We start from the raw sequence: 549,230 nt of genomic DNA, 5'->3' as shown, positions 1-549,230 counted from the left end.
TAAGTCCTGCCTCCAGGATGCGCTTCGGGGGACTTACACCAACTTTGGTTGGGCCAGCTTTGGCTGAGTCGGCTGGAGGGACTTCTGTACTTCTGGCAGAGCCAAGTTGGGGACTCTCAGCCTTGCAGGCTTTTGGTCTCGGCCATTTGAGGTCTTATTGCAATCTGCCAACATCCAACTGTTCCCTCCAAAGGACGAAAGGTTCAAGGGGGTCCAGATGTTGTACCTCAGCATTGGGGCCCTACTGCTTTTTCTCAAGGCACTTGGTTCTGATGGCCTCTGCGGTGGGAACAGACCAGCCCATGAAAGCAGCAGCACATAGATATGTAGAGGAAAATGTTTGGTTTTTAATGTTCTTTTAATTAATTTTATTCTAACCCTTTTAAGGGACGCAGGTGGCGCTGTGGGTTAAACCACAGAGCCTAGGACTTGCTGATCAGAGGGTTGGTGGTTCGAATCCCCGCAACAGGGTGAGCTCCCGTTCCTCGGTCCCTGCTCCTGCCAACCTAGCAGTTCGAAAGCACGTCAAAGTGCAAGTAGATAAATAGGCACCGCTCCTGCAGGAAGGTAAACGGCATTTCTGTGTGCTGCTCTGGTTCGCCAGAAGCGGCTTAGTCATGCTGGCCACATGACCCGGAAGCTGTACGCCAGCTCATTCGGCCAATAAAGTGAGATGAGCACCGCAACCTCAGAGCTGGTCACGAGTGGACCTAATGGTCAGGGGTCCCTTTACCTTTACCTCTAAGGTTCAAGTATTAATTCCATATTTTAAAAAATGTCAGGTTGCCCCTGTGACGGAAAAGTTGGTTTAAAAAAGGGTTAACGCATGGCAGCCTCTGATTGGCTGAAGTCCCAGGAGCGAAAGTATAAAAGGAACAGATTTTGGAGAGACAGTAGGTTGGTCAGGAAGGAGGGTTGGTTGTTGGTTGGATTTGGGAAGTTGGTTGATGTGAGGAGGGAAAGGGAGTGAGGTTGGTTGGTTCGGAGGTGGGTTTTGGAATTGAGGTTAGTTAGATAGGGAGATAGAGGTTTTGGGACAGTCAGGAGAAAGAGTTCAAGATAAACATCCACTCTAAGTGTAATATGGAAGGTACCTCAGGAGCAGGACTGTTTAAAGGGGTGTGTATCTGAAGTAAAACCCTGAAAAGGAGCCAAACTCTAAAGCAGTACCTAAATTTTATCCCTCTATGTTGTTATGCTACCTTGGATTTAAATAAAGCATTCTTGTTTATTTAAAAAGAATACCCGACTGAGACTCCAATTCTTAGTTTTTCCCTCACGAAGGTCCCCCAACATTATATTCTGGGAATGTTTGCATGCCTGTGGGTTAATGGTTGTTCTGAGAGGTGGGTGCAACATAACCAAGTGAGAGCAGGTCCAACGGCGATAGGGGAAAAAATAATTAAGTGCCATTGCGCTCGCTGGTGTCCTGTCCCAGTCCCATTTCATATTCTATAAATTTGATGAACCTATCCCTAGTCTATCAACAAAAACATTTCAAGGCCAAGGCGATGCTAATGATAAGCAGAGCTAAACATGTGAATGGGCGTTAAAGTTGGGTAACTAGCCTTTAAAATTGTTTATGTCTCACATTCAATTCATACTTGAATTATTAACTTTCACACCCAAGCTTGCAATGGCCAAATGATTCAAAGCAGAAGTCCAATTATAAAGTGTCAGTTGGCTTTTCCAGCCTGACACCATATTACCGCATGAAGTTAATACCCAGTATCTCATTCCATCTGAAAGATCATGGCATGCAAGTTTACATGCAAATGTGAATAATTATTGAAAATATAACTTTTCACAAGAAAAATCTTGTTTCATGGTGTCTCCTCCTTTGGCCTATAAATTAGCATGTGTTGCATCTAAATAGAATTACTTTTCGATGAGAGTAAAAAAGAGAAAGTTTTGTGTCAGCAGCCCTTTATGTTGATATAGAAAGCATCTTCCTATAAATTCTAAGAACTTGACTGATTGCCCAGAGTAAAAATCTGTAACATCAAGGACTACAAAATCTCAGCAGCCCACGCAATGTTTTCCCCATGCCAATCAGTATAACACAACACATGACCCTGTTATGATAACAGCTCACTAAAACAGATTTAGTGCAATAAACTACAAAATAGCCTCAAACCCAAGAAATTATATTAAATTCCATGAGACTTACCCTATGGAGGCGGGACAGAAATCCATATCAGAGCAACTGGCACACCCAAACTTCTGCCATGCAGATGCAGCCTGGACAATGGGTGTGGGAGAGCTGTCCCTTTTTCAGCCTTCCATTCTCCTCTCCCCCATTGACTACAATGCTCCAGGAGGTGCGTATGTCAGGGGAATGAGGCTTAGAATCCTGAGCATCCATCTTGCTTCAAGAACACCTCACTGCTGGCAGGACACCTGCAGAAATATCCATGAATGTACCATGGGGCCTTCAATGTCAACTCGCTTTTGGGCTGCCCACTCCTACTGTGGAGTGGCACTTGTGTCGCATCCAATGATTCCTGAGAGGATCTTTGGCTGGTTCAGGACTGCAGCTATGGTTCTTTTGTGACTAACTTATCCCATTCGTTCCAATATAATGCAAGACCAACAAAGCGTGTTCTCCTTCATGGAGAGCACGTGTTGCGGTGGGGGCCGCCAGGACCCTCCAAAGTTGGGGGCGGGCTAACTGATCGTTGGCCACTGATGCGATTGGGGCTTCCCTTGTTGTTGGGAAGAAATTAATGTTGCCATTTATTGATTGACAGCCAGAAATGCTAAAACTCCTTGCACGAGGCTAGGGCTTCCTCTTTTCACCCGTGCAGTGGATTGCCCGTCCCTCCCTCCCTAGAATAGGGTTGTTCGCTTTGACCTTGCTATGCCTGTCATGGGGTCGTCTGCTTTGGAGCGGGGGCCTGGTAGGAATTTTGTCCATCTGGCTGATTGGCTGGAGCCATTCGGTTTTTGCCTACTGCGTAGCAAATCGTCACAACTTGTAAGGTTGCGGTTAGGCATTGGTTTATGGTTTGGTTGGTTGAGGGGCATGGATTGGCTGTGCCTGCTCCTCTAATGCTGCTGCTGCAAGGGATTCCGTTAAAGGAATTGGGGGCTAACTATTGCTTGTCCACTCTGACAAGGGGGCTCGGGCCATAGCAATGAGCTCCTGGTTGCATTTGGGGTGAGGGCAGGTTCCCTGCTCCACGTAACCCCCAAGTGTATTCCCCCATTCTGACTTTCGCATCGTGCGGAATATCAGTCTGTCCCCCATGGTGGGGGCAGATAGTCGCAACCAATGCCTAAGCAACCACTCACAAATTTGTATTTTAATAAAGTTGTGGCCAAAATTATGCCAAAAACCTTAAACAAAAATTCTGTGTGATGTGTGAGTTATTGGGGTGGACCTGGGGACCTCGACACGCAATAATTCTTTGTGTATCTGTGTGTATCTGAAGAAGTGTACATGCACACAAAAGCTTATATCAAGAACAAACTTAGTTGGTCTCTAAGGTGCTACTGGACAATTTTTTAAATTTTTTTAATATATTTTGACTGTGTCAGGCCAACACAGCTACCTACCTGAATAATTCTTTGGTTTGGGACCTGTACCATGGACCCTAAAAGGTTTAAAATAGTTCTACAGCAAGAAACTCCATTTTGTCAAGATGAACTCTGTCACCTTCTTCAATTTATTTTTAAAAAAGAATATAAAAGCTATGCTAGCTAAATAACATATGTTAATTATAATAAAATATAAAAATGAATTGTTTGTGACAACCAAGACTTGTACATAACACTATGGGGGAAAATGAAACTGGGTTTATTTGTTTCACAAGCTGTTCTGGGAATGCAATTGCTGTGATGTTGCATTTGTTTTTCCTGGTAAATATTCAAAAGGAACTGAAAGGGATGAAAAGTCTAATCCCCGCCCCCACTGAAATGTAACCTAACAGTCCGTATATCCCTATATCCACTTACCTCAGAAGATCCTGAGGAAGCTGCCTGCTGCGATAATTTTTTTTATTGTTTGCTGTGTAGTGATATCCTTATTATAGGGACAAAGAATAGAAGGCTGGTATTCAGGTCATGGAATTACAGACAAATGATATTATTTACAATTATTTCTTAATTAACAAAAGACAAAAGTTTTTTTAAAAAAGGTTTGCCAATAGAAACTGAAGGCTTTTGGAGCTATATGTCCAGAGTTACCTCAGAACTCTTTGGACTTCTGAGGCAATTCAGTCAGTCAAACTGCCATTTGCCTCAGCATTCTGTAAGGCGAGACTTTCCAGTGAGCCATTACAATTTTGCTTTTTAGGAAAATCTTATTTAATGTGAACTACAGATTCCCCCCCCCCCCCCGAATGCTGTGGCCATTTTAAAAAACATACTGCTATGAGTTTGAGGGGAATAGGCTGTTTGCCGAGACCCTTCTAAACCCTGGATACAGCAAGTGTTAAGCCAGCTAGCTTCCTGATGAGGTGATTGCCTGGGTGATGGGCCATTAAAGGGAACAAGGGAAGTGGATCTGTGTGAGATGGCAAATGGGTGTCATTCCCCCCCCCCAAAAAAAACTTGCTGGTAGTTGGAAAAACACAAAGGCGAAAGCTGAGTGTTCAGTGAAGCAAAGAAACAAAAAGGCAAAGAGCAATGCTTGATTTCTGTTTGAATCTAACGCTGTGGCTATAGAAGAAACAAGACCCTTTAGGGGTATTAATGCTGTGAGCCTCTTCTTCATAGGCTCAGGTTGTACATATGTGTAAATAAACCAGATATAAAAAAGTCACCACCATCGCTCCAAAAGGAAATATGAACCCTGGGTATGCGCCTGGAACCCCTGGAATCTCACACCACACGGATATTGGGGTGACGTGCAACAGTTTTATAATTTGTTATCTGTTCTGTGGTGTTTTGATATATTACAAATCCACAAATGAAACAGTTTAGAAATGAGAGCTTCTTCTCTTTCCAAACTGCCATCGTTTTAAGACAAAGCAAAAACACGTTGTTCCTCTTCAACAGGGATTCCCATACTTCCTACCCCTAGAGAGCACTTGAGAAGGGGCTAAAAATTACTGAGGTCTACCAGTCACCAAATGGTGGTAGAGAGACGGTGCCAGTAAAAAAAAAATAATAAATCTATCTACCTTAACTATAGGAGCACTGCCTTGCTCCTCTAACATATCACACACTATTTCTATAGTGTATGAACTGCTTCAAAATACAATTGAAAAGCAATTGTGGAGTTGATTTTACTAGCATAGGAAATATGTGGCTCGTATGAGAAACATATGGATACATGCCCTTAATCCAGATGCATTCAGCCAGTATTTTGCAAATTTAGGAAAGCACTGATAGCATAACTGATCACATATGTGTTTTTTAAAAACAAACAATTTTGCTAGACTGTAACATAATGTCTATACTGCTATTTGTAGACCATTTCATACAATGGCTCAGACCCAGACAAAGTTATCCACACTTAGGTCCCATTGAAATTAATGGAATGTGTTAGTTATGACTAAGTTTTTAATGTGGATTTCAATAGGACCTGTGTGACTTAACACTTCTGACTTGTTATGCACAGTCAGCACATCTTCCGCAGAAACTGCTGCTTGCCTTCTATCACTGTGCCATTGAGAGCGTGCTCACTTATGGCTTATGTGTGTGGTACGGAAGCTGTACTACCCAGGACAGGATGGGGTTGTGCAGAGTTGTTAAGGCAGCAGAGAGCATTGTTGGCTGCCCACTCTCCACCTTAGAGCAGATTTATGCCACAAGGTGCCATAGGAAGGCACTGGACATAGTAAAAGATCCATCGCATCCTGGTCACTGTCTCTTCGAGCTCCTGCCGTCGGGACGGAGATACAGGACGATGAAGACAAGAACGAGCCGTCTTAAGAACAGCTTCTTCTCTAGAGCGATCTCGGCCCTGAATGGGAAGCCTGGACTTTGAAAGTCATCTAATCTTCCTTGCTGTACTATATTGTTTTAATTAGTGTTTTTATGGAGCAGTCAAGTAATTTCGTTGTCCCTGAGAGGGGGCAATGACAATAAAGATATTATTATTATTATTATTATTATTATTATTATTATTGTGATTCTGTTTGAGATATCCCACTTTACAAACTCTAGAACGTCAGTACTGTTATACTCCACCCAAACAAGTGGTGCGAGATGAGCTGCAGGCGCAATTTGCCCAGGGTCTGCCCAGGATTTTTACCCAGGCTTTACCCAGGACACATGGCCACCATATATCTCATGCTTTCTGCAGCCTATTCTAATTGACTGCATTGCATTTTGAACCCATCCAGTTGTATGATTCCCAATTTTGTGGTATCACTCATTTCAAAAATCTAAGAAGAAATCACTTGTGCTTTTCCCTATATAGCCACACATACAAACTTGGAGAAGTCTACTTCACACACTGAGAACTTTTGCTCAAATATGCCATAACTTATATTTTATATGCCTAGTTTCCATTCTTGGGGAACTATTCCTCATTTAAAATCTAAAATAGACAATATTATCTACTGTCTTTGAGACATTCATTCTTTTATTGCAGTGTATGAGCTTTAGAAAAATGGAAAGGGCATAGAAGTAATTATTTTTTCCACCAAGATTCCTCAGAAAGGGAAACATTCCCCATCAAAAATATCCCTGAAATATGACCGAACAGCCTCACTCTTTTCCCCTCAGAAAGACAAAGCATTACCATAATTGTACTAGTATGATAATTGCACTGTTGTACTTCCCTGAAGTGAAGCGAGTGGGGAATCTACTGGCAAAAGACAGGGGGATTTCCAATTATGTCGTTTGTGGGGTTATTGGGTTTTTTATATATATCCATGAAATAAATTCTTCAGCTGAATTATCCCACATGTTGTGCTTGGAGGTATTCCCAGTGATTTGCTCAGCAGGAGACAAGTGGGAGATGGGCCCAAGCTCACCCAGATCCAGTTTTGATACCATAGCGATAGTTTATTTTCTAAATAAAACAATGACATCTACTTCTTCCCTTCAAGCTCTGCTTTATGTATAGCTGTTCATATTCTAAATTCTTTCCCTCTGCCTAGCCCTGTAAAGCTATAACTGGGAAGGTGCAGGAGATACCTGGCCACTAACGCTACAATAGTTCTGGCTAGATGACGATGAGTAGACTTCAGCATTGTCAAGGTGAATTGTGTGTCAGTGGCACCAGATGATTAGGGGAACAGTACTATAGAGCCTGAAGTTAGTAATGGGATTTGTCAGAGGCACAACAAACGCTGGCAGCCAAATGAGTTATGGCATTGGACTTTCATTGACACAGAGATGAAGGAGTCAGTTCCTTGGAAGGGCAGGAGTGCGTCTGGTCGTTTAGTTCAACAGCTATGCTGCACTCTGCACAGTTTTCATTTAACATCTGTGTTTCAGTTTCTCCCATACCTAAAAAGCTCTCTAGCAGAGTTTAGTTTCTGTCCAGTTGAAAAAGGCACAAGTGCAATATTACTGGTAATTATAACATTTATTTAGGGTTGCATTCAGGGCAACACTTGGATAGATGTTTAACCAGCTCCTGCCTTCTTTAATTCTAGTCCTTGCTGTGGGATCACATTCATCCAGCGCTTTACAAACTGCACTGGCTCCCAGTGAAGTACAGAGTCAGGTTTAAGGTGCTGGTTCTGACCTTTAAAGCCCTATGCGGCCTACGACCATAGCTGTCAACTTTTTCCTTTTTTTGCGAGGAATCCTATTTGGAATAAGGGAATTTCCCTTAAAAAAAGGGGCCACCTCTCCTGGTATGCCCCACGGAGGACCTTAAGGTCCACAAATAACAACACTTTGGTGGTCCCAAGCCTCAAGGAGGTTAGACTGGTTTCAAGTAGGGCCATGGCCTTTTCAGCACTGGTCCCGACGTGGTGGAACGCTCTGTCACAAGAGACTAGGGCCCTGCGGGACTTGACATCTTTCCGCAGGGCCTGCGAGATAGAGCTGTTCTGCTGGCCTATGGTTTGGACGCGGTCTGACCCTTATGTTTCCCTATTTTAATATGAGGCTGCATTTTAAATTGCATTTTAACTTGTATTTTAAATTGGGGTTTTTTTCTTCCCTCTATTTTTCCCCTATTATGTTTTTATTGTGATTTTATTTTAGTTGTGTTAGCCGCCCTGAGCTCGGCTCTGGCCAGGGTATAAATAAAAATTTATTATTATTATAGTTACAAAGGTGAAAGGCTGCTCCCATCTGCATAGCTCTTTCCTGGATTGTGTTTCTTGGTCACACTAGGGTGGGGTGGGCATCCTTTTTGACCCCAAGAAGCACATGCAGATGAGCAAGCGGTGAAAGGCCACGTGACTGTGGGTGTGGTCAGGCCCAGCATTTCCCTGTTACACCCCCACATTCTTCACAAACAAACACACAGCCTTCCAACAGTACACACGCAACAGCTGCTGCAGGATGGCTGGGGAGAGCAGGTTTTAACCTACACCCCTCAACAATTCAAATGCGGGTCAGATCACTGTCCCTGCACTGCACAGGAACAGTCATAATTCCCCCTGCCACCCTGTTTATGGTTAATAAACTGGGCAGCAGGGGAAAGTGCGTTGGGTTCACCAGGCCTTGCCCAGGTCACACTGAATATAGTCTAGACTTTAGGGCAAAGACTAGGAACTGTTTTGGACATAAAATATTCTATAGCGTGGCCTTTCACAGGCAGAGTTATGCCCCTCCCTTTTCATCCAGGTGTTCCCCCCCCCCATGGCCTCCTGGATCACTCTTTCCTCCCCACTCTCCACCTCTGGGTCTACACTCTTCTCCTCGTGTTTCCTCTCCAGTTGTCCCTCCCGAAAATGTCTTTTTCTTTCCTCCATTTCTCACTTGCCCCCTGTTCTCTTGTTCTAAGCCCTGGTTGCACAAGGTCTTTGGTGCCTAACCACACAGCAAAAGCTTGTTCCTAATGCTATTGTAGCATCAGTAGCTGCCTGCTCTCATTAGCTGCAGATTCTCCCAACCTTGCAAGCAGGGTCCCTTCCGTAGTCGTCCCTCCCCACACTGCCCAAACAGCCTTTGCCATCTTCATGCACAGAGTGGGGGAGGAAGAGCATTTGAGATTGAGCTGTGTGGCTGGAGCCCAGATACCACAAAAGCAGCCACTCTAACCACACCATCTAACCTCCACCACTTTTTACCGCAGTAGAAAAAGGATGCAGCAACTGCAACAGCAGCAGGAGGACAACAACAGTGAAGCACCAGAGAAATGGGAGAAGAAAGGAAGAAGAGGCAGAAATTCTTGAGTGTCAAGAGTAATGGTTAAGTATTATTTTCATCCTCCATGAATTGCTCTAATCATTTTAAGACTGTTGTTTTTCACTTGTTGATCTTCATCTGGAAAATATGTTTAAGAATTCAGAGAGTCTTAATGCTGCACTTCTCTTGGCTTGTATGTAGCACTGGCCTGCCTCCAAAAAGTCAAAGCCTACACATCTAGAAACACTTACTGCAAATTCTAATGTTCTCCTTATTTGCAATGTTAATCCCTAAAAGATAAAAGAGCTTTGAATGATAAATTAACACATTCTGATGGCATGCTTTGATCTGTGAACAATGCCAGAGGGTTCTGATATGCCAATTATAAAAAGAAATCTGATGGCAGTGGTGGGAAAGAATAGGGATTTAGAAAGTCTTTTGTCTCATTTAGTTGCATGCTATCAACAGCTGACAGCAAATAACTACCTTCACAGAGCTTTACGCAGTCACAAGTGAAAAACTAGGCCAGAGTAAGGCCTGTATAAAGCGTAGCTTCCACAAAAGCGGCAGGAAGGGACTGGTATGGAGAACCAGCACATAACAGTTCCAGGAAATCATTTTATTGTTGAACTTAGCATGCAGGTACAATTCTATGGATGTCCCCCACCTAATAATGTTTTCAGAAACCATAATAAAGCAACATTATATTGGGATGGCCCAAGTCTTTTCAATTGCTTATTTTAACTATCGCATAACAAATAAGAAGCATATGCTCTACAACAGGGGTAGGCAACCTAAGGCCCAGTCGCCTTCTCAATCTGGCCCACGGCCTGTCCAGGAATCAGCGTGTTTTTACATGAGTAGAATGTGTCCTTTTATTTAAAATGCATCTCTGGGTTATTTGTGGGGCCTGCCTGGTGTTTTTACATGAGTAGAATGTGTGCTTTTATTTAAAATGCAACTCTGGGTTATTTGTGGGGCATAGGGATTCATTCATATTTTTTTTTCAAAATATAGTCTGGCCCACCACATGGTCTGAGGGACGGTGAACCAGCCCACAGCTGAAAAAGGATGCTGACCCCTGCTCTACAACTAGTAATTTTCAAACTATCTTGATGGTGTAAAGAAGCTTGCATGTTGGGTAGGCAACAGGGTCACCATTGTCACTATGTTCCTGTCCTCATACTTTTCCTAAATCATTTCTATTTCTCCATGTCTTTAGTGAACACCATCTTTCATCTCTTCAGCATCTTCACTTAAATGTCCTCCATATGTTAAAGAAGCCTCTGAGTTATAGAGACAGTGTATGAAGTAATGGTTACTGACATCAAGAAATACAGTTAACAGGTCAAGGAGGATTTTTAAAAGCCAACATTACTTTCAGTAAGCTCAAAATAAAAACAGTTCCCCAAATCCATGTAAATATCACATGAATCTAACTTGGGAGGCCATGCTTTATTCATGCATAAAATAATTTTATTTCAGTATTTGACTACTACCCCCAGTGGAATCAAATTGCTGCCCAGTGCTTCCTACATTTCCTGTGCTCTTGCTGGAAGTCATGGGAAAGGCAGATATAGTAGCTTTCTTCCACAGCTAACTTCTGTTGCCGCAAGCAGTCACAAAAGAACTGAAGGAACATTTGGTGGAGGTGCTTTTGGGGAGGGTGACATAAAGGAACACTACATTCACATGGTTGCCATCTATCTCCGGAGACAATGGAGAAGTACGCCTTTGTGGTCAAACAGTTGACCACAAAGTTACTTGGTGTAACTGTAGAGACTGATATGGGAGACACATGTTTTGTTGCAGCTGGGGCTGATGAAGGCGCCCAGTTATGCTGCTGCAGCTGCACCATGGTGTTTCTTCTCTCTGTGCTCCTCCCAGCAGTGGGGGGTTCCCTTGATGGTTCCCCAGCAGGTGCCTCCTACCACTCCTCTGCAGCCAGACAGTCCACAACAGCAGTCAGCCAGTGTCTACTGGGACCAATGATCTAAGTCAGTATAAGGTAACTTCCTACATTCCTATGCAACACATCCACACTGATGTCTGCCAAGGTTGACTCTAGAGTTCAGTGTTGGACCTCAGAATTGCCAAATGTGAACTGAGAGACCCTAAAAAATGTGATTATTGTATTGCCCTCGGATAATGTGGTCAACGTACTGTCTTTTCAGTTGTTCTCCTAATTAAGGAATTCCCAATTAGCTTCCGCAGAATCCCTGGTTCCCTATGGATGGTTATATCATATTCCTTGCTTAATACTTTTGAATTATTAGGTTGTAATGCTTAGCACATTTCAAATATTTGCAAACATTCAGTTCTGCTTGAATGTGAGCCTCTTTGTAAGTCACGTACATGGTTAAACTAAAAGTTTGACAGTGACGTCTTCACATTTCAGCCATGTTAGTTTCCAGTATATAGCATCTTCTTACTAGGAAAGGATATTACCAGTCGAGCTTGTACATCAAATTTCCTTCCACCATCCAAAATCCATCAACTTCATTTAAAATGTATTGTACACTTCCCATTGTAGACAGCCAACATGTGTTAGCACAAGATGCATCTGGCATTAAAAGGCAGTATTACAAACCTCTGCTTTGGCAGAATTTGTATGACAAAATTCATATTCTGTCTAACTAAATGTGCACTTGACAGCTGATCCATAACCATCCTATATACTAATAGCAAAATTATTCTCCAATAATAAAAATAATAATTTATTATTTATACACCACCCATCTGGCTGGGTTTCCCCATTGTGGACTCTTATGCAGTCAGAACTTTACCATCCCTGCACAAGGGGCAAATATCAGCAGGCCTGAGGGAAAACAAAAAAATTTGAAATAGTACCCAAACAAAAACCTTTTAAAAAAATACTCAGGGGAGGAACCTTAAAATGGCCAAATAACTGACCATGCTCAGTTGGAACAGAATACTGTCTGTCAGGGTAGGCTAATGAAAAACCCAAGAGGGGGAGACTGGAGAAACTTGGAAGAAGGCTGGCTGGCTGGCACCTTGAACAGGAGCGCTCCACGCTTCAACAAGGTCATATTTGTCTCTTCAAATAGCCATAAAGAAATCATAACTAACATAATTCTGATGTAACACAGAGGCATGCATGCAGAAGACAAGTCAGGAATTCAAAGACAATATCATAAGAACTAATTCACAGTTTAAATTCTTCCAAACTCTGATGACTGGATCTTGGGTCGCAATATTGTTGAGGTCAGATTACTGAACAAAGTAGACAAAGCTACCACATGCTAGGACTTCACAAAACTATAAATAAAAATTAGTGTTTGTCAAGGGGGTGGTTATTGTTTCGTTGTTTCTAACTATTTGTGCTTTTATTTCATGTTTTGATCTTGTGAACCTCCCTGAAATTTTTTTCATGAAGGGTGATATATAAATCTAATAAATAAAATAGAATCAATTATCTTTGTTCTGTGTGCTGCTCAGCGTACCTGAGTTATCTTGTCACTTATGGTGTGCCTACTAGGTTTAAAATATCTTAAAGTTGTGTCCTGTTTAAACTTAGAGCCTGTTGCACTGTGGTCTCCATCTGCCTCACAAATCTTTGTATCCGATCATACATTCTTTTTAAAAAAAATATAATTTTTATTAACAGGCCAATCAAATCACATTATTTCCAAATCACATTAGTTCCAAATTATACAGCCAGATTTTTAAATTTTGTTGGGGGTGCCCATACTCCAAGCTCTGAACGGGGGTCCAAACATCACTTATATTGCTGCTTTAATTAGACAGTTCTATCCAGTTCTGTCCAGATAGTCTCTTTATTACTTTCTTCATCTTCTTGTTGTTATCGTATTTTCCTTTCTTTGCGATCTCTGATAATCTTCACAAGCGGGTTGGAAACAAACATCCTCTATGTGGGTTTTACACTCTCCAAAAATCATATCACATAGGGACAGACACCATTCCACACCTCCGTAGAGAATTTATCCTCGGTCTGTCCATTAATTTTCCCAGGCTTGCCAAGTATATCCGAGGGCTCTGCCAGGTTTAGATCACATTCCATTCATCATTCACATTCTGATGGTCCTGGTCCTCCTCCCCCCGTCTTTCTTAGACAAGCCTGTCTTAGCGAGACGCCATTTAAAACTGCGTCATAAAATTTTCCTCCGTTCTCCGATATTTACCAATCCTCTCTTTGATCAATAATTCACTCCACACAGTTCTTAAATTCCTGCTTGTGATTAATAAAATGCAACGATTCATCTTTCTGGGGTGGAGGGTTATTAATACTCACATAAGGCAAAGAAAAGAAAAGTTTTTTCCTCCACCCCCCTTCCATTTCACTCCAAACATACCAGTCTCTTAATGGTGGTTCATCACTTGATTTATTTGTCCCGCCCATCGCTCCGGTCACAGAGATCCATTAATCAGCAGTCTTAACTCCCGAACTTCGCTTGATGTATGTGCTTCAGCTTCTTTCCAATTAGATATTTCCAATTATATTTTCGAGCTGAAGCGAACCAGAGCGCGATTGGAGAAAGCGTCAGGAAGAGCCGACTTCACCGAGGGCTTGTGCCAAGTGACCGGGCACCCCCTTCTTTAGATTCCGGGGGCGCATTATGGACACCGCTGGCAAGGCAGTCCCCCCCATCTCCTTGGGGGGTCGGGAAGGCTGCATACTTCCCATAGCAGCCTCTTAATTACCTCGTGTGGGTCGGAGAGATGTTATTGTCGGCCATCTTCCAATGCGCCACCTGGTGGCCCCCCGTATCCGATCATACATTCTATTAATTTCAGACATTGCAAGTCAAGACAACCAAACATTTATGTCTGTGATGGTCCCATTTGTCAAATTCAGGTGTAGTATGAACTGAACATCTTTTCATCTGGTCGTGAAGCTCCTGCTCAGAATGTTAAAGGACTTTCTGCACCTATGTGATCAGCATTCAGCAGACTAGACAACTGTTATGTGGGAACATGCACCTAAGTTCTTTAATGTTAACCCACTATTCTAAATTAAGCTCTCATTGGTTGCTATGTACTATATGATCAGACCATCCCCCATAGCATCCTTTCATTTTGGGAATATCTTTGTGTCAGTTCTCTCAAAGGCTATTTCAAAAAATGTAATGAAATATGCATATGGGTTAGGGTTATGCAAATGCTCTGGGGTAGGAGTGGTAAAACAAAAATTCAGTTCTTGGAGAATATTATAAAATGCATGTATTTAGCACCACCAGCTTGGTTATACTAACATTAGCTGGGAGAAAACAACTTAACTTTTTCTCCACAGTCTCTGAGAAGGCTCATAAAGGCTGAGCCATACTGAGCTTGGGCATATTTGCTGCCCTTAATTTAGGCAGCCAAAATTATCATCCATTTCTGAAAAGCTAACGTCTACCTAAATTTTCTTTTGTCCTTATTTAAAGTGCATGGTGACATTTTATATAAGAGTTTCAACACACACAGCTCATTCTCTAGTTAATGGAGGAAAGTTGAAAGTGCATGCAAGGATAAACAAATTTGTCAACTTCTTAAAATGTTTATACTTCTTGGAAATGTAGTGTTTCTAAATATAAACCCTGTACTGTTAACATTCTGTTCAACGTTCTGAACAGCAAGTTCTACATACAAGTTCTACAACTGTTGCATAGAAATTAACAGGAACTACAGAGACAGGTTACTTGTGCCCCACAGGCAGAAGCATAGTGGATGAAGCCTCTTGGAAGAAACATGCAATGGCCACCGAAACTGAGTGTATAATGGCCGCAAACATTACTGGATATAGCTACACGAGACAAGTGGCATGGCATAAGGTCAGCAACCTGTTTCTGACAACCCAAGTTTTGCTAGAATGTTTCGTTCAACCTAGGCTGCTAAAGTCATGCTGGGAAGTCATAAAGCAATCAACAGCCCACGCGATTATGTGCCCAAACAGCAGCACCCTCTCAACTCTGAAGAATCACCTCCCCCAAAAAATCTCAAAACTCTAGCATTTTTCTTCTGTTGGCCACCAAATGTAGGGTGCTTGGATTGCTAAACATTCCACTTTCAAACAAACACAACATTTAAATTCAGCTCTAGTTAAAATGTGCAAATTATATGATTGCCTCTAGACTTTCTGTTTTGACTTAATTAACCCTTCTGGCAAGTATCCTGACTAGGGTGTTAAATAAATATTGTCGCTATTGGCCTTAGTCCAAAGAGCTGCATTAGGTATGTTGAGCAGCCTGCAAGCATCCACCTACTTTTGAAAAGAATATTGTTGTTTGAAAAGGAAAAGTTTGAAAAGTCTGAATCCCTTGTGTGCACACAGACAAGGAAGTTCTGGACTGTGGTGAATACGTTTTGGGTTTCTAGATATTTTTCACCCCGAACACCAACAGCTGTTACTTTGCGTTGTACATGACAGCATGATCAGCTGGTGTTGAAAGGTTAAAACTTTGTTGGTTTTCATTTCACTGCAGGAGAAGCAAAACCTTGTCCAGGAAGGACAATTCTTTAGCTACTTTCTTACTATAAGAATTCTGCAAGGTAAAACAAACTTCATTAGGAACATTTTACGAAAATGTTTTGAGTTGATCTTTGTTCATGGCTCGTCTCTGTACTGCTGTTCATTTTCCCTGTCAGTCTGTTGAATACTATATAAACAATGTATTTTAAACCACAGTATCAGTACAAGAAAACACCTTTCCATGTGGCAATAATCACTCATTTTGACTCTCACGGGCCAAATCTTCATCTCTGGTAACTTACTTAAGCCCATTTTGTCATATATGACCAATCCTATTAAACAAAACTTTGATAAATTATCACAAAATCCAGCCAGACACCATTTCTCTCTCTAATACAAATTCTCCTTCTGCCACCTTCTGCTACAGACTAACCTTTTTGGATAGGACGGTGCTGTTTTTTTGTGTTAACCAGGCACCTCTCACTTACCCTAGTTTATTTCAGTATGATTTGTGATGCACCTTGTTCAGTTGTTTAATCACAATAATGTATAACCCGCTCCTCCACTGAGATCCTCCACTGAGATCACAGTGCTTAGGGCAGCCTACAATAATATAAAACAAAACAAAAAACGAACAATACCATATTGTGAACCTGGATAAAGGCAGGGTGTAGTGCAGAGTTTGCTAGCTTTTTTTGGCTAATGGACACATTCTGAATTTTGAGAGAGCAATGTGGGCATCAGTCACAACATGGGTGCCATGAGGAATCATAGAATTGTAGAGTTGAAAGTCATTTATTCTAAACCCTGCAATGCAAGAATCCTGTCCACAGCAGTCCTTGGGTGGGCTTGAACCACCAGCCTTCTGGTTAACAGTCAGACCCACTGAGCCATTGCACCACTAAATGGCATGACACAACATTAAACAGACAACCACCCTCAACAACCTTATGTTTACCAAAGAAAGTGTCCCGAATGCCTTGCCTACCTGGCAGCAAGTCAGTAGGCCAGGTCCAAAGTTCAAAGCCCAAGGGTCGATCCACACAAGCAAAGAATGCAGCCTAGAGTCAAACCTGAAGCACAGTCCCATGGAGGTCCAGGAGCATCCAAGTCGAGATCCATCAACATGGGCAGTTGAGTAGACACAGCACCTCAGCTCTGCTGCCCATTTAGACTTTACATGCTGATTGCAGCATCTGGGCTTGATGAGGCAAGTGACCGTCACCTGTTCCAAGCCTACTCCAGCTGAGGAATCACACTGCCTCCCAGAGCTAATGAGCCCCACATGGCCAGCTAGGGAGTTGGGTTGTGGGCCCTTGCTTGCCTCAACCTCCTGGAGCACCCTGCCTGCTGCTCCCTATGCCTCAGAGCCCACCATGTTCCTAGAGACAGGGGCCTGCTGCTCTGGTTCCAGTGCCCTTACTCCCATCTCCTCATCCTCTGTCATCCTCTGTCACCCCTCGAGTACTTCCCACACCAACTTCTCCTTCCCCATCCCTAGCTTGCCCCAGTGTGTCCCAGTCCCGGCTACACCCCTCACCAGGATCCTCTTCCTCCTCTTTCTCCTTCCCATTGTCCTGCCAGTTCATGACATAACTTCTGCTATATCATGCTGGTCTTAATTATGGAAATCTCTCTCTCTCTCTCTCTCTCTCTCTCTCTCTCTCTCTCTCTCTCTCTGTGTGTGTGTGTGTCTGTCTGTCTCCCTCTCTCGTGTTCACAGAGAGAGCTCCTGTTCCTGTCTAATAACAACAGGGAGCATTTATCAGCACCCAGGAAAATATACAAGGTAGCCATAATATTCCCATTTCACAGAAATCACTTAGAAAGTACTTGCACATTTTGCCCCAAGACCTCCTTTCCAGGATGGCTAGAGGGTTAACTTTAAAAATAAAATAAAAAGCTCAGAGTCTGGGGAATCTGCCCAAGGGCTCCACTGGAAGCCCTCAGGAGCATAATGGTGCCCATGGGTGCCGGGTTGGTGACCCCTGGTGAAGAATAATACCACAGAGTTAAACTTGGGCTTACCTCAGCCATTTCTTTATTGGGCAACTACACAAGTTTAACATCGCATTGGATGAGGACCCAGCTTCTGGCTAATATTCTAGTACTGACCCAAGTTCTGGGGTTCAGCTTTAGGGGAGTGAGCATGATTCATGAGTCCATCACTGAGTGAATAATTTCCATAGTGCCTTCAGGAAACCTGGGAGTGTGATGACCTTGTAGCCAGCTGGGGCTGTGGGCATACGGCAGCACCCAAGATCCCTTATGGGGATCCACCCCCTTGGGAAAGTGATGTGCCCATCCCCTGCTTAACCTGACTATGGATCCTTCCCACCAGAAGGAAGTTGTGACAATAAATGTCAAGCAGGTCTACTTCTCCCCTTTTGATATGAGGAAGAACCCCGCTCCCGCTGCAGAACAAGGCCCAATTGCGCCTGTGGTTAAAATCCCTACATAGCTCTGTCCATCAGTGGCTGACTGCCATCCGTAGCCCTGTACAATAGCAACTCCCAAGTGGTAAAAAAGCAGGGAGCTAGGTAGGGAAGTCGCCAACAAGACTGCAACCATTTTGCTTTTTAGAATTGTGAACCATTTGAGAAGCCCAGACAAAAAAGCTAAGAAGTGGACTATAATAACAATGTTCCAAGATCTGCGTTCGATATTTGAACCTAAGATTTAATATTTAATAAAGTTGGTACACAGAACTGTCTGGTACTGATATACATGCTAATAGGAAAGTCGTACAAAACAGCCATTTTCTTTTCCACTGTCATCTTATACAACGTTGCTTTACGGGGTTCAGTTGAGGCTTCACCTGGAAGCAGTACAATGCCACTTAAAAGGCTGTTCCCATTTGGGTTTTGACTTGGCCAGAATTGGGAAATGCTGGAATTCTCACATGTCCCATTTTTCTAATAATTTCAAACTGAGTAAGTAGGCAAATGAAGTTCTGGAAGGCTGTCCACATTTTTCTATTGTTCAGACCAAACCTCTGGGCCTAAAATTTGGCTCTGGCTCCTCCAACATAAAAATGCCATTATTTCCATTCATAAAATTCCCAGCTTTTACTGGTAATTGGCAGAGATGGTATCTGAGAGAAAAAAGGGGGGGTTAATATCCTCTCCCCCAATTTTTCTGTTATGGAATGCCACCAAGATGTTTTTGACAAACCACTTTGCTGTTTTTTTATGCTCCAGGAGAGAGTTGGGAAAAACATGAAAGCAATATTGTACTACTTACATGTAGTTAATCTGATGCACACATGGTACTGTTTCTGAGCCTTAGTTGAAAAAGGATGCAGACATTTTCAGGACAAATATTTACATCATTCAAAGTTGTTTGTACAAATGAAAACTCACTCAAGCCATCAGAAAGTTGCTTTCATTAATCATAGTCAAGCTGTAATCCTCAAGGGTTTATGGAAAACAAACAATTCAAAAACAATTAAATGTATATGTGACAATTGATGCGAGGGACTTGCTTGGCATGAAACTACTTTGGATGAGTACAGGGAAGAAAGGTGTTACAGGGCAAGACTAGATGAGGCTCAATTCAAGCAACAACCAATTGTGTAAACGGCTGCTGAAAAGTAAATCACAGCTATTGGGCTCCAATCTGTAGCAGGGCCTTTGGCAGGATGTGTGTGTGTGTGTGTGTGTGTGTGTGTGTGTGTGTGTAGAGAGAAAGTTAACCCTTTGTCCACTGCAGCCATCTCAGTCTGGCCGAGGGCCCCTATGCCTGCTATTTGCATTGGGGAAGGAAAACTTACATTCACTCCAGTTGTGTTGACTGAGAAGTGGATGCCGTTTACTGCCTACTGAAAATTGTACTGTAGCTTAATAAATTTAGGTAGAGATATCTGTAACTTTGCCATAATGTTAGCATCCATCTGTACAGAGAAACAATGGAAGGGTGTGCCATCGGTGGGCCACTCCCCACCTTAAAGCCATCTCTGCTTGCTTTCAGGAGGCCTCGTTCAAGGTCATCCTCTGCTGGTACTAGATGCCAGTCAAAAATTAATCCCTCCCTTTTCTCTATGTTGGAAGGGTTGTGGAAAGCTTGGTTAATTTAATTATGTTTGGTGGGAATGCCCCCATGTTAAAAACTTTTGAAATAGAGTATTCTCCATTATATCCACAATCACAAGCCAACCTCTTTCTCCAAATCCTGCCTCTTTGGATAGACTTGGGTTCCACTCTGCACCACATAGAACTACTAGGCTTCTTACTGTTGTCAGCATACTATTTGGGTGAGTGTCTCACCAGACACAGGAGGGCAATTTAAAGCATATCGAAAAGAGACACCTTCCAAGAAACATGAACCCCTTTCTTTAACTATGTTAATGGCCAAAACAAAGACCTTGTTATACCAACCGTTCAGTCTTCTCAACAGAGAGGTTACATTAAGTAATATGCTGGAACATTGAATGTGTAAATTTATGTCTAAAGCCAATGGATAGAACAAACCCTATTTGATGTACTGCTGTACGAGTGTCTAATGGTTCTTGTATTTCTCTAAAAACCAATAAAACAAAACCACTGCAGTTACAGTGCCAAACTTGACAAGAGCCAGGGCACTCTTCAAAGCATCGCCACTTGTTTTCTCAGCTGCCGTGGGGAGGAGGGAGCCACATGCTAGAAGTGGTAGGGCATGTGGGGTGCCACCTCTTGCGCTTCTGCAGCCTGAGGCGGGAGTTTCATCCCACCTCATTGGTGGGCCAGCTCTGCTACTTGTTGAAGTGTTTTCATTTATTGTTCTGCTAAAAAAGATTCATTTGCGGTTACTCAGCTCCATCCGTCATAGCACATGGGGCTTCTGGGTCACAGCCAGCAACTTTTATACAGAGACGCCCCACTGAAATTAGTGGACCTAAGTTAATGGATTAATTTCAGTGGAGAGTAGAAGTTAGCTGAGTCCACCCATTGTTTCCATATGTTACATTAGGGCTAGCCAACATGGCACCCTTCAGATGTTGTCCGACTCCAGCTCCCATCATCCCTGGCCACTGCCCATGCTGGCTGGGGCTGATGGGAGATAGAGTCCAGCAACATTGGGAGAGCACCAAATTGGCTATCCCTGCATTACAAAATACAAATACCTTTATTGGCATTACGAGTTAAAACATTTCAAAACACTAGGATAAATTTAAAAGGGACAAGAGTGAGGCTTAAAAATTGTCCAGTAGCACCTTAAAAGGTAAGGGTAAAGGGACCCCTGACCATTAGGTCCAGTCGTGGACTACTCTGGGGTTGCGGTGCTCATCTCGCTTTATTGGCCAAAGGAGCCTTTGGAGCCAAACTAAGTTTGTTCTGGGTATAAGCTTTTGTGTGCATGCACATTTCTTCAGATACCCTGAAACAGAAGTCACCAGACCTTTATATATAGTGGGGTGGTGTTGACTGTCGTCAACAGTCGTCAACAGGTTTACCAAACCCATCCATCTATTACCCTTCTGAGAAAAACCCCACCCCACCCTCCCACTATATAGAAGGGTCTGGTGACTTCAGTTTCAGTGTATCTAAAGAAGTGTGCATGCACACAAAAGCTTATACCCAGAACAAACTTAGTTGGCCTCTAAGGTGCTACTGGACAATTTAATTTATTTTGACTGCATCAGACCAACATGGCTACCCACCTGAATCAGGAATGAGACCGTCAAGGATCACAAGGTACTCCTTGCATTACATTATGAGAGACTTATAGAAGTGCAAAGTACCTTGAAACTCTTAGCAAGTCAAGTATATGAGAAGTGAACAATGCAGACTCCAGTTTGGCACACCAGTTTCTGTTTTCCTAATGCACATTGAGCAGTGTCACACAGAGCCAAGATGTGCTTATGCTGGCTACACAGCCATTCTACCACAAGCTCATTTTTTGACCACAGAATAAAAATAAACAGTACTAAGTGGACTTTGCATGAACACAAGTGTGATATCATCTGACCCCGAGTGTGCCTCTAGTGCTACAACGTAGAGAGCCTGCTGCTTTTTTGTTTAAGATGAAGTCAGGAGGTCTGTGTTTCAGTCCCTCTGTATGTCAGCCAAGTGCGCAGCTGCCATACACATTCTTACTCAAATTAGCTTGCATGGTTGGCCTTTAACATTACCTCTCAATTCTGCAAAGCTCTATTCTGAAAGTTTGCTCTCCGTGTTATCCTAAAGGCTCAAAGAAAAGCTTTGAGCAGCAGCCGAGACAAAATTGTGTCATAATTTATTAATGCTACAGTGTGTGACACCTGCTGCATATGACGAACCGTGAAAAGAGAGATGTGCCAGTAATTTAAACTGTTTACCAACATATGGATATTGCACTGCTTGTTTCTAGGACTCCAACTCGCTTTCAGAAGAGTGTGCCAACAGAATAGTTTACAAAGACATTCAAGACAGACGCTAACCAGATCCACTATGGATTGATGTTAAGGATAAATGAGTTACGCTCTCCTCTTTAGAATCATATCCAACAAGGTATCCATTTATAACTTGCCTGAGAAGTTATTATATTAACAGTGAAAAGGAAGAGTCAAGCCAGCTTGGAAACACATTCACGTTAGGTAAAGGTAAAGGGACCCCTGACCATTAGGTCCAGTTGTACCGACTCTGGGGTTGCGGCGCTCATCTCACTTTATTGGCTGAAGGAGCCGGCGTTTGTCCGCAGACAGCTTCCGGGTCATGTGGCCAGCATGACTAAGCTGCTTCTGGCGAACCAGAGCAGCACACGGAAACGGCGTTTACCTTCCCGCTGGAGCGGTACCTATTTATCTACTTGCACTTTGATGTGCTTTCGAACTGCTAGGTTGGCAGGAGCAGGGACCGAGCAATGGGAGCTTACCCCGTTGCGGGGATTCGAACCACCGACCTTCTGATCGGCAAGTCCTAGGCTCTGTGGTTTAACCCACAGCGCCACCCGCCACATTCACGTTACTAGCAGTTTAAAAAGCCCAATAGTAATACAAGGCCTTGCCCAATCTGGACATCAATGGATTTCCATTTTTATCTATCATCTATCTATCTATCTGTCTGTCTATCTCCAAAGTCACTGAAGGGACATGGGACATATTTTGTAGGAAAAATAAGAGCAAAAGAAATCATGCATATAGCAATGGATATACAATTCAAGCTCATTCGCACACTCAGAGCAGACGAGGCTACTATACTAAAGCATCTAATGTCTCTTTTTACACAACAGGAAAATGATGTCACCACAATTCTGGAACTAGCTTGTGCCACGACAATTACAGCTATTAAACAGAATTAAATCATGCCTTTCAGATTTTCTACTTTTCCAACTTAGAACTCTGAAATCTTCCTGGCACACAGTGAAACAAACACTGTGCTCACATAGCATGGTTTTCCTGGAACATTCCTTGCTTGTTTTGAAAAACTCTTTTAAGCTCACATGTTAAATGCTTCTTAATGGGAGTATTTGCCATACCAACATACGTATTCAGACCAAAACACCTCCACCCACGATTTATGATGAAGAATTCCCACTTCATTCTCACCTAAAAAGGCCTTGTGAGAGCTACAGTTAAAGAAATACTAGGTTGGACTTCTACGGTAGGGTTACCAGAAGTCCCCATTTCCCGGGGACAGTACCCGGATTTGCGAATAAGTCCCTGAACAAATTCCATCCCTGGAATGTCCCCGGATTTCATTTAATGTCCCCGGGAAATGCAGCAGCAACAGCGGCGGCAGTCTCACAGTCTCAGCAGCCTGGAGCAGTTGGCTCTGGCTGGCTTCAGGAGCTGCTAGGAAGTCCCCATTTGATGGTGGTGCAGGGGCTCTAAGATGCAGCTTCCAGGCTGCCTCCACCTTCCCTGATGCCAGCAACTAAGCTTTGAAGGGAGGCTTCATCCTGCCTCTCAGAAGGGGCATCGCGCTGCCCGAGCCTCGCCACCGCCACTCGGCCCTCCTTTTCCACCTTCCATGCCTGACCCACTGCTTCCCCATCACCACCACCAAAGAACCACAACTCAGGGGCTGCCCAGGCTCATGGAGAAAGGAGATAGAAGCCTCGGATGAAGGAAAAACATGGCGGTTGAGGTCAAGGGAGCAGCCCATTGCTCCCGCCATTGCTGCAGCATCAACGCCCCGAACGTGTATTTTTTGTTTGTTTGTTTGTTTGAAGTGGGTTCATTGAAAAAAAAAATCTGGTAACCTTATTCTAAGAAAGCACAACATTTTCCCCATAGCAAAGCCACGTCTGCACTAGGACAATAATGCATATTTAAGTCAATGTTTCTGCATATGCATTTGTACACCTACTATCATGGTCCGGTCTACGGGCGATCCTGGCTGAGGATGTCGGGACCGGGGGCAAGATGGCGGTGTGGGAGCAGGAACGAGAGTCCAGAAGCCAGGGGTTTGAGGGTTAGGAAGCAGGGAGTCACGAAGCCAAGGGGCTGAGGGTCGAGAAGCAAGGAGTCAAGAAGCCGAGGATCAAGAAGCAAAACGCAGCAAGGCAGGAAATGTGTTGCTGTCGCAAAGGGCCAAAGGAAAATGCTGACCTTATTACCCTTCCCAGCTCTAGCCACCAGGTGCAGTGAGTTACCAAGTGGCCTCACCTGTGCGGCCGCGCCTTGCCTCTCCAGAACAAACTTAGGAAGACCCCAGTCCTGCAAAACCCTACTGGTCACAGGGCCCAGCTCCTGCACACACTCCTGACAGGAAGAGGATGTGATGTGAATACTGCAAGAGAGAGAGAGGCTGGATCTAGACACATCAAAAAAGTAATTCAGTTAAACATGTTGTAAGCTTCTTAAAGGGAAATTCTGTTGGTGAAAGATGGGACTCCCCAGCACCATCTGCTGTCATAGCGTTATTATGCATATAAAGTGCTTTTTTGTTTACTAATGTAGCTGAGTCTGGACACACACACAAGCAGCTTCAAATCCACAATAAACTCTGGTGTGAACAAGCCCCAAGAAATATCACTTCATAGTGGCCATAATTTCATTTAAAATATCCGAGCTATTTACAACAAAATACATAAAATCATAGAATAAAAACCATTAAAATGTTAAAAACAGACAGCAATTACCCATTGAGGAATGATGTGTTATTAACAGCTTGTGTAGGCCTAGCAGAATAAAAAAGGTTTCAGCAGGCATTTAAAAGGTGAAACAGAAAGTGCTTGATTAATCTCTATTGGTAGAGTATATTATTGTTTGACTATTTGAAAAATATGGTACTGTAGGTAGATTGTGGAAGTTGTGTTAGATTTACTATCTGTGCCATATATGTATATTGCTAAAGTCCAGAAGAAAAAGTATTGCTCCCTTAATTTAAGAATGGTTTGTGAAAATTTGGGCTATAGTAATTATAACAAAGCTGACACATTATAGAAGACAAGCTAACAGATTTTTAAGAAAACTGGTCTTTGTTTGTTATATTTTGGAATGATAAATTTCAGAATATCCATCTACAGGTATGTCATACAGTGATTTCATCTGTTGTAAAAATGTAACATTTGTGTGTGTGTCATTTTTATCAGAGCAGCTAAAAGTGGAAGCTGAAATGTTTTGCCACATAAATTAAAAATTCTGTTTTGTTACTGGCTAGCACACATATTGCAAAGGTAAAGGGACCTCTGACCATTAGGTCCACTCGCGGACGACTCTGGGGTTGAGGCACTCATCTTGCTTTACTGGCCGAGGGAGCCGGTGTACAGCTTCCAGGTCATGTGGCCTGCATGACTAAGCCGCTTCTGGTGAACCAGAGCAGTGCATGGAAACGCCGTTTACCTTCCCGCCGGAGCGGTACCTATTTATCTACTTGCACTTCGATGTGCTTTCAAACTGCTAGGTTGGCAGGAGCAGGGACCAAGCAACGGGAGCTCACCCCGTCGCGGGGATTCGAACCGCCGACCTTCTGATCGGCAAGTCCTAGGCTCTGTGGTTTAACCCACAGCTAAAACAACAACAGTAATAAAAAAGGAAGAAAGAAAATAAGATCAAGCAGATGATCATTTCATAAGAGATCTGCAATATATGTTTCCTTTGAAGAAATTCCCAATCAATTCAGTCAAATTTATTTCCCAGAAAGCATGTGCATAATTTTAGCCTTAAAGTCTAGAAACAAACTTGCTGATAAGAGGTCTAAATAATTCAGTCTGTAGAATTGATCAAATATTAGGCTGAAAGATATCCTGGTATGTTATGCATAGCTCTTAACATAGAATAGTCATCTGACAGGAGCAGCTCCTTCCAAGCAAAATGGAATTCAGCAACTGGAAGTTAATCTGAGACCAATTCAGCCTCAAAATAAAACATTGTGTAGCAGTAATGGTAATTAAAGACTAGTATTTGTCTCAGGAGACCTGGTAGACCCATTTTAGGTTAGATATTTCAAGTCACACTTCTGATCTTATGGCACCGCCCATCAGATGCTGAAGGAGGCTGCTGTGTACGAGAATCTCCACCTATTGCAGAGGGGGAAACAGGAGTCTCTGGAACTGATGCGATTAAATATTGCCACTTATCTGGAAAACTGGGGCAATGGATATGGGGCAGGAACCATTGTATCTAACCCTCAATGTAGTCAGGGTGAGGCAAATGGGTGCACCCCTGCCCCAGAGCTGTGCTTTACCACCAGCCATGATTTTTTTTTTAAAAAAATGTGTTTTTCATTTGTGATATGTCATACAATGGCAGCCTCCATCTAAAGAATGACAGCTTGTTTTAAGAACAGAAGCAATTTAGGAATCAAACCCTCTGAAAAATTCAGTGACTAAGGCAGGGAGAGCGCACAACGAAAGCCACACCTGGAAGAGTCTCCAAAAGTCTGCTCACTCAATCTGATTTGAGAGTGGAATTTTCATTATCACAATCATGGGATAATTGACACGACCCTTGAAGAGTAAAATATTAGTACTTTGTAGTATGTGCTAGAGTTAGACTCCACCCCTTGGACTTTCCATTGCTCTGATTTTCAGTTTCAGCTGTGTTCTCCACCCAGCCAGTAATAAAGAAGCATACTTGTTTTTCCTGCAATAAGAAGCAAAAGTTTGCTTATTCTGCAGTTATTGTGATGAGCACAGCAGGCTTTGATGCTTATTAAAATAAAGAGTTCCCAAAAAGTAATCTGAAAAAATATCTACCTCATTACCCTTTCCTCTTCTAAAGCACTCCCTCCATACCCTCCAACATTTCTCTGATGAAAATAGGGACGTCCCATTCTATAATGATAACTTTGCTATTTATACCCCACACATCTTACTGGGTTGCCCCAGCCATTCTGGGCAGCTTCCAACATAAATAAAAACATAATAAATCATTAAATATTTTTTTTAAAAAAAACCCTTCCCTATACAGGATTGCCTTCTTACAGCTCCGGGGTCAGATAATTCCATACCCTCCAACATTTCTCTGATGAAAATAGGGACATCCTAAGGAAAAGCAGGACATTCTGGAATCAAATCAGAAATCGGAATGGCTTCTCTAAATCAGGGGTGTTATGTACTGAAGTTCTCACCCTGGGCCAGCAGGGGGATACTGTAGATAGTTTTCGCTCAGGTCCACATATGCAAATAAGGAATTGAAAGTGACGTTCAGTGATTGGAAAGCTACAGAAAGTTGTTACTGTTGCCTTGTAGTTGAGCTCTATATAAGCAGGTTGGCTGAACCCTATAGTTCTGTTCTGTTCTGGCCTGTGAATAAACAAGAGCTGTCTGAAGAATCGTCTGAGATGTTCACCCACAACTTAACAAGGGGTGTCCCTGGAAAACACGGACACTTGGAGGGTCTGCTATACACACAAACATAGTGGTTATTTTTTCTTCTTTTTCTTGAGTACATGATGGCAAATAATAACAGTCTTAGAGGAACAGAAACATTGTGGTGCACAGTACAGTTGGCTTGGCTGCCCACCTAGGCTATAACTTAGAATTTGGGGAAATCAGAAATTAGGCCTAAGTTCCATGGGCAATTGTCTATATGCAGCCTACAATATACAGCCAGCCCTATGTTAATTCTCTCACTGGGTCTGGAAACTGTAAGTTGCTGTGAAGCTGGGCAACAGAAAAACCTTTGGATCTATTTTGAAGTTAGCAGAAAAGTCCTAGCACATGGTCAAGACATGGAATGTGACTGAATACAAAATGCTGGGGCCACAAACACACATCAGACTACTCACACGAGACTGCAGGTGTGGGAATATACGTTTGACTGCCTCTGTACGTAATCCCTGTTCACGCAAAATTAGTATTTCAGAGAGAGGGATTCTAGCCCTGCTTCATTATATTTCTCAGCACATTGGCTATACCAGAGTAGAGATTAACATGTCAGATACGTATGTTATCTTTCTGACACAGTTATAAAAGGTAAAGGGACCCCTGACCATTAGGTCCAGTCATGACTGACTCTGGGGTTGCGGCGCTCATCTCGCTTTATTAGCCGAGGGAGCCGGCGTGCAGCTTCCGGGTCATGTGCCAGCATGACTAAGCCACTTCTGGCGAACCAGAGCAGCGCACGGAAACGCCGTTTACCTTCCCGCTGGAGTGATACCTATTTATCTACTTCCACTTTGACTTGCTTTTGAACTGCTAGGTTGGCAGGAACAGGGACCGAGCAACGGGAGCTCACCCCGTCATGGGGATTCGAACCGCCGACCTTTTGATCGGCAAGTCCTAGGCTCTGTGGTTTAACCCACAGCACCACCCGCTTCCCAACACACAGTTTTATTTAAATACAAAAAAGAAAAATGAAATTATTCCTGAAACACTTGACGGATGTGGTGCAACAGTCATGAATGCTAAAATAAAAAATAAGTCTATGGTCCTTTTTATTAGCTTCATTGTTTTCGATCCTTGGTTTAAATTTTATTGGCCTCCACGGTGTCTATGAACTTACTGTAACGTCATCTATAAAGAAAGTTGTGTATCAAGAGGGTTGGGGGGAAAGTTGTGACACAGGTGGGAGCTAGTTCTGGTTAAACTGGCAAAGTTTGAGAACGAAGGAGGGGAGAGGTGGGTTTTTTTAGGACTTTATAAACTATGGCATATTTTTAAAACAAATGTGCATTGCAATTCTTGGGAGCCTAACAAATCACACTCTGAAGAACCTTCCAAGCTGCACATGGTCTTTATGTCTCCCTTGTAAGTCCCACTAATGCCACAGTTGGCCCAAAGGATGTTAACAGGCCCCTTGCCTACTAATAATAGGCCTAACTTACAAACAGAGCAAAATAATTGGCCCAGCTCTGGAACAAATTTAACTCATACGACTTAAAAATAGAATTTAGGAGAATGATAAAACGTGGAAAGAGAATGAAAGAAGCCGAAAGACAGCAACACACTGCCCTGCCCTGCCCTGCCCTGCCCTGCCCTGCCTGAGGTGTGCAGCACTTGTAAACTACCAAAAGCGACATTTCAGATGTTTTCCATAACACGGCAGAGGCAACTGTTGGCTGCTTCGCAGTGCTATATATCCATGTACCCAAGAGAGCTGTGCACAGTAGGGGTGCCAGGTTATAAAATGGCACAATTCCACTGGGAGGCAAAGCAGAATGACACTCTCTTAGCACAAGAGCAGCTGCTCGAGGAAAACCATGTCAAACCAAGCAGCTGCTTCGTGTCTGTCATTTAAAATCAGCCTGGAGAACGGTGTACAAATTCTCATAGTTGCTAAATCAAGATAGCTTGGAGTTGTTTTGTAATGGGTTAATTTGAGCCAGGGCTCCTCAGGCCGAGCTCTGTTACCTGTTTTCATTGCTTTGAAAAAAAAAATGTATTAATAATTTTAAAAAGCTGTTAACATATGTAGAGTGCTTTTCCCTCATAATCCATACATCTTGGATTATGGGTAATCTGTGATAATGACTCCCAGTTGGTGTTTTGTTTTTTTTAACAGGCAGGAAGGAATTTCTACATCTTGTTTTAGAAACTATACCCTGCATTTTTAATATACAAGATTTGATATGGAGTGAAATTCTTCCCCAACCAAAATCCAGGCTGGAAGTCTGCCTTCCAGGTGGAACTGAAGTATTTCCAGAGTGGCATTAAAGACCTGCTTCTTTGGGTGCTGTTGTCAGGCTGTATAGTCCAGGGACAGGAAATTGACTGTTTCTGGCAGGCCAGATTTTTACCTCACCCGCCTACCATGCAGGCCAAGTTTCACAGGTGGGGTCACAATGACATCATGTATGCTGTTTTCGCCCACACAGGTTGAAAGCAAACCACACAGGCGAAGGCACTGAAAATCAGCTGATTGTTGGGGTTTGCCAAGTCCGATGTCCAATGCTTTGTAGGCACCACTGATTCAATTCCTTTCTGACTCAGTTGCATCTTTACCTGCCCCACACTGGACATAACATATGACATCAGGTCTAGTACAGGAGTCTTGGCTTGGCCAAATGGCCTTGATGGCCAAATTAGGAGCTGTGGCATAGCTTGCCTCTGTTTTCAGCTTCTCTTCTTTCCAGGTCAGAGACACAGCAAGAGCTATTGGGAAATATAGCTCTGGGGCTCCACAGTCTCCATGCAATACTAATCACATTCTGGAAGCTCATTAACAGAGCTTTATAAAGCTATGTTAAGGAAGTATGGATAGCCCCTATCAATGGCGGACTTTGGGCTCTCATAGTTCAGGAGCGCCTTATGCAACGCTAAAATATTGTGAACACCAAAACTTGCACTCCATTCTACAGCATTGTTGTGGTCACGGCACCCTGAAACTGCCTCTGCCCACATCACATTCTCCGAATGGTCAGATTAACAAAAAGAATGCACATGGTAGCTGTTTGTGTTAGCGAATGTATTTCTCTTTTCCTGGAATTAGCGATTAGCATCTTTGTCAATAGCAAACGTATCACATTCTCCAAAGGCAGATAAATAGAGAGATTAACAAAAAAAGAACATGCATATATTAGCCAAAGGTATTTCTTTCCTGGAATAAACTATCAGATCTTTGTCATCAATTAATATTTTCCCTTTTAGACAAAGCAATCACCTTTCAGACTAAACAGTTCTCATCCAGCCTGTTACAGGCAGTATTCGCAATTAACAAAACAAAAGGGCTTGCTATCTCCATACTTTATTCAAAGCCATTATCTCAGCTTGGAGTGCATGCTGTGCTGACAGGAGTGCTTTAAAACATCCCAACGTTCTTTTTCGCTGGTCTCAAACACAAGTCAGAGTTCTTTCGCTTGGACGGTACTTTTCCATTAGTCAATATTTAGCCAATTTGTTAATATATTTATTTATATTTCATAAAATGTGTGCTTGATTAAAAAGAAAAAGAAACAACCCTCAATGCAGTTTACAAAGAGCATGTTCCCTACTGCCTAACAAATCCAAACCCCTCCTTCCAACACCATCATCACATCAACACATTGGGACCACAAAGCTGCTCCTGTCTAACTGGCCCTGTACATGGAAGAGATAGCATTTCAGAAAAAGCTACCTTGGAGGTCTTGGCTTTCAACATCCTACCTAGCAACCTACATTTGGCTTCCAGGACCTCATAGCTACATTATCTCATATCACTGATGCCAACATGCACCATAAGAAGAAGAGTAGAAGAGTTTGGATTTGATATCCCGCTTTATCACTACCCGAAGGAGTCTCAAAGCGGCTAACATTCTCCTTTCCCTTCCTCCCCCACAAGAAACACTCTGTGAGGTGAGTGGGGCTGAGAGACTTCAGAGAAGTGTGACTAGCCCAAGGTCACCCAGCAGCTGCATGTGGAGGAGCGGGGATGCGAACCCGGTTCACCAGATTACGAGACTACCGCTCTTAACCACTACATCACACTGGCTCTCACCATGACCACTGACTCCTCCCCAGCATTATCTCTCAAGCTATCTAGGCAACTGGCAACATCCACAGTCTTCATGCCAGGTAGGCAATTCACCCTGTAGTCTGTATGCCCATTGCACACCCAACCTTCTATCAAATCACCCAGTACTATGATCCTGCCACCCACTGGAGAAATGTCCTTGGTATGAGAGAATAAATGTTCGTCCCCCCAGAATTGGTATCTTCTGAGGAAGGTTGAGGTTTTACATGGCTTACTGAACACAAACCTTTGCATCACTTTCAAAGGAACAGCTTTAATGTTTCAGGGGACAGCAGACCAAGGAATGGGTAAGGTCTCTATTGCCTGGTTGCCTGTTAATGAAGAAGCAGTGAACTTAACTCTCATAGCATGGACTTCTCAATCTTAACCTTGGCCCCTGATCTCCTTTCTTTCATCCAAATGCAGGCTTACTCTAATGAGAAGCTGAGGAAAGTACAGCTTTGCTCCTCTTCCTATTAATGTTACAGCATCATAGAATTGTAGAGTTGGAAGGTATCCGAAGGATCATCGTCCACCCCCCCCCCCGTAATGCAAGAATCTCATCTGAAGCATCCGTTAAAGATGGTCATCCAGCCTCTGCTTGAAAGCCTCTAAGGAAGGAGAGTCCACCACCTTCTGAGGGAGTCAGTTCCATGGTCAAACATCTCTTACCATCAGAAAGTTCTTCCTTTAGTTGGAATCACCTTTCTTGTAATTTGATTCCATTGGTTTGAGTCCTACCCCTCTTTGTATATTATAGTAAATGGATGCTTCTTGTGTCTAAAGAAGCCTTTGGTGTGGTATGAATAAACGGTTGGAACACATTTTATAAACAAGCGTCAGGTCTGATTCCTGCAATAGTTCCCACCTCTCATAAGTATGGATTAAGGTCACGTGTGGGATGCATGTGTAATAACAGAAGCTGGATCTGGACATATCAAAGAAGCATTTCAGTTAAACACATTGTAAATTTAAACAGGGAAAACAGGTAGAGAAAAATGGGACTCCACTGCGCCTTCTGGTGGCACAATGTTATATGGCATATACAATACATATTAATCACTTTTTCTTTACCAGTCTAGCTGAAACACTAAAGAGAAGGACTTACAGGAGAAATTATCATGCTCTACCAACTAAGCTACACACAAAAATTGGGAAGATGTCTTCATCAGATCAAATTCTTTGTCCATCTAACCACTAGATTCTAGCCATTGGTAGCTCTCCAGGGTCTCAGACAGAGAACTTTTGAGTTGGATATATCAGGACTTGAGTTTGGGACCTTGCACACACAAAGGCCTGAGGTACAGCTCCTTTTCCTAGCATTGCATTCTGACCATTTGCTGTCTTACTAGTGGCTTAAAATTTTAGCTACCCTATTTAATTCAAGAATTACTATGCTATAAACAGCAGATGATTACCATTTAAGTCTGGCACCACTTTGTCAGAAGTTTGAAAAGCCTGGCAAAAAACCTTTGTTTGTAAGCAATGGAATAGTTTAAAAGAGCCTTTTTTATTATGGAGCAGGTTTCTTCATATCCTCCCACACATTTCAAATTTATTGTTGATTGTTCCATGCTTGGATAGGAAAGTGCTGAATATGGCAAACCCACAACTATGTAAAGAGTGGGACACACAAAATAAAGGAGAGATTTATGTCAGGTTCATAAATTCAGACTTTTATATGATGCTTTTATTCAAGCACATGATATCAGATATAAGCCTATAAGCCTTGAATTCAATGTGCCTGAAATCAGTAGGGGTCTACAAGTTTTGGCTGCTCTTGCTAGCCAGCCATTGCTTGTAGTCAATTTCTCTCTGGGAGAGGGATTGGGTCAGACTTTCACTTGTCACAAGACTTTGGAGGTATATAGAAACAGCAATATAATTTCTGCTTGTAAGGGTCAAAGTATACACGACATGGAAGGTCTATGATGAGATTTCCTGATATCTTCCATAGTGACGACAGGAGCCATTGATTTGGATCAGGGCTGCCATGCAGGGAAAAGCAGGTTAACCCCCACACCCTGCTGATCTTCCCATTGTGAACCATTCCCCTGGAACCGAGCTACAGAAAGGGAAACATGCATGTATGCATATACGAATAATTTTTAATAGTGCAAGGAAACCAGTAATTAAACCCAGTATAAAGGAACTGAAACTGACATTGGAGCAACAGAACGAGGATCTTCAAGGGGTGATTAAGAAGCTATGCATTAGTAATCCCCAAGCACGAAGGAAGACCTGCAAACAAGAAATGTTTAATTTGCACTGGTGAGGATTTTGTGGGCCATTACCTTGTTTGCATAAACAAACCAGAAGATCATGGACAACGACACTGCTGGGGAATCCATATTAAGTGTTCCATGGAACTGCCAATTTTGGGCTCCATGGTATTGTGTGAGGTCGTGATCCCACACATTTTGCCCAAAAACGTATGTTTTGAGGCTCCCTGATCCTGTGGAGGTGACAGGACCCATGTGGGAGTGGGGCTATGACCCAGATTCTAAGGTAAAAATGTTGGAGGCTATGAAATATCCATCTTCCAAGTTCATTCGTAACAATGAACGGATGCTAACTACAGATACAATATCAGGCAGGTGTGGCAGTTTCCAAAGGTTGTTGCTTTGTTTCCAAAATGCAAATAAAAGAAACACGCTAAAATAAATCACTGTCTAGGGTATCACAAATTTTCAGTTCATGAAAAATGAAATAAAAATCTGAAGCAAATTTGCAATTCAACATTTTCCAGAGGATCCTAATCCCTGCCTGGAGGTTATGTTGATGGCAAAGACTCATGCTGATGGCTTGGTTGCAATGGGTGCCATGATCTGTTAAGTCGTAGGCCCTGTTACAAGCATGTGCATCAGGATATAAGTGCTTCTGGGAACCATGGAAAGATTAGTTCCCAAAGTGCAGGGTCACCAATGTGGCCATGTGCGCTCATAGAGGCCTTTTCTGGTGCCCACACTGTAATTAGGCTTGAAATAAACATTCTGTTGTAACCTGTAGAACAGTCTGCAGTGTGTGCTAGATTGGGGAAGAGAGAGGCAGTTGTCCATGATAGTTTCTCCACTTTGAAATATGCCCATGGGCCCCCCAAAAGTTGCTGACCCCTGCCGTAGTGCCTATTGTCCCTGGGATATTTTATTCAGATATATGTTGAATGTGTTCCTAAGGAACCAGTTTTACATCAATATACTTGGTTATGGCTCGAAATACAGTGCACAGAGTGAAAAATGTGTGTGACAGTTTTACAGTTTTAGCATTTAAAAACCTCAATTATATGAATTATATAAAATTAAATGAATGACGTTGCTTCATCTGTGTAAGAGACATTGTGGAGAACCTGGGAGCCTTGTGGTTTACCCAGTTTTGGAGCAACTTTAAATCCCATTTTAAAGTCTCATATTGAAATGTTTAGCCATTGTAAAATTCTCTTTATTCTTCGTTCTTCTGTGCCAGTGGATGTGCTCTGTTCATAATCAATTCAGATTAGGAGATGCCCCTTTTCTACCGCATTTTTCCTAGTCTGTGCCCTGATTTATCACTGGCTTGATTATTCCACTGGCTGCCATATAGCTATGCTAGCTATTATTCCCACCAAGGGAACGTGTGTTGATGCACAGCCATAGAAATCTAGTAATAAATTCCATTATCTACTGAATGGATGCTGCCAGACAATATGTATGATTTAGTTTTGACTTATAGTTTTGATATCAGTAGAGACACAACAGTAACTAAGGCTGCAGCTCCTAGAATCACATCTGTGTGTCCAACAGCAGATGACACTTATCTAAGCACCCAGCAGATAAGTTGCCAGGGGCAAGGTTGGCGCAGTGTGGTGCAAACACACCAGCCAAGTGAATCCTGTGCTCTTGCTGGCGTGTTTGCATTGCACTGGCCTTGCTGCTGCCCCCACATCCTGGTAAGCAGCAATGACTCACCTGCCATGAGTGCTAGTAGGCACCTTCACCCCAGTCTGCTACTGTATGTGTTTCAATGCTGGCACAACTTGCTCCCTCTTGTTGGACCTGAATCCACCATAAGTGATGGCTCAGTCAACAGCACTATCACTGGCGTTGTGCCACCAGCTCAGCCCAGATGTGATTCCATTAGGACCGACTTTTCTAGAGTGGAGTAGAACAGAGAGTCATTTATGTAGCATAGGGATGGGAAACTTGCATCTCTACAGGCGCTGTTGGATTCTTAGCTGCCATCAGCCCCAGACAGTGTTGTTTGTAACTACACTGTGATATTTCTCAAGTATGACAACAGGAGACCCAGTAGAAAGGTCACTTACAAGGTGTTTCTCCCACTCCACCCCTGCCGAGTAATTTATGAGGTAGGTCCTCCACAGTCTGGAGGATGCTGTCGACTACTCGAGTCTTTAGAGCACCAGGCTGTTATTTGCCGCATGGCTGTTGCAGGGAGACCCCTAGTGCTAGTCCTTGAGGCGGCTGGAGCAGCAGCCAGCAGTATCCTTCAAAAAAACTGCTCATTTCCTCCACTGACAAGGCAATGCAAAGGCTTCTGATCTGTCTGCTCCTTGTGTAACGAATATTTAGTGTTGCAGTAACAAAGACATGGATGAGTGAAGCCTTGAAAATGTCCTGGCTTTTGTCACAGACCTATTATACTCTACTAAAAACAATTGTGTTTTGTTCTTCCACAAGTGAATGCAGATGAAAGCGACTATAATGAATAGATTAACATCGCAGAGAAGAAAACAACAGAAGTCTCCAGATGCATTTATGAAAAATTAAAAGTATTGACGTAAAAATGCTTCTCTTTGACTAAGGTTAAGATTTAAAGCAATTGGAATTTTCTCTCTTAAATGAATTTAAGAGAGAATTCATGTGCATTCTTATTTTCTTCTCAAATATATTTATTACTCCGGTGCCTGTTTCTGTATCACTTGAGCCACAGCGCCATGGTGTTTTAATGCTCTTTCTGTAGCAGTTATGTGCCTCCATGAGCACTGTTTTCTAGTAAACTGAATGTGCTAGGGCTGGCATAAAAGAAGAACATAGACAAGCAAACCAGGATGTAAAATGACTGTATGTGTCAACACATAAACAAATAAAGTTTCTCACTCTTCCTCTCATCACCTATATTTAGAGGAAAATGCTTTTGCTTAATAATTTCATAACAGCCCTTAATACTATCTCGAAAGACAGCTTTTGGGGGGGGGGAGGAAAAGCAGTAAGCAATGAAAATGAATATAAGGGCTACAGAAACTTATCTTGGCAACAGAATTCTGTTAGGGTCATCTCATAAGTAAACGATTTATAATAGTGCTGTCTTTCAAAGCTTTCCCAGTCAGTGTTGTTTCAGCTGCTGCATTTGGGCTCCCTTTGCTCCCTCAGTACCTTTAATAATTATTGCTTGTTTCATGCACTATCACTTTGTCCTGTCAGGCTAAACCAAATTGATTTCCTCCCCAACCACAAAACGTCTTACTTCAGAGCCTAGATAGCAACAACAACAACAACAACAAAGCAGGTCATGTATTAATATTATATGCCTAGAACCCTTTTTTAATATTTAGAATTTTTGAGTGAATCTTTTCCCACCCAACATCATTTTTGGGAAAATTCAACATCTCCTGGAGAAGAGTCATACACTGTTTTGAAACCCCTCAAATTGAAGTTTTTGGTTAATGTGGGCAGAGGTAAATTGTATAGAAGAGAAGGCCTGCTCAGGGCTGGGTCCATGGGTGAAGTAAGTTTATATATGTGAAGATGATCAGAGATGGTCTCAAGTTCTTCTGAACATCTATTCAATAAAGAAAACCTGTGTGCACATTTGTAAGTCTTCATTATTAAAAAATTAGATAAGTATATTCTCCTGTCTATTGATACTTTTTTCTTTGTTCTCCACAAGTAACTCAAGTGTTAATCCTATGTACAAATAGTGAACTCATTTGCTGAGCACTGAATCTGATCCTTATACAGCCAAAATCTACACAGAAGTGGGGTGTTTAGCAGACTTAGGAGAGCTCCAAGGTTTGCCAAAGGGCTCAGAAAATGAAAGAAAGACTGGGGTAAAACACCTAAGGAGGGGAAATATCCAATACACCCCAGTGATGACTGAGAACATTCAGTAGCCACAGAATGGTGATTGTCTGTTGGGGAAGGGAAAAACAGAAAAGAGGAGGGATGGAATGGAGCATGCTGGGAGAGGATGTGTCAGGAACCCTGAACAGGAGCACTGCACACTGTAATCACAGTACAGTACAGTGGTACCTCTGGATATGAACGGGATCCATTCCAGAGCCCCGTTCGCATCCTGAAGCGAATGCAACCCGCGTCTCCACATGCGCGGGTCATGATTTGCTGCTTCTGCGCATGCGTGTGAAGTCATTTTGACCGTCTGCACATGCACGAGCAGCGAAACACAGAAGTAATGTGTTCCGTTCCTTCTGGGTTGCCGTGGAGCGCAACCCAAAAGCGCTCAACCTGAAGCAACTTTAACCCAAGGTATGACTGTAATGATGATGACAACAACCATCCTTTTTTAAAAAGGAAAATTCTGAGCCTGAAAAAAACATATTCTGGGATTCCACATCTGGAAAACATCCCACAAGCTGAAGACAGAGTAGCGTTAACATGTCAGCTTCTGAATCCACATCAGGCTTACAGAATAAAATATTAGCATATGGAGAAAATACCACTTTCAAACCTCAAATTTTATACACTAATGTTCTTTAGGCTTTAGCTGTTTACAGAGAAGTATTAAAATGACTTTGTACCCAGTTGTTTTGATGTGAGTTTCAGTAAGTTAAATGGTTTGGCAAATTTATAGTGGGAAGTATCATAAACCAAATCCTGGTATATGTATCTTTGACTTTAGTCAACATGCTTACTTCAATGTCTGTTGAATGTTGACATGGCTGGCTACCTGCGGTCAACAAAGATTGGGTTTGGACATCTAATTGCAACTGACAATGTTTAGAGTCATTGTCAGGGCTTGAGTATAAACCTGATACAGGAGTAGAACCCTGAGGTAAATATATTACCCAAGAGGCTCCCTGCTTGTGCTAGGATGGGAAAGTCGTTGTCTGCCAGGTGTTGTTAGACTCCAGCCTAAGCACAGGTTCCCCATGCTTGGTCTTGAGATTAAGCCTATTTCCTATTTCTTGTTTTGTACCCCTCATTCCCATGTTTTTCAAAATGTTGTGTCTATTCTATTACCTTGTAAACAGGAGGACAGTTCCCATTTTCCCAGTTTGGGGAAAACGTTAGGACTGCAGGAAGTTGTCTTACACCAATGCAGACCATTGGTCCATATATTGTCTACACCGACTAGCAGCTTCTCTTCAGGGGTTGAGACAGGGGCCTCTACCAACCCTATCTAGATTGAAGATTGAACCTGGCAACTTCTGCATGAAGAGCAGATGCTCTACCAGTGATCTGTGGCACTTCCCAGGGTTAAACACAGGTAACCTAGAGGACAGAACTTACTTGATGCCAAGAGCCATATAATGGAGAATCAGAGTTGTACTAGGATTTCTGGCTCAACCTCATAGGAGTCACTGCGTTATAAAGGCTATGAATACTCTGGGAATCTTTGCCACATACTGAACAATGTAGTTTAGCTTAAACTTCAGAAATCCATTATGGAGTCCATTTATCCACACTTTATCTGTAAAAATTAGCAAACACTTGCAGAGGCGGCTGTCAGGCAGCCATTACAAAAGGGCTATCAGATGTCACTTATCTAAATCCCTGAGCTTATTTTGAGGAGAAACTACAGTGGTACCTCGGGTTACAGACGCTTCAGGTTACAAACACTTCAGGTTACAGACTCCGCTAACTTAGAAATAGTACCTGGGATTAAGAACTTTGCTTCAGGATGAGAACACAAATCGCGTGGTGGCAGTGCGGCGGGAGCAGGAGACCCCATTAGCTAGTGGTACCTCAGGTTAAGAACAGTTTCAGGTTAAGAACGGACCTCCAGAACGAATTAAGTTCTTGACCTGAGGTACCACTGTAGTACACAACATCTTGTGGGATTCTCTTACAGCAAGTGTCAGCTAGCTAAACCCAAGTTAGGAAGACCAGTATTACTTGAGACTCAGCTATACAGCTGCAAATGAAACGTTTTAAGTGTGTTTTAAGTGCAATATACAATGTGATACTAGATGACGATGGTGAGCCTTATGGAAAAATCAATGTATTTTTAAACACTTTTTAAAAAAAAGCATTTTCAGAATTTTTTTTATATGTGTGTAGATTCCACCCTGGCCTCTGCAAATAGATCAAATAAACGTTTGTCATATGATAGGTCTGCAAAGAATGAAACCACCCTTGTGGCAAATACTTTTAGGTTGCATTCCTACACATACCCACTGGGAATTACAGAGCTGAAGGGAACAGAAGTTTGAGTGTACGTACTGGATCACACTTTGGATGGTCGAGTGCCCACAGGAAGTGTGAAGAACTGTACAGCGCACAGCACTTAGAAGTTCCCTCTACATCCATAGTGTTTGCCCTTTTAAAAATGAAAAGCTCAACTAACTGTGCCACAGCATTAAAAAAGCAACAACCCCAAAACTAATTAGCCGTCAGTGAGCTTGACATTGTCCAGGATACCTATATCAAGAAGATGGTTTAACAATCAGCTTCTTATATTAAAAATGGGTCATAAAAGACTGAGCTGGTTGCAACAGAAAGAGGGAAAAGTTGGCCATCACAGTGGTATTTGGAAAGCTGTCTTACAGTAAATGTCACCAGCAATGGGCCAAGTCTATAAATGAGCATCACAGCTGGTATGGTATTACAGAAAGGCAGCACACTTTGTCTTTTTCTACTTAAGTTGTTCTTCTTGTGATGCTAAACGTTGGACAGTAAAGTTGTAAAGATTTGCAGTATTGGCAAGAGTGCTCAGAATGGGCAAGAGAGTGGAGATTTACTGAACTGTCCTATTTCTCTGTATTGTATTGTATATGCAATATCATGATGCCTTTTTTCTCCTCATTCCCATCTATTATGATGCCTGCAATCCTATGAAAGCCCACCGAGATCCTATTTAAATCAGCAGAATTACTTCGTTCCAAGTCAACATACTTGTAATTGGACTGTAATTTATTTATTTTTTGTTTCGAGGGCCACTAAGAATACATCACTCGCTTATTCCCCATACTTTATTCTCAGCTTTAGACCCCAATTACAATAAATTATACAAATCAAAAGTGGTAATGGTTATTATTTAAGTCTACTATGATCAAACTCTTCCAGGATGGATAGCAAAAGCTCATTAAAGTAGTTATCCCTTATAAGAAGGAATTAATTTGTCAGTTTCTGATTCTGACTTTTGCATGCTTTTACCTACAATTCTATTCCACCCCTACATTAATTTTTGAATTTTAAAAAGCCCTCAATATACCATTTAAATACATTTATTACTATATATTTAAATGCGTCTTTTCTCTCAAAATGCATACTGTATTCATATATGTAGTTCTCTCAAAATAATACATGCAGGTCCCACTATCCGACCACTCATTGTGCACAAATAATTATACCCAAACCTCGCCACATGCATGACTCATTCAGATATCCCAGCAGCCAGAGTTTGATCACTTCCTTACATGTTTGTCCTTAGCTGATTGGTGGCTGCCATCTGGGGTCAGAAACCATGCAGGGAGGGAGGGAGGGAGATCTGACAAAGTTTTTACTTTGTTTCTCTTTTGCGGGTGGGCTGCACCCATTTTTGGAAGAAACTATTGTTGGAGTAAACAAAGTTTACATAGGAGATAATGGAAATTGTCAGCCTGTTATGCAAAGACTTGCCTAAAGAATTATTTCCTGGGAATGTATTGTGTTCGGTAAGTGGGAGTTGCATGTATATAAATGTATATTATGATCCATTTATTAGGTATGCACACAGGCCCCGAGGCTCATTTTGTATCAATGACTTTTTAAAATTCTGATTTGTTTCTGAGTCACTTGGTGCTCTCTGTGCTGAATCTGAAGGGGGATGGCACACAGACTAACTGAATGTGGATGCTCATTATGCACTGTATTACAGTATAGCACAGTGATTATAAAAGTATCTGCTTGAGTATACGTTTTCATCACGTGTAAAACTCATAAGGAATAAACAAATAGTTCTATATTGTGAGCAAGTAAGTCCTAGAACAAAATTGTAAGTTTTAGCTTCAGAAAACCAAACTGTTTCCAGTTACTTCTAGCCAACATCCTATTGCCAATGTAGCTAAAATTTTAGCACTTCTGATTGTTAGTTGATAACAGTGAAGTATGACAAGAGATTGGTGGGATGTTCTACAGATTTCCAAAACTGTTGTACCACAGACACAGCCAGGACATTCCAGAACAATTCTATCTGATACTGTAAATGTCAGGTTTCAGTTTCACTCTAGCTAGAAAGAACTGGTACATATGCAACATGTTCTAGAAGATTGCCAAAAGTGAGCTCTTGGCCAAAGCGTTATCCACTTCAGTGAAGTGTTATTTCTCACAAAACTAGCAATTCGTTTTCTAACTATACATGTTCCCTAATATGGTTAAAGCATTGAAATTATGCAATTCCAACTGTTGGGCTTAAAGGCTTACTAGATTCTAGGACTAAGGACTAAATCATTATTGTACTTCTTCTTTACAATTTCGCCCACAGGTGCCCTGCTCACTGGGAGAACAGGAAATGGATCTGGAACACTTCAAAGCAGTACCATTGCTCCCATGTGTCATCCTGTTTGGGCTGCCATTTTGTTAAAGCTGTGGTCTTGCTCTTGTTGTTGATGGGGGGGGGGAGGCAGGTTCCCCAGGAAGAAATAGTTCCTGTATGAGGTGTTATGGAATGATACATTTGGATAGATTTGGTTGCCTAATAATCTCAAAAAGGGGGTGGGTCTGGGAAGGGGTGCCTCTGTCCTGGAGACCAAGCAGGTGCTAAGTGGTGGCCCTGTTGGGTTCATCCCAATTAGATGTATGCCATAGGGTGACTCCAGAGGCGGAGCTAGCTGCTCCGGCACCCAGAGTGGTGCAAGCTGCCCATGGGGCGAGGCGAGCATCCCAGGGGGGCGGGGCAGTGATCCACCCAGGGGGGATTTTGTCATCCCCCTCATGGATGACACCCAGGGTGAACCGCCCCTACCGCACCCCCTGCTACTGAGTGACTCTTTTTACAGAGTTGACCCAACCTCTTATCAACCTGCAGGTGGGCTGCCTGATACCTGATGCAGACCCAGTGCTTTTGCCAAAGCATACTTACATCTGCAATCAATAAAATTTGTGGCCTACTTCAACCCAATACTGATGTCCTGAGTCTTATTTTCACTTGAGGTGGCCCCGCACATTTTACTTTACTTCTTCCTTGTCCTTATTTGTTCTTCTGGTCTCATCACCCCACTCTATTTCAGCCTTCATTGAAATGCCTTTTAAAAATAAAATAAAAATCCCTGGATTTACACTCTAAAGAAATGTGTTGCAGATGCCCATGGAAGGAGACATTCAAATAAAAAGGGAAGAGTGAATGGTTATGAACAGAGTTCAACATAATGTTTTGTTCTCCTTGTTTGCCTCCATTCTAATTTTGCCTTTACTTGAGTTAGGGTCCTTTTTTATCTTTTTTGCACATATGGACATCACAAGCTAGTCTGCAGCTACACACACACAAGATGGGTGATCATTTGGATCTGAAGCTTGATATGACACTTTTTCATTAAAAAGTATGATAATTTAAATGATGGGATCATTTCTGCTTTGCAGGATATTACCCCCTTTTTTGTTCAACACTATACTTATCAATATGGTTTCAATAAAATGCATTCAAGTAATCATGCTAACAGCCGCGCTAAGAAAAAAGGAAATTCTTATGTAATTTCCTCTGAGGCAGTATCTTACTCACAAAGAAGATAATCATGAGATTAATTCAAGTCAGATTTTTCTTTGAAGTGGCAGGCAGAATTTGATGAACATTGAACTAGTTATGAATATGAAATACTGGACAAGAATGGAATGACAGTGTAAAGCCAATCTGAACCTATCAACATACTTATGGAAGTGTTTTCATTGCTATCTATGATCTGTGTAAATTGCACTTAGAAACTGCAGATAAATATAAAAATAATTTTTTTTTGCTTTTTAGGGGGCGGTTTGCCTTCCTAGAAAGATTATTTATGCAACTAGTAAATCTTACAGTCAGCACAGATATGTTGAGTCTCTGTATACAATACTTCTAAAGTACTGACTTCTAAAGTACCCCACTACTACTTGAATCATATAACAGTCGACAAGTCCCACAAGCTCAAGTCCCCCCCCCCCCCGTTTATCATTTTGGTTGCTCTCCTCTGCACAAATTCCAGATTGTCAAAATCCTTCTCAAACTGTGATGTCCAGAAATGGACACAGGTCTCCAAGTGGGGTCTGACCAAAACAGAATAGATACGGTCCATCATAGAGTCCGTCAGTGGGTTACCAAGAATGCCCCCTTGTGTGTGGCGATATTCTAAGGTGATTTGATGCCAAACCATGATTGGGTAGACTTGCTATTGATGTACCGAATGAAAGAGCAACAGAAAGAGAGATAGAAGATAGACTTCTGCTTAACAGCTAGCTAACATCTGGGCTAGACACAGACTAACAATTTTAAGAGAGTTGAAAATGGAATAAGAGAGGCTTCATTGCCCATAGTCAACATACATTTCTTTGGCCGCACTGTCATTTCTGCTCAAAGAGACTTGCAGGTATGTGAATTCCTGTCATGCCTGCTTAACATAGGAGAAAGTGGCTAATAATAACTATGTCACATCACCTGCAGCGTGCTGTAAACCAACAACCACCTGTCTCAAGCCCTGAAGGCTTTCAGGCAGAATGCAGTATGATGTTAATTCCATGTTTTGTGAGTCCTTTGGGCAAGGTGCCTTCAGATGACCCGCCTCCTGAGTAGCCCCGCCTCCTCTCTTCCATTGGTGCCCACTCAATTGCCCATTCAATTGCCTTGCTCTTCTGGGCCCAATCCCAGAAGGAGAGAGCATGGCAAATGGAAGCTCCTCCTCCTGCTCCTCCTCCTTGCTCTTGTCGCTCCTCATTCACTTAAAGGGGAACAGGCAGCAACAGCAAGAAATGGGAATAGCAGTTCAGAGGGCTCAGGTGATTGTTTTAATTTTTTTTATTATTTAAGGCATTTATCTACCGCTTAATCATTAGCATTTCTAAGTGGTGTACATTAAAAAAATGACCATAAAGAGAATGAAAATAGAATGAAAATTCATCATGAAACCAAGCAGAAACCCAAACACGCCTGCTGGAATAAGAACGGCCTGAACAAATCTCTTGCTGGAAAGGCTATCCTGGCAGATGTTTTCCCTTGTGGGCTATGCGCACTGCAATCAGAATTGCCGATAGTCACAAATAATTGAAAAGGCAAGTGCACCAAAGTATTAGCCAAGTGACGAAGTCCTAAACTTTGGACGGTTCATTGGAAATAAGTATGGCATTGTATTTGTAACTGATGGAAGATACAGCTTGGAACCAACTGTGTTGAGGATAGATTTAAGGCAAGTGATCTAGGCATGTAGGCAGGCAGGGATTCCATCCACTCAGTATTTTCTGCTTTCCCCCTTTTCACCTGTTTGGATACTGCATGGGAGTTGTTTTAATCATCTGTAGCAGCTGCTTTATATATAAGCACTTATGGGCAAGACTGGTGTTTAGCTTTAGGCTACTAGTGTGAAACTTTAAATTCTGTTAAATAAAATACATTGATTGGTTTGAAATGTTTTTGACTGTTTTATTGATAATTTTAATATTTATTGCAAACCGCTTGGATGTTTTTGGACAATCATGTTTTATATATGGAAAGAGGCACAGGGACCAGACCCCGCAGCAGACTCAGATGCCCACTCTGTCTCCATGTCTAATCCTGAAAGATTATTACAGGATACAATAATGTCATCTGCAACATCAAGGGAATCATTCAGCTGCTCATCTTTTGGTGGGATCTATGCCAAAATCTCCCAACAATGCCCTTCTGCATTCTCCCTCAGGCGAACAGGCCAGTCTCTACCCAAAAGAATGAATGGACATGGATCTGACATCAGAAATGAGAATATGCAAAAACTAGTAGGGGAATTTTTAAAACCCCTAGTACATTCTGTAAAGGACCTCAAAACCACCAATTCTTGAACAAAGGAACTTCAAAGGGAGACTGGAAAGTAAAACTGCACAATTACAATTTATCAAGAGGTTCAGTGCTATCATGTGTGGACTGATTCAGTACAAATCAGTGCTATTAACCATCTTTATAATTATGCTTGCCACACCACATGTGTTAACTGGCTTATCAATGTTAGCATGTCTGTTTCATCAACAATTTGTGTGCTTGAAAATTCAGCATTGCCAATGTAATTATCACAGTACTTTCTACATTTCCTTTGCTTCTGACCACAGTATTTACAGCCCCCCTTTTCAACCACATGACTCAGGATAACACTTCATTTGTCTAATGAGGCGGGCTGGAGTCCATAAAACTTGATGTCATAGTAAATATGTTCGTCCTCAAAATGCTGCAAGGCTTGTTGTTGTTTCCTTCCCCTTGTGCGTCTTTACTGGGCTGGAATGCAACACATAGTTCCCTCCACTGTCAGTGAAACAGGAAACTGTTTCTGCTTCAGTGGATCCTTATAGAAGGATCTCAAATTGTGCTGTAGATCCCCCTTCATCAGTAAAGGGCCAGTGGGCAACATCGTTATTTGAATATCTTCTCCACCTGCCCTTCCCTTTGCTGATATTTTCCCCATATCTTTCTCTACTGCTCCCAGTACCCACTGCTGTGCCATTCTCAGCCCTTTTATTTCCTTACATCAGTAGCTTTCAACCAGTGTGCCATGGCACCCTGAGGTGCCTTGAATGATGGTCAGGGGTGCCACAGGCAACACTGGCCTCTGTCCCTCTTTCCTTCCCTCCCTCCTCTGATGCCCTCTCAAGTCTCTGCCTCCCAAAGGCTTGCACAGCTGTTCGCTGTGGCAGCCCTGGCTATAAGCTCCACAGGCAAATGGTGCCTCTTGGAGGCATCTCTCTTTGGGGTGGGGGGCAGCTCAGAGACCAGGGGCTGCAGCAGCGGCTGCCCAGAGGACTCTCAAGGAGAGAGGAGAGGAGGCTGAGGGAACACTCCACAAGGGAGGGTGTTCGAAAAGGAGTGAGGGGCTGCCAGCTCTGCAGGCAAGGAGTGACATAAACCCCACAGGAGTGCCACAGAAAGAATGTAGTTGGTTAAGGGAGCTGTGGACTCAGAAAGGTTGAAAACCTCTGCATAGTTGATGCAAAAGATTCAATTCCATTTGGAAAAGAGAGGCTTATTCTGGAATGCACATTCCTCTATGTACTTCTCCACAAGTAACAAATTCAAAATTCCGTATCATCTTGCTAGGCGCTTGAGAACTGCAAAGTGTGAAGTCATAAAACTCTTTGCCAGGATATATTGGAACAACCAGAGAATGTGTCGTGGTTAAAATGAGACTTGAGTGAGACTTTTTTTCATTCACCCATCGTATCTGAATGGAAAGAAACATTACATATAAGTAAGGTATTTAGAGCAGTTTCTTTTTATTTTCTTGTTCTTTTTTAGCCTGGAGACTTAACTTGTTAACATTCCCATAATAGCATGATTATATTAAAACGGGGGGGGGGGGGGGAGGGGGCAGAGACCCAGAACTCTTATATAGCACAAGCTGAGACAAAGTATAAAATGTCCTGATGTGCCCTTTGCAAATATGTACAGATGTTACCACATTGCGCAAAAATAAAATGAGCTTGATTAAAAGGGTTTGACAGCACTAGCACTTTTCCTCCTTTTCATCCCCAAGTCCTCAACAGTACTCGTTGCCATAGCCTTACGCAAGCTGTGATGATAACAATACTCCGACCCTCAGAGGCTGAGAGGTTCTCAGCAGTGAACTTGTTTTGTCTGTTGAAAATTGACAATGGAATACAAGCTTCTCCAATAATTTCACAGATTTATTAACAGCTCGCTAGCAGGGCTCTTACGGAGACACAGGTAGCATTGTGGGTTAAACCACAGAGCCTAGGACTTGCCGATCAGAAGGTCGGCGGTTCGAATCCCCACAACAGGGTGAGCTCCCGTTGCTCAGTCCCTGATCCTGCCAACCTAGCAGTTCGAAAGCATGTCAAAGTGCAAGTAGATAAATAGGTACCGCTCCAGCGGGAAGGTAAACGGCGTTTCCATGTGCTGCTCTGGTTCGCCAGAAGTGGCTTAGTCATGCTGGCCACATGACCCAGAAGCTGTACGCCGGCTCCCTCAGCCAATAAAGCGAGATGAGTGCCGCAACCCCAGAGTCGGTCACGACTGGACCTAATGGTCAGGGGCCCCTTTACCTTTACCTAGTAGGTCTCTTAACACAGGCCTGCAGCAGGGTTTCCTCTAGGAGAAAAGAGCAGTAGCAGGAAAGAGCAGTAGCAGGAAAGCAGCTGAGTTTTAGTTTGAAAAGGAGTCATATTTTGCTGATAAAGTCTTTGTTTACCTTGTATCAAGATTCATCATAGACTTTCCAGTTTTGAGGGAGGGTCCATTGCTTCTATTTTCATCAAATGGTTGAGACGCCTAATGAAATTGTGGCTTGTGGTGGTTGGTTATGTATTGACTCCATGTCTAAACCAGGGACATCGTGTTTTTGCAGCCTGTTGGTGTTATCTTACGTGTGTGTGTATTTACATGCTGCTTCATCATTGAAAGCTCAAAGCAGTTTACATAAAGTATTCATTAAAATTACTAATAACTTAAGTTAGCCTAAATTTAAACATTGACCAGGTGCTTTTGAGTATGCGCACAATGTTCCATCCTGACCAATCAGCTATGAAGGTCAAGATGGAACATTGCTGTGCACATACTTACATGGTAGTCAGAAGAACATGACTGGTGGGTCCAGGGTTTGGTGAACATGTCTTTGTGTGAAAGGATGGAGCCTTCCGCTTTGAAGGAGGCAGTACTGTGGCCATTTCTGGGGTAGGAGGTACCATTCTGGATCTGACAGTATTTAACAATCCAGTTGCAAAAACCTCCTTTGGGGGCAAAGTACTGGAGATGGTTGTGGCAATTCAGTTCCAGCTGCAGGTCTTGTTTGAGGAAACACATTAACTGGTGACATTTATTTACAAGTTAAAAAGCACTGGTCCCAGTACCAATCTTTGGGAGACTACTTTCCACATCCTCCATTGAGAGATCTGTCCATTTATTTTTACTCTCTGTTTTCTTTTTCTGAATCAGTTACTGATCTATACTAAGGATACATTTAAACTAACACTTTTGCATATCTCTTGATTTGAGTGATCAAGCTGATATAATACTGTGAGCTTCTACTGCCCTCTAGTGAGATGCTGTAAATAAAGGACAGATGTTTGAAGGGATCCAAATGTTAAACATTATTGCTTTTAAAGAATGTATTCAAAAAAGAACATATGCCAAAAAGAATTAATATAAAACCCCAACAACGCTGTGATTTTCAGAAAAGTCTTATGTGTACATAGAACATTAAACATGTGGACACTACAAAATAATATTTATAAGGCACAGCAATAAGAGCATTCAGAAATATATTTAACAGCTGCAGTCAGTTTGGATAGGGACTAAGGGTGCTTCCTGACTGTCACTGTTTTACAGGATGGAATCAAACGCATATCAGGAAATACAATTCTGCCCAATTAAAGTAGATTTAAGCACTCAGCTGCCCTAGCACAACCAGCATGCTTTTTAAAAAGTGGAGATTTACTGATCCGTTCTGAGTACCAAATGCATAATTCTTTTTTGTCTTTGCTTTGTCAGCTTTCTCACCACAAAATGAGACTTGATAAGACTGTACAGTTTCTAGGCAAACTGAAGTAGAAGCAAACTTCATCTTCCACTGGTGAAGGTTCTCACAACACAAGCGTATTTCTCCCTTTATTCCTGATCTAGAGTTATAGACCTTCAGGTGCCTTTCAGATGCCATTTTTATTGTGCATTCATGATTATTTGTGCTCATGATGGTACCAGGACACTTATACACAATCCCTTTCAATGCTGTTCTTGCCTGCAAATGTTTCAGAGCAGACATTGTGCTTTGTTTCCCATCAGTGCGTGTTCCCTAAGTTCCTGATGAAAGCTTGTAACTTTTTGTACCACAAATGTTCCAGTTTATTTGTTTTTGTCCTGCATTTGTTGGGCTGTGGTTTAAACCACAGAGCCTAGGGCTTGCTGATCAGAAGGTCGGCGGTTCAAATCCCCGCGACGGGGTGAGCTCCCGTTGCTCGGTCCCTGCTCCTGCCAACCTAGCAGTTCGAAAGCACGTCAAAGTGCAAGTAGATAAATAGGTACCGCTCAGGCGGGAAGGTAAACGGCATTTCCATGTGCTGCTCTGGTTCGCCAGAAGCAGCTTAGTCATGCTGGCCACATGACCCGGAAGCTGTACGCCGGCTCCCTCAGCCAATAAAGCGAGATGAGCGCCGCAACCCCAGAGTCGGTCACAACTGGACCTAATGGTCAGGGGTTCCTTTACCTTTACCTTAGTGAAAGAATACCCTCCAGACAGCGATATTGCAATAACATTTAAGTCCACCACTAATGCACTATTAGTGCATCAATATCATGCTGCAGAATACATCTCCAACCCCCCCCCCCCACTAGTCTGAAGGGACCTTTTATCAGCTACATTATCCGTGGCTTCCAAGATGTGTAAGCAGTAACAGAATTAATTGTCCTCCTTCTTAAGTAGCTCTCAGTATTGTACAACTATCTTAACTAAGACTAGGCAGTACAATTCCTTTAGTCCTATCAGCACACAAGTTGTAATCTAGTTTGATTGCAAGAGCTCCCTAAATAGGATCAGTGGATCTTTACTGACTTCCAAGCAGAAACAGCATATGGAAAAGCAGCAGGTTTTTCAGCGACAAAAGGGGCTGAACCAGCAGTGGCCGATAAATTCAGCATTTCACCTGCATTCTATTCTCTTTCAACTTTAACAGTGAGGTTTTGTTCGTGCATTTATTCTTATAGAACACACGGAAGGGAAAGAAATGTGACAATGTTTTCATTATAAATAAATCAGTGTTGGTGGAGATGGGAGAACTATACTACAGTTTCTAAGGAACCTTTTTCTGCACTTACCAACTGAATTCAGGCTCCCTGAACTGCTTCCAAAAGCCCGGTGGCATCTCTGGTACTTATAACAGGACAGGAACAAGAAAAGCAAATGCCACTTAAATTGCATCTCATTTTCAAGACAGGGATTCTGCCAATCTCTTGTGCCAATCTGCCACCCGGAGCAGCTTCCTGACAAGTGCTCCTTTTTAAAAAGGACAATGCAGTTGGAAAGTTCCCAGTAATTGTTGTATCACAATGGAAAACTGGAAGATGTTAGTAAATAGCAAGCTGGCATGTTCAGAAATCTGTGGTTTTTAAAAGAAAAAGCAGGTTCCTCTAAGCCACTTGTTTTTCTTCCAGCTGTAATATTTTTTCCTGTTTCCCTTCAGTGGCTGGAGCAAGAAAACATGCCAAAGTCCAGGACCAGCCAAACCGTGAGGCCATGTGAGGTAACTACCTTGGGAGGCAAGATCTGCCACCCACCTCTTTCTTATTCTGGCCTTGCCTTCCAGCTTGGCTTTGGGTGTAGCATCTGCCTCCTTTTTGCCCAGAGACCCCCGTGCAGCAACTCTGCCTTCTTTTTGCTGAATTAGGAGAAGAGGGGCAGCTGGAAGAGGAGGAGAAGCCAAAGTCGCCGCTTTACCAATGTTGATCTTCCCTCCCTGCTTCTTCCCCACATTGATCTAACCACTACACCACACTGGCTCTCTACTTCCAACCAGGATTACTCCAAGTATTAATTGTGGGTCAGACTGCGAATTTAATTTAATCATGATGATATGAAAGACACCAATGGAGGAATGTGATCACTGAAGGTCTTCAAAAGATCTATATGGGGTCTGTGTCCTCCAACAGGCTCAACCTAGACATTCTGTTAACTAAGAATTTGTCACTCAAAATGGCAGCCGTGCTTCTCATTCGCCCTCTTCTCACAGTAATATCTAATTAGAGACGTATTACATGACACCCACCCACATTTCTCTAACCTGGCTCCACAATATTGGCTGATCTTAGTTTTCAATGTAAATTGAAGACATTTTGGCAAGTACTTAAATCTTGAATTCTTGATCCCTCCTGTATTGATATTTGTGTTGATATTCATTGCATTTTCTGTACATTTATATATATATTTATAGATAGATATAGATATAGATATAGATATAGATATAGATATAGATATAGATATAGATATAGATATAGATATAGATTGCAGTGCTCAGCCCCCAGAAAATCTCCTGAAATGTCAAGGCTATAAATTATTAGAATAATTCGCATATATGCCTTGCCAGTGGACTGAGTCTTGGACCTAGTGGGTTGTATATCATGGAACTTTGAAGTGTCAGGCATAGCTCTAATGGCTTTAGCCCAAACGTAGCAGAGTTTTCCTGCACAGCGAAGAAGCTAGTTGAGGTGGAAATGACTAGTCAGCTAGACTCAGAATAACTATTTACAGGATTTATTAAAAGGAAAAATAAAACCAGCAGAGTTTCTGCATACGAAACAAAGCAAAATAAATCCTTTCTTTCTCTCTCTCTCTCTCTTAACCATACACAGCACTTCTACTCCTAACACACCCCTAACACACCAAACTGTGCTAGCAATCCCTAGATAACAGAGTTGAGTGCTGGTCGTTAACCAATCAGAGTAAGTAGTTTCTAGGTCAAGCTGACCTTGGCTTTCTGCCAAGAGTAAATTGACACGGCCTTGAGTTAATTGTGTGAAGCCAGAATCTGTAAGTTTCCCATGAGAACCAATTAACAGAAACTGAACACCCCCTCACAGATTCTGCTGGACAATTAACATCAAATACACCTATGTAGGAGATTATTTTTCCAGCAAACCTAAACCCTTGCACATTCGCTTGTTCTTTACCTTTGCCAATGGTTTAGTTAACACATCTGCTACATTTTCTTCACTTGATACATAAGGACAGGTGATTACATTGTCTTGTACACAGCAACGCACATTTTGGTATTTTACAGAGATATGTTTGGAACGCGATTTGAAACCCTCTGTTTTACTTAAGGTTATACAAGCTTGATTATCAATGTAAACTTGTACTGGTTCTCCACAATTTACATTTAAATCTGTTAACAAATGCTTGAAATAAATCACCTCGTTGCACAATTCACTCAACGCGGCGTACTCTGATTCCGTTGATGACACACTTACAACGTCTTGCTTGCGTGACCGCCAGCTGATTAAAGCTCCACCGACCATTATGACTAGTCCTGTGACAGATTTTCTATCCGGCAAATTTCCCCAGTCACTATCACAGTAGCAACTCAACATTTCATCCTCTGAAGAATTTAATTGTAACATATAGCCAATTGTCTGTTTGAGGTATCTCAGAACTTGTTTTACCCCTTTCCAGGCATTTAGTGTGGGTTTTGAGACCAATCTACTTAATATGCCTACTGCATAGGTAATATCAGGTCTGGACCACTGTGCTAGATACAATAAACTTCCAATTACAGAATGATATACATCAGGATGTTCAAATTCAGGACTCTCATCTGTATGAAGTGTTTTTATGAAACCTGGATCCATAGGCACCACTGCCCCTTTGCAATCCTGCATCCTGTATGTAGTCAGTAGTTGTTTAACTTTGTTCTGCTGACTAATTAGGCAGCTGCCATCTTGGGCCCAGCACACTTCCAACCCTAGATATGTCCTAACCGGGCCTAAGTCCTTCATTTTGAACTTACTGGACAATTGCTTGGCAAACCTTTTAGTTTGTTTATCTGTTTTGCAAGCATACAATACATCATCTACATAAATCAGACAAAACTCTTGATCACTGCCTGTACCACGTACATAAACACAATTGTCAGCTGTACTCTGCTTGAAACCAAATGACACTAAAGCCTCATGGAAACATTTGTTCCAAGATCTTGCAGCCTGTTTGAGACCATATAGAGCTTTGTTTAATTTCAACACTCTATTGGAACCTGTCTCATAACCAGGCGGTTCGGCTAGATACAGGTCTTCTGATATTGATGCATGTAAATATGCAGTCTGGATATCAAAATGGTTTAACAGGAGTTTTCTCTTTGCTCCAAGCGTTAGAATCAGCCTTACACTGTCCCCCTTAGCAGTAGGGGAAAAAGTCTCGTCATAATCTTTTCCAGGCCTCTGAGAGTATCCTTGAGCCACTAAACGAGCTTTGTATTGGTACTCTCCTGTCACCAGAGGTTTAAGTTTGTACACCCACCTGCAGCCTACAATCTTTGCCCCCTCAGGCGCTGCTACTGGTGTAAAACCTTGTGCTCATTCAGAGAGGACATCTCTTCCTCCATTGCCTGCTTCCAGAGCTCTGCCTCCTCTTTTGGTAACTTTAACACCTCCTGAAAACTCTTGGGCTCTGCAATTACACTAAACACATTTGCAGTATCTGGAGAAAAACGCACCGGAGGCACTCCTTTGTTTTGTCTTTTAGATCTTCTGGGAGAAAATTTTTCTTCTGACCCACTTTCCTCCTCAGAACTACGACCTCTCTTTTGTTGCTTAGCAACTGGTCTCTGGCTAATTCCACTTTCTTGAGAGCTCTTATCTGAACTTTCCTCCCCCTCAGACTCTGATTCTCTATGTTTACCTTCAGAGTCATGAAGCTCCTGGGAAGGTTCAAACCAAACCTCAGTATTGGCATGTAGTCTCTCCCAGCCACTATGTTCACAAAAAGTGGCATTCCTGGAGATCACAATGCCATTTGTCCCTTCAGCAAAGCGGAAACCTTTTCCCAGCTCCTGGTAACCCACAAACACTAACTGTTTGGTCTTAGGATCTCCCTTCTTTCTCATTTGTTTTGGAATTAATACCCAGGCTTTTGATCCAAACACATGCAAATGGTCAATTTTGGGTTTTTTCTGAAACAATTTAAAGTATGGAGTTGTACCTATTGTTTGATGAAAGAGCCTATTTTGGAGATAACACGCGGTGAGCATGCTCTCCCCCCAATAAGACATGGGCAAATCAGCATCATCAAGCATGGCAAACATCATGTCTTGTAAAGATCTGTTTTTTCGCTCTGCAACGCCATTCTCCTCTGGGGAAAAAACGTTCGTTTTTCTATGCCCAATGCCACGCTTTTGTAACCAATCTCTAAAAGCATTTGACATAAATTCGCCACCTCTGTCCGTCTGAATCCTTTTGAGTTTAATGGACAGAAATCTTTCCACAGATGCCACCCAGCTTTTAAACTTAGTGAACATGTCACCCTTATTCTTCATGGGATAAACCCAAGAGTAACGCGTAGCGTCATCCACAATTGTTAATGAAAAACGCGATCCACCCCTGCTTACAGCAAATGGACCAATTACGTCCATGTGAACCAGCTGTAGCAGTGACTCACTAACTCTGTCACTTCTGGGGTAAGAGACTCTGTGGGTTTTAACCTTTTTACAAACATTACAATCAAGGTACTTGTTACAACTCTTTAAATTACCCCCATCAGCCAATTCAGACATTTTTAGTACACTTTTCCAGCAAGCATGCCCCATTTTCCTATGCAATAAGTGCACACAGTTGTCATGTATAGCTTTGTTATTCACTGCAGGCTGAGATTTACTGACTACTGCTGCAACTTGAGATCCTGCTTTAAGCCAAAACAAGCCTCCCTCTGACTTAGCAGTGCCTAAAATCTCACCAGCCTTCTTAATAATGCAACTGTCTCCTTCAAAATACACTTTAAACCCAGCTTTTAGCAAACAATCTACAGACATCAGATTGCTCCTTAATGAAGGCACATAAAGTACATTTTGCAGGCATTCATGAAGACAAGGAACGAAAACTGCACCCCCCGAAATCACTTCGGAAGTACTTCCGTCTGCTAGAGCCACCTGGCTGCGCTGTGCTGAGTTCTTGGAAACAAACAATTCATCTGAATTTACGATGTGCCGAGAGGCTCCCGAATCGACCACCCAGACAGCTTGTTTCTCATCAGCAATCTTGACCTCGGCGGTCACCAGCTGAGCCGACTGTTTTCGTTTGAAGAATTTCCTTTTACGCTGCTGCTGCTGATCTCGTCTCTGCTCCTGCACCGGCAACTGAGACTTGACCAACTCAGGACATTGTCGTTTTAGATGCGCTGAAGACCCACATCGGAAACAACGCCTAACAGCAAACGCAGACTCCTCACCCGCACGCTGCTCTTGCTTCACCCCTGGCACGGCATGAGAACTCCTTCCAAACCGCCCGCCTGTAGAAGCCTCTGCAGCCAACGACCTTTCTTGCCTCTTCTGCCACTCTTCAATCAAACGCCCAGTAACGTAACTGATTGATAAATCACGCTCCTGTATGCCTTCTAGAGACAAAACTAAATTATCCCAGCTTTCCGGGAGAGAACTCAAAATAATAGCCACCTTCTCCTGCTGGTCTAATGCACAGTCTCTTTCCTGTAGCGCAGCAAACTTTAACTGTAAACTGTGTAGGTGTTCCTGCATTGTAACCCCAGGCTGTAACATTGCCTTGTACAATGCCTTGCGAATGAACAGCTTGGAAACCGCTGTCTCACGCACATGGAGTTCTTTAAGTGCTTGCCACACACCTCTAGCTGTCTTGATTCCCCTCACATACGGCAACTGGGAATCTTCCAGCCCCAAGACAATTGTGGCCCTTGCTCTTTGGTCTTTATCGAGGTCTTCATCATCAGGCTTCGCAGGAAACTTACTCACCACTTGCCAGAGACGATCCCTCTGCAGCACTGCCTGCATGCGTTCCGACCACAGCAAGTAATTGGAGTCATTCAGACGCTCAAAAGCCATCTGAACTGGTTGTGAGGCCATCTTGAGAGCGATGTCCCTGGAACCCGGAACCAGCTACTCACGACCACCGAGAGAGAAAACAGGAACCACAGCACCCAGCACTCACACGCTGCAGCTGTTGTCCTTGTGTCCACTGCGTCACCAGCTCACAACAGTCAGGAACCAGCCAGTGTCCATCTGCTGCACCAACGGGAACAACAACTTCTGGAACTACTGGAACCAACGCCGTTGATGCTGACACCACCACAACTCAGGCTGGCAGCACAATGCCCATAACCTCATGGAACTTTGAAGTGTCAGGCATAGCTCTAATGGCTTTAGCCCAAACGTAGCAGAGTTTTCCTGCACAGCGAAGAAGCTAGTTGAGGTGGAAATGACTAGTCAGCTAGACTCAGAATAACTATTTACAGGATTTATTAAAAGGAAAAATAAAACCAGCAGAGTTTCTGCATACGAAACAAAGCAAAATAAATCCTTTCTTTCTCTCTCTCTCTCTCTTAACCATACACAGCACTTCTACTCCTAACACACCAAACTGTGCTAGCAATCCCTAGATAACAGAGTTGAGTGCTGGTCGTTAACCAATCAGAGTAAGTAGTTTCTAGGTCAAGCTGACCTTGGCTTTCTGCCAAGAGTAAATTGACACGGCCTTGAGTTAATTGTGTGAAGCCAGAATCTGTAAGTTTCCCATGAGAACCAATTAACAGAAACTGAACAGTATAGATCTAGTTTAGCAGGTCCAATAGGAAGTAGAAAACTCTCAAACCCACTTGATTAGCATGGGATGCTGCTGTAGCTGAAATTTTAAAAAGCCTCTATTACTGATGTAGAAATCAGAGTTGAAGCATAGGACAACTGGGCAACTACTTAGCTTATGGACCATGACTACGGGGCTTCAGTATATACTTTAGTATAACTTTAGTATACAGTGGTACCTCGGGTTAAGAACTCATAACCTGAAACTGTTCGTAACCTGAAGCACCACTTTAGCTAATGGGGCCTCCTGCTGCTGCTGCGCCGCTGGAACACGATTTCTGTTCTCATCCTGAAGCAGAGTTCTTAACCCAAGGTACTATTTCTGGGTTAGCGGAGTCTGTAACCTGAAGCGTATGTAACCTGAAGCGTATGTAACCCGAGGTACCACTGTACTTTAGTATTTACTTTAGTGTAAACAGCAAACATTTGTAGCTTTCTGTTCTTCTGTGAGTCTCAAACCATAAGTGAATTTAGATTGTTCTCTGTCAGACAGTTCACATAATCCCAGTTTACTTTCGACCGTGCTACCATACATAAACCATTGTGGGAGTTGGATGGAATTCCTTCTTGGCAGGGGACCCGAGAGACAAAAAGGGAGCCTGTGGTCACACAAGGTAAGCAGGCCTGTCTGTGAGCTCATGATTTAGCCCTTCCCACACAGTCTGACTTTAGCACGTTGCATCAGCAACAGATGTCCAGAAACCTGCAGTTAACTCCTTCTAGAAAAGGAATCACCCCCTGGTGTTGGCATCCATTTGGTTTGGGAGAAAATGGAAGTGTGTGCCTTTGGGGGTGAAGCCAAACCACTGGAGAGTTATAGTGCCTGCTGTGGCTGTAGAAACCAATATGGAAGAGACATGCTTTGTTGCAGCTGGGGCAGATGAAGGTGCCCAGTTGTGCTGGTGCAGGTATATAAATATCAGCCATTAATCCTTAACAGTTTGCAATCATCCTAAGTGTGGTTTATATAAAACCACAGCCAAATAAAAGTGTCCCACAGTTGAGGGGGGGGGGGAACCATAAGCTCATATCTAAATAAGCCCTCACACTTTTAGGCAATTTTCACACACCCAATGCTTCCTCTCCTCTTTCAATAGTCTATTTATTTATTGTTTAATGTTATCAGTTGTAGTGGGATGAGATATTCAGGATTTGAAACCCTTTGTTCTTGTGTTTGTTGAGTTGATGTACATTTCTGTTATGACTTATCACTGCTGAGATCGCAGCATCTGATTAATGTTTGGATCAATCAATTTGTGGCAAACGCCTATTGAATTTCATGCTTGATTAGTTAGATAGCTGCTGGCATGGCAGTAGCCTATATTTAACCTAGCATTTGCCATCAGCTGAGATAAAGGAGCTCATCTGACTTATGGGAAATCATACAGCATACATTTTCCCAGCCTCAGGAGGGGAGAAGAGGGGACAGAGCCTGTCAGCTTAACAGAGATTTTATTCCACAGTTACCATGACAACTTGGTGTGTTTTTTAATCTCTTCCAATGGAATTTTAAATTCCTTTAAACTAAAGGAAGTGTGGTGTTCCTTCCCCCAATTGCATTTTGCATGCATTTTCTCTCTCTTAAATCTAGCACTGTTGTGTGGTTGTTTGGTTTTAAGCCAAAGATCAGCAATGACTCCACTATCCAGGACACCTGGCTTTGACATCACTCTTAATAAGGTATAGTTGAGGTAAAATGCCTAGGCGTAAAGGTGAACAGCAAAGGTGAAAAGCAAGTATTCTGCTGTGGCTGAGGGAATAGCACAGTGCAGCAGGTGGGAGAACTTAAATCGAAAGATTTTTCACATGGCTTCCCATACAAACGCTTCCGGTTATTGTGAAGACATGATGTTGTTTTCAGAAACACTTTCCTCTCATAATTATTGTTGACTTCATGTGCAAAGGAAGCCTTGGAGGGAAGGAGGTTCCTCCTGAGGTTATCCCAGCCAATCCAGGGGTCATGTGGGCAACATGGAGTTAAACAGCAAATTTTTAAACAGCAAATAAAATTTTGGATACATGCTAACTTCACAAAGTCAGGAGTGAGGACAGGAAGCCTTGCTTTGATGCCTCATGTAAACAATCAAATTATGCTTTGTGATGATCACACAAAACCAAATAAGTGCTTCTTTTTCTTCTTTTGAAATTTTAGCTTATTTTGCAAACTCCTGCTTGAACAATAGCCGAAAGACAATTTTCACAATATGAGCTCCCCACTTTCAACTCAGCCTGAGTCCTAACTATTCAAATTCACTCTGTTTTTCATACAATACCATGTCTGTGTTTAGTATTATTTAGTACAGACTTCTGATAATATAAAGATTTTGGCCATTCTTCAAATCATTTGGGGGCAAAAGCATTAAGGAGACACAAGTACTAAATTTGGAGATGAAGAACAGAGCTTAATAGATTTGTGAGGCAACTTTTTCCTTCAGTGGAAAATGTCTATTTAGTTGGAAAAACGCATTGGAAAATGCCTCTCAGGAGAAAGCGAAATGTAATTAAGGAAAAGTCCTCCTGGCTGAGGTGGTCAGTTTTGGCTGCCCACAAGGAAGTTGAGCCAGATCTCCACGTTAATGACTGCAGAGTTGAGCTGTCATTATGACCACCTGTCCATTCTAAACTGGATTGAGAACCCCAGTTAACTTCTCTGGGGCAATAAATTAACAGATGGTAACAAAAACAGATGGTAAATGCTGATCTAGCTGGATTTGAGCCGGTAATTGGGAAGAGAAAGGAACCATATGCTGATGTTAATCTCCGGAAGCACCAGGACCCTTAGCACACCTCTTTTTCCCATCATGAGTTTATCCTTCTATTCTCTCTTACTAGCAATACTGTTTTTCTAGAAAAAGAGGTGCCGGAACTCATACAAATGCCTCCCTTATTCACTTATAATGGCACTTGAGAGGTGGCAGAACTGAGTTCCAGCAAATTCTGGCTGAGAAAAGCCCTGCTTACTAATCTATGTACTCATGGGCCTTGCCACTGAATTACAGTTTGTGAATACGGGGGGGGGGGACGGACCTAGGCCATCCAGGTAAGCGGCATTGATGCCACTGCAAAGGGGGCTGCTCCATGGCAATGTCTCACCAAAAGAGCATCTCCTGACCCTGCCTTGTACTTGGTAGATACTACAAAGAATAACATCTCAATGTGTCCCCTGTTTGACAAGGGAGCCAATTGCATCATCTTAAGGAATGATGGCATGCAGGTTTTCCCTGAACATGTAGGAAAAGGCTACTAAGTGTGATGGCTCCCAGAACGTTTCCGAGCGCAATTCAAAGTGTTGGTGCTGACCTTTAAAGCCCTAAACGGCCTGGGCCCAGTATACCTGAAGGAGCGTCTCCACCCCCATCGTGCAGCCCAGACACTGAGGTCTAGCTCTGAGGGTCTTCTGGCGGTTCCCTCACTTCGAGAAGTGAAGTTACAGAGAACCAAGCAGAGGGCCTTCTCGGTAGTGGCGCCCACCCTGTGGAATGCCCTCCCATCAGATGTCGAGGAAATAAACAACTATCTGAGTTTTAGAAGACATCTGAAGGCAGCCCTGTTCAGCGAAGTTTTTAATGTTCGAATTTTTTATTGTGTTTTTAATATTCTGTTGGGAGCCGCCCAAAGTGTCTGGGGAAAACCAGCTAGATGGATGGGGTATTATTATTATTATTATTATTAATATAATAATAATAGCTATGTTCTACCTTCACTTCTGGATGCAAAGAAGTGTGACTAGCCCAAGGTCACCCAGCAGCTGCATGTGGAAGAGCGGGGACACAAACCCAGTTCAGCAGATTACAAGTCCACCACTCTTAACCTCTACACCACACTGGCTCTCAGGGGAGAGTGCTATTGTACTCAGGCTCTGTTTGAGGGCTTCCCATAAGCATCTGGTTGGCCACAGTGAGAACAGGCTGCTAGATGGGATGGGCCTTTGGCCTGATTCAGCAGGGCTGTTTCTTATGTTCTCGTGGCAGAAGCAAACTGGGAATCAGCAAGGAGGAACGATCGCAATAGAAACTGTTGATTCTGAAACACGAATGGGAAATTAGGACCGAAGCTTCAACAAGGCTGAAATTAGAGTCACATGCTTTTAAATTCCCGAATTTATGTTATAGGCACATAAACGGGCTGTATCAGCTTTGGAAATCTATATTGCTGCTGATATTGTGGCAACGTTTTAAAGTTAAGTAAGACCATTTGAAATGTATCAGCTTAAGAATTCTAAGCAACCAGTCAACACATGAACTCAAAGTAGGAAGAAAAATTTGAACTATGGAAAAATCTTTTCAAGCCTGCTGAGCCGAAAAGGAGGCACACTGAAATAACAAGCATATGGTATACAGCTTAACGTTATGGAGTAAAGATCCTTACCATCTGTTCCTGTGCTATATTGTGCTAAGCAACCGAAAACCTTATTTGCAAGACTTCTACCATGAGAAATATATTTATTTGGGCATTCATTACTTTTTATCATTGAGCTTGTACTTAGGGTCCTGTTAGCATTCTGGACAATTCCTAAAATTCTTAGTCTTCAAGAATGAGTGCAATAATATGTCAGTATTTAGTCACCCTTACAAGTATTATCTTGGAAGTAGAACCTAACACTTCAAATGACATCTAGTTCTGTCTGTGCCTGAAATATCTCCCTCACTTTAGCTAGTTTTGGACCCTTCATGACTTTGGAAGATTGAAATTATCAAAGGGGAAGCTGATTCAGGCAGCTTTTTATTCCACAAGATGTGTTTAGACTATGCTTCAGAAAAGGTTTGAGTTGCTGATAACTCAGTATTTTAAAGTGGAAGTTTGCAATGAAACTTATCTAAATCTCCCTCTCTCTAAATGCAGACATTTCTGATGTAGAGAGTTTGGACTCTCTACATCAGTTTTATGAAATACAAAATGGGCTTGAAATGATACAAATGTTTTGCACTGGTATTCTTTTTAAAGTTAATAGTGTATTTTTGTTGTCACTTGTGTTATTTTGCATCTAGTGTTTTGTATACAGAAAAAGTAGAAATTGGCAGCTAGTGGGCCCTGAACCAGAACAAGGCTCCAAGAAAGCCATCAGAGATCCCACTTATGACTAGAAAACACACTGTGCTTTACCGTGCACCTGGTAATTCCTCACAACCACGCTACTAGCACTTAATACTGCATATTGCTGTAATTTTAAATATTTAACATTACAATACATTCACATTTATTGCATGTTGTAAAAAATACATGAAGGGAGTGGCAACAGTAACGAGGGAATTTGTGGCCCATTTATGGACTATCTGGCTTAATGCTGTGCAAAATACACTCACAAAACCCTATACATAACACTGTATATTTCCTTTAATAACACAGGCAATTGCAAAACTGTTCCATGTTGGCAGGTAAATTACTCGTGGTTCCAACATTTGTCCATGTTCAACGTGCTGGTCATAAACTCTGTAGAAAGAATGCTGACCTATTTACAGTCCATTGGAAAAAGCAATTGACTCCTGTTGCTGATGTCCCCAAACTGCAAAGTGATGCAGAACTAATTTCACTAGACAGCACCATTGAATCTTTCTCTCTCTCTCTCTCTCTCTCTCTCTCTCTCTCTCTCTCTCTCTCATTCACAGAGGAGGCACAGACACAAAACAAACTTCTCTAGGAAATGTTCATGCAAGTGTCCAAGTGAAATAAATAGGAGCTCAGCATCTACTGCACTTTTGTTCAATTATGGCTTCTCTGAAAGATCTTCCTGGTTGGAATGGAGAGGAAACTCAATCCACTTCACATTTACAGATGAACCTCCTAAAGTCACCAATATGTGGACTGAAACACTGCTATCCATTGAAATTCGCATTTCTCTGAATTTTACGTTGCAATTTTCCAGCCAGGTAATGTGTACAAAAATGCCTGCACTAGGGTAACATGTGCATATTAGTGAAAATAACATCTGGAAATGCATTATATTGGGGAAAATTGCTTTGCAAAAATATGTAAGGCAGGCAAAATTGCATACACAAAGATGCATATTAGAGGAGGTTTGCACTAAAATCCAGTGAGGACTTTAAAACATAATACTTCACAAACTTATGTGGAAATATGGGAGACCTAAACTTAAAATTGGAAAAAAGGAGAAACTGAGAAAAAAACAAAACTGAAAAATTCATGCCCCACTGATGGATTGTGTTAACCGTGTTCTCCATTGGATCTTGGGGTGTAAACTTCTAAAATTCTAGACATAGAACATATTTTTAATGGAAGTAATATTACTGGTCACAGTATGACCTTTGAATGTATGCATATAGGTGTTGGTGCAGTCAGTTTTTCTCAACTTTAGTCCATAGAATAGTCTTTTTATTTTTAGGTGTGATAGCTTTGATGTCTTGAGTGTACTTTGGAGTTATATATAAACATTCCTGTTTAGTCATATAAACCTATTAGCGTTATCTCTCTTTCTGGAAAGAGCAGAATGGAAGAATGGAGGTGCTCACTTCCTCAACAAATGATTATAGATGGATGCAATGTGTAGCAGGAAACCACTACCTGCAGGTCAAACAAGGAAAAGCCCCTTCATTTAGTCCTTCGCGAGGCTTGAGCTGCCTCAGGAAGTGCTCTGTGGTGCCCTCTTTCTCTGCAAGACGCCACTAATCTTTTGCAATATTCTTTCAGCTAATCCTCTTTCATCCAAGCTGAGAGGGCTCTTTTGTAACTGCCTCTGCGAGACTGTGCTGCTGTAAGACTGCAGGACCTTTAACATGGACTGGGCATTTGTCCATATTGAGCACATTCCGCAGTCCCCTTTTCACAGTCATATTCCCCCAGTTTTACACATAGTAGAACTAGCTGCTGCTGCCTTGGTGCTTTTAGCTCAGAATGCCACACTTGGTTTACTATAATCTGTCTTTCAAACAATGCATCAAGCTGAACAGGTCTTTGACTCACATGATTTGGACTATTTTTTTCCTTTTTTAAAAATAATTGCAGCCATGGAGAATGGGGGGCGGGTATCCTGATCAGTGCCCCAACTGGGATGAATGGGTGAGTTAACCCCTTCCTCCCACTGGCGGAGGAAGGGGGATGCAATGGGTTCAGTCCGCCCCAGGTGGGATGCTCGCCCTGCCCCCACGGGCGGCTATCCCCACCCCTGGGTGCACAGCATGTGCACCCCTCCAGGTGCTGGAGCAGCTAGCTCCGCTTCTGTTTCCTCCCATACTGTTTTCCTGCTGAAAATTCCCTCTCCTAAGCCACTGACAGCAGCAAATAGCAGCTTCATCCTGTCCAAGCTCTATACCCATATAAATAACACAGCTCAAATGCCAACTGGTTGGAAATTGAACATCATCATGCCAATTTATAGGTGTGGCAATATGTGCCATATAGGCAGGGGCTCCTGGATTTTGCTGCATGCTAATAACACTTATTAGCTGACCCCAAGTTATACCTGGTCAACACCCCCTCCCCCAATTCTGTCCAAATTAGATGGACTCCACTTGCAGTGCTGGATCCAACACTGTCGTTGGAAGCTCAAGTGGCCTCAGCGGCACAGAGTGTCTTCTACCAGCTTTGACTGGTTGCCCAGCTTCAACCCTAACCGGATGGGGAAAGCATAGCTTCAGTTGGCTAGACTACTCCAATGCACTGCACATGGGGCTGTCTTTCATGATAGTTCAGAAACAAAAATGAGTGCAGAATGTGATGGCTCAATTAACTGGGACAAGAAGACATGAACATGTAGCACTGGTTCTGGCCTGACTGCACTGGCTAACAAATTGTTTCCAGGACAATTTCCAAGTCCTGTTTTTGACTTTTCAAGCCTTATATAGTTCAGGAACCCTAAACCTAAAGGGGCAGCTCCCCATATGAACCCATCTAGACCCTGAGACCCTTCGCTGGGTGCCATCTGTGAGAGAGGTTTGGAGGGCTGTGGTGAAAGAATAAGCCTTTTCTGCGATAGCTCCCCCTCTATAGAATGCTCTCCTGAGAAAGGCTCATCTTTTGTTAGCTTTGTCATCATTTTGATGCCAGGCAAAGGTATCTTTGTTTCCCCCAACATTTGAATAGCACCTGTTGGATGTTAGATATTGGATGTTTTTACTCTGGTTACATTTTTAATACGTGCTTGTATTTTCAACTGTATTTTTTTGTATTTTATTTTTGCAAATCACTTCGGAACTCTCTGTTGTGTGAAGCAATTCAGAAATTCAGTCAGCTAAATTAACTAACCTACAAGCCTTTAGGGCTTCTCAACAATTATACTGTTGCATCATTGCTATATAAATGATAAATAATAATCTTGGGAATTCTTGAAACAACAAAAAAGTTTTATTGCAGTGAAAAATAAACAGATAATATTATGTACAATAAGAAAAACATTTCCTGTATACACAATGAAATATTCATTTTTAGCATGACCAGAACCTCTTCAAGGCTAGCATTCAAGAAATCAGAAGCTGTTGTTGAAGGATGTGCACAGAGCCACATCACACAGAGTTTGCCTACATGCTAGAGAATTTTCTCTCAGACTACATGATATATTACTTGTCAATCTCTAATGATAACTAAAATATTATTTATTTCTATAACGGAAGCTGTGTCTGCACTGCCGATTAGTTTGCTTGCTTTCATTTTCATTGCTTTAGGCACATTTGCCTATGCAGTATCTCTTTTCCTGTGAACCCATTAATTAAATTTCCTTTCTCCACATGTTTTCATTAATTATATTGTGTTGTAACTGAGCTGTGTTTTAAGATTGGAGGATTATCGCAAGGATTTCTTCACAAGCGCACACATAGCAATAGCAAAAGTCATATGATAAGCTGCTAATTAGACAAAAGTGTGCACTCAGCTCCACCCAACTGTGACAACCTTGACGACAGTGTTTTGTTCAGCTGTATCTTCAGATGATGTAATATGGCCCCTTTTTATACTGGGATGATTCTTAAGTAAGATTAACTAGTGCCTCAACTCCAGCTGTGCTCCCTGCAGAAGCCGCAGGGAAAAGGCACTTTGGATTCACCCCAAGAGAACATTTGTGTGCAGCAAAGCAGCAGTGCAGACCAGCCCTAAATGGCAAATTATTGGTAGAGTATGAAGGCAGGAAAGAAGCATGAAGAGGTGGTTCCTCTTGCACCATGTTACACAGCAATGCATTTCAGAGCTAGATCCTAGGATGTACCTCCAGCTGCAAAGAAATGGAAGCTGGAGGATCAATCCTTTCACTTATTGGTCCTCTGCTCCTCAAATGGATTGCAATGGCCTTGGGAATCCCAAACTTTGCATAAATTGCATGGAGGAATGTTAAGGCTGCAGGGTAGCATTGTACATGTGGAGACAATGAATACTGATCACAGTTAAAACAGGCTACTTCTGGGAGAGAGGGCAAGCATATGGGTTGGAGTTATAGTTTTGGATTTGCCTTGATCCTCCATAAGGAACAGAATTACTAGAATCAACAGTATGACTCAAACTAGAGGAGTAACGAGGTGTGCTGGATTTGAGCCAGCATTGTCTTTAGCACAGCCCCCCCCCCAAAAAAATCCTGGGGTCATCACCTCTAAACCATGCAAAACTGCATCAAACCTTCAAGTATCTATGACTAAAAAAAGCTAAGCACCAGAGAGACACACAAATTGTGTATGTGAATTCACATGAGAAATAATTATCCCCTACTGGTATTTATTAAGAGTTACCTAAACAAAGTCATGCAGTTACATTCCAGGAATTACCTACTACCCAAAAGTATTCATTCTTGCCTTGTTGGGGGCAAGACAAAAATTATTCTTCAGTTCAGAATGATCTCAACCAAGAAGAGACAGTATGCAGATACAGCCAAGAAATAGTGGGGAGGGCAAATCCATAGCAATTCCAAAGAATTAAGAACTTGACTGGTATCTCTCTAGTGGGATATTTGAACCCAGTACAAATCATAGCATACAAAAACATTATCATGAATCCATTAATGAGAAAAAAGCAAGATGCACAGAAAATACACTAAATTAAAACAAAACCTTTTTTAATTAAAAAAATCAGCAACAACAACCATACACTTAAGCAAACTTCTGACAAACTTCTGAACCCTTATTAGTTTAAAAATCCTTTATTTAACTGTAGCCCTTCTTGCCTTCAGTAACATGTGCCTGTGATATATGTAAAAAAAAAACGAGTACACAGCCACTCGTATTTCTTTTGGTGGAGAGATAACTTCCTAGATGATTCAGGCCATCTTATCTAATAAGTATAGCATGAAAGCCAACAGTCCGGACAACTTTGAAAATATGAGGAAACTTGCAGTCTGAAATTCTTCATTTAGTATGTTCCTAATAATAGATTTTCTTCTAATTTTATATTGGACAAGAAAGGCTAAATATGCCTTACGCGCAAAACAGCTAGATAACTAACTTCTCTTTTACCTTGTTCCTGTCAATGGACCAAATAGTTCCTTCTTTAAAAAAATTGTTTGTGCAGAAACAGTCGTTACCTATAAACCTGTCACATGCAACACAGCATTTTCCTCCCTACTAACACTTTTTCAACAGCAAAAATTAGCCCTCCAAAGCAGGGAACACCATCAGTTTATTTTATTTTTTATTTATATAGCCCCTCCCCACCAAAAAGAAGATGTGAGAAAAAAGATTTACAAAACAAGAAAAGAATCATGTGTACAGTGGCCAGTAGCCCATTTAATTAAAACCCGCCCCTTTTTGCAAATAAATCAAACTAACTTTCATGATTGTTACAGCTTTGAGTCATCTTCAGTGATGTCCATTGCATTTGAAAATCCAAGGAAAAAGAGCCTTTCTTACATTTTTTTTCATTCATTTCAAGGTCAAAGGAATCCATTCATGAACCATTAATATCCATATGCATCACTGAAAAGACTATAAGAAATTCTGAAGCCGCATCAGTGCCTCGTTCCTGTAGCAACACCATCCATCTGCATCTTATGTGATTCTTGTACTGGATCCACTTTTAAGAGCAAAATTCCTGAAAAGAAAAAAGAGAAGTCTGCCATAATTGTGTAAGTTCTTATCAAAGGCTGTGTACAGATTACAAAAACACCTGGGACACAGGTTGTTCTTATTCATAGCACCAAATTCATGTTTTATGCCCTGCTATTTTAAAAAGTTTTTCAGGAAAGCATCCTGGAATCGTGGGGATGAGCCCCCAGAATAAAACAATGTTAACTACTGCAAAATTTTGATGTGATTGGGATGAGTCTCTGTCGGTTAGGAAACAACTCCAATAAAGACAAAGTAAATTTGTGAAGTAGTTTAAAACACATGTGGGGTTCTTTTTTCTTTTTTCTTTAAAAAAATAATTGTGTTTTAGATGGAAAAAGGATGGTTGCATACACACATACATTCATGTAGGCCTGCACAATTTTTACAAAAGTTCGTTTTCCTTTTGGAACAAAATTGACTAGACCAGCCCCATAATTTCTTCCGAATTAATGAAACTGTACAATGTGGCTACAATGAGAAACTAGGAAGACAAAGAGACTTCATCACTTGCAGAGGGGCTCTTCTTCTTCCATTCCTTTAGTTTAGTTATCATGGTTACTCGGTTGCTGAAGAATGGACACCCTGAATGTGCTCAGGGGCAACCTGTAGTATATCCCCCTAATGTTTCAGAAGCAATAAGGAGCCTCAAAGACTAACACATTTATTATGGCATGATCTTCCATAGACTAGCATTCACTTCATCAAATGCATTGATTATGATGGCTAAAGTATTTAAAATGATAGTCTTCAAAATGCTACAAGAACCCTTTCTGTTTCTGATGAAAAAAACAGTCTAAGACTTCTGGCATTAATAACATGTTCTGGGACAGAGCAACAGTACACAGCACCTGTGAAACATCATCCTAAACTGAGGAAACACATGAGCTGTATCCATTCCAAATAAATAAAATATTTATTTCTTGTAAATAAAAATGTTTTATGTAACAAAATCTTCCTTGTGTATGACATTCATGTCTTAACTGCAAGAACTTTGCAGCTTATGTTAGAGAAAGGCATTTAAAATAAAATATAGTTAATAATGTGATGACAGAGGAATTTAAGATAGAGAAAGGGACACGACAAGGCTGCCCAATTTCCCCATTGCTCTTTATTTCGGTCCTGGAGGTTTTGTTAAATATGATTAGAAGGGACCGTCTGATTAAAGGTATCCAGGTCGGAGCCAAACAATACAAATTGAAAGTTTTTGCAGATGACCTAGTTTTGATGTTACAGGAGCCAGAATCTAGTACGAAAAGAGTATTAGAACTGATTCAAGAATTTGGTCATGTGGCAGGATTTAAATTGAACAAGTCAAAAACTAAAGTACTTGAGAAAAATTTAACACTGATTGAGAAAGAGAGGTTTCAGAAGGAGACTGGTTTAACATTAGCTAAGAAAGTAAAATATTTGGGGGTTAATATGACTTCTAAGAACTTAAACTTATTTAAAGGTAACTATGAGAAATGTTGGACAGAAGTGAAAAAAGACTTAGAAATATGGTCAAATTTGAAGCTTTCCTTGTTGGGTCGAATTGCAGCTATAAAGATGAATGTATTGCCAAAAATGTTATTTTTATTTCAATCATTGCAAATTTTGGACAGGATGGACTGTTTCAAGAAGTGGCAGAGAGATATTTCTAGATTTGTCTGGCAGGGCAAGAAGCTCAGAATAAAATTTAAAATACTAACTGATGCAAAGGAAAGAGGCGGATTTGCCCTGCCAGACCTTAAACTTTACTATGAATCAGCAGCATTCTGCTGGTTGAAAGACTGGCTGCTTCTTGAGAACACGGACATTTTGGACTTAGAAGGTTTTAACAACGTTTTTGGGTGGCATGCATATTTGTGGTACGACAAGGTTAAAGCACATAAAGCATTTAAAAACCATATTGTCAGGAAAGCATTGTTCAATGTCTGGATAAGATACAAAGACTTATTGGAAAATAAAACCCCAAGGTGGTTGTCACCAATGGAAGCGAAGGCTCAGAAAAAGCTCAATATGGAGGCCAAATGGCCGAAATATTGGGAAATTTTGGAACAAGAAGGAGATAAACTGAAATTGCAGGGTTTTGAGAAATTAAAAGATAAAGTGCGAGACTGGCTTCATTATTATCAAATAAGAGAGGCCTATAATTTGGACAAAAAAAAATGGCTTCCAGGTGGAAAAATCAAAATTGGAAACAGAATTGTTAGATCCCAAAACTAAGATACTTTCAAGAATGTATAACTTGCTGTTGAAATGGAATACGCAGGATGAAACGGTTAAATCTGCTATGATTAAATGGGCACAAGATATTGGTCATAACATTATGTTTGCGGACTGGGAACAGTTGTGGACCACAGGTAAGAAATTTACGGCATGTAATGCCTTAAGAGAGAATATTATGAAAATGATATACAGGTGGTACATGACACCAGTCAAGCTTGCAAAAATATATCATTTGCCCGCTGGAAATGTAAAGAAAATGAAGGTACATTCTTTCACCTTTGGTGGACGTGCCCAAAGATTAAGGCTTTCTGGGAGATGATCTATAATGAAATGAAAAAGGTATTTAAATATACCTTCCTGAAGAAACCAGAGGCCTTTCTCCTGGGCATAGTCGGCCAATTGGTGCCAAAGAAGGACAGAACTTTCTTTATGTATGCAACAACCGCAGCAAGAATACTCATTGCAAAGTATTGGAAGACACAAGATTTACCCACTCTGGAAGAGTGGCAGATGAAGGTGATGGACTATATGGAATTAGCGGAAATGACTGGCAGAATCCGAGACCTGGGAGAAGAGTTGGTGGAAGAAGACTGGAAGAAATTTAAAGACTATTTTCAGAAACACTGTAAAATTAATGAATGTTAAAAATGATGTTGGATTGAAAATAAGTGGCATTAGCAACAAAGTTATGAGAATATGCAAAAATGAATTGATAAAGGATGAAAATATAGAGGTACAATATGTTAAGATATAGAGTTAAGATAAACGAAAGAGGGTAAGGATTTGCTGACTTGATTACTTAAATGGGAATACAAAAAGGGGAGGTGTGAGGAGGTCAAGGAAACAAGCTAACGAATTTAAAGTTATAAAAAATGGATTTGTTTTTAATTCTTTTTTATCTATCTGGTTTTTTTTGTATCTTGTATTTTTATTTTTATTTTTTATTTTTTATGAATTTTTGTATGTTTTTGTTTTTTTATCTTTTTCTTTCACTATGTTTCGCTTTGTATTTTCTAAACCTATGTTTTTGTAAAATCTCAATAAATATTTTATAAATAAAATAAAATAAAATAAAATAAGCACTGTGGATTTTCGGTTGCTGCCTTTTGCTAAATACTAGCCTAGAATATATTTGAATGCTACAGTTTACCTTGCCCTGCTAGATATGCCAATAGATGTCATGACGACTGACCATATACTCAGTTAAATTATCTACCCAATTTGGCTTCTTCAAGATGAGAGCAGCAATAGACAATTAATGTTTTGGCAATACATTGCACTTTAATGTCCCTCCTAGTAATAGCAAAGTAGTCTGAGCAACTCAGAAAGTTTGCTGACAAAATCTTACGGTCTAATATAATAGAACAATCAGAATCAATTCTACATAATTTCCATCAAAGATGGCAAATATGGCTGAGCTTCAGGCACCAGCTGGAACAATCTTTGTAATGATATTCTTTGCAACGAACAAGCTTTGTAATGACATAACTTAGCATGACAAGTTTGCAGTCTCATAGAACCCACAGTAGCAGACATTACATTCTACTAATAACTACATATTCTTAGTCATTACCTTGTTGAATGTGTAGAACTCAGGACTAACTTGTAGTAGGATTTGTGCTTCTGACAGCTTTCAAACTCCTATTTTAAAGGGGAAGAGACTATTGAATATTATCTAGTCTTAAACAAAAATACCGAAAATAATCTCTTTCTCATATCCATTTGATTCTGCTTAACCTTAAGCTTTTCAGCAGCGAATAATGGTTCTAGACTGGCTCATTTTTACTACCTCCTAAACATTTAACTGCTTTTGTAATATGTTGAGATATAATTTGAAGTTGCAATGGCACTAAAATTGCAGTTGTCCTTACAATATGGGATTTAGAGTTACAGTATTAATTTTCCACCATGAAATATAAATAACTGGGGAACAGTGAGGAATTCAATTTTAATAATTAGGGAAATAAATGCTATTGACCTAAGGCTAATAATTAACTCTTTTGAACAGTTTTATACTTTCAATATGCCGTATAATCATGAAGGTTTTGTATCTACTTTCTTCCTTGCACCCTACAGTATGATAATTTAGCTGATCACTGAATGAATCAACTTTGCGTAGAACACAATGAATAGGTTCAATGAAAAAAAAATCTACAGAAGTAGTTAAGAAACATTTAACTCACATTTGATGCTGCCTTACAAATTCCGCAAACTGCCGATCTTTGGCATAGAGTTCCAGGATCCTAATTCTGTCTTGAATTTCCTGGAACGTTAGAAAATAATACATTACACAATTCTCCTATATAAAACACAACAGTTCCAAACAAAGGTGTTCTGTACTTAGTACAATACAGAGCAGCATAATGTACAAATTTTATATTTTCAGTACTTTTGACTATGCTTTCATCAAATTAGTCTTCCATATTTAGCACTGAAATTGCACACTGATGTGCAATTAGCTATTAGCAAGTCATTCTGATGTGATAGAGGTCACATCGAAACAAGTAAAGTTACCCACCTCCTTAGTTAGCTCGCTGTGTTCATAAATGTGCCTGATTTCTTCACTGCTGTACTCAGTGGATGTCTCATTGCTTGTTGAACTATAGGAAGTAAGCTGTGGATATCTCCGATAATAGTGGCTGTGTCCAGTAGCGTCACTTTCATACATTGGGTTGTATTTCACTGCATTTTCAATAGATGAAAGGCTGTCTCCTTGCCTGTAAAGAAAGTAAAAAGAATTTATGTCAAACACAGGAATCCCCTCTTTGCAAAATATTTCCCAAAGCTTAACTGACAATCTCTGACATTCCAGGGAATAAGCTAGACGTTAACCAATGTTCATGCTGCAAAGTGGAGCAACACCTCAAACAGGTAACTGACAGTTGTGCTCTTCCAGAAGCTGTGTTCAACTCTTATTGGGGATGCTTGTCTAACATGAATAGAGCTTCCATGTCTGAACCACCTGAGGGGGTTGACTTTAAAGGTAAAGGTAAAGGGACCCCTGACCATTAGGTCCAGTCGTGGCCAACTCTGGGGTTGCGGCGCTCATCTCGCTTTACTGGCTGAGGGAGCCGGTGTACAGCTTCCGGGTCATGTGGCCAGCATGACTAAGCCGCTTCTGGCGAACCGGAGCAGTGCACGGAAATACCATTTACCTTCCTGCCAGAGTGGTACCTATTTATCTACTTGCATTTTGACATGCTTTCGAACTGCTAGGTTGGCATGAGCTGGGACCGAGCAACGGGAGCTCACCCCGTCATGGGGATTCGAACCGCCGACCTTCTGATCGGCAAGTCCTAGGCTCTGTGGTTTAACCCACAGCACCACCCACGTCCCTGGGGTTGACTTTAGATCTTTTCAATAGGCTAGCACTTTGCAGCAGTCACAATGTATGTGCCCATTCCTCTTCAGGCACCTATGCTTCCCTCCCATGACCAGGTTGATATTGCCTATTGCTACTCCCAGCTCCCACTTATCAAGCTAAGGTTACCCACTAGGATTTTTTTGGCATTTAGTCCTAACAAGAAGCAAACTGAAAGTCAATTCAAAAATGAACTGAATTTAAGATTGGAAAAATGAGATACTGAGAGAAACCACAAATCAACAGATTTGTTCATCTCTAGTATTTGTCTGTTATCTGGCTCCCCTTCAATACTAATGGAGTCTCCAAGATTAAATAACCTACAAGTTATAGTTACCCTAATGAGTCTTCAATTTCGCTCTTTGTGTACTGATCACGAAGAGTTCTAGCCAGGAAGAAAATAACAGCAGATGCTACGAGAAGGAAGCCAGCTACCGAAGCAATTGCGATACCCACGACTAATGGCTCCGAGACGTACTCTTCGCAGTGCTCTCCTCTGTACCACCAGTTCTCACCCACACGGCATCTGTGATCCACCCATGTCAAAAGGGAAGTGATAAAGAAAATAGTTATTCTACTGTCAACATGAAATGACTGAAGCTCGTATTGGATGCTAATCTTCACCCATCTAAGATAGCAGCTGAGTGAAAGGCTAAAATATTCTGCAATGGGTCAATTGAATAATGTGAGAAGAAGCTGAGCAGGGGAAATATCTGTATAGCTGCACCGCTTCCTGATCTTGGGAGGGTCACCCTTCAGGGAAGTATTCTGGGTTTCTTTTGTTTTGAAACCAGATTCAATGTTAAAACTGGATTATCACATTAATAGGCCTATGCCTCTGATCTTCTGCATTTGAAATGTTTCACAAATGTTCACTTACCTGCATATTGCCCCTTGCCCTGGGATTATATCACATTTGCCATCATTTTGACAGAAGTCAGGCTGCAGATCACAAATGCTATTACAAGGCAATCCTTCAATGCTTAGATAGCCAGGATAACAGACACATTCCGCCTCTCCACTCCACTGGTTCACAAGGCATTCAGAGAACTCATTGCATGCCTGGAACTTGCAAGGATCAGCTTGATCTCCTGGAGGCACCAGCAAAAAGAGAACTTTTACTGCAGTGGCACCAGCATTTTGGGAAACTATTCCTATTGAATTCTGACAGACACCTACAGTTTGTATATTTCTTCCCCTCCTGAAAACATTTTTGTTTCACCAAGCATTTTTAGAGAATGAATTTGATTCAATGGCAGTCATTTGTTTGGCATTTGATCAATCTCCTGGGCACAGGAATCACGACACTCACTGCCTCCATCTTCCCAGGGTTCAAATACTGTTTATCTGGACTCATCCAGTTCACTGTTGTGCCCAGACAATGATCCAGATCTTGCACAGCCCCTTCTGACATCAATATTATGGAGAAATAGACATATGGAGAAATGGAGCTGTGTGTTTTGTTGGATGAGACCAAAGGCCTTCTGTTATCACAGTGGCCAACCAGATTAGCAGGACAAGATTGCAACAGCACTCTCCCCGCTTGTGATTCCTAGCAGTGGAAGCACAGCTTATTCACCATGGCTAGCAGCCATGGGTAGTCATATCCTCCATGAATTTGTCTAATCCTTTTTCAAAAGCCATTTAAGTTGGTGGCCATTACTGCATCTTGCGAGAGCAAATTCCACGGTTTAACTATGTGCTTTGTGAATAAGTGCTGTATTTTGTCTGTCTCAAATCTTCCAACATAATGTTCAACTGGCCATGAGCAGTAGTAGCTCACTGGGTGAGACAGTCACTATGGCTCATTTTTGCTTACACCAGCGGAGAGGAGGAGGGGGAAGATAGAGGGGAGGCTCCACAGTGCAAACACACCACTGGAAACAGCCAAGTGCTCCTACTACTAAATTTGTCCCATGCTGACCTGCCACCACCTTGCCCTCTATCCCTCCAATAAACAGCAACTCATCTGCCTGGAAACAAACATAGCAGCTCTGCCCCCACCTAGTGAGCCACTTCCAGCCACAAGAAAAACCTATCCCTATCTACTCTCTTCACACCAAGCATAATTGTACACGGGTGGTGTTGTGGTCTAAACCACAGAGGCTTGCAGATCAGAAGGTTGGCGGTTCAAATCCCCGTGATGGGGTGAGCTCCCATTGCTTGGTCCCTGCTCCTGCCAACCTAGCAGTTCAAAAGCACGTCAAAGTGCAAGTAGATAAATAGGTACCACTCCGGTGGGAAGGTAAACAGCATTTCTGTGTGCTGCTCTGGTTTGCCAGAAGTGGCTTAGTCATGCTGGCCACATGACCTGGAAGCTGTCTGCAGACAAAAGCTGGTTCCCTCGGCCAGTAAAGTGAGATGAGCATCACAACCCCAGAGTTGTCTTGTGTGTGTATAACCTTCAAAATGATTCTGGGTGTTTTAGCTTGTGAAATTAACTGACTTGTCACTTCAGTGAGAATAAGGCTTTATCCTGACTCACTGACCAAGCAGCAAATATTCCTTCCTTATCATACCTGATTCCACATCGAGGGAGTACTTGTCGATAGCCAGGTTCATGGTCTGGTAGGCAGTGTTGCAAAAGTCTTCGAGAATCATGTATACAGCATTAGTAACATTGCGAGGCACAGGTCTTGCAAACTTCATTCGGCTGTTCACCACAATGCTACCATTTCTGAAGTTCAGAATTTCCAAATTCTGGAAGCCTGTTAGATTGGACTGCAGATAAGGAACCAGCTACAAAACAGGAGAAATAATATAACAAGATTACATCCATTTTTCTCTGTGTTTGTGTGTCTATCCATCTATGTGTCTGCACTTGTATGCACATAAACCTAGTTGTTTAATTTAGTTGGGTTTAATTCTGAGTAAACAGGCATAAGATATGTGATGTTAATTCTGTCGGGCTCATTTGAACCTGAAGTTTGAATTTTCCCGTGTATGCCTTAATGTTTAGTTAGCATGCAAGCGGGATGAAGCTTGCATACTTTGCCATTAGTATGGGCAGGAATAAGTATTCTTAACAATTTCATTTGATATTTTGTTTTGCCACATAGGTGTAGTCTAAAGGAGGAAATAATAAATCTGAATAGAAGTATCTGAATGTGAACTATCACAGCAGATCAAGGTGCATTTTAGTCAATGTAGTAAACAAAAATCTAATGTGATGTGACTGGCTTGTAATCATTTGTGCAAAAGGTGTTTTGAACCACCTTGTGCATCTGGGTTGATGCTCATGTGCTAAATGCGCCCTGGCAAAAAAAACTCAGTTTGAGACTATATCTTACCAGCTCTAAGAATCTCTGTTCCAGGGCTTTATATTCAGGGGAATTTTTATTAAACAAGTCCTCTGAAAACATCATGTTGGTAACTCGAAGACTAAAGAATACCACTAATGCGCGTGCAGGGACAGTAACATTGCTGAGGTTTTCATGTGTTGCCCCAGCGACACTGGCCATCTCTGTGGAATGGGCACTTGTAGAAAGCTCCACATGACTTTCAGTCATATGTCTTCCTTGGTCCTGTTCTGTAACTTCCAGATCTTTTGCAATCAAATCTTTTTCCAATTCTGCTAGGATAACTGTGGATTGAACTACAGTTGGCTGTGTGGTGGGCTTGTCAGAGAGGGCATGGACAGAATACTCTGTAAGAGTCAGAGTTGAGGAAGAGCTTACTACACTGTCAAAACTGCTAGGAGGAGTATTAGTGATTAGGATTGTACCAAACTCTCCAGTGAAGTCACTGGGGCCAGTTGTCATGTCTTTTAAATAGGGTACCAAGGTTGAAATTTCAAAATCAGCTGATGCTATTGAACTTGTGACTTCAGCTGCAGGCCGATGGGTAGAACTTTCAGCAGAAGGAGTAACAACAGGCTTCAGAGCAATTGATCCAGAGGCCTCTTGAGCCGTTGTGTCAGGGAACTGCTGTTCTACTATAAAATTATCCAACACTGGGCTTTCCCCAGAAGGTTTTGCTGTTAAAATTATTTCTGGTTTATCTAGCGCACTCCATGGAGAGAAGCTATCAGGTGGTGTTATTGTAATGGTTATAGGTGGATAGTCTGTTGGTGACAGTTCTGTTATGATTTGGTCTTGAATTCCAGTTATTTCAGAAATGATTTCACGATCCTCACTGGAATCTTCCAGTTGTGTTATGCTGTAGGTCTCAGTCAATGTTGCCATAACACTTTCTACTGTAGGGCCTTCTATTTCAAGAGATGACAGAGATACGACTTCATCTGGTAGGTCTTTAGATGTGTAGTCCTTTAAGGAAGGCAATATATAATCTGTTTCCTTGTAGTCATATACACCCGATCCCTCTGTCTCCAATGTAGGTCTATACCAAGGCCATATGCTTGTTTGTGGTTCTTGTCCTGAACCAGAAGCATAGTCATCTACATGGTCTTCTATATGTACAGTGGGTTGCAGAGTTTCCTTTTCTACTAAAATTGTTGGTAATGGTTCTTTAGTGCTAGGCTCTATGGCTGATACAGAGGCCACTGGTGATAGAGGAGCAAGAGGAGTCACAGAATCACTTGTGGGTGGGATGTCACTTGGCACAATGTGAGGGGCAGGACTTGAAGGCAAAAGGAGCTCTTCCAACTCTTTAGAATCCTCAAGCCCTACAAATAAACATATGCAAAGTTAAGTAGTTCTTATAAATTTAGCTTATTGGATTTTATTTACTCAAATTCTCTCCCCCACCCCACCCTGGCAGATTGTTATCATATTCTTTCTCCAGTAAATGCCATCATCTCTTCAGGTTACAATGACTCTTGCTTACACAGGGAGGGGGCCCTGGAAAGGAAGTAACTCCCCAAGCTTTCTAAGATCAGACATGTAACTCTGCTGCTACCAAGCAAGACAAAATAACATACCATCTTCTAATGAAGACAAATCAGAAATGCTTTCTAAGTCCACAAGTGAGTCAATCTCTAATGCTGTTGGCGTGACAGGATGCAATTTCTGCTTTTCATCCACAAAGAGCAGATCGTCTGGGGGAATGGTGATATCAGATTTTGAGAGGAAAGTATCTTTTGGTGTTGAACTGAAGTTGCCCAGAAATCCATCTGGTCTTAACCAGATTTCATTGCCATTGAACTGCTCGATATCAAAGATGAAACCTGGCTTGGTAAAATCAAGTGGCAAGATGTTGCTTACAGTTGACTCATCCGCAGAGGGCCATTCAGATACCACAACACGATCCTAAAATTCAGATCCATAATGGTTATAAGCCATTATGACTGCCCATATTACCTTACAAATCACAGTGCATAAACCCCAAGGCATAGTCCCACATTCCACCACATCAATAAGCTACACACCAAGACCATAAGTGACCTATGAAGTTTACCACACAATAATTTCAAAATTACTGATCAGAAGTTGTATCTAGCACTAGTCTTACTCAGAGCAGACTCATTGAAATTAATGGACACAACTAACATATCCATTAACAACAATGGGCATGTAGCCACCATCTATAAATTTGTATTGTCCCATCTGGAGAACCAGGTGTGGCGGGTGGGGATTCTCTGTATCACTTTGCAGGCAACTGATTAGCTGCACACTATGTCTAATTACCATTCTGTTCATTTATATTCATCCATCTTCATGTAGCCATTAGTTGAATGCCATTGAGCATTGCTGACGCAGTACTAGAAGGAGAAAGTGCTAGATTCTCTGGCCATCAAGCTTAGAGATGTGAGCAGAATATACTTCTGATCGGGGCGGAGGAAGGGGGCAGTGGGGACAAGACGCCCCGGGTGTCATCACTGAGGGCGGTGACATTCAGTGTGCCGCCCGTGACTCCCAAGCCTACCCCGAGCCGTCAGGGGAAAGGGGGGAGCTGCACCGCTTTGCTGGTGGCCTTCCCCCCTTCGTTTTGACAGCTCGAGGGAGGCTTGGGAGTTGCAGGCAGGCGGTGTGCCATTGCCCCCTGCTCCCGGACTGCTTCCTGGGGGGGGGGGGAGCCTCCCCTGAGCTGTCAAAAGGGAGAGGGAAGGAATGAAGGCTGCTGGCAAAGCGGCGTAGCTCCATCACACACACACCGCCCAGGAAGCAGCCTGCCATGGGCAGCTCGCTCCACCCCCCCCCCATGGGCGGCTCACTCCATCCCATGGGTGTCTTGCCCCTGGGATGCTCACTGTGGCACCCCCCTGGCCCTGGGTGCACAGCATGTGTGCCACTCCGAGTGCTGGAGCAGCTAGCTCCACCTCTGCTTCTGATCTGCATGTAGTTAAATCAATCTCCTATTTTCAACAACCTGTGCTGTCTTAGTGGCAGAGATGTTACACAGTAATCAGACAAAGCTACAACAGCTCTTTTTTGTAAAGTGCTCTCCAGAAGCAACCACAGTGTGCAGAGAAGTTACAGGAAGCTGCTTAATCCCTACCCACAATTGCTCCAGCTCAAATTGCTCATTTTCCGTGATTAGAAAAAGTGTATAGATGCATGTTTACCTTCAATCATGCACCCGGAGCTCTGTGGGGTGGGAAAGCAGCTGGGGAATTCAGAGAATAAAATAGCCAGTGGGGGAAAGGTTCAGCACCTACACACACTCCTCTACTCAGAACTTCCCAATCATATCACTGCTCTTCATTGAAAAAGCTGTGGGGCTTCACTGTAGAAGACAGAAGATGATCTCTCCTAATGCCTGACTCCCACCCTTCTCCCAATCTTCATTGGCTGTCATATGAGTAACTAACATTTTAAAGGAATGTGAGCAAAACCATGAAAAGATAGTACTATGTAACCTAGAGAAATGTACACAAGTAGCAAAATAAACACAAAGACTGGGAGCAATTACTTTTCAATAGAAACATTTGGAGCATTTGCATATGTCTGCCAGGAATTACACTTCATCACTTACTTAAATTCAGAGAGATGTTCCTGTGGCATCTAATATTATTCAAGAATTCTCAGAATGGTACACTACATTAAGAAATGCAATATGATGCTGGCAAGTTTGGATTTTTATGCACAAGCTATTTGAAGAATCTACAAAATACGATAGAAATACCACTCTGCAAAAACAAATTATTTTCCAAAGCTTTCTGCCAGCAAGACAGCATATTCAGTCTAATATTGTACCTGTTTCGTGGATATATCCAAAATAATTTAAATGACTAAGAAAGGACTAAACCCTGTATGAAGTACTTATTGTTGCATGAAGGATTTGAGAATATTTTGATTCCCCCCCCCCCAAAGAAAATATTTGAGTGTTACCTTATTGTACTTGAATTATTCAGTTAACTTCATAAGTGGTTAAAGGGCAAAGAACTGCTAGAACAAAAATGGCTTAGTGCGAATGGCTGAGCCTCTTGGCTTTCTAAAGAGAGATTGTGCCTCCTTTGACCCTCCCCAGTTATTTTGCTGCTGCACCACACTGAGCTTAGCCATAGTTTGGTCCAGCATATCAACCAAATTCCTGCTCATGCTTTAACTGTTTACAGACGAACCACGAGTTGTAATCAAGGTTCGTCCTGTGGTACTTTATGTCATGTGGTTTTTACAGAAGAGTTAAACCATGAGCTCAGGTTTAAACTAACTGCTAGGCCAAACTACAGATTAGCTCAGCACAGGCTGCAGCAAAGTGACTGGGGATGAGCAAAGGAGATGTGGTCTCCTCTTCGGCAGCCAGCATGCTTGTATGTTTGCACGAAGCCAAGATTTGGCTTAGCATGATGTTTGAACCAGGCCAATACAAGAAAACAAACTTACATCATCAATGGGCCTAGCAGTAATTCGAGTCGGGTCTTCTGTTACAGAAGAGAATACTTCCTTTACTGTGAAGACAAGAAACAAGGAAGACAGTCATGTATCTTATACAGAGTTCTAAATTGCTTGTGATCTTAAGTGCACTGATTTCATTTCCTATCTCAATGAAGAAACACGCATGCTTCTAAGCAACAATACTGCTAGTAGGAGTTCGGAGAATAGCAAATGTGCACAACTCAGCTTGCTCTCCGGGGCAAGTGCACGACTAAACTCTACTCTACTTGAAGAGTACTGAATGTACATTTTGTACTCTCTAAATTGATGATCACACAAAACAGTTACAGAATTTGATTGCCCAGTTTGAGTTTTCTTGAGATTGTGCTCTCCTCTGGCAAAGGATTAGGTTATTTTCAGAACAAAGGTTCTAAATATTTCCTAAGACTTATGTGTAGTACTTTCTAAATAGGGTATATTAAACACACACACACACCCTGCTCAGTCCTATAGGAGCCAGAAATGCTAGAGTAATGCCCAAGTTGTGGCTGGAGCAAACAGAATAGATACAGTGGTACCTCGGGTTACATACGCTTCAGGTTACAGACTCCACTAAGCCAGAAATAGTACCTCGGGTTCAGAACTTTGCTTCAGGATGGCCCTATTAGCTAAAGTGGTGCTTCAGGTTAAGAACAGTTTCAGGTTAAGAACGCACCTCCAGAATGAATTTAACCCGAGGTACCACTGTACATCCAATGGCATGAAGAGACTGAGGAAAGCAGCCACAGGATGCAAATTAGCTTATTTCCCAGGATCCACTGTGGTTTCAAATTATACTAGAACACATTTGGTTCATTTGCATCTTGCACTAGAATGAGCTGCCTAAGAGCCAAACTAGAAGTGATGTTAAATGTGTATTTGCATTTAAAGTGTGTTTCTATGAGTGTGTCAACTGAGGGATCCATCAACTGAGAGGACTGATTAATTATCAGGAAACCTGGAAATGGAAAGAAACATCTAATGTCATATACAGATTGGTTCTAAGGGCAGTGGCTGCAGAGAAAAGCAACACGTGTTAGGCTTCTCTGCAGTGCTGTAGAAGATTCTTTGATGAATCACTTTGCTAGCATCCTGAATTCATTTCCCTTGCTCAGTTTTTTACTCTGTAGCCCACTTCTCAGCCACCCATCCTCATAATCTATGGACTGCATATAATGGGGACATGGGCAAGGACTACTTGGCCATAAATTCAAATACATGAGGCTTGATCTAGAGAGACAAAATAGTGGCTTTGGTTTAAGAGCTTGAAGAGGAAACCCATAACAAGTCACTTCTATTAAATCCCTGGGGGCAGACGTTGCACATTTTTAAAGTGGACAGAAATGACATTTCTTATTTAATACACACCATTAATGAGCTGGAGAGAGTCGGGGTCCAAGTTCAATGAGGCATTCTCAAGTAAAGCATTCTTATGAAGGATTTCAGCAATATAATTTCTGAAGTCACTGACTGTGTAAACAACGGTGGGATTATCTTCCATCTCTAGAAAGGCGTTGTCTTCCACTTTGTTGGACTGGAGGTTAATCAGGTCCCAGGTGGCATTGCTGATGGCTTCTCCATCAAAAACCACAGTGTACAGAACCTCCACGCCACTAAATGTTTAAGAAAGGAGCTGTTAGAGAGAAGGATGAATGGTACTACTGTTCTATTCTTTCAAAGATTCCATACCCAAGTCACAAATTATATTTCATTCTGATCTTTCTCTCCAAATCTGATAATGGCTAAATACTTGGGAACTGAACTTTCACAGGCTAAGTGGATTTATTCACATGAACAAACATAAAGAACCTGGAAATGCATTGATCTCAACAGCTTTCAAACAATATCCTGCTGCTATAGTTTGGCTCCATCTTTTCACTGGAAAGGGATGCTACTGCATATAAGGAAGGAAATTAATTAGCTATCACACAAATAAGCATTTGAAGGTTTTGTGTACCTTTCATCCTGAGAAGATCTAAAAGTGAGGGGAGAAGGGAAGGCAAGAAGTTAAAATGAAGTTTTTTCCCCCATATGTAAGCATTACCATTCAGTGCACCTCTCTAGCCCCTGATAAGCTAAAGAACACATATTTGAAAATATTTGTTCATGGTTCATCATTATTCTACTTCCATACTGCAGCAAACTTGAATTAAAATACACCTCAGTTCATTTTTATCAGTTTATATGAAGTCAGAATTATGCCCTTGCCCACAGTATGTTGTGGTATACAGAACATTTTGAATTTAGACTGCGTACAGTACACTCAGTGCAGCCCTGAAACTCGCAGTGTGGTGTTTGGATATCTCCCAAACTAACAAGCTGATTGTGGAGAAGGCACAACATCATACAAATGTGAATTATTATTACTATATTCCCCCCTTCACCAGAAGATTCCAGGCCACGTCACAGCAGTGTAAAATAAAACATTAAAAACAGTTTAAAACAGTTTACAACCACAACCAGTCCTAAAAACAATGTAACATAGTATCAAAGGCCAGAGCAATTGATCATGAGAATGATTCGTTCTTCTGTAGACAGAATTATGTCATCCACTAACATTGTTATAATTTTTAAGAGGAGAGAGAAATAAAGCAATGGACTTGTATGATTTAAAGCAAATGACTTTCTTCAAAGAATTCTAGGAACTATTGGTTGTTAAGGGTGTAATATAGCTCTGAGAGGGGTAAGCTACTGTTCCCAGAATTCCTTGAGGGAACTCATGTGCTTTAAACACATGATGTGCATGCAGCCTATTGTTGGTCCACTTAAGTGCATTTAGGTCCACGTAATGCTGTGCTCGATAGTGGCCAGTGGAGGATTGTGTAAATAATTAGAATTACTGTTCTGAAATCTGTACTAGTCTGAAGAAAGGGAACATTTCCCTCATATAAAAATTGTGGGTTTTTTGAAATGACATAAATGGGGCATCACTTTTCTACACGTTGGAAAATGTAACATATGAAGACACCCTCAGTCTAACAAAGGAAACCAAACTAACTCACAACACAAAACAAATGAGTAAGTCAGCAGCAGCAGTATAAATGTGAAGTTTTGTACCAGCAACATTAATAGAATAAAAATGTTTTTATATTACGGGATATCATACCTGAACTCAGTTACATGGATATTCTTGTATCCAGGCAGCCCTTCATATGCATTTTGAATCTATTTGAAAGACAAGAGGGAGATTATAGCTCCTTTCCACTGCCCAAACCCTTTGTTGTTCCATCTAAACGTTCACTTATTGCTCATTGTAGTGCAGGTTCTGGAGGCTAAGTCTCTAGGAATAGTTGCATGAAAGATATAGCATTTTCCCTTTTGCAGTGTGTTCTCCTTTATGTGAGGGCTGAAGTATACATCTGCCCCCTTTTTTCTTTTCTTTTTTAAGCAGCAAATGACTATAACCTCTGCAATAAAGGATAATGTATAAACTGTATGAAGGGATATCAAGCCATCAGTTGGTCTTCAGTACGCTAAAATATTGGGATGTATTCAATGTAGTGCAACCAAACAATTCCCCCCTCTCCTCCCCCCATGAGCCCCCCCAATGAGTTCCAGGGACTCCCCAACTCTCCAGAGCAGATTTAGAGGGGGTACAGGATGTGCATGGGGGTGCACAGGGGGAGGAGAGGGGGAAATTCCCTTGCACTAATCCTTGTGCTAGTGCAAAAATGCCGTTTAATACTACCTAATGCTATTTCTTCCCTATGTACATAGTGTTGTAAGTTTGCAGAGGGCGGGTAGGCTGATTCCCTTCTAATTGCTAAATCCAACAAGAATTCAATGTTGGAGTAGCCAGGCAAGTTTCTTGGTAATAGGCTAAGTATGGGTCGTCAAAGTAACAAAGGAAGTGTCTCTGTGCCAGAGGAAAATGGGTGGGGCCTGCTCTGTCAAGTGTCAGTTGGAAAGACAAAAGGCAAAGCTGAGGTGTGTGAGCTAAAAGCAGGAAGCAGGCTGGGCAGCTGAGAGGCAGAGCCAATACCTGATTCCTGCTGAGATCCAAGGTCATGGCTATGGGAGAAGCAAAACCTTCTTGGGGTGTTAATGCTGTGAGCCCCTTCATTGTAGGCTTGGGTTGTATATATGTGCAAATAAACAATATCTCATAAGACACCACAGTCTCCGCTGCCCCTCATTCTGAGGAAACCGAACCCTGGAAATCCTTTGATTTGAGAGGTGTGCAACAATATAATACAGTTTAGAAAAAAGACAGGTTTACTTAAATAGAATGTAGGTTATGCACAGCTATGAATCCTAAAAGCAAAGTCTGCTAAGGTTTAGAAACGAAAAGCAAAAGAATTGTAGAAATGCATCCCACACCTCGAAGAACAAGGAAAAGGCTGCTTCATGTGCATTCACAATAAAGCAGAAAAGCAATTTGACCCTCCATCTCAACAGAATAATTCCTTTCCATTTTTTTAAAATCTGCTTTTGAAACACACTTTGCCCAGAATCAAAACCATCCAAGTGCTGCAAAATAGGAAGGGTGTCTTTGTCCAAGCACAGAAAGAACTAGGCAAAGGATGAAAGGGCCATTCAGATGCCAAGTGGCCTTTGTCCGATCAGACATTTCTTTCGTTTATAGTATGGCACCGTTACTTGGCCACGTATGTAGGAAAATTAAGACGTCTCTCCTAATCTGGCCATGTATAACAGTTGCAGTGGTTCTCTTTGGCTGTGGGATAGAATTTATCTATTCCCCATATGATACAGTATCTGTCAGAAGATGAGTCCCAGTATATTGAATTCAAAAGGGTTTGCCAAGGCATGATCCAGGTGAGTTGGGGGGGTACTGTAATTGTTACTGTTATTTCACAGATCTCACAATAACAGCTGGACCAAGGTGGTTAGAGAGGCAGTGGTGATCAAAAGCACATAATGCTATTGGCAACTTAAGGCAGGCCCAAACTAAAGAGACATTTGGAAGGTGCCCAGTCGTGCATGTGAGCGCCTTAAAATGATCCCGTCACCCAGACCAACTTGCTTTTATAAGGAGGGAAAGATCAAAACCGATCATTCATGTCGCTTATAATATAAACAGATGTTAGGTTATGAGAAAGGGCAACAATTGTGAGACGAGGAAGGTTTGGTTACAGTAATAATATGAGGTCACAAAGAACACAACTGCATCTGTGAGCTCAGATCCTGTGAGAGCAGGGGAAGTCAGGAAGATTTCCAGATTCCAGAGGGTTTGTTTTCCTCCAGTGCCAACCTCTCTCAGCAAGGATGCCAGATGCAGAGAAAAACAAGTCTCAGCTCACAGAACTTCCTTCACCAGAAGGTAGAAGGAAGGGATGAGAGACCTTTCTGTGGTTGGTGTGTGGATGGGTGTGACAGAGAAAGAGTGGGACAAAGCTTAGGGGCAGAGCATCTCTTGTAGGCACAAGGTCTCAGGTTAAATCCCCAGGATCTCCAGGAAGAGACACTTGTAGAAAGTACTGAGCAAGATGCACCAATGGTCTCACTCAGTATAAGGCAGCTTTCTATGTTACTAAAGGTTTCAGTACTGAAGAGCTGGAAGGATTAGTCTGCTCCTGGTGCATGTCACATTCCTAAGTCCTCTTTCCACTCTATTTCCTCATGAATACAAAAATTCGTAAACAAGTACATACATACATATTTACATGTATCAGTGCATGCATTTCTAAATGTATTTCATTGTAATATATACTACATTTTAGTACTTTTCTGAGTTTAAAATTATACCGCAGAATTTTTGAGAAGTGTAGTCTGTAGTGTATTTATATTTCAGTCCATATATTGGGCTATGTACACACTATGCCCGTGGTTCCCAACGTGGGGCACATGCACCATAGGGGGGCAATTTGATTTTTAAGGAGGGCAATTTGAGAATGAGTTATTAACAGTTAATGGCCTTTTAGGCTTCCTCCATGTGAATAGGACTTTAATTTCTGAATAATAAAAATTATATGTCATGGGGGGGCAGGCATTAGGATTTTAGAGATGCTTAGGTGGGGCATGGCGAAAAAAAGGTTGGGAACCACTGCACTAAACCATTAAAGCACATTCAAAGCACATTTCCCTTCTCAAAGAATTCTGGGCATATATAACATATCAAAAAAGTACAAGTAATGCAATTACTTCAGAAATAAACTGCAGCGAGAGTTGCTGGGATTCTTCAGTAAAGGGGTCGCTCAGCTCAGTGGTGTATTTCTCCTCAGGAAGAAGAATGCTGAACTCAACCATCTGTTCATGAGCTGGCATCACCAGTTTCTCATCTCTCTTTATCTCATTATTGACCTGATGAAAAAGAAATTAATTTTACTTAGCGAATTGTGGTTAGAAACCATCCTTTCACCAGTACAGGTTAAACACCAACTTAAATTAGTACAAAGGGGGCTATTCCTCCATTATACATGCAAAGGGTTCCTCACGCGATTACTGGGCAGCAAGGCTGAATTGATGGCTCCACCTTCAAGGCTGGGTGGCTTCCACCAGCTCCAGCCCCAACTTGCCATGTTAGGCTTTTCACCTGCATACAGTTACACCTATGTGCATAGATCTCTATGCAAGTAGGCTTCACAAGGAGCTGAACCCCTGGAAAACCGGGATTCAAGTTCCTGGGGAAGCCTACTTACATAGGCAGTCCTTCAACAGAGGTCCCCACCTATTCCAGTGATGTTAGTGGAGAGAAAGTCATGTGATCTTAAAGGTGGAGCCAGCAGGGCAGTAATTAAGTGAGGACCCTTTCACATAGGAAGGCTCTATTGTGCCACTTGTTTCTGGTGCAATGCTTTTCAAATTTCTACCTCTTAGGCATAGGAATGTGGTTGAAGATAAGACTCAATTTCCACTGCACCTCGACTAGAAACAAACAATAGTTTCTGAAAAACAGTCAAAGGTGCTATGGAAGTGTCATAGTTTCCTATAATGTACTTATTTATTTCATCCAGCTGCCATTGCTAGTCAACCACTTCTTATAAGGTTTTGAAACAATGCACAATCCTGCTAAACCTGCTTACCAGAACAGAAAGTGAGGCAAGGAAGATATTGGGGAGTGGTGATGTCAGGACATATTGGGGAGTAGGAATCAGGAAAGATGGGGCTAAATCAAGGGAGGGAGGTGGGGTTAGGGGAGAAGAAAGAAAAGGTATTTGCATCTCTTATTTGTCTTGTAGGCGTAAGGACCAACCAATTTGGATGACTTTTGTCTCCCTTCTAGACTTTTAAGGCTATGAAATGCTATCAAACACTGAATAGAAATAGAATTCTTTCTAAATAAAGTGCTGGATTTTCAAAAGTGTCAGCCTTCAAGGATTTGGAAATAAAAACATATGTTACACATCATCTTGGTTACACTTCTGTCATCATCATTGTGATCCCACCTCCCCCCCCCAACAGAGACTCAAGGTTACAAGCTAAAATAGAAACAGCTTAGAAACATATAAAAAGCAACCACTCCCACACACACACACACACACACACACACACACACACACAATGATCACATAAGATAAGAAAATCACCACAGCACCAACTCTTGCCTTAAAAGCAGTCAGTTCCCCAAAGCCTGTTGGAACAAGGAAGTCTTCACCTGCCATAACAAGGAGCCAGTCTTACTCCTCTAGGTAGGGAGGAAGTTCCAAATTAAGGGAGCAGCCACCAAGAAGGCCCTCTCCCAGGTCCCTACCAAGTGTGCCTGTGAGGGTGATGGGATACAGAAAAGAACCTCCCCGAAGGTCTCAGAGCCCAGGCAGGTTTGTATGAGGCAATACAGTCTTTCAGATAGCCTAGACCTAAGCCGTATAGGGCTCCGTAGGTCATAACCAGCACATTGAATTGTGCTTGGAAACAGAGTGATAGCCATTGGAGCAGTTGTAACAGGGGAGTCATATGCTCACTATAATTTCTAGAGCAGGCTTCCTCAACCTCGGCCCTCCAGATGTTTTGAGACTACAGTTCCCATCATCCCTTACCAATATTCCTGCTAGCTAGGAATCATGGGAGTTGTAGGCCAAAAATACCTGGGGGCCCGAGGTTGAGGAAGCCAGTTCTAGAGAGTGCCTTAAACATGAGAGACATTTTTACTAAGAAGCATTTTTATTGGTTGGAGTTATTTACTTATTTGTTTTGTTATTTCAGTTTGTGTGCTGTTCTTCCACATAAACCGCTTGACAAATCTAGAAAGGAAAAGTGAATGAAAAGTGAATACAGTTTCTTATCCCCAAAACCAGTCTAACAAGGAGCTCATTACACATACTTCTGTGTCTTCAGTTTTGTCAGTGGTACTCTCTGAAGGACTCTCAACTGAGACCACATCAGGTGGTGGAACATTGGCAGCTGCATCTAAGGTGGAAAACATGCAATATATACCCTTAGTCAATTAATTCATTGCTAGACGGTATAAACAAAGTTGGGAAAAAAATGAAATCTGCCAACCTGGGGGGAAAAAGTCTTGAAATCTTCACAAAATTTAAAAATGGTGGTCACTGTGATTCAGTAAAGCTACATCAGACATTTTGTGTTATTTTTATGGTTTGCTTCATGGCAATGTGGCAGGAATAACACTGACTCGAACCTGAGCCACAACAACACAAATACTGACTTGCCCTACTGCAGCTTAATCACAGCTTTCTGGACACACGCAAATATGCCCCTTCTAATTTCAGATATGGCTAGAGCAGCTCAGTGTCAACCTCCATGTACCCACAAGACACCAAAGAAAGGAAAGTCATGAGACCCTGCAATCCTATGAATAAAGATGTCCATCACTAATTGAAAGCCTCAAGTCTTCTTACTCATTTACTGCAAAATTAACATATGAATAAAGGAGAACAGACCTCTCAATGTGGTAGCATCCCCAGTCGGAGAAGGCGTTGGCAGCCCAAAACTGAGAACCAAAGACAACAAAAGGATTAAGTGTAAAAATGGGATTAAGTTTTCTTTCAAAAACAATCTTGCCCTTAACATGTGTAAGCCTCAGGGACCTTTTAACAAGCTGAGGAGAATTGCTGAATAAAATCCTCATAAAACTTTGCTGGTTCATGTTGTGTGTGTGGGGGGGGTATATGTGCATCACTGGTAGGTTGTATTCAGTGGACCCCATAAAACATGAGAGATGGGTGCAGATAAAATATGAGGAGTGCAGAGTTTGGCGATCTCCCACAATGTTTCTGGTACTTTTCCAGCCCCAAAACTGAGTGTGAAAGAGGCAGTGGCCTCTAACTATCCTAGTGTAATAATATCTCACCAGCCACCATTCCATGGTGAGGTGTACTTTGCAACTTGTTCTTGACATAATGATGATGATGATGATGATGATGGTGCATTAGTGGTGGATTTATTCTGCTTGAATTGATTATGTGATGCTTCCCCAATGCTACCCACATGATTACTGCCCAGAGAGGCTATCGTACAACATAAACAGGTCAAAAATGAACCAGAACATCTATGTTATGAAAAGTTATGGGATTTCAGCAGGGAGTTACAGGATATGAACTGACTGGAAGGAAATGAAGCAATGTGACTGTCCCAAAACTTTTGTAGGTGCAAACTTTATTGAAAGCAAGACCTCACATGACCACTCTGGCAGCATCTGAATAGGGAATAACAACCAGACGTCTGGAGGGGCCCATAGTTCTTTGAATTAATCATAAGGAAGAATTCACTAGCAACAGAAACCCAGTTAAGATTCTCACATTGAGACTATAAATCCCACCTCTTTGTAAGATGGGGTACAGTCCTTTTCACACGCTGAACACCACACGTACAGAATAACACGATGCATTTTGTCCATGCAATAAATATGCTTGATAGAGATGGTTGCCACAATATTTCCCTCTAGCAACAGGAATTGACCATATTGTCTCCTGACATCTTTAAGTCTACGTTACAGTTCTGCATATATATTGTCATGGCCAATCCCACTTAGTGCAAATGATGGTTAGGTTTGCCAACATGTAAGCCAACTCCAGGAATAAATTTATGGAATGTCATGTATAGTCATCATGTAATTTTGGACTTGGAGAAAACTGTTTGAATTTAGGAATCCAGTACTAAAACCACTCCCCATAAATGTTTATCTGGCACCTTCTTCCAGCAATACATTGCACAACTCCAAGAACACAGGAAGCTGTGTCGTATTATTTGTCCATCTAGTCCAATACTCTCTGACTGCCAGTGACTCTCTAACATCTCAGGCAAATGTCATTCCTGCTGCCTGATCATCTTTTAACTGGAGATTTCAGGAACTGAACATGAGATTTTATACAACATATTCTCTACCATTGAGCTGTGATCCTTCCCTCTTTAAGGGAACTTTTCTGTTGTTGAATTCCTAATAGAAATAGGACCTATTTCCATATTATTAGATTAAATCTAAACAGCCATAACTTAAGCACATTTATTTCATGAGTTTTTAAAATAGCATAAGAATATAATAGTTGTTGGGCCATTTCTTAATGGCAGCCCCGTAATTCTTTTTTCTTTGTCAGCAATAAATTAAGCAAATATTCAACCAATTCCTAGAAGGAGAATTAAGAAATATGGCAAACTAATCCAGTCTTGTTTGTCGTTTATCCAGGTTGGATGCTAAAGAACAGCTTTGCGGCAAGATGCACAAATTTAGGACATGTTGATACATGAGACAGTATGATACAGCATATGGAAACACCAAGATAGGTTAAGTGAGATGTGCTTTCTCCAAATAAAGCAACACCTTTCACATTTTACCGTGGGGAGAGATGAGTGGTTTTTTACTTCATAAATTATAAAGGAATGCAAAGGGGAACTACAAGGGATCAGTACTTCCTCTGTCTCTCCTAAAACCAACCAAGGCACTGCTGATTGAGGTGTGATTTTGAATGGTGTTGTTCTTGTCTAAATCAAACACTATCTTCATCTCTGCACCACACTATATGTGGTTCAAGCAGAACCAGAACAGGCTAAAAGACAAGAAGACACAGCTATTACAAAGTTCACAGGCTGTCATGTTGCTGCTGTTTATACATTAGCTTTGATTATTATATCATTACAAAACCTAATCATTTATTCTAGCGACCTATTTTCTATTTAAAGAATAGTTTTGATCAAATTACAGCTTTCTCTCTATTAGCAATTTCATTATTAGTTATATAGATGAATCTTGGAATGAAAATATAAAGTTATAATATGTTAAGATATAGAATTAAGATAAAAATAAAGAGGGTAAGGATTTGCTGAATTAACCATGTGAATGGGAATACAAAAAAGGGAGGTGTGAGGAGGTCAGGGAAATAAGTAAATGAAATCTAAGATATGAAAAGATTGACTTGTTTTTAACTATTTTCTATTTATTTTTTCTGTATTTTGCTTTTTCCCCCCTATGTATTTTTGTATTTTTGGTATTTATCCTTTTTCTTCTTTTTTGCTCTGTAACTTTTTTCTCTTTGTAAAACTTCAATAAATATCTTTTAAAAAATATATATAGATGAATCTTGGATAGGAAAAGATTATGACAGCAATTGTAGACTCATTAATAGTTTGGAAAAGCTTTTTCTAGAAGAAATGGTAAAATACCCTCTAAATACAGGAGCTTTAATTTCCCATATAATCATGCCTACACCTACTAAATAATAAAGTATAATTTCCAGTGTGACAGAGTAGGGCCAGCCATTAGGCAGAAAGAGATAGACCAGTTCAGAGTTTGGAGAACCACCAAAAGGCAGCAAATTGTCACTTGTTATATTTTTACTACCATGGAAGCCATTTGGATTTTCAAATCTAGACAGAAATTTTGAACTAATTTCACCATGCCTTTGACCAAAGAGGATTCTTCATATTTTTGGACATCTTTTTCTTTCTTCCACATGATTATAGTGGTTTAAAAAAAATAATGCACACCACCACTTTCTCAGAGAGAGAAACCACAATTCACCACTAGCTAAATCTCATCTTTAAATGATAATATTAGAAGCTGTGTATGGTTCTTGAAAGAATGATAATAGCTACATTACTAGGAACTTTTTCGATGCAGCGTTCAAGCTGGAAGAGCTTGATAGTAGCCTCAGTTAGGATGTCATTGCATAAATAGTAACCCTTTTTGAGGGAGGAAATAGTCACATTTGCACAAAATGAACCACCACAGTGTGCATTCTCTCCTGCCATTTGTTTCTGAATACTGAGCAAAGAGGGGAGAAGGGAAACAGCAACCCTACCAAGGAAGTAGGTTCACCCAGTCAGCCATCTTTCGTTGGCAGAGGGAGTGAGACTCTCTCACTAGGAGGCCTAAAATTATTCTCCTGGTCCTGAGTGAGGCCTCCTCATGAGTAGTGGCCTGCTTGTGATTGAAGTAATAAAGACAGGAAATTGACAGGACACACACATATAAAATAAAAAGGAAGGAGAAAGCATAGAAGGAACACCCTCCATGTCGCCTCATGGCCAGAGAGGGAACCAGGAATCTCAGAGAAGAAATTGAGTGATGATAACTTCCCTGCTACTGAAGCAAATGGGGCCTGAGCCTTGTTCTACACTTCCTTTCCTCACAATATGTAAAAGACAAATTATATAAAATGAAATCCAGGGGGTAACTTATGCTAAGGGCGTTTTCTGAACTCTTGCTAAAAAGGTGTTTTAATGTTGATGAAATATTTTAAATATTTCTATCCCACCTTTCCAAATAAAATTTCCAACATATAGTTTTAAACAAATAACAATTTATTACAACTGCAGCTGCAGAAGGAACAACACCATCTTTTCCCAATAGCAATGGATCCCACATAAACCATTTAACAACCACCAAATCACTGAAAGCCACTGAAACCATAGGAAAACACTTTTTTTAACCTGCTGCCCCCCACCCCACATCATTAAAGGTGTTACTATGCAAACTGATTGGTACAACTAAGGTACCAGCATTGAGAAGACCTGATTAGCCATCCCATCTCTCCACAGAAAATAATATAGAAAAACAAATGTTTACAGTCAAATAGTCTTGTTTGTTTTAATTCACAATGAAGGAGAAGAGAGCTGCGGGGTTTTAAAAAATCAACAACAAAATAACAACTAGAAGTGTTTATGTAACTTTTAGTATTACACAATGTAATGTTGTTATATTTAAAGTAAAAAAAATGTTAAGGGGGAAATCACATGGAATGTAAGAGGTAACAAATTTATCCCTAAATGCATCCTGAAGCCAATGATGTAACTTCTGGACTGGCAATTAAACTTCTATTTAGAGTTTAGAACTCTTTAGAGTTCAACCATATTACAAAATTAAACAGTGGTGCTTTATTGGTTCACAAGGGAGATAACACACCACAAACTTTTATTTCTCTTGCAGAATGGGAATTCTTGTGAAAGCTCAGATCAAGGTATAGGGGTCCCCAGATATTGAAAATGAAATATCTACTACCTGGTTAAATTAAAATATAGATCAAAATATATTTTCTTTTTCCTTTGTTCTACCCTTGCTGCAGAACACAAAAGTGGTGAGGTGGATTTTACCTTCAGTTATGTTTGTCCAACCCAACGACTTCAGTGAGAAAAATTTGGTCCATGGAGTTCCTATCATAACTTACTTATAGATAAAATTATATATAACAATACTATAATATCTATTGCCTACCTGCATAAATGAAGCTCTGGATCAGCTTGGCTGAGTATTAAGCAAAATATTAAAAATGTATTAAATGTATAAGCAGATTTTTGTAAACAATAGAGACCTAAGTACAGAGAACAGAGAACTTCAGTCACCTAGGCCTATTCAACACTGTTAAGGTTTGGAGCTCAGGCAACCTCACCAATAGACAAATTCCATAGTAAGTGTAGCCATGCTTCTGCTGAAAACCTGAGGGAATCTGCATGTTAATTTTTACAGAGATTTCCAGTTATGAGGTAAAAATACTCTCTGCAAAAAGGAAACAGGCCAACTGTCCTGCAATGTCATTGTACCCCTTTTACTTTACCAAGGGTGAAACAACTCAGGTAAATGCATAGTTTGGACAATTAGCATGCTTAATATTTCTATTTTACATACCACCTTGAGGGGAACTAATTGGGACTGGGACCTTCATGAGGGCAGAGTGGTCTTCTAACATTTCAATCCCATAGCAAAATCCTGACAAATATCCCGCCCCCAATAGCTGCTATTTGTATTGGCAGCTTCCCTCACAACACAAAAAGCAGCTTTTGAAGAGGGATTTTCCTTAAGATCACATCATGAAGGTAAAGGTTTTTGTTTTGTTTCTAAAATCCCCTTCATCATGACTCCATCTTGATTTTTCTCCTGCTGCTATTTAAAGTAGAGAAATTTAGCATGGAAGTTATACTCTGCTCAACAATTATTTTCAGAGTAGATAATTGTTTTATTTTTATGATATGCCAGTCAGGTCAGCAAGGGCTGTTTCCCACACTGGCCCCAATTCATCCAAAATTAGGCTGCAATCCTAAGAACACATGTGCTTGGGAGTAAGTTCCATTGAACTCAGTGGGACTTACTTCTGAGTAAGATGCACACAAGATTGCTCTGTCAGTCTACAATTTTGCTTGCCACTGATTGTCAACCGTTGAGATTCCTGCATTGCAGGGAGTTGAACTAGATGGTCCTCAGGATCCCATCCAACTCTACAGTTCTGCGATTCTAAAAGGGGAATGTACTGTACCACGAAAAAACACAAGTATTTAAGCTAGAAGCATATTTTGGATCTGTACTGAAGTCTCCTGGGGTAAACATTGTAAGTTTAAACACATGCTGGAGGTTGTGATAGAACTTCAAGGTTCTAACTTTAGGTGGATCAGAGCCACAGTGTAATATTTTTGGGAAGCTGCAGAAAGGCTTCACACCTTTGTTTTCTAGAAAGGCATTTCTGGGCTTTTTCTGGGTTTTCATGGAGGAAACACTATCAAAAGCATAGGAAGAGGGCCAGGGCTCAGTGGTACAGCACGTGCTCTGCATGTAGAAGGTTCCAGATTCAGTCCCTGGCATTGCCCGATAGGCTGGGAGAAAGCCCTGCCTGAAATCCTGGACAGTCGTTGCCACTCAGTGTAAAGCAGATTCCTATATTCCTTAGCTCCCAGACTGCTGGAAAATCTAAATTCAGTTGGTTAAGTGCTGCAGGGTTACTAATTGCTCTGGATTACTGGCATTGTCGGGGTTACTGACAATGTGTGATGCACACTGTCAGACAGAAGACATGGGATCATTATTGAATCCCACCCTATCAGCAGAAGGCCTGTGCAAGGACTGCAGGGTGGGGCAGGAGACCCCTCAGAACAGTGAGGAGGTTAGCTGAGGGAATTGTTTCATTAGGCAACCTGCAATGCTTGTGCAGACGAAGCATCCATCATAGCGCAATGTTTAATTTTACCTTTAGCCTTTGTATCGCCTATTATCAAAAAGTGGTAAGATACTCTGAATTTGCCATATAAGGTGCATTTCAGGTTGCCATATTTCAGAAAGTTTTTGAGCTATTTTAAAGGAAAATTGGCAAAAATGACACATGTCTTGCCATACGTCTGTATTTTCCCAGACATTTTTTTGGCGATCAGACACTGCTTCCGACTACAGTATTCCGGGTATGTCCAGGAAATTCCAGCCATATGGCAACCCTTAAAGCACCTGATATCCTTTGTAATTAAATGAATATGAATTACTGGGAAATAACTCATTTTTGCATTGGGCTTATCAACTATTAAACATTACGTTTCAAAAATCTGAGATATAAATAAAAGAGCCCCCAGCCCCTCTTTTAAGATTAGACAATACTTCTCTTAAGTTTACATCCAATTATAATAAGGGATATCCAGTGTTAGTTAGGATTTAGGTCTAACTAACTCTGGATTCCACACACATATTCCATGTTTAATCCAATGAATTTACAAGGTGGATTGCAGTCAAAGAAAACAATTATAAAACAATGAAAGAACATACAAAGTTCCAAGTAAAACAACTACAACCAATAACATGAGCAGCATCAACAAAACACCAAATAAAACAACAGCAGAAGCAGTATATTCATTAAAATCTGATGTGAATAAAGCCGTTTTAGGCTTGCCAAAACCTCAAAACAGTGGGCACTAGTCGGGCCATGCTACAGTTTCTATTGTTCTGGTAACATATATTGTGTGCTGTTTGGTTGTGTGTTGCATGTGGGGCTGCCCTTGAATACAGTTCAGATACTAGAGTTAGCAATTAGCACACAACTGCTAAATTTATAACCAAGGCCAGATGTACGGAGCACATCTAGTCAGTCTTGGAACAGCTGTTCTAGCTCCTAATCCTTTCCCAGGCCTAAATTAAGGTGCTAGTATTTATCTTTAAAAGGACTGTACAATATGAACTGCCCTTCTCCCACATGATTCTGCCAAATAATGGATTTCTTCTGCAGAGGCATTTCTTCAGTTTCCCCCACCTACTGTGGTAAGAAGGTTGGTGCAAGGTGCTCTCCTCATTTACCCAATCTTTTATTGCTGTGGAGTCTTGCATTGTTTCAATATTATTCTTGCCTTCTGTTTTTTTACCTCTACTGCTATTGGTTTTTATGCCGGTTTATATTGTTTTTATGTATTTATTGTAATATTTTGTTTTTGATTTTGTTAGCTGCCCTGAAAAACTGACATAGAAATAGTACAAAAATAATCATGAGTGTAGAAGCCAGCCATTTTATTATCTGCTTAAATTCTATAATATAATCATAAGGCCAAAATTTGAAAAGCTATGTGTTGGAGCATAAAGTCAAAAATACCTCAGCATATACACATTAAACACACATCAACAACAATAATAGATGGAAATTCTCAACTGCTGTTTCAAGATCACCCAAAAAATTGGAGGCTGCAAACAGTAAGTTAAGGAACTATTCGTCATTTGCAAGTAAACCAATAATACTCTAGGTTACTTCAAATGGAAACAGCCATAGCTCAATGGTAGAGCAAATTCTTAGAATGCAGAAAATTGTTGGTTCAACCCCTGATATATACATGTGGAGCTGAGAAAGATCCCTGTCTGAAACCCCAATGAGTTGGTTGGGATGTAGACAATACAGTGGTACCTTGGGTTACATACGCTTCAGGTTACATACGCTTCAGGTTACAGACTCCGCTAACCCAGAAATAGTACCTCAGGTTAAGAACTTTGCTTCAGGATGAGAACAGAAATTGTGCAGTGGTGGCGTGGCGGCAGCCGGAGGCCCCATTAGCTAAAGTGGTGCTTCAGGTTAAGAACAGTTTCAGGTGAAGAACAGACCTCCAGAACAAATTAAGTTCTTAACCTGAGGTACCACTGTACTGAACTAGGTCTGGACCACTGGTCTGAGTCAGTATAAGGCAACTTCCTATGTTTTACAAATCAGGAAAGAATGAATGTTTGTTGATGTTTGTTTGGCTTATGTGGTGTGAGAACCAGGACACTGAATTGTCCAAGGGAAGGCCCAATTTTAACTTTCGCCTCCCAAAGTTTCATAGTATTTGTTCTGAAACGAATGTAGTCTCTTAGCATTTATTAACCATACATGACGTTCTAAAATCCCACACCTGATTTTTCTAATTATAATAGCAGAGGGTGGGGTTGTATTTAATAGAATTCGTCCATTCTGGCCACAATCACAATTTTGCGACATTATGCGACATTTAGAGGGCTAACAACCTATGTTTCCCACGCTTTGCAAATGCTGCATAGGTCTGTGTTTTAAATGCTGCTGGTTGCTGTTTTGGTTAAATAGTGAGTCAAGATCTATATGCCTTTCTGAATTCAGGCATTCAGCTGTTTTTTGTTTGTTTTTTTGTTTTGTAGTTCCTTACATAAGTGGGACTTTGGGGTTAATTGGCATTCCCAAATTATTTCCCAATGACATCTACAATCACCTATAGTGCAAATCCATTTCAGAACAAAGAAGCCATAATCAGCTGTCCATGTTGTTATTTATTTAAGCATCTTCAATGTGCATGGTGTTTCAAACAGTATAAAAGGGCAGATCCCTGCCCCAAGGAGCTTATAACAAGAAATGTAAGAGTAGTCTTGCTGGATTAGACCAAAGTTCCATCTAGTTGGTGATCACAGTGACTAACCAGATGCCTGCAGGAAACCCACAGGAAGACATGAGCTAAATAGCACTCTTCATCTAAAATTCGACACAGAGTAAACAACAGAAGAGGAAAGGGAAGGCTGGACCTTCCTAGGTAGGGCATTCTAGGTGGAATGTGCCACTGCAGAGAAAACCCTGCTCTTCATCACAGACAACAGCAGAGATGCTCTGAGGATCTTAACTGAAGAGGAAGCAGGTGTTCTTTCAAGCAGGGCTGGACCAAGACATTTTGGTGCCTGAGGCAAAGCACAAAATGGTCCTCCCTCCCCACTAGGAAAGAATGGGGGAGTGGAGAGATACATCAGGAACAAGGGGGGCGGGGAAGATCTCCATTGGGATCTGCTGCCCCTGTGGATTTTGCTGCCTGAGGTAACCACCTCACCTTGCCTCACAGGTGGGCCGGCCCTGCCTTCAAGTATCTCAGGGCCAGATTACCGGTAGTTAGAAGCTAGACAACCATCTTATGAGTCAGCACTCTTGATCTTTGGAGTAAAAACAAAAATTAAGTCAATTGCTTCCCACTCCCCACAAGAATCCACAGGTGCTTATTTGATTTCAATAACAATTTCGAGCTTTCATTATGATATAGATTATATAGCAAGGTATGAAGGCAAAGTTTATGATTTGGTGTGCAGTACTGAATATATTGCCATTTTTTCTTTCAAGTTTAAGGCTTTTTTACCCTGAACACCATTTCCCATTTAAATCATACATGTGTATAGAAGGATACAAAGCCTAATAAAAAAATAACAATCAATACTGATTTAAGGACTTGGTCTTCTACAACTTTTAAAGAGCCAAGTCTCTTTCTACATTCATGAAACATCAGTTATATTGGAACATACTTTTATCCTAGTGTTGCATAATAGTCAGTAAAACCAACTGAGCTATTCCTGGAAGTAAGTTATGCAATAAAAACAAAACATCTTCATTTTCTAGCTACTCCAAAACTATCCAGTACACAATAATTAGCTGAGATCACCTATGCACAACTATTTTCCCAAGTCCGGGTGAGATTTTATGAGGTGCTAAGGGAGACATAGCCAAAGCTGTAGTTTTATAACATTGTGCCAGACTTTTTTTTGTAGAACAACTTGTTTTAAGACTATGAAAACAAGGCGAAAACTAAGGCTGCCAACAAAGCATTTTAAGTTGATTTGCCACCTTAATTTATATGTCCTTTAAGTTTGAACCCTTCTCTTTGATCTCTAGAAGTTAAATATTTGAGTGGCAGGTTGGGTACCTCTCAACTCTCATACACAAGGCAAAGTGAAGTGGCTACCTTAAACAGGAGACACTGGTGTGTGGGGTGTGGCAGCAAGGAGTTGGAGGACAGATCTGTGAGTGCCCCACACAACCTGAAACTGCACCTTCTAACCCTTCCCATGGCTCTCAGGTGCAGAGGAGGATGCTGTCTGGCCACCAGTGTTGAACTAAAATTCAACTGCCATTGAAAGGGTGTGTGTGCACCATCTTGTCCTTTGAATCGGGATAAAAATATCTTGGGCTGCCCTGCTCATGCATGTATGTAATGGCTGGGCAACCTTTTTGAAATTGAGGACTGCATTGTGTCGGGGGAAAGTCACTGGGGCCATTTATAAATGGTGAGCAGAGCCAAAGTGCATGTGAATAACTGATTCTCACATTCCCTCTATCACCCCTTCTCTCTTTCCCTCTTTATCTCCCTCTCACACATCACCCGCCCATTCAGAGAGACACAAAAGCACACAAGCAAGACCCATCCATTCAGGCACATAACCCATTCATCCATTCTCTCTCACATACACACACAGCCTCCAGGCCAGGGTGGGGTGGGGGCAGCCAGTTACACTTGCTCCGGGCCTTGGAGGGCTAAGCTGGCTGGGGAGTGGGCACCAGGAGCCTGCCAGACTTACACTCTCATTCGAAGAACACCCTGGGCCTTCCAGCCGACTGGGGACATCTGCTTCGGGCCTCAGACAAGCTCTGTACGGGCCTGTCCTCATGCCTTCACAGAAACACAAAACACCAAGCCAACTTGCCCATGCACAAGACCCTCACTTTCCAAATCTGAAGCCAGCCTGAGAGCTCTGCCACTATATTTCAGGTCACTAGTCCAACCACCATGTTGCCACTGGAGAAAGAGAAGAGCAGGCAGGCAATGCAGACCTCTTCCCTTTGTCCTCTCCATAGTCTGCCCTCTGAGAGTGGTAAAGGAGCAATCAGCCTTGAAGTGTTCATAGTATTTAAGAGTGCAGTTGGCCATCTCTGCCCTGTGGTCGGCATTCTTGAGCATGCCTGTTGGAGTATCTCTTTGGCACCTACTCTCAAAGGGCAGAAAAAGGAGTGTGCACAATAACTGGACACCTTCTCTTTGTAACCCCCATATTTTAGTTAAACCTTCTCATTGGAGAACTTCTAAATGCATTCATGTGGACATCAAATGCCAGTGAACTGCCTCCTTTCCATTCCATCTCCCCAATGGCCTATCCACATAGGATTGTATCCAGTGGTATCACTGTTGACAATAAGAGTCAGCAGAACAGGGGGTGAATAAATTTCCAGCTGTTCTATTTTCCCCAAGCTCCCCCAAATGTCCTCTTCAGGGTCCTCCAACCATCTAGAACAGATTCAGGGGTGTGAGGGAGCTTCAGTGAGGAGGGGTATCTCAAAAAATGGCCTCTTTCCCCATTCTGCTGACAGAACTCCTACTGTCAGCTGAGCAACACTGTTGGATACATCCTAAATTCTTGTGGAAATTGTATCAGTTGTGAAATTATAAATATTCTTAAGGTGCTCCTTGCCCCAAAGGAAACAGTTATAGTCAGTGTGTTTATAAACTGCTTCAAAAGCCACTGCAGGACAGACTACTGCTGAGTTAATACATCAGAGTAAGTTAAGACAGGAAATGAAGCTTTTTGTGAAAATAGATGTGTTACAAGCACACCAAGTGCATCTCTGTTTTCTTCAATGAAATGTTGGAGAGTATGGTAGCCACATTTGGCACCTGCCTAGCATCTGGTGTAAGAAGTGAAAACAACACATCTGCTAACTCTTGCACATGCTTGGAGATGCATGCATCCCCTTCACACTTGGTGCATGTTGGACACATAATACAGCTGCCACACAGCATGTGAATCTGCTGCGATTTCAATTATTGGAATAGTAACTATACTGAAGTTAATTCTACTTCAGACATATTTGTTTTCTTCTCTTAGCTGCTCTTTGAAAAAGAGCAGCTTTTCCTGTCATGTTTAATAGAAAGCAGCATGATTTCTTGACATCTAAATGCAGTTCTGATTCCTTAGTTACAATGCCAGTTTATTGCTCCATGGAATGTCTGGACTTGGAAGCCATCCCTGGCTGCCTCCTGATTTTCGGGGGGTGGGGATGGACCACGTATTGGAATTTCAGCCTTGCAAACAGAATCCAGCCTCTCAGCACTTGAGTACACATGTCCCAGTACTTCAAAAAATAATGACACTATAAAAATTCCTTTAAAAATTAGTTGAAGTTGTTTCTCACACAAGAAAAATAGTTGGTTTCAGACAACTCCGTGTTTGAAGTGCTCTTGTTCTCTCCAGGACAGGCCTCAACTTAGACAGATCTTTGTGGTCAAGATTTAAAAGCACATCCAAAGACACGCCAGGTTTATATAAAACAATGCAGTATTGAAACGCACAGTGCAGAAAATTCTGTTCAAAATTAAAGAGACTAGTGCCATATAGAATAGGAAGAAATCTAAAATAAAGGAGTTTTGGATCTCAAAACTTGATACGTCCAAACTTGAACTTGGAGACAGATGTTGCATGCAACTGTAATTACTCTTCCAGTAAAAAACACACAAACCCAGATTTTGTTCATGGGGAATTCCACAAATGTGGTCAAACCCCAGCCTTGCTATTCAAACTTTTTACATGGACAGCATAGTCAAGAAGGTATCTCAGTAGTTGTGGTGATTTGGAAAAAAAAGAAAGAAAATGGTCTCTGGATATTTAAATACCAAAAACATTATATAATAATAAAGCACACATCACTTATATCTATGGCCCTTTGAATGTTGTTGGACCACAACTGCCACAGTCCCCTAACACTGGCCATCCTGGCTAGGACTGATGGGAGTCCAATAACCTCTGAAGGACCACAGGTTTACTATCCCTGGTTTAGAACCTAAACTAGTCAAACTCTTAGAATGTCATTTTTTTTAAAAAAAGTGCTATTGTAGTTATGCAGTTATTTTATAAGAGCATTTATATTCTGTTTAAGAGTATTTTGTGTTATCTTTCCAGTGAGTGCATTGCTTACATTTGCATTCTCAAATCTACCTGCAGAATTTATTTGCAATGATGGCCAATGGCAGCCACAGTTAGTTCTAGCCCTTATACACAATATATAGACAGGAAGCCAAATAGTTCCTTGGACCCACCTAGCCCAGGAGGGTTTTTAAAATGCTTTTCTTCGAATAGCAGGCCTCCATACCACATCACAAACTGCTTTTGAAAATTGCCTGCACTTTTGTCACGTGGGATGAGCAGCTGCTATTCCAGAAGCACAACTGCAAAACTCCCTTGAGTGTGAGGAAACAGTTGCACACAGTTCTTTGATTAACAAATTGAATCGTTTGTTATCTTATCTTTTGGAACCCTGGTTATCAGAAAAGTGCATTAGGGTTTGAATGTCAACCCTTCATAGGTATGAAATTACTAGGCTACAAGCCAATGTCAACAAGTTCATTTCTAGCTATTCTAATTAACACATACATTTTCATGTGGCAGCATGAAGCCTGGCATAAAGTCTGAGAAGCCAAAGACACATGCCAAAGGTGCATTGGGTCGTGAGTCTGCTTTGAGGTTTACACATGGTACCTTCAGTCTGTTTAAGCCTCTAGTGCCACTTTTTGATATTTATATGAAGCATATTCTTACGATGCTTTCATAAAACTGAACACCAGGCAGAGCAGGAAAGGGAGTAGACTAAAGCTTTAAAATTGTATAAGTGACTTACCCACACGCCCAGTCGCTGCAGGAACTGACAAGAAACCAAAATTTTAAAAGAAGCACAAATGGTTGAAATGCTACTTCATATGTCTAATGATATACACTATTTGTAGAATGCAGGGTAATGTTGATACTCACCCACCCATTGCGTCTTTAGCATAGGACAGCTTCTAGAAAAATAGAAAATTAAATTCCGGGTAAGTTATTGCATTTTGCTAATTTAAAAGTTATATTTTTGCACCCTCTGTGATCCCACTCCCATTCTTGTCTAGCGCAGGTGAGCCTACAGAGAGAAAGCCCCTTGCAAAGATCCTTGGCTGCATCTATTCAAGTGAACAGGAAAACTTCAGATGGATTACTCAAATCACATTGCTAGGTTTTTTGGTTTATATTAAATGGTGCTTTACTACACTGCCTACTGTATATTGTATTCAGAAAATTCAAGACGGGGAGGGGAAAGGTTAAATAGAAATCCACTTTCTTTATGTCGCTTTGGAAAACTTATGTGGTCTTGTTAATGTGATCAAACGCCATTCAAGCTTTCTGAGAACCACCAGCAAAACTGAATGCAAACAACTGGAGGAATATGATTTGTTTAACTGTTGAATAGCTATGCCCAAAGCCATCCAGAATTAGTGTGGCATTCATCACTACAGTTCTCTAGAACCATTATAATACAGGCAAATTCAGAAGAATAGAATGACAGATTTTGGTTGCTGTGTGTGTGTGTGTGTGTGTGTGTGTGTGTGTGTGTGTGTGTGCAAGCAATATCATTTTGTGTTTTTAATGTATTATATATTTGGTGTTAGCTGCCCTGAGCCCAGTCTCGGCTGGGGAGAGCGGGATATAAAATAATAATAATAATAATAATAATAATAATAATAATAATAATAATAATAATAATTAGGGCAGCATAAAAGCAAGCTATCAAGGGAGTGACAAGTATAAAATATAAAATTGTACTTTTATCATAGGCATGTGTACAGGCTAAAAAAAGTACCAAAAATTGGTATTTTGTGCCTCATTTTTTAAGTTTGTATTTTTAAAGTAACATAGTTGGAAATTTGTTTAGTTAAGTTTTAGTTTCTTTGTTTGATGAACAAAAATTAATGTCCTTTTTAATTATGTGTTCAATGTTCACTTTTAAAATAAATGAATAAAATTTGCTAAGTGCACGTCCTCATGAAATTTTGCGCAAATGCCTATGACTTTGCTAATAAAATCCAATAAAAGGTTAAAATCAGGAATATCCCTTGAATGAAGGACACTTCAAAAGTGTTTGTCTGACTTCATAACACCTTAGTCCTATGACTCTGTATGGCCAGAGAATATTATTACAATAAATTGCTGCGTTCTCGACACCTTTCTAAAACCACCAATAAAGCAAAGCATCAGTAGTCCATTTGCTCCCTGAATAGCAACCAGGAATGATCCTTTTTCCCGCTCCATGGCCATACAATTCCTCTAAGTAGTAAACTTGAATAAGGAAAATAACTATTTCCCCAAAACGCATCTCTCTCTAAATTGCTTAGGCAGGTGACCCGGTCAAGACCAGCAGGCTTAAAATAACACTTACCAGAAGTGTTTCGGTTTGATGGCACATGTAAGCGTGCCGTCACCCTGGATATTGTGGGATTAGGCACTCACTCCTGCTGTCTGGGCTTAGGACTCTGGGCAGGTGGCTTTGAAAGAATGCACGAAACACACTGCACGGGATCAGAAATACTGGTGCTCATCCTACCCACAGGAGCCCAAGGTGGCAAACATCAAAATGTTAAAACAATACAATTTAAAATAAGAACAACGGCAGACGACGGCTGTATCTGGAGACAGGCACTCAGGTTCTGTACTCACAGCGGTGACCAGAGGAGGAATAACCATTGAGAAGAGCACAGAGAGAAGAAATACTGTGGTGCCTCCATAGCAGCACAACTGGACACCTTCATCTGCCCCAGCTGCAACAAAACATGTCTCTCCCGCATCACTCTCTACAGCCACAGCAGGTGCTGCAACCTTCCAACCGTTTGCCTTCACCCCCTAAGTCTCACTCCTCCACTGTCTCCCGAGATGGACGGATGCCAAGAGCATACCAGTTTGAAATGAATTGTATTATGTCTGCCTTCCAAAAGCTTCCTTCAAGTCGAGCAATTTTCATTGCTCCCTCAGTGCATGAGTTTCAGGCAAACTCGGGATTTCGTATCTAGGGGCATTTTCCCAGCTCAGTAACAAGATGCTTTGTGCTCCCTTCCTTGGCCCAAGATGCACATAGAGCTTCCTTGCCTGCAAGGAGTTCCCAGTTCAGTGGTGGGAGAAGCTGCGTGCAAAGGCTTATGTGTGTGTGCCTTTAGGCTGAGTGAAGCAGCTGCCTTAGGCAGTGAGAGAGCATGGAATATTAGTGAGGTGTTGGAGAAGAAAGCTTGTAGCCTTGCCCCTATACCCTCTAAGCTAGCCTGTTGCCCTCAAGCGCAGTCAAGGATGGTGTCCTGTTGCCATTGTTAGAGTAAAACTCAATTGCTAGTCTGATTAGTTTCTGGGTGTGTAATGGGGTAGGGGTGACTAATTCTCTCTTGTCTAAGGCAATCCTATGTCTCTGTGTATGAGTAGTTTCCTTTTCCACTGAAAAGAAGCCGGCCGGCTGAGTTCTTAGTGTGCTTCTCAGTGGCTCTGAATTGGCAACGAGAATACTAAAGTAACCTTGCAACTATTTCATTGGACCTGCCAGTGCCTTGTGTCTAATTCCATAAAATATACAGGGTCACAGTCTAAACAGGCCTGTCAAAATCACAATCAATCCCTCTTCACAGGGAACTGCTATCATTCCTGTATTGCAGAGGGCTGGGCTAGACAATCCTATGGGTGCCTTCCAACTCTCCAACACATATAAAAACCATTCTGAAAATGCTTTTTTTTTAAAAAAGATTTTTTAAAAAATACATTGGATTTTTCCATAAGGCTCACCATCACTGTCTAGTGTAACATTGTGTATTGCATTTAAAACACACTTAAAATGTTTTATTTGCAACTGTATAGCTGAGTCCTATGACTCCCCTAAAAGAAAGGGAAGGCTGTCTATGCTTTTTAATATTAAAAAAAAACCAAGTAACATCAAGTGCTTCACTAATAAACAAGTAACAGATAATGCTACATGATTATTACGCATGCAGTAAGTACATACACTAATATGTTTCAACCATAAGCTGTAACAAAATTGGACAGGGTTTACTATTAAAAGTGAAAAAGACATATCTAGAAAACCTGTGTCTGCATAATATAGTACTAAGTGCCTGGCTGAAAACTAGAGTTGCAAGTTGAGGCAAATGAAGCTGCTAGGGTTGATGAATCCCAAGTAAATATAACTGAATAAACATCAAGACTTCTGCACATGTTGTTAGTTAAAAAGAGGAAAAGGATAAAGTTGTGCTTGTTCATATCTAACTTGAGCCTTGGCATACTTGTCTGAAAGTCTTTGCCAAAGACTTCCAAAAAAAGCCACTTGCAATACTAATGTGATAACAAGCTCAAAGTTATAGGGAAATGTCTGGAAAATCTTGGGCCTCTGCTCCAAAGTCTGGAATTAAAGATAATCTTGAAGTGCACACAAATGTGCCTTAAAAACAGGAATAATTGTTTTTCTCTCTCCCACAGAGCAAAGCACCACTTCTCCCCTCCATTTTACAATGTTTTTTTTGACAGAGGTAGTAGCCACTATGCTTCAGGCTACTTCTGTTTTTTAAAGAATTGCTTGTATATTTGCTCATTTGTTCATCTGGTGCCTTCTTTATTTACTTTTAGCACACACGCACACAAAATTGAAAAACTGTTCCCAGGGTGATGGGAAGATGGGTTTGTGACATCATGAGCCTCCAACCAATCAGCACTGTGCTCTGCCAGTTTCTGACCCAATTACACATAGTTTTCCCTGAGTTTGATCCTGGGGCAGAAGATTCTGGGTGCAGGGACTGGAGTACTTTAGAGACATTTCCTGACAATAAACATTAGGGAGAGAGTTTAGAGATGATCCCTTTCGAATGGTGTGAAGGTGGATTTGAAGAAACTCCAGCAGAAAACTGGCTGTTGTTTTCTGCTAATTAATAAAACCACCATGTTAATTCTTGTCTCAAGATATTGAACCCAAACTTATTGTACTGTGCATGAATAAAATAGTGATTGTGCATCACTAGGTAGAGAGTGGACAAGCCAGGAAACCAAACACAATATAGTTCAAGAACAAACATTCTTGAAAGAGGCACAATAAAACCCAAGAAACCATATGGAATGGAGAAGAAAAGCCATTTCGTTTGCTTATTTCAAGTTCTGGTGGAACTGTACGTAACTAAGGATAGAACTATACATTACAAAAAAATGCAAAACCGCCACTGCCAACTCTACGTTGCATTCTCCGCATCTCTATTTGAAATGTCTAATTCAATGTACCGTATACTCTGACATCACTACAATGTTTGTTTCTCTTCCCCCAGTTTTCTCCATAGGCTTCTGTAGGGACACACTCAGCATAATGATACCAGAACATAAGGGAAATTGAACTCAATATTAGGTAGGCAAAGGAGGGAACAAGAAAGAGGGCTGCCATTTCCTACAGCAGTTGTTTGGGTAATACCCCTACCGGAACTACATATTAATAATCAAGGGTTAAATTCCAAACGCTAACATTAATTTAGTTTGATCTTTACTTAAAACTGCCACACCAAAGGGGTTTGAAATTAGAAGGGACCCTGAGGGCCGTCTAGTTCAACCTTCCGCAATGCAGGAATCTCAACTAAATCATCCATGATGGCCAACCAGCCTCTGCTTCAAAACTGCCAATGAAGGAGAGTCAAACACCTTCCAAGCTTGCTGCATCTTCCTTGCGACAGACCTTTAGATATTTGAAGATGACTATCATACCCCCTCCCAGCCTCTGCTTCTCCAGATGAAACATACCCAACTCCCTCAACTGTTCCTTAGAAAGCTTAGTTTCCAGAACCTTGCAGAACCATATTGGTTGTTCTCCTCTGCACACATTCCAGCTTGTTAATATCCTTCTTAAAGATGCTGAACAACAAGGGGCCCAGGACAGAACCCTGCAGCACCTCACTTGTCACTTTTTTCCAGGATGATGAGGAACCATTAGTGAGAACACTTTGGGTTTGGGTCAGTCAACTAGCTACAAATCCACTTAACAGGTAACTCGTCCATTCCACATTTTACCAGTTCATCTGCAAGAATATCATGGGGGACTTTGTCAAAAGCCTTAATGAAATTAAGATATACTACATCCACAGTATTCCCCTGATCCCCTCATCCTCCAAAGCTTGTAACTCTATTAAAAATAATAAAGAAAGAAATGAGATTCATTTTGCATTACTTGTTTTTGAGAAATCCATGCTGGGTCTTAATAACCACAGCATCCTTTTCAAAGAGCTCACATACCATCCATTAAATTATCTGTTCTAGGTCCTTTCCTGGTATGGACATCAAGCTGACCACTCAGGAGTTACCTGGTTCTTCTTTTTTCTCCTTTTTGAAGATGGGCACAACATTTGCCTGCCTCTGGTTTGCAGGGACCTCACCTGTTCTCCAAGAATTCTCAAAGATTATAGAGGCTTTGAGATTACATCCACAAGCTCCTTTAGTATCCTTGGGTGCAGCTCATCAGGCCCTGGAGATTTGAATTCATTTAACATAGCTAAGTGTTCCTTTACTACCCACTTTTCCTATATTGGGCTGCAGTACCAACAGGTTGGGCACTGTTTTCCTATTGGGTGAAGACAGAGGCAAAGTAGGTGTTGAGCAATTCCACCTTCTCTCTGTCACCCAATAGCATTTCTCTGTCTTCTCTGTACAGAGAACCTATCACCTGCTTGTTCTTTCTCTTGCTTTGAAAATAACCAAATAAACCTTTTAAAATTATTTTTAACCTCTCTTGCATGTCTGAGCTCATTCTCAGCTTTGGTTCACCTGACCTTCTCCCTATAACTGTTGGCAACTTGTCATTGTCTTCCTTTGTGATTTCCCCTTTCTTCCATTTCTTTTACATGCCCTTCCTAAATCTCAGCTCATCTGTAAGCTCTTTAGGCAGTCACACTGGCTTCTTTAGATGCCTCCCACTTTTCTTTATTGTTGGAATTTTCTGCCTTCGTAGCTACAATATTACACCTTTAAGAAATTCCCATCTATCTTATACTCCTTCCTCTTTGAGTACAGTGGTACCTCGGTTTAAGAACAGCCCTGTTTACGAATGATTTGATTTACGAACTCTGCAAAATCGGAAATAGTGTCCCAGTTTTCAAACTTTACCTCGGTATAAGAACAGAAGCCGAACGGTGGAAGGACACCGGCGGCAGCAGGCCTCATTAGGGAAAGCGCGCCTTGGTTTGAGAATGGTTTCAGTTTAAGAACGGACTTCCAGAACGGATTAAGTTCGTAAACCGAGGTACCACTTTATTTCTGACCATCACCCAGTAGTTCCTTAAGCTTTTTGAAATCAGCCTTATTAAAGTCCAGAGTGCATGTCTGACTACACTCAACTTTCCCTTGCCTCTGTATCATGAAGCCCAAGAGTACATAATCACTTCCTCCCAAGTTTCCCAGTACTTCCACTTCGTCGATCAGTTCCTCCCTGTTGGTGAGGATAGATAGATAATCCCCTTGTTGGTTCTTCTACCTTCTGGGAAATGAAATTGTCAGCCAGGCAGTAGGGTGTCACCTACCACCACATTTCTCTTCCTCCTAGGGAAGTAGCAGGAATCATTCTGTACATTGTACCTTCCACAGCCACCTGGGTGTATTCTGAGGTCTACAGCAGCTGTCCTTGCTCCATTGGCCCAGAATCAGTGTCTGGGGTGAGGGCATGGAATCGATTCTGCAGCTCCAATAACATGGCTCCCAACAGTCCTGCTTCGGTGTGCCACATTCCTCCGAGGATTTATCTCCTGCAATGGGTTATCTCTCTCCTCTCTAGGGGCACCCCACATGCATCGCAGTTTCAGGACAGTCCACTCTGCTCTATCACTAATTTCCTCGTCTTGCCCAGCAGCTCAAAGTGTGGGTAGATGGACCTCAAGTTGCTGTACTTTCTCTTCCAAGAAGGCTTGCACTTACTGCAGGTGTGGATTTGCGTACTCTCACGCAGAAAGACAAATATGGTACAGATGTTGCAAGTCACTGCAGCTGCTCCCTTGCCATTAATGTCTCTTGGTCCTAGGTACACCATGAGACAGAACTCTGGGCCTCCCCTTCAAAACACCCCTATTTACAAGTCCTGGTCACAAGCTCCCGGAGGCTGCAATCAGCTAAATAGAACTGCTGGCTGCTAACTCCTCCTGCAATATGTTCTTTGACAATAAATCCTCTAAGGATTAGGGAATCCCCTTTCTGATCCCGTATTACTTTAATCTTGTGCATCTGAACATTGAAGATACGTGATTAAATATTTCTATGAGCTACAAATATCAAAGGAGCTGTAATATACATACCGATCATGCTATTAAAAATATTAACTGTTTTCAAAATGCAAAAGAAAAATAATTCTTCAGTAGTTAGTGATGTGTTATCATAATAATGAATATTTCTATTTAGTATAATGCCCGCATACTCATATCTTAGTTTGGTGCTGAGATCTTTGGCTAGGTAGCCCTCCTCCCCTCCCTACCCAGTTTCATTCCTGGGCTCTGTGCTAGCACAAAATGATTGGGTGGTGGGTAGAAGCAAGTTTTGCATTGGCTGATGAGAAAGTGGGCTGGTTAGTATAGCCCTTTGGAAGAACTTCAAATCACTGCCAAATATTACTAATTCTTTGGTTAGGCTTTTGGACACATGCAAAAATTGATAAAAAAAATATCCCCCTTTGCATGCCATGCTATCACTTTGCAAATCCGGATAATGTCATAACATTATTTTTCTTACAAATGTAGCTGACTGGAAGGTAAGTTTTACCTTTTCTTTACTTCCTTGCCACACAAGGCACTTAGAATTATTGTTTTTTGAGCACTAAGAAGAAAGTGGAATAACTTAGTGGAATAACAAAAGCATGGAATCAGAGTTGGAAGCAACCACAAAACCTGTTAAGTTTGAACCTTTGTCTAAATGCCAGGACCAACAATCCCTAAACCAATTTGTCTCTATTCCCCATAGATCAACCCAAGCATGCTATGCCAGAAAACAAGAATAGCTTATTGTCTGAAGGTGCCTGAAAGGCAAATTAGGTACAGATGATTCAAACCAGCTTGGATTATTTATCCCCACCCAGGTTCACACATAGTGCTAAGCCAGTACGTTTCCGAACACAATTCAAAGTGTTGGTGTTGACCTTTAAAGCCCTAAATAGCCTTGGCCCAGTATACCTGAAGGAGCGTCTCCACCCCCATCATTCTGCCTGGACACTGAGGTCCAGCACCAAGGGCCTTCTGGTGGTTCCCTCACTGTGAGAAGCAAATCTACAGGCAACCAGGCAGAGGGCCTTTTTGGTAGCGGCGCCCGCCCTGTGGAACACCCTCCCATCAGATGTCAAAGAGATAAACAACTACCTGACATTTAGAAGACATCTGAAGACAGCCCTGTTCAGGGAAGTTTTTAAAGTTTTTAATCTTTGTTAGAAGCTGCCCAGAGTGGCAAACAAATCAGTGGACTGACTGTGAAGATCACTCAGGTGGTCCCCTGCATGGCTGAAGATGGTTGAAGATGGGAGCACATCCATTGCATTAAATACTCATATTGATTTTAATTGCACTTTATTGCTTTTACTTCTTATGCTGTATGACAATGTGAATTCTATGGAATTCAAATTGTAATGCAATAAAATACAATATACAAGCAACATTGAATTCTACCCAGTATCTCCAAAATCTTCATTAGATGGCTTGGGCTCCTTCACCCCCCATAATTGGGGATCTTCTCCTTTGCTTTGGTTATGTATCTTTTGGCAACAATAATTTTTAATACATAAGTCAATATTGAAACAGCACAAAAATAACAAAAATCAATATAAAAACATTGGGGAATGGAAACAGACCAGTCTGCGGATTGTTAGTCCTGGCATTTGTGAAGCCAGTTTTTTTTTGGGGGGGGATTTGTGTATAGGGAGGTATACTACTACTACTACTAATAATAATAATAATAAGCAATAAGCTAAAGAGGAAAGACATCTTTGTAAAACTTCAGAAAGCTAAGCAAGCGTTACTGAAATTTAATTGTGTGAACTACTTCCATTTCAAGGCGTTAAATAAAAGTCGAACCAGCAAAATAACATTTTGGTCTTTCTTACTAGTCAAAGGCTTCCGGCTGAGAGATTTTTAATCTGTTCCCTTACCTACCTTCATTATGAGGCTTTGATGCTCCTCAGACTGGCTGAAGTTGGTGCCCATCTCAAATATACTCATAGTTTCTTCTTCACAGAGATGCAGCCAATTTTGGTACTCTTCGTGTCCTGGGAGCCTATCCCAGAATGTTTTGAAGACTTCCCATACTGCTTCCTGGCACACTGCAAAAGAAAAAATTAAAAGTATTATTATTGTGCACTACCATCACAGGTTGTCATGCAGACAATGAAACAGACTTGAACTTGGTTGCTCTGGGAGGCAAGAATAGCCCCAATGAGCAGAAACTGCAAGGAAACAGTTCACCCAAACGTTAGGAGAAAGTTCCTAATGGTAAAAACTGTTCAGCAATGAAACAGACAGCCTTGAGAGGTAGTGATCACTCGTTCACTGGTGGTATTTAAGCAGATGCTGGGCAACCATCTCTCAGGGATAACGTAAGTCCCATAATGCATTGAAGATCCTGCACTGAGCAGGGAGGGCTGGACAAGAAGACGTCTAAGATTTCTCCCAACTCCCAATTCTATGATTGATCTGCTTGATCAGACCACTCATCTAGTCTCACATCCTGTTTTCAGCTGAGGGGGATGTCCAGGGGTAAAATCCATTGTCTTTTACTGCAAGAAGTGGGAAAGCAGACACTGCTGTGCAATATATGTTTGTTGTGCAAGCAGAAGTAGCATAACAGTACAAAACAGTGCATGATCGGTTAAAACAGCACAACACTTCAGCTGGCCCAAGCTGCCTGTTGGATCCAGCTATAGCCCTATAGGACGTGGGTGGCGCTGTAGTCTAAACCACTGAGCCTCTTGGGCTTGCCGATCAGGAGGTCGGTGATTTGAATCCGCATGACAGCGTGAGCTCCCATTGCTCTGTCCCAGCTCCTGCCAACCTAGCAGTTCGAAAGCACGCCAATGCAAGTAGATAAATAGGTACCGCTGTGGCGGGAAGGTAAACAGCATTTCTGTGCGCTCTGGTTTCTATCACAGTGTTCCGTTACACCAGAAGTGGTTTAGTCATGCTGGCCACATGACCTGGAAAGCTGTCTGTGGACAAACGCCAGCTCCCTCAGCCTGAAAGCGAGATGAGCGCTGCAACCCCATAGTCGCCTTTGACTGGACTTAACCGTCCAGGGGTCCTTTACCTTTTTTATTTTATTGCCCTGTGCTAGAACAGGGCTCTTCCTAGCAGTGTAGCTGCTGCGCTGGTGGGTTGCCACAGTTGAATCCCACTCCAGGTCTTACACCTCTTCATTCATTGAATTGTTAACTTTTATTATAAAAAAATCATTTCGGAGCAGCACTATACTGCCTCTGAGCATAGAGACCATGCTTCAAATCCAATGGTGGGTTGGATCACTTTTGTGAGGGGGTAAACCTGGTTTTTAGTGATTCCACCTTCCTGATACAGCTTCACTACTACTTCCTGCCATTCTAATCTAGAAGGTCGCTCAGCCCCTGGAAACAGGGGGCTGCAAAGTTGTTTTCTCACGTTAACAACTGCTAGCATCAGGACCTATATTCAGTGTGCGGGATTTGGATTGGGGGGCACAGATCGTCTAATTCAGAGCTTGGGCCAGTCACCGCATTTCTGCCTAACTTACCTAGTAGAACTGTTGCAAGGATAAAATGGGGAGCCCCATGAATGCTTCCTACATGCTTTTCTGGAGAGGGAGGACAGAATTACTCTAGAGATTCCAGGTACAGCCATTGAAATATTCCTCTTGCACTTCTCAGCAGAATGGATCAGAGTTGTCCAGTGGCTACAGGAGCGTAGTGAGAAGGGAATGAAACTGCAGCAGCACTCAGCACCGAAATGCTCTCTTAGCAGGCTCTTGTTAGCTCTGCAGTTTGTAACTGCAAAGCTCTCTCTCCCCCACCTCTACCTACCCCTCCCGCCATTCATCTGAGCACATTATAGTTGGTCGCATTATGCTCTGCAACCTAAGATTAAAAAAAGAAAGAGGAAGGTTCTTTCTTGTTGCTTAGGGGAAAAAGGGGGAGAAATTGGAGGGGTGGGGAGAATGAAGTGGATTTAGCCTACAAAAATCAAGTACAGTGGTACCTCGGGTTACAGACGCTTCAGGTTATAGATGCTTCAGTTACAGACTCTGCTAACTCAGAAATAGTACCTCGGGTTAAGAACTTTGCTTGGATGAGAACAGAAATCACGCGGTGGCAGTGGGAGGCCCTGTTAGCTAAAGTGGTACCTCAGGTTAAGAAGTTTCAGGTTAAGAACGGACCTCCAGAATGAATTAAGTTCTTAACCCAAGGTACCACTGTACCAACATTCCAGCATGCTAGCCACAACCTTGTTCCGAGGTTACACACAGAAGGGAGGACAAGTGGGATGGGGTTTGTTTCAGTGAAAGTCTTAAGAGGCAGAAGCAGGCCCTGGCAGAAAAGGATGACCTTGAACTAGTCTCAGGAAAGTGGTTTTCGTCAATCAGCTTAGAAAGGTGGGGGTTGGGACAACTCTATGCTGGATACTCCCTGGACTTAATTTCAAAGACAGTGCAAGCCTTTATAGTATCAACGACCATAAAACCCAAATTTTATTCAACACAAAAAATTATACCGCCTATATTTTTATGTTCATTTACATCAATTGTGCTTTTCCTTCCTATTTTCCCTAAAGATAAGGAGCTTTTGAAATTAGCTTATACCATTTTATTTTATTTTAAATAAACATAGACATTTGCATTGCATCTTTACTGTCTGCATCAAGTCAGTCATGTATTAGTAATTTATTATTGTTATTTCTGTAATCTTTGGTATGTGCTAAATGTAGCTCACATAACGATGAGTCGATAAATGCCACACTCTTCTTCCTTATTAAGCAGTTATAAACAGACTGCTTTCATTAACTCGACCTCCAGACAGATAACTTGGGCCTGTTGTAGATGGGTTTGGCAACTGCAATAAATTTCCTGTAGGAGATTATAGATTGAAGTAGTGTTTGAAATAGGTGCTGTAAGGTATCTGCCTCTTTATATTGGCATTTGAGGAGGGACTGTGGCTTCCTATTTGAAAGCTATATTTTTGTCGCACAAAATAGACTGATACATCACAGGCAAATTTGAGTTGCAATAGGAGTAGAACTGAAATACAACTTCAAAATCTGGCATTTCAGAAACTGGAGGTTTTTCATTTTAAACACTTATTTTAAAAAACTTGCTTTGGGGATTTAACTTCACGGGACACTGTTCAAAAATTACTCTTGTGGCTGAACTCTGTGGCAATATGAAACCACAGAAACCAAACCTTAATAAAATCAGTATTACCCCCCCCCCCCATATATATATATCCCTCAAACCAACAATATCATTAATGGTAGAGGAGAATGCAAATGCAACAGTTTGCAAGTAACATGTTCAGGAACATTTTGATATTCTCTAAATTTTCTTTCAGCGCTAATGCTGATGCAATGATACCATCAGGGCCAGACTTTGGGGCTGAAGGCCAAGGAAGGGGAGAGCAAGCGGCATAATGAGGCACCTCCTAAAATAATGTCATCCACTACACAAATCCTAAAAAGTACAGGGGCTCTGATCTGCTCACCTTCACAGCAGAAGTAGCGCTACCTTCAGGAAATAGTCTTGCTCAACACCAGCACCTCCTTTCCAAGGTGTCTCATGTTTGGTTCTATACTGAACAGCGGCAATTTTCAATCATCGGGGCGGGGGGGAGTATGTTGTGACAATAATTAAAGAAAGACAGGTAGAGAACAGGGCTTCAGTGTGTGGGAATAGTCCACCAGAAAAGTTTGGGAAACCAAGGCTTTAAACACACCCCTGTTTACTCTGCATCAAGTGCACTCTGACTTCTGTTTTGGGAAGCGATGTACGCATGACATTAGCCACAATCCACATCCATCTAATATCTATCCTCTTGCTTCTTATGAAATACTGCATTTTGATGGGCTTTCCCCCCAAACAGCTTTGATCCAAATTGAGAAAAAGAACAACAAAATGCATTTTACGGCAGTAATGTGCATGCAGCCCAAAGCTCATCTGACAAGAACAGAAATTACTACAGTATATGAGTGCTCACTGAGTGCTCACAGGAAGGACAGATCCTGAAGTTGAAGCTCCAATACTTTGGCCACCTCATGAGAAGAGAAGACTCCCTGGAAAAGACCCTGATGTTGGAAAGATTGAGGGCACTAGGAGAAGGGGATGACAGAGGACGAGATGGTTGGACAGTGTTCTCGAAGCTACCAGCATGAGTTTGACCAAACTGCGGGAGGCAGTGGAAGACAGAAGTGCCTGGCGTGCTCTGGTCCATGGGGTCACGAAGAGTCAGACACGACTAAACAACAACAACATGTCTTATATGGCTGTTTCTTTGTATATATTTTAATTTTTTGTATATGGATGCTTTAAGGTGGTTTATATCTGCAATGCCTAATAAAGATTTGGAGAAAGAACAATATTTAGTAAGAACACTAAATAATATTTAGCTTCATTTGTTTACAATTCTAGCAAGTGATCCAGTTCATCTTGCAGGGAGGGAGCTATATGGACACACAGGGCACTGAGTGCAGGAAAAAGGGAATGATACGGAGGTGAAGAGAAGACTGTGGTAAAGGACTGGTGTCTGCTTCTACTAAGTTTTCAAATGCCAACAGACAATGGTCTGGCTACTCTGACACTTGCAGTAATTGCAAATGTTAATTAATGGCAATTTTATTTAACACAGGCCAATTTTCTTGCTAAGGACCCCTGTTGTTTTCTTTAATAGTTTCATGCTCCTAGTCCTCTTGATTACAATGCCTCATCCCCTTTTAATTGAGGTTTCATTTAAAAAATGAATTAGGCAAGGCTACGGTATCTGAATGCAAGCTGTTCTTCCTTTTAACTGCCTCAATCAGCTCTTGCTAGCTTAGGGATTTAATATCCGTCCTTCCAGTTAGTTAGTGTGACAGCAGCCACCCCACTGAGTCCAGTCTCAAAAGCTCGGCACCATCTGTAGGTTCTTATTGCATTAGCCAAACATGAACTTAGCAAGGTATGTCCTCTCTGGTGGACAGAAAGGATAAAGCTTCAGGAAGTCAGTGCACCTTCTGCCGTGCCAGGGAAACCCACAAAAACCAATCGCTTCTCGGCCTTTTGGCTAAGATCAAGTGTGGAAACCCACAAAAACCAGACTTATATGCTTCCACCACACGGGAAAACGAAACACGTTATCGATAGAAATTCTTATTGTGCACACTGAGCAATATTGAAATATGAAAGAGAATCTTATTACTCCAAGGATGTTTAAAGCATTAGCATGGTTGAAAGAGGTGCAATTAGCCACTTCCCTGCTTACCAGCAGTCTGTGATTTTGCAAACCACTGAACCCCACCTTAAAGAGAGTTGTGTGGTATCATGAAAACCACAACCAGTTCAACACAGAAGCATATTTTGAACCTAAGCTGCTGAGTAAACTTCTGTAGCATTCTACTCGGGTGGTTGGACATACAGTGGACTTAATTCGTTCTTAACCTGAAACTGTTCTTAATCTGAAGCACCACTTTAGCTTATGGGGCCTCCCGCTGCCACCGTGCCGCTGGAGCACGATTTCTGTTCTCATCCTGAAGCAAAGTTCTTAAACGGAGGTAGTATTTCTGGGTTAGCGGAGTCTGTAACCTGAAGCGTATGTAACCTGAGGTACCACTGTATATAGTCAACAAGAGGTAGGTATCAATCAGCACTATCAGCTGTTGAAATAAAACATACTGGTGCCTGAGTAGGGCCTCCAGGCCACAGAATGTATTTGAGCAGCTCTGAGGGAAAAACCGGTGGGTTTCAGTGGGTCAGGGGTTCAAGCCTAGCTCATACTCTTTCTGTGCACCTAAAGCAGGGTTTGGGAGATTGCGACCCTCCAAATGTCGTTAGACTCCAGCTTCCATCACCCCTGTCCGCCGGCCATAGTGGCTGGGGTTGATGTGAGTTGGAGTCCAACAATATTTGGAGAGGCCTTGGATTTCTCATATCTGATGTAAAGCTTGAAAAACAGCAGAGGAAGAAAAGGAGCTGGCTTTGCATCTTCCTCTGTCAGCAGCTGGTCCAAAAGCAACACCCACACCACCCACACATGCACAAACCCTGGCCAGGATTAGTAAACCCTAAAGCTGATTTTGCAGCAACTTGTCTCACATATTGGCTAATAATGGATAGCTAAAGCATCTATTGCAGCTGGATCCCTTTGAACAGCCTAGATTTTCAGTATTTATTTATCTCTTTAACAAAATTTATATACTGCTTGATTGTAATAAGACCTCAAAGCAGTTTATAAAAAAGTTAGCAATGCAAAAGTCAACATGTTGGTACAAGCTATATAAATTGACTTTGTTGGGCTGAAATAAACAGTCTAAAGTCTACTGTACATCTACTACAGTAGATGAGGACTTTCACATGGGAAATGTGAAGTTGTTTTTCATTGGCATGACAAGCTTCTGTTTCAGATACTACATTTTGCCCATTACTCAAACCTCAGTATAGTCAATAGGAAAATATGATTTTTTTCCCCCAGCTATTAAGGGAATCAAAAATTGGAGTACTATTTGAAATACGTTTCTGCAAGAATCACAAGCACCTATTGGACAGTGCCCATGACACTCACCGAGGATGTATAATACAACTCCCTCTCATCGATCCTGAACCCTTCTGTGACCTGTTCCTTTTCATCTTTACATCTATGAGTACCTTATTTGAGAATAGTTTTCTGTTATAAATATTGTTGTTTCTACCAAATGCTTTTATTACATTCTCTTTCTGAAACTGTAAGACTGAAAAATTCTCACAAGATTTTGTTTCTTACAAGAGGCATGATTCTTTTCAGGAAGCGCTCGTTTGGCTTGGGTTTTATTGTTCCAAGAGCTATTTATCTTTCCCAGCAGTAAGAGTGATTTAGCCTATTGCGTCTCATTCTATAGAAAGGGATTTGCTAGGTTAACTGGAGGGACAGCACATGACAGGTATGGGATGCTTACAAGGGGGGTGGCGTAGCTTGCTTGGTCATTTGTGTAAATGAGCAGTGCTCAGATGTAATCCAGCCATAATCCCATTTGTACTTCTTAAGGGTTGAATCATGTACGGCAACTAGTAGTATATTGACTCAGGCAAACTATCCTCTTTTAAAACCCCACAGACAAATGTGCAATTGTTGGTTACTCAAGAGGTTAGTGAAAAAATTAATGTGGGATGCCTCTACAATTGCCAGCTTTAAGGGGGTGGGTTGCTTAAATTAGAAATTTTAAACCAATAAGATTAACTTTTCTGGCAGCACATATGAATCCTCTAGCTCTTGACTGGGTGTGTGGGTGGATGTTAAAGAATGCTGGGAACTGTAACTCTGTGAGGGGTAGACAACAGTGCCTGGAATTCTTTGAGGGAAAGAATGAGAGATACTTTAAAGGTGCGGAGTGTACGCAGAAAAAGAAGGGGATGGAATAATTCACCTAAGATGAAAAGTTAAGGTAAGAGGAGTGCACAAACAGTTTTTCCTCATTCTTAGTTCTAGAATATGAGGGCATCAAGTGAAGCTGAATGCTGTAAGATTTCAGGCAGACAAAATAAAGCACTGCGTCATACAGCGCAAAACTGGAACTATGGAATTTGCTCCCATAAAGTGGTAGTGCCAGCCACCAGCTAGGATGGCTTTAAAAGAGGACTAGGCGAATTAATGGAGGGTACGGTTGTCAATGGCTGCTATCCATATTGGCTACATTCTACCTCCAATATCAGATGCAGTACCAGTTGCCTGGTACTCACAAGTGAGGAGAATGCTGCTCTGCTCGGGTCTTGCTTGCAGGCTTTCCACAGGCATCTTGATTGGTCACTGTGAGAACAAGATGCTGGACTAAATGGGCTTTTGGCCTGATGCAGAAAGGCTCTTAGAGGAGCCTCCCTCTAACCTTCCCCACTCATAGCAAGGCATTCCTCTACGCAAGAAAGGAAAACCTTGTCAGCATCCTTAAGCTTATCTAATAGTAGTGGCAGAGAAAGAGGACTGATAGGAGGTGAAAGGTGTATAGTTCAAATGCTAGACTATACAATCCTCCTTCGATTAAAAACCCAATGTTGAGTGAGGAACTTTGTTCAATATACTTTCCTACAGTCATAATGATCCCTTGTGGTTTTGTTTATGTTACTCTACCTATTTTGAATGCATTCCCCACAAAATATGCATTTTTAACATGAATTTTAAAGCACATTTTTGTATGCTTCTTGTGTCAAGAACTGCACTGCGAAATCTAGAGAAGCATGGGATCTCATGAATACATCCCAATGTATGAGGGCAGGAGGTTTAGATCTTGCCATTTCATACTAGAATTTTGCAAAGCACACATTTCTTAAACATGCTAATCGTAAGTACATGGGAGTGTCCTTAATTTAATGTCCAAAATGTTAGAGGGAAATAACCCTGCAAATAGGGGCTCTTGACAAATAATGTTATTTGGCTTGAAATTCAAGGGCAAAGGGAATCCCCCCCCCCCCCGCTCCTCTCTAAATGGTACTCCTGCTGTGTGTTGTCCAGTGCTCTGCTTCTGTGGGGAGACTGACAAGAGATTTGCAAATTGGTTCCAGCTGTGAGGCTATCAGGGAACAAATATTTAGAGCATAGGCCAATTTCACACAGGCAGGCGCAGAAGACCAATTGTCACTGAGATGTGAGCTAAAATAAACCTTGTTGAGGTCTGCTCTCATATTCCAATGTGTACTCAATTGCATTTTACCCTCTCAACAGCTGGCAGTGCATTATGGGTTGCCTCTGAAACTTCTCAGATCTGTACAAGTGACATATTGGGTGGCATGGAGGGGTTTGATTTTAGCAAAGGGAACTTCAAAAGTGCTGTTGCATGCCTGATGTTTGCCACGTAAATACAGCTTACTTAGTCTTGCAAAGGCCTTTCCCAGTGGACCCTGATATTTTGTACACTTTACAGCAACAGTATGATCACAAACCACCTCCAAACTGGTTAAATCTCTAGCCGTAACAAACATGTTAACCTTAAACACCCACATACTCATAAAGACTTTGAGCCTAGCCTGAACATTTCCAATGCTTGTACAGTTTCTGTCTGTATCTACGGTCTTTTCTATCTCCATCTTCTCCTTGCAGGGATGGGTCTAAACTCACTATCTTTACATATTTTATGACATCATTTCCTTGATAAGCATGCATGGGCCTCTTTCAGTAAGCTTACAATTCTCAGAGACAAATAGGTTTGCACATGTATCTATCTAATTGATCAGAAGTCTCAAGAAACTTCTTGAAACTTTTAATTCAGTTTTTTGATCAGTTATTCACCAGACATCTAGGGTTCGCCTCCCTACTAAATGCACTGATTTGCAAGAAAGTTGGTCTCAGCCTTACAATACTCACTTACCTCTGAGTTTGAAGTATTTCAGATGGTTAGCAATAGCCTGCTCAATAGACTCATCTGGACACACTTTAACTCCAGTAGGAAAGAAAATTGATCTCTTTCTTCGCAACAAGCGTCTGCTGAATTTCTCAGATTCCCTGAAATCAAGAAGATGCTTAGAATCTGGAAACTGGGGAAAGCTTCTAACTGATCGCCAGCCATTTGGTGGAAGATCTGATGTAGGCTCCTTGGCTTCTATGTCCTCTGTAGCTGAATAGGTTTCTTCTGCAAAATTACATCACAAACAAATCTCTTTAAGTAGCTGCACATATATTTCACAATACCACTGAGTTTCAGTTAAATAAATAGATGCAGAGATGGATCTAGACTAAAGTTGTTAATCGTACTCAAGAGCAGACCCATTGAGATTAATGGGTCTACTCTGAGTATGATGAACATTGGACATCATCCTCAATAAGTTGAACTAAAGTCCCATTGAAATTAATGGCACAAATCAATCTTGACTCAGCTTAAGCCCCAATAATTTAAATGGACATAAGTTCAATTAACTTTGTATGGATCCGTTCCATAACATTTAACCAAACTAATTTGTTTTGTGTATGCTTATTTCTGTATTCATTCAGGTAACATAGGTGCTAATAGAGACAGAAGGTTCTGGCTCCTGCCCTTCCTGTTTGGTGCTATATTTTAATAACTATCCAACATGCACCATTATTCTCTTGTTCTTACTATGTCACTCTAAGGTGGTTGCAAATAAAATGTAAATCTTCAGTGTAAGCCTAGCTAAAGAAATCTAACTTGTTCATTATTGTTTTCGCTTAGCACACCAATATAATGGACAACACCAAATAATGGTCTATATTTCAAAGGAGGCTATCTTCACTAAGTTTGTTTTCTACATGTCCCCCAAATATATTTTAAGGTTATATTGGTTGTAATGAGTGAATGCTAAGGAAAACAAGGATTTCTGCTTGCACAAGGACCTGGAAGACATAAATGCAACTGCTTTACCCTATTACAAAGACATTATATCATTGCTTAGGTGTAGATACATCATGTTCTGCCAAGTCCTTTCTCACAGAGACATGGACTAGTGTAGTAGTCTTCAACTTTTGCAGACCCAGGAGGACCCAACTTTAATACAAACATGCATTTGATGGGCCATTTCCTTTTTTCTTTACTGTATATTGGTAAGTTGGTAGCACAGCTGCTGTGACCCATCTTAGATCAGGCTGTGACTCTGAAGTGGGTCCCAACCCAACAGTTGAAGACCAGTGATCAAGTGTCACATCTCACACATTGTAAGACAGAATTACTCCATGTTACAGGGCTTGCAGCAATTTATTTTAAACCTGTTTACAACATCCTGCAACTAGTAGAAGACAAAAACACATTAAACCTGCCACAATTTATGTATCTAATTTCATAAAGGAGTTATTATCGAGTGGACGGCTGATGTGTTCAAGTCATGTTGTATTAAATTTTGTATTTGGGAACCAATCACATTTTTTCGTTCATGTGATGCACCTCAAATGACTTGCTTCTACAAGTGCAGGAATAATCATTTTAACTTGGAAAATTAGATAGGGGGAGATATCTAAACAGTTAAACAGTCCAGTAAATGAAAGACAGCAACTACAGCCAATATAGACTACCACATAAAAGTGTTATGTGATATCAAACTGAACAGATAACTGTAACTACTTAAAAGACCATATAGCAGCCTATTGGGTGAAAATCTATAGGCAGATGGTATGGGAGATGGGAAACATTATTAATTGTAGAGTGAAGCCCTATTGCAACAAAAGTTGCTACATTAACATTAATGCAAAACAGATACTCGGTTTTTCACTTACCTCAGCACGTATATATTTCAGTGGAATATGCTAGATGTGGACATATAATGGCCCACTACTAATTTCCAGCTACAAACCTTGTTGAAATTGGTCTGACTCTGTATACATGTAACCCTATTTTCTATCACTCTAAAATATTTTTTTTTGGTAAACATAAGATTCAAAGACAGTTCAGAGGATGGCAGAAAACAGGAGTATTTTCTTACCTGCAAATGCTTGAAATTCCCCTTCAATCAATATGAATATCCAGACTCCTAAGTAGATCTTCCAATAAAAGTCACACATATTTCTTTCGGATTTTTTTTTTAAAGGCAAAGGGAAAATAACCAAGTTCCTTTTTAGCAGTGCTAGCTGACCTGAACGTGTTAACCATCCAGTAACAGTCTGTTCTTAGAGAAGGTCTGGTGTCACTGGTAATTATCTTGGATTAAAAAAAGGATTGATTTCTGCAACAAAAGTGAGTCCCAAATGTCTACAATTGTTTTGTTAAAAGAAATTATTCCATTTTCATTTTGGGAATCACAAGAGGCGGCGAAGAAGAAGCTCCTTGATGTTAGCCAATAGACCAGAGAGATAATTTTTCAGTTTTAAGCTGGCCAGCTAAGCCAGATTTACCAGAGCTTGTCATGTCGTTAACTGGCAGTCCACACAAGGACAGTACCTTTCACACTTAATTAAGAACAATTTTCATTGACTGTCTTAAAAGAAAAGCAGCAGCAGCTTGCTGTCCAAACAATAACTTATGTTAGCATCATGGTCATTGCTTGGAGATTCTCTTTCGAGGGTGCTTTTGCTATTGTCATAAGAGACCACAACTGATCCATTTTAGCCATGTGACAACCCTCAGGTATGCTGATGCAAGGTCCTGTCTATTGTTCTTCCTGGCAATTTCTCCACCCCTACCCGTTTTGAGGAGACAGGGCAAAAAGAATACACCCTCCCATCAGGTGTCAAACAGATAAACAACTATATGACTTAGAAGACATCTGAAGGCAGCCCTGTACTGGGTAGTTTTTAATGTTTGAGGTTTTGTTGAGTTTTTATGATTTTGTTGGGAGCCGCCCAGAGTGGCTGGGGAAACCCAGTCAGATGGGCAACATATAAATAATAAAATTATTGTTGCTGTACTAGGTAGTAGAAACAGTGATTCTCATCCTTTCTGTTTTGCATAATCGCACTAAACAAAAACATGTATTTTATACATGCACATACTGTGCATACAAGCGGCAACTATTTGGCGGGGGGTTCCATGGGTCAGCAGAGCACATATAAGCATGGCCTGCCCCACTTCTGTTGTGCCCTCTTCCGGGTCCCAAAGGGCCTGCATATCAATTGGATGTGCCTAAAATGGTTGCTGCCTATACTGGAAATGAAAACTAACTAGAACACAGAATACACAGCATACTAAATTGCACAATACCAGGGATAGACAATGTAATGCTTATGGGCCCCATTGAATCCAGCTAGAATAGTAGCCAACATGGTGCATTTTAGATGGAGTTGGAATCCCAGCTCCCATCAGCCTCAGCCAAAATTGTCAGTGGTCACGGATGATAGGAGTCAATAGTCCAACATTAGGAAAGCACTGTGTTGGCTATTCTTGACCTAGAATACTCCCACCAAACTCATACCCTGGAACTACCAGCACAAAAGACATCACAGGTTGGAGAGAAATCCCAGCCTTTATATTGCCCAACCTCTGCATTTTGTTACAGGAAAGGCATTGGCACAGCTCTCTAGCACTGGTTAGCCATGAAGGCAGAGGCTGAGTGGTGTAGTGGTTCAGAGCGGTGGACTCATAATCTGGTGAACAGGGTTCACTTCCCCGCTCCTCCACATGCAGCTGCTGGGCAGTGGCGTAGCGTGGGTTGTCAGCACCCGGGGCAAGGCAAGTAATTTGTGCCCCCTAACCCGTGGATTTGCGCCCCCTAACCCCCAGATGTTGCGCCCGGTGCAGCCGGGCCCCCCCCGCACCCCCCACGCTACGCCACTGCTGCTGGGTGACCTTGGGCCAGTCACACTTCTTTGAAGTCTCTCAGCCCCACTCACCTCACAGAGTGTTTGTTGTGGGGGAGGAAGGGAAAGGAGAATGTTAGCTGCTTTGAGACTCCTTAGGGTAGTGATAAAGCGGGATATCCAATCCAAACTCTTCCTTCTTCTTCTTGTAACAAAAACAACTGTACAACCGAATAGCAAATAAAAGTCTATATTCTGCACAGGAAACACCTATTTAATATACTCTCCACAAGGGCTCCTAAACTAGTGGCTGTACACTTCTTACCATCAGCTTGTAGCCTTTAGGACACTGAATGATTTTGGGGAAGGGACATGATTTGCATGGAAGAGATCCCCAGTTCATATCCCCTGACATTTCCAGGTAAGGCTAGGAAAGATTCCCACCTGAAACTCTGGAGAGCTGCTGCCTGTCCATACAATCCTTATAGACCAGGGGTCTGCAACCCGCGGTTCCGGAGCCGCATGTGGCTCTTTTACACCTTTGCTGCGGCTCCGGGGTGGATAGTAGCGAGGGGAGGAGGTGCATTGCACGCCCCGACACTCCCCACTGTGGCGGGCGCTGTACTGGCTGTGACGTCGCATGGGGGCGGTGCGTGCGTTAGTCACGCACCGTCCTGACGTCACCTTCCCGCCCGTCCGCCCGCTACACTGTAAGGGGCATGTACGCTGGTCACTGCATTGAAAGGGAGCATGTACTCTGGTCACTGTTTTGAAGGGGAGTGAAGAACACACACACACAAAAAGGTAACTTGTTAATTTAACGTTTATTTCTATGGGGAGTAATTCTGAGGGGTCAAACAAAGAAATAATAAAAAAGTGACAAAAAAGTTATTTTTATAATGATGAGTTTTGCGGCTCCCAGTTTTTTTTTCTTTGGAAACGGGTCCAAGTGGCTCTTTTTGTCTTAAAGGTTGCAGACCCCTGTTCTAGACAATTGCATGCAGAACTTTAAAGTTTGCATACTGATGTGGAAAATGGGGCAAACTGAACTTAAAACTGAAAAAAACCCTTAACTGTATGCATGTAAGATATGTGGCCAATATGGTGTAATGTCTTGGTAGACATGCATCAGAACAACCGCACGCCTTCATCTACCCCAGCTGTAACATAGCATGCCTCTCTTGTACTGGTCTCAACAGCCACAGCAGGTGCTGTAACTCTCCAACAGTTTGTCTTCATCCCTGAAGGCACACTCTTCCATTGTCTCACGAGACAAACAACTGGACAGCCAGGGACACCAAAGTTTAGTCATGTGAAGCTGGCCAAATTATTACCTCACAGGATTGTTGTGAAGATAAGAGGTAGGGAACCCGGTATATGATCCTGAGCGAATGGAAGGGTAAAAAAAAAATCCAACAAACAATTATGTTCTAACAAAGTTGCTGCTTCTTTTAATTTGAAAAAAAACATACAAATGAACTCAAGATCCAAAACAGGCAGGTAATTTTATGGAATAAACTTAAAACAGACATTACAATTTATAAGAATTAAACACCCATCCACTCCAATATGCCATTCAATATAAACAACGTGACCATTCTAAATTAATAAATAAGTTTGGAGGCATTTATTGCTGCTGGGTTCTTACTGAGATGCTTTAGATTCTGGGGGAAGACAGCCCTGCAAGCTTTATCACCTTGTACTCTATATATACTAGGGCTGAGATGGTTCTTCTTTCCTTTGGTATTCTCATTGATATGAAGCAAGTCAATAATACATTAGAGAAAGACAGTGTGGAGCTCATATGAGAATGAATGAAGATCTGGCTGAACACGAAACATGTAAGCCCCATGAAAGTTACACCAAGACGATTCACATTCGAATGGCAAAGGACATGGGAGTATTTTCAACAGAAATGTGAGCAGAAAATCCAATTAAACAGCCATAGGCCAAGAAATATATGTGTCAAGTGCCCCTGCTAGGTACCATTGGCTGTAGTGAAAATACTTAGCAAAGTAACTTCTAAGCAACTTTTTCTTTTTTCTGTGACACTTATTTTGGCTCAGTGCCACACTTCTCACATACTTAAAAAAAAGGAAAAAAACATAGTTACTATGTGCATACAGAAAATGTACATTTGAGGGCAACATCAAATGTCTATTTTGCTGTGATTACATGTATTGGAAATTTTGTTTCAAAATATCTGGAATCATAGCGAAATACACAATCTTACCATGTTCACAACTGGCAGTGTATGTAGTCTCTCCCCCGCCCCCCTTATCTCATGCAGTAAAAAGGGTATGCAACGCGAGTTTTCAAAAGTATTTGTACTTGACAGCCATTACAATTTCAGTAGTCAATGCAAAGAAACAAGTATTTCTGTGCTTAAAAGAAATTTTCACTTCAAGTTTCCGGGCTTTGTCTTGTTTGTCCCAAGTCATTAGTGGTGGTTCTAGTTTATAATATAGGAGTTCTGGGTCGCTGTTGTTTTAAACACAATTTTCAAACACAGTAATGATATACAACCCCTTCTCTAACAGGTCTCTTATTCCTTCTGTTATGAATTATGGCAGAAGCATGTCCGTGAGCAAACTCACATCTTTCTGAAAAAAGGAACTATATTTATTCAGTCAGTGCTTGTAGCTTATCAAATACATGATCAATCCAGATTTAAATATTTGACAATGTAACACAAATGACTTTTACTTCAGCTGAACCTCTTGCATGATTAGCTCTTCCTACAAGTATAGGTACTTGGGGGAATCACAAGCATTCAGCTTTTCAAAGTATATTATGTCTCTGAAATAACTGAGTCAGTGCCTGTTTTAAAACCAGCAGTTTTCCCTTCCATAGAATTTGGTTACATTATTCACAACGTAACCCTGCGCATGCTTACCTGGTTCTAAGTCCCATTGTGTTCTGTGGGACTTAACTTGCAGGTAAGGGTGACAACCAATGGTGCCCACCTGATTGTGCAATGGAAATGCAGTGGGGCTTCTGGTTTCTCTTCTCCTTCAGTTCCTGCCACCCACATACCACAAATTCTGCCCCAGAGTCCCAGAGTGGGCGGCTGGAGAAGCAGAAGAGGGAGAAGCCCCTCTGCACAAGCAAATGCTTACTCATGCTACATGGGTTTCACCCCAAGTGAAAACAGGATTTTAGCCCAAATGATTAACAATCACATTCCTCTCCCCACTCCCCACAAACAAATACAATTACTGAAACACTAAAACAACTCTTGCCAGGGTGATGCCCTGTCAGATGTAAGCTACAACTGTATCCAGTACAGCGAAGACCATATGGCCTTAGATTATTATATAGTGAAATACATAGTATTCATAGCATTCGTTTAACTGCTGCACAGCAGAGAACGATTACAGCTCTGAATCTGGTTTAAGTGATCAAGTCAGACACAGGAAAAAAAACCGAACATCTCTTTCTAAATTTCAGGAATGGTTTTACATTCCACTCTTGAATTCCAAAAATGCAACAGAGCAAGGTTTTAGGCATGTCAACTTCTAAGAAAGAGCAAGGTATGTCAGAATCCAAAAAAACAACAACACTGAGACCAGTAGCATTTGTGACCTATTCAAAGCAACCAGAATAAACATCTGTTCAACAACACCATTTTTGACATGGGAGAGATGTCTGCAAGAGCACACACCATGACTTTAAGACATCACAAGGGAAGAATCCCTACCTAAAATGGGTTGTTAATGTCTTCCTTTCGTGTAGTTTCACACAGTTCCAGATGTATCTGGAAACTAGGAATGAACCCTTTAGGGCTAAAATGTTTTCCCATCTCTGCAGCACATTCCAGTTATGCTGCTTCTATATTCCAAATAAAATTGGTCGATGTCACAAATATTTACAAGTTACATAATTGCTATTTTGTAGTTCCATTTTCTCACAATGACCTACAGATCAACTCGGATATAAAATGCACACAATTTTATCTGCAGTTTTTCTTCTCTGCAAGAATGGAGGCACAAATGCTGCTGATCGGATTTCCAGTACGTCTGGGACAAAGTTCTTTTGCAAAATCGGAAGGAAATTCAGGCTAGCTTTTGGTGCCACTCTGCTGCTGCAAGTGAAGCTGCAAGACTAAGTCTCTAATTTCTTCCCGCTTGCTTCTCACCATCTGGCGAGGGAACCACCGCTCCAGGTGCATTGGAAGTTCAAAGTTAACAATAGGATTCTGGTGATTAAAAAAGAGAGAGAAAAGGGTAGTGTTACATTAATTTAAAAAGGCACAAAGACACAAAATATCCTGCTCTCCTGGCAAAAAATCCCACTGTTCACTTCGTATTAAACAAACTATAATTAAGACAAACATACGTTGTCAATGAGTTGGGGGGGGGAAAGGGTGCGTGGAATGAGTTTGTGCACTGTTGCTCTTCCGAGAACTGTTGCACAATGCTGGATAGAACTGCACTTCCAGGAGCTGCCTAGAACAGGCATAGGCAAACTCGGCCCTCCAGATGTTTTGACACTACAACCCCCATCATCCCTGACCACTGGTCCTGTTGGCTAGGGATGATGGGAGTTGTAGTCCCAAAACATCTGGAGGGCCGAGCTTGCCTATGCCTGGCCTAGAACAAGTGCAAGCCCATATTGGTAGTTCATGGGGTGAGGTGTCCACATCCATCCAACTACTGCTAAACATTATGGATACTTAATGTTCTGTTTATGCTCTGCCTCTTAAGATTCCCCAAGCCTTGTCCTCTTATTGTAATATGAAGCTAATAAAAACTTGGGTGCAAAGGCCTGTGCCGATTATTTCCTCGATTTCATTTTGTTGATGTTTTAGTGTTATGACACTAAAATATGTTAATTTCTATTACTGATTATTTTTTTATTCTTAAGCCTCTTTGGATCCTTTTGGAATCTATATCCATATCTATACAGATAAGTATTTAAAGTAAGATGAATAAATGAAAAGGGTTGCTCGCTCAGAGTTTTCTCATAGAATGCCAGAACTGCAGACCAGGAAGGGGATTCAGAATAATCAGAGTCCCCTGCAAAGAGACAAGAAATCACAAAACCCGCCACATATTCATGAAAAAGGAATAAACTTATGTTGTTTGTAAATTTAATCAAAGGTTAAATCTGCCTGCAAGCAGAATAAATAGTTACTACCAAGTAGATAGGTCATTCTGCACCAGATATTGAACATAAAGTAAATCCAGAAGCAGTAACAAAAATAGCTAAGAATGAAAATACTACCCCCCCACCCCAAGCAGGCACTGGAAGCTATCAAATCAGCCTTCCCATTCCTCAAGTTGCCTATGGAAGGAAGGATTTGAAAGTTCTATCCAGAAAATTTAAAATGGCATCCCAAAGGACCACTGAAATGCTTTGCACCTGGAAAAAAGTTTCCACGTATTGGAGTAAATATACTCCACAGTCGCTATTGTTATGCTGCTTGGGAACTCTCGGACAGAAATCCACCATTGTTGATTTGTCAAACACCCGAAATGTGCGTTTTGCTTCACACTCTGCTTCTAGATATCTGAAATAAAAACAGAGAAATATATGGTGGGTGGATGCAGGTTAAGACTGCAATCCTAAACATGTCTACGCTAAAGTAAGCCCTAAAGGTTCCAACGGGGATTACTTCCAAGTAAGTTGTAACCTAAGTTAGCTGCATTTATATCCTCGTCAACGTGGAAAGCTAACCATCGTTAATTTGTCACACTGATTTTAATATTAGGGGAGTATCTTTATTAGGTAAAGGTAAAGAGACCCCTGACCATTAGGTCCAGTCGTGACCGACTCTGGGGTTGCAGCGCTCATCTTGCTTTATTGGCCGAGGGAGCCAGCGTACAGCTTCCGGGTCATGTGGCCAGCATGACTAAGCCGCTTCTGGCGAACCAGAGCAGCACACGGAAACGCCGTTTACCTTCCCACCGGAGCGGTACCTATTTATCTACTTGCACTTTGATATGCTTTCGAACTGCTAGGTTGGCAGGAGCAGGGACCGAGAAACGGGAGCTCACCCCGTCGCAGGGATTTGAACCACCAACCTTCCGATTGGCAAGCCCAAGGCTCAGTGGTTTAGACCACAGCGCCACCCTGGTCCCCAGTATCTTTATTAGGTCTAACTAAATACAGTATCACAAAACAGTATGCAAGCTATTGAGTTCTCCAGAACTCTTCTTTAGGTTAGATGGCAAACAGAGCTACGTAGGAGGCATAGAGGGCGAAAACCTGACTGAAGTTGAAGCCATGGAGTTTCCATCTGGTTACGGTCTTAAGATGGATCCTATTTGTTATCAGACTCCATGAGCTTCCCACCCACCTTTCCATCTGGCTTGATGGAACGTGAAAGCTAGCACACTATTTATTATGTGATATTCTGGGGGCTATCCAGGTCTCTGGGTCTACTCAATGTTGGTTCTGGAGCAGATTGTGTTGGCTGTCCACTGCTGCTTATTGGCAATGTAACTTTCAGTTGAAATGTGCAACTTAAAATGTTCAAAACATGCAGTCTCTCGTCTTGATTTACAAAATTGCATGCAAGCATTTATTGATTCGGTTGCAGGGATCTATAAGACTAAGGCTATAAGAAATAGAAATGAACATACTAAAATATTACAGCAACACTCGATATTACATACCGTTTTAATAGCATATCATTCCTTCAAAATACAAGAGCACCAGGTTGCTCACAGTATATACAATAAAAACAGACTTAGATCAATATCACTTTAAACACAATTATCCGTTAAAAAGCAGAATCAAATGAAACACAGCATTACTCACTCTCTCAAGACCTGAACTGTATTCTGCACAGAACTTGCCTTTAGGGAATCTAAGATGAGGATACATGGCCTATACAAAAGAAAAATTATGTTCATTTTCCATTATGCAAAGGATCAATGCTTGTTTTAAGAATTTCAGGAGAAATTTCAATAAAATAGTTTTGTACCACTAGAAAAAACTAATGACTATTATTAGTATGTGTAGAAAAATGTGAATATGGCCCTATATTGTAGTATTATTACAAATGTAAATGCGTACCTTTTGCAAATTTTCTTCATTTTAGAAGTGCTTGAGGAGCTCTGAAAAACACATTCACAAACTATGATCAGAAGAAGCAAAACCAAATAAGCAAATATGACACTTACCCAATATATTAGCAGTTAAACAAAAGCACTTCTTGTTCAGTTTAATTAATGTATATCCTGCCTTTCCAAACCACAGTTCACTGTAAGCTTCCTGCTTTGACTGGTCACATTGCCAAGAAAGGAGAGGGCTGCAGGTGTGAGCAAAAGGCTCATTTACATCACAGCTTGTTAAGCTGAGATATGATCATCCAAACATGGCCAAAGTCACTTACTTTGAGAGCTTTGTGATCCAATCCTGGGGAGACAGTTGCTTGCTGAACATTATCTAATATGCCAAAGACAACAGAATATAGTTTAAAATAACAATGACATTGGAGGAGGGGGGATTATACTGAAAATGTGTGGCATGAATGAGAACTATTTTTTATGTATTACAAGAATGTTAGATGATAAAAGCAACCATGATAAAAGCAACAACCACACACACACACATACGAGCCACCAATAAAAACAATTTAACACATCTATCAGGATGCAATCCTACACTTGAGATGCACTACCTGAGAAACTATATGGAGAATATGGCAAGAAAAAGACAATTAAAAATAATACAGCATCTAACGCAGTGCGTTACAATTGCTACAATAGGTGGAAAACCATTAAGTGGTCTTCCAAGACCCCCAGCAATTTTCAAGTGGTTCACAAGGGAAATTTGGGAACCACTGCTCTAGAGAGTTTATGGCAGAGAAAAGGGTTAACCTTCCTGATTTGGAGCTCTGTCTGTTAGACAGTATCTACAACAACTCTAAAAATTTGCTTATAGGTACTGAAAATTATGGTATAGCTTTCCTTGCCTGTTTTGATCTGAATTCTACTGTTGAGAATCTTAACAATATCCTCAAAAGCCCTGGTCATAAACTGAAGCAAATCTTCTGAAGCAAGGTAATTCTCAGTGACAGAATAATATGTAAAAGAATATTATTTCATCTTTGCCAGCTGGTTACCAACACTTCCACTGCATTAACTCAAGCGCTCGGTTAAAATGAAATATTTTTTCAGAGCTACTTCTATTATTGCAGCATTGATGAGCAAATGCTAAGACTGTACGCCTTGTGTTGCCATTCAGAGATAATTTTATCAGTGAGTGATTCATAGAACACTGGTGTACTCTTAAGTCAACAAATTGATTCTTGCATGGGTAAGTAGTCTACAAATTGTTCTTGGGAGCCAATTAGCTTACCTGCAAATTCATTCATCCAAGAGGTTTGTATATAATTATATTTCTAAACCATATATCATCATCTAGCATATGTTCTTAAAACATTACCTTTGGGCTGTAGGTTGCTATTTAAGTCTTGCTGCTCTTTATCACTCCTGGTATCATTAAAGACCAAAACTGATTCTGTTCTAATAGTGCCATGTTTAACTTCTGGCTGACATGGAGATTTCTGGGCGCATGACTGCAGTGAACCTTGATCTGGACAATCCTCATATACAACTTCTTCCAGCCAAGGGAAGCAAATAACTGCAATGTACCAATGAGACCTGGAAAGGAAGAGAAGGTCAGTATCTGATACTTTAAAAAAAGAAGGGGGGGGGGATTGGAACTACGATTGCCTTTTCCCACTGTGATATCCATTAAGATCTGATAACAACTATGCTCAATACAATCAAAAGAGTGCTTCCCTCTTTCTGCATCGTGGCTAAATAAAAATTAAATTACAATAGAGGATGCATGCAGACATTAAGCAATTTCAGGCTTTATACTCACTTTCAGAAACACCTACCCAAACTCTAGATATCAACTGCACATACACCAAGTACGTAGACCATTTCTATTTTAAATCTGTAAGCAACATCATAATTCCCCCTAATAGCAAACTTGGGCAACTGAGTGCTTATCAGTTTGGAAAGTAAACAGATATAGGCTTCTATATACACAGGCAACTCTTTGAGTGTGCAGTGTATAAATGCAAGCTAAATGTTCTGCAACTGAAGTTACAAGTTGAGAAAAGACTTAGATTTCAATTAATGCAGCAAACTTACTCTTCATTCACAGGCACAAAAATGTAGTCTTTACTAAAAATGTTTACATGTCGAGTCCATCTTTTTACTCTTCCGTGTCTTCTTTGTGCTATCCTGTGTGGATAACAAACCAGTTAATTCTGTCTGTCAGAACCAGAAGAAGCATTTTCTTCAGTCCCTCCAAATCCAGCAAAAGAGGATATGAATTGTTCGTATTGATCCTTAATATGCAAAATAGGCAAATCCATTATAGAGTGTTAGCTGGCCCACGCCAGGTATTAGGAAACTCCTTTTTCCAGAAGGATGTGACTGCAAGGCAGACCAGAAAACACTGAAAGATAACTTACGAAAGATTTGGGTTTTCTTCAGTGCTTGCCTCTGTCCTTGTCAGGCACTTATAGAAGAAGCTGCTAAATATATGGGACCGCTCAGCAAGTTCTTTGGGGGCTTTTTCCAACAACAGATACCTACCAAAAACACAAAAGATGTGCAAATATTATGCATGTGGAAATTTATCTTGTATTCATTCATGTACAAAGGCAGGGGTGAAAATGAGTCTCCCCACAGGTGTTAGCACCACGTAATCAGAGTGGAACATATTATATACTATACTTACTTTACTCTACTACACTTACTTAAGGTAAAAGTCAATGATCACATCATTGAGGAATTCTCCATACTCTAAGCACTCCAAATCTTCTCTTGTGACACCCAGTCCCCCTTTGGCAGGTGGGGGAGGGTAAACGATCAAGCTAGAAAGCAAAAGAGACATTAAATACGGTACCTTCTGATAATTCAATGAAAAGCAGATCTAGTTCTTATTAAGTTATAACGAATGACAGGAGAGTACAAGAAGCTGTTTTATCATTTATCTATAAAGGTGGACAAGAGATAAATGGCTCTGTTCACAAGTAACACCAAGCTAAGCCATAACATAGCATGTGCTAAACCATAGAACAAATCTTGGCTATACCTCATGCTTTGTCTGGGGATAAAACCATGAACAAAGGTTTGGACCTGCTGAGCCAAACCACAGCTTAGCTCACAGCAGCACCACGGCAACAGGCCACAGGAGCAAAGCAGCCACAATCACCTCTCTGGGAGCCCATGTATTCATGCTAAGCCACTGCTGACTAAGCATTCCATGCTAACCAAAAATCAAACAAACTGCATTAAGACCATCATTTATCTCCTGCTTTGTCAACAATGCTTTCCTGGTTTGGAACTAGAATGACGAATGAAGAAACACATCTTCCTCAACAACTTTATATTTCTGCAATGTATTTCATTTCAGTCTTTCAAGGTAATTCTTAACAACTACTGAAGCCAGTGGGTGTTTCCCTATATAATTTCCTTCTGGACATGTCAGTATCATGTAACCAACCATACATACTTCCGAACGGGTCCAGTCGCTCGCAACTCTTTCCACTCATTCTTCTGCACGGAAGTGATGGAAAAGGAATAATGACCATTATTTGGCTTCTTCAGTAGCATGTAACTGGGCTTGTTGAGGCCTGGTTTTGATTCCTGCCAGAGAGAAAGGCAAAATCATCTTTCTTTGTCTTTGTTAAAGGCTCCAATAAGGATAAGAAAGTTGCAAGTAGGTCAGCCAAAACTTGAAAGTTGGCTTCAAGAAATCACATATGGCGACTTAAAATACACTTTCCCCCCTCACTAAATCTGTTATTTGGCATGTAAGATATAGGAAATCGTCAATTCAGAATAGAAATCTCATTAGAAAACTGTTTCTCCTGCGTATAGGGACAACTTCTACACAGAAAAGACCTTCTCCTTCAGCACCTTGAAATGTTACCCTATTCCGATTGAAGTATATTCAACATAGAATTATTACAAGAGCAATATCAGACAGAATTAGAATATGTTCCATTAAATACATATTCCAGGGACAGGTTCTAAACTAATGGCTGCTTTCTAAGTGCCTACTTGTTACATAAAGCTGATTCCAGTCAAACAAAATTTTTACACAAAGACTGAGAAACCCCATAAGGATACAGTTTCTTGCCTTTACATGGCACCTCCTCTTGGGAATGTTTTATAAAGGTTGCTACCTTGACCAGCCACCCAATGGAGATGGTTATCATCATCAATTTACAGAAAATGGAACAGAGGTGCACAAGGATGAACTGCCAAGTGTTTGGGCCCCAAACAGCTTGCATAGAAGCTGTGGGTACTTCATACCGCGGAAAACCTGGCCTCTAGAGACATGCCTGGGGACAAAGAGTCCGTGTTAGAGATAAAAGCATAGTTGGGAGTTCCTAGTGCCCAGCATCACGTTCAAATGAAACCAATGTCCAGATATCTCATTGACTGGAATATACCACCCCTAAACAAATGATATAATCCATAAAAATACTTTTATTGCATACATTTCTCTCAGTAATATATTGGGACCAGTTAATTATGAGAGTACACCACACAAACTTACACTAACTTCCCCTGTTCCTGGTCAATGTGAAATTTTATCTGGCTGCTGCAGTGACCAGCGGAGAAATCTAACCCCTGCTCCCTCTCTCCTGATACTGGAAGCAGAAGCTGGTCTGCAACAGGGAGGCAGGGCGGATGATATAGGTATTGGTCTCTAGGAGCTGACGTCAAGGGAGCGAGCTATGGATGTTTATCTCACTTTGATTATGATGAACTCCACATAGGGAAACCCCTGAATTGCCAACAAGCAAGAATGAGGGCTCTCTCTTCAAATCAGCTCTCGACCCAGGAACTAATCCTATAATTCTGAAAAATATGAATGCCCCAAGGCCAATGAGACCCTCACATTTTGCACAATATAGAAGTGAATGGTAAAATAGAGCAGGGAAGTGGCCATTGCCCATATAGGGAGTTGCTGGAGATGAGAAGAACACATAAACGCAAAGCTTGGCAACCCAGAAGTGCAGAAGTGGCTTAGAAGATACCCTAGTAGCTGGAAGACAAAACAGCGGCTGGTGGCAAAGGAGGTGCTGGTGGCGTCCTGGACAGGAAAGGGAGGGAGAGAGCATCCAGGAAGGACTAACAAGAGTAAGGGAGTGAATGAAAGAAGCTCTCCAAGCAAGCATCTGAGTTGGTGAGAGGAAAAGAAGCCTGGCACTATAGGAGAGAAGGAAGTGAGTTGGCGTGCGAATGCTTGAGAGAATAGGGCTGGGGAAATGACAGAGCAAATGGAGGGGGAGGACAGGACAAATGAGTGGGGGGGGAGTAGAGGAAAGACGAAGGATGCAATGAAGCACCTGCAGCTCAAAGGAATGGCTAATGAGAAAGTTTGGTAGATTCTGCCTAGAAGGAAATCTGTAGAGAGGTAACACAGTCAGGTCTGTTGTTTTGTCTCAAGGGAACATCAACAAAACAGTGCAATTACGGAAGAACGTACAGGGTATGCTGGATGGCAACACCCCTGACTCTAAATTGATGAATGTGTCTGATCATAGTAAGAGCTCTGAACTGGTGCTCTGAAGATATATGGGTGCCTAGGTATAGAAGGCAAGGCAGGGTTAAATGCTTTATAGCAATAGTAAAGGCTTCACAATATGTAATAATATATGACAATTCTATATGGTCTAGTGGAGATTCCTGCAGGCCCGTGCAGAGGGTGGGGGGTAGCAGTCAGGTACACTTGCCCCGGGCCTCTGAGGGATCAGCCAGCTGGGCGGGGGGGGGGGGGAGAGGCTCCACCAGGGACCGGCTGCTTTTTTGTTTGGGTTTATAACTTTAACAAGACTCCTACCCAAGGCCTCAGATGAGCTCTGTAGGGGCCTGGATTCCTGCACTGCAGTGTGGTTCTAGAATCAGCGGTTCTCAACCTGTGGGTCCCCAGATGTTGTTGGACTACAACTCCCATCATCCCTGAGCTCCGGCCTTGCTAGCTAGGGATGATGGGAGTTGTAGTCCAACAACATCTGGGGACCCACAGGTTGAGAACCGCTGGACTAGATGATCCTGAGGGTCCCTTCCAACTCTACAATTCTGTCATTTGTGGGTGGGGGGCATGCATGAGGCTGCAGTGGGGAGGAGAGGATGATGAAGTCTTCTCAAGCGTCTCTGGATTCCACTCTCAGTCTTTCAAGGTGCCACAAGATTCTGTTGTTTCTACTGCAGAAGACTTAACACAGCTATACCTCAGGAAAGTGTTAAAATTAATGGTAAAGGTTCTGAGCTTTAAATGCACAGTGTTCCCTCCAGGAAACTGTTATTTTCCTTCCCAGCTCTGGTAACTCCAAATAAATCACTTGAGAATAACTGATTTACCCGAGGGCATGGTTCCATCAGAACTGAAGTGCTGTCCTTCTGTAAGTGCTGCTGGGATGCTTCATAGCACTGATCAAGGAAGGCATTTTCCTCACGTGGGATTTCTTTAAGAAACTCAATAGCGTCCTCCCACAGTAGGTAGTCACAGAGGTCTGGAGAGGCATTCTTCTTGCTCACTTCCACAATTATTTTTTTCAGAATGACCTGATCATCTTCTGTGAGCAGCTGAGGCAGCTTAATAAAAATAAACTCAACACTCTTAGCTGTAAGAAATGAAAAAGCAATGTGTTAGCAGCGACTTACAGGAAGCACTATGGAGCTGCAATTATTCACTTATCTATGCAATTCAGTCAGTAGCTTAGGCAGAAGGCAGAGCAGAAATAATACAAAACAAGTCTATGAGACAAAATCTAATTAATTTAAAGGTGGGCCCACTTTCCCTCTTCACAAAAATGAGTCGATCAAAGCAGCTTACAAACAGAAGTGCAAACATGACAACAACAACATATTGCAATGTCTCTGTAAACTGTTATCTTCCACTGAAACAGTAGATTTAAAATATTTTCCTTCTTTGCTTATTCATCTGTTTAATACTGCTCTCAGCGTGGGGAAACAACAACAAAAATTAAGAAAAGAACAGAAAGCAGAAAACTGAAAATATACAAGTAGCAGAAGCAAACAGGACATAAAAGCATTGTAGGTGAAAAAGAAGAGCAACCAAGTGACATTTAAGAAGTTCTGAGAGCATAAAAAGATATCCACCTGATGCACAAGGGTTACTGCTAGGAGGCCATCCACGAATAGGGATTACAGCTGGTTGCCATCAGTTGCCACCTACTGAACTTGGGCTCGGTGGTGGTGGTGATGATGGGCTTGCTCTCCCAACACTTTAGCTTACACAGAAGGGAAGTGGGAGTAGGGGTGTCAAGGTTGTGGATATGCACTTCAGCATGACTCTTTGCTCCCATGGAGGACCTGGTTCACACTGGAAGCTGCCTACAGGTGACTCCCCACTTATTTGGGGGTTACATTCCGGTGCTCCGCAAGTGTTAAGGGAAAAGCACCCCCTAGTAAAAGGTAAAGTAAAGGGACCCCTGACCATTAGGTCCAGTCGTGACTGACTCTGGGGTTGCTGTGCTCATCTCGCTTTACTGGCCGAGGGAGCCGGCGTACAGCTTCCGGGTCATGTGGCCAGCATGACTAAGCTGCTTCTGGCGAACCAGAGCAGCACACAGAAATGCTGTTTACCTTCCCGCTGGAGCGGTACCTATTTATCTACTTGCACTTTGACGTGCTTTCGAACTCGTAGGTTGGCAGGAGCAGGGACTGAACAACGGGAGCTCACCCCATTGCGGGGATTCGAACCGCTGACCTTCTGATCACCAAGTCCTAGGCTCTGTGGTTTAACCCACAGTGCTACCCTAAGCGCCATTTAAATATCCTCTCTGCGGCTCTCCAATCCAGATCAAAAATACTGTACCAAAAATATCCACAACTGGAATAGAAGCTCTGGGACCAGCTGGAGGCTGCAATTAGAAGCAATGGTAGTGGCTGCTGCGTCACCATGCACACCAGCTATTAGACGGGGAGCCTGAGCAGCCGAACAAAGCCCCACTGCGCCTCTAGTCCCTTCTCCGCTCTCACCAACATCCTCTTCGGGCTTGTGAGCCACAAGGACTCTCCAGCTCTCTCCATCCATTTCTGGGTATGAATCAAATTATTTAATTATTTCCCAACTACCTTGCTTGTTTAATATAAGCGTTCCAATTTGTTTTTCAATCTGCTCCACATAATCTGATGACAGCCAAAGAAAAAAGGTATTGCAGTTCCTTGAAGTTGAAGAATCTTTATTCATCCACAGCCCGAACTTTCTTAGGTGCTCAGAATCCACTGACAGTTCAATCTTCTTATGAGCCACTGCAGGGAACACAATTTGAAATACACAAGATGATATACAGGATTGACTTGCACCAGCAACCACAGCTTCACATTACCGTTTTTCAAGGAAATAATCACTAAGCAAGATGCAAAACCATGATTCTCAAGAACATGAAATCATTTCTGAAAAATGTGAACAGTCATTCATTCAAAACTTGTCACGCTTCTGGTATATCAGATATCCTAAGCTTGACTCATTATCTCTAGCAGCCAACACTTCTTTCCAAAACAACCTATTATGTGAAATTGAAGGGAGACTGACTTATACCGGGTCAATTTCTTTGTCCATTTAATTCAGTACTGTCCATTCCGACTGGAAGCAGTTTACAAGGGTCTTTAAGGCAGAGTTCTTACAGTTGTTTGCTATCATCTTTTTAAAACTGGAGATGTTTTAAAACTGAGCCTGGAGTACTCTACTACTCTTTTTGCTGGAGTTGTGAATTGTATTCAAAATTGCCATCCTGCCCCAATACATGTAAATATTAGACACTTCTGAAAAAGCTGAGGGGGTATTAGACTTTATTATTTATTAGCAATGCCCTGGCTCCTGCCCAAGACTAAACCACTGGTGTGTTTACTTGTAAGTAATAAAGTGAACATTTATTACAGCAGTCTAACAGTACAAATTCAGTGGTCAGCAAAGAGCAGAATCTAGTCCAGGTGTTTCTGCAAGGCAAAGGAATAGCAACAATAGAGGCCAACAGGATGGGTCAAAGTTCAGGAGTCCAAGATTTTCACTAAGTTGCAAGACTGGATGGTAGCTGTGAAGTTGTTCCAACAGGTTCCTCTGCTGGCCTGCCTAGCTGTTAAGCAAAGCTTGACTACTTGCAAGAATGCCTGTGTCTGTAGGAATTCCTGAACTGAAGCCAGGAACCTCTTCCAGGGGCACAAGACTCCAATCTTCTCTTGAAGCACCATCTCTCCGCAAAAGAGATCGCTGGGCGAGCCTCCTCCTCGGAACTCTCCCACTCTGTCCCAGCTTATTGTGCCTCTGAACCCTGTTCATCGTCCACAGGCTGGGAAGGGGCAGCCCCTGGGACTCCCACCATGTCAGTTGGGGGTTAATTGGTGGCCGGGGGCGTTAGCAAGAAGGCTGTGCTGTCTCACTCCCCTTTCCTCATATTCCGAGCTCCTGTCCTCACTCCTAGTCTAGGAACCGTGACATGCAACACTGTAAAAACATAGCTTACTTCAATCTTCTAAACATAACTGTTATTTATATAAATGGCTGACCAAACTGCAATAAAATATCATAGAGCCTTACCTTCAAATGGGATCTGAATGTAGCTGACGGTAAACTTAAAAAGAAAAGAGAGAGAGAGAAAAAAAGTATTTTCAACAGTACTGTTTGGAAACACATTCTGCTAATACATTAGAAATTAAATCAGAGGAAAGTGAATAAGTGAGTGTTTTGACCAAACTTTATGTTGCAAATTTGGAATCTAAAATTAACACTTGCCTGGCAATCTTAAGTGCATTTACCTCGCAGTATGTTCTGCTCAAAAGGTGAACATTTCATAAACTTATTTTTAAGAAAGTAGCTTATTTTTAAGGTAAATAGCAGCATCCCCACTTCGTGCCACAAATCCTTTTTTAAACTGAGGGACTTTCAAAATAAGATCACATTAACATACAATGAAGCAAGCTAATGTATAACACTTAGACTGCAGTTCTGCACCTTTTTTTTTAGCATGTCTACATCTCACTACATCTAAGCAGGATATGCCTTTGTTTAGTCGTTTAGTTGTGTCCGACTCTTCGTGACCCCATGGACCAGAGCACGCCAGGCACTCCTGTCTTCCACTGCCTCCCGCAAGGCAGTGATCCCTTCATGGATCATGGATCACTGCCTTGCCGTGGCGAAGGGGCTTGAATAACTCAGAGAAGCTATGAGCTATGCCGTGCAGGGCCACCCAAAATGGACAGGTCATAGTGGAGAGTTCTGACCAAACGTGATCCACCTGGAGCAGGAACCGGCAAGCCACTCCAGTATCCCTGCAAAGAAAACTCCATGGACAAAGGCAACAAGCAGGATATATATACTTGCAATTGCAGACTGGATGCTGGCCAGAGACAAAGCTCATGAGCCAAAGAGCTGCTTAGGCACACATTAGGGGCTACTATTGGAAGCTCAGTGGAATCTTTTCACTTTTTTCCTTTGGATAGCAGACTCCAGTGCTATATTCAAAAAATTATTCTGATGCCTTCTGCCCCCCGTTTCTGGCTCAGAATGAGGGGAGGCTGTTGTTCAAGAAAGGCAAGTTCAAGAACTTTATGCAAAAGCTCCCGACCGCCATGGATCAGTAGCAGTAAACTTACTCTGGCACAACCTGTTGCTTTTCCTTTATATTTTCCAATATAAATTATTTCAAAATTTATATCTAATGCAAGACCCATCTGATCGCCGAAGGTACTATGATCTGCAGAGGAACACGGTTTAAGTGGTTCAGCTGAAACCTATAAAATAAACAACACACACATGTTGAGGCTGTCTCCTCTCCCCACTCCTCCAAATTTCAAACTTCTAAGAATGTTTTTTTTAAAAAATAAAGAGTTTTTAAAGTAGACATTCCATATCCCCAGTTTTACATGTGTCATGCACAGATAATGATAACAATCAAGTTTCTACTGCTTGAAGCAAATGATAAGGTACCATACTGAATGTACCGGGCTGATAATGTACTGAATCCCTGGTAATCATTTTTTGCCACACGGTGGTGCCATTTATGCAGCTATTACCAAAGGAATAGAATTCACTGTGAGGCCGTAATTCTAAGAAGAGCTTCGTGAAGTAAGCTCCACTGAAAATTTGGTTAGAAGTGGTGTGCACTATGCTTTTTGATATCTATGGGGGTGACCAGATCATACAGGAGTGATACATGATATGGCTTCTAGAATGATAAAGGGAGGGAAAAGCTCCTATAGAGCTGATTGTTTACCTGTTCTGTTTCACCTTCAGCTGCAACCTGTGATAGCTGCCCTTCTGACAAAGGTAACACAGCTTCTTGTTCCATTTCCTTCTTCTCAGGTTTGAGGCTTTTCCCAGTCTGCAGGTCTCTCTCTGGATCTTCTGTCTCTGTGTGTCCCTCTTCTTCATCGCTAGAAAGCACAACTAAAACAAAATGAAAGTGGTGTAAGGCTCTAACTCCAAGTGACTGGAAACAAGGGAAGGGAGTTACAGTTACATACTTGGTTCAGCTGAATCAGCCGACTTTTTATTCCTTTCAGATCTATTCAGTGGCTCTTTGGGAGGTAGAGTTGTATTCGCTTTCTTCTTCTGAGGAGAGCTGAGGAGTGGGGAAACCTGCTCATCCTTGCTGGTGAAGGAAGGCTGCTTTCTCTTGGGAGAAGAGCAGGACCATTTTTCCCCTGGACAGTGAGCAGCAGTGTTCTCATTAGTGCTGGCAAATGCTTCACTACAGTCCGTTTCCAATGGTTGGGGAATATTTTCCTGCTGAGGGCTGTGCGTATGACTCTGGCAATTCTCACCTGAGCTCCTGCAGCCAGGAGACTGAATTGGTTCTGTTCTCTGTTCTTTCTGCAAAATTAAAATGCAATGAAAAATTCAGGATGACTCTGGGCAGTAAAAGTGAAGTTTCTTCACACGTGGGAATTTACGAATAAGCTTTCAATTAAACCCACTGCTGCGTGAACTCAAAGGAACAGTGGAAAGAACCCGATTAAGGTTAGGAGTGGAAAAAGTTGCACGGAAGCTCCTGAGCCTCAGATTGCCTCGAATGAGACCACAGAGACAGTCACTGCTACGGGCCTCCCAGCTGTTCTCCTCCTCATAAAATCAAGTATCTCCTTCCTGCAAAACCTGCCACTCTCATGCAGTAAACCCGGACCACTATGGGAGGAATATAAGCTCCACCAGAGGTGGGAAGCTCAGAAACCTCTATATCTCAACATGGCCTTGAGCCTAGAGGCCTCTGGAAAATCTAGATTCTTCTAAACCTTTTCAGCCCATTTTTGAGTGCAAAGCTTTTCACATAAGACTCGAAAACAGATTGCCTTGCTTATGCATCTGAGCCTTTTTATTTTCAGAGCTTGGTACAAACACTATAGGGATTTATATCTTACTATATACTGACGTATGTATGCATTAAATGTAAAATGACTTATAAGCCACTGGCACAATTTCTCAATCTTTACTGCTACCAAAACATGCAAAAGTTACTTACACTTGGTAGTGGTGATTTCGGTGAGGAATATATGTTCCATTGATTTGAGAAAACATCACTCCTTCTTTTTCTGCTCTCATTGATTTGAAAGGTTGCTTCCCTCAATCTCGGATAGAGATTCTTGGAATCTTTTCTTGTTTTCTCTGGCCAATCTCTTTCTTTATTCTTTATGTTACAGTCTTTTTTTTAAAATAAAGGAATTAGCAAATTAATATAGGCATACTCTTAGCCATGCATGCTTGTTTTACTGCTTTAGACATAAGCAGAAAACTTTACATTAAAGGGGATATTAACAGGGCAACCCTATGCATGTTGCTCAGAGATAAGACTTACTGTGTTTGCTAAGCCTTGATAAGATTGGAGTCCAAACATTTTTGCAACCTCACATGTTCCAAGTTGAATTCTGACTCTGGAAACTATTCCTCCCTCTCTTCATATATATGTTCTATATGTTTCACAATCAAGGTAAGAAATATTTAAAACTTGCCTTATTCCTCTAAAAAAGCCACTTTTATCCCTTATTGAAGAATCTAAGAATCTGAAATAACTGGCACCTTCTGGATTCAGTTATTCAACATATTGGAACTACCACTCATTCATATATGCAGGAAAAAGATATCCATGCTATATCATTCATTAACTGAATTTATGAAGGGGTAGTTAACTGTGCTAAACATTAGGGCAACCTTGAATTTCCAAGACCCTAACCCTAAACTCATTACACAGAAATAAGTTTCATCAAGTTTAAAGAAATTAGCATGCTTACAAAATTTGCATTAAGGCACAAAACACATTTCATGGCCTGAAATCTGTCAAACTTATTTCAAGGATTAAATGATCAAAGAGCCTGGATTTCTATTTTGTGGAGATAAGAAAACTTTCATAAACTGTACTGCATAAAGCATGATTAGGCAAACCAAGGCCCGGGGGCCGGATCCTGTCCCATCGCCTTCTAAATCTGGCCCGCAGACGGTCCGGGAACCAGCATGCTTTTACATGAGTAGAATGTGTCCTTTTATTTAAAATGCATCTCTGGGTTATTTGTGGGGCCTGCCTGGTGTATTTACATGAGTAGGATGTGTGCTTTTATTTAAAATGCATCTCTGGGTTATTTGTGGGGCTTGCCTGGTGTATTTACATGAGCAGGATGTGTGCTTTTATTTAAAATGCATCTCTGGGTTATTTGTGGGGCTTGCCTGGTGTATTTACATGAGCAGGATGTGTGCTTTTATTTAAAATGCATCTCTGGGTTATTTGTGGGGCATAGGAATTCATTCATTATTTTTTTTCAAAATATAGTCTGGCCCCCCACAAGGTCTGTGGGACAGTGGACCGGCCCCCTGCTGAAAAAGTTTGCTGACCCCTGGCATAAAGCTTCAGAGACAGAGAACCATGACTTAGTTTGGACGAAGGAGAACCCTATCTCAGCAAATCCCGTTAGTTCAAATGCCATATCCAAATATTAAAATATATTACATAATTTCTAAAATACTAACCTTCTAGAAGCACGTCACATCTTTTTAAAGGCAAAAAAGTGCTATGAGTTTCTGCTTCTTTATATGGTTTCTGGTCATTCGGCCTTCGTTGAGATGTCCCATGCCTGTGGAAAAAAATACACCAAAACATTAATCACCCATATGTTTTCAAGAACAATGAGTACTGTTTAGGTATATTTCACGATGCTACAACTGCTTACCTGGTTTATAACCTTCACAATGGTCACTAAAAATAAAACCAATTCATGCTCCTTCAAACAGATCTCAACAAGACTCATAGTCCATCTCTGGCAAATAATCATAGTCTAAGTGATATCTGTGACAACAATTTGGATTGTATGGTTTCAAGTTAGGCTCAGTCTGTCCCTCCTTCCTTCCACACTATAGGAAGGGAGGAAAAGGAAGGTTGGGGAAAAGAAACATTTTCCATTTCCCCTGATATATCAAAACAAAAAAATGTTTTTCCTTCCAGTAGCACCTTAAAGACCAACTAAGTTAGTTCTTGGTATGAGCTTTCGTGTGCATGCACACTTCTTCAGATACACAGATATTCTTCTTCAGATATTCTTCAGTGTATCTGAAGAAGTGTGCATGCACACGAAAGCTCATACCAAGAACTAACTTAGTTGGTCTTTAAGGTGCTACTGGAAGGAAAAACATTTTTTTGTTTTGACTATGGCAGACCAACCTATCTGCCCCTGATATATGTAATCAAAAATATGTTTACATACACAGGGGCTGCAACCCTAACTCCTAAATGCACTTAATAGGATGTAAGCCCTACTGCACACAATGGAACTTAATTCTGGGTAAAAGATTGTGCTGTTATTAAACAAGTTAACTAGACTTATGTATCAAGTAATGGGTGTTACATGCAGGCATATTAAAAAATACAAATATAATAAATTGCTATTGATTTAGCATATCAATCAGACAAGAAGCCAGCAGACAATCTCACTATATTTCCACCGCCTTAGCAAATTAAAGGAATATAAATAAGATCTATCTATCCATCTCCATCTTCTGTGATTATATTTCCATTAGCAGTAACAACTAGTTGGACATATCCAATCCTGATTTTCCACTAGCACAGCAGACTTCTGTTTGCAGAATGGAACTTTCTCTTCTTCTCCTCCACAGCCCCTCGCAAACCCTCACAATCTGCTTCAGAGGGACCCCTCAGAGCAGATTCTGAGGGTGAGCAGGGAGAGAAGACATTCTGTTGTGTGAGTGTTAGACCTGCATGCACAGCGTTAGACACAGCCCACAGAAAAAGAAATACAGAAATCAACAGACACTGTTCAAGAATAAGAATTTTACTATTAATATACTATATATTCCTCTGATGCATTTTCCTGTGATATAAATATACCTTAAAGTACTTTGAGACTTCCCTTTGACTGAGAAAGTAATGTACAGTCGTATCTCCGCTTACGTATCCCTCTGGATACGTAAACTTCGGGATGCGAACGCATCAAACCCGGAAGCATTTTTCCAGGTTTCACCACACCGCACGCATAGAAGCACACATTTACAGAAACGGTCCTCCAGTTGCGAATTCCTTGGGATGCAGCCGGACCTCCGGAACAAATCCCGTTTGCAACTGGAGGTATCACTGTATTTATTTAGCAATACTCAGGAAAAGACTTCCAGTTAGTATGAAATTATTACTTTTCCTTGTAACCATAAATGTCTGTTTGGCCAGTTAGAAAAAAAAAAACCCTCACCTTTCCTAACCATCCTTTTACAGATGGTATTTTCTGTAACCTCCGTTCTTTAGCATACAGTGTTCTGCTGCTCAAGGCAGCATATGTAGTTCTCCCCCCTTGCCCCTCTTTAATGCCCACAAGAACCCTGTCAGGTAGGTTAGCCTGAGAGGCAGTGACTGGCCCAAGATCACCCAGTGAGCTTTGTGGCCACCTGGGATTTTAAACCCAGGTCTCCCACCACACCACATTGGCTCTCATAGTCTTATGTCCAAACCTTATGCCAAGGAAATGAACTCATTGACAAACAACAGCACTTTGAAATGTGGACAAAAAAATATTTATTGGATCTGACTTGCTGGGATATTTTCAGTGAAATAAAAGAAAGAAATAGGAAATAATCTGTTATGTTGATTCAACTCAAACACACCGAATTTTGAAAGTTAAACCAAGTGCACGTATCAAAGACCCACATTTTCCCTCTATCATCTCCGGTATCAGTCTTCACACATTTCGCAAGAGTGTAAAATGCAAAAACTACTGCTAAAGTAATTTTTAAAGTTGGTTACTTGTACAGTGGTACTTCGGGTTAAGAACTTAATTCCGGAGGTTCGTTCTTAACCTGAAACTGTTCTTAACCTGAGGTAGCACTTTAGCTAATGGGGCCTGCCGATGCCGCTGCACCGCCGCTGCGCGATTTCTGTTCTCATCCTGAAGCAAAGTTCTTAACCTGAAGCACTATTTCTGGGTTAGCGATGTCTGTAACCTGAAGCGTCTGTAACCCGAGGTACCACTGTACTAACTCCCTATAAAGCTTAATCTGTTGGTTTTCAATACCCAGAAGTCCCCCATTTCAAGCAATCACATACAAATATTTCAAGCCCAAGTGCTATATACATGCATACTTCATTTTGCTGTGCTCTGCAGATATTGCTCCTCACAAGGATGCGGGTACAGCTGCAGGCAGCCAAGCCCCCACTGCCCCTCTTCTGGCCACTGAATTGGAGCTGGCTAGGGCTGCAGCTGGGTTTTCCCCCTCCTGCCCCTTCAGCCAGGGGGGGCCTGGCTTAATAGACCACAGTATAGTGTAAACATAACTTCTATATGCACTGGGAAACAGTATAAATGGTGTGACTCCCTTTATTGCGGCATTTGCTTGATTGCAGTGGTCTGGAACTGAACCCGGAATATCTCTGAGGTACGCCTGTATTCCGAAGATGCAATAACAAATACTGTCTGTTCCCTCTATTATTGTTTGTCCCCCCTTCTGTTTTCTAGTAAAAGAAATGCCAAATAACCCATACTGAGTTTGAGTGTTTCTGCTTCAAAGTAAACCATATTTTCCCTCCATCTTAAAATAACTGCTGGCCCGTTTGCATAGCACCGGCTTGTCACATACTATGTCATAAACTTGTGGATTTCCAGTAGCCGTACCCCACCCTTCCATAGTCAAGATGGCATACAAAAACCAAACGTATATTTAGTGTAACATTGTTGAAATAAGCAAAGCAAAGCAGAATCGGAAGCAGCAGTAGTTGCAAATTAATCTAGTACCCCACAAAAAGTCTGCTGAAATAAGTGAGTCTTTGCCACCTGGGATGGAAGCTCCCTAGGAAAGTTGTCCTAAATTCTGAACACCACTGCAGAGCAGACCGTCTGATGTACAAACTCATCACACATCTGACAATAGAGGAACCTGAAGAAAGGCCTCTTAAAGTGGCCCATATAAGCCACCATCTTCTTTTGGAGGAGGGGAGAGAGGACTCTTACGAAAACAGTTTACAACTTTCAAGGGCAAAGCTAGCACCTTGAATAAAGGTTGAAAACAGATAGCCAGCTTAGATAAAACATGATTGTGGTAATGTGCTCCATTTTACCAGTTCCAGTCAGCATCCTAGCAGTCACATTTTGTACCAAATTCACTGCCACTTCAAAGGCATCCCACATAAAGTGAGGAGCCATGTAATGGGATTGCAGTGATCCCATCATGTACCTCCTTCTGCTGCCCAGCTAATAAGCACAAGGAATAGCTAGAGAGCCCCTCTCTGTTAGAAACTCAGATATATAAGCACCTGAAACCTAGGCTACGGTTGCCACAACAGATGGTCTAGTCGTCATTTCTTTTTTACAATGGCGTTTATTAATGTTTCAGTTACAGATAGGTAGCCGTGTTGGTCTGCCATAGTCAGAACAAAAAAATTTTTTTTCTTCCAGTAGCACCTTAAAGACCAACTAAGTTAGTTCTTGGTATGAGCTTTCGTGTGCATGCACACTTCTTCAGATACACTGAAACAGAAGTTGCCAGATCCTTCTATATAGTGAGAAGGTGGGGAGGGGTATTACTCAGAAGGGTGGTGGGAATGGGTGGTTGGCAGATAGCTGTGATGAGCCTGTTGACGACTCTTAACGACTGCAATAGGTCTTACAGGAAAAAGCAAGGGGTGAGAAGGTGAAAAATGGCTTTGTCATGTATAATGAGATAAGAATCCAATGTCTTTGTTCAGACCAGGTCTCTCCATGGTTTTAAGTTTGGTAATGAGTTGCAATTCAGCAGCTTCTCTTTCCAGTCTATTTCTGAAATTCCTTTGTAGTAATACAGCTACTTTGAGATCTTGTATAGAATGTCCTGGGAGATTGAAGTGTTCTCCTACTGGTTTCTCTGTCTTGTGATTCTTGATGTCCGATTTATGTCCGTTTATACTTTGGCGTAAGGTTTGGCCTGTTTGTCCAATATAGAGAGCTGAGGGACACTGTTGGCATTTGATGGCATATACAATGTTAGACAAAGCCATTTTTCACCTTCTCATCCCTTGCTTTTTGCTGTAAGACCTATTGCAGTCGTTAAGAGTCGTCAACAGGCTCATCACAGCTATCTGCCAACCACCCATTCCCACCACCCTTCTGAGTAATACCCCTCCCCACCTTCTCACTATATAGAAGGATCTGGCAACTTCTGTTTCAGTGTATCTGAAGAAGTGTGCATGCACACGAAAGCTCATACCAAGAACTAACTTAGTTGGTCTTTAAGGTGCTACTGGAAGAAAAAAAAAATTTTGTTTATTAATGTTATTATTATTCATTTCATTTTATGCCACTTTACATTTTAAAGAAAAAAATGTCCAAGTGGTTTACAACACATTAAAATAGCAAGTAAAATAACCCAGAATAAAACAGCGACAAGACATCACGGATTGGCTGGCTGGCTGGCAGCAGTGTATTTTGTTGCTGGGGTGCATGCAGCAGCAGAAAACACTGCTGTGTGCCAGCCAGGTGGTGGAGATATCAGTCGCAAAACCTGGCAACAAGACATCTTCACTTGGTCACAGTTGGACTCGCGCCAATCCCAAAAGGTGCCTGGGGGATTTTGAACACTATCTCTATGGCTAAACAGCTGGGCAGCAGAGGTGGGGGGAATCAGTTGGGAAGAGGGGTCTGAGGGCTGCCCAGAAGTTGACCACTGCTGGAAGTGGGCTGCCCAGATGCACAACTTCTGCACTAGCTTAACACAAAGGGTCGAAATGAGTTCCAGGTCTTTAGTATGACAGCTCCAGCATATAGCTACAGTTTTATATTAAGTGCTATGATGGAAAGAGTTGAATTCCAAATACAGTATAGGTTCCATCATGCTTTAAAAAGAACCTCTAAGCTTCAAGTTTTATATTTTAGGTAGTATGTAGGGATATTATGCTGGCTTCTGATTTATTTCCATGCTGGCACACTAAAAATTCTGAAAAAATGCTTTCCTCCGTAATAGTCTTTTTGGAGGAATAAAGGTGAAAGGCATCATTCTACAGGTAGTTACCTCCATGGCAATCATTGCAAATCATGGCTATGAATTAAAACAAAACATAAGCTTGCACAAAAACAAAGGGTCAAAGTTATTCAAAATCCTACTGATTTCAATTAGTGAATTAAGCATGTGCGTAGCTCCCCAGCTGAAATCAATGGCATTTCAAAGTAATTAACTTTGACCGGATTTTGACCAATGGCGATTACGTATATTCCTGTACAGTGGTACCTTGGGTTAAGTACTCAATTCGTTCTGGAGGTCCGTTCTTAACCTGAAACTGTTCTTAACCTGAAGCACCACTTTAGTTAATGGGGCCTCCCACTGCTGCCACGCCGCCGGAGCACGATTTCCGTTCTCATCCTGAAGCAAAGTTCTTAACCTGAAGCACTATTTCTGGGTTAGCGGAGTCTGTAACCTGAAGTGTATGTAACCCGAGGTACCACTGTATGTATTGTTTTCAACCAAATCATAGTTTTAGCGATAAATTAAGGACCAAAAAATAAAAATAAAAATTTTAAAAAACCAATAAATTGCTGAATGACGTACCTTTTAGGTAAAATACGGCTTTCTTGAGAGCTTATTTTTTGACATGACTCTAGGCTGGCAATGGTTGAGGAGGTCTGTTCATCTGATTGCAACTTGTTAGCATCAGATAGACTAGGATCAGTTAAAAGGTGCCTTTGAATGTATTTTCTTCCTGTTTTCGTCCTCAGAACATCTGTCAAGGTAACTTTGGGTTGCCTGCCATACATATAATAATTAGCATTCTGAAACCCATCAAATGAATGTTTGGCTGAATTACTGTATTGAAACTGTTTAAGTAATCCCGAGTTGTATTAAACATAACTATCAAGACGTTTACAATAAAAGTGAAGAAAAACAGATGATGGCAAATAAGTGAAGGGTCCCAAAGGACAGATTCAGATAAGATCTATCAGAAGAAGTGTTACCGATAATTTTAAGCTCCTGTTGGCATCTCGGCATTGTTTTATTACATGTCATGCAAAAAATGTAAATCCGCTCTCAACAGAAGAAAAAATGTTCAACTATAGCAGATCTTACTATTTAAATAGCTATAAGCTGACAAACGACGTATACAAAAATGAATGACAAAACCCTGATTAACTGTAGTCTTTTGCCATCCATTTCAGAAGCCACTGGCTGATATTCTTGGATGTGCTAATCATATCTGCTGACACTGAAGAGAAGGAGCAGCAAAAATAGACCTACGTAGAGATGGCTATCTGTTCAAAACTACAAGACTATTGCAAAATTATTTTTCAACCAACTTTGTATGCATGAGTAATGGTGCAAACTATGAACATGCTACTGCATATGGCAGGCACTGCCTTCCTATGGTGATGATCCAGGCTAGATCTTTTAAAACTTTATTGTATTAAGTTGATGGCTCCAATTTGTCTACTTTTTTATGTCACTGCATCTTATGTTATGGCCTGCATGCAGGCGTCTGATTTAAAATTCAATTCCTTCTGCATTTTAATGCATCTGTAGCAAATGAAGAGAAGGGAAAAGTGTAGCTTTGCTAATCATCAAGTAGACACTACAGTACTAGGTTTCTTGCTTATTTAAAATATTTGGCTCAAGCCAGGTTCTTACATCTTGCAAGTCACTGACACATAAGTCAACCAGAATACTACAATTCGGGGATGAATGCTTTTTTCTTGATGTTCAGTATAGCTGCACTGAACTATAGGTAAAGTTAAACTATTACCTCTCCACGTGCCTTATCTATCAATCTATTATTTTTCATGTCAAAGGGTATTTTCAGTGCAAAACACAGTGTTTGGTTGAGAGGAGTATAAAAAGTCCTATGGGAAAGCCAAGGGGCTCACAAAGGAATGGACAAGTTGCTATTGGTAACATAATTATGTTTTCATTGCAAAGAGAAGGACTGAGAAAATAGTCCAAAGAAGATTCAGCATGTGCAGGGGTGGGGTGGGGAGGGGAATAGAGGGAAAACTGCAACTCACTCTTTTCTGAGGGGGCGGAAGAGGCAAGAATGGAAATTCATGTCTCCTGAAGATGTTAATGATGCTAAACAAAAGTTAAGCATTACGAGAATAACTCACTATTGAATAATCCAAATAGCCTAGCTAGAATTAGTCCCACTGTTAGAAAGCAACTAGCTGAAGTTTTACAAGAGACAAATGTAGACATATTTAATCTCATTCTAAACAATCCCAAAATGGAAGTCACAAGGGTGCTTCATAATGATGCATTGAAAAGTGAGAAATGGCTAACGTAACAGGGAATACAATCGCATGCAATTTATTTTAATAATATGTAGGCAAAGCTGTATTATGTCTGAGACAGCCAGACTTAACAAAACATACCTTCTAGATATAAAAAGGTTTTGCTGAAGAAGACTTAATATTTCCCGTATCTCTACACTGTCAACAGATGGTGAGGTTTGTTGATCTGACTGCAACTGGACACCATGAGTTATATCAGTTATAAGCTGTGTCTTTATGTATTTTCTTCCTATTTCCGTCTTCAGGACATTCGTCAAGATAACTTTGGGTTGCCTGTCATACATATAATAATAATGATGATGATAAATAAGGTAACTAAAGTCTAAATAAGATACACGAGTTCAACTAAGATTCTTCGGAGGATGTAATAATCCCAACATTGTATTTTCATTTTAGATGCCCTCAGCCAAGAATGTATATTGTATTTTATTTTAGAGAGATGGAAGTAAATGTTCTTTCCACACCTAATCTTTTTACATATTCTTCATTGAAAAAGCTTTGTTTACTATATATTGTGTGCTTGGCCACTGAAGCCTTCTTTAAAGTGAACCTACTGAACCATGCCTTAAAAGTTTACCAACGCTTGTTTCAGAGGCACCTGCAGTGCACTAATTTATGTCTTCAGAAGAGACAAATGAAAATTAGATGACTTCACTGAAAGATTATGAATGGCAATGTAAAACTCTGCAAAAGCCAAGGTTGGACATTTTCTGATACAGAATAATCCTAAGGAAGCCAGAGAAATCAGGACTTCAACCTAGAAAGGAAATAGCTGTACTAGAAGAGAACCAGCCAATTCAAAATCCTGGCTAGAAGTGCCTCACAGCTGTGTAATGTCTTCCACTGGGTTCAGAGGTGCCAGGAAATTGGAGCAGTCTCTTCTTGTTCCTTCAGAGGTCACTTCAGAAAATCAGCTGGAGTCCAGGGCTGTTTAGCAGTGTTGAAATGTCTTTTTTTTTTTAAAAAAGAAACTTTAGAACTGTACAAACCAGCAGCTGCTATGCTGGCCAACCATAAACCAAAGAAGAGACATGAACGCTGCACAGAACAATAAAGAGGCTTCCCTGGAGGCTATCATGCCTTTATCGAAAATGCAGCATGTAAACATGGCCTCAGAGAGATTATATATGGCTGCACCGGATTCAAGTCTGCACAGAGAAAACTGTCACAGGATAATGTATTCAAGATACTTCTTAGATATTTTCCACAAATGTGTGCCTATATAAAATACAAGACCAAATAAAGGAAGTTGCATTTACTTTAGTTTACTTAAAGTCACAGCTACTTGCATTTTTAAACAAATTGCATCTCCCATAGAACAGCTGCTAGTTCTGTTGCCTGAGAAACACTAATAGCCACAGTGATGTAGACATGTATTCACTTCACATTTAAGAACCGGCCTGTTTCTTTTACTACTGCTGGCAACAGAGACAATGGTATCTATTTTATAAGATTATTGACCCAAGCCTAAAGTGAAAGTAAAATGAAAGCCGCGCAAGCTGGGCTGCACAAAATAAAATCAGTACATTTATGGAAACATTCTTTGCTTTACATAGTTATAACTATGATCTACATAACTGGCCATTAAAAATAATATCTGCTTTGTCACAGGCTTTGAAGGCTCCACTGTGCTGACTTAAAGTCAAGAAGCAGAACCCCGAGAGCCACCCAGCAGATCTTCAAGGGCCCCCAGTTACATACTGAAGGGGACAGGTTAGGACAGGTTAGGTTACCCAAAAACCTGTGTAGTCACCCCCCCCAACCAGACCTCAAGACTTTTTAAATTACTTTCTCTGAGGATTCAGTAGCTAGAAAAGCATTAGCTAGCATTAGCTTCGCTGTAACAAAAAGGCTGAGAAAACAATGCTTTTTGCTTCCCAGGCCTCCAGTGGCCTTGCCAGCGCGCATCCAGCTTATCTTATCCAACAAATCTTGGACACGCTGACGCACAGGCTTCTCAACCCCCTTTTCCTGGGAAGGGCGCCAGGAGTCCCAAGACAGGAGTTTCTGTTCATGCTCAGGGAAACTCATGAGGCAGGGCTCCTGGGTCGGGGGGGGGGGGCTGGAGGGAATATATGCTGTGTGCAATGGCTGTAAAAGTTGTACTTGCTTGTGAATTATCACACAGGTTCCTTCTGCTACCCGGATGGCAGAATAAAAGCTCTTTCTCTGAATTAACCCCTCGGTGTCTGTATTGGCTCCTTCTTCCCTCCCCGGGAGCAATGCTCTTCCCACCCATGGGCAAGGCCTGAAAGGCTACAATACAAGTCCTCTCCTCAGCTTCCCTTACCCCTCATAATTATAGGCATAGCACCAGCCAGGTAGAATAGTTTCTATAACAACCAAGAAGCATCATTAAATAAGGATGAAGCACCAATGCCAACCTTTTTTAGCCTCTAAGAGTTGTTCCACGGGTAAAATGAGACAAATATATACTGTAACGTGTACTGAGTCCATGAGACACAGCAGGGAGGGAATCTAAAACAGCCCGGTCCTAAAACCCACTGCTCCAGCACATAATTGCTTGCCATGGGGCATATCAACAGTCAAACCAGTGCAAACCCAAAGAACGTTTGTTTGTCACCTTTTAGAGCTGGGGTGGGGAACTTGAGCTCCCCCCATCCCACACCAGAAACCTCTTTGAATTCTGTGGTTTTAAATATCAGGACATAATAACAATCATCTGTTCCTTAGCAGGTCTTAAAATTAGGTTAATACAACCTCAGATGAACAGAAACACATGACATATTACACTGTGTCATGTGAATGACAGAATTCAAATGATGGTGTGCTTTCTTTTTCCCATGACTGTGTGTGTGTGTGTGTGTGTGTGTGTGTGTGTGTACACCCACACACCAAGAACTAAAAAACCTGGGGAATTAATAATAATAATAATAACAATAATAATAATAATAATAATAATAATAATATATTTCCCCAGCCATTCTGGGCGGCTTCCAACAAAATATAAAAAATAGAATAAAACTTCAAACATTAAAAACTTCCCTAAACAGGGCTGCCTTCAGATGTCTTCTAAAAGTCAGATAGTTGTTTATTTTCTTGACATCTAATGGGAGGGCGTTCCACAGGGCGGGCACCACTACCGAGAAGGCCTTCTGCCTGGTTCCCTGTAACTTCGCTTCTTGCAGTGAGGGAACCGCCAGAAGGCCTCGGAGCTGGGCCACCAGTATCACAGTAGTGATGGGTGAGCTGGTATGCTTGGCAAAACTGCTAGTATCTGCTGTGTTGTGATAGAGATGGACCAGGGATTCCTTCCATTGCCTTCCTGTGCAGAGAGGCAGCAGTAGAGATTAGAGTGCTGAAGCCAACATTGTACAGGGACATGATGGCTGGGGATATTGCTGGTCCTTATGATGTCAGCAACCTGAATCCATGATGGCACATCTATCCAACATAGCAACAATACACTTTCACATCTCTGACTGTGGCAGCATCACCACCCTCCACTGCTATGCAGTGTTGAAATGTAAGGGCAAAATTCCCCTCCACCTTCTGTTGCCACGAGGTTGACCACTGGTAGTTTTGCCTAGCATACAGCCTCACGGCTCACCACTTCATTCACACTAATGGAAATCAAGGAGGTACCCACAATGAACTCTCTGACATGTCTAACCATCAGCCTGATTTTACTAAGAGAGACAAGAAATAGTCTTATAACAATATGTAAGAGAAATAACAGAAAATCTGGAATAATCCTTTAGCAAATAGCAGGACCAGGCATCTGCTTCCACCCATTATGGTCTAATAATTGGTATAAGATTTTCACTGCATTCTATATTACAATATGGAATAATCATTTTTACTGTCATATAAATTGTTACGGGTCTGTCTAAGCAATACATGGAACTTATGATTATATTTATGCTTAGACCATGTATATGTGGAAACTCACCTGAAAATCATTTGGATATCCATGTAAATATGCGTGATACTGAGGTTTTAGATGTGCAACAAACTATTAAAAGTTTATAACATTCAAGGTTGTATGAATCGTTACAAACACAACTTACAAATAACTTGACTATGAATGTATGTCAGTATTAGTTATTGTAATAATCTATCTCCCATGAGTTTAATCTCATGTATGTTCATATATAAATTAAAAGTCACCTCTTGCCTTGAGAGCAAACAGAGGAGCACTCTCAGTGGATTATTCAATGACATACAGTGGTACCTCGCAAGACGAAATTAATTCGTTCCGCGAGTCTTTCCGTCTTGCGAGTTTTTCGTCTTGCGAAGCACGGACAAGTCGCAACTGCACCTCTTCAAGCGGTTTTAAGAAAAAGGAAACAAACTCGCAAGACGTTTTCGTCTTGCGAAGCAAGCCCATAGGGAAATTCGTTTTGCGAAGCAACTCAAAAAACGAAAAACTCTTTCGTCTTGTGAGTTTTTCGTCTTCCGAGGCATTCGTCTTGCGAGGTACCACTGTACAGTCATGGTATTCTCCTCTTGGAGATTCATCAAAGTGAGCCAATAATTTCCCACAAGTATTACAAGATTTGTTTCTTTGTACTGGCATTCAAACCCAAACTGGTGGAGATTAAACTTCTATGAATATTTTTGTTGTGGTATAGACAATTTTATATTTTGCTGGTTTCATTGCTTATTTTTAATACTGATCACCTCAAGATTGGTGAGGTCAGAAACCTAAATCCCCTAAAAATTCAACTTTGAAGACTATGGCTTCCTAGTCAGGCTGTCTTCTGATTAAAGATGCTTGAACAAGCATATGACTTGTAGGCTGCAATTCCACTTCCCTGGAAGTTAAGTCCCAATGACCTCCTCTGAGCAGACAGATACAGGATTCAACTACATTCTACTAGATTAAATCTGCATACATATGCATATGAATAAAAACTCTCTTTCTTTTTCTTTGTTTTTAGATCGTACACACAGTACCATAGCAGGAATCACCTTAGAAAATATACTCACTCCTATGTGAAAGAAAACAGAATTCTTCTAGGAAGGCACTTGCCATCTAGCGTTGATAATTTACAAAAAAATTAAAAACCTACTACCCGATTAATCAGGAGCACTATTTTAATTTTCTTCCTTAACTGATCAATCTAACTGTTTAATTAGCTAAACACTGCTGTCCTACATCATAGGCTTGCAGTGCAAGCACTGTGGCCTTCAGTTCTGAAGCATCCTCCACTTACCCAAATGCTGGTCCTTCATCATCGATGTAACGTTTGTCAAAAGGTCTTTTTCTTCCCCACTTTGCATTAAAATTTTTATTTTTAGACCTTGATGTCCACTGAAGTTGAGGGTCAGGCGGCAGGGTGTTTGAACAAGGGGCGGGGGAGGTGTGAAAAGAGGACAGAAAAAAATTAAGGAAAGCCACTGCCAGCAAGTATTGACAATAATGGGCTAGATGGACCAATGGTTGGATGCAATATAAAGCAGATTCCCAAACAATTTCATTTATTTCAATTACAGTCTTGAGTCTGTGGTCCTTCTCACGCCTTAGACTTTACCCAAAGGGCTGCACAAGCATTCAGCAAATGAACCCAGTTTCACAGTGGATGGAACTCCTAACTCTCTTATCTCGCTATTATAACAAGTAATTCAATCTGCTCCATGTCCCACAAATCTATGGAAATTATGGAAATGGAATGCTATACAGGCAGACACCCCCACCTACACACTCTCAATATATGTGCAACCATGTAAACACAAATTGTTCCAAACCAGGAAGTGACACGGAATCATAATAAAGACGTCACTGAAACGTGATGGAATTGGGGCAGGGGTGGAGCGGGGTATTTGCAAGTTTTTTCAATGGGTTCCAATTATGCACGATTTGGCATATTGCATCCCTGAAAACTAGAAATCTGCACGTGTAGCCAAAGGCTGTGATCTCAGACCTTGCATGCGTAGTGCAGGGCGCAGAATGATCTCTTTTAAGGATAGCCTCCCTTCTCCCACCAGGTCTCTGTGCTTAGTGCACCACCATTGAGCAAAAACACTGTGGAAGCTTGGCCAACCTGCCCTTCTCAATAAAGGACTGGAAAACTATGACCCTCCAGATATTGCTGGACTGTTAACTTCCATCGCCTCTGACCACTGGTCATGCTCTGTAGGGTTGATGGGAGCCCTGTAACTCTGGAGGCCTCTCCTTATAGCAGTAGGTTCCCTAGTCAAGCCTTCAGTGTACAGATGCTCCCAGCAGAAGCAAAGTCATGCATGTGAGGAGGAGCAGCCTGCTGTATGAGCCAAGGCATCCTCCAGTCCATGGGCTGGATGCAGCCAGCAGGCCTCTCCCCATGCCACCCCCTCTCTCAGGCTCTTTTGTCCTGCTAGTTCCCTCTGATCAGCTGAGCATGGCAGAGAGGGGAGACAAAAATGCAGGGTGGGGAGGTTTCCCCTGTACAATTTGCCACCACAAGTAGGGAACAGCTCAGCAGCAGGGAAGAGGAAGCATGACTGAGTCCTGCTATCAAGTTGCCCGTGAATAAAGAGTTTGCTTTCTTTCACAAGGGCAGTTTATTGTAGTGGTATACACTGAGAAAGGAAGGCTGCTTTCAGTACATAGCACAGAGACACTCTCTTTCTCCCTGGGCACTTGCTGCCTTATTGTCTGTGTCTGAGTGAGAGAGAAAGCGGTGTGCATGAGATATCTGTCTGTCTCTCTGCTTCAGACCTGCCCATTTAAATGGATGGGCTTGCTGAGATGCCGTGTCCTTGCAACAAGCACTTGGGGAAGAGAGGACATAAGTGCTTCTTATGACAGACCCCTCCTCCGTATCTTGCTTTTATTGCACAGAAAACTGCAGTCAAAATGAACAAATGAAAGGTGTTAAATAGTTTCGTCCTTCATTTTTCATAAAGTGTCAGCTCAATGTGTTATTTATCATTCGCAGGCATAAAGTGCAAAACTAGATATTTAAATACAGTGGTACCTCGGGTTACAGACGCTTCAGGTTACAGACTCCACTAACCCAGAAATAGTACCTCGGGTTAAGAACTTTGCTTCAGGATGAGAACAGAAATCGCGCGGCAGCAGCGGGAGGCCCCATTAGCTAAAGTGGTGCTTCAGGTTAAGAACAGTTTCAGGTTAAGAACGGACCTCCGGAACGAATTAAGTTCTTAACCCGAGGTACCACTGTAGTACACAACATCTTGTGGGATACCACTGTAATTATAGAACATTTAATTTTCAAAACATGAATAATGCTTGCCCTAAAATAGCTCTTCCCAAGCCCTTCACAGCAGTGCAGAAAACAATAAACTTCTGTTTACCTCTTGCAATGTGCGATCCCACGGGTGGGAAAGTCTAGACAGTGGGGACTGAACATGGACATCATCTGACTGTGAGGATTTCTTCTTTGGTATTCGATACTGGAATGAAACATTGCATTTTTTGCAGCAAAAGAATGGAAAAGAAAACAACAAAACAACAAAACAACATTGAACTCCAAACACAACCTTCAAGGAAAAAAGAGTTAAGGTACAGAAACTAGTAAATTATGATATTCGCATCTGGAACTCTGGGCACTGAACTTGTGAGACTTCCAGTGAAGATGGCAACAAGTAAGGCTACTTATCTGTGAACTCTGCAGACTGTTCTGGTTTTAGTTTACTTTTATTTTGAATACTGTTAAAGCACGCTCAGCAGCATTTAACAACAACAACAACAACAATTAAATTTGAATACCACCCTTCATCCAAAGATCACAGGGCGGTTCACGACATAAAAATATAAAATGAGAACACAAAATACATAATACAACAAAAACCAATAACCCTTCCCCCACAAACACATTTAACAGACCATAGAATGTTAATCAGGCCTACTCACAGAGGAACATATTCACCTGGCGCCTAGATGGGTAGAGAAGGCACCAGGCAAGCATTCCACAAACGGGGAGACACTGCAGGAAAGGGCCACTCTTGTATTGCCACCCTCCTCATGGAGGAGACACAAGAAGAAGGGGCTCAGATGACAATCACAAGGTCCAGGTTGGTTCATACAAGAGCCATTTAAGGCTTTTTAAGTCTAAACCAACACTGTGAATTGGGCTGGGAAACTAACTGATAATCAGTGCAGTTGGACCAGGATCAGTGCAATATGTTCACACGATCTTGTCCAGGTGACAAACCTGACCACCAAATTATGCACTAGCTGAAGTTTCCAAACTGTCTTCAGATGCAGCCCCATGTATAATGCAGTAATAGTACAAACATATATCAACGTTACGTATATAAAAGCAATATTCATTAGACATAAGAGTTTTAATTTGCCAAATAGGTCAATCTTATGGTCGCTGTAGTTATGCTCATGTATTTTTCATTTCTAAGAATGTGGCATACATTTGTTTATTTACATGTAAATGTTATTCCGATCCATCCAAATGGTGACATTTTAGAAAAGCTACCAAATATTATGAGCTACACTCCCAAAATAATGGATGCAGATCAAGGACAACTTACTTTAGGCTGACTTGATGATGAATTTTTTCCATGTCCCTCCATAGTTGCTGCTGTACAAGGCAAACAGAAAGTAGCAGTATTGTGAATCATGTTATAATCAGCATTTCCAAAAGTAGCTAATTAAAGTATCATTAGGAGGCAATGCATATTTCCCAGATGTTAAAGGTAGGCACATCCCGGGTGAATAAAAATGTTTCTCTGGTGATTGCTTTCTCCAAAATCTGTATACAGCTCCAAGGCAACTGCTGATCCCAAGGACTTCAAATCATAAGGAGGCAGCATTAACGACATGCCTATTGTTTTCATTTCTGCTACTGCCAAGGACATTAACTGATAAAAAGCTGGTCTGTGCCGTTTCGTTTGGCAAGTTCCAAGTTGATTGGGAAACAGAACATCCAGGGCGATCTGGCTGCGACATCTGTCACCCCATTGATCGCCAGGGTTGATTCGGCTGATCTGGCTGGCTAGGCGGGTGTCCCCTTCCTCCCTCACCGCTCCATGTGTGTCCCTCCCGAAGCTGCGCGCTCGGTGGAAGAGGACGACCATCCCAGATAGAAGGAGTGTACCGTTCTTCGGTCAAGGGTATACGATAGCTGCGCTCCCCTGCTAGAACCTCCAAACAAGCTCAAGGGAAACAGAACATCCACCAATCCAGGAGCCCTTTCTATGCTAAGCGCTACTTTGAAAGAAAAAGGTCTAATTGGTACGGCATCTTCTGCATCACAGATTTAGACTATTAAAACAATTCTGACACAGTCCTTTCCCCCTTTATTCTGCACCCCTTTCTGCACTAGCTATACTGAACATTACAGTGGTGCCTCGCAAGACGAAATTAATTCGTTCTGCGAGTTGTGTCGTCTAGCGATTTTTTCGTCTTGCGGAGCGCGGATTCGCTGGGTATTAACGGCTTTAAGAAAAAGGAAGCAAACTCGCAAGATGTTTTCATCTTGCAAAGCAAGCCCATAGGGAGAATCATCTTGTGAAGCAACGCAAAAAACGAAAAACCCTTTCGTCTTGCGCGTTTTTCATCTTGCGAGGCATTCGTCTTGCGAGGTACCACTGTATGTGTAAATGAGTCTAAATAGACCCATTGGGTTTAAATTTCTGAGTGGCTTTTGGCAGATTTGACTACAACATCAATAGCCCAGATCAAATAGGTACTGTGTTCTGTCTGGATTTTGAGTCGTGCTCCTCTTTATAATTGGTGCACACTCAGAGAGCCTGTGTGGTGTAGTGGTTAAGAGCGGTAAATTCATAATCTGGGGAACCGGGTTCGCGTCTCCGCTCCTCCGCATGCAGCTGCTGGGTGACCTTGGGCTATTCACACTTCTCTGAAGTCTCTCAGCCCCACTCACCTCACAGAGTGTTTGTTGTGGGGGAGGAAGGGAAAGGAGAATGTTAGCCGCTTTGAGACTCCTTCAGGTAGTGATAAAGCGGGATATCAAATCCAAACTCTTCTTCAGTGAATCACTAGTAATGTTAGCATATCTCCTTGTGGGTTGACATGTAGTGATCCATAAGGCTTCGTTTGGCAAGAGATGCTGGGAAAGTGGTAGCGTGAGACATTATCTACAGGAGGGTTGGGGAACCTATTTTTTAGCGTGAGAGCCACATTCCCTCCTGGGAAGCCTTCAGAGAGGCCAGCGGTAGGCTGACCAGACAGAGCAACAAGTGCAAATGTTATGTCTGTAAAGGAAGCGAGTTCCTACACACATGCACATACCTCTCTGCCTGTCCTTCATCCAGTTAAGCAAGAGGCATTATCAGAGTTCAAGGGCACATCCCAACCAAGCAAAAATATGCAATGTGCAAAGCAGAACCAGCTGGAATGCAGCCTTGGAAGTGTTCTGAAGGCCAGTCAGTGATGCCTGGAAGGAGCCACATTTGACACACAAACACACACACACACACCGCCCAAGTTAATGCTAGTTAACTATTAGTGTTGCATTTCTAATTGGGAGAGTAAAAATGATACACCTCCCCCATAACACATACATGTGTGTGAAATAGAGATATTAACCCACCACGACAGCAACAAGAACACAATACAATACAGTGGTACCTCGGGATGCGAACGGGATCCGTTCCAGAGCCTCATTCGCATCCCGAACAGAACATAAGACGCGACAGGGCATCTGCGCATGTCACGTTTCGCCACTTCTGCACATGCGCGTGATGTCATTTTGACCGTCTGCGCATGCGCGAGTGGCAAAACCTGGAAGTAACGCGCTCCGTTACTTCCAGGTTGCTGCGGAGCGCAACCCGAAAGTGCTCAACCTGAAGCGTATTTATCCCGAGTTATGACTGTATCAATGAACAATTGGGGGGGAAACCAAAACCAAAAGCTGAATGTCACTGTAAAAAAAGTTGTTCTCTAAAAATCACCTGACAACAAGAGTCTCACTCTTCTTTCAACAAGACTTTTGTAATCAACAGCTAGCTGCTTGACATGCCAAAATGCCACAGTCAAACCTTTTCTTGGTCTGGAGACAAAATAATAAGAAAAGCTTCATAGCTAAATCATTGTCTTTTTCTGAACTTGAACCTTGCAAAGAAACATCTGTACATCTAGACTGCATCTTTTGTATTGCCTCAATGTTTACAGTATTTTATCTATTCCTGTTATTATCAATGACTGGGTGAACTGGGGATAACACACCATGCATCTGATGAAATGGCCCGAGCCCCCAAGTGCTGATGGCATAAAAATCCGTTGATTTCCAAGGCAATAAAAGGCTCTCGGTTGTTTTCGCTGCTGCAGCAACAAGGACTCCTTTCTGTAAGACAGGTGGGCAAGGGCTTCGTTGTTGTTGTTTAGGACACTTCGCGATACGCATAATACAACAAACCTGGGGATTTACAACCCCCTGTGTACGTTTAACTAGGACGTGGACGCCAACCGAAAGCAGCCCGGCTTCCTTCCGAGCAAGCATGCACATGGACTGAGACTGCAATCCTAAACGCGTTTACATGGGAGTAAGAAAGACCCACTGGCAAAAGGGCTGCGCCTTCAACCCCCATCAAAAAACACAGATGATCCCCCCCCCCCCCGCTCGCCTCTGATGGGACAAACATCACATTATTTATGGTGCCTGGCAGTATTTAAAATGCAATCACGACCGCAGGACCAGCATCCCTCAGAAAGGAAGCGGATCCGGGCGTGTTCCGGGGAAAAGAAAACAAACCCGCGGTAGGTCCGGCCCCTTCACCACCCGCCCCTCTCTCCTCTCACCTGGCCACGGGAACGCCACGGCACCCCTCCGAGCGCGCTCGGCTTTGTTGATCCGGAGTGGCGCCGGGAGCCGCTTGGTCTGCCCTGCGCACTTCCGGCACAGGCGCCGCCCCGCCGCTTTCTCTTCGGTGGGGAAGCCGAGCCAGGCAGCCACGTGCCGGGCGTTGCGCATCAGCCTTCTCGGCTTTCGGGCCTCTCTCCGCCCCACTTTGCCTCTCCGGGTCTGGCTGAGGAGGCCCTCCCCTCGCATACATCCCCGCCCCGCCATCCCTTCATGGTCTTGTTTCGAAACCACAACGGGAAAACAAAGCTTTAAAAAAAAGTTAACGTGGGGTGGTTGCGTTGGTTCATTTAAAGGAAGAAAAATACTAAGCCACTCTTGAATGAGCTTTGCAGTGCGCTTGCCTGCCTTTTCACACAGTGGGTGTTGCACAAGCGAAGGGAGAAAAAGGTTACTGGTTTGCCCCTTGGAAAAAACGGAATATGAAAGATGAAGTGACGCCCTGCAAGAAGATGTAGTGCGCGGTGTTTCTGGGCTGGGTTCCAGCCACTAGTTTCCTTTTGCTTGCCCTTTTGTGCTAATTAAGCATAGCTCTAACTGCTATCATGTTTCCCTTTCATTTTCTCTTCTTAAAGATACACTCTCACCCATTTCAACTACAGTATTGTTCATAGGACTTGGCTTAAACTTTCTTTCTGCTTGGAGGTGTAGACACAGTTGTGCTCAATCCCAGCAATATTAAAATCTTCGCTTCTGTCTCCAGAAACAGCAGCAGATTACTGTTATAAGAATTTTATGGTCTTTTTTATATATTTACACACACACAGTCATACCTCGGGTTACAGATGCTTCAGGTTGCGTTTTTTCGGGTTACGGACCTGCCGAAACCCGGAAGTACCAGAACGGGTTACTTCCAGGTTTTGGCGGTTGTGCATGCGAAGCGCTAAATTGTGCTTTGTGCATGCGCAGAAGCAGCAAATCGCAACCCACACGTGTGCAGACGTGCCGCTGCAGGTTGCGAACATGCATCCAGCACGGCTCACGTTTGCAACCCAAGCGTCCAAGCTTTAATAAAGATCAGGCTTACTAGTTGCTTTTATTCTCAATATTCTCTGGTTGGTCTGCTATTTTCTCCTACCAACAGAGAACCTACAAAAGGACTCTATGGGCTCTTGGGTACCCCATAAGGGAAAAGGAGCAGTTTTTTTCTCATAACACCTGTGCATCTTGTGGGCTTTTTTTGTTGATAATTTATATACTACTTAATTACAGTGTAAAAGTAACTGAATACAAGAGAGATAAAAATCAGTTAAAACTATAAAATTAGAATACAGTTAAACTGTCTGCTGGGATAACAAAATGTCTTCAGTATTCATCAGAAATTCAAAAGAGAGGGTGTAGAATCTTAGAAATGTATTTCTAGTCTGTATGTAACATAACTACAGTCATACCTCGGGTTACAGATGGTTCAGGTTGTGTTTTTTCGGGTTACGGACGCTCCCAAACCCAGAAGTACTGAAACGGGTTACTTCCGGGTTCCGGCGGTCACGCATGCGCAGAAGCACTAAATCGCACTTTGTGCAAAAGTGCCGAATCGCAACCCATGCGTGCGCAGATGCGGCGCTACAGGTTGCAAATGCTGTGGGTTGCCAACGTGCCTCTCGCACGGATCACATGTGCAACCCGAGCGTCCACTGTAATGCCATTTGCTTCTGTAAACAGAAATGCTTGCTGAAAGATATTGCCTGCTTTTTCATATGTGTCAAATGAAGTTAGTGGAAAGTTTTCAGATACCCTTTGAAGCTCCTCTCTGTTTTTGTATCCTGCAATCCATCAAGTGCTTGAAGTAATTCAGTCCCTGCTTTGTTTCGCCACTAATGGCCTTTTCTTTCTGTGCTCGCCAAAGGAATGTAACAGATAAGGGGCCTGAATTATAAGAAGGTGTGAAGGAGTTTCCCTATGTCTGGTTTTCTCAGGTCTTGATAATAGCCAGGAGTCTCCTGAGAAGGAGGGAGGGGGAGGAGGAGGAAAGATGGGAGGAGGAAAGGCAGGGACAGGGTCTACATTTATCTGGGAGTTCCATAAAATTGGAAACCTGAGTTTGCTGCTTCCTCTTCTGCGTGTGTATATGATTTTGGTTATATCTTTCTGCATGTAATTTTCTTAATATAAATAAATAAGTCCTATAATGCTTCTTTGAAAATAACTTCTGTTGAATAGTGGAAATTGTGATGCACTAGTAGATGTCTAGATGTGTATTGTGGGCATATGTAGGTTTACAACCCCCTAGGTATCAAGGTTAGTTTCATACATCACATTCATAAGGAATAGGCATACAATATTCTACATACTGCACATTTCAAGTTGTGTGGATTACATAGGTGAAATGTTGTATGTGTTTTGGCCATATTGGGCACGTATGGCAGTTTTAACTTGGGAGCAATTTAAGAATTAATATGGTGTTTACAGAATTAAAGAAGTGGATGAAATGCAAAGAACAAGGAAACCTCAATACAACAAAGATTAGGAAGCACTTTCCCACATTATCAGTTTTAATTCCTATCTTTAGCATGTGGTGCACAACTGAGTTTGTAAATTGTTTGCCCTTAAATTTGGCACCATAGCTATACTTGATTAGGAAACAATAAGCCCTGAACTACAACATCTTAATAGTTGACTCTGTTCGGACAGATCTCTGAAGCAAAATATCCAGAAGTATCTAGAAGCCTTTGCTGTTATTCTCAAGCAACATGAATGTAAGTATGTTCTGTATTTAGGGGTGTCTGTGCAGGGGGCCTTAAGGGGAGAGGAGACTGAGGGAAAAGTGTGCTTCACAGCCAGAAGTCTTGGCACCAACAGCCTTGGCACTTCACTGGATACAGGCAAAAGTCAAGTAGAACTACACTAGAAATATATCCTGGGTTTAAATTGATCTACTTTTTATCTGTTACTACTGGCTAAAATTACCCAGTTCAGAGAATGCTCTGAAGGTATCTACTAAAGTTTTACACTGAAGTATAGTGGGTTTGGGCCTCACCAGCACTTTAAAACATCTAATAAACCTCTCATCATTCTATGCTACTTTGAAAATGGAACAGGATACAAATGCAACAAATAGAAATATTTGTCACTTTTTAAGTGATTTAAGTTAAAGTTATTTTACTGCCGTCCCCACCTGAATAGTGATATTTTAAGATTTTCTACAATATTTTTACAAGAACTTGAATACAGATATTTAAGAAATGTATGGTTTTTTGTTTATGTCATGATCTGTCTGTTTTATTTGTAGTGGTCACAGATGAATGAAGACTTGAACTTCAGAAAACTAATAAATGGTTCAGAATGTCCAGAAACTCTCAAATATGACTTTAATAAAAATGGAGAGCTTAGGCATATGGATACCAATGAACCTTTTGTTTATGATTATCAAGATTCAGATAATGCTAATCACCGACATTATCAATTTCTTGGATACTTAATTACGCAGTATGTTTTCGAGCTCCTGGAAAAGACATGCAAACTGCAAAAAATTTACATCCCAACAGATGCTCCAGACAATGAACGTTGCAGTTTTTTTTTCATGAGTGAGAATGCATTAACTAATTGCTCAATTCTAGTCGTCCTCCTTCAAGACAAAGGACCTTTTCGTGCAGGTCAGTGGGGACGAAAAGTCATCGTTCATGAAGGCCTCCAACATGGATCTCAAATACCATTCATCATAAAGGCTCTGCAGTGCTCTTGGGGAGTGATTGTTTTAAATCCCAATGATAACTTCATTGAACTGAAGACAGACCAAGAATGCTTAAGCCTGTCTGTGAAAAAAGACTCCACATGTCCACTACAGTTACCCTTGGCAGTCCCAAAGAGAGAGAGCAGTAGCCCTGAAGAGCATACAAGTTACGTTTGGGACCATTTCATTTCAAAGAGCACAGCGGAAAAGGTGGCTTTCATTGCCCATGGCTATGGAGGTTTGGTTTTCATTGACCTCCTCATGCAGAGAACTTCAGAGGTAATGAACAAAGTAGGTGCAGTTGCACTTATTGACTCCACACACCACACACCGCACCAGACACAAGGCATTTCCCAGGTGCAGGCCTGGATATGGAAACATTGCCGAGAGTGGGTATCACACAGTGAACCTTTAGATAAGTCAATAGGCTTTATGGTGAAAGTGGATTGCCCTACAGTCTCCACAGGAACTGAAAATTATAGCCTGGCTCCTTCCTCTAGTCTACAGTCCATTTTCAATTATCTTAAGAGTGCACTGAAAGTCTTCACTAAACAACCGTTCAATCGTTCACCTATTCTTACAAGGAGCAAATCAATGAAAACAAGTTAAGCATCTGTTATTCTTAGCCATTTTTTCTTCTAATAGAAGTTTTGTACTAGCTTCGATGCTTAAGCTTATCGTTGAGGTAAAAGTACTTTATCTAAATATGGAGCCAGTCTAATATTTGTTGTCCCATTTCCATTTCTGAAACTTTATGTGAATGTAAATGTACCAACTGTTCCTTGTTTCTGGCAAAACTTCCTTCCTTCCTTTGAAAAGTCTGGGGTTTAATCTGAATAAATCACTGTATACATTGCAATTTTGAGTGGAAACTTCAGTGCATAGCAAAAAGAATGAGAAAACTTTGCTTGAAAGATGGGTTTACTCATTCATCCTTCCTATGGCATCATCATACTTTGACACAATACAGTTGAGTTTAATTCTTAATATCTTAAAATATTTATTTTTTAAATAAACCAATTTTAACATTTAAACTCCCACCCACCATCCTTTTCCAAAAGAGAATTTCCCATTTTGGGTTGTGAAACTAGAAATACCTTATTATTTCTGTAGATGTAGTGTTCAGCTGATGGCTGGGAAATTAGGACAGATAGTGGGAGTAGTTATAACATTTCAGAATAAAAACCCAGTCATTACTTTTACCTTTTCTTCAGGACGTTTCTACAGGACATGGTAGCTCTAGAATGATTCTTGTTAATTATATCCTTATATAGCCCGAAAGCATTTATTTAGAACAATAACATATTACTCTACTGCAGCTTCTTTGACATATTAGAATTAAATAAGTCGCAGCCTAAGCAATTCCAGTCAATTCCACTGAAAAATGAATTAATGAAAGTCTGTGTCTGAGGCTGACCAATATGATCCTGTGTACAAAAAAGACCAGTCTCAGCTCCTTTCTTCCATTTGCTTTCAAAATGCAATTGGCATACGTTTGGAGAAGATGTGGAATCATCAGCTTTAAGCAGTTCATATTCCACCTGATTACTCCTCTCCCAGTGGGGCATTAAATGCCTTGATACAGAAGGTCATACTTGGGAATATTCTTTGGATCAATTGGGCTTCGTACGATTAGTTTTCCACGCATTGCTCCACGGTAAATCACCTCAATCAAATCTATGAAGTCTTGTTTTGTTTTGAAACTTCCCACAAATTTAGTGTGATCTGGAGATCTAAGTAGGAAAGCAAAAGGGAACAAAGTAAATGAAAGCTGGAACAACAACGTACAAGCTTAAATTCTGAAATAGTCATAGCTCCAAGTCTGAACCCTAAAAAAAACTCATGCCACAAATCATTTAGTCTTTAAAGCAGGGATGAGAAACCTCAAGCTTAGGGGTCAAATGTAGCTTTTTGAGACTCTTCCTCAAGTACTTTGGCCAGGCTGGAACATGTTCTTAACTGTGATGTTGCATTTTGCTTACCTGGATGGAGAGATGCAAACCAATTAACAGCAGGCTGGGGAACCCTATGGGCCCACTCCCATGGGCCAATTTTGACAGGTGGGCTGGATAGTTTTGCATGAAACAGCCTGGCTGACCAAATAAGGAGGCCTGGTGGGGCAGAGGCTCCCTACCCCTGGCTTAGAGGCGTTGATGATTAAAAGGTATATATATCCTGTTAAATGTGGTATACAGTGGTATCTCGGGTTAATAACTTAATTCGTTCCGGAGGTCCGTTCTTAACCTGAAACTGTTCTTAACCTGAACCACCACTTTAGCTGATAGGGCCTCCTGCTGCCGCTTGCTAACATCACAAATGGTCACAAACAAATATCATTCCAAGAATAGCTTGTACTTGGGTTACATGCAAACCAACTTACCCATAATCCACTTTCATATGCTGCCCGTTGAAAAAGAAGACAGTTGATGGAATATAGCTGATGTCAAAATATTGGGTGTACACTGGCACTTTGTTTACATCCACCAAGTAAATTGCAGCCATTTTACTTAAGTCATGAGATGTTTTTGCAAGCTGTAGAGAAAAGGTTCTAAAAAGTTATACTGTCCAATATGAGAGGGCAAGAAATAAAGTCTTGAATTAAATTTAACACATTTTGAGAACAGATTGATAATTGAAGCACCAGTGCATGTGGGTTGTTGTGTTTTTTTGCGGGGGGGTGGGTTGGTGGGAATGACATGAAGGAGTAACTAATGTCCGTTTACTTCTGGGGCCAACACCAGCACAACTATGTGCTGTCAAAATATCAGTAGGGCTGAAGTGTTGGTAATCTGGGTTAGGACCAGGATACCAAAGCACTATCTCTTGCCATACAGTTCTATGTAATGTAAATATTTTAAAGGGGAAAGTAAAATAAACTTGTAAAAATGAAATTTAAGAGTCTTCCAAAGAGTGGCTGATATTTTTACCCCGTGTCTCCTTTTCCCTCCCCTGGCCTCCTGAGTTCCATTTTTATATTTTTATACTTAAGCCTCTGCATGGCACCCGTTCTTTGTAAAGCACAACGTACGCAGATGCTACTTTATTAACAAAACATTTATTATTAAATTGCTTCTTATTAACACAGAAAACTTTCAAGGGAATTCTGGTAGTAAAATGTCCTCTTTTGTTTTGTTCACAGCCGTGGGGGTGTGTGTGTGGGGGGGGGAAGTGTCTGACTTGGTTGCCCCAGACAACAAATTCCTACTGGGAGTGAGGAGAAAAAATGCAATTGCAAGGAGCAAAATTCGCCTGCTCACAATATCGTCCAGCTGCATGCAGACAAGATCTTCATCTCTGCCGAAGCGGAGGACCAGGACTTTCTCGGCCACGCTCTTGATTGCCTCATCCACCTCCTTTTTGCTGCCGAGCTTGGGCAGCAAAAAGCTCATGGCGACTGAGCGAGGCGGGAGGCTGAGACAAGCTGCTGCAGCGCGGCCACCGACCCATGCGGAGCGCATGCGCACAAGCTTCTTTCGCGCAGGAAGAGGGCAGTCGCGAAGCTCTTCTTGCAGCTCCCCGTGATTGGCTCGGAAACTGGCCAACCAGTGGCAACGATTGCTCAGCTCCTTCGGAAATGGATAACTGGCCTAGTGACGTTAGCGGAACTATTCGAGGGTGGGGGGGGGGGAGGGAGCATCTGCATACCCACTTCCGGCGGGAAGGGGATTGGAGCCGGACCGGGCATGTGCGGAGGAGTGGAGCGCGCGGAGCTTCAGTTTGAGGTGATTGTTTAGGATGGCGCCGAAAATATTTTCTGAGCGGGTGTAATGCTGGGATAGCAGAATGTGAACGGCATTACGAGCCTCCAAATATATAGAGTTGCGTTGGTGCACGCTGGATTTCTGGGTGTACCTACTCAGAAGTAAGTCCCCTCGAGTCCAGCTAAGAGTTACTCCTAGGTAAACCTGTATGCCATGCATGGCCAAACTTGGCCTTCCAGTTGTTTTGGGACTACAATTCCCATCATCCCTGACCACTGGTCCTGTTAGCTAGGGATGATGGGAGTTGTAGTCTCAAAAACACGGGGAGGGCCAAGTTTGGCCATGCTTGCTGTATGCTCTAGGTTTGTAGCCTCCATCTAGTTGAAACTAATGGGCTTAAGTGCACTTAGCTGTCTTTTACTGTGGTTTCTGTGAGGAAGACACTTGAACGACTGTGTGTGGAGCTGGAAGATGGGTGTTAGAAGTGCACAAGGCAGTTAATGTTGATTCCATAGAGCAGCCTTTCTCAACCTGTGGGTCCCCAGATGTTGTTGAACTACAACTCCCACCACCCCTAGCTAGCAAGGCCACAGCTCAGGGATGATGGGAGTTGTAGTCCAACAACATCTGGGGACCCACAGGTTGAGAACCGCTGCCATGAAGAAACAGATAGCTCCCTCTTTTTCCTGCTTCTCCTTTTATAAAAAAGGCAACTGATTTCCTTGTCTGGAGTTAAAAGATCATAGGAAGCTGCTTTATACCAAGCTAGATCAGCGGTCCATCTGTTTTAGAATTTTCTGCAGCTCTCTTAGGGTTTCAAACAGGATAGCCTACCTGGAGATTGAATATGTTACGAAAAAGGAGCAATGCTGCTGAGTGCTCCAGATGGCTGGAAAGCCAAACAGGATGTTGATGTTATGGGACTGTACCGTGGGAACAAGGGACAGTCTATTATGTGCACTGAGCACCGGATGTTAGCTCAGAGTGTCACATGACCCTGTACTGGAAGTACATGGGTGGAGTTTTTTTCTCTCTCTGGCTGCTGATGTGAGAGGGTGCACACACGTTTCTCTGCACTACTGGAAAGACAGAAATAAAGGCATGTAAAGACATTTCTGTCTGTCTCTCTCCCCTCCCTGGGAGTGAGGGAGGAGGGATGGTTGTGTTCTTCTCACGTTGAGGAGAATCGGCCGATAGAGACCTCGCCTTGTCTTGCCGGGAGTCGCTGACGGGGAGGTCAACATGGAATCAAAGCCGGGCACCTGGAGAGTGCCAAATTCCTCTGACTGACAAGGCTTGATTCAACAGTCTGCACAGTGCTCCACAACTGAACTATGGCTCTTTGGTTTCTCTTCCCCAGTGGTGTAGATTGCGAAAGGGAGGTGTCCTGATAAAGGACAACACAGGGGTGAGAAGACTGACCTGGGTGAAAAAAACCCTTAAAAGAGTTATCTGAAGTCTTCAAAAAAGTTCTATATGACATGTAGCTTTTGTGCAGCTTAGAGAACAATTCCATATGATGCTGTAGCTGATCATTGGTGGAGGAAAGTTGTCAAACTTCTTATTTCTTAAAGCACTTTAACCATGTGGAAACCAGTTTTAATATTCTCAAACCTATGTTTTCTTCCAGAACCTGTGGGCTTCAAAGCATAGTAGCAAGTAACTGCATACTTGACAAAAGGAAAGGTAACTTAATATTTCTATAAAACCAATCTTCTTATTTCATAGATATTTCTGGCCTGAGGCCCAATTGCTCCTACTCCTCTTTTTAGGACTGCAAATTGTTTTTTATTGAATTTGGCCACCAGCAAGAAAATTAGTTATATATAGAGTTATTTTGAATCAAGGTGGTGATGCAGATGGAGCTCATTTGAAAGCTTTACTGAAATTAGTGGGGCCCGTGTACTGTAATTAAAGATGGGCATATCAAAAGGTTTCTGGTCTGTGAGATTTTCACATGAGTTCATTTACAAGTCTTGTACATGCTGTTTCCACATTAATATTTGGGTTTTTAAAAATGCATTTTGAATGTATTTTCTCATATGAATTTCTAAACATTTTATTTCAAAATATTGAGTTTTTAATAAATGTCTGATGTAAAGTGCATAACCTATTTTCCCCAGTTAAGAAGACTTTTGCATTATGCTTTGAAATTGGATAATGACTTTGTTGCTGATGTAAGCAAAGGACCTATGAGGGTGAAAGGAGAAAAGGCTGATAATTCTATTGGTTCTTCAGTGTTATTTGTTGTTAAAATATCAATGCATGGAGCTATGATAGAGGGCAGGGTCATTGAACTGAGGAACTCTGATGCTCCTCCTTAAATCCATACACTGAGTTTTCCAATAAGTTATTTGTATGACACAAACTTATCCCTCCCTTTGAAGCATCCCACAGCTTTGTCCCACCCCAGCTCTTCCTTTTATGTCCAGCCTTTTATTTCTCACATTCATTTCTCCAGCTGGTATTTTCAGTTGCCTAAAGTCTCTTAATTTTCACAGTACAATCCTATTCATCAGGGCTCGGGAGCTTGTTTTAGTTTTAGGGTTGCATTCCCTTATGAGGAGACTTCCAGGGGCTGTATGCAATTCGAGGGCAGGGTCAGGGGCAAAAGAGGGTGGAGCACAGTGGATTGTAGCCACCCAAAAACCAGCCATTTCTACAATACCCCTTCTCCTCTTCTAGGAAGTAAATGACATTATTACAGTTCAATGACACATTCCAGGTACACTCAAGCAGGGCATGAAGGAGGGCTAGTGAGGGGGTGTGGCATTGCATAGGAAGGGTCCTGTCGGTCAGAAGAAACACTCAGAAGGCTGCCTTTTGGCCATGGTTCCCCCACTCCTTTAAATCTTTACCCTGAAGAAAGTCCCATTGAGTTTACTTCTAGGTAAAGAGGTACAGAACGGCACCTTTAGACAGCTTCATCAATTCTCCCTTGCTCTATTACAAGACTAGAATGCATGTTTTTACTGACATACAAAGTGAACAGTATTTTAAGATAGTTAAGATTAGGAGCAGCTTCAGCTTGCTAATACTGAATTATCTTCTGTTTTCTATGTATAATTGCAGATAACAGCCGAACATCACATTTCCAATTACAAACTTCTAAAATATGCATCTATTTAATATTATTAGAAGATCTGTCTTCCAGTTAGCAGCATCAGATGGGACAAAAAGGAGATTATTTTTAATAATGCCCAGCAGAGTCATAACTTGCAGAACTTTGGTTTTGTCGGCTTGGTTGAACAAGGACTCCTCCCCAAGTGCTACTGAGAAACTAGATTTGGATGGATGGAAACATGTAATGCGGTCTGCACAGCAAGAAGAAGCCACTGAAAGAACATCACAGAGTGAAGAAGATTCTCCTTTAGCGGTTACTAGAGAACTTATTGAGATGTGGAGACTATCGGGCAGACTTGTTCCAGAAAATATTAGCGAAGAAGATTTCAAGACTTTAAATGAATGTCCCACCAAGAGTTCCATAAGGAAGTACTTAAAATTCCTGGCTATAAAAGAAAACAGGAAGAAAGCTGACAGAGAAAAGAAAGAAAAACGAAACGAAGCAAACAAGGAACGAATGCTAAACACTCAGGAAAATGCTGGTGGTGAGCTACCAAATACATTTCTCCCTAAGTTTTGGACTAGGTCACAGGATGCCGTGTACAACTGGAGAGCAGCCCAGTCTATGATCTTTGGTCAGCCTCTGGTGTATGATATGAACTACGAAAATTATATGTCACGCAGAGAAATGGAGAATACAGTGAAACAGCTGATGGAATGTGAAGGGGCCAATCGTAGAGCTTTGGACCCATTTCACTTGCATTATTGTAATCTCAAAGCAAGTGGTCCGTATCACAAAGAATTTGTCAAACGTTACGGAGAAGCATGGGACAAGTTATTTGTGACTGTGACAGAAAAGTCTTATGTTGAAGTCTTTCCAAAAGATCAACTTGTCTACTTAACTGCTGATTCTCCCAATGTGATGAAAACATTTGAGCATGATAAGATCTATATAATTGGATCAATAGTTGATAAATCAATGAAGACTGGACTCTCCCTTGCTAATGCAAAACGGCTGGACTTGGCAACAGCACGCCTTCCTTTGGATAGGTGCTTGCAATGGGGGGAGGGTGCCAAAAATCTCACTCTGGATCAAATGATGCGCATCTTATTAACACTGAAAGATACTGGGAATTGGAAGGAAGCTCTGCAGTTTGTTCCACAAAGAAAACACGAAGGCTTTGTGGATACATCTTCCTGGTCAAAGCAGCAAATTGACACATGGAAGAAAACAAAGTTGCATGAAAAAATGGCTGGTCAAAGAAAGGCACACAAGCAGTTTGCACAAAATTTCTCCAGGCGGCAAACACAGAAAAACTGGTGGGAAGATGTGTCTTAACAGCATGTTAGCCACCCAGTGTTTGATTGTAAGTTTGAATTAAATCAAGATTTAACCTTAAGATTTTAACTGCTTAAACTTTTCTCTAGCTCTTGAGTTGCATGGGTGTCAGCCAAAGTGACACAAGAACATGCTTTTCTACAGAAATGAATGTGACATATTTATTGCCTGTTATTCAGTATTCAGTGATAAGTTCCAGAAGTTATTCAAGAGTCCAATAATATCAAAATTTGGCAGTGCATGTTGTAACCTTCACTACCCTATTCTAGTAAGGGAATTGGCTTTCAAGCTGTGGATGCCAGATGAACTTCCCTCACAATACTTAACTATAAGATGAGGTCATGAAAGTTTATATCATTCACAAGCACCCTTGGCTTCAAAAGATCCACAGACACTTATGTCCAGGGTGTCAGTAGCCCATACTTGGTAAAGCAGAATAGATTTCTTCAGCCCCCACTGGCTAGCTCAGACCTGAAGCAACTGAGAGTTCAGCAGCATGCTAGGGCAGCACAATGAATTTTATCTGCTTTATAAAGTTGTTGGACAAGAAGGAACCTACATTTCCTGGTAAATTGCAAATATGACCATTGTATTCAGGTATTACGTAGATGTATGTAAATACGAGCTTAGCTGTGGTAGTATTGAAAAATAAATGGAAATTTATTTGATTTATGTTAGTTATGTGGCTTTTTTTTTACAAGGAAAAAGCTAGATATTGAATGTTAATAACAAATTGGATCCATCATCATTATTGTGGCTTATGTGGTGCTTTTTGGCCCAAGGGCCACCCAAGCATTGAACAACTGATAATTACAGCAAAAGATACAATAGAAAAAACAATTCTAAGAACATAAGAAGATCCTGCAGGATCAGATTCATGACCCATCAATAGTCAAGTACAGTGGTACCTCAGGTTACATACGCTTCAGGTTACAGACTCCGCTAACCCAGAAATATTGCTTCAGGTTAAGAACTTTGCTTCAGGATGAGAACAGAAATCGTGCTCTGGCAGCGCAAGGCCCCATTAGCTAAAGTGGTACCTCAGGTTAAGAACAGTTTCAGGTTCAGAACGGACCTCCAGAACAAATTAAGTTCTTAACCCTGTGGAGGGCCCCCTTTAAAGCCCCCTTCAGCTGACGGACATAACCATATTTTGGCAGCTCCTTCCCACGTATTACTAGTGCGCGGGCTATATGCTTTGGACTTTTATCCATCCGGAATGCGCTGCCAATTTCACTGGATGGCCTCGAGCTCTTGAGTCAAGGAGGCTCCCCCGCCCTAATTCCGCTCAGTCGGTAGAGCATGAGACTCTTTAACCTCAGGGCTTGAGCCCCGCAGAGGGCAAAAAAAGATTCCTGCATTGCAGGGGGTTGGACTAGATGACCCTCGTGCTCCCTTCCAACGACGATTCTCTGAAAATGACAGCGCTTCTCAGCCCTGAACGATAGAGGGTGGCTGGGTGAGGGGGGGGAGCGAAGCGCGAGGGACGACGTCACGACCAATCAGCAGGCTTTCGAGGAACACCAATCCCATTGCGTCGACTGCTAGAAAAGAAGCGGCCGCTCCAAGCCGGAAGTTGCGACCACTTCCGCCAGGAAGCGGAGCGAGCCGAGAGAGCGCAGGAGCCTCTCTAGCCGCCGCTTCTCTGCTCCCGCTGACGGCGCGAGGCGTGGGCGGGCTGGAGCTGCGCCGCTGCGCATAGTCTGTGGACGCAGCCGCGGGGAGGAGGAGGTGGGGCAAAATGGCGGACGGCAAAGGAGGCGACGTGAAGCTGAAGCGGCCGCTTCTTGACGGAGGTAAACACGCTGCGTTGCTATGCGAGGCTCTGGTCGGGAGTGTGGGGGGGGGGGAGGCGCTTGGGGCTGGGTTTGGGCGGGAGAGGGTCGAGGGCTGGTTTCTGAGGGGGGAGCGGCGTCGGGCTCCAGGTACCACCTTCTTCCCTCAAGAGCCCTTGAGAGATTTGGCTGCTTACCGGAGGCGAGTTCGCTGCCTCTGACAGGAGCCAAGTCGCAGCCTCGTCTTTCGCGCGGCTTCTGATGCCCCGTGGCTTCTGTGGGTGGGTGAAGGTCGTTCTGCAGACTCACCAAAATCCCGTCCCCTCCCCCCCCCCCGCCCGGGCTGCCTGAATGCTGCATTTCCCGGTGCCTCGGCTTTCCAATCTGTATCCTTCACAATTCCGCTTCTTCCCCGTCGGGAGTGGGAACCCCTCGTGGAAGACGTCGTAGTGCCTAATATATATCCCGCCCTGTGGCAGGGCAAGGATTGCAAAGAGCCGCTTGGCCTGCAGCTGTTTCGTAAAGCAGATGGGCGCCCGTGTAAATAATCCCAGTCCCTTCAAAATTTAGCGCAACCTTGGCCCAAGGCTGCAGTCCTCTATAGACGCCACACTGGACTCAGGGGCTTTCGTGTAGCTGGACATGTGCAGGGTTTGACTACAAACACACACTATTCCCTTACAGGGATAATGCTACAGTAGTTGCTTCCTTCTGAAACTTCGCCATGGCAATTTTTAGGAATAAAAGTTACGTTTCCAACTAAATGTGTTCAACCATATGCCCATATTCTCAATTTGGCATTACAGCTTTCATATCTACTTTTCACATATACTTTTCCAGTAATAGAAGTGGACGTGTCCATTATATTTGAAAGGACGAATGCTGCTTGCTAGTTTAATAACTAACAAATGGCTTGGATGCAACCTTTCAGTATTTTTAAGGATGTTTATTGACTTTCATATTTAAAAAAAATGTCAGAGGAGTGTACCATAAAATAAAAATGAATCCAGTAAAATTACGCAATGAACAGAGGCATGTTTGCATACAACTGATATCAATGTTCTGAAAAATGCCTGGGGAGACAGAACAGTGTTAAGCAGGTGTTAAAAACCATCTTCTCTATGTATCGTTATAACTTTTAATGTCTTAAGAACATAAAAGAGCCCTTCTGGATCAGTCCAAAGGCCTATCTAGTCCAGTATCCTAGTCTTTCAATGACTATCCAGATGCTTATGAGAAGACTGTAAGCAGGACCTGGATGCAACAGTGCTCTGACCACCTGCAATTCCCAGCAACTGATATTCAGAGGAATATTGCTTCCAAGTGTTGCGGAAGAACATAGCCATTGTGGCTAGTAGCATTCATAACCTTCCATGAATTTGTCTAATCCTTTTCTAAGAATGTAGGAAGGTGCCCTGTTAATCTGTATAAAGTTAGCCAGTGCACATGAAGAGATACAATATTGGTGCTACCCACCCGCAGTATTATACAATTCCCATTGTAGACTAGGCCAGGTAACATTTTGGGATTAACTAAGTATAATGAATGAATTGAATTGAATTGAATAATAAGAGATGGACAGACTTCCCTTTTTTGGCTGGTTAAAACAACTCTAATTTGAGTAACAATCCCTGTAATTTGAGTACAGTTGCACACTGGTTGTGAATTTGTCAAGGACTGCAGCCATTTCCTCTTCTTTTTCCCTGCCCTCAGCATCAAAACTTAAGTCATGTGTCATTTTAGACTTTTTATAGTGGTCACATATTTTTAATCCTGATTTCCTTCTTTGAACCCACAAAGTGCTATATAAATACAAGTGCTATATTCTTAAAAGATGTCAAGCTTTTTTCACTGAACTTCTTAAAGTCAAAGGATGGAATTCAATTAGTGCCTTTGCACTTGCAGAAGGGCTTTTGTTCCAGCAGATGCCTCTGCAAATTAGAGGGGAGGCATTTCTTGCTGATTTCTTCCTGTACCACCTTCCTTGCTATTCAGCAGGACTCCCAATTCTCTGTGTCCAGTTTTTCTGGGCACTGTTGTAGGGAGAAACAATGGACACTGTTGTTCCTTAGCAGAGGCATCTGTGATCTGCTAGATCAAAAGCTGTTCCATGAGTGCAAATACACCAATTAGATTCCACCTTAAGAACTTTATTGTGATGTAAGCATTTGTGCTTTAAATATCAATGTTACAACTATAATCTAAGATGGATACAGTAATGAGTATAAATGGGGGCTGTTCAAAGCAAGACCTCTAAAATTATTCAATCAAGACATGTGCTTTAATAATTTGCTGTACCTTGATCTGAATTGCCCTTGGCAGTAGTAATAGTGGTGCCCTGTGGCTTTAAAGACTTACTTTGATTTCTTTTTGTGTAACTGAAGAATTTTGTTCTGCATTAGTCACGTGATTGGAGCTCCCTTCACTATATGTCTATGTTCTTACAGTGTGCTCTGTATAAACAGTTGTGGAGGTGCTGACACTGTAAGTGCAAAAGTCTCCTCTGCATAACAGTGCTTTATGAGGTTGCTGCTCCCATCAGTCCACTCAGTAAAAATAGCTCATCTTGGTAAGTTGTTTCGACTTCACCAGGACCTGAAGAAGAGGCAGAAAAACCTGTGAAAACTAAGACTGTTTCTTCCAGTAATGGAGGGGAAAGTTCGAGTCACAGTGTGGAGAAGCCGGCAACTGATGAAGAAACTGACGACCCCGACACAAAGCCTGCTCCTGCCAAAATGTCCAAGTTTGGGTTTGCCATTGGCACACAGGTTGCAAAGAAACCACCTGCAATATCCATCAAGCTTGGAGCAAATGTAAGTTATTGGAATGTTTTATTGTGAATTATAAAATTGCAGTGTCTTTTTTGTGGTAGCATGCTAGTTAAGTAGTAAAAAAACAAATTAAAGCTTTTTATTTCATTATTCATTGATCAATAAACATTTAAAATATTGTAACTGTTACAAACTATGTATCTGAACCCACATGCATGTCCAGCATGCACGTGTATTCATACACACACTGCCAAGCGTTTTAGGATCTTTTGCTACAGTTATGGTGTACATCTGTTATGACTATGTGTCTACACTTAATCTTATGCCCAAAGGAAGTTCTTACACAAAAGGATTAAAGAAAGCTTGGTTTATTATATGAAATGAAGGTGACAGAATAGATATACAGGCAGCAAATCCTACAATACCGACACACTTTAATCTAAAGAGTGAAAGAATCCCTAACTAGTCTCAAAAATCTACAGAAAGTGAGTGTGGCAATTTTGCCACAGAACCCACACTAGTAGCAAGTCAAGAAATGGAAGCAGGGTAGATTATGCCTGTCCAGGTATACACAATTGGAGCATGTGTTGGCTCTTTAAGAACGCTGAGTAAGTTCTTGGTTGGGGCTTCAAAAGCTAACTAACAATTGAAAATCTAGGGGTTTTGTATTAATTTTAGGCAATGAATTCTAATGGAGGAGGAAGGTGGGCTTTGAGATAAGCATTTCCTACAATTCCAATCATTCTAATGTGCTAATGAATTTATCCTAGTTTCCTGTCTATTTCCTATTTTGCTTATTTGCTTAATAATATTTTCATTAGATTTACATATGATGATCTTTACACAAGGAATTAGGAGCGCTGTATGTCTCCTGATGCTTTCCAGGACACATTTGAGATGAGGTTATGCTAACCTTCTTACGCATGCCATGATCAACAGTAATAAATTGTAGAAAAAGTTCAGATTGACATACACAATTTCTTGTGAATTATAAAGTTGTATAAAGGTGTTTTTTGGGGTAGGATGCTAGTTAAGCATAAAAAATAATAAAGCTATTTATTTCAATATTAATTGATCCATAAACATTTATAATAATACACTGCTGCAAGGAAATGAAATTCTGGAAGCTATTGGTGGGTGTGGTGTTTGCTTGAAAAAATTCTTTTGAAGTTGGTGATTTTTATTCTGACTTAGGTGTTATGCAGTACTGAGTACATAGCAAAATACTGGTGGTATTGTTTAGCTACACTGGTAAAAGATAGCTACACTAATATATTCTTATATTAATAAATATAATGCATGAGCCTTGGTTAAAGGTACAAATATCCATTGACAAGCATCTAAAGAACTTAAGGGGCTTATTGCTGTTTTCTAAACTATTCCACCCTTCAGTGGCTAATGGGGATTTCCAGGTAGATTTGGGAAATACCACAAGAACCACAAATACGTATAACAAAACAAAAAACCCTCACAACACAGGACAAAAAACAAGTGCTGTCTTTGTTCTCTTTCAGAAACCTAAAGAGCCTACTCCAACCCTAGCTCCAAAAACGCTTTCTGTAGCAGCAATCTTCAACGAAGATGAAGATGTAAGTAAATATATTTTCTTAGAATAGAGAAGTATGATGTTCTCTGACCAGGACAAGTATGGGTACAGGAAAGAGAAAGTATCATATACTACTAGTCCAATACAACAAACACATGGGATTCTGCTAAAATCTGAAATCTGTAAATGCCCTTTGAAATTTGAATTTCAAATAATTTAAACACTTTGGCATGAGGTCCAATATTGTGTCAGTGATTTCCCCTTCTTCTTGAAGTCCTGCCCCACCTCTTGTTTGCTCTGGAGGGGACACATTTTGCTACACAGCAGGGACCCTGCAGAGAAGAGAAGGGGCAAGCCCATTTGTGAGAGCAGAAGCCAGCTGTGCCAGCAGGCACCATAGTTGGGTATCACTCTTTGTTGCCAAGCTGTCTTTAAAATTTTACAGTTGACATTTTCCCCGTTTCTGCACAAGGCTGATATACGGTACAAATCTAAAGTATTTTTCCAGCCTTCGCTTTTTTCAGACTTGGAGTGGTTTTTTTATTCCTGTGTTTTTAAAACACATTACTACTGCCCCCTGGTGTGTGAAACCAATCGTCCCTCTGACTTGAATTTGAGTCTGTTATCTTTGCTTCTTAATAGAACTGACAGTAGGCAGATGAGAGAAATGTAAATGCTATGTGTTCTTTGGGTGGGGAACTTGGATCTGTTTTGGTTTTTGTCTTTGGCAGTATTGGTGATAGAACCTTGAATTTTAATTTGAGAATAAGAAAAGGTTCATGGAAGGGGGCATGTGTCAGAAAAACGTGCATACTTCTCCCTGGCTCAGATCTGATCCCTCTAGATATAGAGCTGCAACTGCCTGCTTTGTTCTGAATGTAAATATAAAGTTATTAAGTGTAAACATGAATTTAGAAGAGGCTTGTAATGTGTTTGTTATTTCATATGCCACAATTTTACTCCTACTGATTAGAATTTGTAACTATTTTCTTATGTTCATCTTTTCTTTGAAAATAGAGTGAACCTGAAGAGATGCCACCAGAAGCTAAAATGCGCATGAAGAACATTGGAAGGTAGAGTTGCACTTGCTTGTTATTTTAGGAAAATGTGGGGTGACAGAAAGATGTTCTACATAGTAGCTTTTGTAGTTTTGCTTTCTACAACAACATCATTTCAAAACCTTTCACAGTTTTTCTTGTTATGGCCAAAACTATATGAGATATTCTCATCCCATCCTGTCTTGTCTCTTCTGTCTCATACCCACTTTTCACCCCGCTCAGGTTATGTCTTTCAGTACAATATTTTTGAAAGTTATGTAATATCTCTGAATCATAATGACCCAAAACCTGAGAGTTTATGGAAGCTAATCTGGAAAAAGTATCTTAGCACACTGAACAGTCTGTGACTGTTCATTATGCAGATACAACTTTTACTATAAACTGACTCTAAGGTCATGGTCCATCTAGCTCTAGGCAGACAAGCAATATTAATATATTGGGGTTTTAATATTCAACATATTCAAAGCGTGTGTGCGTGTGTGTACATGCACTGCATAGTATTCCCAGGTTCAATATTGTGGGCATTGTCACTAACTGCTGCTTTGTAGCTGCATAGAAGACATTTCTGCACTATATTTTTTCCATTGTGTGAGAGTAGTTCTAGAGAGGCATCTTTCACTGCCTCACAATGAAAGATATGATGGTGTTAAATTTTTCTGAACAGCAAACTTAAGAAGGTACCTACTGCATGTTAGCAGGTTAGCATGTGCACCTGGACTTCTAAACTATTAATATGAAACTGATAAAAAGTTGGCTACATGCTTTTTTTTCTGTTATCACAGGGATACTCCAACTTCAGCAGGACCAAATTCTTTCAACAAAGGAAAGCATGGGTTTTCTGACAACCAGAAGTTATGGGAACGGAACATGAAATCTCACCTTGGAAATGTCCGTGAACATGATGACTAGTTGTGTATTGAGATCTGAGTGTTGGGAGAAATGGGAGGGTATGATATTAAAGGAACAGTTTCCTTTTTTAGAGTGGTGTATGGCTATTTTGGGTGCCACTTTTAAAAGTTTCTAAGTGGTGCACAAAAAAACTGAGTTTAAAAGTAGAGGTAATTTATGTTTTGTATACAGATTTCAAAGCATTTGCTAATTTTGTAGCTTCGTGCAATTAATTTCACAAGGTTATGGAAAATAAAGACATTGGAAGTGGTACCTTTTTAAGAATTTTCTTTTACAACTATTCTTATATGAAGACAGAGGAAAGGTTACTGTCTCTTTAATCCATTTAAATTAAATGCTGCTGCGCTCAAGAATTCCAGCTCCTACTTTGTAATAGATTGCTTGTCTCCTTAAGGCTACTTTTATAGAAGGGGAGTAACTTGCTATACATTGAGTTTGATAGACTCTGGCTTTCTGGTCAGCATAGAACCTGAAAAGACTACTGCAAAAAGTCATTTAGTATTTTAAACATCCATAAACTCAGACTTCTGGCTGTGGTAGTTTAGCTCTATAGTCCTGTTTAGAAACTTTGTGTAATTTCTCTGTGGCCTGTTCCACTCTTAGACATTGGTCTTACATGTGTATAAATATTAGGAAAAAGGTAAATCAGTATTTTGATTGTTTTCTTAATCATGAGTCTTGACCAGTGCTTGTTAATGTTCCTTTGTCAATTTGAGACCGATAAAGAATATCAGCAGAAAAAGGCATCATCAAAATGATGATTATACTTTTATCCTGCTTTAGTTTTGTTTTCAATATTTCCCATAATCCCTTAAGAGGAAAAGAAAGCCACACACCAACCAACCAACCAACCAACCAACCGGTAGAAGCATGTATCCATATTTTGGTTTAAAGCTTTACTTTAAATGCTAGAAGACCTTCATACTGTATTTTTAAGTAAGGGACACTCTTGGATTTTCAGACAGCATTTTAATCCACTTTAGTTTTGTCATTAAAGCAATCTGTAGAACATAACTTTACACTTTTATCCCCAGTTGTTTTACATTTAATATTGCTGGAACACTGTTGAGACTTAATTTCTTTTAGCAATAGAGTTTCCTGTCAGTTCTTATTTCCCTAATCTACCTGGACACATACCTAAAACACTTGAGGACTTTTCAGCAGGATTTAAGTTGTGTAAGTAGTCTGGGGTTAGGTAATATCAGCAGTCACAATTTACCGGCGTAGCTGAAATAGATAAAACACTTCAGAAGCGGTATATGGGTCTAAATTACTAGTTTTAATATGTAGTGTGAATATCATGATCATATTATAGATCACCTACTGTATGTTAGTCACTCTCACTTCAGCACAACGAGATTATCTGGTGAGGGAAATAGGCATCCAAGTTTTCTTTTTACAATTTAGAAGAGCTTTGACCATGTAGACATCTGTGTGTAAGATCTAAGCAGTTTTGTATTTGTATGTGAATTTTTGTTTGCAGTTAAAAATCTGTAACGTATATTTTCTTTAAAGGCTTTGTTATAAACATAAGAGATGTAAACAAGTTATTTCTCTAGAGCTGCAGTTGTTGAATTACTTGTGAAAGTTCAAGACTTTAAAAAAAGATGATTTATCTTGGCTCCTTATTATTGAAGCCAATGGCACAATTAGCCCTTAACTAACCATTAATCAGGGAAAAGGAAAGATGGCACTTTTAACAATTTATGTACCTAAACTCACCACACACACACACACACACACTCACACACACACATACACACAAACACAGCCCTTCAATTTATTAATTCATTTATAGCCTTTGGGTGACCAATGCCATGGTCAGCTTTAGCCCCATTCTAAATAATCTTAATGTGTGCTTGTTTTCAAAGCACATGAAAGCAATGAAAAAGTACACAAATCCTTTACCTCTGGCCTATGATATGCTAACCTCTTGAAGTTTCACAAGAACTCTTTGAAGGAGGAAGGAAAAGTCTGGAGTATTTGTCATGATTTATTTCCAAGTTGGGAAAGAAATGGTGGGAACCAAAAGCTGTAACTTATTCTTCTTTGAGCTTTGCTTGTGCTGATGCTGTATAATCTTTAGCCATGGACTCTAGCTGCTGAGGCTAGTGTTTTTAAGTATAAAAACTTGTCAAGTAAAACTAAATTCCATGTCAATTTCATGTATTATAAACAAAGGAAATGGTATATATGCTTAAATTTACCAAGGCAAGTATGAACGCAACCTTTTTTTACAAAAACCCTTGGCTAACGTCACTGTCTTATTTGTGTGTACACCATTTTTCTCCCTGCTACATCTGACTAGCCAAACTTCTCGAAGTGGAGAAATTATTTAAGATAAAGAATATTTCCAGATTAAAGGAGGTTCTCAAGGCCACCATGAATTTCAACAAATTATGAATCAGACTTGGAAACTATTTTGAAGAGAGCAAGATATAAGATGTGCTCCGGTTAATAATTTACCATCATTTAATGAAGCACCTGTAAGTAGTATGTTTAGCTTAAGCTATCAGCCCTTCATTTTTCTGATTTGGAATACTGACCACTGAAGTGACTGCATTATTTCTACAAAAGGCAGGAGTTGCTTTTTCAGTTTGTTTTCTTATCACAGATTTCTTTTGGTGTAGAAAAGCATTTTTCAAAGTGGGTTCTCACGATTCCTAGGATTTCCCAGTGAGATCAGTAGTGACACATGTACTTGGAAAAACTGCATATTTTCTGTTGCTGATCTTTAGTCTGTGCAGCCATTGGAGAAGTCTGGGGGCACTTTCATTTCTGGTGATGATGCCCAACAGGCATGGCTACTACCCTCCATAAACTCGGTGTAAACCTTTTCCAATCTCCTGCTGCTCCGCGGGTTCCATGATGAGTTTGGACAGGGCTTTGTGAAGATCTGAAAGCCACTACTTTAGAGGATTTGATATGTTTGCATGCTAACCTCTCTGCAAACAAAATATTTTGTCATTGCTTGTTTGTCAAACAGAGGTCAGGAATGGGTGTCTAGAGCATTAACCCTGTTTTTCAGGATGCTTTTTAAAAAAGCAGCTTGCTGTCACCTGCCTTTTTCAGGAATCTCAGTGTGCTATTCCTGCTCCTTTGCTTTGTCTGCTTATCTCCAGATCTGAACTGGGGTACATGCTGCCAGCTCAGCAGCCTTCACCTTGATTTATTACATTTTAGCAGGCTGAATTTGGCGAAATTTCAAGTTATGGTAATAAAGCTGCACTCACAGAAGTTTCTGAATCTCCCCTAATAGTGAAATGGTATCTAGGCAGAATTAGTAATTGGAGAGAAGAATGTGGAATGTTTGTTTAACAGCTAACAAGTTGCTATAAACTTGCTTTTCAATTCCAGCAATTGGAACTAAATTAAAACTGCTGTATTGCCAAAATGTTGGTCTGCTTATACAGTAGTAAAATGTGAAATAAACAGCAGAGAGCCAGAACATTTGTGTGTACATATAGAGAGCTCAGTATAAAATATGAAGCATTACAAATAAGCATATGACCAGGCTGTTACTCTATAAATCTAGCACTATCATACTATAGTTGGTATTATACAATAAGGCTGGTATTGCCCCCAAAATCAAATGTCAAAAGTGTGAGGCAAGAACACAAATCTAACCAGCCTTTTTTTGCTGAACTAAGTAGTAGTCAGTACTTCACCTTGGTGTTTGCTGTTGTTTTATTGCTTGTGATACATTAACAAGAGTATTAAAATTGTACTTTTAAATGGGTAGCAAGAGGTTACCAAGCTGAGAGGGCTCCTGTATTTCTAAGAGCTGCTCAGAAAATGATTTCACCCAAAGCTAAAATTTCATGTACATGCAGTTGCAGTGACAAGAAATGTTATGCAGATGAAAATTTTGGTTTGAATGAACTTTAAAGGGATAGGAGCATCACTAAGAGCTGGACCATTCCTACCAACAAAAAGAAAGCACACTGTTTTCTGCTACCCATCCCATTTCTAGTTGTTTCATGAGATCACTTATAGTATTTGACTTAGCTCGACTGAAACTGACGTACAAAACACAAATTCCTCACTACACGCAAATTGTGAGCATGTTCTACAATAGTCCCATCTCCTGGCACAATATTTTTATGTGGCTCAAGATATGTAAAATTCCTAAGTGCCAGCTGCTGGTTTCCAGGCATCGGAGCAGTTCCAGTTCATGCACCTGTGGCAAGCCAGTTAGAGGTACTTCAATTCTGTTGATTTTAATTAAAAGGTGTCATCACAGGTGTAACGATTGGAGCGTAGCAACATGTTTATTACACTATTTAATCAAATTACAGGTAGTATTTCAAAATCTGGAGCAAGCTTAAGTTCCCTAGAACACACATTATCATACTTTCGCCACCTTTGCTTAATATCTGGCTTGTAAGAGTTCTGGGAAACTCAAAAGCTTGCATACTATTTTGTGCCAGCACTATTGAATCCTAAAAAAGGTTTTTTTAAAAAAAGTTCAATATTGTATACACATCTCAGAAGCTGTCAAAATGAATCAAATCAACTGCAAGAAATAAGAGCAGGTGCTGACTTCTAAGACATACCAGTGCATCTTAACTATTGTGGAGCTCCTGTTTCGGAGGACCCACATTGTGGTTTCAGGAAGAATGAAAATATATCAGGGAATCTGTTGCTGTTTAAGTTTTGTTGTCTTACTGTCATTTGTATATTTATGTGCCACTAAACTCGTTTGAGGCCTTTTGTTAGAATAGCAGTAAACCTGTTTTAATGAATTATAGAAAAACATGAGACGATGCAACAATAAGTAAACCATTTTGAAAAGATAATGTAAAACAGGCACTAGGAAATTAGGGGTGCAGGGAACGATATTAGTCATTACTACTTCTTGCTTGGTTCAAGAGAATAATGTCTTGTAATTGGGCATTCCAGGGTGACGAGTTTTGCTTACAGAGTGGGTTGTACTATATTTTCCAGAGCTGCTTGGAGTATGGGCAACAGATCCTAGCTTCTAATACCCCACCACTACCACTGGGTACCAATATGGGTGTCTGGGATGAGGTTTTTAACCCAGCAGAGGAAGACTACTGGCTGCAAGATTTCCGCTCTAGTCGAAACTCCCTATTAACTTCAGTAGTTGTCAAAGCCTATGATGAACCTGGGTTTGTCCAGTGGAAGATATCTGTCAGGCATGACACCAATTGCTAGTGCTACCTCTTGCCATTGTAAGTGGTATAGTTAAGAAGGGAATACAGCTTCGGGACTATTAGAGCAATAGTGATGTCATCTGCTGCAGCACCAGGGTAATGGATGGTTCCTCTTTGCTCTGAGGAGTTAATATTTTGACAATACCTTAGCCTCCAATACTATACTGCAACCTTCCCCAACCCTTCAGATGTTCTGGACTGCAGCTCTCATCATGGCCAATGCTTAAGAGATTTTGGGAGCTATAGTCCAAAAATCTGAAGGGTACCTACATGCAAGAATGTTGCTTTTCTGTAACCAAGCCAGTTGCATATTCTAGCCTGTTTATCCTTCCATTTCTCTCCCCTTCCGCGTTGTTGGCATCTGTCTCGAGAGACAATGGAATGCACCTCCAGGGGTGAAGTCAAATCGCTGCTTTAGCAGCATTGAAGTGACCGCCTTGGGGCTCAAGTCTGGGCAGTGCGTATGGAGGTTCTGAGCTGCCTAGACATTACAAGACCCCTTGCTGATGTGGTTCAAAGGAAAGCAGAGCTTGGCTGCAGGAGTTGCTGGAAGGAGGCATTCAGGGTGCCACCCAACCATCTTAGGGACTCCACTTTTGAGGGCTTACTCCTTAGCCTTTTCTTCTCCTACAGGGCAGCAGAGGTTTAAAATCAGTTTTCCTTCTCCTAGATGGGCTACCTTCCCAGGTTGACAAGCGCCATCTGCCCCTCACGTCTGTCTACAGCACATGCAGAAACCACCACCTTGACTATTGGACCCACTATTGGTCTTGTCCACTAAATCTGCCAGAGCCTGTATTCACATGCAGGGGAAGCCCCTACCTTACTGAGGGTTTGAGACCCATCACCAACCTTCACCTGGTTTAGCTGGCCAAATTGAAGCCATTTCCCAGGGTATGGTCACTGTTTCAGGCTGACAACTTCTAGTAGCCACTGGTGAGAGCTGAGTGCAGGGTGGGGACCAAAGGTGGACAAATTACTCCAGAAAGAGCATAATGTGCACCTTCCAGAGGTCCCCTTCCAGTTCATTACCTACAATGTAACCACTTTGTGAAAGAATAGCCTCTCCTGTCCTTTGAACAGAGAAATTACATCCCAGTAGCTCTTTTCTCTCTTTCTTGTTTGTAAGTCCCTTGCTGTAGATACCTTCTTTATATAGCACCATGTACCATGGTACCATGTACCATGTAATATAATAGTACAGGGATACTTTTCCAGTTTTAAATAAGCACTGGTTTGTTTTTACTATTAAAATTTGTGTTTAGATTTAAGGTCAAGACTAAAATACCTATACTGTAGATTGATATAATCCTGAGAATTTAAATTTCTGCAATAGTAGGGCTTCTTGCCGTCACTGGAGGAAGCAATGTTTCAAATACATCATGACTGAACAACAAACAACTTCACATCTTTTCTCACACCAACTAGCAACATAACACAACAGTATTCTTTAACTGGCTATCCTTTGTTTAATGAAAACAAAGTGAGACAGATGAAAACTTGGACCCCTGTAAGTTAACTACTGTTGCCAGGTATCAGAATTTCAACTGGAATTTCATGATTCTTTTAAGATAGGTGAAAGCCTGAACTAGTTACGTGTACAGTAAACAATTTAGAATGTTTAGAAGCAGACATCATTACTGACACTATAATATTTTAAACAACTTTTGAGATGAAGCCACGTTGCCACTGACACAGATGTTGCCATACTGGATCCACATGGTTGTGCTTATACCCATTCAATCGCTGGCTTGACTGTATTTTTGAAGTGGTGGTGGTGGGGGGACAAGAACCTGTAGCCAAGTCTGCTCCCATTACACGTCCCTTGCCTTCATGTTTCACATGGTTACATTTTTTTTTTAACAAGCATACTGAGTTCTATAGTCCTTGTGAATAGTTTTCTTGAATATATGACTAATCAAGGTATACATAATTTACAGACACTAAACAATTTTGCTTTCTGCTTCAGTAAATTGTTACTGGTAGCTTTACAAGAGACAATCACCACTTACAATCTGCAGAAAACAAAGACTCAATATCCCCATTATGGGAGGAGATGCTGTACTTCATATAAGGCATTGGTTCTGTTGATCTGTTTTTACAGAGAACAGGTAACAGTTTAGCTCCTAATTGATTCAGAAATTAATTTCTTTACAAATACAAACTTCAAGCCTCTATAATAAATAGTAATTGGCTTGATTAGAGTTTACTGACAGTAGCTCAATATCCCTGCTATGGATATAGATTTCATCCGTTATGGTTTGATAAACAACTCAATTGGAACCCTATGGTGCGCTTTTGCATCTAACTCTTAATGGGTCAAGTTTTTCTTTTTAAAATTATTAATCTTGGCAACTAGGCTTTAATTCCTTACCTCTCAAAAATGCATATACAAAAGTTAGGTTTCATGGAAGTTGAAATGTACAACAAAATAAAATAACCACTCTTGGCTTTCATATACACAGCACATTCCTTAGTTTTTCTTTGTTTACAGTGCTCTTAATGAAGCATAATTGCACCAGCATATATATATATATATATATAAAGTATACAAATATGTTTGCTAGTTATAGGACATGCAATCTTAAAAGTACTTTTACAGGTTATGCAAGAGACAAAACTGAAAAAGTGCAGGAATGTACAATGCAGCAGAGATTTGCCCCAACATACACACTGGAGTACAACTCACCACCTCAGTCCTTCCCATGATCAGAATATTCATCTATATCGATAACAGGTTCATAGGTAAACTTGCAGATCAAACTCCTATCCTGCTTTTCAGTGAACTTCAAACATAGCTGAGTTTTTAAGTGACTGGCACAACTCCGTAGCATACCAAACTGCCCAACAAAGCCAAAACAGCAGTATACAGTGGTACCTCTGGTTACAGACGCTTCAGGTTACAGACTCCGCTAACCCAGAAATAGTACCTCAGGTTAAGAACTTAGCCCCATTAGCTAAAGTGGACCTCCAGAATGAATTAAGTTCTTAACCCATGGTACCACTGTAAAAGCAAACTGCAGAGGGGAAAACAAAAACTACAACATACCTAACACTACCACACCAATGACTTTATTTTTGAGATTTTACTAAGTGATTACAACTGATCAGTAGTCTTGGTACATGTCCATGGCTTATATGGAAAGTCTTTGATTTTGCGTTTTATTACAGAGGTTGGTATTACACATTCAAGAAACTCTGAGCAGTGTTCTGGAGCTATTACTGTAAAAATCCAACCAGTACGATGGTTAATACTTTGATAATTGCATGCCGCTTCACCCAGGTCACCTTCCTTATTCATGAACTTTTGTATTCAGTCTGGATCAGAAACATGTTCTACCTCCACTTCTACAGTTTGAATGGCTTCTGTGACCTCAGTCATTTTCTGTCCTTGTTGTGCCAACACATAATTGACGACCTGCATGATACTTTGGTCAGAAAGTGTGGAAACTGTTGTACAGTCTTCAGCAGTTGCACCTGTTTCCAGTGTTTCTTCAGTCACTACTACTGTTTCAATCTCTTCACTGCAAACCTCTGTTTCTTGTTCTGGCACATCAGATGTTAGAATGCTGATGGCATGTTCTACTTGGGTTCCCTGATTATGAAACTGAAGTGTGTCCTTTTCCAGCATAATTTTACAAGGTACATAATCCCTGTGGAACTTGGTCATGTGCTTCCTTAAGGTACGGGCATCTATGTAGGCTTCATTGCATACTGGACAAACGTAAGGCCTCTCTCCAGTGTGTGACCGTACGTGGCGCTTTAAAGAACGTGCATCAGCCCAAGCCACTCCACAGGTCAGACATTCAAAGGGTTTAACACCTATTTAACAAAATAAGAAAGAAAGGAGGTAACGTTTGAAAGGCTAAGGAAAACCTACTGGTTACCAAAAGGGTAATTAAGAAATACTCCTGTATCAATTAGTTCAGACCCCCAAATTACAATAGAGCACTCACTCTTTTTTCATCTGCCCATGTTACAATATATTGCTACCAGCCACTTGGAGCGTTTTCTGCATTTGAACCTTTGTTGAAAAAGTGTTTTTATTAACATTACAATACTTTCCTTAACGATTTACTGCATGGGTGGACGATTGGATCTGGCCAGTGGATCAAATGGTTACCCTCCCGTATTGTGGGTAAACTTTGGCACATGACACCCAATCACCTTTTGCCCCCAGGTGTCTTCAGGAGCCCCTTTCAAAGTGCTCTTGCACAATACTTTGAAAGGTGCTGCTGAAGAGCCAACATCAGCTGACTGATACCTTACTCAGTGCTTTGCTTAAGGCTTTCCATGCAACACTGATCAGCTGTTTGGTCTGCAAATGCCCTTTCAGCTGAGCCAGGTTTCTTCCTGCCCCACACCTGAAGACATTGGGCATGTCCAAAATGGCATTGCAGGCCCAATGGGGAGCCCTAGTGGGTCTAATCAGGTCCATGGGCTGGATTCATAAAGCATACTTGAAAGTCACTGAAGTCCTCTACAAAGTATGTATGTAGAAAAATTATACAGAGCTAAGAAAATCATGGCAGTCTGGCTACTGCGTGATAGTCTCATTTGTTCATTAATTTTTTGTCATTTCATAAATGCACCATTTATTTATACCCAATCCATTATTTTTAGCCCATCTCAAAGCAGTGCTGACTGGAACCATTTCCCCCTTAAATTTAATGTTTTCTAAGTCCCAATTTTTGTTCATTTATTGAAACATGGCAGTATTCTTAAAATTAAACTTGTCAGATTTACCCTCATGGTTGTTCATGTGTCTTCTGTACTCCCGAAGCTGGGTGAATTTTCTCCCACAGTGCTCACAAATACGTTCCAAATTTTGCTTTGCTCTTCCTTTTTTCCCATGAGTCGCTTTCTTGACATGCCTTCTGTACAAAGCTTTCTCATAGAATTCTTTGCCACACACATTGCACCTAAAAAAATGAGAGAAGACAATTAGAGCAGGATAGAAAAGTCCTAAAAATATTTATAACTCTTACAATAATAAGTATTTGGGCTGGGAAGTCATTTTTACCCCAATCAGATTACTTGGCGGGTACAAAGCTGCCTTTTAACATATTAAGAAACTTTAAGGAGCTGTAGGAAGTCTAGTGGCTAAGTTGAGGCGATAATCAAAATACTTTATATTAATCATTCCTGATGGCTATGACACAGAATTTTAAAATATGCATCCAAAAGTCATTCCATTATGCACAAGCAGAATTACGAAGTACACACTGACTTGGCTACAGGTCTTTATCATCTGAGTATTTATTCAAAGCTTAGACTAGTTTACTTGATTTACCTGTAAGGCTCAGTAACAGAATGGGACTTCACATGAGAATACCAATCTTTTTTCCAACTATAGCACTTTCCACAGGATTGGCACTGGAATGGTTTCACCCCAAGATGCTTGTTCATGTGCTGTCGGAGATCTCGGGGTTCATAGAAACTTTTCTCACATCTGAAACAGTACACAATTGTACACATTTGGTTAAAGGAACCTACTGGGAAAGGTATTTGAGGTACAGCTATAAGCTGCATGCCCAACTAGACTGTTATTTCATGTTAATGTAACTATGGGCTGGATCTGGAGAGTTGCTTTTTTTTTTTAATTAGATTTCTGTCCTGTTTTTCCTCCCAAAGGAGCCCACTGAAATTAATGTTAGTCAAAAAATTTAAAACCTATAAAAATAATCCCCATTAACAGGCGTCTAATACTTCACAAAAGTATGGCCCAACTTGCTATGCTACAAAAGTCTTATGACGGGCTAATCCTCTACCCTTATAGAAAACAGTTTGATTCCCTCCCCCCCTCCCTTTTTATTCACTTTCTTTTTTTTCTTGACAAGCAAGCTTGTTTGATTTATAGTGGTCTTAGGTACAAAGTGTAATATAACATATTTTTTTTTTTTGTAAAAAAGAAAAGAATCTGATTTTGAAGCCCAAATTTTCTATTGAAAAATTGTTCCCATGCCTTTTAAAGACAAATCAACTTTCCTTCCCTAAGAAACCCACAGCCACTCACTCACCCCTATGCTATCACAAGTTACATTGTACTGGGTGAGTCTTTTAAAAGATGCCCCGTGGAACATGTGTACTCTGTATCCACGGGGCCTCTTTTAAAGGACTCGCCCTGTACAAGTCATAAGAAATGAAGTGTGATAAGAGCAAAACTCTGCTTTCACATTAAACCACATGTAATCTATACCAGGGGTGGAGAACAGTTTTGGCCTGGTGGGCCAGGTCTTCATCTCCCAACCACCACTGTAACCCACCCTGGACAGATGGGCAGGACCAACCACGTGTCTGAAATCAAAGTAGCTTTGAGCAATTGACACCTGTAAAAGTTGGTCCAGGGGGGAGAAGCAGTTTGAATGGCTTGCTCAGCCTTGTGTGCCACCCTTCTCAAACACCTGACAACCAGCTAATTGTCAGATGTTTGGAAAGAGCTGCCTGCGCACAGCGAGCAAGCTTTGGAAGCCCGGCACTCAGTGCTTGGGAAGCGCCAAGCACAAGGTTTGCAAAGCACTCGGTGCAGCGCTTCCCAAATGCCTCACAGTGAGCTGGTTGTTGGGCACTTGAGAAGTGATGTGCAGAAAGCACTTGCAAAGTGCAAAGTGCTTTGTATGGCACTTCTGATGCGCCCAACAGCCAGCTGGTTGCTATAGAATCGTTGAGTTGGAAAGGGACCACAGGGATTATATAGTCCAAACCCTCCTGCAATGCAGGACCCACAATCCTGAGATTAAGAGTCTCATGCTCTGCCAACTGAGATATCTCAATGTCAGGTGTCTGGGAAGCAGGGAGCCAAGCCTCACCCTTATCTGCCCCACACATGACATCATATATTGTGAAGCGGGCATGCGTTGCCTAAAACAGCCTGGCAGATTTCTGTAAAAGTAACATGGGAATTCATTTTGATACCCACTGAAATTGGCAAAAATATACTTAAAACATTTAAAGGCTTGCAATTCTATTCATACTTACTGAGTACACTGATATCCCCGAATTTCAGGTTTTGGCTGGTGTTTCTTTATATGCTTGCTAAGTCCCGAAGCTCTATGGAAAGACTTTCCACAGTGTGAACAAAAGTATTTTGATTCTCCTGACAAAAGAATAGCGGCAATGGCTTTAATAGATGCTATCGTATTCAACTTAAGGCAAAAAACCAAAATTATTTTTAACATTAAAAATGCTTTTGAAATGCATTTCCTTGCATGGTTTTGCCTAAAATATGAGAGAAGACAATGCGAGCAAATATAACAGGAAGGAGGTTAGTTGAGGAAAATGGATACTTTGCTCTCAGAGGAAGCAGCAGCTAGAGACCATCAGTGGAAGAAGTGAGCTGTTCATCTGGCCCTCCTCCACAGCTGCTGGAATTCCTCCTCTTGAGGAAGCCAGCATTTTTGCATCTTTGGTCCTCAGAAGGAATTCTTCCCCACGCCACTCTCTGCTGACTGACTGACTGAGAGCCCAAACTAGGCTCCATCTACCAGGGAGTGTAGGCTATAACAAGACCGGAGTTTTGGAGTCCATTGTCAGCAAAATGCTGTTTTTTTATTATGTATTTTTTGTTCTCGTTTTGTATTTTTATGTTGTGTACTGCACTGTGATCTTCAGGTGAAAGGTGGTATACAAGTTTAACAAAGAAGAAAAAGAAGAATATTCACTAGGAAAGCGGATAGAGGCAGCAAATGGGATGAAAGGAAGGTGAGAGTAAGTAGATATGTTGTTGACAATTATGGCACAGGGACAGCTAAGGCATGTTGCACCACACTCCAGTCTTTTTACACATGTAGGAAAAATATTTAGCCATTGAATAATTGACTAATAATTCAACTGACCAATAATTCAAACATTCTTTAGAAGAAGCCAGCTAAGGCAGAAGAAAAGAATGAGTACAACAGGGCCAAGAAGGCATCAGAATTGTAGAGAAATTTGTAGAGATATGGTTCTGTGGAAATGGAAGAAGCTCACAGGAGATGATGAACAGTTAGGCAGTGGCTACAGAAAAGAGACTGCGGGACTACAAAGAAGACAAAGGGAAAAGCCTTACCCTGTACTACAGACAAATGGGAGATAAGTTGTGGTAAGGGATGCGGAGAAAATAATTTCATTCCCCTTTTTTAGCTGATTCAACTGTTAACACCATGAATCAGCAACAATGTTCATAAAATAAGCAATTAATATAAAATAAAGCTGAATTTAATATACCAATTCAAAGCTGCCAGTTGAAAATTGAAACAGGAGAGCTCTAGTCTCTCAGCTCCCTCATCACTTATAGCTGGAATGCTGAACTGAACTGAAACCACTAGCTAAATATTTATGGTTTGAGTGCATTCAGTTTATACACCCATGAAAGCATAGTGCAGGTGTTACCTTTTCCTTAATAAGAAAGGGTCTCTCTCATTTACCTGTGTGAATGCTTATATGCTCCTGAAGACTTCTTTTTGTGACAAAAGACTTATCACACAATTCACATTTAAACTGCTTCTGTGCCTCATGGAGCGCGAGGTGCATCTTTAAACCGTGTTTGTAAGTAAACGACTTTCCACAAATCTGCAAGAGATCAAATTGTCAGCAAATGTTACCATCCCTCCAAACAGACAGCAACTACCTACGATAAAGGAAGCATTAGATGGTAAAGTAAGAGTAGTTTTATGGCAAAACTAGGAGACAAGAAGACAAAGGGATTTAGTATCCAACTAAACAGATCCACTAGTGCAACTACCTTTGGCTGCTGAAGGGACTTCATCTCCCTCTCCTCTCCTCTTCCTGTGCCCCCTTAAATCTGTTCTGGGGGGCTTCCCAATCCTCTGGAGCAGATTTGGGGAGTGCGGAGTGGACATGTGGGAGAAGAGAGGGTGGCAAACCTCCCATGTGAAAGCAGAAATCCTTGTGCTAGCAGATCTACTTAGTTGGATACAGCCCACAATTTGTATGTGCAGAAGTAGTTTAGCATTTCAGTGATGAAGAAAAAACTTATTCCAGTAAAACTCAAAGCTCCAGAGAGACAGAGAGCACTTGAGAAATCTTTTTTTAGGTAATGCATACCCTTTAATGACAGTGCAAACTGAGATAATAATTGATGATCTTAGAAACCTAGCATGACCAATTCAAATTTCAATCTTGAAAATTGCAAAACAGAAAATAAACGTAGCAAGTCTGCCTACTAAACTCCCAACACCTATGGTACACCTGCAAATGTAATTAGATGTTTTTATAATCAATGAAATCAATCGCTACTGTTCTGCTCACATAATAGCTTTTGATCCAGTGGAGGCATCAGCTAAAGTAAGAAAAGGCGATTTTCTCCCATGTCCATTCCCTCTGCAGCCCTCACAACCCTCCAGTGGGTTGTTGGGAGGTCTTGAAGAACAGGTTGCTCAGAATATTTCAGGAGCGCACAGACACCACTGCTGGATCAAAAGCTGTTCTGCCACCCAATACATATGAAAGCCAAAGTGGCTGGGTGATATCAACATTAGTCGCAGAGCAGACACAATGAAATCAATAGGCTTCAGTAACTTACCTCAATTGATTTCAACTTTACTCTGTAGATGTCTACTCTGAGTATGACTTAGCTAAATATTATTTAGGTATCAATGGAGCCAATGTGAGTTCAAACTGAAATCTAGGCCTTTAGGATTAAGTAAATGAAACATGGTGGCCATAGCATCCACCTTTTTGAAGTATTGCAGAATCAAGATTTTAACTATGGTTTATAATTCATGAAAGGTTTCACAGCCTAATACTGAGGTTTTTCAAGGCTACATTAAAACTTAACACAAAGTTCCCATCCACTTATCCTTCATTTCAGCAGTATTCATTGTTATGAATTCTGTTACTTTCAGATAGCAATTGAACTTCATATAAGCTTTAAGCCACATGGCTAAAATATCGCAAGAAATACATCAAAAATGTGAGACCATAAAGCATTACTTTTACCTTACATGCATGTGGCTTTACACCTGTATGTTTCAACATATGGATTCTCAGAGAGTAGAGTTTAGGCAAACTTCTTCCACATATATCACAGATAAACTCCCGTTTAGTTCTGCCCTTCATAGCTGCACCACTCTCCTCTATACTGGCAGTTGCAACAGTCACTTCGTTTTTTCGGGTATGGCGAACAAGGTGGGCTCGCAGCGAGGCACCATACTGAAACTCTTTTTTGCACAGCTGAGAAACATAAAATTGTTTTGATATGTCACTTGAAATCTTAACACTAAGAATCAGAGATCAACATTCATACCAGTTTTGTAGCTGGAAGAGTTCTCTCCATCTACTAGATAAGGGACTTACTTCCAGGTTTGCAAACCTTACAGATAAAAGTAATGTATAAATAGCAATGCATAGATCTGACTAAGAGATCTGTGACAACTCAAATTCTAAAAGTCTGTTCCACTTTATACATATTACAAATTGCAGACAGGAATGGCGACAACATTTGTCTTGTAACACTCCAAGATGCAGAGACTATGAATCTGAGCTATCTGACTGGAGAGCTGAAACATATTTAAGAGCAGTTGGAATTGTTATCTTTTGAGAAACCACACTGGGAGATTATTGCAATGTTAAATGCCAAATGGATTATCAAAGGGAAGTGGTAGGCTGTACACAACTCAATTAATCTAGCATTTAAAGAATAGAGAGATGTTGGACATGAAACAAGAACTGATGCATGGAAATGACTATGTACTCATTCCCTAGCCAGGCCAGTTTCAGCAAATTTAAAGGGAAATTTTTAAAATCTAATAGCAATGGAATTTAAAACCATACACATTAAACCTGATTTATAGAAAAGGACAGGACAATTGCTGGAGCTGTGGGATGACACAGGCAGATACTTTTGCACATATATTGGGAATTTCCTATCTTTCAGAACGTTTGTAATATAATCAGTTACAAAAACACTAGGGTACCCTAACCCTTGGTATCCTAAGATACTACTGGGGTTATCTAAAAAACACAGTTCCAGATGTCAATTTGCTAGAAGCAACCAAACAATTTTAGCAAAAAACAACAGGGGGAAACAATGCTCCTCTAACAATACTGTATATTGGTTTGAGAAATTATGGTTTACTGTGAGACTGTTTAAATTAATATATTCTAGGACAACACAGATTAACAAAACCAACAGATTTATTGAAAGATTGTCTATATTTCTTAAGTTATTGAATGACAAATCTTAGGGAACGTTCAGTCGCATGATGCTTTTAACTTATTGTTAACATTTACATAACACTTGAGCCGTTTTTAAACTCTGTATTAAATAGTAATTTGTACAATTTAAAAAAAAATAAAGTTAAGTAATAAATGCATGAACAAGCATTGCTACAGAAGTGCCAGTTTAGAGTAATTTTAAGGAGAAACTTACTGGACATTTAAAATTCTTTGTCCTTTCATGCTTCAGTGTGTGCATTATAAGAGCATAACGCCTCTGAAAAACCATTCCACATTCACCACATTTGTGCTGAGTTTCTGTCTCACTGTGCTCTGAAGTGTCTCTCTTGGGCTGCTTCATCTTCTTGCCTCTTTGCACTAGCTTCATGGCAACCTAATTGAAAAGGATTGGTTACAATTAACATTACATAGGGGGAGGGAGGGACTGTAAAATCAACAAGCCGAGTGGAATAGCAACGGAAGTTTTCTTTTAAAATATCTCAGCAATTTTAGCAAAGGGACATGAAGAAGATATATGTGATATTCCCCATAAAACCTACATGCTCGTATTAGCTCAATTCAACAACATGTGAGCCCTCTTCAGACATGTGAGCCCTCTCCACAGGAGCAAAAGCGTCCCAGGTTATTCCAGCACGTGTTTTCTGTGTGTACAGCACCAATGTATGTTAACACCAAAGCGTTTCTGTGTACAGCTAGAATTCTACGTGATTGGGGACCCAGGTCACACTGAAGTCTTCACATGTACAGCTGTAAATGTCTGCCATATCCTTTGCTACAGATGTTCATGCTGTACATGTAGACTCCAAGGAGCGGCGCTTTTTGGTGAATGCTCACCTCTATATAGAGCAACGTAGAAGCTGCAATGACCAAAGCGTTCAATAATGCAGCACAAATCTAATTTTGAATTAAGATGTCATGGTGAAGCTGTGATTACAGCTTTCTTACACATTACCAAACCACTCTACAAGTAGTTTACATATAGGCTGTGCTTACTCAAGGCTTCTACACATTAATTCATAGGTTCTCAAATGTTGCAATAAGCCTCCTGAAAGGAAGAAACAACTTAGGGCATATTCATAGTGAAATTATCATCATCATCATTTATTAAATTTGTCAGTCGCTTTATCTCGCCCAGGCCAAAGCAACTTACAACCAAACAAATAGACAATAAATCCCACACAGATATATTTTAATGAAGAGGAAACAGAAATATATTAAAAACATCCCAACCACTTCTAAAAGGCCAAAGATAGCTGAAGGCAAAGTCCTGGTTATAAAGGAAAGGTTTTGTTTGCTTGGTGCCTAAAGATATATAATGATGGCAACAGGCTAGCCTCCCTGGGGGGAGCATTCTATAAACAGGGAGTCACCAGAGAAAAGGCCTGTACTCAGGTTGCCACCCGCTAGGCCTTGATATGGGGGAAAGCGGTCCTTGAATATCTCCTGCATATCTTTGTAGTGAATTCACATGCTCTGGCAAGGCCCTGTTATGTCTGCCCCGATATTAAGGGTACAGCAGGAAGCAGAGAGCTTGCAAACGGACAGTGGAACTGGAATTGTTTTCTTGTACTGTTGAATTTACTTTTGTTGACTGTTTTAATCATTACATCTGATGATGTTACGATTTTGTATACATTACATCTTTAAAAATTATTTTTTATTTTAAACCACCTTGGAAGCTTTGCTGGGATTGAAATGCAAGAAAGGGAAGCAAAGATATATCCTTATTACTACGAACAAACAAACAAGCAAACAAATAGCTCAGTGGACACAAAGAAAGTTTTTTGGACGGTAAGATTTTGAGCATACCTGCTGAATGGCTGATTTGGCTGCCGGCTTTCTATTTTGTAGTTTTTTCTCAATGCCCTTGTGCAACTTGATATAGCCTCCCTCACTCACAGAACGCTGACGTAGCTTGCTTTTGTAGGTGTCATCTTGACCGGAAACTGAGGTCTCTGACTGAGACTGAGGAGTGCTCTGCATTTTACATGGCCTGCCACGTTTTCGCTTAAGTCCTTCCCGATTATCTTCAGAGGCAGCATCTGCATTTGCTTCGCTGATCACGTTTTGTTCACTTCCATCATTCTGATCGGTATCGCTTTCTGCCCGAGTGCTGATAATGACTTGTTCTGCTGCTGGAGGCTCTGACTGCACTACAGAAACAGTCTGACTTGCAGTACATTCTACGATTTGGGTTTTTTCTTCAGTTTCGGTCATTTCTACACAAGTAGATTGCACTAGAGGCTCTGGAGGATTGTCCACGAGAGGCTCTGAAGCAGTTTGCGGTGCAGCCTCAGGCGTAGCCATTTCTTCCACATCAGTACTCGAACATGTTCCATTCACAGTTGCTACAGCATCTTCTGTAGGTAAAGGCTGCTCCACGCTGTCCGCTGGGTTCAATGGGCTTTCGTTCTGCTCTGAAAGATTCTGAGCTACCTCACTTTCGTTCTGCTCTAAAAGAGTTTGCGCTACCTCGACTATCTGAACATCTCCTTTTTGGTACACTGTGATTTGTTTATCTTCCATTTGCTTGTGCACATTTTCACAGATTTCCAGGACTTCTGTCATGATGAGATGTTGGGCCAGCTCAGCTACTGCTGCCATATTGCAGAAATCAAACGTCAGCTCTGAGGTATAAGCAAATTCTAGCAAAGGGAGGAAGCTGGCCTTGCGAAAGCCTGCAACAAATAAGGAAGAAGGCGACAAAAGGGTTTTAAGAGATGATCACTATTTAGAAATAAATTGCTGTTTTTGTTCATGACCAGCTAACTATAATAACAGCCTCAAACCATATGAACAAAGTCCTCAGGGATAATTTTTGATTTGTATGACCACATTCTTGGAGTTCTGAAGAGAAAATGAATACTGCCAGGACAAATTAGGCAACTTTGGGAGGAATACCTTAGAAGTGCAGCTGAAGGATTTTAGAAATAGACACTGTGTGGCCTATCCATATGACAGTCCCAGAAGCCCTCTCAAAGTAAAGGTTGCCTACTCTGGTCTCTATTGAATAGGAACCCCTAATATATTTTCTGGAGAAACTATACAAGCAGAAAGAGAGAGGTTCCATTTGTTTGAAACATGCTTAAGAGGCTTTTCTGCAGCAAAATGTAACACTCTCTAGTTTCTTTAAGTTCACTTTGTTTTAATGTCTTATGTTTCTGGCATGGGCAGTATAGTAGTATTTTATTCCCTGTACTTGGGATCTAATGCAACTTCTCCCATACACTCTGGACAACTTCCTTACTCACATATCAACAGCAGTAGTTCTGTGTCCCTGGCATCTCCGTCCTCTACTACCACACCCTGTTAGCTCCTCCTGTTTGTGCATATGAAATGCCAGCAGAAACAAAGAAACTCTGGGACTTAGTTCTGGAGACAGCATAGCATACTGAATGGTATGCATGTCTTGAAGGGCAGCCCTGGTGGATCAGGCCATGTATATAGCCCTGCATCCTGCTCACAAACAGCTTTCTGGCCTTCCATCAAGGTTGATCATTCATACATATAATTTCTATACCACACTTCATTCAAAGATCACAGGGCGGTTTATAATATGGCAAGCATCAAACAGGCTCATTTCAGCAGTGACCCATCTTGTGGAATTTTCTCTGTAGGGAAGTATGAATGGCCTTGTTGCTATCGGCCTTTCAGCATATCTTTACAAACTTCTGTTTTGTTCAGAGTTTTATTAATTTTTAATGTGTGTCACTGCTCTCTGCTGCTTTTATCTGGTTATTTCAATATTTTTGATCTGTAATTAATATACTTAATAAAGAATTACTGTAAGCCTTGGGGGAGTTTCTTGTCCTGAAAGGGCAGGGTAAAGATCTATTAAATAAATAAACCAGCTGGGGAAATTTGTCTGACTAAATCAGCTACCTATCAATCTAAGCAGAGTATGCAAACAGACAAAATGAAATCATTCAGTCCTCTTTGATGGTGTTGGGGGGTGAGGGGACGGGACAAGACACCCTACAGGTTTTCAACATCTTTTCTATTTGACCAAACAAATTCTGAATAGTACCCCCCCAAACCCCCCCCCCCCATTATTTATGGGTTGTTGTTTTTGCTTAGATCAGTTTACCTGAAAGATCCACCACAGCTTCATGACTGGAAATAGCTCCTTTTTCGATGAAAAGTTCTCTGAAGTACTCACTGTTGGCTGCCAATATAGATTTGTGTGCTTTGTGCACTTCACCTTCAATAAGCAAAGTAACATCACAAAACTGACTGGAAAGCCGCTGCTGATTCAGTTGGTTTAAGACTGACAGAGAATGCTTCGGAGAAGTTTGTTTCACAAGACCTTTACTATCAACCTGGGATTTTTTTAAAAAAGAAAAAGTAACAAGCAGTGTGTTTAAACTTTGTTTACTTGTAAATCCTAGCTTAAATCTTTTATTTACATCATTAAGTAATACAAATGTAAAATAAACCTTGGTACCAGATTGTATAAAAAGTTACTTACAAAAACAAGCTCATGTTTGGCTATTGGCTTCTTTTTCACAGGTTTTGGCAAAGCTGCTGGAAGCGACGCTGAGTTACTTAATTCATCATCTGTTTCATTACTATCTTCGTGAGATATTGTGTCTAAACCTAGTTCTTCCAGCATTTCAGAAGGATCAGACAAAGATCTGGAACGATCCAGTTTTTCCTGGCATTTACTACATTCCTTAATATAATCTTTAACTTGCTTCAGAATACCTAAAGAAAGGCATGCAAAAAAACATTGTAAATATTGCTTCATTGATGCAAAAAAGGATGTATTCACCTTTGCCTTTTCAGGTAATATTCAGCATGTAATTCTAGAAAATAACAACATTTGTCTTTCATTTTGATGATAATTCCACTCAGACTGTATGGAAACAGAATAAACAAGAATCAACAATTCCACCTTCTACCAGACCTCCTTGTGTGACTTAGTGCAAATCAGAGTTGCACGCATTAATTCAAGACATCCACTCCTTCAAGCTGCATCTCCACGTTGCTTACTTGACCCTTCCGCCTGATCCATGTGCCAAATCATGGTAATGATGCACTTGCTGAAAGCTGCACACATTTCCATGCAACATGGGCCTGCCCACCGCTTTTTTTCTTTTGCAATCCCCACACTTTGGAACCAACAGCACAGGAAGTTCCTCAGCAGATATGTCTTTGTTAGACCGATTGCCATGTCACATTCTTTGACCCTCTGAGAAATGCTCCTGGTTCACAAGCAAGCCTGTGCATAATGCTGCTAAAGGGGTTTTTTTTTTGTCCTTTGTAGACAATGTTTAGTGTCTACAATCCCTACCAAGTTGGTCCTCTGCCTACACAGCAGTGAGTTGCTATATTTATATGCTTGAAGTTGCTAGTCTTCTTTCTGTGTGGTCCTCCCATTACAGGCTTTTAAAAACAAACCCCAAATAAGATACTGTGCTAGATATACAGGAAAACCTCATATTTTGAATTAAAATATTCTTAATAATTGTTTTTAAACCATTAATGTCTCTGCAGGTCCACTGTATTAGATCTTCTCTGAAACAGTTATATTATCTAATGAACACATTAGCACATTCTATACAGCTGAACTATCCACTTAACCATGTTAATGTCTGCTCTTATTTTTGTTCTTTATAGTTAGGCAAAAAAAGAAAGAAAAAACCTTGCAAAAACAAAGTGCGCTTCCAAGATTTTAAAAAACAACTTGCAGTCAACTCGTTTACTCAAAAATTAATCCAGTTAGTTGGAATAGATTTTTTTCATCTGGAAATAGGAACTTACTTGAAGATCTGCTGAAATCAGCAGAATTTGTTTCCCAATGAGCACAGTTGAAACTAGACTTCCCATCTAGGCATACTACTGACCACTTGACTATTATAATACTTAATAAGATAGTGCTTGCCACACCAAGCCAAATCATGGCTTAGAACGAACGTGAAGGCTCTTGGAGAGGAGACCCCAACCACCGTCCTGCTCCTAAATCATGGTTTAGGTCTCCCAGTCAAATCATGATATTGCTTGGTTACAGGATAAACTTTGGACAGAGCCAAACCATGAGCCTTGGGTTTGGCCAACATGCTAAGCCAAACTATGGCTTAGTTCAACATGACAAATAGGAAAACAAACAGGGAGGACAAGTGGCTGGGGTGTCTTAGTTGGGAGTCTCCTTGTGAGAACCAGATCAGGGTAAAGCCCTCTGAACACAAGTGATCTATGTAAAATGATAAACGTTAAAACAAAAAGGAGGCATCTACCTAAGTTTCAAAATGTATGGGGGGGCACACACTGAGTTGAAGACACCTGAAAATCGGGTTAGCGACTGATTCACCTTTTTCACTTTAAGATTCGGTGCCACAGCCAAAATCCACAAAGCAGACCACCACCCTTCTTGTCAACATCGCACTCTTTGCCTAAGTCCACTGACTGCAAGGGATTCTGCATTGGGGCCGGGCAGGCTACCTTAACCATAGGCGAGCACATGCTCACTAAGGAACGAGACTCGGGGGCATTCGGTGGGGGATTATTTTTGTGTGTGTGTTTTTAAGTGGAACCCCTCCTCCTCCGAGTTCGTCCTAGGACACAGCTAAGCCCTCGCTCCCCTCCGACCCGTCTTGCAGCAGCTCCGAGGAGGAGGCGGCCAGCTCCGTCCGCCTAGACCAGGGGCGGCGCTCCTCGCTCCAAGCCCGGAGCAGGAGGTGTGGCGGGCCAGTGGCGCGCGTGTCGCTTGGCTCGCTCGGGCCCGGAGACCCGTCGCTTCCTCACTCCGCCCCCCCCCTTCCCCGCCGCTCGCTCACCTACCTCGCCACCAGTAGCGCTTGGAGAGGCGCTGCCAGGTCTGCAGGCGCGTCCGGTGGGCGCCGTCGGGCTCCAGATGCGCCGCCCGGATGAGCCGGGCGCGTCGCTCGGCCTGCAGCACCACCTCGAGCTCGGCGAAGCGCTGCTGGTCCCGCTGCCGGCGCTGGTAGTAGAGGGTCCCGCCGCGCACCACGTAGCAGGCGGCCGCCTTGCGGATCTTGCGCTTGGCGTTGCCCTCGGTGCCCGGCGCGTAAGGCTCGCGCTCGTTGGTCAGGTAGCGCAGGATGGCCAGGTAGCTCTCCTCGCTCGACATGGCCCGGCGCGCGAGGGAGGGACGCCCACCCGCCCGGACCTTGCCCTCCTCCCTTTCTCACTCGCTTTCCCTAGGCTCGCTTCTTTCTCTAGCCCCCACGGCGGCGGAGGGAGGATCGGGACAGCCGAGCCTTCTGAGGGAAGTGGGGTGCGCACTTGGGGTCCCTCGGAGGCGAAGGGGGACGGGGAGGTTGGGGTGGGGGAAGCGTCTCCTGTCACAGGTTGCCACGAAGGAGATGGGACTGGGGTGGCTGGGTGGGAAAAGCAAGAACGGGGAGCAGGGGGGGGAGGGCGAGAGTGATGGGGGGGAAAGCAAGTTGCCTGGTGGGGTAAAAAGCAAGCCGTCGGGTCTAGACTAAGAGTCAGGCCCCAGGGGGTGGAACTGGAGTTTCGCGGTCCGCGGCGACGGGTGGGAGGAAGAAGCTCGGGCAGCAGGATCAACGGAAAGACAAAATGGCTGCTGCACAAGCGGAAGTGAGGTCAGGGATATCTGTCGCCTAGCCCTCAACGGAGATGAGGGAAGGGGTTTGGGGGCGGGGGAAATGCCGCCATGTTTGGAGCGGGCAAGTGATGCCTGCTCCAGCTCGGGTTAGTGGCTCCTTAAGCGCAGGCCATACTAGGGCCGGTGTTTCGGCTGCCGCCGCCATCTTTAAAGCAGGCAAAATATCCCATCTAAACGTTCCAGTGTACTTAACCGCGTTTGTTCTTTTATCTAAAATACTCGTATGGCTGCATAATAAATTGTGAACTCAGTGTAAAGTAATTTATTGAAAGGTCAATAGCTAATTTATTGAATTGCCTCGTTTGAAGATTGCTGAATCTTTGGTTTTAGATTTCTTGGTCTATTGGATGATACAACTCTGAAGTCATTACATACGGACAACTTTGGAGCGTCTACCTCAGTTTCGTCTACTTACAAACGACTCCAGTCCTATGTTAAAAAATTTGAATGCAAGGCATGTGCTTTACCGCTGCTCTTCTGAACTTTCTCTCCACTCCTTAAAAGAAGGCCAAACAATGGAGAATATGTAAAATGAAATTACCTTTCTGAACTGTATATAATTGATACACGGTATAAGATCTAGTAACATGCCACTCAAGTGCCCATCTCAGATTTCTGTGCAATCTGAAGAGTACTATTAAGGTTCTGCTCATATGCAGATAAGCAGAACAGCAAAATCCTATACATTTTTTATTCAGCTCTCAAATCTTGATGGAACTTCCTTGTGTATGCATAGAATTGTCTCTTATAAACCCAACCTAGTATCAGGCAGGATCACCTAATGGAATCAGTCAAGGTAGTGGGTAAGGTGCAGTGTGTCTGGAATATAGGCTTGCAGTAATGGAATCCTAAACACACTTGCCAGGGGATAAGTCCCTTTCAACTCAATGGGTCTGATTTCTGAAGAGTAAAGAAAAAACGTATATGGGAATCTAACACCGGCCTGAAAGACCTACTTTGGTTTCCAGTATGTTTCCGAGCACAATTAAAAGTGTTGGTGCTGACCTTGAAAGCCCTAAACGGCCTCGGCCCTGTATACCTAAAGGAGCATCTCCAACCCATCATTCAGCACCTTCCGGCGGTTCCCTCACTGCAAGAAGTGAACCTTGCACACCCCGTCTTCAAGGCGCCAGGGAGTTCTGAGATGAGGTTTCTCCAGGGGAGCCTGCTCTCCTGCTGTTTCCAGTCCAGGCTGCCTGTCGGCTCCACCATGCGCTCCAGGCTCAAGGGGATCCTCTACCAGTACTCCCACCACTTGAGAGGTTGTCTGTTTTTAGAATACTTGTTTTGTGGTCAAATTTGCACCATTGTTTAGAAAACATATGAAGCAGTATGTACAGCAAATCTGAGTTAAATTTATCCATTCTGCAGTGGATTTTAGATTCACATGAAACACTGAAGGAAGGCAGAGATAACAGGGAGAACGTAAAGTGGAGTGGAATTTAAGGTGAATCAATCAAGGTGTGTTTGAATACAAATGGAATGTTACTTGTTTTCTTTTTAGCTACCATAGGATTTTACTCATCTTTTGAATGGTTTTTAAATACCAGTTATTAAATTGATAATTTAAATGTTTTATTTTTATTTTATTTTTCTTAAATAAATGTTCCCCAACATCTTTTTGCATCGTAACGAAATAAACACTAGCATTTCTTAACTGTCTTACAAAAGGCATTTTTAGTTTTTCCCCACAAAAATCCTTGCCTATCATTCTAGCCATTATGCCCACCTTTCTAGTCATTAATGACGTATAAATAACTTTTAATATTTAAGGTAAGAAAATTACACAAAATCCCCAGAAGTGACCAAGAAACAGACAGTTTACATGTTAAATGTTTATTTCATGTAACCAAAGCAGTCAAAAAAGTTAGCGTTTTCCACCAACACGAGGAGCAGAAACTTTTACCGGCTTCATGATTTTTTGCTTTGGAGCAGCCTTTGTAGGTGCCTATGAAGAGAAAAAAGAATGAATGAGAATATGCTACTTGGTTATTTATCACTGTAAATTAGGTCAATAATTGTGAATCACTAAGGGAAATACCAGGTTTAAAGTGAAAATACAAATTCATGCCTGCTATTTAACAGAGACAATAAAGGAAGACAATCCCACACTATTATCTTATTCCCAACCAATGGAAGTAACATAGGAGAATGTGAGCTATACCCCTTGAATAAACTGGCAGGCCTGAGGATCAACCAGACAACAGTCAACTTTCACTTTAATTCTTTTCAAGCTTACTGTGGCTCTTCCCTGTATGGAAAGGATCACTCAAGTGTTGACTTTGCATAGCTAGAGATAGGAATGAGACCCATGTGCTACCAATACTCATGGCTATATGACACTTACCTGCTTCACAGCAATTAATGAACTATTTTTTGAATATGTTTGTGCCCTGATAGACATGATACAGGACAATTACAAAGATGCTTAATATACAAATTTAGGTTAAAAATAGGACAGCCAAATTGTTTCTTAATAGTCTACTCCTATGCATGTTTACACGGAACAGAGCCCCAACATGTAATGGTTAGAATTCTGGGCTTAGAAGGTCTACTTGTGTCATCTTTTGTGCCTTAACTAACAGGGCTTCTCAAAGGATAACTGAAGGAACCCCAATGTACAAAATCCTGAAAGGCAGGAAATAATAAAAAATGGGATGGTGCAAGAAATTTAGCAAAGTAATTGGAACAGATATTTTCATGGGATTATTATGCAACACAGAAAAATGCTAAATTTAAAGGCCATATCTTGCTTTTGGAGTTTTAAAGAACTATTAGGAGGAAACTCAGAAAGCACACACAACGTCTCATCTTTAGCCATTCTTTGGGTAAACATTACCTTTGTTGTGGAGGGTACAGTTTTCTTAGTAGCCTGCTTAGCCTTCTTTGCTTCCTTGGCAGCTCTGTAAATGATATTTACAGGAACAGACTTAGTGTTAAAAATAAATGCACAATTCAAAGTGTTGGTGCTGACCTTTAAAGCCCTAAACTGCCTTGGTCCTGCATACCTGAAGGAGCATCTCCACCCCCTTCATTCAGCCTGGACATTGAGGTCCAACAACAAGGGCCTTCTGGTGGTTCCCTTGCTGCAAAAAGTGAGGTTACAGGGAACCAGGCAGAGGGCCTTCTCAGTAGTGGCACCTGCCCTGTGGAACGCCTCCCAGCAGATGTTAAGGCAATAAGCAACTATTTTACTTTTAAAAGACAACTGAAGACAGCCCTGTTTAGGGAAGTTTTTAATGTTTGATGCTGTATTTTTTTAATATTCAGTTGGAAGCCACCCAGAGTGGCTGGAGAAACACAGCCAGATGGGCGGGGTTTTATTTATTTATTTATTTACTTATTAATTAATTAATTATTCATTGCTTTCACATTCCAGAATGGATTAAGAAATAGGCTTAGTCTTCAAATACAGCAGAATGAGATGATAGTATTCGCAAGACCAGTGGTTTTCAACCAATATGCTGTGGCACCCTGGGGTGCCTTGAAGGATGGTCAGTCATGCCATAAGCATCACTGGCCTCTGTCCCGCTTTCCTTCCCTTCCTCCTCTGATGTCCTCTTGTCTCTGCCTCCCCAAGGCTTGAACTGCAGCAGCCCTGGCTACAATCTCCCCAGGCGAATGATGCCTCTGGGTCTGGCCAGGGGGTGCTGGTTGCTAGGAGCAAGCAGGCAGGCATGCAAGGGAGCCTAGCCAGCCCATGCTGTTGGGAATGGACAGACAAGTGGGAGGCCAGGCAGGCTCCATGCTAGCCTTTCTTGTGCTTGCTGTGTGCAAGGCCTGCCTGGGAGCTGAGTGCCCAGTGCTGAAGGGGAGCCTTTCCGCCATGCAGGTCTGGCAGTCCCCGCTGCTGCCACCCAAGGTAAGGTGCTAGCCTCACATTCACCTCTGGCCAGTCTCCATTGGGCCACAAAAGCTGTGGGCATCCTCTTCCCAGGCCCTTGTGGGGCAGTGTGAGGAAGCACCTCTCTTTGGGCGGTGTGTGTGTTCAGAGACCGGGGCGGTAGCAGCGGCTGCCCAGAAGACTCTCAAGGAGAGGAGGCTGAGGTAACACTCCACAAGGGAGGGTGTTCGAAAAAGGTTGAGAGGCTGCCAGCTATGCAGGCAAGAGGTGACATAACTGGGCTCCTGAGCCCCACAGGGGTGTTGCAGAAAGAAGGTAGTTGGGCAAGGGAGCCGTGGACTCAAAAGGTTGAAAACCTCTGGGCAAGACTATTCCTGACTATAGGTAGGCAACCCCTTTTTTGAGCACTTCCTTGGAAACTGAGGATAGAAACTTTCCCCGCTGTGTTTAGCTCTCTTTACAGTTCCTTTAGGGGAAAAAAAGTGGAGCATTGAAATCTGAAACTGCCTACCCCTTCTCCTAAATGCAAAGACCAGGTCATAAAACGCATTACTTCTTATTGTACCATTTTACACAAAGCATAATAACTGCTTTGAATTATTTTTCTTACCATCAGTAAGTATATTCATTTTATAAAATAAATACACAAAAATTAAAACAAGGGTAATTACTTCACTGCACTACTTTTACACCTGACACTTGAAAATGGTATACACGGCTTTGGGGATTATCCCAGACCCTAAACTTGGGAGGAGAACTAAAGATAGTCTGTGTTGCATTGTCCATTGTGAGGGCTCCAAATGTTTTGAAACTGGTGTAGAATGGATGAACCCCAGCCCTCCTCTTGAGGTTGGGGCAAGGAATTGGGAATGTCTCCATAGTTCAGCATGGTATTGGAGACAAGTTCTCATCGTTGGGGAGTGGACAAGATCCTGGCAATCACATTTTTTAAATGCAGGCTAACCAATATTTAACCCAATTGTGAAAAATGGAGAGTCTATGAGGTGCCACCTGTTTACATTCAATCAATGATCACAATGAAAGCAGAAAATAAGTTTTCTGGCTGAATTCACTAGTGGTTTAGTTGCCTTTAATTGTGTTAGCAAATTTGTGTTTTAATATTGCATAATTGATTATTGCATTGCTTGTTTATTTTATCTTTTGTTTTCACCCCATCCCCACAAAGTATCTATGTATTAACAGCATAATTTTTAAGTAAAATAAACAAATTTTAGAATAATTGCATTCTTGTAGAAGTAGAAACCAAGAAAATGTTATAATTACTCACCTAATGGCCTGTTCCCTTTGGGCTTTGCGCACTTCAGGCTTTTGATTCCTCTTGGCCATTATTTCAGCCAAAGAGGCACCTGTAATTGCCCTATGGCACTTGACAGCGCGGCGGGTACGTTTCTTTTGTACCTCTTCCTAAGCAATGAAGAAAGAGAACTACAGTAAGAGCCTGCAACTTGTGCACATTCAGCTTTACACACTTGGCAAAAAAGAGGGGCGTCTTATCCAGTAATTTTGGCAATCCCACCCGCCATTACACCCAAAATTGAGGGCTTACTCTACTAAAAAGTCTATTCACAATTCAGGAGAAGAGAATATTGGGAACACACCTTTTTCATAAATCTCTGAAGGGCCTGATAACATAAGTCCATACACTACACTTCTAAACAAAAAAAATTTTTTTCTTTCCAGTAGCATCTTAAAGACCAACTAAGTTAGTTCTTGGTATGAGCTTTCGTGTGCATGCACACTTCGTCAGATACTACACTTCTAAGTAACTGCTACAATTTCTTTGCTATTAGTCATTGACATATTTTGACCTATTCTCTCCCAGTTTAAGCTTCAAATGCATCCAGAGCCACCTCTAAAAAAAGTACAGTTTGTGGAATCAATCATTTGAACTCAGGGTATTGATGTTGCAATTCATTTTTATATGGCATCATTTCTATTCTGTTGCTATATTTGTTATCCAACTTGAAAGGCAAGGTGCAAATCATTTAATATAAATAATAAAAAAAATCACATTGAATTTTTCTAGATTTAAAGTCTATTTCCCGTTCCCAGAGGAGTGCTTAATGGACACTGCTTTATCATCTAATTATTTCAGACAAAATATGGATATATCAAAGGGTGCTTCCAATATAAATCTGTCACAAAGAATGCATAAAAGCTCACATGTTCTCTAAATAACACTGAGTCAATGTTATGTTGGTTATTTTTCTCTGCCTTTAAGACTGAACATACTTCAGAATATATATGTACAGGATTGTGCTACCAAGCAGTTCTCTGCCTTTTCAATGAACTAGCCACAAGAGTTCATTATTGAAAACATTTGGTACAGGAGGCAAAACACTTAAAAAGAACCGTTTCCAACCCTAGTCACCAACTTCAATTAATAGATCAGCCTCTTTCCTCTAAAGCAATGTCCTAATACTATATTGTTTTTATCACTATCTATCTCAAAACAATATTCACTTTTCAGTGATCACAGAAGAGCTCTCTTATGTGAAAAGCCAGACACTACCACAAAACACCATAGACTAACTGAACAGATCATGCTACATGCTAAGCTGCTAGATCACAAGTAAGCAAAATGGATAGTAAGCCAAACGGACAGCTTTGACTTTGCTGCTACGTAAGCGTACAATGGTACCTCGGGTTAAGTACTTAATTCATTCCGTACTTAACCTGAAGACCACTTTAGCTAATGGGGCCCCCCGCTGCTGCTGCGCCGCCAGAGCACGATTTCTGTTCTCATCCTGAAGCGTATGTAACCCGAGATACCACAGTATATATAATCACTTGTCCATTTCTGAGGCACAACATACTTACAGACTGTCCTTTCTTGTGCTTCCGCCTGTACAAAACAGTCCAGTTGATCTGACGGGGGTTTCTCTTGGAAAGGAATGCAGACTCGCATTTTGCATTCAAAAACTGAAAAACCTGAAACATTGAGTTCATTTTAAGTGTTTACTTTACATGCCACACATACAGTACTATTTACCAGATGTAGGTAAATCAAAGCTCTAGAGCAGAGCTTTCTAAACTTTTCATTTCGGTGACACACTTTTTAGACAGTCATCATTTCACGACACAGATCAGGGGTTAAACTAACCCCTTTCCAGCCCCAGTAGGAGTACAGGGAGCATTCATGCGACACACCTACACACTGCAGCTGACAGAGTAAAGCGTCAGGACACAGAGTTTAGAAAGCTCTGCTTGAGAGCTCTTGTAGCACAGTGGATGATCTGTGATCTAGGCAGTCTGTCGACCAACAGACAGCAATTAAGAGGAGCAATTATCTTCTCAGCCCTACTGAGTGAATAGAAATATATTATACGATACTGCCATGTACTATTTATCCTATTCAAATGCTAAACCACCAACATTTTAACTACCATAAGGTGCAAAAACTCACACATATACTGGCCAAATGGACTCAATTCTATTTACAACATCGCCAAACACTCTCACGCAAATAGAATGAATCAGATTATTCGGACTTCAGTTGTTCTTGTTATTTATTATTATTTATTATCCGATCTCACTTCAGGAATAGAAAAAGGAGACTTACAGCATTTAGAAACCATTATAATCCTCCCGTAACACGAAAATATCAGTCTCGTAGGTTAAGACAGTTTTAGCTCAGTTTACAAGTCCTCGAGCCAACAGCAGCTCCTCTCCCTCATGAAATCTCACACTATACCATAAAGAATCTGGGACACCATTAGTTCCCACTTGGCTACTTCCAGGGTTTAGCCAAGCCCGCTGCTACTCCCAATTCCTCTGCCCCTTATTTCCTCTTTACCTTGCCGTCCGTACGCGCATAGCGGCGGCCGTGGCCTGGGTAGATCTTGTACCCGCTGAAGCTGCACAACTCGACCCTGCATTGCGAGAAAGAGAAGGCGAAACGGGGAAAAAGATTAGCGAGGCCAGCATCCCCCGCCACCCAACCCTCTCCAGGTTCTCCAAGCGAAGGATGGCACCGGATTACAGCCGGACACCGGTCCTTACTTCATAATGGCGGCTGCGGGAGCTCCCTCACAGGCAACTCCGGCGGCGAAAAGAAAGAGAGGATCATGGGAAACCGGATTCTATACTCGCGCGGGGCACCCTGGGAGTTGTGCCGGTGCATGATGGGAAGCGCTGCGCTTTCTCCGGAGGCTCGTCTATTTCCTAAAATGCTCGAAAAAATCACTCTTCGCGACGCCGCGGCCTCTTCAGAGCCTTCTATTGCCACCTGCTATTTCTGAAAATTGTTTTTTCCCTCAGTGGTTTTCACCGTCCAATCAGCGTCCAGAGCCCGCCCGGTTGCCTAGCGTTGCGAGCAAGCGGGAAGTATGGCGGCGGCACCAGCGGCGGCGGCGAAAACGGAGGCGGCTAAGCCAGCCATGGGCGTCAGGGAAGGTACGGAGCGGGTCGCGGTGCCTAAAGGCGTCCCCTGTCCCTCCCTCCCCTCTTTGTGTGTGTTTTATCCAAGTTGGGGAGACTCGGCGAGAGCTCTATTCACGGCTTGGACCGTTGCGGGGTTGCCGCGCGGTGCCTTGTGGGGGCCGTAGTTTTTTCCTCGCCGCGTATCTTTGTTAACGTCCCGAGTCTGTTCTGCCTTGGACTCTAAATCCCAGAGGGCCCTGCGGAACACAGGTCTCTCTTTCTCTATTGTGGGGAGTGGGTGCTTTTGAAACCTTGCAGGGCCGTTCAGAGGAGAGGCCAGAAGCTCTGCTGTCTCTTCGTTGGCACGAAAACCTGCAGAAGGGAAAGGACGCGCGTCCAAACCTATCTTATTTCTCCTATGCCCGATCCATAGAGCAGGCGCCTAATGGGCAGGTGCAGCCTGCCATATAAAACACACAGGACAATGGTTGGCATGCAGGGTGCTGCTGTCGTGGAAGAACCCCATGTTATCTGGCTAGCATTTTGAAGGGTGCTCTGGTATTAGATGTCAGCATTTCTCAGAGTCAGGGAACGGTTCCACTGTGAAAGAGTTTGCTGAAACTCAGATTCCCGAGTTACATTATAAGGCTTTCTCAGAAAGAAACAACAACTAGCTATAATGACACATTTTTATCACACAAGAAAGAACACAATACTACACAGTATTTTTTTCACACAAGGAAAGGGATTAACACACTATTATTTTAAGTTTTCACAAATACCCTGTAATTAGAGGAAGGAGGATTGTTTTGCTGGATAAGACCTCACATTGCACACCAGAAATTAACATATGTAGAATGTATCTTATTAGCAAGCTGATTCCTGGCACATTTTGAACATATAAGTCCTCCTAGGGAAGCGGGAGTTCACATTCAAAACAGCCCTTTAGTAGGATGTATTTTCTAGATTCCACCAAAGCAGATTGGCCTTACAGAAATGCAGCCGGATGAATGAGGCAGACAGCCCACACCCATTTAAGTGGTGGCTTTCCATAGCAGCCTTTGTATACTGATAAAACTTGATTTTTGGTGCTTATGCTCTGTTTAAAAAATTAATTGGATAAAGATTCATCTTTCTATTATCACCTTTACATTTAAATATAAATATACAGAATTGAGAGAGAATTCACAGTGGCTTCTAAGATTAGAGTATTTTGACATTATTACTAAATATATTGCTTATGGTGAACGTTCTCTTACACCTTTTTCCAAATATATATAAAAAAATGAATTTCCAAGCTTTAGCTGGTTTGTGCATCACATCAAATCATACTTTAAACTATAGCTTAATGCAAACAAGCAGTGTGCCTGTACAATGTGCTTGTTCATGAGTCAATACTCTCCCACTCTGGTTGCCACTGCCTCCACATCACCTTGGCTTCCCAATAATTGAAGGAAATGAACCTGAAACATTGGTTTGCATGTAACAGGAAGCCAGCCTCTGATGGGCTTCCTCTCTAGTGGCAGCATCAGGAATGGGGAGGAGTAAAGAAAGTGCTCACATGAAACTGCAGTTTAATTTTAAACCCTTGTTTAAAATGAAATTCAAACCTGACTGCTATGTACCTTTCCCCAGTTTTGCATTTTTTAAAACTTCCGTTTTTTTCTTTTCTCTTAGGTTCATTAATTAATTGGTCAGGCCAGGGTTTACAGAAATTGGGTTCAACTTTGGCCTGTGATGCAGATACACATACTTTGATTTTGGATAAAAACCAGCTGATTAAATTGGAGCACTTGGAGAGCTTCAAGAACCTGATGCAGGTTAGTTCCATGTGTCTGTGATACAGTTCTGTGCTGGTTAGGTTATCCTTGCTTTATACTTAAAGGAAAAAGCATAGGAAAATAATTTTGGGTGAAGTTATATATTTAAAATCCATTCTCTTCTGTTTAGCTTCAGAGCACTATGCAACTTCTTCTCCAACCATATACACTTGGTGCTACCTTTACTCTCTTAAGCAACAAAAGAGGTCTGTCCTCTGATGCCTTTAGAGGCTTTGGAGGTGGTTATTTAATGAACTTCCTGAACTTCCATGAACCTGGCTGCCAGCTAACATCTGCTTTAAAGGCCCTGTTCTGAGGACTGTCCTTCTGACACTATGGGTAACTCTCGGAGATGAGTTCCTGTGGAACATCCTCTCCAGACATTTAAACCTGATACTGCCTTTATTCTTCAAGGAAACGGGGGAGGTCCATCCTCTCATGCCTTAAATGACTTTTAATCCCTTCTCATTGCTTTTTATATTGTTTCTGTAAATTCTTCTGTGTTCTTTCATTGTTTTTAATTTGAACTTTCTTGGGCCTACATGCGAAAAGTATAGAAAAGGTTGTAATTAGACTGTGAAGTCAGAACCCATATCATTACTGTGTTACATTCTGCTGACTGAATAACTCAATCCTATAAGCAGAACTAAGCTGCTTTGAGTTTGATGGGCCTTCCTCCCAGGAAAATATTTTAGGAGTCCTACCTCAGTGAGGCCTTTCTTTGCTCTCTTATTTTGCAGTTGTCAGTAGCCAACAATCGGTTGGTGCGGATGATGGGTGTAGCAAAGCTGACTCAGCTTCGAGTATTAAACTTGCCTCACAACAGTATTGGCTGTGTAGAGGGACTGAAGGATCTGGTGCATTTGGAATGGCTGAACCTGGCAGGAAATAACTTGAAGGTAAACTTAATACCATAATTCTGAAGAACCTCTTCCTCTTATGAGTTTCCCACCACACTAAGAGGTCCTCCTGTCAGTTCTGAACTCACATTTCAGTGGAAAAAGGGATATGACCTTTTCTGCTGTCACACTCACACTTCGGATTTTTTTTCATTTTCTCCCGCAATCCCACAATCTTCTTTGGTTCTCCTTCTCATTGACCACCTGCTGCGATGTAAAAAGTTTTCATTTTAAAAAGACCTTTAAAGGCCTAACTATTACCAGGCATATATGCTGCTCTTGGAAAGGGGAGGGCTTTTATGGGGGAGGGGTTATATGAAATTTCATTGTTACCGTCTTAACTGTTTTTAATCTCTTGGCTTGCTATTTTGTTTAGTTACTGTGTTTTATCTTTAATTTTTTGTGATATCTTATGGTTCTTGTTGTGAACCACCTTGAACATTTATAGGGAAAAGCAAGGTGCAAGTGTTTTAAATAGGTGTCATATTTTAAAACCAGAATATCTTGCTTCCCTAAAAAAAAGTAAAGTGTTGCCTTTCAGTGGTTTCAAAAACTAAATGTTGTCTTTCTGCTGTTTCCAGAGCAGTCTGCATCACATCCTCATCCTACCTGTGTGTCCCTTTTACTTTATTTCTCTATACTTCTCCTGCCCCCATAGCCATCACATTTCTCCTCCTTTATTGCCCCAATCCTGCTTTTAAAAAATAGGTGTTAGTTTAAGATAGTGTTAAATTTGGGGAGGAAGTTCTATGACTGATGCAATCTCTTTCTGTGGATGTTTTGTTCAGAAACATGCATAATTTATGATGTTTCGTAATGCTACAAAATATTTTCTCTTCCTGTAGACTATAGACCAGATCAATACCTGCACATCTCTTCAACATCTTGATTTGTCGGACAACAGTATATCCCAGATAGGCGATATCTCCAAGCTATTATTGTTAAAGGTGAATGCTGTTCAGTTGCTGGTTGGATTGAATTATTTTCTTTGCTGAGAGGAGAGGACTGTTTTTCATTAAGGCTGCATCCTATAACCACTTGTCTGGGATTAAGTTCCACTGAATTCAGTGGGATTTACTTCTGGGTAAACATGAACAGGATTGTGCTGTACAGCTCTTTCAGGTGTAATGCTGAAGTTCTGAGCTATCAATCTCTTTAAAACTGAAGGAAGTTAGTCACATTTTAGACCCACTGAAATTAAGGGGAAGTCATGGCTAATTTGTCAGTTAGTTTCACTAGAATTAAAGCGTAAACTAGCTTCCACTTAAACCAAAGGCAAATGCCTTTTTGTTAAAACATTTCCTTTAATATGTTTTTTAAGGATATATTGCTAGCCGTTTTAAATTTTATGTTTGCACTATTTAACAAAGGCATGTTTAGTAATGATGATGATATTACACAGACCTGTTTGAAGGAATTCTTATATGTTATTTAAACAAATGAGTACATGTTGCATCTTTCTCCTATTCTGTCTCTTAAGACTCTGTTACTGCATGGAAATAGCATAACATCATTGCGTACAGCACCTGCTTGCTTGCCTCAAAGTCTGGGTATTCTTTCATTGGCAGAAAATGAAATCAGAGACTTGAATGAGGTAAGAATACCATTTGTCAACAAAACTGAATACTGTACATATTTTGAGAATGCTTTACTTGCAACTTTGTCTTATATTCAGCTAAGTTTCCTTCACTACATTTTTAGTTTCCTACTTGTATCCATAACAATATGGGACTCCATACAAAGTAGCTGCTGGTAGCGCAGTGTCAGCTACTAAAGCAAATAAACAATAATAATTAGTCATTATTAAACATTTACTCCAGAAAGGCAAAAGGCATTATGAGGGACAGATTCTCTTTTGGTAGTAATTCACATTAAGTTTCTTTGTTGTACAGCAGGCATAGGCAAACTAGGCTCTCCAGATGTTTTGAGACTACAGTTCCCATCATCCCTGACCACTGGTCCTGTTAGCTAGGTATGATGGGAGTTGTAGTCCCAAAACATTTGGAGGGCTGAGTTTGCCTATGCCTGTTGTACAGTGTCCCTGCCTGAATCTGTTGATAACAACAACAAAAAATCAGTGTTAAAGTACATAAAATGTATAAAGCACTGTACAAAGACTAAAAAGCTCCTGTCTGCAGGCTTAAAGCCAAAAGGAAAGGAGGAGGTGAAATGGTAGAGGCCCTATTTCCTAACATTAGATAGCTCTCATAATTGGCAGCTTGAATGCAGATGGTTCAGGTAGGAAAGGACCCAAATGGCAGCCAGTCTCCCAGGTGAATAGATCAAGTGGACCTTTCTGTTCCACTTTTCCCTCCATGTGATTGCTGGCATCCCTCTGTCTCGAGAGACAGTGGAGAGCTCCTCCAGGGGTAAAGTCAAACCATGGGAGAATCACAGCGCCTGCTGTGGCTGCAGAGACCAGTAACTCATAACTGCCTCCTACAACTAAAAGATGATTTGAGGGTAAGAAGTGCCAAACAGCAGTTGGACTCTGCTTCCTCTTATTAATTATTGCTCTCCTGCAACAGCAACCAAACGGAATGCTAACTTCCTGAATCTCCTCATTATCTGAAGCCATCAGATGTCCTTATGAAAATATTTAAACCTTTTTCTCTCTCTCCAAATATTTTTCATCCCCTCTCCCCTTAACCAATGTCAATTTCAGGTCTAGACAAGGATTGTCAGTGTCTGAACTCTAAAGTATTCTGAAATTTGGATTCCTATATATTGTGAATGTTTTGTAATTAAGCAAAATCATTTATGCTTTGGGACGTCAATATGATTATGACCATGCATAGTTCAATTCAATAGGTTAAAAAGCTTTGATAGGTATCTATTGAGAAAATCTTAGGTATGTGCTATTCTGTCTGAGGACAGGGAATTGAACTAGATTAGGGCTGTAGGTTGCATATTGGTGAGTAGTAGCATTAATTTATGTACTGTTAAGCTAATCTCTGAAAAAAAAATCCATTACAAACAATGTAAGTTTTGAGACACACACAGAACAAAAAGAAAAGAGCTGCTCTGAATGGAAAGAAGCAAGTCATTTTTTCTTCTTTCCTCCCTCAAATAGCTCATTGTGTATGAAAAATGTGGCTGAATGTGCCATGCTGTTGTTTATCCCATGAAAGCAAATTGCTGAACACAGGAAAATTTCAATTTATCAACAAAGCTATTGTTTGCTTTCAGATTTCGTTCTTGGCTTCCTTTACTGAGCTAGAGCAACTGTCAATAATGAACAATCCCTGTGTGATGGCCACACCTTCCATCCCAGGATTTGATTATAGGCCATATATTGTCAGTTGGTGTCTCAATCTTAAAGTCCTTGATGGCTATGTGATATCTCAGAAAGAAAGGTAAGAAACTGAAGGTCACTGGATTGAATCTGACTAAACGGAAGTAGCATACTATTCTGTATGTTTGTATTTTATTAAATTTAATTGCATTACTGGCTACTTTTGCATACAGTGTATAAACATCTGCTATTGCTGTTACTTTATTCCACCACCATTGCATCTAGAGTTATTCTGAGTCTATTTTGAGTTGGATTACCCATCTGCCTGCTTTGACAACTTTGTTAGACACTTTGAGAATAAAATCACTATCATCCATTATGTCTTGAATGTCAGTGGAATAGCAGATCCTAGTGATGTAGCTTTGGTATCTCCTGTTTTGATAAATTTATACAACCCCAGAATGTAGACAACATCTTTGTAGTATTCTGTGAACCACCTTGAGACCCCTGGCTATAGGGTGGTATATAAATTCAATTAATAATAATAATAAGAAGAAGAAGTAAGAAATTGTCCACCAGTGCACTGGATCTTTGCCCACCTTATTGATTAAAGAAGCCAGATGAGGTCTGGTTGGCAGCGTAAGAGTGGTAAATGACTTGCTGGAGTACGGAGTAATTACCATCCAGACTTAGAATAGCTGTTGTGGGACCTTGGTCAGGGTGGGGGACCCCCTCTGGATCCCACTGGATAATTTCCTCCAACACTCCAATATGCCATTCTTGGGCAAGGTTCTTGGGTGTGTGGTGGCTTCTTAGCTCCAGGGGTCCTTGGAGGAAATGGATTACATAGACCTCAATTTTACATAGGTTCAATCCAATTTTGGACCTGGAGTTGAAACTGAAACAGCTTGGATCACTTTGGCAGACAGCTGCTGTGCAAGGAGACAGAAAAGGGGAGTAGTTTTTCTTTGGTTCTGCTAAACCTCTCTGTGGCGATTGACACCATCATTCTGGGCTGCCAGACACTGTTTTGTGGTGGTTCCAGTCCTTTAACAAGGGTCAATTTCAGAAAGTGATGCTGTGAGACTCAGTTTTGGCACCCTGATCATTTGGGCATGGTGTTTCTTATCAATTTTGGTTAAACTCTTTCTTTATTTTTATTGCAGTGTTTTGTGCAAAAGCATTTTATAAATGTTCACCAAGAATATTTCTTTTCAAGGTGATTGTTCTTCCCTCTAGCTTGAAAGCAGAATGGCTTTACAGTCAAGGAAAGGGAAGATCGTTTCGGCCAGGCCAGCACATTCAATTAGTACAGTATCTTGCCAGTGTTTGTCCTCTTACTAGTATGTTTGGGCTCCAAACTGCAGAGGATGCTAAACTAGAAAAAATACTACATAAGCAAAGGTAAGAACATTATCTTTTGTCAACAGCTGGGAATTTTAACAAAGTAATTGTTATTTTGTGGCAGAAAGAATAAAAGGATAACCAGTTAATCTTGACAGCTTCAGACCCGGCACTATCAACCCTAACTGTTGTTGTTTTGGACTCAAAGGAACTGGTTTGCAGAAAGACTTGTGCACCAGGCTCTTGGCTGATATTTTGCTGTTGGTTTAGAGCCACTCTGGCATTGATGCTTTAACAAAACCAGTCTCAACTCCGTGTCTTTAGGTTGCACCAGAGGCAACTAATGTACCAAAGCCAAGCTGATGAGCCACCTGTATCTTCAAGTTTGCATAAAGGGCAGCCTGCTACCAGTGAGCCAAACAGCCCTGTTCACAGGCCACAAATAATGACTGAAAGTGGTAAGATTCATGGGTTTCTGTAATACTGTTTGTGATGATGAGCCCATTGTCTAATATACTGATATCCAGCAGGAGCTGGTGGAGAGAGAGGATGGCAGAACCTTATGACTTGAAATAATGAAACTAGGGAAGCAGAGATGGAGTTGAAATTGAAAGGGAAAAGGGTTCTAAAGACCGGGATTCTGGGTTAGACAGAGATAGTGTTTATGATATCACACCTTGAACCATGTGATCAGTAGATCATGCTCAGCTCCAGCAGCGTAGTCCTGCAGAGCATTGGAGTCTTCTTGCTCTCCCGTTGTCAGCCTTTCCAGAGTGTAGAGTGTGTATTGTATCAAAATACAAGATAAGTCAAACACACTATCTACATAAACTTAAGAGATCCTAGTGCATCATGAACTATTATCTGATCTTAGAGGTTAAACTGTAGAGATCCAAATAGACAGAGAGATCCATTCACTTACTTCAGCTCAATACTACAGTGGTACCTCAGGTTACAGACGCTTCTGGTTGCACATCGCGCCAAACCCGGAAGTACTGGAACGGGTTACTTCCGGGTTTCAGTGCATGCGCAGAAGCGCTAAATCACACAGAATTGCGACCCGTGTGTGTGCAGACGCGACGCTGTAGGTTGTGAACACTGCGGGTTGCTAACGTGCCTCCCGCAATGATCACATTCGCAACCCGAGGTTCCACTGTATACAGTTCTGTTCTGCAGCTATGCATTAATAAGTAACTCCTACCTCTTTCCTGCTTAATGCAGCCTTGGCTTTACACCCACCAATGCATGGGTATTCTCCATGCATTCTCCACACATTCGTTAGAGAAAGGTAGGGTGGATGAATTTTAATTTCATTGGCAACCATGCATTTTTACAGGTGAAAGCCTAAAGAACGACATTCAAAGACACCTCTTGAGGTGAGAGTTTAGCCTATTCCAGAGGCCGGCAACCTAAGGGGCCCATAAGGGTCGCTTAACCAGCACATGAGCCACCCCCAAACTAAGCTGCCCATTTGGCGAGTCCCTGCATGCTGCGCTAAACCGGTGCGGCACCGGGACTTTCTTCTGCGGCTCTGGAAATTGCATCTGCCGGTGCCGGAAATCACTTCTGGGCATGCCCAGACACCGAAAATCGCTTCTGCGCAGGCGCAGTTTCCAGTGTCATGCTGCACCAGCCCGGCCCACGGAGGTTCTCTGCAGGAGTGATCTGGCCCATGCCCATGCCTTGCCGACCCCATGCCTATTCCTTGGTGACCCTAGCCATTTCACCAAGCCTGTTGATTTATATGGCTGTTGGTCATATTAGTGTGTGGTGGCATGTTGGAAGGCTTCCAAGATGCTCTGTTGCCCATACGCACAAGAGAAGACTCCCATCAGACAGTGTTAAGCTCTTTCCCCACCTCTGCATCCCTGCAGATGCACATGGTACTGACAATCCCACCTTTCATCCAATTAATGGAATGGACAGACATGTTGCGTACTAAGGTGATGGCTAGCAGGAAGCGGGGGGTCACTCAGTAATGCTCTACAGAGGTTCCTCAGGTATACAGGGGAGACCTAAATGGTTATGTTGCTGCCTAGTTAAGTGTTTGTCTTCTTACCCTTTTCCAGAACCTGTTATCAAAAAGAATACATGGGTAGCAACAAAGTCAAATGATGATCATTCCTATGCAGTTAAAAATGTTTTCCCCTCATCACCGCAAACTGAAATAAGTATTTCTAGAGATCTCTACCTGGATGACATGCAAACTGACGAGGACAAGTTGAACAGTAGTCTTCTATCCTCAGAGTCTACTTTTATGCCTGTTGCGTCTGGCCTCTCCCCAGTGTCTCCTACTACTGCAGAATTGAGACTTCACAGAATTAATATTGAGACAGAAGGTATGGAGGATGCTGACTTTGAATTTATGAAAGAGGTTAATAAAAAAGGAACACAGGAAATGACTTCTGTGATTCTTGGGGAATGTGCCATCAAATCAGCAGAGGCTGTGGAAACTCAAAAAGAGGATCAAGAGGAAGGACTATCGTCCACTTCTAGTTTGTCAGCAGCCACCGCTACTCTTTCTGCTAGCATTAGCAGTTGTCAAGTATCCTCTGAAGACCATGTTGAGCACAGTGACCTCAAGCGATCACATACTCTGGAAGAGGGTGTTATCAAAACTGTTTTCTCTGCCAAATATCCAGAAGAATTGCCTGCTAGCGCAACTGCTACTTTAATCCAAAAGTCAGATATGCTTGAAGAAATGAACAGAGCAGCCACCAAGATTCAAGCCTGTTGGAGAGGATTTTACACAAGGAACTACCATCCCAGAGCCAAGGAAGTGCGTTATGAAATTCGACTTGGTAGAATGCAGGAACACATTATACATTTAACTGAAGAAGTAGACAAGTAAGTTAGCAGTCGTTTTCAAATTGGAAGTAATTACAATTTTGAGGCTAAATAGAAATACTGACTTATCTAACTGCTAACGATGTAACAAGCACAGTAGGAGTGTTTAGGAGGTGTAGCGTCCGCCCTCAGTTGATGGGGACTCTAATTCTCTAATGTCTCTAATTCTTTGTTTGGAGCAAGGTGGGAGAAAATTGAATAACCCATCAGCTTCAGGAGGTCTTAGAAGTAATAGAAGGTACAATCTGCTCTGAAGAATTACATTAATATAATTATATACAGAAAGAGTCATTCTCTTCAAAAATTATTAGTAAAAGATAAGGGTTTTACTGTGGTCAGAAGATTCAAAAGTTCACCCATACAGATCCAATGCAGAGTCCACCAAACTGCTGATAAAATGCATAACAAGTACTGCAGCAAATTGTTTAAATTTATTTATAAAATCATATATATTTATATGTTTACCATATGTAGATTAAGAAAGGAAAAAGATGAGGAGAAACTTCAAAGACTTGTGCAAGAGGAAGCTGTAAAATTCCTTTGGGACCAGGTAAAAATATCATTTCTAAATCATTTTCTGACTTTGTGTTAATAAAAACCATGGCTCACTAAGCAAATAAGCTGAAGAGATATATGTACCATGTTGGATAGTTTACATGATTTATAGTGCCTATCTACTCAGAAGCAAGTTTTGTTGAGTTTAGTGGGACTTATTCTCAAGGAAGTGTCAATAGGATTGTAACTTAAGGGTCACCTCACACAGGATGCAGTTCTTAATATTGCTCTTTCATATGAAACTATAAATATGGTGGCACATGACGCGCATATAAGTCTAATTGAAATGATAACATTTCCTTTTGTGTGGTATTTGCAGGTTAGATGCATCCAGGAGTGGCAACTTTCAGTGAACTCACATCTCACTACTTTCCGGCAGCAGAATACTCCTTCATCAAGCATTTTGGGTCCCTTCAAGGTCCATATAGACTCGCCTGGACGAAACCAAGTACCTTCTCCTGTCGGCAGTTCAACCTGGTTCGTTTCAGCTACTGAGGCTTGTCATCAGAAATGTTTGCCAGAATTTCCTGACTCGGGGTTCCATTCCTGTGTGACTGACCAGAACTGCCTTCATGAATCTCAGTGCTGTGGAGAAAACGTGGCAGAAGTAAATGGTGACGGCTCTCTAGAGGATTCTTTCAAAACGGTCAAGCCATGTGAAGATTCTCTTTCCGAGTGCCCTTTAGCAGCTGAGGAGATTGAACTGGACCACGAGGAATGTTGTAAAGAGAGGTTCAACAGTGAGCAAGACAGCAGTAGTCTTATCCAGCAGTATTTAAAATCGGTTGAGCAGCTAGATAATGATGACAAGACAAGTTGCAGCAATGGAACAGGCAGTTGCAGGCCGAATACAGCTGCCTCATCAGAAGACCCAGATGTGTTATGCAATGCTACATCAGGCTCCCAAGAGGTGCTTGCATCGGGACAAGGTGGAACTGGTCAGCCAGAAAGCTGCAATTTGAATGCAGAAAGGGCAGAAGGAAAACAGACAGACTGTGACTCTTCTTTCCAGGCACTTCCTGTTAGCATAACTGTGTAGCAGGTATTCCGTTAGAAAAGCCACATTAATATGTTTTTGTTATTGTTGTTTGTATGAGATTTTTATACATTTTTGGAGACTTGTGCTCCTGTGCTGTTAAAGCATCTTAGGTTGTGAATAGTTTTGCTAATAATCTAACCTCTGACTGACACTGTGTTAATCTGTAACAAGTATGTTTCACTGCAGTGGACATGATGCACTTAACTTTTTATGTGATCTGAACAGGTTTTTATGAAATATAATTTTGAAGACTCTAACTACTTTTCTTATTACCTTACTACGTGAACTAAGCAGTTCTCTTTTCCCAAAATACTAAGCATACATGTGTGTTATTATCTTCATTTTAATAAACCAATGGGAGTAATTGAAATAGTTACATTGAGTACTTATAATTTGATGGCTATACAAGGTTAAGACATTCACAGTCAATAATTTTTAAGTATTTTGACCAACAGTTTGAAAATGTATGCTTAAACTCAGGTACTAAGCCATAGCTTGGATATTTTATTCGCCAGCCTTTTTTCATTTATAAGTCATCTTTTTAAAAAAAAGAAAAGAAAGATGAAATAGTTGAATATCAGTTTAGAAACATGGCTACTTGAGGTCCATTTATCACAGAGTCCTTTATCATAGGGGTCTTTTATCTAAGAGGATTTGCCATGATGGGGAGTTTCTGTATGATACCACAGAGCTTGCTAGGAGCTTTCAAGGGCTGCAGTATTCTTCGAAAGAAAGTTGCAGTGCTAGCACTGCATTCCGAAGGTCAAAATAACAGAATTGTTCCTCTTTCACCAGTGCACATTCTGGGGAATTTTTTAAATAAAGGTGGCTGAGACATTCTTTTTTTACATGTGAAGGTAATATGACCATGGTTATTAACTGTTTATAGGATACTACTTCAGCTATTTTAGCACAAGCATGTCTTGGTGCTGCAACATCTGAAGTTTAGGGTGTAGTTTGCCACTTTATCTTAGGAGATGTCTTGGTTCAAATCATTTTCTGCACCCTAGCTGGGACCTAAGACATTGGTAGTTGGGACGTAAGAAACCAGTGGTTGGAATTGTTCACTGCTGAAGGGGAATTGGCTACATGGATCTAGGAGTTTCCTTCATTAATGGAGACTTGGAAGCTCTCCCTTTTCCGGTTGCAACTGTCGAGAGATTGACACACAAATCTTACTGGTTTCTACAGGTGTAAACTCCTTGACAGGTTTTCAAAATTATTATGAATAGTTACTGCCAGAAGTGGTAAATAGGCACTTTTATTCATAAGACTTGGAAGAATTCAGATGAGATTGTGATTTGTACCATCACTACCCAAGCAATATTGTTTAATTCCTAAACAAAGATTGTGCATAGTGGTGGGGAACCTCTGGTCTGTGAGCCTAAGGAGGCCTGGTATGGCCCCCTAATTTGGCCTATGAGGCTGTTCCCTCCCACAAAACCACACCTACCTAATCCACATCTGATGGTAGGAATGCTTGAGAACATTCCCAATTGTTGCTTGGTAAATGGACAGTCCTAATCAGGTGATGGGTGCCAACAGACAGTTCCACTTCGTCTGTTTGTAGGCGTTTGGATTCAAATCGATAACTTTGATGATGTCATCTGATATCGTCATGATGACTGGTGACTGACTGGTGCACAGCTGTGCTGACCTGTCAGAGTGGCCCATGGGTGAGGTGAGGATCCACTATGCCACTCCTGTTACAGGCTGTCTGAAAAATGATGTGTCAACTTCAAAAATGGAGGAATTATTTTGCCACGTACATATGGATAGACATTTTATAAAAGTAAATGCCTATCGCTTCAAGGTGTACCATCATGTATTTTAGAATGCAAGAATGGAGTGATACGCAATGTAAGATCTAATAGGTTTCATTTGAGCATTTGCTTAAGGGGTCTTGAACTGACATCACAGCCACATAACTGCTTTTCATTTTATAACTCCCCCCCATAGGAATTTATATTGTCTGTTTTGATTATAGGTCATTAGATTAAATTAATTCCTGTAGGCACAGGACCAATGCATCAAGAAGGGCTGCAGGCATGTAGTTAATTGGCTAAATGCCTGTTTTGTGCAAGAGAGAGAGGTCTAAAAACACTAGGCACAATTCAAATAGTTATGTATTTTAGGTCCCATTAGTTTTAATGGGAGAATTTTAAGCATGCACTTGAACTTCGCCCTTTTAAATCAGTTAGCTTAATTTTGAACATTTTTTAACTATCGTTGTGAATTATAATATCTGCATATTATAATGAATAAAGGAACAAAGCACATCTGCCTTCCAGCTGGGTTAATGAAATCTGTCTTCCATTAGAAAGCTGCAAGTGTTGAATGACTCAACACTTTAGAAGCTTGCAGTGTTACAACCTTGGCCCAGTTAAGTAAAAATTCTCACAGAACATTGCAGTATACCTAGAATTTTTAAACTATTTCCTGCTATGTCCAAAAAAATTCCATGAGATGTGCTGGAATGACCCCCATCTCTCTCAAAAGAGAATGTTAAATTAACAAAGCATGTATCTGAAAAGCAAAGGTGAAATCAAATGCCACTTGAGCAGACTTCGCCTGTAAAATACAGCTTTCTCTTCTCCTATGGCCACCTGATCTGTCCCAGAGGACCTCCAAACCTCTGGAGCAGGTTGGGGGGGGCATTTGGGGGGGGGACTGCAGGGGGGAAGAGAGAAAAAAGTAAGCCCCACCTCATAATGGGTTGAAGTCCATTCTGTTTGCACATGGACAGCACTGGTTGCTGCCCAAAGCTATTTTGATCACTTACTAAAGTCTGGCCTGTGTCATGACATTTTGACAAGTGCCTCACTGGCTGCCCAATAGTTACACTGGAGTGCTTTCATGCTACAATGGAATATTGTCTGGATGCAAACTAACGGTCTCATTGACAGTGAAATGGGTTGGCCGTGTCCAGCTTGAAACATGAGAACTCTTTCTCTGCTTGTAATCTGGTGAAATGCCTGACCAGACTTGGTTGCAACAGGCTGTTCAAAAGCATCCTGAGGAAGACAATACATTTTGTAGGTGCAAAATGTAAGGTACATTTTGTAAGAGAGCTGATGCCACAGAAAATCACATTTTCAGAGAATCCTCAGAATTTTGATAGTTTATCTATGACAGTGGAGCTTGAAAATCATATGCACAAACACTTTTCAGTTAATTGTATTAAATACATTTAGATTTAATTTTGCTTGTATGTTGATGTCGACATGTAACAATGAAAAGGCTTTTAGCATGTAAAGACATTCACAGTATATTCCAGTGTGTAAATTTTCTGAGCTTTGTCATACTGAACAATTTATACCAGTATGTTTTGCTTACATAGAGCATAAAAGCTAATTATGAGCATTTGGGGCAGGGAGACTAGTCTGCAGCAGGGTTATGTGTCATTTGGAAGTTTTGTGATCCTGTTTAGTCTACATAATGCCACAATTTTTCTGCATATATATATATATATATATATATATATATATGCGTGCGCAGAAAAATTGTGGCATTATGTAGACTAAACAGGATCACAAAACTTCTTGTTTTGTCATGGGGAAGGAAGAGTAAGTGTTAAAAGTACTCAAATTTACATAACAATCTGGTTCCTTTTCTATCACTGCATCCTTAAAAGATGTGTTACATTTATATGAACAGCTGTCAAATATGTAAAAGCCTGAGTTAAACTTTAATAAAGTCAAATGCCATCTTTGCATTAGCTGGTTCACTTAATGCTGAGGCTGGTTATGTCAGTGTGGTGTTTGTTGCAGGATGTCAGACTGAGAACTGGGAGATGAAACAGGAAGAGCAACTTCTTTCTAGTTCTGCAGCTGCTCTGCTTTCTTGTGAATTACCATAATTGTAAAGGAGGAAAAGGGAATTGTGATGCACAGCAGCAGAAAGGAAGCTAGTAGTACAACTGGTGAAGGAGAGAATCTGAGAATATGGCCTATTGGTAATCATAGGTCAGTCAGTAGTTATAAACAAAGTAGGTTATATCCACCTCTGCTGTTCCACTTGTACAACAGACATCCTCCAAAATCTATTCCATCTACTCCCCCTTTGGAGATATTGGGGGCAAGCGAGGAGAGGAAGGTTGAAGCCATGCTATGGAACTCTGCTTGTACAGTACAGCATTGGATACAAGCCTGCAATCTTGAGAGCACGTGGTCGAACACTGCTCTAAAACGAAAAAAGGTTGTATACAAGCTGCTGTTCCACTCATGCAACAGACAGATGCTAAGACAATGGAACTTTCCCCACCCTTGCAAGCTCTCTGTGCAGCCTCAAAAATCTGCTCCAGACCCACTCCAATTTGTCTTCCAACTCTACAATGTGATTCTAGGAATAACGAATTGCTCTCCTTTTGTACCTGGCTCCTCTAGCCCAACTCTGGGCTGTTGGGTTGAAATGAACGACAGACGAGTAGCAAGTGTCATACGGGAGGCATCTCCCGAGCACGTCTCGGGGAGTCCCTTTTATTGAATATTACAGCATTGCCACATATGTGCTTGTTGCTGATTGGTTAACACAAATACAATGCAAGGGTTGCATATAAGCATTAATCATCAATAGATTAATGGTTGGGAAAGGGAACACAGAATTGGACAGGTGTGAAAACCTCCTTATTAAACTTACTAGTGATTGATATAACAAAAGTAGATGTGGTCAACCATGCATTAAGAACAGGTCAATTTTAACAGCGCTTTTAAATTACAGGAAGCAGCAGTCTGGTACATGTAATTTAATTCTAACGGGGAGTGTGCTTAGCGCACTTCCCTTCGCTGCTCACAAATTGCGAGCGCTTTCCGCTCGTCACGTTGCTTCCTAGTGACCTGACGGCGTCGAAGGGACCCCGCCCCAGATTCTCCCAGGAAACCAACCCACCCCGAGCCCCAGGCCCTTGCCCGGGAGGAGCAAAGCAACGCAGCGAGCGGGGTGCGAAAGAACCGCAGCAGGCCAGGTAGGAGAGGCAGGAGACAGGCGCCGAGGCCAGACCGCAGTGCGGGGAGTGCACCGCCTCGCACAGCGAGGATGCAGCAAAGATAAGAGACGCTGCTGCTCGCCAGATGCCAGTCTCCCTGCGCGCGCACAGGAGCCGAGGCAAGGCGGGCAGGTGTCCAACGCGCCAAGCCAGCGAAAGGTCGGGGCTGGGCGGACGACTTTCCTCCCGGGCGCGAGGAGGGGAGCGCGCCGCTATCTGCAAGCGACCGCCGCGAAGCAGCTGGCGGAGGCTGCGCCGGCGCTTCGTGAGGAATTCCCCTTTCCGCGGTGGTCTCGCCCGCCGAACCCTCCTCCGAGCGGAGGGCAGCCAATGGGCAGCTGCTGAGCACCCGAAAGCGGAGGTGGGCGACGCGGGAGGGGAGGCTTCCCTCGCAGTCGCCTCCCGTTGCTCAGGAGGGTCGGAGGGGCTGGGTCGCCGCGAGGCACGAGGGCCCTGGTGAGTGGGGAGCCGAGTTGCCCCGGCGCGGGAGGCTTTTCCTATTTGGGGGGTGGGGGGTGTCGCGAAGGACTCAGACCTGCTGCGACCCCGAAGCCCCTCTTGCTCGGGGCTCTTTATTTCACCAGGGAAGAGCGCTCTGCGTATGCTCTCCGAGGGGTTCCTTCGCTTGCTAAGGAGGGTCGGTTTCTGCTCGCTGACTGAGCTTGGAGGGGAAGGTAGTCCCTGCATGGGAGAAGCTTGGATCCAGCGTCAGTATAACATATTCGGCCCAGCGGCGCGGGAAGGGAAGGAGGCACTTTATCACTTCGGGCGGGACCGTTAGTCGGGCTGCAGCGTTAGGATTTCTTGAAAGCTTTATAGCCCTATCCCAAGGTGTCAGCTTTATATAGCATATAGATCATCTTTTTTTTTTTACCCTCCTGTCATTCCTGCAAGATAGTGCTTCCCTCCCCCTCCCTTGTTATTGTCTTACTGACATTTCCAGATAGCATCTAAAATAGTAGGAACTTGCAATGCATTAAAATGAAGGAGGAAAGGAATTGATGCAATGACTTGGCTAAAGCTTCATGGCTGAGCTGGGATTTGAACCTGATAACTGAAGGTTCAGCAATATATATGGCTGCAGGTTCTTTCTTTCCCCTGAGTTTAGCTTTTCTGTTTTAGATCTTGTTGACGTGCGAAGGATTTCTTGTACAGCTTCTGGAATTTGATCTATTCCTTCACAAGTTCTTGAATGGTCTAGGGCACCTTCCATGGGAATCTCTTATTGGATCCACTCACACCTTTCTGTTTTGCCCTTTCATGTAGGCCTTTTGGGGGCTCTGAACTTGTGGTCCTGGGGTCTTTAGCTCTTCCTCTGTGCTACCCCCTCCTAGCAGCTGTAACCCATAAGGCTCTGGTGGTGGTGGGGATACAGAGGGTATGTATATCCTTGTTGCAGACCATGTTTTTTGAATGTCCCCAGGTGGATACACAAAGATTGTAAAGAGGATTCTAAAGATTTGGGGGGCAGTCGTACTCTTCATTTTATTTCAGCTTCTTCTGCAGCTAAATCCTGACTAGGGAAGACCCTGAGAGAATCTTGCTGGATCTAGCCCAGCATCTCTTTCCCACAGCTGTCACTCAGATGCCTATGAGAGGCTCACCAAGCAGATTATGAGGGCAATAGCTGTCTTCCCACAGCAATTAGTATTCAAAGCCATGGTGTCTCTGGTGCTGGAGGTAGTAAAAAAACAAAGGTGGTAAAGGACCCCTGGATGGTTAAGTCCAGTCAAAGGCGACTATGGGGTGTGGCTTTCAGGCCGAGGGAGCTGGCGTTTGTCCACAGACAGCTTTTCGGGTCATGTGGCCAGCCTGACTAAACTTCTTCTGGCACAACTGGACACGGTGATGAGTGCCAGAGCGCACAGAAACGATGTTTACCTTCCTGCTGCAGCGGTACCTATTTACTTGCACTGGTGTGCTTTCAAACTGCTAGGTTGGCAGGAGCTGGGACTGAGCAATGGGAGCTCATCCCGTCGCGGGGATTCAAACTACTAACCTCCTGATCAGCAAGCCCAAGAGGCTCAGTAGTTTAGACCACAGCGCCACCCATGTGGAGGTAGTATAGCTATGATGGTGAGGAGTTGCTGATAGCTTTCATGAGTTTGTCCAGCCCCATTTAAAACCACCTAAACTAGGGGCCATCACCAGATCTTGTGGTAGTGAATGCCATGGTATAATTGTGTGTGTGCTTCAGTACTTCATTTTGGCTGTCCTGAATCCCTCACTTTTCAGCTTCATTGGATGATCCCAGATTCTAGTATTATAAGAAAGGGAGAAAACCTCATGTTTATCTACTATCTTGAGTAATTTTCTACACCTTTATTATGTCCAATACCCTACTCTACCGTACCCTTTCCCCACTCGCTCTACTCCCTTATCAGTTTGGCTGCATCTTTTAAAATTCTGCAATATCTCTTTTTTTGAAATACAGCAACCAGAACTGTAAATGGTATTCCAAGTGTGGTCGCACCATAGATTTGGATAAAGGCATTATGATATTTGCAGTTCTGTTTTTGATCCCTTTGCTAATGATCTCTCACAGGGAAATTCCGTTTTTCATAGCTGGCACATACTGTCTTTGCATGTCATGGTAAGCCATAGTTTATGGCTTACGGTGATTGAATAGAACCTATGATGAAGAACCTATAGTATCTGAGTAAGAATAGTAAAGCATGTGGGGTCCAGCTATGGCATCATTTGAACTCGTTTTCACAAACCTGCTGGCCTGGGTAGGTTTGGCCACCCCTTTTTACATTGGATCTTGCAAATTCTGACTAGAATCTGTAGCTTTGGGGTTCACTGAAGAGTTGTTGTTTTTTCCTGCTAGCAGATCCTAATTATTTATTTCTACTCCAAATTAGGAATTGCATTTAGATAGAGCTCTTAGAATGTTAAATCCCAAGAGAAGGTCTGAGGACTCCACTCCAAACTCTTTATATGGGGCTCTTTCTAGCTTCAGCCTCGTTCTTCAGACTGCTAATTTAACTGGTATTTTAGGCATGCATAGTTGTTATTGAACATGCAGAACTATCCCATTTGGATTCCCACAGAGTTAAAGGCATCCAAAACTATAGGCAATTCAGAAAAGAAACCCGCTGAAAAGATTGTTTTTAAATTCTCTCTGCTAGTTCTGTACTGATGGTAGTTTGCTGGTTCGAACTTAGAAAGTTACTAAGGGTTGTATCCATTGGATCCATGGAAATTTATGAACCTAAGTAGTCAGTGGAATTACTCCATGGAGTAGCCATAAGGCAGTATCTGTATGTGGTTCTCAGTATTCACACACAACTAGATCAGAACAGTGGCAGAATATGAAAATCCACATACAGTTACTAGCCTAGACTACGTCCAAGGGGACATAGCAAGTTGGAGGTTTCTGAATCTGCCTCCAAGGAAAAGCCTTGGCTTCTCCCCCCCCCCCTCAAACAAGCACTTTGAGAATTGGAATTTTGCTTTGAGACTTGAGGCCTTTGAGGGTGGAGTGTTTAGTATCACTTGCTAATTTGAAACCCACCCATGGGAAAGTTAGGTTTACTGATTGGCTCCAAATCTGGGGTTCACAAACCGTGGCTGGCAGTTAGATGCTCCCGGCTACTTGTGATTTGTAAAAATGCAATTAAAAACAACAGAACACCTAACACAGTGCATTACAATTGCTACAACAGGCAGAAGAAAAAAAGTAAGTGAGCCGTCCTCATAAATGTTCATGTGGGGCGCAGGCTGTTCGTAGGTGGAAACCACTGCTCTAAATAAACCAGACATGTTTTAAAGGGTGGGGGCAGAGGAGGGAGCATGTTCCAATAAAAGGGTTTTGCCACAGTGAAAACCCTATCTGCCTCTCGATGATAGTAGAAAGTAGGTCATGTTGTCTGAGTGCAGGAGGCCCCTGTGGAAAGATTCCACTAAGTGGTCTTTAATACAGACTGGCCTTGCACTATTTGGCATAAATCTTAAGCAAGGCATTATGTGTTTTGCAGGAGGGAAGAAGAGGAAAGCCAGCTGCAGATGGAACAAATAGCACCTGTAGTGTCATGCTGTTCCTGGCTACCTTTGTTTTTGTTCTTGCACAGCAGTCTGAACACATCTCTATAACCAAGAGTGCCTGGATCTGAAATGACCACCCTTCTTGGACCTTGCAGCTTGTTTATTCATACAAATAAAACAGTAGGATTCCCCCTTTTACTCTTATTAATCTATTCTCAAGCATGTGTTCCCCCTTATAATGTGGAGTCATCTTTCAGAATTTCATATGATCTCTGTAATCCCTTTATATAATCTGTGCAATGATTAACACGTGGTCTCTGCACTGCAGGAGCACGGATTATTTTTAAATATGTATCTGTGTGGCCATGTTCTGCTTCATAGCATTAATTTTGTAAGTGCTTACTGTATTATTAGGATTCGCTAGCTAATTAGAATTCATTCTCTTACATAATGGAGTGAAGTGAAAGCACATTAACAGAAACCCATCCTTACTGGAATAGTTCACAAAATGCAGCTTGTTTCATAATGTGTCCCTGGAATAGTTTTTCTGGAGCATAAACAGGAATAAGTGAATCAATTTACAGACCCTGAAAGAAGGCAAAGGTCAATGGAAGCAGCAGACTTCAGATGATCGTTGTTAAATATTCAGTGCAGTATAATGCAAGCACCGACCGAGTCTTAAAACTGCAAAGTTTATTCAGAGTAAGTCTCTCTGTCTTTTAATTTGTTTATTTCAGTGTATTCTTAAATAGAATTTCACAACCATCTTCCACTGAGTAGATTCTATATTGCCCAGCTAGCAATATATTGCATGTGTTGGGCAGCATTGCCAATTGTGGTGTTCAGAAAGAACCGAGAGAGGAAAAAGAATAATTCAGTTTAGCATTAGGATGTTTCCTAAATTAAATCTAGGATCTTGAAATTCATGTAGCTTTCTTAAAACAGGAGATTTCAAAGTGATGCTGAAAGGCTAAGAATTGCGTGCTGTTGGCCATCCATTAGCTGAACTGTGCTGAAGTTCTAGAATGCTCACAGATATTCTAACTGCTCTGGCAAACACAGCAATTAGTTTATTGCCTGTTTAGCTACAGAAAGGGAAGTGAAATGTTAGCTTGAGTCTTAACACATCTTCACATAGGGCTTAAGGACAAGAGAAGCTATCAGCAGGGAGGTGGAAAAGAAGAAATGGGGATGTCAGGCAGTTGGGAAGTGCAGGGAAGAAGGATGAGAAGAAGGCTGAGGTGTAGAGGGAGCTTGAAATAATAGGCATTGGGCTGAGGGAAAACTATGAAAAGAGTGAAGAAAAGGAGGAAATAAAAATAGGTCTTCTGGTATTATGTCCGTATACTGTAAACCACTTGCTGAATTAGCGGCTTTCTAGAGAAGAAATATCCCACCTCTGTCATGGACAAAGGCACCATAGGGTAGAATGGAGAGGCCCTTAATCTGGTAGTGTTCTCAGAACGGCTGGACTCTGAAAAAATCCATTCAGGTAAATGAATTAATTTCACTGGGATTGGTTACAAATTCTGGTGCAAGACTTATTATCTGTTTGTTTTACTATTGGTGTAGCCAAAAGCAACATTGAAAAGCTATCTTTAATGCTAAACAGCCGTTCTGCCTCAGCTGAGATATAATGAGGATTTGCCATGCCATTATCTGTTTTTCTTTCCGGTTCCCTTTTTAAAAAAATAATTGCTTGATTTATGCTTCTAACACTCCTGAATGTCATGTGGGAAACCCATTTTTTATTACTTTAGATGTATTTTAAGATCTAACTGGAAGCTTTTAAAAATGCATTTGCAGGAAGAGGAAATGCAGCGGAAGCCTCCGGATGAGATTTCCTGTGTAACACTGAGTAACAATGACACTGGCGCCTGTGGGATATGGGCAACATGGCAGCATCTTACGTGGGTGAGAGAGAGATGAAGGGATCATGTGGCCCAATTTCTCCAAAATACAGATTTTGTGCCTCATTCTGGCAGTGTTGGCGATTCTGGCTTTACTACACAACTTTTACGAATTAGAGGTGAGTGACCCACCTCCCTCCGGGGCAGGGCAAGTAAGTTGGGCAGCATTCTTGCTGTTCACCAGAACTTTCCCCATGCCAGATTATATACATGTGACTGCACCATATTTGCTTCTTAGGTACATCGCGAAAAGGGCGTACCAATTAAATAGCATGGAAGGGTGGGGATAGGGTGGGAGGAATGTGTATGACAGGAATGTGGCCCTCAGCAGGGGAAAAAAAATTCCTCAGCCCTGTGTTAAAAGATGGAAGGAGGATTTAGACCTATATCCAAAAAAACCTGGAATGTGTTCATTTTGGAATGTGCTCTTTCATACCTTAATTTTACACCTGTCTGTAGTAGAGCACTATCCTTTAAACTCTCTGGTGGCCTCAGTGGCTTGGAGTTCCAGCTGTTTCGCCAGCCACAGCCATTCCTGGACAGTGATAGATAGCCATGTAATCTGTGTGCTAGTCACCTTCCATGGGAAATTTGCTTGGAGATGGTTCGGAAGCTGCAGCTTATGTGGAATACAGCTGTCAGGGTCTTCACTGATTTAACCAGGTGAAATCCTATTACAGTATATTGATTCTGAAGAGTTTGCACTGGTCGCTTATATGCTACTTTGTCAATTCAATATCTTGCCCTTAGCTTTAAAAGCCCTAAATGAGTTGGGGCCTTCTTGTCTGAAGGAGGGCCCCTCCTGTTTTTGTTTTAAAAAAAGACTTACAAATAGTTAAAACAAGCATCTTGTGCAGAGTTTTATTATCATTAAAAAAACCATCCAGCTGAACTCCCAGTATTGCTTCCATTTGAAAATTCTACTGTATTAGAGCTTCATCTTGGGCAGAACTTTCTACACTATTTTTTATTTATTAAAATATTTATGAACTCCTCTGTGTTGGTCAACCACAGGGTAGTATACAATAATAAAGGAACACCCAAATCCACAAAAACGTAAGGGAAGTATCCCTAAATTTTACTTAGAGTAAACCTACTGAATTTTAACAAACCTAAGCAATTCACGTACATTAATTGCAATGTGTCTTCTTTACGTAGGGCTAACACTGAATACAACCCATAATAACCATGTTCAGCATAAAATCTTCAATAATGCCAACAAACAGGTCAGATACTGAACTACCCTCAACATGCCCAAATGCCTAAGTAAAAAGCCAGGTTTTAAATTGGCACCATACTATAGCCAACATGGTTGCCTGCCAGGCGTCTATGAGGGGCAGGACATTCCAGGGCATCACAACAGAACGCTTTCTCATGCATCATGCATCTCCATGTATTTTTGCAGTTTAATGGGAACTCTCTGCATTCAGAAGGTCCCAAATTCAGTCCACAGCAGCTCCAGGTACTGCTGGGAAATACCTCCTGATCTGAAATACTCCAGCCCTGCTGTCAGTCACTGTACACCATGCTGAGCATGACAGCTCAAGGGTCTGACTCTCTGTATGAGGAAGCTTGTTACATTTTGCTGTTTGGGGGATCTTTCTTACCATGCTTTTCGTTGGCTGCAAACCACTTGTTTAGCCCATGAGTGGTATATAAACGCTGTTTGAAAGAACACTTCACATCTCTTTATTTGTGCTGTGAACAGGCCTGCTTCTAATAGCTTCCTTCTTTTGCAGAATCTGAACGAAGCAGGTTTAAAGTGGTTGGTAGAAGATGATGACCAACAGCCATCGATACAGATGACTAAAATACCCAGAAAGCTGTACTGTGGATATGAGCGCCAAGTCTTGTCCAAGAGAGAACAAGGGGAAGAGGAGTCCTTATTTGCTGCTATACAGTGGCCCAAACCTCCGGAGGACAAAACCCCATTTGTGAGGAGCACTGACCCCTCCCATAGCAACTTTGTGATACTGAACACCCGTACACATTTCAAGGTTGGTGATCAGCTGGAGGTGCTGGTCCACATGAAAGACTATGAAGGCAAACCAAAGCGTTACGGTGGGGACTACCTTCAGACAAGAATCCACTCCGCTCACCTGAAGGCTGGAGCCACAGGAAGAGTTGTAGATTACCAGAATGGATCTTACAGAGTTTTTTTCACTTTACTCTGGCCAGGGGAGGTCACAGTATCTGTGGCGCTGGTCCACCCTAGCGAAGGGATCCAAGTACTTCAGCGTTTACGAGAAGAGAGACCAGACAGGGTCTATTTTAAAAGCCTATTCAAATCAGGGAGAATTTCAGAAACGACTGTGTGCAATGTCTGTTTGCCAGGAGATATGCCGGTGTGTAACTTTACGGATCTTTACACCGGTGAGCCATGGTTTTGCTACAAGCCAAGAAAGCTCTCTTGCGCCACGAGGATCAGCCATTACAAAGGGGGGTATCAAAAGGGCCTTCTGACCTCAGAAGAGAGTCGCCTTTTCCAAAGGTACATGCTCTCTCATACCCCACTGTTGCTTCTGTTTGGGAATGTTTTATGTTGGTTCTCTGATATTTTCATTTCATTTTAAATTACTTGTATTGTTGAGGAAAGGTCCATAGTTTTCAGAGACCCCTTACCTTGGGACTTCTGTCCAATATGTATATTGGGACCAATATGTATGTCAGTATGTACAGTCAAACCTTGGTTGCCAAAATTAATCCATTCTGGAAGATGGTTCGACTTCCGAAACGTTCGACAACCGAGGTGCAGCTTCCGATTGGTTTGGTTGCAAGAGTTTCTTGCACTCAAGTGGGATGCTCAGGTTCCGGGTTTACTTCCAGGTTTTTGGTATTCAGGAGCTGAAACATTCAAAAACGGAGCCATTCAAGAACTGAGGTTTGACTGTATATGTTCTGGCCATAACCCCTAGTAATATACATTTTGCAGAGAAGAGTTACCATTGGTATATTAATGGCACAGTTAAGCCCTCTTTTGACTGTGGATGTGCATCTCTATGGAGGGATTTCCTACATATGTCGACTGCAATAATTTAATGTGCCAGAACTTGTTTTTTAAAAAGCCAAGTTGGGATCAGGTCCACAACAAGCAGGGAGAGGAATTATACCTGTTTCATCCTCTTGCTGCAATCCTCCCTTTTGCATCAGGAGGGAAGATTCCATTTATACCAGTTGGAGCTTCCCTCCAAGTGTAAATAGCAGCTTTTAAAAACCTGGGTGGGGGATTTTTTGTCAAGACCACAGCAAGATGGGAAATGGTTAAACACTCCCTCCTAGCCTTCCATGACCCCAATCCTGAATGCCTCCCTTTTTTTGTTTTGTTTTTAAAAAGCAGTCACATTAAATTCAATAACACATTTCACTAACCTGTAATTCACCACCTGTGTTCCTCAAAGAGTAATAAGCTGAAGTTTGAGGAATAGGGAAAGGAACTAGAGAGGGGGGAGGGATCCCTGTATTCTGCTTTGTAGTCCACATACACCCACCCACTTGCAAATAAGAGACTTCTGGGGACACTGTGTGCCTGAACTAATAATAGCTGGGGAATCTACATTGACATGCAGAGCTAAAATCAAAAGAGGAGTGTTATAACTATGACAGTGATGTACCAGTTTGGCCTTCGGTATTTGACCTTAGGCAAATGTGACTTTTTATCACTGAATTTCGTTTTGTTTTGTTTTTGTTTATTTAGTGATGTGAATATCAAAGTGCCAATATCCTCCAGTGGCCCTGATACTGTGCTCGTAAGGCCCTTAAGGCATGCAGGTAAAGTTAAACATTTGAAAGACTTTGTTTCAAACCACAAAAAGCCTTAATTTATTTTACATCACAAAAGTCTTTTGCACATGTTAGATTTAATCCTGTACTGTAGGTCCGTATTGTTACCCTTACACTGCTGATGAGGAGGCTGAGTGAATCATGACTTTGTGGCTGAAATGAGTTTTGAACCAAGGACTGCCAAGCATACATTATTGACAGCATTGTTAAACGCAAGCACTCAGTGCCTTCCAAATTAAATTAGATAAACACCAACTCAGCCAGTCATATGGATTTGCTCAGACGTCATGTTAAGTTCCCGTGATTTTGTGGTGCACCTACGTAAATTTAAGAATCCGTTATTTTTGTAAAAAGTCACAAAATGCTACCGGTCATGAGGAAAGTATGTAGCTCCTCACAAATGATCTCCATGGGTATGAGCCAGTACAGCGGTACCTCAGTTTAAGAGCAGTCCGGTTTAAGAACGATTCGGTTTACAAACTCTGCAAAACCGGAAATAGTGTCCCGATTTGAGAACTTTACCTCAGTCTAAGAACGGAATCCAAATGGTTGAAGGGCACCGGTGGCGGGAGGCCTCATTAGGGAAAGCGCGCCTTGGTTTAAGAACAGTTTTGGATTAAGAACAGACTTCCAGAATGGATTAAGTGCATGAACCAAGGTACCACTGTAGTTGCCTTTTCACTCCCCACAACCATGATTTGCATTGGGCATGCAGGTGGAAAGGAATACTGAATTATCCTAGCAACAAAATATCGATCACAATCAAACAGAAAAGTGAGTGTTGTGTGCTTTAAGTTTCCATTCGACTGTGGCCATTGATTGCTGGGGAAATGCAATCTACCTACAACAAAAATACTTCCTTGAAGAAAGATATCTAGAGTCTCCATGATAGGCAAGTAATAACAGCCTATTCTCTCTCTTGCACACACACGTGCCTGGAAAAGCCTTGGGTCTCTGAATTTTGGGGGGGAATTCACCTGCAGATAAAAGGATTTGTCTACCAAAATGAATGTCATTGATTGCTTTCCAAAATATAGAAACTTAGTACAGTGTGCTTATTAAATCTCTGTTATTAAATGTTTTCAAACTTCATGAACTTAATTACCAGCATTTTAGCAGGCTTGATGTTATGCTCCTATTTGATTTACTTATAGAATTATAACACACGACTTTTCATTTCTAACTAGCAATTCAAAATTCTCTTTCAGAGATGGACAATCTGGAAAGATCTCAAAGCCCTGATGTATTTCCTTCTGGTTACTATTATGAAGATGAATGGCGAGCAAGAACACAGTGGATTCGGCATTTTAACAAGTCATCAGATATTACTGAATGTTTACAAGGGAAACTTATCCACTTGTTTGGAGACTCTACAATCAGGCAGTGGTTTGAATATCTGACAACATTTGTTCCAGGTCACTATTTTTTCCTTGCCTTTGCAGGTGTTTCAGATATATATACAGAAATATGAGAAAATGTTAATGCTTATACTCTTGATGTAGAGATTGTGGGATTTCGGTCATCACTTTGTAACTGATTTTAATTTCGCTGATTGTGTTTCTGGGATTTGGAAGAGCTAGAACTGCAAAGTTTTGGCGTTTACTTTAAATCTCTCTAATTCTGCGTCACTCTAAGAGTTGGTTAAGAATGGGCTTTTCATGTGCTTCAGGATTACCCTTTCAAGCCTCACCCCTTCCTCACCAAAATGGTTCTTTTAAGGAAATAAAGTGCCCTTCTCTTTCTCACTGCATATGTTAATAGTGATGGGAGAGCTATCGCTAAAGAAAAGAAAAAAATAGGAGAAGCAGTAATAATAATAGGATGGACATGTGCAAATACACACATTTAGACTTGCACTGGTAGTGAGGAATCCAGGATTGAGCCAAATGCCTTATAGAAGAGATGGATTTTTGAGCAGCAATGGAAAAGAATAGAGTTCTGCAACATTACCGGATGATCTAATAGGGAATATGCGTGTCTTTCTGTGTGTGGTTTGCAAAGGAGAAGTTGAGAGGTGATGCAAGGGCATGGAAAGCTTTCTGAAGGAGTCGTTTGTTAAGGATGTAGACAGCGATGGGATAACAGCGTTGGATTTGGAAGAAGGGGAATTGGATGACCTGAGCAGGGCAACTCTACCATTAGGCAAAGTCAGGCACCTCCCGCAGGCAGCAGTTGATAGGGTAGTTGTCGGCTATTCCTCCTGAGCCCGCAGTTGCTCCCCTCTGGGAGGACAGAACTGTGTAAGCCTGTCTTGGGCCCCTAAAGTAAGCTGCTGCTTCAGGTAGAATGGAGGGTACAATACTGTTGCCAGTTTTGAAGTAAGATTCACTTGCAAGTCCAATCAGTTTTTTTTATATATTGACCGGGTGGCGAGTGCTTGCATGTGCCATTTTGTCCTTTTCCTCAGGCAGCAAAACGTTGTGCTCCAGCCCTGGGTTCGATTGACAAGAAAAGAAGTCAAATTATCTTGGTTGCAGAGCTGTAGACAGAGATAGGATAGCTCAGAAGTAGCGCAGGAAAGGCAGGAGGAAAGAGGTGGTAACAAAGGTGGGGAATGAACAGTAAGTGATTTTGTGTTGTAGCGAAAGGAAGGGGTAGATGTTTAGAAACAGTGTATAGCAAGAAAAGGTAATGATTTGGTGGCAGATTAAATAAGGGGAACAAAAGAGAGGCACCAACCCTGAGTATAGGGCCAAATAAGGGATACCTGTTTAGATGGTTCAATTAATGTAACAAACTTTCCCTTCTGCAATGAAGACGTTTCTAATTGAGTATATTTGTCAAACACTGTTTTAAGATATGGGCCCAGTTCATTACTGCAGGCTTCATGAAGCTGGGAGCGAGTCGGGCTGCTCCATGCGACCCTTTTCTCCTTCCTCACACCTTGCTTATTTTCTTGGTTTTATTAGCTGACATTAGGGCAATTCTGGCTCAATACAAGGCATTATCTTATTGCCAAAGTGCACTGGGATGGGTAAGAGGAGAAGCATTTGACCCTGATGCTTCTTCCTGGCTTCATATTGATCCTCCAAGCTGTGCCAGTTGAAATGGTTGGAATTGATACTCATGAAAACTCTTGTGTGTTTGCTTTTCCCCCCTGTCCTTTGTGAATGTTATACAGAGGACCCTAACAATTACAGTGGTACCTTGGGTTAAGTATTTAATTCGTTCTGGAGGTCTGTTCTTAACCTGAAACTGTTCTTAACCTGAAGCACCACTTTAGCTAATGGGGCCTCCTGCTGCCGCTGCACCACCGGAGCACGATTTCTGTTCTCATCCTGAAGCAAAGTTCTTAACCCGAGGTAATATTTCTGGGTTAGTGAAGACTGTAACCTGAAGCGTATGTAACCCGAGGTACCACTGTATTGTTTTCCTTTGCAGAGAGTTGCAACAGGCAGTCACTCAGTAATTCTTTTATGTTTGCTTGCTTGTTTGTTTGTTTCAGATCTCGTGGAATTAAACCTTGGCAGCCCTAAAAATGTTGGGCCCTTCATGGCTGTGGACTCGGTGCATAACATCCTACTAAACTTTCGCTGCCATGGGCCCCCTATTCGCTTCTCCACAGTGTTTAGCAGTGAGCTGCATTACATTGCCAATGAACTGAATCGCATTGTAGGCGGGAGGAACACTGTGATAGCCATAACTATTTGGTCTCACTTCAGCACTTTCCCTGTAGAAGTGTACATCAGGAGACTGAGGAACATTCGCAAGTCCATCGTTCGGCTTCTGGATCGGAGTCCGAAGACACGGATAGTCATCAAAACCGCCAACGTTCAGGAGCTCGGGCCGGAGGTTAGCCTTTTCAACAGCGACTGGTATTCGTATCAGCTTGACACAATCATGAGGAAGATGTTCTCAGGAATTGGAGTGCACTTTGTGGATGCTTGGGAGATGTCGCTGGCACACCATTTGCCACACAAATTGCACCCAGAAGATGTTATTGTCAAAAACCAGTTAGATGCTTTCTTGTCTTTTGTGTGTCCGGTGGAAACGCACTACAGCCTCGTAAAAGGAATCCATAATCAATTGTGGTCTCTGTTTCTGTAGTTCACTTACGGACATGTTCTGCACTAGTTGTTTGTTGCTGATTTGGGGTGCCCCTAACCTGCATCTGATTCTCCAAGCCTGCACTGTAGCATACATAATTCATACTTGGAATGTCTGGGGACTGGTTGTTTTACTTTTTAAAAAAGTAAGACTATATGTGTGGATACCTCTTTACAATGCACACCTGAGAATGAAGGTGTCCACAACTCCTCTTGCCATTCTCACTACAATAAATATTCTGCCACCATCTGGTAAGATAATGAAAGTATTCGCAGCAGCAGCCGCCTCCTTCAGCTTGGAGCTAGGGAGAGAGGCCACAGCACAATGCCAGAGCACATGTTCGAGATACTGAAAATTCCAGGTTCAGTTGTCAACATTTTCATAATAATAATAATAATAATAATTTATTATTTATACCCCGCCCATCTGGCTGGGCTTCCCCAGCCACTCTGGGCAGCTTCCAAAAAAATACTAAAACACTGCAATACATCATACATCAAAAGCTTCCCTAAACAGAGCTGCCTTCAGATGTCTTCTAAAAGTCTGGTAGTTGTTGTTCTCTTTGACATCTGGTGGGAGGGCATTCCACAGGGAGGGCGCCACTACCGAGAAGGCCCTCTGCCTGGTTCCCTGTAACTTGGCTTCTCACAGTGAGGGAACTGCCAGAAGGCCCTCGGTGCTGGACCTCAGCGTCCGGGTAAAACGATGGGGGTGGAGACGCTCCTTCAGATATACTCGTTAAAAGAATGCTGTGAATGTCTAGCTTGTGGGCCCCCCTGTATTACTATTGTTATAAATTTATTCATACCCCTGATGGGACTCAAGGCAACTTACAGGTATATATAGATATGGACCTGCTAAAAACAGGAAAACAACAAACTGGTATGCCACTGTGAGAACAGGGTGATGGACTAAATGGCCATTTGGCTAGCTCCAGCAGAGTTTTTCTCACGTAGCAGAGCTGGAAGAAAACCTTTCCTGAGACCTTAAGAGAGAACTGCTTCAAGTCACACAATACTGCCCTAGATAGATTGTTTGATTTAGGCTATGTACACAGGCAGCCTCTGAAATGTGCAGGAGTTGTTTTTACAGTGTACACACCTATGCACAATAACAGCATCTAAACCAGCAGCTACTACGAGGGATGTCTGTGCACACAGGTGGGCTTATTTTCAAACTAGTACACAATAGTGTTCTCCGTTGCCTTCCATTCAGTTAGTGGTTCCGCTGAGTTTTTGCAAAACAATATATATATATTGCAATCTTTCCAAAGAGAGGGTCTCTTTCCAAAGAGAGAGCCCAGCAGAATGGGCTTTAATTGGACAAATAGTGTGGAGCAGGGACAACATGGGGTGATGTCATTTGTCCAGCACTCCCCAAAGGTGCTTACATCCTGCACTGAATGCACAACATACATAAGAAGAGCCTTCTGGGTAAGGCCAATGGCCCATCTAGTCCAGCATCCTGTTCTCTCAGAGGGTGAACAGTTGCTTGTGGGAAACTAGCAAGCAGGATATGAGCACAAGAGCATTCTCTCCTCCAGTGGGTTCCAGCAGCTGACATTCAGAAGCGGTACTTGCCTCCAACTGCGAAGGCAGAGCATAGCAATTGCGACTAGTAGACATTGATAGCCTTACCCTCATGAATTTGTATAATCCATCTAAGTTGGTGGCCGCCACTGCCCCCTGCAGGATTGAGTTCCATAGTTTAACTCTGCGTGGCATGAAGAAGTATGTGCATGCCCTTAATGCACATTTACATCTATATTTGCTAGCTCTGCTGCTTGAAATTCTTTTAACTGGAGATGCTGGGGATTGAACCTGAAGACAATTATTTCCAAAAAATAATCATAATTGAAATATGAAAAAAGGGAGGAACTAAATCCAAATTAACTGAATACTAATGAAAGTTTTACAAAAGAAAGGAATTACCAAAATATTTGTAAATCTAAAAGAAGAAAAGGAACCATTTCCCCGGTGCACACCCCTACCTCCCCATCCCTTTATCTCCCCCTGTTTTGGTGCCCAAGACATCTGCATGCAGGACACCCACTTTACTAATAGTTGGAGTGTTTTAATAAAATAAACATTTTGTATGGCTCGGTGGCTACCTCCTGAGTTATTTGATACTTTCCAAGGGTTATTCAAGTTACTCAATACTTTCCAAAATCCAAATGTCACCCACACTGGTATAAGTTTTAAGATCTTAAGACTGATTAGCTTTCTCTGTGAACTGCATGTTTTCAAGGGGCTTTTTGGTAGCTGACATCTGAACTGCAGGTAGCAAAAAACGATGCCTGAGATCGCAGCAAACAAGTCTGAAATGTCATTGATTCCTGATTTTTTTCCTTTTTAAATAAAAGTCTGCAAGAGCTGTTTTGAAGACAAACTGTTGCTATTTAACATTTTGGTTCACTTCAGTGATGTGCCTGGGTACAGAAGGCAGACTTGACATGGTCCTCACCTAGAGGGGACTTGTAGATTACAGTAGATGGATCAAGACATGTATTTGGATGAAGCCAAAGATGTATTGGCAATAGGCCGGGGGAAAGATGGAGGGGCAGGAAAGTAAAGCTGGTTTGAGTAAGGGGTGGGATGGTTCAAGGGAACCTGTCTTGCAGGAGATAGAGGTTTGATCAGAAGAAGGCATGGCATCAGGCATAAGAGATGGGAAGGAGGCTAAAAGACATTTGGGAAACAAGCATGTCTACCAGTTGTCCAACCTCCTGCAAGCCCACAAAGAATGTACAGAAATTATCCAGTCCTTTAAAAACTGTTGTGTGTAAAGTAGGCCCAGAACATCTTACCCATTGAACCATAAAGAAACTGAATTTCAAGTTTTGTTTACTCTGAACCTGTTTCTGTTGATATTAAATAAGTACACCAATACCTGCCATTAAACTATTTCTCTATCCACAATCCCTTCTCATGTGTATGTTTGGTGCTGTTACTGTGACAGCTTTTTAAAATCACCAAATCTTATCGCCACCTCTTTCTTTTCATGGCCAGCTGAAAGGATGGCAGTATATCTGACTATAAAGAAGGGAAGGACTTGACTGTTGGATTTGTCACCTTTGATGTTTCTGTTGTTTGTTCATCCTACGTCTGATACTGACAAGTGGCATCTATTTACAATTTCCCAATATTTCATCTCACACTCTGACTAACAGTTTCAATCACCCACATAGGCTGGTGTTTGGACCAAGACTATACTACTACAGTACAAGTAAAATGCAACTGCGTGGTCAGGCATCTAGGAAACTTGGGACATGATTAGCTGTTTACTATGACACTTTCCAGTCGGGGTGTCCAAACTTTTTTCAAAGAGGACCAGATTTGATGAAGTGAACATGTGTGAGGGCCGGCCATTTTGCCTGACGTTCTTTGAACCATTAAAATTAACTATTTTATGCAAAGTTCATTGCAAACGACACACTTTTCATTTCGTCACATGGATGACAAATCTAAACAGGTGTTAAATCACTCTGCCTTTCATATCTGAAGGCCAGATAAAAAAACAAAACCAGGAAGCTGAAATATATGTCAGGAAGATTGTAAAGTGGATTACATATTATTGGTAATAAAGGTTGTCTGTCAGCTTCTAAGTTCATAAAACATGAACAGGAACATAACACCAGATATACATGTTGTGTCCAAACATATTTATACCTGATTTAGACCAACTGACATTAACTGAGATTTGACAATGTATTCCTCTCAATTCAAAACAAAACAAACTTGCCTGCACTAATGTGAAGGGTGAAACCGAGATCTGGACTGCAGCACATAGGCTAGGTCTGGCTCAAAGGTAGTGGTTTTGATTCGCAAAATGTCACACAGGTGAGAGTCACTTAGTTTTGTCCTCGCAGTTCTTGTTAAATTCCTTATAAACAGCCACAGTCTCTTGGCATATCACAAACACAGTGATTCCGTATTTCAGTAAAGAAATATTCCACTTTCCACCTGTCCTGGAAGCAGCAGCCCTCACTGTCAACTTTCCTTCTCGTATTTACAGTCGCCATTTTAAAAATTGGCCAGAAGGGGAAGAGATGATGTGAGCGCAGTGCCAGAGGTTTTGGTCTAAGTGTGTTCGCCCAAGCCCAAATGAATCCTCAATAAAACATTTGCCAACAGATTTGGCCAGCTCGTTCCCACCAGGTAGAAAATATTTTCCCTGCAAATGATAGAAGAAGGTCTCAGGAGTTGATTTGTCAGAGCATAGATCTTTTCCACAGTCGACAGCTTGAGGAGGCTGCATGGATAGGACTGCTATTTTCCCTGATGGCACAACGAAACCAGATGTTATCTGTGTTAGAACAACCAAAGGTACCATGTGCTGGCACCTATTGCACCAAACAGCTACAGCTCCCAAAATACATATGAGGAAATAGCTATTGAACCCACAAGTTTGCAAGAAATGCAAATGTAGGCTTTCAGGAATCTATGGGACTTCATGTTCAGGAAGATGGGGTTATGAAACAAAGACTGCTATCCCAGCGTTATCTATACACCCATCTTTCCATTTTTGTCCCACCTGTCTCCAAGGAGCTCAAGGCAGTCTATGTGGTTCTTCTCCCCTGCCCTCACTTTAACTCTCACAGCAGCCCTGTGAGGTGGGTTAGGCTGGGAAAAAGTGACTTCCCCCTAAACCACAGCAGTGAGTTTTAAGTAAGAGTGGCAATTTGAAGCTGGTTCTCCTGCAGGCCTCTAACCACTACATCACAATGGCTTTTAAACTTCTGAAAGGAAGGAAGATATGAGTAGTGTGTGTGTGTTTGTGTACACACACACACAAACATGGGGTGGGAAAGAACATTTGAATAGTATAAATATGCACACGATTGGGCGTTTCGCAGCAAAAAACCACAATATAAAAACACAACGTATAATGAAAATAGAAATAAAAACAAAAGCAACCCAATCATCCCACCCCCTTCCGCCACACATTTTAAAAGCACCCACTGCAAGAGCAGCATCGGCCAAGCGACCAATCACGCAGCGCCGCTGCTGGAGATGCACCAATTGCAGCCCGCCTTGCCCGCCTCTAACCTTCCTTGGTGGAGCGTTGGCTCCAGGGGAGAACAAGCAGAACAGCAGGCGCTCAGGGGCCGCAACAGATTGATTTCTCCGAATTGCCTGTGGGGCCGTTTTAAACCAGGCTGCGGGTCACAATTGGCCCCCGGGCCGGACTTTGGACATGGCTTACAAGGTTTCTGGCTGGGTGCCGGCAAATGTATTCAGGACCGAAATGCCAATTTTGGTTGTTGTCGACTGACAACAGTAAGGAATTCCATGCTAAAAATAGGTTCTTAAATGTAGATTTATTGAGCTTAGTCAGGACAGCTAGTGGTAATAACTTGGAACACATTTATACATAAAATTTGGCAATTCCAACCAAATCATGCTTTACCCACATCAGCCAGGCACTTGCATTGAGCACACAGGTGCAATGTCAACATTTTAAAAAAAAGGAAGCCTGATTTATTATATGCAAAAAATATGTACAATATACTTATAAAAGAGTCAAGTCCCATGAGTTCCTCTATTCCCGTAGCATAATTTTATAATTTAATATACAAGTATACTGTATTTTTATACAACTTTATGCATTGATGTATGTATCTGTTTATCTGCTGATCGCTTTAGGAAACTTGGAGTGTACAGTATATACATATAATATGTGTATATTAAATGTATAAGATGCAGTAATGATTTTTACTTTTAGCAGAACCAGCAAAAAGTATCTGCATTTTGTCAAGATCAAGATTTTCAGAAAATTCCATTTCTAAGTAGAAACTAGAAAAAACCAGAGTTGGCTCAAAGGAAATATAAATTTGAAAATTTTAAATCACAGCAAGGATACAATGAAAACATATATACTCAGTAATAACTGAACTAGTAAGAATGAAAGGAATGTATAAATGAAATATAAAATGGCAGCATAAAAATAAATTGTAAAAAAGAATTTGAGATAACGTGTACTAGATGGGTGGTTATGGAAATGTGGAAAAAATCCTGTAAATAAAGAAACAATTGAAAATTAATCTGAAGGACAATATAATATAAAGGAGATACAAGACAGCAGAAATTCACACAAGAACAATTAGCTAACAGAAACAGCCTGATAACTTCCAATAGAGCACATTTATTTTCGATCCCTAAATTGCATCATTTCCCTAAAATTCTCACTAGTCTAAACTGTTTGGGGTTTTTTTTAAATGGGAGTTTCCCACCTATTCAGCAATTTAATTTAATGATTAAACAGGTGAGGGAAAGAATTATAGCTATCAATCGAAAGCTGGGATCCAAGGAACAGGTTTCTATGGATTTAGGGTGGAAAGCAAGAGAGATGAATCCAGGAGGAGCCAAATGGAAAATTCAGGTGGTAATAGAGAGGAAATATCTAAAATGGGAGAGTGGAGTCTGAGTCTCACAAGGTGATAAAGGAAAAATTAAAAATCTAGCATGAAGCATTGAAACAGCCCAAATGGGAAAGTATCAAACATGCACACAGTTGACCCCACTTCTCCAAATAATCTGTAAACAGTAATCTGGACAGCATCCATGAAAAATTTACTAGAAGACGCCATAGCATGATACTGTGAAATCTGGAGGTGGAGCTTCACTTTTTGTAAAATACTGTAATAACCAAATAGTGACCCATAATAAGTCTGCAGTACTTAAACAAGTGGGAAGCACTGCCTTATATCCCTTATATGAATTTTATTGCTATATTTCTTTTGGCCACCTCAGTCTACAAAAGTAGATAGATATTAAAAAACAAACTTTGTAGGAGTCCTATGCAGTTTTGATGTGGCCACCCCACTTCAGAAGTCTGAGTAGAGAAAACAATTTGATTTCTTGCCCATTCATTAGTTCTCCAGCCAAAGGCCTAGACACAGAAATCAAGACGTCCAAATGCATGACAATATCTTGAACTGGGATCAATGTTAGCGTCTGAATATTCTTTTGAAATGAGATATAAGAACAATCTAGCAGTAAAAAAAATGTACACAAATGAACATAAGTTATGCAAGCAAAGAATTAAAAGGTTGAAATCGGAAGGCTATTATTTTTTTCTCTTAACATGTAGATTTACTTTATAAGGTTTCCTGCAAAAGTAGAAACCCTTTTTTGAAAGAAAACTGTCAGTATTGCTTTGGGCATAGTTTAAGATCCAGCTGCAATGGTGGATATCAAGCAATTACCTGCAATCTTTACTACCTCTCCAGATTCACCGTACCATAATTTTACAATGCTTAATATTGCAAGAGACACACCTTGTTCTCCTCTCCATTGATTACCATGATGCAGAATACCACAGTCCCTAGCAATTAACTTGTTTTGAAAGTTTGATCATTGGCTGAAAGTGATTCCTGTAACCGGAAAGGTGAGTGATGCAAATTTCAAAAGCGGCAGAGCGATCAAATTATTGCCTTCCAATTTTGTAACCGAGGGTTTGGGCCTGAATACTCTTGGACATTTTAATCTGATACCGTGTAATACGGTATATCTGAAGGAGCATCTCCACCCCCATCATTCTATCCAGACACTGCGGTCCAGCGCCGAGGGCCTTCTGTTGGTTCCCTCACTGCGAGAAGCCAAGTTACAAGGAACCAGGCAGAGGGCCTTCTCGGTAGTGGCGCCCTCCCTGTGGAACGCCCTCCCACTAGATGCCAAAGAAAACAACAACTACCAGACTTTTAGAAGACATCTGAAGGCATCTCTGTTTAGGGAAGCTTTTAATGTTTGATGTATTACGGTATTTTAATATTTTGCCGGAAGCCGCCCAGAGTGGCTGGGGAAGCCCAGCCAGATGGGCGGGGTATAAATAATAAATTATTATATTATTACAATCACTTAAAGCAGAGGTTTTCAACCTTTTTGGGTCCACGTCTCCCTTGACCAACTACAGTCTTTCTGCAGCTCCCTTGTGGGGCTCAGGAGCCCAGTTATGTTGCCCCCTTGCCTGCAGAGCTGGCAGCCTCACGCTTTTTCGAACACCCTCCCTTGGGGAGTGTTCCCTCAGCCTCTTCTCCTCTTCTCTCCATTCTCCTTGGGAGTCCTCTGGAAAGCCAGTACTGCCACCCCTGGTCTCTGAGCTGCCCCCCCTGCCCCAAAGAGAGGTCCCTCCTCACACTGCCCCACAGGGGCCTGGGATTTATCTGTCCATTCCCAACAGCAAGGGCTGGAGGGCTGGCTGGGCTCCCTCACCCATTTGCTTGCTTATTCTGAAGTCACCTCAGCTGCTGTTAACCAGCACCTCCTGACCAGCCCCACAGGCACCATTTGACAGCTGAGCTTGTAGCCATGGCTGCTGCAACAAACAGCTGTGCAAGCCTTTGGGAGGAAGACACGCAAAAAGCCATCTTAGGAGGGAGGGAAGGAAAGGATACAGGCCAGTGTTGCCTGTGGCATCCCTGACCATCATTCAAGGCAACCCAGGGTGCCATGGCACACTGATTGAAAACCACTAACTTAAACCATTACAGTGGTACCTCGGGTTACATACGCTTCAGGTTACATATGCTTCAGGTTACAGACTCCGCTGACCCAGAAATAGTGCTTCAGGTTAAGAACTTTGCTTCAGGATGAGAACAGAAATAGTGCTCCGGCAGTGCGGCGGCAGCGGGAGGCCCCATTAGCTAAAGTGGTGCTTCAGGTTAAGAACAGTTTCAGGTTAAGTAAGGACCTCCGGAACGAATTATGTACTTAACCTGAGGTACCACTGTACATTTATTCAAGTGCTGCTTGTCCTCAAATTTCCCATGTTTATGTTTGGTTTCGCCTGTGCCCTCCTGCTTTTCTCCATCCTCCAGCACAATATATGATGCTCATACCCAGATATACTTGTTTTCTACCTGGCTTGTCATGATGGTTATAACAATGACTGCACTTTCTTCTTTGTTGCTGTGCATCTGTGCACCATACAGCCTGCTGAGACACAATTTTATGTGGCTCTAAGATAGTACAAATGGGACGCGGGTGGCACTGTGGGTTCAACCACAGAGCCTAGGACTTGCCGATCAGAAGGTTGGCAGTTCGAATCCCCGTGACGGGGTGAGCTCCCGTTGCTCGGTCCCTGCTCCTGCCAACCTAGCAGTTCGAAAGCACGTCAAAGTGCAAGTAGATAAATAGGTACCGCTCCGGCGGGAAGGTAAACGGCGTTTCCGTGCACTGCTCTGGTTCACCAGAAGTGGCTTAGTCATGCTGGCCACATGACCCGGAAGCTGTACGCCGGCTCCCTCGGCCAATAAAGCGAGATGAGCGCCGCAACCCCAGTCGGCCACGACTGGACCTAATGGTCAGGGGTCCCTTTACCTTTACCAAAAGAAGATATGCATGAATGAAAAATGATGATTAAAGGAACTGACACATAGCTGTCAACGTTTCCCCTTTTTTAAGGGAAATTCCCTTATTCCGAATAGGATTTCCCTTAAAAAAAGGAAAAAGTTGACAGCTATGAACTGACAGGAAAAGCTTTCATGAAGTTCTATACAGGTGGCACACACACTATATCTTCAAACCACATTCAGATTTATTTATTGGGTTTTTTGGTTTGCATAATATACTGCCCTATACCCCGAGGTCTCAAGGCAGTTCACAAAATAAAATCAAAATATAAAACCGCAAAATACATAATCAAAATAAAAACAATACCTCCCCCAAAAAACACACATTTTAAATGGCCATAGGATGTAAATCAGAAGAACCAAAGGCCTGGTTAAAAAGGAACATTTTTGCCTGGAGCCTAAAGGTGTATAATGAAGACACCAGGCAAGCCTCTCTGGGGAGAGCATTCCCCAGACGTGGAGCCGCTGCAGAAAAGGCCTGTTCTCGTGTTGCCACCCTCAAGAGCTTTCGTGGAGGAGGCACACAGAGGAGGGCCTCAGAAGATGATCTCAGGGTCTGGGTAGGTTCATATGGAAAGAGGCAGTCCTTGAGGTATTGTGGTCCTTCAACGGATTTCCCTTGAAGAATTCTAGACATTATAGTTCCCCCTTCACAGAGTTCCAAGCAAGGAGGAGGAAAAAAAAAAAGTGTCTCAAAAGTACTTGCAATACCTAACATTAGCCTCTAGATGGTATGGTATGGCAATCTTTTTTTATTTCTTGGCGCTTTCTTGACAACATTATTGTACTGTATAGATAAAATCAAACCTATATTCATTTAAGAGTCACCCAGCAATCGGTCGGTGATGAAAGGAAGTGCCCAAAGTTTGAAGGATATAGTATTTCCAATTTACACCTTCCTGTCAATCCTGACATTTGCAAACAAGTTATACAGCCTGATCAATGAGGATAATGCTGTATATGTTTGATGAAATGGACTCTAGTCCATGAAAGTTTATCCTATAACACATTTCTTAGTCTTTAGGGAGCTTCAAGGCTTGTTGTTGTTGCTGCTGCTGCTGCAGAGTAATGCTGCTACCCCTCTAGAATATTTTAAGAATCCTTCCTCGGATCAGACTGAATACAGACAATATTGATTTCAGCAGGAACTAACTTTTCACAAGGTGATTTATTTTCAACCACCTTAGGTTGTAATGATATACATGCATACTTGTAAGTCCCATTGAACTCATTGGGGCTTAATTCTGAGTAAAGATGCGTAGTTAGTCAAGTTCTAACCCATTACATGTTGCTCTGATTCTTTCTGAAGACCACTTTTGTTTTACAAAATGAAGCTACTGAACCTTAAATTTGTATGTGTGTATGGTGGAGGGGGGGAGGTTCTTAACTTTTCCCCATCAGGTGTGTCAACAGAACTTCAAATGCTCAGTACACAATATGTGGATTGGACCCTCCACTCTATTAACAAAAGAGGATCCAATTTGCAATCAATCAATCAATCAATCAATGCATACAGCATGTCTTATGCAGATGTGTATCCTCTTTTGCAGATGATGTGGAGGGTCCAAAAATAAATCAGGGGCCACACACAAGTAATAAAAAGTCTGACAGAGTTTTATTAACAGGTGACACTTTCCTCATAATTTAGAAAATAGAAACCTAAGAAGACTGCTGGTTCAGGCCCAAAGCCCATCTAATCCAGTTTCCTGTTCTTTACAACAACCAACTAGATGCTCATGGGAAGCCCGCAAGCAGAACATGAGTGCAACAGCACCCTCCCCACCTGTGAGAAAAACTTTCATGAGTCATGAGTCTCATGAATCACAAACCAGTTATGTTACTGTAGGTCTTTTATTGATTGATCTTAGGTTGGCAGTACTACATTCAGTGCACTACCAAGAGTAAAATTTCTGCTTATGAGGTGGGGGAGGGGGCTCCCAAGAGATTTAAGATTTACAGCAACCAAATCTGGGATGCCCATGAATGGATAAATCCAAGATTAACCCTGTTAAATAGCAAGCAGTGTATTCCAGCAACATTTGTTGTGTGGTTCTCCTAATAACTGCAGCAATACATGTATTATCATCACAGGTCAAACAACGTTCCCTTTCCTCCTTCTGTTTTGGATTTGAACCACCGACATGAATACACAGTATTATGCATTCATTTTTAGGGCTCGTACATATCTGGTTGAGCTTAAATCGGCTTTAAGTAGTTAGCGCCAAGGAGAAAGTTTTGCATGTCTGAACTCGGCAGAACATCGCCCTCACACCCACTCATCTAATCCCAACTATCTCGGTTCTAAATTTCTTCATCAGCGTGAATCACCCTTGTCTTTTGCATGCCCTTTCTTTCTGCCTGGTTCAGCTTTAGGAAGAGAAATTAGCTGCTGGTCTTCTCTCCCCCCCCCCCCCAGTTTCTGTCATTTTTTCCTGACTGGTGCTTTCCACACACAAGCTCTTGCGCTATTTTCATTATGTTTCTCTTGGCACTGGAAGTGTGAAAGGAGAAAGTATAAGTAATTTTGAAGCAGCCGTTCACAGAAATGAAGTATGAAGGATTTTTAAAAGCGTCAATTAGGAGTCATAAATGGGTAGCTCTTATACACACACACTGACAGGCAGGAGAGAAATCCAGAAAGATTAGCAATGTTCCCACCACTCTTGCCAAATTTTGCAGCTACGTATGAAAGGTGCTTTTGTCTTACAGGTCAGGTACTTTGTCATACTTAACAAATTCTTACCACTTGAAATAAGGAAGATTTTTCCACAGCTGCAAGCACTCAGGCGGAGTTGGATCGAGGAGTTATGGCTCTGCCACTGTGCTGCTTTCATGACTTTGAGTGTGCTCTTTCCCCTCAGTTCTTTCTCAAGATCTTTCCGTAGAAAGCATAATTCCAAATAGTTTTGCCACCTTGTGCTACAATTCTGCCTCCTGCTTAGCATAGAGTAGAGCAGTTAACATGGTGCCCTTCAGATGTGGGTGGACTACAAGTCCCAATCATCCCTGGCGATTGGCCATGCTAGCTGGGACTGATGGGAGTTGGGAGTCCAGCAATATATGGAGGGCACCATATTGGCTACCTGTGGAGCAGAGTGAAGTTTTTTTTAAGACAGCAATCCTATGGTCACTTACCTTGGGTGTGGTAAAGGTAAAGGGACCCCTGACCATTAGGTCCAGTTGTGACCGACTCTGGGGTTGGGATGCTCATCTCGCTTTATTGACCGAGGGAGCCGGCGTACAGCTTCCGGGTCATGTGGCAGCGCATGGAAACGCCATTTACCTTCCCGCCAGAGCGGTACCTATTTATCTACTTGCACTTTGACGTGCTTTCGAACTGCTAGGTTGGCAGGAGCAGGGACCGAGCAACGGGAGCTCACCCCGTCGTGGGGATTCGAACCACCAACCTTCAGATTGGCAAGTCCTAGGCTCTGTGGTTTAACCCACAGCGCCACCCGCGTCCCTTCTTTGGTGTGAGTTGCACTGAAATTGGTGGGCCTTAGTACTCAGCAAAACATAACACATGGAGTCACATCATCGGTCCATTGAGTGAGCACAATACTATTGCCTACTATTACAAGTGACAGCAGCTCTTCAAAACAAAAAAAAATTTTTTTCTTTCCAGTAGCACCTTAAAGACCAACTAAGTTAGTTCTTGGTATGAGCTTTCGTGTGCATGCACACTTCGTCAGATACACTGAAACAGAAGTTGCCAGATCCTTCTATATAGTGAGAAGGTGGGGAGGGGTATTACTCAGAAGGGTGGTGGGAATGGGTGGTTGGCAGATAGCTGAGATGAGCCTGTTGACGGCTCTTAACGACTGCAATAGGTCTTACAGGAAAAAGCAAGGGGTGAGAAGGTGAAAAATGGCTTTGTCATGTATAATGAGATAAGAATCCAATGTCTTTGTTCAGACCAGGTCTCTCCATGGTTTTAAGTTTGGTAATGAGTTGCAATTCAGCAGCTTCTCTTTCCAGTCTATTTCTGAAATTCCTTTGTAGTAATACAGCTACTTTGAGATCTTGTATAGAATGTCCTGGGAGATTGAAGTGTTCTCCTACTGGTTTCTCTGTCTTGTGATTCTTGATGTCCGATTTATGTCCGTTTATTCTTTGGCGTAAGGTTTGGCCTGTTTGTCCAATATAGAGAGCTCTTCAGACAGAGGCCTTCCCATCCCTGATCCTAAAGCTCCTTTGAATCAGAGATACCTCGGACATTCTGCATATAAGGTATCTGCAAGACCCCTAAGCTATGTCCTCTCCCTAGCGTTTTTAACTTCACAGAGCATGAGGCAGGGACCTGAGTTTGAAGGCTGACAGCTAAAACGCTAATGAGAGTACCAAGGCTAAGCTATGCAACCAGACAGCTGAGGCAAGGGCTGTATCATTTGACACTGTGGACTCCACCACAGATAAAGGCAGGCTGTGCTTCCTCAGGTGTTGTTGAGATGTCAGCTCCCATTGCCCATATTGGCTGGGGCTGATTGGAGGAGAAAAGGAGAACGCTACTTGCCCGTGTTCATCTTTGAAATCCAATGGGTACAAAAAGCTAACATGATAGCCAGTTTTCTCAACGCATTTAAAAGGAAGGTTCTGTTGTGCGTTACCTTTGGTGCATCTGGATATGCCAGGGCAAATGCATACAACAAAATGACTGTTTTGATAGGTTTGGGAATTTTAGGGTCCCTCCAGACTGTCATGTTTTTTGCAGGAGGGATTCAAGTGCATACCAACATATTTAGGTTTGCACAATGAAAGTGGATTAAAGTGCCCTGTTGCTTTAGCTCAGTCCCCCCCCCCCCTTTACTAGACTTTTTTATGGTTTGGAAAGGAAAAGCAAAATGCATTCAAAAGTGTGGAATAAATTAAAGATTAATGGGGAGATATATGAACAGCCCACAAGCAAGTCAGCATGCTTGAGCATAATAAATGCTAATTGTTATACAACTTCCCAGAAGACATATCAGAATGAATAGTCAATCACAACCATATTCAATCAAACCTTGTGCAAGCATGTGATGAATGCTCAATAAACAAATCACCTGGAGGAGCCCTTAACTGGTTTGGAACTGCCCAACTGGGCACATTGTGTTCTGCTCTCAGAATTTGATTCACAGTCCCCCAACACATATTCTTCCCAGTCACTGTATTGATTAATACTCAATGGGTAGTCATTTTACATCCTTCCTGGCTCATAAGAATGTAAGGAGATCCTGCTGATCAGGCCAATGGTCCGTCTAGTTCAGCATCCTGTTCTCACAGTGGCCAACCAGAAGCCGATGGAAAGCTCACAAGCAGGACACGAGCACAAGAGGCCCATCCTCTCCTGTGGTTTCTAGCAACTGGTATTCAGAAGCATTGATGCCTCTTACCATGGAGGCAGCCATCGTGGCAAATAGTCATTGATAGTCCTATCCTCCCTGAATTGGTCTAATCCCCCTTTAAAGCCATCCAAATTGGTGGCCATAGCAAACACACTTATTTCAGGACCTGCCTTTAACATGTGTAATGTACTCTTGTAGTCTAATCCTTTCTGTATTTCCTTTACTGAGCTCGAAGCTTACTCCCACAATAACGTGTGCAGGATTGTCTTGAACATTTTAATCCTGTGTAGAGCAAGGCATCCCTAAGGCAGTTGACTTCAGTGGACAGGCACACCTAGCTGCATAGGACTGGACTGCAAATGATGAAATGTATCTGCTCCTTGGAACAAGTAGCTTAAAGCGATTAAGGCCGGCGGTGTTGTGCATCGACACAATCCGATGATGTAATTATATAGCATCTCTCGAGAGACTGGGAAGGCTTCACCCACTCAGCGTTTCCTGGCTACGTGGAAAGTTTCAAAACGATCATCTTTGCGAAGGGGTAGCAGCAATCTTGGGCATCTTTCCGCTTACTCAGACAGGAGAGGGCAGAGGTTCACACACGCTTGCTTCATGCCCACAGTATCTGCTGTAGGCAGTGCTGAGGCAGGAGGCGGAGGGAAGTCCCGGGGAAGAGGCTCCACAATGAATTCATGCATCTGCCTCTGGCATCTGGCGTTGGCGCTCATTCTGCAAAAACAGGCTCAGGAGATGTATGCAAGCCTGTGTAGATGCTAGTAGGCTGTAAAATTCTGTGGCTGCTTGCTCAAGCTGGTATGGTACACCCTGACGTAAGTGTGATTATGCACACGTATACCCCAGTTGCCATGGGTATTTTATCCAGTATGCTTTGAAACCATGTTGCTGGAAATCTTCATACTTTTAACTCTAGCTTTAATGTAAACTGATTGAAGATTTCAGTCACTGGCAAGTGCTTGGTTGTGCGAGTCTAATATGCCAATCCTTTCCTCATCACTGACTACTGCTTAAACCCATCTTGAAACAACATAGGATGGATAAGGTGAGATATAAATATACCGTACTTAATAAATAAAATTAAATGAGTGTACAGTGGTACCTCAGGTTGCATATGCTTCAGGTTACATACGCATCAGGTTACAGACTCCGCTAACCCAGAAATAGTACCTCGGGTTAAGAACTTTGCTTCAGGATGAGAACAGAAATCGTGTGGTGCGGCAGCGCAGCGGCAGCAGGAGGCCCCATTAGCTAAAGTGGTGCTTCAGGTTAACAAGAGTTTCAGGTTAAGAACAAACCTCCAGAACGAATTAAGTACTTAACCCGAGGTACCACTGCATCAATTTCCCCAGCTCTCTAGCACACGCATCAGACATTTTCATCCATTCAAACCTACTGGCTCCAATCCAGCACTCATGAATATCTTCCCAGAGGTACAGAACTGCTGATGGAAATGTAGGCAGACCTGGCCTCCCCAGGGCAGAACATCCTGCTTGGTAACTGCTCTGGAATCTAGAGAGCTAAGTTGGAGATAGATTTGTGATATCCACCAACTCAAAATGAGTCAGATCCCCTAAGCCATGCAGGTGCCTTCAACGGCTGAACTTTTAAGAAAGGGCTCGTGTTTCTTGCGCTGTTTATCTGAGCCCTGTGATGTAAAAGGCCTTTATGGTTGCCTGCACGTCACTGTCCGGTTGAGAGAAGTGAGCAAAGCACCCCAGGACATCATTGCTGCCGTACTGAGATTGGGGATGACCGTCAGTCCTCAGTCAGCGGATGAGTAGGGCTGGGCCTGAGTCTTGCGGTACAGGAACTGGGCCCATTCACACCTGTCCCTCTTCCTGTTTTGGTAGTAACTTCATAGTGCATTGGTCTTTCCCGCTGAGGGAACTGGTTCCATTATTTCTCCTGCCATGTCCTCATCCCCAGTCCTGGCTGGCTATCTGTCAGCTTCTGTACAAGGCTTCTCAGTGTTACGAACCCTTAAGGGAGAGAGGGGGACTACTTAAATCAAAAGCCCAGTGGGTCGTAGAGATGTGCTGAATTTTATACAGAAGTGTAAAGGTACGAATGAGAGAGCACCATATATCGCAAGGTATTCCAAAGCAATACTTGACCACACTACACGTAGGTGGCTGTTTAGATAGATAGATAGATAGATAGAGGCAATTGCCCTGAAGAAAATGATCACAACTTTATTTTATCCCCTGTTGGGCCAGGTTTTGTCACTGCCAAGGTCAGAGTTACTTTATTTTAGTTTCAAAAATCAAACAGAATATTTATAGGATATTTACTCCTTGCTCTGGAAGCATATTCTCAAAACCAGTAAATGCACTCGCTTCCCTTGTTTTGATCACTCTGACCAGCCTATTGACAATGTTGACAACCTTGGCTGGAGAGGAGAGACTAAACATTCCTAAAGACCCAGTGGATCCTTGCTGGCACACACACACACGCCCGGCCTAGGAAAGTTACCATTCCCACAGAAAGCAAAAGTCCATCCAAAACGGAAAGCGAAAGGACTCCGGTTTTCATAAAGAACTTCGTGCAGGTCTCTAAAAACAAACAGATCTTTTGACTGCCCTTAACGAACGGTGTGCAGCGCTATTTGCATTGAAGACAACAACAAAAGCACCCCTGGAGCCTTGACTACTTAGTCCTCTCCGTCGTCAGGGCACCGGTCCGGGTTTCCCGGCAACTCAGCGGGGTGGGGAACGTCCCGGTGACCGGCTCGCCCAGCGAGGGAATTTCCTCCATGCCGAAAAAGTCCGAGCTGCAACTCTCGTCCCTCCACCCCGACTTCCTCTCTCACGTCACGACATTCCCCTTTCACCCCTCCCCCTTTTAACCATTGCAACACCAACCAGGCAACTCAGGACTGAATCACAGGCGATAATGATATCGGGGCGTGCGGGGGGGGTGGGGGTGGGGAGGAAAGAATCCCCGAAGACGTCGAGCTTCGTTGTGAAACTTTCCCTTTTGGCTGGAGAGGCAGCGCGTGGCGGTGACGGGTTTGGGGCGGGGGGAGCTTCTGCCGGCAGAAATTTTAAGCCTCCGAGGGAAATGTTCGCTTTGCCATAGAGACGGAGCACATAAGCAGCTGAGGACCCGTTAAGCAGCCGGGAAAACCATCTAGCTCGTTCCCTGAAACCTAGCTTCACTCCCGAGACATGAAGGTATATAAATATGTATGTTTCCTTATCCTTTAAAAAGGCGAAACCGTGTGCTTTTCACACAAAAGCCATTTCTATTGGGGTGTGGGAGAGAGAGGAAGAGGCTTCCCTACAGGTGCATGGCAGACAGACTTGGCATGGAGGTTTTCACCAGCTGAATTTCTGTCTAAAACACTTTTATTGTCCATTCCGCGTCGCCCAACCACTATCATAGTGTCCTTTCTCTTGGCAGATCAAGATGAGCAGGTGACAGCAAAGGTTGCAAAGTTTTTAGCTGGGGCAATCAGATTAAGATCCACTATTTGTCTATTGATTCAAAACCCTAAAATGTATTTTATATAATTGACTTTTTATTTCTATTCTTTGTATATCGTATTGTTGTTTTATTGCTATGGCCGATGGCTGATGCAAATAAAGATTCATTCGTTCGTTCATTCTGTTAAAAACACAGAGGTTCTGTCAACAAACAAACAGCAAGCCTGGTTTAAGTTTTGGAAACTTATTTCATGTTGTTATTGTTATTCCTGTTGGACCAGATGGCCCTCAGGGTCCCTTCCAACTCTGCAATTCCATTATTCTTTTATTTGCACGTGGGAAATCTGAGGTTTGTGGAGCAGGGAGGGGAAAGGGGGTTTGTTGCCTCTCTGGTTATTGAAAGCCAACTTTTAAGGAAACACACACACACACACACACAGAGAGAGAGAGAGAGAGAGAGAGAGAGAGAGAGAGAGAGAAATGTGGTTGGCTGCACATGCGCACCTGTTGGCTCCAAATAGAATTAGTTGTGCTTAACTGCCAGTAAAAATCATTAGATGGGTTGGTCCTGACTGACAAGTCGTCTTGAACTGACAGGAACTTCAGTGTCATTCAATGGAACTGGATTAGGGTCTCTAAGTATGAATGGGAATGAGGGACAGTTGAGATGGCAAGGTAGTGTGGACAAGCAGCTATTTCTGGCTTAGAGCAAACCCAACGTGGAGTGTGGTACTTTTAAAGCAAACATGTTTATTGTGGCACAAGCTTTTGTATTCTAGAGTCCATATTATCAGATCAGATGCAGGAAGTGTTATCCTAAGCTGGCAGGTGTGTGTGTTTGAAATAAATCTCTATCTGTAAATAAATACACACACACACACACACACAGGCAAGAAGTGAGGTCAGGAGGAAATGAACGCAACAAACAAGGCTCTGATAATCATGTGTAAAGCTTAAATGTATGTAAAATGTAAATGATTACAGTGACCACCCTAAATCTACGTTGATAACACAAACATCCACGTAATAACCCACCAGCTAATTTACAGGGCTCAGAAGACACTTTCTGTATGAACTTGTTTGCTACCTTGGAGCCTCTGTTTCAGAGAATTCTGGGAACTGTTCTGCTGGCTCTTCAGGAAGCTGGTACCCTCCAGATGTTTTGTACTGCAGCTTCCATCAGGCTAGCAAAGGCTGTGCCGCATCATAACTCTACTAGCACCCCAGGATAGCAACAGGGGAGAAAAGTCTATCTACTGCACATGGGCAAGCCCACCACTGGACCAGTTAATGGGTTGAGGGCCCACTTCCATCTCTGGGTTCCTCTGAGCCATCCTTAATGGAGAGAGATACTGGAGCTTGGGGAAGTAGGTGCTATTTTCCTCCTGCATCCTAGTCCAGACAATGCTTAATGCTGAGAGGGTCCTGGAGAAAGATGACTTTGCTTCTGCTGACACCAACATAACCAACTTGCCATTCCTGTTTTGCTTGGAGAGAGACAAACCAGGAAGCTTGAGCTCATACTTGCTTCCCTGTAGTAAGAATCAGTATGGCATGGGGTGGAGTGGCAAAATCAGAGAGTTCTGAGTTTTGTTGCAGCTGCAGAGCTGGCCTCGGCACCATGGGGTGAGTTATAGAGCTGATAGAAATTTGGACAGAATATAGATAGAGCTGATAGAAATTTGGTGGCCTCAGTTGCCATCAGCAAGTTGACATGCTTTGCTGTCTCTCTAAAGAAAGGGTCTGTTTTTCTGTGTGCTTTCTTTTATATATGTCTTATGAATATGAATGAGAGGGTTACTCTATGTCTTTCGCTTTCAATTTCTTTTTTGCTTCTCCTTCTTTTACCAAACCAATAAACATATTCAGAACATGAAAAATCCTCTTTACTGTACAAAGGGAGACAGCAGGCTTTCATTGAAATCAACTTAATATGTCAAAAGTTTTGAGAAATATTAACAAAGTTAAAATTTTCCAGTTTTGAAAACTAATTTGTGTTTAACTTTAGTTATTCCAGAAGAAAATAATTAACTGTTTATGGGCTTTTGTATTACCATTCTGACCAGCACTATATTCAACAAAGGATTATTGAATGTTTGAACACACGCTTTAGAATCAAGAAGAGAAAAATGAAAATCAGTATTGAAAATCATAATGTGCCTGCTTTATTTCATACACATTTTCTTGTCTAATTTTTTGAAATTGGAGATATCATATGTCATGTCACCAGCTAGTCAATGCTTTGTTTGGAAAAATGGCCAGCTAAATGCCTTTGGAAACCTTAGAAACTGAGGACACGTCAACAGTGTTTTTGTGTTGTTTTCCCCTCCATCATCTTGTACTGAGAGAAAGATTGCAGGGGAAAGGGTATATGTTATGTATTGTTTTGTTTTGTTTAATTTTTTACATTTATATCCAGTCTTTCTTCCAAAGAGCTCAAGGTCGTTGACATGGTGTCTCACTCGCCACCACACACCACTATACTGTACCACACTGGTTGTAGTAGGGAAGTAGGGAAAAAGTGTGTGATTATCTTATCCATTGTTTGTGTTTGTGTGGGTCCTTTGGTTGTACCAGCCCTATATTTGTGATTGACAACTGAGTTATTTGTTCCGCATGCTGGTTATGTCCTGCTTTTAGATTGTAGCAGAATTGTGATGTTGGTTGTGTTGCGCTATGTGGGGATGTGCCTGATATCAAGCATATTGTTATGAGATTGTGGGGTTTTTTGGAGGGGGGTCAGACACCCCTAAATCTCTGGATTCAGTAAAACATTAGAATTTAAGCATACCTCTGAATTCTTGGCGTCAAAAATAACACAGACCAGCTTCTTCATGAGCTCATTACTTAGTAATGGCCAAGTTGCTGACCTAACAAATGGCAGGATGATGGGCCATTAAGTTAGATGGCTCTTGGAAGCAGCCTCTGCCTGAGCTCAGAGGGAGATAGTTGGCAGAGACAAGGAGAGTTTAGTTTTAGGATTGAAGTTTGCCTGATGTGGGCTGGAGGAAAATTGTTTTGGTCTGTTAAACACAGCAGGATGGAGAACCGGGAGGGGTGGGGATGGTCACAACACAATGTGGGCTGACAGTTCGACTCCAACATGGCAGGACCCACATGGAGTGTAATGATAGGAACCTCTCTATATCAGGCTCAGGTTATATATGTGTGAGTGTAAATAAACCCTATATCATAAAGATACCACAGTCTCCACTGTGCCTCATTTCCAAGGAAAGCATGAATCCTGGGTAAGTGCCTGGACCCCTGAAATCTTGCACCGTTTGGAGATTTGGGTGGCATGTAACAATGCAATCCATGGACAGAATCATTTTCAAATGGAAACGAAGGGTTCCCATTAGTGGCTTAAAATGCAGCGAAGTGACCCCCCTCCCCCCGCGTTTCAAGTTGCATTTGCATGGAGTCATTTCACATCAGAGAGGGGACAGGGATTTCTCCACCTGATACACAGGACATTTTTTGTTTCCCCACCTCTGCAACCCCACAAACTTCTACTCATTAAACTGTACTCTGTGCCTGTGTGATGGCTGCTGGGTATGTTCACTTTGCTGCTTCCACTGCATCCAAGTTTTCTAATCGGAGTGAACCTGGTTTGAGGGGGAAAATAGCAGTATTTGTCAAGAAACTGCAGGATCAGTATGGATTGTGGCTAACATTGTGTGAATGCGGCTTTAAGCATTAGCTGTAGGAGTGCACTGGGTGTGGAGCCAGAGATCATTTGAAAGCCACTCATTTAAATTTAGGGGCAGGCAACCCAGACAACTGCCTAGGGTGCTGAGCAGACGGGGTGCCTGTCGCGGCCTATCCGCTCAATAGCTGAAACAATAATACAGACAGTTCATAATCACGGTTACAAAGCTGGCAACACAAACCTGCACGGTCATGATTTCATTACAACTCTTTTTTGTTTCAATCCATGAGAAATGTACATCTATGCCCATTAAAAAAACACCTGTGTGAGTCATCTGTGATCAGATCCTTTCCTGCAAATTTATTGTCAATGATAAATGATGTCTACAAATGGTGCATCAAATTTATTAAACAGGCAACAAATGCATTGAAAGAAGGTATTCAGAAAGGCACACCAAATCTGTTTCTTTACCAGGGTACCATTTAGTCTAGGACTGGCCCAGTCTGTGGATGGAATGGCTTGGTGGCAGTAAACTTGCTTAAACCACAAATACTAGCTCTACAGGGTGCAGAGAACTTTTGCACTTAAGCAGAATGAGGTGGTAGTGTTCACTAGATGGGTCCTTTGAGTCTCAGGGTCTGAGCTGCAGATGACCTGGCAATCCTAAGGCATGAATGTTTTTCAGAAGAAATTGTTCAACACTGTTTATCTTGTCTGCAAAGAACTCCTAATTAGCCTCCTTGGAGTGTAATTTAACAGCCACTAGTTTAAACTTCACTGTGTGATCTGCATGGGGATATTATTACAATTGAATTACATGGTGTACTTAGGGAGATTTTTCCTCCCACTGTCACCTTCCTTGCACTGAGAGGAGAAGAAAGAGGAGGAAGTTTTGTTTTTTATCATTACATGTAAATGTGAGGTTTCATTTCATTGCAGGAAATGAATGAGCTGTGAGGTAATGATGCTACAGTGTATTGCACACAGACTAAAATAAACCCATAGTCTTAAAGGAAAATCTGGCATGGATTTTGAGAAGAGCTGGCATTTGACATGGCATGCTTGAGCCGTCTTGTCTATTACCGCCCAGGAGATTAAATCAATGTCTTTTCCTGTTTTGTTTTGGTTTTTGCTTCTAATGAACATATGTTAGTTCATGCACATTAGGCTCTTGAGTAATTCCATGCAAATGAAATAATAAAAAGAAAAGTATTGATTTCTTGTTGAATAAAATGTTATTTTGAAGAGGATAAAATGGCCTGGCATTTTGATAGTTCTAAAAATGTGTGTCATGTGGACATGATAGCTCAAGATGGAGTTAAAATATTTTAACTCAATTTGGTATGCAGGAGAAGGAAAAGCAACTTCATTTTTGGCAGAAAAGACACAGTGGGAAAAGGTGTGGTGGTGTTTATTAGGATAATTTTGGTGGATTTTTATTTTTTTGGGGGGGGTAAATTTCTCAGAAACTAATGCTCTGATTGTCCCCATAGCTCAATGATGTGTCTCAAACACTTGGTAAGTTAGGGTCTTCCTCTGCATGCAAAGACAGGCTCCAGCAGATTGAGCAGACGGGACCAATTGTGGGTCCAATGGTCAAGAAGGCTGTTTCTGCATGTGCTATAGAGGGAAAGTGAGGGCAGATAGGGTTCTCTAACTTGGGAAAGTAGCCCATCTAAGAGAAGGAAAACTCTGATCCTAAACCTCTGCTGCCTTGTGGGCTATCTTCAGGAGAAGAAAAGGCTAAGGAGTAAATCCTACACAAATCTGGACGGTTAGATGGTGACTTGTTTGCCTCCTTCTGGCAATTCCTGCAGCCAAGCTGGTGCCAATTTGCTCTGCTTTCCTTTGGACCACATCAGGGAGTCGTAGAGACTTGTTGTCTGGGCAGCCCAGGACCTCCATAGATGCCACCCAGGCTTGCACCCCCGGGAGGTCACTTTGGTGTTGCTAACGCAGCTGTTTGACCTCACCCCGGGAGGCACACTCCATTGTCTCTTGAGACAGATGGATACCAATAATGCTCTGATTGAGATGAAATGTCATACGCAGTATGATGTGCTGTACAAAGCTCTGTAAAGATGAAATAAATCAGCTGTTCTGCTATGGCATTGTACTGTTTGCATCAAAATGCTGTAATTGACAACGAAACTTCCTGATTTCCCAAAACGAAAAAGAGAAACAAAGATCCAGTCATTGCATTGTTTAGGGAAGTGTTGATGTTGCCGTGGAGAAACTAGCTTTTTAACTGGGAAATTATTTTAATTTCTTAAACGATAAGCCTGGGGTATCATAAAAAGTTTTCCAAGCAAATATACAATAGTTCAGTACATCACAAAATCTCCATTATAAATGCAGTTTTATCAACATAAACAACAGAGACACTTGTGGCACCTAGAAGACTGATGAGTAAAGTTGTATGGCATACGTTTTTGTGGACTACAGTCCATTTCTACAGTTGCACGAACCCCTGATGTTGTGGGTGATATTAGGTCCTGCAACAGTGCTGCCAGAATAGACATGGAGACAGAATTGGCCTGCTCTTCCTGATGAGTAGCCATTTTAGTTTGGAGGGCCAAAGGGGCTATCTGTAAATGTCTGCCAGTGCAATCCTATGTTTATTCAGAAGCAAGTCCCACTGAGTCCTGGGAGACTTAGTCCTTAGTGCATATTGTTATGCTCACTCTCAACAACAAATTTCTGGGGTTCAGTACTCACCCAGGATTGTTTTTTAGGGGGAGGAGATCACTGGAGGCTTACAGTGTTGTATAATATTTGAGTTTATTTTCAAATATACATATTGAGTAGATTAAATATTCCAACAAACAGCCAAATCCACTGCCTCATTTCAGATCTCTGGTGGAAGGTAGCCAGTACCCCAAAATGCTGCTGGCTTAAAGGGCCAGGAAAAAAAATCTGCTTTTTCTCTTAGTCTGTGTCACACTTGGAATCTGCAGAAAATTGGCCAGCTTTCCTCCTTGCCCTGATTAAAGGGAACAAGGATAAGTCATCTTTTTCAATCTTCTCTTAGCCTTCCTGGGCCATTTATCAGTCAACAGTCAGCTCCTATAGAGACATACATCGTCTGTAATTTCCTGAACAAAAAATGTGCCTGACAACTTTCCCAGAACTTTTAAGGGGTAGCCAGCAGTATCTTCTGCTCCATTAACTCTATTCTGTACAAACTTCCAATCTTACAACAATTCAATATATTTGTGTGACACGCCTTGAGGTCAACTCAGAAGGCTGGTAGATGGCACAAAGATGGGCCCGCCATTCTGTCTAGAACAGCACAGTAGGTCATTTTTTTGCCCATATTCCACAATCCCTTTATGCACCAGAGGATGTCTTCTTCCATGCAGGTTAGATACCAGAACTCAAAGTTGAAGCTACATCATCAGGCCTAGACATTAGAGACTCACCATGGTTATTTAATGGTGAGGGAAATTCATCATGTCCTGCCCAAAGGTCTTCTGTGTTGGTGCTACTTCACATCTTGCAGGATAGAAAGTGGCATTGGAAAAAGCCCCAGAGCCAAGCCATGGTTGCAATGAAACACTGCTATCATGACAGAACAGTCCCTTCACAATCACTGCCCCCCCCAGTGATACTTGTGCAAAATCACAGCCAGCTTTATGATGGCCTAATGCCATATGCCTCTGAATACCATAAGAAGAGCCCTGGTGGATTAGGCTAAAAGCCATCTGCTCCACCATTCTGTTCTCACAGTGGCCAGCCAAATGTCTATGGGAAGCCCACAAGCCGTATTTAAGTCCAGCAGCACTCACCCCTCTTGCACCGGTATTTGGAGACATACTCCCTCAGTACTGGAGGTAATTTACAGCCATCATGGCTAGTAGCCATAGACAGACTTATACTCCATGAATGTCTAAACCTTTGAAAAACCATTTAGGTTTGTGGCTTATAATTTCCTGGGTTCCTTTTTTAAAAATTGGTTTTACATTAGCCCCTTTCCAGTTCTTAGGCACGGAGAACAACTGTAGGGATAAGTTCCATATCAGTCATTTCACATTAGAACACTTGGGTAGATGCCATGTAGACCCGGTAATGTTAGTTTATCATTGGAAGCACATTACACATAGGTGAATGCCCTCAAAGCCTCTCCATTCTTTTCCCAGACATGCTATGAATCATGTGGGTGTTGATTTGTTGCTTATCATTTACTGATTTGATTCTCCTCCCTAGAAGGAAGCCTGCTGTTGGCATGAATCTGTTCCGGTTGTTGCAACAGTTTTGGCTGCCCTAGACAGGTGGCTTGAGGCAGATGTGACCATTAACATGTATTACAGTGTTTGCTAGGTCAACTGGTGGCTTCCCTCAAACTGAATTGGAATTCATTTTAAAAGCTGATCTTCTTCTTCTTCTTCTTCTTCTTCTTCTTCTTCTTCTTCTTCTTCTTCTTCTTCTTCTATCAATGGATTTGATGTGGGGTTACTTACTTGCTCCTACAGTAGGGATGAACTGAAGGAGATATGCTAGGTCTCCTTGGAGCCTCTTTCTTGCAATTGTTGCTGTGCTCTTCCCTTAGAAAACATCCTTAAACTGTCCTCTAGAAATGCTACCTACAAAACTGCAGTTTGATGTATGGCGCCATCCTTGTAAAATCAAGCTGTACAGAAAAAGGATCACCATCATATTCATATTTCAAACTTCCACAGAGTAGTAGTATTGATGACGACAAAAATCCCAAAAAGCATCTCGGGACACTTTAAAGTCTAATAGTTTTATCGCCAACACACCCGAGAAGACTTGAGACGATAAAGATGAGTAACAGGTTATATTTATTAAAATATAACAACGAAAGAATCCCCCAATCAGGACAATTAAACCAAATTAACCAAAACTGATGAGGTCTGGGTGGTTAGGTGGATTGATGGGATGATTTCAACTATCCCCTCACCTAAGCCAATTGCCAGCCACACATGAGATTATGCAGCAAGGCTTGAAGAAACTCCTTCCTCTTCAATGTGTGCTGTTTGGGTATATGAACCTGACATGTACACTGTGGTTCCATTGGCCAATATTAACCTCAATGAGAAGAGGGGAGAGTGTGGTGTGGAGTGGGATTAAATAGCCTGTTCTCCCTGATAGGGCAAATTGCCCCCATATTGTTGCCCATGTTACCCCTGGGTCCCATCTATTCTCTTCTTGCATTGCGTTTTGTAGCTCCATGAGAACTTGTGACAGAACAAAAATTAGTATTTGATGTGCAAAAAAGGACTTTTTGTACTTCATACTGGCAATCTCACTAGCCAATGGATGCCAATTCCAATAAAAAAACTATCCTCACTTTTTTGAAAGAGAGATGAAAAGAGCACTAGGCTCTATAACAGTTATAGAAGGTTCTATCCTGTCTCCCATGTTATTTGATATCTACATGAAACCACTGGGAGGTGTCATCTGGTAATTCGAAGTGTGGCATTACCAGTATGTGTATTATGCTCAACTCTCTTGCTCCACACTGTCCGATTCAGGAGAGCCTGTGCAAGTGCTCAGCTGCTGTCTGGAGGCAGTGACTGGCAGGATCAAGGTAATTAAACAGAAGCTGAATCCTAATAAAGGTAGCAGCTTTGTGGGTTAGTGATTCCCAGGTCTTAGAATTAGATATATGACATATTAATAACAGGGAGGCAGTTTCCCTTAGAGAACAGGTGCATAGTCTAGAAGTACTCCTAGATTTCAAATTGGCCACAGGAAGTGCATGTGGCCTCAGTGGCAAGAAGTCTATATCCAGCTTCTGCTGGTTCATCTGCTAAAACCAGTCTTGGTCTGGGATAACTTGGTTGCAGTAGTGTATGCTCTGATAACTTCCTGATTGGATTATTGCAATTCACTCTATGGGGAACTTTCTTTGGATACTGTCTGGAAGCAGCAGCAGTACAGAATGCTGCTGCCCAATTTCTGAATAGGTCATCTAAATGGAACCCCAGAACACCAGTCCTGAAAGCAATGCACTGGCTGCCAGCGAGCTACCAGGCCCAATTCAAGATGCTGGTACTGATCTACAAGGCTGCAAATGGCTCAGGAGGACCCAATTACCTGAAGGAGTGCCTTCCCCAGTACCAATCAACTTGGATTTTAAGAAGTGTAGTTGACACCCGGTCAACACAGCATGGGAGCTGCTATACAAGGCAAGGCCTTCATAATGGTGGCACCCTGACTTTGGAAATCCCTCCCTGTTGAGATCATGGACACGTTCCTCCACATTATTTTCACTCATGCAACACCTAAAGATTCATTTGTTCCAGCAAGCCTTTTGATCATAAAGGGAGAGTCAACATGCATAATTTAAAGTTGGCTCTTATATTTTACCTTATACTGTATGGTGTTTTGTGCTGTGGTTTCATTTGTGTGTGTGAATTTTTCATGTTAGCTGCCTTAAGTTCTCAAAGGAGGAAAGGCAAAGAACGGAAAGAACAAAATCAACAACATCACTTTTATTATTCGTCGGCACTGAGCCCATTCTCTAGTGATAAGGATAGGGCAGCTGCTTTTGTGTAAATTAACCTGGACTTCTACAGTGTTACTTTATTCCTGTTCGTGGAGCAGGGGAGAGCGGATTGACATCAGTGGTAATCACTTTGGTACAGCAAATATTTGTGTAGATAATGCAATGTTTGCTAATTATAAATTGTCTACTTTGTGAATGTTCTTGCAACCAGCTTCCTGTATGGTGTCAATAAAAGAGTCTTATCAGTTAATTTATTTAGCTGTTTTTCTGTTAGTTCAGTGATAGTCATCTTCAAATATCTAAAGGGCTGTCACATGGAAGATGGAGCAAGCTTGTTTTCTCCTGCTTCAAAGGCTAGGACCCGAACCAGTGGCTTCCAACCAAGCCAAAGAAACCAAGGGGCATTCTGACTAAACATCTGGAAGAACTTTCTGACACTAAGAGCTTTTCAACAGTGGAACAGACTTCTTTAGAAGGCGATGGATTCTTCTTCATTGGAATTTTTAAAGTAGAGGTTGGATGACCACCTGTCATGGATGCTTCAGTTGAAATTATTGCATTGCAGAGGGTTGGACTAGATGGCCCTTGGGGTCTCTTCCAAATCAACAGTTCTTTGATTCTATGGCAACCTTCATTGAGGAGAGGAAATGCAGCACATGCTGTTCAAAGGGGCAGATTGAGTAAAGTTAACTTTTATCCTTCTGCTGTGCCTCTTTGACACCAAAGTTGCAATCCTATGCAGCTACTTGTGTTGCAGCTAGATGTGATGTTAGTCCTCTAGATGCAGTTTGTTGTTGTTGTTTAGTCGTTTAGTCGTGTCCGACTCTTTGTGACCCCATGGACCAGAGCACGCCAGGCACTCCTGTCTTCCACTGCCTCCCGCAGTTTGATCAAACTCATGCTGGTAGCTTCGAGAACACTGTCCAACCATCTCGTCCTCTGTCGTCCCCTTCTCCTTGTGCCCTCCATCTTTCTCAACATCAGGGTCTTTTCCAGGGAGTCTTCTCTTCTCATGAGGTGGCCAAGGTATTGGAGCCTCAGCTTCACGATCTGTCCTTCCAGTGAGCACTCAGGGCTGATTTCCTTAAGAATGGAAAGGTTTGATCTTCTTGCAGTCCATGGGACTCTCAAGAGTCTCCTCCAGCACCATAATTCAAAAGCATCAATTCTTCGGCGATCAGCCTTCTTTATGGTCCAGCTCTCACTTCCATACATCACTACTGGGAAAACCATAGCTTTAACTATATGGATCTTTGTTAATGTACATATATTTTTGGGAGTCGTATGAGCAACAATCTGAACTATCTCCATAGTGAGTGGTGAGGAGAGGCAGTTGTTCCTCTATTTTTCTCTCTGCCAGGTTCTTGAGGAAAACCCCCCTCTTCAAGGCTATCTGCATTTCAAATGAAGCCTCCATTGGCACCAATGGGAGCTTCCCTTGAAATGAAAATAATAACTTCAAAGGAGTGATTTTGCTGGGAATCCGACAAAGAGAGAAATAGTTGAACTTTGCCTCTCCACCCACATTCTTGGGGATCCTGCCATATCAGCATCTTCTTCTTCATCACCATCCATTCTATGTACATGACCAAGTCAGCATAATAATCGCTGGAGACATGCTGGGAATGTGGGCTTGGACGATCACATCTTTGAGAGTGTCTTGATGCAGGACATACGGAAGGCATTGAGGTGTTGTTCCTGGCAGGTGTAAGTTGCCTCTGTCTCACTTCCATAAAGCAGCATGCTCAGCACGCAAGCTGAGCATCCTATCTTGTTGAGCAGTGTGAAGAGTCTATTTCTGCTGATGAGTTCAAGGTCTATGAAGGGGCATTTCTGCTCTCGACATTCCTTCTGCAGCAGGCACAGAGAGAAAATCCTGTTGACATCTGAGCTATAAACAGTCCCCATAGAAACACAAATTTGTAGTTTTCTGGACTGAACGTTATCCTTGGCTGTTCAGCTAATGGCTGTTATCCAATGCATCTTTGCCCAAATTAGACTTATGTGCCAGTTACACCCATTCCTGAAAACTGCAGATTTGGCTGTGATTACACGTTTTAGTTACATCCTATCTGGATGTAACCACACACAATTGTTTTATTAAATAAAAACACATCTGATCAGGCTGCTCAGCTGCTTCTGCATGGACACTTTTCTAAGAACCTAAACCCTAGGGGCCACACAGCACTGCTGTTTCACAGTTACTGGTCCCTTCTCCATTTACATATCAAACAATGGTTTAGCATGAACAGCATCACCTGCACAACTGTCTTCTGTGCTCTCCCTCACACCTGGTCGAGCACTAAAGTGTACAGTGGTGATCATGGGAACCTCCTATGCTGTTTTGCTCACGAAATTGAAAAGGTACAATTTTTTATTGGACAAATGTGTATTGCAAGCATGGTCATTTTTGTGATATTCCCATTTCAGTAAGACTTAAAATTTGCAGGCAAATGTCCTTTAAGTTATGGCCTTGGTTAATCATTAATCATTTCCACAAACAACTGTCACCTTTGATTCCTTGCTGCGTTATGTACGGTGATCTATTAATGCCAAGTTTTTCCGCTCTGGGAATTTTCTCCTGGCCTTAGAGAATCTATAAAATGTTGATGGTCAAAAAATGTTTAATTGGCACTTTTAAAAGTTATTTTGTAATACAAGAAATGAATGGTTAACTTGAGAGGCACAGCTATAGTGGTTTTAAGTTTCACTTTCTCTTGTGCAGATGATTTCTTTTCTTTACCAGTTTTTGTGGATATCTGCTTGTATAAGGTGGTTTTGTGCTTTGTATGCATACAGGGCTGGGCACCTGGCTTTCATCCATTGCAACCCCCTGATGGTTGGGAGACCCTCCAAAACAGTATGCACAGAAGGCTGTAGCAGGGGCTAGGATTGGTAAAAATTGGATGCTCCACCTTGCACAAGCGCAAGTACTTTCTGCTTCCAAAGCCACCACTGGATACAACCTTAAATTACTCTTCCATTAAGAAGAGCCCTGCTGGTTCACACCAAATCCTCATCTACTCCAGCATCCTGTTTTCAGAGTGGCTAACCAGATGTTTATGGGTTCCTGATAAAGCAGGGCATGAAAGCAACAATACGCTCCCCATTCATGCTAATGGGCTGCATTTGTGATATGAGCAGCATAGTTACCACACTTTCATAGGACCCACAGGCACATAACTTTGCACAATATGACAGCCTTTGTTTTCTAGGTCTCAGTTGGTCATAGTTATTCCTTTTTAAACAAGAATGATTAGCGACTGCTGTATGTTTTTTGCCGGCCACATTTATAGCTAGTGAAATGTGCAAAAAGCTCTGAGGACTGATGTGAACAAAAATCTGTTTATATTGTTTTCCTTTCTTGAAGAAGTTTTGTGTGACATAAACATCATACCTCTGCCCTATTTGGCAGGTTGGGCCTGAGAGACAGAGACTGGTCTGTTGTCATCTGGGAACTTCCTTGCTAAGTATGGATTTAAACCCAGCAGTTCTCCCTGGGCAAAGCCCCACTGCTCTATCCACTACAGCACTTTGGCTTAATGTGTGGCTTTAATTAATTCCTCTTTGGCAAACCAGCATACAGAGCTGGACTGATTATCAGCTAAGGTCTCACTAGGCATTATGTTAATGCCTTAAGAGGGGTGTGTGGGTAGATGAGTGTGCTCCCCCTTCATCACCATTTAAGCCACCCAATTCATGGCGGGGGACCTACTGAAGTGGGGGGGGGGGCTCCTGTACTCACAGAGGCTCCCTGCACATGAGAACCACATCAGGGTTTTAAAATCAGAATCTGGGGGTGAGTGGAATAGCTATACTACTGTGCTTGTCCCTGTGGCTCCTCTCACATGATGACATGCTATTTGGCTGCCTGAAGAAGGCTTTGATTAAAAAACAACAGCAACAACCGTGGCCAAAGAGACCCCCCCCACCACCTCATAACCAGCACATGCAATGCTGTTTGGATATTTTCAGGACATTCAATGAAATAATATCACTCAGTTCCTTTAGATAACAATGTCTGGTATTTATACAGAACTTTTTCTAGAAGCTACATGTGTTTCATATATATTATCTGAGTATTCCTCACAGCAACCTTGCTATAGTGGCCAGGATCATTAACTCATGTCCATAGTACAGATGGCAGAGGTAAAGGTAAAGGTAAGGTAAAGGACCCCTGGATGGTTAAGTCCAGTCAAAGGTGACTATGGGGTTGCAGCGCTTGTCTCGCTTTCAGGCCAAGGGAGCCGGCGTTTGTCCAGACAGCTTTCCAGGTCATGTGGCCAGCATGACTAAACCGCTTCTGGCACAATAGAACACCATGACAGAAGCCATAGCACATGGAAACGCTGTTTAACTTCCTGCCACAGCGGTACCTATTTATCTACTTGTGCTGGTGTGCTTTCAAACTGCTAGGTTGGCAGGCGCTGGGACAGAGCAGCGGGAGCTCACCCCGGATTCGAACTGCCGACCTTCTGATCGGCAAGCCCAAGAAGCTCAGTGGTTTAGACCACAACGCCACCCGTTTACCTTGATGGCAAAATGAAGTGTTAAGGCTGGGAAACTGGTCTTTGGCTAGGCACCAATGAATGAGTACATGCTGTGATTTCAACTGGGGACTTCCAGCTCATGCTTCAACTACTACAGTTCCATTCCTCTGAATGACTCAGTGGGAATAACTACATGTTACATAGGGATGGGAAAAACAGCAAAATTCCAGTTTATGATTATATCCATAACTAAATTTTTGTAATTAACCACACAAGCATTCACACACAGCAGGAATATATTTGCTTATGTGCCATCCACAATGAAATAAAGCCAGTATTTGAGAATCTAGTACATAACAACTTATTTGGTGCTAGCGGTGGCATTAGGAGAAAGACAGGAAAAAATTCTGGAGAGCTTTAAAATTTAGATGGTAGCTGAGATTTCTGGTAAAATAATCAGATAAAACAATCCTATTAGAGATCTGATGAAACACTGTAGGGCCATATTATTTTGGCAAACCACTTGGAGATGGGTCTCCACCTTTTCAATCTAAGGTTGAGTCACCTACTCTGAATTGCCCAGCCCTGTAATCCCTCCCACTCATCTCACATCATGTGAAGAACCTGATTAAAAAAATTCAGAAGTGCTTTGGAAACCTTGATAATGTCCACTAGGCCCAACTGTTGAAGAGGAAATAGGTTTTGTCCAAGAAGCAGGTGGCAGGGGGAACAACCTAGCTTCTCATCTCCTTAAACTGGAAAAAGAGAATTGGTTGATCCATTCCCAATGGGTGTTAAGGTTACTAGACTAAAACATCAAAATGAAAGGGGGGGAAAAGCAAAAGCTTGCACTGACAGAACAACCAAATTACCAAGACACTGCATTCCATGATCCACATTTATATATACCTCAAAGTTAATGAGATTTAAAAGTTCTTTTAACTCTACCTTGGAAATCACAGAACTTTAATATTCCTATCTCTGGCTTAACTAGGCTGTCTGTGTGTCTGCATGACCGAATCACCAGTACTATTTAATTAAGCTGGTGTTCCTTGTCAAAATGGGATAGCTGGAGCATTTCCTTCAGAAAGCTGTCATTTTAGCTTGAAAAAATTTCCATATAGAGGCCCATAGATCTGGAATATCAATGATAATACAGTACCTAAAGTTTTTGTGTGTGTGTGGGGGGGATTCTCTGTTTAGTGCCATCAGTTTCAAAGCTCAAAAAGTTGTGCAATTAACTGACAAATCATGATGCAGATTAAAACCTTGAGCATGACTGTTTAGTTTCCTCACACTTGGAAAACACTTTCACTTTTAAAAACTCCTCCATTTTGTGTTTCAAGTTTATGAATTCATGGAATGAAAGGAAAACAGAAAAAGAGCAATCTATTTGACACAGTAAGCTATGTGAACAGATACTATGTGCAATTTCAACTGATACTACTACTACTAATACTGATACTACTACTACTGCAGTACTGCTTTTTATCCAGAGTATCTCGTGATCTACTGGTCGATCGCGAGACCCCCATCTCCCCCCCCCAAAAAAACTCAACAACTTTGGCTGATGGTCCCCCCAAAAAAAGCTCAACGACTTTGGCTCATCCTCCCCCCTGCAAAAGCTCAACAACAGAAGTTTTGCCTCAGTAGATTTGAATTGTGAAGTAAATGTTGAGCATACTGGTGGGTTTAAGTTGGGGTGTTTAGGACTGCAGGGTGGAAGAGCCTGTTTCTGTGATACACTGGTCTTCATTTGGTAGCACTTCAGTGGTATTTGAGTACTACTTATAGTTCTGCTGAAGATGTCCATGCCACACAGAATTTCTGTAGGTAACTGTAGCAAGAAATGGAGCATTCCCTCCTACTCAATTTTTTTAGACTTCATTTACATTTTTTTCTGTCCAGATGAAGAGTTTTACATTTTAGAGGGGTTTCTGCATGTGGCTGTAGGATATGTTAATTAGGTGATCACTTTAGGCTCTCCTGGAGGAGGGACTATCTTGCCTCTTCATTCCCTTCAAATAAATTCTCCGCTGTAGGAGTCTGAGAGAGCAGTGCACAAGTAAAAGAAATCTTGGCTTGTGTAGACCTTATGAAGGAATGTTAAATTATTCTTGTTCCTGGAAAGGCTACTAAAGGCCTTTCTATGACAGCAGCACATCAGAATGCACAAAGTAGAATCACTTCTTCAGAAACACATCCATGTTTAAAAATCCCCACAGTGGAGTAAGACGATTCCATCTTGCTCTTTCTCTGGTTTCCAGAAGACCACCTATGCTGCAACAACAGCCTATGATCAGCAATAATGTTGTGAAATCCCACAAGTTCAGGATACAACACAAGCTCTGCTGTTGCTTTCAGAAACTCCAAAGGGGAACAAGCACATAAGAATCTTATTGTGTTTGTATTGGTTGCTGCTTGGGTAGAAATATCAGTATGTATAAGGATTGGTTTCCCAAGGTCTCGCAGCTCCTGTTACTAGAGAAACTTAAGGAACACCACAGTTTTAGCAGAGGACCTAGAGTGAAGGACAAATTCAGAGATTCTTGGGTGCTTTTCATAAAGTACATAAAGTACTCCAGCATCAATCCTGCTTTTGGTGCATGGGGAGACATAGAGCTGTAGATTTGGCAATGTTTTAACGTCTTGCAGCGGAAGTGCGAAATCAGAGAGGAAATTGGGTAATGTGGTAAGAATACTAGTACTCCAGTGTTTCTTAAAACTGTCGGTTTATTATCGTTGTAATGGAAAATAAAACACTTCTTTTAAAAAATGTGGTGAGCCAGCATAATGATGATTAAAAGTGCTAGAAGAGGGATCCCTCCCAGTGTTTAATGCGTCTGCCAGCCACTGATGGAAACAACAAACACACATGGGCCAACTCACAGAAGGATTCATCTAATAATATAGTAAGGCTCAGATACTTCATAAGGAGAGAGAGGACCAGGACAATGCAAGGAATATTTGATGGTCCCAGGCACTCTATATTCCCCATATGGAAAAGGTGTTTCACACAGTATCCACTAGGTTGTCCCCTCCACAAATGTTCATGGAGTGGCAACATTCTTGCTTCAAAATTTAAACTGAATGAACACTGTTTTATTTTAGTTGCTAAAATGAATAATTCACAACTGTGAAGCAGGAAGACCTTGCTAACCTTTAGAATGCTGCCCAGAACTTTAGCAAACCAATGAAAATGTGCCTTCTTCAACAACCTTGAATAATATATATATGCAGTTTGTTTGTTTTTAACAAAATTTAGGAAAATACATGCCTGTATAAAAGGGATAATGTATCAGTTTTCAGCATTTTAAAATTTGGTGTACCTTTGGCAATTTATATTTTATCAGTTAGGAACATTCATAACCCTCATTAGGTAGATCATGTATATCATGTTTCAATAGATTAGCTTAATAAATTGAATATTTATTTATAAGGTATAGCGTTTGGAAGCTTGTAATGGTGGAGGCTTTTTTTGTTGCCTTCGCTAAAGTGGCAATCCTGTACCCTTTTAATTATGGCATGTCAGGGATGGGGAGCCTGTGGCCCTCAAGACGTTCCTGGACTTCAACTCCCATCACCCATGACCTTTGGCCTTGATGGTTGGGACTGATGGGAGTTGTAAGCCAACAATATCTGGAGGCCACCAAGTTGGAGAAGCCTGGTTTATGCCATAATATATTCAGAAGCAGGGTGATAACAGATAACCAAGCTAAGGGTTGACAGTGAGAGCTGCGGTGGAGTTTCATCATCTGAATGGGATTGCTTGGGTTAATAGTGCTAATTTATTATTATTATTATTAACAATAAATGCAGGTAGGAATTGCAGACAAGTGGAAGTAGTCACGCCTTCTATGAAGACAGATTACCGTATTTTTCGCTCTATAACACGCACCCAACCACAACACGCACGTAGTTTTTAGAGGAGGAAAATCCGTAGGCATGCCACCCGTAGGCATTCCCTCCATAACACGCACAGACATTTCCCCTTACTTTTTAGGAGGAAAAAAGTGAGTGTTATGGTGCAAAAAATACGGTAATTCCCAGCTCAGACCATACCAATGCAAATGGGATTGCTAATCTCATTGCCATCCATCTTGTGGAAATAAATTCCATAGTTTGACTACGAGAGGTACATTCTTTGTCCTCAATTTTCCATTGTTCAGCTTCATAGGAACACTCCCAAATGTTAGCACTGACCTAGAGCAGTGGTGGCCAAACAATTCCCATCATCCCTGACCACTGGTCCTGTTAGCTAGGGATGATGGGAGTTGTAGTCCAAAAACAGCTGGAGGGCCAAGTTTGGCCACCACTGATCTAGAGGGAGAAGCAGCCACACTTAATTTTCGTACGTCTCGGTCATATCTCTTGGTCACCCTTTTCAGTTTAGGAAAATGTTAACTGGAGCAACAGGGACACGGGTATCACCACCAACTTCATCGGACAGAGTTGTGTCGGCCTAGCTGCCTGGTCTTTTGAATTAGGGTGCTGGAGGAGACTCTTGAGAGCCCCATGGACTGCAAGAAAATCAAACCTATCCATTATTAAGGAAATCACCCCTGAGTGCTCACTGGAAGGACAGATCGTGAAGCTGAGGCTCCAATACTTTGGCCACCTCATGAGAAGAGAAGACTCCCTGGAAAAGACCCTGATGTTGGGAAAGATGGAGGGCACAAGGAGAAGGGGACGACAGAGGACGAGATGGTTGGACAGTGTTCTCAAAGCTACCAGCATGAGTTTGACCAAACTGCGGGAGGCAGTGGAAGACAGGAGTGCCTGGCGTGCTCTGGTCCATGGGGTCATGAAGAGTCGGAAACGACTAAACAACAACAGCCGCCTGGGCACGCACAGGGCATATGTGAAGAGAGACCACCCTAGCTGCCGAGGTCTTCCCCCGCGGCCCATCTCCTCAGCGGGACACGGCGCCGAAGAACACGAAGCGGCGGCAAGCCGCCTCTCTGAGCGCCGGGTAAATTCTCCAAACCGTTCCCTTTCCATGCTCCCGCTGCAGCCGCCGCCGCCAGGTGCCCAATGGCGCGCCACGGCGGGCGAGGCTCCTTCGGGTTGCTTGGAGGCAACTCCTGAGCCCACCCCTCCTGCCATGCAGTCAGGCGGCGAGTCACGAGAGAGCCGGGAGGGCTGTTGACAGAGGCCGGCGACCTACTTACTGGAAGTGCCGCTTGCAGAGACGCAGCCGCGCCCCGCCCCGCCTCCTCCCCCCGCCTCGTCGCCGGGGCGTGGAGGCGCTATAAGAGCCGTGGCGGCCGCCTCCGCCTGCCGAGCCCTTTCCCGTCCCCGTCAGCGCACCGGCTGAGCCCAAGCAGCCGCCTGCCTCTTCCTCGCCATCCGCGCGACACCAGCCGTCATGATCGTGGACAGCAGCCGCGACGAGCTGCCGGGCGGCGGCGGCGGCGGCGGCGGCGTCGACGGTTCCATCAGCAGCCCTTTTAACCTGGCCTTTTTTTACGGAGCTTCTCCCCACTCCAGCGAGGGGAGCTGCTCGCCCACGCACTCCTCGCCGGGGTCCCCGGGGTCCGACTCGGGCCATAGTAGCGGCGGCGGCGGAGACTTCGGCGCGAGGCGCTATTCCCGGCGCGGCGCGCGCTCAGCCGGGGAAGGTATACAGATTTCCTACATCCGTCGCGCGCGCAGTCCCAAAAACAAACCTTCGGGGCGGAGGGATTTCTGCGCCGCTGCTTCTACGAAGCGGTCTGAGGCGAGGGGGCCGTTCAGAGGGTGGTGTCGCCGGACCGTCGCGTTTAGTATTCCGCCGCTTTTCCTTTCTTTTTTATGTCGTATATATATAGTCTCCTTTGCGCCTTGGCAATCCCGCTCTGGGCGGTGAGAGCGCGCTCACGCTCCGCAGCACTTCGGTTGTTTGGATAGGTTTTGGGCAAGGAGAGGATAAGGGGGCTGCTTGGAAAGGGTGAATCCGGATTAAATGACGAGCGAGAGAAAGTGTGTGTGTTTGTGTTTGTGCGTATTCGTATGCATATGCATGCATATCCCACCAGGTCCCAATAAAACAAAGACTGTTACAGAAACAAATAATACCATTCCACCCTCAAAACCGTATAGAAGTTGATGCCAATTGCGTTGCGTGGCCGCTTTGGAAAACTTGGAACAGTTGAGTTTCCAGCATTCCAGGGGGTTGGAATAGATGAGCCTCGGGTTCCAGGGTCATTCCAACTATACAGTTCTGTGATTCTATGAGCTCGGATCCTGCAATGCATGCCTGTCTGGAAACCCAGGATCATAGTCTCCTTCAGGGGGCTAGTTTCTGAGTTCCTTTCCCTGCCACCGTGTAGCTTTACTCTCAGCGCTGTTGAAAAAGATGACTTCTTTGGTTAGGCACCAATTCGCCCTTCCGAACTGCATGGGTTCCTGTTTGTATGTTGCTGCAACATATGCCAGAGCTGTCAACTTTCAGATTTGAAAATAAGGGATCAGCAGCCTCACCTGTCCCGGGGACAGTCTATGGGATATCAAAAAATCCGGGATAGCAGCGGGAAACAGCACTGGAATAAGGGAATTTCCAACAAAAAAAGGGAAGGTTGACAGCTATGAACATATGCAGCTGCACAGCTCAAAGTGCCTCGTTCTGATTTGCAAGTTAGTGCAGAGTTGCTTGTTATTAGTAGGCAAGGGGAGCGCTTTGCACGCGAGTGTGCACACAGACACTCACACAAAGAAAAAGCACATCAGTGGCTGAAAAGGTGAAATACACACAAGTATTTCAGTATGCCCAAGCATAACGTGGGAAGTGACCATTACTGTAAACCAGCCTAGGCTCCACCAAGTGCATTGAATGTATTCTCGGCTCCATAATGAAAAAGGTCTATGGATTTTTAGTACAGTATGGTAAACATATGTCCAAAGTCACCTTGAGTTTCCTATCTCAAGTTGCAATACACTTTGCACCTGCACATCCCCCAGTGCTGCTCTGTTGGTGAAAGGGTTTTATGAAGGTTGTGGAAGTTGCTTTGGGTGCTTATTGTGAGATCAGTCTCGCTCATACTTGAATGCATGGGCATCAAAATGCAACTCCCCCCCCCCAATTGGTCTAGATTCACCCTTTGCATGGAATATCCCAATAAATGAAAGAAACTTGTTGCCGTCAACCTGTTTGCAATATCTGAACAATGCAGTTGTAAAAGCCGCCTCAAGAAGCACTCTTTCCCTCTTTCCCCAAGCGCACAACACGGCTGTCTTTATATATAATTTCATGGTGTTTTTAGTGCTGAAGTTGCTTCCACAAATTTTCTTTCATTCAGGAATTATCTTAAAAGGTAGCATAACAATATCGGTTGTGTGTATCTTCATAATACTAAAATAGTGTGATGATTTTATTTCTCTGGCCAGTTTGATCTTTTTCCATAAGAAAACTATTGTTGTACTATATTTTTTATTTTACATTGGTTTCTATTTTCTACAAGTAATAATCTGAAGTAGTTTATTAATTGAAATATTTTGTTTTGTTTCTGATTGCTTTCACAATATTTTCTCAAGTAGACACCAGTTCTGTCTTGAAGGATACAATATAAGGCAATTTAATGAAGGGCAATTAATTGTTTTAACTAGGCATACCTGTAAAGAGGAAATCATTTGTCCATAAATTGGGTTGGGTTTTTTTTTCTAGACAGAAATTCCAGTTCTCCAGCAATTGGTTTTTCAGATTATTTAAATGTAGTGTAAACCTCAGTGCTTCTATATATAAACTTGGAAGGGTTTGTACTTTTTAAAATGAAGTCACAACTTCTCTCTTGGATAGTATTACAGTACATAGTTGTTTCCTCTTTTCACTTCTGTTTTTTCACCTTCAGAGTAGACTATGTTAAAAGGAATGATGACATAAGAGAATGAATGTAATATTTGCAGTTCATCTCTTTGGTTGCACATTTTCTTGGACAAGTGGATTCATTATGGAGGTGACAGGCACAAGTAATTCTGAAAATTCATTCACGTAAAGCCATGTTAATGCTAAAATATCCTTTATATGGGACTGGTGTCTCCCTGCTTCTAACCTTCCTTTCAAATTGGGCTGGGGGGAAGAGAGAGAAGTTTCTTTTGTGTTTGTGACAACAAAGTTGACAAAGTATCTTTTGTACATACTTTTAAGGTTTTGTGTAATTAATTTAGGATTAGCTATGTTTGTTTCTTGGCTAAAATTACGTACAAATCCACCCTCTCTTAAAAAACTCAACATTCTGTTTAATTGTTATCAGTGTTTTATTATATTTCTCATTGTTTGTGTCTCAACAGTTGAGCAACGCATGGGGGGAGGAAAGCAACAAAGAGGACCTTTTCAAGGTGTTCGTGTGAAAAACTCGGTGAAAGAGCTGTTGCTGCACCTCAGAAACAGCAAGCAGATGTCCTCAGACCATGGTGCAGATGAATTAAAGGTGCGGAACGTTACTTTTCTTTTAAAATAATTTTATTCAGAATCATAAATGGCACAGTCTCTCATCTTTTAAAATATCAGTAGTGTACAACTGTATACAGGGCATAATTAGCACATGAAATTCATTCCTGTTAGGTAGGGTAATTAATGGCAGCTAGCTTGCTTGCCTACCTTTGAAAAAAAGAAATTTGTTGCACCTCAATTTGTTGGTGAATATAAGATTTGATAGCTAAAATGGAATGTTCATAATTTCAAAGAAGTATGGCAGATGCTAGAATCATAAAACTAGCACTTTCTGCAGATGTATAGTCTGTCGGTGAGCAAACGTTCTGCTTGGTCTGATCTAAAATGGCAATTCTTATTTTTATAATCAGCAATTCTGTGTTTTGTTTTCCCTGAGAACTTTACCCCTCCCCCTTCTGCATGGTTAAACTTATAATTTTATATTATTTGTTTTAGTCCTTTAAAATTGTAAATCAGCCTTGGCAGAAAGTCAGCATATAAATGCTGCTTGTTGTTGTTGTTGTTGTTGTTGTTGTTATGGCTTGTGCTGTTTTAGCTACAGAAGGGCCAGCAGTTGCACAGTAAACTCATCAATGATATATAGGAAAAAAGCTTTAGAAAACAGCAATATAAAAATTTCATTATTTAGGGTCCTCTTGATACAGCAGTTCTGTGTACCAGTTTAAGCATGTATCTGCAGGTGCTACAGATTTTAGAATTAGCAAGTTCTACAAACTTATTCATACATTCCTTGAATTGTCTTGCAAATATATAACTGTATGATTAAGCTATAATCACAAAACAACATCATCTGGAAATACTTAAGATTCTGAAAATGCATATACTTTTGTGATATTACTGGCTCGTTCACAGAGGTAATGCTTTCCAAACTATGTAAGAATCAGAGATCAGTTTGAATAACAATATTTCCAGAAATTACCTGCACACATGGAAATTTTTCAGTCAGCTACTCTTCACATTTATGAGTAATATGTTGAAATGCTTGGAAGATTTAACTGTAAAAGCTATTTTCCCGCCACATTTTGTTTTGTTTAAATTATCCTGTACCATACTGGATTAGTAGATAATATAGCAGGTTGAAACTCCTAGTGAGTTTGCTTGGCTTTGTTTGGATGAAGCAGAATACATTGTAAAAGCTGTAACTAATAATGGAGTTTTAGGACAGTGCAGTCCTATGCATATCTACTCAGCTCATTGAGTTCCATGGGTCTTACTTCCAGGTAAAGTTGTAAAGGGTTGCAGTCTGCATATGATGGGCTTCTTCTCAAAACATTCCTGAAAATATCTAGAGTGTACTGATTTTTCAGAACATTTTAATGTGATTTTAGAACTTAATTAATATAACATTAGAAAAAGTTAGCGTGGTTCCTCTTGTCATTAGAGCTGCCTTAGGACTTGGAGAGAATGTTTTCACTATATTATAAATAATTCGATTTTTTAATTTTAAAAAACAGGTACAAGGAGGATTACCAAATTATGACCCATACACAGGTACCGTGTTTTACTTATATCCTTTAAGTGCTATAGATGTGTTAGTATTTAGAAAAGCATACTTGAAAAGCAGGGTACAAACTGAAACTTAGCATTTTTTCTCTTTTTTTCATTAGAGTTGAAGAACATATTAACTAATGGTCGAAAAAGAAAAGCTCAGGACTCATTTTCAGATGTATCCTGTTATAAAAGAACAGCTCCTTTCCAACCTCACCTCCTGGTATGTATTTCTATAGTCATTACTCACATTGAAACACATTTCTCACCTGCGCAGGATCATTCAAAATCTGCGTGCTCTTATTTTACAGACACCTCCACAGACACCAACATCAATGGATAGCAACATGGAGGACACCCATATGAATGATCCCAAACAAGACAGCAGTTGTGATATGCTGCAGAACATTATGAATATTAAGAATGAATCCTGCCCAGTTTCTTTGAACACAGTGCAAGTGAGCTGGCTTCACACCATGACTAATCCTAACTCTCCAGGGGAACAGTATCAAGAGATGGTTGGAGCACAAGCTTTGTCACCTCCTCAAAGGTACCAAGCATTTCAAGCAAGCAGCCCCTCACAGATGATGGAGCTACCCCAGAATTATCAGTTTTCTTCCACACAGACCCAGAACTTGTCTCAGCATTACAATCCCCTTATGGATTGCAGGCCGCACTCCACTAGCAGCCAGTCCTCTGACTATCAGCATGTTTTTGAAAGCCAAGAACTGCAGTACTGCCCTACTCAAAGCTTTGCTTCTCTCTTAAGTGATTCAGAAGGGTCAGACATCTCTGCCCCCCTCCCTCAACCACTTCCTCAGCAAGCTGATGTCAGCAGCCACCCTCAGAATTTCAGTCAGCTACCCAGTAATTTCTGTGGTGCTCTTGAAGAACATGGCGTACCATTGGCTACTTCAAATATGTCTGTGCAGCATCAGGGTATCGCCAGGAACACAGCGCAGCTGGGCAAATCCTTCTTCCAGTGGCAAGTGGAACAGGAAGAAAGCAAACTGGCCAACATCTCTCAAGATCAAATTCTTGCCAAAGACGCTGATGGTGACACGTGAGTTTTGTTCATGTTGTTAACCAGTACTAAAATGGAGATAATATGCTTGCAATAAGACACCTCTCTCGTTAATTGTCAATTATTGTATTGTGCATTAAAAATAATATGTCACACAGACGTCTATGGCTGCCCTTCAAAATGGGATTAAATTGAGGTGTGCATTCAACAGTGTAATGATTTATGGTATCCCTTGCAGTCTGCAAGTTCCATAAGTTGTTTGGGGTTTAGGATATTTTTAAGGGAAGGGGTTTTCATAACACCTTAAACACATGTGCTTTTTCAATATTAAAAAGGAAACAAACACAGTATTTATTCCCCACAGGTTTCTCCACATTGCAGTTGCCCAGGGGCGCCGAGCAGTTTCCTATGTGTTGGCAAGAAAGATGGTAGCCCTACACATGCTGGATATTAAAGAACACAATGGCCAGGTGAGGCTCTCAGCGTAACTGGCTCCCACTGTACGACTCCAAGACTTAATGCAAAACACCTTTGAACGCCTGTTAATATTAACTTCAAAGGTTAACATGGCGGCTAATTTATAACGGTGGCCTTAGAAGTACATTGGGCAAGCTGCACTCTGAAATGGTTGTAGCTTATTGGGAATATTTCATTATACTTCGGTGATTGCTATTTTCTGGTAGGATTTTGGTGAACATCTTGTTTTTCATTCTTATAGAGTGCCCTGCAGGTGGCTGTGGCTGCAAACCAGCACCTCATTGTACAGGACTTGGTTAGCCTTGGGGCGCAAGTGAATACAACAGATTGCTGGGGTAGGACGCCTTTGCATGTGTGCGCTGAAAAGGGGCATGCACAAGTCCTTCAGGTAAGCGGCCAGAGCTGAATCTTCCAACTATCTCCCTTTCTCCTGACATGTAGCATGTACAGTAAAGATCCAAAATATATATATATGCCTTTCCTTTGGTGCCTCTAGTACTTGTGGGTTATACTAATACTAACGCTTTGGAATCTTGTAAATGACTGCTAAGGAGCTAGTATTCCATTACATGTTATGACCTGTGGAGCATGCCACTCCCCAACTCACACGGCAGCAAAGTTCTCACCACATCCTGTTCTCCCCACAATAGGAGGAGTGTATCTGAACACAGAAAGGTAGTTTTTACCCCTAGAAGTGACTGTGTGTGGTAATACTATGTGTATCCTGTAGCACAGTTCTATCCACACCCCAAAAGTAAGGAAATTGAACAAAGAAAGAGCATTCAAGAAATTTAATTGGAGGAAGCTGTTTCTGCAGAATGCTAAGAAAGGCTTCACTATAACTAATTCCGTTTACAAAAGGATTGAATATTTTTTTAAAAATCTGTGAGCCTTAGTTCTAATATTCTGCATGACTGTGGAACGCCATCTCAGTAGATTTACTGAGTGAATAATATTGGTTAAAATAATCTAAATAATCTAGAATAATATGTGGATGTTTCAGTTACTATTGTGCGTAGTTGTACAGGATTAACGTATGCTCTCATTTCGCACCTACAGGCAATTGAGAAAGGAGCCATTGTAAGCAACCAATACGTAGACTGGGAGGCAACAAATTATGATGGTGAGTAGCCAAGAGTCCCTTTTCTGCGTTGTGTTAGGCAAAGAACCTAACAAAAACATGCTGAATTTGTTGTTGTTGCTTCTTAGGCCCTTGGATTTCATATGGAATATTTTACAGGACTATTTTATTATTGACATCCACTTCAAAATAGAAAAATGCAAAGCAACATTTGGAGCAGGGGAAGGCGATCAGGGCCTCTACTAAATACTTTAAGCTAGTGAAATACTCGTTCATATTTGATCTTACACTTGATGCTCTCCAGTTCATCAATATACAAATCAGAGCCTGCTCCACTGTGTTGGGAATGCAAGCCAGCTGGACATGATGGTAGCAGGATGACTGCCCCATGTAACTTAAGTCAAAAAGTTGGTGTGCCACTGTCAGGAGAGGAATCAAAAATCATAACTACCCATTGAAACCTGTGGATATCTTTTATTCTTTTCTTATTTGGGACAGCGGTATCTGGTAAACCTGAACTATATTTTTGTTAAGGGTATCTACACGCGGAAAGGCTTTTCAAAAATGTGTATACTTAATTCTACATCTTCCAGTTGCCAGGCAACTTTACCTTAGCTCTTTCTCTAAAGCGATGTTGGAAACAGGTTAAAAATCCTTTAAGGGTTTGCATTGCAAACAAACAAACGGCAGTTGAAACCTGGCTTACTGGTATTTGGGTTGACGAAAGTTTCTGAGTCAGTCATCGGAGAAGGGAGTCATTCAAAACAGTGTTGTTGTTGTTTTTAAAAATTGCTCACTTGTTGTGTTTCATTATTAGGTTTGACAGCATTGCACTGTGCAGTGGTGGCCCATAATGCCGTGGTACATGACATAGAGAGCCAGCAGTCACCTCACACTCCTGAGGTCCAGGAATTAAGGTTGAAAGGCAAGAGGTTGGCAGACACCATCAAATTTCTCATTGAGATGCGGGCCTCTGTTGAAGCCAGAGTAAGTACGGCAAGAAAATCATGATAACAAGCCCAGATTTGTGTCAGTGAGTTGAGTCACATACTATTTTTTAGCGTCTCTTTCAGTGTCACATTTAACAGTTGATCTGCACCAGCTTCAGACAGTCTTCCTCAGCCTCCAGATGTTTTGGACTATTATCAGCCCTTGTCAGTAGACATGTGTAGGATAGGGGTATACATTCCACTAAATTTAATGGAACTAACATTGAACTGAGGCTGCAATTCTAAGCATACTTGGAAGTAAACCACATTGAAATCACTGGGGCTTATTTCTGAGTAAACATGCTTGAATTGTTTTGCGTCTCATTAATTTAATTGGGATTTCATCATGGGTGACTCTTGCTGGGTTGTGCAAACACTGATAAATCCAGCAGTAGACTGAAAGCTAGATTCTCTTGGGAGTCGAAGCTTGAATTACTTGGTCTTAATTATTCTAGAGTCATTGTGTCCCAATAGATACCACTGTTAGACTCGGACAAGAGGAAATAAAGGTTCCAAACTTCAAAGCCCACCCCAGCCTTGAATCGTTAGGTGCCCCTGTTATCCCCTAGATTCATCTTCTTTCTGTAAAATGGAAATATTAGTGGCGACCTCTGAAGTTGTAGGGACAAATACAAGAAACTATGTAGAGCAGTTTATGTTTTCATGCAATTTATTACTATTTTTGGCATTTTGTAAGTGGTTCAGTGCTTATTGTGCAAAATTAACCGGGCTTCTCCCCATCCCCTTGGACAGGATCGTAAAAGTGGCCGTTCTGCCCTTCACTTAGCAGCGGAAGAAGCAAATGTGGAACTCCTTCGCTTGTTTTTAGAGCTGCCTACTTGCCTTTCCTTTATCAATGCCAAGGTATGTTACTGTTGAGCCAGCAGTAGAGATTAGCATAAAGCACTATGTCTAATTCAGCATGTAGCTGCTTGAAGGAACAAAGCATCCTGCGTATACATTTTTTAAAAGAGTAATGGTGTTTCTTCTATACCTCATCCAGGCGTATAATGGTAATACCGCACTCCATGTAGCTGCCAGCTTGCAGCATCGGGTGAGTCAGCTGGATGCAGTTCGCTTGTTGATGCGGAAGGGAGCTGATCCCAGTGCCAGGAACTTGGAAAATGAGCAGCCGGTTCACCTAGTACCTGATGGCCCTGTAGGAGTTGAGGTAAGAGATCCAACTAGCTGGAGCTCTTTTGAAGTGTAGTGAATGGTAATCAGGATGGACAGCTCTGTCAGTTTTGGCATCTTTCAGTTTCTTTTTCCCCCCCCAGTCTTAAGTTCAGTCTTCACATTTCCATATTTGTTTGCCTTACAAAAATAAAAATCTGCATCAAAACTCATCACCATTTTAGTGCAAATTTCTCCTAATATGAACATTTGTGCAATGAATTTTTCCTGGTGTGTGTGTGTGTGTATATAAAATGCATGCATTGGTGAATATATATATATATATATATATATATATATATATATATATATATATATATATATATATATTCACCAATGCATGCATTTTATGAATTTCAAAGGATAACTGTGTTTCAATTTGCACACTGCAAATTAGGTGGGTTCACATTAAAATCCAGACTGAGCTGAATTCCTCCCTTATTCCTAGATAGTAAGTTCATACTTTATTTTTAAGAAGAGACTCTTGCTTTGAGAGATGTTGAGCAACTAAAAATAAAAATATGTGTGGTATCAACATAATTATGCACATAGAATCATAGAATTGTGTAGTTGGAAGGGAGTATGAGGGTCATCTAGTCCAACCCCCTGTAGTGCAGGAATCTTTTGTCCAATGTGGGGCTCGAACCCATGATTTAGATTAAGAGTCTCATGCTCTGCTGACTGAGCTATTCCAGTCTGTAAAGCTACAGATGTAAACATCAGTCTTTTGAGCTTGGGTTGATTATTTACCTGAATAATCCTTTACCTGAAAAATCCTTTATGCCCTGTACGTTTCTTAGAAACTGCGTCATGGGCAGGTCAGTAAACAGCTAAACTATTGCAATCCTGTTGACTTGACTGACTGTACAGCTGTGGTGATGAAATCTGGCTTTTATACTATCAGAATTTATCTGGAAACCTAGTTGGATAGATAGCTTTGTTAATTTCAGTTGATGTGTAACTGTCAGCGTGGTACAGCCATACCTCGGGGTGAATATGCTTCAGCTTAAATATTTTCGGGTTGCGCTCCGCAGCGACCAGGAAGTAACAGAGCACGTTACTTCCGTGTTTCGCCGCTCGCGCATGCACAGACGCTCAAAATGACGTCACGCGCATGCACGGAAACGGCGAAACGCGACCCATGCAGATACGCAGTCGTGTCTTACATTCACTTCAGGATGTGAACGGGGCTCTGGAACGGATCCCGTTCGCATCCAGAGGTACCACTGTACTAGGCATGTTTTCCTTGTAAGTTAAATCTCCTTATGTTCAATGAGAGTTAGGTGTTAGTAGATGTATTTGGAACTGTAATGTATTTTTTCATAATGTCAGAATCAGTGAACGTTGATAACCCGTTGCTTCTCTTTCGTTCTCCAGATAAGACGGGTCTTGAAAGGAAAAACGACTCAGCAGAGATCACCAGTCTATTAAGCTCCATGAGTGAACGATGACCTACGCTCGCTGTCAGTTAGGCAGCCGATGTTACTGTAAATAGACCATTTGTCCAGTGGAGGCAAATGTTAGTTGTTTCTATGAAACAAAAATATCTTGTTTACTATTATATAGTGGGTTAATGGCAACACTTCTGAACCAGATGGGAATGTTTCATACCCAGGTAGTTTGGATCAGTCTGAGCTGGTCCATTTAACTGACTTTACAACAGTAGTGTAACAAATATCAGGCAAGAATAATTGTTACTTTTCAAAAAGAAACTTAAAACACTCTAGAGCTGTTGTTCATTACATGAAACATAAGCTTTTTAAGAATACTAACATAACATTTTGCAAGTAAACATTTATATCATACGTGTTTTATTTTATGCAGTACCATGTATAGGATGCTTTGTGATTTTCGAATTGTAATAGTTTGTTGCAGTTTGATACAGGACAAAACAAATTTTTAACTTTTAAATTTGAGAATTCTGTGTAGAATTCAGTAAAGTTTTTATAAGCATTTAATGGCTTTTATAGGTATGTTTTTGTTGAGGGAGTTGATACCTGTGTAGTCACCTTGCAGACTAATTTATGAAGGGAACATTTATCATCTCCAGTTTTCCAGCAACAGTTTATGAAAACTAAAAAAAGAAAAGAAAACATTTTGGACTGTTTTTATTTTTTTATTTTTAAGTTATTCTCTTTACATTTAATTGGAATAACATTTGGTTTTCACACCATTATATATTTTCCACTTCTTATTTCAGAGTTATTTCAGAGTTTCTAACTTAATAAGAAGCATTCATAGAGAGGTTAAAGTTGGTTCTTCATCTATGCATTTCAGATAAGGGATTAAGCATGTTCTTGAGTATATTAGGAACTGGATTTGCAAATGGCACCAAATTAGTTTGAATAAAGAGCTCCAAATAGGCAAGAAAATGACAAATGAGATTCAGTGTAATTGTCAAGTGATTTACACTTGGGCATAAAGATCCCATTTCACATATACCCTGATGGGATCTAAATTTGCTGACCTCAGAGTAAATTGTAAAGGAAGTCTTGGCATTGTGATGGATAGCTCAATAAAAATGTCCCATCAGCCTTTGCAGACACCATGTCCAGTGGTCAGGGATGATGGGAGGTGGAAACTTCATCTTCAGAATGTCAGTTGCCTGGAAAGAAACAGGGGTGTGGGTAACATTGCTTCATGCCCTGCATATGACTTTCCCAGAGGCATATGTCTGACGATGGTTAGAAATAGGTTGCTGGACTACATGAACCCTTGGGAAGATCCATCAGGGTTTGTCTTATGTTCATATCCTGAATTTGTCTCTCTGTTTTTGAATTGAGAAAAGTATTTCTCAGGGCTTTGCAGAAATTTAATTCTATTGTATTGTTTTTACCTCATAGGTATCGTAGACAGTCAAGTATTAATGTTTTAAGAATGGTAGTAACTGTTTTTGTTGTTGTTGACAATTTTCAAATTAGTACTTCAGATAATGTAGATAAAACATATTAAATACATTTATATAGTTATTTGCTTATACAATTATGCAGCATGCTTTTAAGTCTACTCCCTCTGTACATTTACTGTTTCCTGAGTGACTATTCTGCATTGCATATCTTTTCCATAGTTATTCTGATCATATTGTTTGACCAAGTATGTCTTGTAGACAAATAATTGGAGCAATGTTATCTCCAAAGCAGAGCTTATTATTGTAATATCTGATACACATTTTGGAATAAAGTTGTTTAATCAATAGCATTGGCGTCTCATGATTTGGCTGACTGTTTTGCTGATATCCAGGCCTTCTTAAGGGTACAAGTTCAATAACCTGGGCTTTTTGACATAACATTGAACAAATAACTTTTCCTTTTCCAAGTGATAACAAAGGTTGTCTATAATCTGGTAGATGAACAGAGCATTTAGGAATTGGTACAGAGCAGCACCTTGAGAGTCTCAGTGTTCCCCCACCTTCCCCTTCTTAAATTCCAAAATTGTAGTCCTTGAGGATGTATCTTGAAAATATGTAGTCAATACTTCACAAAATCTTAAAAACCCACGGTTGCCAAGCATGATTCCTGCTGGCTAGTCGGCAGAGTTATTGTATATATGCAGACATTTGTCTCTTTGCATGATTAACAGGATGAATTATGCAAAATCAATAAGTACATATACATTTGTTCAGTTTGATGAACGTATTTCAATCATATCAATTTACAACAGCTTTGCACTGTTTCAGTAACCAGAGAAGCTCCTTTTGTGCCATTTAACTGGCAGTGCAACAACTGTTTTATACTATTGCACAGGTCCATTGTTTTGATCTCAGGCTGGAGACTTTGGTCCCTCTTCCACCAAAGAGGCACCTTCCTACCAATCAGCTACTCTTACAATGCAGCATTTTTCTCATCATACACAGGAAGTTATCTTTAAGCATCGTCAGATCCAATCCCTCACCCTGAAAAAATATTTACCACACCAATACCGGAATATGTATCCAGCTGACCTTTCTGGGAAAACCTTCCCATGAAGAAAATGCTACAATGTCCCTTTGTTCCATTGTCTAAGGATAAAATAGGATTTAAAAGTTCCCCTAATGTCTAACATAAAGATACTTTCCTATAATAAAAACCTCTTACCCTATTCTTTGTGGCAACAGAGCACAAAACATTTCATCTAGAAAGCAACTGTTTAAATATTTACACTCTTATTATGCCTCCCTTTAATCTTTATTTCTGTAGGCTTAATTCACTTCTGACCTATGTCCCAGTTAAACTAAAATACTTGAACAAAAGAACCTAAGAAGAGCCTTCTGGATCATGCTAATGGTCCATCTTGTTTAGTGTTCTATTTTCACAATGGCCAACCAGATGTCCGTGGGAAACCTGCAAGCAGTTTCCCTTGCAGAACTACAATTCCCAACATTCTTAACAAACTAGAGTTCCCAGGATTCCATGCCTGGGGGGGCCGGGATAAGTGCTTTAAATGTATGCTGCGGATGCGAAAGCACAATTTGAATAGTTTTTCACAGTGGAGCCTTGTTAGAGCTGGCTATCTACCTGCTATAGTTCCATACCTTGTTCATAATATTATTCTGGTAAATTAATTGTTTCAGATTCTGATGTCTTCAGGTGTGGCAGAGCAGGCTGAGCCCTATAAGGAAACAGCAGCTTTTGATCTTATTTATTAGATTTCTTGCCTGTCCTCTGGGTGGGTAAGAAATGTAATAAATAATAATATGACAATTTCCCAAATTATGAGCATCAGGACATGGCCTGAAGAAAAATTGTGCAGGTTGGATGTCAGTGACCAAATGGCAGGCCACCTGGAAATTCCACAGGCACTGCTGTGTATTTCATTGTGTAGTAATAGATGTGAACAAATATATACAGTGGTACCTCGGCTTAAGTACTTAATTCGTTCCGGAGGTCCGTTCTTAATCTGAAACTGTTCTTAACCTGAAGCACCACTTTAGCTAATGGGGCCTCCTGCTGCCGCCGCAGCATTAGAGCACAATCTCTGTTCTCATCCTGAAGCAAAGTTCTTAACCCGAGGTACTATTTCTGGGTTAGCGGAGTCTGTAACCTGAAGCGTATGTAACCTGAAGCGTATGCAACCCGAGGTACCACTGTATATATGTCTTTTGCAAAATAAAGCATCTCTCCCTTTTTACTTTTTTTTTGCACACACAGTTCCATTTAATGTATAAAATCCGTATCTGCAATCCCGTGCCCTCTTTCCTCACTTGCACGTACATAAATTGAACTAACATTCCAGGGAAGGTTGGCGAATTATAAATGCAAAGAAAAAAACCTTGTATAGAGAAACAGTAGGCTCTCCCCCCCCCCCCACGTCTTTTACACTGAATTAAGTCTTCTCTCAAATTCAAATCTTAACAACCTTGCAGTTGGATCCATTCCGCAGTTTGTGATCTCATCTTTTCTAGCACATGCCTGTATATTAGTCCAAATTAAGCTCTAATTAACAGGAGTACCTCTGCTTCTTAGTGGTGGCATAGGAGGGTTATCAGTAGGTGAATTGCTTTTGCACTCAGCACTTCCCTGCCTCCCACATTCCATGCTGGAGCAAGAGCCAAGTATCGAGATGAACTGCGAGTGAAGCCCGTTCCCCCTGTCCCTGGTGTGTGTGTGTGTGTGGGGGGGGAACTAGCATGGATAATGACCCTCAATCACCCTTGTTTTTCCTTTGCCAACGATCTGCTGTCGTGGGAGCTGCCTCCATTAAAGCAGACCGGAACTGGAAAGCCAAAGGCAGGCCTGTTTTAATCAGTGGTAGAAAATACTGTCAGGACTGAATTCCCCAAACTGAAAATCATAGTGTTTTGGAGGATCAGAAGGAAGGGTGAAGAATGGGCCAGGAGAAGACTCCAGTTGAACTCCGACAGAGGCAGAACTATTATGTGTTCCTAAGCTCATGGCAGGGGAAAAAACATGGGTGGACCCAGTGCTTGTCTTCCCTCATAGAGGGCAAAAGAGCTCCACAGAGACACGGCAATTCTCACAGGTATTCCCACCACCAACACCACAGAATTTCCACATCACCTGCCTTGCCCAACAAAGCTTGTGTGGGACAAGTATGGAGGAAGCACCTTTCTGCACACACACCATATCTGCACCATACATCTAAAGCACACTTATGTGAGTTTGAACAGTCAAGGCTTCCCCCAAAGAATCCTGGGAACAATAGTTAAGGGTGCTTACAATTCTTAGGACACCCCTATCCCCCTCATAATGGGACGCGGGTGGCGCTGTGGGTAAAACCTCAGTGCCTAGGACTTGCCGATCGCATGGTTGGCGGTTCAAATCCCCGCGGCGGGGTGAGCTCCCATCTTTCGGTCCCAGCTCCTGCCCACCTAGCAGTTCGAAAGCACTCTTAAGTGCAAGTAGATAAATAGTGGGAAGGTAAACAGCGTTTCTGTGTGCTGCGCTGGTGCTGGCTCGCCAAAGCAGCTTCGTCACGCTGGCCACATGACCCGGAAGTGTCTTCGGACAGCGCTGGCCCCCGGCCTCTTAAGCGAGATGGGCGCGCAACCCCAGAGTCGGTCACGACTGGCCCGTACGGGCAGGGGTACCTTTACCTTTATCCCCCTCACAGAGCTATGAGTCTCAGAATTCCCTGGAAAGAGTGATTGGTTGTTAAGCTCATTTCAGTGCTTTTTTTCTAAAAAAATGTTTAGGGGCACTCTCATTTTTCTACTCATATTGAAATTCTGCCCTTAATGAGGCCAAACCTAAATTCATATAATGTTTAGGGGGATGAGTACCCCTGTCGTCCAGCCCACCCAAAAAGGACTGGTTAAGCTACTCTGAGAACCGTAGCTGTATGTGGGGAATAGGGGTCTCCTAACAATTCTCAACAAGCTATAGTCCCCAAGATTCTTTGAGGGAAGCAATGAATGTTTAAAGTGGTACAAGAGTGCTTTAACTGTATGGTGTAAATGTGGCCTCTGCCCCCAATGCATCAGCACGTGAAATGGCACACTGAGGCAAAATTTGGGAACATGTTAAGTGTGCACTTTGAGTTAAGATGCTGCTGGCACAAGTTAAAATTCTGGCAACCAGTCCTACATTCTGTCTCATACTCAAAGCATTCTGGGAACTGACTGAAAAGTCAGAAAATTAACAGTTCTTTTCTGGTAATTGGCATATCTAGAGGGACTAGAAATAAGCAGACTTTATGGTTTTGGTTCTAGGGTGCTAATGTAATAGGAAGCTTAGAAAGGAAGTATTAAGGATGAAATTTCCCTCTAACAACGAGTGAGAATATGTTTAATAAAATTGTAAGTTAATTTTATTTGTCTTACAATTATTATTTTAAACACTTCAACATTGATTGGCTAAAATGGAAATGACTGATCATAATTCCTTTTAATAGGCTGATAGCTCTAAAATTCACATGATTGTTTTGATTTTGAATCATGAAATCACTTTTGCACTATAATTTCACAATCTGGGAATATTACTTCAAGTCCTTCCCCTATTTTTACATCTCACATGGAAAAGACTAATGTGAGAGCTGCAGGCTTTAATTGGGAGTTCAATCACCCCTAAAGCTTAAACTAAAGTTTTAGGAGTGATATCCAAATGGTAGTCATATTCGTGGTAAACCCACCTGTCCTCAGGGACTTAAGGAACTTATCTACTGATTTCAAAACATCCACTTGGATACCACCCTAGTTTGAGTCTATTCAATTTGCGAGAGCCAATGTATTTGGTAAAGCATAAAGGAAAATACATTTATGTATATGCCAAGGGTACTTTGAGTGTACCCTTAATAATCTACTCTAATGGGAAATCAATTCTCATTAGAAATCAATTCCTATGTCTAAAGCACCACAGGAAAATAATTAATGTCCATTGCTAGAGATGTGGCTATGCTAAAGATCCATGAACATGTAAAATTGATGGCATCTGTTTTGGTTGATTCAATGTTCTTGTTGATGTCATATTTCATTTAAAGGGCCCCCAGGCTCTTTGCTAGTTATGGCCTAGTTTACTGCCAGCAAATTACCTCTCCCCTTCTTGTCATCCTTAATTATAGCCACTTACAGCTCTTTAATTAACTGGCAGTTTTCCTAGCGCTTGCCACCCCAGTCAATTTCTTCTCCCACTCTTCTCTTTAGATTTGTCAATTCCTCTGTTGGAACAGTCATTATCTGCTATTAACTTCTCTCGTGATTATTCTTTATATGGCCCATCAGAGTATGGTACAGCTGATCTTATCCAAGTCTTTGTAGTTAGCATCTATAACACTCAATAAATCCCTGTGTTACACCCTATCACTTAATAAGGTTACTCTGAAGTCCCATTGATTTTCCATTGATTTCAGTGTCTTAACTTTCAAATAAGCAAGTATGCTAAGGATTGCAGCTAAAGAACATGGCACATGAGCTATGATCAAACGAAGTGATAGCTTAATTAACTTAGAAAGCAAGAGGAACCAACACCCACTGATGCTATTGCTTCAGCGGTACCTAAAAGGCAAAACTTAAATGCAGTTGGATTAGTTTATGGCTCCTCCAGATGACCTATTTATTGAGTGTTCAACCTGATTTGTTTGCACGCAGCTTACATGGAGGTTATATTATATACAATATTTGTTGAGCATTTGTTCTGATTAGTTTGTGGGGAGGTTAACATTCATCCTAATTTGCTTGTGGGGTGTTTCGATGTATTCCTTTTAATCATTTGTTCATTCATTCCGCACTTCGCAATACAGTTCCCCATTACTTTCCTAACTGCAAAAAGTCAAGTTTCTTTTTAAAAGTGTTGAGAGTTGCAACAGGCATGGCTCAGTTCAGGGCCCATGTGGATTGTAGACAAGGGTCTTGGAGTGATGCTCCATTGATCGTCAGTGTCTGGATCCTCAGGAGAAACAATATCTTCTACAACTTGTACTCTTGCAGAATGTCTCCTCCCTTTGATTCTAATCTCCACATCATATTTCAGTGCTTGTCCAGCTGTTTAGAAGATGAAGCCTTTATGTCAGGAATGGGAACCTATGACATTCCAAATGTTGTTGGGTTACATCTCTCATCATCACTGACCATTGGGCCATGTGGGTGGGGCTGATGGGAGTGGACTCCAGCAACATCTGGCATGCCACAAGTTACCCATTTTTGCTGCTTTATGATGTGGAATGCTCATGGTTTTGTTGCATACACCACAATTTAAATCTTCCCTCAAAATAGCACGTCTCCAACTTTTACATAAGCTCTGTTATTTGAAGAAGACCAACATTAACTATGTCACAGTTGGCTAATTTACTGCCTTCCAGCGGTTTTTGGAATCCAGCTCCTACCAGTCCCAGCCAGCATGACAGATGGTCAATAACGATGGGACTTGAAGTCCAGCAGCACGTTGAGGAGCAGAGGTTCACCAGCCCAGATCTACATATTCAACAAGAAATACACAAAGTAGAATTCAAAGTATCCCTGTGATTGAACTTGTCAAAATCAAGAGACTTGGCATGAATTACATAGTTACATATTTAGCTATCACCTAAGCCTATGGACTTTTACAATCTCTTCAAAGCCTTCTCTGAAGACCATTTGGAAATCTTTGGCAAGGTGATACAGTAATGGCACTCATATTATCACTGATTTATTCAGTATGGCTTAAAAGTTGCCTTTTGTAACAGCTACCCATGTAGTAGTACATCTTTAAATGAGTGAAAGAAAACAGACCATTTCCGACATAATCGTTGAAACGTATTTATTTGCAGGAGTAGATAACGGCTACAAATGTTGCCCTGAATGACAAACATCACACAATCTCTTTGAATGTGTGGTGGCCTCATTTCAGTTTTCTAAACAGTTGACATCATCTTTGGCGAAGAGCTCAAAGGCTGACTATGAACAAAACCGTTTCCTCTTAAGATGCTTCCTCAAGGCTAAGGCAATGATCAGAACTCTGGTCGGCTTATTCTCTAAGTAAATACAATTCCATTGCCTGCAGCATTTTATGTTCTTCCAGAATCAAATTTTGAAAGAGATAATGTTGCATGCCACCACAATCTCTGAGTGGTGCAAGCTTCCAAGGGATCCAGGTGCCTACCCAGGGTTCAATTTCCTTGGAAGGAAGGAAAGCAGAGACTGTGGTGTCTTTTATATATGGTTTATTTACACATATATACAACCTGAGCCTATGCTGTAGCGGCTCACACCATTAACACTCCAAGAGGGTCTTGCTTTCCCCATAGCCACAGCCTTACTTTCCAAAAGAAATCAGGCATGGCTCTGTCTCCCAGCTGCTCAGCCTTCTTCCAGCGTCTAGCTTCTAGCTCACACATCTTAACTCTGGCTTTTGTCTTTCTAACTACCAGAGAGTTGAGGAAGGGAGGAAGGCCCACCCATTTGTCTTCTGCACACAGCCACTTCCTTTGTTACCTTAATCATTGGCTCCTATTTCCTATCACAAAACCTGCCTGGCTAGTCCAACACTTGAATCCTTGTTGGATTCGGAAATTAGAAGGGACTCAGGACTACAGCCTACCCCACTGGAAAAATAAAAACCCTCAGTACACTAACTTGTGTGCCTTAGCCCCCAACTACAATACTGATTTATTTCTTTGTTAGAGTTCTTGTAAGGTTTACCAAGATAATGTATCACGGGAAGTGCCTTGAATGTTCTAAAACCCATCATTACCATCAGTACGTTAATGAGCACAATGAGAGTTCTTACTCAACAAATGCATAAATTGTGCCCCCATGCACTATACGCCTGGTATATTTCAATCACGTTCTCCATTTGGTGGCCCATCAGATCAAAACCCAAAGACTCTTCATGTATGCCAAAACTCCTATGAATCACATGCGGAGGTGGAAGAAAGCAGGTTGTGAAGCAGCATAGACTGGCACAGTGAGTCACTAAGGTGGAGTGCTGGCCAGAGAACAGAGGAGATGGGCGAAGTATGCAAAGCTTGGATGTAGCCCAATGCCTTTCTCTGCCTTGGCATGTTGTGCGTGCGATGAGGAAAGGGCTGAGGGAAGTTTTTCTTCGCTTTGGATCTGTTTCTCCACCGCCGTGGGATCGTTTTTTGGTGGAGCTCGCTTTGCCAGCAGTGCCATGAGGAAAGCAACCTAAACGCCAAAAGTTCTCTGCAACGAGGCTCAGCTTGTTCTGCCCTCTGAGGTGCGCTTTGTGTATCCCTCCATTTTGCCTTGCTCTCACGCAAGGTGATCATTACAAATAAAAGCAAACGTTTTAGTACCTGAACTTTATTGCCGTTCTTATCTCATTCATACTTACAAAGTCTGAGCGAGGCTAATCTTCCGGGTTCTCATTTTATACACGGAGAACTGAGGTTGAAAGGTAGCAAAGTCCCCAGGGGCAGGGAAGCTTGCTAAAATGGAGTTACAACCATAACTTCCTACTTCTAGTCTAATTCTCAAGCTGCCAAATTTCTACAGTTCTTAGCATGGTATTATGTCCACACAGACATATGTTAAGTTCTTCTGCTGAGACCCTCCATCATTAAGTGTGAAGTCACACATATCTCTGACAGAGCTACAATTCCTAACACCCTCAACAAACTACAGTTCCCAGGATTCTTTGGGAGAAGTCATGTGCTTTAAATATATGGTGTGGAGATGGTGAAGTGATGCCTGCTAGGGATTGTGCCTTTTCTGTGATTGGACTTCATCTATGGAATTGCCTCCCCTGCCACATTTGTCAGGCTTCCACTCTCTTTATCTTAGATGCCCTGTTCAAAACCTTTTTGTTTTGCCCATTTCCAGTTGATTGGCCAAGTGATTTATACAGTGGCATCAGGTTCATTGCCTGTAGCTGAACTCTTATTTATATTAATTTCCTGAGTCCAAAGTGAAAACACCATGTTTGAAATAACACCCTTGATCAAGCAATTGCCTCCTATTAATCTAACACTTCAAGCAGAAATCCATGGCACCCAATACAGACACAAAGCTCTAGACTTACAATCTCTAGGATGCAATCAATCATTTCTTTCAGGAGCTGTGTGACACTGATAGCTCTGAGAGCTCATATTGCAGTGACGTTGCAATGGAGTTTGGCCTTCTACACTTTGTCCTCTCCTTTCTTCCTCTTGTCTCATACATGCTCGGAATATGCAAGGCTCTGAGTGATTCCACATGATCTGTTTATTGGACATTTGCTCTGATTTATTTGCAAGAAGATTAGACAACAGTTGGCTACTTAATGAGCATTTATTCTGATTTGTTTGCAGAGAAGATAGGTGACATTGCAAGTGGTATCCCGCACTTTCCTTATCTCAGAAAGTCCCATTGTTTGGGGAAGCATATTTGTTATGCAATACCGCTCGATTATAATTGTGCATTCTGAATTTGCTGGTACATGTTTCAATCCCACTCAAAAAATAGTGACAATCTGGAAGCTCTCTAGATATGGGACTGTTTACTTAATTGCTGTAGCAAGAGGATGAGGAAAGGGAAATTTACTCTCTACTGATTCCTCCCCTGGGTGCATTTAATAAAAAATAACCCCTTGGTGATTGTCAGGTAAGGTTATTAGAGGCCCATCCTATCAGTCTATCCTGTAAGAGTTTTATAGAAAATTGTTTTATAGAAAACAGCTTGTGTATGGCTATGCAGATCCCAAAGTAAATCGTAAGTAGAGGCTTCATTTAATATTGAAAATGAAAGAGGGCACCACTAGCATCAGCTGCTGTCACATAAATCCCCTGCTTGGGTGAAAATTTTCAAACTATTTCTGATGCCCCCCATCACCTCCAGGTTTCAGGGCTTAAATGAACACCACCAACCTGTAATTACCAAAAGTTTTCACCTCTCACACAGGTTTATCATCAAGGCCCCAGTTCTTCTGTTCTATTTCAGTTCCCTCTCCACCTCCTGACCACATCCTCTGTTTCTTTAACATGCAGCTAAAGGATTTACAGAACTGTAGTTCATTGTGGTCAATCATGCAAGGTTCTCGCACTCATTATGATGTAATAGCAGCAGAAGAGCTTCCTCCTTTTGATCCTTGATTTGAGTCAAGGTGTGGCATAGTCTCCCCTCTCCCGCCCCAAAGAACACATAGATGATCTGACTACACTGTTCAAGGGCAGATTTCATTAGAAGCATGCCCTCCAACATTTCTCTGATGAAAAATAGGGACATCCCATTCCATCATGATAATTTTACTATTTATACCCCACACATTCTGATCTCAGCCACTCAAGGCAGCTTCCAGCATATAAAAAACATAATAAAACATTAAACATTAAAAAAACCCCTTCACTATACAGGATTGTCTTCAGATGACTTACGGGTCAGATAACTCTGTCCCCTCCAATATTTCTCCCATGAAAACAGGGACATCCTACCATACCCTCCAACATCTCTCCAATGAAAATAGGGACATCCTAAGGAAAAGCAGGACATTCTGGGATGAAATCAGAAACCAGGATGGCTTCTCTAAATCAGGAACATCCCTGGAAAACAGGGACACTTGGAGGGTCTGCAGATGGCAAAGGAGAAATCTAGGCTATGCTGCTACTGGCTTGTGAATATTCCATGTTTGAAAAGCATCTGTCAAGCTCCTCTACTCAGGGGACCTTACACAAAAACATTGCATGTCACGGAGCCATGTAGGTGTGTTTCAGGATATGAAAGCTACAGCCTACTTGTGGCCCATGACACACCGATCACATGTAACAGAATATCAAAACTGATCAATATTATTCTGCATAAACTCTGTGTGGCTGCCCTTGAGGAAACCAGAATGTGACTACTTGGGTGGCATATTTCAGTTCCACACTCTGCCATTTGTATCCCTACCATAATTTATAATTTGCATTCCCCCAGAAGTGACCTCCTCAAGAGTTCTTAAACTCAGTGCTATTTTTCTAGAAAAAGAGGCGCCGGACCTCACCATGAACACCTCCCTTGTTCTCTTTTGATGGCAATGGTGCCCACCTGAGAGGTGCCGGAACTGAGTTCCGTCTGGTTCTGGCTGAAAAAAAGCTTTGCTCCATGGAACATAGGGAGCTGCCTTATACTGAGAGAGGAAGCAGCTCCTGGTTAATGTCAGGAGGAGGAAGAGGAGGCTGAACATGGAGCCAAGAGTGGTACAGTGCAGCTTCAGTGGCCAGCAGCTCCTCCTCTTCCCCCTGCTGTGTAAGGGAAAGATGGGAAAAGCAGCCCCCAACTGGTGGGGGTGACAGGAAGAGGAAGTTGAGCGAGAGAGAGGAGGAGCCACCAGCCATTGAGGCCATGCTGCCGCTGCATTTGGCTCCACCCCTGGCTCCTTCTTATGTGTCTTGTGCTACATCCCGATGTCACACATGCACAATCAGCCCCCTCAGACCTCTGCACAAGTTGCCACCTCTACCCCAATGGATGGACTGAAGAGCTGGGCACATTAGCCATACTCTTCTATCCCTGCTTTGAGCAGGAAGGTTTGAAGTTGGATGGTAAGTGTGTTAGGAGAGGTGGGTTAGAAATCTGTTAAATAAATGCACAAATAATGATGCATGCCTGACTCAGCCCTTTGTTCTCATTAATTCTACAGCTACATGGGTTAGTTAGAGACAGACAGACTTTCACACATACTCAATTGTTCTCTATTGACCTTCTCCCTCTGGGCAAATCTAAAATAGATTGCGTGTGCATCTGGGAAAAGTATGGAGCAATGGCTCTAGATAACTCTTATCTGACATGCTAATAAACGTAAACGTCTGTCATGTGCCATAATTTTTAATACATGCATGTTTATCTTTCAGATATTGTTAGCGCTTGTTACTGCAAATATTGCCTTTCCATGTAATGACTATATTGTGTGTTATGCCAAAGCACATTATGACTATCCTAAATTAATGATTGTCTATAATTTTGTAAATAAACAAAAGCTGGAGAAGTTCTGTTAGGCTTTTATTTTTATTAATTTCGGTGGGTGTACTCTGAATAAAAGCTAGTTGTATACAAACTGTGGATGGATTTTAGGAAAGTGAAATAACATGTTTTAAGATTAATTAAAGTCTCATAAACTAAAAAGTGAAAAGTTGCATACATTCTGTGACATGAGTCTGTCATGGATCCCAGTAAAAGGAAGTTCAATGTGGTCATAAACAGTGTAGATCTGCACTGGAGCACTCTGTTGCTAAAGCTTTGAGCTAAAACAACTTCATCTTGATCTCCTTATGAGCTTTTAGATGGGATCATTCTTGGTCTGGAAGAGTAACAGATGTGCACAGGATCTCTCCAATCAAAAGCAAAGTCTGTGGACAAACAGGCAACAATTTTCCTTTCACACTTCATTCATATTTTTTGGACATGCATGGGCCTCATTTTTAAATCCATCTACTGCAACATTTAAAGAAACAACTCACCCAATAAAACTTCAATATTTATTCAGCCATAATAGTGTTCAGTCAACCAAAAAGGGAGATAGCCAATATGTATATAGCAGATTGGGATTGCATCCATTGGTCTCACCCCTGACTGCCACTCAGTGAAATGGCAGTTTTGGATTATTGAAGCCAGTACATTTCTATTCCTGTGCTGTAGGTGCTTGATTTGTACCTAAACATGGAAGTTAGAATCATATAATTGTAGAGTTGGAAGGGTCCCTGAGGGTCATCAAGTTCAATCAGCCCTTTGCACTGCAGGAAACTCGTGGTTCCCCATCCAATTTGAAACCATACCAGACCCTGCTTAGCTTTGCAAATGTGCTAGCAGTTTTCTTGCTGCACCACATGGGACTGAAAATGGTGCATAGAAGCATCTGCTTCCCAGGATTCGATGTCTGTACATGCATGTTCATCATTTGACAGTTGCAACTTCAAGTGATGACCTGTGAATGTCCAACAGCTTAGTGGTTCCAGTTTCATATTTTTCTGTGAAAGGAATGCTTTAGTTAAATTCCCAAAAGTTGCTTTTCAGGGTGCATTTAGGTTTTATAATCTGCGGGTGGAGTTTGGCACATTACTGAACTGCATGTTTCATGTTTAAATTTATACACACAAACACATACTCCACTTTTTTCTATAAATCTTCTCTTCATGCTTTAGCACACACGAACTCTTTAACCTTACCATCTTGCAATTTGCATGAGCAATTAATTGCCATGCCTAGATTTACTGTAGCCGCCTCTTCAGGTGAGTCACATGAACATTACATGCTTTCCAAACCCTCTCTCTGTTTATTAAGGCCATGAGGTAGTTTCGATTGACAGGCCCATAAAGGAAATATGCAAAAGGAAACAGAGCCAGGGGATGTTTCATAGTCACATAATATAGTGTGATATAGGTAAATCAGAAAATGGGTTTGAATCTACTTACTATGGTTTGCATTAAAAAAATTAAAAAAAGGAAACCTTGGAAAGTTTGCTTGTTACAGTATCTGTTAAGGAAAATGTCAGAAAGGATCTGGTGTGAGGGCATTTGTACCTATGCACTTTTCAATTGTAAGCTGTTTTGAGTTTGCTTTTTGTTAAAACAAAACAAAACAAAACAAAAAAAGACTAATGGCAGTGATAATAATGCCATTCTGTTGCAGAATCAGTGCAGCCAAACACCCAATTGCTGTAGAGCTACAGTTGCACTGATCAATGTATTGGCATGAGTTGGATATGGAAAGAAAGGGGCTGTAAGGGAGCAGGAAGATGTAGTGTCCTAAGAGAATGGCGGTGTCAGTCCGAGACATTTTGCAGAGCAAAATGGAGTCCAAATGGTGCTCGCTCCCTGCTAGGGTCAGCACTTTTAAAAGTCTGCTGCAACATTCAGACATCAGTTCCTGCTTTCATCTCTCTCACCCACCCCCATTTAAAGTGCTGCCTAAAGCAAATTGCTTCACGCCGCTGCATGGTAGGACTGGCCCTGGAGAATGGTGGAAATGCAGCACTCCCCAACATTGTTGATTGTCAGTGATGGGAAGTGCTGCATGGAAGGCTTTGCGAGCACTACTGATCAGCCGATCAGTTGTGCCGCAACGCCCCATTTGTCCAAGCCCTGTTTTTACCCGATCCACATTGAATGTCCAGTGTAAGGAAGCTAATGTATATGTAGCTCATATGTGGTCACTTTCACAAGAGAAGAAGAGATGGCTGACGGCTGATTTATTGCTGCTTCCCCATCTGTCTTCTAGTATAAGTTATCTGTTAGGGCAGCCAAGGCAGTTTCTGAACCATGCTGAAAGCAAGAATGAAAGGAATTAATATAATTGACTTTTTCCAGGAAAGCATTGAGGTGGATTGCTACCATGCACCTTAACACCTCACCCAAGAGTGGAATAGCAAACAGTATTTGCTAAAATACCCCCTCCCCCCAAAAAAGATCCCTTCTTTAGTATAAATAGACTATGGCCATCTTGCAGAGAGGCACCAACAACTTCTACCATATATTTGGATAGCAACATGTAATTTTTTAATTAGAGAAGAATGCCAGGAGTTGCAGTCTTGTGGTCAGTCTTGTTCCTCCAGAGCTCCTGTGTCCACATCCTAAGGCTGAACAAACTGAAAGGCATCCATAACAACCTGATAAGATGGTGCAGTAGATGCCTCCACAGTAACCTCAGACAACCAGTCCAACTTGGAGAAGATGCAAGCAATTTAATCTACAAAATGCTTTGCGAACTAGTCACAGTCCCTCCCAGGGACTAGGTTGTGAACGTCCCCATGTAACTTGGAACAGCTGTGTTGGAGATATTGAGAATATGAAATGGCGGTGGAATTCAGTGGTGTGCAGTGAATTTTTGTGCGTGTAGGGGACCAGTTAGGGTCAGAGGCACCAGCTTGCAAGGGCGATGGGCGGGGGCAACATCCCATGCGTGATGCCCTGCCATCCTGCTATGAGCATTGCACCTCCTTCCTGAAGCCAGGCAAAAGCTTCCTGGGCTTTGAGAACAAGGCACCAGGCCTCGTAATACTTTAATATGCTAATTTACCAAAAACATTTAGGAGACTAGCCTAGTCCCCCTACTGACTACACGCCACTGGTGGAAGTCTAATTGTTTCCCTGCCACCATCATCATAAAATAGTCACTAAAATGGGTTTTGGTTCACGAGTCTTATATTAAAAGGCAACACTGAAACCATTAACACTGTAGAAAAAGGCACAGTGTGTTGTGTGAGCACATCTCCTTGTGTTTTAAATCCACTCCCTGCTGATTCACCCATGTCTTACTTAGTTAAAGTGGGTTCTTTCCAGTTTGATAATCATACTAAATTAGGAAGATCATGAGATTCTCGGCATGCACAACACTCAGGGAAAATATGTATAAAATGATGTATAGGTGGTATGTAACGCCCGTAAAATTGGAAAAAATATATAAAACTGGTGATAAATTATGTTGGAAGTGCAAGATCAAGGAGGGCGATTTCTATCATATGTGGTGGTTGTGTGAGCCTATCAAAAAATTCTGGGAATCTATTTACAATGAATTAAAAAAAATCCTCAAATATACCTTTATAAAAAAACCCGAAGCCTTTCTGCTGGGGATAATTGGGGAGGAAATCAAAAAGGAAGACCAAACACTCTTTCAGTATGCGACAGTGGCTGCCAGAACTTTAATAGCGCAGAATTGGAAGACATCAAAAATCCCAACTATAAACGAATGGCAAACCAAACTATTTGACTATTTAGAACTGGCAAAAATGACACAGAAAATAAGAAATCAAAAAGACATAAAGTTTAATAAAGAATGGAATAAATTTATGACATACATGGAAAAAGAGGTAAAAAATCTAAAAATCACAGTAGGTGTGACGTAACACTTGTGACGTAAAGAGTCTTTTGAGGAAAAGAAACTGCAGATAAAAAATCATATAATATATTCTGAAACCGAGATGAAGGGAAGTCAATTAATGTTGTGTGTTATTTAGTTATTTAGTTAATGTAAGTTAGTTAGTTGGTGTTTTATGTTAGGTGATGTTTTTTCTTTTGTTCTTTTTATCATTATTATCTCTTTTATTTATGTACTCCTTTTTTGTATGTGTTATGTATGTTTATTTTTTCACTTGTTTTAATGTTGGATGTAGCAAAATGAATTAAAACCAATAAAATAAAATAAAAAGATGGCCCTGTTGAGGAAGCAGTACACAAGATCTTCATGTGTCAGTTAAGCAACACGTTCTTTCAATATTATTCAATATTCAATAATGACATCGCAGTTCCCTTTTTAAAAATGACCTAATGGATTCCCTTTGTGTAAGCAGTATTTGAAACGATGTTTCCAGGCTAGTTGGTTCTTCACTTGCGTGGGTGGGGATGTCTCCGCTAGAGCCCCTGACATTTCCCTCTTATTCTCCCACATGTGTGCATTTTGGTCAAATTTCTGCCTAACAGTTTCTCTTCCCTAATACAAGTAACACAAGAAGGGGCTCATCTTTTTCTTTTTGTGGTGCCTACAAAGCTTCCCTTGCACACTTTGGCCACTTAGTGCCCTGCCCAGAGACTTACTTGTTTTATCGATTTGCAATTGCAGCATATTCTTATGCATGGATACTTAGAAGTATGTCCCACTGAGTTCATGCTTCTTTATTTTGTGTGTGTGTGTGTGTGTGTGTGTGTAGAGAGAGAGACAGAGACAGAGAGAGACAGGGAGAATATCAAGAAAAAAAGTGGTGCACCTTTGAAGGTGACCTGGAAACTACAACTAATCCAGAATGTGGCAGCTAGACTGGTGACTGAGAGTGGCCACCGAGACCACATAACACCGGTCCTGAAAGACCTACATTGGCTCCCAGTACGTTTCCGAGCACAGTTCAAAGTGTTGGTGCTGACCTTTAAAGCCCTAAACGGCCTTGGCCCAGTTTACCTGAAGGAGCGTCTCCACCCCCATCCTTCAGCACTGAGGGCCTTTAGGTGGTTCCCCCACTGCAAGAAGTGAGGTTACAGGGAACCAGGCAGAGGGTCTTCTCAGTAGTGGCGCCCACCATGTGGAACACCCTCCCATCAGATGTCAAGGAAATAAACAATTCTCTGACTTTTAGAAGACATCTGAAGGCAGTTTTTAATGTTTGATGTTTTTAATGTTTGATATTTTGTCGCTTTTGGGGAAGACTTCTGTTTACTGAAGAAAGTTCCACAAGAAGAAGGAAAACTTATGAATGGATGATGGGCGGGGTATAAATAAGAATAAGAATAAGAATAAGAATAAGAATAAGAATAAGAATAAGAATAAGAATAAGAATAAGAATAAGAATACATAATAAAAGCAGCATAAATACAGTCATTTGCCAATCCCATTCTAATCACAGCAAAAAGGGCCAGTCAATTGCTTTTTCTGTGAATGGACGTTTGCTCCTAGTCAGCATTAAATGGCGGGTTTTCCCAGGAAAAGCTGCTGGGCAAATGAAAAACCACTTGGACCTGTGCCTAAAGTGCATGGGACAAGTGGAAACCTCTCAGACCTATCCTTGCTAGACACGGAACAAGCGGAAGTGTGGATGAACCCTTCTTTCCATTATTTGTTAAATATATTTGTAGTTTTAAAAAACAAACATAGAAACTGTTCAGATATTAAGCAGTAAATGAATATAATATAATAACAAATGAAGCCATTAGAAGTGGACATTATGGAATTTGGAGCACAATGTCACCAGTATGCTGCATTTTTCCATAACATCTGAATCAAGTGTAGCTATGAAGACCTGGACTGTTGTCTCCATCCCACAGAGTGCTATATGGAGGTGAGGGCCAATAAAGTGAACTTGAATCTTGGCCAGATACAGGTGCCATAGTGATTCCTGTGCCCAGGGCTGCATTCCCTCTGAATAGGCCTCCCCATCCCAAACCCTGGAGCCAGCCCTTCTGCTGTTGTCAATAAGACGAATGTGATGCATTTTTCTGTGCAGGAAATTGCATCATTAAAGGTATGTTTTCAGCCAAGATTTGAAATCCTTCTAATGCTCCCATAATCTCTAAGCAGCTCTGCTGTTTACTTTATCTGCTGTTATTTCTTCATCAGCTGTACTGCTGGTATCTTGTAAGCTTCTTTAAGAATCCAGGGGAAGGCTTGAGTTCTGACACCCATTGTATGACAAATCCTTTCATGTGACGTATTTTCCCCCAGCCCCATCAGATAAACTATATGAAGCCGTTAATCATGGTCAAATGATGCAAATGCTTCAGTCCAGTTTCTTTCTGTCTCACTACCTTGCGTGGAAGAACTACAGCTCTTCAAATGCTTTTCTAAAAATTCAGTGGGGCAGAACAGATCGATATTTTCCAAAGCTGTATAATGCTATGCTGTATAGTAGATGCAGGACTTTTTGAAAAAAATCATACTTGCCAAATAACAGCTGTAGCAAACTTCATCCATTCATAGGTTTTTCTTCTTTGTGTGGAACTTTCTTCAGAAAATGGAAGTCTTTCCCAAAAAGAGGAAAGATAAACTTGAGCACACACCCACCAGGCCCGTGCAGAACCTGTCTGAGGCCTGGGGTGGGAGTCCCCAGTCAGCTAGGAGGTATGGGACATTTGGGGCATGAGAATGTGAGTCCGGCAGACACCTGGCAGTCTTAGCCCTCTGAGGCCTGCGGCAAGTTCACCCGACTGCCCACCTGGCACGGACCTGACAGACACACATACAGTGCACAAACAGGCAATAAGGATGCAAATAAACAAAACAAAAATATCCAGGAAATTCATGTAAGGGTAGCTCAGTGCAGAAAAAAATGAAAATGAATTTACAGGAAGTAGGAAGGAGCCTTTAGGGAGGGAGGGAGTATGGTTTGTGTGTGCATGTGTGGTGCGGGGCACTACAGCTGTGAACCTTGAGTTACAAATGTACAAGCATTACTAGGTAAAGGTAAAGGGACCCCTGACCGTTAGGTCCAGTCACGGAAGACTCTGGGGTTGCGGCGCTCATCTCGCTTTATTGGTCGAGGGAGCCGGCTTACAGCTTCCGGGTTATTAGCTTTCTTCAAAGAAATATTGATGTGTATGCATTGTACTGGTTCTAACTAAACCGTTTCAGTTTAGATACATTCTGCATATAATACTATTTACTCTGACTCCAGTGTGCTCTCACTGTTGATGTTGGAAGCAGAGTACACATGGCGCTAGCCACTGATAAAGGGTTTCCTGTTTCCTTCTACATCACCACGATCCATATCTATCCTGTAGTTTTTCAAGAAACACAACTGTTTGATATGTTTCCCCTCAAAGTGGCTTCAATCCAATTTGAATACATAAGCTGTGATTATGTATACATTTTAGAGAGCCTTTGCATGTGCACAGTTGACAGCGCATGTGCAGATCACAGCTTCATTTAATAGGAGTTCAGGAGGCGTGGGGATTGCAGGCATGGGGAAACAGATCAGGTAATGTGCATCTTGTAAAGCTATCCCCACCCTTTCTCTGGTATGTACAGCCATGTGAAAATGTGACTCTAAACACTTCAAGGAAAAACGACCTTGCTCTGTCCCAAGCTGCTAGTATGTACATAGCCACAGATTCTAGTTTAGATTTCGACTGCGATGCTACAACAGCAAAGATATTTTGAAAGCAGAATGATAATTTTTACTTTGGATTTGGAGTGGGTCACTCACATTGTAAAAGGAAGACGTCAAGTTGAAATACACCATCTTGCTAAACACTACGAACACCAGTTGAAATGGGGATTTGAGGTCTGGTGGTAAGCCCGTAAACTGGACGTCACAAAATGACAAAGACTGACATTTGAGATAAAGACTTTGACATAAAGAAGCAGGTGTGACTGGGACAGGCCAGAATGAACATACCTTTGAATGTCAGAAAATGCTTTATCTGGTATGGACATCAGCTATCTTATGGGAACCTATGCAAGCAAGTATTTGTCCACAGGGCTAGCAAAATACGTGGCATAGCATGTTATCAGAAAAACAATAAAAGGCTACAGTTGTGAGACAATGCTGCTTAGGCATGCCTAGAGCACATCGTAAGCTTTCTGTGCAGTGAGCTGCTCCTGGCATTGTGAATCAAGGTGGCCGCAGCCAACTTGGCACTGCTAATGAACAGGACAAGACATGATCTGCAATCTGGCATTTCTCTTGGCGATGTTAAATGGATAGAATTTACCCTTGAAAGGGATGTTACGTCAATTTAATGAAATTTGGGCAAGTTGTCCTGTTTGTTTATTGACACAACATGCCTGTTGCGTTTTTTGTTGTTGCAGTGAATAAATTAAAACTAGCACCACTACCAATAAACAGAAATAAATATTATAATTATAATATAATATAATATAATATAATATAATATAATATAATAATAGCAATCTTTGTAACCAGCCCTTTCTCTATGCAGAGCATTCTTGGAGTTGCAATATATACACTTACCTTGGAGTAAATCCCAGTGAACTCAGTAGGACTTGGTAGACCAGGATTGTGCTTTAAATGATGTGTCTACTTGAACATCTGTTATTTTTAATCTACCCTATGGATGATCTCTCATGGACCGCTCTATAATTGGGGGACCATTCCCCAAGCATCACCCCCTGGATCTTTGCTGTTACTGGTACCCACCTTGTGGGTGATTTTATCACAGAAAGGTGGATTGTATAAATACCGTATTTTTTGCTCTATAAGACTCACTTTTTCCCTCCTAAAAAGTAAGGGGAAATGTGTGTGCGTCTTATGGAGCGAATGCAGGCTGCACAGCTATCCCAGAAGCCAGAACAGCGAGAGGGATTGCTGCTTTCGCTGCACAGCAATCCCTCTTGCTGTTCTGGTTTCTGAGATTCAGAATATATTTTTTATTGTTTTCCTCCTCCAAAAACTAGGTGCGTCTTGTGGTCTGGTGCGTCTTATGGAGCGAAAAATACGGTAAATGAAACAATGGAGTATCTCAACAATCTGTCTACTATTCTTGACAAGTAGGCTGGTATCCACAGCCCCAGTTGCAGAGAGGGACTGAGGCTGCTGCTGCTGCTGCTGCTGCTGGTGGTTAATGGTTTGCCAAAGGCAACTTAGTGAGTTCATGGTTGAGATTACGGACTTCTGGTTTGCAGTTGTTCATAGAGTTTAAATTGCCTTTGTGCCTCGCTTTCACTAGGCAATCACTGTTAAAGCAGAGGATGAAATGGAACAGGGTAAGTGTGCATTGCAGTAGCGTACCATGGGGGGGGGGCACAGGGGTGGTTGCCCTGGGCACAAAACTGTTAAGGGTGCAAAATTTCAACACCCGGTGCTTCCTCAATATAGCTGCATGCTTCCATTGGTGGACTCTGTTGATAACGGCTTCTCCATGCACACCCGGAAGTGACCTCTCCAGACAACGGAATGACTCTTCTTTTCTTATCTCTGCAGCTGCGATCTCCTGGGTGATGTGGATGCCATTAGGCAGTTGAATGCACATGTGTACTCTGTCCATTTCCTCTCCCTCCCACTCACCTACCCATCTGCATGGCCCCGGGCACTGACAAACCACGCTATGCCACTGGTGCATAGGCTTGTAGACTAAAGGTAGGAACGGATGATACAGTCCTGATTATTCCCCTCCCCACAGTGGGGAATGGTAATGAGGATTTTGCCGTACCTTTCCATCCAACCGATGCACCTGCCCTACCTCTGATGCCACTGGCCATTCATATAGGGGTGTATAGCAATGGAAGTTTGTAGCACTGTAACTTTCAGGACTACCTGTGGAGGGTCCTCAGAGGCATTGCAAAAGGGCTACACTGTCCACTGGCGTATTGATTTTTTAAAAAACTGAAATGCAGCCCAAGGGGGTTGTTATTTTGTCTAGAGCAGCTGGAGGTGGGGAAACATTTGCACTGCTATTTGCCCCTTGGGGAGAAAGTACAGTTACCTATTTTTAACACATTCCCCTGTGCTATTCCCCCCCAGTCAAAATTGGCCCCCAAGCTGTTATTTTATACTGATTACAGGTATCTTTTTTCATGTTTTGTTTCCACCCCCACTTCAGATCAGAGTGGGGGTGGAAACAAATTTCCACAACAAACAAAATTTCTCCTTGCTTCTGACTTTTCTTGGAAGAGATTAGTGTTGTTCATACCTTCCAACACATGTTTCAATGTAGTGGTCAACACAGACAGTTCCTGGTAGACTGTTTACATATAGCTGATTTAATGCCTCTTAAGCCTAGTTAGATAACATTAATGACACTGCAATGGTGATTCAGCAACCTTGATCAAGCTGTTTTTTTAAAGAACGTATGAACTTAAGAACTGCTTTGCTGGAACAAGCCAAAAAGTACATCCAGTACAGCACTCGGTCTTCAACAGGAACAGTTCAGGCATACCAGGAAAACAGGAAGAACAAAGGTGGTCTAGTTATTCACAGTAATTTTCTCTTCACGCTTAGTGTGGCCACTTATTCATTTCACATCTTTGCTTTATATATCCTGTGAAATACAGTGTTTTTATGCATTTTCCCCAAAACCAACTTCACTGTGAATTGAGAACAAGAATGACCTGACTACATTTTGAACCAGGGATGTTTATGCAGCTATAATACAGTCAGCATGTAAGCTTTGAGAAAGGAAACAAATGCTGAATATACAGGTTGTTGGAAAGAGCCCTGAGATTCAAAGGCCCACTCAGCCATGAAGTTCAAATCCGCACTAGGCAATATGCAGTAAAATGAAGCCTGAGCCTCAATTAATCGTTTTATTTACCATACTTTTCCATGCATAAGACTAGTTTTTTTAAACTAAAAAATAATGTTAAAAAGGGGGGTAGTCTTATACATGGGGGCAATCTCCACCCCCCGTTTTCTTAATTTTGAGTCCCCCAAAATAGGGGGCGTCTTATATACGGAGGTGTGTTATACAGGGGAAAATATGGTATATGCCACCTGTCCAAAGTTAAAAGTATGCTCAGGGTGGCTTACAGCATAAAAAAAATTACAGAACTACAAACATAGCAAAAGTAGTAATAAACAATAAACAAAACACCAAAAAGTATACAACCAAATGGAACAAATTTCACCTAAGCACATAAGCAGAAGGCTGAATCAATTTTATTTCCCCATTCAGAATGAAGAGAGGGGTTCTCTTTATTGGGTTTGGTACTATGTTGGTTGCTGAACTGGGTCAACTTTTACGTTTCCTTGAGAGGAATGTAACTTCGACATTACATGTAAAGATATGTCAAAAATATTGACTCTAAAGTTGGCTATGACTCTAGCAAAGTTGTGTTGAAAACGGAGCAGACACAAGGGTGTTCTGCAGGGCTAGATCAAAATTGCAGATAAACAGCGAGAGAGATGGTGGTTTGCCTTTTGCAAAAACAAGAAGTGGGAACCTTTAACCTTGAGAGCATCAGTGTAAGATCAGCTTCTGTCAGCTTTTTTGTCTGTTCCGTGTTATGCTGCAATAGTCAAGCCCAGTGCTTTTTTTTTTCCCTGGGGGGATGCAGAGGTACGCATACCCCTAAACATTTTGTGAATTTAAGTTTGGCCTCATTGAGAGGCAGTATTTCAATATGAGAAGGAAAATGAGAGTACCCCTAAACATATTTTTTTAAGGAAAAAAGCACATACCGGCTTATTTTCTCCAGGGCTATTCCAGAATAAGGAGAAGAGTCTAATGACCATTGTGATTCTTTTTCCATTCCTTTTGAAAATGTGTGATTCTGTGTCTTTGATCATCTTTCTTGCCTGACTGGGGAGTGGTGTGTGTGCTGAAATAAACCTACTGTACAACGGTAAAATGAACATTTGTTGTCCCACACACTTTTGCTTCTGGCATTGCTCACCACTGTCATTTGGCCTTCAGAAGGTTGCTTTGAAAGAAATGCAGGCTTTGGGTTGAAAAGGATTCCCCTCTCCTGTTTTATTGTATGACTTTATCAGGTCATATACTGCTTTGAATTTAAGCGGTCTATAAGCGGTTTGGTTTTCTAAAATAATAAAATAAAATAAAATAAAATAAAATAAAATAAAATAATAAAATAAAATAATGAAAAAAGGAAAGCCCACCAGATCTCCCCAAGAGGGGTGTCCTAAAGTTGTGGCGTACTACCAAAACAACTCCGTCTTCACCACATCTCCACTGTATATCTAGCGGAAAGTAGTATCTCTTGAGACCAGTGTTTATTGACTAAAAGTCCAACACTGAAAAGTCCAACGCCAGCCTATTCCTGTGCTGGAGTGGTAGAACAGGGGAGCACGCCAACCTCTAAAGGTGTTAAACATAAAAATAAGTGCGAACTCAGTGGGCAGGAGTTATGTTGCTCATATTTAGTCACCACGACATTTGCAATACCACATTCCATGCAGCGCCAATGGAAGTGTGTGCTGGAAGAAAATAAGCACGTTCCCTCACTGGGAAAGACTGTGATTTGCATGCTGGGAAAATGCAGTATCTCTGCAACAGAAGTTCTACCTAGAGAGAGCGAGAGAGCATGCCTGGGTCTTCTGCAACAGAAATGAGTCATGGTACATTTATTGTATAAAGAATACGCTGTGTGGAAAAGCCCTTAAAAAAGCACTAGAGGAAGAAAAAAAATACTGAAGAGAAGTTCAGATGCAGATGTTCATATCACATGAGGAAATGGCAACCAGATTTGTAATATAATTTATTCTAAAGCTAGTGGAATTGTGGTGTTCTGCCTGGCTGATCAACATGTCTCAGTGAGCTATTATTACAGACGGGGAAGACCATCTTTTTTTCCACCCTGCTTGGGATAGATTAGCTGTTGGGTGCTGGAAGTTCCTGATCTTTAGGCAGTGGTAGGGTTGGTTGCAAGAGGAATCTCTTGAGTTTAGCCTGAGTCATTACATAGATGTGCCTGACAGTACATGAGAGATTCCCTTACGCATCATTTGTGGGGTTCCAGTGAGTTGCTCACTAGGTTAACTGTGTTGGCCTCAGGTACACTACACCCTCCAAGTGCCCCTGTTTTCCAGGGACGTCCCTGATTTAGGGAAGCCATCCCAGTTTCTTATTTGATCCCAGAATGCCCCACTTTCCCTTAGGATGTCCCTATTTTCATTGGAGAATTGTTGGAGGGTATGGAGATATCTGAGCCCCGAGTCGTCTGAAGGCAATCCTGTATAGGGAAGTTTTTTTTAAAAAATGTTTAATGTCTTATTATATTTTTACACTGTATATGTTGGAAGCTGCCCAGAGTGGCAGGGGCAACCCAGTAAGATGTGTGGGACATAAATAGTAAAATTATCATTATGGAATGGGAAATCCATATTTTCATTGGAGAAATGTTGAATGGTATGAGGTACACTACTGCCAGAGTTACAAAAGTCTGAGAAGCATTGACTGAGTATGTCTACAAATGCTAAACAACTCCTGCATTATTAATTTAATTCTGATATTTGCACACTGCCCAACAGTAAAACATTAAAGTTCAGTAACTGTCAATCAGCAATCATTAAAACAATAAAAGCAACATTACTGCTGAAATTGCCTGGGCTACTGAGAGGAATGATATCACATTTCAGAGCCTAGTCATACAGAAAAGAAACATGGTTCAGTCCTCACAAATCTGTACCACTTGGGAATGTTAGTGGGAGGTTGCATGTTGGAAAAAGCTTCTGCATGTGGAGAGCTATCATTATTTCATTTATCACATACATTTATATCTCACTGTCCTTCCATGAAGGAACTCCATCACAGAACTCTGTGGAGCTTTCAAGTGACCTTTCGCCCAGGCAGCAGAAGCACTGCATGAAGGACGGGGGTGGGGGGAGGCAGAATGGCAGTGCTGGGCTCCCCAGGATGGACAAAGTGGAGGTGAGCTCAGGGGAGCTCCGGGTTGTGGCGGCACCACAAGTGCACACACACCTGCATTTCCACTACCACCAATCCAGAGTTGTGGGAGAGCATCAACCCACACCGAGTGGATTTGTATCCAGTTTTAGTGCTTGTACCTAAGTAAAAAAATGTCAAGTGGAAAGTCACCCTCAGATGAGCAAAGGATTGTGGAGCAGCCATTAATACAGCCTTTACCAAAGGTGCCATGGGCTTTGAAGACACTCGAACTCAGAACGCAAGGGAGAAACGTGCTAATAGGAAGGCACGCTTGGCAAATCCACACCGTGATCAACTCCTGCCCGGAAACCAATGTCCCCACTGTGGAAGGATGTGTGGCTCCAGAATTGGCCTTCACAGTCACTGACGCACTCATTGTTAAAACCGTGTTTATGGAAGACAATCTTACTTGGCTACAAGTGATCGCCGAAGAAGAAGAAGAAGAAGAAGAAGAGGAGGAGGAGGACGAGGAGGAGTTAGGAATTCAATCAGGATTAATTACATTAAGCAATTACCTCCATCCCCAGAAGTTTTGTTGTGCCAGACCACCATCCAGTTAAAACACACAGGCCTCACACACTCCATACATTTATCCCCCCTTCCCATACGGGAAACTGTAGTTTACCTCAGACAAAGCTACAATTCCAGACCACAGTTTCCAATATTCTTGGGATGTGTTTGTGCTTTAAATGAGTCTGCTCAGACTTCGCAGAAGGATTAGAGACTGTCACTGGCAGTTTTAAATTGTTATGCTTTTGTATATCGCTTTAGGTGATTTCACATTGGTGTAAGACTGGAGCCTTGATAAGCTCTGTTTGTGGAAGGTTTCCATGCAAGGAGCTCACAATCACCGGATCTGACCCACATTAATTCATCTCCACACATTATATGCACATAGGCTTTCTCCAGGTTTACATGTGGCGGCTGGGGGCAGAACCAGTGGCCCAGTTCTATTCTCTCTTTCACATATTTGTACCCAGGGCTTCCCCCCCAGCCAGAACTCACTGGAACTCAGTTCTGGCCCCGCTCAGGTGGGCACCTGGGAACAAGGGAAGCGTCCATGGTGAATTCTGGCACCTCTTTTTCTAGAAACAAGCAATCTTTGTACCCATGATTCAAACAAAACTGTACTGCCTTGTATTCTTTTCCAGTCGTAACATTATTTCAAATTTTTATGGACTCGTGGATTCTTAAGGAGGTCTATGACTCATGAAGCGAATGCTGGTGGCTTGCACAAGCTTGTCTTAACACCAACCCTCTTCTACAGGTAAAGTTTGGCTTGGAAGTTATATCTTACATGCCAGAAGGTCTTGTGGCAGAACTGTAGGTTTTGGCTAAAAAGCCTCTTTCATAGTAGAAAGTAAATTTACTCTTTGTAGATGGGTCCATTCTATTCTTCCTTTTTAAATATAGGCACTGTCTAAACAAAAACAAAGGCTGCAGAAGAAACTCTACTGAGGAAGTGAAAGGGGCTAAGAGGAAGCTTGTAAAAAACAGAATAAATAGGTCAGCATTTATGGACATCTTTCATGTCTAAAGTTACTGTCCAAACTGCTGACGACACTTAATGTAATATTAGAAAAGGGATGCATTCTGCTAGCATCATAATACAAAATGGAATGGTGTGTTCAAAGGAGGCTATTTTTACTGTAAACCACCAACAGAGGAATTTCTTAGGAGAAGTGGTATATTTAAAATAGAGAAATCTTTAATCTAGCTCCTATGGCTAAATGCCTTCTTAACAAAATTTCAGAAACATGTCACTGTATACATAGGCTTATTCCACATAAATATGTTGCAAAAACCACACCAATGACTGTGATGAATTTGGAGGGCATTCCACATACTATGGACACAATTTCTATTTCTTGTGTTTCCCCTGGGTTCATAGAATCATAGAATCATAGAGTTGGAAGAGACCACAAGGGCCATCGAGTCCAACCCCCTGCCAAGCAGGAAACACCATCAGAGCACTCCTGACATATGGTTGTCAAGCCTCTGCTTAAAGACCTCCAAAGAAGGAGACTCCACCACACTCCTTGGCAGCAAATTCCACTGTCGAACAGCTCTTACTGTCAGGAAGTTCTTCCTAATGTTTAGGTGGAATCTTCTTTCTTGTAGTTTGGATCCATTGCTCCGTGTCCGCTTTTCTGGAGCAGCAGAAAACAACCTTTCTCCCTCCTCTATGTGACATCCTTTTATATATTTGAACATGGCTATCATATCACCCCTTAACCTCCTCTTCTCCAGGCTAAACATGCCCAGCTCCCTTAGCCGTTCCTCATAAGGCATCGTTTCCAGGCCTTTGAGCATTTTGGTTGCCCTCCTCTGGACACATTCCAGTTTGTCAGTGTCCTTCTTGAACTGTGGTGCCCAGAACTGGACACAGTACTCCAGGTGAGGTCTGACCAGAGCAGAATACAGTGGCACTATTACTTCCCTTGATCTAGATGCTATACTCCTATTGATGCAGCCCAGAATTGCATTGGCTTTTTTAGCTGCTGCGTCACACTGTTGGCTCATGTCAAGTTTGTGGTCAACCAAGACTCCTAGATCCTTTTCACATGTAGTGCTCTCAAGCCAGGTGTCACCCATCTTGTATTTGTGCCTCTCATTTTTTTTGCCCAAGTGCAATACTTTACATTTCTCCCTGTTAAAATTCATCTTGTTTGTTTTGGCCCAGTTCTCTAATCTGTCAAGGTTGTTTTGAAGTGTGATCCTGTCCTCTGGGCTGTTAGCCCAGTTTGGTGTCATCTGCAAATTTGATCAGGATGCCCTTGAGTCCATCATCCAAGTCGTTGATAAAGATGTTGAATAAGACCGGGCCCAAGACAGAACCCAAGACTAGTGGCACCCCACTAGTCACTCTTCTCCAGGATGAAGAGGAACCATTGATGAGCACACTTTGGGTTCGGTCAGTCAGCCAGTTACAAATCCACTGAGTGGTAGCATAGTCAAGACCACATTTTACCAGCTTTTTTACAAGAATATCATGGGGCACCTTGTCAAATGCCTTGCTGAAATCAAGGTAGGCTACATCCACTGCGTTCCCTTCATCTACCAGGCTTGTAATTTTGTCAAAAAACGAGATCAGGTTAGTCTGACATGACTTATTTTTCAGAAATCCATGCTGACTATTGGTGATCACAGCATTCCTTTCTAGGTGCTCACAGACTGTTTGCTTAATGATCTGCTCCAGAATCTTCCCTGGTATTGATGAAGTCGGCTTTCTTAAAGTCGAGAAATTGAGTCCTAGTATGCTTGGCTGCTCCTTTCCGCTGTATAGTAAACTTCAGAAGAGCATGATCACTCGCGCCTAATGATCCTTCCACTTCTACCCCACTAACCAGGTCATCAACATTGGTTAGGACCAAATCTAAAATGGCTGTTCCTCTTGTTGCTTCTCCCACTTTCTGGACAATGAAGTTGTCTGCAAGGCCAGTGAGGAATCTGTTTGACCTTATGCTTTTGGCTGAGTTTGACATCCAACAAATATCTGGGTAATTGAAGTCCCCCATTACTACCATCTCCCTTCCTTTTGCATGCTTGGCCATCTGTTCCAGGAAGGCATCATCTATGTCCTCCGTTTGGCTTGGGGATCTATAGTAAACTCCCACAATGAGGTCACTGTTATTCTTCTCTCCCTTAATTTTGACCCAAATGCTCTCACTTTGGCTTTGAGGTTCTAAATCTTGGATCTCTTCACAGGTATACACATCCCTGACATATAACGCCACTCCTCCTCCTTTCTTGTCTGGTCTGTTTCTCTGAAATAGATTGTATCCCTCCATTATTACATTCCAATCGTGGGACTTATCCCACCAGGTTTCAGTGATGCCTATTATGTCATATTTAGTTTGCTGTACCAAGAGCTCAAGCTCATCTTGTTTATTTCCCATGCTTTGTGTATTAGTGTACAGACATTGAAGTCCATTAATGATTCCCCCGTGTCTCTTATTTAAGGATTTTTTCCTCCCACCACTAGGTCTGCGTGCTGTTTGCTCCATTCGGTCTATGGGTTAGATGGGTTAGATGCCATCTTTCTCCTCTTTAAACTAGAAGTCCAGTCTGCACTTATTTCCACTGGATTCCTGTTTCAAAACACAAGAACTGCCATAATGGATTATACCAAGGTCCATCTTTCTTAGCATTCCTTTCTGACTGAGTCCAGCAAGATACCTTTGGAAAGTTCACAGGGAAGGCACAATGCTGACAATTACTGTTAGTTTTTTTTGCTCAGCATCTGATAAATATACAAGCTTCCTCTGAACACAGAGGTCCTATTTAACTATAAATCCTAAGTTCAGAAGTGAGTGTAGATCCTTATGTAGCCAAAATTGCTGCATCCATGCACAAGAGGGACGTATCAGGTTGGGGGGTAACCAAAACCTTTCCAGAAGTATACACAAACACGTATAGCTTTAGGAAGAAAACCCTGAGAGTGGACCTCAAAAAAGCCAGGTGAGGCCTGAATGTGCTCAGTGGCTGATTCATTGTTGGTTTGGGAGGGGGTGGAAAACCAAGTCAGAGGAAGAATGGAATGGAGTATCCTAACAGAGGGCATGGCTGACAGAATGGAACCATGAACTCTGCACTGCAGTGATTTGTTGCAGAGCTCACTTGTCATAGGAAATCTTCATTAATCATGTTTACCTCCAATGAATTATTTGTAGCAACTGATTGACTGATATTTTAGAATATGTTCTGTATTTTACTGAATGTTATTTCACTGTTGATTGATGATGTTCACAGACATTGTATTTTTTCTGGATGTTGGCAATATATATATATTGCAGATTTAAAAAAATGTGGACAAAGAAGATGAGGAAGATATGTTGAAGTGCCCTTCCCTTTCAGAGTACTTGAAACAAAAGTTGTTTGTCCTACCAAATGTCGAAACAGGAACTGAAAAGAAAAGCTCTGAGCTTAAAAGTACGCAGAGAACACCTGGAATCTACTTTTCACTCAAGATGTCAGAAGTGCCCTGGGCAATTTTATGTTTTGAATGGTTAAAATGATATAACATGGGGCATAAAATGGAAAACAACAGGCATCAAATAGTAAAAAACAAAAACAAATACAGTGGTACCTCAGGTTAAGTACTTAATTTGTTCCGGAGGTCCGTACTTAACCTGAAACTGTTCTTAACCTGAAGCACCACTTTAGCTAATGGGGCCTCCCGCTGCCACTGCGCCGCCGGAGCATGATTTCTGTTCTCATCCTAAAGCAAAGTTCTTAACCTGAAGCACTATTTCTGGGTTAGCGGAGTCTGTAACCTGAAGCGTATGTAACCTGAAGCGTATGTAACCCAGGGTACCACTGTATAACATATGGTACTAATGCGGAGCATGAGACAGGCAAAAATGTGTACTGGGTGTGCCATTTCAGATTCCGTGTGTGTGTGTGTGTGTGTGTGTGTGTGTGTGCTTGTGTGGGATGATTTTTAGCAAGGCTCAACAGCCTACTCTTGAATATGTTTGATACTGGTAGAGCAAAGTATTTTATTTCAAGAGCAATGTTATTTTTATACATTCATCCTTCACCCTACCTTCACAAAGTTACTAATGTAGGTCAATGTTATCCTTACCCTTACTTTTTAAGTAAAGAGAGTTATACCGTTGTCATTCATACATGAGGATTAGATGAGGAGAAAGCAGCACTAGTTGTAGCTCAAATTATGCATATTCCAAGTTTCAATGCAGCCTGAGGCAGGTTGGGATTGGGCAGAAAAGGGGCAATCAAGTTAACCCCCCCATTATTGTTCAGCTCAAAAGCACCATCCTCAAGCTGCTTTTTCACCTGAAAGGGTGGGGGAGAATGATATCTTGGCATCTTTCCCCTCTTCCACAAGTCAAGAAGCAGTTCTGAGCTGAACAGAGCCAGTGTGCTATTGTGCAAGGGAAATCAAACCCAGGCAAGCGCTGCTTCTGGAACATCTCATTGGTGTGGAAATGGGGAGCATGCAAAATGACACATCATGTTTTAAAAGATGTAAGCTCAATAAGATGATGCACGAGCATAAAGTGTCAATACGACAAACACAATTGCATACTTGTTTAATCTCACAGAACGCTTGTTAGAGAGATGGGATTGGTTGAAGCTCCAGGTAGAGGCCAGGAATTTAGAGGCCCACAACACAAAATTGTGTAAAAATACAGAGAGCCCCTGGTCAAATTAAGATGGTGGGTGGCTGCACTTTGCAGCAGGCCCACCCTTTGTGCAAGCAAAGTCTTTATTGTTTTTTTCAGTTTAGTAAAGAGGAGGAAGGGCAGAAGAACTGGAACCAGGCACAACAGCCCCAGGGCCTAATAATCCTTGATGTAGACTGTACAGTTGGTATTTTGATGTGGCAGCAGTTTGTGAAACAGTGTTTTGGCTGCATATACACACCTTGGCTCGATGTCATGCCCTCCCCTCAGCTGTCCTTGAAGTCGATACAGGAGGATTGCTTACTTGGAGAGACATGCCCCTGTGGCTCTGGACAAATAGAAACAACAGAGCATGTGCTTCTCCAGTACAGTGGTACCTCGGGTTAAGAACTTAATTAGTTCCGAAGGTCCGTTCTTAACCTGAAACTGTTCTTAACCTAAAGCACCACTTTAGCTAATGGGGCCTCCCTCTGCCACTGCGCCGCCACTGCATGATTTCTGTTCTCATCCTGAAGCAAAGTTCTTAACCCGAGGTACTATTTCTGGGTTAGTGGAGTCTGTAACCTGAAGCATCTGTAACCTGAAGCATCTGTAACCCGAGGTGCCACTGTATTTTTATTATAGAGACATTCGTACTAGCCTCATCTTACCATGACTGCATAAGTACCCAGGGTGCACAGGACAATTCTATACCTCCCTGCTGCTTTCAGATACCAATTCTGCTACAACATACAACGTTGCTAGATTCTGCACAGCAGAGCTCAAAATTCGTCGGATGATGACCTGTGCCACAAACTAAATACAATGAGCACTCATATTAGAGAGTTCTGTAGACTGATAGCTATAGTCTTATATATACTAACCTTTTATGCTTTTTTACTCTTGTCTAATGTTCCTAACCCTTTTTTAAGACTCTCTTAGCTTCTTTGGGATTCTTATAGACCAGTGGTGGTGAATCTTTTAGAGACCGGTGCCCAAACCGCAACCGAAAACACCCTTATTTATCGCAAAGTGCCCAGAGTTGTTGAGCTTTTTGGGGGTGGATTGACCGGATTTGCTGAGCTTTTTTTGGGGGGGGGGTTCCACAGAGTTGTTGTTTTGAGGAGAGATTTTTGGGGTTCTCAGAAGCCTTTGGGGAGGAAAAATGTGCTTTCATCTCTGAAACCAAGATTTACTCTAGTGAAATTGTTGATTCCAGTAGCATTTGAAGTTCTCCATATGTTGAGAGCAGGAAACAGACCGCTGCCTGTCTTCAGTAATGGGTGGTGAGATAGTGTAGGAATGAAGGAAAGTGTTTCCTCAGTTTGGGTCTCCAGCTGTTTTTGGACTACAGTTCCCATTATTCCTGCTAGCTAGGGATGATGGGAGCCAGTCAACTGTGGTTCCTTACAACCTCACCAGTTGCAATTAACCAGCCCTTTCATTTTGACAAAACATTGGGCTTGTCTTAGCGTAAGAGAAATAAAACGAGCTGACTCTCATACCACAATAACATACAGAATTGGAACATTACGTAAGCAAGAGTGGGAGAAAAGCCCCTGTGCTGAACTTCCCCATCATTCCTAATTCTTTCTGGTCATTTCATCATGCTTAGTATTGCATAAGAAGGCAGTAGTTTCATGACCCACGTCGCTGCAGAAAGCCAAACAACCAAGCAGCACATGTTTTGATGTACAGTGGTTCCCTGATTTAAGAACAGCTTAGTTTATGAACAACTTGGATTAAGAATGCTGCAAACCCAGAAGAAGGTGTTTTGGTTTGTGAACTTTGCCTTGGAATAAAAACAACTTTCACTTCCTGTTGAGTGTGTTCCATTTGTAAATTGAGTCCCCCGCTGCTATGGGAAAGCACGCCTTGGTTTAAGAACGCTTTGGTTTAAGAACGGACTTCCAGAATGGATTAAGTTCGTAAACCAAGGTACAGTGGTGCCCCGCAAGACGAATGCCTCGTAAGACGAAAAACTCGCTAGACGAAATAGTTTTCCGTTTTTTGAGTTGCTTAGCAAGACGAATTTCCCTATGGGCTTGCTTCGCAAGACGAAAACGTCTTGCAAGTTTGTTTCCTTTTTCGTAAAACTGTTAATACCCAGGGTGCATTGCTTGAAGAGGTGCAGTTGCAACTTGACTTCGAGGAGCAACACATAGCACGCGGTGTGGTAGCCTTTTTTGAGGTTTTTGAGGACTTTGCTGATTTTTGAAGCTTTTCCAAAACTTCTTTTGCAGCCATTTGGTAAGTTAAACTTTTAAAACTTTTTTTGGGGTTTTTGGATTTTGGGTTGGGGTGTTTGGAATTCAAGGACTTGGTGTTGGGGAGAGGTTTGCAAGAATCTGGGAGCGTGTGTGGTTTTTTCTGCACTTTTATGATTTTTTGTGACCATTGGGCCACTCTGCTGTTTTTTTTAAAAAAATTTCTGGGTTTGAATTTCTGTGTGGTGGGTGGCTGGGGGAACAGTTGAGGAGGGGTTTGCAAGAATCTGGGAGCTTGTGTTTTTTTTTTTGAATTTTTATGATTTTCTGTGACCATTGGGCCATGTTGTTGTTTTTTTAAAAAAAAATCTGGGTTTGAATTTCTGTGTCGTGGGCAGCTGGGGGAACAGTTGGGGAAGCGTTTGCAACAGTTGGGGAGGGGTTTGCAATTTCTGTGTGGTGGGTGGGTGGCTGGGGGAACAGTTGAGGTTTTCGAAGACTTTGGTGATTTTTAAAGCTTTTCCAAAACTTCTTTTGCAGCCATTTGAGGATTTTGAAGACTTTGGTGATTTGCAGCCATTTTGTAAGTTAAACTTTTAAAACTTTTTTTGCGGTTTTTGGATTTTGGGTTGGGTGTTTGGAATTCAAGGACTTGGTTCTGGGTTTGAATTTCTGTGTAGTGGGTGGCTGGGTGCTTTTGAATTTTTTGGATGTGAAGCACTGATTTTTTTTCTTTCTGAGTTTACGAAGGTAGGAGCTGTGCTGCCATGGGACCCAAGAAGACTGCTGCTGCAGAGGCCGGCGAGAGGAAGAAGGAGAAGGTGATGCTGGAAATGAAGAAGGAGATCATCCAGAAGCACGACGGTGGAATGCGTGTGACAGACCTCGCCAGGGAGTACGGCAGGAACCCATCGACCATCGGCACCATCCTGAAGATGAGGGAGAAGATCCTTGCGACTGATGCAGCCAAGGGAGTCACCAGGATCGTGAAGAACCGCCCAGCTGTTCTGGAGGAGGTGGAGAAGTTGCTGCTCATCTGGTTAGAAGGGAAGCAGCGTGCAGGGGACACAGTGACTGAGGCCGTCATTTGTGAGAAGGCCAAGGCCTTGCACGCAGACCTCGTCCGGAAACAGCCAGGAACCTCAGGCGAGCCAGAAGTCTTCAAGGCAAGCAGAGGATGGTTTGACCGGTTCAAGACAAGATCTGGAATCCACAGCGTGGTCAGGCATGGAGAGGCTGCCAGTTCTGATGTTCCTGCGGCTGAAGACTTTGCAGCGGAGTTCCTGGAGGTTGTGACGACGGAGGTCTACGTTCCACAGCGGCTGTCCTCCAAAGACTGAGGGATATTTGCCAGAAGTGGAAAGATGTGCAGGCTTTTGCACAGCGGCACCACCCTGACAAGGACCTGACACGTGACCTTGCGAACACTTTTGATACGAGGGTCATGTCGTCTTTCAGGGAGGTGCTGAAAAGGCGGATGAAGCAGCAGACCATGGACAGGTTCTTCAGCAAGAAGCAAAGAGTGGAAGAGGAACCTTCTTCGAGTTGTCCCCCAGAGTCTTAGAAAATGTACTGTACACTTTGTTGATTTTTAAATGTTTTTCTGTCATGTTTAGAAACTTAATTTATTGTTCCTTCAATTTTTGAAATGCTCTTTACAGTATGTGTGACTTTAAAGAGCACTTAATAAACTCTTTTTGTACCAAATTTGGCTTTGTTTGGACTTTTTTTGACCATAGGAACGCATTAATTGAATTTCAATGCATTCCTATGGGATTTCGTGCTTCGCAAGACGAAAAATTCGCTAGACGAAAAAACTCGCGGAAAGAATTAATTTCGTCTTGCGAGGCACCACTGTACCAGATGCAGTGAAATCTGCATCTTTCAAGAACCAAAGCTCAAGAGGTCTTTTCAGGTGACCAATGCAGGGCAACAGAAAGCATGTAAAGACTGGGATCATAATAAATGGTAACTTTCTTAATGGGGACAACATACTTGAAGTGTAGGTAGGTTCCCATGAGGCAAGACACAGCAATAACAGCAAAAACCACTTTTGAACTACCTAACTGGGGAACAGGGGCAAAGCAACTACTTATATACATTCCTGAAAGCCTGGGCCACTCCCACTCTCAACGTGATTGGCTGTCTACACTTCCAAACTGCGAATCACGACTCAAGAGTTCAAGGGTCAATGGCAGAGGCCCAAATCTTGAAATGTTCTGTGATTGGACAACATGTATCGAATCAGAACACAGGAGCTCAGAATCCTTAGTCCAGACTCAAGCTCAGGCAAACACAGATCACTGAATACCTAACAATACTTGATCATTGAATTGGTGGCAAACTGTTTATCCCCCACATACACAGGATATGAAGTTGTCCCTTAGGCAACAAAATGTGACAGTTAGTCCTTACTCTACTGTTTTTGAAGTCAGGAGCACATCACGAAGGTGGATTAGGGCTTATCCACACTCTCCATTTGCCCCACTCTTTCCAGGCACAGGCCTGAGCTTTAAATCTCCATATCTGAATGCTCTTTTTTATTGCCAGGAACTTTCCCCATGAAAACATGCTATTTAGCGCTCAATTGGAGCAAACAGCAATTCGAGTTTTCTGTGGGTTGCCATTTGCATTCAGCTATAAAGAGTGGGTTTTTTGCAAGGAAGACTCTGGAGCAAATGAAAGAGAGAGTTGTGCTTGGACAAAGAGCTTATAAATGTGTGGATAAGCCCTTAGATGAGGAGAAGCAAATGCTCTACAGCCCTGCATCACATGGTTGTACTATCTCCCATTTCACATGCTTCCTTGGAAATGCTCCCCATTGCGTGTTCAGACCCAGAAACCTCCCCCCTAAATAAATTCACACATGACTCAAATTTGGGTTTTGGTTTTTGGCAGAATTTAGGCCACAACTTTATTGATTACAGAAAGTGACTGGTTGCATAGACTCTGGCTAGCTCCCTGTCATGCAGGTAGCACTGACCCAGAGTTCCAGCATAGGTCAGCCAAGGGTGGCTAAGCGAAAAGTCGGGAACGGACTATGTCTGCCACCCAAATGTCCCCCTAGACTCAGGCACGGGCACAACCCCCTCTCAGGGGTTGATCAAACCATCGAGTCCCTGGATTCCTTTAACGGAATACCCTTCACATAGGGATGGCGAGCGCCTTCTCCCATCCCTATCACCTGAACCAGAGCCTATCCGCAACCTTACAAGTTGTGACGATTTGCTACGCGGCAGGTGAAACCCAAATGGCACCAGCCAATCAGCCAAGTGGGAAAAATTCCTGCCGTGCCCCTGTCCCAACAACAGACAACACATGACAGCATAGCAAGGTCAAGTGCACAGCCCTAAAAGTAGGGAGAGGTGGGTGGGTGTTCCGAATGCACGCACTGAAAGAGGAAGCTCTGGATCACGTGCATAAAAAGGTCCCTTGAACGGTTTGGACTGCGTCCCATTGGCCAGATTGCACCCAGCTTCGAGGGACCTACCAATCGGGTGTTGTGGCTGACCAATAGTACCCACCCACAACACAGGGTGTCGGTTGTTCAGGTTTCACCGCAATACGTGCCCTCTTTAAGGGAGGATCCAATCTTTCAAAAAGAAGGGTCCAGAGACTCCTCTTTGATGCTTAAGCTTGTAATATGGAGCATGATTTTGATGTAAAGATGAATTCATGTTTTGGAGGACTGTGCCACATTGGGAGGCATATTAGAACCATCCCTAAGATGTTGCCTCTCCTCAAGCAGATTATTTTATTTTATTCAAATTCCATTCCAGTTTTAAAGTTATGAAAAAAGAACAGTTCGCTTGTGACTCACATAGCCCTTGAAACCAGGCCATCACACCAGGCCTGCCCCATAGGAATAACGTGGGACTTAGTAGGATCAAGATTCTAGGTTGATGAGACAAGGAGCCTTACAGGGATTTCAGCCAAGTGTGAAGTTTATTCAGTATGCTCTGAATAAGACAAAATATATTGACATAATGTTTACTACTAGTATAGGAAGGAACTTTAATTCCCACCTCACGCGTTTGAAGTTCATTTATGCCACCTTAACACTCATGGCTTTCTGCAAATAATGCTGGGAACTGTAATTTATCTCTTGCAGAACTATTCTTCCTGGTGCTCATTAGACTCTACAGTTCCCAGGATTCATTGTGAGAAGCCATGTGTGTTAAATGTATAGTGTGGGTTTGAAGGCACAACTTGACCCGGTTTTTTTCTTCCCCCCTATGGGGCCTTATTTATTTCATAAAATTGATACACAGATTGAGTTCAAAAACAAACAAACAAAACTCTCGAAGTAGTTTGCAAAGAGAACAACACAATAAGATTATTGGTAAAAACAGTTTAAAACAATTTAAAACAAAAAATATATCTAAAAACAGCTACAAACATCAGCCTTCTACATACAGTGGTACCTCGGGTTACATACGCTTCAGGTTACAGACTCTGCTAACCCAGAAATAGTACCTCGGGTTAAGAACTTTGCTTCAGGATGAGAACAGAAATCGTGCTCCGGCAGCGTGGCAGCAGCAGGAGGCCCCATTAGCTAAAGTGGTGCTTCTGGTTAAGAACAGTTTCAGGTTAAGAACAGACCTGCAGAACAAATTAAGTACTTAACCCATGGTACCACTGTATCTGGGTAGCCTTGTCTAAACAAAAGTGCTTTCACAAGGCACTGGAAAGAGAGCATAGCACAGGTTAGTCCTGATCTCAATAGTTATAGCTATGTGCAGTTCCATAACTTGTTTATAATATTATTTTGATCAAGGACATGAAGTGTTGATCATTTCAGGTGTTGCATAGCTCTGTGAGAATAGCTTTTAATCCCAAATTGATCGATAAGACTACTCAGCTCTGTGAGAAGGCTTTGATCCTGGTTACAGTCATTGAGAGCAGAACATGCCTCTGGGTAATTAAGACCAGTTTGGGGAAGGTGAGTCATAACTGCAGTGATGAGGAGCCAGTTTATGCAGTCCGGGGTTCAAAATGGAACTGGGAAGACTTTGACCAACGTTCCTAGTAAGTCATAGGCCATCAGGTCCCTCAAACAGGCACCCCCAAAGAAAACCCCATTCACAGCGTGGGACGGCACTCATCAGCATTGCATCCACATATATTGTTGGACTACAACCTCTATCATCCCTATCCAGCTTAGCCCATGAGAAGGTAAGAAGAGCCTGCTGGATCAGGACAATGGTCCATCTAGTCCAGCATCCCGTTCTTACTGCGCCCAACCAGATGCCTGTAGGAAGCATGCAAGCAGGACCTGAGTGCAGCTGCATTTTGCCCACCTGAGATTCCCAGCAACTGGTATCCAGAAGCATAATGCCTCTGAGGAGGTGGTGGAACTTCTTCTTTGGCGATCACTCATAGCCAAGTGAGATTGTCTTCCATGAACATGGTCTTAATGATGTGTCCGTAAGTGACTGTGGAGGCCAATTCTGGATCCACATGTCCTTCCACAGTGGGGACATTGGTTTCCGGGCGGGAGTTGATCATGGTGAGGTTTTGCCAAGTGTGCCTTCCTCTTAGCGCATCTCTCCCTTACGTCCTGAGTTTGAGCATCTTCAAAGCCCATGATACCTTTGGTAAAGGCTGTTCTCCAACTGGAGTGCTCGCAGGCCAGTGTTTCCCAGTTTTTGGTTTTTATACTACATCTTATTAAGATTTGCATTGAGAGAGTCTTTAAACCTCTTTTGTTGACCACCAGCATTACACTTTCCATTTTTAAGTTCAGAATTGAGTACAGTGGTACCTCGGGTCACATACGCTTCAGGTTACAGACTTCGCTAACCCAGAAATATTATCTCAGGTTAAGAACTTTGCTTCAGGATGAGAACAGAAATCGTGCTCCGGCGGCGCAGCAGCAGTAGGAGGCCCCATTAGCTAAAGTGGTGCTTCAGGTTAAGAACAGTTTCAGGTTAAATACAGACCTCCGGAACGAATTAAGTACTTAACCTGAGGTACCACTGTAGTTGCTTTGGAAGACGGTAATCAGGCATCTGAACAAATGAGGTGGAACACAGCTATCATGACTAGTAGCTGTAGATAGCCTTATCCTCCATGGATTTGTCTAATTTCTTTTAAAGCCACCACTGTGGGAGTGAGTTCTGCCTTTTAACTATGTGCCTTGTGAAGAAGGACTTTCTTTTATCTGTTCTGAACCTTCCAACAATCAGCTCCATTGGACGGCCATGGGTTCTAGTGCTATGAGAGAAGGAGAAAGGCTTTTCCCTGTCCGCTTTCTCCATGCCATGCATAGTTTTATAAACTTCAACCATGTCACCACTTACTCAACTTTCCTCCAAACTAAAAAGTCCACAATGCCACACCCTTTTCTTGTAGGGGAGTTAATCCACACCTTCAATCATTTTGGCTGCCCTATTTTGAATGGTCAGGGATGAGAGGACGAGGGAAGTTGGGTCCCTAACAAGGTAAAGGTAAAGGGACCCCTGACCATTAGGTCCAGGCATGGCCGACTCTGGGGTTGCGGCACTCATCTCGCTTTATTGGCCAAGGGAGCCGGCATACAGCTTCCGGGTCATGTGGCCAGCATGACTAAGCCGCTTCTGGCGAACCAGAGCAACGCATGGAAACGCCGTTTACCTTCCCGCCGGAGCGGTACCTGTTTATCTACTTGTACTTTGACGTGCTTTTGAACTGCTACGTGGGCAGGAGCAGGGACCGAGCAACGGGAGCTCACCCCGTCGTGGGGATTCGAACCGCCGACCTTCTGATCGGCAAGTCCTAGACTCTGTGGTTTAACCCACAGTGCCACCCGCGTCCCTCCCTAACAAGGTATGGGGATCCAATATCGAAAAAGGGTTGGCATATGCTGTATGGCTTGTCACACCAAAAATGCTGATTTTGGACAGAATTTTCCTGTTTGCACTGCTCATTTACCACAGTATAGTGGTTCTGCAGAATGCCAGGATTGCTTGGGAGTTTGTCAAGGGTCCTTGGGTGAGATCAAGTAACAGTAGATAAATCACTCGTCCACCATGATGGATCTTTCCTTGCAATGTGCAATCACAAGATGTGATGTCAGAGCCCACCTTCTCCCCAAATCAACTGCAGAATCCAGAGGTTCTATAGTTGGCATACAGGAATTCCAGAGCAGATTAGCTGAAGTGGAAAAGGTTGCCTGAAGGTGGACAGAAGGAAAACCAGCACTGCCATAATATATGAAGTCATCGGATAATTCATTTATATTCTATTTTTGTTCTTATGTGTTTGCCACCCATTTCCCTCCTCACAGAGACTTAACTTTGCACACAGTCGACAAATAATCAGTCTTTGCAATTTGCACAAGGATGGCTGCGTCATTCTGTGTTAGCAAAAAACAAACACAAAAGACTAACAAAGGTAAATGTGGCATAAGCTTTCACGGGACAAGTCCAATCCGACAGCTGATGAAATGGCCTCTGGCACATGAAGCTTGTGCTACAATATATCTATTAGTCTTTAAGGTGCCACAAGAGTCTTATTTTTTTCTTTTTTTAAAATGCTATGATTTCTAGTAGCAAAAATGTAAATATCCCATTCTTTTGGAACCTTTGAAAGATTTAAATTTCAATTCTCTTCCCTGCCATACACTTGAAACAATTAATTGCACTTATTCACTTGCAGTTCAGTGCTCTGCTTGTGCTAATGTCACTCACCACTGGGGCAAAGCCTCTTGTGGCACTTCAGTATTTAATATATTTCTTGTGGGCATAAGCCACAACCAAACTGTTGGTCTTTAAGATGCCACAAGATGCCTTTCTGTTCTTTTTTCACTGGCAAAAAGTTTGTCTATCATTAAAAAGGTCACACCGGAAGTGTGGCAGAGAGCCCTGTGGCGCCAGTTCCTTCACCCTGGCCACAAGATCCTTGTTCCTCTTTCTCTCAGCTTCCTGAGATGTGATTTCATTTCCTAACAGGGGTTGAAAGGTTATGAAGGGCTGCAATGAGAACATTTTGTTCTATGGTGTTGTTTTTTTTTATAGCAATGGCGATCTCGTGGTTCAAAGTTGTGAAAGTCTCTTTTAAGGCAATGTGAAAGATTCAGAAAGCGACCCAGATGGTCATTTCACTAACACCTTTGAATACTTCCAGAATTTCAGAATAGAGAACTTTCATGGTGTTGTAAGTTGTCGATTCATGCTCCACTCCCTGGATCTGGACCACACACACTTCTTATAAAGGAAAGAGATCAAAAGTTCAAAACAGGAGTTAACCCTCGATTGGCCTGGCAAGGAATTATCAGCACAACATAGGGTGAGTTTAGAATGTGCACACATACCTTTTATTTAAACATTTTTATATTCCTTTTCTGCCATTATTATTATTATTATTATTACTATATGTAATGTAGCTTAGAAGCATAAAACCAATTATACAAGCATTAAAATATACACTTCCATAATTACAATTCATAATTAAAGTGCAAAATAATTCAATTCCATTAAAAAATCCAAAAATATATAAACATCTGTAATTAAAATGTGCCTTAAAACATTACCATTAAAAACAGCAGATTAATTAAAAGGTCAATGCATCAAAATAATGCCTGAGTAAACAGATGCATCTGCCAATATAGTGGAATGCCGAATTTCACCAGTGCCACCAGAGAAAAGGCCCGCCTCTACATCCCCACAAACCAATAACCATTTGAACGTGACAAGATTAGCCAGGTTCAATTTGTTGATCTTAATTCTCTTTCCAGGCAATAGAAAGGAACTCATTTTCACAGCTGAAAACAAATGAATGTGGTACTAATGCAGAAATTCTGAGTTCTCACCATTGTGATAGACTGCTCCTGTTCTTTAACAGTGTTTGTCAGTTCAGAAACTGTTGTACCAATTCAATCAGTCCAATCAGAGTTCAATTACTCCAATTTATCCTCTCTCCCAGCTGTGTTCGGTGTCTGTAAGTGCTGTACAATATTAGGCTGGGCCACGCATAAGGCAAGGTGAGGTGACTGTCTCAGGTGGTAATATCATACCCTCTGACATTTCTCCAATGAAAATAAAGATGTCCCATTCCATAACGATAATTTTTTACTATTTATACCCCACACATCTGACTGGGTTGGCCCAGTCAGTCTGGGCAGCTTCCAACATATATAAAAACATAATAAAACATTAAACATTAAACAAACTTTGCTATACAGAATTGCTTTCAGGCAGCTTGGGAGTCAAATAACTCCATACCCTCCAACATTTCTCCAATGAAAATAGGGATGTCCTAAGGAAAATCGGAAGATTCCAGGATCAAATCAGAAACCAGGACGGCTTCTCTAAATCAGGGATGTCCCTGGAAAACAGGGACACTTGGAAGGTCTGCAAGATCCACAGGGGCAGCAAATCCCAAGGTAGATCTTTATTCCTCTTTTGTTCCTGATATAGATCTTTTCTGACCCCTTCCTTTGTGGTGAGGAGAGGGGCACTGTTTTCTGGTTCACCTCGGGTGCCAAAATGTCTTGGGCTGGCTCTGGTATTAGGCCAGAGACACACCGGCATTTAGAGGCTGCAAGAGTGTCACTCTTCCTGGTCTACTTCCAATGGTGAATCTCTGAACAAGCTGAAACTTGGCTTTACATCTAACACCATGGGAACTTGTCCAAGTACTTCAGAACTTCTAAAGAAAAACATTGCGTCATTTAATATTAGTTTGTTCTATTGATATATTGCACAATGTTTTTTCCTTTTTGGCACCCCTGCCCAGGTTGCGCATGGAATTCTGTATTGCCCTGCTCTAGTTACGCTAGTGAACTCTCATTACCCTAGGGCCCATCCACACTATATTTTTAAAAGCAGTGTCAACACCACTTTTTCAATCACTCATGACTTCCTCCAAAGAATCCTAAGAACTGTAGTTGTTGCAGGTGCCGAAAGTTCTTAGGAGACCCCTATGCCCCTCGCAGAGCTACATTGTGAGATTTGGGTGAAATCTCAGTCCTGTATACCTGAAGGAGCGTCTCCACCCCCATCGTTCAGCCCGGACACTGAGATCCAGTGCTGAGGGCCTTCTGGCAGTTCCCTCCTTCCAAGATGTGAGGTTACAGGGAATCAGGCAGAGGGCCTTCTCGGTAGTGGTGCCCACCCTGTGGAACGCCCTCCCTTCAGATGTGAAGGAAATAAGCAACTATCTTCTCTTTAAAAGACATCTGAAGGCAGCCCTGTTAAGGGAAGTTTTTAATATTTAATGCTGTATTATTTTAAGCACTCGATTGGAAGCTGCCCAGAGTGGCTGGGGAAGCTTAGCCAGATGGGCAGGGTATAAATAATAATAATAATAATAATAATAATAATAATAATAATAATTATTATTATTATTATTATTATTATTATTATTATTATCTCACCAGAAAAGCTGCTGCTGCTTCTCCAATGGTGTCAAGAGACAGCTAGGCAGGCTGGGAGCCCACAATGGCGACACCTCTTGTGGTTCTACCACCTGAGGCAGCTGTTCTAGGACTGTATGCACGATTCCTGGAACAATTGTCAAAGTCCTTCCCCTTCAAGGAGCAAAAGGCCAAGAGTGGAGAGACGATATTGCACACAGCTGCATCACACACTGCAGTTCAAAGCATGTGTAGGAACCGGTGGCTCTCCAGATGCTGTTGGACTACAGCTCCCATTATCTCTAGCCATGCTTGGGGGTGATGGGAGTTGGTGACCAACAACATGAGGAAGGCCTCTGGTTTCCCATCCCTGTCACAGAGCAGACAAACTTTTCTCAGACCCTCCATATGGAAGGGCCAAGTAGGAGCCTGACGTTATTGCATGGGTGGTGGTGGTGGGGACACAAAGGAAATTGCTATGTATCCCATGTCACTTATTTGTCAAATAAACCATAGAACCATTTAACCTGGCTAGAGTTACTGCTTTCTGTTACGTTGTTGCTGATATGCACTTAATTGTAAAGAAATTCAAGAAGAAATGCTGAATGGAGATATTGTGATGGATTCTAAATATGAGAATTTTGCAGAAATAATGCAAAAAAATTCATTAGTTTCCCTTTTTAATTATTTTATCTCTCCCTCCCTCCCATTATGTTAGGCAATGCTGGTATTGGGGTTTCCTGAAGCTGAACTCAGGCTGAGCTTGATAGCTAATTTAAAAATGAGACTGCAGTTAGCACATTATCAGCAGAATCATGTTGTAGTTAACACCCACAACTGCGATGTGTTTTGACCAGAATATGAGATATGGAATCGTTGTTGATTGCATGCAATCGTATCTTCAAAAAAGGAAGATTTGAAAAGTCTGACAAATGTGGTTATGAGCCTGTAATTTCCACTGGTCTGGCATCGTCAAAGTTTGAGTACTTTAAATTTAAACACAATTTAACCAACCACATTTTCATCAGCAATGTTATCTAATGACTCTACAGGCAAACCCTACAGGACTTCCTCTTGATAATTCTAATACGAATGTTCGTTGAGTTTGTACAGATGATGACTTCAGTGAATTGGAGTTTAATGTGGGGAAACAAATATGCAATAGGGAAGAAGAAGAAGAGTTTGTATTTGCTATCCCGCTTTATCACTAGCCTAAGGAGTCCCAAAGCAGCTAACATTCTCCTATCCCTTCCTCCCCCACAACAAACACTCTGTGAGGTGAGTGGGGCTGAGAGACTTCAAAGAAGTGTGACTGGCCCAAGGTCACCCAGCAGCTGCATGTGGAGGAGCGGGGAAGCGAACCCAGTTCACCAGATTACGAGTCCACCGCTCTTAACCACTACACACTGGACATCCCCACCCTCTCTCTGGTCTATACAGCAATATAAGAATACAACTTGAAATGCTGCGTTTCAAGCCACTGATGTATACATAGCCTTTGCTTCTATGATAGATGAGATGCTAATTGTGTGTATTTTTTTTTTAGCACATTTTCAAAAAATCTAGTAGCCATTGCAGGAAAGCAGACCGAATTGGGGCTATGGTGAACTGCCTTATACTGAGTCAGATTGCTGGTCTACCTAGCTCAGTACAGTTGACACTGACAGGTAACGTCTGTCCAAAGTTTTAGGTGAGTTTTTATCCAGCCTTCCCTGGAGATTTTTTTTTTTTTACTTTTTTCAAGAGGAGGATGTGCTCTGCCATTAAACTGTGCTCTGTCCCCCCTGCAGTCTTAGCAAAAATGTCCTTCCCCAAAGTTGCCAATAACTCTCAGTGGAGAATAGCAGCCTGCTGGCAGGTGAGTGTATGTGAGATTTTAATTGGGATTGCATGCTGTGACTCCAATGCCGCTTGCCACTCCTGTGCCAATTTAAAATGTTAAGACTTTGCACACAATAAAAATCACATCTAGTTTGGCACACTAAGGGAATAGAGCTACTAACTGGAGGTGCAACTTTTCAGCTGATTCTCACACATTTCATATGGACTGTGAGAATGTGAGCTGGGTGACATGGGGTAACATGGAACTTGTAAATGTGGTGCTCTCTTGAAGAATTCGTGTTTTTCGTGTGAATCTGGATATAAAGGTACATGATCCACACCTACCAGACCGATACTTGGATTGGAATGTAATTATTCCACAGGTTCCAGGTTTGTAATACAGTTCTTGGTTCTATCATATTTCTATCTATAATCAAAATGTATGCAAAATTTGTGTTTTGAAATTAATACCTTTATAAATGCATATGTTGAGAGAAACATGTTTGGACTTGCTTGGTTTGTGAGAAAATACATTCAAAACATGTACTTTCATGAGGATTCCCTCCCCCGATGGATTTGAAAGTGGGAAATAACTGTCTAATGAAGAAAAACATGTGTACCTGACAGACTGAAAATAGGCGGAGCCACCTGTCTTTCATTCTACAATGGTTGCTTCCAATGCACACAGCAACAGTTGATGTTGTGATTGTTGAGTGATGAAAAGACAATATTAGAATGACACATATTTGCTCAGCCACCTTGGGCACTTAGATTTCTCAAGTGAATCAAAGGAATCAATCAAACAAACAATTTTCATAAGCTGACATATGAAGCCTGAGTGAGTTTCAAACAGCAGCCATGTCTTTATAAGAAAGAAACTTATATCCTCTCCAAATGGCATCGATACTAAATAAAAGTGTGATGAAATGCTATGACAACGCAAAACCTCAGCTATGAAATCATACTTGTCCCCATGCTACGCTTCCCGTTTTACTGGAAATTTAGCATGTTGCTTCCTTTTAATTTCCTTTGATTGTTTTTCACATCTCAGAGGAAGTTAACCGCACAGGCAAAGATCTTAACTATTGTAATGAGTTGGGGGGGGGACACAGTTGCCCCCAAGATTGAGGGGGCCTAGGATGCGTTGTTTCGTCTGGAGGAGGCCGAGCACACTGAAGGAGTTGGTCGCTGAAGCTGAAACTCATGTTTGAAGCATGCCTGCTCCCCTCAACATTGAGGTGGCTGGCCCTTTTCCAAAAATATTGATGGGGCCTGGATCCAGCAAGGATTCAAGTGCTGGAATAGCCAGGCAAGTTTATTGGTAATGGACTAAGTATGGGTTGTTACAGCAACGTAAAGAAACAAAGGAAGTGACTCTGTGCCAGAGAGAAAATGGGTGAGTCCCCCTCACTCAACTGTCTGGTAGTCAGAAGACAAAATGCAGATTTGAAGACCGTGAGTTAAAAAAGCTAGAAGAAGCAGGCAGCAGGCTGGGCAGCTGAGAGACAGAGCCATGCCTGATTTCTGCTCGAATTCAAGGCTGTGGCTATGGGAGAAGCAAGACGTCCTTGGGATGTTAATACTTGAGCCCCTCCATCGTAGGCTCAAGTTGCAGATATGTGTAAATAAACCTTATATCATAAAGACACCACAGTCTCTACTGTCCCTCATTCTGAGGACATCACACAATCCATTCTAGAGGTAGGAATAAGCCAAGACAATCCTTAAACACATAGTGAGAGGCACAGGGAGACTTAATTTTTGAGAAAAGGCTTGCAGCTGCACTTGGCAGAGACCGCTGCTCCAGGAAATATTTCACTTGTCCTCTTAGAGCCATTGGCAAGAGCTTCACTCAACTTGCTGCTTTTCATTATGATGATGATGATGATGATGATTTTAAAAAACACACAATGTTGGGTTGAAATAAACGACAGACGAATGACATGTGGGAGGCATCTCTCGAGCATGTCTCGGGGAGTCCCTTTTATTGAATATTACAGCATTGCCACATATGTGCTTGTTGCTGATTGGTTAACACAAATACAATGCAAAGGTTGCATATAAGCATTAATCATCAATAGATTAAAGGTTGGGAAAGGGAACACAGAATTGGACAGGCATGAAAACCTCCTTATTAAACTATTACTAGTGATTGATATAGCAAGACTTAAACTATTACTAGTGATTGATATAGCAAGGCTTAAAAGAACATAACTATTGCATTCCGTAGATGTGGTCAACCATGCATTAAGAACAGGTCAGGGTACAATGTTTCATGAACTCAATGTGAACTGAACATTTTAGGCTGAGGAAGGAATGCTTCAGCTTATAACGGTTTGCCAGACTCATGTGCAGAAGCAAAACTTCCCATCAACACAACACAGGGGGAATGTTATATTCACCTGAGTGCAATATCTATAACCTTGGGTTACAGATGCTTCAGGTTACAGACGCTTCAGGTTACAGAATCCGCTAACCCAGAAATAGTACCTCGGGTTAAGAACTTTGCTTCAGGATGAGAACAGAAATCATGCTCCAGCGGCGCAGCGGCAGCAGGAGGCCCATTAGCGGTGCTTCAGGTTAAGAACAGTTTCAGGTTAAGAATGGACATCCAGAACGAATTAAGTACTTAACCCGAGGTACCACTGTAGTGGCCATGGAGTATTCTCAAATGTGATCATAATCTGAGGCCTTCTTAGTGTGTCCCCTCCACAGGGGTTTGGAGTGTGTCAACATGAGACTTGTCCTTTTCAGTGGTGCCCCCCTCCTTGTAGAATGTTCTCCCCATGAAGGGATTCCGGGTGTCGTATTTGCCAATTTTCGGTACCAGGCAAAGATTTTTCTCTTTGCTTAGGCTTTTGTCCCTTAATTTGAAGGGTGGCATTGTGGCCTCTCTTTGTGGGGTGGGATTAGTGAGTCCCGGTATGTTTAGCTGTGTTTATAGGTTTTTTTTATTATTGGATGTTCTTAACTGGTTTTAATGTAAGTTGCTTTGGGTCCCTGTGTGCGAAAAATGGCTAGCAAATACTTTAAGTAAATGAATGAAGAATAAAATTGAGGATTAAGGCTTCTTCACACATTGCATTTTGAAAGCACAAGGGCATAGGTCTAAAATGTAAAATAATAATAATAATTGACTGTGAGACACAGGTTTTTGGAAATGAACACAATACAGCTGCATTAACCAAGGAGCTGGGATTAGCTGCCTGGTGTACACTCATTGGCAAAAATGAATTGAGAGTGGTACTTTCTTACTACTTCCAACATGACTCTTTTATGCATGCGTGCAAAAAACCAGACTCAATATTTCCACAAAGATGCACGGTTGCATGCGGCTTTGTAGTAAGGCAAACTGATATGCAACCCTTCTTAAGAGGCATATAGATTTCAGTTTTAGATGTGGTTGAAGCAGCATGGGAATGAAGGCCTCTTAAGACCTGCGTCGTGTTTTGATGTAGGGCACTTGTGATAGTGGCTGCTGACTGGGTGACTTTTCAGGTAGCTGTGATGATTAATGTGGCTTGAAACCACGAACTTAGGAAATGAGAAAAGAGTAGCATCAGGAAGCTGCCGAGAGATTGCTTATGTCTGATGGTTTCAAGAAGTCACAGTACCCATCAGCCAAGCCAGATTTTCCGTGAGATCACCACCTTGTGTCCTAAATCTTGTAAAAGATACAGACCAGAACAGGGATATAAGAAGGCATTGTTTTCCATTCCACTCTGTATTCATCACATGCAGCCCTATTTCCATTCCGGAGCAGTTCGTCTTGCTCCCAGACCTATGTCATACGTCTCACTGTCTGCTGCAGTGAAATTACATAACTTACATAATTGACGTAATGAAATGTAAATTACAGTGCCATTCCATTATCCCACTCTGTTCCTTTCAGTGCAAAGGAAACAACATACAAAGGAAGAAAAAAATGTAATCAACGACATATTGTGTGTGAATTGAAAGATATAACAGTATAGAACCATAGAACAGAACCATAGAATTGCAGAGCTGGATGGGACCGCAAGGATCATTTAGTCCAACCCAATGCAAGGCAGGAATCTTTTTGCCCAACGTGGGACTTGAACCCACAACTCGGAGACTAAGAGTCTCATGCTCTACTGACTGAACTAGGATGTCACATTGTTCCCCAAACCATGGGAAACAGGGGAGAGAGGCTTGGATTGGTGTGAGTGCGTGGGGCCTTTTAAAAAAATAGCAAAAAAGGAACATTCTTAGTCACCTCATAGAAGTAAAATAAGTATACAGTGGTACCTCAGGTTACTTAATTTGTTCCGGAGGTCCGTACTTAACCTGAAACTGTTCTTAACCTGAAGCACCACTTTAACTAATGGGGCCTCCTGCTGCTGCCGTGCCGCCGGAGCACAATTTCTGTTCTCATCCTGAAGCAAAGTTCTTAACCCAAGGTAATATTTCTGGGTTAGCAGAGTCTGTGACCTGAAGCGTATGTAGCCTGAAGCATATGTAACCTGAGGTACCACTGTAGTATACTATTATTTGCTACAAATACTCTTATTTGCTGCAAATAGTAGTATTTGCAGGATTGATTTCTGTTGTGGACATGGGACATATAAGAACACACAGACAATTTCCATTCCTGTTTCCATTTCTGTTAGAATTCTTTGAGATCCCTAGACCAGAGCTAGTCAGAGGTGCAATACTTTTGAAAAAGATATGCTTTTTCATGTAATCCAGGTCTAGTTTCATGGACATGGACGACTGTCATGCAATGTGATTCAAGTACAGTGGTACAGAACGAATTAAATACTTAACCCGAGGTACCACTGTACGTTTAACTGTAGCCATAATGGTTCTGCCAACTTTCATCTGATTATTTCTTTTTCTTCTTCTGCATTTTCTTTTTCCTGACAGCATAACCAGGAAACTTTTCACATATTGCTCAATTGCAACCTCATTAAAATCCTCCAAGGTATGATTTTAGCTTAAAACCTTTTGAAGAAACTCTGGGTTCCCTAGTATGCAAATTGGAAAATGCATGAATTTCTATCACAGAATTATTTTGATTTGCAATTGTTGTGTTCGGCCAGATCAACAAATCCCAACAAATCTTGAGTGGTACAATAAAACCAAAGTGAAGCACTTTAAAATTCCATTGATTCCAACAGGAAAGATTTTAAGCATTGCACTCTCCCATTGAAACCAAGGTCATGTTAAATTTCTTGACTGGATTGGGCTGTAAGGGTTTGAAGTGATTTGCCAGGAAACAGAAAATAACACTCATTTGAACTGGTGAGAACCGAAAGTCAGGGACTTCTCATGCACAACTTTAAAACATGCTTGTATTTATTTAAATGCAATGTAAGTAGTTACATCTGTTTTATAAGAAAGGATGCTGGCTTTGATAAACTGTTAGCTTCATGAAATAAATAAATAAAAATTAAAAAATTGTCCAGTAGTACCTTAGAGACCAACTAACACAAAAGCTTATTCCCAGAACAAACTTAGTTGGTCTCTAAGGTGCTACTGGACAATTTTTTAATTTTTAAAATTTATTTTGTCTGCGTCAGACCAGCATGGCTATCTACCTGAATCTGTTAGCTTCATATTGTTGTTGATGCTGTTGCTGTTGCTATTTGTTCAAGCTGCCCTTTGTATTTTAATTGAATGGCTCAAGGTACCTTTTCCATGCTGCAACTCTCAAAGCAAAATGAAAATAGTGCAACAGAGCAACTTTATATATGTGTGCTCAGAAGTGACTTACATTAGGTTCGATGGGACTTACTTCCAGTTAAGTGCATCTAAAATTGCAGCCTTAATGGTTTGGCACATTTCTTTCCCCTTTACATCCAACAGGATTCAGAATTAGAGTGTGATTCATTTAGCCTAAGTTAAGTACTTTCAAGGGCCATTGATTTTAGTGGCAATGTTAAGTATACACTTCAACCTCTCATACTGGAATGAATGGAATGTCTAAGTTTCAATCTCATGTACATTTATTTAAGAATAAATCCCATTGAACCCGGCCGGGGGAGGGGAGGGGTTGCCTTCAAGTCAAGATTCATAGCCCTGGGGTGTAAAACTGCTAAACATTTCCTAATTCATGCTCTTACAATTTCCCCACTCTGTTTTTCCACTGTCTTTGTCATGCACCCACCCACGTTGTTAGAGGTGATGGAAATGAATATTGGCTGAAAAGAAAAACAAAAAAACGCCAAACTATAAACAACTAAGTTTAGATGTCTATCTTGCTTTCTTTCAAGTAGGGACTTTTCAGAACCCTTTTTGAAATGCCCCTGCTGTCTCAACAAGAAAAACACACACAGATAAGCCACATTTCAAAACAAATGGAACATCTGCAAGGGTCTTGTTGTGTAACACATTCTTTCCTGTTTGTACCTGCAGCTTCCATGCTGAGTCAGGTGGGACCGCAGCATGCCATTCTATGCCACAGCAATTCGCCTAGAAAGAGCAACGAGCAGAAACTGACACACGCGTTCAACCTTTAAAGGGCATTTCCCTGTGAAAATCAATTTGGGAATAGGTTATAAAATGACTTCAGTGCCAAGTGCCTCTTGTCGTCAGAGCGATAAACCAGAACATTCAGGATAAGAGAGGGGCATACAGTGGCCCAGCAAACCTGGCTGGGTGGATTGTGTGGGGAAGATAAGTAACATGTCCTGGTAAGGAGGAAGAGGAGAGGGTTATTAGAAATGAAAGGAAATGCCGGGAAGGTTGTGGGAGGGAGGGAAGCACTGAAGCCATGGTGGAGTCAGCCGGAATGCTTGTACAGTGGTACCTCGGGTTAAGAACTTAATTCGTTATGGAGGTCCGTTCTTAAGTGGAAACTGTTCTTAACCTGAGGTACCACTTTAGCTAATGGGGCCTCCCGCTGCTGCCGCACCACGCGATTTCTGTTCTCATCCTGAAGCAAAGTTCTTAACCCGAGGTACTATTTCTGGGTTAGCGGAGTCTGTAACCTGAAGCGTCTGTAACCTGAAGCATCTGTAACCCGAGGTACCACTGTACTGCTTTTCTTTGAAATATTGATGAGAAGGTCTTGCTGCTGTTGTAAAATTAAATGTTCATATGGGGGGCAGAGGGTTTCTGGTCTCATCGTCTTTTGCAACAGCGATCTTAGTTGCAGTTTTTAGAAGGTTAGGCTGCATGATTTGGCTAAAGTTGGGGTGGGTCAGGGAATTGGGCTAAATGATTTCTTCAGGAGTCCTTGTATCTTTACTCTTATAAATCAAGTAGTGATAAAATTGTCAGTCAGTGAAGATCAGTCAGGTAAGCTGAAGTCAACTGCTAAAGTATATTCACACAATAATTCCAATTTTAGAAACATATTTTAAGATCACGAGATCCTACATTGCTCACATGAAGACTCAGATTGGCTGTTGGAGACATGGTTGCCGCTGAAAAGTGACTCCCTCTGGAGTCAGAGTCCATTTTTTTAATGGTCATCTAGAAAAGCGTTGATCATCTGTGTCACCCAGATGGCGTAGGAATGCATTCTATGTGAGGCTGCCTCTGAAGGTAATTCAGAAACTTCAGCTGGTGCAGAATTCAGCAGCCAGGCTGCTCACTGGGTCAAGATAGTTTGAATATATTACAGAGATCCTGGCCCAACTGCACTGGCTGCCCATTAGTTTCTGGGTGCAATTCAAAGTGCTGGTTTGGAGTTGGAGCTCCAAAAGTGTTTATGAAGTCATGGAGAAGACGGATAAGCCTCACCAATTACCTGAGTGATTGAACAGAAGCAGCTAACTGTAGGTGGTTTTGCTTGCTGCACAGGCAATTTCATTCTTTTCTTTAGGAGAGGGCATATTCCTTCCTGGAGTAATGGAGCAGTCCCTTTTAAGATAGACCACACTGGCTCAGTTGATAGAACAAATGCAATCTCCTCTTTTATGGGTGGATTATGAAGTATATGTTGTGTACAGCTGATTAATCAGTCCTGGAAAGTTGACGCTCCTAGCCAAGGAAAGGGGCCTTGATGGTTGGACTGTCGGCTGAGTAGAACCACCTTTAACTGAAATTGAATGTTGTCTTTCCAGAATGAACTTGGAGTGAAGAGAACCAGATGAACCAGTTACACAGGCATGGTGCAATGCTTGCACCCTGTGCTATAAAGATACCATGTGCTGTTTATTATCCATCTGACAGAATAAAAATGCTTGGGCCCTTGTGCCACTGCAGTTGAAGTGGCATGTATATTTTCAGGACCCACCCTTTTTTAATGGTATTTTTTAATAGTCAGTTTTTAAATTGTGTAAAAACACCTGAGTAAAACTCACTAAGGCTCAACACTGAGAGCTTTCTAAGAAAAGTAAAGTGTACTGTGTTGTATTTTCAATTTCTCTTGCATAAAGATCCAATTTTGAAATGTTTGTTCACTGTGAGCAATGAACTCTTGGTACCAACTGATTTCACACAAGAATGCATGCATGCTTTTCAGCTGGCGTCTCATTTATAAAGGTTGGCATGCAAGGTTATTACTTTAGGGCATACTTGCTTGCAATGCTTATGCTTGGGTAACCAGCAATTATGCAATGGTATACTTCATAAAGGTCATATTGAAGGACTATAGTAAGTTCATCTTTTCTTCCATACTGCTGCTGGGATAAAGCATTTCAGATGGACTGTATATTTTCAGAACTTTTTATGTACAGTATCTCCTCTCTGTAATAGTCACATGAACCTTTGGAAAGCCAAAGCAATATTCATGCAAATGGCCTACTAGTCAACCCCCAGTCAATGGGACTATAACCCTGAGGCAATGGCACACTGCAAAAACTGGTGTCAGACAAGGTAAATGAATGAGAGGAGAATTGTGAATGAGTTAGAGGCCATTCTTCCGTTCCTTTCATTGAGCAAGATCTTAATATTTTAGATTACAGGGAAGCTGCCTCCTGCCAAATCAGACCATTGGTCCAACTAGTTCAGTGTTGCCTACACAACACCGTCAGCAACACTCCAGGGTTCCAGGCAGGGGGGTTCCCAGCCTACCTGGAGATGCCAGAGATTGGACCTGTCAACTTGCAAAAGCATGTGTCCTGCAGGCACTTCACTAAATTTCAAAGCCACCTTTTTACTATATTATTTTATTTATTGCATTGCGACGCCACCCTTCTCCCACAGAACTTAAGGAGGGGTAGGAGATATATGGCCCAAAGCCTCATGATAGCTGTGAGATGGTGGCTGTCCCAAGAGACTCAGTCAACTTCATGGCTAGGTAAAATTTGTACTTGGGTCTTCACAGTCTTAAGCAGGGCTTCTGTCCCCCTTTTCACTTGGTAACTCTAATGGTGAGCAGCAAGACTAAGACTGGATTAGGAACCAAAGATGTAGTCCTACTTCTAGCCAGAAAAGCCTTCAGTTTTTGCATGTTCAGACCCAGAAACCTCTCCCCTAAATAAATTCACACATGACTTAAATGTTGGTTTTGGTTTTTGGCAGAATTTAGGCCACAACTTTATTGATTACAGAAAGTGACTGGTTGCATAGGCTCTGGTTCGACTAGCTCCCTGCCATGCAGGTAGCGCTGACCCAGGGCACCAGCATATGTCAGCCAAGGGTGAACACCTGGATAAATGGAAAGCTGGGAACAGGCTATCTCTGCCACCCAAATGTCCCCCTGGACTCAGGCATGGGCACAACCCCCTCTCAGGGGTTGACCAAACCATCGAGTCCCTGGATTCCTTTAACGGAATACCCTTCACATAGGGATGGCGAGAGCGTTCTCCCATCCCTATCACCTGAACCAGAGCCTATCCACAACCTTACAAGTTGTGACGATTTGCTACGCGGCAGGCAAAACCCAAATGGCACCAGCCAAGTGGGGAAAATTCCTGCCGTGCCCCTGTCCCAATGACAGACAACACACGATGGCATAGCAAGGTCAAGCGCAAAGCCCTAAAAGTAGGGAGAGGTGGTGGTGGGGTTTCTGAATGCACGCACCGAAGAGGATGCTCTGGGTCACGTGCATGGGCATAAAAAGGTCCCTCGAACTGTTTGGACTGTGTCCCATTGGCCAGATTGCACCCAGCTATGAGGGACCTACCAATCGGGTGTTGTGGCTGACCAATCGTACCCACCCACAACACAGGGTGTCGGTTTCCAGGTCTCACCACAATACGTGCCCTCTTTAACGGAGGTCCTGATTTGCCTTGTTACCACTAAAATCAGATCACCGGCACTAGAGACACAAAGTGGTATGTTTTTATTTGTCCCTTTAGTTATATTAGGTCACAATTGTCTGCATAATTACCTGGCAGGAAGTTCCACTGAACTTAAGTAGGACTTCTTAGTAGATGTGCTTTGGATTGTGTTACAGGTTTAATATTTGGGCTGTATCCACTGTTAGCTTTACCCAGAGCAGACCCACTGAAATTAATAGACATGTCTTAGTTTTATTAATTTCAGTGGGTCTACACCAAGTAAAACTTATCTGAATACAACCTTTTGTGACCAACATTTTGAGGCACATGGTTTTATATCTGTGGCCTTTTCTCCTTTTTCAATTTTTTATTTTAACCAACGACCAAATAAATTCATGAGCTTCCTTACTAGTATAAAAGCTGCTGCAGACAGAGCAGAGACACAGACAGGGCAGGCAACACCAACAATCAATTAAAGTAAAATACACTCTTAGATAAAAGCAAGCCATTTGTTTTACTGAATGGCGGTTCTGCTCACTCTGGTTAAAACTTGTTCAGACTAAGTGGCTATGAGAGACTTGAAACAGTTTAAAAATGTGTGTTTCACAACTACTATTTTTGAAAGTGAAGCAAGCTGAACTCCTCGCTCAGGCAAATAATGGTCAGATAGGTCAAGCATAAATCAAAACCTTCCCCATAGCCCTCATATCTTTAAAACATCTATGCCACCAGTTTTATTATCTCCTGACAGCAATGTTTATGTGAATACATGCCATGGGAGACAGCATAATCAGACATAGTTAAGGGGGAGAAAGATACAAATTTTGATGACCAGTTGTTCATGTATCTCTCTCTGTCTCTGTCTTTTACTTGTGTCTCCTACATGCTACTTAAAGTGAAGCATTACCTTTAAAAGCTGAGCTGAAACTAGTGTGCTAGTTTATAGCCTTGTCTGCAGGGTCTGAAGTTGCACTGGGAGGGTGGAACTGGGAACAAAGACCCCCCCATTACATGATCACCTCTCTTACCATGCTGTCTGTGTTGGGGAGCTCAGTGTGAGAAGACAGGAGAGTGTCCCCACAAGTGTCTTCTCACACTGTAGAAATAGGTGCCGACAGCTGTACAACACTCCTGATCTTCTAGGGGGATGCTGCAAAATGATGATGACAGTCACAGCTGCAAACCACCACAGAATAAATAAATCTGAGGGTAAATAGGAGAGAGGGGACTTTGCACTCTACAAACCATGCATTTTCTGCTAAGGTTGCCATATGTCCTGTTTTTCCAGGACACATCCTCATTTTCAGGATTAAAATTTCTGTCCGGGAGGATTTTTAAAATTTGGCAATATCTCTGGGGTTTTTCATTTGGTATTTTTGTTTACGGTAACCCAAGAAAAATTTTCTAATGCATTAGACTCAGATCTTAGGCACCTGGCTAAGTTGGTCTGCAGCAGAGAATCACAACAGAGCAGCACCTTAAACTAGCTGCATACTGTATAAATCCCTTCTCTTGTGGCTGAACTAAAAGGATGCTGGCTCAGCGACAAGATCTTGGAGAAGGAGTCTGGGAAGGCAAGAGTAAACATCCCCCTGCTCTTAAGGAGAGTCCATAAATTGTTCTGTGCACACTTATGTTCACAAAGATGTGAACATGAGCCCAAATTTCATGTGGCAAGTGAGGGAGCAATATGTGTTATTATTTTGTTAAGTTAAGAATTGTTTTGAAAGTTAAGAACATTGCTCCTAGCACTATATCACAGCCTCTATAGCCTACATATAGTGGGGTTATTTAAAATGAGAATCATCATAGCGATCTGTAGTTAAAAGTAAAGGTAAAGGTAAAGGTAAAGGTAAAGGGACCCCTGACAGTTAAGTCCAGTCACAAACGACTCTGGGGTTGTGGCGCTCATCTTGCTTTACAGGCCGAGGGAGCCGACGTTTGTCCGCTTCTGCAGACAACCCTATTTTTTTTTGCTGAATTGTATCTTGTCTTAGGCTAGTAAAGACATCACTTCCCCTTCATGTTCTTCCCAATTTCAGCAGTGGCCTACCCTAATTTCCTCACTTGCCATGTCTGTTTGCCTCCCACCCATTCCCTACCTTAATAAAACCTCCACAGCCCCACCTAATCTGGGGCTAAACTGGATGTTGACTTCTTAAGAAACGTTTTGAAAAAGAAAGGGAAGTGCATGCCTCAGATAATCGGCTCAGTCCTTTGTAGGACACTGTCAACATGATCCTTGTACTGAACTGTATTTCCTCAACCAAACATTGGCTCCATTGTTCAGGTATGCTGGGCCTTGGACACCTTGCCCTAGTTACCTTTATTTGAACAGCTCCCAGGCGTGTATGTTTTTCTATCATGGCTATGAGTTTGAGACTGCAAGGTTTTCCTTCTATTTTAATGAGCTGTAGTTTATTTACTTATGATTTTTATACCACTTAATATAATTTTAAAAATCTCCAAGCAGTTTACACGAAAACAAGAAAAATACAAGATTCAATAACATTTCTGAAAAACTAGACGAAAAACAAAAAAGAAACTATATACTGCAAATTAAAGTGAATGGGGTTGAAAATATAGATTCATAATTGCACCTGAAATTCTCCAGCTTGCTCACAGGTGGAAAAGCTGTGTGGTCATGGGGAGAGGAGCATTTCGCCAAATATTGTCCGAAGTCCCCCAAAACTCTCCATTTAGTTTGAGAAAATAAAATTCTTATAACAATTCTCAGAAAAATTCTCAGAGTCACCTTCTACCCACCCCTTCTGAGAGTGGGTCTTTTGATCAAAAGCCATTAAAAATATATCATTATAGAGGGATGATCCAAAATCTGGTGACTCTTAATGTTTACTTCTGAATATTGATAACCCCAGAAGAAGGTGTGAATGTCACAAAACTCGGAGATCCTCCCCTGAATTGTTTACCTAAATTTTACATTTACCTAAAACTTACATTTACCTAAATGCAGTTGTCAGCACCCAATATGAAGGTTGACATTCATCACATTTTTGACATTCAGTGTAACTCTTGGAAATAGCTCTTGGCTTCATACTACACAATTACTGTATGTTCTGGATTTGTTATTCTGGAGTGAGCTATCACTCCCAATTCTGCATATTTATTCACATAGATTAGAATTCACTATCCACACATGGAAACATTGCAAACTGCCGCCCTTTTACTTTCCCTCATCTGTTCTTATTAGCACAGAAATGCACAATGGGTGAATTGGTTTATGTTAATTTATACTGAACTTCCACTCATAGGATCAACACACAACGGGTAATATGATACCTGGATCTTACTGAAATCCAAAACTATGTGTGTGGAAATTTCCAAAGCCTTGTTGGCCGCTCCTGCTGTTCTGAAATCCTAGCACACTTTTACTTTTAGCTATAAACAAATTAAATGGATCTCTTTATTACAGGTGAGGGCAGCTGAGTCATTCATTGCGTAAAACTGTGGGTGGGTGAGAACAGCTTCTCCTTTGGACCCTTGAGGCAGGGAAGGGAGAACATTTCGACGTAATCCATGCAGCTTTGATACTGTAGCTACATGTTGCAAACAAGGAGCTATAAATCTCTTCCTTTATGACTCTCATTATTAATGCGATTCTTATAAACTATCCAGGTGTTGTCGAGTCTGGCACAAAAATTAATGGCTTGGAAGCTAATATTGCTCCTGTGGTTTTGTATGTCAGTTCTGGACTGGAGAAATTAGCCGTTATCAAAGCCAGCATCCTTTCTTATAAAACCGATGTCACTAATTAGCCGTGATTCAGACAGGCTGATGTTAGTAATCCCCCAAATGGTTTTCCATTTGCATATGCCATGGCTTTCTGGACATGCCCTATGGACATGACCAAATAGCACTGATGGAACATTAGGGCACATGAGCTCCCCTTGGTGTGCAAAAGTGGCCCTGCCTGGTTTGTCCAGGTTTCAGAGCTCATTTTGTGCTGCAGTCAGGACAGAGATATTGGTCCCTCCTCTCTCTTTTTGTAGTCCCACAAATCGTGTCCTCCATCGTGGAGGTTTAGATCACCTAAACTGCCTCCTTGTTGTGGGGTGGGACCGTTTGGATAGCCACAACACCCCATTGGTTGCCCCTTGGTTGCCCCTTGGTTGCTGGGGTAGAAATTTGGCCTGTTGGGTCGTCTATTGGCTACCAAGGGGCTATTTAAGCTGTTGCATGTTGCTGGGAGCTTTCTCTTTCATGCAATGTGCATCAGATCACCCACCCTCCCTCCCTCCCTATATTTAGGGTTGTTCTTTTGGCCTTGCTATGCCTGTCTAGGGGTTGTCTGTTTTTGGAGTAGGGGCCCGGTAGGAATTTTGCCATTTGGCTGGTGCCACTTGGTTTTTGCCTACCGTGTAACAAATTGTCACAACTTTGTAAGGTTGGCGGTAAGGCATTGGTTCAATGTTTTGCGGAGGGGACGTGGTTGGCTGTGCCTGTCCCTCCATTGCTGCTGCTAGGGAATTCCATTAAAGGAATCCAGGGGCTCACCTTGCCTTTCTCTGAACCCTGTCAAGGGGTTAGGGCCACGCCAGACCCCCTGGGAGCACCTGGGGTGAGCTGTGAGACCGAAGCCAGCTTCTCACTCCCCCAGGATGCTTTCCCTTACTGACATATGGTGGAGCCCAGTGTCAGTCCTGTTCCTGCCACTGTGCAGGTTCAGGTAGTCTGGAACCAATGCCTAAGCAACCACTCACATGCTGTAATCAATAAAGTTGTGGCCAAAATTAATGCCAAAAACCTTAAACTAAATTCTGTGTCTATTGTGTCTTTATTTTTTTGGGGGGTGGTTTTGGGGGTCTTCACACGCAACTTCTCTGTTGTTCCCTGGAGACACTTGAGAAGATTGGTGAGGTGCAAACTTGGAAGCCATTCTTAAGTGCAATTGGTAAAGGGTGGGAGGCCCTTGTCAGTGCAAAACAAGCAAACAATCCCAATGGTCAGGCTAAAGAGAAAGCAAGAACCTAGCAGTGTTTAGATATTGCATGGAAGGGAAAAGTCCACAGGTGCCTCCATCTTTCATAGAAGTTCGGGACTACTTTTATAGCTGAAATACTGCTATCATTCTAGTAAATGGCAAAGGATATTATATAACAAAGGTAAGAGGTTTTTTTTTTTACTGCAATTTCACAAATACTAGTCTAGCCAGGTTTCTTTTCTGCTTGTGCAGTTGAAATGAGGCCAAAGCACGTGGTGAGAGGCTTTAGAGAGGCTGCCTCCCCACAAATCATGCCTAATTCTGTTTTTACGACAACTTGGAAATTGCAGCCTTTGCCTGGTCTCAGTTTAGTTACAGCCCAACCTTCACAAGACTTCACCTTCTCTGGCTACCACAACCTTCATCTCCTTTTCTGCAGGCTTCCATGGGGGCATATGACAACCCTACTGGATCTGTGACAGTTTAGGCTGAACTCTTACTTCTGAAAGCAGTTATTATTGAACTTATGAATCATTTACCAGAAGCTGGTAAAATGCGGTCTTGACTATGCTACCACTCAGCGGATTTGTAACTGGCTGACTGACCGAACCCAAAGGGTACTCATCAATGGTTCCTCTTCGTCCTGGAGAAGAGTGACTAGTGGGGTGCCACAGGGTTCTGTCTTGGGCCCGGTCTTATTCAACATCTTTATCAACGACTTGGATGATGGACTCAAGGGCATCCTGATCAAATTTGCAGATGACACCAAACTGGGAGGGGTGGCGAACACCCCAGAGGACAGGATCACACTTCAAAACGACCTTGACAGATTAGAGAACTGGGCCAAAACAAACAAGATGAATTTTAACAGGGAGAAATGTAAAGTATTGCACTTGGGCAAAAAAAAATGAGAGGCACAAATACAAGATGGGTGACACCTCGCTTGAGAGCACTATATGTGAAAAGGATCTAGGAGTCTTGGTTGACCACAAACTTGACATGAGCCAACAGTGTGACGCGGCAGCTAAAAAGCCAATGCAATTCTGGGCTGCATCAATAGGAGTATAGCATCTAGATCAAGGGGAGTAATAGTGCCACTGTATTCTGCTCTGGTCAGACCTCACCTGGAGTACTGTGTCCAGTTCTGGGCACCACAGTTCAAGAAGGACACTGACAAACTGGAACGTGTCCAGAGGAGGGCAACCAAAATGGTCAAAGGCCTGGAAACAATGCCTTATGAGGAACGGCTAAGGGAGCTGGGCATGTTTAGCCTGGAGAAGAGGAGGTTAAGGGGTGATATGATAGCCATGTTCAAATATATAAAAGGATGTCACATAGAGGAGGGAGAAAGGTTGTTTTCTGCTGCTCCAGAGAAGCGGACACAGAGCAATGGTTCCAAACTACAAGAAAGAAGATTCCACCTAAACATTAGGAAGAACTTCCTGACAGTAAGAGCTGTTCGACAGTGGAATTTGCTGCCAAGGAGTGTGGTGGAGTCTCCTTCTTTGGAGGTCTTTAAGCAGAGGCTTGACAACCATATGTCAGGAGTGCTCTGATGGTGTTTCCTGCTTGGCAGGGGGTTGGACTCGATGGCCCTTGTGGTCTCTTCCAACTCTATGATTCTATGATTCTATGATTCTATGATTTGAATGCACACAGTCCTTCTTGTGCATTTCCTGCCACTGGCAAATTACAACATGCTTTGTTAAAAGCTAAGCTCTGATATGCTATATGGGATATCCATGACCCTCCAGATGTTTTGAGATGCGAACTCCCAGTTGGCATGGCCAATGATCAGGGATAATGAGTGGCAGTCCGGGTGGTGGTGGTGGAGGCGTGTGTATTTGTGTGTGTGTGTGTTGCATTATTGTGACCGGCTACAGTAAGGCTTAAAGAAGTAGCTCGCCTTGTGTGGACCGTCTGTAAAGCAGATGTGACAGTGGAAACAGTGCCACTACTACTGTTGCATTTCTTATAATTTATATGAGCAATAAATTGAGGCTGTGTCTCAGGTGATAGAATTGGATAAAGGAAAAGATGAATGCATCAAGAGACTTGGCGACTGTGAGAGTCAGCAGGGAAAATGCTGTGGCCTGCAGGGATTGAATGCTAACCCACTTTAAAAAAAAATCACAGAAAAAGAGAGATTGTGCAAACCTGGAAGGTGCCATACAAAGCAACGATGTTGTGTTGCTTCATCATACACCCAGCTCTGAATATGGCAACTATAGTACATCAAGTGCAGGGTGGTCCCTCCCCCTACCTGGCCGGTCCCCTGGCAATGCCTCCTTAGGCGGGATTGGGCGATTGGCTGAGGTAGGCGGAGACCTCCAGGTATCCAGCCTGGGGAGGGCGAAGCCAGCCCGTATTACCGGGAGCAGCATTGGGATCTGGGGGGCTGCGCACAACCACACAAAAGGCACCCCCCATTTGATGTGGGGAGTGGGCACTTCAGAAGGTAGTGGCCTCTCGTTCACTGGAGGTTTTTAAATAGAGGTTGGATTGCTATCCGTCAGGGATTCTTTAGCGATGGTTCCAGCATTGTAGGGGGTTGGACCAGATGACACTTTGGGCAGCCCCTTCCAACTGTAACAAAATGTTGCCATGCCGATACTTCCTGTTCAGAGTTCCCGCTGGTCTTCTCTCATCCCCCTCCCATTTTTGGTGTTCTCTGCCCCAACCAACACTTAGCGTTCTGTGTCACTGATCATGATCAATCCTCATTGGGTTGTTTTATGGCCCCCTTTCTTAAACCATTTTTTGGGGGAATTCTACCAACATTGGAGTCCCCATTCCCCAAGCCTGCTGGTTCCTCTCTCTTGTGCATGGCTATTGCCATTTCAGCTGTTTAAGTAACATGACTCAAACCCTCAGCATTGGAAACAGGGGGAATGATGTGGATGACAGACTGTGTGAAGCAGAAAGTGCTTACGGAATTGACAGGCGAGGGCATGGCCTGCAGCCAAGAAAATCCCCAAATTGCACAATGTGTGTTTGTTTTTTCTTCATGGCAGTCTTAACTTCAGCCAGCATTTATCCAGCGCTGGTTCCAAGGCTTACCACGATTTCCCGACTCATACTGGCAGGGATGCCTTCGGAATATGTTTTTTCCTCCATGGATAAATTAAGAACCTTGGAAAAAACCCCGCAGCAGCAGCATTTTGTCAGTTCAACACAACTTGTTAATCACTCCTCTCATTTTGTAAATCATGCATGGAAATCACGGTGAAGGTCAGAAATAAGGATGTTGAGTCTACATTTTGAAGAGTAGAGCAGAGTTGAGAGAACTTTTTCAGCCTAAGGGTCACATTTCCTTCTACGCAACCTTCTCAGAGTGGGCAGGGCCCGGGGCAAAAGTGACCAGAGCCATTAATACAAATTTTACCTTTGCACGGTAGGCTAGTTTCTCTCTCTATCCAGATAAGCAAGCAGCATTATAAGAGTACAAGGAAGCATTCTACCCAGGGAAAACACTTGTGGGGGGTGATAGGTGTGGTTTGGGAGTGGATTTGGTCTGGGGAAAGTCCTATTGGTTTTTAAATGTCGGTTTTTATTCATACTCATTTTTTAAAAAGTTATACAAAAGTTCATGCTTGATGCAAAGTATCTTTTTATAATACACCAGAATAAAAAAAATAATATTGAAGCAAAAAAGGGACAGGAGCAAAAAGAAGAAAAAAGGAAAGAAAGGTTGGCAGCAGCGGCCATGGAGAGGCAACAGGATGCTCCTCTGCAGCCATCGCCACTGTCCTTGGAAAATCGGAACACTTGCGGGGTTTGTATCTCACTCTCACAAAGGACGTTAAGGAATGTGGGATCCTTCCTCAAATCAAGCCAGTTTGCTACTGTTAAACTGTGAGCAGTGTTTGCCGCAGGAAAATAGCAGCAGCGCAGCTCCTCCACAGGGCCACCTTGTTACCAATGCCTTGCTCTGATGATGTGACCCAGAAGCATACCGGAGATCCCTGTAAGGGTCTGCTGACAAACTTGCTGCAGCGGCAAGATGGCAGCAGTGCTTGCAGAACATGAAATGGCGGTGGGCGGGCGGCCAGGCCAAGGGAGTGTATGCAAGCCAGGCACCCTTTTCTAGCCCACAAGCTGCAACAAAGGCCTCAGTATGGCAAATCAGGAGGCCAGCCCCAAGAGCGTGGGAATCAGCTTGCTTTGCTTAAAAATACAGATGGCACAGAATTCCTCAGCATTCGTTCTGATATGGCGATGCTGATTTAATCAGCAATGAGCAATTCAGTGGAAGCCAGGTGTAACAAGCAGTGTGCTCCCTGGAAAGCATGACTTCAGTTCTTATCAGCTAATAGTTGTATGTGGATGGAGACTTCCTTTGTTTCCTCCTGCTTGAACAACTGAATAAATTACAATAGTCCTAGCAAGGCTGACTCTGTTAAACAAATATTTGGCCACTGAGAAGTACATGTACTGGATTTTCTAGCCAACCTGCTGTTTGCGCTACTGGAAAGTAGAGCTGAAAAAACACACAATGCAAGGGAGAACAAAATCTGACCCAGGGCAGTCACTCTCAGGCTGCAAATGGTGGCTCATTTGCCAGAAATAATGTATTTAGTGTTAACTCTAGAAGTGGATCCCGAACGCCACAAACCCGGAAGTGACTGTTCCGGTTTGCCAACATTCTTTGGAACCTGAACATCCAGCAGGGCTTCCACGGCTTCTGATTGGCTGCAGGAACTTCCAGCAGCCAATCAGAAGCCGTGCTTTGGTTTCCGAATGTTTTGGAAGTCGAATGGACTTCCGTTCGACTTCCAAGGTATGACTATACTCGATTCTGACCAAACTAAGCCTCTTAGAGCAAAATATACACCAGGAGGCTTAGTTTGGTGAGAATTGAGTATACACTTCCAGAGGTAACGCTAAATACATTACTTCTGGTAAATGAGCCACCATAGCTGCTAGAGGGCTGTTAAAATTGTGTCCTGGGCTCAGTGGTGAAGCTGCATGCTCTGGCACCGGGGGCAGAGAGCAGGCAGGGGCATGGCTGGCGCGCATCCTGAGGGTGTGACATCCTGCCCGTGGGGGCGTGGTGCGTTTCCTGGGGGCGTGATGCTCCGCCTGCAAGGGCGTGGCACCCGGTGTGGTGGGGTGTGTATGGCACATGTCCAGGGGGGCAGCTGTGATGGTACCCCCTCCCTGATTGCACCAGGGCAGTGCGCTCCCCCGCCCCCCTTTCCTCCGCCAGTGCCTGGACTTTTTAGACTTGTTTGCCCTTGTACTATCTGAAACCAAAGGGGCACATTGGTTGCCAGATGTGAAATGTATTGACATTATTTTCAGTTCTCTTATTCCATGGGGCACCATTTGGATTTAATGACACCAAAATGCCTTGGGCCATCTCCAATCTGGTCAACCTAATGCCTCTTTTATTACTGAATGCATGGCTTTTTCTTTGCATTCCTCAATACCATGTTAAATCAACCCTATAGTAAGGCATCCCTTAAAAATCAAGATGTATTCAATAACAGGTAAGGACCAGATAAAATGTGGTGTTAAATGCACACTTTCATTTAACATGAATATTTTTAAAAATAAAAATGAAAAGGGAAAACACTAGCATCAGCTGGGGCGGGGGGCTGATAGGAAGCAATGTAGACAGTTGCCTTATTCCAAGTCCTACCAATGTTGCAGCCAGTTTATTAATGTCTATAGTGACTGGCAGGGTTTCTGGCTGGAGTGTCTTCCAGTCCTATCTGGAGATGCCAGGAATAATGATGATGCTTTATTAATTATATGATTTATTGATTTATTTATTAATTATATGATGATTTATCAATTAATTACTTGCCAAAATGGCTTCTAAGTGGTTAACTTATAAAATCTGTACATAATTAAAATAATAAATCAATTCCACCAAAGAATTATACCTAGAACATTCTGCATGCAGAACGGATGCTCTGCCATTGAACAGGATTTGTGGCAGTTTGTGAAATTTTACCCTTTCCACATTGCTGTGATCTGAAGGAGACCCCTTGCCCTGAAGCAGGTACTTATGCCAATGGGTATTTCCTCTGCATGCAAATTCCAATTACAGATCTGAAGCAGGGGAGAAAAGGGTAAAATCCCGCCTCTGCTACTGCTTCCATCACAATAATTATCACAACCCCTCAGCTGAAGCTATTTTCCCTTTAAAAAACTACAAGCCCTCTGCCTTAAATGCAAAAAACACATTTAATACCATGTCTAGTCTGACCCTCTAAAAGCCTTGGCCACATAGTAAGTACGGTTGTTGGGGGTGGTATGAAATTCCCCAGCAAACACTAACTTAGCATAAACTTCCCCAAGATGGGGCTTCAGGCCAGCATGAGAGTTGTAGTCCAAAACATCTTGAGGCATTGAGCTGAGAAGGCTGGCTTGCCCAGTCACATTTGTGGCTTGAAGAAATTGGCTGTAGTTAAAGGAGAAATGAGAGCAGCTTCTTGTTCTACCACACAGAAACTGTTAGCTTGTAAACTGTAATGTTGGATTTCCCCCCTTCCACAGATCAGCAGTATTTATTCCATTCCAAGGAAAAGCTTTATTATGAACCCCACCCCAGATGAGGTGGTAGAATCTCTATTCTATCAATAGATTTGGCTCAAGGCTGATAACAGTATGTGCTAACTATTTTATATTACACTTCCCCAGAAGCTGCTCAGTTTGTTTAGTAGCCCATCAACCAGCTGGAAATAGGGCTGGCGTTCTATAGTTCATTTGTGTTCCGGTGTCTGGGATGTATTGCCAACTCTGCCTTGATTCTGATTTTCCTATTTGCCGTGTCTGAGGCAAACAATACATGATGGACAGTTCCACAATTCTTCCTATTGACTTTTTAAAAGCAGCAGCCAAGAGAAGATGAAATTTTGAGCCAAAGGCCAGCTGGGGGTGAGGGAAGGGCTTGCTTATTTTCTGCATTTGCTCAAAATCTACTCTTCTGCCTGGAAAGCCACAACTTTTCTCTTGCAGGGAGGAATGCAGCTGGTGGTTGGCAGCAGTGGTGATTTGGAGAGGAGAAATCACTGGTCACAGCTTTGCTGGTCACCCACTCAGCCTTCTGCAGCTACTCTCTCTCTCTCTCTCTCTCTCTCTCTCTCTCTCTCTCTCTCTCTCTCTCTCTGTGTGTGTGTGTGTGTGTAAATATGCTAGGAGAAGGGCTGGCCCTATCATTAGGCAATCACTTCAAGGAGCAGCTACATAGGAGCAGCAGGCCCTGACTATTCATCCTAAACCTCGAGCCGTTTCCAGACTGTCTCTATTTTGCAGGACAAATTTAGATTGCCCCACTAAAGTGGATCTTGTCCTCTTGCAAAACAAGCCCACTTCCAAAGGAAAAAAGGGGGGGGGGAAACGTTTTTTTTGTGTGTGTGTGGTAAGAAAAGTGATGGCAAAATGTATCGAAAAGAGTGGGATAACAGTGACACTGGACAATATCATATAACACCTGCACAAACAAATCAGCATGCGTGCTCATTGAACAACAACACTGCATAACCTCCGTGCAAACTCTGTCCAAATAAATCAATCAACACCCTGCTCAATGAACGCTCAATAAACAGCAACACTGTATATCCTCCATGGCAACTATGCACAAACTAATCAAGATGAAGGCTCAATAAATGGCCCTTGAGAATCTTGGTGTGTCCACTCTGGAGGGGAAAAACAAGATGGCTTGGACACTAGCAGCAGTTAAAGAGTTGTAATGTCTTAGGGCAGGGATGGGGAACTTGTGGTCCTCCACATGTAACCAGACTTTAACTCCCACCATGGCCCATGCTGGCAGAGGACTGATGGGAGATGGAATCCCAGACATCTGGAGGTTCCCCATTTCTGTCTTATTATGGTGTGTTCCTCCAGCCTCCAACAGCAATGGTAGCACTGAAGGCAAAAGCACAACAGGAAAAGGATGTACTTCCTATTCTGGGAGCCCAGAGATAATGATTCTATTTTGGCGAGATAGTAGCTTATCATTGCCAAATGATCCTGCTATTCCATCTGTTGTTTTTTTTTAAAAAAAGATATTTATTGTGATTTTACAAAAACATAAGTTTACAAAATAGAAAAAAGTCACATAGAAAGAGAAAGATACAAAAAAGAAAACATAGAAAAATACATAAAAGAGAAAAAATAGGAAGAAAAATACAAAATACAAAAAACAAATAGATAAAAAAGAATTAAAAAACAAATCCGTTTTTAGTAACTTTAAACTCATTAGCTTGTTTCCTTGACCTCCTCACACCTCCCCTTTTTGTATTCCCATTTAAATAATCAAATCAGCAAATCCTTACCTTCTTTCGTTTATCTTAACTCTCTATCTTAACATATTATAACTCTATATTTTCATCCATTTATCAATTCATTTTTGCATATTCTTATTAACTTTGTTGCTAATGCCACTTATTTTCAGTCCAACATCATTTTAACATTCATTAATTTTACAGTGTTTCTGAAGGTAGTCTTTAAATTTCTTCCAGTCTTCTTCCACCAACTCTTCTCCCAGGTCTCGGATTCTGCCAGTCATTTCCGCCAATTCCATATAATCCATCACCTTCATCTGCCACTCTTTCAGGGTGGGTAACTCTTGTGTCTTCCAATACTTTGCAATAAGTATTCTTGCTGCTGTTGTTGCATACATAAAAAAAGTTCTATCCTTCTTTGGCACCAATTGGCCGACTATGCCCAGGAGAAAGGCCTCTGGTTTCTTCAGGAAGGTATATTTAAATACCTTTTTCATTTCATTATATATCATCTCCCAGAAAGCCTTAATCTTTGGGCACGTCCACCAAAGGTGAAAGAATGTACCTTCATTTTCTTTACATTTCCAACATTTATTATCGGGCAAATGATGTATTTTTCCAAGCTTGACTGGTGTCATGTACCACCTGTAAATCATTTTCATAATATTCTCTCTTAAGGCATTACATGCCGTAAATTTCATACCGGTGGTCCACAACTGTTCCCAGTCAGCAAACATAATGTTGTGACCAATATCTTGTGCCCATTTGATCATAGCAGATTTAACCGTTTCATCCTGCGTATTCCATTTTAACAGCAAGTTATACATTCTTGAAAGTATCTTAGTTCTGGGATCTAACAGTTCTGTTTCCAATTTTGATTTTTCCACCTGGAAGCCAATTTTTTTATCCAAATTATAGGCCTCTCTTATTTGATAATAATGAAGCCAGCCTCGCACTTTATCTTTTAATTTCTCAAAACTCTGCAATTCCAGTTTGTCTCCTTCTTGTTCCAATATTTCCCAATATTTTGGCCATTTGGCCTCCATATTGAGCTTTTTCTGAGCCTTCGCTTCCATTGGTGACAACCACCTTGGGGTTTTATTTTCCAGTAAATCTTTGTATCTTATCCAGACATTAAACAATGCTTTCCTGACAATATGGTTTTTAAATGCTTTATGTGCTTTAACCTTGTCGTACCACAAATATGCATGCCATCCAAAAACGTTGTTAAAACCTTCTAGGTCCAAAATGTCTGTGTTCTCAAGAAGCAGCCAGTCTTTCAACCAGCAGAATGCTGCTGATTCATAATAAAGTTTAAGGTCTGGCAGGGCAAATCCACCTCTTTCCTTTGCATCAGTTAATATTTTAAATTTTATTCTAGGCTTCTTGCCCTGCCAGACAAATCTAGAAATATCTCTCTGCCACTTCTTGAAACAATCCATCTTGTCCAAAATTTGCAATGATTGAAACAGAAATAACATTTTTGGCAATACATTCATCTTTATAGCTGCAGTTCGACCCAACAGGGAAAGCTTCAAATTTGACCATATTTCCAAATCTTTTTTCACTTCTATCCAACATTTCTCATAGTTATCTTTAAATAAATTTAAGTTCTTAGCAGTCATATTAACCCCCAAATATTTTACTTTCTTAACTAATGTTAAACCTGTCTCCTTCTGAAACCTCTCTTTCTCAATTGGTATAAAATTTTTCTCAAGCACTTTGGTTTTTGACTTGTTCAACTTAAATCCTGCCACATGACCAAATTCTTTTATCAATTCTAATACTCTTTTCGTACTAGATTCTGGCTTCTGTAACGTCAAAACTAGGTCATCTGCAAAAGCTTTCAATTTATATTGTTTGGCTCTAACCTGAATACCTTTAATTAGACGGTCCCTTCTAATCATATTCAGCAAAACCTCCAGAACCGAAATAAAAAGCAATGGGGAAATTGGACAGCCTTGTCGTGTCCCTTTCTCTATCTTAAATTCCTCTGTCATCACATTATTAACTATTAACTTGGCCTTTTGTTCTGAGTAAATTGCACTTATACCATTTTCAAACCCTTGGCCCACCCCCATTCCCTGAAGATTTTTCTTCATAAAATTTCAAGAAATATTATCAAAAGCTTTTTCCGCATCTATAAAAATTAAAACTGCTTTGGTATTGATGTTCACTTGCAGCTTCTCCAAAATGTTAATTATATTCCTCGTATTGTCAGACAGATGTCTACCTGGGAGAAAGCCGGCTTGAGCTTTATGTATCTCTTCGACTAGTACCTTTTTTAATCTATTAGCTAAGATATCAGCAAAAATTTTGTAATCCACATTAAGCAGGCATATGGGGTGGTAGTTCTTAAGTTGTGTCTTTTCAGACTCAGTTTTCGGTATAAGTGTAATGTAAGCTTCCTTCCATGACTCTGGCGCCTTTTTCCCCTCCAAAATTTCATTACAGACCTCCTTTAGTGGCTGAATTAACCAATCTTTCAAAGATCTATAGTATTTGGAGGTTAGACCATCTGGCCCTGGAGATTTACCCAACTGCATGTTCTGAATGGCACCTTCAACCTCCTGTTCTGTAATTTTGTGATTCAACATTATCCTATTTTCTTGAGAGATTTTTTGTAATCCATTTGTTCTTAAAAATTGGTCTAAATCAGTCTCTTTCTGTGGCCCTTGTGTATATAATTGTTTAAAATATCTCTGGAAGCACTTTCTAATCTCCAATGGATTCTGTATGTTCTTTCCTTCCGCATCCAAATTTGTCGTGGTGTTTAATTTTTGTCTTTTTTTCATCTGCCAGGCTAGCAGTTTCCCGCATTTATTAGCCGATTCAAATGTCTTTTGTCTATTGCATCTGGACCGGCAACAACTGGCATAGAAAAAGGCACTCTGAACCCAAGGGTACAGGGGGAGCAGTTCTCTGGTCCCGTAGTGCTTGCAGAGATTTGCCTTCAGTACTTTTTGTCCCCAGTTCTTGCTCACGATTACACTGCAAATCTGTATTTGCACAAGGTCTCTGTGGTATCCAAAGCACTTATTTACAGAGTGGGTACAAAAGGTTTGAAGGACAGGCTGAACAGGTACCACCGCAACGCAATGAATATCCTGCTCACTCTGGTTCCTAGCTGACTGCCGAGCTGGATTTGCTCAGCCGAAGTTCAGTACTGTTTGGCTGAAGCTTGTCCGAAGTGTTGCAACCAAGGGCTATAAATAAAGCACGTGGAATTTCCAACAGAATGTAGGGAGAGACAGCTCTGGAGTTTCAAGATGTGCATTTTAACAGACCGTTTGGAGGCTGGTAGATCCTTTCCTACCATCTTAGCAAGAAAACTGGAGCAACCTAAAAAAGCAAAGGAAAAAGAGATGGAATAATTTTTGAGAAAGCAAATGCACTATCAGTCTAGCTAGTCTATTATGATTCACAATTTTCTGATTCGAGTCCTCTTCTGCTTGCAGTACAACCCTAAAGTAGCACAGTAATCTTTAACAGGGGCAATGTGTGTTTTGAAGTCTGGATTTATTGACCAGGCATGTTCCAAAATATATCAAAACAAAGATGGAAAACATGGAACAGATAAGAGCAAAGTTCGTGAAACTTGTAACCACCAGCGTTGCTCATTTACCACGAGGAGCAGAACCTGGTGCATATATATTTTCAGCCATCACAAACATGTCAGCTGGAAATCGGTTGCCAAATGTTAGCTAGCCAGAGAAATTGTGAATCAGACACCAAAACAGAGCTAAGTTGTTCCATATCCAGTTCTAACTGTAGCTTCTTGTCCCACATGGAGATTTCTCAGGAGACAGATGAGGTGATCAGGCACTCCCATTTCTTTAAGAACTTGCCATAGTTTGCTGTGGTTGACACAGTCAAAGACTTTTGCGTAGTCAATAAAGCAGAAGTAGATGTTTTTCTGGAACTCTCTAGCTTTCTCCATAATCCAGCACATGTTTGCAATTTGGTGTCTGGTTCGTCTGCCCCTTCGAAATCCAGCTTGCACTTCTGGGAGTTCTTGGTCCACATACCCTTTAGCCTGCTTTGTAGAATTTTAAGCATATATTTGCTAGCATGTGAAACAAGTGCAATTGTTCGGTAGTTGGAGCATTCTTTGGCACTGCCCTTCTTTAGGATTGGGATGTACACTGATCTTCTCCAATCCTCTGGCCACTGATGAGTTTTCCAAACTTGCTGGCATATTGAGTGTAGCACCTTAACAGCATCATCTTTTAAGATTTTAAATAGTTCAACTGGAATGCCATCACTTCCACTGGCCTTGTTATTAGCAGTGCTTTCTAAGGCCCATTTGACTTCACTCTCCAGGGTGTCTGGCTCAAGGTCAGCAACCACACTGCCTGGGGTGTACGAGGCATCCATATCTTTCTGGTATAATTCCTCTGTGTATTCTTGCCACCTCTTCTTGATGTCTTCTGCTTCTGTTAGGCCCTTACCACTTTTGTCCTTTATTATGGTAATCTTTGCACAAAATATTCCTTTCATATCTCCAGTTTTCATGAACAGATCTCTGTTTCCCCCCCATTCTATTGTTTCCCTCTATTTCTTTGCATTGCTCATTTAAGAAGGCCCTCTTCTATGTACTGTATATTGGCCTTTATTTATATTTGTTTTCAGTGGTGATAGTTTCATGCATGTTGTTTTTTAATTGGACTGGGGCTCATACACTGCCTGGAGAGCTTTTTGTTGATCAAGTGTTTTATATGACTTCTAAAGAAAGAAAGAAAGAAAGAAAGAAAGAAAGAAAGAAAGAAAACAGACTGGATAGGAGGAAAACATGCATCTTGGCCTCCCCATCCCTGCAAACACACACACACACAAAACAGGCTACCAGGAACAGATTCAGCCACCACCCGCTTGGTATCTTAAGGCACATCCCATAACATCCTCATAAGAACAGAAGAGCAGCTCCCAGGCAGGTGTGTTTTCCAGCACTACCTGGAAATGCCGCAGATTGAACTTTGTGCTCTGCCTTTGAGCTCCAGCCCATCAGAGTGTAGATCTGTACTAGCAAATTCCATCATTGCGTCAGGCAGACACTGGGTGGAGAGAGATTCCCTGAGGACAACACCCGTTGGCCGGAGAACTACCTCTTGCAATTCACTTATATGGGTGAAGTCGTGATGGCTGTTTCATCTCCTCCCTTCCCCCTAGGATTAAAGGTACTGTGCTTCTACATACCAGCTGCTGGGAATCATGACTAAGAGACAGCTCTGGTGTTCATGCCACACTTGTGGCTTTCCCACAGGTGTGTAGTTTGCCAGTGGGGTGGGAAAATAATAGTAGCAGTAGTGATAATATATTTATTTATATCCTGCCTTTCTCCTGGACCAGGAATCAAGGCTGCTTACAGAAATTAAAACCAGAAAAGCTAAAAGCAATATAAAAATATATATATATTAAAATACAGATAACAGAATCAAAGAACTGTAGAGTTGGAAGGGGCCTTGAGGGTCTTCTAGTCCAGCCCCCTGCAATGCAGGACTCTCAGCTAGAGCGTCCATGACATATAGCCATCCAACCTCTGCTTTAAAATCTCCAAGGAAGGAGAGTCTACAACCTCCGTTTTGTGACTGGGACTCCAAACACTCTCTTCAAATTTAAGATGCGTCTCCTGGTACAAAAAAGGTTGACAATTCCTGCTCTGTAAACCTATCTTTGAGTGGAGTCAACTGAAAAAAGATTGCAGGAATGAATGAAATGAATACTACCAACTCCGGGGACCTGTGACACCACATTGCCAAAGTAAAAACAAAACAAACAAAAAAACAACAAAAAACATTCCCCTCTTGCATAATGGAAAACCAAAGTTGAAGGTGGTTTAGCAAATGACTTAGTCATAATGAATGAGCTGTTTCACTGAGTCACATAAATCTACACCCTATCTAGCCCAGTTCCCTGCCCGTAAGATAGAATCACTGGCACCCAACTCCATCTTCTCAGCCTAGACCTCAGTGTGGCACATCCACAGAATGGGCACATCAGAACAAGAGGCATTCACAGATAATAGCTCTAGAAATCTATCACCTGGTAGGTGTACTGAATACATGTTTAATCTATTTCTCAGTGTTGTTTAGATTTGCTTTGATCTGCTAGCCATCATCCAATACAGGTCTGACGAACTCCTCAGAAGCATCGATCTCTACTTTTGATGCCTGCCACCTGCACATATTGTCAGTCTATCTCCTATACGGCAGTTTGTCAACCTACATGGAAGTATCACACAAACAGGCTTTCCTGTAACAGCCCACATCAGCACATGAAAATGTTGTTTTGCAAATCCACCCAGAATTGTTGTTCTGCATACTTGATCGGCTAATGACTGCATTGTTATGGTTTACTGGTGAAGCTTTGTATAGTTTTAGGCCTTTTAATACTCCCGATTAATTGAGATGCTTAATTAAAACGAAGCCAAAGAGTATGTCTCTTCAATCCCTTGCTTAGCTGGAAGCAGAGCATATCTCGGAACAAGCCCAACAGGTGAAGCAAGTGGCACAGATTATATAATTGCTTTGTAGGTGGGTATTCCGGTAAGAGTTGCCCATAATTGCTGCCAGCACGTTTACAAAAAGAACTAATCAGATTACATGCTCTGAATGCCAAGGTATGTGTACCAAGAAGGTATTTACCTATCACACATTGTACCTACGAAAGTGCTCCACTGTGTATGATTTACTAATCCAAAGCAATAATACTTGAAGGGTATGAATGCTCTAATTGAACGACTATAAAGGTCGATGGGGTGGGGTGTTCTGGAAAAGAGCATAAACAAAGTCCTGCTCTGGAAGCGAACGTTTTTCCTGCTTTTGTAGAGAAGAGGGCCAAGGGCTCCTGATAGACGATATAACGGGGAGCAACCCTGCGTGTAATTAGCAAAGCAGATCAGGCAAAACTATGAGGAATGTTGAGCTGTTTTGATTTGGAAGTGAGTGACAAAGGTCAATGGACAAAAGGTCAATTTCAGGGGTGTAGAGGGACAGGGATTTGGGGAAGTGGAGCTCTGGTACTTTCTTCAAAGCAGGAGCTACGTCGTCTGCAGGAGTGGTATTGGCCTGTGGTGTTGGAGGGCAGGTCTTGCCTAGGCTGGCATATGATCCTTTTGGAAGGAAGGCTAGTCTAGTCTTAGGCAGTGATTAGGGATAGGGGGAAAAAATCAGCTCTGTTCATTTTTAAACCTATGCAAGCCACACATCCAGAAACAACAGGAGAACCAAAATACAGCTACCTGTCGACGTTCACACTTCTCTCTGGATTTTCTGATGCAGTTCTCCAGCCAGGTATTGTGTAAATTGCATGTGCTGGGATGAAGCCTGTGTAGACATCTGAGAAGTTCTGAGGCTCAGAGTCCCTCCAAGTATCATATTTCACTGAGCATTTGAGCCTTTGTTTTGGGGTGGTTTATATTACAATAAACATTCATCCTGCATCTATCCCGATTTGCTTGCAGGGTGTTTAAATGTTTTCCCATTCACCCCACACTTTTCATTGCATTTCCTTTACAAACTGCAAAAAGTCTTTTTTTTAATAGAAAAAGTGGATATTTGTGTGGGCTAGGGTGACAGAGGACTTTAATCCCACTTCAAATACACAAACCTAAAGTTCTGACGTGTGCTTGAATCCCTCCTGCAAAATACTGATATTATAGAGGCGGCTTCAGAGTAGAGCAGATACTTTATTTGCATGCAAAAAGTGCCACCTTTAACCCCTGGCATCTCCACGCATGGAGGGACAGCTCCTGTCTGAAGCTCAAATGGCTGTCAATCAGTGTAGACAACACTGAGCTTGAGGGACCAATGCTCAGCTTAAAGGCTGAATAATAAAATGCAATATTACTTACATACCCCCACTTGGAGGCCGGAAATGCAATAACAACAAAACCCAAGTGAAGCTTTGGCAGTCAGAAAACCATTCCCTTCTAGAAACAGAAAAATGAACCCAGCAATAGTGCCCCCCCATTAACGTAAGATTAGAGCTGCATGGTTGTTTTCCTATTATAATTACAAAGATGGAAATTTAGCAAGAGCTTTTGGAAACAGTTGGGGGATTGCTAGTTTTGTTACTCTCCACATTGATCTAATAAAGGCAGGTGGAGTTTGCATGCCCTCTGGCGGATGGCTGAGAGCAAGGAAGACAGAGCAGTGCATATTAGGAGAAGGAGAAGAGGCTGGAGGCCTGGATATGGTACATGAAATAGCATTAGCCACCCTGACTGATGAGCTTTATTGTGAAAAAGATGGAGGGAGTGTGACCGTATTGATTCGTCTTGTTTTCTCAGCTGTGTTTGATGCCATTGAGTACAGTACCCTCCTGGCGAGGCACTGTGGATTAGGAGCAGGAGGCACTGTATCGCAGTGGCTCTGCTCTGACCTACACAGCTGCTACCAGAGTGCCGCAGGGTCTTCAAGTTCCAGAAACCTAGCAGAATGTAGCAGAATTTCAGCCCTCATTTCTGAGCTAATCCCTTACAGGAAAAGACCCCTTGGCAAGTCCATTTGCTCAGAAAATCATGGGGGTAAAGTGGCAAAATTTGGGGCGGTATACGCGGTTCTTTCCTGCTGTTTGCAAGGGCGAATCATGGGGAACAGAAGGACATCTGTGCGGAAAGGGTGAGGGTGTAGCAGTGCAAAGGCCCCCTGATATAAAGCAGTTTTGAGCAGGTGTCTGAAACACAGTAGGGATGGTGCCTGTCTTGTGGAGGCAGTTCTGCAGTGTTGGTCCCACAACACCGATAGCACGACTCCTTGGTGACATGAGCCATGCTTCCGGCACCTAGCAAAACACAAATAATGTGCCCTCAATGAACTTGCGTGTACAGGGCAAAGGTGTCCTTAAGGTATCCTGGGCCAAAGGCATTCAGAGCTTTGTACAGGCACCTTGAACCTGCCCCAATAGCAGACAGGTAGCCAGTGCAGGTCTTTTAACACCGATGTCACAGATTGGTAGCAGTTCATTTCCGTCACCAGTCTAGTCACATCCTTCTGATAGCTGAGAGCCAGTGTGGTGTAGTGGTTAAGAGAGGTGGACTCATAATCTGGTGAACCGGGTTCGCTTCCCTGCTCCTCCAAATGCAGCTGCTGGGTGACCTTGGGCCAGTCACACTTCTCTAAAGTCTCTCAGGCTCACTCACCTCACAGAGTATTTGTTGTGGGGGAGGAAGGGAAAAGGAGATTGTTAGCTGCTTTGAGACTCCTTAGGGTAGTGATAAAGCGGGATATCAAATCCAAGCTCTTCTGGTCTTCTTATTCTGCATGAGCTGAAGCTTCCAGACAGTCCCTCACAGAGCACATTGGAACAACCCAGTCTTGAGGTTACCAATGCATGAACTACCATCAGGGCTGGATTAAGACCTTTAGAGGCCCTGAGCACTTAAAAGGTTTTGGTGCCTATAACACACACACACACACACACACACACACACACACACACACACACACATGCTTATGTTGCTTAATGGTTAATTCAGCCCTGACCACAGTGGTCAGGTTATTCCTATCTGGAAATGTCATACCAGCTGAAGCTGATAAAAGGCTGAAGCTGATAAAAAGTGACAACAGGAATATCCCCAAACTACCTATCTGCTTCCTCAGAGGGAGTGCAACTGCATCAGAAGTCAGGCAACTGGCTTATCTCTCAGATACAAAATGCACCCATCCACAAGGCCGCTGTCTTTTTCTTTTTCAAAAATTTTATTGATTTTTTACGTCTATAACGAATATAACATATAAAACATACAAAACAAAACACATTACAATACTACAAGAAAAATAAAAATAAAAACACATATTCTTTCTTATATTCATTTTAAATTCCATTATTACGTGACTTCCTCAAATCCCCCCTAACTGAATTTCATTATGTTCCCTTGTAACAGTTCTCCCAAACATATTTCTATTACAATCCGTTCCTTCCATTTACTATCTTCATCTCTTTTCTTATTGTCTTAACTCCATCTTACTATACAACATTCATATTATAATCCTAGGCCTGTTTAATACTTTCAAGTATCTTCTTAATTATCTTATATTACAATACAGTAATATTGTGCTCAATGGCAACCCGGAAGTAACAGAGCGCGTCGGGTTTCGACGCTTGCGCATGCGCAGACGCTCAAAATGACGTCACATGCATGCGCAGAAGCAACGAAAAGCGACACGTCAGTGTGCAGACGTGCCGTCACTAGATATGTTTACCTCTAGATGCGAATGGGGCTCCGGAACGGATCCCGTTCGTATCTAGAGGTACCACTGTATTTGGCTATTCTTTAAATTTCATCCAATCTTCTTGGTATTCCTCTTTTCTCTGTTCGCGGATTCTTCCAGTCAGGTCAGCCAGCTCCCAAAACTCCAACATCTTCATTTGCCATTCTTCTACCGTTGGTACCGTTCGTACCATTGAGATTTCCAATTTTTTGCTAATAGCAGTCTTGCCGCTGTAGTGGCATACAAAAATAATCTAACATCTTTTTTGGGCAATTCCAATCCTAATTATTCCAAGTAAAAAGGCTTCTGGTTTATTTACAAATGTATATTTCAACATTTTTAAAAACTCATTATAGATCTTTTCCCAGAAGTCCTTATCCTTAGGGCATGTCCACCACATATGGTAAAAGGTGCCAGGCCTCTGTCTTTCTAGGTTTCTGATTCGGCCCTCATTCAATCCATTTTTGTATGTTATTTCACCAACATATGCATTTATATGCCTATATAACCCTAGTACATGCATTTTTGCACACATTGCCTGGCTGGAGGACTACACTGCAGAATATGGAGGAGAGTGAATTTCAGAGATGATTGGGTTTCAGTTTGTATATTGTTTTGGAAAGTGTGATTTAGGCCAGTTCACTTTTCAGTGAGAACTGAATCAAATTTTCCCCACTTTGTTCAGCAGCCATGACAATTCCTGGACTAGGATGAGGGATGAGAGATGGGTTTGTTTATACTTGAATGAGAAAGTACCTAAGTCACACTAAGTTAGTGGAGAGCCTTCTACCCAACATGCCTCAAGGCGCTGGTCATTATCTAAAGTGCTTACTCACACGCTTCTTCCTCTTTGGCAATCACTCGTAGCCGAGTAAGATTGTCTTCCATAAACATGGTTTTAATTGTTGGGATACTGCCAGGGAGACAAAGGCCATCGTGCCTCCACGTCGTCTCCCGGTCTCCCGTGGAAACAGTATCAGTCGGACATTAAATAAGGAATAGCGAGCAGAAAAGAATTGGATTTTAAAATACCTACTTTAATTTGGTACGGAACGGGAAGGTCTAAACAGGAAGTCAGCCTTCCGTTCTTTTGTAAACAGAATAAAGCAAAGACAATATAAACTAGAGCTAAGAAAATCGTCTCTAAAGGACTGGATTTCATCATTTATAATTGTGGAACCCCCCTTTGACAGCAGGAGAAGGGGGAGGATCATTTTTAGACTGTTTAAAGTGAATTTAAAGCAAAGTAACTTTCCTCCGTCCTGATACTGGAGCGGGGGTGTCAGGACCGGCATTTGAAGTTCACTGACCAGAAATAAGTGTTTTTGACAGAGAGTGAAAAGAAGAGAAACATAGTGATTCCAATGTTCCTCTTCGCATTTGAAAGGAATAAATATTGACAAAGTATCTTAAAAGGGGAAATTCTGTTGCAAGAACAAATAGAAGTTTTCCCCCTAGAGGGAGACTGTGAAACTGTAACCAACTCCAGGGAGTCGGCAGCTGTTATAGATTATAATCGTGGGAACAGACATTTGACCTTGCAGGACAATGTATTCAGAAACCTTGTGTGTCTTTTATAAAACAAATGCCCTACTGGAACAATTACACGAAAAGGTGAATTGGATGGCGACCTCGGCTAGAAATTTGGAACAGGCAGTGGGAAAATATGTGGAGCCCACTCAGGAATTAAATCAGGAGTGTGTCTTGACAGAACAGGCCCAACAGGAATATGAGCTTTCGGACTTGACAAATGAACTTGGAAAAAGCCACATTTGGAAAGAAAAAGTTTGGTTTGGCTTGGAAATGGGGGGCTGGATTGACCCCCCTATGCTGAAATGTCTGGACTTTTCAAATGTGGCAATGGGCCGTGAGATGTTTGGGATTGTGGGGGCTCCCAACTTTGGAGGGTTTTTGAAACATGCTGTTAAATACCATATGGAATTTAGTGTTGAATATGGAAAAGGGGCTGATCTGTCGAGAAGGGTTAAAAATATTGCCAAGCTGGAGCTACCACGAGCAGGAGTCAAGGGAAAATACAGCTACAAATATGAAGAAGAGCTGCGGAAAGGACATGGAAGAGACTTGAGGGCCTCGGATATAAGGTTGCCAGGTTAATGAGCTAGATCGACGTGATAATAAGGACTGACAAAACCCGGAACCAGGAGGAAGGGACGTTGGATGAAGATTGGACTTGTTTGTATTTTTTTCTCTACCATTAGAACTGTTTTATAAAATTGATGAACATTAGGAAAATGTTGGAATGAAATTACTTGGCTTTAGCAAAAATGTTTAAAGAATTATGAAAGAATGCTATGGTTATGAGAAGCTGGTAAGGACAAGATTTAAGTTTTAAGCTTTAAGATTTATCTTATTATACAAAGATAAGACTAAAACAGATTAGGGTAATGTAATGACAGAATATTATGAAATATGGAAAGGATTTGCTGGGATAATTAACAACTAGGATACAAAGAAAGGGAGGAGGAGGAGGTCTAAGAAAGAAGGTAATGACAGTTGAGGATTTGGAAATAATGAATTTGTTTTTTAAATGTTTTTAATTGTTTGTGATGTATTGTTGCATTTTTTCTCTCTTTTTTCTTTTTTTGGTTTGAATTTGCATTTGTTTTTGTCTATATTTTATTTTGTAACATTTTGAAAATTCTAATAAATATCATTTAAAAAACAACAACAGTATCAGTCAATTAGCGACACGAGCCTCAGAAATAGCTGTCCATATTCCAGGACTCATGCACGCCCTTTTCGCAGAGTTTCCACAATGAAAGATTCACCCAGGAGAGCATATCTTACAGATTTATTCAGCGTTGGTCAGAACAAAGGAAAAACATGACTGCCTGCCTGCGTGTCGAGGCAACAGAGAGAAAACAAAAGCTATATACAAAACAGAAACTTCCTGTGAGTCGGAAGTACGCAGGCTTGTGACAAACAACAGCCTGCTCCCTGTTTAAGGTGGAACGGAAATATCCTAACATTACAATGAGTCCGTAAGTGACTGTGGAGGCCAATTCTAGATCCACACGTCCTTCCACAGTGGGGACATTGGTTTCCAGGCAGGAGCTGATCATGGTGTGTAAAAGGCGAAAGATTTATACGATCTGAAGAGAAACCAGATCATGGTGTGGATTTGCCAAGCGTGTCTTCCTCTTAGCACATTTCTCCCTTGTGGCCTGAGTTCGAGTGTCTTCAAACCCCATGGCACCTTTGGTAAAGACTGTTCTCCAACTGGAGCGCTCGCAGGCCAGTGTTTCCCAATCGTTGGTGTTTATACTACATTTTTAAAGATTTGCCTTGAGACAGTCTTTAAACCTCTTAGAAGGGTGGAATCTACACACATATAAAAAACGCTGTGAAAATGCTTTTTTAAAAAAACGTTTTGAAAAATACATTGAATTTGCCATAGCAACAACCAATTGTTGGTGTTTATATTACATTTTTTAAAGATTTGCCTTGAGACAGTCTTTAAACCTCTTCTGCATTACACTTTCCATTTTTAAGTTCGGAATAGAGTAGTTGCTTTGGAAGACGATCATCAGGCATCCACACAACATGACCAGTCCAACGAAGTTGATGTTGAAGAATCATTGCTTCAACACTGGTGATCTTTGCTTCTTCCAGTACACTGGTATTAGTTTGCCTGTCTTCCCAGGTGATGTATAAATTTTTTTGGAGACACCATTTATGGACTATGGAGATGGTGCTTATAAGTGGCCCACATTTCACAAGCATACAGTAAGGTTGGTAGTACAATAGCTTTGTAAACAAGCATTTTGGTTTCCCTTACGCACACTAAATGCCAATTAAACCTAACAGCCAAATTAAGCCCCACCCAATCAAATTTGGGGGAGAATGAAGTAGGGGGAAAAGGAGCACCTAAACATCAGAGTGCACTTAAACAATTCCTACTCAGTCCCATTTGGCAATTGGTTAAGCCCACTCTGCTCAAGGGTGGGAGGGTAAGGTGCCACCACAAAGCAGAAAAGAAAGTCTCAGGAGAAGAGCATTATGTGCAATATATTATTATGCAAGCTTCCTCTGTTAGAATTCCTGCTCTATGATTGCAGTCATGGGATTTTTGTCTATCACATGATGGTGTATGTTTTGACTCCACAGAGTGGGAAGTGACAGAGACAGGATGTTTGTGTTACTGTGTTCCATGAAGTGGGACTATTGTCCTTCATTCTTTTTCTCTTTGCTGCCTGATGCTAAAGAGAGAGGGAGCCATGTTGCAGTGCTCCGTGTGTGTTTATATGTAAATAAAGTAGATTAGCCAAAATGCTGAGCTGCTGAGGTCTGTTATGCATGATACGCAAACTCTACGGATCCCTAAGTGTGCCGGTGTCGGTTGGCATCAGTCGCTGTGATGTTCAGGCTGAAGAAAGCTTTTGAAGCTCCTGAACGATTGACCAGGAGAAATAGAACATGCCAGTTGGGCATGTGTCTCTGCCAGGGTCCTACTCGAGTGTAGGCTGAACTCCTGACATCCTCCACCAAGGCTATTGGCCCCAAACAAGCCACATATGGGAGGAGGAGATGACCCCTTCCCTCAGAAGAAAGCCAGTGAGACACTTTTCCTCATTGGAGTGGAGAAAACCCAACCTCAGCTGAAGGTCGGAAGAGAACTGATGTGGAATTTATTCTTATCATTTGTTGTTAGGCAACCTGGGCACCTGCAGGAGGAAGGAGGAGATACAAAACTAAACAAACAATATTATATTTTTACAACTCTATATAGCACCCTCCTGCCAGTTCTCACTCAAGGTAAACAAGGTAAACAATAATTAAGAAAAATAGCATTAAGATTCATATTTAAAAGAGGAAATGGAATGGCAGGCATGAAATGCATTAAAAGGAAACCAACAGCAGATCCATAAAATATCCCTTTCAAGATAAGGGCAGATGCACAGATACTAATATCTGGAGTGGGTGGTTTCTTCTTTTAATTACTTTAGGTGTCATGTCAGCATCTGCGATCAGGAGCTGATGCCTGAGTACAGGTAAGTGAAAATATAAGGAGGATGTCAATGTGCCAGTTTGTAATTCGGATCAAGGCAGAACATGTAATTTCCAAACAATAATTCAACATAGAGACCAAAGGAATAAGGTTCTGGTCATCATTGTCAAGCCTATTGAGAAATACAGTTGATGAGATGATGTCCACAACTTCATAGCTGAGAAGAAGAAAGGTTGGGTCAAAAGATCACCTAGTGTGAAAATCGGAAATGTCTGCAGTGAAATATGAACCTGCTAACAGGCTGAAGAGAAACTGGTAGCAATCCTGACCTTCTGAGAATTATATACCACAGTTGCACATGCTTTTAAGAGAGGCATCGTTTCTTATAGTTGTGACAGCACACATTTGTTAACTCAGCCATCTTACCTGGCAAATTCTAGGTTTGATTCATTGAATCATTGCTCCTGCTCATGGCCAAATGACCTCCTTATCTGCTCAGAGAGACAAGATCTGGTCCCTACTCAATATCTTCTGCCAGCAGTTTCCCTCCTTTGTCAAGATATCAGTGAGCAGCAAATGCAAGATGACATGAAAACTGCTCAGAATCAGCTGTGTGTGTTCTTCTTAGCTACGGACCACAGAAGCAATTCATGGGATTTACACTATGTAGCCCTTTGCTAGCAGTTTCAGAGGACACAGAGAAGGGAGTCGTTCACTACTGTGATTTTATCAGCATGGTATCGTGGCAGACACCTGGGGCTTCGGACAAATACTTTGGTTGAGAGCAATACAATTAAAAATGGGAGGGTGCATTCTTGTGTGAGTAATATACCAGCAGATCTTCATATTAGCTTTAAGAGCTCTGATTTTACAATGGCTTGGAAGCATAACAGCGAGTTGTTTTTCCAATGGCACCTATAACTAAGGTCACATCTGTACCATAACTTTAAAGCACATGGCTTCCCCAAAGAAATCTTTGGAACTACGGTTTGCTAAGGATGCTGGGATGTGTAGTTCTGTGTGGGGCAAGCTACAGTCCCCATGATTCTTTGTGGGAAGCCACGACCTCTAAAATAATATAAATGTGCTTTAAAAACGGGTGGTGTGAATGTCACCCAAGTTTATCTACCTGAAATTGATGCAATTGAGACGTTGACCACTGGATGGCAGCAGAACAGCACCAAATAATGCTGGAATCCTGAACCACACTGAAAAACAAGATTCCAAGTTAGTAAGTTTTTAGTGTTTTGGATGCGACATCTCTAGTTAGAGAGCTAATTAAATCACGATTGGTTTTAGCATTTCACACTGCACAGAAGCAATTCCACAAAGATGCTGCTTACTTTTTTTTAACAGATCCCTGCATGCAGGGGTTCAAGACCCCTTATATTGCTTCCATACGTGTCATGTGTTGTTGTTGATCTGAGGTTGCATTTACCTAATTTTAAGACCTGCTAAAGAACAGATGATAGTGATTATGCCGAGATATGTAAAACCACAGAATTCAAAGAGGGTGTACTTTCTTTTCCCCATGAAACACTGTATATAAGAAATCTTTTAACTGCACCATTACTCTGATTCCATTGTGGCAATGTGGGTGGGCAGAGGTCCCCTCCACTGTAGTGTTCTCCCCACTCTCCACGGGTTTCAGTGGGTGACACTTTACTTAATGTCTGCTCTTATTGGTTCAACGTTGTGCTGTTGCCATGCATAAGAACAGTGGCAATGATATGCCAGCATACACTTATATCCAGTCCTTTTTTTCTGGAGGTACGCATACCCCTAAATCTTTGTACTTTTGTCCATTTGTGTCCATTTTGTCCATTTGTGAATCTTTGTACTTTTGTCCATTTACTGTATTTATTTCCCCTGATTTGAACTATAAAATGGTGATTTTCTTGAGTCAAAATGAGAGTACCCTAAACATTTTTTAAGGAAAAAAAAAGCACTGGTTCTATCTGTGCAGTGTTTCTCCTGTGGTGGAGATTTAACTCAAGTTTTACAGTCATCGTGAACCTTCTATAGTGTCCTCCAAAACAGGTGTAACTTGAGCAAAGGATTGCACTCTTAATCAACAAGTGAGTTTTGAAAGGCTTGCCTGGTGTTGCTTTATATGAATCACACAATGCAACTTGACCAGAGACCTGCTCCTACAATGAATTCAGATAGCAGGTGAATGCAGCGATTCTATGAAGCTGTAGGGAGAGGAGAAATTGCACACAATAAATGACTATGGCACTTGCTGTATGTAGGGCAACCACTTAAGCATAATCAAAAAAGCAGAAATTGCTCCAAAAGAGCTGAAAAGTGGACATGGGTTCACATAAAATTTCCATGCAGATTTAGAAATAATCTCTATAAATTAAATAGAAACATATTTCATCTCACATAGTGGGGAAGACCGTGATCAGATGATCTTGCTGGTGTCCATCAATGAGCAACTTTGAGGCCCTTGTTATGGTTGCTACTTCTGAAAGGGACTTGGACCAGGAAGACTTCAGATAGAGGACTGAATAGCCCTTCTCCTGAAAGCAGGGCACATGGCCATCCTGTCTAGATATTATTAACTGTTTGCATTTGGGTGATATACCCACAGCAATAGATTGATAAAGCTCCTGTAGTTCAGAATAAATCTACTGTGTAAGAGAGATACCATCCTTGCAAAGCAACTGTTCTTCAGCAGGATTAAAAAAACTAATCCTTTCTCACACACGTGCAGGTGGGAGTCCGTAACATCTTGAAGGATGGGCAATTGAACACAGCAAGTGGGCGGAATCTTAAGGCTCCACTTCACTCTATTTGGGGGTGAAACCAATGATTCTGCTTATACTTTCAAGCAATTGCCATGAGAAGTAAGTGGGAAGACAGCCTACTGCTTTATTAGGCACACTGAACAATAAAACAGATCTGAAGATTTGCGTGAAGAAAGGCATTCCTCCGAACTGAGGATCTGATTCTTTGCGATCAACACCATCTTGGCAATTTGGCCCCTTTTTGTGCCATTTAGTTCTGTTAATTCTGTATTTTTACTTTGTAAGAGAATTTGTTTTATTATGGTAGTGCCTTCCTCTCAGATGTTGTGTGCTAATTAAAGTCTTTTAATTAAACATAACAGTGGAGGTCCAGTATATTTTGCCGGATTCATATCTTGGCTCTTAAGCCTTCAAATTTAATTATGCAATAGAGATTTTAGGTTGAATCCAATGTTGCTGATACTCAGAGTAGACTCATTGAAATTAATGGACTTTGCTAACTGATATCTGTTAATTTAATTGTGCCTACTGTGGGGGTTAGATACAGTCCATTATCTTTGGGGACGGGGGAAATGTGTGATTTTGTTGTTAAACAAGTGTTCATTCCCTCTAAAATCTAAATTCATGTGCAAATAAACAGAAAAAAGATGTTTAAGGAGAACTCCATACATTATGATTACCAGTGTTACAGCCATGTTTTCTGTAGTAAACACAGAATGCGTAGTTCTCATACTTTCATTTACACACATCCTTAAAACTCAGTACGCATGTTTAGAAACCTGAATGGGCCAAGGTGCTTAGATGTTTATACAGAGGTATTTAAGGATGCATGTACATGCAAGTATGGTGTCCACATATTCTGTGTTTTCTGCAGCGATAATATGTGGAGCTGCCCTTTGACAAAATCGACATTGGCCATAACTCCCTCTATTGCCCTGAGAGCAGCACTTATCCCAGAGGAAACTGCTTTACAGACTATTAGTCCATGTACCACATTATTTCCTACTCCAGCGAGCAGTAGCTGTTCAAGGGAATATACAGCAATGCTTGCTGCCGTACGGAAAGTTCAGACAGGCTGTTTTTGTAGTTTGTGTTCATTTCCAACAGGTGGCAGTCCCTCCCCGCAAAAGCAGAGGGCTGGCCCATCAACTTTTCTTTGCAAAATGCTGTCAAAACTCATTGCAACTCATTCAAAGAAATGGCAAACTTTTCTAGATGTGTTCAGTAGACAAATAATGGTGTTTTCACCACTTGATTTGACAGGGAATTGATGTCTGGACAGCTATGCTTCTGTGGGTAGTTTTAAACACACAGGATTTGCTGAAAATGGTTTAAAAGGGAAAAAGTTAGACCATATGACATCTATCTATCTCTATCTATCTATCTATCTATCTATCTATCTATCTATCTATCATCTATCTATCTATCTATCTATCTATCTATCTATCTATCTATCTATATCATCTATCTATCATCTATCATCTATCATCTGTCATCTATCTATCATCTATCTATCTATCTATATCTATCTATCTATCATCTATCTTTCTATCATTTATCTATCATCTATCTATCTATCTATCTATCATCTATCTTTCTATCATTTATCTATCATCTATCTATCTATCTATCTATCTATCTATCTATCTATCTATCATCTATCTATCTATCATCTATCTATGTATCTATCTATATCTATCTATCTATATCTATCTATCTGTCTGTCTGTCTGTCTGTCTGTCTATCTATCTATCTATCTATCTATCTATCTATCTAGAATTTGGGATTCTGCAGCATGACATGCCACATTTCCATGTTGTGGGGCATTTTGAAATGTGATCCAATACGTAAGTTGCTATGGATCATGATTTATTAATAATAGCTAACAATGCATTCCTATGCATGTCTACCCAGAGGTGAGAACCAGGGCTGTGCTTGCCCCCCTGTGATTCAGAGTCCAATCTGGTGCTAGGGAATGGCTCCAGTCTGACCTGGGACAATTCCAGGCCAACCCAAGCAATCAGAGTGGTGACTGAACCAAGCAAGCATGTATAGGGTTGCAGCCTAAGACCATCTCACCCCTTGCTTTTTCCTGTAAGACCAATTGCCGTCGTTAACAGCCGTCAACGGGTTTACCACACCTATAAGCCAATCACCCATTCCCACCACCCTTCTGAGTAATACCCCTCCCCACCCTCTCACTATATATATATATGGGTCTGGTGACTTCTGTTTCAGTGTATCTGAAGAAGTGTGCATGCACACGAAAGCCCATACCAATAACAAACTTAGTTGTTCTCTAAGGAAATTTTTTTATTTTGTTTAGCCTAAAACCATTAGTCTTTTTTTTCATAATTATCACATTGATTTAGCATCTATGTAGTAGCTGAGAACATAAAAAGAACCCTGACAGATTAGGCCATCTAGTCTTGAAAGCTGTTTCACAGAAGCTTCCTGGAAGCCCCCCAAGAAGACATGAAGGCAGCAGCTCTGCCACACTGTTCTCATGCAGATTCTGCTGTTCAGTAGCATATTGCTTCTGTATGTTGAAAGTGATTCAGATACACTCTCAGTAATCCCTACAACAACTACCCCCAAGTTATAGAGTGTAGCTGAAGTTCAGAGACTTGGTTAAGGCCACCTAATGAGTTGATAACTAGCTGCAGGAGGGGCCACCCCTATATTTTATGGGTTGGGGCTGCTCTCCCAATGTTCCAAAAGCATGGAGCTGAAGCAGGGAGCCGGTCGGAGTGCGGCTCCAGCGGCCAGCTACTTCTCCTCCTCCTCCTGCCACAGAAGGGAAGGCAGGTCAAAGCAGCCCCCCACTGGTGGTGACACCAGGAGGAGGTGGAGCAGGAGCCACCAGCCATGCCGCCGCCCTGCCCCAGCTCCTCCCAACGTCCTGACATCATGCACATAACGTTGGGATGCTACGTGTGTGACGCCGGGATGTTGCAATATCATACAAACAACCATCAACCTTGTAAACTGCCACCTTTGATCTGCAAATGGGATGAGCAACAAAACATTGGCCTATATCTTCCCTTTTTAACAGAGTGATCCTCTTCAGAGTTCCACCCAGTTATTTGCTCTGAGCAGGGCATTCAACTCCCATGACCTGCCCCACTCAAATTCAATGGCTTTCAGAATGTGCAGTCCTCACTGGGCATTCACCTTTCCTTATTTTCTTAAAACATTTTTTTCTTTCTAAGCAAGCAAATCTCAGGTTTCTCCTGAACATGCTGACACCTCCGTTGTGTTTCTCAATGCTCCCATTTTGTTTCTGTCAGCGCTCACTGCCTGAGTTTGCTTTTAGAGGAAGTGATAATGCGAAATGCTTTTAGAGCCTTTGTGCCGGTGATAATCACAATTTACTATAAATATAATCCTGGGTTGTCTAGCTGCTTCTGAGGAGGGGGGTTGGTTGGAGGGAATGCAGCTCAGGGGGAAAGGGTTTAAAAAACCCTTTTCCTCACATGCTGTGGTCTAGATTATGCTCCTTCCTGTAGCTGTCATTTAAGGAATTAAAATTGTGCACATTAAACACTTGCATTTAGCATTACATATAGAGTGTAGGGCTTTTTAATGATTTGTAACTTGCTCCGGTGCATCCAGATTCTCTCCCCGCCTCCCCTGCACCCCAAAAGGTAGTGAAAAGTTGTTTCCTTTTTGTTTTGTATGAAAAGCTCCGGCATAAATGACAAAGCTATTACCCACACTCAGATATTTTTGTCACCTCTGTCCCCTGGCATTCTGGAAATGGAGAGAAACGTTTTGCTATTAATGCATTTCCAACTACATTTAGCATGAATAATAATGATCTCATTAAGGTTTGACAAATCTCTTTTTTACATGGGGTGCCTTGCATTTCCATAGATAAATTGAATGTTAGCCTTTGAGTAAGTACAAATTTGTAGATAATTAAAACTGCGATTAGCCAAAAAGAAGGTGAAAAATTAGGGTCAGAAGCAAACCATTTGGAGTCACACACCTTTGCCCTCGTGTTTCTGCTGGTCAAAATAAAGTCCTAGCTGGTTTAATGTGTTGGACTAACAGTTTGAGATGCACGACTGGGAGGCAGGGGAGTTTTCAGAGCTTTTCTCTACAGAAGCAAGGGAAGGAAAACAGTGATAAGAGGAAGGTCAAGAAATTATTGCCAGCTGCAATCTCAAATTATAAGATGCATTTGTGAAGGGGTGTACCTCAGACCTCTGCCTATGCTACCCCTCTCCCTGTTCCAACACCTGACAGACTCAGGTGCAGGAAGGAGAATATTTTACAAGAATACACAGACATTATAAGCAGTGCTATTTTTCTAGAAAAAGAGGTGCCAGAACTTACCATAAACACCTCCCTCGTATTCTTAGAATGGCAACGGAGCCTGCCTGAGAGGTGCCGGAACTGAGTTCTGGTGAGTTCTGCCTGAAAAAACGCCCTGGTGATAAGAATGCATAGCCTTAAATAAACCTACATACTGTTATGAGCATGGGTGGGTGTGTCCATCTGAATCGTACTCTGGGTCCATTCCAATTCTTGGGATCCTGTATCTGTGGGGGGAGGACGTTGGAGAGCAAGCTTGTCATACCAGTTCCTTTGTCAAGTTAATGGTTTTGGCTGGATAGCTAAGTACCATGCTTAAGCCTAACCAAAGAAGTTGTCACATAACAAATAAATGGTGCTTCCCCTTACCTAGCTGCTATGTGGGAGAACAATAGCCAGAGGTGTGGAGGGTATGTGTGAGTTGAAAAGCTGAATGCTTGAAGCTGCAGACAGAGAGACATGTTTTTGATCTGTACTGGGTCCAAAGTTGTGACTAATGGAGAAACAATATCTTTTTCACGTTGTGTAAATAAAACCATATAGCCTAACAACACCACAGTCTCTGCTGACCTTCATTCCAAGGAAGCCAAACCCTGAGTAAATGCCTGAACCCCTTGAGTCTCTCACTGCTCAGAAATTAGAGTGGATTGGAAACAATATTATGCTTTCAAACAACTACATCTTTACAGCTTTCCATGAAAGGAACGACAAACGTTACATTCTCACAAATCAACAAAAAGAGAGGTCAACATTTCCCACAAGATTCTTAAATTGCACCAAATACCTTAATTAGTTACACAGAGTTCTAGGCCTTCAAATTAAAAAACAAACAAACAACAACAAATGGACCCACTTCTCAATAAATATTTTCCCTAATATATGCCATTTTGTGCGCATTGCTTGGTTGGAGAACTACATTGGAAAATTTGGATAAGGGTGTATTTCGGAAGATGGCTGTGATGAAGTTCTCATGTTGTTTTGAAAAGAGCAAATTTGACAGATTCACCTTGAAATGTGAACTGAAATGTTGAACTTCTCCCCATCTCTAGTTAGGACAGGAGCCTGACTCACAAAACCATACTGATCTCTTCACTCTCTACATTAGCCGCAGCATATCTTAACAGGCCGAGCTGATCTATGTGATTTGCTAGAGGCTCTCTGCAGTTATCAGCAGTTTAGGTGTAGATGGAATTATGCTTTGACATAAAAACAGTAAGGCGAGACACTTACTTTTCATGACTTGTCTGGAGTTCTAAAACATTGTAGTGTTTACGACAATGCATGTTTATGACTTATGAGGAGATGATAGTTAGGAACGAAAGACATTTCCTGGAGGTGATAAGAGTTTGCAATAATTCTACCACAGTCAGAGTTCCCTTCAGATAAAGTTCAGTCCTGTGAATTTACTTTTTTATTATTTGAAAATTGCTGTTGCAATTGATATAAATGCTTGGAGAACAAGAGGGGGGTGTTATTAGAAACTTGTCCCTTGAGGCATATCTTATAACACAGCGACAGAGCAAAAGAAGGGGGCAGGAAAAGGGAGGGACTCAGGATAGAACAATGGAAGAAAGCAATAGCGTACAAACCATATAGGGCAGAAAAATGATTTTTGTTTGTAACCTACTCTGGAAAATCTAGTGTATCTTTAATGCTATAAAATGAAATGAACTCTCAGAGCTCAGCTGGTGTGCAGATTTTGGTTGCAATCCCAAAGAAAGCTAGGACACAGCCATGGATTACTTGCCAAATGTATGGTCCCCCAATCTGCTTACTGAGATATTGTGAGCATGAGGTCAAGGGGTTGGGGTAATCAATATTTGGGAGCGTTTACCCTTTGCATGCTGACTGTTCTTTTTGCAGCAAATGCCCCCAAGGGATTTCCAGCTGGAGGGCATTTGCAGGGTACAGTCAGGGTACATATAAGCTAAACAAGTTATAGTTTAGGGCCCCGTTCTCTTGGGCCCCCAAAAAAAATTTAAAGGAAAAAAAAAGACTGTACATTTCCAAAATATAATATAAAAAATTTAAAATAAAACCTACATATAGCAACAGTGTTTTGTTGTATTTCATTATTAATATACTTCTTCTTAATTGTATTTCAGTTCAGCAATTACTTTGATAAAATACATATTTTGTTATGTGCAAATGGCTTTAAATACCTATTAGGTTCATAAATTACCATATAGCATATATTCAACACAAAAAACAGCGACAATTTGTTGTTAACATAGGACAGCTGGCCATATAAAGGGCCCCATTACCTTCAGTAGGTTAGGGCCTCGTCAAACCTAAATCCGGCCCTGGGTACAGTCAGTCAGCTAGGCAGGATTCAGCGACCATTCAGTGCAATTCTATACATTTCTACTCAAAAGCAAGTCTTAGTGTTTTAAATGGAGCTTACCCCCAGGTAAGCATGTGTGTAGGATTGAAATTCTGTCCTGCAGATGCCACCACCCATTATTTATTTGCCTCACAATATGTGCTACTGCTCTTAGGCTACATAAATTTTACAAGTCAGATTGATTTAGGCCACCAAGCCCCCCCCCCTCCATAAAAAGTTTTGGTCTTTATTGTAAGTTTGTTCACAAAGGACAAATTAAGTCTTTCTACCAATTAAATAATTTATAATTGCTTACTCATTTTTTGTTGATATTTTTGGTTTACTGGCTACAACCCAAACACTCAACAGAATTGTAGAGTTGGAAGGGACCACGAGGGTCATTTAGTTCAACCCCCTACAATGCAGGATTTTTTTGGCTGATGTGGGGTTTGAACCCACAGCCCTGAGATTAAGAGTCTCATGCTTTTACCGACTGAGCTATCCTGCCTTCCTTCATTGCAGATGTAAATAAATGTGCATACCCAAAAAGCAAATAGGTGTCTTTCTGAGATACTGAAGGAAGAGTGAGAAAACATGCAATTTAATAAATTAATATTACAAAAATAGTTAGGGAAATGGGTGGCGCTGTGGGTTAAACCACAGAGCCTAGGACTTGCCGATCAGAAGGTCGGCGGTTCAAATCCCCGCAACGGGGTGAGCTCCCGTTGCTCGGTCCCTGCTCCTGCCAACCTAGCAGTTTGAAAGCACGTCAAAGTGCAAGTAGATAAATAGGTACTGCTCTGGTGGGAAGGTAAACGGTGTTTCCATGTGTTGCTCTGGTTCATCAGAAGCAGCTTAGTCATGCTGGTCACATGACCCAGAAGCTGTATGCCGGCTCCCTCGGCCAATAAAGCGAGATGAGCGCCGCAAGCCCAGAGTCGGCCACGACTGGACCTAATGGTCAGGGGTCCCTTTACCTTTACCTTTACACATAGTTAGGAAAGTTTAGTACTTTTTCATTCCCTTTTGCAATAGCACAGGAAGACCAAAATAGTCTCAAAAATAAAAAGTGTGACCTCAATTTTCAGTTCCACTGATTAAAATTTGCCTTCACTAATCAAGTGTATGAGGCCGTTAACACCACTTAGCAGTTTTTGCAGGCTACCTGAAATCAGCCCAATTACATCAGTCACTTGATACAGAATTATTGGGACAGAAAGATGTTTCTCTTTTATAAAAAGCAAAAGCTACTCTCAGCTCGAACAATTTATTACTTGCTATGCACTTGCAACACACCTCAGGTTTGCAGTTTCTGGACATAAGTAGATATATGGTAGCTATATGGTGCCCTGGACAGAGCCTATCTCTCAGCTTCATCTGCAGCTCATTTACGGTGCCAATTACCCTGGCATTATACCTCACTTATATGGCTATGCTTATATGGTCAAGAGGTGAGAGAGGGGTCAAAATGAGTTCATTGTGTTCATATTTCACACAGCAATTTGGGGCTTTTTGAGACAGATATTTAGCAGAATCTGTACCAAATTTCCCAGCAACCACTGAATCTATTGAAAGTGGCTTGCTGCCATTACCCTTATTGCCATGCTTCAGCAGTCAGCAGCACACCCATTTTAGCTGACCCTCCAAGTGTCCCAATTTTCCAGGGATGTCCCTGATTTAGAGAAGCCATCCCAGTTTCTGATTTGATCCCAGAATGCCCCCCCACTTCCTATTTTTATTGCAGAAATATTGGAGGGTGTGGGGAGTTATCCAACTCCCAGATCGACTGAAGTCAATCCTGTATAGGGAAGTTTTAAAAATGTTTTATTATGTTTTTATATATGTTGGAAGCAGTAAGATGTGTTTTTGTACTGTTTTGGGGGGACAGGAGGTGGGCAGGTGTGGAGGACTCCCTGGTCCTGAGTGGTGTAACTGTGCCCCGAAGGACCAGGTGAGCAGCCTGGGAGTCATTTTGGACACACAGCTGTCCATGGAGGCGCAGGTTAATTCTGTGGCCAGGGCAGCTGTTTACCAGCTCCATCTGCTATGCAGGCTAAGACCCTACCTGCCCACGGACTATCTCGCCAGAGTGGTGCATGCTCTAGTTATCTCCCGCTTGGACTACTGCAATGCGCTCTACGTGGGGCTACCTTTGAAGGTGACCCGGAAACTTCAACTAATCCAGAATGCGGCAGCTAGACTGGTGACTAGGAGCGGTCACCAAGACCCCATAACACCGGTCTTGAAAGATCTACATTGGCTCCCAGTATGTTTCCAAGCACAATACAAAGTTTTGCTGCTGACTTTTAAAGCCCTAAATGCCCTCGGTCCAGTATACCTGAAGGAGTGTCTCCACCCCATTGTTCTGCCTGGACACTGAGGTCCAGTGCTGAGGGCCTTCTGGCGGTTCCCTCGCTGCGAGAAGCCAAGTTACAGGGAACCAGGCAGAGGGCCTTCTCGGTAGTGGCTCCCGCCCTGTGGAATGCCCTCCCACTAGTTGTCAAAGAGAACAACTACCAGACTTTTAGAAGACATCTGAAGGCAGCTCTGTTTAGGGAAGCTTTTAATGTTTAACAGACCACTGTATTTTGATATCTTGTTGGAAGCTGCCCAGAGTGGCTGGGGAAATCCAGCCAGATGGGTGGAGTATAAATGATGATGATGATGATGATTAATTATGTGTGGGGTATAAATAGTAAAATTATCATTATGGAATGGGACGTCCCTATTTTCATTGGAGAAATGTTGGAGGGTATGTTTTAGTTTGCTCTCATCAGGGCTTGCAAACATGACTTGCAAATGGTGTGTAGCGGAGGTTTAGTGGCCACTTTTGAACCCAGAAAAAGCAGCTTTACAAACAAATTTACTGCAAACTATATAATGATACTTACACAATAACAATATATGGTATGACAGCGTAGACCAGAGACGAAAACACAATATAGTAATACTTGCAATACATGGTCCTCATGGCTTACCCTAACAGATTCTGCCTGAGTCAACTCTCAGACATTGTGCTTTTTATTTTTGCATTGCAAGGAATGGCTTGCTGTGTGTTGTCCCCCACCCCATGAAGCACATAAGAGCATAAGTCTAGATCCCTTCAGACCCTGATCCTAAACACATCAGCCCTAATCACAGCCAACATATGTGACTAGGGATGCCACCTTGTTAAACTCAACTGAATTCAATTTTCTTCCAGGCACAGATGCATCCTCAAATATCTTAGCAGGAAAGATGTTCTGTCCAGCTCTCTGGAACTTGCTTCCAGGTAAGCATACTTAAGGCTGGGATGTAAGTTTCATTTTGCTCACTGGTTACGTAATGTATCCAGAGATGGGGGCCAGTGATTCATTCACTTGTTGCAAAGTGCACTTTTATAAATATTTCAGCAACTGTCTTTCCTGCTTCGATCAGATCTATAAATTCTACCTGAGCACAGCTGGATTATGAAAGAGGAGCTTGAAAGCTGCAGATATTCTTAGTACTGCAATATTTCCAGTCCCCTCACCTTCCGCACATCGCTTTGCAAAAGCAGCAGCTGCGCCATCTGCCACTAAAATTATTTTGGTTCTCTCTATTTTGCGGATAAATTTTGTAAAGTGTATTGCTTATACACACACTTAATTGAACAAATGTGAAACCTATCCAGGAAAAAAGGGAAAGAAAAGCTTTTCAAGTGACAAGCAGTGTTCAATTTCCATTCAAATGGGTACTCTGGGGCTTTAAAATATGTGTGAATTCATCAAACACAGGCAGATAGACTATCTGTAGCAGATGGTGTATTTCTGCAAAAGAAGAAAAAAGTTAAGTGGCTTTTACTATCAATCTCTTCCCCCCCCATTTTTTTGGCAAAGGGCTGACATAACAAAGATGTGTGCATTACTGACATGCTCTTTAATAATTCTACTGCCTTATGTTTCCCCTCAAGAATATGGTTAACTGAGTAGGAAAGTCTATTCAGAAGGTTTGTTTTTTAAAAATGTTTAACCATAACAAGCAGTTCTGAAAATCGGTGACAATCTGCTTCAAAAGCACCCTCACTTGGTAGGAAACATTATTATTATTTTACTCTGTTTGTAAGATTCTACCATATTTTGCAAGTAGTTAATGATAATAATGGAGGGACGCGGGTGGCGCTGTGGGTAAAACCTCAGTGCTTAGGACTTGCCGATAGCATGGTTGGCAGTTCGAATCCCTGCGGCGGGGTGAGCTCCTGTCTTTCGGTCCCAGCTCCTGCCCACCTAGCAGTTTGAAAGCACCCCTAAGTGCAAGTAGATAAATAGGTACCTCTTTATAGCGGGAAGGTAAACGGCGTTTCCGTGTGCTGCGCTGGTGCTGGCTCGCCAGAGCAGCTTCGTCACACTGGCCACGTGACCCGGAAGTGTCTTCGGACAGCGCTGGCCCCCGGCCTCTTAAGTGAGATGGGCGCACAACCCTAGAGTCGGACACGACTGGCCCGTACAGGCAGGGGTACCTTTACCTTTTTTAATGATGATGATGATGATGATAATAATAATAATAATAATAATAATAATAATAATAATAATAATTACGGTAATAATAATAATACTCCAATCCTTCACTGTATGGTCCCAGGTGGGTTACAAAAATTAAAACCACAGAACCAGCAAGTAACAAAATGAGAAGTGGGATCCTGCAAATGCGTTAGAGATGGAGAATAAATTTGATTTGGCTCCCATTTAAAGGTGAACTCCCCAAAGCCGCATTTTGCGAAACAACACGCGAACCAAAACCCAGCCATTGTTTGAAATTTGCTCTTCAAATTTTGCAGCATAGGTTGTAGATTTGTCAAAACTGCACACAGAAATGTGATTACTAGGAGAAATTCACACTAAAAGGCTGGCAGATTTTCTTCAGGGTTATTATTAATTTTTCCTGCAGAAATGCAGAGAACTGAATTTACAGTTGGAGAGAGATGCCACATTTAGTGTGCTTTTCCCACTTACAGATCTATTATCTGGCGGGAATCCTAAAGGCTTATCTTTAATTTTTGAAAAATTGTCATTATAAAATGTAATCTGCCCCACTCCAAACCAGTGCTTCTTTGAAGATTTAGAAAAGCCCTCCCTCCTACACACACTGTAAAAATTGCAATGTTAACAGAACTATAGCAGAATCCACAGGCTTTTCTCCGTTAATCAAATTCATGCTCAGTACTTCTTACTCTAAAAGTAATAAGCAGATATTGACTGGCATTGAACTCAGCATCATGATTTATTGACTGGAGAGGTAACTATTGGCTAAATTAAAGTCAGGGTCAGCACATGTCTCTAAGGTACTTTAGATCTAATACAGAATGAAGAATAGGTCAATAGTATTACATATTTCTATTATTTTTAAAGGTTCTATATTAGCTGTATGACTTTGCAGTGAGGCATCGTGTTCTTGAAGCCTGTGGGACGTCATCCTGTAAGTGTAGGTGCTGATTGGGTGAAATTAGGAAAAGTTCACATTGCTTGAGCACTAGTTGTGATTCACCAAGTTGCAATGTAGCCCCTGCAAGACGTGTTGCCTTATATAATAATAATAATAATAATAATAATAATAATAATAATAATAATTTATTTACACCCCACCCGTCTGGCTGGGTTTCCCTATCCACCCTGGGCAGCTCCCAACAGAACATTAAAAACACGATAAAACATCAAATATTAAAAGCTTCCCTAAACAGGGCTGCCTTCAGATGTCTTCTAAAATTCTAGTTGTTTATTTCCTTGAATATTATTTCCTTGACATCTAATGGGAGGGCATTCCACAGGGTGGGCGCCACAACCAAGAAGGCCCTCTGCCTGGTTCCCTGTAACTTTGCTTCTCGCAGTGAGGGAACGGCCAGAAGGCCTTCAGAGCTGGACCTCAGTGTCCTAGCTGAACAATGGGGGTGGGGGGGGAGCTCCTTCAGTTACACTGGGCCGAGGCCATTTAGGACTTTAAAAGTCAGCACCAACACTTTGAATTGTGCTCGGAAACGTACTGGGAGCCAATGTAGGTCTTTCTTCTGTTGTTCACCAGAAAGCGGGATTCAGAAGACTGGTGCATTTGATCCTGGATATAGTAGTCATCAAGACTGTTGCTGGTATCTGTCTGCGTCTGATTAATAGCCTTATCATCTGTTAATTTGTCTAATTTCCATTTAAAGCCATCATTACACCTTGTGGTAGGAAGTTTCATAGGTTAATTGTTGTTGTTGAAGTTATACAATTAGTTTATTAATTGCCTTCTAAACCACTGTCTTAAGGCAATATACACATAAATTAATTGAAAACAGTTAAAACCGCAAATACAACAAATACAACAAATTTAAAACAAGGCTAAATAAAATAATAATAATAATAATAATAATAATAATAATAATAATTTATTTATACCCCGCCCATCTGGCTGAGTTTCCCCAGCCACTCTGGGCGGCTCCCAATCAAGTGTTAAAAACAATACAGCATTAAATATTAAAAACTTCCTTAAACAGGGCTGCTTTCAAATATCTTTTAAAGATAGGATAGCTGCTTATTTCCTTCACATCTGAAGGGAGGGTGTTCCATAGGGTGGGTGCCACTACTGGTTCCCTGTAACCTCACTTCTCGCAATGAGGGAACCACCAGAAGGCCCTCGGCGCTGGATCTCAGTGTCCGGGCTGAACGATGGGGGTATACAGGACCGAGGCCGTTTAGGGATTTAAAGGTCAGCACCAACACTTTGAATTGTGCTCGGAAATGTACTGGGAGCCAATGCAGATCTTTCAGGACCGGTGTTATGTCGTTCCGGCGTCCACTCCCAGTCACCAGTCTAGCTGCCACATTCTGGATTAATTACAGTTAGGATCTTAGCCTGCGTACCAGGTGGAGCTGGTAGATAGCCGCCCTGGACACAGAATTAACCTGCGCCACCATGGACAGCTGTGAGTCCAAAATAACTCCCAGGCTGCACACCTGGTCCTTCAGGGGCACAGTTACCCCATTCAGGACCAGAAATCCCCCACACCTGCCAGCCCCCTGTCCCCCCAAAACAGTACTTCTGTCTTGTCAGGATTCAACCTCAATCTAAAACCCTAACAAGTGGACACTCATGGTAAAGACCCATTTATCCAGCTGGGAAAGCCCGTTGGGTCAGAAACTGTCAAAAACCTCAACTGTTTCCAGGAAGTGCAGATAGCAGGAGCCTGCTGTATCTCAATGGGAATACAATTCTATAGAACAGGGCAAGCATACAGACCTCAGCAATTTACTGAATGTTTCAGGGATAAGCTGGTATGGAAATGTACATGGATTATATGTTAGCACCAACACCTTGATAGTAAATTGGCACCCAATGTGAACCCTGCAAGCTAGGAGATATATGCTGGTGGTAGTTCAGCCCCACAAGCAACCTAGCTGCCATGTTCTGTACCAAATGCAACCTCCAGACCAATCCCATTGCAATAATTGAAGAACACATTATGTGAAAAGTCATTCTTTTTGTTTTCCTTGAAGCGCCCACTATTCAGATTTGGTGGATGGCCCTAGTTTATCAAGACCATAGCGTGCCATAAAGAAAATGCTGATGCACCTAGACAGCTTCCTGAACACTAAATTGTTCTGTGAGATTTGGGCAAACAAGCCAAGACACATGTTAGAAGGCAGGAGTTAAGCAGCCCCTGAAACCACTGAGTAGCTCTAAAGGGAAAAGCTCATTGAGGGGCAAAATGCTGTTTTCAGCTCCAGCTTTTAGACTACATTTTAAAAATTAATCTCCTAAACTGTCATGAAAATTCACATTTTTATGGAATTCAACAGCATCCAATACACTCATGTACATTTACCTTTCCCTGTCAAAACATTATCACAAAGCTTATGATTCTTTTCCTTTTAGAGTACAATGATAACACAACATACGTAGTCCACTGTGAGGAAGCCAAAGTGTTTCTAAGAGCTCAATATTTCAGCGTAAAGTGTCCATTTGTCTCTGGAGCTCCTTGTTAGAAATTTGTTTTTGCTCTTAGCACTAAATGAATGTTCAATTTCCAGGCATATACTGATGGTGCTAAAAACATTACAACCAGGATGACTGTAAATCTTCTTGCAATGTGGTGGACTAACAAATCTCCACAGTGCTCCACATAAATCGACTTCTAGCCTGTGGCTCCTATGAATTTCATTTTAGAGATGTGCATTTCAGGCTGGAGTGGGGGCTCCTCTAGATGGGAATGGAACTCTTGTGGGGAGGAGGCAACTTTGCAAATCGTAGTAGTAGTAGTAGGTCTATAATGAATCAAGGCACTTTCTGGATGTGTGTGTGTGTGTGTGTGCATGGCTTCACTCTGAATTGGAGAAGTAGGAAAGCCGGATAGAAAAGGTAGAGATGAACCTGCAACTCTGTGTCCATATATTGGAGTGTAAGCATTACTGAACTCATTAGAATTTGGGGTAGACACGCCTAGAACTTTACTGGAAACGGCACTGTGAGAATATATAAGTAGGAACCAAGGTGTTATCATGTGTCCTTCTCAACAGATGTACAGGTATGCACATGTACCCAGGCAACACATTTATTGTCAGGTCTTAAGCTAGAAAAAATGGGGCTGCAGATCTAAACCATGTAGAGAAAACCCAAGTGTGCATGCCATTAGGGTTCGAGTTTCCTGCATTGAATTGAAAGCAAACAGAGTACCACATGCAGATATCTACTTAACTTTAAATTATACTACAGGGTGCTAACATGTCTAACCATGCTTGCACTGCTTTAAGGCATGCAGCTTCCTCCTTTGGGGCACTAAAAGGACTGAATGAGGAAGCACCTGGTGTGACTTAGTTTAGAGCAGGGGTCAGCAACCTTTTTCAGCCGTGGGCCAGTCCACCGTCCCTCAGACCATGTGGTGGGCCGGACTATATTTTGAAAAAAAATAATGAACCAATTCCTATGCCCCACAAATAACCCAGAGATGCATTTTAAATAAAAGGACACATTCTACTCATGTAAAAACATACTGATTCCCAGACCATCCATGGGCTGGCTTGAGAAGGCGTTTGGGCCGCATCTGGTCCATGGGCCGTAGGTTGCCTACCCCTGACTTAGAGGTTAGGTGGATGGAGAAAGTTATTTGCATGTTCTGGAGCTTCCATGTTGGGACATGTACCTGTTGTGAGTAACTCACTGTGGTCAGCAAATGCAAACTAGCGGTTTCTTGCTCTGTGTGCTTGATACAGGAAATACTGTGTGGCATCGGGGGAGGGGGAGAGCTTGTTGGAGAAGCAAGAATAGGCACAGGGGACATATATTCTGACTGTGTATATTCTGGGAAGAGTGTTTGTGACGCAAGCCTGATGTATGCCTATCAACCTTGTACAAGTTGTGACCTGCCGAGCCGATTAGAATCCTTCTTCCATGAATGGCAGCCCACCACGAGCCTAAGACTATGAAACAGAGAGTTGTCAACTTCTCAACTGACCATAACATGTAGATGGAAGATTTCATTTGGTTTGGTGGGTCACATCAGCCCTGGTCAGCATAGCCAGCGGTCAAGAATTATGGGAATTATGGGAATCCAAAACACCAGGAGGGCTTCAGGTTGGGGAAGTCTCTTCTTCAGCTTGAATAAAAGGATTAGTTTCTGTAGGAGGCTAAGATAATTCCTGAGTTGGGCACAAAAGGCTACTGAGCAACCCATGACAAAAGACCCCAAAGAAATATAGATGGAAGGCAGATGTTGGCCTCTGCTCCTATACAAACAAGGGAGTCCCATGACACAAGATACACTTGATGCTCCATTTGCACGAAAGCGAAAGTTTGCCTTTTCATTTTCATCTAGGAATTTCTTTATTATTCTACCGTTCACATAGACTTTGTTTTATTCCTTTGCCTTCCCTCCCATTTCCCCCCTCAATTGAACACAAGTACAATACCGTATGCTTCAGTAACTGGGATGATACCAAACTCCAGCAAGACTGTCTGATCCATAAATAAAACTGACACATGTCTAAATACTAGCTTGCATCTTCTTTCAGGGACAATAATTGACACGACTAAGCAGTCTGTGACTGCGTTTGCTGGCTATGATTTCTTGACAGAGGAAGCCTTGTTTGCGTAAATCCTTTGGATACAGATGGGAGTGTGATTACAGCCCTGACAAAAGGAGAGGCTGAATACAAATTTGGGAGGGATAGAAAGTGTTTAATATCTTTTTATTGTTTTCATCAGAATTCCAAATCTCTTTCAGACAGATGGCTCTGATCTTTATATCCATGTACAAAAGGAATAGAAGAAGGGATGCAAAAAGGACCCTTTGACTGAGGAACTGATTTTGTTATCACATTACAAGTGACGGTCCATTTGGAATTCTATTCAGTCATGATGACCAGACCTGGGTTTTTGTTAGAGGCCTTGCGTGGTTGGAATAGATCTGCGCTCCCTCTCTCTCTCTCTCTCTCTCTCTCTCTCTCTCTCTCTCTCTCTCTGCATTTACATGAGCATCATCCAATGCTGGGGCAGGGATAGCATGTGAAAATGAAATCAAAAGTTAAGGCAAGGTGGGAATTTGCGAGAATAACCGTGCCTTTGAATGAATGTGAGCCTGATATTTTTGTAAGCTTAAAATACTTACAGCACTATTTTTCAGTGTCGGGTTTTGCTCATGAAACAATCTGGCAATCAGCCACCAGCCCAGTGACCAAATGGTGAATAAAAGGGTGTTTATTTTGCACTCATCAAGATGGGTCTTAGTATTGAGTTTCTCATTGAGATCAAGAATAAATTGAAAGAGCTGCTTATTACCTTTCAAGTAAGTGAGTGAACAAAGCATGGCAAATCCACACTCAGGTGTGGAAGCACCCCTGGCCCTAGCTTTTCTCTCTGGCACATGGCTGCATGGTCTAGCAGGGGTTTCTGCCTTCTTAAATGTTCTATTTAATATCTTTTATTGTTTTCATCAGAATTCCAAAACTCTTAAATTGTTGGACCTTAGCACAAATTATTAGTGGGTTTGTTTAATTTTATGGTATGCTCAATAATACGATACAGTGGTACCTCGGTTTTCAAACGTAATCCATTCAGGAAGACTGTTTGTGTTCTGAAATGTTTGAAAACCAAAAATTCAATATGGAAGCCTCAATACGGAAATCTCAATATGGAAGCCTTGTGTAATGTTCGGCTTCCGAGGCGTGTTCGAAAACCGAAGCATTTACTTCCAGGTTTACGGCGTTCGGAAACTGAAATGTTTGTCAACAGAGACGTTCGAAAACTAAGGTACCACTGTATGTCAATTACTATTAATTGAAATGTTTTGTGATTGCTGGTGGAAATGTCATCAGCTCAATGAGAGAAGGGTATCCACTGCCCCCTAAAATGCCAAGGCAGAATGCCTGCACAACAGCCGTAGCTTGCCATGGCAGAGAAAGGCTTTCAAACACAGGGAATAAAGAAAGGGGAAGAGGAGGAACAGACAGACCTTCAAACAGAAGGTGTCTTAAAGTGGAGGACTATCTTCTTTAAAGTAGGACACATGGTCACCCTATCTCATAAAAGTAAACAGCTTGAACTTTGCAGCTTAATAGCCTGCTTTGGGAACCTCTCCCCAGGGCTGCGTGCTCAAACGTACAGTTCGTAGCTCTGAATAGTGTTTGGCTCCTATAACAGAATCTCACAGAAAGTGGTATTGGGACAGTGTTGCCTCCAGCCACTTTGGCCCAGTTAAAAACCGAGCAATTTCTTCTAGTTCTGAAATGGCTGACATTGTTTGAAGCAGAAGGATGGCAAATCAAGGTATGGATGCAGTGCTGACACAAAGGAAACCTGCTCATCCTTACTCATTTGTTACAACTGGCAGAAAGGTAGCAACATGCCAGCATCAGGAAAATAAGCATTTGGGTACGCTCCAAATATGCAATTTTGAATGCACAGATTTTTTGTCCATAGAACATTCTTCATGACCTTTCCCAAAAATTCAGATATCCATCTTTCTTAATACTAGCATAGAAAGGCGAATTGTCATTAAACTGCATTGTAAAGAAAATCCACTCTAAATTGTATTGTCAGTTTATGTTTCTGTCAATACTTAATGCATCTGAAGTGGGTGCTTTAGTTTAGGTCATCAGTTTCAACGGTCTGAAAGAAATTGCTGTAAGTCTGCGTTTCCCATCAATAATATGGAGTTTGTAGGAAACCTCTTACTGTCACATAGGGAACGAGTTTTCCATCCTGAAAGCAGACACGCTATCTCAGGCAAGTGACACAGTAACTGAAATACTATGGATAAGACCCCTCCAAACAAGATCATTTTGTTGTGCTCAGTCAATCTATATAGACTTTTTTTTGCAATAAACAGGGTTCATGGTCATTTATTGTATACTATTTTGTTGTTTTATACTATTACGGTAAGCCATTTTGAGGCTAGTTACAGTGCGAGATAGTAAGTGCATATGTGTAATCATTTGATTGTGGTAATGTGTGTTGAGTTGCTAATTTGTATAATAACAACAATGGTTGGTTTATCAATTGTGAACATTTCTCAGTCAATATAATAATCTTCATTGGGGAATGTTCATATCTTATTGCATTTTGTTCATTCTCCAGGCATTCTCCACATTCTCCAGTATGTCTCGGGGAATGTACACAATGACATTTTGGACATTTTCCAGGAAGTATTCACATTTCCCAGTAAAGAGGTATACTGTCCAACAAACATGCCCTTTGTTTCTGATTCTACTTAAGAACTGGACAAGCCGTTGCCCACTGAATTCATGCAGCCCACTGCCTAATTGTCGGTGGCTTAGGGTGTTCCCTCCTGATGATCCAGCAGTGAGGAAAAGAGGGTGTGGCTGCTCATCTGTTCCCTTTTGGAACAGCTGATCAGCATTGCTTCTTTGCAGTTGTGGCTTACTTGCCCAACACCTGATGTAATATGGAGAGGAGCAGGGGTCCATGACTTGGGGAAAATGCCTTCACAGGTCTCCTATGAGTCAAAGGCTTCCCAAGCCTTACATATACACATTCATTCATTCATTCATTTATCCATTCACACACTGCACAGACTTTGTGTATTCATAGTGTGTGTGGTTTTTGTGTGTTTGAATGGATACAATCACTCCACACTTTTTTTTCAGCCCACATCCCTTTCCGTCAGTCACACACATGCTGTTTGGGTATGTATGTATGTATGCATGGATGGGTGGTGTTTATGAATTGAGCTCCACTGTGAATGAAGATGTAACTTGATATGCAGCTCTTTCCCTTTCAAGGTTCAACCTTCCCTCATGTTGTTGATCTTCTGGGAACAGCTGAACAATGCAGGAAAGGAGGCTGATGCCACATAATTGTGATGTGCAGTTGCTCAGCAGGAGGGGAAACAAAATGACATAAAATTAGACGATGGGTGGCCTGCAGGCAATGGGCTGCCCACCACCTCTGAACTAGACACTAGAGATAGAAATAAAGGGCATAACATTTCCAAATAAATAAATACATGGGTGTACAAAGATGACTGAGCTCTGGACTTTTTTAATTAAAAAAATGGTCTTGATTTGCCAGTCTTGTTTAGGAAACATGTTGCATATGGCGTCAGGAAAAGCCCTACAAAACTATTAAGCTGTTTTATGTTTGTTATGGCTGGGAGGAAGGGAAGAGAGGAGGGTCATTTGCTGCTTGGTGTATTGTGTTATATGGTAGAATTTATCTTGCCAGTCGTAACCTGCAAAGCATCCCAGTGGCAGAGTGAGTTGTTTTTCTACCTCAGCACTTTTTATTGCTCCAATTGCCAGTCTTGCTACCTAAGGAAGCAAGCAGAAGACCGGGGGAGAGCGAAGAGCTCTTTATACTACAAGCATAGCTCATTTGTATTGTTATGCATCCCGGATTTTAAAAACCTAGAGAAAAAGCTGCGTCATTGCTGGTTGGCTGCCCGGCTCGCAACAAACCTGTCACCTCTCTGTTTGATAGTCTAAGCAATCTCATTTATCTCCGTAGCGCTGCCTTCTGTGTCCTGGCTGGAGGAAAGGTGCCATAACAATAACAATAAAAATGTGTTAGAGGAGCTTGGTGGAACTTCCCCCTGTGAAGGCACTGGAAGCATATTGATGGATTGAAATGGAATTCAGCCCATTTGGAACTTTGTTTCCTTGTGTGCATTTTGGATTACAGTGTAGGGAGCATAATTTTTCTTGTGGTCTGGGCAATTGTTTCTTGTCTCATTTATAGCTGTGGCTGTAATTACTAAATAGGAGCAGAATGTAAAAATGCACTTCTATGAAACATGAAGAGGTCTATTGTTGCAGAAACACTTATATTAAAAGGTCATAGGGAAAACCGAGACGGATCTATGGAGCCTTTGGGATGCTCAGGGAGGTTGCGATGACTCTGTTCACTAGCTTTTCCAGCCTCCCAAGGAAGTCTGCGCATTTGCCTGATGGTCTGTCCATCCTTGTGGAGCAGATCTGGAAGTACGGAGACAGGGGAAGCAAGAACCTCTGCATGGGTCAATCCTTGGGGACTTGTTATTTTTCCATTCAGGAAGAGCTGCAGGCACCTCTCCAGCAACATTGCATGGTGCTTAAAGAAAGGCATGATGGGAGACTTTAAAAAATAATACTTGACTTATTGCTCCTTTAAAGTGTAAGGTTAAGCTGTTCCCTCACTCCAAAGCTAAAGGTCCATGTAGTCCACTATGCTGTTCTCACAGTAGCCAACCAGATTCCTATGAGATGTCCCAAAGCTATTGAGTGCAACAGCAGTGTTTCCACTTGTGATTCCCAGCAACTCCACACTCCACAACAGTGGAGGTAGAGCATAGCCTTTGTGGCCAGTGGCCATCAATAGCTTAATCCTCCATTACTCTGTCTCATCTTCTCATAAAGCCATCCAAGTTGGTGGCTGTTATTACATCTTGAGGGAGCTAATTCCATAGGTTAATGAAGCACTGTGTGAAATAGTAGTTTCTGTCTGTACTGAATCTTTTTACAATCAGCTTCATTGGGTGACCTCAGGTGCTAGTATTATGAGAAGTACTAGACAAATGAGGGAACAGCATCTCTGTATCCACTTTTTCCACTCTGGCACTGATTTCTAAAGAAAACAAAAAGTACAGAATAGAAAATGCCACTGAAATGAAATGAACAAACTCTTTTATTTAGGCTTCACCAAGGCCTGAGAAGAGCAGCTGTTTGGTAATGAAGTAAAGTTTTACGCTTAAAAAAACAACAGGACTTGAACACACAGTGGCCCGGTTTATTAGACTCAGATTAACATCTTGCCTGCACACTTCCCTCTCCTCTTCTCTCTTGTATGCTGTAATACAAACCTCTGGGGTTTGTAAAGCCACAGTTTCCCATTACATCTGAATTGGGAAATAGCTGCTTAATCCTGGTCTACAAACCAGGATCAAACTGTGGTTTGATATCCTAGTTCAGGCTTCCTCAAACTTGGCCCTCCTTGGCCTACAACTCCCATGATCCCTAGCCATGATGGGAACTGTCGTCTCAAAACATCTGGAAGCCCGAGTTTGAGGAAGTAGGAGATCAAGACACAGTTTTCCTGTTGAGATGTAACACTAAATTGTGGTTTAACAAATCCCAGAGGTTTTCCAGCATGGCTCTTAGGAGAAGTGTGGCAAGAGTTTCACATCTAAACTGGGCCAATGAAGCAGTAATGCAAGTGCTTCAATATAGTAGCATACTTGTTTCTCTTTTTCTCATCCCCACATTGCCTTCACACTGGGATAGTGTGAATTGGCCTTGTAATTTCCTCAACTGCTTCATGGCTTCATGATTCTCTCCCACTTCCATGTATCCTTTTTCATACTTATGCATCTGTTTTACTTATGGCCAGAAAAGTGACATCTCTTTCAGTGTACCTTATTAATCCTTGTTTTCCTCTCAAATCTCTCCAATGAGATTTCATGAAACAGAGAGTGCTGCCCATGCATAGAATAAATGTTGATGTGTTGTATTAATTGCCTCATGCAAATTTTTCCCTGACTGGGCTGCACTTACATAATTTGCGTAATTATTTTAATAGTGTGAGTACACTTAATCACATATTTATAACTATTTTCTAATTAGAAGTCATTAAGAAAAACACAAAATCGTTATCAGATATAATCATTTGCAATTGAAAAGACAGAACCCAAGCTAGCTTTACATTGCAGCAGCTGTTATATGAGAATATAAGTAAAATGGTAGAAGCACAAAGCTTTCTAAAGACTCAGCTTTTCAAATGTCTTTTTTTAGCAAAATAACAGTGCACACTACTGCTATGCCAGAAAATGAAGGCTGTCACCCAATTATATTTCTTTTAGTTGACTAATTGTATTACTTTTAATTCATTACTTGATTAAGGCTGTACTCCTAAACCCAGGACTCAGCTATACAGCTACAAATAAAACATTTTAAGTGTGTTGTAAAGTGCAATATACAAATGTGACACTAGATGGTAACAGTGAGCTATGGCAAATTCAATGTATTTTTCATTTTTTTAAAAAAAAAACACCATTTCCACAGCATTTTTGTGTGTGTGTAGATACCCTGCTAAGAGGTTTAAAGACTGTCTCAAGGCAAATCTAAAAAATGTAGTATAAGCACCAACTATTGGGAAACACTGGCCTGCAAGCGCTCCAATTTGAAGACGCTTGAACTCAGGACACAAGGGAGAAACGTGCTAAGAGGAAGGCACGCTTGGCAAATCCACACCATGATCAACTCCCGCCTGGAAACCAATGTCCCCATTGTGGAAGGACGTGTGGATCCAGAATTGGCCTCCACAGTCACTTACAGATTCATTGTTAAAACCGCGTTTATGGAAGACAATCTTACTCGGCTACAAGTGATCGCCAAGGAAGAAGAATTGTTTCCCATTGGATTTGTACTGTGGGGCTCCACGGTGCTCCATCTTGTCTCTTGGTCAGCTGAGAGTTCACAGTTTGGTGTCAGCAACTCACAAGTACTTCTTTTGTCTCCCTTAGCATCAGGTGCGGTTAGAATTCCCTGTGAATGGCTGCCTGAGATCGATAATGAGATGAATGAGGGTAGATAAAGTGAAATGTAATCCATACAATATGGAGAGACTTTTGGGTTACTGGCTCCAGATTATCACCAAGGGACAACCATGTCACACTGTCACTTACAGACAGGCTCACATTTGCGAATGCTCCTGGATCTGCCTTTTTAGATCAGGGCAAACCCAAGACATGTTGCTGCCCCCACCCTTATTTCACATACAGAAGCCAATGGAATTGGCGGTTGAATCTTCTGTCAGCACTGGTGAAGGGACAGCATCCTTCACCTGGGACAGGTCATGTGGCAAACACAGGTCTAACCTCTTTCCTGTCACTCCATGCCACACACAACCTGCAGTCTGGAGTGACTGCCTAACTCTCCCTAATGGTAGGAAGCAGCCCTGCCTAGCTTGGCAAGGCCTACATTCTTTCAACTTTGGATGATTCTCCAGCTGAGTTCCTTTCTAAAGTCTTTGGATGATTCTCCAGCTGAGTTCCTTTCTAAAGTCTTGGCTACTCCTGATCCACCCCCCTTTTCTTTTCTTTTGGATAACTTTTCAACTTGAGTATGTCAGTTTGCATTTCTTAGTGCAGAAAGTATTGATCTGATGTGTGGAGATCATTCCTTTTCTGATTAATACAAGAGGATTCGAGAAGCTACTAGAAGCTTCTCTGTGTGAGAGAAGCAGGCAGAAGGGTTAATGATTGTTTGGGTTATACCTTCTGGGAAGCTGGTTTGAACTGGTTCTCTTATCTCTTCCAACTAAGGTCATGCTGACTATAAATATAGGCCAGAAGGAGCCTGGGTTTTACTTTCCCCTTCTCTCTCTTCCTTCTGGTCTGGTGTACATAGTGTTAAGCTTAGAGTTAAGTTTATAAGTTTTTGTAAGTGCTGCAACTGGATTTTTTATGGACTGTGCCAATCCTGAATGTACTAAATTATTGACCATTATGCTCATTTGCCTTCAGCACAAGTAAAAGCTCTGCTGGATGAAATATTGCCTCTGGTCTATTTTTTTGGAAACTCTGCTGCACCGTGTTTAAGTTTTTCCTCCACATACACGTATGACAGAGTATTGTAATGTTCTATGGACCTACCAATATGATGGTAGAGAGCAAAATTATTTGTGCAGATACATATGAATGGGAAAGTAAGGTAAAGAAGAGCTCAGGGCTCACGACCCCTTACTTTCTTATGTAAATATTAGACCTGTCACTCCTGCTTTATTTGTGAAAAAGCCAGACATACAAATAAACAAATATGGCATCTGGCCTTCGTTGAACAGAAGCTGTCTTTTTTGTGGCTCACTATCCGCTTAATGACAACAGATTAAAGACATTACTGGAACTCAATTGTAAAATAATGACAAATGAATGAACGCCTTAAAATTAAGCTACCCAGTCTTTCAAAACCAAAATACTGCTGTAATTAATTATTTCATTGTTGTTGTTGTTTCAAAATACTAATAACTGGAGAAATGCAGTGTTATTTCCCATCTAACAAGAATCTGTTTTACGTATATGTCTCTGGAGAGGAGGAAGCAATTTTGTACTTGGGAGCCAGCCAGATTCTGTTTTATTCTCAGTCAGCGGGGAGTTTTGCTCATAAATCTTTCACGCACCAGCAACGGATCATGAACTACAGGGCTATGTGGAGAACTCCCTTCAGTCCTTACACCCTTTTCATTGTTCTTAATGAGTCAGGACAGACTCTTGGCATCAATGATGGGTGAGCAGCAGCTCCTTCCACGCCTTTGATAGGGAGTGAGGTCTGCGCATAACTTTCAGGTCCTTAAGAAATTGAAAGTGCCTTTCCTACTTGGTGCAGGAGTCTTAAGGCACCTTTCTCTTCCCTCCTCACCCCTTTACCTCTTCTTTCCATGGAGCACCAGCTGTTGTGCCCATGGACCCTCTCTGAATACTACTGTGTTTGGTTTTCATTGTCACATTTCAATATGGATGGTGCCTAACTGGAAACTACCAGTCCAACAAAAGGTTTGGAAGACAAGCCATATAGAGGAACTGGATTTAAACCAAAGAAGGCTAGGTTGATCTCTTTCAACAGTTTTATTAATTTGACATAACTGCACAGATTGCCCTACCTTGAAGACCCAGAGGGCATATAAGCATAGATAAAAATGATATAAAATCAATCCCATTATGACACTATCTCTTCTTTGCTTATGTTGCTCTGTAAAGAACCCTGAACACTGATAAATTGAAATTTATTTATAAAGAAATATATTTCCTTTCCAGTGAACCACATCTGCTTGGATTTTCCCTGCTCATGTAACCAGATGATGAGAAAGGTCAACTGAAAGAGAATAGAGAGATTTCACAAAGTCTCAACAAACTGTTTGTCAGTTTTCACTGCAGACTATGTTGGGCAGATACCAGAACCTGAATTGGGACAACCAAAGGGCTACCAGTGCAATCCTATTCCAGATTTATCCCGATCAGTGAGGTATAGGATACCAACTACTGTAAATCCTCTTGGGCTAGTACAGACTGAAGATACAAGGAACCATAAAATCGTGGGCATCTACAGGAATCTTTCCAGCGCAAAGAAGACAAGCAAGAATAGTTTCTGACAAAAAATCAAGAAGAAGAATGTCTGTACATTTTGATCCTTATCTTAGATTCTAAATATTCTAGAATTATATATATAAAAAACAAAAGCTCGGAATATGGGGATTATGGGTCATGGGGGGGGGGAGGTACAACTGCCCTCCTTATTCCCCCATATACTCCCACACATAACAAGTGTCAGGCTGTGGGGAAGAAGAAGAAGAAGAAGAAGAAGAAGAAGAAGAAGAAGAAGAAGAGGAGTTGTTGTTTGGATTTGATATCCCACTTTATCACTACCCTAAGGAGTCTCAAAGTGGCTAACAATCTCCTTTCCCTTCTTCCCCCACAACAAACACTCTGTGAGGTGAGTGGGGCTGAGAGACTTCAGAGAAGTGTGACTAGCCCAAGGTCACCCAGCAGCTGCATGTGGAGGAGCAGGGAAGCGAACCCAGTTCACCAGATTACGAGTCCACCACTCTTAACCACTACACCACACTGGCGTGAGTGGTGAGTTGGTTGTAAATAAGAGCAAAGAATACTTTGGGTTGTATCTATCAATGTCATCCCAATAGCTATGGGATTTCTGTCTGCACAACATGTCTCCCTCTTCCTCCCCTCTGCTTGTGTTCCCCTGCTGCCCCATATATGCTCTGGAGGGCTGGCGGAATCCCCAGAGCATATGTACATGTCTCTTTGTGGGTGCATGGGTTGTACATGGTGAGAGAAGAGGGAAAGGAGGTTGTGCAGACAAAAGTCCTTGCACTAATGGGACAATTTTGGTGGCTGCAGTCCTGTATCGCCATCACTGAATTTGTTAAGTAACCACATGCTCCCAAAAACAGAAAGTTATGTTGATAAGATTGGATTATATTCTCCAGTTTATAGGAAATGATAAAACGTGTTGCTGCTTACCCTTATTACTTCTGCCACTTGAAGGGTGCATTTCTCACTGCAGTTTTCATTCCTCTCCTGCCAACACAAATGTTAACAGCAATTATTAAATGCAACCATTTGCTTCTCTGAAATAGTTGTTTATCCTGTAGGTACCAACTGCTTGTAACGAGGGAAGGTGTGTATCTGTCTTTATTATCTGCACCCTGATCAACTTTGAAGCTCACATTGCAGTGTCTGTTCCGAACTTGAGCATAATTGCATAGAAATGTTGCATTGATGGGGAGAGTTCCCAAGAGCTGATTTCTGTCAGCTGATGAAATCAAACCATCTCAGAGGTAATGCTAAATCAGCGCCTGCCAGAAATGACTTTATCTTAAGGCTCATAACAATTCCCTTTGGCAATGCAAAATTTATTTACCTCTGGGGAAGATTTGATTTCTGCAGGCAACTCAGTAGGTGTCAAAGAACCTACCAAGGTCAGAATGTGCTGGGACCCATTTTTAGTGAGGGTTTTTTCTTGCCCACCTCCCAACTTCCAGTGGCATATGCTGAACAATGTGGCCTGTTGCGTCTTCTGTTTGGAATAAAAAAGAGATGTAAGCAATCTGAGGACTCTGGATCCTGATTGAATCACAGACGGAGACATTCACAAGCAGATTTGAGCTTGCTGTAATGCTTCCTTAATTAGTAAAGCCTATTCTCTGCCGTTTTCAGCAAGATCCTTCCTGCTGAGATGTTGCTGCAGCAGGTCTCTGCTGAAGAATCAGGCTCTTATTTCAGTTATTGATCATTTACTAGAATTATATAGCTTTTAAAATGCCTTGTGCCAGAAAAAAACATGCACCAAATTTTAGACTGGGCTTGTGCTGAGTGAGGGGAAATACGTGTAACTGCAAGGTCTGCATCAAGACTGGTGAGGAAATTTCTGGCAGGGAACAGCAGTAAGTTTAATCTCTTCACTGTTTAGACCAGAGAACCAAGTTTGACTGAGAAGTTCTGACAAAAGGTGGGCACATAAATTCCTTTGTTTTACTGCCAGGAAGGCTCTGGCTGGTCTGGCCAGAATATTTAAAGGCTTGTATCCATTGCACCTGCCTGCACATATGTAGCACATACATGCCAGCTATGAATGGCTTAAGTTGTGGTTGGGTCCAGAACAGCACATCCTTTGAAATGAAATGTCAGGTTCCAAAATGCTGTGTCACATTTTGAACCCCCTGTTGGAAGCGTAATCTTCTGTGGTCATCATTCTTGCAGGTGCTTGAGGACTCCGGTAGCTGTTCAGCCATGAATTGCTTATTTAACATCACTTTACTATGCTCCTTTGTCAGGGTAGAGCACCGAGCAGTGAGAGCAAGATCTTACTGAATTATGGATTGCTGCTCTTTTTATTGGTCACAGGCCATTGACTTCATTGCATGCCTAAGGCTAGGACACAGGCATGGAAAAGCAATTTGTGTGTAAGGGGAGAAAACTGTGTTGTCGTTTTTTACAGAACATAAGTAATTTTGTTTAAACCTTTCTGCTCTTGTTTACATGGGAACTTCTGGATGAACATATCCCTTCTTCAGCTTGGATGCTCAGACCAGGCAAAAACTGAGTGCTGCTGGAGGGAGCAGGTGGGTGTTGGCAGCACTGAAAGATGGTTGGAAACGGACTTTCCACAGGTGGCTATAGCAGCTGCTGAAACAGGTAGAAGCCACAATCACTTGGCAACCTTTCAGTTAAGCCTTGTTCCTAGTGGAGCTCAGTCAGATGTCTTTTATAAGTCCGTAGAAAACTTCTATATTTCTTTATTTCCTTTCAAATCCTTCAGAAAACATAAAGATTCAGAATGGTAAGATATGAAAGGAAGAAGAAAGCTTCCCCAGGCGTATTTTCAGACAATTTTAAAACAAACAAACTAGGAACATGGGAAGCTGACACTGAGTCAGGCCATTGGTCCAACTAGTTCAGTAATGTCTACAGCAAGTGGCAATGGATCTCTCTAGTTTCAGGCAGTGTCCTCTTTCAGCCTGACTTGGACCTTTTGGACCTTTTGGTATGCAAGTCAAATTCTCTCACACCATGTAAGACTAATTTATGTTCCACACAGCCTACCCTTCAACCAATCAGATTTGAGGGCATAGAATTCTTTCCCCTTATCAGACCACTTTTTCTATGCAACAAGTGACTGAGAATTTCTATCTAGCAAACCAATCAGAAGTGCAATCTCATAATCCTCTAACTGAATATAAAAAATCCATTGCTTTCACCAGACCAGTGTTATGGTCTGGTAATAACCAACTGCCAGCCAACATTGGACACACTGTATTTTAAACTTAACCCTTTGCATACCCTCCCAATGAACTTGTGTCCATTTTTTCTGGCTCCTCAGCAACATTTCTATGGACCACCTGAATGGAGCTTTCAGACCACCAGTGGTCTATGGGCCACTGTTTAAGAACCTCTGACTTACACCACATTTACAGAAGTGGCTCACCAGGTGAGGGTAGAGATGGGAAGGTCTGGAAAACCCCCAGAAAAAATGGGAAACCCCCCCAGGGTTTTTTCTGTTTTTCCCCAAAGCCATTTTTTCCAAAGGGAAAAAACCAGAAAAAAACTGGTCTCCCCCCCCCATTTTCCCATTCCCCCCCCAGGCCTTCCCATCTCTAGATGAAGGCAAAACCGCTATGCTAGCTTCCCAGCAGGTAGGTTATTATTGCTTATCAGGAAGAAGGGGGGGGGGAACGTTGCAGAAAGGTTGGTGTCTTGCAAACCCACTGGCATAGCCAATCCAGTGCTCCTACTGGTCCATTTGCACAATGCTGACCTCCCTGCAACGCAATGCAAAAAGCAAATGCTCATTTTGTCACAGATAAGATGAGAGATTTAAAAATAGGGAAGCTCAGAAAAACAAGTATTTCACACAGGATTTGAATGACATATCTTGGAAGTGAGCAACTGAGAAAAAGCATCCTTTTCAAACTGCACCCAAGCTACAAAGGAGAAAAGAAGACTAAGATCCAAGTTTAATTTGGAAGGATCACTGGAAGAACTAGAGGATTTCAGTTGTCAGATGTTTGGGCTTAAAACACACAGAAGATAACATGAAATGATTTACAAATATGTAAGATGATCCAACAGTAAAATTCTACAGAAAAGAAGCTGGTACATTCAAAGCATAGACATTTCCGATATAGAGGCATATATCTTCAATGGACCAGATATCCTGCCTTTGGGAAAGAGTCACAAGTATAAAGAATAATTTACTAAAAGAAGAGGACAGGGAAAGACTGATGGAGTCATCTCAGAGACTTCACTGAGAACCATATTTGCAATGAAGAACACATCAAATTAATGTGGTCAATGATAACGCTGGGGACGGTGACAACATTTGCCCCATTTCTACAACTTGTAGTTGCTTGTCAACTTCACATAACACCTCACTACAGTTCCCCCCTGAAAATCCATTAATTTGGGGGGTGGGGACTGGCATTTTGATGACAATGACATCATATAGATGCTGTTAGAAAACCAAAGCAGAGCAAAACACAAGTGTGCATGAGGAGCACCAACCTTACAATAAACACTGTCTGGAGGCATCCTCAGTCTTTGAGAAGCATCAGGCATTGATAAGAGGAGTTTGGATTTGATATCCCGCTTTATCACTACCCGAAGGAGTCTCAAAGCGGCTAACATTCTCCTTTCCCTTCTTCCCCCACAACAAACACTCTGTGAGGTGAGTGGGGCTGAGAGACTTCAGAGAAGTGTGACTGGCCCAAGGTCACCCAGCAGCTGCATGTGGAGGAGTGGAGATGCAAACCCAGTTCACCAGATTACGAGTCCACCGCTCTTAACTACTACACCACACCGGCTCTCCCAAACAATGGTTTGTGTCATTGCCCACTTGTTTACAGCCTCGCGAAATTCATATCAACAGTGATGGGAATAGCTTAGCGCTGGAAGCTTAAGAATTGCAGTCTAAGTAATTATAAGACCATGTTTCACTTTGATATGAAAATCATTGTGATTTACTTCTGCACCATCAGACCTCGACTGTCGCAAATGAAATGCGACTTTTAAGGAGCTTTTTTTGATTAAAGCTGTTGAAGAAATAAATAATATAGTAAGCTTAAGAGCTATGGGGGTGCAGAGAGAGAAATTTGATTGTAAGGATGTTCAAACACAGATACTCTAATCACATTGGCTTATAATGATTTCATTCTGCACAACAGCATTTTGCCTATATCATTACACTTAGCAAACTCTCATGCTATCTCCCCATAATCTGTTATATAAGACAACAAAAACAGTAGGCATTTCTTTCTTTTTCCTCCTTCATGCATCTCATTCATAATCCATCATACAAATATTTAAGAATTAATTGTGTGGCTGCTGTCCTCTGTTCCACAAAAGTACATTTAAAAATAAACAAAAACGATTTTCATTGGGGCTTTCATAATTTCCATTGATTCAGTAATTATGGTAATTACAAGTTAATAGCTAAGATATGTCACCATCAAAATCATTACAGTATTGTTACATCTCAAGCTTTTTAAATTATGTAGAATATTGGGAGATTTAATAATACTTCTGTGAAATGATAATTCAATGCCTCTCAGAATAAGACTAAAGGAAGAATGCTATCTTCTCACTAGCATGGGATTTTATTTTATTTTGCTTATTTAGACAATCAAAAGGAGCCAGGAAAAACCAGGTAAAGCCAATTCTTGGGCAACTTCAGACATACTGCTCTGTATCAAAGGATACTCCATGGAACTCCACATTTGAATGCACCTTGGAGGGGCTATAGTGCAATGGATCTGAGGCAAAAGTTAACTGGAACATATGTGGTATAAAATGTGAAGAAGATGTTGGTGGGGCCCTTAGAACTGAAATGCACCAAGTGATTTATGATCCAACCAATGACATCTGATGAAAAAATCTATAGTCTTCTAGGATGCCCCTCTTTGCTTTTACTAGTGATAGAGGATTCTATCAATTTTGGTTTCTTTCAGTTTCTAATTTGCCCCACAATCTTAAGTTCAGTTTACCAGATTTCCACATCAGTTTGTGATTTTTTTTAAAAAAAATCATGATAATTTTGCATGCATTTCTACCAACACACAAATTTTTATATGCAGTTTTGCCTAAGACATTACAGTGGTACCTCAGGTTACAGACGCTTCAGGTTACAGACTCCGCTAACCCAGAAATAGTACCCCGGGCTAAGAACTTTGCTTCAGGATGAGAACAGAAATCGCACAGCGGCGGCGTGACAGCAGTGGGAGGCCCCATTAGCTAAAGTGGTACCTCAGGTTAAGAACAGTTTCAGGTTAGGAACGGACCTCCGGAATGAATTAAGTTCTTAACCCGAGGTACCACTGTACTGCAAACCAATTCATAAAATGAATTTTGGACATTATTTTCCCTAACCTACCTATGCGGTTTTGCTTTACCCTAATATAAGCATTTTTTTGAACATAGTTTTGAGTTGGAAGAACTGCATCACAAAATTTGGAGAAGTGTGAATTTTGAAAGATAGAATTTGTAGTTGACATATTAGACTGCTCAAATGTAACACGTCATGTTGTGGATATTTGAAAGAATTGATATACTTTGGGAAAAGCATGATTTGTGAAGTCATTATCTCTTTGTAGAACTCATTTCGCACCCTTCTAATTAAACTTATGATAACAGAGAGTAGAAGGCAAATTAAAAACCCTTTCAATTTTCAGTCCAATGGTAAAAGAAATGCCGAATGCTCAGAACAATTTATAGTATTCCTTTATCCTGATGACATATTGATCTAATTCCTTATGCCTCTCTAGCAAAATAATGTATTGATGTGAAAAACACAGCTTACAAAAGAAAATAGAGTATTCGATTCAGCTCTTCCATCTTCCCCTCACATACCTTTCGATACTTATTATTATAAATTCATTTCTTTTATGAATCACTTCCCAATAAGTATCTCAAAGCAATTTCACAATACTAGTATATATAGCAACAGTTTAAAACCAGTTAAAACAATTGCACAGCAGACCCACAACTTACACACATTTAGCTTGTGTATTCCGCTTTATGCATTTGGCAATTAAAAATAAAAAGGGGGCGGAAAGGGGTTAGGCGTCTGGGAAAAACAACTTTTGCAACTCCACCCGCCATGGCACGCTTGACTCCAAGCGATTTTGGCTTTATGTGCTATCCCCATAACATAACCCCCACATAAGTTGCGCATCTGCTCTATATACAAAATACAAAATAAATAAAAAATAAATGTTGACTCCAATACAGATACCAATTGGGATGGAAATATCCACTTACAACAAGGTTTGTAGAAAGAGAGAGAACCTTCAATAGATACTCCAATGACAAAGAGGCAAGTGTTTTTATGGTGGCTGTAGAAGAAAGGGCTTCTCTCTTTGGTGGCTAGGATGAAAATGCAGTCTGCTAGCCTCTTAGGTGGCTGATAAGAATGTCCACAGAGAAGTGTTTTTGAAAGAGGTGCTGAAAAAACAATAGAGGTGACACATGTCTGATATGTAAGGGGACAGTGTTCCAAAGGGAAGGTGCCACCATATGAAATACCTGATTCCAACAACACCATCATAAATCAAGAGGTATAAGAAAGGAATTTGTTTTGGCTCACATTTTTGCCATAGAATTGTAGAGTTGGAAGAGACCCTGCATTTTAACACAAGCCTACTTAATTCAAACTTCTCTAAATTGCACTTCCCTAAATTTTGCAGTGCAGTTCTCCAACCAAAAGTGTGCACAGAAATGCATATATTTGAAGAAAGGGCACATAAAATACATCTATTAGTTAGGGTAACTTACAAAATGCATTATATTAGGGGGAAATGTCTGAAAAGTGCATCTGGAGAAGTATGCACTAAAATGCTGACAAATCTTCATGAGTTTTTTTTTTAATATTGTAAACTGAACTGGAAGGCAACTGAAGTTAAAACTGGAAAAACAAGAAACAGAGAATCTGTGAATGGACAGATTTGTCTATCCCTAGAGAAGGCAGTATCTGAATATACTGTAGATTTGATTAACCTGGACTGCAAGGCTGCACAATGTGTGATCCCTCAAGCTGAGCTCAGCTTTCATTAAGCTCCTCAAAAATCTAAAATAATAATCATACTGTACTGTTTTTGCTGTCTACTTAAGGCTAGCACCAGTGGTAGTCCACAAGACATGTCTCTTGGGTTGCAATTTACCTGTGAGGACAGATTGTGTGGCCCTCCTCCCCAGGGCAACTAACACTTGTTTTTGAGCAAGTGGATTTGCTGCAATAGCTATCAGCAGAAGGCACACCTTAATTTTAATTTTTACTTAACCTGGCCTCATTTGACATGCTGCTTGGCCACCACTGACAGCATCCTTGGTGGTAGCTCCAGCTGTCACTCACACTTCTTTCTCAGTGTTCTTCATTACCTAAGTGAAAGGCCCTGCTGTTTCAAATGTATTTTTATTAGGACTGCAATGTCTAATAGATTAAACAGCTAGATTAATCAATTCTTTTTTTTAAAAAAGGAACCACTAAAAAGGTGCCCTCAATTAACTGGGTAGCGGAGTTTAATTTCTTTTTACAATAAAAGTGCTTCTGAAATCTTCAGAAGACCAACACCATCTTCAGAGACATCCACATGTTATCTTAAAAGTAAAAAAAGAAAAAAGAAAAAAGTTCTTCCTTCAGAATTTTTTATTTCATGTACATGCAGATTTATGCACATTTGGATGAATTTGCTGGCTGTCCTGAAAACAGGAAGACTGAGGAGCAGGGAATAATTTTTTAATAGCAACAAAATATATATTTAACATCCCCCCCCAAATTACATACCTACTCATCATATTTCTAGACTGCCTTTCAGGGCAGTGTACAGATTATGTTAAAATGCAAAATAAAACATTAATTTTAAAACATGCCTTAGTGTGATGTTGTAGTTGTATATACAAAAAACAAATTTGCTTTGTGACTCACTTCAGTGCTTAAGGGTTTGCTTTGGTCCAAATTGGACAAGACCAACTTCATTTCAGTTCTGAGGCAGTGACTTGCTTCAGTTTGTTTTTCAAACTTTTGTAATAAGAAAACTCTATTGGCTATAAAGTTGGGGTTCTTTCAGAGCAGAATTGTATGTTTTTTTCCAGGCATAGTATGGTGCCTGGAGGAGACTCTTGAGAGTCCCATGGACTGCAAGAAGATCAAACCTATCCATTCTGAAGGAAATCAGCCCTGAGTGCTCACTGGAAGGACAGATCCTGAAGCTGAGGCTCCAATACTTTGGCCACCTCATGAGAAGAGAAGACTTCCTGGAAAAGACCCTGATGTTGGGAAAGATGGAGGGCACAAGGAGAAGGCGACGACAGAGGACGAGATGGTTCGACAGTGTTCTCGAAGCTACCAGCATGAGTTTGACCGAACTGCGGGAGGCAGTGGAAGACAGGTGTGCCTGGCGTGCTCTAGTCCACGGGGTCACGAAGAGTCAGACACGACTAAACGACTAAACAACAACAATGGTGCCTGTCAAAGTATGGTGGATATCAAAGTTTCGGCAAATAGCTTCAGAGTTTTTTCTTTGTCTGCCAGGTGGCTTTAAATTGTATTGAATTACCTTGCCACCTCTGCCTTTCCTCCCAGATATTACCTTATGGGCATCATAAGTTTTGTTATGCTTCTCCAGCACGCTTGGCCCTAGCTGAGCTATAGATTTAAAGCAGTATCCTACAACGTTCAGGGCTTCCTCCAAAGAATCCCAGGAATGGTACTTTGTAAAGGCTGCTGAGTTGTTCCCTACAATTCTCAAGTCAATTATCAATTGATCTCTCTTCCCAGGGAACTCTGGGTATTGTAGTTCTGTGAGGAAACTTGGGTTCTCCTAAGAACTCTCAGCACTCTTAACAAACTACAGTTCCCAGGATTCTTTGGAGGAAGCAATGACAGTTTAAAGTGGTATGGAGCTGCTTTAAATGTCTAGGGCAGATTGGGCCCTTGATGGAGCAGATAATAATTTGAAAGTAGACACTATTGTAGTGCTTATGCACAATCACATACAGAAAGACACAAAGAACAGACACAGATATGATACGATCAGGCAGGCAGACAGCCACATATTGACACTGGACTTAAATCAATCAGAATACATTTTATATATTTTTTTAAAAAAATAATATTTATTGAAATTTCACAAAATTACAAAAATAAAGAAAAATAAAACAAAAAATACAAAATACAGAAAAATAAAAACAATTATAAACAAGTCAATCTTTCCATATCTTATCTTTCATTTGCTTATTTCCTTGACCTCCTCACACCTCCCTTTTTTGTATTCTAGTTCAATTAGTTAATTCAGCAAATCGTTTCCATCTTTGTTTTTATCTTAGTAATTTATCTTAATATATTGTAACTTTACATTCTCACCTGTTAACAATCCATTTTTGCTTACTCCTTTGTAACATTGCTGCTAAATCACATAACTTCATTCCAGCATCCTTCTAACATTCCTTAATTTTACAATGTTTCTGTAGATAGTCTTTAAATTTCTTCCAACCTTCTTCTACCGACTCTTCTCCCTGGTCTCGGATTCTGCCAGTCATTTCCGCCAGTTCCATGTAATCCATCACCTTCATCTGCCATTCTTCCCGGGTGGGTAGATCTTGTGTCTTCCAATACTTTGCGATAAGTGTTCTTGCTGCTGCTGTAGCATACATAAAAAAAATTCTATCCTTGTTTAACACCGATTGGCCGACCATGCCCAGGAGAAAGGCCTCTGGTTTCTTCAGAAAGGTATATTTAAATACCTTTTTCATTTCATTATAGATCATCTCCCAGAAAGCCTTAATCCTTGGGCATGTCCACCAAAGGTGAAAGAATGTACCTTCAGTCTCTTTACATTTCCAGCATTTATTATCAGGCAAATGATATATTTTTGCAAGCTTGACTGGTGTCATGTACCACCTATATATCATTTTCATAATATTCTCTCTTAAGGCATTACATGCCGTAAACTTCATACCTGTGGTCCATAACTGTTCCCAGTCAGCCAACATAATGTTGTTTCCAACATCTTGTGCCCATTTAATCATAGCAGATTTCACCGTTTCATCCTGAGTATTCCATTTCAGCAGCAAGTTATACATCCTTGACAGAGTCTTAGTTTTGGGATCTAACAGTTCTGTTTCCAATTTTGATTTTTCCACCTGGAAGCCAATTTTCTTGTCCAAATTGTATGCCCAGAATACATTTTATATAGCCACCTCACAATATATCTATATGTGGATGGCTGGGCTGGTAAATTTTGTTAAACTCGTCTGCTAGAGTGGATTATACCATGAACATGAAACTCTACTTGGAATCAAGGACATTATTTTTGTAAGGTCCAACAAACTCCAGTCTTGAGGCTATTCAGGCTTAGTTTTTCTTCTATATTTACTCAGCATCAAAACCCTGCTAATATCCTTTGAAGATGGTTGAATTAGTGGGTAAAGAAAGGATGGAAGGCTAATGTGAAAAGTTCCATTGCTGCTGTCCTGCTCATTCCAGCACTTATACTGGTGCTCTTTATGGTAGCTTTTGAGACCACTCATGTATGCAAGGGTTCAAGAATGAGAGAAAAGCTTATGATAAAGGCCCCTTGATATGACCACAATATAACATAAAAATGTAGGCATCACTCTTTGAGGTATAATCTAAACTGCTCATAATTTTCATCCCAATAATTGTTGCTTCACTCATCCTACATTCTAATGCCGAACTGGTTCCCAATCATATGAATGAAGTAGTCTTTCAGCAACTTAACACTATACTCCAGAAAATGTGAAACCAGGAAACCACTTAGAGAATAATATCCTCTCTGTGTTGGCTTTTTCTCAGAAACACAAGAGATGCTGTTCAGCACCTGCAAGTGTGTTGGGAACCATCTGAATGGGGGAATCTGTCCACGCCTCTAAGTTTTTAATGGGCTGCTTGTTACCTCAGCCAAAAGAAGGGGCTGTGATGGTTGACTTTAAGTGAAAGAGGATGAAGGGCACAGCTGTTAGACAAGAGATATTAGTTTAGTGTGACTTTTCAAAATCAAAATGCTCTCTTTATCCCAAGGCTTGAAATGCTCCCCCCGCCGAGCCTTATGTGAGGATGAAAATATTCACCCTTTAAAACTGTTTAAAGCATTTAGACACACAACACTGTTAAGATCTGAAAATAGTGCTAAGTGATAGCGCCAAATTTTTAATAACTAGGGGCAACCAGATATAGGGCTGACCCAAGACATTTTGCTAGCTGAAGCAGAGCAGCAACTGGTGCTTCCTTTCTGAGTCAACGTGTACCTAAGCCTGGCCAAGTTACTTTGGCGCAGGATGTAACAAAACAAAACAAAACAAAACAAAACAACAACAAGAAACGCCTCAACTTCCTACCTGGATATAGTTGTGGGTCTGTCCTAATTAAAAATGCATAATGACACCCCTCAAAGCTTGAACAGACTATAGGAAGACCCCATTCTGCCAGTGTTCATAACCATGAGGCAGCTTTAAGTCCCATTAATTCCAGTGGATGAGATTTACAGTGCAATCTTATATATATCCAGAGTATATTTATATATGTGCTGAGGAATAAGTCTCAATGAGTTCAGTGGGACTTACTCATAAGCATGTATGTATAGGAATGCAGCTTGAAGCACACTAACCCTTCCTCTAAAGTCAATAGGACTTTTAAAGTATTGACATTTGACCAGGATAATTTAACAGTGCAATCCTATTTGTTTGTTTGTGTTTCATAAAACTTATATACTACTTAATTGTAAAAAACAACAACAAAACCCTCAAAGTAGAGTATATGTTTACTCAGTGGTAAGATAAATTGTGTTCATTGGAACTCCCAAATGACTCCCAAATAAGCGGGCATAGAATTGCAAGTTAAGTATGTTGAAACCACATACATACATACATACATACATACATACATACATAATTTTATTTGTATGTCATCTTTTTACAGTCCAAACCATGCTTGAGGTTGCTTACAACATGAAAAAATACATAACTACAACATAACAAAAGAACTCATAAACAGTAACTAAAACCAGTGCTTTTTTCCTAAAAAATTTTTTAGGGGTGCTCTCATTTTCCTACTCATATTGAAATACTTCCCCTCAATGAGACCAAACTTAGATTCACAAAATGTTTACAGGTATGCATACCCCTGCGTACCCCCAGAAAAAAAACACTGACTAAAACATTCAAAATACACATCCAAACTGAACAATTCACACATAAATCACAAGATTGACAATAAAGTATATAAAGGCAATAAAGACAGCAATGGCTCAAGAGTCTGCTCAGTGGCCTCAGCTTTTGTAGCTGGAGTCAGTCTGAGCCATGCCTTCCCAGGCTAGGAGGAAATGGGTCTTTTAGGACTCACAGCTAAGATGGTCTCATCTCTTTTGAGGAATGTATCCTGGTTTGGGGAAATGTATTTTGGTTTATAAATCAGATGTTGTTGTTTTAATCAACAGATTAACATTTTATTTGCATATATAACTTTTATGAATACATTATTTCTTTCTAATTTCAGAATCAGTTAAATGGCAGTACCTTTTCAGCATTAGTAAACAAACCGGACTTTTTTTTTTTTACTCCCATCAGTAGTGTTGTTTTGCCTTCCCTTCTACCTACTCTAGCAAAATGTTCTGTTGGTCTGCTTTGAAAATTACACACAGCACAGCAACCCATGCATTATATAGTAGGTGAAGCAGTGAATACTAATAAATGACATTCTAAACTGCCAAAGAGAAATACTTTTTTTAAAATAGTGTTTTAAATATTTGTTTTGCTCATCTTCTGTAAAGTTTTCTGGAACAGTACTTTCCAACATCAGAATTTATGGTATCCATTTGATATAAGTGCAGTCATAAGCATTCAAATAACAGGCTGGGTGCGTGAAATGTTGAAAAATGCATATGTCTGTAAGGAGTGAAGTGTCACTTGTAATGAGGAATCTTGTAAAGTCTGGTTTTTTTTGCTTTCCATTTCTGTGGTACATGAAGTATTTCACGCTTACATGTGTTCTGCCTTGAATAACTGGTTGCAATTGTCCTGAACAGGTCTAAAGACTCCCCATCAACCCTGTTGAATATTTTACATAGCAAAATCCTTCCTCTGCTAATAAATAGAGTTAGAATGAAAAGGCAAGTGGCTAACAAGCTTACACAGTCTGGGGGCAGAAGAGATGAGATTGTTTCACATGAATCGAAGAGAGCAAAGGGATGCAGGCTCATTACCTTCGCAGAGATTCCCATACCTTTGAAAACCTAATCCCTCTGACCGCGCTCATGAATAAAGATAATTCCCTTCCATTAAATATACATTGCAAATACTCAGGGCATTGCAACAAATTGACCACTTTGCATTCACAAATTGAATTTGGGTATTTGTGTGCCTCGGCAAAGGCATAAATTCAAATGTGTGACCCTTGAGAGGGTGTCTGAATTTTAAAATCAATGGGACTCAAGTCCGATTGTTTTCAGCGGCTCTATTCTAATGAAGCATGACAAAGGCCTGGTTTGCACAGTACTTCAAACCACAGTTAAGCTTAACTATAGTTTAAAAACTGCATTTTAAATGTTTGTTTACACTCCTCATGTATAATTTTTCCTGGAACAGCACTTTAATGGCGAACGTGTCGTGTGCTTCTACTGATTTTACCATGAGTTTCTCTCTCTCTAAACCACAAACTGTATCCAGTGCTTGTTTTTGACTCCTTAAGATTTGCTTGATGGAAATAAAACATGAGCCCAGGTTTAGACGTAATCCTAAATCAAACCAAGGCTTACAACCTGACAGGGCTCCACAACAGGAATGAGGGGGGGAGTGATTTTAACCCTGTGCACCAATACACTGTATGCTCACCTTTAAACCATGGTTACAGTTATTTTCTCTTATTTTATTTTTTATGTGGTTTTTATTGTATAGTTTTATGTGTGATTGTTGTAAACTGCTCTGATTTTTAAAAACTGAATAGTGACATGTGATAGATGATAGATGATAGATAGATAGATAGATAGATGATAGATAGATAGATAGATAGATAGATAGATAGATAGATAGATAGATACTAAGTACTGGGGCACACCAACCCATTGTTTCGATCCAACCCATTTTTATCATGAGTGATTGCCTATTATACATATTAGCAACTAATCTGCCCCATCCACTGTACAGCAGCCAGTCATTATTCTGTGCCGACTAGGTTCTCATTAAGTTGGTCTATGCTGACTAGGTGTGTTTAGTTCCCATTAAGTTGTTATAGGTTTTCTCCTTCCTTTAGGGCTTACTTGTAAAATCTTCTCAGTTTCCCCAGGCTTCCCTCTTCTGTTTTGGCTGCATGAAAGAATTACACTCAGGGAGAAATAAATATGCATGAATTGGTCAGTTTTGGTTTCTTTCTGTTCCTCATTTTACCAGTTTCAGGATCAGCTCTCTACATTTCCACATCAATGTGCGTGTGTGTAAAGAAAATTTCTCATGGAAAATCTGTGAGGGTTTATCCTAAAATACACATTTGTGTAAGAAATGTCACATAACATACAGCTTTTTGCCATGTTGCGTGTTCAGACCCAGATACCTCCCCCCTAAATAAATTGACACTTGACTCAAATTTTAGTTTTGGTTTTTGGCAGAATTTAGGCCACAACTTTATTGATTACAGAAGGTGAGTAGTTGCATAGGCTCTTGTTCGACTAGCTCCCTGCACCCTTGCAGGCAGCGCTGACCCAGGGCACCAGCATAGCTCAGCCAAGGGTGAACACCTGGGTAGGTGAAAAGCCGGGAACAGACTATGTTCACCACCCAGATGCCCCCTTGGACTCAGGCATGGTCACAACCCCCTCTCGGGGGTTGACCAAACCAGTTGAGTCCCTGGATTCCTTTAATGGAATACCCTTCACAAAGGGATGGCAAGACCTCTCTCCCATCCCTATCACCTGAATCAGAGCCTATCCGCAACCTTACAAATTGTGACAATTTGCTACACCACAGGTGAAACCCAAATGGCCACAGCCAATCAACCAAGTGAGAAAATTCCTGCCATGCCCTGTCCCAATGACAGACAACACACGACGGCACAGCAAGGTGAATTGCACAATGCCCTAAAAGTAGGGAGAGGTGGGCGGGTGTTCCGAATGCACACGCCGAAAGAGGAAGTTCTGGGTCACGTGCATAAGTATACATAGGTCCCTCAAACTGTTTGGACTGTGTCCCATTGGCCAGATTGTACCCAGCTACAAGGGACCTACCAATTGGGTGTTGTGGCTGACCAATCGTATCTACCCACAACACAGGAGGTCAGTCTCCAGGTCTCACCGCAACATGTGCCCTCTTTTAGGGAGGACACGATTTACCAATATAAAGCATTTATATTTTCATTAATATATACATTTTATGCATACTTTACACTTGTATGGGCATTTTTGTAAACATCAATTGGAGGGAAAACTGCATTGCAAAATTCAGAGAGGTGCGAATGTTGACGGATAGCTGTGTTTTCATTCACATATTGTTTCAGAAAGTATTGATTAGGTAGATTCACCTTTTAATGAGAACTGTGTCCCTAGAGAAAAAGCTATTATTTGTATACATCTTATGATATTGGAGTTAATATCATAGGATGTATTTAAAAAACAGCTACAAAAATTAAGTAATTTGAAAGTTCAAATTTCACATTTAAGCAAATTTTCCTTTCTGACAACATGCTGACCAGCATCCTACGTTTTTGAAGGCATGCTGTGATAACTGCATGGATATGTTTTTAGTGCACCAGGAAGGGCTATGGAGAGGCATAGATTGCAATGTAGATTTTGTGCTGGTGGTTTTATGGAAGACCTAAGTAATCTTGAAGAATGGACCCGGGGTTATGCTGTGCTCCTGCCAGAGGAAAAGCTTTCCAAATGCCAGTCGGGATCTTCATGGGGCGGCACATTTCATGTCACTGTTAATGGAAAGATACAGCGACTGAGGTTGTAAAATGATTTTATGTTTTTAATAACCTCCGCTAAAGACCAAAAGGCAATTTTTTTTTTATACTAATGACATCATAAAATCAGAAGATTCACATACTGTAAATCTACCCAAGGATAAAAAGGTGCCCTAAGTACACTTGTTTATGATGCTTAAGCAATATTCTATTGCTGATTCCTTTCAAGCAGAGAGTGATCCTGCCTTGGCTTTAATTGGAGATCTTAAAAATGTGAATAATTCTTCAGCATTCCAGCTTCTACCACTTGACAGTATCTCTGCTGAGTGAAATCATTGTAACTACTGACTGAGTGAGGTAGTACTTAGGTTTTACTCAGTCTTTTACTTATACATACTTCAACAGATGCTAATGGGAATTTCTTCAGGTAAATTCAGTGGTTGGCACATCCATAATTTACCAGGCCATGGCTCTCTTGTGGTGTCAAAATGGCACAGTGACATGAGAATTGTTCTTTTCTAGAAATGGGGGCAGGAGCAGGGAACTGTACCTCTATGGTAGAGCACATGCTTTGCATGCAGATGACCCCAGTTCAATCTCTGGCAATTCCAGGTTGGCCTGGAAAAGATCCCTGCTTGAAACTCTGGGATCTTGAAGCCCTGACTCAGTATATGCCAGCTTTCTAAGTGGAATGCTTGGACTACTGCAATGCACTCTATGTGAGGCTACCTTTGAAAGTGACTCAGAAACTATTAATCCAGAATGCGGCAGCTAGACTGGTGACTGGGAGTGGTCGCCGAGACCATATAACACTGGTCCTGAGAGATCTGCATTGGCTCCCAGTACATTTCCAAGCATAGTTCAAAGTGTTGGTGCTGACCTTTAAAGCCCTAAATGGCCTCGTCTCTACCCCCATCGTTCACTGACGTCCAGCACTGAGGGCCTTCTGGTGGTTCCTTCACTGTGAGAAGTGAGGTTACAGGGAACCAGGCAGAGGGTAGTGGCGTCTGCCCTGTGGAACGCCCTCCCATCAGGTGTCAAGGCAATAAGCAACTATCTTACTTTTAAAAGACATCTGAAGGCAGCCCTGTTTTGGGATGTTTTTAATGTTTAATGCTGTATTGTGTTTTTAATATTCGGTTGGGAGCCGCCCAGAGTGGCTGGGGAAACCCAGCCAGATGGGAGGGGTATAAATAATAAATTGTTGTTGTTGTTGTGGTTGTTGTCTCTGATCCAGATCTAGTGTGGGGAGGTTCCTCCTGCCCACCATGATTTGCTGCACCAGCAAATAAATGGGTGGGGTGGTGCATACACCAACTCAGCCCAACGAAACATGGTGTTTTGCTATCTCTCCAGGGATTGCTATGCTGCTATAGATTTCATTTTCGGAAGCTGCATCCTTGACTCACTGCAATGCATTATACGTGGGGCTGCCTCTGAAAATGGTTCAGAAATTTCAACTGGTGCAGAATTCGGTGCCCAGGTTGCTCATCAATCCTGTCCCAACTGGCCTGGGTGCCAATTACTTTCAGGTTCCAATTCAATGTGCTGGTTTTGACCTATAAAGCCTTAAACAGCTCAGAACATAATTATCTCAAGGACTGTTAACCAACCCAGGCCATGCCGTCATCTGAGGCCCTTCTTCATGTGCCTCTTCCACAAGAGCTCCAGAGCATGGCACTGTATTTTCTGCAGTGGCTCCTCGTTTGTGGAATGCTTTCCCCAGGGTGGCTTCACTATATATTTTTAGGTGCCAGGCAAACATTTCCCTCTAAATCCAGGCCTTTGGCCTTTAACTATAGTATCTGTGGCCTTTTAGAAGTGGGTGGGATGTTTTTGAATGTAGCTATGTGAGGTTTTTTCTTTGTATGTTTGGTTGGTTAGTTATTGGTTGTAAGTTGCTTTGGGCAAGATAAAGCAAGTAACAAATTTAATAAATAATGATGATAATTAACATTTAATGAGCAGGGTATTTGTCACTAGACCTGTTCAAAAGTAATTAGCCACTAGTAGTTGTATACCATTTTGAGTATACGTTATTTTGATTATTATGTATTATAATTATTCAGAATTTGATATTTCTGGATCATTTGCAAACAAAAGCTGAAATCATAAAAGACAAAAATGTATAATGAAAATAAAGTTTAAAACAGAAAAAAAATGTTAAAAATGACATACGGTAATTGCAACAAAATTAAAAGGGTTAAAAACATTTTGTAAATGAAAAGGTCTCCTGGCACCAGAATGATGACCATATTGGGCCTCCATGAGGAGGCCATTTCATAACAGGGACACCAACATTGAAAAGATCTTGTAGTAGCTACCCACTGGACCTTATTTGGCAGAGCTACTGTGAGAAGGGCTCAGAAGTTGATCTCAGGGTTCTGGTAGGTATAAACTGGTGGAGGCAATCCTTTAGGTAACTTGACCTCAATCTAAAGGTTAATACCAGAACTTTGAATCAGACCCAGATATGGAATGGAAACTAGTTCACATAGCAAAGCACTGGCCTATAATAACCATATCAACCAATCCCTGCTTCATTATTTTGGACCCACTATAGTTTCTGGATAAAGCAACTTCATGTATAAACGGTTCCCCTTAAATCTTTTCTTATACCAAATATTTTAATTTAGAAATTTAAACAACAGTTTACTTTGTTTGTTCCATTTTTCATTTCTTTTCAAAGAGCAGACTGGGGACAAATTCTTTTAAAAAGTACGTGCATTAAATATGTACACACGTCTTTTCAGATTGCGTCTCAAGACTGTAATCCCGCATAAAGTTCAGCTGCTTAAGTACCGTTGACTTCAGTGAAGTGGATGCACTTCTTGGGTGCGATCAAAACCCACAGGAAATAATTAAACATGAAAATGCTGTGACCATTATTTTGGACCTTCTTCCATTAGTTAAATGTTGTTAAATAGTGATAATGCCTCTTGCTTGCCTGGTTGCTGGTTGGAGGATGGAGAGATATGTGGGGTGGGGGTGGGGGTGGGGGAGAGAGATCAGAAACCTCTGGAATGTAGCCTACTGTTCAACAGTAAGAGGCTTATCTCTTGCTCCACCTGCTTTTGCCTCTGGCCACTCCCACTTATGCCTCTAGCTCCACCCATCAGTGGCATGCTTCCCTCAGAAAGTTGCGTATGAGCAATGTGGGCCTTGTGCTGATAAAGGTTCTACATCCCTTATTTATGTCTAGCATACACCCAAACCTCTGTGACTTAAATCTGTTTTGTTTCTTTCCTGCTGTTGGTATGAAAGGTGTTCCGTTTGCCATCTGCTCAGATTTGTTTCTTTGTAGTCATTTATATGGAATATTCCAAAATAAAAAAATAAAAACCCAGCAGAATGATTTTTTAAACATACAGTAAAGCTGCAGTAGGATGACTCACATATTAAGTCAGAAGATTTATTTTTTTAAACAAAATCAGTAAGTAAATCAACAAATCGATAAATACATTAATGATAAGTAAAAATCACCACCACATTTAAAAATTATTTGCAGCATAGTAAAATGAGCCACTGAAACCTTTCAAGTTTCAGTGCCTTTCAAGTTTATGAAAATACTCCAGTTTCCTATAAGCTGTTGCCTTTCCTCATTCTAATAAAATTTGTTAATTTGACTACCTACATTATCTTTCCAATTTTTAATGTCTGTGCTGTTATTGATGCAGCCTTTCCCCCAAGGTTTTACTGGTGGTCACTTTGGCTGCAGTGAGAAGATTTATCATCATTTCCTTTTCTTATTCTAAAATTAATGATCAAACATGCCAAAACAATAAGATCAAGAGACTTAGCGGGATAATATAACAACCACACCCTGCATGTTGGTCAACACTAGCTTCTGGTATCCCAGTTTCTAGCTGCTTGATCTATTCCATTATGTTCAGCTGGTTTTGTATGTATATAGATACCTTGCTGGTGAATTGTATTCTGATGACAACTGCATTCACAGCAACATCACATATCACATTTTATCTCAACAAGAAATGTGTTGCCCCCTGTTTCTCGCTCTCTGGTTTTGAGTATGATCACAATTGAAAAAGGGTTAGAAATTTCTCACAAAGCACAACAGAACACTGATAACTGGCTGATGCTATCTCCAGGCTTTCTTTTTTCTCTTCTCTCTCTCTCTTTTGAGCAGACAAGATTTTCCCTCAATGAGCTGATGACAGAATAATATCTCCAGATTGATTGCTCACCCCCCACAGACCTCTTGAAATATTTCTACCCTGGAAAGTTGAAGATCAAAAGCATAGTTTTTTTTTTTTTTAAAAAAAGGACACAGAACTGAAAAAGCCATCATAAAGAAACTACTCCGATTTCAGTCTGGTGATGAACAGGCTTGTTAAGCATTTTGAGAATTGGCAGCCTTTCCCATCTAATATCCAGACATACTTTTAAAAAGAATTTCCATAATGAGTGTCTCTTTCCCCATCAGAGGAGATGGAGTATTTTCTGAAAAAGTTCTGCTAGGCAGTGATGTTAAACACTTGATTACATGCGGCAGCACAGGATACATGGAGTACAGCTGACTCAACAGCTACAGGGGATTTGGGTAAGTGCCCTTCATGTAAGCCACTTAAAAATGGTCCAAGATCTTTTCGGTTAGTCTCAATGGATGTGTACATTCCCCCCAAGTATCCTTTGTATCACTTGTCAGGCATTAAGGGTTCATGGGTAACTCCTGTTGAGTTGTTGGACGTTGATTATGGGCATGGAGAAGCAAAGTTCTGTCAAAGTCCCAGTGTGAGAAGAAGTGTTCATTTTTTTAAAATCCTGGTTTGTAGTTGTTGAAATCCAGCGCTGCACATTGTTCTTTTGATCTGAGAAGTGCACTAGGACAGGAAATTGTCTTAGGATGGTGAAATAGATCTAACACAAAACTTTGCAATTGGTTCCATGAAGCGGAACAGACAATCTTACCCAGCTAATGGTGTCAGTCTAGCAAGTTCGCACAGTAAGAGATGCAAATGGGGAAGATAGATAAGGGAGATTTCTTATCAGGATTCCATTGCAACTGAAGGGATTAATTCAATGACTGGAAGAGTAATCTCAAATTGTTAACGTGAAGACCGGACATTATTTTTGTTTCTCTAAAATGGCTATGCATTTCTGATTGAGAAATAAGTTGGCTTTGAAATAAAATCCTTTTTTTGTTATCGATGTAGTTCAGAACAGCATGTGGACATTAATAGTTAAATGTATTCTGAGAAGGTTTTCATCGTCCTCTGAAGATAACCAAAGTGGGCATACAATCCCACTTACTATTACTCTCAATCTGAGGATGTATTATAGTGAATGGCACATATTTTCCCCTTTTCCTCTCAACTAGATGATTCCCAAAATTGTTTCCAGTATGACTTCAAAGTTTCTTTGAGTGAGAGTCAAAGTACATAAAGGAATCAGTTTTCAATTTCATCATAAAATTTACCTCCCTGCACTGAGTTTTTAAATAAAAAAAACTGTGGGAATTGTGAATTTAAAGGTTTAGGATTCTACTGGCATTTTGTGTGCTTACTTAATGAAATCTCAAAAACCTTATATACCCAAAAGTGTATATATAACTTTTCAGGATTAGATAAGCTTGTATTATACTGCAACCAAATAGCACATTTCTTTCAGGCAATTTCTTTTTCTGAAGAAATGAAATCAGGAATGGTTCTAAGCGATAAAGGGATACTACCTTTATTTTAAAGCTGGAAGTGAGAAGCTACAAGATTATCTAATTGCTAATACCTTCAGTTATATGTGAACAATTTATATTTATATGTTCACTTATTTGTTTTATCCCTCTATCATGGGAGGCAAGGCTGGTGTCAACTCAACATACCGGTACAACCTTTTCTGTTCTGCCATCTGCCCCATGGAATGCATTGCAGAGTGAACTCTATTAGGCCCCACCATGGTACCTATTTTAGGTGGTTGGTGAAAACTTTGGTTAGTTTTGAAATTTTTAATTGCATTAGCTCTATGTATATTTGTATGCTGGAGGAATTTGCTAAATTGGTTGTTTATTGTTTTGTGATTTGTTCTGTTTTAATGTAATTATTATCTCTTGTTAGCCACCTTCAGTCTCTTTGGAGAATACAACAGGATAGAAAATTTCATAATTGAATAAAGTATTTATTTATTATTCCCTATTGATTCTTTCCTCATAACAAAAGTTCTCTAGTCCACCCTCTGCAAGCGTATACAGGTTAATTAAACCCAAATGATATTTACTTTGATCTGCATTCACATCTGGAATATGGGAATATCCTATAACATGAAGCTGCCTTCTACCAAGACAGATCATTGATCTATCTAGTTCATGGATTGACTTCTCTGAAAGAAACTGAACGTTCCTTCTGACAGTGGGGAGAAGATTTTGCTCTGCAGAGATCATGAGGATTATACTGGGACCATCTGTATGCATTAAGCAACATGCTCACCAAAATGTTATAGGTTCCCCTCTCAGAACTCACAAGTGTCACAAGATTCAGAGGCAACTTATTTTTCAGAATGGAGTTAGAAGACAGAATAGCAGTGCAACAACTCTGTTTTCTCACAGCTGGAAATAATCTGCTCATTGCAAGATTGAAGAAAAAATGTTTCATTAGCATGAGTCACAGATGCATAGCTTTAAAAAAAATAAAATTAAAAATCACTGCTGTTATGAAAATTGTGTCATTTGCTCTTTGAAGAGTAGATGTGTGCAACCAAACAAGCCGCTTATTAGCAGTTAATTTATAAAAATAAACATATCACATGCAGTGTTGGAAAAGGGTCAAAGTGAAATTACCTAGGGAATCAAGGCTGCAATCCTAACTACACTTAAGTGGGAGTAAGTGTTATTGAACCCAGTGGAACTTATTCTGATTAAATATACCAAGCATCTTGCTATTATTCTTTCAGAAAGTTCTTTGTCCTTGTAAAATTCTTAAATAATGTTTGTGTAATGATCATTATTTAAAGAATAATGATTCTCCCTATTATTAAATATCCCAAAGGAGCATAACTCAGCGGGTTATAAAACTACGAACAGTTCAATAATTTCTGGTTGTCTTGCACGCATTTGGTGTCTGTTAATACTTGAGGGAGTGTAGTGGACTTCTATCCTGGTTATTGAAATTTGTGGCAAGGCTTCTGTCTCATTCCATTAGGAAAGGATTTATATTCTCTCCTTCAAATAGATATTTCAAAGAATCTACTTGCACCTCTCATTCTTGGAATTGAAATGAACTGCACTAAAATTGAAATATTTTCGTACTAGTTAGTTACACTGAAACCTCACAATTAGATGTAGAGACTTCAGGTTATACGTATTTTTGAGCATTTATAAGCAGTCTTCTTTCTGATTGAGTCGTGATATGATTCCGAAACAGGCTAGATAGCCAACTGGTTATAATGCTATTATCACATTATAATATATGCTTTTTGGAATAATCATTGGATACAACTGAATAAACTGGAGAGTCTTTAGTGAAGGGAAAGCAATAGGTGCTGGCACAAATGTCCCAAATGTCGTACTTCATATTTGATCAGTGGCTCAGCGCCACTTTTCAGATTGTTAAATGCTGTAGGAACGATTGCTTTGACCGCTAAGCCTCGCCACAGATTTGTTCCAATATTATTTTGATAATACAGCACCACAGAACCAAAGAGCTTGCTGATAATGAACATGAGCATTTATGCCATTGATACAGCAGACAAAAATATATAGGAAGAAAAGTGATAGCCACAGTTGCACATCTTGCAGTTGGAGAAGCCTGAATTTTTGTGCCACCTAAAAAGAAACAAATGTAACAAAAGCAAGAGGTCCCTTTTGAATCCGAAGGACTTCAATGTGAGCAAAAAGGAACTGCAGAATATAATCCATAGCCATGATAGTCAAATACTGGCAAGTAGAACATATGCTTACATTTTGCCATGTAAGCGGTATGTAAATTAAAACAACAGCAGCAACCACCACCGCTGCCTAGAGGCGGGAGGGATGTAGTCCAGTAGTACAGCATCTCCAGGGAGAGACCCTTAACCCAAGACTCTGGAGAGCCACTTACAGTCACTGTTGATGGTACTGAGTTACATGGGCCAACGATCTGATTCTCCAGAAGGGCACCTTCCAATGTTCCTATGCTTTGCACACAGAAGGTCCCGGCAGAGCAGGGGTTTTGCATGCATAAGCTCCCAGGTTCATTCCCTGGAATTTGGCAGGTCTGGGAAACTGCTGTTTGAAAACCTGGTAACCTGCTGCCAGTCAATGTAGACAATTCTCATCTGAGCAGACCAGTAGCTTGACTCAGTTTAATGCATCTTCCTATGTTGTGTTACTAGAAGAAGCTATTAATGTCAACAATCTATTTTGGGCGGCACGATGAGACTCCTACCTGGATATTATGCACACAATGTGGCACAGAAGCCAGCACACTTACAGAGCAATCCTATACATGTGTACTCATAAGTCCTCTTACTGTGCTCTGTCAGGCTTCTTCCCTTGCCTAGGTTCACAGCCTGAAACCCAACTGGGAAAACAGTACGGGGCTCTGTGATGTATAGTTTAAGCACAAAAACCCAGCGGAGAACCTTGGAAGAAAAGGAGTTCAAAGCTGTGTCAGAGCACAAAGAACGCAATGAACTGAATACAAGAGGCATGAAAATAATGCCCTCTCATTTAGGCGCAGGGATGTAAGCACCAGCAGAGACATTCTATGCCATGAGGTGGGTTTCCTCCTGGCGAGTCTTTGTTGATCAGCCATTCTTTCATCCATAGACCTGTTGCTTTAAAATCAGGCAAGATGGTCAACTTCATAGCGGATCCTTGTTATTTCAGACCTGATCCAATGATCACGAAACAATCACAATAAGTATCTCTGGTGCAGTAAATGGGGACACAGAATAATCGCCTCATGTTTTCCTTAGGTTTTACAATGGAACGAGCATGGTTGCTGCTCCTGCTGACTGCAAAGTTTCTCACAGTGACCGCGCAGTTCAATGGATACAACTGTGATGCCAACCTCCACAGCAGGTTTCCTGGTAAGTGTTAATTGAAACATATTAATTATAAGTCCTTTGTTAGCTTGTTTGCAGAGACTACAAAGCTTTAAAGTAAATGAAGCATTTGGAACAAACTCCTCATTAACTAACTAATGGTGAGTGAAATTCCTCTGAAGTAGCACAGAGCTTGCTACCCATGGGCGCAGCTACCCATAATAACAACAGGGTTTCATCCTCTTTCGTGAAGGCTGAGTTTCATGCATTAATTCACTATGCACAGAATACTTGCTCAGATTGCTGTTGACAATATTTAAAATGGATTTTCTTTCTTTCTAGAAGTATAGGAAGCTATTTCCTTAGGCCCTAACAAGATATGGCATCATTCAAGCAAGGTTTATTTTTTTATTTTTTATAGAGTAAATACCGAATGTGCCACCTCCCTGATATGGATTGGGATTGTAGCAGAGGAATGTGTGTGCCAAAATGTCACCTAGCCCTATCAGGATTTCAACCTGAAATTGATTTCCCCATGGCTGCTATTTAATCCTAAAACACAAAAAACCTCAACCCACCTGTTAACGCTGACTATAGTTAGCAAACTACAGTTTCCATGATTTTTGTGTTGGGGGTGGGTAGCCCAAACTGGTATGATACTGCTTTATATGCATAGTGCAGAAGGAGGTCCTTGTCACTGTTCAAGGACACATTCTAACCAGACAAAAGCACTCAAGAAGGAAACAGAGCAGGACAAGTGAAGATTGTGGTTTGGGGAGAGATTAGACCATTGAACAGATTAGACCCTTGCTAGAGATTTGCTTTCTTTGCTTTAGTGAAAGTAATAGATCTTATCAGGGCTTTTTTCAGCCGTAACTCACTGGAACTCAGTTCCAGCACCTCTCAGGTGGGCATCATTGCCATTATAAGAGAACAAGGGAGGTGTTCATGGTGAGTTCCGGCACCTTTTTTTCTAGAAAAATAGGACTGGATCTTACCAAAAAGTACAACGCAGGTAGTTGCCTTTAGTATGTATGAAACAGATGTGTTTCTGATTCTTCTATTACGTTATGTAAATAGGAATAGTTTCTTCCCCTCCTCCTCCTCCTCCTCCTCCTCCTCCTCCTCCTCCTCTCTTTTCAAAGCAGCCAGTTCCTAATGCTTTTTCCTTTATAAAACTAAGTATGAAAATAGAGTCCAGATTATGTAGATATTGGTCTCTGTAGACAGAATGTTTGATTGTGATTGAGGCCCACTGAGCTCTATGCACCATAGTAGGCAGACGTGTACCAGTAGCATTCTTGTCTGGATGAGGCTGGACCAGGAAGATGCTCTTGGAATGTGACTAGAGTAATGCACTGCACTCTGGTTGACTCTGAAAAGTGTTCAGAAATGTAAACTGCTCCAGAATACAGTGACAAGGTTGTTAACAGAAGATACTACATTCAACACATATTAAAAGATCGGTGTAGGTTATCAATATGTTTCTAAGCTTACCTTTGAAGGGATTAGGAGATGAATATTCGAAGGATCATTCATCCAGGTCTTCATTGCAGGCCTTGCTTTGGGTGCCCCCTACTTTGTGGTTATGTTGCTAGGGCATTTTCAATGGAAGACCCTCCCCTGAAAGGTCAGATTAGCATCTGATTTTTTTAAAAAGAAGTTTCTATAACCTTTTAATTATTTGTGATAGAATTGGTTGAAATTTCCACCTACGTTTGCACCCTTTGAGACCATGAATCCTGCTGCAGTTCCAAAAGAGTTGTTTTCTTGTAAGCGCATCAATTGCAGTTTTAGGGTGGGTTAAAAAGGAACTGCTTAATATCCTGTGGTGTTTTGTGGGCAATTTGCTAACATTTAGGACTTGTACTGCACCTCTTCCTTTCCCTCAAAGGTTAACATGTTATGCACTACCTCCCTCTTGAGGGGTAATAAACATTGGTGTTCAGCATAAGGAGATTGTTCTGATGGTGCAAGTATTTCTGCTTTCCTGAAGGAATGATCTCTCATCTCCTACCTCTGCATGCTGTTCTGAGGGTTCACCTGATCCTCCAGAAAAGATGGGGAGAAATGGTGTTTCTGGAAGGAGGAGAGGGTGAATAAAGTTCCATTGCATGAGCAGGAGTTCTTCCACTAGCTTCCAACCAGGACTGGCTGGTTGCATCTGACCCATTATTGATTTGTTTTCACCAGAAGTGGTAGCAACACAAGAGTATACCTGGGAGTCACTCTTGAAGTATGATTGGAGATATGGCATTCTTCACCTGCTTTTTCACTTATTTGATGAGACTTCTGCCTGAGTGGTAGCAGCTCAATATTTTGTTTAGTATGTAATGAGGATCTCGCTAAAGATATAGAAAGGGGCTGGAGAAAACTTGTTTTTCAATATCAGATTTTCAATGCTGTGTTCAAAAATATGCACATTTACTTAAATAAATAAAATGGGGTTACATTTGAATGTTATGCTCAACTTTGCATTTCATAATTAAGCCCATTAATAGATGTACTGGTGGACCTGGCACTGATTTATAACCAATGAGGTGCCCTCTAGAAGGTGCCCTCTAGATATTGTGAACTACAACTCCCATAATCTATCATCATTGACTATTCTAGCTGGACTGATGGTAGCTGTAGTCCAAAATACCTGGAGAGTACCACATTGGCTAGTTATCCTAGAACCAACTCCATGATTACAAATAGGAAACTGGAACAAACATTGTGCAATAACATTATGAACACAACATTGTGAGTTATTTCCTTAAGTTTTCAGAAGTGTTACACCTATTTCTTCATGCTTATTTTGTTAGTGGTAGCCAGCTTTTAGGAAGGTGTCTGCCAAAATAGGCATTTATTGCCTATAGATAATTTCAGATCTTTATTTTGAACAAGTGGCCACAGTTACTGCCAAGCCCACAAAGGGATCAGCAGCTAATTTGCCACCATGGGTTGCATTTGGAAAGACTGTAAAAATAAAGCTGATTCTAGACTTCACCTAATGTTTCTGCTGGTGATTTAATGCATCACAAAAATATATGCTTCTACAACTTTATTGATTCAATTAAAGGGACAATAATACTGGTGATTAATTTTTATCATCAAATTAGCAATAGTGATACATAGTGTATGCTTGGGGATTCCAAACACTTATGGACTATCCTTTCCATCATGCTGTAACCTTTGAATTATCATGAACATAGGAAGCTACCTCATATCTAGTCAGGTTATTGGTCAATCCAGCTCAGTAATATCTGCACTGATTGGCAGCAGTTCCTCAAGTTTTTTGACCTGGCAGTAGCGGCTGGACAGTCAGGATGGGCATTGTGGCATTGCTTACTTGGCTTTAAGAGAGAGAGCCAGTGTGGTGTAGTGGTTAAGAGCGGTGGACTCGTAATCTGGTGAACCAGGTTCACGTCTCCACTCCTCCACATGCAGCTGCTGGGTGACCTTGGGCCAGTCACACTTCTCTGAAGTCTCTCAGCTCCATTCACCTCACAGAGTGTTTGTTGTGGGGGAGGAAGGGAAAAGGAGATTGTCAGCTGCTTTGAGACTCCTTAGGGTAGTGATAAAGCGGGATATCAAATCCAAACTCTTCTTCTTCAAAACACCATGTGTCTCTGCTGGTTACTGAAAGGGAGATAGGCAAGTCAGCAGAAAGCTCAGTGTCACAGTGGTGCAGCCAATCTGATGATGTTGTTGCTGCTGCGCTTGCACCACACTGAGCTCCCTGTTGTCTTGCTCCGCTACTTCTCCCTCTCAGTAACAGACAGCAATATGTAGAATTGCAAAACCAGGTGAGAAATCCCACACCACCCTGCTGGCCGCAACTGAGATGGAAACCCTGAGTGGATGACACTTGAAAGCTGGCCTGTGAGCACAATCCTGATACTTACTCATTCACTACCATATATACACAGATCAAATATCTGAACGGGATTAATGCATTTAAATCTACCCTGCATTTCCATTTATTGTTGGTGATATTTTAGTCCATTGCACTGTGTAGGTACATAAGAACATATTGTCACATGCCACCCCAATCTCCATGAGCAGGGTGAGATTCCAGGGGTTTCAGGTGCTTAGCCATGGTTTGTGTTTCCTTCAGAAATTAGGCATAGTAGAGACTGTAGTGTCTGCATGATATGCGGTTTTATATGCACACATATACAACCTGCACCTAGATGGAGGAATTGCAGAGCATGCACATCCTATGAGGGTCTGGTTTCCCCTTTAAGGGTAGAATTGGTTTCAAATGACAGCAGAAAGCCACTCTCTTAGTTCCAGCTCACATGGAGTTCTGCCCATCTATCTTCTTCTCGCTGCTAACTCCATGGATCTTCCCCCAGCCACAATATTCAAAGTTGAAACCCTAAACCTTGCCTCTGCCTCTGCCCACTAGCACCCAGCAAAGAAGGAGCCCAACTCCCCTTTGCCTGGCAATCTTCCTCTCTGATGGTTTCTTTAATGGGTTATCACTAGCCTTTGTCTGCTGAACTGGCTTGACTCATTAGCCAGCGGATTTCCGTCTTTGGCAAAGTTTAATCAAACCTTGATTAATTGTAACTTTTACTAAATCCAGGAATTAGGAGGAGGATATGACACCAGGAATTTAGCACAATCTGCCCCCCTCTAAAAAACCCATAACAGTATGATGCTGAGCCAGATAGTTGTTCAGACCAACCAGTAATGTCTACTCTGACTGGCAGTCACTCTCCAGGGTCTTAGGCACAGGTCTCCTTAGCCTTTCTGATATCTAATTCTTTTAACTGCAGGTGCCAGGGAATGAACCTGGCAGCTCTTGCATCAAAAATATGTGCTGTGCCACTGAGTTATGGCTCCTTCCTTTAGGGTATTGTAAGAATGGATTCTTGGATTGATACTACCTCCCACAGAAACCCATTATGAAGCTGATCTAGAGACAATTGCCATTTCATGCAATATGTAGAAGGAGCAGTACATTTACTTTAGACATTCAAGTCTCCTTATGTTGTCAAAAATGTAGCACGACAATTCATCCTGGCAGTCCTAGTGGTAATAACTAACAGTTTTCCGGCACTTTAAGAGTGCTAAATCATTAAGAAGATCTAATAACTTCCCCTTTATTTAAATTAATGATCCATGCAGTGGAGCACAAAGAATAATTACAACGTGTAAAGAATTAACAAAGGCTCCGCTATGTTCAACAATATTTACCCCATCTTATGGGCACTGAACATTGCTCTAACACTGCAGTGGTTGGCTCTTGATTATGATGTATTATGTTTACAACTGGAGTCATAAATATATCCAGGAGTCATAAATATATCCAGGATTTCAATACATTTTAAGATATTTTCAGTCACCTTACTTTTCAGCAGGACTTCCACTGTTCATTTAAGACAATACTTCAGTGAAAATACACATTTGAGAATTCTTTAAAAACAAGCTCAAATTCTTGGTATCCATTGAGCATGTGCAAACTGTATTGGCAACCCAGAACACGTGCACAGCTTTGACATTTCCCCTACTTAATAGAAGCCGTCTGCATAACAAGTTGCTCTGAAACTCAGAGCACAATCTGCAGTGCAACATTATAGCACTCATTCAGCCAATCAAAGTCAACAGCCTTGATATGCACGTGAAGCACAGTATATGTGAGAACTGGTTGAACATTTTACTTTGTGCACAACCAATAGAACATTTGGGCTGGATCTATACTGATCTGTAAAAGCCCTATATAAAAAAATGTAATATAGCTCTCAATGCAATTTTGCATTGATGATGGATTGCTGCTCTATAGCACCGTCTGGTGTAAATCTTTATAATGCATTTTTAATATAACTGACCAGCGTAGATTAGTTTCTGGAATGCTTTGGACAATCTTGCTCTTAAACAAAGCAAAAGTATGAGAGTACGATACTCCAGCCATCTTTTAAGGAACAGTTCCTATGGATGAGTCCTCATGACATTTGCTCCCACACCTGGAATAAGAGCAGGACATATACAGTGTGTGAAACTCCCATTGTTCTAGGCGCATTTTGCGACAGGGAATTTCATTAGCGCAAGCAGTTTCTGAGCTCTGGGTGCAGTACTGTGCCTAAGATTTCAGGTTGAAACTGCAGAGTGGAAGGAGGACTTTTTTCTGCCTCCCCACTTCCAACTACTCTCTGAAGACTGTACAAGAGACCCTCTTAAGAATATTAGGGGGGTGGGCCGGAGAAGGACTAATCCATGTGAAAAAGGAACATAATATTTTAGCTGCAGTTCATTCATTTTCAGCTCTGTATTCTTGTTATGAAAAAAGGGTGCCTAGACATTCATTGTTGTGCCCATAACCTAGGTTAAAGGTGCCGTTTAGCTCCTAGCTTTCACCTCTCAGTTTCTAACACTGGACATATATCATTTGACTGAACTGGTGCAACAAAACTGAACTGCAGAGCAGACAAATCATTGGATGCTGGCAGGAGCCACCTAACAGAGCTCAGCCCCAGCTATGGACAAGCTTAACCTTGCTGCCTTGCTCCTGCTTCTAAGCTATGGGTAAGCAGAGTCTTGCTGCCTATCCCTGCTTCTCAGTATCTGCCACCTAAGGCAGCCACTTCACTCTGCCTAATGGTAGAGCTGGCATTGCTTGGAGAAGCATGACATTCAGCTAAGGATGTACATTCAAATGTGCATCTGCATCAGGACCACAGAGGAGCAAGAAAGGTGTTTATATGAATGTTTTCTCTCTGAATAAGGCTGCAATGCTGAGTGTTATTCTTAGAAATACAGCTGTAATGACTAGTGGGCACTGCTCTCAAGTGAAGCTGATAAGGATTAAGGCATTAATATAGAGGAAACAAGGATTACTATAATATTTTCATAGCATTTGCTGATTTATTTTCTTTTACCTTTTCTAATAGTTCCTAATAATGTGCATATCGTTTTCTATCACCTACCTATTCCACTGTGCTGCTTGGAATTCTAAATTGCTATTAATAGCTGCTGTGTACACTTCTGGAGCCAAATGAATTGGGTTCTCAGAATACTTGCTCATCTGCATCCTACATTAAATGAGAATATCAGCGAGCAAAATGTGAGAAGAAATATTGTTTCCAAGGGCTAATTTTTGTGTAAAGGCTGCATAATGGTTCCTCGCAAGATTTAAAAAGTGCATATACTACATCATTTCGAGTTGCTTGAAAGCTTTGAATGCCCCATTTAATGAAGCCAGCTTTTTCATTATGATTCTTCTACACCTAACCTTTTGTTCATGTAATGCTGCATTAAATGTCTGCTGTTTTGCATGGACCTTGGAATGGAATATGATATGCAAAATACGAGTGGTATCAATTTATTGCCACATTAAAGCTTTTTGGGGTGCATTTGCATGTCCACTATGCTCATCCCCTGAGGAGAAAAAGGCCCTGAATGTGTCTGAGAGGGGAGAGTTTTTTGTTCCTTTCTACAAATGAAGGATGTACAAAAATGGTAAAGCAAAGTCACAAGGCAGGCAAGGTATCGTGTGTGCATGTGTGTATTCTAGTTGCTACCCTATCATGCATGAAGTACCATGTGATGCTCCTAAGGTATTAAGATAAACCAATGGGTCTTTGATTTGAATTTCAACTTTTACAGTATTGTAGTTGGTTAGGGTGTAAGAGAGCAGTGTACCGGACAGAGAACACAGGGAAGGGTGGCTTCAGGACTTTTCTTTTCAGAGAAGGTACAATGATGTAATCAGCTGGGGCAACAGGGAAATCGGTGGACCATCCTTGTGCTTGCCAGTGAATGTGATGATAAGGAGGCTTTCATGTTTTCCTGCTGTTTGTGACAGATTAGCATAGAGGAAGTTGGAGAACGAGGAACATTATCAGGCCTTTCCTTTGGTAGGGTTCCTACTTCAAAGCCATGGCTTGTATGGTAATCTTTTCCTTGCAAGATTGTTTGCATTTCTAAAAGCCAGTTTCAGCAGGCTGAAGATCTTTTGTTAAAGCTCAGGGTTTTCTACATGCTTATTCTCTAAATATCTACAGTCATACTTCGGGTTACAGACGCTTCAGGTTGCGCCTTTTCGGGTTACGGACGCGTCGAAACCTGGAAGTACCAGAACGGGTTACTTCCAGGTTTGGGCGCTCACGCATGTTCAGAAGCGCTAAATCGCAACCTGCGCATGCGCAGATGTGGTGCTCTGGGTTGCGAACGCTGCAGGTTGCGAACGTGCCTCCTGCACGGATCATGTTCGCAACCCGAGCATCCACTGTATTCCATGACTGTCAGCTGATCCTAATAAATTGTCTGCTATGTATTGCTGTTTTTGGGTGTGATGTACACCAGGGCTGGCCCAAGTCATTTTGGCACCTGAAGTGGACCCCAGAGTGTCATGCCCCTCCCTGACAGGGAACAAGGGATGAGGGAAGATCTATATCAGGAACAAGGGAGAAAGAAAGATGGACATTGGGAGCTGCTACCCTAGTGAATCCTGCCACCCAAGGCAGTCAAATTACCTTGCCTACATCATTGGTGCAGAGCATAACCTCTTTAGTATTTGTACCGACCCTTAATGGGAACTCTTTGTCAAAGAAGGTCCATTTGTTTCCACATGAATTGCTTTGTTTTTAGATCACAAGATATAAATATATATAAATATATTTCAATAACTTCAATGTGTTCCCCCCTTCACTTTTCATTTCAGCGGAACGAGATATCAGTGTCTACTGTGGAGTACAGGCAATTACTATGAAGATTAATTTTTGCACTGTCCTTTTTTCTGGTTATTCTGAAACGGATCTGGCATTAAATGGGAAACACGGGGACTCCCACTGTAGGGGATTTATAAACAACAACACATTTCCAGCGGTGGTCATTTTCATAATCAATCTCAGCACTTTGGAGGCCTGTGGGAATGCTTTAATGGTAAGATGCAATTCTTTTGAGGCTACACAGTGAGATGGAGAAGAATTTCAGTTCAGTTTGCATTTTAGTTTGAATGTAACTAACTCCCAGCTCCCCAAACAATATGCTATTCTTTGAAAGCCACACTTCTCCGAATTTCATTAAAGGTGTGTATATTAGAAGAAGTTTGCAGTGAAATGCTGATAATTGTTAACGAGAATTTTTATTTTATTTTTAATTGCAAACTGATGCATTGAGCTTGGAAAAATAAGAAATGGGAGGAAACAAAAACTGGCAGATCATACTTGGTTACATTTCATTGCTAAAAAGAGAGAGAGAAATGAAGTATGAAATAGAGCATACCGCACAAGTGAGGGGTGCAATTTGCAAATACAAATGCCTGAAGTTTAAGAATGAGCAGCTCATTTTTTTTGAAGATTGGTATGCAGTTATTGCTACAATCTTAAGTCTTACTCTTCCACTTCTGAATAAAATGTTTAGTTGTAAATGAGCCAACACATTTGCTGTGATGTTTTGTGATAATGGGACTGTTTGCACCACCCTCATCATTTCTGAAGGTGGAACTAAGCATAGGGAAATGTGTAGCTGCCGGTGTAAGAAGCATCTCCTCATCCCCTCTTCTCTTGTGGTGTCATGTAAAAACACAAAACATGGCATTTCACTCTGGGTATTCCCATCCCCACAACTAGCATCCAGTGAGATGGATCTGGAGGGAAAACTTGGAGTGTGATGGCTTAGTCACGTTCCTTCTGTACCCTCATGTTTTTTCATTCAGTAAACATTGGAGTTGTGAGTATGCACAGATAGCACCTTTGTGGCTTTTTATTTATATTTTATTTATATATATATTTATTTAATTCCTAGTATTCTGAAAATATTCTGGGAGCATGGGAGATTAGAAGAGGAATTATGTGCATGCCTGAGCTATGTGAATCTGATCACTGTGCTGAAATCTTGCCTGCATCTAATGATGGTTGTCACGGGAAGTACTTTGACACTGTGCTTCTATATCTGCTACGTCTCTCCTCTGAGATGAGCTCACAAACTGACAGCTGGATAGATAGGATCAAAGTCAATGAGTTCTTCATTCCTTAGCTGGCCATTCAAAGAATCCTAGCAATTCCACTGCTTTTCTTGCAATAATGATAATGATACAGCATCAAGTGAAGCAGTACAAGGTCAAATGCTTTGTGGGCTGGAGTTCACTGCAGAAGATGTATAACTGAGAGGAGACAGTTAAATGGTTTATAAGAAAGCTAATTGAAATGAAAATTCTATTATTTGCATATGCAAATATTCTAACACTTGGGTGTCACGACAAAGGGCTGATGTTAGTGTGCAAGACTAAGGGCTGGGTCATGCCATCCATTTTCTTCCATGTAAGCATATCTTGCTTATCTCTATCTCTAGCTTTGAACTTGTGTAAAGAACAGACATAGTGACTATAAATAGAGTCAGTAGTAATTCATGGCAGTAGGGATATTGTGGACTACACAACAGAGTGGGCAGAGTCCAACAAGACCAAAGACTTTTGTGTTCTGACAAAAGTTCTGGATGCCTAAGGCAAGTTTTTTTTAAAGGATTCAGATGTAGACCACCAAAGATTCTCTTTAACAAGTATTATTGACAGGATGAGGAAAAGAAGAAGGGGAAATACAAGATCTTACAACTCCATCTGCTGCTGGAAAATCTTTTACACTTCTTGAGCAGGCAATGGATTAAACTCCTTACAGGTGATATGTGCAGCCTCAGTGTTGACAGCAAGGTGTGCACTGAGATTCCTCTGCCCCTTGGTGGGCTTGGGACTCATACTACCTGGGAGTGCAGATGACACTTGAGCACCTTGGCCTGGAGTCACCTTTCCATAACTATGTCTAAGTTTATGTCTGACAAGGTTAGGGGAGTAGTCAAAACATATGGCAGTCTACAAAGGGATGAGGCAGTCTAGATATCTCCATGCTATGCTATTCAACACTGAAAGCAACAAAACTGATTTTGTGCCTTATGACTCACATGGGGATGTAGGTAGCTCTATCACTAAAAGACATATGGCCCACCTCTCCCACTCCTTCAGCCAGGTAGCCTTTCTATAATAAGTGCTGATTCTCACAAGCTGTGATTAACTCTTAGAGAGCTCTGCTTTACAGCACTGCACTGTTTTAACTACCAAAAAGTGCTAGATCAAGCTCTGCACCTGCGCAACTTTGAGGGCACCCAAAGGGGAAATTTGCAGACCATCATACCTAACTCCCCATAATACAATGGTCTTCCAGATATGTTCCAATACACCATGCTACCAGTACATTATTAATGATAGTTCTAGATGGGTATGATTATTCAATAGATGCTGGGCCTGTTTATGTGTTCATAGAATGTTTAGAGGGAGTGATCATGCATGTACTGGTTCTGACCCAAATATCCCTGTCTCTATTGGTACCCGATGGGACTGACAGGGCAGAAAGCAGAAGCACCAACAGTAGGGGAAGCCAGAGTCACTGGCAGGCAGAACCAACTAATTCTAATTTGGTTCCCATCCACCTTCTTGCTGAATTCTATGCAAGCAACACTGAGATGAAAGAGGAGGGGAGGAAGCTGAATTTTGGAGTGTTGGTGGTCTTATCTTTCACTATGAGTTGGATGAGGGCTCCATTATTTATTATTATTATTTATCATTTTATTAGGTCTCAGAGGGTTTTCTCCCTCTCCTTATTATCCTCAGTACAACCCTCTGAGGTGAGTTGGGGTGAGAGTTGGTGACTGGTCTAAGGTTTCCCAGTGAGCTTTATGGATGAGTGGGGATTTGAACTCCCAGTTCCTATTCTAGCATACTGACACTGGTTGTTCTCTCTTTCTCTATACTTTGACCAAAAGAATTGAAAGTCTGGCACTGCCTCAAGTAGCAGTTTGATTGCTTGGAGCAGTTTAGTCACACTCCTGTGACAGAATGCCTCTGGCGTCATGCTGCAGTGTCATTCTTAGGAGCATTTATTCTTAGGAGGGGGGAGATCTCTGCCCCCATTGTGGCTATTGGTAAAAAGGAAGAAAATATCTCAGTTGTTATCACATTTAAAGGTAACACCATTTCCTTCAAATGCCTGCCACTGGAAGTTGCTGAATATTGCCCCCACTTTTCTGGGGGGTACATGGTTCTGTGAAAGTATTGTGGGGGCTTATTTCAGAGCAGACTAATAGATTGGACTAAGGTTGCGCAACAAATCACTTTGATATATTTGACAGAAATGGTAGGTAGCTATTGCTCCCATTTGTATCTGTCATAGCATCAGTGGGACAGCAGAATGGGAGGATGGTTATACCTTTACTGTATGCCTCCGAACACCAGGTGCTGGAATCACAAGTGTGGAGAGCACCGTTGCCCTCAGATACTGCTTGTGGTCTTCCCATGGCTCATCACTGTGAGAATAGGATGCTGGACTATGTGGGCCTTTTGCAAGATCAAGCATGATGTTTCTTACGTCCTGATGTAGAGGTTGTGGTGCAACAAATAATTTACAAGGATGATTTCTTAACCTTTAACAGTCATATCTTCACTATTTTAAAAATTCTATTTTCTTATAAGATTGCCTCCCCATAATTCTGTTTTCTGACCTTATCCAACTAGGTAACCTCAGTTCCAGGAATTAATGCCTATGGCAATGTATCAACAGTCCAGATAGGCAATGTTTCGGGATACATAGACACCCCAGATCCACCCACAATAATCAGCTATTTACCAGGACTTCTGTATAAATTTAGTTGCAGCTATCCCTTGGAATATCTGGTCAATAATACACAACTTGCTTCGTAAGTATGAGCATGATATTGCAAGAAGTGATTGTTCTGTGTATCAGGAAGCCTTTGCACTGTATTTATTGTCATTAAAGTAGCTGGCTGGAGCTTTGCATGGTCGATATGCCCTATGAACATATCAGATTTCTGATGAAATGCATGGATTCTGGTCATTTCCCCCTCCATAATTAGAAGCGACATCCAATTTGAGAAGAGGAAAGGAAGAGGATATAGAGAAGGAAAATAATGACAAGAAGGAAAGTATTCCAGGGATTTGGTTTGCTATAGAATTAGCACAGCACTGAAGTCTGTGTTTTAGTGTTAGCTTTCATGATGAAAGTTCTTCTACAATTCCTCTTAAAGATAGAGTAGTACTTGTACATAAGCAAAGAAATATTTACTTTCAATTCTTTTTGCACAGCAATATATTAGTATATGTAACACAAGCAAATGCTATTTCTATGTACTGTATATCACAAGAAGTTATTTTCCCCTATCAATTTGCTTCTTAGCTAATTATTTGCCTGATCCATTGTTTCAGCAATGCCCATTGTTTCAAAGCTCTGACAGGGCTTCCACTATAAATTCCGATTTGTAGCAATTTAAAAACACAAGATGGGGGGGAAATACTCTTGGTGGTGAATTCCAAAACCTGATTTAATAGTGAAATATGGAATTGCAAAAAAAGAATAAAAATAGATGATTCCATCAATAATACTTTGCTTTCTAAATCTGTTCTAGATCATCAGCTGCTATATCTGTAAGAGAGAACAATGGCACATTTATTAGCACTTTGAATTTGCTCCTCTACAATGTAAGTATTAAAAAGCAGAAGTTTCTTAAATAAAGCAATGGCTGCTCACCTGCCGGCCGGAGGGGAGTGGCGGCTGCGGTAGTGGGGCGATCTTCTGGGGGGTGGACATCACTTCCTTCTTTGCTGGTGGTGCTGACTCCTGGGACTTGCCCATAGTTGCAGCCAATTGTGGGCAAGCTTGGGAGTGTGGTTTAGTGAGTGGACCAGAGGGGAAACTTCTTTCATTTGGTCTGCTCTCTGGCTATAAAAGCCAGCTATGCCCTCTGCTAATGCACCTACCATGACTGACTTATAGAATGTTGTAAGTGGGACTAGCCCCTCTATTTCATTCTCTCTCCCTCTGCATTTCCATCCCATCCAAAATAGTTGGCCAGAATGCCCACTAAGCATGTTCAGTTCTCCTGTGGCTCTTTGGAGTTCTCAGATTCGGTTCCTCCACCTGCACTTCTCGAAATCTTGGGGTTCTCCCACAGCTGCCTAGCCTTCCACTTGGGTATGGGTGGTACCATTTTGGCTATATATTCAATGGCGCTCACAGCCTTAAATTGGAAATATCGGAAATCATATGTTAGATCCAGCCTAAGATAATTGCATTTGGGTCCCTTTGAAATGAAGGCTTAATTACCATGGATCTTAGGTAAAGGGTAAAGGGACCCTTGACCATTAGGTCCAGTCATGGCCGACTCTGGGGTTGCAGCGCTCATCTCGCTTTATTGTATGAGGGAGCCGGCGTACAGCTTCCGGGTCATGTGGCCAGCATGACTAAGCCGCTTCTGGTGAACCAGAGCAGTGCACGGAAACGCCGTTTACCTTCCCACCAGAGCGGTACCTATTTATCTACTTGCATTTTGACGTGCTTTTGAACTGCTAGGTTGGCAGGAGCAGGGACCGAGCAACGGGAGCTCACTCCATCGCGGGGATTTAAACCACTGTCCTTCTGATCGGCAAGTCCTATGCTTTGTGGTTTAACCCACAGCGCCACCCACATCCCACCATGGATCTTAGTGGGAACTAAATTCAGCTCATCTAGTATGACTGCATCCCTGGTTTGCAAGAGCAAATCTAGCAATGAAAATTGTAACTTTAAAAGTGAATTATAATTTTTAATAATGATTTTATTAGTTACATAACATCATCAGTGTACATGGCACCTTATATCATAATCCTGTGCATGTTTACTCAGCAGTAGCTCCCACTGAGTGCAAAGAGGCTTGATGCCTGAAAAGTCTGCAAGGGACTGCAGCCTTAGAGAGTTACACAGCAAAATTGGCAAGTCCCTGCTCTGAAGGAGCCTACATTTCTAAATAGACAATGGAAAACAACAGGGGGAGGGAGGACCCTTTGTTAGACAATTGCCTTTAACAAATGTTCACACGTGCTCTAACAAGAATAGTTCAACTGGTGCCTTGTGCCAGGAGTGGAACCAAGCTGGTCCACACACACACCTGTTCTGGTACCTTCTACTCCACAAGGAAGGACTTATTCTGGTCACCCTAACCATGTCTAAGTCATTGGCATGGTGTAAAATATAACCAACAACTACTGTTGTGGAATATGTAAGCAACTTCAATAGACTGATGCTAATGCTATTTCTTTGTGGTTCTTTTGGACAGTGGGTGGGCTAAAATTTTAAGTACCTCCTCATGACTGCTGATTTTCTCTCTCTTCTTATTAGCATGATAATCAGATTTGAATATATGTAATTGTGTAAACTTGTATTGCATAAACAGGGACATTGGAAAGGAAATTTAAAGGACTTTTACTGGCTTTTATTTATAACAGCAACACTAATCTTCCAACTGTTATTTTTGTGTTGATTAGAAATTTTATTCATCCATTCAAATGTCTGATTTAAAAATCAGCTTTCCATTTCTCAGGCAGCATTTTAGTAAATTACAAATCCCCTTTTTTGGATTATTATTCATGTCATCATGGACCTGGGTTATAATTCATGCAGATGATTTAAAAGTCTGTGCTTTCAACTTGGGGTGTAATGAATGTGCTATAAATATCATAGCAGAATATTTCCAATTGCGTTTAAATGAATTTCCTGTTTGCAAGTAAGTTTTGCTGTCTGACAGTTCAGAGATATGTTAGACTGGAGATGATATTACTTCCATTTTTAAAAATACTGAGGTTTTTTTGTAAGAAAGTAGAAAGTTTCTTAAAACTTTAGGAACAAAACCCCTTGTATTTAGGGTATAGGGGATTTTGCTTCAGAAAAGTTCAGTTAAAATGTTTTTCTTAGAACACATGAGAATACATCATATGGGGCCAATCAACATTCCAATCTTGCCCAATAAACACTACATTTTACAATTTTGCTTTTGTAAGTCATCCTGTACATTGATCCTGTAAATAATATCTTGGAGTGATTTCTAAAAGCAGTCTAAGGATAGTCATAGGAGCATCTTCATCTATGGTGTGAAGCCAGCTTTGCATCATTTTGTTATAGAAATATATTGTGATTCGAGGACCCGATCCCCGCTTGGGGAATGAAGACACAAGGACACAGTATATTAGGTTAAAAAAAAGGGCCACAACTTTATTGATTACAGCGTGTGAGAAGGTATTGGCTTAGGCATTGGACCACTGACAATTTGACTCCACCCACTTGGAGAGGGGTGAGTCTGAATGAGGGGTTAACCACCAGTAGGGGGAGCCTGTTGATGCAAATACAACTATAAGCTCTGCCCTGTGTGGCGGGGGGCCATGGCACGACCCCCGGTGACATCAGGGGTAGATCGGGAGCAAATGGCGGGGGAAGCTGGCGCGGCCGCATTTGAGCGGCTAAACCATGCCCCCGGTGCCACTCGATTGGGTGCCCAACGGCGGGGGGGGGGGGCGTGGAGCGCCAGCGATGGTGAGAGGGCAGGGGGCTAAACTCCCCCTGCGTGACGCAGGAATCGTCTCCCGGTCACAACCCCTCCACTCCGGAAGGAGGAGAGGCTTTCCAACAAGTGAATGCTGGATTGCTGAGTTGCTGCCTGTGTCAAAGAGGTGTGTTAGCCATCAGTCTTGCTGTTGCCCCATGCCTTGTACATCTAGTGGGCTGTTACCCTTCAAAGAACTACATATGTATTCTACTACCTTCACTTAAAATAAAACCACAAGATTATTTAATTATTTTTGCAAAATTGCTCCCGAGAATGCATGTGGTTGTTAGTGCTGGCATGGGTAGCAGCCTATAGGTGCTCAGCAGAACTATCTTTTCTTCAGCTCAAACTGAACCACACTGAGAACCTACAGAATCACCGCACAGAGAGCAAGGATAGAACTCCACGTGCATGAGTAAAATCATTATTGAATTGATATCTAAGATATCACAGCATGAATCGTCGTGGGCCAACATGAATATGTTTCAAGATGTAATACTGAATATTAAGCTACTGAATTTTATTTGTAAGCTAGGATCCCCATTTCAGTTTAAGACAACAGTAGCCCTGTGCAGTTGTTCTAATCTCCCACAGGATTAGAATCACATTTGGTGGGATAACTTCTGTAGTGAGCAGCTTTCTTTACTCATGTAGGTTCCTGCACGATTTTGAATCTTGAAGGAGCCAGCAATGGGAAATGGAGCTTGTTTGCCTTTCCTTCATCACAGTAGGATGGGGACATCCCTTCCATTAAGCAGATTGAGGAAACCACCTTAGGTGGCAACTTCTGGGATACACCAGGGACAACTCCCTGGATGTTCTTCCTGAGCCCCCTGGCCCAGGAGCAGTGCGTCCCCTTTTGCTGCTTGAGGTGAAATGGGAATGGGCTGCTCCCCTCCCCCACTGCTGCCTGCAGCTCTCTTACCTGTGTTGCATGGTGTTGCCCGTGAAGTGCTGGCAGTGGCACTGGCTTCCAGTGAGATCTCACAATATCTTCTTGGATTTCTGCTGCTTGAGGCAGGTGCCTCACCTTGTCCCATCAGTGGGCTGGGCCTGCCGGCCATAACCTTTTGTTGGATGACAGAGTGTTATGTACCATGTGGCCTGTTCTGCTCCTCAGTATTAGCTTGTTGCTCTCAGATGCAGTGGAAGTATTGAAATAATACTCAACTTCCAGTTTAGTTGGCTTTTGCATGTGGAAAAGAGAGGGAGCCATCTTGTCATTTGTGTCAGGTAGCTGAAGGTCTTGAACTGGTCCTGCATTATGGATTAGGATGCCTGAATTGGGCTTGGTTTTTTTAATGTATATGGGTGTTGTTCAAGCTTAAAGTTACAGCTCTGGATGAGTGGGTGAATTGTTTTTCTTCCTGCTTGGATTTCCACTGAATTCATACATCTGCATTAAGTTTGCCATTGGCTTTATTGAGATTTCTTGGTGAACACGATATGCTCACGAGTAAGGGTTTTGTTAGGGTCAAGACCTTGCTCTGTGAGGACAGTGGTTAATTAAGCATGAATATGAAACATATTCATTTCCATACATTTAAAATTTAATATACTCAAGTCAAACTGTGCTGTGTGTGCATAATGAATTGAGGTACAATTCTTCACCATTACCAGAGGGTGACTTAAATACTTCTAGAGAAAAGCGCAGTCTGAGGAAGAAATGCTAAAACTGTTGTTTAATTCACTTCATTATCCAAAACTTTCTTTTTGCTAACAAATCATTAGTGGTGTAAATTAATAATGCAAGTGCCATTATTATATATGTACTTTAATTAACATTTGACCATTTTTATACAACAGAATGTGATCAAAATCTGAATCACACATACAGAAAATAAAGCAGAGGCAGAAAAACTCTACTAGGAGGAAATAATAAGGTGATATTATGGCCCTTGGAGGCAGAAGGAAACTGCAGGCAGTGCAATTAAGGTTCACATCACAGGTTTGACTAAAGGGCTATATTCAGTTTCTAGTAGAGTACAAAGGACGCCATGCAAAACCAAGACCTCATTGTTGCCTTAGCTTAGGCCATGACTGAGGAACTTGTGTCTGACCCTATAGATGCTGTTAGACTCCAACACCCTTCAGCCTCAGTCAGATGGCTGATGACAAGGGATGATGGAACAGGAGCCCAAAGCATCTGAAGGACCACCACTGGTGTCTAGGACTGCAATCTTGAGTTGCAATTCTAGGCAAATTAACACAGAGACTCAGTGAGACCTGTTCTCAGGTACTTGTGCATAGGACTGCAGTGATAGTTCCATTGGATTCAGGTAGGTAGCTGTGTTGGTCTGACACAGTTGAAATAAATTAAAAAACTAAAAAACCTGTCCAGTAACACCTTAGAGACCAACTAAGTTTGTTCTGGGTATCAGCTTTTGTGTACATGCACATTGGAGTCCTTTGTGAGTGGGCTTGTTTTCCAACCAACTTCATTTCTTAAGGTACACAAACCGTGACTGTTAGTGATATTGGGTGGGGATTGATGAGAGTTGACTTCCAGCAACATCTGGAGGGTTACAGGCTGCCCACCATCGCTATGCCCCTTTACTTGGTAGTATATATCTCTGGACTTAGCGGGTATTACTGCTGTGTACAGTGTTTCACTATAAGTTTAATAACTGTGTGCTTATCAACGGGTTTGTGGTATCTAATTATCTTAGGCTTCCTCTTGAATCCTAACTAATTGCAATGGCAGTGGGTTCTGGGGAAATTATTCTGGATAGCTGCAAAAGAGGGAATAATAGGATTAAATTTACTACTACCAACTGAAAGATTGTAGCGTCATCATTCTAATATTAAGTAGAACTCTTTGGCAGATTTTATTTTTTACAAAATGCTGCTAAATTGGATAGAGGGATTATTTCCATGTTAATGTGTTCCACCACTTGGTTTATAGATTCTATATGACACATTTAATGATTTTGTTTTTCTATTCACATATCATGGCTAGTATTTGATTTAGTTTCTTTGCAAATTGTCTGGCACGGCTTGCTGTTGCCACATATCTTTCCACTAGATATGATCTCGATATATACTGACATCCTTTGCCTCCCGTAATCTACAGCATTATTAAACACAGTTCACTCTAAGTGCATTTGGTCATGTTGAATTATGTCTGAGTGCTGATCCACTTTTATGTGGTTCTCGATACATAAAGTGAAGCAGTGAAAGGTGAAGCCATTCTCATGCACAAGTCCCACTCATTATTTAAATGATCCCAAGGAAGGAGATCGTTTCTGATGTATCAGGGCTAAACTAAGCAATCAGTGGCAAGCTTAGCAAATCTAGGTTTCCACTTCTCTACTGCAAAGGGGGCAGAAGAGATGTGGAAAGGCAGGGTTGCTCAGCTTTCCCTCTGTCGCCCAGTACACCTCCTTGAGAGACATTGTTTCCAGATCTGTGTTTCCTTTCTCAAGTGGGGAAAAGAAAGGAAAAGTAAAGAAGAGAGTTTTGGGGAGGAAAGTGATAGAAGGGAAGGATGGATCAAGTTCTCTTCACCCTATTCCTGTGACTGTAACCTGTTTTAACTGATCTTAATTCAAAATCTTAAACTGTTGTAACCTGCCCTAAGGCCCACTGGTAAAAGGCAGGAAGTAAATTTACTACTACGCGTGCTACTCCTTCTGTTACGACTGTCTTCCTGCTAATTGGTCCTTTTTCATGACTATGGAAGTGAGAAGTGATAGCCTGGGTTACCAGCCCTGTGTTTGCTACCAATATCCAATAACGCAATGAGGATTTAAGGATATCTGCCTTGAAGCAGTGCTTTCCAAGAGGATTGCAAACTGTTCCATTGTTACCTGATCCTTTCAGTGAGAAATGTTCTACACACATACCTGAGACTAAATCTTGAGTCTGGTAGCCTCACCAGCTGACTGCAAACGCTTGTATGTTATATAGAGTCATACTGTTGGTGTGTGATAAGAACTGTTTGCTTTTCCAGGACTCCACCTACAGAGAGCAGCTGATTATCCCCAGTACAGGGTTACCGTTGAAAACAAAAGTTTTTGCAGCTGTTAGAGCAACAAACCTCGATGGCAGGTATGGTAAATGATATGTCTCTCCCACTCCCACCCCCCACAACAAAAACTGGTCCTAGAAACACAAGCTCCTTGGCAGAAGTGACTCTTCATGTGGGGTGAAGCCAATACATCAGCTTCCTGGCAGGTGAGTCACTGTTGCTTAGGAGAGGTAAAAGGTTAAAAAAAGGTAAAGAACCCCTGGACGGTTAAGTCCAGTCAAAGGCGACTATGGGGTATGGCGCTCATCTCGCTTTTCAGGCTGAGGGACCTGGCGTTTGTCCTCAGATAGCTTTCCAGGTCATGTGGCCAGCATGACTAAACCACTTTTGGCACACGGAAGACTGTGATGGAAGCCAGAACGCCTGGAAACACCATTTATCTTCTGGCCGCAGTGGTACCTATTTATTTACTTGCACTGGCGTGCGTTTGAACTGCTAGGTTGCCAGAAGCTGGGACAGAACAATGGGAGCTCACGCTGTCTTGGGGATTTGAACCACCAACCTTCTGATCAGCAAGCCCAAGAGGCTCAGTGGTTTAGACCACAGTGCCACCCGGCCCCCTACACCTTTACCTTAGGAGAAGTAAAGCAGTGGAGAGGGTGCTGCAGTGCAAAAGCACTCCTGGCAGTGTGCTTGTACTGAGCCAGCCTCCTTGCCACCCCACTCTCCTCCTCCTCTCCCACAAAACAAGCAACAGTAAGCTGCTTCTGGGAAGCTAGCCTAGCAGCTCTGCCCTAGCTTGCAAGCTGCTTCTGCTCCCTGGGATATAAGGAAGCATGGATACATGGAGCTGTCTTACAGTAGGCTAGACCATCTCTCTTGGTGTTGTCTATTCTATCTGGCAGCAGCACCCCAGGGTTTCAGATACAGATAGATTTATCCGTCCATTTTGGTTCCTCTCATTTTCTCATTTTTCCAATCTTAAATCCATCTCTCCTCATTTCCACAGAAATCCACCAACATTTAGATGCACATTTCTCCTAAAAATACAAGTTTGTTTGCAGTTTTAACAAATATATACATTCTGCAAACCATTTCTCCAAATATAATGCCTAGAGAGTAACAACAACAACAATTTATTTATATACTGTCCATCTGGCTGGGTTTCCCCAGCCACTCTGGGCAGCTCCCAACAGAATATTAAAAACACGATAAAACATCAAACATTAAAAACTTCCCTAAACAGGGTTGCCTTCAGATGTCTTCTAAAAGTCAGATAGTTGTTTATTTCTTTGACATCTGATGGGAGGGCATTCCACAGGGCGGATGCCACTACCAAGAAGGCCCTCTGCCTTGTTCCCTGCAGGTAGGGCTTGCTGAATGTTCCAGCTAAGTTGCAGAATGTCAGTGGTAGTTACACTCAGTGAAAAGTTCTTTTCTCTTTCCTTGAGCACAAGATGTAGCAGCCTCAAATTATAAAAGAGGCAAATGTGGTTTCTGGCTAAATGATCTCATGAAGTCTGAAGTAGCCAATGAAATGATAGCAAATCAGTACCACTTCATAACTTCATGACTATAATAGCTGCACCAATTCCTAGGTGAGCCTATAGCTTCACATTAGCTATATTGTACTCATTGTTCAGTGATTTGTTGCAGTTAAGGCACCAGGGTATTGCTCATCTTTTGAATCATAATGGAAGATGGTGGTACATTATCAGCCAGCACTTTCAATGAATGTATATATATATATATGTATATGCTGAATCTCAAGAAATGCTTAGCGGTTAATTATCTTTCATTGCACAGATGGAATGTTTTGATGGACTACTGCTATACTACTCCATCTGGAAATCCAAATGATGATCTGCGATATGATCTCTTCTTTAGGTAGATTTTCTTCTTCTTCAAATATAGTGTTTCTCTGCCACACTACACTGTTAAAACAGATCAATATAAAATGTATTAATTATTTTCAAAGTTTGTTTTTATATATAAAACATGTATAATGTTACTATAGTAGTGAAATAAATATTGGCTCATGTCACAAGAAACCCTAAGAAATACGTGAAACCTAAGAAATACGTGCATAAATATTCATGTAAATAATGACTATCATTAGCAGGTTTCAATTGAGCCTATTCTACCCTACATGCTTATTTCAATATATGCACACTAAATATATAGCCCTAAGTTTGTTTACAGGAGCCTACACAAATGTTCAAACTACCCTGGCAGGGCACCCTGGAGTAGTTTGGTGATCAGTTGGGTGATACTGTTGACCAAGCTACAGTAGGGTGCCTCACATGTCATCAGTGATATATACATCACGTATATATGATGTGATAGTTTTAAAAAAGCATTTACCATAATGGCGATCCACCTGGCAGGGAATGATATTTAACTCACATTCATATGTTGGGCTGCTCCATCCAGTTCTGTGGAACTATAGAGGAATATAGCACAAGTTTGGCCCTCATTTCCACACTACAGTAGTACCTCCGTTTATGTAACCCCCTGGTTACATAAACTTTGGGATGTGCACACGGCAAACCCAGAAGTATTTTATCGGGTTTCGCCGCGTGCGCATGAGCAGAAGCAGTCCTCAGGTTGCGGAAACCTGGGGATCTGATCAGACCTCCAGAATGGATCCCGTCCGCAAATGGAGGTACCACTGTATTTGCAAACAGTTTTTTCCTGGAAGCAAATAACAAGGAAATGTGCGCTAAGCTTACACTATACTCCACTAATGTTCCAGAAGTGGCTTTTACGTTGTGTGAAAGCTCAAATATAATACAGAACGTAACAGTTAGGGACAAGACATGAAAATAGAATAAACTGCCATGGGAATGCAGCCTGGCAGTCTAACTTCTACACCATGCTTTGCATGTAAACAGGTTAGCAGGAGCTAATGAAAAGATGAGGATGAGTAATTGAACAGATCTTCTTTTGAGCTAAGTATGAGGTGTAGTACAAAAGCAAATGGACTACAGTGGTACCTTGGGTTACATACGCTTCAGGTTACATACACTTCAAGTTACAGACTCCGCTAACCCAGAAATAGTGCTTCAGGTTAAGAACTTGGCTTCAGGATGAGAATAGAAATCGTGCTCCGGCGGCGTGGCATCAGCAGGAGGCCCCATTAGCTAAAGTGGTGCTTCAGGTTAAGAACAGTTTCAGGTTAAGTACGGACCTCCGGAACGAATTAAGTACTTAACCCGAGGTACCACTGTAATATGACAAGGATAAAGCATGTGTCAACTGTACATTACAATCAAGAAATGGGCTGCAAAATGTAATTTTAAAAATATGGTATTCAAAAGTTGAGCCAATGTATTTAATTTATATTTAGTTCATTAATATTTTTCTTCCATCACGAAGCTCAAGGAGTTGTACATGGGTTCCAGGTGATCTATGCAAGCACTGGCCAGAACCAGACTTGTTCTGGGGCCCTTAGACCTATGAAACCAAAGGTTTCTAACACCATTTCCCCACCATCCAGTAGTAGTCAGGATGCTTTAGTGTTTTTCTTTGAGACTCTAACCTCCTGGGAACCAGAAAACATCACTCCCGTTTCAATCTTTTCCTCCAGCTGCGACAAGGACCCTCAGACAACTATCATTGAAAATGGCAGGAGTCAAATGGGCCGGTTTTCTTTCGAGGTGTTCCGCTTCGTGAAGCACAAGAACCAGAAAATGTCCACAGTTTTTCTCCATTGTGTGACAAAGCTATGCAGAGCTGATGATTGCCCCTTTCTTGCTCCTGTAGGTTTTGGAGTCTTTTGGTAATGCTGCAATTGGAACAAAACTTGGAATGTTTTGCACAGTGTATAGACAAGTGATTAAAACAAAACGAGCCATTGACTGTCATCTGTAACATATTAAAGCAATTGTCTCTTAGAGATGTGTTTTAAACATGGAGGCTGGGATATAATGCGCTCAAGCAGTAGTTAACTTACCTTGCTATGGCAATCCCCCCACTGCCAATGTATGGCAGAAAGGGCAGATTTGTTATGAATGATCAGGTTCGCATTGTCAAGCAACCATGTAACAGCTGAAATTATAATGCAGGGAATATGTAGAGGGAATCATAGTAAAGGACAAGTTCACTTTCCCACCAAGCTTGTAATGAGCAGAGCTTTTATCTAGAACAAGATCTACTGATGAGGGGGATGCAGAAATTACATACAAGAACCTGATGAATCACACCAAATGTCATACCCATTTATTTTACTTATTTCATTGTATTTATTTCCCACCCCCCCACAGACTTCCCCCCTCCACATTTAATCCCCAAAGCACCCCTGTGAGCTAAGCTAGACTGAGAGGCAGTGACTGGCTCAAGGGCACCCAGTGAGCTTCATGGCTGAGTGGGGATTCAAATCCTGGCCTCCCAGATCTTAGTCTGACACTCTAACCATTACAACACACTGAGTTTATCCAGAGATCAGTAAGTGGAACTGCTTGATTGATTCCCATTTGTCCCCTGTGCTATTCTGACACCCTCTGAAAACCTCCTGTGGTTTGGGGAACAGAAAAACATTGAAGCTGGCACAGGAGTCTTCAGGGAGAACGGGTTCAAAGCACCTGTGTTTGCAGAAGGACACTGCTGGGGCCAAGCCATAGTATTCTAGATATTATATAATAATAATATAATAATAATCTATTATTTATACCCCGCCCATCTGGCTGGGCCTCCCCAGCCACTCTGGGCAGCTTCCATAGAAACCAAAAATACAGTAAAATATCACACGTTTAAAAACTTCCCTGAACAGGGCTGCCTTAAGATGTCTTCTGAATGTCAGGTAGTTGTTTATCGCTTTGACATCTGCTGGAAGGGCGTTCCACAGGACGGGCGCCACTACCGAGAAGGCCCTCTGCCTGGTTCCCTGTAGCTTTGCTTCTCGCAATGAGGGAACCGCCAGAAGGCCCTCGGCGCTGGACCTCAGCGTCCGGGCAGAATGATGGGGGTGGAGACGCTCTTTCAGGTATACCGGACCGAAGCTGTTTAGGGCTTTAAAGGTCAGCACCAACACTTTGAATTGTGCTCGGAAGCGTTGGAGATGGTAACTTTTTGCATACCAGATGCTGGAAACGACAGGAAGGGTAAGTGCTATTGTGCTTAGGTTCTGCTTCTGGGCTTCCTGTAAGCCGCTGTGAGAGCAGGACACCCATTAGATGGGCCACTGGCCTGATCTATGTTCTCAAAACCAGTCCTGAATATATAAGGAAACAAAGAGGCATGGACAAGACCGCACTCTCTTTCAGGAGTTGTAACAAAAGATTGCACGCAACAAAGTTAATAAGTACATAGTTTCTTTTCCAATACAGTCGTACCTTGGATCCTGAAGGCCTTGCGACTCGAACGTTTTGGCTCCCGAACGTCGCAAACCTGGAAGTGAGTGTTCCAGTTTGCAAACGTTCTTTGGAACTTGAACGTCCGATGGGGCTTCTGCGGAGCTTCCTGCAGCCAATCAGAAGCCGTGCTTTGGTTTCCCAACATTTTGGAAGTCGAATGGGCTTCTGGAACGGATTCCGTTTGACTTCCAAGGTACAACTTACGACCAAAAACAGCTTGTTTTAAAAATGTTCGATACAGGAGGAATGTACTTCTCTGTCCACTGAAATCATGATTGTTCTCATTGCCCCTCCAGATCTGCAGTAACAGGAAAAAAAGAGATGCAGCAAAGAGAACCACTTGGAGCCCTCAGAGTACTTCTGGAAGCGCTGTAATCTCTGCTGGCCCCATCATTACTAGAACTGGTAGGCGTGATCATATCATTGCATGATTTCAAAAACACAACCATTTTCCTGTTTAAGGATAATTTTCCGTGAGTGACATCTAATTAAGTCCTACTCATAATTTTGGTCTTGCTACTTAATCTTGACAGTTTTTCTAGTTCTGCTCAAAATGCAAAGAATTCTTGTTTATTTGTATGCATCATTATACATATAATATTGCACACTTGAAGTAACCAGCGTGTATGCAGATGCTTGCAACAATGCATATAACTGCATAAAAATATGTGGGTATTCATTAGGGCTGCCCAAGCCATTCAGTGCCTCTGATTCAGAGCCACCCCCAATAAGGTCAGCTTGCTCTGGATCAACTGCCCTATCCTGGATCCAGTGCCAAATTAGTTTTGGATCCAAATTAGTTTAATTAGTTTTTAAAAACCCAACTAATTAAACCGACCAAGAGGGTCTGTTTTGCAGGATGCTCCTTCCTAAGTGGCTTCTCTATGGGGAAGGCATATGTGTAAGCACCCTGCGCCATGTTATATTGATGCCTCTGCTCAACAGCTGTTGCATGGAGGCATCCATCCTATATGGTGCCACTTCACAAGCAGCTTTCCTGCAGGGCTTTTCTGCACCCCACAACATCATTATCTCTGCTCAGCATCGATCCTGTGGGGTGGGGTGTTAAGCAGGAAGGAGAATCAGTTGCTATTGGGCTTCTACCTTCACCTGGGAATATGCAGCCAGCAGTCACATAGACTTCTGCCTTTCTTGTGGGGTTTCCTGCCCGATGCCTGCACCTTCTTCCTGCCTGATGTCCTGATCCCTGACAGCCCCCGATTCCTTGAGCCATCCAACCCAACCTGTGACTATTTCATCCCCATTTGACTGATCTTGCCCTGGGTGCCTTCATATGGGCTCAATTTGGCTTGGGCCTCAGCCAAATCTGGTGTACAGCCCAAGTATTCATGCCCTTATGAAATTATGCTGCAGAAATAGAGTACAGCATGAGCCTGACTCTTTTACATATGTTACGGGTATGATATCTATAATTTTGCAATATAAATTTACATATAATTAGCCCTTTAAAAAACAACAACTGTGCATGAGTGGCTCAGACATTGCAGGCACTCAGTGCAAGGGGCTGTCTGATGCAAGCAAAGTTTGTTTGAGTTATAACTGTCAAATTCTGTTTATATGTTTGGAACACATGTTCCCTCCACCCCAAATGTGAACAACTGTTTATAATCTCTTAGCACTCCTTAAAGTATGCAGCACAGCACTGATTATAAGTCCTACTAAATTCAATGGGACTTACTTCCAGGTACACAGGGGCACTTGTATTATAACAAATTATCTAAGATTTATCTGAACAAACAAATTGATGGTGACAAACTAATAATCTCATAAAAGTTGTTTAAAGTATCTTAGATTATGTATGAGCAGAAAGATGCTGTTCAAATAATATTTTTAAATTTACAACGTATCTATTTTTGTATTTTTGTACAGATGAGACCCCAACTAATAATTCACAGCTTGGTAAGTTGTACCAATAAGAGCAAACAACCATTATTATTATTATTATTAGTGAGCATTTGAATGTTACACTAATGTTGTTGTTGTTGTTTAGTCATTTAGTCATGTTCGACTCTTTGTGACCCCATGGACCAGAGCACGCCAGGCCCTCCTGTCTTTCACTGCCTCCCGCAGTTTGGTCAAAGTTACACTAATAATAATAATAATAATAATAATAATAATAATAATAATAATAATTTATTTATACCCCACCCTTCCTGGTTCAGAAAACCGGGCTCAGAGCAGCTAACAACAAATTTAAAACACTTAATTGTAATACAGTGGTATTACATACGCTTCAGGTTACATATGCTTCAGGTTACAGACTCCGCTAACCCAGAAATAGTACCTCCGGTTAAGAACTTTGCTTCAGGATGAGAACAGAAATCATGCTCCGGTGGCATGGCATCAGCAGGAGGCCCCATTAGCTAAAGTGATGCTTCGGGTTAAGAACAGTTTCAGGTTAAGAACGGACCTCCGGAACGAATTAAGTACTTAACCCGAGGTACCACTGTACAACATAGAAGCAGCATAAAATACAGTATAAAAGCATGAATGACAATAAAATTCAAAGTTCAAAAATCAATTTGGGGAAAATCCATCCAATAAACATTAGATAGTCACCAGGGCTAGCTGTCCGAATTAGTCCTACTTGGGCCAGCAAGGAGGCCAGGGGAGAATTAGCTGTGGGGTCCCAGAGTGGGTAATCTTCATAAAAGGGGAGGGGGAGGGAAGAGAAGGGAAATAAAAGAACAGGCTGAATTCAAATTAAAGGCCAGGCAGAGTAGCTCTCTTACAGGCCCGGCGAAAGGAGGTTAAATCCTGTAGGGCCCTAATCTCATGGGACAGAGCATTCCACCAGGTCGGAGCCATCACTGAAAAGGCCCTGGCCCTGGTGGAGGATAGTCTGACTTCCTTAGGGCCCGGGACCTCTAAACTATGGTTATTCATGGACCTTAAGGTCCTCTGCGGGGCATCTCAGGAGAGGCGGTCCCGTAAATACTAATTTAATTAGACTACTGTCTGATATGTTGTGGTATTGTTATTATTTAAAGACAGAACTGAATGGTAATTGTTAATTTCTTAGGACCAATTTCTAAAAGCTTAACAAATTCTACCCTTAAAAAAAAGGTTCGACATTTAAAAAACTAGCTGTAATTCTCCTTACACTACTGCAATGAGATATAGGTCCATATATATCACTGCTTGTCTTCCATAGCAGGTTTTGAGACAAAGAATTACTTGAGAATGTGGTTATACTACAGTGCTTAGATAGGTGTTTAATAATCTGTCCAAAATTATGCATTTTAATTCCTGCTGATTACACGTCTGTGTATACACTATACCATAAAGCACATTCAAACAATGTTATTTCATTCAAATAATTCTGGGCAATGTAGTTTACCCCTTCATACTTAAATTCCCAGCAACCCTTAAGAAACTACAGTCTCCAGAATTCTTTGAGGGAGGAATGTGTTTTGCATGTGCTTTAAAGTTATAGTTTGTATGCAAGCTGCAGCCCCATTCACACTTTCCTAGGTGTAAGCCCCATTGAAACAGTGGAGCTTACTTTTGAGCGGATATGTGGACTCACACTTATCTCTCACCCTGGAATCAATGGGACTTAAGTGTGAATAAATGGGAATTTAAGTATCTCTGGTTGGATCAATTTCAGTGCCTGTAAAGTGATTCCCTAACACCTCCCTTTTCATTTCTTACTCCTTTGTAGGTAGTCCAAATGGATCTGCTTTCCAGCTGAATTCAGTCACCAGTGCTTTGATTTCAGGAGTAGTAATTTTAGGAATTATGAGCACATTTTTTTTCATATTTTCCCTCACCCTCCTCCACAGAAAGTGGTCCAGCAGTAGCCTAGTTTTGAATGGTGTACGAAACCCAGTTTTCAACTAGAAGGAACAAATCATTTGGATTTTCTCTGTGGGATTGCCATGAAATGTGTTCCCTTTTAAGCGTCACCAAGGCGGCATTCTGCTGCTTTCAAGTTCCAGCTATTCTTACTTATAGCCTTATAAACGCTATTGTATAGATAATAAGCAGTAAAGGTAATGATTGTTCTTTTTTCCATTCGTGTATGCGCGTGACAAAGCTATTTGACATTTTGCCAATGGGATTATTGATAACCCAAACGTTTTTAAACCTCCAAGTGGGATCGTAAAGTTTAAAAATTGCTCAAGGCAGAAACCTTTCCCAAATGGATTCAAATTATACAAACACGAGCGCTATGAAACATGCATAGTTAATGAGCTCCTTTGAAAAGGACAACCTTTATTTTTTCTCTCTTCAGTTTTTCTACAACATTATACATTTTATGCCAAACTTTTCTGTACAAAATCTGGCACTTGAAATATAGTTTTCATTACCGACTGGGCTACAAAAAGGAGTTACAAACCATTTAAAATAGTAAGTAGTTAAATTGCTTTGAAAACGCGATCAAGTGCTGCAGTGAGGTGAATTCTGCTCTGTTTCAGGGTACCTCCCCATTGAACAAAGAAATGGCCACAATGGGCACATGGCTGACTTGTGTTTAATTATATTTTGCCTATGCAAAAATGTTTTATATTGCAAATTTACGACTGAATTGAAACTGCTAATTGTTTTGTGGGATGTTTTTGGCAGTGTTGAAAAGCACCCTACTGATTTGGTGTTTTGTTCCCTGGGGTTGGGGTTTCCAGTTGCTTTGAAAACGTTCATCTATTTATTTCCATTATACTCTATTGCTCTCTCTTTGCACTGAATTGGTTTACCTTTAATGATGTCATCTCATAGCCAACTCCATCTCATAGTGGCTACATCCCATCATGATGTCATCATGTTCATCACATGATTCCTCACTGGCTACCATCACCTTTGCAAATTATCCAGGATGCATTGCCCTCACTCTGAATCGATACTGTTGGCCCTCAGTAACATTAGCAACAAGCCAGATCTGATTGGACTCTATAGAGTCATAGCATCATCCTGTTCACTGCATGACAACTGATTGTTGGAATCACCTAATCCAAGAGGGAGAAAGTAGCAGTAACAAGAGGAAAAGAATGATACTGAAGCAGCAGCAGTGATTTAGAGAAACAATGACACTGTGCTGAAAATACACTTGCAATGAAAGCATTGCTCAATAAATATTTCTGTCCCCTGCATATTTTTCACATGGAAATCTAAATCGCAGAATAACCATTGCATTTCTATGCAAACTCAAATTCTTGTTTCAAAATGTTTCAAAATCTTGTTTTTGATTTTTCATTGTTAATTAATTCAGTCCTCGTGTGAATACTGGATCAGAATTCAATTCTGGTCCACAAAAGATGTAAGCATCTTTACAAAAGGTGTTTCTAACTCTTAAAATAGTTTTAAAAATCAAGCATAGGAACCCTAAGGAAATAAACAACTACCTGCCTTTAAAAATGATGATGAGGATAATAATAATAATAATTAAAAGTATGCTTCAGACTGGAAGGTACCCAGTTATTCAATCCTTAATGGACCTTATCTAGATTCAGTAAATAGTTTGGTTTTTTTTGCTTAATTCTAATTCTCTGTCTGGGATGAAGAGTACCTTCTATCTAGGACTTCAGTAACCTCTTTTAGGAATGGAATATACAGGAAGGATTGTCCGGAACTTACCACCGCTAAAGGAAAAGAAAGCAAATAATACCCAGTGTCTTCAAAAGTTTTTGAGTCTTCAGGGACAGTTCCATTCTGATCCTAACTATGATTATATAAAAGCGATTTTACATTTTGTATGCATGGAGAACACAAGAGGCTGCAATCCTAACCGTACTTAGGAAAAAATACATTTTGGATTGCCATCTCTGTATGATCTTTACTGCACAATTTCTCTGTATACAAGATCATTTTTTACGGTCTGTAGAGGATTTGTTCCTTAGGAAAAGTGGAACAAATCCATAGGGTCTAGAAAACTGTGAACTTTGAAGTCTGTTTATTGCCTTGGGAAAATGACCTATTTAGCTAGCCTGAATGACTCATTAATGTATGGCCTCCTTCTTGAAGATCCCAGAACTCCACAGTGAATGCAGACATTCAACTGGTCTTTCACAGAAGGACTAGTATATTTATGATAGTGGTGACAGTTTAGGGTAGCCTTCCTCAATGGGGGACACACACTCTCTCTATTTTCTTCTTACAACTCCCATACCCCGGCCCTGACCATTGACCATGCTGGCATAAAGCATCTGGAGAACCCAGGCTACTTGTGTCTTCATTAAGTGGTACCCTACTGCATCCTTAAAATTACTGAAAAAAGTAGTTCAGGCAGCAATTGGGCTTCTGCTCGCTCCCCAGTTAGGTCATCTGTTTTCTTCCACACCTGCTGCAGAAATCAGAACTCAGGATATGATGCACATCAGGTGAGAAGGGAACCAGAGATAAAGACAAAGCTCATTTGTCTCATCTCTTGAGTCAGAGGCAGCTGTCAGCAGGGCCAGATCCAGGTATGATTGGTCTCTTGACAATAGGCAACCTGTGGGCCACTTCCTATATTGGTGCCCTTCCAGCTGTGGTAGGTGTCTATGAGCCGCTATTTTACATTTTCCACAATGCCCCAGAGAACCCAATGCAGCATTGCTGTGGGCGGTTTGGAAAATTTAAGGTAGTAGTTCATCGTGCTGAGGGCCCAGGCCAGGTGCCAGTACCAGGAGGCCTTGCCATTACCAACAGCTGTGTGAGGTGTCAGGTCCTGACTCCAGGCCTGGATATCAAGCTACAGGAGAATATCTGGGTTGTGAACTAACATGTCTAGCTGCAACTGCCGAACACATGTGACCATTAGTGTCGTGGGCAACTTGTTACCTTTAACTGTATGAAGTAGATTCTGCCTCAGGTCAACCATTTGAATGATTCCTTTCTCTTTTCATTTCCTCTCAGCAACATTATATAATTGTCCTTGAGATAACTACTGCTTAGGAAAGGAAGCCTTTTAAAAGAAGAACAAGCTATGCATCTTATCAACATACATTGCCTCCTCACACCTCTAGCTCATCTAGTAAACTTCGGATGAGCGGAACCCAGGCGACTTTGTTTCTATAACCAGGTATTTAGGAGTAGCACCTTAGAGATTTCTGTGCAGCTCACCAAAATATGTAAGGGGTACTGATCATAAGTGAGGCTACATAATGGCAGAATGTATAGTGGGGTGTAGTTTGGATGCTAATTTTATCTTTCAAAAGCTAGCAGTCTGAGCAAGTCGAATGGCTGCGTATTGTACCTTTTGGGTATTGTCAAGTTTCCTGTGTTAATTTTGTCTGTCTTTTTCTGTGTGAACTTAACACAAGTGGTTAATTATCAGGGCTATTTGAATATCATGACTAAATACAGTTAATAAACAACAACAACCTGTCATATCAGTTCACTTTGGACCTCTAAAATGGCCTATAAAGTTCATAAGATATCCAACCTGCTATAGAGTTGGGTCTTTCATAACAACGTTGTGCATGGTTTCCTCCAGTCTTAATACCTCAGAAACATGTTTTTGCACTTCAGGGTTTAGATCTGATGACATGTAAAACATGATTGTTTAATAAAATAATTTGGAAAAAAAGTCAGAACAATGCTTGTATGAGTCCTTTGTTGAGCATCATCATCACCATCATCATCATGCCACAGCTACTCTGGATGACTTCCCATAAAAGCTGGATTTTGCTGCAGATCATGTTTCATCAGCAGGTCTTCACAGAGCATAAGGTAAATGCATTTGTGTAGAGCTATATTTTAGTGACAGAGCATCTGCTTTGCATGCAGAACATCCTGGCTTCACACCTCAGCATCTCCTGATATGGCTGGGAGAGACACACTTCCTGAAACCCTGCAGCACCACTGCCAGTCAGTATTGGCAATGTTGAGCTAGCTAGCTAGAGCAATGATATGGCTTTGTATAAGGCAGATGGTGGATAAATTCATTCAGTTCTCATTTAAAGGCAAATTTACTGAATTTGTACTTTTAGAATAAATACACAAACTGAAGCATAGCTATCCTTCAAAATTTGCACTTTTCTGAATTTTGCAATGCAGTCCTCCAGTCAAGTAAGTTGCACATGCTAAAGTGTCAACAGAACTCTATATATTCATGGCACTAGCACACAAAAACACTTTATGTCAGAGAAAGTTGCTTTGCAAAAAATGTGAATGTTAGGAAAAGTCGCACATAACAATGTGCACATTAAGAGAAATATGCAGTAAAATGCTGACAAAATTTCATGAGGGCTTTCCCCCACCCCCAATGCCAACTGGTGTGGAAACATGGAGAACTGAATTTGAGGTTGGGGGAAAAGAGAGAAACAGAGAAAATGTGAGAGTGACAGATTTGCCTATTTCTGCCACAGCTTTTGAAAAATGCTGATGTGGTTTGTGAGGCATGGGCCTAAGGAAGTACTCAACCCACGAACGCTGTGGAGCAGCTGAGAAGGAGGATCCACCACACCCTCCTTGCCTGAGTGAGATGTGAGGTGGCAGGTAAGGAAGGGGTGTGGCTCTGTCACTGTCATGCAGGGATATAGTTGCCACCAGCCTTGGGTGCAGCTGTGAAAGTGGGGCTTGCAGAGCACAGCTGGCCAGTCAGCATCTGCCACCCCTGTGTGGTGCTAACAGAGCTGCCCCATGACTCAGGCACCACCACACTTCTTCCTCAGGTGCTGCCTCTTCCCCTCCTACTATCATTTGGCACCCAAGTATTTATTGCCTCAGGTACCACACCTCACAAGCTTTGTTAGCAGCTTTGAACCTCATAGGTGTCCTTATAGGGGGAAATCGTCTCTGGGCTACCAATCTGGCACCGCTGCTTGTCATTCATTTCTGTACAGTTTCCTGATTTTGTTCTTGTTTTTAATTGTCCTGTTTGTTCAGCTGCTCAGAATCCCTCTTGTTCCGATTGCTTTATGTGCGCTTTGCTCGGCAAGGACTCATTAGTGAGATATTCAGCGCCTAGCTTGTTGTTCTTGTGGCTTTGATTGACTTTGTTAATTCTGCTTACAGGTGTATCTCAGACAGGCAATAATCTCTCTTTACGATGGTATGCAAATTGTTTGCTTTTTACTGCCTTCCACTCAGAAAACAACTGTGCTGCATCCTCCCCCTGGCTGTTTATAATAGATGCCCTTCCCTATTTCTCCCTGTGAGGGGGAAAATATGCCTTTCCACGATGGTATGCGTACAATCAACTTAAGCACCTACACATTTGTTGATCTGATGTCGTAGGAAAAAACTGTGCAGTGTGAGTGGCTCATAAATGTGTGAATTGTAAGTGGGAGGCAAAACATTACAATGCATATATATCTTGAGGTTTTAAGCCATATTGGATTAACCATTATGACCGTGCACAGGGTCCAAGCCACACTGGGTTAATTTTACTTTGCAAGGTGTATACCTGCTCTGCTCCACCATTACATGACAGGAAAACAATGATCAGATTCACTGCAACAGACCTACCGTACTTCTGGACTGGGACAGTAACTCCAGTGGTCATGCAACACATTATACTGAGCATGCATCTTTAAAAGTTTGCTGGTCTCTCCCCCCCCAAAAAAATGGCCTGTGAGCCCCTCATTTGGATTGGTACCATGGTGTACATTGAGGAGGAGTTTAACTCTTTTGACCCCAGACCACCACCCCTGCTGTGATTTCTGTTTGCCGCAAATAGCACTTTTAGATTAAAAAAGCAGCCAGCAATGGACTCTCTCCCCCCTCCCTTGCTTCCTCCCTTCTCTCCTCTCTCTCTCTCCTCCCATCAAATCCTAAGAACCAAGCACACTGGCTGGCCCCTGCAACTGAGGTGGCTATGTGATGCGCTCATGTTACCTGTGCACACTGTGCAAACATCACTGCAGGATATTGAGGGGGCCTGACCCCCTCCTTGATTTTTTTTTTGGGGGGGCCAAGGCCCCTTGTCCCACCCTCAGTTGGTTCCCCTGATACGAATCAAAATTAACATTTTGCCCCACTGGTGAAAGCTTAACCTGTATTATTTCCCCTATGGGCAAACAGCCACTTCATGGTGGATTGGGAGGAAATAGGAATTTCAACTGAGAAAATGTGTGTGAAGGTCCCAGGTCTAAACCCTGGCATATCCACAAAGGGCAGGGAAATATTTCTGCTGGAAACCCCAGAGAGCTGCAGCCAGTCTGTGTAGACAACGCTGAGCTTAGAAAAGTTGAAGACCCCAGATTACATATGGTACCTTCCTATGTTCATATGAGAGCAATTTTGTTTATTTATATTTACCGTATTGGGCTGAATATAACCTGCACCCGCAAATAAGTCACACCTTTAAAATTTGGCGGCTTGGGGAAGACTTGGGAGCCGTGGACAGGACGGGCACCATTGCCCTGTGCTGCTTCCTGGGGGTGAGGGGGAACTGCACCACTTTGCCGGTGGTGTAAGGTCATGAATATAAGCCACACTTTAGCTTTTCACAATCAGAATTTGGGAAAAAGTGCAGTTTATATTCAGGCCAATATGGTACTTAAGTTTTGGGGGACAGACTAGCTCAGTGGCTGAGCATTTACTTTGCAAACAAAAGGTCCCCTTTCTATCTCTGGCTTCTTCAACTATAATAATAACAATAATAATAATTTATTATTTATACCCCGCCCATCTGACTGAGTTTCCCTAGCCACTCTGGGCAGCTCCCAATCAAATGTTAAAAACAATACAGCATTACATATTAAAAACTTCCCTGAACAGGGCTGCCTTAAGATGTCTTCTGAATGTCAGGTAGTTGTTTATCTCTTTGACATCTTATGGGAGGGTGTTCCACAGGGTGGGCGCCACTACCGAGAAGGCCCTCTGCCTGGTTCCCTGTAGCCTCACTTCTCGCAATGAGGGAACCGCCAGAAGGCCCTCAGCACTGGATCTCAGTGTCCTAGAAGAACTAGAAGAAACCAATAGTATAATGAACCTTATATACTTGTTATAAGGCAGCTTTCTGTGTTCCTGTGTTCTGTTTTCCTGTTGAAGAGGAGGGTTAAAATCCACTTCCCCCAGTGCCACAGCCTCAATCCTCTTTAGGAAGCATGCTACCACAGGCAACCAGAGAATATGTTTAAATAAATATTTGGAAGAAGAATGGTGTTTTAGCTAATGCTTTAAACTGGGCAAAGTCTTCTCACTTCATTTCTCACATATCCAGCAGTGATGTTGATTGCATTTATCACCTGATTCTCCCGGCTGGTCTCACGGGCTTGCTAGATTAGGGCCAGAGATAACAAGACTCTTGCATTTTATTTGGTAGCAAACAGACAATAAAATATAGCATCACTAAACTATCAAATCTTTGTGACTGATACAGAGCCACAATCGGTTTGTTAACAGTCAAGCTATTTTGTTCCCGAAGCAGCATGCTTTCAAATCAATATAAGTCTGCATGAGGGAATGCTTTTTGCCACTATTGTACGTCTAATGCCAGCAAATTTACTGAGGCATCATATAACTGGAGTCATTAAGGTTAGTCTACATAATGTCGTGGTGTCAGCAGTGCGGATGTAAGCTCACAAGCTGCTCCAAATTAGCATTGCTTATAGTGTTGTTTATGGCAGACTGTGGCTCATAATTGTGGTGTTTGAGAAAATACTTCCTTGGCAGTTGTCACACTTCACATCCAGCTGTCAGGAAAAGAAATATAATAGCATTAAAGATCAGCATTAAAAATACAATGAAAGTGTCAGGAATTTATGGACCTATAGGTAAATAAATAGTCTGAAAATTCTTGCCTTTATTCTCATAGCTGTTTGAAGGCATGAGTTTAGGGGGTTTGGGAGTTCTAAAGAGTAGTCAAACGACATTATTTTAGGGTGGGGGAGTCATTGCAGCTTCTAGATTCTAAAACTTCTTGTTTTTCCATTTACCAAAAACTCCAGCACTTGAGTGGATAAAGAACAATGAGACCTCTTCAGTTTTCATCCTCTTTGAATGCACAGACATACATGGATCACGGCTTGCTGGTCAAGACCTCAAACGATCTCCATGACCTCAAACGATTACTATATGGAATAGAACTCAATGGAAAACCAGAATGCTGAGAACTCCTGACTGTTACAGGGCATGAGCATAATGCTGGCTTTCCTTTCTTACGCAATGACCAGAATCAGAAGCAGTTTGCTGGGTTGGGCAGCAGCTGGCTCATTGTTGCTTATGGGGAGGGAAATGGGGAGGGGCAAGGTGAGGGAACAGGGAGGTTGGTGCAGTGCAAAAACACTGGCAGGAACATCAGGTTGCCTCCAACCACATGTTTGTACTTTGCCAACCTCCCTCTTGCCTCACACCTCCTCCTCCTGGTAAGCAACAGTGACACACCTGCCTAGAACTTAGTGTAGTGGCTCTGCACCATCCCATTAATCAATTCTGACAGTAATGCTGCAATATAGTGTATAGCAACACACACACACACACACACACACACACACCGCTATAGCAGAGGTATCCAAACTACTGCCTCCTTTTCAGAAAAAAATTACTCGGTGTCCCTGGAAATCTACCTTCTTTAAGCGAACAAACAGAAAGATGCAGTGACAAATTTGCATTCTCTTATGTGCCATTTTGTGTTTATTTGGAAAATAAAGCAAACACTACAACTTTAACTCTAAGTAAGTAAGCGTCATTATACAACAGATGAAACATGTACAAATGATTTTTCGAATCTTTCTTCTTTTATTTCTTTATGCTTCCACTGCCCCTTATTTTTATTCGACACCCCCAATTGCACCTGGGACTTCTACCGCCCCTGTGGATTGTTTCAGTGCCCCCTTGGGGGGGGCAGTATCGTCCACTTTGGGCAGCACTGGTCTACAGTTTTAGGTGGTTTGTTAAGATATATTTTTTTCTGTGAGTGTTTAGAGGAGAAGCATGATTAGTGTTATTAGTAATTGTTATTCAGTTATTTGTTTTTTTTAATAAAAAAGCATTGTGTTATTTTTACAGATGCTTTGCTGCAGACTGCCTTTTGGATTATGGGTGGCATATAAAATCATGTAAATGAATAAATTATGCCCCATGGCAATTCTTTCCACAGATACGATAGCACCCTTAGGATGACTGGATATTGTTTTTCATTATTCGTTTATTTACTCAAAATATTTCTAGTTCATGGGGGGAAATGGAGGCCTACCACTAATAACAAAATGTAGCTTGACTATTTGAAAAACAAACTAAGAAACGGTATCAATCAATAGCCTGTACTACAATCCTTAAATCAAAGGTACACTGTATTTGTTGGAATATGCATACGTTGGAAGGTATATCATATAGGGCATTTGACCTTGTCTTCCTTCTCCATACCTTTCCATTCTGTATGGATATCATTCTATGTTTCGAAAGTCTTGAGCCTCAAAGCAATGTTTGTTCTGTAAGGTCAGAAAAAAGCTTCACAACAAATTGGTTTGGAATTATTGAGCTAGTTTTTACCCTTTAGGCTGGGATCTTTATGAATGAAACAACAGTGAATGAAAGGGTGGAAAACCCTCAAAACAATCTATATCTCTGTAGAATACCATAAAAGCAAATATTGCTGTAGGGAGGAAAACCCATAAAAATCACATCAGGAGTTTCTCAGTTGTGAAATTCAATTACAGAAGGGTTTTGCTCCTGTCTACAGTGCCAATCATTTCCATAGCATCTTCTCATATAAAAGGCTGGAAAGGGGGAATCATTAGTAGGTTTTGCATTGCATTATGGTGTGTTAGCAAATAGTAGCAGAGCCTAACCATACAATTCAAGGCCATCTATAGAATTGGTTTGCAGAATTTCTAAGCAGCCCCCTAACATAAGTGAGAGCATCACATACAGACCATTCTTCAGTTGTCTAACAGAAGGAATATATTTTTTGTGTCAAGAACAGGTAGTTAAGGTAAAGGAAATGATCAGTAATATACTGGCCACCCAATCTCTGCCAAGTGGTAGCAAGATTCCAGGGGTCTTGGCAGTTCCCCAGGGTTGTGTTGAGAAATCAAGGCACAATAGAGACTAGTATCTGAAGAAGTGTGCATGCACACGAAAGCTCATACCAAGAACTAACTTAGTTGGTCTTTAAGGTGCTACTGGAAGGAAAAAAAAAATTGTTTTGACTATGGCAGACCAACACGGCTACCTATCTGTAACTAGAGACTAGTGTCTTTCTAAAATATAGGGAGGAACTCCACCCCACTCCTTGTCTCCTGAGGAAGCTGACTTGACTTCAAACCCCACATATACTATTTTCAGAAAATATGGGGAGATCCTGGCACTCAGGAATTTTAGGGGATCCTTGCCCCCTGAAAACCCACATCAATACTGTAAAACTAAGTCGGGGTGAAACCTTTCTTTTGGTTAATCTAGCTATTGCTGGAGCGGGTGTATCTGAACAAATCTAAGAAGCACACCGTTTGTACAAATCTGAGGGTTTTATATATATTAAAAAGAATTGTTTCTTCAAAATTGAGCCTGGCCCATGTGCTGCCTTCCTGAGAGGCCACCAATTGGTCCATGCGACCAAACTTTAGGCAAGATCTGTAGTGATTTCTGTTTGGTTGAAACCAGTGGCAATGTTTAATAGCATGAGTTGTGTTTTTGTGTGCTTAATGACAATCTCTCACTCGGCTGAAGGTGCTATGTGAGTGGCAAGAAATTCTTTTGCTATTTAAAATAAAAATCCCCAAACCTGAGAGAAACTTCTATTTCACTGTTGTTGACACACTGTGAGACTTTTGAATGACTGTGATGGGAAGTGTCCCCAGAGGTGGTTAAGATGTCTGGGGAATGATTCCACCTGAGAGAAACTTAGGGCTGGCCACAACGATCAGATGTGAAAAGCTGGAGCTGGGCTCATTCTGGAGTGGAGCACCAACACAACACTGGTGTGTTTTGTTTTGAGTGCAAATTTGGATTAAGGGGAAGTGGTGGCTGCGGTGTCATATATATTTTTTTGGACTCTTCAGGAGAAAGAGGTTTATACCTGAAGAGATGTTTTGTTCTGTGCATTTCACATACCCTTAAACATTCCTCAGCTGAAAATATGGACATATTCTACATCAGTGTCCCCTCTCCCACCCTGTGCCTCCTCCTCAGAGGCTGGGGCAGGGACACAGATGCAGAACAAAGGAAACTGGAGCCAGGCAACCATAATGGATGCTCTTCGGCATCCACAAATGCTCAGTGCCCCTAGTAGCCATGGCAACAGCCTCACAGAGAGGCTATGCCCCAACCACTCTGCCACCCACCACTTTCTTTATGGGAGACTTTATGTGAGTGCAATCCTAAACATGTCAGCCCACTGAGCTCAATATTTCTAGGTTAGTGTGTACAGGATTGCAGCAACACTTTTCAAGTATTCACAGCCTAAAAACCATGGAAATGCAAGCATATAAACAAACTGAGTGGGGAAGAGCATATCCTCAGCCTAAAAGCTGTGGTGTGGGAACTTCTGTGCTCCATATGCATTTTGTTGGTGAGGAAACATGGATTTGCATTTTTTTTCTCCATAAAATGAACTGCAAAGTGTTTCATAGCAGAAATGCTTTCCCTATAGTTTTGGTTATTTTAATTTTTTAAAATCCACTCGGTATGTTATTCTGATGATATTCTGATGTTTCCAGGTGGAAATACCAGGTATCATGTAAGTAAATCAAAAGTTTTATTTGAAGAGAGATATCTTCTAGGTGACACTCCTGTTGTTTCTTATAACAATAAACTATTGCTAGATAATTGAGAGTCAATATTGTTTTCATGAAAAGCCATTGATGTTTTTCTGGAAATAGCTTCTCTTCATTCTCTCCCCTCCTCCCCGCTGGGTCTGGAGAGTTTCCTTTTATTATCAGAGACCTGCTGATGATTGATTCTTGGAACTCAAAAGTGACATTTGAATAGTCTCAGCTTCTCTGACCTATTTCCCATAATTGCCTGATAAGGTATACCACAATGGTTTCTGCTTCGGAACAACTATATCTGAAAAAGGTGGTGTTTTTTTGTTTTTGTCAAGGGGACTTTAATCTCGCTTCTGCCAGTTGGCAGCTGTGTTTTACTTAAAAGTTGAAAGGGAAAAGTTACTTCATTGCAAGCCAATCCTGACATTATTCAGGAGTAAGTACTACCGATTTGAATGAGACTTGCTTCAAAGTAAATACCTGTTGTCTTCATTAATCAAAATATATCACGGTTGCAAGGGTAGCCACTCTTTGCTTGGACATTATTGCAATACATTCACTAGCTATATATCCATATATATAGTGTAGGTTATGACAGTTAGGCCTTGGGTTGAATAGCGGTGGATCTACACACAGGAAAAAATGCTATAAATAAGTCATAAATTAAATCATTATAACCAAAGGGGGAAAACCCCTACGTAAAATCTCATAGAAAAGTTTTGTGCTCCACAGCACCATCTGGTGTTGCATGTTTATAACACATTTGAAATGCTGTTTTTTGACTAAAGCAGCTGAGTCCTAGGAATTGTTTGGGTGAACTCTGATTGGACTTTGGGTGCTTCTCATCTGGGTGTCCTTTTTTATTTGCTCTTAATTGGATTGGCTTTTGGCAATGTTAGGCTTTTCAATTTGGCTGCCTGTTCTTGTCATTTATGACTGACAGAATTTCTTCTTCATCCCATTCATAAATACAACCTTTTCACCAATTCCAATCTTCTCTTCAATCCATGTATGGGACAGTTCATTTCAGAATTCACAAAAATTAAATTCTTCAAGCACCCTTACATGAAGCATGTGATATCATGTTGCATGGTCTGATTTTCTAACATGACTACTTCAGGATAATGAGAACAATAATGTGAGACTAATGAGTAATATTTGCCAGACACAAACTTTGTACAATGTTCCAACTTGCCATAGCTGATGAACATGGACTCTTTCCATTGTCCAACCTGCTGCTTTGGTATGTGTTCCTTCTTAAAAGTGTGCAGATCCATCCAATATGGGACTTACTTGACTCTTAAACTTTTTTGAATCAGATGCTGGTTACGTATTCTCTGAAAAATGCCATTTTGCAGAAGTTCTGCACTATCAGTCTATATCTATTCAACAACATCTCATCAATTACGGGTAGCTGTGCTTTAAATTGAAAATATGGGACAGGCACCCTTTGGTAATATATTTGATTGCTTGCTGCAGAATGATGTCATTTGTTTTGACTTCTGACACATTTTCTCCAAATACTGGGCAGCTTTTCTTTATCAAAGTTGACATGGGTAATATCAAATTCCTCATCATTTTCTCTGACAGTACTGTCAAGTGCCCTGGATAATGTGTCTCTCAGATCTTTTCCTGGCCTGTACTCAACAGTTAAGCCATATAACCGAAGTTGGAAAATGAATTTGTGGATCCTAGGGGACGACATCTGCCAGCCCTATCATTGCAACAGATAACAGAAGCTTATCAGTTTCTGCAACATCTGCCCTTGCATAGATGAGCACATGACAATTTTTGCACAAGATATGCCAAGGCCAAAGCTTCCTTTTCTATCATTTGTGTTGGCAGCGTTTTGTGAGAGCTCTAGATGCACACACAACCCGTCTCCAAAAAATTTTGTTGTTATTTTTGCAACAGTGTTGTTAAAATTCCCTCTTTTGAGGAAGAGGTTGACAATTTGGTTTATCTTTTATTATCAAAATTAATTTAGTATAGTGATTGTTTTGATTGATTGATTGATCAATCTATTTGTGGCCCATTTTCAGTGTCTTTTTCCTAGGTACAGACTGCTTAGACTGCTTACCATTCTCAAGCAGAAGCGAGAGTTGTGGTCAGGCATGGTCACAGGCAAACTGGGGTAGGGGGGAGGTCTGAAGGGGGAGGTGTGACCAGCTGTTTGATATCAGCGTCAGTCAGTGATGAAACCCTGGCAACATTTGATTTTACACTGGCCCATCATGGCCATGCCTGGGGGTGGTGTGTTGGTGGCGGACCTGAGACCTGGCTTCACTCAGGTGCATCTCCTGGGCAGCAATTTCATCTGCAGCATCGGAGGCATGAAATACTAACACAAATGTGCTCACACAACACATTTAAATCTCCATCGGGCTCACGTGTTTATTCTCACCTTGATTTGAATCCAGCTGCCAGCTCTTATTCTTCTGTTCTCAATAGAAAAATGATTCTGCTTTACATTTTGGGAATCACTTTGATAGCAAAATAGTTGTCAGTGAAGCTTCCCTTTTGAGCCAAATATTGCTAAGTAGCTCTGATAAAAGTTTGGGCAGAGTTTTCCTCAGTTTTCCTCCAGCAAAATGTTCATTTGCCTGTTATCAAGGAGGAATAAATGAGGCATTACCATAATAATTTTTTCTCATTGAAATAAAGACTGATCTCATTAAGGTATGTTTCCATAGAAATAAGTTAGGCACTAGCAACGGTCTATTTTACCCTCAAAACAAAACAAAACAAAACAAAACTGCCTCTTAAAAAAAACACATTTCCATTTGCACTCAACTATTTTAAGAAAGCAAAAATCAATGTAGTTTAAAGCGTTTTTGTTTGCAAATTAAACTCCCATAGAATCAGGTTAATTGAAAAATGTTTATTTGCTAAGAGGCTGTAAAATTAAAGTAGAAAAGTGATCAATGTTCAGAAATGGCACCTCATTTTTACTGAGCCTGTCAGTAAAATCAAATAAGGAGTTTGCACCTAAGACACACCCAAAGTGACTTTAGTCTAGAAGTGTCTGCCTAAAGCCAATATAATGACTTGTGAATCCATTAAAGGTTTAAATCCTGTTCATTCAAAAGGATGCTGTTGGTGTCAAGTGTCTCCTGGGGAAGTAGGGGCACACATACGAGTTTCACTCCCAACATCCTCCTCTGCCACATGCTTCTTTGGGTATTGAAAGTGTGAGCCAGTTTAGCATAGTGATTAGAGTGTCAGACTACGACCTTTACCAAACTTAAAACCATGGAGAGACCTGGTCTGAACAAAGACATTGGATTCTTATCTCATTATACATGACAAAGCCATTTTTCACCTTCTCACCCCTTGCTTTTTCCTGTAAGACCTATTGCAGTCGTTAAGAGTCGTCAACAGGCTCATCTCAGCTATCTGCCAACCACCCATTCCCACCACCCTTCTGAGTAATACCCCTCCCCACCTTCTCACTATATAGAAGGATCTGGCAACTTCTGTTTCAGTGTATCTGAAGAAGTGTGCATGCACACGAAAGCTCATACCAAGAACTAACTTAGTTGGTCTTTAAGGTGCTACTGGAAGGAAAAAAAATTTTTTTTTTTGTTTAGACTACGACCTGGGAGAGCAGGGTTCAAATCCCCACTGGGCCACAGAGCTCACTGGGTGAGATGTTGTTTGCAGATCACACAGCCTTGAAGCACACTTTAGGGAAGCTCGACAGAGAGTCATCAACCATTTTGCCTAAACCAGTGCAGAGTTTGGCCTGACCACCAGCCCAGGGCATCACCAGCACTCCACATATCAGCACTGGTGACCATACATTTGAGGTGGTAGACAATTTTGTCTGCTTGGCTCCACCATAACCAGCAACCTTTCTATTGAAGCTGAGCTGGGCAAGCGCATAGGTAAGGCAGCTACAGCAAAGGCTGGCCTCTCCAGAGAATGGTGCTAACTACCAATACCAATATGAAGGTCTACCAGGCTTGAGCATGCTGCTTTATGTGAGTCATGGGCAACTTAAACCTGCCAGGAGTGACACCTCAGTGCCTTCAATATGCACTGTGTCAGGAAGGTTTGGGGCATCACATGGCAGGACAAAGTCTCAAACAAAGATGTGCTCTTCCAAGCCCATATTCCCAGCGACATCTATACTGGCTTGGTCATGTAAACAAAAATGGAAGATAGTAGGATCGGGAAATGTTTAATGTCCAATGTTTTACCATTTGACTCGGCAGAGTCAAAGGGAATGTATGGTGTTATTACAATTTGTTGGAAAAGAATATGTAAGGAAAACAATAAAAATTCACTTGGAAACAATGTTTTACCATTTTTTATGTGCTGTAAGCCACCCAGAGTGGATGGGGAAACCCAGCCAGATGGGCGGGATATAAATAATAAAATTATTATTAATAATTATTATTTAGGATTCTCAAGGGTGTGCTCTAATGGAAGCCGGCTTCAGGCACCAAGCCCATTAGCAGATCAACCCTGGCTCTGTAGGCAAACATGATATGAAGGCTGGCAACATTAACCCCACTCAGTGGGAATCCCTTGCAAACGACCACAGTGGCTGAAGATAGGTAGTCAGGTCATGTATCCACAGCAGTGACTAGAGGAGAAATGACTGCTGGGAGGAGTGCAGAGAGAAGAAACACCATGGTGCCTTTGAAGCAGTGAATCTGGACACCTTCATCTGCCCCACCTGCCACAAAACATGTCTCTCCTGTATTGGTCTCTACAGCCACAGCAGGCACTGTAACTCTCCAATGGTTTGACTTTACCCCCGCTGGCACATTCTTCCATTGTCTCTTGATACAGACAGATGCCAACAGCTAGATGGTAGGAAGGGAGCTGCCTTATACCGAGTCAGATCTTTGGTCCATCTAGTATTGTCTACTATCTATTGGTATTGTCTTAGTATTGTCTACACAGACTGGCAACAGCTCCCTGGGATTTCAGACAGGAGCCTCTCCCAACCCTAAAGGTAAAGGTAAAGGGACCCCTGACCATTAGGTCCAGTCGTGTCCGACTCTGGGGTTGCAGCGCTCATCTCGCTTTATTGGCCGAGGGAGCCGGCGTACAGCTTCCAGGTCATGTGGCCAGCATGACTAAGCCACTTCTGGCGAACCAGAGCAGTGCACAGAAATGCCATTTACCTTCCCGCCAGAGCGATACCTATTTATCTACTTGCACTTTGATGTGCTTTCAAACTGCTAGGTGGGCAGGAGCAGGGACTGAGCAATGGGAGCTCACCCTGTCGCAGGGATTCAAAGCGCCAACCTTCTGATCGGTAAGTCCTAGGCTCTGTGGTTTAACCCACAGCACCACCCACGTCCCTCTCCCAACCCTACCTGGGGATAATGAGGATAGAAGCTGGGACCTTTTGCTCGCAAGGCAAATGCTCTACAACTGAGCTATGGCCTTTCCATGTTACTGCAGCAGTATATGTAATCTTTTCAATATGCATTCATCCCACAAAACTTTTTTAGCATTTAGAAGCTGACTTCTGTATGGGCAGAACTGATTTTATGAGTTCTTATCATGCATTTGTCAGCCACCCAGTATTTGGGGTGAGTATCAGGCAATAATAATGTGCACAATTTGCCCAATCCACATGGCAGAGAGCATTTTAGCTTGGCAGCAGTGCTATGTGATGCACCTGAAAATAAGCAGCTGCCGTTGCAATTTCTGTAATGTCAAAAGGGCACCTTCTGCCACCTGGAACAATTTGGAATCAAGTTTGAAATCAAATATACCTTTTATTCAATGCCACTTTTCATTTAATTTACAGATGCAGGAAATGCAGAAACAGCTGTAAACATCTCTTGTGAAAATAGTGTCAAACAACACAAAATCATACTAAATGCTGAACTGCCGTGAACCTATTAAATGCATTGCTTCAGAGTGTTTTGATAGCTGCTTGGATGAATAGCTTTCCAAAGTGATTTCATCTGTCAGTGGAACGCAAGCAGCTAGCCGATAACAAGGAAGGCAGCTTACCTGTTTAAAAACTAGTATGCTGTTCAATAAAAGACCCTTGGGATACAGAACCAAGGAGAGACCTGATCATTCTCCGTGGTTTGTAGAGGTATCTGCTGGTCTCCATGAATGCTGAACTACAGTGAAGAGCAACTATTTGTTATTTTTTTTATAAATAATTTTTATTGCTTTTCTTTTTTAAAAACACAAAATATAACAACCTTTCAAATACATATCAAGTACATTTGCTCCACAGAGCTTGTGACTTCCCTCCTTCCCTTCAACTGGTTTTCCAATTTCTAATAAATTGTAGGCACATTTTAACTGCCAGCTTCTGTCCTTCAATATATATCAAGTCCCTTTTCGTCCATGGTCAGATACTATTTTTACATTACGTTGCAAGATTTATTTCAGTCCTGCTAGTGTCTTCACATTTTTGCAATGATCTTTCAAGTACTCAATAAATTTACTCCATTCTCTTTGGAATTTCTGGTTGCCCTGGTTCTGGATCCTAACAGTCAGTTTGGCTAACTTTGCATAGTCCATCATCTTCATCTGCCACTCCTCAATCGTTGATAATTCTTTTGTCTTCCATCTTTGGGCTAACAAAGTCCTTGCTGCTGTTGTGGTGTACATAAATAGTCTTTGATCTACTTTTGCAATTTCTTCTCCCATCAACCAAGCAAAAATGCTTCAGATTTTTTGGGGGAAGGTATATTTTAACAAGCTACCTCAGATTTTGCTTGAATTGGGAATTGTGGCTTCGTTTCAGCTTTCCATGAATCCAGGGCCACAATCTGAACACAAATATTAAATGTTTTGACAGAGACAACGGTGATTTATTTTCTCTGCTGTAAATAAAACGCTTCTTAGATTAGGAAGAAGCTGTGTACGGACTGTTATTTCTACACCCACACAAGGCACATACCGCTGTTTGCAATACTCTGCTCAAAGCTGGGAAAAGTCCAGAGGCACAAGGAAGCATGCCAGACGTTTGAATCTCACATGTTTTCATTCACTTGTTTAGGCTTTATTAATAACCCCCATTAAAATAATGCTGGACATAGTTTGGAGAACATGAGGAGCAGGCGGGAGCCACCATTTCCCACTTCTGCCTTGACAAGCATCATGGACCAGCCACCAGTGTAATCTCCTTGCAGCTTGCCCAGCTGTGGAAAATGGCAGGCTGGAAGGGGTGCACTGTCTATCCCTTGTAGGGGGTGTTCTGCAAACATCACACCAGCTTAAAGTCAGGTGGGAAGAACAGGGCCTGGAGCTCAAAGCAGTACTGATGAAAGAGATGAGCTCAAGTGTGGATGTGTAAGAGAGGCAAACTTGGACAAAATGTCTATATGGGAGACATGTCTTGAGGCTGGCAAGAAGCCTCGATGCAAGAAGGAAGGCATGCAGGAATCCCTCTCAAACCCTGGGAATTGCAATTGCGTGTCAAGACTCCCCCGGTGAAGAATAATGACACATGAACACAGTATAATAGGTTAATGGTTAATGGGCAAAAATTAGGCCACAACTTTATTGGTTACAGAATGTGAACGGTATTGGCTTAGGCATTAGAGGCATCAGAAATGAACAGCTATATGTGACTCCTGCCTGCCATGCAGGGAGTCCAGTAAGGGTAAACCACCAATAGGGGGAGCCCTGCCGATGCACATCGACTCAAGCTCCCCCATGGTTCCCGATAGGGTCGTGGCATGGCCCTAGTCCCTCCGCAGGCTTCGGACAAGATCAACACCCCTGGATCCATTTAACAGAATACCCTTCAACATGGAGGGGCAGGTTATGGCCACATCTCCCCTCCCTGAAACAGAGACATACCAATGCCTAACTGCCAAACCTTACAAAAGTTGTGACGATTCCTACGAGGTAGCTGAAAACCGAATGTCCAGTGCCAATTTGCCAAATGGGAAAATTCCTACCAGGCCCCTCAAAGGCGACCAACCGCCAGTGCTGACAACCTGAAAAGAGGGAGGGAGATCTGGAAAGGCGAGCCAGAGGAAGTTCCCTGGCTCACGCTGGAGTTTAAATAGACCCGGCCACGCCTCCACCCTGGCCTGCCGGATTGGCTGGCCAGGGCAATGACTTGGCCAGGACCTCCGATGACACGGGATGTTCCCCACGTCCCGATGCCAGCGGGAGGCCTTGGGGTCCAACCGCAACCCCACTACATCCTGAAGCAGAGCGGATTTTTCACCTCACAGAGCAATAATTCTCAGCACCCTTGTCAAACTACAGTTCCCAGGATTCTTTGGGGGAAGTCACATGCTGTAAATGTATGTTGAGTGTGTTTTAAAATGTCTGGTGTGGATCTATCTGCCTATAATGAGCAAGCGAACACTATATTCAATCACTTTAGATGGTACAAGGTAATGAGAAAAGAAGACAGCTAACAAAGGAGAAAAAGACTGGAAGGTTTTCCCCTGGATTTTTTAATTTTTTTTTTAAAAAAAATAAAGTTAGTCAGTCAATGCACAAAGAAGCAAATGGTGATATGGAGTTGCATATACAATAAAACCAAAACATTTGCCCTTTTGCAATTTTGTAAGCCTTTGTTGGGGGATACAGCTGGCAGGAATAGGGTCATAAGAGCCACCAGCAATGTGTGCTCTTCTCCTTCTACAGTGGTACCTTGGGTTAAGAACTTAATTTGTTCTGGAGGTCCGTTCTTAACCTGAAACTGTTCTTAACCTGAAGCACCACTTTAGCTAATGGGGCCTCCCGCTGCTGCCACGCTGCCGGAGCACAATTTTTGTTCTCATCCTGAAGCAAAGTTATTAACCCGAGGTACTATTTCTGGGTTAGCGGAGTCTGTAACCTGAAGCATCTGTAACCTGAAGCATCTGTAACCTGAGGTACCACTGTATGTGTGGTTTTTTTTAATGGTTTGGGATGGGAGTGGATAATGTCTGAACTGTGCTTGGGACATTCCTGTAATGCACTGGTGGAGGAAGAGGGCTGCGGGGGCAGTGCACCGTCCCCAGCAGCGTGATCCTGGTGGGGTGCCATCGCAGCTCCCCCCGCCTGCATTGGGTGCCATGCCCCGACAAGCAGTGCGCCACGCCCCCAGGACATGCACCACGCCTCTTGGGGAGGCACACCATGCCCCCGGGATGCACGCCAGCCCTGCCCCTGCCTGCTCTCCGCCCCCTGGTGCTGGAGCATGAAGCTCTGCCACTGCTGTAATGCAATGTTACTTCAGTCTGGGCTGATGTGAATGTCAGTGCAGGGTTGTAGGCCATGATAGTGCATTGGCACAAGAATACCAACTTTTCCTACCTTGCGATTTGGGGCTGGGCGCACAGCAAGTTGTTGGAATAAACTGTAAAATAAACAAGTGTGTGAACACCAGACCTTGGCAGCTAGATATTAAAGTATCTCACAGGATCTAGAAGAACATCCACTTTTGTTCACAGAGATAACAATAATACCAATGTCTGGATGATAGCCAAGCCCTAAAATGTGATTGTTAAGATAAATTCAAGGTTATGGAATATTGCATTTTAGCAGTGCTATTTTTCTAGAAAAAGAGGAGGGGGAATTCACCATGAAGGCCTCCCTGGTTCTTTCATAATGGCAATGGTGCCCATCTGAGAGGTGCCAGAACTGAGTTCTGGTGAGTACCAGTTGAAAAAAAGCACTGCATTTTAGAATATACAAGGAAACAAACAACAGGAGTGAAGAGAAGTGCAAGGAATGAACACAGAAACATAAAGAAAAGTTCATTTCTAAGGATATACTGCCACCTTGCAACTTTTATATTAAGTACAGCAACTCAAGATCATTTTTGAAGGTGAGCTACCCATCAAAGAAAAGATGAAGTCAACAAGAACAATGTTGTACGCATATATAATATTAAACAGCCTCCTTGGCTATCCAGACTTTCCTTTTATTAGAAACTTGATTCTCCTTTGCTTTGCACTATACTGATAAATGTCTTAAATTAACTGTAAAATTACTGCTCATACATTATGTTTTGGGTGTGAATATCTGTCTCTGGTAATCAAATTAAGTTTCTGGAGAATATCTGTGTTCTTCTAGTATCATACTTTGGAAAACCCTAAAGGCAATGCAATTCAAAGCAGCCTCATCATACAAAGGTTCGTAGCTGGAGTCTTTATAAGCACTATCCACTTATGATGGATGAATCATGGATGAAGGTTTGCTTAACACTGCCATCCTGTCTTCTTTCTCCTTACTGCTACAACAGATATGTGTACAGTTCTTTCATTTCACAAGACACAGTAGTGCCCATTTCACATAAAATTAAAACCGAACCCTAGACTTCAGGTGGCCAACATTACAAGTACTTAACCTTTCTATTTCATATTCATAATTTTTTTCTATTTCATATTAGGCAGGCTTGGAAGTTTCGAAGTTTTTAGCTTTGTTTACAAAATTCAAGTAAAATAAAGTTGCTAAATTAAAGCACTCCAATTCAAACATGTTTAATGCAAATTACCCAAATTTGCATAAATATTCCCCCCCCCGATAACCCACAACACTGGGTGGAGCACATATGTAGCATGCAGGAATCCTGGGTTCCGTCTCTAGTATCTCCTGGTAGGCCTGGAAAAGACTACTCTCTGAAACTCTGGAGACCCACTGCCAATCAATGAAGACAATACTGAGTTAGATGGTCCAATCATCTGACTCAATATAAGACACAGTAGTACCTCAGGGGTGTGGGTTCGAGTCCGACATTGGGCAGGGTTAGGGTTAGGGTTGGGCAGGGTATAAATAAATTATTATTATTATTATTATTATTATTATTATTATTATTATTATTATATCACATTGGGCAAAAAGATTGCTGCATTGCAGGGTGTTGGACTAGATGGTGCTTGTGGTCCCTTCCAGCTCTACAATTCTGTGAAGCGGTGTAAGTGATGAAGTTCAGTTTGCAAACTTTAAGAGAGTTCTCTTATCCTGTAGAACTGTATATCCCCCATCAGAAACACATAGGTTCACATTTCATTAATCTGTTCCATGCTGTGACCTTCCAAGTATGGGTATCCATCATAATATATATCATATGGCTTTTAAAAGGTTGGCCTTTGGTTTCTCCCACCTCCCAACCCCGAAGAAGAAGAAGAAGAAGAAGAAGAAGAAGAAGAAGAAGAAGAAGAAGAAGAAGACTTGGCTTCTTGAAGGTGCTCTTGTACTGAACACTGTACTAAGAAAGGGAGACTTCCATACTGGTGGCATGCGTTACTCTGGCTCAGTGAAGTTGAGTCTCAATAAGCCTGATTTCCATGCCAGCAAGTTAAGACCTTTTCAAAACATCTGTCCTAGAAATTCTGTCTTGCCATTTCATATTACAAATAGACTGTAGGCAGCAGCGACTGTCATCACACAAAGTAAGGGAAAATAAACTGTGAGTTTATGGTACCATCCTTTTAAATCCCTTTCAAAAGTTAAAAAGGTTAAAGGCTTTACTCCCTTTTAAAGGTTAGGTAAACTTGTACGATCGTATTTCCTTCCAAGTCAGACAAGTGGTTATGAAAAGTTTATGAGCTTTATGTTGGGTAATCATCCTCATTGTTTGCTTCAGCTGCATCCCATGTAAAATGAATTCAGCTAAATGGGCTTTTATGAGAGTCTTTTGTGGATATGTTTTCCTTTGGAATCCTCCCACCAGCTTCCTAGTGGTTTTTAAATTACAAAAGTCTCAAAATGATCATTCGGTACCCTTCCTGCTTTCCTAAACATAAAGATGAAAAGGAAACCTCGTTCTCATGTAAATGCCCTCTGAGACTAATTACACTGATTTCACTTGACTAGCACTTAGATCTGAATTATAGTCATGAATAAGTTAGATCTTAATTAAAGTCATGTATGGGGTGCAAAAGGCAATGTTAGACATGCAAAGAAGCTGCTTTGTAATAAGTAGAAATTAGTATTAATAATAACGTGTATATGAGATTTGGCTTCCAATTTGTCTTGTGTGTTGTATTATCAATTCACCCCTCTCTCTTTTTGCCACATATGCCTGGAGATTTTGTGCACCATAGCAAACCACGATCACTAGCGGACTCCAGATAAATTATTGTTTATTGAAAAGAAAAGAAAAAGCAGTGAACAAAGCAAATCCATTTCTGGAACACTGGTGCTTAAAAGAAGAATGGAAAAATCTGTGCCTTCCAGATATTGCTGAGCTGCAACTCCCATCATATTTAACCACTGGATATGTTGGCTTTGTTGATGGGGGATATAATCCAACAGCATCTGAAGATCCATAGCTTCCTCATCCCTGGGTTAAAGCATGACTTCAAGTATTCCTGGCTATCCTCTAGGACACTTTCCTTTCTGTAATCTCAGTATGGCCACATTCTCATTGTCTAGGATGGTTTTTTCTAATTCTCCAGTTCACCGCAGCTCCCTGGTTTACTTGTTAATGAAAGAGAATACAGTGGTACCTCTGGTTACAAACTTAATTTGTTCCGGAGGTCCGTTCTTAACCTGAAACTGTTCTTAAGCTGATATACCACTTTGGCTAATGGGGCCTCCCACTGTCGCTGTGCCGCCAGAGCATGATTTCTGTTCTCATCCTGAGGTAAAGTTCTTAACCCAAGATACTACTTCTGGGTTAGCAGAGTCTGTAACCCGAGGTGTTTGTAACCTGAGGTACCACCGTACATTTAGCTAAGGATATAGATCCCCTGCTTCAGTTACAGGATCATTTTAGAAAATAGAATTCCTGCATTGTAAATCTTTTTATACTGTCTTTGTTAAGAAAATTCTTCACATTTTTCACAAGTGTTTAATAGACACACAGAGAGATTTTGTAAGGCTTGGTTAGTTTCAATCAAAGTGATTTATTGCAGAGGAAAAAGCAACAACTGAATAATTTTCCATATTTTTGCATCACATTATATGTTATATACTTGTCAGCTTAAATTACATACATGAGATCAGAGGAAACAATCAATCCACTCCAAGAACAATGATAATCAATATTATTGTTTAACATGTTTCTGGGTGAACACTGTACACATCCAAACCAACTTTAAATTAAAACACTGTTCAAAAGTTAAGAAGCATCTTTCCTAATGATTCTGATTAATCTGGCAGCAGGAATCTTTAAAGTTCAGTGTACTTTAAGTGAATATCAAAAAGCTTTGACTGAACAGACAGTAAGTTCTTATCTACTCGATGCAGCCCCTAACATCTAGCATCCCATAAGCCTTTCTAAAAAATCTGCTAGCTATTAGGTCAGATTCAATACATGGAAATGAAGAGATCACAGGGCTCAATATGAACACTATATCAACATATAGCAAAGGAATACGAATATTGATTCAGAAATGTTTCTGACAGCACAATCCTATACAACTTTTTTTTCAAAAGTCCTGTTAAGTTCAATGGGGCTTAACCAAAGAAGGGGGATAAAGGATTAAAGTGTGAGTTTTCCCGCACTTTAGGGGAAATATCCTGCTATTTTCCTTTAAAAAACAATGACAAACAAACCATAGTATGTACCATTAATATTTTGACAGTTGTTATGAATCAATATTTTTTTTTAGGAATATGTTTAGTTCTAATGAATGCACGGAGCTCCTGCTGTCAGCAATAGCTTCCTCCAGCATTCAGTCCAATGGAGCTATCACAAATGCATGTGAATTAATACATACATATGGATTTACTCCAGATACTGGACTGAATGTAGCACCCTTTGTATTGAGAGATACGTGTGCAGATTTGAGAGCCCACCGATACCTGGATTTGAAAAGTTTTTATCTCACCGTTTCCCCAAAAGAGAGTCTAAAGCTGCTTACTATCATAAAATGTGTGTGTGTCCCTGTGCACACACAAGTTGGGTTATTACGTTTTGTGACATGCCTTTTGTGTGGGCTGAAATGTTTGAGGGCACTCCTTGGTGAGAGGAAGCCGTACCAGGGGCTGGTGGGTCTACAGTTCCACCCATCCTTGGATGATAGTCTTGGATGGGGGCTAGCAGCCTGGGTGAGAGCCAGTTTGCTATCTAGAACACTAGCATATCTGTGTGACTGATGAGTGGGAATTTCATATGAGTGGTTTAATTGCATCCTGATGTTTTTGCCGCACATTTTTAATACAGTGGAAGGAGTAGCTGATGATCAAGCGGGTGATGCTGGAGTGAGTGGGAGATAAGAGAGTGACTGGATACTTATAGATGATTGTAATGTGTGCAAGTGGAATGCAATGAATAGGGGATATTGTAGGATTTGTGTAGATGACTGCAAAAAGATCAAACCTCTCCATTCTTAAGGAAATCAGCCCTGAGTGCTCACTGGAAGGACAGATCCTGAAGCTGAGGCTCCAGTACTTTGGCCACATCATGAGAAGAGAAGACTCCCTGGAAAAAGACCCTGATGCTGGGAAAGATTGAGGGCGCAAGGAGAAGGAGACGACAGAGGACAAGATGGTTGGACAGTGTTCTCGAAGCTACGAACATGAGTTTGACCAAACTGCGGGAGGCAGTGGAAGACAGGAGTGCCCTGCGTGCTCTGGTCCATGGGGGTCACGAAGAGTTAGACACGACTAAACAACTAAACAACAACAACAAAGACAGAATTTGAGAGTGAAGTGTTAGTGGGGTTATTGTTGTGTACTGAAAGCCAGGCTGTTACTCGGTAAGAGGGAATCCTTGACTCCTAAGATTTTCTAAATACGCTGTTGTGTTTTTGCTTTTTATTATTTTAAATTTCATTGTTATTATAGCTTTGCATTACATTGCACCGCAGTTGTTTTTACATATATAGTACATACATGGTCTGAGATAATGTAAATCACTTAGTAAGTTTTTAGTAGTAAGCAGGATATAAGTGTATGAAACAGACAATATGCGATTCTGATTTGGCAGATTGAGAAGCACCCTTCTGTCGATCTGAAGTGCTCCTTAGGCTTCCACACTTGGTTTGGCATCTGTCTTTGCTTTATTTCCTTCCTCTCCCATTTCACTATTAGGAAATCAACACATTTTGCTGCTAAGGGTGGTTGTAATGGAATGTTATGGATGCCTGTGAGAGAGTGGCTGAATATATTGCTCTCTCTTGTTAAAAAGGACTCCACAACCTAATACTATTGTTGGGAACCGTCTGTCTTGGGAGACTATGGGACAGTGTGCCTTCAGAGGTAAAGTCAAATCATTAGAGAGTTAAGCAACTGCTGTGACTGTAGAGACTGATATGGGAAAGACATGTTTTATAGCAGCTGGGGCAGATGAAGGTGTCTGGTTTTGCTGCTACAGGTGCACCACGGCGTTTATTTTCTCTGTGCTCCTCCCAGCAGTCATTCCTCCTCTGGTCACTGCTATGGGTACACGCCCAGACTTATTGTCTCCTCTCCAGGCACTGCAGTCGTCTGCAAGGGAGTCCCACACAGTGGGCTTAATGCTGCCAGCCTTTATGTCACATTTGCAGACATCTTTTTAATGCAAAGTTGGTCTGCCAACAGGTCTATGAAGGTGATGTATGAGTGGGATCTCTGCCCTCGGCATTTCTCCTGCAGCTGGCACAGCGAGGAAATCATGGCAACCTCTGAGCTCTAAAGCCTCAAAAACGGAGGACCAAACTAGGTATCGGTATTTATAGGTGCTGGCATCCGTCTGTCTCAAGACTCAATGGCGTGCACCTCCAGGGGTGAAATCAAACCACTGCATTAGCAGCACCGAAGTGATCTTCCACCACCATGCTGCAATTAGCTTTCAAAAAGAAAAGCTGCCATTGGCACTGATGGGAGCTTTTTTCCAAGTAATTATAGTGTCTGAGAGAGAGATTTTTGTCAGGATCGTGGCTGGGAGGGAAAGGTTAAACCTCCCCTCCCTTTGTGCCATAGTCCCAATGAAATCACCCCCGTGATTTTTAAATTGCTAAGTGCACCACTGGCGTAACAGCTAGTTTGACCACGAAGCAGCTGCCTATATATATCTCTATGACATGTGAAGTTGTCCACAGGGTTTAGTCCTCCCAATAGTTATTTTCACATCCAGCCTGAGATTATTACCCCCTTTTTAGTTTTGATGTTCTTGCTTCACAGTTTGAAACATCCTTATGAATGAGATGGAGGGGGAACCTGCATAGCGTTAGATAAGATGCATTCAGGCATAGTGGCAGCTGGAATTCCATAAATGACTGCCTGTCACATTGATGGATAGAGTATGATAGGTTGTAGTCAGTAAAGCCCCATGATCTGCCTATTGCCATTCACAATGAATTATTGTTCCTAGATCCAGAGCCACTTAAAGGATTAGGAATATTATATGCCACAAACAGGTGCTGCTGTGTGCTTAAGAAAACAATGTGAAAAGATTTTGAATTTATCAGGAGGGAGAATATGTTAAGTATATCTAGTAATCCTTTGTGTACGGTGGAAGTGGAGCCAAACAAAACAAAGGTCTTGCTTAAGAAAGCAGCACTATCATATAAAACCTGAAACATGGGTTACTGTGGGGGTTTCTAACTGAGACTGTGTACCCCCCTCATTGCATTGCAAATGACATTTGCATGTTGTTTTACATATCAGTGGGTTTGGATAGGTTTCCAAGTCATCTACTGTCTGTCTACGCTAGTGCGCATGGCTGTCTTCATGTGACTTGTTTCCAAATCAGTTCAAAGCAACTTTTCTGTGAAAGTGCATCAAGGAAACTAGAGGACAGATGTGGATTGTGGCTGGTGCCATGTGTGCACAGCTTCACAAACCAGTGCTGGAAATTCACTGGGTGTAGAGTAAATGAGAAGTGTGTACCAGCCAGAGTTTAATTAAACATCCTAAGCATGTGACAGAGCAGGGCTCCAGACAAATCGATGCCCTTGATGTAGCGGAGCACTAAAATACTGCAGGATTGTTTAGAAGCTTGAGGTTTTTGGTCACAATGGACAGCACATGAGTATGCTTGCGCTGTTCTCTGCTGAGCCGCTTGAAAATTCCCTACACCTGGGAACATGCAGATAGTTCTCTTAACACACAAGCAGGAGACATTTGCTTGTCTTCCATAAATGGGATTTTAAGAACATTAGCAGCCCTCTAAGCAGGCAACAGAAAAAGATAATGTTCTTTGCAGACAGCAAGTTTGGATTAACAGTTCCTGCCTGCTGATAACTTTTTCCATTCTTTTCAGTCTATACCCCCACCCCACCCCATTTCCTCATATAAAGTGTGTTGCATGAACAGAGATAATCTACCTGGTGTTTTTTTAATGAACACAATTGGAAATGATAGGAGATCAAGGCAAATATAATAGAGAGCTTTGAAGTGCTGATTCAGTTTAGCAGATATGAGTAGCTAGGAAAAAGACCGTGCATTTAGAAGTTTAACTGAATGATGCTTGTGTGAGCTACATGATGGGGTCTCTGAGGCAGCCTTTATCTAGACATTGAATCTGGTGTTACTAACCTGCAACCAGGCCAGGCTAGACTAACCTTTTCTCTTAATGACTAGGCAGGAAGTATATCAAGTTGCTTTCCCACCCACAGAGTCTACTCAAACTGAGGTCCAATGCAAGCTGTGCTAGGCAACCATTTGCACATGCAGGCCTCTCCTTGTTTGCCAGTCAGCTAATTGTAATGTACACGGTTCACTTAGTATCAGTTTTGCATCAGGCAAGCACGACATGCTCCGCATTGTGTGTCACACTTTGGCCCATTCAGCTAAAGCACCAGCTCTTGCCACTGGACTCAGCAAGCTCAACCGCTGGAGGGAGATCACAAACTGTGCCAGCTCACGCTGAATTGCTGCCAGCACATATTAAAAGGCTCCGAGAGAAACAATTTATTCCATAGCCACAGGGGCATTTCACACACCACAGAGGCAAAACTAGGTTTGCCATCAAAGTTGCTTTCACAATGGACACTTATTGTGGAATAGCAAGGTTTGGTTCACTCACTTTCAACAGGGCATCTGCATGACGTGATCAAAATGAGGGATGTCAGAGAATTGCAACAAAAATGGAAAAGGAAGCAGAAATTGCTGCAATTTTCATGTTTGTCTGTGGTGAGGAAAAGAAATCCACCAAGTGAATGTGATCAGTATTAATTTACATTGTCATTGTTGTTTTTAAGTCCACAAAAGTAATTGATAATTACTTTTAAAAGAGTAATTTTCATGTAAAGGAAATGTCAAAACCATGTGTTATGCGAATAGTTACATTATGTATGTAACTTACATTAATTAGCAGACAGAGAGATGAAAAACATAGTATTTGGTGGAAACCAAACTGCAGTGGAACAGAAACAGCACCGATTGTAATCCCTATGGTCTTCCCAGGTCTTCCCTGTTCACTTCCCCGTAAACTGTTGTAGGGGTAGGCACTTGTGGTTAGGAGTGCAGTGATGGGGGGGGGCATTTTACATTTTCCCAACAGACAATGTTCCAAATGAAAATCACAGCACCAAGATTTGGGACTGGGGGAAAGGGTGTATAGTCCCTTAACTTACAGAATGTTATTTGGATTCCAGAAGTCTGGAAATAGACTTGCTATTCCACTTTTCCAACTTAAAACAAAACATCAATGTTTGGGTGCTGCTAAATTGTCAGGAAACTCTCAAGTGTATACTTAACAGGGAATTGCTGCTAATAATGGCTCCTTGATTAGTATACCCATATGATGCAAACTTGCCTGCATTCATACTTAACGTTTTCAAGTATAAACATAAGACCTCTTAGACATATAACAAAAAATGTGGAATATGAGAAAGTTTTCAGGTATGCACCCTCCCAGAAATGTAAACATAGGACATTCCATACCTAGGGCACTTCATACCTAGGCATTTAATTTATCTACAGTGCAACCCTATAAATGTCTCAGAAGTAAGCCCCATTGAGTTCAATAAGACTTACCAGTATTATTTCCAGTATTCCCAGGTAAGTGTGTATAGGATTGCAACCTAATTGATGTTGGTGTGAGGTTACTATTATTTTTAAAGACATACTCCTTGAAAAGTTTGCATGCATGAATTTTGCATGCTAAATTATTTCAACCCTTATGCATTTCTACCCTGGAAACAAAAATGATCAGAATCAGATATTGCTATACAAACTGGTGCAAGAAACCCAACAGGTCCTCTCAACTATAAAAGAGACACTTAACAAGAAGAAAGTTGATGTTGTATTAGAAGATGAAATTCTGCAGAGTCAGCTGAGTTTCGGCAGGTGCAAATCACATGTGCCGAACCTGTGCGCATTGAGCTGTGTGTGCATTGGCCTCTCTGCAAAAAGATAATATGGGATGGACAATGGACAGACTGTCAATCTCCTCTCACCCATGGTGCAGGTACTTCTAATGTTCACTTTGATTATCTGCAACAGGGCTTGTTTGGCAACCTAAGTGAGCAATTTTCACACATCTGAATTTCAAGGCTATACTCCTCCTCCTCCTCCTCAACTTTGTTCAGTATACAGATTTCACAAGGCCATACCAGACTTGAGTACAATACATCCTCAGTTCTACAGATTAAAATTTCTTGCGACATTACATAGGCCACTAACTCCTTAGAAAACTCATGCTATCATAAAGTTATATAGGTTCACATTTCCTGCTATGCAGCCCTCAAGGTATCTTACACGTTAGCTGAATATAAGATGTAATGATAGCCACCTGCATTTTCTAGTATATTAAATAAGTGATTCCTGCCAAAACCACACTTTAAAGTTCAGTACCAAGCACAATAAATTCATTGTGGAACATGCATTAGATCTGGTGATCATATTCTGTGTCATTCATTCAGTTCAGTTCATTGCTGTATGTTTCTTGGGGCATGGTTTGTCTGCTATCATTTTTTAACTGGATGGGTTGGGGTTCTTTGAGTAATTCTATCATAGCCACAGCCATGTGCCCCATGGCCTGTGGGCTATACTGAGCCCTTAGCCTTCCTCCTTGTGGGTCTCCAGTACCTCCATGCTACTGCCAAATGACAAAAGAAGAGCCAACAGGAGGGGATGAACCAGCCACAAACTGTGGCACCTACAGCATATTTCCTATGAAACTTTAAGTGCCTACATACATTCTGTGGTTGGGTCACAAGCAGCTAGGCACACACATTCAACCCAACTTCAGAGCATGACATAGAGAGCAGTGTTTTGGGAGGGCACTTTTATGCCCAGCATCAAAGAATGACCAGTTAAATAGGAAAGTCTACTTGACAGATGCTATCAGTTTGACATCTCTGCCAGTGTGGTTTGTAGTTGCCAGTGTGTCCTCTCAACTCTTAGTTGCTTTCACTGAAAAATAGTAGCTGAGGAAATCTCAAAGCTGTCTTCAAGAGATGTCCCTTTTAGTCATCGCAATTGTCAGGGGTGGGCACGCACACACAAACCCTTGCAGAAACTGCTCTTTTGCAGATGTCTTAAACTGAATGTCTGCATAGGCTTCCATGTTATTAAAAGGTTGCAGGGATAATCATGTTAAATAAGGCACAGCTTGGGCTTACATTGGGCCATCTGTCAGGGATTCTTCAGTTGTGATTCTTGAGTTACAGGGGGTCACCCTAGATAACCCCTGAATCCCTTCCTACGCTATGATTCTGTGATTGTAAAACAACACAAAAACAACATTTTCAGTTTAACTAAATAGCTAGGTAAAGATAAATGCAAAACATTGAAACAAATTAAACTGCCAATGGTTTTAGCAACAGTTCCCAGGCATTTTTTCGCTTATGGTAGCTCACTCATTCCTTTGCTGTCTCTTACACAAAGAGGTCCCCACTTTGTGCCAAAAGACTCTCAGGGCTTGTCCACACTCCCACTTGTGCCTTGCCTAGGAAGCACAGGAAAATCCAAATTGCTATTTGCTCCGATTGATCTCTAAAGAGCGGTTTTCCCCAGGGGTAAAGCAGTGGGACAAGAGGAAGTGTGGATAAGCCCTCAATCATTGGCTTTTGAGTAACATAATTCCTTTTAGCCTCAACCTCTAGCACATCCAGGCTCAGCTATATTGTCAATAAGCCACAGCTGGTGTTTCTCTCCCCTTTCCAGTCCTGAGGAAACTCCATGCTTCAAAATCAGTAAGGCTACTGGGTAGAGACATGCACATGGATCTGCTAATTAGAAGTATGCAGGGCCAATAAATCAATATGGCCAGTGTCACTTCAAGGGTTTGGCCCCCATTTTTTAAAATAAAAAAATACTATTACAATTCTATCCCACCTTTCCTTCAAATAACTCAAGGGGGTGTACACAGTTCTTCCTCCCTCCATTCTATCCTCATATTTTCCTCATACATTCTTTGAATTTTAATTTTGCAGTGTGTATATTCAACAATGATAGTCAGCATATCCTTGAACATTCCATGACATCACACCAGCTCAGCCAATGGGTGAGGTGGGGTAAGAAGCAAGGAAGGTAGTTAGTTAGCATATAATGTGTTTAGGAAAAACAACAGAAACAAAACCTGCTCCATTAAAGCATTTTCTTTCATGAGTAATCTTTATGCATATAGCAGAAATGCCATGCAGCTAATCTATTCCTGTTCTTGATTTTTTTTTTTAAAAAACTTAATGTTATTAGTTTCATTTCCAGTGGAGATTAGTGCCAACAAAATGCCTATTAATAAATAAGCTGTCTATTAATGCTGGTTTATCTCTGACTTTTGGCTTGTAGTAATTAACTAGTCTCAATCCTGCGAAATTGTTTGACTTTGGTAGGAGCTACACATGTACAGAGATTACAGACTGGGGTTTACATTAACTCTGTTTCCTTGGACAGAAGATTCCAATTTGCAGTAGACTTCTTTAAAACAATGCCAGAGGAAATGAAACTCTCTTCCAAGTTCACTGGGGGAAGGGACTTAGTTGCAGCAGTCTAATTAAGATGGTTATCTCTTAGTAAACAAAGAATGCTGCACAGAAGGTAAAGGGTTTAAAAAAAAAAGAAGAAATTGCTGTCAGCTGGAAGAGGTGTTCAGTGATCCCAGATACACAAACACATGCAGTGCTGCCAAACATAGTTGGAAAAGTCTGGCCTTTGGGGAATATGAAGTTTTACAGGCATATTATTGATGGCATTTCAGACAATTCAGCAATGACAACACCGTAGACTATACATATTTAGAGTGGATAGCGTTGGCTCCATGTTGAATATATATACCCTGGCATGGAGCCATTTGTTGCAGCCCATGCATTTAGAGGGATGATCCAGCTGATAATTTATGTATCCAAAGAATCTAGACTTCTTAGTTCTGTTTTGACAGCACACTCTTGCCTAAAACATGCACTGTGATTTATAAGTGGACCTTGTGCCACCCCCAACCTCACCCCAGACCTTTTCATAATTCAGGAATTATACTGTCCCAACACAGTGATGGGTGCTATACTTTTAGTTGCTCTGCATCGACTGGATTGCTCTACTGTTGTTTGGCAAAATCCTATGCATGCTTATGCAGAAGTAAATCTCATGACGTTCGACGGGGTATAAATTCAGCAAAGTGTGCATTGGATTGCAGCCTAAGAGCACCACTCTATATATGTCTATTCAAAAGTAAATTCCATTGATTTCAATGGAGCTTATTCCCACCTTTGATTGAGGCATAGTTAGTCAGTTTTCTCGATCTCCCCAGCCCTTTCTCACCTTCTTTTTTAGCAGTGTGCCTTTGCATTATTGCACTGCAACTAGCAACATCCATTAGCTTTCAGTAGCGAAGTAAGTTTTGGGTTTCCTTTCCTTGACTAATGATTGAAACTTGCTCCCTGTTGGGTTAAGCTACCAGATAAGTTCACCTGGAATTTATTTAATATTCTGGAGCTTCAGCATTTGCTAGGACCTCAGTCTTTCCTAGCCAGAAAGAAATTTAGAGCTGGTTCATACCTTACATAAATGCAAGAAAAGCAGAAGGGTAAGAGCAACTTACACCTCTTTCTCTGTTTCTGCTGTGATGTGCAAAATGAGACTTGTGCATCTCATCAATAGTCTGATCCATGAATTTAGGCTATCTCTGGGTGAGATATGCGAGTCCCAAGTCACACATTTCTGAGTTTAAGGCTTGAGAGTCATGCTGACAGGGCTGTAAGGAAATACTGAGAAGCCCTTTGCTTTTAACAGAGCATTCATGATGTTCTGTGTCAAGATTTACAAGTGGCTGCTCCTCCCCTGAGGTTGAATCACGACTTTCCTCACTGCTACTGGAAGCATCACACTCTGTCCTTGATTGATTGAGCATCTCATTAAATGTCTCAAAGGTTACCCTTGGATTATGGAGGATGTGTTTTAACAGCCTAACTCCATTCTGCGCCGTTCCAGAGCTTGTTAGACATCAAGGACATGAGGAGATGGCTCTGTGATTGAATATGTCTGTTTCTGTGTTTGCAGATAGGAAATGCTGAAAAGAAATAACTAATTATTTAAATAAATATGAGCCAGCACAATGAGGGCTGAACAAAAATGTTTCCTCTGATTCCCTTTTCACTTTGCAGGTGATGGAATATCAGCCATTATTTGGGGAAGGTAAAAAATAAATAAAATATCTGCAGGCACAGATTATGGGGTACTGCGAGGAACCTTCTTTCCATTTCATGCTTTGCCGCTGCCATAAATTTCCCTTATTTCCTCTGGGATTATGCTACCATTCCATGAGGGCACTATGGTGGGGGCATGAGGTGGTGGTGGGGGAGATGGGCACCCTGGTCCTGGCAGTCAGTTGCTGAGATAAGCTCTGCTGCTGATAAACTGCAAACTTGCAGCTAATTCCAGACCCCTAAATCTCCCTCCTCCCTGAGTTTTCAGCTCCCCGAATTTCATCTTTTCCCAGCCCCACAATTATGATCTGAAAGCTCTCAATAGAAAGTTGGCTTGCTCTTACTGAAAATCCTACCCTAAGGCAAGAACAAAAATCCCATTCTGTGTCACATTCACAGTTGTACTCCTAGAATTCTCCTCTATTGAAATGATTTTTTTTTTTTTTAAGAAAGAGCAGATTTATAAAATGAAATAAAGAAATGTGTGAGTTGGTGACAAAAAGAGCAACTCACACATTTCTTTATTTCCTTTTTGAAGATCCACTCAGCATACATGGTATTATGAGGTTGGGATGTTAAACTGGGTGCCAAACCCCTCTAATCCCTGGATCCAGCTAGTGTTAGAATTTAATCAAGGCTTCTAATTCTTGAGACAGCTTGGTTGATGAGCTGTTAAGGGTCTCAGTGTGAGATGGCAAATGGGTGGGGGCTCCTCCCTCAATAGAAGTTTGGAGTTGAATGTGGTAGTCATGTGACCTAGAAGTAAAGCAGCAAGCTGGAGAGAGAGTCAGGGCTATGTTGGAGAGCAAAGTTTGATTTTTGTTTTGAATCAAAGTCTGTATGAGAGAAACAAGACCTTTTGGGGGGTCTTAATACTGTGAACCCCTTCATCATAGGCTCAGATTGTATATTTGTGTAAATCATAAAGACACCATAAAGTCTCTGTTGTGTCTCATTCCAAAAGGAAACATAAACCCAGGGTAAGTGCCTGAATTCACTGGAATCTTGCACGGCTCAGAGATTGGGGTGGCATGCAACAACATTGTTATGTGTTTCATATCAGATTGCTGTGAGTTAGGGCAATATCAGCTACCCTGAGGCAATGCCTGGCCAGCATCTTAGAAATGATAAAAGTATGTTGATATCTTGTGATGTTCTAAGTGTGGCATCTTGACGGGGAGCTAAGAAGGCTAGGTGATGATTAGAAGAGATGCCCTCTGGATTCCCCACCAGGGGGAAGGAGCAATCCATATCAGTGTGTGAAAAAGAACAATAGACTGCAATCTGAGCCAAAGGCAGACAGAGACAGGCATTTGTCTTTCATTTGTGTCCTTCACAGGCACAAATTTAACTATTCCTTCGCAGTACGTCAACTTGCAGTGCAGAAGGCAGTTCTCATTAGCATCTGGATCCCTCCTGGATTCTTCTTCATAGACAAAGGTTGTGATTTTCTCTCTACCCCGAGGCACACATTTTGATCCTTTTCAAACCTCCCATTCCTGCCACAGTATTTAGCCATATATTTTGCATGCTGAGGAGGATTGGGCTTTTACCACAGACTGTTAATGCCCAGTGCTAGAGGGCCCAGAGGAAGCTAGAGAGGGCGCCTGGGCCCAGTTTGCCTGATGGAACTTGCAGTGGAGACGAAAATGTTGCTTTTACAAGGCAAATACCACCTTATGGGTATCTGGAATATTAGTACAGTGGTACCTCAGGTTACATACGCTTCAGGTTACATACGCTTCAGGTTACTGACTCCGCTAACCCAGAAATAGTACCTCAGGTAAAGAACTTTGCTTCAGGATGAGAACAGAAATCACGCAGCAGCGGCGTGGCGGCAGCGGGAGGCCCCATTAGCTAAAGTGGTGCTTCAGGTTAACAACAGTTTCAGGTTAAGAACGGACCTCCGGAATGAATTAAGTATTTAACCCGAGGTACCACTGTAGATGAAAAGAGGAGGCAGGCAGGATTGCACCTAGAAATGCCCCTCTGCAGAGCGACAGTTCAGCCACATAGCCACAGAAACAGACAGGTAAGAAACCCATTATGGGGTCTGTCAAGTACCTTTCTCTTCTTATGTCATCACAACACGATGGCTCCAGCCATATAGCTGTAAGATGTACATGTGCAGATGTAGCTTACGCTCAATATGCCAGAAGCTCTAGGTTCAATCTTCTCCTAGGAGGAAGGGAAAGCTGTGTTGGGTTTTCTATTGATATCAGTGGCTACATAGTTACTTGCAACAGATCCATTTTTTATTAACAATGTACAGCTGGGAAACACAGGATGTGAAGAGAAAGAACAGGATCTGATCTAAGCTAGCCACTCTACCAATTCCTAACACACCACATCAGCAAAATCACCCGTTCCCTCTGCTTTATACCAGTATTTAGTTCTGATGGCACAGGCCTTACACTGACTTAAGTTATAGCATAAGTAATGTCATTGTAATTACATTACAACTTTCCTACATTGCCATAGAGTGGGAGGTGTGTAGGTGTAAGGTATTTAGGAGCAATCATATCCATCTGGCATAAATTGAAGACAGAATTGGGCTGTTAATCTAGCAGCTTAGCTCATAATGGAAGTTTGGACAAATGCCAATTAATGATGATTGAACAATGACCAATTGCCTGAAATTACAACAACTAATCTGTATTGGAAATGATTTTTAAAAGCTTGGAACCATCAATTTATACAATATAGCCCCCATGTTCAACTACAGAATAGAATGTAAATGAAAAATAAAGAGCAGATCTGTACTACATATCCATTAAAAAGTCAGAATGAGAAACATCTCTCCAACAAAAGCATGGCAAATTTAATAAAATTCTGGATTAAAAAAAAAATACTTACAAAACGAAGTTGCCTAGCAATGCTTGCCTTAAGCTATGTCTCTGTTACATGCTTCTGAAAGTGATGTTATGACTCAAATGTACTTTTGGAAGCACATCCGATGGTGGTAGCACAAGGAACCATGCATGCACAAGGTCTCAAAGTCAGTCATTAGCACCTCCAAATAAAATGATGGAAGAATGACTGGAAGACCATTGCCCAAGGGCAGAGATAATACTTGGTCAAAAGGACCAATGGCTTGGCAGCCTAAGGCTGTTTACAAAAAAGCATTCATAACACAAGTGAGCTTGTATTCTTTGATAAACAGCATGTTTGAAAGCTGTTCCTCCCCTTCCCCAAAACTAGGATGTTAGGAGAAAATGTTTGGTAGGAGTTTTGTTAACTTTTCACAACACGGAGAAGCAAACTGCAGTCATGCAGGTTTGAACCTGAATACTGAAGTGCCACAATCCCAGGGTAGCTGTATTGCATCCTTCTTTTGAATATGTAGACCAGCCCTAAATAAATGTAGTTGGTCATGGCCTTATGCTAACAGAGCAGACACTCTTAACTAAATTCTTACCATTTCAAGGGTCTCTAGAAATGCAGCATGCATCTTGGAAGACCTGGCATGTATCAGCATCTGTCCCTGTGTTTTTAACAGAAAATTGGTATGGAGATAAAAAACTTTGCCTGGTTAATTTATGTGTGTCAGAGCACTATTAAAGACACAGAAACAGGGCTATGGAACATGCCAGTTCTACATAGAAACAATACCTGGTCTGAACATTTATACTACTACTACTACTACTACTACTACTACTACTACTACTACTAAATTTATTACCTGCATTTAGCCTTCTCCATTCATTTGTTTTAACATCTGACCCAAACAATTTCATATGCTTCTGCTCAAATTCCATTTAAATTCCCTTACAAAAAAAAGCAATACAAATCATTTGTGGATATAATTGTGTTTTTCAAAGTTTCCCAAAGTTATCATGGTCTCAAGAATTCATTAGCAGTGGGTTACTTCTAAACTCCCAAATGCATATTATGTGAAAAGCATAAATAAAGTGATGGATGAGCAAGCCTAAGATTTGTTTTGTAAGGTAACGTGAAGGCTATTTTCAGAGATTGCACATGAGAATATAAAAACAGCCTTGCTGGAGAATACCAAAGGTCCATCTAGTTCACTGTCTTCTTTTGCTACAATGACCAGCCACATGTCTCTTGGAAAGCCCATAACTAAGGCTTGATGGCAATAGCTCTTTCTCTGTAGCTCTCAGCAGCTGATATTCAATGGCACATGATGGCTCTTCTGTGTAGCGCTAATGGAATGTTATCAAGTGCAGTGCTATAGTGACTCTTCTTCCATCATTGCCATAATAACAACAACACTCTATTTCCTCCCCAGTTTCATCCTACATGTAAAATACTACAAATGTCAAATGCATGACTTTGCCTAGGGCTAGCAAACCCGTGACCCTGTAGATGTTGAAATCCAACATCTACTAGCTCAAGCCGGCCTGGGTTATGGTCAGGGATGATGGGCTGACCATCTAGAGAACCACAGGTTCCCCAGTCCCCTGCTTTAGCCAAATAACTTGTCTGGGAATAGACTTCAAGTTATTCTGTGAGTGGTTATATATACCACAGAAATCCATGCCAAAGTGAGATGGATTGGAAAAACAGAGAGAATCCCCCATCACTTCTTTATCCACACAAGTGGATGCAACGGTTAGAAACCAATATAAATGCTATGATGTTGTGAAATAATGACAACAAAAAGACAGCACAGTCCCATTTGGGTCTACCCAGAGCAGATCTAAGTCCTATTGAATTCAGTTGGGGCTTTCTCCTAGGTGAGTGAGCTAGGACTGCAGCCCTAGTGATCCCTACCCTCCTTTTGGCCACAACATCCCTTTAAGAAATTAGCTATCTCATAGCACTCCTGGCTCTTCTGTTCTCCTGCTGCTCTTTCTGGCAGTGCCGGCCACGCTCCACAAAGTGTCAGGAACGGTTCCTAATCAGCTTGAAGCTCTGGCAGCTGCGCTTTCTTCCAGAGGGCCAGATCAGATCAGCCTGACACCACACATGGTTGGCACCTCTACACTCTTCACATGAGAGCTGTTTAATAGCGATTGGCAAATGGCTTCCAGCTCCTAAGTACCATTTCTTATATTACTTTAATACCAGAATGAGCAACCTACTTTCTCTCGAGGGCCTCATTCCCTCAGGGGAGTCTTGGGAGGGGGGGAGCGGCATAGGAGGAAAGTGCCAGCTGTGGGTGGAACCAGAGCCAATGAAGGGCAGAGTCAGAGGCTAAAGTGTTCTGAATTAACTAATCTGGACTGAATACCACCCTGTTCCATTTTTTACTATGGGTGCCTCAGATTGGAATTTCAAATCCTGTGTAGGTTTACTCAGAAGTACACCCCGCTGGGTTTGACAGGGTTACTCTCAAGTAAGTAAGTGGAGGATATTGTTTTAGTACAACAGATAAATGCAGCTTCTTTTCTGGAAAAGGTGAAATTAATAGTTTTCTGATTTTCAACTACACACAGAGCAGAAACCTACCAGTTTGTTATCAGACAGCTGGGGGAGGGGCACATGTCTTTGCTCCAAGTTATATTTTTTTAAAATTAGTGATTTTTTCCTCAAATAAAATGCTGCTGCTTCCAGTTGCTCTGGAACTACCTTGAAATAGAGAGAAATCACTCCTTCAAAAGAGGAAAAGGACTCAAATGAAATGGAAGAATGGGGTAGCTTCAAGAGCTGCATAGAATGAGATATGGAGATACACATACAGTAGCTGCTCCAAAGAATTCTGGGAGTTGTAGTTTACCCCACACAGAGCTACAGTGCCTCAAACCCTTAACTAACTACCCTTACCAGCAGTGCTTTTTTCAGGGGGTGCTCAAGGGAATGCAGTACTGGCACCGATGTTGTTGTTGTTAAAAAGTGTGGCACTTACGGTACTTCATGGTGAGTACCGGCACCTATTTTTCTAGAAGAAAAGCACTGCTTTCCAGGATTCTTGTGGGGATAGGGAAGCCATGTGCTTTTACTGTATCACACAGATGTGTGAAACAGCCTCCTGCCAATGACACCAGAATTTGTGGGTAGCATAAAAACCCTACCTGAGACTGGCCCTGGATGTCAAGTCCTATGCAGTGAGGAGGAAATGGAACTTAAATGAAAGGCATTCCACCTCCCTCAAATTATAGATAACAGCTTTACCAAAGCTTTACTATGCTAACCACATTAAAGAGCATACAATACAGAATCATAGAACTGTAGTGTTGGAAGGGACCCTGAGGGTCATCTAGCCCGTGTTTTGTGTGCATGTTTTAATGGTCATTCTTGGAATGGAAGGTCAGAAACCAGGCTCAAAATACAGACCTTTGATAAGCAAAGCTCTCAAAAACAAAGGAGGTAGGTAAGGATCTTCATCTCCCCCCTGTAGCTGAAATAAACAAACAGCTGCTGCAGATGGAAGTGTGGTGACAACACCCCCACCCCTAAAACTGTGAAAGAAAACACACCTGTGCTCTTAGTATGCTTGCAGGTGGAGACCAAAGAGAATAAAATATATAGTTTACCATGATTTCTCTTCTTTTTAAAAAGTCATATAACTCCAAACCACCTAAAACATACTGAAAGTAAAGGCCTGTACCCTTTTGATTGCATGCATTCTGAAAGTAACTCTGCAATAATTCCTTCAGGGCTGTGCTTTATTTTATCCTACATTGCTTTTACCACACAACCTTGTATCTATTCCATTGGGAGGGACAGTGTGTCACTGTGTCTTCCTATATGGCATCTCTGTTTAGCAGATGGTTCTGCCTCCCCTTCGTCCTAAGCAACCAGATAGACTTATGAACACATGAAAACTATCCTGGGCAAAATGGATGGGTAGGATAGTTTTCATGTCTTCATAAGTCTATCTCACCTTTCTGAGCAGCTTTTCAATTTCCTAAGACCCAAATCTTTCCCAGTCTTGCTACATGAGATCCTTTAACTGTCTGGAAAAGCTCCCAGGTCCAAACCCTGGCATCTCCAGTTAGAGCTGGGAATGTCTCCTGCCTGAAACCTTGGAGAACAGCTGAGAGCCTCCAGATGTTCTTGGACTCCAACTCCCATCAGTTTTGTGATGGGAGCATGCCCAATAGCCAGGGATAATGGGTGATGTAGCCTAATTTGCTAATTTGGAGGGAAGCTTTCCTGGAGCTAGCAGTAAGTGAGAGGCTCAACTATGTGTTTGTGTGTAAAAAGGTAAAAAAAGGGCAAAGGACCTCTGGATGCTTAAGTCCAGCCAAAGGCTACTATGGGGTTGCTGCGCTCATCTTGCTTTCAGGCCAAGGAAGCCTGTGTTTGTCCACAGACAGATTTCCGGGTCATGTGGCCAGCATGACTAAACCGCTTCTGGAGCAATGGAACACCGTGATGGAAACCAGAGTGCATGGAAATGCCGTTTACCTTCCTGCAGCAATGGTACCTATTTGTCTACTTGCACTGGCAAGCTTTTGAACTGCTCGGTTGGCAGGAGCTGGGACAGAGCAACAGGAGCTTACCCCGCTGCAGAGATTCGAACCGCCGACCTTCTGATCGGCAAGCCCAAGAGGCTCAGTGGTTTAGACCACAGTGCCACCCGTGTGTGCAGAAGACCAGTTCTGTGATAAAGCACAGTGAAGCAATTGTTTCAGGCAGGATTTGCCATGCCTACTAAATTAGCTTGTTTTCCTCAGCTGCAGTGTTGAAGGGAGATTCATCTGCCAATTTTGTTGGTTTCTGTACATGGAAATGGGGAGGACAGCCTGTTCTTTGCCCCAGGCAGCAAAATGTCTCCAGCAAGTGTGTTTGTGTAAGACTTCATTGTGTAAGATTTCATTAATAATCAAAGACTGAGACATGCATAAAGATTAGGACACTAGATGGAAATGAAATGTTAAAAGCAGCTGACATGACATCATCTTATGGCCCGTAACTTTATTATGTGGCTAACATCAGTGATTGAGATCAGTGGGCTATTGGAGACCATAGCGCAGATCTGGCTTTGCAATTTAAGATTAGACAGTTGTCAGTATGCCACTTACATTTTCTGCTCTTCTTCTTTCTTCTTTGGCGATCACTCGTAGCTGAGTAAGATTGTCTTCCATAAACACGGTTTTAACAATGAATCTGTAAGTGACTGTGGAGGCCAATTCTGGACCCACACGTCGTTCCACAGTGGGGACATTGGTTTCCGGGCATGAGCAAAGCTGTTGGGAATCTCGTACTCCCAGCAGGGTCACCCAAGGCGGTAAGGTCAAAGGGAAGGAGCTAGACAAAGAATGATCCAAGAAGTCCTCAACGGCAGAACAGGCGGATGATAACAAGCGGTATGTTACAATGGCTGTGAAGGCGGATGAAGGCTGCAGAAAATAGAATCTACCGGTTTGTCATGACTACTTCATGCCATTGGAACAGAACCCTACTGAGAAGACTGTGCATTGGTCAGTGTGCACTGATCTACACACATAAATTCACGCACAGGCGTCTTCCAAAAACCCAACCCAAACCCCAAAACATTTTCTGCTAGCAGCTTGCTAAACCCACAGATTGTTTTCTTTTTCTATCTTACCTATTCTGGTTTTATCTCATTGCGGTCCTCACTTTCTTCTTCTTCTTCCATCTCTTATGGTGCTCTTTGTTTTCTTTCTCTTAATCAGTAGCAATGACTTACCGTAACTCACCCACCCAGAATTCCTGATCTAAACAATCTGCTAGCAGATCTGTGACTTTTACCTTGACATAAAATGAAAAGCAGAGTTCAGCCAGCCAGCTATTGGAGATCATTACCAAACCCGCAACACAGTCCTGAAGTGTTTTGTGGGTGAAGGCGGCCAGCTGTTGTAACACGGCAGACAACAGGACTTCTGTGTCGTTATTTATTTATTTATTTGAACTGTTTATATGCTCCCTTTGAGAGGAAAATCCTCTCTCAAGTGGCTTCCATAAAAGCAGTACTTACAATGCAATGCCATAACAAATATTTTAAAATTAGTAACAATAATGTTAACAAACACCAGTTCCAAATTAAATTAAATTAATAGTGGAGAAGGCTATGTTCTGCTTCCTTGTAGTCAGTCTACTTCTGAATACCAGTTGCTGAGGATCACAAGTCAGGAAAGTGCTGTTGCGCTGAGATGCTGTTTGATGGGCTTCCCATAGGCATCTGAGAAGAGGATGCTGGGCTGGATGAGTCTTTGATGTGATCCAGAAGGGCTATTCTTATGTTCTTATTATGAATAAAGCCAAAATCAGCAATAGGGGTGCCATTCAAGGAACAGCCAATGGGAACATGCAGGTTTTCATATCTTTCCCAAAGGCCTGAGGTGCTGTGTCTGATGTAGTCAAATTGAGCTGCAGGCCTGCTGCTACAGAAGAAAGACAATTTGTTAGATGTATTCCCTCCCCCCACCCAATCCAGGAAGAGCCAACATTATACCCTTTGGCTCCAGCCATCACTGCAAATTGTCAGGGATGGTAAGAGATGTAGATCAACATTATCTGGAAGCTACCACATTGTCCGCCACTGCGTTTTTGGAGCCTGATAGCACAGTAACCAGAAAAGCTGCTCCTAGTTTTCCGTGCAGTTATTAAAGACACAGGAAGCCTTTGGTTTAGCTGGTCACCATTGATACTGGACCCATTGGACTGAACCAGGATTGGGCTAGATCTGTGTAGGAACAGAATGTTATTTATTTATCTGGGCTCCATTCTTCATTCAAAAGCCCCTGAGCAGCAAACAAAAGCACTGCAGTATCAATTAACAATAAAAATGCAAAAATTAATTTCTGCTGCTTCTGTTTGCAGCAGAAGCAAACATAAAATATTTGTAGTATCTCTATGACTTATCGTACATGTTGCTGGTGATCACATATTTTCTAACTTCTGCACAACAATGTATATTAACAAAGTTAACACTGTGGTCCCATCTGTACTATACATTTAAAACAATAGCATGCTGCTTTTAACTGTCATGGCTTCTCCCAAAGAATTGTGGGAAGTGTAGTTTCTTTCTTTCTTTCTTTCTTTCTTTCTTTCTTTCTTTCTTTCTTTCTTTCTTTGTTGGCTTCATAGGTTTCGATTAATAAAACATAACTTTTCAAGAGTTCTCATCTGCACTTTGGCTCAGCAACCTTGGCATGCAGCAATTTCATCAGAATGGGTATGGCTAATTGGTTAATTAAAATTGCTTAATCAACTTCCTAGCTAAAGGGACACTGGATGCACTCAATCACACTGTGTCAGATTGGAGAGAGCAATTATCACCAGAACCTGGTCTTTGGCAGTGACCCATTTTATAAATAGCTTGTTGTTCATTTTGAGTTCACAGGCAAACACCCTCAAAGAGTGCACATGCCAATATCTAGTCCATTATATGCTGGCAGCTTGAGCAGTGATGGGTTTCACACCTCAAAACCAGAGGGAAATGCACCTCTCCAGTTGTGGAAATGGAAATTTCAGGTAGCATCCTAAAGCCTGTCATCATTTGCTATACAGCTGATTAAGCTGGGGAACAAGGGCTTCTGGTGTTTCCAATAGGTGGCACTAACTTATTAATTCACGTAGAGGCCATTTCGCAAAGGTGCCTCATAGCTACATCCTCTCCATCTGACTCCATCTGAACATATGTAGAGTTGCCACCATAATTTCACCTAGAGCGAGATTGAAATAGTTTTAAGATTATGAAATATCTGAATTATTCTGAGTGAACTCACAATAAATTCTGAAAACGCAAATGGTATGTGAATGTACTGTTGCCTAGATGCACAGCCGTCAACTTTCCCCTTTTTTAAAGGGAAATTCCCTTATTCCGAATAGGATTCCTCGTAAGAAAAGGGAAAAGTTGACAGTATGCCTAGATGCTGCCTCAATGTAATTACTTTGTAGCTTACGGGTTTTTCCTGGTAATGAACCACTCTTTTGAGTACTTCTTGGTGTGAAGCGTTCTTTATTGGGTAGAAGGGTAAAAGGTATTCATGCATTTAAACATGCATGCTTCTCTCTGTGTGTCATTTGTCTCAAAGTAGGCACCTATTGAGGCCATATGTGAAGTGGGTATGCATGTGGTTTCAGACATGCACATGTAATGTAATGAAATCTCTAGCAGGGATAGACAGAGGGTTGGAGGGGCTCCATGTTCCACAGGATTGCACATAAGAAGTACTGCTGCTTCCTACCCTACCTTGCTGCTAGAAAGGCACTGGATTTCAATTACATTATACCATTAAACCAGCATTAGCGGTCATTGATGCGGCAGGACCACCTAGATGTCTAGGGGGGGGGTCAAACTAAACCTATGCTAGGACATGATTACTTAGCTTCATTGGGTGTTGTGGCTCTTGCTTCTTTTCTTTGCTTGTTTCTTTTCTTGCTTCTTAACTTTTTTCTCTTATATATTAGCAGCACTTTCCTGAGCATTGTATGATTCACCAAAATGTGACAAGTTTTGTCTTCACTAGTCATTTTGTAATTGTCTTTAAAAACAAAAATAGAGATGCTAACCTTATTGACTGATTTAGCGCACGACTGCCTTAGTGCTATGTTTAGTCTTTGGAAATCAGGCATATTTAATGACGGTTTCGGTTCTTTTTCTTTTGAACTTCATGTGTATAAGACATTTTTCAGATTAATTGGAAAATGAAAGTTATGGTTAAACATTCCAGAATGGCCACAATCCATTGCCATGCCACCATTTGGGAGGATTTGAGGCGTACTCTGGTTCCTCTCCCTTGCAGTGGATTATATTATACCAACTGAGTGATATCATCATGCTGCCTCCATATTTGTGAAACCCTTATATATGATCGGGGGACTTTGCATGCAAGCTGTTGCCTCCATGTTCCCAGGCATGTTGGCTCCACTTCATACCTCCCCATGTTGAGAAATAAGGTGTGAAGAAGGGTCCTAATCATGTTTGAGTGAATACTCTTGGAATCCTCCTGATAAGACAGGGTTCCCAATCATGGGGAAGATAATAGAATTTCCATAGAATATCCTTAGAATATTCCCTTCAGATATTCACTTTCAATATGAGAAGGTCCAAAGTAGAGCTGGTTGTAGGCATGGATGTGGGGAGGCAGACTTACATGAGTGCCCCAGTCCTATCCGAACTTCTAGCCCCCACACATACAGTACATGCCAATGCCTGAATAGGACTTGGATGGCACCAACACTACTGCAGAGCTTGAACACAACTTCTGCAGCAAATTGTACTTTTGGCCACTGAACAGGTACCTGGAGAATTGAGGAGTTGGCTATCCCTGTCTTATATGCAATGAAACAACTACCCCAGGGCTCTAACATGGAAGGGCATGGAAGGACATTCACAGAGGATTATGAGTTGGAATGAATTTGGCATTTGAGTATTCTATAATTGATTGGTAATCACAGCACTGTACGAGTGCTTCAAAATCATGCCTTCAGTGACCAGTTCAATGCATTAGATAAATCACACTGAAGAATTCAGACAGTCACTTTGATAATACTTCTAAATGTGGAGTGATTATAACATCTGGTTTCCGGCACTTTTCTAGAAGCCAGTTTGCCATGCCATTGACTACAATCACAAGTGTCAAAGATGGGTGTTTTTAGTATGCTGATTATAGCTTCCCTTACAAACCTTTAAGAGTTTGAAAAACAGTTGGTACTAAATGTAATTTTTATCCACGGCCAAACCTCTATCACTGATATGCGACAGCAGCTTTCTAGCCTTATGGTAATAGGGATAACAAATTCTCCTAACAGCTGCTGTGCTTCAGACCAACTGGTTTGTTGCACTGCAAATTCTGGGGCTGTTTTCTTCTCCCTTACCTACTTCCCTTTTTAAACAACAACAGTGCTTCATCTACGCAGTACTTCATCTGTGCCTATGTGAAAAGTGTTTCCGATTAGACTGACTAAATGGAAAAATGAGTTATGTTTTCAAAGGCTGTGCATACAGCAACAAGACTGTTAGCTAGGATTACCAGGGTAATTTTCCTGATGCTTTGCAGCAAACTGCCACTGATGGTGCCCCATCAGGGCATCACTGGACAGCTGCAGAGGCCCACTGCACCTTAGTAGGGCCCACCACTGCCTGCCTGTTTCTGTGCTCTCCCTCCCCAAGGAGAGCACAACCGCCCTCCTCCTTGGGGAGAGAGGATTGGACCTTCACAGGTGGAACTCACATACACACCCAACCCTTTGGATCATGTGGCAGCAACCTCTGTCTCTCTCCACTCTCTCTCATAAGCTGGCTGTGTGAGTGAATACATGGCAGCAGAAACAGCTGCCACCAAAGCCTCTCCTCCTCCCAGAGGGGAGGTGCTGTGAGCGGGAGATGTTTCCCACATCAGCAGGGGGGCTGCATCACACCCATCAGGCCAGCCGCGCCACACCCATCAAGCCAGCCAATAGCGTTGGCTTGGGGGTGGGGTCTAGTTGCATTCAAGCGGCTGTGGCAGCCCCACACATCATTCTGCTTCCCAGAGTCGTTGGATCACCTGCCCACCCTCCCTTTAGGTCACATTTATGTTCTTGACCTTGCTATGGACTTTGGTTGGTTGCCCTGGTTGACCAAGGGGCTTGGTAGGAGTTTTTATCCATTTGGCAAATTGGCACCAGCCTCTTGGTTTTTCGCCTACCTCGTAGCAAATCGTCACAATTTGTCTGGTATTGGCGGTTAAGCATTGGAATATGTGTCGTGTGTTGGTGGGTGGGGTGTGGCCATCACCTACCCCCTCCCCTTGTTGGGTATTCAGTTAAAGGAATCCGGCGGTCGTGGATCCTGTCCGATGCCCTGCTGGTGGCTAGGGCCATGGCATGACCCCCGGTGACATCAGGGGATGCTTCCAGTTGTATTTGCATCAACAAGCTCCTCCCACTGGTTGTTAACCTTCAAATGACCCCCCGCTGCATGGGGTAGGGTCATATATAGGTTGTTTGATCCAATGCCTAAGCCAGTATCGCTCACATGCTGTAACCAATAAAGTTGTGGCCTTCTTTAGCCCATTAACCTAAAATACATGTGTCCTTGTGTCTTATTTACCCCTATGCGGGTTGCGGGTCCTCGACTCACAATCATGTTCCCTCCCCAGAGAGGCAGTGGTGGCTCTTTCTCTTGCCACCAAATACTCCTGAATCCAGAGTTACAAAAAGAGCAGCTAGGATATCCAGAAGGAGCATTGCCTGGACAAAGAAGAGCAAGTCGCTGGTGCTAGAGCACTGAGAAACAGTTAGAAGGAGTTGCTGATTCAGGGAGGAAGAGTCAACTCATTGCTGGTCTCTTCTTTTTGTCACATAGGAGAGAGCTAACTGGAAAACCTACCTTGCTAAGGGGCCTACCAAACCTGGAGCCATCCCTGACTGCCAGTATTGTAGGTGCTATCCATATACTGGCAAATTAAAGTTGTGCAATTATAGTTGATTTTGAACTCTTGAGCAACAAACCCACACTCTCTCCAATTTGGGCATTTTGGAAAGTGTGGGACAACATTTGTTTGATGCAGCATTTTGCAGTCTCCCTTCAAACACATCAGAGGGAGTACTCAGTAAGTAGCCGGCACTGTCTTACTTCTCTGCAAACTTTGTGCAAACAAATCAGGATGAATGCTCAGTAAACAGGTCACCTGGAAGTAACCTCTCTCTTTAAGACTTGTGGCACTTATGGTGCTGATGACATATGCTGATGGAAACTTTTATAACATCTAGCAAAGGAGGAGACGCCTGCTTTAGAGAGAACACTCTGCAGAGCCATAAATGTTATCTTTACTAATAAATCATGTTGGATTTTTCCCCTCCAAAATCAGAAGTCTGGTTTATGCACAGAGAAAGCATAACACTCAATATTTCGGCTCACACACAAGCACAAAAAGTTAAACTACAGAGTTGGGAGCAGAAGAAAGGGTAGTTAACAGAAAGGAATATTAATGTGCCAGATAGAATCATAGAATTGTAGACTTGGAAGAGACCACGAGGGTCATAATGTGTATAATAAAAATACACATAATGTGTATAATAAAAATAATTCCCAACTAGCATGGACCAATGATCAGGGATGATAGGAATTGTAGTCCAGCAATATCTGTAGTGTCACATGTTCCCTGCCTCTGCCTTGTGGATATGCTTCCATTACCAGTTACCCATTTTCAAAGGGTGCTTAGGATTAATTGTAATGTGTGTGTATGTGTGTGTTGGGACGGGCGGGGAGAGATACGGTTATAAGTGCAACACATTAAAACACTATTTAATAATAATACAATGCCTAACCTTGGAAACAATTTTAAAATATTTGCTAAACATACAATAAACTAACTCACAAATACGAAAATGTCTGTGATACAATAATGGTAAGGACATATTTACCTAACCTAATCTAGCAAAGAAAAGAGCAGACTAATATGAAAGCATAAAGTGCTACTCATTGTATTTGATTGATTTAGTGATTGCACAATCATTTCTTCTACAGCAGCAGGCTGCTTATTTCATTGATATGTATGCAGCATCTACAATAATGCGATTGCAATGTTTCATAAAATGTGTAATGTGACTGGCTTTAATTTATGACAATTATTGTCTGATGAGTTCTTTTGTTCAAGAGGGCAAAGAGCAAGGTTGTAATAATGGATTAAACACGGGAAATATGCAAGAATTTTCTCTGCCTAGCCTTTTAAAAGTGCTGCATGAAAAGGCAGAGTTTAATATTTCAGGGGCACAAATTGTATGGTTGATATGCCTGTGCTTGCACTGGTTGATGTCAGCTCATTCAAATTTGTGTAAGGACTCATTATTAACTTCTCCAAAAGCTCTACAAAAAGTGTCCCCCCCCCTTTTTCTTTTGTGCAGATCACATTGACTAGGTAGCTATAAAAGGCCTTCAGCGAATAAGTTGTATTCATGGTCAAAAATGTGTTCAGTAGTTCTCAGCATATGCTTCAGAAGCAAAAACAGGTTTGCAAACACTAGGCAAGATTTTGGATGTAACCATGATGCTCTTCTGCTCCTCACACCAAAAATGTATCAAGTACTTTGCTGATTTCTCACTATTTTTCTCTGGGGTAATGAAAGGTTCACACTTGCTGTATATACTCTCTTGTCTGCCAGTTAGGGTTGAGTGAACCCCCCCCCCCCAGTTCGGTTTCTGTAGGGTTTGCATTCGCAATGGCAGTTTATGTTATTTCCCCAGATTATCGCTGCCACCTGTTAATTTGCACATTTAATTTGATCTTTCACATGACATAAAAATCACTTCTGGATGTCTAGCAGAATATAGTGATAGTTTAGAGCTCATTTCTGCACTGTTTGCTTCAAAACAAACCTTAACCAGGAAAAGCGCAGGAGTTTTGTGCTGTAATCCCTCCACCGTCAGCTTGGTTCACATCATATGATGAAATTTTGGGTGGTATTCCACCATACAGTTCTTTTTTGCCACTTTCATGGGTGAATCTTGGGGGAGGAGAAGCACTCATGTACATACAGGGTGGCAACGTGTCCAATGACATTCTGTCTCTCAGTCAATCCCCTGCACTTCCAGGTTTGCCAGGTTCTACATTTATGCATTCCTGCTCTCTAGCAACTCTCTGCATGAGCCATAACCGCCCTCCCAGTTCACACTGTTCCTATGTGTACAGGTGAGAATGGCACGCTGGGCAAGGGGAATTCACACTCATTCCCTTTCATTTGTTGGACAGTACCAAGGGTATAAATATTACCGTATTTTTCGCCCTATAGGACGCACCGGCCCATAGGACGCACTTTTTTTGGGGGGGGGGGAAATAAAGAAAAAAAAATTATTTCCCCCCCCCCCAGCCCCAAAGAGCAAAGAAGCCAAGACAGCGAGCGGGATGGATCCCGCTCACTGTCCTGGCTTCGTTTTTAGCCTCGGGGCTGGGGGTCCGGGAGCGATGGCGAGGTTGCGCAACCTCGCCATCGCTCCCAGAGCTTGCTTGCGGAGCTGGGGGCAGGGGAAGCCTGAGCTTCCCCCGACCCCAGCCCCCAAAACAGGCTGTTGCCCGCACTCCCCCCGGGTGCACAAGGCTTGCGGACACCTGCGCAAACCATGGGGCGTCCTCCGCAGGGCGCCCCGTGCTTCGGGCTGCAGGCTGCCGCCCGCAAGCTTTGCGAGCCCGCGGGAACTACCCCCGGACGCGCAAGGCTTGCGGACACCTGTGCAAAGCACGGGGCGTCCTCTGGAGGGCGCCCCATGCTTCGGGCTGCAGGCTGCTGCCCGCAAGCCTTGCGAGCCCGCAGGAACTCCCGCGGGGCTTGCAAGGCTTGCGGATAGCTTCCTGAAGCCTGGAGAGCGAGAGGGGTCGGTGCGCACCGACGCCTCTCGCTCTCCAGGCTTCAGCGAAAGCCTGCATTCGCCCCATAGGACACACACACATTTCCCCTTCATTTTTGGAGGGGAAAAAGTGCGTCCTATAGGGCGAAAAATACGGTATCTGATCCAGCCCAGTGTGGCAATCTAATCAGGAAGCCAAATATGAGAGTCAAATCAGCTGAGCTCAGCTCTTGAGCATGCTTCTTTTATTTCAATGTGATGTGCTGGGGAAGAACATGAGGGGCTTATTGCACCTTTAGTTGACAGCATTGCACAGCATGCCTTGAAGCCTTGTTGTGAAGGACTCGGTCATATATATTGTTTTTTAAAAGCAGCTAGGAAATCTGGAAATGATAGGCAAGTCCTTGGCTTTGATAGGCATTTTAATATTCTAACAATTTGATCAGTCATACCCCCAGATTTATTTGATGCTCTAAATAACACACAAAAATGAATAAAGGCAAATCATCAGTTAAAAAACCATCCCACATATGGGCAACATTTCATTTACCTACTCTTGTGGCAAATAACATGAAGACGTAGAAGGGGAAAAATGAATTTTCTCTGCACATTTGATAGCATTCTGTGAGTGAACCCTTTAATCTTTTCCTTTATAGAGTCAGTTTTGTTTGATGTTTGTATAGGTTTTCCGCAAAGCTAGGAAGATTAATTTTAAAATAAAACAAACTTGAAAAGTAAATTTGATTTTAAAACCACAAATATTGTCAGGGAGACTCAAAGATTTGTATTTTCTGGTACGGCAGTTTTAACTCATGCTTCGAGACTGATTACATTTCAAGTAGATGGTCTTTCAGCCAGAAAAGATGGGTCTGTGGTAGTTGTGTTTTTAAAAATGACATTCTTACCTGAATAATCCAATTCTGTTTGTTCACAACAAAGCAGGGAAGTCTGTACTTTGTTTTCGCTAGTACCATGCAGAACTGCATTGAGATTAATTATTGAGAACGTTAGAAGTCCCACGTTCAGTCCCTGGAATCTTTAGGCATGGCTAGGAAAGAAGAGCCCTATTTGAATCTCTGGAGAGCTACCACCAATCTGTGTAGATAAGATGTGGGACTCTCAGGTCCAGGGGCCAAGTGTGTAGGTGCTGGCTGAGAAGAAAGGGTGAGAGATGCTTTGTGGTGTGGTGAAGAAAGAGTGCACTTGTGGGACTTTTTCAAAGCAGCAGCAATGGTATCATCTGCTGCAGTGCCTGAGCTTAGGGTGGCATCAATCATTGTGGGACATCTCAATTTAGAATGCCCTGGAGAGGTAGGCTAGGCTTAGACACTGCCCAGCCCAAGGTCACCCAGTGATCTTTACTGCTGATCAGGAATATAAATCTAGGTCTCCACAGGAAAAGTTGGATATGCCAACTACGATGCCACCTTTTGCCAGCTTATTGTTCTTCTAGGACTGTCAGTTGATCTGAATAAACTGGGTGTTGTGCTCTGTACCGTAAGGCTGTACATAGCCTCCCAGTCCAGCACTTCAGGGTGGCCCTGACCTGAGATGATATAGGGCCAACGTAATCCAGATTCAGGCCCCAAACTGAATTGGGGGTCTTACGTTGACTTGTCTGCTGCTCTTTGGATATATAACATACACATATACACATCTGGATTCCCTTTCATGCCATTGTTATGTACTTTTCCTAAGGGTGTAACAATGGGGCATGTCAAGTGAAGCTCCGGCGCTTCAAAATTTACCACTACATCACCAAATACATTAGCTACAGAACAGAAAAACACCCAATTTGAGAGGGGAAAATAGGCATCTGCACTGAATGAGTACAGCCCCCAACACAGAGAGACAAAAATCATACCTGTTGAAAGATCCAGAGAAATACTGTGTCATTTTCAAATGATACATACTTCTAAAAAAACAAAAAACACACACAAAAAAACACTACTGGAGTTTGTAGTGAAAAAGCTCCTAGTATACATCTCAAATTCTTTTGGGGGAAAAGTGGAATCATATAAATGTCTTCATTATTATCCTTTCTATCTACAGAATGTAGAAATTACTTTTAAATAAGCCTACTTCAAGTTTCCTGGTCTTCAGCGAGCTCTCTTTTGGAAGAGCTGAGCCATTTTAATATGCTAACTTATTTCCCATTTTTTTTTTAGTATTAGGATAACAGAAACTGTGACATGTGGGAGATTAAAATTTTGTCTCATTATAATTGTTTTCTTTTGTGATGGGGAAGCCTCACTGATGGCATTTGAAACAGAAGACAGTTTCACAAAGGTTCTTCCACAGCTTCCACACTGTAGATGCCTAGGAAGAGATATCTTTCAAAGTTTATTGGATCTGGCTTTGATATGTCATGGGAATTGATTTTCTTTTTGTATGGTTTACTCCAGGCAATAAAATCCCTATTTCAGTGCTCATATGAAATACTAATTCAACTTGATTTTCTCCCTGCCTCACATGCTTTATGAAAAGAGATATGACCTTTAGCAACTATAATCATATTCTGAGCTTCTGTAATTGGAGCCAGCTCATTAAAGTAACAGTATGGTGGGTGTCCTATTGCATGCATTGCCCTAGCGCATGTAGGATAGGAAAGAATGCTTCTGGGATATATTGTTTAACAGGTTTGTCTCAGGCACCCTTGTGGTACCTTTACAAATGTAAAGACCAAGTGAGAGGGACATCTTCACGCTATGGAAGACCACCTCCTTCAATATCCTAAGTTTCCATTCATTTGCCGAGTTGAACAATAGTTTGTACATGGAGGAGTCTGGTTTCCTGAGTATCAACCAACAGTATATTTTTGAACTGAAACATTCATATTTGTATTCCCTAACCCACTGGTAGATCGAAGAAGATGTCCTCTAGAATACCGTATAGATTAGGTTTATTGCAAATGCATCAATAGCAATTGTAGTAAGTAGAGTTTAAGGCCTATTCTGAATGGCTTCCAGTTTTACAAGCTAGTAGGCTGACATATAAGATCAATTCAGCCCAACCATTTAATAGCAATAACAAATGCTTTGATCTGTCCTGGAGCAGACATTGTCAAGCAACCCTCCTTCACTGCAAAGAAGAAGGAGGTTGAGCATGGGGTGGAGTTAGCCTTAAAGGCCTATAGTCTGCCCTAAGCTTATTGGACTAAACAGCTCACAATAAGACCTCCCCTGGGAGAAACCACTTAAGGGTTTTTTTGAGGTGTGTGTGTGGAGAGGGATGTAGCAAAATCCACCACCATCACCCACTGGAGAGTGGGAGAGGCAGAAATGTTGGAGGTGGGCACCAGCTTCAATGCAAGTGGCGTCAAGCACAAAATACATGTCCTCGCCTTGAATTTGGGCAGCTTGAATAATTTCAGCAAGGCTGTTCACATTTTGCGCACAGCCCTGCTTGAAATGATTGCCCCAGTCCCTGGGTTTAAATAGAAACCCTTTGCTTTTCTAAACATCAGTGTTGCTTGCCTGTTTCTGTTGCATAAGAAATTGCCTGCCTTGGGCGAGTGAGCAGTGGAAGTTAAAGAGCAGCTATATCTTTGAATCGCTTGAGTGCTATAGTTGGGTCGGGGCCAGGTGCTCCTTCTGTGGAGCTGTGCTCAGATAACATAAAGAACCTTCTCCCTGATGCCTGGAGGCAGACTAAGTTCACAACAGTGCAAAATTCCAGACATTAAGTCTTAAAAGACTCCGACAGCATACTGGGCTCAAAGAGAATTAAAACTGTTTGTGGCAAATATTCATTGCCAAGAAGCTTTATTTTGTTTCTGCCAGTCAAGTGGATATTGCTGTAAAGGGAGCAAATGAGCTTAGGAGAAGCAAAAAAAACTTCTTCACTGATCTCATCACTGATCATTCTTGCTGTATGGTCTCATAGATGATGTCATCAGTGCATGACTATATTCATTTTCACAGTTCTTATACAAAGCAGCATGTTTATAGATGCCCCACACAGAGGAAGATGCCTTATTCTGAGTCAGACCACTGGTCTATTTAGCTCAATAATGACTGGCAGAAGCTTTCAAGTCTCTCCCAACCCTCCCTGAAAATGCTGGTGGTTGAATCTAAGACCTTTAACATGGGAATCATCTGTTGTACTACTGAGCCACGACCCTTCTCCATACTTTATGTTGTTTTGGTGGATACAGAGAAACATGTTTCTCATCTGAAGATCACAGTATGTTCCTTGTAGGATGATCACATTGCAGTGGTCTTTATTCTGATCAGTTGCTGGCTATTAGTATAGCAGGTATATGTCATACTTTACAGGGCCGTCTAACTGAAGGGCTATTTTGTCCAAGACCAGTTGAAATATACAAGAAGACTATATAAAAAGGAAGAGCAACCCTGCAAAGCTGATGCCAGTCAGTGTGGACCAGGGGTTGTCAACCTGGTCCCTACCGCCCACTAGTGGGTGTTTCAGGATTCTAGGTGGGCAGTAGGGGGTTCTTTGGCACAAGCTGAATCCTCCTTCCATTGAGCACTGATGGGTGGTATGGAGATTTTACTATCAAGAAAGATGCATTAGTGGGCGGTAGGTATAAAAAGGTTGACTACCCCTGGTGTAGACAATACAGTGGTACCTCAGGTTACATACGCTTCAGGTTACAGACTCCACTAACCCAGAAATAGCACCTCGGGTTAAGAACTTTGCTTCAGGATGAGAACAGAAATCGCGCGGCAGCAGTGGGAGGCCCCATTAGCTAAAGTGGTGCTTCAGGTTAAGAACAGTTTCAGGTTAAGAACAGACCTCTGGAACGAATTAAGTACTTAACCCGAGCTACCACTGTACTGTGCAACCTGGACCAATTGTCTGACTGAGTACAAAGTAGCTTCCATTATTTCATAAATGGAATTTGTGGGTTAATGAGTGCTTCATTTCAGCTGGAGCCTGCTGCTGAGATGTAGATACTGGCACAAGTCCCTGGATGAGGGAGCTCCCTGCTTGTGGGAGATGAGGGGCTACATCTTGCTTTGAGGAAGGACTATAGCTGAAAGGTCATTAGTTCAAACCATGGGTCTGTCATCTCCAGGTAGGGCTGAGGAAGTCTCTTGCCTGAAATACTGGAGACCTGTTGCCAATAATTGTAGGTAATCCTGAGGCATATGGACCAGTGGTGGCCTGATTCAGTATAAGGCAGCATTTCAGAATGCTTGGGCCTTGCTACCATGAGAGGGTAAGAGGGTGAAGTTCAGGGCGTCCATTACTGGGTTTCAAAGTCAGAGACACACACAAAAGTACTTGCAAATAAATTGGATAACAATTTCTTCAGGTGAATCTGTAACAAAACTGCTCACTCATTCTATTTTGCCCTTCCCATTGCAGTTGAAAGTCACTATTTATCATGTCACTGTAACTCAAATCCACCACAGTGTAACATGTTGACAGTTTCCATCTTAAAGATTAATATGTAATTCAGTCAATAATATGCCTTAAATTCAAACAGCAACCAACCTTCAGGCTCTCGGGTACAAACAACTCCCCCTCTTCTTTTGTATATTGTTATAGCTTTTTGAACATGTCAGAGTTTGCAGTTGAAATTCTAGCTTTATTACAGCTGACCTAAATTTACTGTTGGTATTAATCTTACAATACACAATCCATTGCCTCTTCTCAACAGAAAGGTGGGCTGTATAACTATTGATTGCAGCCTTTGGCTGCTTAATGATTTCTGCTGCTGAACTATCAGCATTTTCTGTTAGATATAGGAAAAAAAGTATAGTCCAGACTGTCCAACCATTGCATCAAAACCATTCAATGCCAGTGCAGATGTCATACACAAACTCCTGTGTATAACTTGACCTTCTTGAACTGATCCTCCATCGAATGCTCATAAATCTATTCAGACATGGATTGCTAATTTGTTAAAGGAATATAATAGCTTAAATTATTTAGCATCCCATTTTATAGCTATGAATCTGTCATTTCTCTGCAAATAACGCCGGTCTAGAATCTTCCTTTTTTTAATGTTTGGAGTTTTTAATCACACACACACAAAATCTTTCCTATTTAGCCATCATCAAATTGTAATGGGTTGAAGCTTTTAAAATGCTTTAATGGTAATGATAATAGTGGTGAGCACAGTCTATCTTCATCTACATTTTTAATGTTCATAGGGTAGATATTTTGAGATAATAGAAATTATTGTAATGTTGGCAGTGTATGAATGTATTTTCTCTATATTATATGTTCTAATAGGCCTGTAAAATTAAACTGCCAGCCTTTCAAATGTCCTCATAGCTTGAAATCCAGTTGATAATGCTATATCAATTTGGCACTGTAAAACTTTCTGAAATTCTCATCCATTTATATTGCTCTGTAGGCAAAATTATACATACCTTAAATGAATAAAAAAACCATAGTTCTTAAGATAAAAAGAAAATATATTCTTCTTGCGGATTCTCTTCAACTAGGTTAAATTGGGCATATATAACAGGGCTGAGTGAATATGGCCTGCTAAGATTCTTCACTGTTTGCAGGTGGGAGGGGAGTGTGCCTTTTGCTGAATATTCTCTATGGGAGGACCAAATTTCTCCAATACTTTGGGAGAAGCATGAAAAAGGCAATTTCAAGAAATTGTCAGAAACTTTTTTTTCCTGACAAATTTCAGCTCTAAGTGGACTGAAACTCTATTGTTAGCTCACGGTCTAAGCATGGAGGACTGGAAGGTGTTCATTGCTTCTTCTTTAAAAAATAAATAAATCAAAACACAGTTAAATATTAAATATTGAAACTCTATATTTGCATCCAAAATTCACAGATGGCACAGTTAGGAAGGCTGTTTGGCTGACTGTTTTCCAGGAGACAGCTGAAATTCTCCAGTGGATCAGAAGCAGCTAAAAAAAGAAAAGAAGACAAAGGTTTGTAACAAAACTATTTTCTGAGTAATTTCAGATAGGATCACCCTTTGGAATGCACCACCATCTGGGGGTCTGTAGGAAATACCTAAAAATTCATGTGTTTTTTCTGGTTCTCAAATGAGTACAGTGGAAGCTCGGGTTGCGAATGTGATCCGTGCAGGATGCACGTTCGCAACCTGCAGTGGCGCGTCTGCACACGCATGGGTTGCGATTCAGCGCTACTGCGCATGTGCAAAGCGAGATTTAGCACTTCTGTGCATGTGCGACCACCGAAACCCAGAACTAACCCATTACGGTACTTCCAGGTTTCGGCGGGTCCGTAACCCAAAAAAACACAACCTGAAGCGTCTGTAACCCAAGGTATGACTGTATGTGTTGGCTGCTTGTTGATAGAGTTATGTGTTTGTAGGTGCTAGTCTCCCCTAAATTCCTGAGACCGTTAGGTGCTAGAATTCAACTAAGGCTAAGAGTGTTAAAACTGTGCCAGACCTGTATATATTTAAGTTTTGCATTAGGTGCTTCTAATCCTCTCGAATCAGCATGTGCCAAAAGCCAAGCTGGTGCTCCCTGTGATGTATCAATAGCTAATTAAGCCAGGAGCTGCTTGAGGTGACAGTTTGGAGGTAATAAGTCAATAAGAAGAACAATCATCTCCCAAGGGAAATGATTGGGGCCCCTCCTCAATAGATAAAGCGAGAAGCAACATGGGATGGAAGCTTAGAGTAGGGCATTAGGACTGACGTAACACAGTTGGCAAAGCAGCGGGCTGGAGAGAGAGAAGCAGAGATTTCTCTTTGAATTCAGTGCTACATCTCTGGAGGAAGCAAGACCAAATGGGAGTGTAATGCTGGGAACCCCTCCATCGTAGGCTCGGGTGGTATATATGTGTAAATAAACCATATATCACAAAGACACCACAGTCTCCTCATTACCAAAAGGAAACACAGACCCTGGGTAAGCACTCTTGGGAACCCCTGAAATCTCACAGTGCTTGGTGATTGGGGTGGCGTGTAACAATATATTAGATATAAATACTTGCGAGATTGGATGGTTGGTCTCCTTGGCAACGCTTCCCCCAGGTGGGATTGGACAACTGACTGAGGTAGGCGGAGACCTCCAGGTATCCCACCTGAGGGAAGGCAAAGCCAAGCCTATGCTGATGGAGCCGCTCCAGATCTAGGGGCTGCACGCGTCCACGCAAAGGGCGCCCCCCGTTTTAAGCGGGGAGCGGTCATTACTGCCTTCTATAAATTATTTGATTTCCTTGTGTTGCGTTGCATTGCATTGTATTCTGGAAGCCACCTTTAGAGAGATTCCCCTCCTCCTCCTCCTTCCAAATTAGAGACAAATAATTTCTTATGGAACCCAGACACCTTATTAGACTGATCAAGGGTGGTGCCATAACACCCTTACGATTCTTTGCTAGCTTCAGGTCTCTGTGTGCTACAGGAGTCAGATGTTCTATAATAAAGGATGCATTTTAAAAACATGGGTCCTACCTTGAAATAATGAGCATGTGACAACTCCATATTACTAATTGCTCCAGCCAGCTCCATGATCATTAAGTGGTACAAGATTGCTTTACATATATGTTGTGGATGTGTCCTTAATATTTATTTCTCCAAATCTGTGGAACTTCCATTCAAAAGTACCATTGGGAGGGCTCGCTGAAGATATTTCTGGGGGACAGAGGGGCTCTTGGCAAAGTTTGGTCCTGGGTTTCTTGTTTTGTGATGGTGGGGATCTTGGAAGAGCTTGCCTTTTTAGTCTGCTGGTGGCTCCAGGGAAGGCATGGCATTACTAGAAACCCTTAGTGTGGAGCACAACTTCTGATGACCAGGGCCAAATTTAGTCCCGATGGAATAGCCTGTATGGCATTTGCAATGTAGTCCATGTGGCTATACAGGGAATTTACAATAGTAAAATGCTCTTGCAGCAGACTGACAGCTTTCAAGCTGGAAAAAAAAGAGCAGATTTACAAACAAATTCTGGATTCTAAGCTGTTTTATATGGTGCTTTGCAATTGCCAAGGAGCTTAAAGTAATTTTTAGGCAGGCCCCTTCTCCTCCCAGTGGGAGCTGTGTCTAAAATCCTGCAGTGGCTTTGTGTTAGTTAAGATTTCTGTGCCATTTGAAGAATCAATATCCAATGCAATGGCAAACAAGATGCTTTTCAGACTGTGTGCTGCAAGGAAGACGCTGGCATCTGGCAGTAGTTTTCCATTCCAGGGACCTGCAAATTGTAGAGTTCAATTAGTATGAGGGAGTTAACTGTTTCCCCCTTTTCTTAAATTATAACAAATCAGCTACTCCATCATTTCTTGCAAGGATTATAAATTATAGTGGTGAAGCCAGTTTCTGTAAAGCTTTCAAGTCAGAGCTCTTAAACGTTAGTAAAAATGATTTCCAGCCTTTCTTTACAAAATCAAAGCATCTGATGGACTGCCAGCAAAAAATGTGTACATTTTAAGTTGCTGTCAATACAATTAGCAAATCTGTCCAAACCAGTCCCTGGGAAAAATCTGTTTCATTCCAGTGTGAGAATGTATTTTTGTAAAGAGAGATACAGTGTATAGAGAAGGATTTTGATTGTGTATAGATGTCTAATTATATACAAACACAAATGCTAACATTCTGGGCAAGCTTGCCATACAAATTGTATTACGTCGTGCTTCCCAAAAGTCATTGTTAGAAAACTCATGTTTATTGGCTTCCCAACACCCAATCCCCACCATACTTAACACAAATTTAGAAATGTTCTAGTTGGCACACCCTGTCTCAAACATAGCTAGATTCAATGTGGAGATGGGTAAAATTCTGGTTGCCCAGCTCTCCCTCACAAGGGTTCCCAGACTGTGAGAAGGATGCAGGTGATTGTCGTAGGAGGATTAAATGGGAAACCTTTATTCTGTGAATTTCCTTAAGTTATCTTGGGATCCAAGGCACAGGGTCTATTTGAAGACTGTATGCATTTTCCACTGCACACTGAATTTTGTGCGTAACCCTACCTGTCAGCTGGGCATATTTACCTGGCACATTTATCCTTGCATGTTCTGGACATTCTGTATAAATTTCAGCTTCTTGTTACCATTTGTGTTGCAAAATCTCTCTCTCTCTCTCCCCCCCCCCCCCACAGAGACTTATGCCATCAAAATGAGGTTTTTGGTTTGGTCTGAAAAACATATTGGGAAGCTTCCATGGAAGTGTTTTGTGTTTCTTTTGCTTACTCACTACTAGTCCTTTGTCACAATACAAGTGCAGAAGTGTGGATGAGCCTATGAGACTATAAATGAGTTAGCCTCCTCTCTGCCAGTTGTGGAGCCTCTGTTGAGGATTGTGTGTCTATTGAAGGGCAGTTGTTAAGTGGCAGAATGTTTGTGAAACACAAAGCCAGCATAGAGTCTTCTCTTCTCTTCTCTTCATTCTCTTTTCTAGAAGCCAGCATTAAAAATAATAATTCTGGAGACTTGTGCATTTTAGCTCACAATAAATTAATGAGACAATGTAGGTTTCTGTACTTTTTTTCCTTCCAATTTTAGCTTTGGGAGCAATCACTTTCAAATCACTTTAATGGGTCTTATGGTTGTGATTACTGCATTTGTGGTTTTTTTTAAATACTTCTTTAACATTCTAATTGCACTCAAATAATCCCCAAATCTAACTTTTCATGTACGGCTAAAAGCCTTGCCAAGATGTTGATCCTCTTGCTTTGACTGAGACAAACTCTGCCTCTTTTCTTTTCCTTCCTACTCAGTTGTCTCTCTCCTGCTCCATCATTTGAAAAAGCCTTTCCCCAAATCCCTCCTCCCTGCCCTATTGCCTCTGTCCCCTTGCGACTTCTCTTTCTCTGATTCCACACACACACACATGCATGCATCTCAGCTGCTTTACACTTGATGAATGTGCTGTTGGCAGGCAGGGTGAGCTGACACCACTAAAAGACATTGCCCTGGAGGTGATGCAAGGCGCTCAGTGATAAAAGAATGAGCCACATCTTGTGAAACAATGTGTGGGCTCTCTTCATTGAAAAGATGAGGGGTGATAAGGAATGCAAGTGCTTTTCGGTATACATATGATTTACATATGCTTACTATAGGGGAGAAAACCACACACAGAGATATCCTTTTGCTAAATCTCTCTTAGCCTGCTGATGAGACTCCACAGTGGCTTTCATCTTCTGATTCAGTCATGGGGAAAGAAGAAGTCTTCCCAAGCCTATTTCTAAGCCTGCCTAATCTTAACCAGTGGTTAGTGCTTAAAGAGCTTCCAGTTGTAGAAAGAAGCAGTCATGAAAAGTAATTCGCCAAGGGATCTTCCAGTGGCATGTCAACAGGATCTATTCCTTTGCAATGCACCAAAGACCTGGGATGTGTCAATCTGGCTTAGGGTGCCGTGGGGTGGAGCTCTCATGGGCTTTCTGCCAACTAGATCAGGTGTGTATCGTGTGTACCCAGCCTATGAATTTAAGTCTTGTGACCAGTTCTGACAGCATTATTCTATAATAATAATTCCCTATCTGGACATGGATAGCCTAAATTCTGTTGTCTATGGTCTGGTAACTGCTAGGTTAGGTTACTGCAACATGTTATTATGTAGGACTACCTCTGAAGATGGTTTGGAAACTTCAGCTTGTGCAGAATTCGTCAGCCAATTTGAGAATATTCACCAATCCTGGTCTGACTGCACCGACTGCTCAATTCAAAGTGCTGGTTTTGACCTATAAAGCCTTAAATGACTCAGGACTGCAATGCTTCAAATACTGCCTCTTTCCATATGAACCAAACTGAACCGTGCAACCATAATCTGAGACCCTTCTTTGTGTGCCTCCTCCAGAGAGTGGCAACACAAGAATGGGCCTTTTTTGCAGTAGCTCCCTGTTTGTGGAATGCTCTCCCCAGAGAGGCTCACCTGGGTACCTTTGTTACATCCACCTCACAATGAAGGCTCCACGGGGCTGAAGAAAACTTCCCAAGCATCACCCTCTGGAAATGGCCATCCAAGTAGAACTGGAACTACTGTAAAGTGATGCCACCCTCCTAACTTAAACAACCTCTCCAGAAGGATACCATGGTCAATGGTATTGAAAGCCATGAAGAACTCAGAGAATTTACAGGGACACATTCTCCTGTCTCTCTCCCAACAGAAGCCATCTACAAGGCAACTAAAGCAGTATCTGTGCCAAAACTCCAATTGAAATGAATCTGGAAAATCAGTTTCCTAGATGTGATCCTCAACCACCCACTTAGGAACCTGGCCCAAGAAGGGGAGATTGGCAACTGGTTGGTAGTTACTAAGAGCTTTCAAATCCAGGGATAGTTTATTGAGGAGTGGTTTCCCCACTGCCTCCTTCAAGCAGGCAGAGGCCGTCCCCTCTTGCAGGGAGGCATTAATCACCTCCCTAGCCCAGCCAGCTGTTACTTTCCTGCTGGTTTTAGCAGCCAAGAGAGGCAAGGGTCCAGAGCACAAGTGGTCAGCCTGACCAGTCCAAGCACTTTGTCCACAGCCTTGAGCCTTACCAGTTGAAACTCACCTAGCTCAACAGGACTAAACAGTGTTGTGGACACCCCTGGTGATTCATTGGATTCATTGGATTGCAAAGTGGATGCAAGCCATTTCATCCTCAAAATGATTCACAAACAAATGCAGAATGGACATCATACAGCATTTGCAAAAGGAAGTTTTGGAGAATAAATGGTTGGATAAATGACGGAATAAAAAAAGAGGGTATATAAGCTTCACTTTGTCGGGAGAACCACCTCATCTAGGGTCAGCCCTTAGTCCACTGGATTATTACTTCCTTGTTTTTTTTCCTTTATGTTGCCTCTCTGTGAGAATCCCCACCCAGCTGTTGCATTTCTCCAAACCTCTGGATGTCAGCCTTCAGCATCCTCTGACCTTCAGAGAATTCTTAATTCAGATACATTGAAGATACCTGTTATTGCAACTTCCACTGGCTCTTCAGCAACTACAGATCAGTGACAACAAGTGCTGTTAGGCATTGTTGAGGTTGTTTTGAGAAAAGAAAGATGCCACCCATCTACAGAACATGTCTTCAGTGTCTACATGCTGATAGTCAAAGCCTTGATTAATTCCATTATATTCTTGGGAGTCAAGAAGCATCGCCATGCCTCTGCTCCAGGCGCTTCATCTGCCACCGCAGTCATGGGAATTGCCCTTTGCTGCACTTGGTGAAAATTAGACTTAGCACAGCAAGTCTCCTTTAATGTGGATGCCTCATTGAATGAATAGCTTTCGGGATGCGTGGATGAGTTAAGGGACTCTGAGCCCTTGCCGAGCAGCATGGAGGAGAATTCCATTTGTTTTCATTATGCTAAAAGCTGCCTTGATATGAAGAACACAAATATTGGGAGAAAATAAGGAAAGACATACGTTTTCCCCTCGGTTCAACAAAATGAGGGGGTTCTTATAAAGTATAAAGCGCTTAGGCTTTCTGTGGGTCACATAAATTTTCCATTATTACCCATCATTCTCTGATTCCTGTCACACTTTTATTTTATTTTATTGAAAGACTCTAATTTTGGTTGCCACCCAGTGCCTGTGATATGGGCACATAACTCAATCGCATGAGCTAATGAAGCACACTATGCAGAAATGGGAAGGACACACACACACACACACACACACACACACTGCTATTTTTCTAGGAAAATAGGTGCTGGAACTCATCATGAACATCTCCCTTGTTCTCTTACAGTGACAATGGTGCCCACCTGAGAGGTGCAGGAACTGAGTTCCGGTGAGTTCTGGCTGATAAAAAGCCATATATATATATATATATATATATAATTTCTTTGCAGAGAAGAGAGACCAGGGAGCTCCTGCACACGTGGAGCTTTGGTTTATGCTCAATGTCTGCATTATGTTAATAGAGAGGAGAAATAGTTTCTCTTTAATAGTCTCTGGACAGCTAATCGGATGCAGAAATACACAGCTTGGATTGGTAGCATTCAGTGCACACCGGAGGGCTGCCTTCACCCCCTCCCTTTCTAATTAGCTCCACTTTTTCTCACACCAATAAACATGAGCTACGCATCCCAATATGGCTGGAAGAAAACCAAAAGTGCCTTGCTTTTTATTTGTTATACCTGGATTTCTTCCAGGCTTCTGATTAATCCTGATGATTCAGAATCTTTGGCAACAGACCATCAGAAATGGGAGTAAAAGTAGAATAAAATATATTGAAAGCAACTTGAAAAATCAGGTAAGATACATTGGAAATAATGTAAGCCTCGAGAGAGATTAATGGCATTTCTGCACAGCCATTAGTGTTTCTTTTTTCTTTTTTCTATAAAAAAGATTCCTGAAGCATCAGTTATTCACAGTGAACAAACAAGCAACCATTGGATTACTTAAGGTGGAAGCATAAGGAAGGATACTTACAAGGTGATTCTCAGCCTGGTGCTCTAACCAAGGAGGAGACAGGGGACTCCCCTGAGAAGGAGGCTAGTTCACCAACACAGGAGCCAGATATATGGAGAAACGTGACTCAAAGAAGTAGGAGGCCCAGGGTTCGCTCTGATTGTTTAGAAATACACAATCACTTTGAGGTCCTCTCCCCTAGCATGGAAGACGAAGAGCAGACTCCATTTGAGGATCTCTCCCTCATTACAGTCGATCAGGTATATGAAGACGAGCAGCAAAGTCAGCCCTCAGGGAATGTGCAGGCGACCTTGGAACGGACAGCTCACGGAAGAACCCCGACCAGACCTAAGAGGAGGCGTGTAGTGGTGATAGGGGATTCCCTACTGAGGGGAACAGAAGCAGTTATCTGTGGGCCTGACAAGATGTCTCGGGAAGTGTGCTGTTTCCCCGGGGCTAAGATCCAAGATGTAACTGAACGACTGCAAGGAATCATAAAACCCACTGACAAATACCCCTTCCTCTTGGTTCATGTGGGAACCAATGACACTGCAAGCAATAGCCTCCAGAAGATCAAAAGAGATTACGAGGCTCTGGGCAGGAAATTGAAGCAATTAAATGCACAAATTGTTATCTCATCTGTCCTCCCAGTTGAACGACGTGGCCCAGGGAGAGAGGGAAAAATAGTGGAAGTGAACAACTGGCTTCGCAAATGGTGTAAACAGGAACGGTTTGGATTCTTAGATCACGGAATGCAGTTTCTTGAAGATGGACTTCTGGCAAGCGATGGCCTGCACCTCACAATGGTTGGGAGGAATGTTTTTGCAAAAAATCTCAGAAACCTCATCAGGAGGGCTTTAAACTGACTAATGTGGGGGAGGGAGACAGTGGTCCTGAAGGTAGGAGTCTATCAATTGATGAAGATGATCATCCAAATGTCATAGACCGAATGGAGCAAACAGCACGCAGACCTAGTTGTGGGAGGAAAAAATCCTTAAATAAGAGACACGGGGGAATGATTAATGGACTTCAATGTCTGTACACTAATGCGCAAAGCATGGGAAATAAACAAGATGAGCTTGAGCTCTTGGTGCAGCAAACTAAATATGACATAATAGGAATCACTGAAACCTGGTGGGATAAGTCCCACGATTGGAATGTAATAATGGAGGGATACAATCTATTTCAGAGAAACAGACCAGACAAGAAAGGAGGAGGAGTGGCGTTATATGTCAGGGATGTGTATACCTGTGAAGAGATCCAAGATTTAGAACCTCAAAGCCAAAGTGAGAGCATTTGGGTCAAAATTAAGGGAGAGAAGAATAACAGTGACCTCACTGTGGGAGTTTACTATAGATCCCCAAGCCAAACGGAGGACATAGATGATGCCTTCCTGGAACAGATGGCCAAGCATGCAAAAGGAAGGGAGATAGTAGTAATGGGGGACTTCAATTACCCGGATATTTGTTGGATGTCAAACTCAGCCAAGAGCATAAGGTCAAACAGATTCCTCACTGGCCTTGCAGACAACTTCATTGTCCAGAAAGTGGGAGAAGCAACAAGAGGAACAGCCATTTTAGATCTGGTCCTAACCAATGTTGATGACCTGGTTAGTGGGGTAGAAGTGGAAGGATCATTAGGCGCGAGTGATCATGCTCTTCTGAAGTTTACTATACAGCGGAAAGGAGCAGCCAAGCATACTAGGACACAATTTCTCGACTTTAAGAAAGCCGACTTCATAAAACTTAGGGAAGTGCTGGGTGAGATCCCATGGACAGTAATACTAAAAGGAAAGGGAGTTCATGATGGCTGGGAGTTTGTTAAGAGGGAGATAGTAAAAGCACAACTTCAGGCAATACCAATGAGACGGAAACATGGAAGGTGCCTAAAGAAGCCAGGGTGGCTATCTAAAGAACTTTTAACTGAGTTAAGATTAAAAAAGGATGTGTACAAAAAATGGAAAAGGGGGGAAACCACCAAAGAGGAATTCAAACAAATAGCCAGCACGTGTAGACACAAAGTCAGAAAAGCTTAAGCACAGAATGAACTCAGGCTTGCTAGAGAGGTTAAAAGCAACAAAAAAGGCTTTTATGGGTATGTTCGTAGCAAAAGGAAGAACAAAGAAACAGTGGGGTCACTCAGAGGAGAAGATGGTGAAATGCAAACAGGGGACACAGAAAGGGCTGAACTCCTCAATGCCTTCTTTGCCTCAGTCTTCTCCGATAAAGAAAACAATGCCCGACCTGAAGAATTTGGAGCAAATGATTCAGCAGAGGAAACACAGCCCAGAATAACTAAGGAGATAGTACAAGAATACTTGGCTAGTCTAGATGTATTCAAGTCTCCAGGGCCAGATGAACTGCATCCAAGAGTATTAAAAGAACTGGCAGATGTGATTTCAGAACCACTGGCAGTCATCTTTGAGAATTCCTGGAGAACAGGCGAAGTCCCGGCAGACTGGAGGAGGGCAAATGTTGTCCCTATTTTCAAAAAGGGGGAAAGAGAGGACCCAAATAATTACCGCCCAGTCAGTCTGACATCAATACCAGGGAAGATTCTGGAGCAGATCATTAAGCAAACAGTCTGTCAGCACCTAGAAAGGAATGCTGTGATCACCAATAGTCAGCATGGATTTCTGAAAAATAAGTCATGTCAGACGAACCTAATCTCGTTTTTTGACAGAATTACAAGCCTGGTAGATGAAGGGAACGCAGTGGATGTAGCCTACCTTGATTTCAGCAAGGCATTTGACAAGGTGTCCCATGATATTCTTGTAAAGAAGCTGGTAAAATGCGGTCTTGACTATGCTACTACTCAGTGGATTTGTAACTGGCTGTCTGACCGGACCCAAAGGGTGCTCATCAATGGTTCCTCTTCATCCTGGAGAAGAGTGACTAGTGGGGTGCCACAGGGTTCTGTCTTGGGCCCGGTCTTATTCAACATCTTTATCAACGTCTTGGATGATGGACTCAAGGGCATCCTGATCAAATTTGCAGATGACACCAAACTGGGAGGGGTGGCTAACACCCCAGAGGACAGGATCACACTTCAAAATGACCTTGACAGATTAGAGAACTGGGCCAAAACAAACAAGATGAATTTTAACAGGGAGAAATGTAAAGTATTGCACTTGGGCAAAAAAAATGAGAGGCACAAATACAAGATGGGTGACACCTGGCTTGAGAGCAGTACATGTGAAAAGGATCTAGGAGTCTTGGTTGACCACAAACTTGACATGAGCCAACAGTGTGACGCGGCAGCTAAAAAAGCCAATGCAATTCTGGGCTGCATCAATAGGAGTATAGCATCTAGATCAAGGGAAGTAATAGTGCCACTGTATTCTGCTCTGGTCAGACCTCACCTGGAGTACTGTGTCCAGTTCTGGGCACCACAGTTCAAGAAGGACACTGACAAACTGGAACGGGTCCAGAGGAGGGCAACCAAAATGGTCAAAGGCCTGGAAACAATGCCTTATGAGGAACGGCTAAGGGAGCTGGGCATGTTTAGCCTGGAGAAGAGGAGGTTAAGGGGTGATATGATAGCCATGTTCAAATATATAAAAGGATGTCACATAGAGGAGGGAGAAAGGTTGTTTTCTGCTGCTCCAGAGAAGCGGACACGGAGCAATGGATCCAAACTACAAGAAAGAAGATTCCACCTAAACATTAGGAAGAACTTCCTGACAGTAAGAGCTGTTTGACAGTGGAATTTGCTGCCAAGGAATGTGGTGGAGTCTCCTTCTTTGGAGGTCTTTAAGCAGAGGCTTGACAACCATATGTCAGGAGTGCTCTGATGGTGTTTCCTGGTTGGCAGGGGGTTGGGCTCGATGGCCCTTGTGGTCTCTTCCAACTCTATGATTCTATGATTCTATGTTCCTCAGCAAGGCAAGGACTCTTTGAAGTGGGAGGCAAGTAGCCACTCTGAAAGCATAATAATAATAATAATAAATTTATTATGCATATAAGCATATAATGTTTAATTGCTTTTTAAATGATAGTTTCCCCTTTGTTTTTAGCGGTTCTTATATTTATATGTAAGCTGCTTGAGACCTGTCAGGAGGAAAGGCAGGTTCAGTGGCAGACGGGTACTGAGGTCAAAATCTGATGCTCCATCCCAGCCCTCGTGCCACCTTCCCAAAACCAGCTAAGGAAGTACCGTATTTTTCCAGGTATAAGACTAGGTTTGTTTGTTTTTAACCAAAAAATTAGGTTTATAATTGGGGCTCATCTTATACACGGATAGTGCTGAGGGGCGTTTTCTTAATTTGGAGTCCCCCAAAATAGGGGGTGCCTTATACACAGAAAAATATGGTACTTGGGCTTGGGAAGGAAGCGCAAGGCTCTGGCAGGGTCCTAGAGCCCTCCCTCCTCCTTACCAAAGCTGGGAAAGTACTAACTATGCTTTGGGAAGGAACACTATTCTGCAATGCGTATGCAGAGAGCACAAGATCACAGCATCACCTGCTCACTTAACATATTCTTGTGCCCTAAGTTCTGACTTCTGGTTGATTGATTTTCATGTATTAGTGGGGTGTCTTGCCTACTGAGAGAGCTTTTGGAGGATTCCACCTTTACCCTCTTCTTCATCTGGTGTAATCCACATGTTGTTGGAGCTCTTTTGCAGTTCATGAGCTGCCACCCACTCCCCAATTGCTTCTCAATGTGTGCATTGCAGGAATATCATTATATGCACATTATATTTTGTCTGCAGGAAAAATTGTTATGAGGTTCCAGCACTCTGAAATATGAATAATTGATCTGCTTTAAAGGAAGTGCTCCTGGATTGTCCAAAACACTGAATTCTTGATGCTGTTTTTCAATCTCTCTAAACATGGAGTGGATACGTAAAAGGTGGTGTGAGCTATGGGATCCACAACCAGATTCCCATTATTATTTTCCTCAAGGATGGTGGATTCTCTACCATTAGTTACACACCAAGAAGCCTTTTGACCAGTAGGATGCATTCCTTTCACCCTTAAATATTTCTTTTGTTAACTGGCCTATGGGCAATGAGGTGTGAAAAGTAGGCCAAAAATCAATAACAGTTTTGTGCATCTCAGTGTGGGGAAAATTGAGATGTCATTTGCCCTTACTCATAGCTTCCATCACTCTTGGAGTTATTTGCCTTCCCTTTGTTCTCCAAAGATGCAAACAGCTGTCTTATGATTCATCACCAGCATGCTTTCCTTGCTCAGTGTGTAGATTCTTCTAGCTCATCAGTCAAAGGAAGCCAGAAGAATCATGCCAGGAAATCAATTTAGAATCTTGGGACACCTATAGATTTGCTTACAGGTTGGTCCAGAGAAATGATGTCAGCCGGAGGTTTGAGAGATCACTGTAGTGAGGCAATCAGCATTGGAAGCAGCCAAGTGACAGAGCAAGGACACACTCGCTAGTCATTTTTCAAAGAGTCTCAAAGGGTGTAATGCAATCCTATACATACTCAGTCTGGGCAGGAGCTTGTAGGAACCTCCAGAACAGATTTAGAGGGTGCACAGAGAGAGGAAAGGGGGAGAATGTTCTGTTGCCATGTGGCCCACAGAGCCCAGGCTGTGTACACATTAGACTTTTACAGTATATTCAAAGTATATTCCCGCCTCAAAGAATTCTGGGTACTGTTGGATGTTAAGCATTGCTAGGAATTGTAACTTGGGGTGGGGGTGGGGAACTACAATGGTCAGAATTACTTGAGGGAAACAATGTGCTTCAAATATGCTTTAAAGGTATATTGTGTACACAGCCTTAAGCCTAAGAAAAGTACACATAGTGCCTAACTTGCGAGTATGTTTTTTCCCTTTTGAAGATGTGCTGTTCTTTGAGTAGAAGGTACCTGCTGCTTCTTTCTATGTAAGCAATACAAAAACATTCTTTCTCATTGTAGTTTGACCTTGTAAAACAAGTGCTATAAAACAGGCAAAGTTCACCTCCTTGGCAATAGCTCGCTTTTATTTTCAGAAAGGTAACCAATTTATACCAGCTGCTATTCAAATTTTTCAAGCTATAGTGTAGTCCCAGCTACTTTTTGGGATCCCAGTATGGATACAAGCATATAATAGTGATTTAGAAAAGATACACTCAAGTTTCTTGAGAAGGATCCTGGGGCTCCCAAGTTCAATCAAGTATGAGAAAATGTGTACAGAACTAGGTATACACACAATGGAATATTGGGTGTGGGCTAGCACTATTAAATACTGGTTGTGTTGCCATTTCCATTGCCAACCTTCAAGTCTGCTCTCTGACTTACCTACTTAAGGACTCTTATAAATCCAGATGGTTCCAACTCTTACATAGCAAAATCAGATCTATTGGTATTGACCTGGTACTCTTGTATAGTTCAAGTGGGCAATATATTTATCGTAATATTCAAATCAGATTAAGGGACACTGAAAAAAACAAACATCGAGTCAGCTGTAAATAAAATTTGCTCCCCCAAGTTTTATGGTTTAAATCCAACAGATAACAGGGCCGCTTATATTTCAAAAACGTTTTCCCCTCAGTTTTTGTCAAAGACAGATATTTAAACATCCCCAGAAACAATAGACATGGCGGATGTTTTTTGAATGTGCCAGACATAGTCCATTGTACAACCAGCTAAACAAATGCATGCTCCCTTTTTTTGGTAGTCTGACATTATGGCACAATGAAAATATCAGATTCTATCTGTCTGACGTTAACCTGGAAGTAATTGCAAGGGTGGCTGAGTTTTTATCAAGAGTATCTCTTAGAGTGGTGAATGGCACTATTTAGCGGGAAGAAACTCCAATGAAAATCCTCGTCATTACATATTTTTACATGGTTGTTTATTTGTATATATTTTAAATTTTTATATATGGATGTTTTATGATGGCCTTTATTTGTAATGCCTAATGAAGGTTTGGCGAAGTAAGTCTTGTGAAAGGCTGCACTTGAACTCTCTGTTGAACCAGAACTTGGACTTCAAGGGTGGTGCCTGGGACCCAGCTGCTCTCATTTCACTTATGAGGCCTCCTGCTTACCAAATAAATTTCCCAGTCATACATAAAAAGAGCAGAAAATTAGGGGTGATAGACTATGCAAAGCTTTTATTACCTGAGAACACTTTTAAAAGCCACATCCGTTTCCATCATTCCAACAGGAGAGTTATTACAAGTCATTTGGCAGGCAAAAGCTGGCAATTAGATGAACAATTCCCCCCCTGCTCAATCATTGCACTATCCTGTAACAGTATTGATGATAGGGTGAGTTATGACTCTGGCAGCCTTGACGATTGCAATGATTTTATGAATTTGTGGTTCCAGGGTTTTTTCTTAAAGGCTGAAAAGTCAAAACACCCAATATTTAAAACCATTTCTACCTCATCTCTCCATTCAGGTTGAGGGGACAAACGCGATTTTAACCAAGTAAATGTGCAAGAAAAGCCGCACAACAGAACAATTTAAATACTGTATAAAAACAGAAACAGCTTGACACAAATCATAAAAATGTTTATTGTCACGGCAATGCCATCCGCTTCCCAAATGCTGGCCCGTTTTGCATTTTGGAACACACTGCTGCTTGTTAAGGTACTGAAGCTAGTAGAGAGGATGAATATTCCTGTCCCTCAGCATGCAGCCATGGCAGTGAGAGGTCCTGAGGGTGAAACAACTATTTTAAATGGAGAGCATCAAAAGGATTCTACAAAGCTTTTCACAAACACTTCATAAAAGGAAAATAAATAAATAAAACATGGTCTTTAAAGCTTAGCTTTCTTTGTAATGAGGAGGTGCTGTGTTCACATATATGTCTGTGATGGTTTGCGTCAACTGCACCTCATCACATTCTTGGGTCGGGTATGTGTGATTCTTATGAGTTCCGTAGGGAAAAAAACCCCCTGCTCCTATTTCAAGGCTCTTCAAATAACTTTCCACTTTATTTTTGGGTACCCATAAGAGTGGTTGGTGGGGTTGGCCTAAGCAGGGTGGCATTACTCAACTGAGTATCCTTTCCCATTCCTGGGAAGAAAGCAGGAGGGATGAGGTGCAGGGAGCGAGGTGTCATGAAGAAGAAGCATCCGATTGGCTCCATCACAGCTCTTGAACTGCATCTCACTGCCTGTGCACCTTCCTCCCCTTCTCAGGAACCAGCAGTGATGCTCAGTGTTTGGAAGGCAGATAAGCAATGGCACCTTGCTTCCATTGAATGCTCCAATCAGAAGTTATCACTAGCCCTACTAGTTCATTTCACCAAACTTCATTGGCCAGTTGGTTCACAGGCTAATCAGCAGCTGGGACAACCATGGCCCATTAGAAGCTACCATGATCAATGCAAACAGTTCTGAGACATAAATCATCATGGTGTGTGTGTCATAGAGTGTAATGTCCCCTGTGATTTCAGCATCCTAGAATGTAATTAAATGCACCTTCCTAATGGCAATCCTGGATCTCAGTTGTATGAGGCTGTCCTTTTATAATATCATTTTTCTTGTTACCCCAAATGGGCCTTTTCAGTGATGTCTCCCTGTTTTTGGAATGTTTATTCCCTAGGGAAACATGCCTGGTGCCTCCATTGCTAGACTTTAGGTGCCAGGTCAATACATTTATATTTACAGAGGCCTTTGGTCAGAGCCGACCCAGCCACTAGGCAGGGTGAGGTTGCAGCCTCAGATGGCAGAAGCCACCTAGATGCCATGCCCATGCCCTGCCGCATTCACCAGTGGCAAAGAAATGCCTCCACTATCAGCACCAATTTGGGGCATGATCATGTCTATCTGGGGTGAGATCTCACCCCAAATCACTCAATATCTTGCCTGAATTTTTCCTGCCAGTGGAGGGTGTGGCAGGGCACACACTGGCATGGCAGGGGCAGCAGCAGGTAGGGTGGGTGGCAGCAGCAGCAGAACAAGGCAGTACTTCTCATTTTGTTTGAAGCAGCAAAATGGGACATTCCACCCCTGCCTTTGGTAGTAGCTAAGTTAGTATGCACTGTAACACTCCTCTTTTAGTTGGGTGGAGTAGAACTTGAGCTTCTTATTGGGCTGTTGGATGAACATTTCAGGAACCAGTAGTCAGGATGAGAGGGTTGGAATTACAAAGAAGCAAGTTTCCCTCTCCTTAATGAGGATTTTGTTAGGGTATTTAGAGACTAATTTCTGACTGACAACTCTCGGTGCTTCCCACAAATATTCCCTGCCTTCAGTGGCAATGCTGGGGTTTTAGCTGCAGCACCACAGACTTTTCTCATGGTCTTCACATATATCTGATTTTTCTTTCAGGGGTTTAAAAAGAGAGAGAGGCCTATTCTACTTCATTGCTCCATGTTACATTTCAGTGAGGAAAAGCTGTGTCTACCCATCAATATACCATGCTGAAATTAATGCAGACACTTACCACTCATAGATCAAGTTAATGGTGAAATATTGCCACATAAGCATTAACTTCCTTGTTACCACAATTACGCATAAGCAGAGAGAGAGGAACTTCTGAGACTGCTCCAGACATCAAACACACAGACTCTATAGCATCCCCTGAAATTTACAACAACTCAGTTATTAGGGAATTAGAGGAAGGGGACCAGCTGAGATTCCCCACTCCCTCCAGCTACTAACTGCTGGGAGAACGTGGCAGTGCTGAAAGCCAACCTCCTGGTGGTGCCATTATTGCCACTTCCAGGAACAGGCCAGGGTGGCAGTGAGGCCAGAGTGGCGTGAGCACATATGCAGAATTGGCTTTGTTGATGTACCCTGCCCCACACCTGAACTGTCCCCATAGGTGGAAACAACACCACTTCTGGGAAGCTGGCTCTGCAACACTGCACTCATGTAACAGCCATCACTGGGACCGAGAGAAGGGAAGCAGAAGCCCTTCTCCATTTTGCTTTGATCCAGCTCCAGGACTGAGAATCATAGAATCGTAGAGTTGGAAGGGACCCAAGAGTCATCTAGTCCAATCTCAGCTAAAGCACCCAAGGCAGATAGCCATCCAACCTCTGCTTAAAAACCTCCAAGGGAGGAGAGTCCACAACTTCCTGACTAAAAACTACTGCCAGGGTTTTATTTTCCCTCCTCCCTCTAAATCCCTTTTCCATTTGTGCTTTTATCTTTTTCAGATTGTAAACTGGAGGGTTGCCGCCATTTTATTTCTGATCTTTGTAAACTACTCTCTTCTTTTCTGAAGAGCAAGGTACGAATGCTTTAATTGCTTGATTAAATCTAAGAGTGCAGAGAAGGACGTTAGTCTAAGGGAAAGGCTTGTGGCTTACACCTTGCACCGCTGATGTTATATTGCCCTTCAGCTATACCAAACAGATGATTTGGAGCTAGAACTTGGATGTGCTTAAGGACTGAGGACTTGCATGCCTCCCTATTGGCCTCTGCAAAGTGTGGAATGGCCTCTGGGAAAGGAGACTTCTCTTTGACACCCATTGGGAGTCACTATGCAAGCTGCTCTATACATATAAGCACCTGTATCGAATAGGTTTACACTCTTCGTTTTCTGAGGGTGAACATTTCTGCTGTCACTACCCCTTCCTCTCTGACATCTTGATGCTCGCCTTAAAAGGTAACCAGTACCACAGACTTTCAAAGGTATGCCTGCAACGAAAATTAATAACCTCATTGCGGCAATGTGCTGAATACTGATGATCAGTTATGCCATAAATTCTTTTGCTCTAAAAGCAGCCTTTAGCACGTCTCCCAACTGCCACCCCGTTTCTAGTTCCAGTTGATGCATCAATTGTTTGGGGATCAGGCCCCTGAACTAAGACATATGCATTAGTAAATCACCTTTGCTGCATATATCAGAAAGAAAATTAACTGCCTTTCTATTAAGTTAAATGAACTGACATAGCTTGAAGCTTTGCATATTCTTAATCTAAGATGATCCAAAAATGCCTCTTTGCCCATTTTTTTAAATCTCACATATTCTGAAGAACACATCAAAAGCTGCTCACACATTAAATAAATGATTGACTGTCGTATTAGAATATACAATTTCAGAAGTTCCAAAAGAACTTGGGAGAAAGCCTGCTACCTGTCTCTCCCCACACCAGCACACTCAAGTATCTTAACATCTCTGTTTCCCACTGTTGAACAGACTGCAGATAGGGCTGCCTGACCCATGACAATGCTTGCAGAGAGGTGAACAATTGTGGGCCTGAAGGAAGGGCTGCTGCTTTCTAGGGATGGGGGAAGAGATTCTGTTCAGTTTGCATTTAAAGGTGGACCTATCCAATTTGCACTTTCTGAAACAATATACAAGCCGAAACTCTGCCATCCTTCACAATTCACACTTCTGCAAATCTTGCAATGCAGTTCCCAACCAAGTAATGTGCAGATACATGTGTATGCTATGGTAAAGTATGCATAGAACTGCATATGCATTCAAAATGCATTACATTAGGAAATGTTGCTTTGCAAAAATGTGTCCATTAGGCAAAGTTGCATGCAACCAAACTGCACTAAATCTGCACTAAAATCCTGGTGAATTTTTTTTTTTAAGTCTCAAAGTGATGTGGAAATTTGGCGAACTGGAATAAGAGCAAGAAAATGAGGAACGGAGAGAAACCTTAATTCACTTATCTCCATCACTTTCGACCTAGGTTCATGTGTACTCAGAATGCAGGTCCTGGGTATCATCTTGTCTCAATAGTGCTCTTTCAATAATCCTTAGTGGGACTGGAGGCTATGCTAGCAAGTTGATACCAGCCACACATTTCAGGGGGGAAGAGTGTTCTATAGGTAAAGGTAAAGGGACCCCTGACCATTAGGTCCAGTCGTGACCGACTCTGGGGTTGCGGCGCTCATCTCGCTTTATTGGCTGAGGGAGCCGGCGTACAGCTTCCGGGTCATGTGGCCAGCATGACTAAGCCACTTCTGGCGAACCAGAGCAATGCACGGGATACCACCACTGAAAAGACTCCGTCCAGGTGTCAAGCAGTTCAGGCTTTGCTCAAGAGCCTCCACACCAGATATGAAGCCTGATGGATGGCCATCCTGACTCGGCCCCAGACACACTGACCAGATATCTGGAAGCTGTGGCTGGATGGTTACGTGGGAGCCAGTTGAAGTTAAATCCTTCGAAGACAGAGGTCCTCTGGCGGGGATGGAGCGATATGGGATTGAGGGGGCAACTCCCATCTCTTGCGGGGGTGCAATTAGTGCCAGCATCGTCCGTTAAGAGTTTGGGTGTAATCTTCGATACCTCCCTCTCTATGGAGGCGCAGATTACAGCTATAACAAAGGCGACATTTTTTCATCTCCGCCAAGCTAAGCAGTTGGCTCCTTATCTCTCTCGCCCTGACCTAGCCACTGTGATCCACGCAACGGTCACCTCCAGACTGGATTATTGTAACTCGCTCTACGTGGGGCTGCTCTTGAGACTGACCCAGAAACTCCAGCGGGTGCAGAATGCCGTGGCGAGACTCCTTATGGGGTCTTCGCTGCGAGATCATATTCATCCAGTACTATACCAGCTGCACTGGCTCCCGGTGGAGTACAGGATCAGGTTTAAGGTGCTGGTTTTAACCTTTAAAGCCCTATACGGCCTAGGACCCTCGTACCTACGGGACCGCCTCTCCTGGTATGTCCCACAGAGAAATTTACGGTCTGCAAATAAAAACATCCTGAAGATCCCAGGCTACAGAGAGGTTAGGCTGGCCTCAACTAGAGCCAGGGCTTTCTCGGCCGCGGCCCCAATCTGGTGGAACACTGTGTCACAAGAGACTAGGGCCCTGCGGGACCTGACATCTTTCCGCAGGGCCTGCAAGACAGAGCTGTTCCACCAGGCCTTTGGTCAGGGCGCAGCCTGACCCCCTCCTCTGGCAATCTGCACAGAATTTTGCTTAATGGTTGCCATCAATTTGATTTTAATTTGATTTTAATTAATTTTAAAATGAATGTTTTTAGAATGTTGGATTATTTTGATTGTTGTTAGCCGCCCTGAGCCCGGCTTCGGCTGGGGAGGGCGGAATATAAATAAAATTTATTATTATTATTATTATTATTATTATTATTATTATTATTATATCTGCTCTGGAGTAGAGTTGCCATTTCTTAGCTCCCATCTCAGCAGTTTCTGGCCTAATCTCTCTCTCCTTCTTTCCATTGCCGAGTTGTAAATCCTCCCTTAGTTAGCAGTTGTATTCCTGGTAGTTTCAAATTATTTTTCGTAGCTCTAATTATTCACCTCAGGTAGAGAAAGGGGGGAGAGAAGCACTAATTACAAAGGAGCCTCTGACTTGGAGATGTTACTCCATTACCATCTTGGGCTGCTCCCCCACTCATTTATATGATGCCATTATATTTCTACCCTCCTCCAATTTATTCTCAGAATAACCAGGCAAAGGAGGGAAGGCCAAAGATTAGTGATTGACCCAAGATTATACAGCAACTTTCATGTCTGAGTGGGGATTTGAACCTGGACCTCTAGTTCAACACTCTAACCACTCTACTTCACTGTCTCTCTGTGTCCACAGTTCCTGACCCAGCAGATCGTTTGTGCAAAGACCTCCACCCCCTTTGGAGATCTCATGCTGTCTTTGGAGCAGGTTGCAGAAGGTTTCAGCTTATCCATCAATCGATTGTACTGTAAGTGGCACCTGAGATTATTCAACATGCAGCATCTGTTACTGGTGCCATTGCTGTTGATATATCACCCATACCCTCTCTTTCAAACCTCTTTGAAATGTAAACTGTTCTCACTTT

General features: G+C 41.8%; 12 protein-coding genes and 2 long non-coding RNA genes across 31 annotated transcripts; 9 read left to right on the top strand and 5 right to left on the bottom strand.

The window, feature by feature from the left end:
- Window positions 1-65,307: 65,307 nt before the first annotated feature.
- IMPG2 (interphotoreceptor matrix proteoglycan 2) lies at window positions 65,308-125,502 on the bottom strand (the record flags this gene model as incomplete). Its single annotated transcript, XM_083612063.1, has 21 exons — window positions 65,308-67,990; window positions 71,789-71,856; window positions 72,399-72,478; window positions 72,734-72,932; window positions 73,914-74,102; window positions 74,457-74,667; window positions 76,096-76,315; window positions 76,867-78,200; window positions 78,456-78,783; window positions 81,301-81,365; window positions 82,699-82,943; window positions 83,288-83,305; window positions 84,437-84,495; window positions 87,433-87,591; window positions 89,552-89,637; window positions 90,132-90,181; window positions 104,337-104,360; window positions 104,468-104,499; window positions 113,641-113,807; window positions 123,022-123,282; window positions 125,490-125,502. The coding sequence occupies 20 exons, from the start codon at window positions 125,500-125,502 to the stop codon at window positions 71,814-71,816; spliced, it is 3,783 nt and encodes a 1,260-aa protein (XP_083468189.1). The 3' UTR covers window positions 65,308-67,990; window positions 71,789-71,813.
- A 2,756-nt stretch (window positions 125,503-128,258) lies between these two features.
- SENP7 (SUMO specific peptidase 7) lies at window positions 128,259-168,006 on the bottom strand. Of its 9 annotated transcripts, none has more exons than XR_014547549.1 (25): window positions 167,256-167,544; window positions 166,639-166,800; window positions 164,024-164,075; window positions 162,833-162,931; window positions 160,750-160,847; window positions 155,651-155,842; window positions 153,843-154,037; window positions 147,801-147,904; window positions 146,305-146,483; window positions 145,310-145,658; window positions 145,060-145,232; window positions 144,440-144,577; window positions 143,385-143,418; window positions 141,923-142,099; window positions 140,183-140,445; window positions 137,319-137,452; window positions 136,561-136,677; window positions 136,273-136,392; window positions 135,947-136,039; window positions 135,228-135,445; window positions 134,173-134,225; window positions 133,854-133,894; window positions 133,634-133,664; window positions 132,195-132,342; window positions 128,259-131,028 (listed from the first exon to the last, which is right to left on the bottom strand). XR_014547549.1 is itself a non-coding variant. In XM_083611482.1 (25 exons), the coding sequence occupies exons 1-25, from the start codon at window positions 167,507-167,509 to the stop codon at window positions 130,891-130,893; spliced, it is 3,600 nt and encodes a 1,199-aa protein (XP_083467608.1). In that variant the 5' UTR covers window positions 167,510-167,541; the 3' UTR covers window positions 128,259-130,890. The 9 variants fall into 9 exon arrangements, 8 of the variants coding, with proteins under 8 accessions (XP_083467608.1, XP_083467612.1, XP_083467609.1 ...); XM_083611482.1 differs by having other exon boundaries at window positions 133,596-133,664; window positions 167,256-167,541; XM_083611486.1 differs by having other exon boundaries at window positions 133,596-133,664; window positions 164,024-164,073; window positions 166,683-166,800; window positions 167,256-167,484.
- Window positions 158,565-171,595, top strand: LOC310761568 (putative protein ARB2BP; the record flags this gene model as incomplete). 6 transcript variants are annotated; one of them, XM_083611696.1, is made up of 4 exons in its annotated part: window positions 158,565-159,056; window positions 162,960-163,123; window positions 169,948-170,012; window positions 170,546-171,595. In XM_083611696.1, the coding sequence occupies exons 3-4, from the start codon at window positions 170,007-170,009 to the stop codon at window positions 171,593-171,595; spliced, it is 1,056 nt and encodes a 351-aa protein (XP_083467822.1). In that variant the 5' UTR covers window positions 158,565-159,056; window positions 162,960-163,123; window positions 169,948-170,006. The 6 variants fall into 6 exon arrangements, with proteins under 6 accessions (XP_083467822.1, XP_083467820.1, XP_083467821.1 ...); XM_083611694.1 differs by having other exon boundaries at window positions 158,565-159,171; XM_083611695.1 differs by lacking the exon at window positions 158,565-159,056 and adding an exon at window positions 159,145-159,253.
- Window positions 170,602-174,462, bottom strand: TXNL4B (thioredoxin like 4B). The gene is made up of 3 exons (XM_083611783.1): window positions 174,244-174,462; window positions 173,367-173,518; window positions 170,602-172,719 (listed from the first exon to the last, which is right to left on the bottom strand). The coding sequence occupies exons 1-3, from the start codon at window positions 174,442-174,444 to the stop codon at window positions 172,554-172,556; spliced, it is 519 nt and encodes a 172-aa protein (XP_083467909.1). The 5' UTR covers window positions 174,445-174,462; the 3' UTR covers window positions 170,602-172,553.
- A 141-nt stretch (window positions 174,463-174,603) lies between these two features.
- TRMT10C (tRNA methyltransferase 10C, mitochondrial RNase P subunit) lies at window positions 174,604-179,757 on the top strand. 2 transcript variants are annotated; one of them, XM_083611669.1, is made up of 3 exons: window positions 174,604-174,708; window positions 176,318-176,373; window positions 177,760-179,757. In XM_083611669.1, exon 3 carries the CDS (start codon window positions 177,803-177,805, stop codon window positions 179,087-179,089), a length of 1,287 nt encoding a protein of 428 aa, XP_083467795.1. In that variant the 5' UTR covers window positions 174,604-174,708; window positions 176,318-176,373; window positions 177,760-177,802; the 3' UTR covers window positions 179,090-179,757. The 2 variants fall into 2 exon arrangements, with proteins under 2 accessions (XP_083467795.1, XP_083467796.1); XM_083611670.1 differs by having other exon boundaries at window positions 174,681-174,848.
- A 930-nt stretch (window positions 179,758-180,687) lies between these two features.
- Window positions 180,688-189,297, top strand: PCNP (PEST proteolytic signal containing nuclear protein). Its single transcript, XM_083611774.1, has 5 exons — window positions 180,688-180,885; window positions 183,457-183,677; window positions 185,150-185,224; window positions 186,199-186,254; window positions 187,022-189,297. The coding sequence occupies exons 1-5, from the start codon at window positions 180,831-180,833 to the stop codon at window positions 187,146-187,148; spliced, it is 534 nt and encodes a 177-aa protein (XP_083467900.1). The 5' UTR covers window positions 180,688-180,830; the 3' UTR covers window positions 187,149-189,297.
- Window positions 189,298-193,769: 4,472 nt separating this feature from the next.
- Window positions 193,770-211,323, bottom strand: ZBTB11 (zinc finger and BTB domain containing 11). Of its 2 annotated transcripts, none has more exons than XM_083611504.1 (11): window positions 210,284-211,323; window positions 207,972-208,207; window positions 207,591-207,822; window positions 205,313-206,181; window positions 203,697-203,876; window positions 202,265-202,498; window positions 200,731-200,875; window positions 199,304-199,421; window positions 197,619-197,777; window positions 197,072-197,247; window positions 193,770-196,147 (listed from the first exon to the last, which is right to left on the bottom strand). In XM_083611504.1, exons 1-11 carry the CDS (start codon window positions 210,591-210,593, stop codon window positions 195,639-195,641), a joined length of 3,168 nt encoding a protein of 1,055 aa, XP_083467630.1. In that variant the 5' UTR covers window positions 210,594-211,323; the 3' UTR covers window positions 193,770-195,638. The 2 variants fall into 2 exon arrangements, with proteins under 2 accessions (XP_083467630.1, XP_083467631.1); XM_083611505.1 differs by lacking the exon at window positions 210,284-211,323 and adding an exon at window positions 209,267-209,420.
- A 1,591-nt stretch (window positions 211,324-212,914) lies between these two features.
- RPL24 (ribosomal protein L24) lies at window positions 212,915-537,393 on the bottom strand. Of its 2 annotated transcripts, none has more exons than XM_083611772.1 (6): window positions 537,374-537,393; window positions 218,756-218,831; window positions 217,780-217,890; window positions 216,227-216,363; window positions 213,934-213,997; window positions 212,915-213,042 (listed from the first exon to the last, which is right to left on the bottom strand). In XM_083611772.1, exons 1-6 carry the CDS (start codon window positions 537,376-537,378, stop codon window positions 212,962-212,964), a joined length of 474 nt encoding a protein of 157 aa, XP_083467898.1. In that variant the 5' UTR covers window positions 537,379-537,393; the 3' UTR covers window positions 212,915-212,961. The 2 variants fall into 2 exon arrangements, with proteins under 2 accessions (XP_083467898.1, XP_083467899.1); XM_083611773.1 differs by lacking the exon at window positions 537,374-537,393 and adding an exon at window positions 218,962-219,028.
- LOC310761656 lies at window positions 214,007-215,409 on the top strand. The gene is made up of 2 exons (XR_014547639.1): window positions 214,007-215,080; window positions 215,142-215,409. It is a non-coding gene; the product is annotated as an uncharacterized lncRNA (long non-coding RNA).
- Window positions 219,222-231,433, top strand: CEP97 (centrosomal protein 97). Its single transcript, XM_083611539.1, has 11 exons — window positions 219,222-219,354; window positions 220,999-221,141; window positions 221,882-222,040; window positions 222,886-222,987; window positions 223,521-223,634; window positions 225,230-225,396; window positions 226,515-226,679; window positions 226,944-227,077; window positions 228,689-229,466; window positions 229,941-230,016; window positions 230,341-231,433. Exons 1-11 carry the CDS (start codon window positions 219,288-219,290, stop codon window positions 231,058-231,060), a joined length of 2,625 nt encoding a protein of 874 aa, XP_083467665.1. The 5' UTR covers window positions 219,222-219,287; the 3' UTR covers window positions 231,061-231,433.
- NXPE3 (neurexophilin and PC-esterase domain family member 3) lies at window positions 235,941-252,686 on the top strand. The gene is made up of 8 exons (XM_083611587.1): window positions 235,941-236,500; window positions 240,025-240,211; window positions 240,616-240,733; window positions 241,838-242,060; window positions 243,681-244,432; window positions 245,636-245,709; window positions 246,930-247,136; window positions 249,167-252,686. The coding sequence occupies exons 4-8, from the start codon at window positions 241,968-241,970 to the stop codon at window positions 249,766-249,768; spliced, it is 1,728 nt and encodes a 575-aa protein (XP_083467713.1). The 5' UTR covers window positions 235,941-236,500; window positions 240,025-240,211; window positions 240,616-240,733; window positions 241,838-241,967; the 3' UTR covers window positions 249,769-252,686.
- Window positions 267,345-300,356, top strand: NFKBIZ (NFKB inhibitor zeta). Of its 2 annotated transcripts, none has more exons than XM_083611567.1 (12): window positions 267,345-267,635; window positions 290,764-290,903; window positions 292,381-292,417; window positions 292,534-292,637; window positions 292,726-293,477; window positions 293,803-293,908; window positions 294,157-294,303; window positions 294,975-295,038; window positions 295,814-295,983; window positions 296,739-296,849; window positions 296,989-297,156; window positions 298,536-300,356. In XM_083611567.1, the coding sequence occupies exons 2-12, from the start codon at window positions 290,775-290,777 to the stop codon at window positions 298,587-298,589; spliced, it is 1,842 nt and encodes a 613-aa protein (XP_083467693.1). In that variant the 5' UTR covers window positions 267,345-267,635; window positions 290,764-290,774; the 3' UTR covers window positions 298,590-300,356. The 2 variants fall into 2 exon arrangements, with proteins under 2 accessions (XP_083467693.1, XP_083467692.1); XM_083611566.1 differs by lacking the exon at window positions 267,345-267,635 and adding an exon at window positions 287,775-288,119.
- Window positions 333,702-335,393, top strand: LOC310761620. The gene is made up of 3 exons (XR_014547581.1): window positions 333,702-334,141; window positions 334,639-334,772; window positions 334,817-335,393. It is a non-coding gene; the product is annotated as an uncharacterized lncRNA (long non-coding RNA).
- Window positions 435,050-472,651, top strand: ZPLD1 (zona pellucida like domain containing 1). The gene is made up of 11 exons (XM_083611666.1): window positions 435,050-435,099; window positions 439,443-439,556; window positions 448,165-448,385; window positions 452,005-452,186; window positions 452,913-452,985; window positions 459,814-459,911; window positions 461,638-461,718; window positions 463,421-463,592; window positions 465,482-465,590; window positions 467,076-467,105; window positions 468,871-472,651. The coding sequence occupies exons 2-11, from the start codon at window positions 439,451-439,453 to the stop codon at window positions 469,047-469,049; spliced, it is 1,251 nt and encodes a 416-aa protein (XP_083467792.1). The 5' UTR covers window positions 435,050-435,099; window positions 439,443-439,450; the 3' UTR covers window positions 469,050-472,651.
- Window positions 537,394-549,230: the final 11,837 nt, after the last annotated feature.

The sequence above is a fragment of the Podarcis filfolensis genome, assembly GCF_964270895.1.
Source record: "Podarcis filfolensis genome assembly, chromosome: 4".
NCBI lineage: Eukaryota > Metazoa > Chordata > Lepidosauria > Squamata > Lacertidae > Podarcis > Podarcis filfolensis.
The sequence above is the reverse complement of the archived record's forward strand: the minus strand, read 5'-3'. Positions and strand labels throughout refer to the sequence as shown.

Bases quoted from the DNA above. Each gene is read 5' to 3' on its own strand.
- CEP97 (XM_083611539.1), top strand. From the start codon at position 219,288: ATGGCGGCGGCACCAGCGGCGGCGGCGAAAACGGAGGCGGCTAAGCCA. The intron at 222,041-222,885 runs GTAAACTTAATA...CTCTTCCTGTAG, and splicing joins TGGCAGGAAATAACTTGAAG to ACTATAGACCAGATCAATAC. The intron at 222,988-223,520 runs GTGAATGCTGTT...CTGTCTCTTAAG, and splicing joins CCAAGCTATTATTGTTAAAG to ACTCTGTTACTGCATGGAAA.
- ZBTB11 (XM_083611504.1), bottom strand. From the start codon at position 210,593: ATGTCGAGCGAGGAGAGCTACCTGGCCATCCTGCGCTACCTGACCAAC. The intron at 202,499-203,696 runs GTAAGTTTCTCC...TATGTTTCTCAG, and splicing joins CAAAGAATTTTAAATGTCCA to CTGTGCAAAAAAGAGTTTCA. The intron at 200,876-202,264 runs GTAAAAGTAATG...GATCTCTTGCAG, and splicing joins TAAAGCCACATGCATGTAAG to ATTTGTGGAAAGTCGTTTAC.
- TXNL4B (XM_083611783.1), bottom strand. From the start codon at position 174,444: ATGCGCTCCGCATGGGTCGGTGGCCGCGCTGCAGCAGCTTGTCTCAGC. The intron at 173,519-174,243 runs GTGAGCAGGCGA...TTTTCTCTACAG, and splicing joins GCATGCAGCTGGACGATATT to CTTGCAAAAACATCTCATGA. The intron at 172,720-173,366 runs GTAAGTTGGTTT...TTTCCTACTTAG, and splicing joins CATATGAAAGTGGATTATGG to ATCTCCAGATCACACTAAAT.
- SENP7 (XM_083611482.1), bottom strand. From the start codon at position 167,509: ATGTATGCGAGGGGAGGGCCTCCTCAGCCAGACCCGGAGAGGCAAAGT. The intron at 166,801-167,255 runs GTGAGAGGAGAG...CCTGTCTTACAG, and splicing joins CGTGGCGTTCCCGTGGCCAG to AAAGGAGTCCTTGTTGCTGC. The intron at 136,678-137,318 runs GTATGTATGGTT...TTTGCTTTCTAG, and splicing joins GCGACTGGACCCGTTCGGAA to CTTGATCGTTTACCCTCCCC.
- NFKBIZ (XM_083611566.1), top strand. From the start codon at position 287,867: ATGATCGTGGACAGCAGCCGCGACGAGCTGCCGGGCGGCGGCGGCGGC. The intron at 292,418-292,533 runs GTACCGTGTTTT...TTTTTTCATTAG, and splicing joins AAATTATGACCCATACACAG to AGTTGAAGAACATATTAACT. The intron at 297,157-298,535 runs GTAAGAGATCCA...TTCGTTCTCCAG, and splicing joins ATGGCCCTGTAGGAGTTGAG to ATAAGACGGGTCTTGAAAGG.
- PCNP (XM_083611774.1), top strand. From the start codon at position 180,831: ATGGCGGACGGCAAAGGAGGCGACGTGAAGCTGAAGCGGCCGCTTCTT. The intron at 180,886-183,456 runs GTAAACACGCTG...CGACTTCACCAG, and splicing joins GCGGCCGCTTCTTGACGGAG to GACCTGAAGAAGAGGCAGAA. The intron at 185,225-186,198 runs GTAAGTAAATAT...CTTTGAAAATAG, and splicing joins TCTTCAACGAAGATGAAGAT to AGTGAACCTGAAGAGATGCC.
- TRMT10C (XM_083611669.1), top strand. From the start codon at position 177,803: ATGCATCTATTTAATATTATTAGAAGATCTGTCTTCCAGTTAGCAGCA.
- NXPE3 (XM_083611587.1), top strand. From the start codon at position 241,968: ATGTGGCCCAATTTCTCCAAAATACAGATTTTGTGCCTCATTCTGGCA. The intron at 242,061-243,680 runs GTGAGTGACCCA...CTTCTTTTGCAG, and splicing joins ACAACTTTTACGAATTAGAG to AATCTGAACGAAGCAGGTTT. The intron at 245,710-246,929 runs GTAAAGTTAAAC...ATTCTCTTTCAG, and splicing joins AAGGCCCTTAAGGCATGCAG to AGATGGACAATCTGGAAAGA.
- ZPLD1 (XM_083611666.1), top strand. From the start codon at position 439,451: ATGGAACGAGCATGGTTGCTGCTCCTGCTGACTGCAAAGTTTCTCACA. The intron at 459,912-461,637 runs GTATGGTAAATG...TTCATTGCACAG, and splicing joins GCAACAAACCTCGATGGCAG to ATGGAATGTTTTGATGGACT. The intron at 461,719-463,420 runs GTAGATTTTCTT...CTTTTCCTCCAG, and splicing joins CGATATGATCTCTTCTTTAG to CTGCGACAAGGACCCTCAGA.
- RPL24 (XM_083611772.1), bottom strand. The intron at 217,891-218,755 runs GTAAAGAGGAAA...TCAATGTTTCAG, and splicing joins ATGCGCGTACGGACGGCAAG to GTTTTTCAGTTTTTGAATGC. The intron at 216,364-217,779 runs GTAAGTATGTTG...TTCATTGCTTAG, and splicing joins AGCACAAGAAAGGACAGTCT to GAAGAGGTACAAAAGAAACG.